The sequence below is a fragment of the Cetorhinus maximus genome, chromosome 13, assembly GCF_964194155.1.
Source record: "Cetorhinus maximus chromosome 13, sCetMax3.hap1.1, whole genome shotgun sequence".
Lineage (NCBI taxonomy): Eukaryota > Metazoa > Chordata > Chondrichthyes > Lamniformes > Cetorhinidae > Cetorhinus > Cetorhinus maximus.
Window position 1 is genome coordinate 83,089,111 of NC_135891.1, and position 576,716 is coordinate 83,665,826.

At 44.4% G+C, this 576,716-nt stretch overlaps 1 protein-coding gene and 1 pseudogene across 1 annotated transcript; one reads left to right on the forward strand and one right to left on the reverse strand.

The window, feature by feature from the left end:
• Positions 1 to 21,724: 21,724 nt before the first annotated feature.
• On the reverse strand, positions 21,725 to 476,909 carry LOC144688768 (receptor-type tyrosine-protein phosphatase delta-like). Its single transcript, XM_078555681.1, has 35 exons — positions 476,725 to 476,909; positions 343,272 to 343,441; positions 297,522 to 297,667; positions 296,047 to 296,188; positions 228,752 to 228,937; positions 220,702 to 220,719; positions 214,330 to 214,440; positions 188,090 to 188,362; positions 186,820 to 187,401; positions 183,174 to 183,307; positions 180,061 to 180,205; positions 171,072 to 171,377; positions 166,788 to 166,981; positions 161,419 to 161,536; positions 144,107 to 144,694; positions 143,258 to 143,358; positions 133,148 to 133,407; positions 131,531 to 131,621; positions 129,401 to 129,616; positions 127,269 to 127,429; positions 124,754 to 124,765; positions 121,992 to 122,104; positions 117,659 to 117,700; positions 108,462 to 108,559; positions 103,331 to 103,454; positions 81,841 to 82,016; positions 78,524 to 78,643; positions 66,651 to 66,805; positions 65,068 to 65,353; positions 56,403 to 56,581; positions 50,773 to 50,899; positions 45,236 to 45,361; positions 29,491 to 29,645; positions 29,101 to 29,236; positions 21,725 to 25,439 (listed from the first exon to the last, which is right to left on the reverse strand). Exons 2-35 carry the CDS (start codon positions 343,354 to 343,356, stop codon positions 25,371 to 25,373), a joined length of 5,775 nt encoding a protein of 1,924 aa, XP_078411807.1. The 5' UTR covers positions 343,357 to 343,441; positions 476,725 to 476,909; the 3' UTR covers positions 21,725 to 25,370.
• Positions 326,187 to 326,549, forward strand: LOC144689217 (ATP synthase F(0) complex subunit f, mitochondrial pseudogene; annotated as a pseudogene).
• Positions 476,910 to 576,716: the final 99,807 nt, after the last annotated feature.

The window sequence follows — 576,716 nt, forward strand, 5'->3', positions numbered from 1 at the left end:
AACTGGGCATTTGTGAGGCACTGTGGGCCATCAGGTGCAGCGGAATTGTACTCCACCACAATTTGTTATTAAGATCGCTGTAGGGACCAATAGCTTTCAAAAATTTTGACACAAACCATCATCAACTAGTTGGCCAATTCAGGGAAAATCACAGATGAGTGACTGTTCCCCACACAGTGTGGGTTTCTGACCCCCATTTGAACCTGATGATGTGGTTCTGAAGCCCACAGGGAAACCCTACCCAATACCCTTTCCAAATAATCTACTGGCAATAAACAAACAGTCTACCTATTTTCAGCAGGCCGGGAGGGTCTCTAATCCACCTGTGGAACTAGCTTCCCCAGTCTGCTTTCAGATACCTCCAGGGATCTGGGAAGCCGTCTGGAAAATTGCAGTTGACAAGGTCTTAATAGGCCGTTAACAAGGTCAACTGGCTACCCAGTGTTGGCAGGTGGGTAGATTTGCTGTATTTCCCCATTCCGCCTTCAGGCAAATACCCAGGGGAAAATCAAGCAGGGGAACTGGCCCACCCACCTGTCTCTGTGCCCACCCCATTGGGGCCTAAAGATTCTGGCAAATGTCTCACCCCACAGATCCTCCTTCACTTGTCCACTCCATGCTGTAGGCAGGCTCACACTGCTGCAGCTCGGTGACATTACTAAAGGAGTCTGTTTGCAAAGTGACTTCATAGATGATATGCAGCTCAAGTGTGCAACACTGAGAATCATAAAACTGCCTGCTGCGCTATGTCAGCTGGGTCATCCCATAATAATTAATGACCTACTACATGAGTGCTGATGCATTGCACCCGTGATTAAATGTAAAATATGAAATCGCAATAATTATATCAAAACTAGGATCAATGCCAAAATAACCATTCTATTACAAGTGTTAGAGGTCAACCCATTACCACAGGCAGAATTATTCCACCATTAATATTTCACTCTTGGGTTCTGTGTTTTTAAAATGCTCATGACATCTGCACTTACTGCACTCTTCTTGAGGGAATGCAATCATAATTATTACCATAATAATTAAATTTGATGCTTTGAATGTTTAGACTTAAAATGCTCTTATAAAACTGCTATTTTTCACTGTCAACTTAATGTTGCCATTCATTGGCATCCTAGCAGGACAGTATTCCCCAGCTTACATCCACAAATCGCCTGCATGAAATCATTCTCAAAGGAAATTATTGGAGAGTTGTGTAGCAATTACAATCATTCTTGCAGTTCAATAGGTAACAGACCACCAATTGTGCTCTTCATGTGGATAAAGACATCCAAGTATAAATTGCTATTTAGAAAGGCACCGATTAATCAAGGACAGTCAGCACGGATTTGTGAAGGGAAGGTCATGTCAGACTTCACTTGATTGAATTTTTTAAGGCAGTAATGAGGAAGGTCAATGAGGGTAGCACATTTGATGTGGTCTGCATGTATCTTAGCAAGGCTTTTGATAAGGTCCCGCACGACAGATGGGTCAGAAAAGTAGAGGCCCCTGGGATCCAAGGGCAAGTGGCAAGTTGGATCCAGAATTTGACTCAGCGGCAGGAAGCAAAGAGTAAAGGTTGACAGGTGTTTTTGAGACTGGAAAGGCTGTTTCCAGTGGGGTTCTGCAAGGCTTAATTAGCACCATGTCCCATGCTGTTTGCGGTCTAAATAATGGTTTAGATTTAAAAGCGGGAGATGGGGGTATGACTAAACAGTTTGCAGAAATTGTGGAAGGAGGCTCGAGAGGAGCATAAACAACAGCATGGACTGGTTGGGCCAACTGGCCTGTTTCTATGCCATATATCGTTTGTAGTGCTATGAAACAGAGGGACTTTGGAGTGCATGTCCACAGATCCTTGGAGGTAGTAGGACAGATAAATAGGATGGTTAAGAGGGCATATGTACTTTCCTTTATTTGCCAGGGAATGGAATATAAGGAGGCTGTGCTAGAACTGTATAAAACAACAGTTGGGACGTGGCTACAGTCCTGGTCATTGCATTGCAGGAAGGATGTGTTCACCCTAGGCAGAGTATCAATGAGATTTACAAGGACATTGCCAAGAATGGAGAATTTTAGCTATGAAGAAAGATTGAATAGGTTGAATTTGTTTTCTTCAGAACAGAGGAGCCTAAGAGAAGTTTTAATTGAGGTGTATAAAATTATGAGACACTTCGATAGAGTGAATAGGAAGGCCTATTTTCTTAGCAGAGAGATCAATAATCAGGTGCATAGATTTAAAGTAATTGGTAGAAGGATTAAGGGGGAGTTGAGGAGAAGCTTCATTCACCCAGAGGATGGTGGCGGACTGAGGGGTCTGGAACTCACTGTCTGAAACTGTTGTTTTACTCATATGGCTGGGGAAGCAATTATAGTTTGATGTTGAGGTTAACAATCCATTCAACGCCTTCAGTTGACGCCTTCAGTGTGAATGATTGTGATGCCACCAGGAATGGATCTCTCAGAGCAGAAGTTCGGTATATGGGCAATGGTCTGACTTGGATGACCACAGTCACAAATTGAGATGTTCACCATGTTTCACTTGTGGAACAAATGGTTGTATCTTCATGTCCTCAAGTGGTTCAGGGTTGTCCAGATTTTCCATGGGAAGTTGAAACCTGTAACTTCACCACTTGGGTCAGTTACCAGGTTGCGGTTAGTACTGTTTGCAGTCAACCAGGAGGTGTGCCATCGATAGGTGGAGCTATCATCAGTTTGTATGGTATGTGGCGTGTGTTCCATTTGGGAATACAGGATTTCAGATGGATGCGTGGCGTTCTTTTGAAGTCCCGTGTCAATGGGAGTGCTTCATTAGCTGTTAGCAGTGGTGTTCTTTGAAGAGGATGCTTTCCCTGCAGACATTAGGAGGTTCATTGTGGGCTAGCACAGGAAGCCACTTGGGTTGTGTTGGTCTCAACATCCCAGAACTAATCCTTGTGACTTCCCTGAGGTGGATATCTATCATGCCTGTGTTGTAATATGCCTTTAAAGGATAGCATCACTAGAAGGGAAATGTGTCATGTTCCACGTTTGATTTTGAGCAGAGCACATACACACAGCTCTGCTTCAAGCTTTCTACCTATGTATAAATGTTCCCATGTGCCTAGCCTAAATAAATGAACCCTGAACATGTTTACACAATCCCTTATTAGCGATTGGTGACTATCATTATAACAACACGACATGGTGTTCAGCGGTAGTCAAACAGCCTGGCAGCAAGATTAGAGTACAGGTACAACATGGTGAACAGCCTTAGATTGTGCTACGTTGAGTTTCTTTTTATTCATTTACATTCTTTTGTATTCATGTGGGCATCGCTGGCTAGGCCAGTACTTATTGCCCATCCCTAATTTTTTATTCGTTCCTGGTATGTGGGTGTCACTAGCTAGGCCAGCATTTATTGCCCTTGTTCAGAGGACATTTAAGAGTCAACAAAATTGCTGTGGGTCTGGAGTCACACGTAGGCCAGACCAGGTAACGATGGCAGATTTCCTTCCCTAAAGGGCATTCGTGAGCCAGATGGGTTTTTACAACAATCAACAATGGTTTCGTGGTCATCATCAGACTTTAAAGTCCTGATTTTTTTATTGAATTCAAATTTTACCATCTGCCATGTTGGAATTCAAACCCTGGTCCCCAGAATGTTACCCTGGGCTTCCAAAATACCAGTCCAGTGACAGTACCACTGTGCCACCACCTCACCTTGAGAAGGTGGTGGTGAGCTGCTTTCTTGAACTGCTGCAGTCCCTGTGGTGTAGGTATACCCACAGTGCTGTTAGGGAGGGAGTTCCAGGATTTTGATCCAGTGACAGTGAAGGAATTGGCTATATATTTCCAAGTCAGGATGGTGTGTGGCTTGGAGGGGAACTTCCAAGTGGTGGTGTTCCCATCTATCTGCTGCCCTTGTCCTTCTAGATGGTAGTGGTTGTGGGTTTGGAAGCTGCTGCCTAAGGAGCCTTGGTGAGTTTCTGCAGTGCATCTTGTAGATGGTACACACTGCTGCTATGATGCCTCAATGCTTTGGTCAGACATCAACAAAGTCTCAGTGGTGGAGAATGTTGAAATCAGAGTGTGGTGACGGCACAGAAAAGCTTTGAAGACACAGCGCCGGGACAGTGCTCAAATGGAGAGCTGATAAGCAGACGGATCCCTTGTGTAGAGATTACGGCATTTAGCCTGTCAATTCAGTGAGTGAAACAGCACATTACGAGGATCAGCACAAGGTTAGCTCAGTCAGGAAAGGCGAGTTATCAGGGTGTGAGCTGATTGGGAGTGAGCGAGGGAGAGCCAGACAAAAAAAAACTCATAAAACTCGGGCCAGAAAAGGTTGCAATTATTATGATTGGAGCTTTGGAAAGGTGTGTGAAAACAGCTCCAGCAACACTCATGCCAGGTAATATTGGAGAAGGAATGTCAAAGAGATATTGTCAAAATGTTCACAAAATTCTCCAGTTTCAATTGGGATGCAGGTGATCTACTATCTGAATTCAGAATGTTTAAACAGCATACAGAGCTATGGTTTCTTGATTCAGGTGAATCTGAACCAGACAAGCAAGCCATAAAAATTCGCCTAGCGATTGGAATGAAGGTCTACACAGGCGGAATACATCAGGATTAACAGCAGAAGAGCTAAAGGATCCCCAAAAGATATGGACTACATTGGAAAACTGGTTCAGAATCAGGTTAAATTTCCATATTCATTGACTAGAGCCCACGTCATTTTGACAAAAGCCTACAGAATACATAGACCATTTTGCCAGCAGATGCAAAGAAAAGTGTACATACTATGATTTTTCAGATGCAGAACTAGCACACAAAATTGTTGAGTAGATGTTCACACCCACTCGATTGGAAACATTCCAGAAAGATCTGCTAGGCAAACCCAAAATATAAAGCATTGGAGAGCTCCTCAAGGATGGATGTAAGTACCAAATAATCCTTGCAGGCCGATGAAGCTTACAGGTCCTAAGTACAACCCCAATTGTTGACACACTCACAGGAACACCCAAACCAAGCATATCATGTGGAAGGTGTGGCCTTTTGCATGCACTGAGGAAATGCCCAGCTTTCCAGCAATTCTGCAAGGTGTGTGACTGAAAGGGCCATTGGCAGTGGCCGTGCACTAGAGCAAAGACTGATGCAGCTACAAAGAGGCGTGCACTGATCCAAACATACCATGCCTTCAAACAATAAGAATGACCATTTGGTGTCCTGTCAGAAACATGTACATGAGGTGGTTGATGAACCAGAAAATGACGATGATGTCCTCGATAAGACAAAGAGACGTGAGCATGTTTCGCACTGTCAATCTTACGGAAAACATAGATGCTTGTCACACCGTCTGAAGTGTTTGCCAAGTTTCAACTATCTGCCCTAAGAAAGTTGGTAACTACTCGTTATTGGCCAAGATTGACACAGGAGCAAGTGCCGACATCCTACCTCTGTGGATTCAACTCCAGTTGACACACCTACTGGAGTTTTTTGAAGATGTAATTAGCAGAATAAGTAAGGGAGAACCAGTGGATGTGGTGTATTTGGATTTTCAGAAAGCTTTTGATAAAGTCCCACATAAGAGGTTAGTGTGCAAAACTAAAGCACATGGGATTGGGGGTAATGTATCGGTATGGACTGAGAATTGGCTAGCAGACAGGAAACAGAGAGTAGGAATAAATGTGTCTTTTTTGGAGTGGCAGGTGGTGACTAGTGGGGTACCGCAGGGATCAGTGCTTGGGCCCCAGCTATTCACAATATATATCAATGATTTGGATGAGGGAGCCAAATGTAACATTTCCAAATTTGCTGACAACACAAAACTTAGTGGAAATGTGAGCAGTGAAGGGGATGTAAGAGGCTTCAAGGCAATTTAGATAAGTTGAGTGAGTGGGCAAATACATGGCAGATGCAGTATAACGTGGATAAGTGTGACATCATCCACTTTGGTAGGAAAAACAGAATGGCAGAGTATTATTTAAATGGTGATAGATTGGGAAATGTTGATATACAAAGGGACCTGGGTGTCTTTGTACACCAATCACTGAAAGCAAGCATGCAGGTGAACAAGCAGTTAAGACGGCAAATGGTATGTTGGCCTTCGTTGCGAGAAGACTTGAGTACAGGAGAAAGGATGTCTTAGTGCAGCTGTACAGGGCCTTGGTGAGACCACACCTGGAGTATTGTGTGCAGCTTTAGTCTCCTTACCTAAGAAAGGATATATCTCTCATAGAGGGAGTACAGCGAAGGTGTACCAGACTGATTCCTGGGATGGCAGGATTGTTGTATGAGGAGAGATTGGGACGACTAGGCCTGTATTCACTGGAATTTAGAAGAATTAGAGGGGATATCATTGAAACATATAAAATTCTGACAGGGATGGACAGACTGGATGCAGGGATGATGTTTCCTCTGGTTGGGGGGTCTAGAACAAGGGGTCACAGTCTCAGGATATGGAGTAGGCCATTTAGGACTGAGATGAGGAGAAACTTCTTCACTCAGAGTGTGGTGAACCTGCAGAATTCTGTGCCATACAAGGCTATGGAGGCAAAGTCACTGAATATATTTAAGAAAGAAATAGATTGATTTCTGGACTCTAAAGGCGTCAAGGGGTATGGGGAGAGAGCGGGAGTATAGCGTTGAGATAGAGGATCAGCCATGATCATATTGAATGGCGGAGCAGGCTCAAAGGGCCAAATGGCCTACTCCACCTCCCATTTTCTATGTTTCTATGATTGTAAAAGTCATGTTTCCACAGACTTGGAAGACCATGGCAAAATCTACTACTGTGCAACTTTCAGCATACAATGGTTCACTAATTCCATGTGCAGGGTCAATAGCCTTGAATGTAAGTACAATTAATCTTCCTGGGTGTCACAGGTTTTCTACATCATGGACACTAAATACCCAGCGATTGCAGGTCTACAGGCATGCCGTTACCTCACATTAGTGACAATCCATGGAATCAGTCAGACATCACACGGCAGATCAACCTCTGAAGCTATTTCTATCGCCTCAGTTCATGACCTAACATGAAAAGATCCAAAAAGTTTTGACAAAATTGGCAGTTTTAAGGGAGCTGCAACACCACGCTTGTGGGAGAGTGCAAGTCCATCAACTGATCTGGTACATTTTGCACAAGCAAACGCCAGCAACATCAACAAGAAAGGATAAAAGATTTTACACTACAGAAACTGTGGAAAACCATCATTAAATGCTGGCCTGATTCAATTTTTTTATGTTCATGAACATGTGAGACCATTTTGGCCTTACCAGGATGAGCGAGGCATCTCCTGGGGAGTCACTTTTAAAGGCAGGCAGGTCATCATAGCAGAATCTTTGTGACCTGATATTCTTCCACAACTTTATTATTCACACATGGGCATAGATCAGATGAGAAGACTCACAAGAGAGAAAGTCTATTGGCCGAGTATGAACAATGCCATTGAAGTCCTCGTCAAGAAGTCTGAGGCATGTCAAGAGCATATGACAAGTCAGCACAAACCACCATTGATTCTGCATGAAGTTTCTCCCCATCCTTTGTCCAAAGTTGCATCCGACCTTTTTCATGTCCTTGGCATTGACTTCATTGTTCATCGTCAACTCCTTTACCAAGTACCCCATTGCACAATACGTCAAGCACAACTGTTGCGCACCCGCTAAGTGCTATTTTCAGTTTATTTGGTGTGCCTAGAGAGATCGTTATGGGTAACAGTCTGCAATTTATTGGTAAGCCATTTGAGGATATGTGTGAGAAATAGAATATTGATCACACTACTTCTTCTCCTCATTACCCTAAATCTAATGGCCTAGCTGAATGAATGATTTGCACGGTGAAATTTCTAATTCTCAAGTGTAGACCGACCCACATGCTGCAATGAGAGCAGCACCTTTAAGTGCAGGTATTCCATCACCGGCAGATCTCACGTTTGGCAGACCAGTGTGTACCAATTTACCTACTCTTAGCCATTCTACTCTCTCAGAAACTAGAGAGCAACTTTTAATATTGCAAGAGAAGATGACCAACATGCACAATAAAAATGCAGGTACAGAATTGCCAAGTTTACAGCTGGGACAACAAGTTCACATCCAGTATCCCACAGAAGGTACGTGACAACCAATCATGATATCAAGGATTTGTTCGGAACCAAGGTCCAAAGAAGTCATTACACACAAAAATGCAATGGTGAGGTGTACCCAAGGGCAAATCAGATCCATTCCAGCTCCTCAACCACCGTACAGTCCTATTGCATCTAGGACAAGATCCCTGATGCAAACAGGAACAACATCCAAGAATGACAATCCCACAGATCCCTGTGAGCAATTAAAGACACCTCCAGACAAGCCCTTAAAAGATCTGGGTATACAAGCAGATTACCTTTACATTTTAGAGACTCAGATTCAACAGTTCTATGCACTTATGTAATGGTAACTAAACATGAACATGTGTTGTAAATAGTTATACTTCTTTGGAAGGGGAAAAGCATCATTAAGAAGAAAGGGAGATTTTGTAATATGTCTTTAAGGGATAGCAGCATGACATCACTAGAAGGGAAGTGCATCATGCGATCCAGTATTAATTTCACTTTTGCTTCTGAGCAGAACACACACATAAAGCTCTGCTGCTGATGTCTACAAGCTTTCTACCTATGTCTAAATGTTCCTATGTCCTTAGTCTAAATAAATTAACCCACAACATGTTTATACAATCCCTTATGAATGATAGGTGATAATATCATCATAACAACACAACAGTTTGTGTGGCAGCTCCCAAGCCAAGTAAGCAGCAGTACTCTCCTGTTGGGTAGACCAGGGTCAGTGAGGCAGTGCGTAATATGTTCGCTCTGCTGTCCCAGGTGAATTCTGCCAGCTTCCGTGTGAGGTTCGCTCTCGGCTTAACTTTGACTCTGATGTTCTGGAAGGGTTGCCAGTAGGTCAATATACAGTCACGAGTGATGCCAAACTATTACGGCCATGGGTGAGTGGTCGGCCACAGAACTGAATATGAAATTCTTCCCTGGCCTTAGAGTTGTTCAGGTGGAAGTCTGAAACGACAGTCTCAGCAGTGTTCGGTCAAAGTCTCTATTTTATGAAGTAGGTTTCCAGAGAACGGCAATCTTCAGAGTGTTTTCTCAGTATTCTGAAATTCTTCAGCCTGGAAGGCCAGGGCCAAGTCATCAGCATATGCGATGAGTTGTGACTTTGTGGGAAAGGTATCACTGGTATATAAGGTTGAAGAGAGCTGGTGCGAGGACTGATCTCTGTGGGGGCCCATTGGTGGTCATGCATGGGCGGCTGATTTGACCTCCAAGTTGCACATAGAACTGTCACGGAGTTGATTAGTTGTAGGCTTGTAGTTGTATGATTTTGGAGAGTTTTAGCAGCATGCCTGTCTTCCACACTGTGTCATAGGCACAGGATAAGTCAACAAAGGCTGTTTTCAGGCCTTTCCAGAAAATAGCCTCAAAGACACTGGATGAGTCATCACCTCCAGTACAGTAGGAGAGAAAATTGGACAGGTGGGGTGAGGTGGAGAAAACAGCAAACCTGTAGAGATTGTTTTATGAATCCTCTTGGCTCTTGAGGTCAGTGTCAGGATCTGCTTGGAGTAGTTGCAGTCTGTGTGAAAACCTGCTTGTTGGGGTGGGGGTGGTGAGGGAGGTGTGCGGAAGGCATCACTGCTTCCAGGGGGCATTCCACGGCCTTATGTGTTATATGGCCTACTTCTGTTCCTAATTCATATATTTGTATGTATGTTTGCATGTTATTGAGAGCGGTATAGCTGTGTGGGTCATTAAAGGTTTTCCTGGCTTGGCAATGGCCTGTGTTTTGAATTGGAGCCAGGTGTTTGGAAAAGTACCTGTGCTGTGCGTGTTGGTAAATGGCTTTGCTAGCCACTTCCTTCCGATGTTCTGGAATTCTGGGTACATCCCATCAACTCCTGCTGCTTTGGCTGACTTGGTTGCCATCAAGATGCTGTCCACTTCCTCTTGTGTGTCAGAGTTTGAGAAGTCTGTCTGCCCTGTGGCAGACTTGACGTATCTCATCAGGGTACCTCATCAGAAGAAAACCAATTCAAAAAACACTTTTCATTTTCATTCAACTGTTTCATTAACCAGTTCTAAAAATATTGGAGATGGGAGGGGAAAGGTTGTTTGGCTGACAGTCAAGAATCATCCAATTGGCTAACGCAAGTTTGTTGGCTTTCCAGTTGGCTGAGGTTTGACATTTCAAGTGCCAATGGAGGTGGGGCATTAGGAGGTATGCAGTTCTGTGAAGAAACCTCCAGGGATACGTCCCACCAGATTTGATCCTCAATTGGTGTTGAATTTACTGCAATCAGGCAGTTCAGAAACCAGGGTGCTTCCCAGGCTAGGGAGGGCAAACATTGACTACAGTCGCTATGTTTTAATTACAATCTGCTGACCAGTGCTAGAGAGAGAGAGAGAGAGTGTGTGTGTGCGTGTGTGTGTGTGTGTTTGGACATCGGGTGAGGAACTGCTCAACTGTTGTTGTGCCCTTGTGGCTGAGCAGCCAACGTATACTCATCATCTAGATAGTCACCAGAAGTGTGACCACTTGGACAAGGCACTGGGTGAGTCATCGCTTCTAGTACAGGAGGAGAGAAAATTGGACGGGTGGGGAAAACAGTAAACCTGTAGAGATTGTTTTATAAATCCTTGTGGCTGTGAGGAGCAAGGTTCAGCATCATGGCATAAGTGAGATGTTGAACTGAGGCTCTGTCTGCCTGATGAAGCGAATGTAGATGATCCCATATGGGACTGTCTAAAGAAAGAGCTCTCCCAGGGTCTTGGCTGACATTCCCCAACAGCAGAACACAGCTAATCGTTCATCTCATTTGCTACTCACAGTGTCTTGCTGTATTCAAATTGGCCATGTCACTACCCTACAATAACAGCCATTACATTCCCAGAAAAAAAAATGGTCGGTCGTCAGGTGCCTTGGAGAGTTCTGAGGATGTTACAAATGATATATAAATGAAAGGATCATTAACCCAACCAACAGGACCACTCATGAGCAGAGCCTCCTTGTTCCCCAGTCTATCTGAATTTCATTGATCAAGACCAAACATATACTTGAAAAGGAAACATTTGCAGAGCTATGGGGATAGAGCAGGCAAATGCAACTAATTGGATAGCTTTCAAATGTCAGCATGGGCTCGATGGTCTGAATGGTCTCTTTCTGAGCTGTAAGATTCTGTAATTCTTTCCTACTACAGATGGTAATTTAGATGGCTATATTTTGGTTGATTACTTTAACAGACTTTTGGGTTCTGTGTACTAGCCTGATATTTTTACGATCTATGATTGAATCAGAGGCTGCTGTTAGTGAGAGGCTGATTTCTCCATTTGATTGTAATTGCATTTTCCATCTTGAGTGTAGTGTTATGTTGCAGTAAATGTGAAACATCTCCTGTCTCAATGAAAAGTCCAAACTGGACCAGTGAGGAGCACGATAATAATTCTGTTGTTGTGCAGCTACAAGGCTGCTGCATTATGGCACTTTTGACATAGTGTGAATACCTGCTTTATGTGCTAGGAGACGTGAGAATTGTAACACATTTTGCATTCTGTTTGGATTCCTATGTTCCCCTTTTGAGCCCAGTCATTTGGGGTTGTACAGTTGGTACAGTTGGCCTGACAATGTTGCTCTCAACGTCCTACATATATGCTGGGCTAAACCAAATTATAGGAGTGTAGTTCTGAGTGCCTGTTTTGCTGATCTCTGCGTGTACAGTCGTCTTTGCTTTTCTGTTGCTTAGCAGGTATCTCAAACTAATTGTAGATCTGTCACAGTTTTCAAAATTGACAAAGCAATCCACTTAAAGAAATTATGAACTTGCATTTGCGTATCATCTGCTGTGTCTTCAGGTATCCCAAAGTGCTGCGCAGCATATGGATCACCTTTGAAGTGTGGTCACTGCTATTTCATAGACAAAATAGGAAAATCAGTTTACAAGGTCCCACAAATAGCATCGAGTTGAGTTGACTTGTCATTGGTGATGTTCATTCAGGGAAGAATGTTGTTCCAAGACATAAGGAAGAATCTGGGCAGAGATGAGGGGGGAGAATTTGGACAGGAGATAATTGATGGGGAACAAAGAAAATACTGGTAACCCTTACGCTCAAAAATATTAAAAATAAAAAATAAACATCTAATTATGTAGTGCCTTTCACAGCTTCAGCAAGTCCCAAAGTGCTTCACAGCAAATTAGGGACTTTTGAACAATAGTCACTGCTGTTTTTTAAGTAAATTTGGATACAGCAAAATCCCACAAACAGAAATGCAATGAATGACTAAATAATCTGTTGTTGGTGGTGTTCTTGAGGGGTGAATGTTGGCCAGGTTTTTTATTTACCTGCTCTTATTTGAATAGTGCCTTTGACACTTTTACATCCACCTGAATAGGAAAGCTTGCCTCAGTCTAATGTCTTATCCAAAGGCCAGCGGGCATCGATTCCAACTCATGTGCAGGAGTACGGTTAAGTGAACCATTTGCCAGTTTGGGGGTGGTAGTGGGTGAGACTGGACATTCATAATGGCCTTGTTAACAAGTTGCCAGCTGACTCTCTGACAAAAAGAGCACAAAGTTGGCAGGAGGCAACAGCCAAGTTGTTACACGCGGTTGAGAGGAGGAGCATCAGGGACCTGCAAGGACGGACCTCAGGACAACTTATATGAATCCTGACCGGGGGAGGCCTAGGCAGAGGAGGACCATTCCTGTTGGGTCGCTTCTGTCCCTGACTCTTACTCCTGCAAGGTTTGGCCAGACAGAGATGCCAGCATTGCTCCTCTGCTCAGGCCTTGGGTTAAAATTGCATATTTAAAAAGAAATCTGATGCAATATGCCTTTAAGGGATAGGAACAGGCCATGACTAAAAGGGAGTGTGCCATGTAATCTGGCCTCAGTTTCACTTTGGCCTGCAATGTGAGCAGAACACAGAATGCACAGCTAGGCTGTTGATGTTGTCAAGCTTTCTATCCTTGTATTATGCTCTCATGTGTCTAGTTTAGCTAAGTGAGCCCAGAACGTGTTTGCACAATCCCTTATGAGTGATTGGTGCTTTTATATCATTATAAAATCACAACAAAACCCACCAGCATGAACAAGTGTCCTTGTCCCCTGCAATTTAAAATTGCAGTTATCCAGATAGGGGCAAGAAGATTGTGTAGCTACCCTCACTTCAACTTAACTACCCTCCACTGCAGGAGGTGGGGTTAAAGCAAGGAGAGTACAAATTGATCATAGTATCTCTGATAATCTCCCTGTCCTGCATGCAAATGCTACTGGTATTGTGTTCCGGAGTCCCAGTGTGGGCACAAGCCTACAGGTTTCTGACTCAAGAGTGCTCTATCTGAGCCAATCATCATTCTCCCCTATATACTGAGTATTCCCAGCATTTTCTGTTTTTATTTCAGATTTCTAGCATCTGCAGTAGTTTGCATTTTGTAGTTTGCTCTCTGAACTGACCTGCTGTTCCGCAAGCTTCACTACACCTGTACCCCGGTGAGAGTTTTACCACTCATATACATGCAACAGGGTGAAGTTCCATCATTTAACCACATTACACTCTATACATGCCAGAAAAAGTTATAGCTTATTCATTCAACTGTAAGTGAATGTTTAATAATGTGATAAGTATTAATTACTGCCAAAAAACTTCTCTGGCCTTGAAAATTTATTTGTAGTAGCATGGAGTCTCATTCCTTCAGATTTTAAGTATTGTTGGTTATTTCAAAAAAATAAAAAAGATTTTTTTAAAATTCTGTTTCTTTTATCTTGCTCGATATTTCATATTTTTTTGCTCTCTGTACATGATCTTACATTGAATTAAATGTATTAACTTGCATTTCCTCATTTGGACTGTGGGCAGAATTTTCAACATTGCCAGCTGAAATAGATAGAGACTTTTAGCAAGTCAGGACCCATTGACATCTCCAGCAGGCTTTTCAGAGGATCATTAACTGAACCAGGGCATTGCATTGTGCCTCCGATTCCCCAAACAAACAGAGAATGGGCGGGATGGCGTGCTGGACCTGTCAAAGGAAGGATTTCGAATTAAAGGGACCACAGCGTGGGTCAGAAAGGCGGACCTGGACATGGATTTCTGAGGCTGCAGAAACCACATGAATGGAGAGGAGACCTGGGAAGGCTGCCCTCCGGGTCACTCACTCTTGCCTACAGATCCTACTGTGGGATCTGAGGGACTGCAGTGAGGTGAGCTCTCCCAAGGTTGGAAGAAAGAGGACAACCTCTCCAACCAAACAGGTGTGGACGGAAGCGGCGAGGACATCAGCAGCAAAAATGTGGTCCTCCATCATGGAGACAATGCATGAAGAGGATCCAGGACCTCATGAGGGCATGACAAGTGAGTGGCAGAACACCTCCAAGAACCAAACCCTATACCCTGCCTTGCCCAGCATGCTCCTGCACAGCATTCCTTAGAGCAACACAGCTTGTGGCTCCACTCATCTCTCTCCAGGCACTTCAAATTCCCATCCGAACAACACTCGCACTCACCCTCAGCCTGCTGCCATCTTGCCTCCATACCTCACAGTCAACCTCCACAAATGTTGCCCTTCCCTCTTTTCCACACAAACCATTTCTAACACACATAACTCTCTTCTTTCTCTCCTCACAGGAGATGGGAGCTCACAGCTTTGGGGAAGGACCCAGGACCTAGGCGGCAGATGGGGGTGTGGGGGGCGGGTGGGTGGGGTGGGGTGAGGGCAGTTGTTTGTGTGGTGCCCCTCCTGTAACATCTTGACGGTCACTGCCAATGTGTGTCCACTTAGGCCACTGAGGAGTTTTCTGTGGAGTTTGCAGGTGTCAGCAGTAACCAGAACAAGAGCCTGGGCCTCCTGAGGCATTGGTGCTCAGACATGAGAGAGCTGATCCTCCACTTGTTGACCATGTGGGGGGGGTTTGAGCTTCCTTTCAGCTGGATCTCTGTGTTCAACCCCTCAATCTTGCAGAATAACGTACGGCTGAGGCTTGGGGCGGCTTTCGGTCCAGTTTTATTCCGGACAGTTTAGGTTTCAGCTGGCCTGGTATTGGATACCTTTATGTGTAATAATTTATTTTGAAACACCTCTAAGAACCACAATTGTTTACCTTCATTGGAGTGTGTGGCTTTGCCCCATAGCAGATGAGCTCAGTGTGTGAGATTCCCACCATGAACAATGAATCCCCAGCTGTACCTGTCTGCCCCCCAAGTCCCAGCCTCAGTCTTACCTGACAGCTGCACGAGGGTTCCCCACTTGCCTGCAAACCCCCAGTGGTAAAACATGGAAGTGGATAGGATGATGGCGGGACGGGCCCAAACCTGATTCCCCTTGCCTATGGAAATTCATCCCACCACCCATCGATCTGATTGGTTGACGAGACAGGCTTTTTGAGTCCTGTTCATATAGATCCCAAATCCCCTATTGTGGTAATCTGAGGTGCAGTACATCTTTAAGAGAATGTGAGCAGATTGATCATGTGACTGTATTACCTAATTGCTGTGTAGCACAGGCTACAATGTTAATCAGCAGTTTAGAATAGGGTCTGGTTGGAGAAGCACATGTGTTAGTGCTCTGTTATTTGCATTAATAAACAGCATGTGCTTCCTATTACATTGGTCTCTACGTCTACAGTATCTTGTTTACCAACTCACTCACTGGTAGATAGGCGTGCAACTGTGTTCGCTGAGCAAAACAACCCGACAGAAGGAACATAACAACTGGCGACGACGCAAAACACGACCAGTCAATGACACCAAAGAAAGCAGCAGAAATTAAACAGAAGTAAATTAGCCGTACCTTGCAGGCTGATTGTAAGTACAGCCTTCATCATAGTCGTCGAAGTTATCTCCCTCCAGTACGCCACAGTTTGGCCGTATCGAACTGTTTGATCAGACGAGTGATGACTGGTCACATTATATTGAACGCCTCATGTTCTTCTTTTTGACCAATGACATATTGGGGGAGGAGAAGAGGCGAACGGTCCTCTTATAAACATGTGGTAGTAAAGTATACGGCCTAATTCGTAGTCTAATGGCACCCAACACCCCAGATTCCAAGAGCTTGGATGAGTTGGTGAATCTTGTGAAAAGCCACTTTTAGCCAAAACCCTCGGTAACAACGCAGTATTTTAAATTTAATTTGAGGTGTCGCGCCCCTGGAGAGACAGTCGCTTGCTATGTAGCAGCCTTAAAACAACTGACAGAGCATTGAGAGTTTGAGACGTTGATTAACGACATGTTAAGAGACTGATTAGTATGTGGGATTAACGAAGACGCCATTCAAAAAAGGTTGTTGTCAGAAACTAATTTAGACTTCAGCAAGACACTGGAGTTGGCGCTCGCAATGGAGACGCAGTCAGGGGTTCAGAAGCAATCAAGGAAGCACAAAATGGTGCCGTCCTTCACGCCGGGAGGGAGGCACCGGTTGAAAATGGCACGGAAGCACAGGGCGAAAGCGCTGGGTTCCGCAGAAAGGCAGGAAACAGCCACCATTAACAAACCGGCAAAAAGCAATGGTTTAACAGAGAAAACCCACAATAATAACAGCAAATATGGAACCAGATAGCCTGCAAGCAAACGACAATTTAAAAGAATCGAGTGTTTCTACTGCCATCATAATGGGCACATTATGCGATATTGTAAAGACAGATTAAGACAAGACTTTAAACAAAAAGGTGGAAATCGTGAAATCCACATAATAAAGGAATCAGAAGAAACAGTCAGACATTTACTAACTACGCAACTTAAAAATGGGTGAAATGGAGCCAATCTACTTGACAGTGAAAGTCAACAGGAAACCCATCCAAATGGAGGTGGATACAGAGGCATCTAGGACAGTTATAAGGGAACACACGTTTAAGTGTGTCCTCTGAATGGAGGAGACCACTCATTAAATCTGGAAAATTCAGATGCTAAATTAAAGACATATGCTGGTGAAAACACACAAATAAGAGGTATATGCAAGGTTCCAGTACATTAGTGGTAACAGGGGAGGGTCCAAGTCTAACTATTATGGCCGTTTTCTCCAAGTCTACTTGGTCAGAACTGGCTTAAGGAAATAAAGCTGGAGTGGACCGAGATTTTTCAACTCAGAATAAAAGACCTGCAAGAATTATTACAGAAATACGCTTCCATTTTCAGGGAGGAGCTTGGGAAGATTCAGGGGCTGTAAGCTAAAATCCACGTGGATCCTGGGGCAACCCCCAGATTCTTGAAGGTGAGGCCAGTCCCCTATGCATAATGAGAAAAAGTCAATGTTGAATTGGACAGGCTGGAAAGGTTGGGAGTCTTACAATCTGCACAATTTTCTGAATGGGCAGTGCCCATATTTCCAGTACTAAAGCCTGACCAGAGTGTGTGAATATGCAGGGACTACAAGTTGACAGTTAACAAAGTGGCCAGACTTGATAGGCACCTTATACCGAAAATTGATGAATTGTACTCCAAGCTGGCAGGGGGATCCGCATATATGAAACTCGACATGAGCCACACTTACCAGCAAGTCGAGCTAGAAAAGGCCTCTCAGGATTTTGTGACTATCAACACACACAGGGGGTTATACCAGTATACCAGGTTACCCTTCGGAGTCTCATCAGCTCGTGCCTTTTTCCAACTGACTATGGAAAATTTATTCCAAGGTTTGCCCCATGTGGTTTATCTCAGTGTTGTCCTAGTAACAGGACTAACTGATGAAGAACACCTGGCTAACCTGGAAGAGGTGTTGAAGCGCTCCTCACAAGCCGGGGCACGTTTGAAAAGAGAAAAATGTATCTTCCAAGCAAAAGAAGTGGTTTACCTGGGTCATAGGGTCGACTTGCAGGGCCTTCAGCCAGTAGAAGATGAGAGCTATTCATGAGGTGCCACACCGTAAAACGCCTTGGGTCTCAAGTCTTTCTTGGGAATGATTAACTATTATGGCTATTTTCTCCCAAATTTCTCAACAGTACTGGCTCCATTATACAGTTTACTTATGAAAAACCAATGGTGGACTTGGCAAGCTCCACAACAACAGGCTTTTATGGTAGTAAAGCAGTCACTATGTTCATCGGCCCTGTTGGTACATTTCGAGCAAAGAAAGAATTAATTTTGACCTGCGATGCATCCCCTTACGGAGTGGGGGCAGCACTCTCACACCGAATGGTGGATGGCTCCGAGCGGCCCATTGGTTACGTCTGAAGAACACTCAGTGTTGCAGAACAAAGATACCCACAAATAGAGAAAGAAGGCTTACCCGTTGTATTTGGCATTAAGAAGTTCCACCACTACATCCGTGGTCGCCACTTCACCATCGTATCCAATCACAAGCTACTACTAGGCTTGTTCGGGTAAGATAAAGCAATACCCCCAATTGCCTCTGCACGCATCCAAAGGTGGGCACTGATTCTAGCTGATCACGAATATACTTTTATCCACCGGCCAGGAATCCAGATAGCAAATGCCGACGCACTGAGCCGGTAACCTCTAAAAGACAGCAATGTGAACGTCCCAATTCCCCAAGAACTTGTCTTGTTATTAAACTTTCTGGATTCATCACCAGTACATGCCAAACAAATAAGAGAGTGGACAGACTGCAATCCAGTTTTGTCTCATGTAAGGGAACAAGTCTTACAGGAATGGTCTAACGAGCCAAAGTCTGATGAATTCAAGCCCTATTTTAACAGGAGATATGAGCTCACCTGCCAGGATGGCATCGAACTGTGGGGAGCGAGAGTCATTGTGCCTTTAAGAGGAAGAAAGCCATTATTAACCGAATTACATAGTGCTCACCCCGGCATCTCTAGAATGAAAATGTTGATGCGCAGCTATTTATGGTGGTCAGGGATGGATACAGAAATCGAAAACTTAGTCAAGAGCTGCATACAGTGCCAACAGGTACAGAAATTTCCCCCTTCGGCTCTATTGCGTCCCTGGGAATGGCCAGGAAGGCCATGGGTCCACCTCCACGTTGACTACATGGGGCCTTTTTTGGGGACAATGATTATTGTGATCTCGATTACAGACACTCACTCAAAGTGGCTGGATGTTTATGAGGTGAGATCACCCACGTCTGCCGCCACCATAGACAGATTGCATCAGAGTTTTGTGATACACAGTTTACCAGAGATAATAGTGTCTGATAATGGAACAGCATTCACCAGCGGGGAATTCCAAAGATTTACAAGTCTCAATGGCATAACACATGTTAAGACCTCGCCATACCACCCTGTATCCAATGGGTTGACCGAGAGGGCAGTCCAGACCTTCAAGTCCGGAATGAAAAAAACTGAATGGAGACTCTATTGCAACTAGATTATCATGTTTCCTACTCAGCTATAAGACAATGCCACACATGACCACTGGTATTGCTCCCACAGAGTTATTGATGAAGAGATGTCTCAGGACATGTTTGAGTCTCATAAGGCTGAATTTAGGGGGGAGGGTAGAGAGGAGCCAGGAGGTCCAGAAAAATGGACACGATTACCACAGGCTTGAAAGAAACTTCACTGTTGGAGAGGCAGTTTTTGCAAAGAACTTTGGAGATGGACCCAAATGGCTATCAAGTGAAGTTAGTGCAGTGACAGGACCCTTTTCCTATAACATATTGGTCGAAGGTCGGATAATTAGGAGACGCGTAGATCACCTCAGGAAAAGGGAAACAGATCTACAAGAAAGGATGCACCAAGCATTCCCATTTGAGTCTACACCACATGTGGAAGGAACTTGCTTTGGTTTGGAATGATATCAATATTAAAGATGGCTAACTAGGAATGTCCCAGCTGGTATGGAACTCCAGTGTATGCACCCCACCTCCATCAGCCACAAATAGCCAGAAGGAAAATCCAGCCCCCACGGGTGTTTGAAATGGGAAGTGTTTCAATCCTCAGCATGAACATTTCCCTTGCCTCGAAGAGCACAATGTAATCTTAGAAAAACATTTTGGAATTTTATGAATGAGCGATGCTATGGGCAAAGTGACAATACAGTGAAGATCATGGGGAAACAGAAAGCTGTGAGATGCTTCCCTTCTGCTTAGCTGGTTTGTGATCATTTATACCTATTTGATCACTTATATTCAAATCCTGTTGCATACAGCTGTTGTCCTTCAAGGGCTCTGTTTGAACTATTACTGTTTCCACTAACAATTTCAACATCTACTCCAGTTTTGTGGATTCTGTAGTGGGGCTTATACTGGCTGAAACTGTATAGCCACTAGGCTTGAAAGGCACAGCGCAACTTCCACAGTAGACATAAAAGCACCTTATATATTGCCCAGATATTACCAGACCCGCCAATCCTTATTTTGTTTGCTTGTATAATGGATAACATTTCCATGAGCAGCTATATATTTAAAATGGGCTGGAGCAGAGGTGTCGTGCATGTCTTCCTTCTGATAGCAGCTCACTCTTCCCATTATGGGAGAATGTTATATGGTTGATGAGGGACTTGTATCAGACTTCCAGTACTACTACACCAGTGCTTGCCCCAGATGTATTGTGTGAACACTCTGAAAATGGTTTAAAAGTGAACTCAAATGTCAGTACTGGAAGAAAAAGATTTCAAAAAGTGCACATTACATGGCTCACAACTGGAAATAAGCAAACTGAGGCAGTTGTAAGGCCAAGCTCAAGGGATTGACATCTCAGAGTGCCAAGATTTACTGGCATTGGCCAGATCCGAACAGTGACCTTTTCCAGTGCTATATAGCCTATCTAATCCCCAAATGTCCATTAGGAGATTTTTATGATTTCATAAAGAAAACTACTAGATATGGAACCTCAGTTTCCAAATTTGTACCATGTTCCCTACGGACGGCTTGCATTATATTTATGTGTCCAACCCATTATGCTGGAGGCCAGCTTCAGATTTCAACGTGCACATGATGTGCCATCCCAATTTTCCTTGATATTGATTGACGTAAAAAACAATACATACAAAACAGAATCAAATGTCACCCAATCACACAGCTGAAAGTACAGGGGTACTGGTAAATTGGTTTAACATTTCTTTCAAGGATCACACCACACTAGTTGTTACTATGAAACAGCACTGACAAAGTAAATCTTGAGAGGCTTGAGCCAACATTTAATATTGCCCTCTATCAAGAAGAAATATATAAGAAACTGGTTGTAATGTGCTGTTCGTGCCTTCACCGCTCTCATTACAACTGAGCAATCGGAATTCTCAAAAGTGCGATCAATCTGACCGTCAAAAAGGTTCTTGCCCTTACCTGAGATAAACTGTGCATTGAAATTGTTTTCTTGTGCAATGGCATCGCCTTAAATAAAGAGGATATGGTATATTGCAACACTGGCAACACTTCAAAAATATTTAACTGTAAAGCACTTTGGGACATCCTGAGGTCATGAAATGTACAATACAAGCTCTCTTTTTCTATGGTAAGGCAAATCAAAATAGTGGTTCCTATTGAAGCTACTCTATTTTGTGATGTTCTCATCTGTTTTAAGGTACATTCTAGTAAAGAAAGTTAAAATGGTGGATCTTATTAGCAAAGCCCTTTTAATAAGAAGCTCAAGCAAGAAAGCCCACTATTTTCACTTGAGTTATCGCATGCTCCTAAATGTAAATTAAAATAATGTCTAATAGATTCAACACGCCACAGATCTTGGGAAGGAATAAATGGTATGAGCAGGTGTCATAACGTATTGGATCATTGATTGCTTTGTATGTATTTATACAGATATCAAGAGGACACCTTGAAGGAGTGACCCAGAGTATTTCTCCAGACAATCTTCCTTTAATACAAAGTCAACATATCTACATACACAGTGGTTTTTTTATAACCAATTATATTTTCAGTTATAAGTAACAGTTGTTCAAAAGCAATAATCACTTGGCCCTCAAACAAATGACAGTTCCTTTGTTTTTTCAACATCCCATTAATTTGGCTGTCATACAGGTTAAGTCTGGCAACTTTCCACGAGTTATTGAGTAAATTCATCACAGACGTTGACAAGGAACATGTCGGAATAAACCCAGGGTAGCAATCTGGAGCCCCAGGCTAATTTCTGTTTATCCCAACATATCAGAGTTCCATTTTGGGGCAAAATAAAGGAGGAAAGCAATCTTGATAAATGAAGCACATCCTTAAAATGGTACAAAGAAAGCTCTTTTAACATTCAGAATCCAATGATACATAGCCAGTCACAAACATTTCTACAGTGAAAAAATAGACCGTCTTTAAACATAATATGAACAAATAAATGTATTTTAAATGTTTTTTTGTTTCTTTTAATTTGACTGATAATTTTTTTGTTAAAAAAGGAACGAATACACAATTAAAAAAAAGATTATGTTTGTTGTATGTTACAAAACACAAAGGATTTTCACGAAAACCGCTCACAAATTCAACCTTTTCTGCTTTGCCTCAACGGTCTCCTCACCTGATCAAGTCATTAAGGTTTAGATTTTTTTTCTCTTGTGGATGTTGTTTATGTATTTCTTTGAAGCTGTTCCACTCTATAAATATGGGCTTCCTGCTTGCAGCCCCAAGGCCAAGTGGTGAAAAAGATCTTTTGCAATGCAATCCATTTTTAGACATTTTATAGTGGTGGGACTGTGGGGAGGGGTGTTGTGAAAGGGCCTTTTAGACTCTTCAGTTAAGGGCCTATTGGTGGCTATTTTGATGGACAGAACAATGGTCAGTGACATTACTGAAACTTCAAGGAGCTCTCCACTACAGGACAGATATATTAACTTTATAAAAAGATAATTAAAAAGCTTACCTTATAAAAAAGTAGGAATCATGGTGGAAACTGAACTACATCTGAGATTTGGACTCATTTCTGGTATTTATGCAAAGTGAGGTTTAAGAAAATAACACTCAAGATTAATCATTGTACCCTGAAAGAAACACCTAGACTGGCTGTCTATTGTAATGTTCCCTCACAAAGATAGAGATAAATGAAGCATGAGTTGCTGACTGCCAACTACCATTGACCTCTGCCAATCAGGAAGGTAGGAAGCTAGGGTTAAAGATCAAAGGTGGGAACTGTTTGGTAAGTCAGCAAACCACATGTCATAAGATGGATATCAAACCCAATGAAAAAATATTTTATAACTTTGGAGAATTGAAACTCTGATATGAGCTTTAAAGAGAATAAATTTGCAGTGCACTTTGCTTTTTGCTCAATGTGCCATTCATTACTGAACAGTTTGCAAACCACAAATTCCTGCTGATAGTGATTCTTTATATGAGGATATTGTTCCCTGAAAGTGGCCATTTGATACTGCTGTTTTAATGGGGGCTCATTTAATTTGGTTGCTTCCAGCGAATTAAAATCTTGCTATTTCAAAAACTTAAAATGTCTTTGCAGGATCAGTCACCCAAAATTGCCCTTTTTTTTTTGAAGAGGGGAAATAGTAAAACTCTATCCACTGAAGGATAAATACAACTGCACGTTTATAAAAAGGTCCTACTCTGTTTAATGTCATGGTCACAGAAAACCTGTCCTTTTGTTGGCTTTGATGTCACCAAAAACACCCAAAATTCCAACCACTGCCTCAGCATCATGAAGTGTGTATGTTGGATCACCTGGTTTGCTAAGCCACACACTCAAAACAACCCTTTGAAAGATACTGACGAAGCTGGGGTAACCAAATAAGTGATTATAATGCCAGCTATTTATGGAACTTGCGATGTCCAATAACTCATTATAGCAGTTAAGGATGTGAATTGTTGGTAGGGGTGCAGAGCATCACTAGGGACATTAATAAATGAGATGATCTTTTCAAAAGTGTCACAAAATAATTATATTTCTTTAAAATTTATATTATTCAGTAATTTAATTTCCTTCAGGCCAACAAGAAGGTGCCATTTCTTCTTCCCCACTTTTTTTTTCCAAATTAGTACAATTAACAGGGTTGATGCATTTTATGATTAGACAGGGAGATGAACAGATGACACCATTATCTGAGGGACTTTTCCACTTCACTGTTTGCTGGCAACATCCCTAGCAGAAGGAGGGCAAGCCATGAACTCCCAAAACCCGAATTTTTAACTGGAAGATCTGAATGAGAATAAATTGGTTGTCCCAAGGGCTTTGTGTCATTAAATCTCTTCAGCAGCCCTCGAAATTATACAAGCAATGTTCCGGAGAACATAGGGGGAGCATTATCATGTTTTGTCCAGCCAACACATTCGTCACTTTTTTGTTGTTATTATCTAAATATGGGTGCTTCCATGGATATAACTCATTCCCCCCTTCAGCTTGTTCATTTAGATGGATGCAAATTTATGGTTTGCATTTATGATCAAGAGATGCTTTGGTGCTTCAGGCTGGAATGCGTAAATGCGGCGTTTCTTTTTAATTTATTCTTTTCCTTCCTTGTGTAATATTTTAGACTATCTCCGTGCACGATCCCTTACTCAAAGAGCCAAGCAAGAGCCTTTTGCCACTCCCTCCCCTTTGATCAAACAGGAGGAGTTGTGTGGTTGCACTACTATTGACTTTCTCATGCTTCAGCTCCATTTCAGGTCATTGACCCAATTGAAACTGTCAGCTCATCATTTCGAGGATAAATATCCTCATGCCTCTTGCATGGCTTGCTATTACCACCAGCTGAGGCGATGTTTTTATACTGGTCTGAGGTTTTCAATGGAAAAGGTCAGTAATGTACCTACCCCCCTTAAAATGAGCCCATAACCATCCAACATTGACAGCCGCAATAGCTCACCTATGTGTAGTTCCTTCACAATTACAGCATTAAAATAATGGTAAAAACAGGAAACAATCATGGAGGGACCGAAAGTAGATTCACAATGGGATCTGGTGTAGGGGGAGAAGGCACAGATGCAGAACATGCATAGATGAAGCATGGCCCAGTGAGGACTGCCGAAGGGTAGAAAAAAACCCGCTACCTTTAATGACCACACAGTAGCCAAAACCAGTAGGAAAGGACACCTGCAGTAAATATGATTTTGTGAGCGATTCCCTTCAATGCTGTTCCATAGCTTTGATTAGTAAAAGGGATTTTAAGCAAGCAGAACTCTAATGGTGTAACCAAAGACAGGATCCCATCGTTTCATGTTTTCCCTTCATCCACTTTCTGAATGACTTTTTGCTTGTCTGTCCTTAATATTTCATCAGACAGTCCACACAGGAGGAAATCCAGATCCATTTCACCACAGTTGAACACTTGAGGTAAGTAGGACTTGTCTGATAATTAAAATGATACCCCCCCCCAACAGACCAGGGTCCTTCTTCTCTTCTGGGTTACAACATTGAGTTCCCTTAGGGTCCATCCGAAATGTCTTCCCCCTGGCGGTGGTTAGAATTAAAGTACTTTTCAAGCACGCTATATGGCTCAGAAGAGGTGCTCTGTGTCCATGTGGCCTGTTAGAGTTTGGTGATCAATGGCTTTTTACGTTGCATAATGATCAAAACTCCCAAGATACTCCAATGCCGCTTGATAGCAGAACTGATACTCATCCTGAAAACACAGAAACCGAAGTTTCATCAAATGAGAATAAAATTTTAAACTGAATCTGAAGACCAAAATACTCATTGGATATGCAGAAATAAGTTAAATTTATGTAACACTTTTCATATCCTCAAGATGTCCCAAAGTGCTTCAGAGCCAATTAATTAGTTTACTAAGTGAAACATAGGAGCCAATTTCCACACAGCAAGGTTCCACAAAACTAATGAAATGAGTGATTAGATAATCTGTTTTGGGGATGTTGGTTGATAAACACCAATGGTAGAACTTTCCCTCCATCGGTGGGGTTGTGTGGGGGTGGGCGTGGACCCGATTGGTGCCTCCGATTGTGTCCATGCCGCCATTTTGCCTGGGTGGGCCAATTAAGGCCCGCCCAATGTCTCGTGCACCCAGAAGTGCTGTGCGCTCCCTGATCAGGCAAGGGGGGGTGGTGGTGGGGGGTTCCCTGAGTCAGGAGTGCACAGAGGTTCCTCAGGGAGATTAGTTTTAAGTTTTACCAGTTCAATAAAGTGTTGAAAAAATTTTTATGACATGTGCCCTCATGTGAAACTGTCACATGAGCTGGGACAAGTGCATTAATTTCAATAAAAACTTTTGAGAAAATTTAAAATCATCCATGAAACCTCATCCCGCCCGTGGATGAGGTTTCATGATAAATGCAAAGGCTGCCTGGGCTCTTCGCCTGCCCACCAACCTTAAGGTTGGACGGGCAGCTCCATTAGTTATTTTAATTGTTAGTTAAATGGCCTTAATCGAAAATCTAAATGATGCACAGTGTGTCCCGACGTCACCCTGCCCCCGCTCGCTGAGCTTAAGATTCTCCTCCAAGAAAGCTTTCCTGCCAAAGGATCTTCTACATCCAGCTGAGAGGTCAGACTCTCTGAAAGGAAATACACACTAATTGGCTGCCATTTGCTTCCAAAATACTGGAAGAAACTCAACACAGAGCTGTAATTGGGAATGTATTCTTGTGTGTGTGAAACTGAACAAAATTTCTTTTACAAAACATTTGTTAATTCATAACATGGACAGTGCTTGAATTACTGTCCATAACAAGGGAAAAATATTGTCTATAGACAGGAACCTGGACACTCCCTCTACAGAGCCCCACAGCTCCCTGCACATTAGCAGCCGATTACTAATAATACAAACAGTGGAAAAGTAAGTTGCAAACTGCAGAATTGATCAGAGAGTCAAACAGGCTTGCGAGTGAGTCGGTAAGAATGCATTTACAGTACAAGTTTACCAGAAACCACTTTGCAATTATTACACTAAATTTGTATGGGACAAACCTAGAGTCACGGCCTGCCCTGACTCTAGATTGAAACTGCATTTACACTACAGCAAGCTACAGCCGCAACTTAAATACATTCCATTTGCTGATGACACAAAGATAGATAGAGGTTACAAAGGGGCGGATTGTTGCAGAGTTGGGACGACTCCAGAGCAATTTAAAAATGGAAGGCAAGAGCTGATTCCCAGATTCCCACTTCAATTTCTGGCGTTGGCAACTTTCATGGGTTGCGAGCCTGCAACCTGCACTCCAGACCTGACCAGCCCCATTGCGGGTGTAGGCATCTCCTTAGCTGCTGCAATTTCATGGAGTCAGGCCAGCTTCTCCATGACTCATGGTTCACAGCTCCTCGGTCATGGATTTGGGAACCTTCTGAAAAGTAATTTTGAAAGGTCTTACCCATGCCCCTCAGCCACTCCCCATGTCCCCTCATACCCTTCATGTTAACTAAATGTCATCTGAGTTTCCACCTATCCTCATGATTCATGCTTGGCTGAGAGCCCAGGCCCATAAAAGCATCAGCCCAGCAGGAATTCTGTTTTGACAAGTGGTGAACTGTTGACTTTGCTTGATTGACATCTTTTGGTAGTTATAATAAGTTGTTCTTTCCGTGATCTCTTTTGTCAATATCTCAATGGCCAGGATTTTACGGCCCCTCCCGCCTGGCCGGACATTATGCTCCCGCCGCACTGAATGGAGATTTAAATGGCTCACCTCATCCATCGGGGGAGAGATGCCGCTGCCGCGGGGTCGTAAAATCCTGGCCAATGTTTATTTGGACAAAAGTCAGAGGTGTAAAGTGTTTGAAGCCTCTATTATTGATACTTTAATGATCTAACTGCTTGACAATTTTATGGAGTTGTAGGAACAGAAGTTTTTATATCAAAGTACATTTCCAAATGGGTGTTTCTTTTCTCAGCAATTCCACATTTGCCATGCTTATTGTATGGCTCGTTGGTTATATACATAGTGCATACTGGGTGAATGGGCATGAAAGGGGTATGAGTTGGCATTGAGTGTATGAGAGGTCATGGGGAGGGGTGTTGACATGGAAAGTATGAAAGGACATGGGGAATTGGTTGGGGGCTGTGTGAGGCAAGGGCTGGAGGGCCTAACTGCTTTTATTACCACTGGGACGAAATCCTAGAGAACTGAGGCAGGCCTTTTAACCAGCCCGCCTTGGCCTGCCCCTGTGGCTGCCTAGGATCTGTTTTCAGGATCAACGTGCTAGACTCTATCTCCCAGCGCCGCCGAGGAGGTATTTCTTCTCTCAGAGGGTCATTAGTTTTGGGAAATCTCACAGACAGCGTTGGAGACATGGTCATTGAATATATTCAAGGCTGAATTCAACAGATTTTTGATCAACAAGGGAGTGAAGCATTCTAGGGGACAGGCAGGAAAGTGGAGTTAAAACCACAGTCAGATCAGGCCATGATCTTATTGAATGGCAGAGCAGGCTCGATGGACTGAATGGCCTACTCCTGCCCCTTTTATTTAATGATCTTAAGATATTCAATCCAGATGGCACAGCCTCTCCTTTCTAATCAGATCAAGATAGCCTGGGGGCAAAGGGCAGGCTGTTACTCACTCCCGCGTGGCACTGTTATCCATTTTAAGAGGCTTGCTTTATAGACCATCACTTTTACCCAGGCTACTTGATAGCCAGGAAGTCCAGCATGATGGTCCCTTCTCCAGTGGTCACCATGGGATAACGTATGGGCGATTGGAGACACATACCTGAAAGTCCATAGTGTAGCATTGCTATATAGCCCATTCATAATTAAAAGTGCACTATTTTGTAACACTGATTTTTACAATTCTTAGGATATGTCCACATAAATATTTTTTTTACATGAATAAACAGATCTTCCCGGAAGCCAATGGTGCCCATGAATCCCACACTTATTTGGGAAGAGCTTAGAAACCTCAACATCTTTACAATTGATTACAGTTTATGCCTCTTAATTCAATGTTGCTTAATTCAAGCTATCTGATAATCGATTTTTTTAAAGCAATTTCCACTTTGCTGCATTATTTATCTTGCGTAATACAAATTATTGGATAACTAATTATTTATTTCAACTGTTGAACTATCAGGCATAGATTTATCTAGTTTGCTCAGCCAGCTCATCAGATAGATAAACTGCCAGCCTAAAACTAGAGACTGACCATGAGGTGTGCATCAGAGCTGGGTGTTTAATTTTCAACAGACAGCCTAACTTTCATCTCCAGAGGAATACAATTGAAAAGCAGAGAAGTTAATTCAAACTTGTATAGGACCTTGCTTAGAACACATTTATTTCTGTGCACAATTCTGGTCTCCATGTTATAAAAAGGCTTTAGAGGCACGGTCCTTACCTCTGTCTGTACCATGGCTGGCCGCTGTGTCCGGAGCATCTTCACAGTCTGGAAGATGTCCACAACGCCTTCGTACCTCATTCTTTCCAAGACGATGCTGAGTGTAATGAAAACCCCAGTCCTCCCAACTCCAGCACTAATGAAATGAAGGAATTCACATTAGATTGTACAAATTGGAGACTAAACCACTTTTTTTTGATTATTATTTGCTCAATTATATACTTAATTCCTGGAATGAAGCATGAATCCAAAACCTTCTGATTCTGAGCGAGAATGTTACCAGCCAAAGTGATGGTTGATAGTATTCCAGTGACACCTCAAATTTCAAAAGCCTTTTTTTAGGCCAATTTAAAGGATATTGCTTCTCCAAATACGGCATCTATCACTTACCTGCAATGAACTGAGATGGGACCATCTTGGCCAAACTGTTCCTTGGTTTTATGCACTTGTCCTATAAAGTCAATGAAACCCTCTCCGGATTTTGGCACTCCTTGCTCTGGCCAGTCTGTAAACTGGAACTGCCGGACAGTCCGCGACTGCCCATCCTGTGGAGGAAAAAGAACTGCTTTAGGCACTGGATAGTGAGCATAACATCCCATTTCATAAAGTACCAGAATGAATAAAGTTAAGACTGAACAGGCTTCCTGACAATGGAACAGTTTATGAGTAGGCCAATTCTTTTAACCCTTTCCACCAAGCCCCAGTTTAGCTTTGAGCAAACAAAATTTCCAGGAGACATGATTCTACGATAAAGGCAAAATACTGCGGATGCTGAAAATCTGAAATAAAAGCAGAAAACGCTGGAAAGCTCAGCAGATTGGGGTGTATCTGTGGAGAGAGAAACAGAGAGTTAATGTTTTGAGTCCACCTGAAGAAGTCATACAGACTCAAAACATTGGGCAGGAACTTCCAGTCATTGAGCGGGGGCGGGGCCCACTCGCCGACATGTAAAATGACGCGGGATGAATTCCTCCCGACGTCACCCCGCATCATTTCCATTTTCAGGTCGGTGGGGGCGCAGCCGAGTCAGCTGTGTATCCGCCGACCTGTCAACGGCCCATTGAGGCCATTGAGAAACTAATTAAAATCATGAACAGACCTGCCTGTCCATCCTTAAGGTTGGCGGGCAGGCCGGGAGCCCTGGCGGGCTTCAGAAAAAGCATGAAACCTCATCCATGGGCGGGATGATGTTTCATGAGAGTATTTAAATTTTTAATAAAGGTTTCAGTTAAAGTTATGGACATGTCCCAACTCATGTGACAGTGTCACATGAGGGGACATGTCAGGGAAATTTTTCTATTATTTGTATTGCAAATTTTAATTTGGAGCCGATCTCCCTGAGGCAGCACTTAGCTTCAGGGAGATCCGTGCGCTCTTTATCGCGCATGCGCAAAAGGCTGAGGGCATCTCCCCCGCCTGCATAGGGAGCACATAGCGCTTCCTGGCGGTAGTCATGCTGGGCGGTCCTTAATTGGCCCACCCACGTAAAACGGTGGTGCCGATCGGAGGCGCCCGCGCCCGTTCCTGCACTCCCGCCCCCCCCCCCCCACCCATTGGTGGGGGGGAGGGAAATTTTTCCCATTAACTCTGTTTCTCTCTCCACAGATGCTGCCGGACCTGCTGAGTTTTCCAGAATTTTCTGTTTTTATTTTATATTATATGACATGACCCTACGTTTCTGCTGACATAGCTAAGTTTGGTCTTTTGTGTTGAGAGATGTACAGGGTTCAAATCGAGCCGATGTGATGAAAGTCTCCTCCATTTGTTAGAAGTAAGCATCCTCTGTACATTGAGTTTAGGCAGTCTCAACCAAGATCCCCATGGGCATGGACCCAGAGCAAAATTAGCCCCAATTGGACACTGATTTGGAAATAACGGAATATGTTATTGGATTAACATGTCACCCAAAAGATTACACAGCAAGCCCTCAGTACTGCTCTCAGGTGTCAGCCTGAATTACATGCCTGCAGTGAGGTTTGAAGCCACAGCCTTTTGACTTAGAGGCAGGGATGTTACTGCTGAACCAAGGCTGATACAATCTACTCAAATCTCATCATTCTGACCTTTCCCTGTACCTTTTAATACATTTCATCAAACGTTATGCAAATCCTTCTTAAATATCACGAGTGATTCAGCTTCATGAGCTACTCGTGGAAAAGTGTTCCGCGTTCTAATAAACCCTCTTGTGAAAAGTTCCTTCTAACCTCTGTCTGCACTTCCATGGTGTCCACAAATTTGGTCTGTCCTTTTTCCCTTCTCACTTGTGCAATTTGTGATGTCTCCCTTTAGCAAACGGAAAATTCAGCGTACCATTGGGCCAATCACAGCAGCAGTTGTGTCTATATTTCTTGCTGCTGGCTGTTCCTGTTTTAATTGTGTGGATCTGGAACTTTGGAAAGGGCTGTTCTTAGTGCAGTTGCCTCAAGTGGTGAATACACCCTGAGTTAGAACGCCAAGATCTGTTAATAGTAGCAACTCAGATGAATACTGTAAACTGATGAGAGAATTGATTCAGAATTTAATGTGACCCGCATGGTTCCATAGTAGGTACCTAAACAGCCCATGAGGCAGACAACCTGGGCCCACTGCATTTGGAACAGTGTGCAGCAATGCACGAGGTATTCATTCTCAGCCCTGGCTTTGAACCTGTCGGAAAACTTACATTTTGAAGAGAAGAAAGTTTTCAATCCTAGTCAAACTTTTGATGGGTTACTATTGTAATAGTTTTACATCTGGTATTTTTACATTTCTAAACAGCCAGCTTTCCTTGTGGCTCCTGGGGAAGGATAGAGAGAATAATTGAATCTGCCTGATGGAACTTTGCAGGATAGCTTGTGAAGTGTTGTCTCCCAATTCAACGTGCACATCGTGGAAACTAATCATTCCTGTGACACATTCCCTTTGACAACAACTGGGGTGGCCCTCAAGCAGTAAAAAAAAAAATCATGTGTTCTGGTTCATTGGTTTTTGATGGAGTAAAATCCTCCTGGAGAATTCCAATAATTTGGCAGTAATGTGGCTGGGAGTGAGCGGGCAGGAGAAATGCTACGGTCAATAATGAGTGTTCGGAGCAATTCAAAAATGTAAATTCTAACAAGTCCCCCTCTGGGAAATCTTCTGCAAAGCTATCAAAGATTTGACTAGGATTGAAAACTTTCTTCTCTTCAAAATGTAAGTTTCCCGACAGGTTTGGAGCCAGGGCTGAGAATGAATACCTCGTGCATTGCTGCACATTGCTCCAACTGCAGTGGGCCCAGGTTGTCTGCCTCATGGGCTGTTTAGGTACCTACCATGGAACCATGCGGGTCACATTAAATTCTGAATCAATTCTCTCATCAGTTTACAGAATGCATCTGAGTTGCTAATATTAACAGATCTTAGCGTTCTAACTCAGGGTGTATTCCCCACTGAGGCAACTGCACTAAGAACAGTCCTTTCCGAAGTTCCAGATCCACACAATTAAAACAGGAACAGTCAGCAACAAGAAACATAGCCACAACTGGAGCTGAGTCACTTACGCCTCACAGGATAGTCAAGGCTCTTGGGCCACATATAGCCCACTGAACTTTGACACCTTAGAGCTGCAGCTAATTCCAGATCATGAGGTATGGAAAAGTGGCCAGTACCCAACATTTAGCTTATAAAAACCTCAGCGAAAAAGCATGTGGCCAATTGCACTTTCTGATTAATTAGGAAATTTCACCAACAATCCCACCAGCAGAGCTATCACATTTGTTTGATAAATGTTGTGAAGGAAGTTATCTGTAAATTTACAGCAATTTAATGGGAGCTAACGCAGATTAGTTCCACCCTTTTGAATTCTATATAAAATAGGGATTGGAAAGGATTTGGTTAAGTGGATTTCTGGTGACTGGGAAGGGATCTTTAGTCCATTGGAATTCTATAAAATGGCAAGAAATGGGAAAGGTTTTGATTCTTTAAAATCTCAACTTTTCTTGGGTTTTCATCTGGATTAAATTGAGATTGCAATGATTTCAGTGACATAGCAGCCATGTCTCGGATGTAGCACTCTCACTTGAATCAGAAGATTGTGAGTTCAAGCCCTTTTCCAACAACTCCAGCACCTATCCAAGCTGACACTTCAGTGCAATACTGAGGGACTGCAGCACTGTTGGAGATGCTATCTTTTGAATAGTCTTGTGGTAGAGTGGGTGGCGTTTCCTGCCTCGGAGCCAGAAGCTCTGGGTTCGAGGCCCGCTCTGGGACTTGATGGCTACGGACGGTGCATTCAAAATGTGGCCAAATAGGTTGATGACCAACATGCAAATCCTTCCAATACGCCTATGACAAGTGGTAAGAATGAGGGAGTCTCCTGGTCAGTCAGAAATGTGTGGTAGCTGCAGTGCAACAGCCTCCTCACTCCACACGCAAGCTCCTGCCACGGGCTATACACCATGGTAAGCATTCTCCTCACTTCGAGGGACTGCTGATGATGATAATTTTTTTGAACGAGATGTTAAACCAAGGCCCTGCCTGACCTCACAGCATTAAAAATCTTATAACACTATTTGAAGAAGTGCTAGGGTGTTCTTCCCCGTGTCCTGACCAGTATTTATCCCTCAACCAACATTAACAAAACGTGTTATCTAACCATTGCTGTTTATTGGATTTTACTCTGCTCAGATTGTCTTACTGTGTTTCCTACATTTCATCAGTGATTACACCTCAATGCACTCCACTAGTTATAAAACATTTTGGAATATCCTGAGATCATGGAAGGTGCTCAATAAGTGCAGGTCCTTTCCTTTATTCCTCTTTCAGAATTAAGAAAAAATAAACTGACAGACAGATTTGGTGTACGATGAGTCCGTTGCGTCAGCCATGTTTTGCAGAACAGGTTACCATAACAAGATAGCCCTGGAACGCAATCTGCCTCTGCCAATCACATACTGTATTCCGCTCCTATGAAGTACAGTGCTGGTTCTTTTGATATTAGAAGTTGAAATGTGCAATGGAATTGAATCCAACTTGAAGGGACCGAGATGCAAAGCTCCAAGATTAATAATGCCAAGGCTAAGTTATAAAATCATTAAAAAATCCATGATTGTTCTCATACAATCTAGACCAGATTTTCATGTCTCTGTCCATTTTGGAACAGAAGCGGGAGGGTGGGGGAATGGGGGGTGTGGGTGGGACTTAAAAGTGGCGGTGGGACCCGATTCCAGGATGCAGGGAGCGAGCCCGCACTCAGCAATCCCGACCTTGCCTACTCAATTGCAGAAGTGGACATTTTAGACTCCCTGCTATTTTCAATGGAGTCAGGCCTGTTTTGTTAGATGTGATTCACGGGACCTCAGAGGATTCGTGAACCACAGGGGAACCCCAGAACCAAGTGGAGAACCAAAAAGAACCAGCTGCCTGCTCCTGGAAATTTTTCATTGATGGGGTTTGAAAGACAAAAAAAAAAGTTTCAATAGTTAGATGTGCTTTTACCAAAATGATTGATTATAGGGCTCAGTCCCACAAAGGTAAGTTGACCAATGCATTGATCAGCATTGTATAAGTGTTGAGATGCATTAGAGTACTTTTCCCAATGGAAAAAGAGCTTGAATACAGTCTAAACTGAAGAAAACATCACTTGCAATCTCTAGTGTAATAATCAAAGTGATTTAAGTGCCCAGTGTCTTTTTAAAGTAACAAAATAGCCTCCAGCAGCTTTTACTTAGAGAAAAAAAGGCCCAGCTTGCCCCTGGACTGCCTTGATTGACAGGATGTATAGTGTAGCTAAGGGAAAAAAAATCTGGTTTTTCAGTTTCAATACACTCCACTCCTCCCAGGTTTTGTTATTATAGCTGAGTCCATTATGAATGCTTGGCTGAGTTGTAAAAGCTCCAGATCTATTTATCTCAGACAGGGGGCTGTGTCCACATTTTGAGTTTTAAGAGGTTAATAAAGGATTAGCTGCTTTTGATGTGGTTAGTGAAATAGATGTTCGTTTTTGACTTTAGGGGATTTAAAATTTTTGAATGGGCTATATTTTTGAATGAAAGTTTTTTTTCCCACAGATGTGCAGTTGAGTGAGAGCTCCATTAGATTGTTAGAAGTTTAATTCAATTTTCTCTCCATTTCAAAGGCATCGTTCCTGAGATCAACCCATAGTGGATACTGGCTGACTGACTATGAAGGATACATGGGGGGTATGGGGTGTATGGTGGGAATGGAGGTGGCATAGGGAAATGAGGGGACATGATGGGGCAAAGATTTGAAGGACTGATATTCATCATTAAAACTGGGCCGATGTCCTAGTAAATGGAGGTTGCTGTTCTAGTCTGGCTATCCGCCCACCTCTGTTTCCACCTTGGGCCTGCATCCAGAGGTGGCGAACCTGACTCAATCCTGCCCCCACCTCCCTGACATGAAAATATGGTGGACAGGGGCCTTTTTAAAGAGGAGATGGGTCTGCCAGGTTGGGACGCATCCCAGCTCGACCTTCTCACTGCCTCCACGAAAATCCAGCCCACAGTCACTATACAATCCTTGTAACATGTGGTTAATTTTGCAAGTACTCTTTAGCCATCATAATGGAGTTAAACATTAATGTAGTGTCTTCAAAAATAACTCACAGACCAGTTTTCACTATGTCTCTGTTTTAGGGGCTGTTTTGTGTGATTTTGAAATGACCAAACATGGCCTTTATGAAATAAATTCTAAAGCCCTACTTGGCCTCCTTTTTCCTTTACTTTGGCTGTGCTTTGTTAATCAAGTGATTTCACGCAGGCAATGAGTTAGCTTCTCTTTATAGCTGCCTGGGGCAATTCGAAGTATGGATGGTCAATTCTGTTGAGCGCAGTATAATGTTTAATGTTCTCAACTGTAGTTAAGTGGCTAGTTAGTGCCTAATTTATATCATACCTCATTTCCCTCTCTCGCTGATGCGCTCACTCCTACTCCTCTGCTGACGTTGTGGACTTTAGCTAGATTCTGGCATCATAGGGAGCAGGCCATCTCCTGCTACCTGGCCTATGTGGTCAATCTGTATGTGTGTGCTGGAATATCCAACCATGGCAGGCTATCACAATGATGCCCAAGTCTATCCTCATCCTTCACAGCATGGATGATTGGATAATGATCAGGGGCCAAATGACCAATTTCTTTCTCCCTTGACTAGGAGTACTGGGTCCAAATATAATATTCCTACTGCTCAGCTTACTGACGTCAGCTAACCCAACAGAGGCCAGGAACAGAGCTTGGATCTTTCCTGGGCTGTTCTGTTCCACATGTGGCAGGGCACCTACCGATCAAGCCAACGTAGAGAATAAAATTCATGTTTCTAGCAGTGATTGCAGGTTTATTTTTCTTCCTATCACTAGTTCTTATATCTTTCCATAGGCATCCCCTCCCTTGCAATGTAACAGCCAGAGCTACGAACATCAGTGAGGCTTGTGAAAGAAAGATTCATTGGTGCAATATCACGTCTCTTTGAAATAACGCGGATTACTCTGAAATGCAGTGCCTCCTGCTTTGTAGTCGTTTAGCACACAGAAAGATCCCACAAACAAATGCAAGATGCATAACCAGTTCATCTGGTTTCTGTTGATGGTGGTTTGGAACATAGGACTTAGGAGGAGGCCATTCGGCCCTTCCAGCCTGCTCCGCCATTCAATAAGGTCATGGCTGATCTGGTAGTTGTCTCAACTGCACTTTCCTGCCTGGCCCAATAATCCTCGACTCCCCTTGTCTATCAAAAATCTGTCTAACTCAACCTTGAATAAATTCAATGATGCAGCCTCCACTGCTTTCCGGGGATGGGAATTCCACATACTAAAGGCACTCAGAGAAAAAAATTCTCCTCAACTCAGTCTTCGAGACCTCTTATTCTTAAACTGTGTCCCCTAGTTCTAGTCTCTCCCACAAGTGGAAACATCGTCCCAGTATCTATCCTATCAAGTCCCCTCAGGGTCTTTATGTTTCAATAAGATCACCTCTCATTCTTCTAAACTCCAATGGATATACGCCTAACCAATTCAACCTTTCTTCACAGGATAAGCCCTTCATCCCAGGGTTAAGTTGAGCGAACATTCTCTGTACTGCTTCAAACGCAATTGTGTCTCTCATCAAACAAGGAGACCAAAACTGCATGCAGTACTCTGGACGTGGTCTCGTCAATGCCCTCACAGTTGCGGTAAAACTTACCTACTTTCATATTTCATTCCCTTTGTAATAAAAGCCAATGTTCCATTTGGTTCAGGGAGGAATGCTCCCTGAGGCTCTACTTTTCTTCAAACTATGCCATGGGATCTTTCATATCCTAAATGTTGGCTTGTTATTGCCTCTCTGACAGTGCAACAGTTCCTCAGGACCAACTATGCTCTTTAATCCTGGGCTGGACCACAAACCCACAACCCTCTTAACTCTCCATGGCTGCCAACTTGAACCAAACTGACATGATCAAATAGAGTTGAGACTGCAAACTTAATTCCCCAGGTAAAGCTGTCCATATCTTCAAGGATTAAAAACAGCTGAATAAGGACAATTTTTAAACCAAGATGCTTACAAACTCCAGAAAAGTGAGGATTAAAACAAAAATTATTAAAACCCTAGATTTTCCGATCACAATTACTTTAATGCTGGTAGTAACCTGTTCATAATGAATGGGTCTCTACTGGTGGTAAAATAGCACTGAGTGGAAAATCCAGTCCCTTCTTGAACACCCCTGTAAAACCCCTTTAAATCCATATTCCTGGGTTAATACCTTGTAAAATCTCAGATAAATCCTGGCGCTTGGTAAACCCTCTGCAACACTTCATCTAAATCCAGGTGCTTGGGCTAAAACCCCTGTACAATTCCTCTTAATTCAAACCCTTGGACTAGTACCCTTGTAAAATCCCTTTTTTAAATTCATTCATGGGGTGTGGGCTTCGCTGGCTGGGCCAGCATTTATTGCCCATCTCTATTTGCCCTTGAGAAGGTGGTGGCGAGCTGCCTTCTTGAAATGCTGCAGCCCATGTGGTGTAGGTACACCCAAAGTGCTGTTAGGAAGGGAGTTCCAGGATTTTGACCCAGCGACGGTTATGGAATGGTGATATATTTCCAAGTCAGGATGGCGAGTGACTTGGAGGGGAACTTCTAGTTGGTGGTATTCCCATCTGTCCATTGCCCTTGTCCTTCTTGATGGTCATGGTCATGGGTTTGGAAGGTGCTGTTGAAGGAGTCTTGGTGAATTCCTGCAGTGCATCTTGTAGGTGGTACACAGTGTTGCTACTGTGTGTCGGTGGTGGAGGGAGTGAATGTTTGTGGATGTGGTGTCAATCAAGCGGGCTACTTTGTCCTGGATGGTGTCAAGTTTCTTGAGTGTTGTGGGAGCTGTGCTCATCCAGGCAAGTGGAGAGTATTCCATCACACTCCTGACTTGTGCTTTGTAGATGGTGGACAGGCTTTGGAGAGTCAGGAGGCGAGTTACTTGTCACAGGATTCCTAACCTTTGAACTGCTCTTGTAGTCACAGTATTTATATGGCTAGTCCAGTTCAGTTTCTAGTCAATGGTAACCCCCAGGATGTTGATAGTGGGAGATTCAGTGATGGTGATGCAATTGAACTTCAGGGGGCAATGACTAGGTTCTTGCTTGTTGGAGGTGATCATTGCCTGACACTTGTGTGGTGCAAATATTACTTGCCACTTGTCAGCCCAAGCCTGGATATTGTCCATGTGTTGCTACATTTGGACATGGACTGCTTCAGTATCTGAGGAGTTGCAAATGGTGCTGAACATTGTGCAATCATCAGCGAACATCCCCACTTCTGACTTTATGATGGAAGGAAGGCCATTGATGAAGCAGCTAAAGATGGTTGGGCCGAGGACACTACCCTGAGGAACTCCTGCAGTGGTGTCCTGGAGCTGAGATGACTGACCTCCAACAAACATAACCATCTTCCTTTGTGCTAGGTATGACTCCAACCATCGGAGAGTTTTCCCCCTGATTCCCATTGACTTCAGTTTTGCTAGGGCTCCTTGATGCCACACTCAGTCAAATGCGGCCTTGATGTCAAGGGCAGTCATTCTCACCTCGCCTCGGGAGTTCAGCTCTTTTGTCCATGTTTGAACCAAGGCTATAATGAGGTCAGGAGTTCAGTGACCCTGGCAGAACCCAAACTGGGTGTCAGTGAGCAGGTTATTGCTAAGCAAGTACCGCTTGATAGCACTGTTGATGACCCTTTCTGTTACTTTACTGATGATTGACAGTAAACTGATGGGGCGGTAATTGGCCGGGTTGGATTTGTCCTGCTTCTTTTTGTGTACCTGGGCAATTTTCTACATAGCTGGGTAGATGCCAGTGTTGTAGCAGTACTGGAACAGCTTGCCTGGGGACGCGGCAAGTTCTGGGGCACAAGTCTTCAGTACTATTGCCGGAATATTGTCAAGGCCCATAGCCTTTGCAGTATCCAGTGCCTTCAGCCGTTTCTTGATATCACCTGGAATGAATCGAATTGGCTGAAGACTGACATCTGTGATGCTGGGGACCTCTGGAAGAGGCAGAGATGCATCATCCACTTGGCACTTCTGGCTGAAGATTGGTGCAAATACTTCAGCCTTATCTTTTGCGCTGATGTGCTGGGCTCCTCTATCATTGAGGATGGGAATATTTGTGCAGCCTCCTCTTCCAGTGAGTTGTTTAATTATCCACCACCATTCACGAATGGATGTGGCGGACTGCAGAGCTTAGATCTGATTCATTGGTTGTGGGATTGCTTTGCTCTGCCTATCACTTGCTGCTTATGCTGTTTGGCATGCAAGTAGTCCTATGTTGCAGCTTCACCAGGTTGACACCTCATCTTTAGGTATGCCTGGTGCTGCTCCTGGCATGCCCTCCTGCATTCTTCATTGAACCAGGGTTGACCCCCCTGGCTTGATGGTAATGGTAGAGTGGGGGATATGCTGGGCTATGAGGTTACAGATTGTAACCTCGAGTACAACTCTGCTGCTGCTGAAGGCCCTCAGTGCCTCATGGATGCCCAGTCTTGAGTTGCTAGATCTGTTCAAAATCTATCCCATTTAGCACGGTGGTAGTGCCACACAACAAAACCCTTGGAAAGCCAGAGCTTTAAATATTAAGATGAACTTTTATTCATCATAGTGAATAATTAGATGATGGAATTGGTTTATAATTTTTGCTCACAATAACATCACTGAGCTAGGTCAAACAGGAGTCTTCCCCAGGTTCAACTTTAATTATTAAGTATTGGCAATGCTCTCAATTTTGTGAGCGATGTAGTGATGCTGCACTATTGTTTTAATGGAAGCCACTCACAGTGTTAGACAATGAAACACTTCTATTTAAGCAGTGCTTTGCCACGTTGAGGGTCTAAAGCTTGCATCGCACAATGTATTACTTTTGCAGCGCAGTGGTTTTGGTTTGTAGGCAATCGTGGTGACCATCTTGCAATAGCAATGACCTACAAGCAGCATGGAATTAACTCGGCTAAGTGGTACAAAAATCAATGAATTATTAATGAAAACGCAAGTGTTGGGACTGCTGATTTGCATTTGCTACTGCTTTACTTGAGAAGCCCAGTAATGGAAAGCATAATCTTCATCATGTCTGATGCTTGGATAATGACTAGCCTTTGAAGATCAACTTTGCCTGGTTTTACTATTTATTCCTGTTTTGTAAGATTTTATTTTGGATTTGACAGGCATGGTTGGGCTGACAGGTCTACCTGTTAAGGTCTGGGAATCATTGAGAAAATAGACCAGCTAGCACAGGGTAATAGTCATGACATACTGACATTATACACAAACATCTTTTTCTATGGGCTTATACAATTGATGTGAATGTCAACAGTGAAACTATGCCTTTCAAGAGATTGCTCTGATTATTTACTGGAGGGAGTGAGCAGAACAATGGAGCATCTGAAAAAAATACCTAGTACATTTAGAGTACAGTTCCCAGGAGGAGTTATATTCCATATAAAAGGCATGGTTACTTGAGGTTCTCCCACATCAGTAGAACTGAGTGAAGAGGTCAAGTCATAAAGTGATACTGTTGCGTGAAATGGGTCTAACTGACAGCACAATCTCTGCTATTCTTAGCAAGAACTGTCAAAATGTGGAACTCGTTTCCCCGCCTCAGAATACCTTTCCTCCTATAACCTACAGATATTTAAAATTCAAGCCCTGCACCACCTCATTACTATTTACCTAGTCTCCTCTCCTACTCTTCTCAAGCTTCTTAGGTCCTGTCCCACGACCTAGGGCAGAATTTTGCCCTTGGCGTGTGTGATCAGCAAGGGCGGTTGGGAAGCCAACTGCTGCTCACGATCGACAGTACTCTGTGATTTCACGCTGGCGAGCCAATTAAGGCCCACCCAGCATGATACGCGAGCGGCAGTGCTGAACGCTGCCTGTGGGGGGGTGGGGGGGAGAGGAGGGCGAGCAGACCTGTAACGATCTTCACGCACGCGTGCGAGAGAGCGCTGAATATTCTCCGGGGCACAGAACTGCCTCAGGGAGATGAAGAATATATGGAGATAACTATTAACCAACAGAAAAATTTAATAAAACATGTCCCCTCATGTGACTCTGTCACATAAGCAGGGACATGTTTTTACTTAAAAATTAAAGTTTTTATTTCATACGTATTTGCTTTTGGAAACCTCATCCTGCCCGTGGATGAAGTTTCCAAAAAAAAATGCAAAGGCTGCTTGGCCTTTTCGCCTGCCCAACAACCATTAGGTTGAACGGGCAGTGAAAAATTAACGACAAATGATAACTTAATGGCCTTAACAGGCCTTTTAATTGTCGGCGGGCACACTGCTGGCTCTGGCACATGCCTGCCGACCAAACATCACACGTCACCTCACGTTCAGTCGGGTTGGGCTAAAAATTCTGGCCCCAGTTTTTTTTTAGTTAAGATTGAGCTGGTGTATTGATGGGGAGTGCTTATGTTTCTTTTAGGTATCTCTTGTGTCTCCTGCTCCAGCTTAAAACCTATTGCTTCATCACTACAACTTTACTAAACTAGTTTTCTTACATTTTTTGATACAAGTCAAAGCTTCTTATCTGATAAGTAGTCCTTTGCTCACTTCCATGTCTCCACTGTAGTCTTTCTTCTCTTTATTTGACCAACATTACAGTTTATTTCTCTTATGAAAAATCACAATCAAATTACCTGACGATTAAAAATTTGTTTGCACTAATTTCCCTTTTTGCATTTTATATCATAGTATTTACAGCACAGAAACAGCCTAATTTCAGCCCAACAGGTCCGCGCTAATGTTTATGCTCCACATAAGTCTCCTCTCACCTAACTCTATCAGCGTATCCTTCTATTCCTTTCTCCCTCATCCACTTATCTAGCTTCCCCTTAAATGCATCTATGCTATTAACCTCAACCACTCCATATGGTAGCAAGTTCTGCATTCCATCCACTCTCTGAGCTTTGCTGAGTTATCTACATTACTCGATTCAAATCATTGGATAATTGAAAATTTTCTGTGCAAAGCGTGATGCCAAAGGTAGATGGCACTGTTATCAGTGTTCCCACTCTTTCTGCTCTTCTTCAGCCCTCTTTCTCCGAATCCTGTGCTGAATTCATCATTGTTGCATTATGACTTTAACTCATTCATTCCTAGAACCTCAGGAACTCGTTACTTAATCTACAGTCTCTCTTTCCTTCAATCTAAAGGCTTTTAAAACCCAAGCTTTGTCTCACTTAACCATGACTTCTCAACTAATATTGCCACCCACCTACCCCCAACTACTCTTTTTGATCTTGGTGGTGCCCTGCTCCATGGCACTTGATGCTTTCACATAGGTGGAGCAGCTGGCTGGCACTGTGTTGAATCAATTTTCTTTTAGCTCCAAGACCTGACTTTGAATCCAGCCCCAGAGTCACCAGTAGAAGGACTGAGTACTGTAATCAGGTGGGGTGCTGCCCTTTTACCTCTGGGAATAGGGGTGGGTCCAGATGTGCTGGGTCAGTGGAAGTGTCTTATTAGAGATGGACAGTACAGCAGATCAGAACTGGGGTCTGATAGCAGCCTACATTTAGATGATGGCATCTATTTTTAATGCAGATGACTGCTAAGGGTGCTTAATATGCAAACGAGATTCTCAAAGCACAGAAACTGTCATTTGCCAGGTGTGGTAAAGACAGATTTCTCCTCCACGGTATAGAGTAAATTGCCCTGTCATCTGAGAAAACTCTCAGATTAGATTAAATTCAAGCACACAGCAGTAAAACACCTGAGGCAAAAACTGAATGTAATCACCGTCAGACCTTGCTCTTGATTGTTATCTCTCAATGCTTATTTTTTAATGCAGCATATTATCTATAAATTGGTTATTAATACCTGCTATTTCCTTCAACAGTGTCTGCTGTAAATAGGCCAAAAGAAATAGCCACAATATCTGCATTTTCAAGCTGCAATATTTTCAATTAAATTGATGGGGTTTATAAGAGCGTCTGTATGTTTCAAAGATAAATGATTTGCTTTTACAGCATCTTTCACAACCTCAGGACACAACCAAAGCACTTTGCACCCAAGTAAAAAAGCAGATGCAGGAAACCTGAAATAAAAACAGAAAATGATGGAAAAACTCAGCGGACAGGATTTTCTCTTTGTCGGGCAGGCCTGGGAACGGCCACGAGATGGACCGCCGACCGCGATTTCACACTGGCTGGCTAATTAACGGCCAGCCAGCATGAAGCGTGCACTAAGAGCCTCAGCGCTGACGGGTGGGGGTGGGAGGAGCGTATGCGCTGAATTCTGCGGGTGCATGGGGGAGCGGGCACTGAAAGCTCCCTGAAGGCACAGAGCTGCCTCCGGGAGCAGAAGAATTTCAAAATAAAAAATAAACATTTTACAAATGATATAAACATGTCCCCAAGTGACTAAGTCACATGAAGAGGGACATGTTAAAAATGATGTCAAAATTTTTTTTTTCCGTAATCATTGGAAACCTCATCTCGTCTGTGGATAAACGGTTGAACGGGCAGTGAAAAATACAAATTAATTACTTGCTTAAAGGCCTTAATAGGCCTCTTAATTGTCGGCGGGCGTGTTGCCACCTCTCATGCGTGCCCGCCAACCATGAGATCGCGAGTACGCACGATGACGTCGGGACACTCACCCCACGTCATCGTGCACTATTTCACTCTCGTTCGGTTCGATGAAGAATTCTGCCCGGCAGGTCTGACAGCACCTGTGGAGAGAGAAAAACAGAGTTAACGTTTCGAGTCTGTATGACTCTTCATCAGAGCTCTGAAGAAGGGTCATACAGACTCGAAACGTTAACGCCGTTTTTCTCTCTCCACAGATGCTGTCAGACCTGCTGAGTTTCTCCAGCATTTTCTGTTTTCATTGCAACCAAGAAAGTAGTCCTGAAGTGGATTCACTGTAACATGAGAAATGTGGCAACCAATTTGCGCATACCAAGGTCCCCCAAACAACAATAAAAAAACATATCTGGTCATTTACTTTATGTTAGCTGAGGAATAAATGTTGTCCAAGGCATTGAGAGTACTCGCCTGCTCTTCTTTGAATAGCGCTGCCTACTTGGAAGGGCAGATGGAGACTCAGTTTTAATGCTTTTTCCTAAAGACAGCATTTCCAACAGTGCTGCACTTCCTCAGTACTGCACCAAGTGTTAAGGAGGGGCTTGAGAACACAACCTAATAACTGACAATTCTACCACTGAGCCAAGACTGACATGTCTAACCTTGGGCGACTCAGCAATTGTGCCATTTTGCTATGTGTTCGTGTGCATACAGGTGTGTGTGTGTGCATTAAACCAGGCCCCTCACTCCATCAAGTTCAGCAACTTTCCTAATGCAGTCATCAACATATACTGCTTAAACACAGAATAAATGACAGATGAAAATTGTTTTCAAAATGTGTAACTCTTACAGTAGTAATAATATTACATTTGTCAAGTCAGGTAGAGAGAGCTCTTTGCATAGCATCTGGCATGGAAGTGCTTAATCTGACACAGGTCAAAATGGGGCAAGTTCCCATTTCTTAGTGCAGTTGGTCATCCCTTACTTCATATGGTGTAAAGACATTTCAAAGCAAACTTGCTGCACATCTGCCCCAATCACACACATACAGTAACCAACCCTCTTTAGGCTTTCAACCTCTTACCCAGCTGTCAAAACATTAGGGTTTAAAGACTCACCCTCGCATCTGTGACCTTGAACTCGCGAAGGATGTACTGTGGCATATTGTACTCCGCCATTGGGTCCACGACAAAGTACTGATATCTGGCAGACCGCTCAGCCGGCCAGTACTGGTGACATTTCTCCTGTTAAACATACAACAGATCTGCATATCAGCGACAGTGTGTAAAGAAACATGGCACTTTCAGTTGCTTCTTAATTTTTTTACAAAGGCTTCTTTTATATTGTAAGCCATTGGTTCCTGATGGGCAGGTATCTGGCAGCTAGTGACATTAACAACATTTAAAAAAAAATTAATTCTTAGGATATGGGCGTCACTGGCAGGGATGTCAATTATTGTTTGATCCCTGGATGTCCTTGGGAAGATGGGTGTGAGCTGCCTTCTTGAACTGCTGCAATCCATATGGTGTAGGGGCTCCTGCAGGGCTGTTAGCTAGGGGGTTGCAAGATTTTGGCCCGGGGAAAACGAAGGAATGGCGATACATTTCCAAGTCAGGAAGGTGTACGTCTTGGAGGGGAACATGAAGGTGGTGGTGCTCTCATTCACTTGCTGCCCTTGTCCTTCTAGGTGGTAGAGGTCAACGGTTTGGAAGCATATTTTCCAGATTCATTCAGCACCCAGTTTAAGTCATCCTGCACGTCAGCCTTGGTTAACCTGGCCACGTTAGTTTGGTGTTGTCGCTGGCTGGCACTTAGCGCAATATAAAGAGCAGTACGGCTGAAAAGAGGTTTGCTCTTGGGGCCACTGTGACATCAAACAGAAAAGACTTCTTGAAAACCCCGACTGTAACAAACCACCTCCTGATGAAAAGTCAGCCCCATTGTTGTTGCTCAGATTGAAGTGTAATGGTAGACATGCTGAAATTGATCTTTCAAACTTGGGTTTTGTCTGGACAGTCCATATTATGCTATAGATAAAACCCTGGGTGAAATACTGGTGCTACTGACATGGTGGCAGATGGACAATTTCAGATGTTAAAATTCGAACTATTACATAGTTTCAACTGTAGTCTATGCTAAGTTGGATGATCTCAGCAAGGCTTAGTGCTACAAACAGCCTCACTGCCTTGGGTCTGACAGCATAAAATCAGATAAGGCTCCCGATCCAGCAACTCCTGTTGGAAGCATGTCAACATCATTTAGGAAAGGGATCAGGTTTGGTTGCGATGCACCCTATGGTTAAATTGCCTGTTGTCATTCATCGTCTGGGTTCATATATAAAGAATGGATTAGGCACTGGAGGTTACCAGCACCGTGAACAGCCAATGTCTAAGAGAGGGAAGAAATTGGATGTATTTTTTTGAAAGAAATAAGCAATCCAAATTGATTATGCCTGACATCAGAAAACAGCCCAAACATGATCATTTTTGTCATGTAATCACCCCTTTGCTTCCCTGTATCTGATTACCATTCCCCACACACATTTCCTCATAAATGCAGCTCTTGTTAAAGGTTTATTATCTCTGTAAGATTGAGTTTCTGGCTCAGGCTCCTCAACCTTTTGATGAAAGATCTAAAGCTGGTTGCCAAGCTGGTATGTAGATGGAAAAATAGATATAGGAGAATCTCGATATAGGTAAGTAGGTAGACAGGTAGATAGATATAGTTAGAAATAGACTGAGATATGTAGATAAGTTTAAATAGATAAATAAGACTGATGGAGATATATTAGGTAAATAGAGATAAATTGGATAAGTGGTTAGTTAAAGGCAAAGGAGAGCTAATGTCTAACAATGTAGGGACACATCATAGGTCAGTAACATAGGAGATTAACAACTCCTGGGAAAAGAATGAAAAGCGAGCACCATGGATTCTAATTATAAAGATCTCTCCTTGTTGTGACCCAGGCATTCTGGTGGAAGCTAACTATTTAAGAGTTCCTCCAGATAAAAAGTATGCAAAAATAAATTGGGAGGTCACCCAGTCCCATTTCCCAGTGAAATCCCATTAGGCACTGATATCCTTGAGACCAGAATCTTGTTTTTGGAGAGATACTGAATAAGTTGGTCAGTCAGCAGTCCCTAGTCATTCTATTTAAACAAACAAACGTTGGGTATCCTGTTAACATCCTTGAAATTTCTGAACAACTTAGTAAACATGTTCAAAACGTGTTGGCTTGTCAGTTGACATCTCTCAGGGCTGTCTGTACCACTCCAAGTCATCAATTGGTGATGTTTCTGGAAAGCAATTCATTTTTCCCTCAGGGTTAAGTACCTCACTCCAATTCCTGCTCTACCCCCAGCCATCTCAAACTTGGCATAATCATAGTTATTCCAAAAATTTGTGCTCTAAGAAAAGCTGTTCTTTTTGTGCTGACTGACCCAACTGACAAAACCAATCACAAAGACTGACAGCTTCTAGTGTGCGTGAGGAGGATTTAAACACAAACCTGAAAATACATGTGATGATATGGGTAGAGCCAGATTCAGGGGATGTGCCTGTGTGTGTAAATTCTTCACTGACAAAGCATCACTAGCAGCAGGTACAAACTGTGAGGAAACACTCACAAAGTCATCACAACTATCAAAAAGGGATGAAAATCCAATGTTTTAAACCTGCAGCTGATGCTTAGGGGAAGTCCCAGAGAGGAAAAAGCCCTGCCAAACAGTGGCCAATGTTTGACTGATGAATCTGATCAGATACCCATGACCAAATGTGACGAAAGTATAATAATTTTCATAATATTTTTCTGGTTTATTGTGAAGTAGGTTTATGGGGCTAAGTTTAAGTGGTTTTTTCTGTGTGATTTAATTACATTTGGAGTCAAGTAGACTGCAAGCTTGAAATCATCAAAAGAAGCTAGGTGGAAAAATGTGCTTGATGTGTCAATGAGTAAACATGGATGCTGGCTTAGCATGTAAAGTGTGAAGGAAATTTGCATTTTTTGATAAATTAAGGGATTGTTGGATTTCAAAGAGATTTTAGTCTGTTTACAACTAATCAGATAAGCAAGGTTAAGGAGTGTGCTTAATTTTCCCAAAGGTTACTGACAATATTGGCAACATGAAAGATTTAACATTATGATGAAGCTATAGTTTCAAAGGCAGATAGAGCAATAGAATTTACATATTAAAAAGGAGAACGAAAGGCTATGTGAAATAAGGCCATGTAAGATCTAACAGGAGTGTGTGAAACAGCCCTCGAGAAGCCTCCAGTCATTTGTGTGTAAATCTGCTATGTAAAATAACTGAAGGTGGGGAAGCCATTTGGAATTCCAGTGTCAAGTGGGTATTGTGTTAACTTGCTGGTTTCGTTTTAAATCTAAACACTATTTTGGAATGTTGCCTTAAAGGAAGTATGGAACTGGGAGTCAGGTTAAATCTTAGGATTTGTTACTGTAGTAAATAATTGTAGTCTTATGTATGTGCTTGAAGTCTTTTATTTTGTTAATAAATATTTTAATTTAATTTTTAAAAAATCTCTTAAGGTTTTGGTGAGCTCATTACTTCTGAATTCAGTACGCACATCTTCTCCTGATAAATACAAATTGCAAAACTGTTGTGCTAGCACGACCAAGTTTCTGTTGTGGATTTGGTCTGCCTGGCATACATCATCTGCCAAATATTGTCGTAACACCAAATCTTCAGAGGCTCACTACTGGAGTCAAAGATTCAAATCAGTAAAAGGGTTGGTGCATTAATTATGATTATGACATTGTAACCACAAAATACTCCAGTGGTAGATTGTGAAGTGGGCTGAGAAGAGGCACTAACAAGCCCCCTTCTCTGTACAGATTTCCATTTCATAATGATGAAAATTTAAACTGCTTCTCATCCCTCTCCCACAGTAGTACAGGCTATTCACCTTGATCATGTACTTGACATCCATATACAGACATTAAACTGGTTTTGCAAGGGGCACTAAGATCTATTGAAGGATCCCACTACCACTCTATCGAACGTGAAAACTAAGCAGAGATTATGCATCAAACCTACAGCCTCTGTGGTCTTTATGGTTTAGGACCATACCGAGCAGCCTCTTTATCTGGTGGTGTTGGCTGGGTGGGCGTAAGTTCATCACTGCAATTGTGGATGTGCTTCTTATAGCCTGATCCAGTTCCTTGGGCACCATGGGCAGAATTTTGCCATCGGCGAGCAGGGGACGAGGCCCGCTCGCCGATGCTCGCAAGCCTATTTGAATTTTTAGGAAGGCGGGGGCGCAGCAAAATCAGCTGCACCCCCGTCGACCTGTCAATGGCCAATTGAGGCCATTGACAGGATCAATTATACAATTAAAGGACCTGACCGTCCAACCTTAAGGTTGGGGGCAGGCCAGGAGGCCCGGCGGCAACTAGAGAAAACATGAAACCTCATCCACCGGCGGGATGAAGTTTCATGTAGGGTTTTAAAAAGTTTAATAAAGTTATTATGTAAATTATGAACATGTCCCATCTCATGTGACATTGTCACATGAAGGGGACATGTTAGGGAATTTTTTTTTTTCTATTTTTCATATTTTTTGAAGTGTGAGCGATCTCCCTGAGGCAGCACTTTGCCTCAGGGAGATGTGCGCTCTTTCGTGCGCATGCGTGAAAGAGTGCACACTTGCTTTTGGAGGATCCCCCACCCGCACAGGAAGCGCATAGCGCTTCCCGCCGGACGTCACCCTGGGTGGGCTTTAATTGGCCCGCCCATGTAAAATGGTGGCGGGGCCTGCTTCTCCGGCGGGGATTGGCTCCCCGCCCGCTGGAGATTGGGTCGGGCCCACCCGCCCGACAGGCAGAAAATTCTGCCCCACGTGTGACTGGAACAGCCTTAACATGGTCACCATCCCATCTCATTATAGAGCTACAGAAAGAACAAAGAATATACTTCTGCACCAACCTTTCAAGTTAATTTTAACAAAACAAGGTCAAATGGGCTAAAAGGCTGTTTTCACCCAAAATGTGAGCCTGTGGGGAAGAAACGTATGATTCTTTTAAAAAACAAATGGTTGCTTTTTCAGCTGGGGCTCTATCTTGTTAATTAAACCACCCCTGTGGGTCTTGATACAAACTAATATAAAGCAAATTCTGCGCTATTGTCAGAAAGTATTTCTTCACATGGGGGTCACTCCCAAGGCAGCTGGACGCTGTGTTGGGAAAATGGTAGGTTTTTAATGATACATTAAGCTCGCTGGGCTGAGTGATTTCTGCCCACCCAACCCCCACAATCTTTACCTTCCCCTCCATTATACTTGAGGCTCCTTGTGACAAACACTATGTCCAGCTGACATGACACCCAATTGTTCCCAGCCTTTGCCAATGTTGCTCATGTCAGCTTCTAGGAGGAAAGAAGGGGAGGCCTGCAATCTCTTTGTCCTGCTTCCTGTGGCACACACTTTGTGCGTACTTGGCCTGGTGCCTTTCCACTGTTGCAAGGCCGAGATTGAGAACCAAATGATTGCAGGATTGGAGCCTAATATACTGCGATGCTGTGGGCTGCAGCTCCATTGTCCTGCCTCTTAAATAAGTTTTATTGGTGAACAAATCAACCAACCAGCCACAGAATACCGGAAGAACTGTCAAAGTTAGAGCCACAGTTTCAGTGATACTTACACGTCCCATTTCTCTCAGTTTAGTGAGCATGACGACAATGGTGGAGTTATTCTCCCATAACATTCTCCAGAAGTCCTCTGTAGTCTCTGCTAAAGGACCTTGTGTAGCTATGTACGCTTTCTGTTGTCTGCAGGCAAAAGAAAAATTGATTAGTATACGATTGGAGGAGGTCTCTCAACAGTGGGCAGGGAGATCACTGTACAGGTAAGTGATGGTAAAAGGCAGGAGTGTGGTCTGCAGATGATGATTAAGTGCATGGGGTGGGGAAACACAGAGCTTCTGGAAGGAGGTCAAATGAGTGGGATAGAATCCACCATAAGGTAAAATACACATAGTTTGTGGAAGAAGATTAAATGGGTCAAGCAGAGTCCATGATAGAGAAGAATGCAGATGGTCTGTGGTTTTGATAAGAGATTAACCACTTGAGAAGGCTTCATGAATGGGAGTTATTTTCACTATCAAGTGTGTGAGTGAGACCTGTATTAGAATTTTTTTTTCATCTCCATATGGTTCCTGAGGTCTGTTCATGGGTGAGTGGCTAAGGAGGTGGCATGGGGTTATGAGAGACCATAGGGAGGTATGGGAGGCAATTGGTGGGTAGGGTGCATGAGTTACATTGGCATGAGTTACATTGACATGAGTTACATGGGGGGCATTAGGAGACATGGGGTGTGTTCAAAACATAAATTGGTATGGAGGATCCATGGGGGGTTGGTGAACACCAGAGGATCTAACAGCTTCTAAAACAACTGCACAAGGTCCCAGATAAGGAGGCGGACCTTCTAACTAGTTTGCCTTGGCACTCGCCTGCCCGTGGCCGACTACAATCTGCTTCCGGGGTTAGTGGGCCTGACTCTACCCCACAGTTACCTCCCCAGAGTGAAAATTGGGTCTAACAGGACCCTTTAAACAGAGGCAGGTCTGCTGAGTCAAGAAATTTCTCGTCTCGAGCTACCTGCCCCAGAAGCGTAAATCCGGCCCCAAGTATCAGATTGTCCAATGATACCTGTGCAGAGACAAGACAGGTAAATGTGTCATGTGTAACTCTCCTTTACAGCTGCTTTGTGTCTCTGCCAACTGCCTTCTGCTTTGTCTTAATGTTTCCAGAGATTGCAGGGTTTTTATTTTAATTTGTACTATGGCTATTTGGTGGCTAACTATGAAAAGATTACTCTTTCTATTCCAAGACTGTTCAGTGATTAACCACAAATTAGAATTTGGAAGGATCAAGTTATTTGGCAACACACAGGAAGCTCAAGGGTAGCTGGAGGATGCCAAGGTTATGTGGTCACGCAACAGCACTGCTCCGTACACTGTCAGGGGCACCGTGTGAGTGCCCATGAGCTGCCAACACAGAGAACACTTGTACTTGGTACGATGGTAATGTTTCTTCCACTGTTGATACTTAGCTTCCAATTTAAAGAACAGGTGGCTAGCTGCTGAACTGTGGGATAACTGCTAATTGGCTTGACCTGAAGATGGCTGCTTGTGTAATCATATTGATTTGTTTTGCTCTCTGTTCCCAACTCTACCACTGGCAGATAATGAAGCATTTCTATTGATAGATTAATTCCTTGTTTCCCCCTTCACAGTTCTTTTGTGAATCTGTTAATCCTGCTGCCCATGAGCTATTTGCTATCTACAGTTAGGGTAACCAATCCTTCTGGATTGTCCAGGAGTCTCCTGGAGTTGACAAATGACCTTGCAGACCTCCCAGGAGAAAGTATTTTGCCTGCTCATTTCAAGCCAGGACACCTCCTTAGCCCTGTACTCTCAGTTCCCGCCCTGCAGTGTCCTGCTTGCCCTGGATCCCTCGGCACACTTGTTGCTGCCATTTGTCCACATGGCTGCGACAATCGCGGTATACACGCTGCAGGATGCCTTCATACCTAGTGGCATCTGCAGGCCTTCCTCCAGTGCCAGCTACCTTGACCAGAAACCCCAAACAGCAGTCACCTCCACCCTAACTAGGACACAAGCCTGGCTGGTCCCTACTCCCAAACAAAGTGAAGCTGTGCCATGCTTCCTGGTGGATGGGTATGCTGCATCCATCACATGCTCGCTCAATCTCTTCAAATACACAGGTAACATTTAAGGTGGGTGACCCCCTAGTTTTGTACCAAGCTCGCGATCTCGTGCTTGGCTGATGTCTACAGGCAGAGACACTCCCATTTTGAAAAGTCAGGAGAACTCTTCAAGGACTTGATTCTGCCTCTGCCACTTATGAAAATGCTTTGGAAACTTCAGTAACTAAACCTCACTACCTCAGAAGTTAACACAAGTAATCGGGGCTCAGCTTTAGGGGAGATGGTGGCATAGTGACAGTGTCACTGGACTAATAACCCTGAGGCCCAGGCTAATGTTCTGGGGACACAGGTTCAAATCACATCATGTCAGTGGGTGGAATTTAAATTCAATTAATGAATCTGGAATTGAAAACTAGTCCCAGTAATGGTGACCATGAAACTATTATCATAAAAACCTATCTGGTTCACTGGTTCCTTTAGGGAAGGAAATCTGCTATCCTTACTGTCATGAAGCTATTAATGGATATGATTGGAAATTATTTTTCTTTTAAAATAGAGGTCTAGTCTATGGGTGTGTCTTAATTAGATTAAAGCCAGCTAGTCTGGGTGCTTTGATGTAAACTAGTTTTGAGATGTAAGAGAGGTAGAGTGCATTTGCATTTTGTTGAATAGAGCATTCCAGAAGGGGAGTGAAATCTGGCACCTAGCTAGCAGAGACCAGGCAATGTTTATATTACTAATAAAATTGGTATTGTGAAAGGGGTTTTATTGTTAGAAGAGGTGGAGTTCAAAGAAGCTGGTGATACAATGAGAATTTACATTCAATCAAATGTACTGGATATAACTGATAACAGTTTTGCGTGTGCAGGGCAGAGGCAATGTAAGATCAAAGCCTGTAAGCCTACCATTGTGCCTGCGAAGGAAGCAAAGTGAAAGGAACCTCATTTGAATTTGAAAGGTGAAAATGCTTTGCCTCGTGTCTGCTTAAAATCTATGGGTTGCTGTTGCCTTGGTGGAGATTAGTTTGGGAATTTGTTAAAAGTTATGGTGGTAGTAATTTGTAGCCATGTGTATACATTTAATTTCTGTAAAGTAATAAATGTCTCATGTAGTTTGATATAAAAGCTTCTTGAGAACTGGTGGTCTTATTCCTGAATTTAGAGTTGCATCTCAAACAGACCAGTTAAAAACATAGGGGCAGCATTTTCCCCTTGGTGAGCAGGGGCATCCCGAGGTCACCGTGCATCGTTCTGATTCTCAGTTCGGTGGGCGCGCAGCAGAGTTGGCTGCACACCCGCCTGTCAAAGGCCTATTTAAGGCCTGTTAAAAACTAATTAAAGTACTTAACCGAGCTGCCCATCCAACCTTGAGGTTGGCGGGCAGTCAAAGAGCCCAGGCGGCCTTCGTATTTTTCATGAAACCTCATCCACGGGCGGGATAAGGTTTCATGAATGATTTATTAATTAAATAAAAAAGTTTGAAAAAACTCATTGACCTGTCACATGAGGGGACTTGTTTTAAAAGTTTTTTTTTTCCTTTATTTAAATTTTAAAATCTTAAACTGATCTCCCTGAGACAGCTCCGTGCCTCAGGGAGATCTCTGCACTCTTTCTTGAAAGAGTGCAGGGAATCACTAAGGGAATCCCTCCCCCCCGCCCGCACAGGGAGCACTCAGCACTTCCGGTCTGCGTCACAATGGGCGGGCCTTAATTGGCCCATCCACGTAAAATGGTGGTGTGTCCCCGATCGGGGGCGCCAATCGGGTTCGCGCCCGCCCCCACACAACCCCCCTGACGGGGGGAAATTTCTGCATTAGGTTATGACAGTTGTTTAAAGTTTCCCTCTGAGATTTTTAAATAACTCAGCTTTACCAACTGCTGAGTCATAACATTGCCCAGTCTGGCCTACATGTGACTCCAGACCCACAGTCATGTGGCTGATTCACAACTGCCCTCTGCAATGACCTAGCAAACCACTCTGTTCAAGATAATTAAAGATGGGCAACAAATGCGACACCCACATCCCATGAAAGAATATAAAAAAAACTAAAATTCAGTATGACAGTCTCCCATTAATTTTCCCTCCGCACCTCCTCCTACAAATTAAACCCCACTCCTCACTGCCATGCCCATTCCCTGAGTAACACGAAATCTATTCCTCCAAAACAAATTTCCGATGGGCAAAGCCATTGAGCTTTTGTTTTCTACAGAATAATGGCAAGAAACTGGATTCTAAAAGAACAGGAAAAACCTTGGAATTTGGCTTACTCAGTTATCAATAAATCAATGGGTTTGCTGATTGGTTGAAGGAACTGGCAACAAAAAAGAAGTCCCTCCGCAGAGTTAACTTCAAGTGAATATTACAAAGCACTATCTACCTGGGCCAGATATAATCATAGCTTCAGATTAACTGTGAACTATTTTAATTGCAAATTAAAATTGCAAAATGTAAAATCGGAAAATAATACCCAGTCCTTCCTTGTACTACTTGCATACCTCAAATTTCTTTAATTTACCATCAGCTTCCTCTAAGAAATTGATTTTATTGACTGGATCTCTCTCTAATTAGAAGCTTGACTGAAAAGGCCAACTGCCCCATCATGCATTGTAACATATTAAAAAATGTCATTGTTGGCTGTGCTGTAACACTAAACATTGATGGGACTAAACCACTGGAGGGCTGCGAGTTGGACCCTCTCCCAACTCTGTCGACGTCCTGATTTGAGGGGTGGAGTCAGCGCACTTCCTTAAGAGGGAAGTGGAGAGTTGGGGATCGAGTCACAGCCCAGCCACTGTCATGCATCCTGGTAAAGGGTCGGGAAATTTCAGCAGCAAAAGACCTGGGAGCAAATGCCCCCACTCCCCGCTCGCCAGCACTTGATACGAGTCCTGTGAAAATGGACCGAGGGAAGGAAGAATATATGTTTTGAGAAATGGGTATAGTGGGCAAGGGCCAAGTCACTCACTGAGGAAATGCACCATGTAGCACTGGGCTTCGCAGACTAGGAAAACCCAGGTTCCAGCTGGGATACTACACTTGACTTTAGCATTCCTGGTTCAGGTAAGGGAATGAGAAAAAAAGGTCCTCTGCATCTGATCACTGCTTGAAGCACAGGTGAGCAGAGGGCAGCATGGGATGGTGATGCCCTTCATGACCAAATAGCTGCTTGGTGTCACAAGTACGAAATGAGTACACAGGCAAAGGTACCACAGTGCTGCGTGATATCACTATACAAGCCATTGATGGCACTAGTGAGAGGAGGAATGAAGGTTGCTTCAGCATTGGGTTAATTCAAAAAATGTATCTTTGCTCATCAGCTGTTGCAGCTTATAAAGTCTTAGGTTGACCACCTTTAGGCTCCATTAACTAAAATTTTATTTTGCCAGATAACAGTTTTCCCTGCTATGGAACATATTGGGCAACATGTCCTAACTATTAATAATTGTGTGAAATTGTTCAGAATTTAAGAACGCAATCTCCTGTTGCGACAACTGTGCATCGAACTGCACAGCAGATGGTTCCTAATATTGCTCTGTAAATTTACAGTGCTAATGCAGAATAATGGCAAGCAGTCAGCAATGGTGGTTTCCCCTGGGCACTTACCTGTAACCATCGATAAAGCTAGCGTTGATGTAATCAGAGCCCTCCACCCCACGGATTGGCTGTAGACACACTCTCGTTGTCTCATACGGCATGATGTTGACAAGGCGGTTCTTGAACTTATTACATGGAAGATTGGCACTTATGAATCTGGATGTGTGAGCTTTGGAATTGGCCAGGCGCTAAAAAGAAGAGCAGAAAGTGAATTAAGGCAATCAGAGGCACTGAGTGAAGTGCTCATCTGTGTCCAGGTCCATGTCAAAAGCTACCTCCTCCCCTTCCATCTTACCCTGCCAGTCAAGTCACCTACTCGCCAGTTTTGCTTACTGCCAGCCTGAATCCAGTTATCAGGGTGTGTAAGGTGACTCAGCAAAAGTTACTTCAGTTAAACTGGGCCATTAACAATGGTAAGGACTCACAATGACATTCTGAACTCCTCCCAGCTTTATCTGCTGAGTTTATTCATGGGTAGCTCTCAAACGTGCAGCTGTAATCACCTTGTTCCTCCTCCGAGATCCCTATCCCGGCCTCAGCTCCACAGGGCTGTCAAGGTTGGGAGGGTTTGTGACAACAAATCCATCTACCGCCATCTTGATGCTCCATCATCAGGTGCATTATTCTCCTGAAGGAGCTTATAGAGCTTGACCACTAATAGAGAAATCCTCATTGACCCAAAGATGCTCTGCTCAGTACTTTTTTAATCGTTCATTGAGAAAACTGCAACCCTGTCGAGCATTGCCACCACCATTTGTGGAGTATTGTGGTGGATGGAGCTAAATGTAAACTGGCTTCCTCAAAGGATAGTCTACTTATAATATCATGGTTGATCTCCGCTCTTGAATCTTTTGTTGAGCTCATGACATCAATTACAGAACAGTGTATTAGAAGGGAGGGGAAAGTTATATTTAGGATGCAGAAGCAGGTTTCTTTAAGGAAGCAGGTAGACACCAAAATTGAAAAACTTAGATGGCGTTTTGCACACATGGGCTTTCCCTCTTAAAGAAGACAGATGCTCCATTGCAAGGGTATTCAAACTGGTTTATAGGCTACGTGCGGTCCCTGAACCATATCATCCTTTGACATTTAAGCAATTCACTCCTATTCTGTGCTTTTTGCTCTTGTTCACTGATTTGTCCTGTTTGAATTTTGTAGGGCTTTGGAAAGGGTTGATGGAGAAACCCTAAATCCAAACACCAAGACCTGCTAGTACCGGTAACTTCTGATAGATGCAGCTTAATGTGAACATTGGGTTTAACCATTATATGTTGCCTCTCAGGCACCATGGGGTATACATGTGGTTAATGAAAATGAAAGGCTTGGACACCTCTGCTCCATTGCCTAAGGGACTGAGATTAAGCTAAGGCTCAACTGCAATCTTTCCTCTGGGAGTAAATCATGATTTCAGCTGTTAATGGCAAACAGGTTGATTTCAGCCTAGCTTTGGAAATCACGTGGGGCAGAGTTTTTAACTCGAAGTGCAGGCACGCGCCTGACCCGCTTGAACGTAAAATAGTGCGTGATGACATTGGGCGAGTGTCCTGACATCATGCCGTGCTTGCACGATATTACAGTCGGTGGGCGTGACAAAAGTCAGAAGTGTGTCCGCCGACAATTAAGAGGGCAGTTAAGCCCATTGAAATTCCAATTGCCACGATTTTTCGTGGTCCATCCAGCCTTACAGTTGGCGGACAGGCGAATCCGTCAGGCAGGCTTTGCATTTTTGATGAAACCTCATCCAAGGGTGAGACGAGGTTTCCGTTATGAAATTTAAAAAAAAATGTGTTGACAGAATTTTCATCGTGGGCAGGATTTTCGGGTCGTCAGGCGGGCCCGGGAATGGCCGGGAAATGGTCAGCCACTTGCGATCGGCCCCTGGCCGCGATTTCATGCTGGCTGGCCAGTTAACGGCCGGCCAGTGTGCAAGGCGCGCTGAGGAGCTCAGCGTTGCCGGGATGGGGGCGGGAGGAGTGCGAGCGCAAAAGTCTGTGCGTGCACGGGGGAGTGCGCACCGAAAGTAACCTGATGGCAGGGAGCGGCCTCAGGGAGCTGAAGAATATTAAAATCAACAATAAAGATTATGAAAATGCGCAAAACATGTCCCCACGTAGGACTCACTGACATGAACATAAAAGTTATAAAAATTATGTCTAAGATTTTAAAAATAATTAATGTTGGAAACCTCATCCTGTCCGTGGCTGAGGTTCCTGAAAAAAATCCAAAGGTCTCTTGGCCAGTTTGCCTGCCCGCCAACCATAAGGTTCGACAGGCCACGAAAAATAAGTTTAAATTAATTGATTAAGGGCCTTAATAGGCTTCTTAATTGTATGTGGGCTCATTGCCGACTCTCGCATGCGCCCGCTGACTGAAATATCACGCACTATTTTACACCTGATCGGGTCAGATGTGTGCCCGCATGCTCACGGGACCCATGTACATGTTCAGGTGGCTGATTCTGGTGCCTGAACATTCTTTTCCAGATTTTAAAATCTTTATTTATTGCTTTTAAATTCTCAGCTCTCTGAGGCAGCCCTCTGCGTTTGCATCAGGGCCCGCCCTCTCCCCGCCCCCACCCCGGCAGCACTGAGCATTTCAGCACACGCTTCACGCTGGCTGGTCGTCAATTGGCCAGCCAGCGTGAAATTGTGGTCGGGGGCCGATCGTGGGCAGTGGTCCGTTCCCTGGTCGCTCCCGGGCCCGCCGATCGCGCCCGCGCACCAACCTAAAAATCCTGCCCTTGGTTCACTGTCTGGCCCCCGTAGGACATCCATGCTGCAGTAATCAGCCACTTGGATCATTGCTGGTGACAAATAGCTGCAGCAATTGGAAATCAATAATATTGGTCTTATGTTGACTGTTTTGATTCCAGTTGACTAAACTGGTTAAATTGTTATTCCAGCTAGCTCACGTAGTTTTGTTACTACAGGCTTTCAGATGTTGAAGTAACCCCCCTGGCAGCACCCTTATCCCCATATTTTTCTCCCACTTCTCTTGAGGATACTTCTTACCCTAGAGGAAGGAGGGTGAAAACCTAAATCAGCTGATATTCCCCGCTCCCAACTGATATCCAAATTAGGGTCAAGTTCTTCTGTGATGCTGGCCTCTTGTGTATCTCTGGTCTTCATCATTCTACCATTGCCTCAGTTGCCTAGGTTTTAAGCACTGGGATTTCCTTCCTAAATCTTTATGCCTACCTTGCTCCGCCTTCAAGATGCTCCATAAAACTTGCCTCTTTGTCATTGGTCTTAATATCTTCTCATGTGGCTTGGTGTCAATTTTTATTTAAGAATGCTCAACTGAAGCACCTTGGGACATTTTACTACGTTAAAGGCATTATACGAAAGCAAGTTTTTGTAGTCGTTGGTGTGTCTTGGCTCACATGATGATGAAGATTGATCTCGTGGGAGGTACCAAAGGGCAGCTGCTAGAGGATTAAACTGAAATTACAACACCCAAGCTACTCTATCACAAACACTTTAAAACAGTTACTTTGTGTAAGCCAAACCCAATCTCAAAAAATGCTCCTAATAGTTAAAGTGAAGGTGAATTTAATCCAGCAGCACAAACATTACTAAAGCTGGTTCTGGGGCCTGTCCCGTGATCCCCCAAATGGACTCATTATTCTTTGCCAAGGTGGTCTGTGGTTGGTAAAGCCTGTGAACCATCAAGAGACAGTGGAGTAGTGGTAATGTCTCTAGACTAGTAATTCAGAGGCCCAGGTTAAAGCTCAGGGGACATTGGTTCAAACCCCACCATGGCATCTGGTGAAACTTCAATTCAATTAATAAATCTGGAATATGAAGTAATGATGGCTGTGAAACCATCATCCATTGTTGTAAATACCTATCTGGTTCACTATTACCCCTTTAGGGAAGGGAATCTGCCATCCTTACCCAGTCTGGCCTACACGTGACTCCATGTCCACAACAATGTGGTGGACTCTTAGCTGCCCTCTGAAATGGCTGGGCAAGTTACTCAGCTCAAGGGATGGGCAACAAATGTTGGTCTTGCCTGTGATGCCCACGTCTCATGAAAGATCAAAAAAAATTATCCACTTATGTTATGGTCTCAGGCAGGTCCTTGGAGAAAATCACAATGGCTTGAATATTACGTCTGTCGGGCGGGCCTGGAAATGGATATAAAATGCGCTTCTGCCCGCGATTGGCCCCCAAATGCAATTTCATGCACCGAGAAAGGCTCAGTGCTGCTGGAGGGGAGGGGGGAGGGCGCTGAGAGAAGGGAGGGTGTGGGCTCCCGCTCCCTGAAGGCTGATGGCTGCTGTGGAGCTGCCTCAGGGAGCTGCAGTAATTTATAAATGAAATGAGCTCAATAAACTGCTGCAAACCGTGACAATACTGTGAATGCAAACACCTAGCAGCAGGCTACATAGCAGACCATCCCTCAAACGTGTTCTTTTATTTTATTTAACCCTGGACATTTCATCCCGCCCGGGATGGAGTTTGTAGTGAAAACGTGACGGCGACCTGGCCATTTGGCCCGTCCGTCAACCGTAAAAGTGGACAGGCCGTGTAAAATCAGTGACAATTACCTCCTTAAGGGGCTTAATTGGCCACTTAATTGTCGGCGGGTGCGCTTCCGACTCACGTGAGCGCCTGCCGATCGTAATGTTGCTTGCCAGCGTGATGACCTCAGGGAGCATGCCCAACGTCATTTCACGCAATTCCGAGTTGGGCACGTGCCCACACGAACAGCAGGAGATTCTGGCCAATGAGTGACCGTTTCCCATGCAGTGCAGGCTTCTGACCTCCAGGTGAGCCTTATGGCAGGTTTCAGAAGCCTGTAGGGAAATTCTGCCTCATTTGTCCTGGTGTTTCCCTCTACTAACTAGCCTTTCACCTATTATATCCCTGCTGCCTAGGATTACCTTCCAAAATCATCTGGCTTAGCTAACTCTCACTGCCTTCAAAGTCATCAATAAATCTCCCTTCAACCATGTCACAACAAGCCCTCATTCCCAATTTTCCTTTACTTCCTGCTTGCTGTTTATCCCACTCCCTGCTAAAGTGCCGTGAGACCATCATTCGGTTATTTGCAGAATGTGTTAGAAGTTGTACCTTCCCATCTAAGCATCTCTCTTTGAAAGCATAGCGATGGGGTCATTTTAGATATTGCTCAGGACTTAACTGTGGCAATGTGTCCCTTTCTGAGTACAGCTCTTGTTAAATAAGTGCTAAAGGCAGCAAATTAATCATACTCTGACCAGACAACTGTGTCTCACATTAACTGTTCCACTATATGCACACGTATATTTCTTTCACTTTTGACATCCCACATCCCATATTTTTAAGTGAGGTGTGCAGATTTCTTATCTTCTGAACATGAGCCCAAAATTTTTTTCACTAAATGAAAATTAAATTTAAGGAAGGGTATTGTTGGGAATGTGGAGATAAGGAGAGTACCATGGATTGGAATACTGGCCTCTCAGGGCCATGCCCCAGACTGATGAGATGGAAGTATTTACAGTCTTCAAGGGTTCTACGTGAATTCAGCTTGATCTGCCTCAACTAAATTCCCAGTGATTTGTGGTTCCAAAAACACAAAATTCTCCAGAGCATGACAATAAATTGCTAATTTAATCTGTGGTGGCCACAGGACTGCTCTTCTGGCTCTTGGGTGATGTCACAAAACTAAAGCAGGAGGCTGAGGTACATATTGAGGCAGAATTGAGAGAGCTGTACTCGGGATCCAACTACATTCTATTTGATCTGGGAGTGCTTGATGGCGAAACTAGGGGCATAAGGATTCCATTGCACTTATAGCTTTCACCTTGATGAGTATGAAGAGAGGGCAATTTTTAAAAATCCTACAAAATCTCCTTTGAAAAATTCGAGTGCCAATGTTGTTTACCTTTATATGACCAATCTAATATAATACTGGTTAACTCATTGGCACTCACTCTTAACCAGTTGGTAGCACATGCCTAAACCAGTTGGGCGTGGGTTCAAATCCCTTTTCAACACCTGAGCCTATGATCTGAGCTAATATTTCAGTGCGGTGTTGAGGGAGTGCTGCATTGTTGGAGATGATTTATTTTGGAGAAGACATTAAACCGAGGCCATGTTAGCCTGTTCATAATAAATGTGGAACTGTGGAAATAAAAGAGCTCTTGGCATGCACAACGTTTTGGCCAATATTTCTCCCTCATCAACATCTATCATACGAACATACGAATTAGGAGGAGTCGCACCTGCTCTGCCATTCAATAAGATCAAGGCTGATCTGATTTTAACCTCACGTTCCGGCCTACCCCTGACAACCATTCATCCCCTTGCTTATCAAGAATCTATCTACCTCTATCTTAACGATATTCAAGGACTCTGCCTCAACCACCTCATGAGGAAGAGAATTCTAAAGACTCAAAGCCCTCTGAGAGAAAAATTTTTCCTCATCTAACTTGGCAACCCCTTATTTTGAAACAATAACCCCGAATTCTAAATTCTCCCACAAGAGGAAACATCATCTTCACATCTTCACATCCTCTTCACATCCACCCTCTCAAGTCCTTTCAGGATCTTATATGTTTCAATTATGTCACCTCCTAGTCTTCTGAAACTCCAGTGCAGTACTAAGGGACGGCAGAATTGTTGGAGGTGTCGTCTTTCAGACGAGAGGTTGAATCAAGGCTTCGTCTGACCTCTCAAGTGAATGTAAATGATCCCATGGCACTATTCATGGTGCAACAGGGGAGGTCTTCTGGTGTTCTGGCTAACATTTATCCCCAACTGACACATAAAACAGATGGGCCTGAATTTAGCGCCCGTCAGGTGTGTGCGATTGGCGGGCCCAGAAGCGGACATGGAATCTGTTCTTGGGAAAAAACGCGATTTTGTGCTGGCTGGCCAATGAACTGGCAGCCAGTGTGAAACACGCGCCGAGAGAGACTCATCACGGCCAGGTCGGTGGGTGAGGTGGGAGATGGCAGAAAGAGAGCAGGTGCGGGTATGGGCAGGCGGTTTGTATTGAGCTCTCTGAAGGCTGACAACTGCTCTGGAGCTGCCTCAGGGAGCTGAAATATTGTTCAAAAGATATTTGCACACAGGAAATGCCACAAACTATCTCTAACGCAACTACAAACAACTGACAGTAATGCTCCCAACTCCTCAACTTTCAAACGTCCTCTGGGCCATTTTATCCCACCTCGAATTGAGAATGAAGCAAAAACGTGAAGGCTGCTTGGCCAATTGGCCCACGTGCCAAGCGTAAAAGTGCACAGGCCACTAAAAATCCTGGTCGATTAGGGCTTTAATTGGAACGTTGATAGTCGGCAGGCATGCTTCTGACCCCTGTGTGTGCCTGCCAACTGTGATATGGCGCGATGTTGCTATGACATTGGGACACCCGCCCGATGTTTTCCCACGCCAGCTCGGGCTGGCCATGCATCCGATCACAGCACGTAAAATTCCAGTCATGATCTAGTTATTTAGGTTCTAGTGGAACCTTGCTGTGCACAAATTAACTGCTGTGTTCCCCACATTACAAGAGTGCTGCACTTGAAAAGCTCTTCATTGCTTCTGAAGTATTCCAAGACATGATAAAGAGCTATATAAATGCAAGCTCTTTCTTGTCTCTTCCTAATAGCACTGTTAGGTTAGTCAGCAAGGGCATATGTATATCTGATTTAGTCGTGACTCTCCATTTCAGTAGGGTTGCTACAGGCTTTTAAAAATCTATAACTGCATTCTATATTAAATAAACAATGTACTAAGTAGCAATAGCATCCTTGTGCCTTTAGATTTTGCTGAGCTGAGATCTCCTTTCCTAACAGCACCATAGGTGTACCGATACCACAAGGATGGCAGTGGTTCAAGAAGGCAGCTCACCAACACCTTCTCAAGGGGAATTAGGGATGGACAATAAATGCTGGCCTAGCCAGCGATGCCCACATCCTGTGAAAGAATAAGGCTAGGTGAGAAGTACAATCGTCAGGCTGTTCTGAGTTAGCTGAGCTTAGCCATGGTGCCACGAGGGACATAACAATTAGCCCTGGCATTCCTGTGCCAGGGAGCAGAAAACTCAGCCAGAATTCTCACTGCCAAGTGCTATCCAGTGACTTCAGAAGAAAGGGTATATGTGTGGCTGTCAGATGAAGATTGGATTGGGCTTGACTGTAATGACCTCACTATTGATCTCACTCTCTGGCCTCATGGATGAAGAATGGCCATTTTGTGCAGTACTGGAAGGCAATTAACAACCATCACTAGAATCTTAAACACAGAAGAGCCCAAGAGTGGAATTTAATGCTCTCCCCACCATGGTGAGCTTGGTGGTGGGGGTGGGCATTTAACTGGGCAGGAGGGTGGCGGGTGGTGACCCGGCTGGCTTCCTGTCTCTGCCCCGATTCAGTCAACAGCAGGAAGCTTCGTGGCTAGCCTTCTCAGTCTGCCACCAAATTGAGACCTTTCAAAAGATGATGCTGGGTTCTCACTGGTTCTCTAACCGAAGGGCCAAACCCCCATTGTCTACATTAAATACCGCCCTAATCTTAGGTAGTGAGAGTGGGTGGGGCATGGAATGGGTAGGATTGGAACTACGAATAACAATTAGAAAGGTTTTGTCCCCAAATCCTCCAGCTTATCTGCTATCAAGACAGTGAATGCTTGCATGCCACAGCCTCCAATATGTACCAGAATGATGTAGTTCATCTTCTTACCTTGAACTCTAGTTCCATTCCCGTGACATGCTCTCCTGTCTCAACCTGTGTGAGTTTCTGAATGTAAGAGAACAAGTTTCTGGCCATCACCTCTGTGGTCCCACAAGCCACTGCTTCCAGCAATGCATCATGGATAAAAATGTACTGATCCTCTGTCTGTACCATGTAGTTCCGTTGTGACCTCATCAGTGTCACATGGCCATAAATGTCAACTGTCTTCTCATGTTTTATTCTCTCAAGCATAGCATCAATGACGATGAAACAGCCAGTTCGACCAACTCCAGCACTGAAAGATTAATTGAAATGGTTCAGGTGGTGTTGCACGGTCTGTTCTCCATAGGATGGGATTAAGGAGCTTTTGGATTTCAGTGACCCTTTAATTGTTTTGCACTATTTACTCTTCTGGTGGCTTTATACCACAATTGGGTCTAGTGTTGTTGGTATAGTCTAATGAAAAATCAGTCAGATTCTTGCTGCTGAACGAGATCCAACACATTCATGAGGAAACAGTCTACTGACTGTCTAGATTCACACATGATAAATGGGCTTATGAGCAAGATACTGGACGATTAATAAGGAGGAAATGCCAGGTGGAAGAAGGATGATCAGGGCTTGCAAATAACTTTAAACAAATGGAGCCGTGCTTGTTTTTCAAATGGATATTTAATCCAAAATGAGAATTACTCCTAATAAATGAGAATTGACAAGTCTGTAACAGCGCTTGAATTCTCACCAGGTAACCACTGGGCAATGGGAAATGGAGAAAATCGATTTTGCCTTAAAAAAAAACTCTTGTTCTACACTCCGAGTGGTGCAGCAGTACAAGGTGGGATCTAGTGGTGTGCAGTTTGGGCTGGTTTCTGTGGTGATCAACATTAAAATATCCAGGCCAGTGCAGGGTTACTTGTACTGCCAAGAATGAAACACAAATATATACATGTATTTATTTAAATATAAAGGACTAAAGATTGGCATTCCCAGCCAGATTGGCCATAAAGATGCCTGATCTGGGAAGCAGGAAGGATATGTGGGTGGAGTAGGAGATGTTGGGAGTTTTATCTCCCTCTGGCCACTGAGCACCTTATGCTGACGATGCATGAGATCAAATGTTAAATTTTCCAACATATCTTTCATTTAAAAAACAATACAGATATATCTCGGAGCTGAGTGTCGTCAATATTCAATCAAAGGATGGCTATGGGGTTGTCTATGTCTAACCTCATTGGCCAGAGCCATCCATCATTAAGGGATAGCTATGAGGTTGTCTGTTTCTCTTTCAGCAGCCCATAACCAGGAATAGACATTTCTCACACAGGACTCACATTGACTTCCCAGCTACGCTGGTTCCCATTCAGTATAGCTCGAGCCCACTTCAAATTAGCCCTCCGGTCAGAGGGACTACTTGTACAAAGGGAGGTGAAAAGATTTGATACAGGAATAACTTTGGCTTAAAACCCCAACAATCAACCATTAGACCGAACCAGCAGCATTTTAAACAATGATTTAAGCATCATCAGTTCTGATGTGAAAGGGCTGGAGGCATAAAACGGAAAACGGTTTTCAATATAAGAGAACGATCCTACCTGCAGTGCACCACCACTGGTCCAGCATCGGGAGGGTTGCAGGTCTTTACTCTCCTTAGGAACGCTAAGAAGGGGGTCGGATACTCTGGGACTCCGTGATCAGGCCATGCTGTGAACTGAAACTGTCGAACCTCTCTCTTCTCACTGGAACCATTCTACTCAGAAAAGAAAGAGGTTTACCTGTAAAACTAGTTTCTGGGTATGTCATACACACAAGGCACTCGTGATCATATGTATTTTACAGACTTGTGAGAGTCCTGGTCTTTGTAGGGTTAGGCAGCAAATAGATGGGTTGTGCAACAAAACAACTAGATACATAAACAGTATTAATCTCAAGCATTTTAGGCAGTTAGGGAGTTATACTTTTTATGAAAGAGAGTGGAATTTCTCACACCTTTTTAATCAATTTTTCATTTTTCTTATATATACCAGTAAGTATTCCTCAGTATCAGGGATAATGGAAATCAGGGGGAAAACTCTGCTATTTGGGGTCATACAAAGGAAGGTGATTGTGTTTGTTGGAGGTCAATCATCTCAGTTCCAGGACATCACTGCAGGAGTTCCTAAGGGTGGTATCCTAGGCCCAACCATCTTCAGCTCCTACATCAATGATCTTCCTTCCATCATAAGGTCAGAAGTGGGGATGTTTGTTGATGATTGCACAATGTTCAGCACCATTCGCGACTCCTCAGCTACTGAAGCAGTCCATGTCCAAATGCAGCAAGACCTGGACAATATTCAGGCTTGGGCTGATAAATGGCAAGTAAGATTCATGCTACACAAGTGCCAGGCAATGACCATCTCGCATAAGAATCCAACCATCTTCCCATGAAATTCAAGGACATTACCATCGCTGAATTCCCTACTATTAACATTCTGGAGGTTACCATTAGCCAGAGACTGAACTGGGCTAGCCATATAAATACTGTCACTACAATAGCAGGTCAGAAAGTAGGAATCCTGTGGCGAGTAACTCACCTCCTGACTCGCCACAGCCTGTCCACCATTACAAGGCACACGTCAGGAGTGTGATGGAATACTCTCCACTTGCCTGGATGAGTGCAGCTTCAACAACACTCAAGAAGCTTGACACCATCCAGAACAATGTGGCCTGGTTGATTGGCACCCCATCCACAAACATTCACTCCCTCCATCACCGGTGCACAGTAGCAGCAGTGTGTACTATCTACAAGATGCACTGCAAGAACTCACCAAGGCTCCTTTGGCAGCACCTTCCAAACCCATGACCACTACCACCTAGAAGGACAAGGGCAGCAGACACATGGGAACACCATCACCTGGAAGTTCCCCTCCAAGTCACTCATCATCCTGACTTGGAAATATATCGCCATTCCTTCACTGTCATTGGGTCAAAATCCTGGAACTCTTTCCCTAACAGCACTGTGGGCGTACCTATACCACATGGACTGCAGTGGTTCAAGAAGGCAGCTTACCACTACTTTCTCAAGGGCAATTAGGGATGGGCAACAAATGCTGCCCTAGCCAATGATGCTCACATCCCCCAAAAAATTCCTCCGTACCGCTCATGGTTCATTTGGGACCTGGGCCACAGTTGTGATGTTTAGCTGCCTATCAGCTCAGAGCCCCCTACTTCAACACACCTTGAGGGAATCCAGCTAAGGATTAAAATTTAGTAAATTGGTTGTAAATGCTCATTCCTGTTAATCGTTGGTTTGTCTCTCTTTTTTGTGCAGAGACTGTTCTGCATCTATAATTAAGGATGAATAACAAGTGCTCAGCGCAGCCTGCATCATATGAAAGAATAAAAAATTAAAATATGGTATCCAGAGTTTAGGTGACATTTGTCGCAGGAATCCGATTTATGCACTAGCTGATCTACCCTCAACAACTCAGATGATACGAAGTTTTTAAGAACGGCAGTGTTATACCATATCATGCAGAATGCACTATTCTGCTAAGTGGGCCTGTGTAAATTCAAGGCCTCAAGCCTAAAGGTTTTTCACTAATCAGGCTGAGATTGGACAAAATGTAATTGTTTGGTCAAGAAACCTGGGTTTGATATGTGTGTGGGTGGGGGGGTGTGTGTGTGCGTGGAGGGCGGTGTGTGTGGGAGGGGGTGAACGCGTGGTGGGTATGTGTGCGTGGGAGGGTGTGTGAGCGTGGGAGGGTGTGCGTGCTTGGGAGGGTGTGCGTGCGTGGGAGGGTGTGTGAGCATGGGGAGTGTGCACGTGTGGTGGGGTGTGTGCGTGGTGGAGGGTGTGTGCGTGAGGGGGTGTGTGTATATGTGTGCTCATGGGGGTGTGTGTGTGCGTGCGCAGAGTATGTGCGCGAAATGATTTGGAAAATTATAACCAGGGATACACCTTGAGGGAAGGAAGGCTTCGAATTATCATACTGATGCATGCTGGGAGATTCTTCACCATATACACAATCTAAGGCATTCTGCGAATTACAGGTACAGTTGTTAACTCCCCCCAGGAAGAATTTCAGCTCAAGTCCCTGGTCTGTCAGAAGAGCTCAGCCTACACAGTAAAAATATTAATTACAGTCCTCAAAGGTGACAATTTTACACAAAGTTTAATCATGTTTCTTTGAACTATTTTAAGACCTTTATTACACTATGAAATGTCTTTTTTGACGTGTGGAATTCCTTGCTGGTTATAATTCTCAATAAGACAGATTTTGGAATATGACATCTGAGTCAATCAATTGCAAGAATTTGCATATATACATATACATGTGTGAGATATGAAGTGCAACACTGTGGCCTGACATAGAGGTCAAAACAAGAGATGTGCGCAGTCATACTGTTTTATATTACATGTTAAGTCATTTTATTTCTACTTTTGACACTGGTGTGCCAAACACTAAGCATTTTTTTAGATATACTAAGATTTTATATCATATAAGTACATATCATATATCTGTGTATATTATATATGTATTTTTCTTGCCCCCACCCCCATCCCCCCGCTACCCCCACCTCACCCCAATCAGTGTAATCTTCTCCAGCCCTACAACCCTTCCAGATATCTTGCTCCTCTAATTCCGGCCTCTTGAGCATTCCTGATTTTAAATTGCTCTCCCATTGGTGGTCCTGCCTTCAGCTGCCTGGGCCCTAAGTTCTGGATTTCCCTTCCGAAACCTCTCCGCCCCTCTACCTTACTTTCCTCCTTTAAGACACTCCTTAGAACCTACCACTTTAGCCAAGCTTTCGGCCACCTGCCCTAATATCTCCTACATGACTTGGTATCAAATTTTTGCTTTTTAACACTTATGTGAAGCACCTTGGGATGTTTTATGATGCTAAAAGTGTAATAAGCTGTTGTTGTGAAACATTTGTGCTGAGTGCATGTCTACCAACCCTGAGAGTGTCAAAATTATATATAAAAGAGAAAAAAGCTAGTCAGATCCTGCTGTTTTCTTTTTTGACCCTGGCAACCTGGGCTTTCCTCTAGAGCAGGATCTAGGGATTGTTAAGCAGCTACCAATTTATCAAACCTTTCCTTAACAATTAACCCATAAATCGATTTTAAGATGTGCTTATTTAGATTACTTTGCCCTTGGGGAAAATGAGGCAGTTGCTTCATATCTCCCCCTTCAGGGGAGGCCAGCTTAAACGCAGCACCATATTAGAAGCTAAACATCACAACTGTGTTCTGTAGTCCAAACTACCTGTGAGTAATGTATATTTGTACAGCCAACCTGTGAGGTTGCTCAGGGTGAATCAGGGAATAATCGCTACCACATGACGTCTGAAGGATAATGGCTAAAGTGTGACAGGACATCCGACAGGCAGTGCGCATGTCAAAATGTAAGGGTTTTTAACACAGGAAAAGATTAATTAGTTGACGATAGAAATTGATACTAAATTACCAATGCATAACCAACTTTCTGATAGGTATAGAGTTCTTGATTAAAAACTGTAAGGTTCTGGAAGATTAAAGTCTGGAATATAAGCTCAAAGTTTTATTTTCTAACACACAGATGTTCCTCTCCCTGTCCTTAACAGACTACTTCATTGATGTCATATATTGAATTACAACCATATCTTTTCTGCTCAGTCCATTACGTCACTGGGTAAAATGCCAATAAGACAGATGGAGCACATTTTGACAATAACATTTAAAGGGCAGTTTATACTGGATTTTGGGCCATGACACAATAAACCTGAACTCTCAAGGCTGGCAAGGAGGTGGGAGGAAATAAAATCATCCAGTCATAGCTTCACAATGCTCTCCAGTATTTAATGGAAAATGAGGATGTGAAGCCATCAGGCGAGGACAGAACTGGGTTCAGTTCTGATGGCATTTGAGTTCTGTTAGGTCACTTCACCAAAATGAAAAAGAAAAGTCGTTTTAGGAGAGATGCCAGAGGGTAGCCAGCAACGTGGTGCCTGACCCTGGGAAAAATCTGCATCTTGAGCAGAGGAGGGCCTTTGGAGAAAGGCTGAGGGGCAGGCTAGGAAAGAGGAAAAAGATACACTTTCGAGCAGCATCAAATGAAAGTCAAATCTTGCAGTGTACGTGGTGGGCCTACTTTGTATGCTTCACTCGTTACTAATAAAACAAGCATTCTCTTCCAAGGAGGTTTCAACTGTGAGGCCTTGAAACTCCACTCTGCAACTCTTGACCTGTTCAGGGTGGAAGGATGGATGTGCCAGTCTCTGTCAGACTGCAGCCTCCCTGCCGTAGATTGCTAGAATGATCGAAGTCCAGTATGGCCCATTAGGGCAGGCCGGAGAAAAATTCTCATCTCAGATCCCTGCCTATGTCTGGAGAACATTCACTTAATTTACCTTAGGAAGGACGGAAGACTCTCAGATCTGCTGATCACTAAAGGACACCTAATGTTCTTCCTTACTGTAGTGCAGTTGGGATTGCTTTAGTCCTAGAAGGATAAGGGCAGTAGATAGATGGGAACACCACCACCTAGAAACTTCCTTTCAAGTCACTCACCATCCTGACTTGGAAATATATCGCCATTCCTTCACTGTCACTGGATCAAAATCCTGGAACTCCCTTCCTAACAGCACTCTGAGTGTACCTACACCACATGGACTGCAGCGGTTCAAGAAGGCAGCTCACCACCACCTTCTCAAGGGCAACTAGGGATAGGCAATAAATACTGGCCCAGCCAGCGAAGCCCACATCCCATGAATTAATTTTAAAAAAGTTGCCCCAATAGGAAGCAAGAGACTTCTACCCTTAATCATTCTCATCATGAAAGTTCTAAAAATCCAACAGTTACATGAAGCTGTAATTAACATGAACCTACTTCTGGTTTGGTCTTGTCCAATTTCATCACTTTTTCCCCCAATAAAACTTTCTTGGCATCTCAAAGTACAAATTGTAAAAATGACTGAACAGGACACACAATGTTCCAGGACAAATTGTTCTCACTGTTATAAATATGCTTCAGCTGATTATTAAAATATTTTTGTTGAAGTAGAGTGTGCTAATGATATCACTGGAGGTTTTGTCTTGGCAGGGTATTGAAAACTGTGCTATCCTGAAGTTCAGGATTTGACCCTGTGAGTGATTATCGAGTTAGTGCCTGACACCCAGCCTCCCCGACCCCAAACCCCCAAAGTCAAGAATGTTCTATTCCAGAAAGCCAGTGATAGAACAGGATAGAACAGGAGCCAATCTTTCCACACTTTTATGTTTATTTACAGAGTTACATGCTAGCATACAACTCCTAACCCAATAACCACTGTTGCTGCCTGTGTTTATATATAAGGGCACAGGTGAATCCCCAGTTAAAGCTCACTACTTGCCTACAATTAATCAGAACATTCATAAAATTAAAAAAGAGCAATCACTGACCAAAAAAGTCCAACCACTAACTAAAATGGACAGATGTTCATCTCTTGAACTCAGCCCAAACTGATACTATGAAAGTCTACTTTGTTGGCTTATAAGGATGTTAAGTTTAGACAGTCTCATTCTAGCTCCTAACGGGCATGAGGTTATTGCATAAAACTGCCTGTGCTTCAACATTCATTCGGACTCACTTTGAATAGTAGGTTTGGGAAGTGGCAAGGAATGCCACATTGGTACAGTAGAAGGTGCTCTTCTGAGGTTGGTATGGAGGTACATTGTTGGGACAGAGTAGAGGGGACTTTACTCTGCATCTAACTGTGGCATGTCTGGTCAGGTTACGGTTGCTTGATACTGGCACTGGGGTGCCTTAATTGTTCCAGTTCAGAGCACTTCAAGTGCTCACCTTAAACCAGTATAAGATTCACCATATCAGATAAAATGAACAGATGCACATAGAGATCAATACTAACTTAAGTCTCGATAGTGAGAATCCTCTGAAATATCAATAACTATCAAAGTAAAACTTAGCAAGGTGAGATATTTAAAAATATATAATATATATGAAGAGACATTGGGGCAATTCCAGTGCCAGAATTTTACGCTGAATGAGGGAGCCCTATCCGAACATATGTGAAATTGCGTATAATGACGTCAGGCATGCGTCCTGCTGTTATCGTGCATGTGAGCAATATTGAGATTGGCAGGCGTGCGTGGGAGCCGGAACGGTGCTCACCAACAATAAAAGGGCCAATTAATTTAAAACCTTATTGTCCACAATTTTACGTTGCCCTTGTGATTTTGCGCTTGTCACACGGGCAAAGCGGGCAGCCCATTTTTAACAAAACCTCATCCAAGGGCGGGATGAAATGTCCAGGGTGAAATGTAATAAAAATTGATATCTGGGGACTGATGTTTTTTTGAGTTCTGCTGTCAGGTGCTCGAATGTGTTGCATATTTTCGTTTTGGACTGGGCAGCTTTTTATGCAGCTTGCTGCATTTTTTTTCTTGTCATTTAATCTGTCCAGGTCTGCAACTCCCTGAGGCAGCTCCGCAGCAGCTGTCTGCCTTCAGGGAGCTCGCTAGAAGCACCCACCCGCACCCTCACTTTTGTCGGTGCCCGTCCTCTTCCCGTCCCCCCTTCAGTGCGCGTTTCACGCTGGCTGGCTGTTAATTGACCTGCCAGCATGAAATTGTATTCGGGGGCTGATCGTGGGCAGAAGCGTATTTTGCGTCTGCTTCTGGGCACGCCGACTTGGCGCATACACCAAGCAAGAAATTCAAGGCCTGGATTTGGAGTGGGTGGAAGAAGAAAGAGGGGGCAGAAGAAGAAAGAGGGGGCATGATCCAGTTCCCAAAAATATGGGAGGGAGAAATGAGCCCCTTCAGCCAGTGGTTGCATTTATGTCTGTAAGTGTTGCAGACAGGCAGTAATGAGATAATAAAATATTGCTGTATGTTCTGCCATACCTTATCATTTCTTTTTAATAATGTAAACCTAAAAACGCAATTTCACATGGCTGCTGAAGTGTCCTAAGATTTGCTTGAAAAATATGAAAGTTCAAACCTGGGCAAGGGGCCAAGAAAATGAAGCTGGAGAGGATGGATCCTGACTGCAAGTTCAGATTTGGCTTTGTTGGAGATGGAAAGTTTAATACTTATCCCTGACACATTATAACGTGTGGAGAAAAATAGGTATGTGCTTTAAAAATTAGACCTTTAGTGTACAATTTACATAAGTATGAAAGACTCATGCAAAATAAAAGGCTGCCCAGTTGAAAACAAAAATATATGGTGTATTCAACCCTCCCTACATAGTTGTCTTCGACATCCTTGAAGTGAACCAGCCACAATAGGGGGCAAATGACACAAGGATTTTCAAATTCAATGGTAAACATGTTCCTTTTTTACTGCCTTGCACCAGGTGCAAGCCTGATTAAGATTTCAGGAGACCTGTCCCTTGCTCAGTCCTTCATAAGAGCAGTTACTGCTCCATTATCTATAGGTGATGTTCTTGTGCCTTTTCTGCACTCATGAACTTGGCACCAGACAAAGCTGATCACCTGATCGCCAATTCCCATCTAACTGCTAGGTGTCAACAACCTTATCTCAATCGCAATCTTTCTAGCCTTTTTCTATTTTATCAATATTTCTGTTGAAAAAGCTGCTCTAAATCATTCTCTTCGATTTCTCCAAATACATCATCCTAAACATTCTTCCACACTAATCCATCTGTGCATTTTTGAAATCAAGAGTTATCACAGTCACAGGCTCAATCTTTCTGACAGCCTCAAAAACGTAGAACATCATGCATTCCACAGCCTCTCCTTATTCCTAAGATCTACACAATAAAACTCAACTCTGGTGTCACCTAATATTTAGCACTTGATTTGTTTCATCTTCCCTACCTTAGTTGTGCCCTAAACTAAGGGCTCTTATCCCTAGATTTCATGATTGAACAAAACCAAGCTGGGCACGAATACAACTTACAGGCAACAGACTACATAAGGCGTACTCCACTATGTGGCTCCTCACACAGTGCTGCATCTAACACATCTGTCACTGCTCCAGTAATAGACTCAAGTGATGTTGCACGGCACATGAATAACCTGGTACAGTTAGAAGTGGTTTAAGTTCAGCACAAGTTGATGGGATGTATATCTGCTCCCTCTCACTGTTGCAAGGTCCCACAAGAAATGGCTAGTCTAGTGAATGAACGTCCAGTGGTCAGGGTCATTAGTAATCCTGAGACACAAAGTTAATTAGTAATCTTATGGTAAAGAATCTTCAAGGGAAGAGTGATCATAAAATGATAGCGAGTGATGTGGTTGGGTCCAAAGCTAGGGTGTTAAATTTAAATTTAAACAAAGCCAATTACTGAGGTCAGAGCAGCAAGTTGGCTGAGGTCATTGGGAAATTAGATTAAAAAATAGGATGGTAAATAAGCAATGGTAAACATATAAAGGTATAATTCATAATTCTCAATGATTTTACACTCCCTTGAGGAATACAAGCTCCATTCAAAAAGTGGTCCAACGATGGCTAAGTAGAGAAATTAAGGATAGAATAAAAATAAGTTTACAATGTTGTCAAAAGAGGTAAACCTGAGGATTGGGAAGGGTTTTAAAAATTACCAAAGGATGACCAAGAAATTGATAAAGAGGGAAAAAGTAGAATATAGCATAAACTAGCTAGAAAATTAATGGGACTAAGGGATTAAGGGACATTGGGGTTGAACAGGCAAGTGGAATAAAGTAGTTGAGTTTTGATCTTCTTGAATAGCGGAGCAGGTTCAAAGGGCTGTGAGGCCTATTCCTGCTTCTATTTGTAATGTTCCAATTCCAGAGTTATGGGACAGAAGTGAGTTTGCTCGGAGGGACTTTACCCTACATCCAATCTACAGCTACTTGATGCAGGCAAACAGTGGAAAGATATTCCTAGCAGCAACATCTTGATGAGCACGTAAGCAGGATAGAAGTGATGCGAAAGTGCTGCATTAGCAGGAGATAAAATTACTTAAGCAAAGGCCTACTTGAATGCCCTCCTGTGAACAACTCTTATTAATACATTATAAATGTGTGCTTGAACATGATATTTGAAACATTTTTGTCCTTAGCCTCCTAAAGCCTTCCTGAAATGATTCACATTCTCCATCTGTAGGTTGTTATGTGCCAGAATCCCCACAGTTGTAGGTAATTAAGTGGATCTCTGTGGTAACCAAATTGGAGATTAATGCTGTTTATCGGGTATGATTAAACTCTCTATAGCTCAGAGTGTGAAGTTTAGTTAGATGGAAGGACTTTCATGGTGTTCAGTATTCATCTTATTCTCAGATACCAGCTTCTCCATCACCCAAACACTCACTTCCACTCAGATACCAGCTCCTCCATCATCAATATAGGGCCTGTCCTATTCTCAGCTACCAACAACAACTTGTATTTATATAGTGCCTTTAATGTACTGAAACATCCCATGATGCTTCACAGGACCATTATAAGACAAGGTGTGACACCGAGCTACAACGGAGATATTGGGTCAGATGGCCAAAAGCTTGGTCAAAGAGGTTGGTTTTAAGAAATGTCTTAAAGGTGGAAAGCAAGTTGAGAGGTAGAGAGGTGTAGGGAGCGAATTCTAGAGCTTGGGACCCAGACAACTGAAGGCATGGCTACCAATTAGGTCAATTATAATTAGGAATTCCCAAGAAGCCAAAATTAACGGAGCGCAGATATCACATAAGGTTGCGGGGCTGGAGGAGGTTACAGAGAAAGCTGGGGGGGACCATGGAGGGATTTAAAACAAGGATGAAGATTTTAAAGCCAAGTCGCTGCTTGACCAGGAGACAATGTGGGTCAGTGAGCACAGTGATAGGGAATGGCAGGACTTAATACAAGTTAAGACATGGGCAACAGAGTTTTGGATGACCTCAAGTTTACGGAGGGTAGAATGTGGGAGACCAGCCAGGAGCATGTTGGAATAGTCGAGTCTAGAGCTAACAAAGTCATAGATGAGGGTTTCAGCAGCAGATGTGCTGAGACAGGGGCAAGGTACAGCCATGTTACAAAGATGGAAAAAGGCAGTCTTAGAGATGGCATGAATGCGAGGCTGATGGCTCATCTCAGGATCCAGTGTGACACCAAGATGCAAACAGACTGGCTTAATGTCAGATTGGTGTCAGGGAGGGGGACTGAGCCGGTAGTTAGGGAACGGAGTTTGGAGTGGGGATTGAAAACAATGGAGTGTTTTACTGTCTTTTAGATGAGGTCCTGTCTGCCCTCTCATGTGGCTGTAGAAGATCTCATGTCACCTATGTCCACTGTGCTGTGTATTCCTGTTGTCTCCAACCATAGCCTCTTAAGATTGTCAAACTCTTTAGCATCCTCAGCCTTTGCTTCCTTCAACCATCTACAGGCTTTCAATGCTCAAGCTCGTAAGTGAACCACTGTTTCATTTATCTTTCTCTCCTACTGTTTTCAACCTTGGTGATGTTCTTGCCTTGGCCTGTCATTTTCTCATTAAACAAAAGCTCACTGCTTACGGATGATCAATGGTTAAGCATGTGATGTTCTTAATTTGAGAACAGTCAGGAATTTCCTGGCTTGCAAACCAGAATTTCCTGTGTACAAAGAGTTAGATGGACCAATAATGGGGGGTGGGGGTGCTGTGGTCACACAGATTAATTTGTGCGATCAGCTTCCCCAAGTGGAACATGCAAAGAAAATCCACCTCTATGAAGAATGCAGTGCTGAAGGATTAAGAACCAAAGCAAATGTGATCTTTTCCATTTCAGTTATTGATCAACTATGCGCTGATTACTAATTCTGATGCGGTGTCACACCACAATCACACTCTTGGCTTATATCAAGTAAAAAAATGCAGCTTTTCTCACTAACCTAAAACTTTACAAGAACATAATAAAAAGTTACTGGTGGGAAGAATCCATTTGGTCATTGCAGATTGCCCCACTAGTATTCTAGTTCCCAAGGAATCCAGACTGAGATCCGTTCGCCCTGGAAAACGAACTCACAACGTCAAGACAAATCAGTTTGATTGTCTGTCATATTCCTTACTGGGTGTTGCCTCTGTTTCTGATTCCGTGGGCTAGGTGGTTTGGAAAAGGTTGTTCTTAGCAATGTTAACACATTGGTGGATAAATCCTAAATCTGAACACCAAGATCTTTTACTTCCAGCAATTTGAGATATTTCCAAAGTAACAGAGATATGGATTTAACTTGTTGCGCCTTCCATGCGGTTGTATTTTGAACTTCCCCCAGTCCATAGATCATTGAAAAGGTTCAACAAAATTTGAGCAAAAGGTATGTTTCCTAGTGCTTCTTCATCATTAACTTTTCACTAATTTAGACTTATCTCCTCTTGAGCTACAGACCTAAATAAGTTCATAGCAATATGCTAGACTTGTCTTATCTAACGATAGCATTTAATTATTTATATACCTCTCCCAACCTTTCACCTTCTCGTTTTCCTCACAGTCTTGTATTTTTTCTCATTCTCAGTTCACAGTCTCTCACTGCTGGTCTGGAATACGTGAAAGGAATTTGAGAAGTTAGTTACCTTGTGAAGGCAGAAATTTCGAACACAGAAGGTGGCCAACTCGATGGTGTCCAGCAGAGTCACCTGTATCATTCCGTAGGTCTCTGTTCCTCGGCCGGGCCAGTACTGGTCACATTTCACCTGCACATGGATACAGAACAAAAATAATTGGAGGACTTGCAGATGGCAGGTATAGATACCTGTACAGAGACACTGGCTACAGGCAGCAAGTAGAGGTACCTATAATGGAGAAACCATATACAGGCATTAGTTACAGGTACCTGTACGGAGGGGTACAAGCTGTATCTAGGTCCTGATACAGAGAATGTGTGAACACACAACACCAGAATGGAGGAATGCAGAATTCTGAGAGTCATAGTACTGGAGGAGGCTACAGAGGTAGGGAGGGTGATGCCTTGAAGGCATATTTGAACATGAGAATTTTAAATTTGAGGGCTTGGTGGGCCAAGAATAATGGAGGTCGGTGAGTACAGGTGCACTGTTTCAGTGGGATTTGGTGTGAGTAAGGACACAAGCAGCAGACTTTTGTATGATCTCAAGTTAGTGGAAAATGAAGGCCAGCCAGTCTGAGGCAATCCGTGTCCATATGCAGCAAGTCTTGGGCTGATAAGTGGCAAGTTACATTCATGCCAGTCAAGTATCAGGTAATGACCATCTTAAACATGAGAGAATCCAACCATCTCCCCTTGACATTCAATGGCATTACCATTACTGAATCCCCCACTATCAATATCCTGGGGGGGTCACCATTGACCAGAAACTGACTTGGGCCAGCCATATAAATACTGTGGCTATACAGCAGGTCAGAGGCTAGGAGCCTTGCAACAAGCAACTCACCTCCTGACTTCCCAAAGCCTGTCCATGATCTACAAGGTACAAGTCAGGAGTGTGATGGAGTACTTTCCACTTGCCTGGATAAGTGCAGCTCCAATAACACTCAAGAAGCTCAACACCATCCAGGACAAAGCAACCTGCTTGATTGGTACCCCATCCACCACCTTCAACTTCAGTCCCTCCACCACTGATGCATAGTGGCAGCAGTATGTACCATCTAAAAGATGCATTGCAATATCTCACCAAGACTCCTTCAAACAGCACCTTCTAAACCACAAACTCTGCCACCTAGAAGTGCAAGTACAGCTGAGGCATGGGAGAACCACCACCTGTAGGTTCCCCTCCAAGCCATACACCATCCTGACTTGGAAATATATCGCTGTTCCTTTACTGGGTCAAAATCCTGGAACTCCCTCCCTAACAGCACTATGGGTGTACCTACACCACATGGACTGCAGGGGTTGAAGAAGGCAGCTCACCACCACCTTCTCAAGGGCAATTAGGAATGGGCAATAAATGCTGGCCTAGCCAGCAACGCTCACATCCCATGAATGAATAAAAGGTGAGATAAGCCTGGCTGAGGGCTTCAGCAAAGAATGGCTGGGGTAAGGATGGAAACAGACAATGTTACAGTGGAACCAGTACAGATCTGTAGGTACAAAGAGTATGTTAATACCAGTACACTGAGAAATCTGCAGCAGTAAAACAGTAGCATAGTCAGTGATACAAAATTAAATTAGATAAGATAGTTTAACTTCACTTCTGCCTTGTGTTATATTGTGATAATAGAATAAAAATGTACAGGTTCAAACTACTGAAGGGCAAATTTAGGCAGGAAGAATTTTTTTCACTGTTAATGTAGGCCAGACTGATGGATAGAGTTGAAGAGGTGAAAACCTTTCAATATTTTCAGGATGGGCTTCTGGTCCTTTTTGAATGGTGAGCCACAAAATCATGGACTAGTCTTTCTCATCCATATCTAACTAATGATTGAATAAAAGTATTAAAAAAATCTCCCAAGTGCTGAAACTTGAAATTAAGACAGAACATGCCGGAAACAGACAGCAGGTGCATCAATATCCACGAAGAGAAAAGACAGATTAACCTTTCGAGTAGAGACCCTTGGTCTGATGTGAAATGTTGGCTGTTTTTCCTTCTTCAGGCAGACAGCTCTGCTGTCCACTTCCAGCATTCTGCTTTTATTTGTGACCTGAAACGGCTGTTTCAGGAGGACACAGGTAGCCACATCACATTGTGGGGTTGCTTCAGGAATAAATGGGGGTATTAAGCAACTTCTATCACTCTTATGCTGGACATGGTATCCCCACTGGGGGAACACTGGTCGGCTGCACTTTACACTTGGTAGAGCTGCTCACGGACCCTAGTAGGAAAGTGGTTGCATATGCAGCCATCAATGGGAAGAGGGCGCTATTGCTACAGGCTGGGGCTGTTGTAATGATGTACCAGCAGTCAGTCGATTGAAGCTTTATTTATGTCAAGACCAGGTGCTGTAATCCATAGTAATCAACCCGACACAGAGCAGATTGAGTGGTGTGGTTGCATTTACAGAGTATTTCAGAACTTGCAGTTATATAGAACTGGAGTGCATCGCTCCGAAACATCCCAAAGCAATCCGGCAGAACGAGTTGCTTTGCAGTACACTGCTGCTACTGGGTGATCATTCTGTGATGCATCACTGGGCCCTGACCAAAGTCACCGGTTTCTCTGTTTTTACTGATGTGGGTTGTGGAACAGGTGCTGGCCCAAAGCTCAGTATAGCATCTCATCTGAAAGTTGTGTGGGGACCTAAAGCACAGGGGCGCAGTCTCAGGATAAGGGGTCAGTCATTTAGGACGGAGATGAGGAGAAATTATTTCACTTAAAAGGTTGTGAATCTTTGCAATGCGGATGCATCGCTATTGAATATATTCAAGGCTGGGATAGACAGGTTTTTGATCTTTCTGAGAATCGAGGGATACGGAGAGTGGACAGGAAGGTGAATTTGAGGCAGACGATCAGTCATAATCATATTGAATGGCTCGAGGGGCTGAATAGTCTACTCCTGCTCCCGGGCGGAATTTTATGGTCCCGCCGAAGTCAATGGACTTTTGAATGGCTCGCTGCATTTTATGGCCCCGCCCCTGCTGCAACAGGGCCGTAAAATTCCACCCCATGTTTTTTATGTTCTTACGTCTTTTGAAAGTCCAGGTACACAACATCTACTACACTGGCTTCATCAATCATCTGTTTCTTCATCAAAGAACTTGATCGGGTCAGTCAGATAGGATTTGCCTTTTGCCTCGTTTGCTACATCACGACAGTGACAACGCTTTCAAAAAGTACTTCATTGGCTATAAAGCACTTTCTGATGTCCGGAGATCAAGAAAGGCGCTACAGAAATGCAAATCCTCCTTTAATTATTTCTAATGTTCCTTTCGCTCTCTTTAAAATTGTGCTAGGAGAATCAGGAAAATCCATCCTACCCGGGACTTTTCCTCTAATTTTGTCATCATGACGATGGTTGCGCTCCTCTGCTCCCAAACCATTCTCCAGAAGTCCCCGAAAGTCTCTGGGAGGGGTCCTTGTGTGGCGATGTATGCATTCTGCTTTCGGTAGCCGTCGATGTAGTTTGCATTAATGTAGTCACTGCCTGCGATACCTGTCAGCCAGCAGAGGGAAGGTGTTAAAAAGAATAATGGGTCACATGATGGCTGTGAAGCCTATATAACATTCAGCGGTTCTGCATATCCTCCTGCTCCATTGGTACCTGGGCTTCCATTTAGAGTTACCCCCATCCAGAGTTTGGGCCAGGCATCTGGAAATTTCTAAAAGTTATCAAACAAATGCTTAACAAACGTATTTTAATATTTCAATGGGGCAGATTTAATTTGTGTAAAGCTAATGTGGAACTCACAAGGCAAAGCTGAGGTGAATAGCATAGATGCATTTAGGTAAGTATATAAGGGAGAAAGCAATAGAAGGATATGCAGATAAGGTGAGATGAAGAGGGGGTGGGAACCTCAAGGTGAGATGAAGAAGTGGGGGTGGGGTGGGAACCTCCCCAGTGGAGCATAAACGCAGGGGCTGGCCAGTTGGCCCGAATGGCCTGTTTCGATGCTGTAAAATCTATGTAAGTCAACACTTCCACTAAAATGGCAGGGAGAGAAATTTCAAAAGGAGGACTTTGGTGAAGCTCCTGTATTGGTGTGGCCCACTCCCAACCTGAGCAAGTATCAGATAATTGAAGTTGTCGTGTAATTGCCCTTCCTCCTACACATACTGGCAGCTAGTGAGGCGCCGTGCTGGACCATAGCCTTGCAACGCTATCCCAATCAAGCACTCCTACACTGAGATCTCACGGCTCAGTTTCAGGGCCCAAATGTCTAATTTCCAATTATTTTCACCATTGGCAAATTAAAGAGTGAGAGAGCCTTGCCCATTGTAACCGCAATGGCCGTGTGTCACAATCTACTTGATTGTCATGGCCAGTGGGTAAGGGTCTCTCGTGACCGCGTTAGCCTCGAAAATTACTTCTTGAAACGAAGCTCAGGTTCTTCTCACACCCCCTCCTCAAGCTCTTCCTATGGCTTGGGTTTATCACAAGGTACAGGTTGCGATCAGCAGCTCCACGCTTATTTTCAGGTCTGAGGTATATGTACAGATTATTAACCACGATATTTTGTTATTGAGGGAATTCAGCAGGTGTAAGCAATGAAAGCAGCTATCCAGACTGATTGTGAGCCTCTCAGTGACTGTTTAAAATGCAGTACGAATAGCTGTCAGAATTTTCCGGGGACAAATCCTTGCATGAGACGCTGCCGCACTGCACAACTTCTTCTGTTATCTGTGCTTCAACTCCTACTCTTCATGAATAATAGTACACAACCTGTTACATATGTTGTCTCCTGTGCTGAGTGTGCCATACACCTGTGAGCCCAAAATCTGGGGACATCTTGCAAATTTCTCCCTCGTGAGGGAATCTAGAACCCGGTTTCAAAATTAGGGGTCTCCCATTTAAGATGAAGATGAGGAGAAATTTCTTCTCTCAGGGTGTCCGTTAGTGTTTCGAATTCTCTACCCCAGAGAGCAGTGGAGGCTGGGTCACTGAATATATTCAAGGCTGAGTGAGGCAGATTTTTGATCTGCAAGGGAGTCAATGATCTAGACGAAGGAACTGAGGGCATCCTGGCTAAGTTTGCAGATGATACAAAGATAGGTGGAGGGACAGGTAGTATTGAGGAGGTGGGGAGGCTGCAGAAGGATTTGGACAGGTTAGGAGAATGGGCAAAGAAGTGGCAGATGGAATACAACGTGGGGAAGTGTGAGGTCATGCACTTTGGTAGGAAGAATAGAGGCATAGACTATTTTCTAAATGGGGAGAGAATTCAGAAATCTGGAGTGCAAGGGGACTTGGGAGTCCTAGTCCAGGATTCTCTTAAGGTTAACTTGCAGGTTGAGTCGGAAGGCAAGTGCAATGTTGGCATTTATTTTGAGAGGACTAGAATATAAAAGCAGGGATGTGCTGCTGAGGCTTTATAAGGCTCTGGTCAGACCACATTTAGAATATTGTGAGCAATTTTGGGCCCCGTATCTCAGGAAGGATGTTCTGGCCCTGGAGAGGGTCCAGAGGAGGTTCACGAGAACGATCCCAGGAATGAAAGGCTTAACATATGAGGAATGTTTGAGGACTCTGGGTCTATACTCGATGGAGTTTAGAAGGATGAGGGGGGATCTGATTGAAACTTACAGAATACTGAAAGGTCTGGATAAAGTGGACGTGGGGAAGATGTTTCCATTAGTAGGAGAGACTAGGACCCGAGGGCACAGCCTCAGAGTAAAGGGAAGACCTTTTAGAACAGAGATGAGGAGAAACTTCTTTAGCCAGAGAGTGGTGAATCTATGGAATTCATTGCTACAGAAGGCTGTGGAGGCCAGGTCATTGAGTGTATTTAAGACCGAGATAGGTAGGTTCTTGATTGGTAAGGGGATCAAAGGTTACGGGGAGAAGGCGGGAGAATGGGGTTGAAAAACTTATCAGCCATGATTGAATGGCGGAGCAGACTCAATGGGCCAAATGGCCTAATTTCTGCTCCTATGTCTTATGGTCTTATGGGCAGGCAGGAAAGTGGAGTTAAGGCCACAGTCAAATCAGCTAGAATCTTACTGAATGGTGGAACAGCTTGAGAGGCCAAATGGTCTACTCCTGCTTCTATTTCTTATGATCTTATATCCAAGAGGTGTAGGGTGATGTGATTTAGAGGAAAGGTAGATTGTTCATTAATGTAAACAAGAGCACTGCGTATCACATCATCTACAGAGTCTTAATTTACTTCAGCTATTCCATGTTCTCAGCTAAAAACCTGTCACAGCCTCAGACACATTGGGTTAATTCTGCCTAAAGATTGCCGAACAATTTGTTTGATAGGTCAGCGCTGTCCAGGATTGGCGTAAGAGGTGCCAATGACTGAAATTATGTGCCAATCTTGAAAAGAATTACTAAATCTAATCACAGACTGCTGCTCCCTTCAGTTGTGTTTTTCTCTCAGCCTGTGGCACATACACCAAGCCCTGGCTTCAACCTGTTTTCTATGAGCTCTGTGGTGGTGCACCTCCCAGAATCAATAATGAAGTGCATTGATCATTAATCTTTTAGAAGTGTAGTGCAACAAAAAAAAAAATCTACCGCCAAGCTGGTTCCTTCAAGGATTACAGGAGAATCTTATTGTGCACTTTCTGCTTTCATTTGCACCCTCTTTTTTTTTTACTGCAGATCCAATTTTAACAGGGTTCCCAACCCTGGTTGCACTTGGCACTAAAGGTTTCATCCTGCCTCCAAAGCCCAGCATTACTCCCACCATAAGTCACTCAGCATGTTTATCCATCCATCCTCGCAATGCAGTACCTTCTCATTTTGAAGACAATTGGCTGACTGGATGATTCTTGAGTGTCAAACAAACAACCTTATTCCTATATCCAATATTTTTATAACTTGAGTATTGCTGAAAAAAAGAGACATTTCTAAGCTTTTTCTCTTGCACTCACAAAAATACCAATATAAGGGGAAGACAACAATTTATACTATATGTGAAGAGAGTGCTGATTGGTTGGCAAGTGGCGTTGCCATCGAGAATGCACCACTGATGGTGACTGACAGTTAACTGCCAAGCATTGTTTGAAATTTAAACCAGGCAGCCTGACCCTGATTGGTTAAGGCATTGCCCTGAGGAATTAGTCAGTGAATGGCTGTCAATTATTTTGTTTAGCAGAAACAGGCACAATGCATGTACATGTTCTTTCTGTCTGCAAAGAACAGTGCCCTGTGTATTAGTTCCAGTAGGCACAAATGCATCACACTGAGAGCCCGACTGACAATCTTAAATTGGTTGTCAGTGTAATTCTTAGCACATTGAGGATTATTCAGCAAATGTTGTACAATTGCGGAATCACATCTAATGTTGGCCACTGTATTTTGAGTTTTGCAAGCACTGGCTGGTTGGGTATAGGCTGTACCCTGCCTGTTGCGAACAATGGCTGGGACATGCTGTTTGATACAATCCACCAGTTTTTGGGACATTTGGCCTACATACCTAGCATCGCACTGGCACTGAAATTCATATGTCACATTACTCAATTGTGTGATAGGCAGAATGCCTTTTTGGTTTGATGGCAGCATCCTGTTAGTGGTGAATATCACTCTTTTTGCTATTGCATTATAGCAGCGTGAGACAGCTAGCTTCACCTGTTGCTCAAACTTTTGAGGTACCTTTGAGATGCCTCACATTCAGCAATGGGCACAGCCGTTTACACAGCACAATCACAACTCACATTTTCTTATAGTGAGGGAGTACTGAACTGTTGAACTCTTATGTCTTTCAAATGCGATATTAATCAAGGCTTACCTAAGGTGGACAATAAAGATCCCATGGCACTTTTCAAAGAAAAGGACTTCTCCCAGTGTCCTTGTCAACATCTCTCCCTCATAAAACCCCAGGCCTAGGAATCCCATCTCCTGACTTTCTCTCTCCCTCTCTGGTAGTCCCTCGAAGTGAGGAGGATGCTTGCCATTGAGTAAATCCCATGGCAGGAACCAGCCTGTGGAGTCTTTTAACACGGTGAGACTGTTGTGCTGCAGCTCCATCTCCTGACTATGCCCCTCAGAAATGGATGACCTCGTTTTGGGCTGATGGAGGCTAGGTTCCAACAAGGTCATCCCCCAGAAATTGGCAGAGAAAAGCGGGATACGGTTCACCATCAGCTGTCCCCCTCACTCTCAATTCTTCTACCATCCACTCCCACCTCTCTTAAAATGTAAATCCTAAATAAAATAATTTTAATATTTGCATTGAAAAAAAGCGAAACTCGTGCATTTATATAGCACCTTTCATGACCACCAGGCATTTCAAAGCACTTAAGGGCCAATGAAGTGCTTTTGAAGTGTAGTATCTGTTGTAATGTAGGGAATGTGGCAGCCAATTTGCACAGAGCAAATTGCCACTAATGGCAACATGACATATGACCAGATAACTTGTTTGTTTATTTTGTATTTTCACACACACATTTTTTCCCTTTGGGGAATGGTGTTGGAAAGATTAGCATTTTCAATATCAACCTGTTTGAACTATGTTCATGCATGTTCCTTCCATGGTCAGCAAGTTCTGGAGTGGGACTTGAACCCAGGGCTTCTGGATCAGTTGTAGGGGCACTACCTACCGAGCTGCAAGACTTCTCTCTTTTCGCCTGATATTTATTGAGGGATGAATATTGGCCAGGACACTAGGGATAACTTCCCTGCTCTTCTTTGAAATATCGCAATGGGATCTTTTACATCCAGCCGAGCAGGCTAATGGGGCCTCAGATTAACATCTCATCTGAAAGACAGCAGCTCCAACAGTGCGGTGCTCCCTCAGTACTGCACTTGGAGTATCAGTGCAGAGTTTTGTGTTCAAACCCACAAAAATGTGGGGCTTGAACCCAGGACCATGTGAACTCAGAGGCAAGAGTGCTACCAACCGTGCCATAACTGACACTTGTTGAGATGATACTAGGTTGCTCTGAAGTGCACAAGGTGATTGTAAAGAGGGAGGACTCACTTTCAGCTAGCGCATGTAACAAATGTTAACTTAACAAACCCCATCTGTGGATGCACACCTTAATATCAACAAATGTTAGGGCAGTCATAATACTTCTAAACGCAAAGGAGTAGGAAACAAACTTTCACATTGGGGCATAAACAATCGCGACCAAATTATCACGTGGATGGCTAGTTGCTTCTGCAAAAATTGGCTGCTGTGTTTTCCTACTGAGCAACAAGCAATTCATTGGCTGTGAATTCTTCTGGGCTTCCTGAGGACACGAAAGGCACCGTGTGAATGCAAGTTCCTTCAGCGAATCCTTTTTTCATTTGTGATTCACCTGACAGGATTGGGCTTAGCTGTGATGTTCCTCCCAGTCAAATAAACTAACAATGGTAAAAACAAAAAACTACTGCGGATGCTGGAAATTCAAAACAAAAACAGAATTACCTGGAAAAACTCAGCAGGTCTGGCAGCATCGGCGGAGAAGAAAAGAGTTGACGTTTCGAGTCCTCATGACCCTTCAGCAGAACTAACAATGGTAACTTTTTAGGCCCAGACGTGATTGAATGGCCACTTGAGTAAGGCACCAGAGAGAGGTTGCTGCCTGTAGGACAGTCCCTCAGGGTCTTTAGGACAGGACAAGAGAAAACTTAGGAGAGAAAGTGAAAAGTAGGGAAACTGAAAAGAAGAAAATAAAACAAAATCCACGTCTTTTTAACCGGGGGAGGGGAGAAAAAGGGAACATCAATTCATATTTGCTCACATATCTTCAGGCCACCCAAACTGCTCTGCATTCTAGATCAGAAAAAGGGCAGCAGTCCGCTGCAACGAGGATCTACAATTCTTCTCTGAAACAAATTTATGTCAAGCATGAATAATGGATAACACTAATGTCCTCAGGCTCGACAGTTTTCAAGGAGTTAATGGACAACCATCGAAGGTCATCCAAAGCCGATATTCGGCCTCCACACCGTAAACGAAAGCCAATTTTAGTCCATGTCATGGCTGAATTGATTGGGGCCTGGTACATTACTATATTGCCCCATAGCATGTTTTTTCACTGGCTGAGTGTTCCAATTTATCATCAGTATTATGATGCACAGCCTGATCCCTACAAGCTTCCTCTGTCATGGCTAAATAATTTCCAAGCTGGGCCCAGATTGGCCATTGGCTATAATTACTTGGGCCTCCAAGACAATCAATTTTGTGACTGACGAAAGGCCCCTCATTACATTTTGCCAGAAAGAAACAGCATAAATCACGGAAAAATTAGCTGTGCAATAGATCAGTGAAACTTTAAAAAGACACTCTCTGCTTTTCCGTGCTGTCAGCTTGCCCCTGGACTCTGTGGGAAACTCAGCATTGATTTGTGTTCTTTTCCCCCTCCATTGAATTATTTCTTTTTTTAAAAAAAGGTGACCATCATATTTCAGCAATGGCAAAGTAGATTAACAGGATACTGTTGATATTTTGTAGGATACAAGATGGGCATTGAGTTTGATGGAAAACCATGAAACTGCTAACGCAACTATATGCGCCCTCAGCCCACCCCCCCTTCAAACTCGTGCTGCGTTTGTGTGTGGAATGGGCTGGGGGCGGGGGGGATGTGTCGTGCCCAGGGCTCTTTCCATAGTGCCTCTATGTGAATGAACTGGTGTTGCTATGAGTGGGCAGCAAGGTCTACTATTTTGTGCACACATCCACAAGTTGGTATGCTGGAAGGCCTGAGCAGGGACAGACAGGCAAACCTGTTTTTACAGCAAGCTCATCAGAAAGCACAGTTACCAGCACCATTGTGGTGGAGGAACTTCTCCAATCAGCATCTGTAATGATGCTGTTCATCTGAACAGGTTCACTATGTTGCTGCAGAGTGACCTCAGCATTCCTCGCACCACCCCCCCCACCACCCCCCCACCACCCCCACCCTCCTTGGCAGTACAAATTTATAATTGTGCCACTACTAGTGTACATACAGTATAATCTAGCTTGCACCTTAGAAGGAACCCGTGCTCATTTAAACCCAATGGGTTTGAGCTTTTTGTTTAAATGTATTCTTTTGCAGAATATGGGCATCGCTGGGTGGGCCAGCATTTGTTGCTCATCCCAAATTGCTCGAGAAGTTGGTGTTGAGCCGTCTTCTTGATCCACTGTAGGTCCATAGCTTGCTGGAACAAAAATGGGTGTGTTCACAAAGCAGACTGTTACCAATGCACAATTCTGATGCACATTGATAATCAATGCACAACGCACCGCTCTGAAGAAGGGTCATACAAACTCAAAATGTTAACTCCGTTTCTCTCTCCGCAGATGCTGTCAGGCTTGCTGAGCTTTTCCAGCATTTTCTGTTTTTATTTCAGATTTCCAGCATCTGCAGTATGCTGCTTTTATGTTATCAATGCACAAATTGCTAATTCAGTTCAGGGGATTATGAGCTGGATTTTTAGTTATGAATCTTCAGAACTCAGTGAATAATTCATGCCGCTCCTTGGTCTGCCTCATACAAACGGCAGCTCAGCATCAGCCTCCCTATTAAATTCAAGAAGTTGTTGGGTTTTCACATTAAACTTGCCATGGAATGTTGAGCCGAGTGATTAAGAGCATAAGCCCCCTTTTAACAATGTCATAATTATTAACGCAATGCCAGTCAACCTCCCCTGCCCAGATGGGAACAATTTAAAGTGTTCAATTGCCTCCAGTGTGTAATCAACTGTTCTGCAGATCTTAAAAATTTTAATATTTTTTCTTACTTTTCTTTAATTTTTTCATCTCGTTCTTAATCCAAACTTTATTTCTCCTTCTGTACCTGATTTGACTCTAATTTACCCTATTTCTCAATCCTCCTTTGTTTCTTTCTCAAACTATAAATCTCATTAGTTAAGGAGACGTTCACCCGGCCCCAGATGCCTCAGTGCTCTCGCCGTCCAGTTATCAGCTCACGTTTCCGGCAAGTTACAGAGCAAAAATGTTTTTGAGCTGAAGGGTGCGGAGAAGAGTCTCATTAACCAGGCCCTTCACAAGGTGCTCCACTCCAGCAAAGTGCAGCCCTTTATTTCCATTCACTCCTAGGTGGCATGGGCCTACTTCTCAGGTGAATTGTCCTCCTTTCAGAACATTGGCTGCTCAGACCGTTCTTGTCTGGTCTGCCCTGGACTTTTCAGTATGTTGCCTTAGCATTTTGCTCAGTTCTGGTATCTCCATATTGACTGCCTGGTAATTGAACTCATTCTTTTGCAAGACTTGGAAACTGTGGAACTCACATTGCTCAGGTTTCCTTTCCTTCTACAGTCTACAAGTTTCTAAACTTGGTGCCAGTTAATCACTGCTTGTAACTTATTGCTGCTCCATTTTTTTGGATTTTGTACAGTGCATTGATGCATTCTTTCTCTCTAATGTGCTTTGGAGCTTCTTGTTTGTTTGACAATGTTATGGCTTGGCAGATTTCCTTTGGCCTACAGCACTAGTCTTGTGTCTTAACATTTCAGGATGTGGAAAATTAGGATAAATCGAGCTTGCACAGCTAGATAGGTTATGAATGAAATCGTAGGAACGGTAAATCTGCTGAGGGAGTGGCTAAAGAGTAAGGCGACCACGAATGGCCCCTGGGTTTTGAGTCAGCGGTGTAATGATGTATCAGTCAACATATGAGAATTCAGGGATATTCCTTCTCAACACATGTAAATGCTGTAATTAAGGAACCAGTTAGAATCACAACAGACAATTCAATCTGTAAATTCAATCTAGCAGAGAGCCGTGCATGCAAGCAACAATAATAAACCCAGTTGTTTTCAATTTATCAATTTAAATTAAATTGTTCGAAACCCCAACGATAAAACATTAGAATACACTAGTGCAATTGGTGGGTTATTCTTCTAGATTCTGAATACAGTGGCAGCTGTACCACTGTTTCATTAGAACTATTTTAATCAGTTTCTTTAACACTGATTTCAGTTTCAATTAAAATCATCAGAATATTTCCCTTTCTCTCTCTCATTCTGTATGCCACCTTGAATTTTCTCAAATGTGTGATCATTAAAATAGCTACCCAAAAATGCGCCTGATAAAATTAAACTCCAGCTGTAATGAGTCGCTTCTATTAATTCCCTGTGCCACCAAACATTCCAGCTCAACACTCAAAAAAGGCAGAGCCTCAGAGAGAATTCTTTAAAGACCTGACAATAAATTAAATTTACAAAAAATGCATCTACCACCTGGCCAACCTGGCAGTGTGACTCTCACATTTGAGAGCCAGATCTTCAATGGATGCTGGTAAGTGTTCCTGGTAAATGGAGTTGGCTGCTAATTTTTGAGTTGTAAAGAGGTAGTTATCATGTCACTTATTGTACTTCCTGTTGTGGTATTGTTTAAGGATATGAATATGTATCCGTACACATCACCAGAAGGGAAATGATGCAATGTATCATGTGATTCAGCCTTAGTCTCAGTCTATGTATGCAGTGAGCAAACGACAGCTCATACATGCTTCTAAGCACTGTGACAACGTAAGACTGCTATCATTTATCTGACCCTTAATAAATGAACCTATGAATAATGTATTAACCAATCCCTATGCGATGTTTATATTGCAAACAAGCTCAAGAACTTATTTTATAAGAACACAACATGGTGGCAGCGTTGGATTGTTTTTAAGGGCACCACATAGTAGCAGCGTTGATATTTTTTTAAAGAATATCCTTGACAGGGTACCCTTGACACTGATTTGCAACTCTTCTTTTTAGACTGCACAAAGTCGCAGCATTGAAGACTTCTTAAAGCGCAGCACGGCGAATGCAGTGACAAGCTTTGAAAACACAGCGACAACAAGCTGGTAAGGAGAGAGTGTTGGAGTTAGTACTAGTGCCTAGTCAATGCTGGATGTGTAATCTCTAGCGTGGGATTGCAGCGCACAGTCTGTCAGTTCCCCAAACGAGACAGCGCATTGAGAGGACCAGCACTGGGCCTTGCTCAGTCGGAAAGGCGAGTAGCCGGGGCACAGGCCGGACTGATCGCGGATAGGGGAGAGCTGAGTATCGTTGTGGAAATCAGGCCGGGTAAGGTTGTGATAACAGCAGGCTAAGTCGGGAGTTGCTGGATAAAAGAGCAACAACACTGTTTTGCTGAGCTTCGTGGTCTTTTCCTACCACAATTCATCTTTGTGGGCCGAGTTTCAGGAAAGCCCGCAAAAGCAGCTACAGCAACACTTATCCCACGTATTATGGCAGTAGTGGAGTGTACCATGGAGAGTAGAAGAACTAAAAGGAGTTGACAGGCAGCAACTTATTTAAAGCATTCACAGTCCTCAGTTTATCCAACTGCAACAGCAGCAACATTTATTGAATGGTACAGCAGAAGGAAGGCCCAGGGAATATTGCAAATCTGTCTACAACATTCCCAAGCTTAAACTGGAATGCAGCTGACCTACTATCGGAATTCAAAACGTCCAAAGCGCACAGAGCTATGGGGCGGCATTTTCCACTAATGAGACTAAGAGTGGTGGTGGGCAGTTTCCGCAGTGCCCACCCGCCTGGCTGGAATGGTGGGAACTCATGCCCAATTTCGAGCTTGGAGGGTCATTAATTATGCAAAGGTGCTTTTTGGTCTGAATCACCAGGAGTTGAATCGTCCGCCCGCTGTCAGCTGACGGGGTCGAAGGTCTGGGCGCCATATTTAAAGGCCAGTCCAACACACAATCTCACTCTCTCCAGCCCACCTGTCTTCAGGACACGTGCAGAGAGGTCTTGCAGTCACAAGGAGGCCTAGAGCCTGATGAAGAAGGCAGCGCCCCGCTTCACCCACTAGGCCCTCCAGGCCTTGATCAGAGGGATGCAGGCGCACAGGCAAGTGCTCTATCCCAGGGATGACTGCAGGAAGCACAGCAGCCTCACCTCTCCAGCCTTACAGGCCATCGTGGAGCAGGTCAGCGTGGCTGGTAACTGTGCTAGAAATGCCATCCAGTGCATGAAGAGGATGATTGATCTCATCCGCTCCACCATGGTAAGTCATCCTTCAACACCCCTCAATGTCAAACTCTCATCATGGTACCATGCACCCAGACGGCTACTCTCTTCAGGGATCTCACACAACCATTAGTGGGGGACACATATCAACACTCATTCTCTCACCGAGACTTTCACATCACCACCATCCCATCTATCATGTTGCTCACACTCCATCCTCTGGCCCTTCTGGGGAGGGCTCAACACACACAGGGGACATGCATCTCACCCAACCTCTGTTCCATCCCTTCTCATCACCTGCCTTTCTTCCTTCTTCATACAGCCCAAGTTGGCACACAACAGGCGCGAGAGATCACAGACTGGGGGAGGGCGGCTGACATCATCTCCCTCACTGAGGAGGCTGCAGCTGAGCTCACTGGGGAGGACAGGGATCGCTCCTGTGGGGGAGGGGAGATCGGCCTCTCCCACCAACCCAGTACGGATCACAGCTCCATCACTTCATCAAATCCTGACAGCCACAGTGAGTCACATGCAGTCTTATATAGCTCATGTTCATTAGCTGAAACTCTATTCTCTAGGCACCAGCAAATCAAGGCCCCCAAGCCAGAGGAGCACCAGTGTGAGCCCACAGACCATATCCGAAGAGGAAGCTCTGGAAGAACCATCATGGCGCTCCCACACACCCTCCACCAGTTCAGAGACACACACGTCGGTGGGGCACAGCTACAGATTAGGCTTGGGCTCACTTTCCGGGGAACACCTTACTGACACTTCCCCGCAGCAGCCGGAGGCAGGGACAGCCCAGGTCTGCGGCACTCAGAGGGCTGCTGGAGACCAGCCAACTGCTCTGTCCGAGTCAGATGATGAGCCTCTGGAAGTGGCGCCAACTCAATGCTGGAGATGCAACAACAGGCAGCAGAACATCAAGCAGGGATTCGATAGTCACTCAGCAGACTAGAGTGAATGATGGCGGAGTCCATTCGTGTTCTGTCTGATGTCGCGGTCCAGACATGCGAGCACCTCAGGGTCACCATGGGAAGGCTGGCGACCACCATGGAGACTTCGGTCCAGCAGGTCTTGCCGGATTTGCGCTTGGCCCTGCACTTCATGGCAACACACCATCAAGATGTAGGCGACATGGGGATGAGGCACCTTGAGCTCCCTTCTGGTGCACCATCTCCTACGGGAGTCACAGCGGGGCCCCTGGACACCCACAGGGAGGATGAGTGTCAGCCAGACACCCTGGGGGCCTCCTCTCAGGACACTCCAAGGTTTTGCAGCTGCTTACAGCACCCTCTGCCTGTGACCCCATCCACTCCAGCTTCTCAGGCCGCTGAGGGCTCTTCTGCCCCTGAGCAGGTGACCCTTATCAGGCTGGGGACCTCCAGGCCTTGGGCCACCAGAGGACATCCGCCAAGCTCATCGCAGATATCAGGATATAGCAGTCAGCAGGCTGCCTCCACCTCTGCTGTGGATATCAGGACTGCACCCAGGCGTAGCGGTAGAGTTTGGAAAGTATCATCAGCCAGCGTTTCAGTGGGTATCCCTTATCCCCAAGCAGCCATCCCTGCAGACGTAATGGTCCCTCAAAAATCTCAGGCACCTGGGAGTGACTCAGATGTAGGAATCATGGCAACTCCCAGGGTACCGTGCACAAATATGCAGTATGTGCTTCCAGTGATCACACACCAGTTGCACATCGATGATGATAGCCCTTGTGGTTTATAAGCATTAGGGCCTGCTGCCATGGAGCCTGTACAGTCATTTGGGTGCAGTCCAGAACAAACCTGACAATAATGAAGGGCCTCTTGTAAAGGGCCTCCTTTATGCAGCGATGTGTTGCGGACTGAGAGATACTGCACAGGTATCCATGGAAAGAATTAGGCCAAGAAATTGAGTGCTGCGGTCACCTTTAAAGTCACTGGCAGAGGATGCCCTCCAACCCAATGTGGCGTCAGGTATTCACGAAGAATGTGGCATATATGATGTACCAGAGCTCGGGACAAGCGCAGATCGGCACGGCATTAGCTCTCACTCATTTGTAAATAGGAGACTCTTCTACGATAAACCCTGGGTCTGGTGAGTCGGCTCTGTTGTCTGGGTCTCTCCTCCTGACCCTCCTGTTCAGGTTCTGGCTCCGCTTGACCATGTCCCCTCTGCTGGAGCTGCTTGTTGATCCATGGAAAGAACTAGGCCAAGAAATTGAGTGCTGCGGTCACCTTTAAAGTCACTGGCAGAGGATGCCCTCCAACCCAATGTGGCGTCAGGTCTTCACGAAGAATGTGGCATATGTGATGTACCAGAGCTCGGGACAAGCGCAGATCGGCACGGCATCAGCTCTCACTCATCTGTAAATAGCAGACTCTTCTACGATAAACCCTGGGTCTGGTGAGTCGGCTCTGTTGTCTGGGTCTCTCCTCCTGACCCTCCTGTTCAGGTTCTGGCTCCGCTTGACCATGTCCCCCCTGCTGGAGCTGCTTGTGGAGTCGCCTCTCCCTCCTTCGCATCCTCCTCCTCCTCTGCGTTAGGACCCTGACAAAGGCAGCATTGAGCCCTGGATCCATATCTGCTTTTGCTTTCTCCCTGAAAGGAAATATTGAAGACATTAATGATTCAAGGGGCAAGAAAGTGAAGAAGATGACATGTTTGGAAACTGTAAGTGTCCATTGCTTTTCCTGTCCTACTTGCATGGTGGCTGATGCTGCCTTGTCCCTGAGACACTAGCACACACTTCGAGGTGACCAAGATGGCATCTGTTATGTTCCAGCTGTCGGGTTGCTTTGCTCAGCGAACGTGGTTGCACGCTTATCTACTGGTGAATGAGTTAGTAAACAAGATACTGCGGACGCAGAGACCAATATAAGAAGAAGCACATGCTTTTTATTAACACTAGTAACAGAGCATTAACACATGTATGCTTCTCAAACCAGACCCTATTCTAAACGAAGAGTCATACAAAAACCCAAACAGATCGTAGACAGATGGTAGCTTGGAGCAACAACAATGAGCATAAGAAACACATACATAAGGTGGTTGCTGAACCAGACAACGACGATGATGTGCAAGACCATGCGAAACACCGCGAGTGTACATTTCATACCATCAATCTCAGAACACAGATGCCATCACACTGTCAGAAGTGTTTGCCAAGATTCAGATTATCTGTCCTCAGAAAGTTGGTAACTATTCACTCTTGGTAAAAATAGACACGGGGCAAGTGCCAACATACTATCTCTGAGAATTCTACAAGCCATGTACCCACAGAAGTGGAGGGCCATGGCAAAACCTACCACTGTGAAACTTCCGGCATACAACGGCTCAGTAATTCTATGTGCAGGATCCATTGTGCTCGAGTGCAAGTACAACCAATCATCCTAAGGGACACATATTCTACATTGTAGAAACCAAAGGCATGTCACAATCTCACATTGGTAACCCTCCATGGAATCAGCCAGATACCACAAGGCAAATCAACATCACAAGTTACGCTTATCACTTCAACTCATGATCTGATATCGCAACATCCAGATGTTTTGCCAGGATTGGCAGTTTTTGGGGACCTGCAACTCTACACTTGCTGGAGGATGCAATTCCATGAACTGACCCACCAGCAAGTGCAGCATCCACATACAAGCCAAGTTGAAGGTTGAACTGGACAAAATGGAAATGGATGGAATCATTAGAAAGGTACAAGAGCACTTGCATTGGTGCAGATAAATCATGTGTCATAAAGAAGGGTGGGTCACTGCGAGCTTGCCTTGATCCGAGACGTCTGAAGCGCTGCCTACACAAAATACCTACTTTGAAAGAGCTAAATCCAAAATTCACGGGGGCAAACTTCTTTTCAAAACTTGATTCCAAACATGGATATTGATCAGTGCATTAAGCAGAGAAGTCCCAGGAACTGACTACGTTTCGTACCTCATTCAGATGATATTGCTTCTAACGGTTTCCTCTTGGGCTATTAGCCAGGATCTCTTTCAAGCGTATATGGATCACATTACATGCACCGTACCAGGATGCACATGTATCACAGGTGATATATCCATCGTGGGGAGAACAAAGGAAGAACATGATAACTTACACCTACTGATACAAGTAGCATGTAGGGAAGGGCTGGTGTTCAACAATTTTCAATGTGACATCAACATGCAGCAAATCAATTTCTTTGCCTCTATTTATTCAAGTGCAGGTATATGTCCTAACCCAAGTAAACTAGAGGTTATTCATGCCATGCAAACACCCTAAGATAAGGAAGATCTTCAAAGATGCCTAGGTCTCTTAAATCTCTTGTCTCCTTAAACTTCAAATTTCGCACAAGTATCATCTTGAAAGGAATTGTTGAGAAAGGAGGTGCCTTTCCTTGGCATGAAGACCACCAGCATCTCTTCAAAGTACTGAAACAGTCTTTCTCAGAAATATTGGTATTACAATTTTACGATCCTAGGGGGATAACCACCTTATAAATACACACAAAAAGATTTAGGAGCATACACACTATAAAAAAGATAAGCCCATTGCATTTGGTTTGAAATTCCTATCCGTGGTGCAGTTAATTACTCTAACATCAAGTGGGAAACATCAGCCCTGGTGTTTGGAATTATACATTTCACACCTACTTACTCAGCGAGAGATTTGTGGTAGAAACTGATCAAGCCGCTGGAGACGATTTGGAGAAAACCACTGACCAGCACATTGCCGAGGTCACAATGTCTCTTGATAAAGATCCAAGGTTATGACTGCAAGATTAGGTACAAACCTGGTAACTTGATGGTCACATCAGATACCAAAAGCAGATTGCCTAAACCAGCAAAGACAGTAGATACATCTTTAGATCTATAAGTTGACTTGATCAAAATTAAACTTGAAGATATTCTACAAATTGACCTGATGCATTTTGAACACGCAAATTTCAGCAACTACAAGAGGAAACAGCAAAAGATTCTACACTACAGGAACTCTGGAAAGCAAAAGATTGTCTGCCTTCACTCAGCACGCTCACGAACACACAAGACCCTTTTGGCCTTATCGGGATGAGCTAGGCACCTCCTGGGGAGTCATTTTAAAGGTAGGCAGGAATCATACCTGAACCTTTGTGCCATGACATACTACAACAACTTCGTCACTCACACATGGGCATAGATCGGATGAAAAGACTTGCAAGAGAGACAGTTTATTGGCCGGTTGTGAACAATGAGATTGAAGTCATCGTTAAAACGTGCGAGGCATATCAAGAGAATATGCCAAGACAGCACAAGGGACCACTTCTATCACATGCAGTTCCCATTCATCCTTGGTCCAACCTTGCTCTCAACCTTTTTCATGTTAATGGCACTGATTTCTTAGTAGTCACTGACTACTTTTCGAAATACCCTATCATATGTCAATTGCATGATACATCAAGTGCAACTGTAGAACGCCTTTTAAGCGATATTTTCAGCTTATTTATTGCACCCAGAGAGATCATCTTGGATAAGGTCCTCAATTTATTGGTAAGTCATTCCAGGATGTGTGTGAGAAGCGGAATATTGATCACACTGCTTCTCCTCACTACCTAGATCTAACGGCCTGGCTGAAAGAATGATTTGTATGGTGAAATCCCTAATTCTCAAATTTGGACAGACCAAGCAAGATCTACATATTGCTCTGTTACACCTGAGAATGAGAACGATACTTCTAAGTGTAACCATTCTATCACTGGCAGAACTCTTGTTTCACAGACCAGTGCGAACTAATCTACTTCGGCTTACCCATTCTACTCCCTCAGGAGCTAGAGAGCAGCTTTTAAAAAAAACAGGTGAGGATGACTAATGTGTGCAACAGGAATGCAGGTGCAGTCTGGCCAAGCTTACAGATGAGACAACAAGTTTGAATCCAAGATCCCACAGAAGGTACATGGCAACCAACCAAAGCGATAAGGATCTGTTTGGAACCAAGGTCTTTTGAAATCGTCAGATACGGAGGTGAGGTGTAACCGAGGACAAATCAGAAATGTTCCAACTTCTCAACCACTATGCAATCCTATTGTAACCAGAACAAGGTCCTAAACACAAGCAGAAAGAACGTCCATGAATGACACTTCCACAGAGCACCATGAGAAGATAAAGAAACCTCCAGACAATGTTACAATCACTAAGTCAGGGTGTACAAGCAGACCACCTATATACTTAAGAGACTTACAGGTATATGAATTTTTCAGATCACAAATCTGTAATGTGTAAATAGGCACAAGCATGTATTGTAAATAGTTACAGTTATTTGGAAGGGGGAGGAGCTTTAAAAAACAAGGGGGCGGGGTGTCGTAGTATACCTTTAAGGATATGAATATGTATTTGTATACATCACTAGAAAGCAAACAATGCAATGTATCATGTGCCTCAGTCTTACTCTCAGTCTTTGCATGTAGTGAGCAGGCAATAAATCAGATGTGTTTCTAAGCTCTGTAAAAATGTAAGACTGCTATCATTTATCTGACCCTTAATAAATTGACCTGCAAATAATGTGTTAACCAATCCCTTATGCATGGTTGGTGCCTTGATGTTTATATAGCAAATAAGCTCAAAGGTTTATTTCATAAGAACACAACATCTCCCACTAAAATTCAGTTAGTACACTTATTGCTCGGAGTTCCCACCAATAGCTCAATGGGTAAAGGGCATTGACCAAAATGGAACTGAGCCACACACACATCCAGGTCTGTGCTGAGTTAGCTGATCTAACTCAGGTGGCAATCACAATACTACTGTTGGCATTGGTCTCAGAGTAGAAAAAGAATGATCCAGGATTCCCATTCCTGACAGTTATTCAGTGAGTCTTGTTGAACGTGAACATCAAGTGGGCACATCATGGAACTCAGCCGTGGGTAAACAGCCTGCTGACACTCCGAGTTCACAATTGAAGAATATCTACTCAGCTAAGTATCTAGTTGTTGCTAGCACTCCTGCTTCTGCGTCCCACTCCAGAAAAATCAAGTCTGGCATTCCAATATTAAGGAAGTGCCTTTTTTGGATGAGATGCTAAACAGAGGTCCTATCTGCTTTCTAAGATGGATGTAAAAGGTCCTATAGAGACTGCCCTTTTTTGACACTCATACTCTCAGGGCTCCCTTACATGAGCAGAACAGTTAAGAACAAGTGAAGACGGCACTCAACAGAATGGATATCTCAGCCACGCTATGTTAACTCAACATTATCATAATTACACAGCTCTTCCTTGAGGCTTTTTCTTGCCTGGGTGATGCTATTTAACTGCAAAGCTGAGAAAATAAATTATTTTATTAAGGGCTTTCATCTCACTGAGGAGGCTTCTGGCCAATCCCTATCCAACAACCTGCTCTGAAAATACTGCTCACATTCTGACAAATTCCAACACAGCAGCTGAGACAATCCACAACATTCTAAATCAAGCCACGCACAATATTCTAAAACTAAATCAATTCGTCCCATCTCTGAATGTTAGCGGATCCTTTAAAAAATTCCAGGATCCGGATCCGGATCCAGATCTGCAACTTTGCCAAAAACTAATCAGTTCGTTCTTGGGCCATACCCTCTCTGTGTACCAATTTTCACTGAAATCTATCCATTAGTTTTTGAGATATAGAGTTTACAGACTAACAAACAGGGGAGATAACATTACCTCTGCTCACGTTCAGTGGCAGAGGTAATGATGGCTAGAAGGAAACACATTGCGTATTGCGGAAAAAAAAAAGGCTTTTTTGTCAAAGCTTTGTGACAGTGTCCAACATTAGGTGTGGTTCTGCAATTGGACAACATTTGCTAAATAATCCTCAGTGTGCCAAGAGTTATGCTGACAACTAATTTAAGCTTGTTAGTCAGTTGCAGTGTGGTGCATTGCGTGCACAGCAAGTAATTAGGAAAGGTGAAAACAAAAGTAGGGAGGTTATGCTTTAGTTGGACAGGGCACTAGTGAGACCACATTTGGAGTACTGTGTACAGTATTGGTTACCTTATTTAAGGAAGGATGTAAATGCGTTGGAAGCAGTTCATAGAAGGTTTACCAGAATAATACCTGGAATGGGTGGGTTGTCTTACGAGAATAGGTTGGACAGACTAGGCTTGTATCTGCTCAAGTTTAGAAGAGTAAGAGGTGACTTGATTGAAACATATAAGATCCTGAGGGGTCTTGACAGGGTGGATTTGGAGAGGATATTTCCTCTTGTGGGAGAATTTAGAACTAGGGGTCACTGTTTAAAAATAAGCGGTCGCCCATTTAAAACAGAGATGAGGCGGAATTTTTTCACTCGGAGGGGCGTGAGTCTATGGAACTCTCTTCCTGAAAAGGTGGTGAAAGCCACGTCTTTGAATATTTTTAAGGCAGAGGTGGATAGATTCTTGGTAAGCAAGGATGTGATAGATTATGTGGTAGGTGGGATGCAGATATTGAGTTATTATCAGATCAGCCTTGATCTTATTAAATGGTGGAGCAGGCTTGAAGGGCTGAATAGCCTACTCCTGCTCCTTGTTCGTATGTAATTAAATTCTGCCCATCAGATGCACCACAAACTGGATTTTCTGGGCAACTCTACTCATGCACTTTTGAAACACCACAAATCCCCAATGTTACCCACGGCAACAGATCAAAGATTACAATCTGATTAACAATTCTAGCCCACCACAGCACTGCTTCTACCTCAAAGGATGAAGGAGGAAGGGAAAGAGAATAATATCACACAAACCATGCCAATTAAGAAAAGTGAAATTTCAAATATGATTGATTACTGGGGAAAACCTGGGCCTCAAGTCCCACGTGGATTTGCAAAGATCAATAGAAATAAATTCATGGTATGGGTTAAAGCTCCCTCCTTTTATTGAACCTTGGACTTTATCAAACTTGGATGGGAGTGAACCATTCAGTCTGTTCCCAAAAATTATGGGTTGGAGGAGAAGTTTGATTTGTGTGTTTTGGACCATGACTGAATCTTGCAATCCATACTCAATTGAACTCATGCTGGTCATGTTGTCAGTTAGGATTTGGCCTGAATTTCAATGGAAGTCCAACTCCAAGTCCTGGTTCCTGATCCTCAGTCCACCTGTTCTATGTAAAACCATAAAAATGACACTACATCAGACCCTTTGGCTCAGTGTGTGTATCAGTGTCAGTTCTTCAAGTGGGGTTCGTTATTCTAATCCTATTTCTCTGTCCTTTCTTCTTATTCTATACGATCACATTTGTTCCTTATTCATTCAGAAAAACTGAGACCTCATCCTGGGCCATGAAAGCTGTGTATTGCAGAGTGGTAGTAATCAGAACGCTGTGGAATCCCAGTTACACTTCCTTTAGTAAATACATCTTTTGCTCCAATAAAGTAACATTTTTGTTGTAACTGTATGCCAATTAGCATGATTTACAGTTATGAAGGTAATTGCAAATGACATAGGCCCTCATCCATTTCAAACATGACAGTGTAATGCTACTTATACACTATTTCCTCATGCATAGTAAAATCGGTTTAGGTTATGCACAATGAAATAAAATTATTAAAAATAATGGGACATTTTCTTCTACATTTTTGATTTGCGACATGTCAATCCCAGTCCAAGATAGCAGATCGAGCATCTGCTATTCTTGCTAGTAAAGAGATATGCTCACATTTCCATTTAACATCTTTCCCTGTAGGAAAATATTGAGCTTTAGTTTACTCATTCATTTCCCCAGTGCTCTAAGTGACATGGCTCAGGGAGGTGGTGTGGAGTTAGGGGGCGGCAGGTTATCGGGGGTAGGTGGAATGCAGATTTCAGGTTACTATCAGATCAGCCATGATCTTATTAAATGGTGGAGCAGGCTTGAAGGGATGAATGACCTACTCCTGCTCCTTGCTCGCATGTATGGTCTGAGCTGTCACCAACCTCAGAAACATCCCCATTGTGGAAAGCTGAATATATAACTCCATAGCAAGGGGGCACTGTAGTGTTTTAGAGGCTTACCCTCAATTGGTGCCAATATAACTCTGGAATGGTCATACGCAATCACGTTGGCATAGCGGTTTTTGGGTTTGTTCACCTCCATATTTGAGTGCTCCCATGTGAACTGCTGGCCAGGGTCGATTGACTAAAAGGATGAAGCAAAGCGGGAAAGGGGGAGGGTAAGAGAGAGAGAGAGATATTATTGTGGTCTCTTAAGTAAAAATACATTTTTTGTTCAAATTGCACTTCAACTCATTACTGATTCAAACATTCAAAATCATATTCTTCAATGCATCATTCAAATCCAGACAAGGACAATTTGTTAAAATTCTGTATTGCTTCACAGTTTGTTTTTGCTATCAGCCACCCATTTTACATCTCTCCCAATTTTTTATCTCCAGGCTCACTAAGCTCGATATCATCCATTTTGCACGATCATTAAAAGTCAAAGTCTACCCCACGACTTGAGCAGATCGAGAGCAGAAACAAAGAGCTGCTTTGTGGGGGCAGTGCTTCCATCACCATGCAGTGTCACTGATATGGACGTACTGCCATGGAACCACAATGCTTCATGAGGAAGCCCTTTAACTGCTGAGGTGAATCAGTCAATGTAACTGCGGGAAATGTCTGTGTTAAACATATACAGATATAAACAAAAACAGATTGTATCAGCTGGAGCCTGGTATCATATCAGACTAATGTGTAGGAAGTCACTGGCAAAGGGGAAACCTACCATAAAAATACTCAATGTAATGCTCCCAATCCTTCTTATTAAATTGGCTACAGGCATATGTTTGGACTATGATTGGGAATTACTTGGTTCTTCAAAGAGCAAGTTAAATAATTACAATCTGCTGCTAGATGCAGAAGAAGATAGTTACCTAATGTTAAATGTTTGGTACTATTAGTCTTTTGAAAGAGATTCATACCAACACAGAGTCATACAACATTACAGCACAGGAGAAGCTGTGCAGCCTTGGCTCCTGTGTCAGCTCTTTGAAAGAACTGTTTAGTTTATTTCTAGGCCCCAGCCTTATCTCATATATCTGAAAATTAGGTCTTTTCAAATAAGGGGGAGATGGTGGTGCAGTGGCAATATCACTGGACTAATAGCAATCCAGAGACCCAGGCTAATGCTCTGGGGACATGGCTGCAAATCCCACCTTAGCAGCTGGTGTAATTTGAATTCAGTTAATAAATCTGGAATGAAAGCTAGTCTCAGTAACAGTGGCTACCATTGACTGTTGTTAAAAACCTACCTGGTTCACTAATGTCCCTTTAGGGAAGGAAATCTTACCTAATTTGGCCTACATGTGACTCCGGACCCACAGCAATGTGGTTAACTCTTAACTGAAATGGTCTAGCAATCCACTCAGTTCAAGGGCAATTAGGGATGGGTAACAAATGCTGGCCTTGCCAGCATCACCCACATCCCATGAAAGAATAAATGAAAAAATACATGTCAAATTGCATTTTAAAAGTTCCTATGAAATCTTATTCGCCATTGTTTCAGGTAGTGCATTCAAGGTCATAACAACACTGAAGAAATTCCCCTCTAGTTCTTTTGCTGATTATTTTCTCTCTGCTTCCTCTATCAAAACCTCTCATGATGTATTATAAAGGGCAGCAATATTTTAACTGAATGATCGCAAACCCTGTTTTTCGACTTTCTATTCCTTAACTTTGTATTTATGAAAATGGAGGATGTTAGGACTGAAAAATGGAAGTGCTTACCAAATTTAATGCACTTTGAAGTAGAATATGAGGAGGTGCAGAATGAAATTCCCCTACTCTGCTCCAACAAATTATCTCAGCTCCAACTCTTGGAAGAATGCCCCTTTCCACACTGCTATGACATTTGGTCCACTCCCCAAGCCAGCCAGTTTGTGGCGTCTCCAAGTGAGATTGACAAATCATTGCCAAATTAGGCATAGTTTTCAGCTGCTGAATGAACTCCACTAAAAACTGACTTGAGATTGCTTAAACTCCTTACTCATACCTCAAGCCTTTAATGTCTCTAACAGCATTAATTAATTCAGTAAAATCAGGTGGTGTATTTGGTCAAATGTTAGGATGTGAGTTTATTTTTCCTTTCATGTACGTTTTAAAATGTAATTTTTTTGTTGCAAGCATAGCTTTGTGTTGGTCTGATTGGCACAACTTTAATGCTGTCAGCATTGCCGATTTTAATCACTTCACCACTGGCAGCCATGCCTACAGCTGTGTAGGCCCTAAGCTCTGGAACTCCCTCCCTAATACTCTCCACCCCTCCATCCTTCTTTAAGATGCTCCTCCTGACCTCTTTATTTGATCCAGCTCATGGCCATCTGTGCTAATATTGCCTTATGTGGTTCTGTGTCTACGTTAGATTTGTGACGCTCCTGTGAAAAACAACTTGGGAAATGTTATTATGTTAAAGGCATTACATAATTTAAGTTGTTATTGCTGTTAAGGGTTCCATGGCACATTCCCAGACACTAGCCAATGCTCTCACAGGGCAGACTAGTTGGCCCTCTGGCCTGACTCCCTGATTCTCCCCACCACCCTGTAGGAAGACACTGCAGCCCCCACTCCGTACAATACAGATCAAGAGCTCCAGGAAATGTCAAGCAAAGTAGAGTCAGGCCTCTGTGACACGGTGCATTAGGGTGTTAATGCTGAGCATCACCATGACAGTCCCTTCTCTCGAAGCAGATAGAAGCATATCTCTGTTGGACAAAAGTGAAGAGAGTCCATAGAAGATATTTTATCCTAATTCCCTCCCTCCTACATTTATAGAGCCTCAGGGAACAGAAATAAATCACTTGTTTCACTGTACCTGTGACAGCTCTCTGAAAGAAATATCTATTCACTTCTGTATTCTGTTCCCCCCTCTCCCTCATAATCTGTTAGCTAAATAATTACAATTTGCAACTAGATGTAGAAGAAGTTAATTACCTAATGTTAAATGCTTGGCAATATTAGCCTTTGAAAAGAGATTCATACAAACCTAGAAGCATAGAATCATACAATCTTACAGCACAGAAGGAGCCATGCAGCCTGTGGTGCATAGTTGTCAAATAACTATTTGTTTCCAATTCACTTTTAATCCTGTTTCTATCTGTGTTTGCAGTAGGGTATTCCATATCCTAAAACATACTCGTGCACCTTTCACCGTGGACCACAACACAGGTGTCAGAGGAGCAAACTTTTACCAAATGCTTCCCTAATATAACAGTTAACTAGGGATGGAAACTGGGGACTTTTGGTTTGTATGGCCCATCACCACATTATTACGAAGCCACTGGGAGTTCCCACAGTGACCAGTTATGGCCAAGTTACATCAAACTCAAGAGACTAAATGACAGTTCGTGTCCGAATTTTAGCCATGATTCTTAATGCTTAAGTAGTGCTTAATCTTTAATTTAATTTGGCAAAAGGGTAAATATAATTGTTAACGATAAACACTAAAGTGACTCTTAACAGAGGCACCAAATCCATTGATGTAAAAGAGGCCACCTTAGTTCATGGAATTGTTCAGTTCGAGAGATCAAAATGACAGCTCGCCCTGGCAATCACTCCAAACAGTTTAGGAAAATCAGGAAGGACTGTGGTTATCAATTATGGGGGTTTGTAAAGAGAAATCTGGGGCGGGATCTTTAGGTCAGCGAGCGGGGGGGGTGGGGATGCAGGGCCCTCTCGCTGATACGTCAAATGATGCGGGATGATGTCAGGCAGAACTCCCGACGTCACCCCACGCCATTTCAATTTCCAGGTCAGCGGGGGCGCAGCCGAATCAGCTGTGCACCCACCGACCCGTCAATGGCCTCAATTGAGGCCATTGACAAAGTGCTTAACAAAATTAATGGACCTGCCTGTCCAACTTTAAGGTTTCCGGGCAGGCCGGGAGCCCTGGCGGGCTTAAGAAAAATCATGAAACCTCATCCACGGGAGGGATGATGATTCATGAGGGTTTTTAAATTCTTAATAAAGGTTTCAGTGAAGGTGATGGACATGTCCCAACTCATGTGACAGTGTCACATGAAGGAACATGTCAGGGAAATTTTGCATTTGTCTCTAACATTTTTAAATTCGGAGCCGATCTCTCTGAGGCAGCACTTAGCCTCAGGGAGATCAGTGCGCTCTTTTGCGCGCATGCACGGAAGAGTGCACTTTCGGCTGAGGGAATCCCCCCCCTCCCCCCCCTCCCCCCCGTCCACACAGGGAGCGCATAGCACTTCCGGGCAGACGTCACGCTGGGCAGGCCTTAATTGGCCCGCCCATGTAAAATGGCGATGCGCCCTCGGTTGGGGGCGCCGATCGGAGGCACACCTGCCCACGCCCGTTCCTCCACATCCCCCCCGATGGGGGGGGGGGGGGTGAAATTCTTCCCCTGGACTTTCAAAGCTTTGTAGTAGCTCAAAACATCAGCACACTGTTATGAGACTGACCTGGTGTCTCCACTCCAAAATTGAATTTTAAAGAATGCAAATCTCTGCTGATTGCTTGAAGCCCCTGCCAAGGTCAAGATCTCTCAAGATAGAGAGTCATAGCCACAAACCTGAGCTGGCTAAACGTTGTAATGCTTGGCATATGAAACTACGAGTTGTTAATCTGCCTGAACAAGATTCAATAGAATTTATGTACTGAGATTCTATAAGATAGGAATGCAGATGGGGTTTGGTCCATTGGAATTCGATACAATGAGAGTGAATGGGAAGATGGTTGGTCCATTTGGATTCTGTTTTGAAAGTAAATCTTATAGTCGTTTGGTAGTGCAAAACTTGAGTATCGCTGAAAAAAGACATGTTGTCGAAGCTTTTTGACAGTCTTGGCTTGGCGACAGCCAATCCCTAGTTCATTCCCCAGGGCAATGCCTTGACCATTCACAGTCAACCTGCCTGGTTTGAATTTAAACAAAGCTTGGCAGTTAACTGTCAGCTATCAGTTAACTGGTGCACTCTTCATGGCAATGCCTCTACCAGTCAAGAGTCCACCGCCAGCCAATCAGCACTCTCTTCTCATGCAGTATAAATTGTTGTTCCCTTTACCATTTGGTATTCTTGTAAATTGTCCTGATAAGTGCAAGATGAAAAGCTTGGACAACAAATGTCTTTTTTCAGCAATACTCAAATAAATCTTACTTAATTTTTTAAGATAAATCATGCTTTACCTCATACTCCTGTGAAAACTTCAGATTGTCATTTGCTTTCAGATGCTCTGTATGTTCAGCCAGCTCTGCAATGGGGATTGGCGGGTGACTCATCATGCCTGCGAGAGGACAAAACAGTGATATCACTTTAAAAAAAACAAACAACAGCAAAACAGTTCACGTCAATTCAATCGGCAGTCCTGGATGGAAAGGCTGAAATGAGAGGAGTAGAGGAGGATCATGTGTGTTCAGAACATCACACCATCAGGGCTTGAAATTTATAACACAATAAATTGCAGTGAACCCATCTTTCATTATGGGAAACATGCTGAAAGCCACTTAGTCCAGCTTCCCAGGATGGTCTTCCATTTTTCTCCTCTCTATTTCCACTAAAGTGCTCGGACCTGCCTTCAGTCCTTCTTTCCTCATAGGCATATCGAAACACTCCCTCGACAGTCTCTATAACTATTGCCACATTCTTTCTTTCCCATTCCTCACCTCCAAGAAAAGCAAGAAGCTCCAACTTTTCTTTCTTTCGAGATATCAACTACTATCAAATGTATAGGAGTATAACTAACTGGTCTTCTAGCCAAGGTCATTATAATCAGAGTCAAAAGTGATTCTAGAAGGTTAGAACTTTTTTAAACAACCATTTTTGAATAAAGGGAGGGGGCCTGATCATGTCCTTTATTGAATTTATATCCACACTTAAGTTTACTTCTCAAATTCCTATCCAAAAATTTCTCCCCTCAGCAATACACAAGCTGAATGCAACATTAGTTGTGTTTAAGATACAATGTGAACAGATCCCGTTTGGGTGACTGACTCTAGTCAATGAGCTGTTCCCTGTATGACTTTCTTTAGTGTGGGGAGCTCAGGCTCCGATGATAGGTGTTAATGATGTACTACATCATCAAGTGAGGGAAGCAAAACTTATTTTAATGCCTGCAGCTCCCCACACAATGAAGTTAAGAGTGGAAGTAATGCTTTTTCATAGTTATTCTTGTGTTCTTGTTAAGAGATTTTTGATCAGCAAGGGAGTCAAGGGTTATGGGGCCAGACAGGAAAATGAAGTTGAGGCCACAATCAGATCAGCCATGATCTTATTGAATGGCGAAGCAGGCTTGAGGGGCTGAATGGCTTACTCCTGCTTCTAATTCTTGTGCTTAATTGGCCAGCAAGTCAACTCGGCCTCCTTTTCACCCACCAATATGATAGCACCAGCAATAGCAGAGCAGGGAAGCTGCCAACCCACTGGGGGAAGGAGGTGTGGGGATTCAATAAAAGAAGAAATATTTTAAACAAGTGGAGGCACTTGGCTGTAGAATATTGGGATGCAGTTTTGAATCTCATAGTCATGTATGTTCTCATTGTGCAGCCATGGGTAGTTTTCAAATTCAGAACAGGCCCACTGGAGAGAAGAAGGAATTCAGGGGGTTGTTACTGGGCTGCTGCTGTCATAGTCAGCCAAGGGTTCAACTTAGCAATGGCATCATTGATGACATGATAACAAGTTTGGCCTCACACAACTTGGGAGAGGTGGCAGGAAAAAAAGGGACCAACAATAATTAGAGAGGAAGACACCCTCAACAAAAAAACCATGGATGTGCATTGTGGACATGGGTGATTGCTATCTGTCAAATATCTCAATTTCCAGAGATATTTCGAAAACATGCATTTACTTTCAGCCCAGTACCTGCAGTACTGACACATACTTGAACAGCTTGTCAAATGTAGTGCTCCAGTTTGTTTATAGCTCTTCTTGGAGATTAAATGACTGGGGGGGTCTTTGTGTCTAACATGCTGTATAAGGCTCTGGCGGCCACTGAGCGTATTAGAGTGAGGTAGGCCCAAACTGAACTCCACGTATTTTAAAGTTATTTTCTCATCAGGCAATTCTGACTTGCAAGCCATAATTGATACCTACAAGCTACACAAAGCCAGGAGTGTCAAGACGATTGAGTTTCTATTTACTTTTTTATATTGTGTTGCTAAATTTGTCACACATTCATGTTGAATGCCATCACTGATGACATGAAATGGACAGTGTGCAGAAAAATCACAGGCACTGCACCCTATCGTTCCCCGGTGCTGACAGACTTGCTGTCCATTTTTTACTTCAAATTTGACGTGTTGGGATAGACAAGGCCTTTCACTTTGATATAAACTGGCAATACTGCATTGTTATTGTCACCTAACTTTGTTGTTGATGTTTTTGCTTCTCTGGATTCCTTCTTTCCCTTCCCCAATCTGATATCTGGCTTTCTGCAGAAGCAAGGGTTCCTAATGGAATTACAGGCCCACTTGTGGAGGCAGTGGGTAGTGTTTTTTTGGTTGCTATGGAGAATTTCAAGCCCTGTTACAGAATCAGCAGAGTTGGATCATTTGAAGCAGACAATATGGACATTAAAATCGAGGCAGCACAGAGATGAGAAGCAAGCATGAAATCATCATCAGTTTTTGTGGTGGGCCGTCATTACAGTTTGATACACTGCGAAGAGAAAAAGGGGAACATGTCACCAAACATGATCCTGTGTCATGGAAAACACCCAATACAGACATACTCCCTGGCAAAAGGGGAAGCACTGTATCTGTTTTCAGGTCTGCCACCCACTAATCTACACACACTGCCCCATTGTATGATGTACTCACAAAATTAAAGAAGCTGTCTCTGTTTTGCTCTCTCTCTCTCCTGGATTCCTTGTTGTCAATCATTGCCTGACAGGAAGTGGTGGGAGTGTGGGGGTGTGGTGGGTGATGGGTGGTAGTGGTGGGTGATGGGTGGTAGCAGCGTGTTCCTACAGGGTAGCTTTCCTTCCCTCGCCTCACAGCTCTTTGATGTTGAGCTCCCCATTCAAGACCCAACGAAACCTCAATGAAGTTTTAGTCAGTCTGGCTTGGATGCCAATGTGTCACTACTAAAGCTCCCAGGCTCTTAAAACGCTCATTGTTTTAATAATTTCTCCACTCCACCTTTTGGCCGAATATGTCTTCTCCCCATCAGCTTCTTGAAGGTTCTGAAGCTCTGAAGAAGAGTCACGCGGACTCGAAAAGTAAACTCTGTTTCTCTCTCCACAGGTGCTGCCAGACCTGCTGAGTTTTTGCAGCATTTTGTGTTTTCATTTCTTGAAGGTGCTGACTCATAGTTCTATTGATGACAACTGCCCCCTCGCCACTCCCTGCTACCTCAACGTGGCACTCTTCCTGTGTGAAACCTGACTGTGAGAGGCAACAGGCCATTCGATTAGGAAGTCATCAATATTCAGCCCCATCCTTTCCTTCTCTAATGCTCAAAGAGAATTCAATGTACAGTTATCAAATGGAGCTGATTTCTTTCCTCCCTGGCTCAGGGGCTGCTACGGTTTTTTGTAGCACACCAACCACTAGTTAATCAGCGCTCAAGCAGAGGGACCTCAGTAGCTCAGCTCTACAATGGGAAATATTTACAAACAACACAAAAGCTCCACAATTCATTATTTTCTGCAACATATCACGGTGTAAAACATGGTGCTAGACTCCATAAACACACCCTGATAGCTCAAAGAGATAAGAGGCCATGATATAAAAAATATTATTCCCATCAGGATAGGGATTAACAAAGCCATCCTCAGTTTGAGCTTTGCTATGTAGTGGATAGAATGAAATGTGAACCAAAGTGCTTATGGCACATTGCAATGATCTGTTACCATGTCCAACATGCTTCAGGTCATTGCAGTGACTTCTCCTGCAGATGTTTCTGGGTGGCACTGTGATGTCAGTGTTTGGGTAGAGGATGTGGGGGGGTGGGGGTCGCAGAAACCAGGAAACCATAACTGACACATAATATAATTCTACCACACATCTATATAGTGACACAACATTGGTGCTAGCACCATTGCTATCTCTGCCACAGACCTTGGCATAGGGTGGGTATGTGTGCTGGCAGATGCTTCAGTTCTCCTGGTTAAAGAGGGGAAAAACTGGCTACCATTCTTGCTAGAAGACAGAGTGCTTGTGTGTGTTTTATGTTGAGTGAGAATGAAACTCAGCAGTGACATCACCTTGCGGTTGAATACATGCTGCCTGTCAGGGCTCTACCATAAATTATGGTTACTGCAGTGAAGCAGAATGATGACCCAAAGGGTCAACAGCTTCACCAAAGGATAGTAGAAAACGTGAGGTATAGAACACATTACCCTGTTTACATTACTGTCAGTGTGATATATGCACAGGCTCAACCCTGGCTTTCCCCTACTGTCCCAGTATCTGCTGCATGTTTAAATAAGGGCAATAAATATTCACAAAGAAAAAGGGTTCAAATCCACACTGACGAACTAAAATGACTGGTGTGGGAAATGGAAATGTCAAGCTGGTGCAGCAACAGGTGTATTTCTGAGGCTTAGCTGAAGACTTACTGTGCATTTACCCTGTGCTATACCTGAGCTGGAAGTGCTTGATTGTTGCTGACAATGGATTAAAAAAAAGTGGTTACAAAAAAAAAAGGTACATTTCACCCCCTTAGCATGGGTATCCCTCAGTAGATGGGTGAGAATTCCCAAACAATCCACACAATGATGAGTTAATATATCTGTGATTTACAATAGCTCAGTGGCACTTAGGTGTACAGCTGAGTCCAATGCATCACTGAGGTGAATGGATATCGAAAGGTTGAATCTTGCAGGAGCCAGATTCATTTCCATTTATATTACATTCCACTTCATCCCACAAATGCTGCTAAAGTCCTGCAGTGCCGCTTACGCTAATTAATACCTAGCTACGGACTAACTTTTTTTTATTCATAATGTTTTGGATTTGTCTCTTGACACAACTGAAGGTCAGGAGCTGATCAATGCTGGGGATTGCTATAAAAGTGCCAAATTGTTCCAAAAAGATATTATCTGTCAAAAAGGAATGTCTGTGTGTCAATGTTTTAAGCAAACCAAATTCCGTCGCTTCCGAGGCCAGGATCCTTCTAAAGGGATGACAAAAAAGGGGAGCTCGGCTCTTTGCTCACAGGCAGAATGGATTCAGAAAAGGTGAGGCTGCCTTTTCCTGTGTAGCCTACCAGCATCTCCCGACCCAGTCTCACATCACCACCCACCAAGTCTCAAAATACTCAGGAGCTGCACTGATCACTGCCGTATTGAGTGGCACTCACTCGCCAGCCTTACACTTCCCCATTATGATGAAGAGCTGTGCGGCCAACTGTAACTGCACAGTGTCATTGTGCGGCGTTGAGAGATGTGATAAGGTGCTGGCAAACGCAAGTTCTATTTGGAATTGTGGAGCAAGACTGGAGTCAAAGAAAGATAAATTCTCCCCTCCTTTTGGTTACAGACTACCTGTCAATAGCAATGTGTAACTTAGCTCTTTCCATGCTTGCATCACCTTGTCTTCCAGCCAAAATTCAAATCTAATAGATTTAGGCCTATCTGGCTATCTGAATTTCATAGAATCGTTTGGCCTGTCGTACTTGTGCTGGCTCTTTGAAAGTGCAGTTGTGCTTATTCTCATATCCTTGCCTTTTGTCCGTAAGCCCCTTATCCTCAAGTAACTGTCTGACTTTCTTTCAAAATTATTTATGGAATCAGCTTACGTCACCTTTATGGATAGAGTATTTCAGATCCTGGCAACTCTCAATGAAAACAATTCACCTCATTTCCTCACTAGATCTTTTTCCAATGATTTAGAACTCATGACCTTTAGTTATTGATCCATTCACCTGAGGGAATCCTTTTCCCCTATATACTCTACATCAAACCTTTCATCAGCTAGAAAACCTTTATTAGGTCATCTTTTAACATTCACTATTCTAAAAAGAATAGTCTAAACCTTTACAACCTCACTTCATAACTGAAGTCCCTCATCCCTGGTAACCTCCTGGTAAAGCTCCTCTGTACACTTTCTGGGGCCTTTACACCTTTCCTGAAGTGAGGTACCTAGAATTGTCCACAATATTCCAGCTGAGGCCTAACCAGTGATTTATGAAGTTCTAGCATAATCTCTATTCTATTCCTCTATTTATAAACCCAAGTGACTCGTATGCCTATTCACCTTGCTCTGGCACCTTTAAGGATTGTGTATTTGCACACTAAGCTGTCTGAGGTCATCTACATTTTTCAAAATCAAGCCATTTATAATATACTGTCTTTCCATATTAGTTTCCTCAAAGTGCATCACCTGGCTTGGCATTGAAATCCATCTGCCAACTTTGTGCCCATTTAACATCCTTTCTATGCCATTCTAAAGCCTAGAGCTACCCTCATCACTATCTTCTACTTTGCTAAGTTTTGTGTCATCTGTAAACTTCATAATGCTGCTTCCTACTCTTGAGTAGGTCATTGACCTCTTGAGGTCATTTAAAAAAATTGTACAGTAATGGACCCAAAACTGTCCCTTAGCGAATGCCACTGCAAACCACAGTCTAAAAAATACCATTCCATCTTTGCTTCCTGTCACTGCACTAATATTGTGAACCACCCCGTTCCCTTTAATTCAATTTTCTTAATAAGCCTCCTGTGTGGAACTTAGTCGAATATATTCTGAAAGTCCATAAATACAATTTTTACTGCACTACCTTGATAAACCTTCGCTGTTACCTCATCAAAAAAATTCTCACAAGATAGTTGGACACGATTATCTTTAATAAATCCATGCTGGCACTCCTTGATTAGCCCATGCCTTTCCAATGAAAGCTTATTTTGCACCTCCCGATACTGATTTTCAATAACTTCCCCGCACCTGGTTTATCTCTTTCATCTGTCTTGAATAGAATTTAATCTGAAATGATATGTGTATATTTGCCAATTTATGTAAAATCGTGTTGCAATATTATTAAGCTGTATTATTACTTATTTCTTCATTATTTTTAAAGAACCTAATGTTAATGAGGGGGGAGGACAGGGGTGAAAAAAAATCCCTGTATGATTAGGTTGTTGACGGTAACTGAGTTATGTGTAGTCAATGGGTCTGAAAGGGGAAGTGAAAGAGAGAGGGAAAGAGAAAGGAAGGGTACTGGAGGTTTCACTTTGCATGTAATCAGTGAACCAGGCAGAAATTTCACTCAAATTTGTGCTAGTTTTGAGAAGTATTATTTTCCCCCTCAGGTTCCTGCTCACACTTCTTGTAGTGTCACGTAAGAAGGTAAGAAATAGGAGGAGTAGGCCATTCAGCCCTTCAAACCTGCTCCACCATTCAATAAGACCATGGCTGATCTGATTGTGGCCTCAATTCCATTTTCCTGCCTGTAGCCCTTAACCATTGATTCCTTTATAGATCAAAAATCTGTCTAACTCGGCCTTGAAAATATTTAATGACCTATCCTCCAATGCACTCTGTGGAAGAGAATTCCAAAGATTATTGACCCTTTGAGAGAAGAAATTTCTCATCTCCATCTTAAATGAGAGACCCCTTATTCTAAAACTGTACGCCCTAGTTCTAGATTCCTCCGCTCGGGGAAACACTCTCCCAGCATCTACCTGTCAAGCCCCCTCAGAATCTGAGATGTTTCAATAAAATCACATCTCATTCTCCTAGCCTCCAATATGCATCGGCCCAACCTGCTCAACCCAATCACTGCACACATGAACCAGCGGGCAACATTTAAGAACATAATTTTAAAATTGTTTAAAATATATTTCTTGATATACTTAAGAATGGCAACCTATCTTCAAAGTTGAGTTTGAAGATAGGTTTATCGCAAAAAGTAAGTTTATTGCAAAAATTAGGTTTTTTGATTAAAAATGCTTATTTTGTGCGGAGTGTCTAATCCACCACTGGTGAATGACTCGATTTTAAATACTGCAACTGAACATGACTTTAAAAACCTACACAGAACCATCACTAGTAACACCAGTTTCTTAATAAATTTTTAAAAATTCATAACCGTTTAAAACATGCATATTATTATTTTTGTACTGAAAAAGGATCAATTTTAAGAGCCTCCTCGAAAACTAGCAAACGGGTGCAATTAACAGAAACTCACAACAATTAATTTGATCTGGGGGAGTGGCTAGGTATGTGAGCAGGGCCTGCTTCTGGTGCAATGTTTTTTAAACTAGTGCAATGTTTTGCAAAAGAACGCAGATCGTCAATTTGTGCAGGACATAATTAGAACTTGAAATTCTGTAACTTTTTGCGCTAGTTTGGTTGATCCCAGATGAATCCCGGTAAACGAAAAATAGTGCAATCTTGCAGAACTACAAGCCAGGGTTCTGTGGTGAAGCAAAATTTTCTATGTCTGGAGAAAAAGAATCCTGTTTAACGTTGGCTGCTGGTGAAATCAGAGCCAGAATGGCTACATCAGCACTGAATAGACGATTACTTGGAAGGATGGGGAGAAAAGATGTTTTATTTAATAAAAGGAGTGGATTTAAGATAGATTTAAGCATGGTGGAAAACTGCAGTAATCCTTTTCCAGCATTGACTGCCCTTCGGAATCATTGAGAAAGCACCTCTGACAGGCTGTTTGTGATGATTTAGAACATGGCAGGCAGAATCTACTGCAGTGCTCCAGCAGGAGAGAGAATGGTGACATCTGGAGAAGAGATGTGGTATGGGTCAGAGGTGATATGTGTGGAAATTCTCTGACAGAGGTTATGTCACAGGTCAGGGGTCAGCTTGGTTTTCTGAATCCAAATCAATCTGAATTGGGGCAAAAATTGAACACCACCCTCCTTCCCAAAAAGTGAACGACTACTTGTGCGTTGATGTGTGAACATCCTTTGCCGTCACTGCTGTTGTGAGTTAATGGCAGAAACCACGCTATGGACAACAAATCCAAATCCATTCTCAGTGGCCCAAAGGCTGGCACCTGGAATCTTATCCTCCAGATGAGGAATACCTCCCTCTTGCCCTCCTTACCACCACGCCCCCACCCCCCACCTCAACCGCAAACATCCTAAAGGCCATATGACCACCAGATGAAACTGATGAAGCCACAGATCTGCAGACAACCCTGGGCTGGAAAGGGTTAACATTTCAAACAAACAGTCATGCAAAAGTGTGAGGAGCTAAAAGCTTAGCCAATGAGCAGCCAAGGAGCCTCAAGAGAGAAACACATTAAAAAATACACAAAGAAGTGGATAAGGAACATAGATTATACATGTGTGTATATATCTATATTATAAATAAATCTATATCTATATATATATACATACACACAATATATTAAAAACAAAACATAACAAAATTATATAAGTCAACAAAACGATAGACATAAAGTGCAAGTGGGAACTAACTTGCAAATTCGGGTTCACTGAGGGGGCTGCTGACAACAGATTCTGTGAAAAAGAAACATCAGCACGTGAACACACTTAAACCTACAGGTTGGCAGAATGCAACTCAAGGGGGAGATAACAGAAAATAAAACAGGAACTCAAACAAACAAACAAATGCATGAGTAAACAGTCGGACTCCAATCTGGCCCTCTGAAAACCATTTGTTAAGACTTTCTTACCTCTTGCTCTTTTCCTTCTCTTTCCAGTGGCTCGCTTTGTTTTAAACAAAACCGCTGTAACCATGTCCGAGGGGGACTGCCTGAAACGCCGGGAGCCCAAATTACGAGGGCTGGTACCCAGAATGACAATGAAGTCAGCTGATCCGGGGTGGAGTAGGGTTCTGGCAAGATATGGGGATCAAGAGTGGACAAATGGCAGGATGGAGTCCACAATCAGACTCTCAATATGTGCTCTCCTAGCCTGACCCCCATTCGGGGTTGCCAACTCAGGTTGGATGTAATTCTGGAGGTGTCATCACACACCCTCCCACCTCGCCCGCCCTAATCAGTTAAGAAGCCTTTTTTAAAAATCCTTAATCTAATGCTTTTATAATTAATTAAACTAAATGAAAATACACACAATTTTTGCCCATATGCAATTTTTCTTGGGTTGCTGGCAGCAGTGTTCTGGAGATTAATCTTTAACTCCCCCTGGAGTCTCCAACATAACCCTGGAGGGGGTGGCAATCCTTTCCTCACCCCATCCGTTTTCTCCCCTCCTTTCCTGAAGGCATTGGCTCTCCCTGGAGCACAATTCCACTGACATCAGAAGCCTTCTAGTACCTTGATGCATGAGCCTTAATTGAGTGTTAACGGGAAGCTGGCTGAGAGGGCATCATAATCCTGGCCTTATCAAATGGCCTTAACTACAAATTTCCCCATCAGGTCTCACAGTATACTGGTGAGGAGCAGGATCGCTGTTTGACTTCCCATTCTCTACCTGAGGGACAAAGGAGCCAATTGTAGCACTTTTGTGTAGCTGGTCTGAGAAGATTCAACTCAGCACAAAGCAGGGACTGAACCTGGGACTGGAACCTGGTATGTGCAGCATCCATGATCTAGTTCATTAACTCAGGAACAGGGATTAAAAACAGAGGGACTATGATCTCTGAGAACCAACCACCCTGAACTGCTGCACATTTAAACTAGATATACAGGCACTCAAGATACAGGTGAGACACAGCACCAGGCCGAATCACATCACCATACTCAGGTCACCCCCAAACCTACCTCACATTGATTGCACTCCCAGGTGGCCAGGGTGTGAGCCTAAATTGATTTCTCCCCTAAGTTGAATCTTTTGTAATGTGTTCCAGAAGAAACCATGTAATGTAGATGGGGGCACCGACTCAGCAGCCATGTTTACATGGTCAATATTGCCAATTCCGCTTTTGGCTGGCTTAGGTCTAATCACCAGAACTGGAGGAACTATTAATTACCCCAGTTAAATCCAGCTGACATTTTGTTGCGAGACCTGGAAACAGTGACCAATTACTGAATTCCTTGGCATTCAGTGTGCATGTGATGCCAGAAAAGCCATTGACTAATGTAGAACAATCAAAGCTTGTTGAGTATTTGGTTCCCTGTTACATCATTTACCCACCATGCATTACCACAAACAGATATCTGGTGTTGCCAAACCTGGATGATGAAACCGCCTTTTGAATTTATTGATAAATATCAAGAAACTCCTCAAACAGGCCAAATGATTGGTTCACTGGATTTCCCAAGATAATGGCATAGCCAATGATTTGTGAAAAATCAACTGTCCAATCACAAATGTGGACATCTGCAAGCAGTGTATTCTCCGATCCAACATAGTTACTTCTTTAAAAACACAGTATGTCTCAAAATGGACTTGCATGATAACTTTGTAATATGTAGTAAAATATTCTTCTTTGTGATGGGATCTTCCAAAACAGCAGCATCTTTTTTTGAACAATAAATCTTGTGTTATACCGTGCTTTTCTCCGTGGCTGCCTCAACCAGATGTGCTAGTAACCCATTCCTATTCTCCGGTTAGGCTGTTTTCTAGTTGACCAGTAAGGGGTGTGCAGGAATACGCCTGAATGCCTCCTGTTTTGTCTCTCTTTCCCTGTTTACTTCACGCCTCCATGGTTGGAATTGGTGCCTCAGCTCTGGGGAATTGTGAGTCCAAACCTTTGGGCCACTATTCCATGATGATGCTTTTGCAGCATCTTTGTAGTCTCCTGTACAATGGGACCCTATTAATGACACAACTGAGGTTGCCAAACGTTTCCCAAAAAGTAATCTCTGTTGAACAAACCATTAATTTCTGGGTGGTTGTTTCATTAATTATTTGGTGGAAGGTTTTTACTGACAAGTTAAGATTTGGTCATGAATCATGTTTCTCAGGCATCTGTGAGGACACCCCTGTCAATAATTTATCCTGAGGTGTCACATTAAAAATCCACATATTTCAATATTTGATAGATAAGATTTAAGAGAGTTCAGATTTGAAATTACTTCATCTCCTACAACATTCAACAGAGACCAACTATCCACTTTCCTTCACTCTGAATGAAGTCTCTGCTCTTCATTTTAAATGCTCCCACACCACACAGCATTCCATGATGGAGAGCTTAGGCATACATCAGGCTCCTGGTCCTTCACCACTCCAACTCTTGACAAATCTGCTAGTAGATGGTCAAAGATGCTGCAAGTTGGCTTTCCTCTGTCCATCGAAATGCCTTGCCAGGCTAACGGTGGGAAACTATAACCCTTGCAATGTCTTGCATCTTGGGCCTACCTTCAGCTGGCTATCCTCAAATACTCATTTTCCATACTGTAAACCCCTAACCAGGTTAGAAACACAGGAAGGTGGTAGCAATACTGTTTGCAGATCCTCACAGAGTCCAAGGGGGAAACACAAGCTTGAGACAGCCTATGGAAGGGGTCAGGGAAGTCCAGGGAACTAGGTATAATTAGTTCTGCCAATCCAACAGATACCACAATTTGAGCTCCATGATATTCTACCATTCAGGTTCTTTCTAGGGGCTAAACAGGGTTAGAGCTTGGCCAGCTCTTAGCAGATTGTTCAAAACATCTACTGTCCAAAATGTGTCAGACAACATGCATATTCTTGACAGGGTGGTCAATCTCTGTGTATATCAGGTCTGTACCAGTGCTGGTGGAAAGGGAATGGGGAATCTCTATTGCTTCATGATGATTGCTGTTTGTGTGTGTCTCTATGGCACAACACCCTAAATTATAACTCTGTATATGATCCACTGACCAGCATGGCAACCATGTCACTACAATAGTCCAGCCTTTGAACTTCAGAAACCGTGCATCTGCAACTGGGCTGACAAGTGCGCCTTTGAAAAGATCAAACGCTGATAAATAAGTCACCTTCAGGAAGCTAAGGTATCCTGGATATAGTCTGTTTGGTCTCTCCCATAATCACTGTTGAGTTCCAGCCCTCATATGCAGAGCTTAAAGACTGGGACCTATTATCACTCAGATTTGCTGAGTGCCCCAATCCTCATGATCCCATGAGCAACTTGGACTAAAGATTAACCTGTTCCATAAAGAATCCTATTTTTGACTGATTAGCCATGAGCTATTTGTATGCTGGGTTCCGACTACGGCCAAATAAAAAAAAAAGAACCATATTCTCATTCTGTGACATCAAACAATTTTGTCAAGGCCCAAATGAATACCCCACCTCCCAATTTAGCAGAATATATGGAGGAGCATAGGCAACACTAATTCGGAATCCAGGCTGGTAAAGCATTGTTAATGTGGTCTTCTATGGAGGGTAAGCTGGGTTAGGGGAAATGCAAGGGGAGAAGTGAAGTGGGGGGTTCAGAGGGCCAAAGGCAATTTTTGCAATTAAGACACATCAGCTTTAAACTTTTAGGGAATGAATTGTCCACTGTACGTACATTGTGCTGCTGCAAATTAATTTTCCCTCCTCAGTCCTTCCCTGAATTTAGGTTCACTGGCTCAAAAGTACACCAACATTACCCAATAACTACCTGCCAGCTGTCCAGGGCTGCAAAGCATTGCCCTGTGCTGCTGGAAAGAATACTCTTGCTCAGGCAACTCTGCCACCGACACCCAGAAAAGGGAACTTACACCAGCCCCTGGTTTTTGAGGCCTCCAGTGACCTTCCTTTATTCAGAGGCTCCCCAATAGTTCGAGGATAGGCGGGAGCCTGAGGAAACACTAAAACTGTGAACTTGGTGTTCACGAATAAAATAAAAGCACATTTTCAATTATTTCTGTTGCACCAACACACAGTGCAGCCAGTTAGAAGGCCTCATCTTTACCTGGCGTCTGGAAGTTGATGCGCCTCATTTCTACTGGGTCCGTGGGGTGATGGGATGGCATCTCTGCATTGTTGAGAAGGCACTTTGTTCTAGGATCACTTTCCTTACGTTTTCTATCATTGGTATCAAATAAAAAAAATTAGGTTGTAAATTTGCCAAGGGCACCGGTTACACATAAATCACTGCTGTCAGCCACTAAAAATGTAGATCAGTTTTGTGTGTGAATTTTGTACTTGATATGGGGAAGGACTTTAGTGCTTCAATAATGGATCATTTCCATTTCTGGCTCCCAGATTCAGCACCATGGCCTCCTTGAAAGATATAGCAACGCAGCTTCTAAGTAAAGCTCCCCTTTTTGTGCCTCATAATCTGGAGTTCAGTATTTTCCTGATTCCTAAATCAGGTTTTCCGGGCCTCTGACAGTAAAGTTAGAGGCAGTTTCATACTGTATTGGAGGTGGATTCAGATCGCCCAAGTTTATTTTACATGGATCAAAATGGCCATTGGACAGAGCAAAGACTTCCATCCTGAGCCAGAGATAAAGCACCCGTATCAACTCCACTACGCCATCCAGCCACCCTGTCAGGCAGATTGCCTGCAGCGCTTTGTTCCACACAATTTAGCACATCAGAGTAACTTAAAGCAAAGGATGAGATTTTGCAACTCAATTGTACCAAAAATGATTCTGTAATTAGGTTCTCAAATCAGCCCAGCAGGGCTGAGGGAGTGATGCAGTGATTACCCAGTGTGCTCAGTAACATACAGTGATGAACTTATAGCAGCTTTTAGCTAAAAGAAAACATTACCATTTTGTAACGATTAAAACTGATAGGATCAGTTAAAGCTAGTTATTACTAATTTCAATAATTCTGCAGATTGATAGAAAACACAAGAACACAAGAAACAGGAGGAGGAGTGGACCAAATGGCCCATTGAGCCTGCTCTGCCATTCACTATCATGGCTAATCTTGCATTTCAACTCCTCTTCCGTGTCTGGCTCCCTGAGAGACCGAAGATCTGTCTATCCCAGCCTTAAATGCACCCATAACCCCCTGGGATAGGGAATTCCAAAGATTCATATGAATCTTTAAATGAAGTAATTTCCCCCCCATTTCAGTCCTAAACAATTGGCTCCTTGACCTGAGAGTGTGCCCTTGTGTTTTAGACTCCCTGACCAGTGGAAACAATCTCTCAGTTTCTATCCTATTGATGTGATATTTTTCTTATGCTATCTTAAGCAACATAAGAGTCGAGGATGGGCCCGAAGTGGTAAAGATCTCATCGAAGGTTTATTGAACAAAGCTAACTATTGACAGTAATGTATACATCATGGGTACATGTAGTGTCTGGGCTACTAGTACTTGTTTAGTGTACAGACAGACTGGTTGCACATGCTAGACTGACGAACTGACCGACTTACACACTGACACTGACTAGCTGACACTGAATGTACAAGATGCTGCCCGAGGTTCTTATACAGTTACATCACATACTCTGATGTCGTGATGAAATAAACACCATGCATTCTTAAAGATACAGTGTCTGTCTGCTGTGCACATAAGCCATATCCTGTCAAGCTCCTTGATATGTTGTATGTTTCAATGAGATCGCCTCTCATTCTTCTAAACTCCAGAGAATATAAGTTCAATTTACTCAGCCTCTCATCATAGTACAACATCCTCATCCCAGGGACCAATTTAATGAAACTCTGCTGTAAGGTCTCCAATGCAAGTATATCCTTAACTGTGGAGGCCAAAACTGCACACAGTACTCCAGATGTGGACTCACCAAAACCCTGTACAATTGTAGCAGGACTTCTTTATTTCTGTACTCCAATCCTCTTGCAATAAAAGCCAATGTGCAATTTGCCTTCCTAGTTGGTGCTGTATTTGCATGCTAACTTTCTGTGTTCCTTGCACAAGCGCACCCAAGAGTCTTTGAACATCAACACTTACACGTTTCTCACCTTTTAAAAAAATTCTGCTTTTCTATTCTTACGACCAAGTGAATAACTTTATACTTCCCTATAATATACTCCATCTGCCAACTTGTTGCCCACTCACCTAACATATCGATATCTCTTTGCAGCCTTTTCATGTCCTCCCCACTGTTTACGAATCGACCTAGCTTTGTATCATCAGCAAACTTAGATACATTACTCTCCATCTAAGTCATTAATATAGGCTGGGATTTACTGGCTCTGGCACGGCAGGCATCGTCACCGGGAGGATGGGAAAGTTTGGAGAGCCGTTGACTTCTGATGGCTCTCCAAGTTTTCCCGCCCGGCCTGCAATGACACCTGCTGGTGTCGGGGCTGGAAAATCCGGTCAGTAGATTGTAAATAGCTGAGACCCCACTGATCCTTGCAGCACTCCACTTTCAACTGCCTGACAATTTGAAAATGCTCTGTTTATGCCCACTCTCTTGCTTTCTGTCTGTTAACCAATCCCCTATCCACGGTAATATATTACCCTCAACTCCATGGGCCCTCATATTACTTATTAACCTTTTTTACTGCACCTTATCGAATGCCTTTTGGAAATCCAGGTATACTACATCTATTGGCTTACCTTTATCTACCCTACTAGTTACATCCTCAAAAAACTCTAATAAATTTGTCAAACAGGATTTCACTTTAGTGGAACCATGCTGACTTGTTCTAATCATACAATGCTTTTCTAAGTGCATTGTTAAGACTTCCTTGTCTTAATTATCTTAATTGTTTTAATTGTCCAAGTTTTAGATTTAAAATGTTTGCTTACCTGTCAGGCTTGCTGTCCATGATGAGTGCATTAAGGGAAAGATAAGAACCATGTCAATGCTTCAATACAAACTGCAATAATACACATACACAATACAGCAGTCAGCAGCACACCTTCAATCATTAACCCAATTATCATGCAGCAGGGCTGGCAGGCTAAGCCTACTTGCTTGGATACTGTCAATGGGTCCACGGTAAAAACTAACAGTCAGCAACAAAAGGCACATTAGAAGGTCATGGCATCAAATGGGGCAGAGTGCTCAAGAGCAGCACAAGAGAATTAGCTTCTGCATATAGTAACTCCAAAAGCTGGAAAGGGCAAGTTAATATCAGATGGTCAATGCCTGTGGGTGGAGTTTCAATTGCCTGATATTTAAATTCTCCCTCATTCTGCCTAGAGATCTATGGATAACTTCTGGATTGTCCCACCCCACTGTCCCCCAACATAGTTCAAGAAACTGGCCCCTCACAAAAGCATTTTACTTCAAAGATGCAGTGTGGTCTTAGCTAACCAAAGCTGACTGGTTTAGGGAAGTCGCTTTTTTCCAAGTCCAGGCCAAAGTAGGAGGCCAGAGGTCACTGGGCTGCAGGAAGAACATCAGGAAACAAGAAGGATGCTGGGCTGAGAACAGGAAGGAGGGACAATAAAGGAAACAAAGAGGAGAGTCAGAAGTAGGTGGAGAGGGTGATAGGAACAGAAAGAAGGAATGAAATGGTTGGGGGAAACAGGAAGGGGGGGACAGAGGAATATGTTTTAAAAATATTATTCAGTTTACATTTTGAAAATTTTCACACAGCTTGCTCAAAAAATGGACTGTTCAGTCAAAATGAAATGTGTAGCATCCCAACGCTGAATTCATCAAGGGTGTGGACTAAAGTAACAGATTAACCTGTTTCAGGAGGTCATTTTAAGTATCTTTATTACTGATTGCAGGCCTGTCGAAAAACTATGCCCCATCAGCAATATTGCAGCATACTTCACATACAGAACTAGGTTTGGTGTTACATAACATAGGTTCATGACTGATAATCTGGTTTTCAGTTCCAGGTCATCATTACCCAAAAGACCTACAGCAATCAGTACTGCAGTCAATAAATCTGTTGCATAATTTTTAATTGTGCTCTGAAATTAAAATGAACCAAAAGCAGAACAAGACTCCCACACAGATTAAATTTAAGTATCAGAACCAATAACTGACTTAAACGCATTTCATTAAGATGTGATGAACTGTTCACAGGATCTAGTCATTCAGCCATGTCTAATTAACAAGCATCGTCCAAAGCTCTGCATTTCTTTTTCAATGCTTCCTGTTTCAGCAATGTTCTTAAAGTTTGCACAGCCACTGCTCTGGCCCTCTCACAGTGCAGTGAACACCCACATGATCTCAGTTCTATAAGCTCTCAGTTCTTTGTTTATACATAAATGGTTAAGATGGCAAGATATTTTGTTTAAGACATACCATAGTGCACCCCAAGTGAATAAAAAATAATTTATGGCAAACAGTGAATGTGGCAGGTTAACTATTAAGAAACCTGTATCATTATTGGTTGTTATAAAAATATTGTACCAACAGGGGGAGGACAAGGGGAAACAGGCAGAGTTCACTCTCCCAAATGATCATTATATGTGTGTGTGTGTGGGGTGTGTGTTTGTGATTGTGTGTGTGTGCGTGTGGCGGGGGTGTGGTGTGTGTATGTGTGGCGGGGGTGCGGCGTGTGTGTGTGGCGGGGGTACGGTGTGTGTGTGTGTGGCGGGGGTGCGGTGTGTGTGTGTGGCAGGGGTGCGGTGTGTGTGTGTGTGTGGTGGGGGTGCGGTGTGTGTGTGTGGCGGGGGTGCGGTGTGTGTGTGTGGCGGGGGTGCGGTGTGTGTGTGTGGGGCAGGGGTGCGGTGTGTGTGTGTGTGGCAGGGGTGCGGTGTGTGTGTGTGTGTGTGTGTGTGGCAGGGGTGCGGTGTGTGTGTGTGGCGGGTGTGTGGTGTGTGTGTGTGTGGCAGGGGTGTGGTGTGTGTGTGTGCAGGTTGGGTGAGGATCAGGCTGGGCTGTGGTTTGCTCACTGCACACCCCGCAGATAGCTTGCTGCCACTCTATTTCGAGGTTCATGCATGCGGGAATGTTGGGTATGGTATTGGAAGGCTGCCATTCACCTAGAAAACTGGACCCAACAGAGAATCAGTGCCTTCAGGAGAGGAGGGGAGGAGAGACAAAGAAACACAATTCAGCACCTCACCAAACTGGGCATGGCTGAGTGTGAAACTAGACTTTGACTGTCAGAAAGCTGTTTGATGATCAGGGCATCACGGCCGGACTTGTTTTCATTCAGCTTCCGCAAACACGGGCACGCACTCACACCATCTTACCCCTCTTCCCCAGAAGGATTAATATGTAGCAATAATGAACATGAACTATGGCCGATTCCCCACTACCCCAGTTGCCTGTATCATACCAAATGCAGTTCTTGCTAACCAATGCACCAACCTACCTAACCCACCCTAATCCCATTCATAGAGCTTTGCTTACTTTTTGTATAGTAGGATGGCAATTACAATGCAAATGATGAAGACCACTGCCAGCACTGGGCCCACAACCCAGATCAGACCCTCTTCTCCATCGATAATGGGCTGCGGGTCAGGGTCTGCTGAAAGGATGGGGTCGGAGTACGGACTCGCAGCAAACATTTTCTGTAATTACAATGATAGAGCATGACAGTCAGACAGTTCATGCACATACTCCCTCGTTGAATAATATTGCTTCAGAAAGCAGTCAAAGATTTTCAAAGAAGTCAAAATAAATCAAAGCAGTGAGAAATAGAACAGGATACCCAAATATTGAAAGCAGCTGCAATTTTAAAATATTCAGTCATGGCAACAGGAGAACATAAATGACGTGAGGCATTACAGTCCGTGATGTTCCTGCATGATTGTTTGACATACTCAAAGCAAATTCCTCTGCTACTGTAACAGTACCATTGACACTTTTAAAATACAATAGCAGAGAGGGAGATTTAACATAAGTGCATTAAGCTATCGTATGATAACAGCAGTTTCTACCTTATGGAACCTAATAAATGGGACAGGTAGGGATAAACCTCTTTGCTTCTCCACAGCAATCCAGTACAAAGAATATACTTTTATAATTCAATATAAGCCGCTTAAAAGTGAATCCTAGAAAAGCTAATTTGCACCAGAGGGTTGAGAGCATGTTAAGCATACTGTTCTAGAAGGGCAAAGATGCACAGTGAATATTTAACTGGGAAGCAAGCAAATTAAGGGATATGGAAAAAAAGCAAGGAATTTGGATTACAAAGATGAAGAGTTACCAAAAAAGGCAGTGAGGGCCTGCTTCTATAATAAAAAAACCCAAAATAATTCATGGACTGCTCGGTACCTAAGGCATAGGGATCCAATTGAGCTGAGTGTGGCCAAAATATATGGGGCTGCTCCTTAGATTAGACCAAAGCTAGAGGCCATGAATATCTGATAATCACTAGTAAATCCAATGGGGAGTTCAGGAGAAATATCTTCACCCAGAGAGTGATGAGAATGTGGAACTCACTACCACAAGGGGTAGTTGAGACAAAAGGCATTTAAGGGGAAGCTGGCTAAACACATGAAGGATAATGCAATCGAAGGTTCTGCTGATAGGGTTAGATGAGGAAAGGTGAAAAACGGACCAGTTGGGAAAAATGCTCCTTTTCTGTGCTGTACAGTCTACACAACAGGGAATCTTCAAGGTCAGACCAGGACCTGCCCTCAAGTGTCATTACTAAGTTATCAGGTATCAGCATAGATTGTATTCTATCTGAAACGTTAGGGCTGGAATCTGTATAACAATCTGTCCCTTGACAATCCGTCAAAAAGTCTGTATCCTATGCTCTTTTAAGGACAAGTTTCTCTAACACAGTAACTCTTGGCCATTTAAATATGGACAAGAGACACATCTTTCCTTGTTGAATGCTATCCAGTTAACTGGAGCAGCTTAACTGCCTGCTAGGATGGTGGTGGATGACACCGGCCAGCCAGAGGGAGGTTGGAGGAAGATCATACTTTTTAACTATTTATGATGTTGAACAGTATGTTTTATTCACTTTGGGCACTGAGTGTTGCAGGCAATGACTTCAAGGTCTGGAGTTCATTGCTCCACCATTGGCTGCTGCATCTTCAGTTGCCTGGGCTCAAAGCTCTGGAATTATCTCCCTAAATCTCTCTACCTCCCTCTTCTCTCCTCTTTAAGATGCTCTTTAAAGCCCACCTATTTGACCAAACATTTGGTCACCTGTCCTAATATCTCTTTATATGGTTCAGTGCCATGTTCTGTGAGATGCCTTGAGATGTTTCACTATGTTAAAGATTCTTTATAGATGTATAGCACATCCAGTGGCAGAGCAAAGTTCCTTCGACTCTTCTCCAACAAGGTACCCTACCTCCAGTCAAGTGCCCAATACAGACCCCTGGTATTTCTGTTACTCACACCCGGGGAGAGAATTGGAGAAAAGGAACAGAAGCTGAGGAGGATGTAGTGGGAAGGTTGTAGGAATGGGGTTGTGGGGATATGGGGATGATTTTGGGGTCACATGAGATGGATGACACCGCTGAAAGCAGGAGAGGAGGTGAGATGTTTGCTATAAGTTTTATCAAAAGACATTCACTCACCGCTTCTGGGATGTCCAGGACACCCAGGACGAAGAATACATATTTGTTACCCTGCTCCAGTGGCTTGTTTTCGAACCCACCATAAAACCGCTGGTCACCGAGAATGAACTCTCGTGGGAGAACATCAAAGCGGGCTGCTACATAGGGCTTGGAGTGGCCTAGTTGCCGCCGTGGCCGGAGGCTTCTGCGCCGGCGCAGGGTGAGGTCCTGAAGGAGCTGGAATCAAAAAGAAATTACATATTTGGGTAAGCAGAAAGGGATCTTGTGAATGGCATAAAAACCAAAAGAATGGAACAAAGCATAATAGGTGCCCCATCTGAAAATTATTAACCTGACTACGTGATAGGTCACCTAGATGCAACTCAATGCTGCGCAAGGTTCCCTCAGTCTCATTTCAGCAATGTGCATTCAGCTCTCTTACCAAATAGGGCCAGAAGATGGTGGAAGGGGGGAAGATTATGGGCGAGAGGGAGAGTGCAGTGGTGGGGACGACATACAAACAGCAGCCAGTGTAATATGCATGGGTGGACCACAACGGACTGTGAATTACAGGACAGTGAATGGCAAAGGGACAGACCAGACTGAGCAGTCAGGGAGAAAGGGACAGACCAGACTCGGGGCAGGGGCAGTAGGTAACAGTGGGTTGAGGCAGAGAGACTTGAATAGGTTGAGAACAGCAGCTGAAGACTGGATACAGAGATTGAGGAGAAGGCAACCAATGTTTTATGCATGAGAATTTGATTATTTTTCTTTTTCAGATAGTAAATACATCACCCAGTGTGGTACTAAGTCTATTACTGTTTTTTCGTTTTCAGATGGTACGCCAATCCCCATTTGAGTAGAAGAGGTTTTGGTTTCTTTTGGTTTCTTTGCCATTCACACAATTGTATATTTTTCTCTTTGAGTAAACTAAGGGACAACATATTTATTGCCACACTCAAGTCCTGTGACCTTTGGGAATATTTTGTTTAAATATTTGAGTCACATGGTAAATGTGGAACACAGGGCTCACACAAAGCAAAATCACCGGCTGTCTGAAACGGGTCTGGGCCCTCTGCTCCTAAAGGTTAAGATTCCCTATTATAGGGCCAGGTTTACATGAGTAGCTTACTACAGATCAGGTGAGTTCCAGGATAGCAGCATTGAGCAGCAGGATGCATAGAAGCACCTTTCAACTGTTACGCAGCCTCTCACACACCAATTATATGTTGGAACAAACAAAGAAATCCATTCGACTCAGACAGCTAAACATATCCTCACATTGATGAAACTCTTCATTTGTTTCTGGCTCTCCCGTCTTACTCCTCATGGCTCATTGGGTAAATGCATCACCCCATCGTGATATTAAATTATACAGACCAGAAGAGACTAAGATGGCATCTGCGGCTTGTACTGAGTTAGCTCAGGTTGCAGTGCTACAATTGGCTTCAAATCTACTTAGTCTGGGAGGAGAAAATCAGCCAGGGTTCAGGCTACTCAGCAATGTGCTACAAAGAGTGAGAAAGAGAGAGAGAGAGAGAGAGTGCGAGTGTGTGTGTGTGGGTAACAGAGAGAGAGAGAGTGAGTGTGTGTGTGTGGGGTGGGTAAGAGAGAGAAAGTGAGTGTGTGTGTGAGTAACAAGAGAGAGAGAGAGAGTGTGAGTGTGTGTGTGTGGGGCGGGTAAGAGAGAGAGAGAGTGAGTGTGTGCGTGGGTAACAGAGAGAGAGAGTGAGTGTGTGTGTGTGGGGGGGGTAAGAGAGAGAGTGAGTGTGTGTGTGGGTAACAAGAGAGAGACAGAGAGAGTGTGAGTGTGTGTGTGTGGGAGGGGGTAAGAGAGAGAGAGAGAGTGAGTGTGTGTGGGTAAGAGAGAGAGAGAGTGAGTGTGTGTGTGCACGTGAACGAGCACGCATGTGGTGAGAGGACCACACTGAATCAGCTGTGATGATCTCCATGGGTGTTGATGGGCTCACACACATGGAATACCCACTTTGATAATGGCACGTTATCATAGGAATCTTCTGGATATAAGGGCGGGGTGGAGAAAACTGCTGGGGAGCAGAATGAAGGCTCAGAACACATGCTGCCTGGCTTCAGGACCATTTGCTACACTAAAAACAAGGGGGACAAGGAAGGAAACATTTGCCTACGCACCTCTTCCAGATCCATTTCGTCAGGACTGTGCCAGGTGTTGACAAACTTGCCATGAGATTTTTTCAGTGGGACCACGATGATGTAATAGGCTCTGAAACACAAGGTGAAAACATGCACCTCACAACTTGAAAAAACCAAGATGACACAGGAAGGCAGCTGGCAATCAGGTTTATTCCATTGCAAAAGACATTGAAACACTACATGATGGATTAATGTATGTGCGCCTTGAGAATGTGAGAACCTCACCCTCCCCATGCATTATGTACGGAAGGCCAGCTGTCTGTACAGACGGCCCTGGGGAAAGAGAGGCTTCAGGGTTTCGTCAGGATATCAGAAATAGGTAATGTAGCAAAGATGGGACTGCTCAACGGCCTAATAATAACTGAAACATTAACACTGTTTCACCCCACAGATGCTGCAGGACCTGCTGAGTATTTCCAGCACTTTCTGTTTTTATTCCAGGGGCAGAATTCTCCGGTTGGCGAGCGGGGGTGGTGCCCGCTTGCCAACGCGTAAAATGACGCATGGTGACGTTGGGCAGGCGTCCTGACGTCATTTAGATTTTTAGTTCGGCGGGCGCCCAGCTGACTTGGCTGCGCGCCCGCCAAACTGTCAAAGGCCTATTAAGGCCATTTAAATAGGAATTAATTCAATTAGCTGAGCTGCCTGTCCAGCCTTAAGGTTGGCAGGCAGGTGAAGAGCCCAGGCGATCTTTGCATTTTTCATGGAACCTCATCCATGGGCGGGATGAGGTTTCATACAGTGTTTTATAAGCCAATAAAGATTTTTAAAATAATTCTTTCACATGTCCCAGCTCATGTGACAGTGTCACATAAGGGGACAGGTTTTAAAAGTTTTTATTTCCCTTCATTTAAACTTACACATGTCAAACCAATCTCCCTGAGACACTTCCGTGCCTTAGAGAGATCTCTGCATGTGCGTGAAAGAGCACAGGGAACGACTCAGGGAATTCTCCCCCCCTACCCCGCCGCACACACAGGGAGCACTCAGCACTTCCAGGCGAGCGTCACACTGGTTGGGCCTTAATTGGCCTGCCCACGTAAAATGGCGGCGTGTCCCCGATCGGGGGTGGTGATCGGGTTTGTGCCCGCCCCCACCCCCGCCCGCCCCCACACAACACAACCCCCCGCCCCCCCCGACAGGGGGAAAATTCAGCCCCAGGTTTCCAGCATTCACAGTAGTCTGCTTTTGTACCAATGATTAAAGTACTGCAGTACCTGGCATTGAAGACCAGGAAGGTCTAGGTTTGAACCTGAGGCTGTGTTCAGATAGTTGATCTTAATTGGGATAGTAATTGGATCACTTCCCCTGGCCTCAGTTCCCCTGTATGAGGTGGTACTCGGGGGTGGGGGCAGGAACCAGCAAACTCCTAATTGTTATCCAGTGGCTTTTACTGCTGCAGAGTGCACTTGTATGGTTGAATGAGGACAGGGTTCGAATGGATGTGATGTGCCCAAGCAGAGACAAAGAGAGGGAGAGCAATTAAAAATACATATACAAATTAAAACCACTTAGTTAAGCGCTGCTATCCCATCCCTCTGACAAAACAGATGACTGTGACTCAGTTTGAATATTTTCTGTTAGGCAGTTTCTTACATGACTGGGGTCACCGTCTCCACCTCGGGCATCCGGACCATCAGAGTCCCATCGGGTTCCACCTTCTTGATGAGATAAGGTTTGCTGCCCAGGATGGCAGGGGCTGTGCGAGCCGACACCGTTTGCTGCAGGCCACCCACTGTGTTGCCGCGGTTTGTCAGCACGAAGGAGTACTCCTTGTCCGGTTCCAGGTTGGTGATCAGCTTCTTGGTGGCTCGCCCATCGACCTCGACAACGGACTGGCCATTTTTATACTGGATCTAGAGACAAACGGAGATGGAAACAAGGAGCAAAAACAAGGGCTGAGTAGGGAGTGCTTTTAAACTGAAAATATTGAACAGGGAGTGCGGTATTAAATTGGACCCACACTAGGGCTTTAGAAAAGGAGTCAGATTACGAGAAGTAATCAATCAAGAGAAAATGCTGTAAGTCTTCGGCCAGGATCTTACGGCCTTGTCATAGCGGGTATGGGGCCATTATATCCGGCGAGCCATTTTAAACTCCATTCACTTCGGTGGGAATGTAAAATCCCACTGCCGTAAAACTCTACCTTTTAAATTCACCCCAAACATCTGATTTTACATATTTTTCACAGATTGATTACAATATTAAAAACGTGTGTTTGCACAGGTGACAGATGCCACTTTTGGAAGTATGTTACAGGCAACAGCGCTCTCACTGAATCAAAAGGTTGTGGGTTCAAGCCCCACTTCAAGGCCATGAGTACGTGAGCATAACTTTACGGTCCTCTGCTGCTGGATTTGCAGTTCCGGTGGCTCATAAAATTCCCTGGCAGACTTCCCGCCACCCTCCCGACCATCTCCGACCCGTTCCCAATCTCACGTGGGTTGGCCAAGGCCCCAATTGAGGACTTTAAGTGGCTTCCTGCCCAGCCTCAATTTTGAGGCTGGTGGGAGGAGTTCAGGGCTAGGGGGGCAGGTAAAGCCTGGCAGGTCACCCTGCTTAGACGGGAAGGCAGTGGGGGGGGTGGGCGCACCTTCCACAAGGGCCCTCTTTCCACATCAGAAACCTCCCCCCACGGTCTGCCCCCAATGGGTGCTCACTACCTCCCAGCATCTCCATCAAGACCCCCCACACCCCCTCTGACCTCATCTCCCATCCACGCCGTAAGACCACCCCCTGCACCCCTGCACTTACCTGGTTCTGGACTATGGGGACTGCATGTAGTCCCAGTCCTGGCCACTGTTGTCACTGGGACTCCGGAGCTGCGGCCAATCTGATTGGCCGACAGCTCTCTCAGGCGGGTCTTCCTCCTGAGTGAGGGGTGGAAGTCCAGTCTCCAACCGATTAACACTCCCTGGAGCGTTAAATGGCTTTGGGGCTTCTGAAAGTCTGAAAATTCCCACCCCATAATCCAGGTTGACACGTCATTGCAGTACTGAGGAATGCTGCCTTGTCAGATATGCTGGATTTTGATATGAGATGCTGAAAGTCCTGTGCTTTGGTCAGACACTAACAAGATAATGTCCTGATTTGGAGCTCTGCACAGGGAACCCCACCCACGGAGCAGAGCTTCAGATGTATGCTGTCTATGATTTAGTATTTAAACGCTCAGGAAATGGGAGGCACTTCCTGCCTGAATTTTGAAAGCGTGCTCCTACTGGGTGAGGCTCCACAGCTCGAATGTAAAGTTGAAAAGTCACTCCTAATAGATCACGTGGCACTAAGGAAGAGCATTGAGCTTCTCTAGTGTAAGTTAGCTGACACTCCTCCCACCAAAAACAAAATCAACTGGTCATTCAACTCATTATGAAGGAAAATGGTCTGTTCGCTTTAATTGGAAGGGGGTTGGATTAGAAGGGTAAGGAAGTGTTGCTGCAATTGTACAGGGCTTTGGTGAGACCCCACCTGGAGTACTGCATACAGTTAACACCATCAACTTCCTAAATGCTTGCTCTACTTGAATGTTAACATTATGTGAGTCATGGACAAAGATACCCAAATCCTCCGAATACCAATCTTTACTGTTCTCTAACTTTTCAAAAAAACATATTCTGCTTTCCTATTCTTACTAATGGAAGGATGTACCTGTCTTACAGGGATGCAGCAAATGTTCACTAGATTGATTCCTGGGAGGGCTGTTCAACAAACAGATTGAGCAGAATGGGCCTATATTCTCTGGAGTTTAGAAAAATGAGAGGTGATCTCGTTGAAATCTATAAAACAATTTTAAAGGACTTGACAATGCAGATTCTGAAAGGCCCTTTCCCCAGGCTGAAAGATCTAGAACCAGGGTTCATAATCTCAGGATAGGGGGTTGGTTATTTAGGGGAATCTCTTTTTACTCAGAGTGGTTGCGAACCTTTGGAATTCTCTATCCCAGAGAGTTACAGATGATCAGTCAGTATTCTGCTTTTTAATTGTGAGTCAGTTTATTCAAGGCTGAGATCGATAAGAGTTTTTGGACACTAAGGGAGCCAGGGATAGGGCAGGCTACGGGAGTTGAACTCGAAGACTGCCATGATCTCATTGAATGGCTATGAAGGCTTGAGGGACTAAATGGCCTACTCCTGCTCCTATTTCTTATGTTCAACATCACATGACTGACAGAAGGACGTTACAAGGTTGCATTTGAAAGCAGATGACAGTAATTCATTGGACATTATGTACCAGGGTTCCATTCAGTCAGATAAAGATGCAGACAGATGGATTCTCTTCATGAAGCTGTGAATGTTTCTCCTCTGATTGTGAGTTCTTACAACTGTAAGGAGATCGAATTAAGATATACAGGTCCTAGCAGTCAACTTCATACATTTTAGACCTACTTTCTGCAGTAAAATATGCCAGAGGGGTGTGTGCTCTGGCTGTCCTTTTTAACTTTAACTTTTGCTCAGTTTTCCTACCATGCTCCCAGCTCATCCACTTCCATAAATAGTCGCTCGGTAGTAGAGGACTTGAATATTTGCTGATAGAAGAGACGTATTGCCAAAGCTTTTTGTGTTGTGCTCATCAGGGCAAATACAAATGCCAAATTTCAAATAATCACAGCAATTTATACTACCAGAGAAAAAGGTGCTGATTGGTTGGCAAGTCAACTCTAATTGGCCAAGGAGTTGTCATGGAAAAAGCAGCAGGGAACTATGGACTCCCCAAGCTCCCAGGTAATTCAAAAAAGGCGCAAGGCTTGAACGTATTTCTTTTGCTTGCCGAGAACCCTGTTGCTTTTTCCATGGCAATGCTCTGGCCAATCAAGAGTCGACTTGCCAACCAATCAGCACTACTTTTCTCTGGTAGTATCAATCATGTGAGCATTCAAAATTTGGCATTCTTGTGTTTGTCCTGACGAGAGCAAGGCGAAAAGCTTCGGCAACATATCTCTCTTTTCAGCAATACATCCATAAGCAGCAACATCCCTATAAAACATCACTAAACGGTCCATTCCCACAGGCAGTGTGTGACAATGGCATCACCATCACTACCCTGCCTACTGTCCATGCATGTGCATGTTCCAGCAGAGGTGCCATTGCCATCTGGAATAGGAGCCACAATCAGTATTAGTGACTCTTGATTTTAGCTTTCTACACTCGGTGGCATTGAGGATAGATGCATCTGTTGTCCTGGCTGAAACAAGCTAACTCAGAACAGTCAAAGAATTGAAAGTGAGAATTGAAAAGAATTGAAATTAGAATGGAATCTGGAACCAGTTGGGTCTGAAGTAAAGGTCTGCTGGCAGTGAACCTTAGAACCTGCTGGAACTGACCTTCGATCCAGCTGTTTAATTCTTTAACTCATCATTTCTGACATAAATCAAGCAGGCTTGAGCTATAAAAAAAATTTGCATTTATATAGTGCTGTTCATGACTATTGGATGTCTCAAAGCACTTTATAGCTGGTGAAGTACTTTTTGAAGTGTATTTACTGTTGTAAGTTAGGAACTGCCACAGTTCATTTGTGCTCAGAGACTCCCACAGACAGCAATGTTATAATGACCAGATAATATGTTTTTTGTGATGTTGATTGGGGGATAAATATTGGCCAGGAGAAATGGGATAAATTCCTTTATCTTTTTAAAAATATGGGATCTTTTTGCCCACCTGAAAGATGGCACCTCTGACAATGCAGTGCTCCCTCAGCTGTGTCAGCTTTCATCTCTGTGCTCATGCCCTGGAGTGGGACTTGAACCTAGAACCTTGTGATTCAGAGGTGGGTGTGCTACCAGTTGAGCCACAGTTGACACAGCTAACCTCCAAAATGCCCCACCCTCATGAGAAAGCTGTGAAATTGATTCATATAGCATGCAAATTATTATAAGGAAATAGAATGATTGGGCTGCACAGCAATTTTGGCTCGATTTAAGAAGCAGATACTTGGTCAAGTTTCAGCTCACTGCTGAGTCAGAAGGTTGTGGGTTCAAGCCCCTCTCCAGGACTTGAGCACATAATTTAAGCTGGCATTTTAGTGTAACACTGAGGGAGTGCTGCAACGTCAGAAATGCTGCTCTCAGTTGAAATGTTAAGCAGACTCATTTGCCTGTTGCAGTGAACAGTGAGTCCCCTTGCTGTCCTCGCCAATAATCCAGCCTCAACCAACACCACCAAAATCAGAATAACTGGTTATCCATCTTGCTGTTGTTTGTGGGATCTTACTGGTGGAGAATGGCTACTGTGGAAAATAGGAATAGGATGAAGCCATTTAGCCCTTCAAGTCTCTTCCGCCATCTAATTAGCTCATGGCTGATCTGTACCTCAACACCATATACTTGCCATTGATCCACTTACCAAACAAAAATCTATCGATCTCAGCCATGAAAATTTTAATTGACTCAGCATCCATGGTCATACTAAAAACAGTCGGAACTTGAAAATGATTCATTGTGTGCAAATTGATGTTTCTGCGAGATGTGATACAGTAGAAACGCAAGTCTTTTTCAACTTTAAGACAATTCTTCACAATTTTGTGTTACTTTATCTGGGAAAGCAAATTGTCATTTTGGTGCTCTGTTCTTTACAGGAACTGACAAAATGCTCACTGGCCAATTGATAAATTCATTGTGTAGCTAAGCCACACAGGCCAGCACTGGACCAGCCACATATATATTCTAGCTACAAGAGCTGGTCAGAGGCTGGGGATTCTGCAGCTGGCAACTCACCCCCAGACTCTCCAAAACCTGCCCACCATCTGCAAGGCACAAGTCAGGAGTGTGATGGAATACTCTTCACTTGCCTCGATGAGTGCGGCTCCTACAACACACAAGGAGCTTGATGCCATCCAGGACAAAACAGTCCGCTTGATCTGCACCTAATCCACCACATTAAACATTCATCGCTCCCCACCGCTGGCTCGCAGTGGCAGCTGTGTGTGTACCATCTACAAGTTGCACTGCTGTGACTCGCCAAGGCTCCTTCCACAGCACCTTCCAAATTCATGACCTCTACCACTTAGAAAGGCAAGGGCAGCAGATAGATGAGAACATCACCATCTGCACATTCCCCTCCAAGTCACACATCACCCTGATTGGGAAATATATCGCCGTTCCTTCACTGTCACTGGGTCAAAACCCTGGAACTCCCTCCCTAACAGCACTGTGGGTGTACCTACACCACTGCAGCAGTTCAAGAAGGCAGCTCACCACTACCTTCTCAAGAATAATTAGGGATGGGCAATAAATGCTGGCCCAGCCAGCGATGCCCACATCCCATGAAAGAATTTAAAAAAAAAATAGCCCTGAGTTCAATCTGTCCTGTGCTGAATTAGGTAGTCCCAGCCAAGATGGAAATTTGGATGCTACATTGACTTTGTTGATGTTTGAACATAGACTGATGGGGTGTTGATTGGCTGGATTGGATTTGTCCTGCTTTTTGCGGACAGGGCACTCCTGGGCAATTTTCCATATTGTCGACTAGATACCCGTGTGACGAACATACAAATTAGGAGCAGAAGTAAGTCATTCGGCCCCTGGAGCCTGCACCGCCATTCACTAAGGTCATGGCTGATCTGATTGTGGCTTCAACTCCATTTTCTGGCCTACCCCCAAAACCCTTTGACTCCCTTGTTAGTCAAGAATCCATCTACCTCAGCCTTAAAAATATTTAATGACCCTGTCTCCACTACTCTCTGGGGAAGAGAGTTCCACAGACATATGACCCTCAGAGAAACAATTTCACCTCATCTCTGTCTTAAATGGGAGACCCCTTATTTTTAAACTGTGTCCCTAGTTTTAGTCTCTCATAAGGGAAACATCCCTTCAGCATCTGCCCTGTCAAGTCCCTCAGAATCTTATGTTTCAATAAGATCACCTCTCATTCTTCTAAACTCCAATGGACACAGGCCTATCTATCCAACTTTTCCTCATAAGATAACCCCCTCTCCGAATTGCTTCTAATGCAATTATGTCCTTTCTTAAATAAGGGGACCAAAACATGACACAGTACTTCAGATGTGGTGTCACCAACTGTGCAAATGTAGCAAAACATCCCTTGTTTTGTATTCCATTCCTCTTGCAATAAACAGCAATGTTCCATTTGTCTTCCTAATCACTTGCTGTATCTGAAATCTGAAAACTAACTTTTTGTGATTCATGTACCTGTACACCCAAGACCCTCTGTACTACAGAGTTCTGCTATCTCTCTCCATTTAAATAGTACTCTTCCTGCCAAAGTGGGCAAGTTCACATTTTCCCACATTATACTCCATCTGCCAAATTTTTGCCCACTCACTTAGCCTATCTATATCCCTTTGCAGACTCCTTATCTCCTCGTCACAACTTCCTTTCCTACCTATCTTTGCGTCAGCAGCAAATTTAACAACCATACATTTGGTCCCTTCATCTAAGTCATTGATATAAATTGTAACTAGTTGAGGCCCCAGCACTGATCCCTGTGGCACTCTACTTGTTACATCTTGCCAACCCGAACAAAACCCATTCATGCCTACTCTCTGCTTCCTGTTAGCTAATCAATCCTCTATCCATGTTAATATGTTATCCCCTACACCATGAGCTCTTATTTTGTGTAGTACCCTTTTATGTGGCACCTTGTCAAATGCATTTTGGACTTCAGTGGGCACAATCTATAGAGGAAAAAAATAATCAGCCACAGTTCCTAATCCAGAGCAGTAATCAGCAATCCCAGCTGAAAAGTAGAACATGGTACATGCATAAGGGCAGGTTTGGGCGTGGCGGCAATGTCCCTGTGGTTGAATAACTTGCTGATCCCCAATTTCAAGTGTCACACGTGAAGAATGGAAATGGGATAGATCTTGGAGGATACGAGTGCTCTCAGAGTTAGTCAGTGTGAGTCAGAGCCTTCAGTGAGGTAGGTGTCATGGTCAAATTTTTGAAATGCTTTGCTGTCATTTTTATTTGACATGATTTGACAGCACTGCTTTCCCCAAGCTTGCAGATGATAATAACTGTTTGGAAACAGGCTGCTCAAAGCTTGGGGAGTGGATCCCCAGGCATAGTACAATTTTCAAATATGTTTGTGTTATCGCGAATCAGGACAAAATAAGCGCTGATTTTACGAGTGTCCCTAAAGCAGACGGCAACTTCACAGGTTTATAATAATCCCAGCTGTGATGTTTCTCATCTGCAGTGTTAATGGAATATTACTTACATTGCCCTTGATGTTTGACCGAGTCTGCTGATATCCCTCCTACTGTCTCGACAGACTGTCGTCTATCAGGACATCTATTTTCTGACATCCATAGTCACTTTCTATTGCTTTCTGGTGGTTATCTTATTTCATAGATAATTACTCAAACTAAATTGGTGTCATTCATTCTTTGCTCTTCTCTCAAGTCAGTTGGCTCTGTACTGGGACATTTCACATATCCTGACTTTTCTCTCCTCTCCTGAGGGTTCAAACTCCCTACTGGGAGTTCCAGGTACAGTCATCAGTGACCCCCTGCCAGCTCACCTGTGTAACTGTTGCTTATGTGTGAGACTTTACAATGAGATGTGGCAGCTATTTAACCGTGGGGCATAGCTGACACCAATCCCTTGACATTATACAGGGCTGAGATCAAGAACTCATTAGTTGAAGAACCATGGATATGCACTGTGCACATCACACATTGCTACCCACTTCCCATACCCATAAAATGCCAGCACTGATAACTGCACCCCTCAATTCGGGCTGGATTTTCATCCTCCGGGTGCGTCGCGGGTACAGGAAAATTCCCGGCTCGGCCCGCTTGCCTTGGAAGGAAGTGTCAGGAAAGACAGGATTTTCATTCTGGAGGGGCGGCTGCAGGCTTCAGTTGGGCCACCTGACCCAGAAAATGTTTAGAGGCCGTCACAAGAGCTGCCGGGTGCCGAGGCGGGCTGTTTAAAAGGCCTACCTCGGTGCTGTAGAACTTCGTCCCAGTTAAAATGAAGAAGACCCTCTAGCCCTCATCCCTTACACTCTACACAATCCCCATGCTCCATCCATCCCACGGCCCTTCATGCCCCCATGCCAAGCTACTTCCATGCCCATTCACCCTCTATACATATAGTGACAATAGGATGTATTAAAAAACTTTTTAAAAACATTATTCATTGATAACTTTCCACTTTCCTTTTTCTACTACACACAATAAAAGTGTCAATCATCCAGATCCTTTAAAAATTAATAGCAGAAACTGCAAGCAGTTGAAACCTTTTCATCTTGCGTAAATAAACATTGTGCAATTGACAGAAGAGGTCAGGGAGCCTGAGCTGTCAATCAATCGCTGTTTTCCCTAGGGGTCAGCTGCCTCAACACTCTAATGGACTTCTGGGCTCTCAGCCAAGCCTCATTATGCATTCTTGGCTGAGCCCAGAAATCCATTAGAGTAACCACTTTAATGCTCTGGGGATATGGGTTCAAATCCCACAGCGGCGGCTGATAGAATTTAAATTCAATTAACTAAATCTGGAATTGAAAGCTAGTCTCAGTAATGGAGGCCATGAAAATATCATCAATTGTTGTAAAAACCCATCTGTTCACTAATGGCCTTTAGGGAAGGAAATCTTCCATCCTTACCTGGTCTGATTTACATGTGGCTCCAGACCCATAACAGTGTGGTTGACTCTTAACGGCCCTCTGAAATGACCTAGCAAGCCACTCAGTTCAAGGGTAATTAGGGATGGGCAACAAATACTGGCCTAGCCAGCGAGGCCCACATCCCATCAAAGAATTTTAAAAATTGTAAATTGCTTTAAAATTATTACTGAATCTTGAAATTTCAATCAGTCCCCTAGTTTATCCAAGCATAGCTGCTGAAAGTATTCACATTAAAATTAAATATATAGTTCAAAAGAGGTTCAGTGAAAATTTTACTAATTAAATTAGGGACTGTAAGAGTTAGGGCCTATTCAACTATTAACCAACAATATTGACAGTGAGTGGAACCATATCCATTAAGAAGCAGGGTCAATGGAACTGTACCCATTAAGAATCAGGATTAATGGAACCGTACCCATTAAGAGTCAGTGCCAATAGAGTCATACCCATTAAGAGTCAGGATCAATTGAACCATACCCATTAAGAATCTGGGCCTATGGAACAGTACCCATTAAGAGTTAGGGCCAATGGAACCTTACTAAGGGTCAAGGTAGGGCTTATACAACCATACTTCAGTGAGATTCTGCTTCTACCACGGTTTTTGGTAGCACAATTTGGTCGTCCTAATAACCTTTTATATGAAGAAATCGCTCTTAACCTCCCCCTTCATTCTTCTGATGAAAAGTTAGGTGTGTCACTCAGTGTTACTGAACATAGCTTAGACGCCACCTTCACATCACTTTCTGTCTACCTGTCACTGTCGAAAGATTTTTTTACTCTATTTATCTCTACCTTGCTGTGGAATAGTAATTAGGATGGGATGGGTTTTGTTCCATCTTCTTTTCTTGTTCTATAGCAAAACAACAGAGTGTCATTAGGGGACAGAGTCACCCCAGCTTCTACTGAGCAAGTGAAAAGGCCTCAGTGAAACAGAGCTATTGGTCTGGCATACTCTTCCTTTGGGAAAGCATGTGGAAGCTCCCCAAAGAAGCATTGAGGCACAGGCCCACCTCCTATCACTCCACAGGGCAGTGTGCCTGGGAATGATCCTTCATGGCGATTGTGTTGAAGGAAAAGTTGTTGTCAACAGAATACAGATAATTTGCTACAAATACAGACTTACCTTATACGGTATTGGAGAGTTGTAATGTTCCGGAATCTCCCAACTAAGCAGCACTGAGGTTTTCATTACAAGCTTTACTCGGAAATTTTTAGGGAAAACTGCTGAAAAAGAAGGCAAATTAAAAGAAAAAGATCCTATGACAATGTAAACAGACACCGCCTTTCTGTATGGGTGCCTCTAAACATGGCAGACTGTGAACACATCAGTACTGAAATACGGCACTTTAAGGATTTTCTCCATCTCTCAGGAAGTTGTTTTTTTTACACATATTCAATTTAATATTCCATTTGTTTTGTTGTACCTCATTTCATGATGCCTTAACTTGGACTACAGAAGTACCACCATATACCCACCAATAGATTGCAATCTTGTGATCACCAATATTTTGCTGCCCCAACCAACACTGCACTACTAGTCTGTTGGATCTGCTCAGCTGGTCAATGCTTCATCTGGTAAACTGGGCATAGAAGCAACATCAGATGTCCACATGACCACCAGGCCTCCTTGGCCAGTGGCCTATCTGTCTTCTAGAATATTTGGACTAACTGCTTCTTGCTACAAGTCAGAAGTACATAACAGCAGTCATTCCTACCTGTGTGCTTGTGTTTGTAGCATGGAGCGTAGAGCCCACTGAGGACCACCTCTACTGTGTATGACCTGGTGTCCCCAAACGATGACCTTACCTGCATGAGCAATGAAGCATTCTGAAGCTACCAATAGCTTGCTCTCAGCAGACCTGACATATTTTACCTTGGGATCTGACGCAGTTGACTGCAAGTAGAAGAGAGTGTACCAAGCCCAAAACTGCCCCACTGCCACCCGGATGACAAGGCAATAGATAACCCCTACCTTGATCCAATGGAATGGTCCGATATTGAACAGCGGGACTGTAAGGACCAGGGCCTTTACTGGTTTGTGCCCTGATTTTAATGTCATATCTGGTGTCCGGTTTAAGGTTGTTCAATGTGAGGCTAGTCTGGGAGGATCTGGTGGACACTTCAATGGGGTTGCTCTGAGCACCTGCCTGTCTACACGACACAGTGTACGTTGTGATGACGCCATTCCTTTCTGCCAAGGCAGGGGGCAGCCAGCCAAACTGAACAGATGAGGTGGTGATATTCGCCAAGTCAAGGATTTGCGGGTAGCCTCTGGGCACATCTTCAGGTAGAGTCAGCTGTGTGACAGCTTCTTCCCCGAGGCCAGCACTGTTTCGGGCTGCCAGCCTAAACACATATGTGGCACCTTTGTGCATGCTGTGGGCCACATACTGATATTCGTGGTCAGAGAATTCCAGCGTTGACAGGGGCTGGACATCTGTACGCCCAAACTGAAGCTGATACCCCAGGAGTTGACCAAATGTTGCAGAGGGAGGCTGCCATTGTATCACGGCCGTGTTCTCCTGAGTCAGACGGGCCGACAGAGTGGGTCTGTCAGGAACTGAAATACAAAACACATGTAGTGTCTATGAGTAATTTATCCAAGTGCCATTAGATTAATAAAGCAATTAACCCTTAATTTAAATCAAATGAGAATGGAAATTCTGCACAAACGTTATATCCTTTTTGAATGCTATTTTATTGTCCTGACAACAGTGTCTCAGATTGGGGTTCCAGCTGAGATGGAAACTACTACCACATCTGCAAAGTGATGTGCAGTAGCAAAATACGATCAAGGCTACTGAGCACATGAAAGCTCCATGGACTTGAGGCTCATCCCTTCGTCAAAAGGCCTCTTCTATATCAGTTTACCCTCATAAAAAAAGTGTGTTATTACCGTCTACAAAGCTTCCCTGATGAGGTCAAGCATTCTCGTCTACTCATGGGAGTCCCTGGCTTGTGACCAACCAAAATGGAGGTAATTTATTCAGGAAGGCACCAAACACTTCAAGAGACTTTGTTGGGAACATGCAGGGGCGAAATCAAGGTTTCAGAGAGAGTGCATAAACTTCCAAACTCCTCAACTACCTGACCCTTCAAGAGCCACCTGCACTGAGTGCGGCAGAGTCTGCAGATTGCACGTTTGACTTATCGGCCATCTCAGAACCCATCAAACTGGAGTGCAAGCAACTCATCCTCGATCCCGAGGGACTGTCTAAGAAGAAGGTTAGCGCAACTCAAGGAGAAAAGAGTAACAAAGCAAATTGGAATAACATTGGCAAATTCCACAGTCACATGATGAGGTAGCAGGGAGGGAGAGAGAAAGAACTAAGGGATTGGGAAAGTGACAGACAGACATCTACATAAAAAGAAAGGCTGTAAAAGGGAGACTGGGGAGGGATAGAGGGAGACACACAACAGGATGTGGGGAAGATAAACACATACAAAGAGGAATGAGTACATGAATGCCAAAGCTATACTGTTCTAAGGGGTGCAATTTTGCCTTTATATTCACAACACTGCAAGTAGAAGTCATGCTTGCCCACATCTTGTGCAGTTGAACTGTATGGATGTAGTCAACCAAACCCATGCAGTGATAGTCATCAGACCCACCATTTTAAATTTTAATGATTGAGAGCAGAGGAGATGGTCAACTTTTCCCCAGAAATTAAACACTAAGTTTCATGTTCTGGGATGTATGAGCTGAATAGGTTATGGAAGCCGATTTACTAACTTTCAAAATGGAATCAGATATACTGAATATGGAAAAGGAAAAGCTCCCAGGGCTACAGGAAAAGAGCTGGGAAGCAGATAGCTCATTCAAACAGTAGGCAGAGATGTGATGGCCTGAATGATATCTTTCTGAGCAGTATGATTTGGTGCATGTTCTAAGCGGGGTTTAATGCTATTTTTGTACTGTAATTAGCTCCATTTTTACTGAGGTGCAAGATCACCCTTTTCAGGTGGCTTCCCACTGATGTAGGCTCGCAAATTCCAAAGCTGCAAAATTCAGATCGCTTGCAAATACTAAAGGTTTAGAAAGTGAGTTGCCTTGTTCCACAGATGGCTCAGTTAAAGGGTTTCAGGTGGTGTAGGCAGTATTAATTTTGGTCCATTTCCCTCAAACCTTTGTGAACGTGCTCCTGATAGCTTGAGGTATAACCAGTACTCTCTGCCAGGGCTTAGAAATAAAATTAGACACAGCCTTAATTATTTAATTGCTAAATACAGAGCGGGTGTCAACCAGGTCATATGGACCAGGAAGGTCCAGGATTAATCCCTGGTTTGTGCTGGGTTAACAGATCTCAATGAAGACGCTGAAAAGAGTCAATTGGCTCTGGTGCCGTGGAGCGTGGGGAGTAGGCAACAAAATCACTCAAGGTTTCTTCTTTTTATAATCAAGGTCTTTTCTTTAATGGGATATGGCCATTGCCTATCTCTAATTTCCCTTGATCCCTCATTTCAGAGGACAGTTATGAGTCAACCACATTGCTGTGGGTCTGGAAGAACATATAGAGGCTGCCCTGTCACATGGCAGATTTCCTTCTCTAAAGTATGTTGGTGAACCAGATGGGTTTTTACAACAATCGATGATAGCTTCATGGCCACCATCACTGGTGATTAGTTTGCAATCCCAGATTTATTTTAAATGTATTAATTGAATTTAAATTCCACCAGCTGCCATGGTGGGATCTGAATCCGTGTCCCCAGGGCATTAGCGTGGGCCTCTGGATTACAGGTCCAGTGACACTTACCACTACACCACTGCCTCCCCTGCACTGGGAAGCATGTGTTGGGTTAAGATAGTTTTGGGTTGATGCTGATGGACATCACTATCAAATAGCCTGCCAACCCTCATCAGCAAAACTCAGGCTTGAAGAATAGCCACTTGAATGAAGCTATTCATGGCTGCCACCAGTATCAACCCCACCCCATCCTCAGGAGAGATGAGGAAAGAACATTTTCTTATAAGGAAAGCTTCTACCTCTGACCAGTGGTGGAAAATGGGCGGCTGTAGACTGGTTGACCAATCTACACCCTGATCATTTTCTTATCCAATCTTCAATGGGCTGTCATTCTGCTACCACCAGTTTTTCACTTCTGCAGAAAGTTAACATCTACTGCAGTAAGTCAGTAATGGGTGGAGGAGGTCTGTCACTGAGATCTCACAGGTTTCTTTGTAATAGCATTTTTCCAGTTATGCAAATTGAGTTCTGAGGTAATGACAGTTGCCAGCAGACTGCTGCCCTGATTAACGGTGCAGTTCTGTATGTAAATGAACAGCAAGGGTTTTTCACTCAATTTAATGCAGCACTAGGCACAATTTGCCTGCCATAGTTCTCACAGCTCCCTGCGCATCGCTTCCCTTAATCACAATGGACTGGCCAAACAGAGATTTATCAAAATGGCAAAAGCAAAATTAAGTTGCCAGTGGGTGAGAGTCATTAGACTGAGAAGTGAGTGGCTTTCTCCAGTTTTGTAATTTAAAATCCTTCCCAATCAATTTAACCCATAGGAGGCAGTGAGACTTCACGTAGCTTCAGTCTGCCATTCCATTGCTATGGCAACCCAAAATGGCATGTACTTGGATCAGCAGTACGTGCTGCTGAAAGGTCCACCAGAAACTCTTTGACAACGCTATGTTTTTTTCCCCCAAATCAAAGCATATCTCCGTGAATGGCCAAGGCTCATAATTAAGAACACTGCCAAGGTTGGAAAGAACAAGTGTGAAGATGAGATAAAGCATAAAGGAGGGGAGGAAGAGCAATAGGGGATTCTATATTCAGGGGAACAGATAGGTGCTACTGTGGCCATCAATGTGACTCCAGGATGGTATGTTGCCTCCCTGGTGCCAGGGTCCGAGATGTCACTGAACGGCTGCAGGGCATCCTGAAGGGGGAGGGTGATAAGGCAGAGGTCATAGTACATGTTGGTATCAATGACATAGGTAGAAAGAGGGATGAGGTCTTGCATCAAGAATTCAGGGAGTTAGGCAGTAGACTAAAAAGCAAAACTTCTCGGGTTGTAATCTCTGGATTACTCCCAGTGCCACGTGCTAGCGAGCTCAGAAATAGGAGAATAGCGTAGATGAATATGTGGCTTAAGAGTTGGTGCAGGAGGGAGGGTTTTAGATTCCTGGATCACTGGGACCGTTTCTGGGGAAGGTGGGACCAGTACAAGTGGGACGGTATACATCTGAACCAGAACGGGACTAACATCCTTGCGGGCGGGTTTGCTAGTGCTGTTGGGAGGAGTTTAAACTAATTCGGCAGGGGGAGGGGACACAGAATGCTAGCAGAATAGGGACACATCATAATACAGTAAAACAATCGAGTCAGAAGGAGTGCAGCTGCAATAAGCTTCAAGGGAGTACTGCAAGGCTGGATGGCCTCTACTTTAATACCAGGAGTATTACAGGTAAAACAGATGAGTTAAGGGTGAGGATTGACACGTGGAATTGTGATATAGTAACCATCACTGAGATGTGGTTGAGGGAAGGGCAAGATTGGCAGCTTAACATTCCGGGATATAGAATCTTCAGGCGAGACAGGGGAGGGGGCAAAAGAGGGGGAGGCATTGCATTATTAATTAAGGAGTCAGTTACTGCAGTAAGGAGAGATGATATCTTGGAGGGGGCATCGAATGAGGCTTTGTGGGTAGAGCTTAGGAATAAAAAAGGGGCAACCACATTATTAGGTGTTTATTATAGACCCAGATAGTCAGCGGGAAATTGAGGAGCAAATATGTGCACAATTTGCAGAGGTGTGTAAAAACAATAATAGGGTAATTATATTAAGGTGATTTCAACTTTCCCAACATTAATTGGGATAGACATAGTGTTAAGGGCTTGGATGGAGTGAATTTCTTGAAATATGTACAGGAGAACTTTTTAGGTCAATATATAGAGGTTCCAACAAGGAATGGTGCATTGCTGGACCTAATTCTGGGGAATGAAGCCGGACAGGTGGCTGAGGTGGTGTTGGGCGAGCATTTTAGCGATAGCGACCACAACATGGTACAGTTTAAGTTTGTTATGGACAAAGAAATCGACAAATTGCAAAAAAATGTTTTGGAATGGGGGAGAGTGGATTTTAGTAAAATAAGGCAGGATCTGGCCAAGGTAGACTGGGAACAGTTACTTGTGGGGAAGTCTACAGAGGAGCAGTGGGGGGCGTTCAAAAAGTAAATGGGGAGGGTAAGGGCTCAACATGTTCCCTCTAGGGTGATAGGAAGGAATAACAAGCTCAGAGAACCATGGATGATCAGAGATATTCAGGTTACGATGAGAAGGAAAAGAGAGGTTTTTAGCAGGTACAAGGGAAGCAATTCAGCGGAGGCATTAGTGGAGTACAGAAAGTGCAGGGTGGAGCTTAAGAAAGCAATTAGGAGATCAAAGAGGGGATATGAGAAAGCTCTGGCTGGTAAAAGTAGGGAAAATCCCAAAGTATTCTATAAGTATATCAATGGGAAGAGGATAACCAGGGAACCAGGGCCCATAAGGGGCCAAGGGGGCAATCTATGGGTGGAGCCAGAGGACATCGCTAGAGTGTTGAATGAATAATTCGCGTCCGTCTTCACCCAAGAGAATGAGGTTGAAGATATCGAACTCAGGGAGAGAGACTGCGAGGTTCTTAAGCAAATTGATATAGGGAGTGACAAGATATTGGAGGTGTTGGCAGGCTTAAAAGTGGATAAATCTCCAGGTCTAGAAGATTTGTGTCCCAGACTGCTGAGGGAGGCAAGGGAGGAGATCGCAGGGGCTCTGACCCAAATTTCTAATTCCTCTCTGGCCATGGGGCAGGTGCCAGAGGACTGGAGAACAGCTAATGTGGTTCTGCTATTTAAGAAGGGTTGTAGAGATAAGCCAGGGAACTACAGGCCAGTGAGTCCCACGTCAGTGGTAGGGAAACTATTGGAGAAAGTTCTGAAGAAGAGAATCTATCTCCACTTGGAGAGGCAAGGTTTGATCAGGGATAGTCAGCATGGCTTTGTCAGAGGGAGGTCATGCCTAACAAGTTTGATTGAAGTTTTTGAGGAGGTGACCAGGTGTGTAGATGAGGGTAGTGCAGTTGATGTAATTTATATGGATTTCAGCAAAGCCTTTGACAAGGTCCCACATAGGAGACTTATAAAGAAGGCAAATGCACATGGGATACATGGTAATTTGATAAGGTGGATTCAAAATTGGCTTAGTTGTCGGAGACAGAGGGTGATGACAGCAGGATGCTTTAGTGACTGGAAGCCAGTGCCCAGTGGCGTACCACAGGGATCTGTGCTGGGTCCCCTATTATTTATAGATGACTATGTGGGGGGTAGGATTAGTAAGTGTACGGACTACACAAAGATTGGCCGGGCGGTTAACAGTGAGGTTGAGTGTCTTGGGCTACAGGAAGATAAAGACAGGATGATCAAATGGGCAGATAAGTGGCAGATGGAATTTAACCCTGAAAAGTGTGAGGTGATACACTTTGGAAGGAGTAATTTGACAAGGAAGTATTCAATGAACAGCATGGCACTAGGAAGTTCTGAGGAACAAAGGGACCTTGGCATGTGTGTCCATAGATCTCTGAAGGCAGAGGGGCACGTTATTTAGGTGGTGAAAAAGCCATATGGGACACTTGTCTTTATCAATTGAGGCATAGATTACAAAAGTAGGGAGGTCATGTTGGAGTTGTATAGAACCTTGGTGAGGCCACAGCTGGAGTATTGTGTGCAGTTCTGGTCGCCACATTATAGGAAGAATGTGATTGCACTGGAGGGGTGCAGAGGAGATTCACCAGGATGTTGCCTGGGATGAAACATTTAAGATATGAAGAGAGGTTGGATAGACTTGGGTTGTTTTCGTTGGAGCAGAGAAGACTGAGGGGCGACCTGATCGAGGTGTACAAGATTTTGAGGGGCATGGACAGGGTGGATAGGGAGCAGCTGTTCCCCTTAGTTGAAGGGTCAGTCACAAGGGGGCATAAGTTCAAGATGAGGGGCAGGAGGTTTAGGGGGGATGTGAGGAAAAACTTTTTACCCAGAGGGTGGTGACGGTCTGGAATGTGCTGCCTGGGAGGGTGGTGGAGGCGGGTTGCCTCACATCCTTTAAAAAGTACCTGGATGAGCACTTGGCAGGTCATAACATTCAAGGCTATGGGCCAGGTGCTGGGAAATGGGATTAGGTAGGTAGGTCAGGTGTTCCTCACGTGTCGGTGCAGACTCGATGGGCCGAAGGGCCTCTTCTGCACTGTGATCCTGTGATGTCATCAGGTGACTCCAAGATTGGGCTTTAAGAGCCTGAACATTGAAGGGCAAAGGAGAGACTGAGGAAGGCAAGACAGTTTTCTGGCTCTGAGAAGAATGAATTAAAGAACGTCCTCTAAATGCCTGTCCTGGCAGATCTGTCACCCAGGAGATCCCTTGAACTGTACGTTGTATCATACACAATCTGCGTGATTTAGTCCTTTGGGAATCTACACTTAGATAAGTTGAGTGTTGCTCAGCTGGTCTCTTAAATGACAGAAATGTGTGAAGTGAAGGAAAAACTTAAAAAAGAGAGTTTCACGTGAAAACATAGCAAATATTCCTGAGCCGGTCTTGTGAAGTGTAAAATTTTCCATTGCTAAAGTTACTGCAAGTGTTATTGAGATTTACCACCTTGTAGTGTCATGCAACAAGCAACTGGAAGCTCCAAAATAGATGTCATCCCGTAACTCACTCACAGGTACCATTATTCTACATATAAACCAGCTAAACCCCTAAATAAGATTCATGTCTGCATATAATCTACTCTCATGTATTCATTTTTCTATATTTGAACCATCTGAGTCCCTCATTTGGATCCTAGCCCACAGCTACCTCCGGAAATCATCAATCAGAACCCCTCAGATAGATTACAGTCTGCCACTTGGCCCCAATATCCATTGTGCTATATATAAATCAGCAAATTCCTCAAAGGAATTGCAACTTGTAATTTGTCCTGGGTTTTCCATTCTTTAAAGGAGCCATTTGAACCCCTAGATTAGATCCCAGCTCCAGGGTATTCATTACTCTCTGTACAAAACATCCAATCCCTACAATTTAGATTCTAGCCTGTAATGCCTTCCAGATATCCATAATTCCAAATTTATTTCATCCCTCATGAAAAATATGTTAAGCAAAATAAAATATTAGATTCTGTGCAAAACAAGAAGTGCTGGCTTTGGGCATCTTTGCAACGTATCTCTGCTTCAGCTTGTCCACAGCATTCAAAGAAGGTTCATCAAGTACGTTGGTTGTTTATTTTCCTGAAGCCTATACACGGGCATCATCCAGAACAATGCAGAACATGTCTTAATAAAGCAGGATGGCACTGCGTGAGTTGAATGGTGCCAGGATCAATCAGTCGTTAGGACTGGATCCAGCAGCACTGTCTTGGTGTAAGCGTGGTGTCTGTCAGCTACCTCCCTTTGTCTTTGTCATAGAATTTCCACTTCTATCTGAAATCAATTAACTGCTCCAAGGAACATAGTTACAGTTGTCATTTTATTTAAACACACAGAAAAGCCAGCTTAAATCAACATTGATCTCTCAAGATACTGCTGCATCCAGAGCTGGTCTCATATCACAAATGCTGCAGTGTCTAGAACGCCAGTTCTCCTCTGACTGATGTGCTTCCCTTTCCCCTGGTAATTATTATGGTTCTGGTCTTTGTTTGTTGCTGACCTGGAGGTTCCTTCCCATCTCTTGGCTCCGAGGTTCCTTGAAGACTTTACCACTTGCTGGCTCCATGAGTTAAGTCAGACTGCTGGTGCTGAATTAGCTTTGACCCTCTTTGTTGGGCTAATTATTGAATTATGGTCTCTAAATGTTGCTGGTCCATCCTTCTACCCGAAGTCAAAATGGCCTTAGCTTCCTGACTTTATTTCTTTGTTGCTCCTCCCACTCCACACACCCTACTAACTCAGGGGGCTGAGACCTGATGCAGTCTTCCTCTCGCAACCCTAGCCGAGATTAGCTTTTGAATTGGCTGCCATACTTAAAAACTTTTCTACTCTGCACGGCTTGTTTCTGTACTTAACACTGAATCTGTCAACAGAATTTTTGTATCATTCTTCAACTTGCGAACTGCTGAAGCCCGTTGCACCGGAGGACATTTAACTGCAGAGTGAAGTCAGGCTGTGACATTAAGGGAGTGTGCAGTAAACGACCACAAGAGCTGGGTTACATTAAGATCCTTGGTTTAACTGCTGCTCCAATCTGTTCCTGTCACAACCATTTGTTGGCAAAGCACCAACAAGCCAACTGCCAGCCAGCGTCTGACTGCAGTCGTTGCCTGGGTGTGTTTACCATTTCCCAACCATGATGTGTGAGTCCGCAACAAACTCACCAGAGCACAACCCAGGAGGCAGATCTAAATCAACACTTTCCAGATGCGATGTGGGTTACAGCCCCAGGCAGACAATATGCCGGCAAGATATTAAGGCTGGCCAATTCCAATCTCGCTACAGTGAACAAATCTATGACAAGGCCAATGACTTGTGTGCAAGGTAGATCATTTATCCGGATATTTTATTGAGATGGAGGAGAAAGAAAGGGTAATAGGTTAGAAAGTGATAAAGAAAATGGCTATTTACGTCGTTTATTTTCTTCCTTTTATTTTTGTCACTTAATGCTCTCTCCACTTCTTCTGAATCTACTGACAGGAGGGGTGTAGGTGCCCCACTGACCATGGGCCAAAGATGTCCCTATTGTGTGGGCCTGAACAATGAATGTAATGTCACCAGGAAGTTGAGAGCAGTACAGTTCTTGTGTCCTGGCCATAATAAGTGCGATTAACAGCAAGGTGGGGGGCTGGGGGTTGGGCGGTGGGAGCGTGGGTCACTGGATGCCAATCAGGAGAAGGAAAATAAAAATCAGCTCCAGTTTCAGTCCCAATTCATTTTAAGCGACTCCTGCTGGAGAGTTTGCTGTGCCAGGCCAACTGCGAGTCATGCAATTCCTACCAGCACTCACAAGGAGAATGAAATAAAATTGGGTGAGATTCCGGAGGGCACCTCACATTCCTGGTTCATCTACAAGAGGCAGCAGCAGCTTCAGGGAAGGACGGGAGTAAAAGGAAAGTGTGGGGGTGAATAGATGGCCTTCAGATCACAATGACTGTTATCCCTCACCACATGAAGTGTGAAAAAGTGAAAGCGCAGAAGATTATGCTTAGTAAAGAGAAATATATTCCTCAGTACAGATTAAGAGTTACAACTAAGTTCAAATGTTTTACTGGAGGAGTGAGCAAAGTGACAGCACCTGCTGTGCAAACTAACACTGCGGTGATTGGGATTAAATAATTGTTACAGAATAGCAAATTACTAGAGATTAATGGGGACCTGGGATCTCTGTATGGCTTAGTTTAAACCATACTGGTTTGCTAAAAAAAGCAAGGATTTTTATTAATATTGTATATATATAATGTTTTATATATATATAAATATGCATAAGCCATATATATAGATATACACACGCACTAGTTGATGTCCCACAAAGTCGTACATGGGGAGTCAAGACCAAATTATTAATCTTCTGGTAAAACAGGGTTAAAGAGTGGGGGGTATCTGCGCGAGAATTTAATTGGTCCCCAATTGAAAGTCATACCTGCTGTCCTTATTTTTTATCTTTCCGTTATAAATTCCTCTCAGTATTAATAATTGAAACTGTTGAAGCAAGCCTGTCATGCTGTAATTACACACTCCTGCCAGTTGCGGCATGCACTATCACCGCGGCGAATGGGTCGAGGGTATAATTACAGCACGACAAGTTAAACATCGACAGTTTCCATTATACATGCTGTCACAGAAATTTATAATGGAAAATGTTGACAGGAAGCGCACACAGATGCAAGAATATGTATTATATTTGAATTAGGCTTTTTATTGACAGTCAACTACCTGCATTGTAACTACACAGCATTTAATGTCACAAATTGCCTTCTACCTTCAGTTTCCACATGCTACTATATTTCCTCACACTGCACTGCCTGTATCTTGCTCAAAGAACGGTATGATCACCCAGTTACACTGTAGAACCACTAGCAGTAGGCAGCGATCAGAATCTATCCTGTTTTCAATGTGGAGCAGCTGACGAGACTTGCTGCAACACAGGAACTACTGCTACAAGTTGCTTTAAATTCCTATCTGTGACTTTACCTGTGCCTCCTTATATTGTGGCTAGTGTTGGGGCAGGTTCCAGAGGGTTTGTCTCTGTAGATGAAAATTACTGTTGGTAATGTTATCCTAAGAATGCTTTGTGAGTGCATAACAATTCCTCTCTCTGCCATTTTAACTGTGGTGTGGAAACCTATTTAAAATAAACAGGGGTACACCTCCATAGAAATGACAGTTTGACAAGAGATGTTCATACAATAACATTGCAGACTCATTTTTACTCATGTTCCTTTCCTGCTCTGAGGTTTGGGGGTCAGTTCCTGCATGGCTGGATGTTCTATACCCTTATGTTCCATCTGCTCATTTCCACTACATCCAGTCAGCATCTGCATTTTCCTTCTCCCTGACCTATTCTTCCAGGCAGAAGCAACTCCCACAGAGCATTCCACGTGACTCCTGAATAAGTAACCTAGGGTTCTTCCTCACTCATCTCAGTCTCATCGTTTCTCTCGCTTTTCTTGAGGACTAGCTGCAGTAGGGTGAGGGGGGGTAGGCTTATGTGCAGCATAATCACTGGCAGAGAGCAGCTGGGCCAAATGGCCTGCTTCTGTGCTCGAAATTCTATGTAATTTGATGCTGGCAACACTGTGGCAGCGGAGAAAAGGAACAATCTCATTAGCGCCACACAATGGCCCCTCTAGTTGTTGAACCACAATACAAATGGTGTCAAGAGATTAAAAGCCCACCTTTAAAACAGGCTGAACGCTGTAAATAACAACAGGTGCCCTGCCAATATTTGTATGGCAGGTTGCCAAGCTTTGTTCTGATAGCTTGTTATTGGACCTGCTCAATCTCACCTGCTGCCTCGTGCTTCACTGAGAATTATTTAGAGACACTTTCACACGTGTGAAATCTACACGTTCGTATTTGCCTAATGCTGCAGAAAATGTGTTTTTTTTATTAAATCAGCCTGCAGCATACAGAAATAGTGACAATTTCACACAGTTAACCCATCTCCCCACCTGGGATCTCACCTAACACATTATAGGCTGCACACATCCTGAGGTGGTGGGGTGGGGGTGCGGGGGAAGGTGGTTATGGATGATAACATGAGCAAATTGCGAGGAAAGGTATTTCTGCTACTTGCAGGTAGGATGATTGTTTGAAGTGATCTAGTTATTTGGCTCCATGCCCGTTAATAGCCAACACAGTTTTCATAGCAGGTGAGATAAGGTTCATCAGCAAGAAATTTCTGTTGACAGTGCTAACTGATGACTGCTTAACATATTGGTGTGACATTCTTCTGGCTGCTATTTTAATGCAGGCATTTAACTGTCTTTTTAACTGCGAGAGCACCTCCATTAAAATAACTGCTAGATGAACGTCATATGACTGCAGTCATATCACTGATGGCAATTTCTAGTGTTCCTTTAATTAACACCTAACAAAGATCTCCAAAGGATCAAGTCCGCACACTGTGCCTGCTCTCCTGGAAATGGGACAGATGGTCTCCATGGAATATTCACAGGCTGTGAAGCAGAGTCCCTCTTTTATAGCTCTATAAAACATGAGGACTCATTGCTCGCTTGCTTCCTGCACATGTGCAACAGCTGCCCAGCTGTCAGACCTGGGGTACTGCTGACTCCACTAGCAGCAAGCTACACATTCACCAATACATACGTGCACACACAATGAGCGGAATTTAATGCTCTCCTCCTTGGCAAGTTTAGAGGCAGGGGAGCATTTAATTGGGTGGGAAAGTGGCGGGTGGGGACCCAGGCACCTTCACCTTGCCCTGATCAAGTCCGGGGTGGGATGGCTTGTGGGTAGCCTTTGTGCCCTACCACCGACTGGGGCCATTAAGTGGACAATTAATGCCTATTTAAGTGCCTCATCCCACCATCGCTGGTATTCATCCAGCAATGGGCAGGGAACTTGCTGTACAGGAAGCCCAAAAAAGCAAACCCTATCAGGGTTGCTTGTGGGCTCCCAAGAGGGGTCCCTTGTTCAAAGACACTCAGTGCTTGATTGAGGGACTCAGCATCAAGAAGGGCTGGTGACAGCCACCACCCTTGCCCTTGCCAATGATCCCACTCCCCCACAACCCACCTCTGGCTGTGCCTGTGTCAATCGGTGATCCTGGGCTCAGGGTGGGTACAGTACCAGCTGCTGCCACCCACCTCCCCCAGTGGCAATGCTGAGCAACGAAGAGCTGCTGGCCTCTGATTGGCCGGCAGCTCTTGGAAGGGTGGGATTTCAATCCCCAGGATCCTTGGTCCTGGGCAAGACTCACCACTGCTCAGAGTGCCTGATTGGCACTTGACATAGGGGGCCTTCTCAAAATGAGGTGATGTGGGGCAGTCGCGGCTTCCCAGCCAGCGGGTAACACCTCCATTGCAAACATTTAGGTTCCGCCCGCGCACGCATGCACGCACGTGCACACACACACGCCCCACTGCTCCAAACAACTTCACAGTTTAACCACTGTGGATCAATCCCTAATTACCTCCCTCAACATTAATGATAAGGCAATAGCCCTCTATCCAGAAACAGAAACATGGCAATAATTCCCCATCCAAATTCAGAAACAGAGCAATAGCATCCCATCTCCTCACAAAGCAAGGCATTCCCTCAAACTAGAATGTACTCCTGTTCTAAAAACAGTCACAAGGCAATTGTCCCCCACATGAGAATCAGTAAGAAGGAAATAGCTGCTTGCCATGAAACTATAATGAGGCACTGTCTTCATAGCAACAATCGTGGAAACAAATACAAGAATCAATTCAAAGTATTGTGAAGTTCAGTGATATTCACCCATCTATCTTTTGGACTCAAGAGCTCTGTGATATCCCTCCTTCCCTCCCCTGAATCAAAGCCTCAGTGATATCTGTCCATCTTTCCCTGGAATTAAAGCCTCAATGATATCCATCTCTCCCTTGAAAAAACTCAGCAGGTCTGGCAGCATCTGTGGAGAGGGACACAGTTAACGTTTCGAGTCCGAATGACCCTTCAACAGAACTAAGTAAAAATAGAAGAGAGGTGAAATATAAGCTGGTTTAAGGGGAGGGTGGGACAAGTAGAGCTGGATAGAGGGCCAGTGATAGGTGGAGATAACCAAAAGATGTCACAGACAAAAGGACAAAGAGGTGTTGAAGGTGGTGATATTATCTAAGGAATGTGCTAATTAAGGGAAGAAAGCAGGACAAGCAAGGTACAGATAGCCCTAGTGGGGGTGGGGTGGGGTGAAGGAATCAAAAAAGGCTAAAAGGTAGAGATAAAACAATGGATGGAAATACATTTAAAAATAATGGAAATAGGTGGGAAAAGAAAAATCTATATAAATTATTGGGAAAAAAGTGGGGGGAATCGGAAAGGGGGTGGGGATGGAGGAGAGAGTTCATGATCTAAAATTGTTGAACTCAATATTCAGTGCGGAAGGCTGTAAAGTGCCTAGTCGGAGGATGAGGTGCTGTTCCTCCAGTTTGCGTTGAGCTTCACTGGAACAATGCAGCAGGCCAAGGACGGACATGTGGGCATGAGAGCAGGGTGGAGTGTTGAAATGGCCAGTGACAGGGAGATCTGGGTAATGCTTGCGGACAGACCGAAGGTGTTCTGCAAAGCGGTCACCCAGTCTGCGTTTGGTCTCTCCAATGTAGAGGAAACCGCATTGGGAGCAACGAATGCAGTAGACTAAATTGAGGGAAATGCAAGTGAAATGCTGCTTCACTTGAAAGGGGTGTTTGGGCCCTTGGACGGTGAGGAGAGGGGAAGTAAAGGGGCAGGTGTTGCACCTTCTGCGGTTGCATGGGAAGGTGCCGTGGGAGGGGGATGTGTAGGGGGTGATAGAGGAGTGGACCAGGGTGTCCCGGAGGGAACGATCCCTGCGGAATGCTGCCAGGGGGGGTGAAGGGAAGATGTGTTTGGTGGTGGCATCATGCTGGAGTTGGCGGAAATGGCGGAGGATGATCCTTTGAATGCGGAGGCTGGTGGGGTGATAAGTGAGGACAAGGGGGACCCTATCATGTTTCTGGGAGGGAGAGGAAGGTGTGAGGGTGGACGCGCAGGAGATGGGACGGACACGGTTGAGGGCCCTGTCAACCACCGTGGGTGGAAAACCTCGGTTAAGGAAGAAGGAAGACATGTCAGAGGAACTGTTTTTGAAAGTGGCATCATCAGAACAGATGCGACGGAGGCGAAGGAACTGAGAGAATGGGATGGAGTCCTTACAGGAAGCAGGGTGTGAGGAGCTGTAGTCGAGGTAGCTGTGGGAGTCTCAATTTCTGGTGATAGACTGTCCACCAATATCCATTACAAGCCTACCGACTCCCGCAGCTACCTCGACTACAGCTCCTCACACCCACAGTGGTTGACAGGGCCCTCAACCGCGTCCGGCCCATCTCCCGCGCATCCGCCCTCACACCTTCCTCTCATCCCAGAAGCATGATAGGGTCCCCCTTGTCCTCACTTATCACCCCACCAGCCTCCGCATTCAAAGGATCATCCTCCGCCATTTCCGCCAACTCCAGCATGATGCCACCACCAAACACATCTTCCCTTCACCCCCCCTGGCGGCATTCCGCAGGGATCGTTCCCTCCGGGACATCCTGGACCACTCCTCCATCACCCCCTACACCTCAACCCCCTCCCACGGCACCTTCCCATGCAACCGCAGAAGGTGCAACACCTGCCCCTTTACTTCCCCTCTCCTCACCGTCCAAGGGCCCAAACACTCCTTTCAAGTGAAGCAGCATTTCACTTGCACTTCCCTCAATTTAGTTTACTGCATTCGTTGCTCTCAATGCGGTTTCCTCTACATTGGAGAGACCAAACGCAGACTGGGTGACCGCTTTGCAGAATACCTTCGGTCTGTCCGCAAGCATTACCCAGATCTCCCTGTCGCTGGCCATTTCAACACTCCACCCTGCTCTCATGCCCACATGTCCGTCCTTGGCCTGCTGCAATGTTCCAGTGAAGCTCAACGCAAACTGGAGGAACAGCACCTCATCCTCCGACTAGGCACTTTACAGCCTTTCAGACTGAATATTGAGTTCAACAATTTTAGGTCATGAACTCTTTCCTCCATCCCCACCCCCTTTCCGATTTACCCCCCCACTTTTTTTCCCAATAATTTATATAGATTTTTCTTTTCCCACCTACTTCCATTATTTTTAAATGTATTTCCATCCATTGTTTTATCTCTACCTTTTAGCCTTTTTCGATTCGTTCACCCCACCCCACCCCCACTAGGGCTATCTGTACCTTGCTCATCCTGCTTTCTACCCTTAATTAGCACATTCTTTAGATAATATCACCACCTTCAACACCTCTTTGTCCTTTTGTCTGTGACATATTTTGGTTATCTGGCCATCTATCTAGCTCTACTTGTCCCACCCTCTCCGTAAACCAGCTTATATTTCACCTCTCTTCTATTTTTACTTAGTTCTATTGAAGGGTCATTCGGACTCGGAACGTTAACTGTGTCCCTCTCCACAGATGCTGCCAGATCTGCTGAGTTTTTCCAGGTATTTTTGTTTTTGTTTTGGATTTCTAGCATCCGCAGTTTTTGCTTTTATCCATCTCTCCCTTCTCTAACTTGAAGCCCCAGTGATTTTCATCCATCCATCTTCTCTTGGACTCAACGTCTTGACTTCAATTTGCCTTTTAATAATCCTGCTTAACAACAACTGTTGAGACAGTTGCAGAAATGTCTGTTTACTGTAAATATTTACAATGTAAGTTAGTGAATATGATACATTCACTGGTTAAGGCACTGAATGGTTGAACCAAACCCAGGTTCAAATGCAGAGAGTGTTGAGTTAGCTGCTGTCACCTAGGATGACATTAGGAGCACTACAAAGGACCTCAAAGCCTCGGGGATAGGGAGGGTAAAATCAGTTTCTGCTCCTGAATCCTGTCTAGTGACCCGTCCCAGAAGAGCGCATCTATGGAGATCTGACGAGGCAAAATTTCCCTTGGTAGGAGAAGAGAATAACCTGCCGGCACTCGGAGATGAGGCTCATAGGTCGTTTGCTTGAGCAAGAAATGCAGAAGAAAGGAAAATGGCTGGAAAAGAAGACAATAAATGAAAGCGGATGAAGCTGCACTACCCTTTACTACCTTCAACTGCAGAGGATCAAAGAGGCAATAACACTGGCAGGTGACTGACCTGAACCTTTGGTGACCACGAGCTTCGACTTGCTGCGTACCCCATCACCCTTTGTTGTGTAGGCTGCCACAGTGATGGAATACATTGTTTCTGGCTGCAGTCCAGAGATGATCATCTCCTGCCATTGGAAACACATATTTGTTTGATTTTTAGGGAACTAAATTGGTGAAAGTCAAAGAATTTAAGCAGTTGCATATACAAAACAAACACTTTCAAACTAAGAGCCATAAAACATGCAAAAAAATACTCATTTTGCACAGACTCCACCCCAGAAATCATGGCAAGGCTCATCCTATTATTGATTCTCAGGTTCCGCTGAAATGACTCGACATTTCAGGTGATGGCTTTGGCTGGCATTCAGAGTTCAACTCCTTTCCCCTGATCTTGGCAGGTCACCGGGCACAATGCCAGTTGGACACACAGTACCCCGGCCTGCATGGTTACTAGAGGTTCCACCTTAAGAGCCACAATGACATATGGATTACAGAGTGACACTGGTGGGAGGGAATTTCTTGACCAGAGATTTTAAAAGTTGAAAATATCGCCATTAAACGCCAGCAACAAAAAGCAAAGCAAAAACAAAACATGGCAATCGGGATATCATGCTATGTAAATTCAGAAAATCAATATTTGTAGCATTTCTGAACATCAAGAGATGGCATTCTGCAGGAACAGAAGAGTACAGAGAATCATGCACTTTACTCACATATTCTGCAGTGTCGTCAGTCTCCCACTGAGCAACAGGAGGAAGGCAAGAGAAAGAGAGACAAAAATAAACAAAAAGAATCGAAGATGAAGGAAGAGTTTCATGGTGGCTTTGCTTGGATCAGGTTCAAAGGACTCAGAACCTCTCAAGATCCACAACATAGACGAGGCCCCATGATGGGGAAGTTGCTCCTGTGTTCATTATCTAAAGGTGGAGCAGTGAGACAGTGAGAGGAATGTTTACTTCTCTGGCCCACAGGGATGAGGTTGGTCAGAAAGTTACGGAGAACCTGCAATTCTTTTAAGATCGGAGAGGTGAATAGGAGTGGGGTGTTGATCAAATGGGCTGCTGATCCTCAGGGACGGGTGGAGGTTTGCTTCTGGTGTGTAGGTGGTGTTCAGAAAACTGCAGGGGGGGATCTGAGATGGATGGGGAGGGGAGGGGGTGGGTTGTTTGGGATGCCTTAGGTGGTGGAAATCGGATTTCAAAGGACAGGGGAATAAATTGCAGGCTGTGGGGAGGGGGTTAATGGTTATTGGAACTTGGAGATCGGGGGATAGATAGGGAGTGGGAAATCGAGGTCCCGGGGTGGGGCGGGGGTGGTCGGTCTCATGCTGACCAGTGGCCTCATTGGCAGGATCACAACCTCGTTATCATATTTAAAGTTCCAATCCGCCTTCTTGGAGCAGGTTGACAAGCCACCTACCTTCAAGCATCAATTAAAACCAGAAATGGCTTGGAGGCAGGTGTGGATTGGGGATCAAATCTTTCTGAGTTTAACTCCTGGCCTGACCCAAACCCACCCATTTTCTCAGCCTAGTGCGTCAGAGCAGTGTCGGGTCCTGTCTGGGGCTCAGGCTGGAATTCAGCAGAGACAGGCAATGTTAAGGTCTTCCTTCTCCAATGCCTTTGGGGGTGGTCTTCACCAACAGCATAAATTGGGCAACAGACAATCATCGGCCGGTTTCGCACCTCGCCAAATCACCCTTTTTCAAGAGAAAATCGGGAGGGGAGTAAAACAGACAGCCAATTTTCATTCACGCATTTCGTGTTGTGGCCAAGACCAATTTCACCTCCTATGTCCAAAAATTCCCCCTTGTGTGCCAGGAACTTGCTGGCAAATTTGGCTGGTGAGGTCTGCAGGCCCCCTGGACTTCCGTCCACTATTTTTAATGGCTGGAAAATCACCAAGAAACTGCTTAGCTCACTGCCCAAACGAACTGGCCCACAAGATCCTGGGCCGAAAATGTGAACTCTTAAAAGGTTACTTACATCAGCACTGCAGCAGACTCCATTTACAAGGATGTTAGCAAGGGTTGAGAGAATGGTGAGCATGATTGAACAGGCTGAGTTCTCTTTTCTCCAGAAATGAGAAGAGTAAGACAGTGGTCTTTAATATTGTGAAGGGGTTTGAAAGAACGAGGCAGCATAAATATAAGTTAGTCACTAACAGGTCAAACAAAGGATTTAGGAGCAACCTCCTTGCACAGAGAGTGATAGGAGCGTGGAACTTTCCACAATGCCTCATGGAGTGGCTGAAGCAGATAGCATTAACACATTTAATAGGAGGCTTGATGCATATGTGAAGCAGAAGGTAATAGAGGGATAGGGAGGTTGCTGGATAAAAAGAGATAATTAACATGGGAGGAGGCTCTTGTGGAACACAGGTACCAGCATAGACCAGTCAGGCCCAATGACCTGTTTCTGTGCTGTAGATCTATGTCATTCTTTGTAATTCAATGGGCAGGTCTGACAGAGGTTGAATGAAATGAACTGTGTTTCATAGTAGGTGCTTATCTAACAAATGTAGATCTAGGTGCTAAAAGGCCTTATCCCCTACATTGGGACTTTGAAAAAGCCAGGATAGGAATAAGCAATTTGCAAGTGTTGCAGCACAGTCCATTTAATCATTCATTTAGTGATTAAATCTAACCCAAACAAACAAAGACACTGCACACAAACAGCATTACACACAAGTGATTAGATTGTGTCTGTAGTTGGGAGTTTTAGTCAATTGATTGGAAGTTAACATGCTGACCATTTAACAGTGTGCACAGAGTAAAATTCTGTACCAAAGTGTTGCCTTCAAATCAAAAATTTTACATCACAGGGTGACTGGAAAGGGGTTAATTTCACTGCAATTCTGTATGAATGGAGCGAAAGGGGTTCAGAACATGAAATTCCATACAATGGAAGTAACGGGATAAAGGTTTGGTCCACTTGAATTCTACATGATAGGAATGAACGAGAAGTGGGTTAGTTCATTGAAATTCTATACAACGGAAGTAAATAGGAAGGCATTTGGCCCATTGGAATATTTTACAATAGGAGCGAATTGGAAGGATTTTGGCCCGTTTGAGTTTTAAGTTAAATCAGGTAGTTGTTTATCAGGAATTGACTACACTGCTAAGTTAAGCAATATATGATGCTTGAAGAAAGAGAGTGCTAACTACGATAGCAAAAAACTTAAAATTTACATAAATCCTTCAATGCCAAAAAATATAGCGTGGGTCTGATTTCAGATAGTCGCATAGAATGGTCACAACACAGGATGCCGCCATTTGGCCTACTGTGGCTGTGCCTGAACTCTCCCTGAGCAATTTAGCTCCCTACCCTATCCCGATAGCCCTGTAAATTTTTCTCTTCAGGTGTTTATCCAATTTCACTTTGAAAGCACTGATTGAATCTGCCTTCATCAGGCAGTGGATTCTAGATCCTAACCACTCACTGCATAAAAATGTTTTTCCTCATGTCACTGTTTGTTGTTTCGCCAATCACCTTAAATTGGTATTCTCTGGTTCTCGACCCTTCTGCCAATGGAAACCGTTTCTCCCGACCTATTCTGTCCAGACCCCTCATGATTTTGAGCACATCAAATCCCCTCTCAACCGTCTCTTCTCTAAGGAGCACAATCCCAGCTTCTCCAATCTATCCACTTAACTTCCTCATCCCTGGAACCATGATAACAAATCTTTTCTGCACCCTCTCTAAAGCCTTCACATCCTTCTTGAAGTGTGGTGCCCAGAATTGGACATAATATTCTAGGTGAGGCCAAACCAGTGTTTTAAAAAGGTTCAACACAACTTCCCTGCTTTTGTGCTCTTATTTATGTGTTTATAAAGCCCAGGGTCCAACATGCCTTTTAAGTCACTTTCTCAACCTGCCCTGCCATATTTAATGATTTGTACTGATATAGCCCATCATCCACAGCCCCCCAACTCCTGGTGAGTCTGTTCTGATTTATTTAAAGAAAGACAAAACATCCATGTGCATCTTCTGGGGGAAGGTATCATCTATTTTACATGCTTTGACATTAGAATATGCACTGGAATCATACAGCTTTACTGGAGTTTGCACATTGCCACTGGCTTATTAGGATAAGATTGTGTGAGTTTGTGTGTCATGTAACACTACCTGCTGGGTTCAGAGCAATGTCCTGTCAGAGGTCAGCATGACTAGTATTGGAGAAAGACAGACTTAGATTTATAAAGCATCCAGTAACATCTCTCAGTAACATCTCAAAGCATTTCATGTACAATCAATTACTTTGGCCGACAGTGACTATTGTTTTGTAGTGCAATACACCAGCCATCTTGTGCATAGGATGATCCATCAAGCAGCAATGAAATAAGTGACAAGTTAATCTAATTTTACTGGTGTTGGTTGAGAAGGGTTGACTAGGATAGCTGGAGAACTCCCTGTTCTCCAAATAATACCATGGGATCTTTTACATCCATTTAAATAGGCGAGCAGGGTCGGGGTTGAATGTCTCATCTGAAGGACAGCAGCCCTGGCCATGTAGTCATGGATTACAGGCTCAAGTTCTTGTACAACATTTTGATTCAGACACCACTGAGGTTATAATCACTGAAGTCGATAAAAGCACAAGGAAGGAAAGAGGGATGCCCTTATCTTCATATGGCCAGAATGCACTGGATCATTGGGTCTGGGTTGGGTGGTCAGGGGATGGGGTGGTAGTGGTTCTAACACATGTTCTCTATTAACTAGATGCTAACTGGGATTAACTATTTCCTATTATCCAATCTGATAACTAATGTGTTGCTGGACCTTTACTTTAGGATTTTAGTATGGACGGACCATCTATTCTGGCTAGTGGTGTATTCTGTCCCATTGATGCTTGTAGATGGCACTGGCCTTTTCCTGATCCCACCAATCACCTCACCACTAGAAGCACAAAATCCACCCCAACAAAAGCATACAGCACAGAAGGAGCCCATTTGTCCCATCGTGCCCCCTCTCTGAAAGAGTTACCCAGTTTGTCTCACAGCCTCTGTTCTTTCCCCAGAACCCTGCAATTTTTCCTTTTTAAGTATATATTCAATTTCCTATTCAAAGTTATTGAAACCGCTTCCATCAGTTTCCAGGCTGTACATTCATGATCATAACAACTCGTTCAGTAAACAAATTTCTCCTCATCTCACTTCTGGTTTATTGTGAATTAGTTTTAGGTAATATATCAGGCAACATCGAAATGAAGAGCTTTTACAAACGCAGTGGATTATTTCCCTTGTTCTTTCTGTATTATATACGTGGTCAATGTTTCAGTCCCCCTGTGACTCATTAGCATTCGGAATCATCAGCCTACAATTGTTACTGGGATGGCTGTACCAACCACCATCCTGTTTTAGTTTTGCTTCCTAACCTGTGCATCGGCCAGCATGACGTCCTTTATCAGTGGCTGTCCCCTGGCCTCTCCATCCACCACTTCGACGTAGTGCACCTGATAGCCTCGAATCTGGCCATGTTGCTTGTTCGGGACAGGAGAGCGCCAAATTACCTTCAGAGCAGTGGAGTTTAATGCTGCAACCTCCACTTTACGAGGCGGAGCACTGGGCACTGCAAGAATAATGTGTAAGGCATCAGAAAGGAAAAAATGCTGTCTCAGTTTAGATAAAATGACTGTAGAGAATTTTGGAGTCAGTTGCCACCTTATCAATAGGTCAAAGGGTCTTTCAGACTCCAAAATAAATCAGGAATAATAGACAGCTCCTGAGAAAGGCCCTTGTGAATTTGTTCCTTACATGTCTTCCTCTGTCACACAATAATACAATGCTCCAGTTCCCAATCAAGTACCAGATTTATTAAGGGAGAAGCATCAGAGCCAGCAGAACTAAATCTGATTATGGAAGGCAACCACATCTAGCCTCAACAGATAAACTTTTACAGTTGATCTGCAAATGGGACAGAACCACATTCAACCTGCAGATTTTGTCAGTTGAATACAGAACAGTAATTCACTCTTGGCTGGAGAGGGAGGCACAGCACCAAGAAGTGGAAATAATTGGAATAAAGATGCACAGCTTTCTAACAAATACTAAGTATGTATCATAATTTTCTATATGGCCTTGATCCCTAAGTAAATAAATATATGGAATTCAGTTGGAGATAATCAGATTACTTTTAGCAAGCAGTTTTGACTGAGCCACAACAGGTACCAGAGGGTCTTTAATAACTGGGTATAATTACTTCTTTATCTGCTTTTATTTTTTATCAGATATTCTTTAATTTTTCTTCTCCAATTTTCCAATAGTGAAGAGGGCAACTGGAGTTGGGTGTCATGGTTATCAGCCACTCTCTGACACTTGCTCCAATTGACTATTTTATTTATTCTTTCATGGGATGTAGGCGTCGCTGGCAAAGCCAGCATTTATTAATTATTGGGGGAAGGCGGTAGCATAGCGGTATTGTCATTGGACTGGTATTCCAGAGACCCAGGGTAATGCTCTAGGGGCTCGGATTCAAATCGCACCACGGCAGATGGTGAAATTTGAATTCAATGAAAATCTGGAATTAAAAGCCTGATGATGAACATGAAACCGTTGTTGAAAATCCCATCTGGTTCATTAATGCCCTTTAGGGAAGGAAATCTGCCATCCTTACCTGGTCTGGCCTACATGTGATTCTAGGCCCACAGCAATGTGGTTGACTCTTAAAATGCCCTCTGAACAAGGGCAACTAGGGATGGGCAATAAATGCTGGCCTAGCCAGTGAAACCCACATCCCATGAACAAATTTTTAAAAAATTGTTGCCCATCCCTAATGAGTTGCCCAGTTAAGAGGCAACCAGATTGCTGTAAGTCTGGAGTCACGTGTAAGCCAGACCAGGTAAGGATGGCAGGTTTCCTTCCCTAAAGGACATTAGTGAACCAGATGGGTTTTTACGACAATCGATGATAGTTTCAAGGTCACCATTACTGAGACTAGCTTTCAATTCCAGATTTGATTAACGGAATTTAAATTCCACCAGCTGCCATTGTGAAATTTGATACCATGTCTCCAGAGCATTAGCCTGGGCCTCTGGATTACTAGTCCAGTGACATTACCACTAGGCCACCATCTCCCCGTACTTGTTGCATATGAACTGTAAGTACTGGCAGGCTGTTTGAATGCTCAAGGACCAAAAAAGCCAAACCTGACTCTCCTGCCAGACATTCAGGCAAGCAGGATGAAGACTTTTACTGATCTTTCCCCTTCCCAATCCAATGCCAACTGAGAACAGCTAAGTGAGTCCAGACAGGAATCAAACCTAGGACCTTTCTGGCCCACATGAACTCATTCCATCCCTGGATCTCAGTTTCCTTCTGGTAATGAGAGCCTGTGTGATCAGCTGAACACTGAAAAGCAATGACAGAATACTGGGATGCTGGAACCCAGGTAGCACTTCCCTCCTTGGGAGGAGAAAGTACAGCAGCATGGAGTGGAAATGTGAAAAAAAGGAATAAAAACAAGATTAGAATTCTGGGCCTCTGGAGGAGCCATCCATTTATTCCAACTATGTTTTATTTTGATCTATATAACTAATAGTGAAATGCTGGCAAAATCTATCTTTGTCGTTGTTGCGATTGAACCTTAATGGGATGTAACTTACAACATGCCCTGGAAATCTGTAAATCTCAGTAACTGCATATGTCAGGTGAGTCACTTTCAAGTCAAAACTTTAATGACACTGGGTAAGACTTATAGAAATGTGACTTTCACACAGATCTTGTTGGCAATGCATCCACCATATATAATGGAGCCTTTATTAATACCATCTCCGTCATGAGGCACTGAGTAATGTCTTTTGATGACCGAAGAGCAGAGAGAGACCTTTAGTTGTGCCTTCATAAGGTGAAGATTTCCCTGTTACTTGCAGCACTCTTTGGGCTTACAAAGTGCAGCAGCAAATCAGCAAATTCGAGATGGGTTCTTTGAAAAGAAGCCAGTTCCAGAAAAAATGAAAAGTTTCTGTAGCTATTACAAGACGACGTGATATTGCCTACTTTCTTTCTCATGTATTTTAAGTGGAAACTCAACAGGCAACATTTAAACTGGTGGACGAGTTTTGTCAGAGGGAGACACAAACTGAGGTTTGTGTTTGTTTAAATGGAACATAATCATTCAATAGCAGTGTTCTAAATGTCAACGAGTCTCTTGCTATTACTCTGGTTTATAATTTCCCCCTCAAGTTTTTATTTCAATCTGTTCTCTGATTATTCTCTCTTTGTAATTATATACTGTGATAATTGAGCTGGCATTATCCCAAAATGGCTTTTGTTAAGTTTACTGCTACCTGTTGGGCTAAACCACAGTTTCACTTTTGTCTGGTTAAGCACAGCATTGCAAGTTGTACAATGGTTCATTTCCAATTTCTTTTGTTGCTGCAAATACATGGTTTGGCAACAGCTAAACAATTTCAGTTTACCTTATTTTCACTCCTATTCTTTAAGGTTCCAAAGTCCAGAGGGAGAAGTGGCCATCAGAGCACTCCATCAGAACCATAACAATTACAAACAGAAGGCGGCACTTCTGCTGAGCCTGTCAGCACCAGCTCTCTAATAGAATAATCCAAAACTAATTCCACTGACTCACACTCCCCCATAATCCTGTATCTTTCTCCAATGGTTTCTACCTCCACTATGACAGAACTTTCTGCATAGAATTCTCCTAACTTCTTTCCACACTATCCTGGTGAGTACATGTTTGATTATTCTATCGTTGGTCCCATTCCATCCCATCCTACTTTACTGAATCCTTACTTCAATGGACATCACTTTCCCTGCCTCCCCAGGAAACAATTCTACAAACAGAACCCATTAGAGGGGGGAATACCACATGTTTCAGATGTGACATGGACAAAGAAGACATTCTGAAGCATTGTAATGTGATAGCTTCAATTACAACAAGTTGTGTTATACAAAGCTGTTATCATTGTAAAACATCCCAAGGTGTTTCACAAAATTTGACACTTAGCACAGGAACTCCCTTCCTAACAGCACTGTGGGTGTACCTACACCACATGGACTGCAGTGGTTCAAGAAGACAGCTCACCACCACCTTCTCAAAGGCAATTAGGGATGGGCCATAAATGCTGGTCTAGCCAGCAACACCCACATCCCTTGAATGAATAAAAAAAGGTGATACAAAGCCAGGTGACAAAAAGAAAACGTGGTCAAAAGGTAATTTTAAGGAGCAATAACTCCCTGGAGCTGTCCTACTCCTCTGGGTAGATGCCCCAAATGATCAGCCCTTTTAGGCCCTTTCCTCCTGCTATAAACGATGAGGAATGCATATAAATAAAAGGCCACAAATGGAAAATACACTTTCTGGGGCAGTTTCATTATGTAATTTAAAATATTCTCACCAGGAAAAGGAAACTAAATGACGAAGTGAACAGAGAGTCCTCTGATCAGAGAGGCTATCGAGAATCATTCACAGGAATTAGAGGGAAAGATAAATGAGCAACAAGATTGATTTGCTCTAACGTGTAACCTCAGTAGAAATGACTCCTTTAAAAGTCCGTGCGTTGCCATTTCTATTAATGTTACCGGCACTTTGCTGGATTTGAATAGTAAGCCCAAGCAAGATATGTCTTTGAAGGCTGATTGACCACTAGGTCTTAATATCAAACAATTGAAATGTAGACAGAATGGTTGCCTGAACTTACCATCTTCATCTGTGCGAATGAATATGGGTGCGCTCTCCGGGCCTGGTCCAACCATCGTGTGCGCGACTACCGTCACCCGGTACTCCGTCCATTTCGCCAAGCTCTCCAGTCGCATCTGGGTGGTCGTTGGTGGAATGTCGTTCACCTCATGGAGCTGCTTGTCCTCTCCCTGCACCGTTTGGTACCTGATACTGTACTTTGCCAGGTCGCCATTTTGACTCTCTGGTGGCGGTGGCCACCAACTTACCAGAATGCTGGTGGAACTGGGGCTGGTGCACTTTACGTTTTGAGGAGGGGATGATGGTTCTATTGCAGGGAGGTGTGGTAGAGGAAGGAATTAAAAACAATGGGAGGGAAGAGGGTGAAAAACAATAAAACAAAAAGAAAAATGATAAAAACGAAAGGAAAAAGGTCCCCAAAAAACTGAGACGAAACAGAAAAAACAACAGAAGACTGTAAAGTAATAAAAAACCTGGTATGAAGTTTAAACAAAAGCAATCCTGCCTTAAGGAGGATTCAGGTCTTTTGAATGATCAAAACAAATGTAAAATAATCTTATTTGGGTAAGGAATTGAAGTAGAAGTGCTATTGGATTGATTTCAGATTCTGTTTTTTTACCAATAAAGATTTAATGTAATTTAAACCCTCCCCCAAACACAGTCGCTTCTACACAGCCTCACTGCACCAGGAGAACAGGACAGTCTGACCGTTTGGCCTCTCTGCAGAGCTAGCTCTACTCCATTTGATCTTTGGCCAACTGGAGGCAAGAAACTGGTTTATTTCCCTCTCTTCTCTTCCAGTCACCCAGCTCTCTCCCTGAAACACTTGGCTGCTATGAGGCACTCCCACTAGTAGTACAGCAGAGAACAAACAGTGGGGTTGGTGGGGGACTGACTGATTGGACTGACAGGCAGCTCTGAGGCGAACTGTTGACCTTTAGTATTAGGAAGGAGCTATTTTTATCTCCAAGTCATTGAATTGCTGGACTCATTTACTGATAAAAGCAGAAATAGGACTAGTACTGCATGGCTGATATACAATTGCTGTACCTTCAAAGATGATGTAAATGTTTAATTTTAAACTCAGAGATTGAGATTTGAAAACTGGGCAGGCTTTGTTAACATTGGAGGATCCAACAGGGGAGATTTTCCTGGGTCTGCACACAGGTGCCTTGGGTGCTTTGACCGCAGTGACTATTGGAAGACAGAGTAGGCATGAGCACACGCCTGGCAAGGAGTTTGTCTGATTATCCTCCATCTAAATTAATAATGGAAAAGTGATTGGATTATTTTTAACAAGTATGCGCTTCAACACATCTGATCCTTTCATACTTGTTCCGTCTACTCTACACCATTCAATGCACCTGGGTGCTGACACAAAATAGCACTCCCCATTCTGCTATTTCAACAAAGGCACATGATTCACTGTAATGGTGTAAGTTGCTGTCACTTGCTAGCTTTTGTCCCAGGGCCCATAGAGGGCAGGTACTGGGCAGATGTTGAGCAACAGAATGGAGGAAGAGAGACCCAGTGGCAATTCTATTAAGACTGAAGTCTCTTCACAGGTCCCTTTCATTTGTTTGAAGTGTGCCAGGATAGTCCCTGCCTGTCAATTAGATTCCTTTCGCAGGAAGCAGGAGGATCCTAATGCTGTCAATGAACTATAGCCAGGCAAGTCATGAGCAGAGGCCTGGAGACACAAGCTGGTCAGGGGGCATTGTGAAAGTAATTGGGACACAAGTCACTCCTGACTATGCAATGATTGCAGGACTGCCTGAGTAACCAACATATCGAGCTCTGATTCAGTAATTTAATTGTTGCCAGTTTTTGAATGGCATACACCATGGTGGTACACCAGGGATTCACTGAAAAATAATTCAGAGTAATACATGGACACAGAACTGAAATATAGAGTTAAGGAGTTTGCTTCATGAAGTTGAGCAGGTCTGGCAAAAATAATTTAGAATTTTGAGTTTCTATTCTCAGAAATATTTAAGCACAAGGTAGTTGTAATAGTAAAGGCCTTAGACAAGGTAATAAAATAAAACAGAACTTTAAAGGGCCATTTGTCTATGAATGATTTTCTTTCTTATAGCCCCAAGGGACGACAACGCTTCAATCTAGACCAGCCTCCACTGTGGTGCAATCCACTAGTTTTCGATGAGGTTGATCAGACTAACCGTGAAAGAAACATTGCACATTTTCCCTGAGGAAATTGAACCAATTAACCTCTCCCTCCGCTGCAATTTCATCTTTCTATTGTCCGATGGCACCACTGCCACCTTTCACAGGCACTGCTCTGTCCCACAGTGACGTTTCTGCCTCCTCATAAGCTTGCCAGGCTCTAATTTACTTGCTGTCTTTCCTCTTATTTACACCTTCTGTCTCAATCATTTCTCCTATTCCATCTACGGGGTTTAACAGCCAAACTATTACTGGTTAATTCATTTTATTCTCACCATCTAATGCTTTTTAACCTTGACAATGTCTGAGCTTAGACCCTTCACCTAAGGAAACAAAAATCAAAATGAGCAGCGGTCTTTAGCTCTCTCCGTCCCTGGGAACTCTGCCATGTATCTATGTTGATTACCAAATCCTGACAGTCCTTGGTAGGATTTTAATACAGCGTTGTTATCTTGCTGACCTCTGCCTGAAATTAAAAACTGCCAACTCAGGATAACATGTGAAACCAGCTGAATGTCAGGAGAGGAGCCTAAGATGGGTTATGATGTAAATGTTCCAATGTGAACATACTGTTCATTGATGCAATAACAATAGGTCCACTGGGTAATTTAATACCACTTGCTGCACAGAAGTTGGAAGCCAGCAGCAAGTATTCAGTTGGGCCGAGCTGGGTCAAATATTATAAGAGGTCAACTAGAAAGCTTGCTGGCAGTGCAGTGATACAGCAGCCCACAGTCAGACATGCCTTGTCTTATCCTTGAGGTTGTGGAGAGAAGAGACCAAATGCATTGAAAACCAAATTAATTCTAGAACAATCCAGGAATATCTCGCTATCAGCCTAGCAATCACAGTTTTCATACGCTGAACCCCAGTGCAAAGGTGTCTTGAAATATAATTCTTCGTGGTGAATGTTTGGATTGAGAATGAGTCTGAGACATTTTATGAAGAGGATATATAAAGTGGGCAGAGCTGGGTGATGTACTCACTCCCAGGCCAAAAAAAAACAAAACAAAACAAAACAAGAGAAATAAACTCCACAAAGTACTCCAGGACCTCCTGGATCCATGCATAGGAAAAAAAAATAACTTAATACATAGAGAAATTAAGGCCCAATTCAAATTAAAGTATTTTTCATGGTACGTACCTGACATTCCTTCAAGCTCTTACACTAAAGACTTTCTTTGCATGCTCTGATTGCCTTTTCAACCTACCCTTTCTCTCCCAGCATATAACTGGCCAAAGATCAGTAAGCAGACCAAGACTTCTAGATCTCAGGGATCAGCAGCTTCTGCTAAACCCACATGGAATATTCCAGAATCTGTTCCTTTTGGATGGGACAGGCAAAGTGCACCATCTTTGAGTTTTCAAAATGTAATTGGGTTGGTTTTGAGCAGTTAAGATCCTCTGAAACTTAAATTTGCTTTGTTGAAAATGACGGATTTTGAAATTTTGCCCAGTGGGTGTGGAGGCATTTTCTCATTCGCTCCAGGCCACTTTGCAAATATCTGATGGAAAGCTGAAGAACAGCATTGGCTAACGTCTTGGAGCTGCCAATAACAGCCTACCCTGTAAGTGACTTAAGAAAGCTTTAAGTGAATAATAATTAGAATAAATAATTACAAATTATAGACATGGATTTATACAATTTACAACAACCAATATGGAGAAGGGGCAATTACAATGAATATAATTCATTAAATGACATTGGCTTAATACCTCAAGGTGAGTACCAAGTCGGACGTGATTTTCAATCATATCAATGGGTATCTCAACATTTTACAGCTCAGCCAAAATTTCTAAATATGTGAGAAATGTGTTGTGTTCTGATGATGTGACACTCTTATTACTGAGTGTTGAAAATTATTGCAATATATTATGATCAGAAAAAGAAGACAAGGAAATTGTGGATTTTCACCACTGCAATCGGAGAGTATCAACATATTGGATCTGATGGATGTATTGTGGCATCACTAGTTAGACAATGCAAGGAGTACCTGATGGTATTGAATTCATCAATATTAGACACTTGACAAGTGCAGCAGTTTAGACAGGATTTTCACTTTGCTGCCGTGGAGCAGGCCATGTGGGAGCAGAATGCCAACCCCTGTGATTTACTCATTCATCCATCAGCGTCAGGAGGAACTCAACAGGGCCTGGTGAAGCTCTTACTGATTTTAACCATCTCTGAATGAGGAAATAGCCTGAACATACAGACTAGCCCACAGTAGAGGATGCCTGCCTTCAGTAGTCCTCCAATTGTATTCCAGCTTATTGAGTAATGTAGCTTATTTGGAGCAACTCCACTTTATTTTGCATAGATGAAGCTCGTTCTGCATCATTTACTTATTGGCATGACATTTTGATCATTGATATCCAATTATTTAACCTCTTGAAACAGATCTACAGGTGACAATCAGGTTGGAAACTCAGCCACATAGACAATTTTCATTCATTTGAAGGGGCTAACAATGGAGAATAGGAAATTTAGTTGGCTGGAGAAGAAAACCTTGGTCATCTGGACAATGTAAATCTTAAATTATTTCAAATACACTGTCTACATTCTTGGAGCAAGCAACAAACTTAATTTTGGAGTGGGGAAAGAGGAGGTCTACACGGGATGAAGAGCAGGAGTGGTGCTCGGCATGGAGAACTCTACCACCACATTTCTCCTTCTTTTTGCTTAAGGAAGGGAAATATGGAGGAAAACTGGTAGCTGATTGGAAAATACAAATATGTGTAGACCTTTTACATTTGGAAAATGTCCCTCTTCATTAAGTGCCTCGAGGTAACCTTAGAGAAAGGTGAGTATTTGGTTAGGAACTGGCTACAGGCAGCCTGCAATATAGGATGTCACCTGTAAATCTGCTTCAAACAGGATGGTTATCAGAGGATGATTTTGACAGGCATCCACCACCTTTTGGCTGGCCTGCCTCAGTCTGCACTCACCTGGTACTACTGATTAAGGGTGTGAAAGTCCAAAACCTTCCTGTGACCTCTGGTGAAACTAGCTAAACCTTTTCCCAGATCAAAATGGCAGTGTCCTTTCAGTACGCAGACTTCCACTTGCTTCTCAAAGTCCAATTTCCAATTTCTATACAATTGGTCAAGGACAGGGTGGTCTCCTGACTGCATTTTTAAATTTCAGTACTGAAAGGGTTACAGTTAGAAATATTCTGTTCAGTTTAATGGATTCCTTACACTTGTTCAATGTTTCACAAAGGCCCTTGAGTGCATCAATTCTTCTTTCAAATTGTCTATTCTCGTTGAATGTGATCATGTATAAATATATTCTGTACTGGTCAGTATATGCATGTGTACTAGTGTGTGCTTAGAGTTTTAAATATCCAACCAATTTGTGCCATATCGCAGCGGGGTGGGTACATGTAGCTTAATCAGATTGAGGCCAGATTCTGAATGTCTGGAAAAACAAAGTATCCACTCTTTCCCTTTGCCAAAATATAAATTCCCCTTAAGAGGGTTTCATTCTAGCAGACTCCTAAACTGATAAGTCTTATAATAAAAAAGCTAGTATCCTCTGCATACCAAACTATTGTTTCCCAGTTCTTGATAGGACACATGGCAACACAATCAGATTTACTTTAATGTTAAAAAAAAATCTGTTTTTTCAAAAAAGAATCAAAAAAATTGGCAATGGTCACCAGGAGTTCTTGGACAGTGATGAGGAGCCAAAGAATTTCTCCTCTTTCTGGCCCTAGAGAATTGAAGTGCCCCTATCACACTAAACCCAATGCAAAAAAAAAAATCACTAAACTTAGGTCTGCCACAGTCTGAACAGTTCAATTCATACCATTGAGTAAAATACATCATGTTAGGTTAGCATGAAACTTCTGAGCTTGCACAATGAGAACATTTTACATAGAGTACCATCAGGTAATGTCTCAAGGAGACAGGAAATTTTGGGGCAGTGCGTGAATGTTTTGAACCAGCCCTCAATTACGTTTCCAAGAAAAATATTATTCAAACAACGAAACTAAGGCGCTGGAATCAATTTGAAAATGACAGGGCTGGGGTGGCAGTACTTAGGTTCAATACTCAGCTCTTGAGCCAATGTACTTCTGCTGCAATATGATGCATTTGGTAAAAATGAAGTGTGAGCTTGAATGTGTGTCGATGCCTATAAACAGCCTGCAGTTGGATATGAAAGGCTTACAGAAATATGAAAAACAGACTGCAGAATTAAGCCCTGTGCTTTTTAAAAATTTCCTCAGTTTACTTAAGAGGGAAGAGTTGAGAAGAGAAAAGTTAGGTACATGGATTGAACCTGTTTGTAACAGGAAACATACTTTCTCCCTGTGGCTGGGATTCTTGGAGTTGAGTGCAGTCACATGAAAACAACAATCTGGATCATCATTTAATCAAACGATCCAATTTGAAATTCTGAAATGGTCCAAATGATTTTTGGTCAGTTGAGATCACCCCTGATTGCTCCTGTTGGTGCACTTACCTGGCTTGGTAAAAGCTAGCATCTGAATTCCAAGTTAATCTGCACCAGTAGGATTGTGGAAAATTTATGGAAAGCTTAAATGTTAAATGATGACTTTTGTCCTTGAACTAGCCAAGGGTTTGTAATGGATGAATTGATTGGGAGGATGGGGTAAAGGGGGATGGAGGATACTATATGAACTAGAAGATGAGATGTAGAAGCAGAATGTGTAAATTAGCCGAGTTTAGTAGACTTTGTGATCAATTTATCACAGAAAATATCTCACTTACATTGGAATCCATTAAACTAAAAATGAATATTGGTTAAATCTCCATTAATTGTGTTTTTCTACTTTTGTCCAGTCCAGTCCAGTCCATTACAAAGCACATATTGGTGATCCACCAACTAGCAGATGCCAGCCAATTAAGAATCCTACCACAAAACAGTTAGTGACATAATGTAAGCCACACTGTTAATATAGGTCAACTGTCGGTGCCTCACACATCTCACTCACTGTAATAGAAATCCAACCAGACATACCAATCGCTGCTCCCTCCCTCTCGCCCCCAGCCAAAGGTTCATCTCATATCTCACTCACTCCAACATAACCTAACCCTACTTAACTGGGGCACCTGTCACATCTGCCTCCTGAATCCAAACAGGGAATCCTCCTGGCTCAACCCAGCCTTGTGTTTCTCTTATATCTCCCGATCTCCAACAAATAGAGGTGCTTGTTTCTTCCCCCAGAACCCAATAACAAGTTTCATTCACTTCCCTCCCTACCATAACTAACCTTTCACATCTTCCTTTCCTCCCAACCAAGGAGTCCCTTCACATTTCCCTAACCCAACCGAGCCACCTCTCATATTTTGATCTTCCCAGCCCAACTCTGAGCTGCCCTTGTACCTTCCTCCCACAAACCCAATCTTAAACTGTCTGTTTCTGACTCATTCCTACCCCCATCCATTGAAGGGCCATTTCTGCAACTCTCTTCAACCCAACTAAAGACAACCACAGCCTAAAACACCCCACACCCAACAACCCGACTGAAACTAATGTATTCTCCTTCACCAGTTAGAATCAGATCCCATTCAAATCCCATCCCCTTGCACTACATAAATTCAACTTCAATGTCTTACGTAATGTGTAGTCAAGTCCCCTAAGAAACCCGTAAGAAGATACGGCCCCTAACTGATGTTCTTAATAAACGATCATTTTGCTTAACCCAGAACCCAGTATGTGTTGTAAGCTGCTCAGCTACTAACACTGACCAACACATACCAAAAATGGGTTTCCATAAACTGACACAGAGCAGAGGCTGCTGGGACTGCACACCCTAGAAAATGAGAACAATCTTTCAGGGGGTGTTTTCAGAAATCAAATTTACTCTTAAAATGTAATTTGAATTTTCTGCCATAGAAATATGAATGGGTTAAACGGAGATGCAGCTAAAAGAAAGGGGTGTGGCACTGTTGACTACATGAAGTATTAAGAATGCAACAGTATTTATTTCACCATTCATTGCCAGAGCAATCTGAATGGCACACAGTGCATTGCAATAAAGGGTGTTCAGGAAAACACACAGAGTTACCTTGTTCAAGTCACTGGCCATAGCCACCTTGTTTACACAGCCAACACGTCTGTGTCTTCGGTGGGTCAACACTGCTCAGAAATATACAAGATAAACAACTGGAAGCTGCAGTTCATGGCCATTACTGACAATGGAAGATAGAATGGGACTCCAGAGGTGACGTATCCAGGTTCTGCAGGTCATACAATTTCCAGAAACCACCAGGTTTCCCCACCCTAGGTTTCCATTTTGCCTCAAATGATTAAATTATATTCAGAAAAAAAAATGGCTGGAATAAAGTAAAAGGCGGGGTTGGGGGACAAGAGGTTTTTCTACCTATGAGGTTAGGGGATGTCAGTTGGCAACATTCAACTTTGATTGAATTCAGAGTAAAGATTCCCCCGCACCATGCTAACAGATCGACAATAACACTCCAGTTCCAAATCCTGCAGGCTATTTGGGTGAAATTATCAGAACAGTGCCATGGTATGGGCAGTTGTGCTATATGGACCAGCTCCTACTGTGAATCGGTTTGAGTGTCTAAACCCATTTTGCTGAAGTATTCTCAATTTTAAGCCATCAGGATGGGGAGACATTGAATCTAACCCAGACAGATGGGACCAAAGACAATGGTTCACCCAGATTTTCTTAGTTTGTATGGGGGATGGACATTTTAAATTGCCATGTGAGTAAGTCAATTTTTCAAAGGGCTGTTTGGTTTGTAGTTGAGACAGAATCCCAACATCCTTTACTCTGATAGTATTTGAAAGATGAACGTGGAATGAAACCTACTGGCCTGAAGGGTCCGTGCAGAGATCTGGGAGGTGAAGACGCCAAGGCCATGCTCGGAGCGTGCGGCCAATCGGAAATAGTACAGAGTGTTCGGACGTAGCCCGGTCACACTGTATGACATGCTAGGCTGAAAGGTTATCACTTCCTGTGGAAAAAACATCCATATGCACTTGATGTTATATTGAGACCAGTTTACACAACATCTCATATCCAGATATTGGCGGATATCCTGTGGTATTGTTCACAGTAGCATTATACTAAGTGACATACAATGTATTATTTGGCTGCTAAAGTGTAGCTGTATATCCCTTTAAGGCTGGGTCAAAAGCACATCAAATTGGCTTTCTAAAGTTTGATTGTACAGATCAATTACCGGTCACAGACATTCTCAGTCTTGTGTCAGCAAGATATTCTTTGTTGATATAGAAGGTTTTCTGTAGTTTCTCTGTACACTACAAATAAGTGGTTTTCACTCTGTTTTCAAGTAAAAAAAACTCCTGTAATGGACAAAATGCATGTTGGCATAACATTATTAGCAGATTTCCTGTGGAAATGCTTATGATAAATCAGAAATTTTGTAAGGACAAAAATATTCTATGGTTAAAGTCTGCTGCTAAAGTGGAACTGAGTTCTTTTGAGACTCTTAAGTGAGCACAAGAGACATGTCAACAGAGTTCAACTCTGTGAGTGAAGTTTACAGATTTGAAAGCAGTTGCAAATTTCAGGTTCCAACTCAGAATGCAGGATGAAATGCCTGTCCTTTTTTGACCATCACAGTCAGATGTCAGGACAAGCACAGGACACGGACATTTTGAATCTTGTGCCAATTAGGTGTTTCCTGTTGCTGGGGAGTTTTTCAGCACGTTGCAAATGATTTGCAAGATAGAAGTCTTTAACATTACCAAGTGGTTTGGTGGAGGCGACGTAGAGAAGATGTTTCCACTTATGTGAAGGCCACAACTAGGGGCCATAATTACAATGATCCAAAAATAACAAAGAATAGGAGACCATATGGCCCCTTGGGCCTGCTCCACCATTTAATAAGATCATTGCTGACGTTTGACCTTAGCTTTACTTTCCTGTATGATCCTTGTATTCCTTGATTCCCTTGGGGTCCAGAAGTCTAACAACTGCAGTCTTGAATATACTCAATGACTGAGCATCTCTGGGGTAGAGAATTCCAAAGATTCAAAACTCTCCAAGTGAAGAAATTTCTCCTCATTTCAACCCAAAATGGCTGACATCTTGAGACTGTGACTCCTAGTTCTCGGCTCTCCGGCCAGGGGAAACATCAACTCATCATCTACCTTGTCAAGCCGTCTGGTGGTTTTCAGTAAAACCACCTCCCATTCTGCTAAACTCCCAAAAGAATAGGCCCATTCTACTCAATTTCTCCTTATAGGACAACCTCCTCATCCCAGGAATCAATCTAGTGAAGCTTTGTTGCACCCCCCTTGAAGACAAGTATATCCTTCCTTAGGTACAAAGATCAAAGCTGCACTCAGTACTTCAGGTACGGTCTTACCAAAGCTCTGTACAATTGTAGCAAGACTTCCTTACTCGTGTACTTCACCTCCTTGCATCATTTCCTAATTGCTTGTTGCAGCTGCATGTTAATTTACTGTGTATCGTGGAGGACACCCAAATCTCTATGAATACCAACATTTAATAATCTCTCACCATTGAAAAGATATTCTGCTGTTCTATTCTTCCTACCAAAGTGAATAGTCTCATGTTTCCCCACATTATCCTCCATGTGCTACCTTCTTGCCCAATCACTTAACCTATCGACACCTCTTTGCAGACCTTTGGGCTGAATTTTCAATGAGAAGCAGGGATGGGACCCGAGGTGGGCGAGCTTGTACTTTCCCACTACCGGTTGGCATGTGGGTCTGCTGCCATGGCCCCACCAACTGGCAACTTTTATTGAGGCTCAGGCTGGATCAGGGTTGGGGGGGAGCGGGGTGGGGGAGGGGGGGGGGGGGGGGGTGGCGGGGGGGAGGCGGAGGGCAGTCACAGCTATCTGCCTGCCACCAGCAGGAAGCCAATTAAATTGTCCACTGAGGGCACTTGACACATGCCATCTGGAATTTTGCAGATGGCAAGTGGGCCCCCTGCTGATGCCGAAGCCTGGTTGATGAATTGCGGTGACTTCCTGGTCAAGCGGCCCAAGAGGGCCATCGATGCCTCAATGAATTTAAGCCCCCCTCCCCCACCTGCAATTGCTAGAGGGTCACAGTTGCAGCCACAGATCTTCCTGTGGCATGTTTCAACCTCCAAGATGAAGGTCTGGCAGCTGCGGCCACTTCTTATTTTTAGTCTTTGAAAATTTCTTCAGAGGCCACCTCTATCTTCATTCCCCGACCTGCATTGGCAGCTCCAACCTCTGACAATGAGGCTGCCTATATTTCAGTGCTGGAGAGCCACCTATTGGCCCGCTTAATTGGCTGCCTCCTTGAAAATTGTCCCCTGGGTCTCGAGCCGACATTTCTAGGTTCCCAACCAAAATTCCTTCTCAAAGGCGCGATTGGGACCTGGGAACAAAAATTCAGCCCTTTATATCCTCCTCTCAGCTTACTTTCCCACCTAGCTTTGTATCATTTATCAAACTTCACAGCATCACAATATCTTTGCAGTGCAGAAGGTCGTCATTTGTTCCAGGCTCCAACCATCCTCTGGGTGAAAATATTTTTCCTTGCATCACATTTACTCCTTTTGCCAATTATTTTGAATCTGTACCCTCTAGTTCTTAATATTCTCTTGAGTGGGAGCAGGTTCTCACCACTTACCCTGTCCATACCCCTCAAATCATTTACATTACACTCAGTACCTTCATAAGTCATTAACATTTCTTGTAGATAGCTGAGGCCCCATCACTGAGGTTTGTGGCACCCTAGTAGTAACAGCTTTCCAACCTGAAAATGACCCATTTATTCCTACTCTGTTTTCAGTCCTTTAACCAACCCATAATAACATATTAGCCCCGACCTCATCTTGTGCAACAACCTGTCATGTGACACCTTATTGAATGCAATCTAACTACAGATGGCTGAAAGCATGTATTAGACCAAATGAATGTTTCATCCTGCCACTGAATTGGATAATTCTCTCACCTCTTTTCCCAGCTCTTCATCACGATAGTACAGCTCATAGCTGATGACCTTGTCCTCCCTGGGTGCAGTCCACAACAACTCAATACTAGTCTCAGATTTAGGGGTGGCTTTGAAGTTAAGTGGTTGTCCAGGAACTGAAAGAAGAGACCAAAATATTGAATTCAACCAACAAGAGGGAGGCTATTCTATACCTTCTGGCTCTATGTCAGTTGCATACAAGCAACATATTTACTTTGGTATTTGATCATGGGCTTTCATTTGCAAACCATAAAATCCCAATAAAGTCCCCACTTCACAGGCATCCTCTTGAAGCTTGAAAGAGAAATTGATTCATCTGGACTGTCAGAAGAATGTTAGAAAGCAGTATTTATATACTGGCGCTTGTCTCTGATCTTTTGTTTATAAGGGTTGGTCAGACACTGCCTAGAAGCAGACATTTTATAGAGAAAATACTCACCATGAATGAGACCTGTGGGTACAATAGGCATCAACTGATACATCCAATTTTTAAAGAGAAAGTTATAAAAATGCAATGCTATCCTCATGGAATGCATTGGTGTAGGAATTAATGGAATGATTCGATGTTCTGGGCTTCCAGGTCACCTTTTTATATACAGATATTAAACATTAAATCATGTGCAACCAAACTAATGAGATGAAATGGACAGCAATTCAGTTTGATAATGGACGCTGAGATGCATGCATATTGAGGTGATTAAATTGCTTCTGTGATTGTCTCAGTCTTTCATTTCACCTCATACCACATTGATCACTGATTCAATCCCAGATTTAAACACACCTTCCTATTCCTTAACTTGCTCTCCTGAAGGTAGTGAGTCATGGTAGCAGCTCTCCAGCCCTCACCATGCAAGAGAACCTGCAGCCTATTTTATCCAGGGTGATTATGTGTCCTGTATTTTAAGGAATTGTCCCTTATTTTGACTGTTTTGTGCTACATCCCTTAGGAATGGCTTTTGTCCTCTGTTTTTAGGATAGCCTGTGGGAGACTGAGCCTGGGAGTCTCAGTTGAGTGATGTGCGCAGGGCTTCACGTCTGTGAGTCGGCCAGCAGAGAGATGATAATGTTGCGACTCAAGACAAATTGCAACTTTTGTTTGTCTTAAAGCCACCCACTGCAACCCCCTGCTCATCAGCAAACCCCCTGCTCACATCATGGATGGTATCACAGTGTCCTGTCTCAGCCGAAGAGCATACTTTCCAGTGGAAGTCAATGATAGCAATTAGGAGAGGGAACAATTGCTGATTTCTCTCCTTCTCCAGCCCTGGATTTTTAGGTCAACTCTTGCATACCCTACCATTTTCAAACCTCTAATCATCTACTTCCTTCCTGGTTTGAAGGTTCTGATTGCCATTGTGAGTACTGCATTTTCCCACAGATCCACCAACATGGAGGTCCAACTGCCAATCTGAAATACCGCCATCCACATTAGCAGCAATCAACAAAACTTACTCTCCAGAAAAAGCCTTCTTTTTAAAATATTGTAGATGAAATTTTCAACAATCTTTCTTTTTCTCTCTCTAATACAAGGCACTTCTATTATTCCTGCCATTGCTGCATTTGTGATGAGGCAGTGATTTGTAACAGCAGTTTGTTGCTGTATTGATTGCTTCTCATGAAATGGCAGTCAGATAACAGGCAGCATCCTAAGCTGACTAGCAGACTTAATGCACCACAGCGCAGGTCAGATCCAGTTGACATGACATGCCACACCGGACATAGTAGTCCAAATCTAATCTAATGTTAAATAGTTCAAGGGGAAAGGGCATATATCAAGATACCACCATGCATGCAATGTAATAAAGTCAAATTCTACAGTCACCACCCTAAATTGTATTTTTTTTTAACATTGACAACATGCCTTGGGTATTACACGAAAGGTCAGACAGGGCCATTAAGATGATCTCATTGCTATATCTGATGAAGATAAAGTATCTCCACAGACACTCTCCTGTTGGTCACCATGAAGGCAATAGCATTTATTGATCCAAGGTCTTTCTAGAGCTCACAAACTTTACTGTGTTTGGTTTCTTATGAAGCATCTTTCCTTTACTCTGCTTTACTCTAAGATTTTGAAGTAACATGGAGCCAGGAGTCAGCCACCTGTATCTGACATGGGAGAAACTGGTCTCTCCAAAACGGCACTGCTTATAGCCCCAGATACACTGGAGCTAGACTGCAACTCTTCAAATTCCTGCTGCAATTTTACATCCCAAGGAATTTACATCTGAATATATTTTAATAAATTAACGTATTTGTTTCGATAGTTTTCCTCCCTGCCCTCCTGAAGGCATTAAATCTTGGCTGTAGTTGCTGACTAATTTTAAACTTCCTAACCCAGCGCTGTTGTACATTCCCAGTAAGTGCTTCAGCTGAGGCCAATTAACACAGTACAGACCAGGGGTGGAATCTTCTTGATCTATATTGTGCAGCTTCTGACTAGATAAACTTAAGGAGCCATTGGGTGAGCTCTGCATAACCTAAAGCTTGTTTCTGAAGTGACAAGCCTGTTGAAAAAAATCCCACAAGTACTCTAGGGAAATCACAGCTGAGATAACATTCCAACCTCCTGGTTAAAGCTTGCCATTGGGTGCTTTCCATGCCTTTCAGCTCTGGGTATCTCAACTAGGAACTTGAAGGAATGACCAATGGTTCTGAGTAGCATCTCCTCCAGTGTTGAGGCATAATGAGATCATCAATGAGCTGGGTCAGAAAACAATCAACTCAAAAAACAAGAGACACTGACCCACGCTGGGCTATATGTGACTTCAGCCCCACACCAATGTGATCAATTCCTGACTGCCCTCTGATGTAGTCTAGCAAGACATTTTCTTTTCGAAGGAGCACCAGCACTTTCTCAAGGTGGCTAAGGATGGGCAAATAATGCCGGTATTGCCAGCAACACAAATATCCCAAGATTGAATTAAAAGAAGCAGATTTTGTTCTCACTTGATTTGGACAAGTGTGACTTCAGACTCTGCAGAGGGAATCTGCAATGAGGTCTTCCAGGGATGTAATGGGTCAGTTGGTGTTGTTGACATGGAAGCCACCCTACTGTGCAAGATTGCTTCTCATTTTTGGGGTAGGGAGAAGAAACAAGTAGGAGCGATAAACAAATGGCTTTGTGAACTATTTCCGTTAGAAACCACACAGTAACATTAGTAAAGAATGTGTTGACATATTCATTAATAGAATTGTGTTTATACGGGGCAAGGGAGATAGACTGTTCTGTGACCAAGGTTTTCTTCCTTAAAGAATCATCATTGCACGATGCTAATTTCCAGACTGACCCAATCAATATTCACTCTGTAGCTCCATGTATCTGCTAACTCCTTTCCAAACCCCTATCTTTGCCACTTGGGCCCCAATCTCATGAAAATCTATGAATCTTCCCTGTTCAGTTATCAGATGGTGAAGAAAGCCAATGACAGGTAACAGGAAGCAGAAAACATTCACTTTGAATTTGGTGTCAATTTGAGAATTATATAAATTGTGCTGGGAACTAGATACTTTCTTCAAGCGATATCTCAGACCTAGAGTTTTCTCTTCCATGAGCCATCAGTCTTACAGTGAAAGATGCCAAAACAACATCAGGGATATTGTGCAACTAATCACCAAATACACTCACCTCCCTGCTGGGTTTTGACCTGAATTTCAGATGACAGTGGCCCATCTCCAACAGAAGTGAAAGCCAAAACCTTGACACTGTATGTTGTCTGTGGTATCAAGTTGGCAACAGTTGTTAAGAGGCTGTCATCCAGATTGTGCTTCTGCCAGTTGCTCACAGGCTGCTGTGGCTCCATTGTATAGTAGACCCGGTAACCACGGATTTGGCCATTTGGCTCTTCAGGCTCCTCCCATTGAATCAGCATGGTGGTTGCACTCAACATCCGTGCCTGGACGTTCCTTGGAGAACTCGAGGGCACTTGCTCACCAGTCCTTGTCTCCACTGTCTCACTGGGCGGACCCTGACCAATGGAGTTGACAGCAGAAATTCTGAACTCATAATCAGAGTAGGGGCTCAACCCGCCAATACTATAACGTAGGGTTTGGATGCCGTCTATGGTCTGGTAGAGAACGTCTGTGTTCTTGGGCCTGTACTCAATGATGTAGTAGTTGATGTGATCAGGATTGCCGGAATCCCATGTTAAAGTCACACTGGTGGCAGTTGTCTCCACAACTATCGGAGTCCCGGGGGGCTTTGGGAGTGCTGAAAATATCAACAGTTAGATATGGATGGTTAAAACATGCATTAAAAAGGGTTTCAAACAAAGATGTTCTGACCCTTATTTGTACATAATATAAAACTTATATCATCTACATGACCTTTGAATCCAGGAGCTTAACAAAGGTTTTTTTGCAGGTTACCAGGATACCAGGCTATGGCTCAGTTGGTGGTGCTCCCAATTCTGAGTCAGAGGATGTGGGTTCAAGTCCCCAACCAGAGAGCCAAGCACAATCTAAACTGACACTCTGATGCAGTAGAGCACTGCATAGTTGGAGGTGCTGTCTTTCAGATAAGACATTAAACCGAGGCCCGGTCTGCCCTCTCTGCTGGATGGAAAAGATCCCACAGTGCTATTTCAAAGAGATGGGGAGTTATCCCAATCAATATTTATCCCTCAACCAACATCACTAAAAGAGATTATCAGATTACTTTTTTATGACAACCTGCTGCACACAAATCGGCTGCTGTGCTTCCGACATGGACGGCGTCACCACCACCTTCTTAAGGGCAACTAGGGATGGGCAATAAATGCTGGCCTAGCCAGAGACACCCACATCCCATAAATGAATGAAAAGAATTACAACAACTATATATAAAAAGTATTTAAATGGTCGTGAAGTGTTTTGGCATGTCCTGAGGTTGTGAAAAGTTTTATATTTATTTTCATTACCTTTAACAATAATCTGCGACACTGTTTCGATCACCCCAAGGCTGGACATCGCCATGCATGTGTAATTAGCCGACTCCCGGACACTGTTAAGCTCCAGAACATTCCGGCCTACAGGCATGTCATCTTCTGGCGTCAAATCTTCAGTTCCCAGCATCCATTTCACGTAGGGCATGGGGGAGCCCACGGCAACGCAGGTAATGTTCACACTCCCGCCGGGCACAATCTCTTGGCTGAGTGGAGGGCTGATGGAGAACCTAGGTGGAACGCGCCGAACTGAGGGCAGGACACAGAAAGGTAACAACAAGCAAGAAAATAAGAGTTGGCAGCATTTGAAAGATCCAGCACAGTAACAAAATGAGTCCACAGAAAGCACATTCGTAGCACAAGTGTTCAGTGACCAGTCTGAGACCCATCACAGCACATTGAGAGGCACAAAAATTTATTAGTTAGTTTCTCATCTTAAATGTGTGTTGGTTCAGGGGTAAGATCGTGAATTCCAGAAATACAGGCACATGCTGAGCTCCCAGTCATGTGACATCACCAGCCATTTTGTTTATGTGGGGCCATACTGATTTGTGCCCCATGACAGCATTCTACAACAGGAGAGATATAGGAGGAGTAATCTAATCTAGATTCCTCAACCTTCAGATCATTTGCTCAGGAAATTCTCCACAATAACGAAAAGGATTGGTCATGCAGATTTTGCAATGAGTTCGTGCCTTCATTTTTTACCACGTATATCCACAAAGGAAGACATCGTCTTAATTGCAAAAAAAACCAGCAATGTTAAAAAAAATTCCGCTTACGTTTTTTCACATAAGAGCACTGGGGGAAGAGCAGCCCTATTCTTTTTGTCGTCATACATCGCTGCTTCTCATAGCAACCATCCTTCAAGGGTATGTAATCTAGCCTTTTCACTAAGTTAACGATGCATAAATTTGGTCCAATTTTGATGGTCTTTCCTTCATGTAATAGTCTCGTTTCAGCTCCAAATACAACTGCCTCCTCCTGTCGGGCAGTCTTGGATGACAGCCAGGCGAACAAGACTGGAGTGCTATTCCAGTATAACATCTTTTTGCACCGCTGATTTTTAAAATAATTATTCTGGGGATCTACCCATAACAGTCATGCTCTATCCTCCTAACTGAGAACTAATTAAATAGGAAAGCTCAACTTCCAGGGATAACACAGTTGCTCCAATAATCTGTCAATGTGGAACCAGCGCCTTCCTGCTCAAAATGATGTCATCAAAAATGGACTGGTTCGTTGGCATCACCATTGACAACTGAGCAGGTAATTGGAAGAGTGCAATTTCTCTGTGGTGGTTCAACTTACACAGGAGATAGGAGATTTCCTTTTGTCTCAGAGGGATAGACTGGCCAGTACAGATATATGGTATCCATGTTCCAGTTATTTGCTACATCTCTGCTGAATGGAATCGTCCTTAAACACCCTTAAAGGGTTTTCATCCAATCTGGTAGCAAGCCCTTGTGAAAAAAAATCTTGCTGAACATGTTTCATTTATTGATCAAATACCATTTCGTGACAATAAAGATTTTTTTTAAACGTGTGTGCCTGCCAAGAGTGAATGGCAGGTTTGGGGAGAATTAAGTCAATGGTTTTGGCCGCCGGATTTCATTTCATCTCAACTCACCAAAAGGGGATACACACAGTTCCAATTTGTAAAAAAAGCTCTTTGCTAATATTGTCAATAGAACTTTCTTTCCCTTTTCCCTTTGATGAAAAGCTGATCCATTGCATTATCTCCCACCATCCTCCCCGCCCATAAAAAGTTCAGTTGCCCGTTGACCGCTTGATTTTAATAACAAAGCGACAAGCAGCCGTGACCCAGATGGTGGCCTTATCCAACCCAGTTCGGTGTAACTGTTGATGAAAAATGAAAATATTGGCCGCCAAATCCATTGAATGGGCGTAGCTGGCTGGCCAGCCATGGGAAAAGACTGCAACTGAAATGCGTCCATTGACTGTCATCTGTGATGTATTGGAGGTGGCCAGAACAATAAAGATGAGAAACACTAATGAAATTTTTGTGGTGCAGGTATATCAACTGTACGAAGCCTTTTCAAGATATTACAAGGATCCATCAAATAGATGCATCTATCAGTTCACAGACACCATGCAGAAGGTAGAGAGATATATAAATATATATATGCACATAGGAATATATAACTGGAGGATCGCTAGCATGCCCAGACGGATTGGGGAGGGACCCACTTCAATGCTGCGTTACTTCCAGCCGATGTGACAGAATGTGGTGGCTCACATTGTCACATCGCAGCAGTCCTGGCAGAAAAAGGAAAAAAAAACAAATAAAAATAATAATAAAATAAAAAATAAAAAATATAAAAGAAATGTTGACTACACCAACAGGTAGTGCATCTCCTTTGCTTGGAAGTGGATGCAGCCTCAAGACCTTACACAGTCGAACATGGATGCACATGGGACGAGACAGAGTTGCGGCATGGACAACATATGGGGGAGGGAAGGGCGGGAGGAAAAGGGACACTGGGGATTCGCATGCAGACACAGGCAAGGGAGAGGTACAAAGGGACTTGCTAGTAGTGACAGCCAGAGAGAGACAGAAAGAGAGAAGGAAGGGGAAGAGAGGGGCAGGGGCGAACCGTTCAGGCACAGGTACTGCACGCACCAATATTAGGCCTGTGCCACACTCACATCCCCGATCCACAAGTACAGGCCCACTTTAAGAAACGCACAGACTCATAAACCTGGAGAGGTCTCACGCTTTCACGTAAATTGCTCTCAGGTTTTTCTTTTTTGCACACTTAAATCATAATGGCATGCCACTTATCACCAGTTCCTAAATATTCACCCATAAAGTGCCACTAATGTGGCATATTTTGGTTGTCCATGTTCCATCTACAACAGTCTCCAAAATTCTGTCAATTTTTTTCCCTCTCATCTCCCTGTGCTAACTCCAAGCACAACAATGATCTGTGGAATGCTAAGGTTGATAAAGGGGCCCATTTCAGTCTTCAAAGTCAGACTTATAGTTTAGCAGCGATAATAGTCTTCTATATAAGATGGCTGCCCAGAATCCCAGGTGAAAGGGGCTTAGGGTTATTGGAAAAGCATTAGGCAGCAGCCTGGCCTGCCAAGGCGCTATTATTTTTCTAAAAACCCTCACCCTTCAGTAATAAACCAGTCCACATTTGCTTCCATAGATGAATGACCATTTGACTTGTATGCCCTTCATGCAACTGTTAATTATGGCTACAAGTCCCCGGTTACATGACTTGAAAATTATTAACAAATCATTGTAACTGGGCAAACTATCACCCCTAGCAATACAGTACTGGACTCAATGGGGCTGAATTTTGACTGCTGTCCAAAGTCAATGCACTTTAGGAGAAGACATTTACCACCCCGGTCCAGTTATTATTGTACACTTTAGTACAACTGAACGATTAATATGTTCGGGGGAGGGAGGAAACAAGCTGGGTAACTCTTACCCATTAAAAAAAAACATTCTTTTGTCTTCATTTGTTGGCCAACTTGATCAAGATCCCATAATCAGTCAGGTCACGAACACAGTCCAGGTTACCAACATCCAGAGGTGAAGGGGAAACAAGTCACAAGTGGCTTTGGGGCATGTCATAGGTAACATTTCTGCAAGGAAAGCCACTTCCAAATGATTTGCAGGAACAGATATTGGGCTGTCACCTCTAGGGCCATGGGAAATGGACCCGCTCTCTCAACCATGAATGTATATGGTGCAGGACGGACCAAATGGGAAGATAAAGAAAAAAATAACTTTAAGTAAAGGAGGATTTCTCACAACGAACAGAAAACAATGTTCCAGTAATCTAACTTTTAACACCTTTTCTTTGTATTTCATAATGAGAAGTCAAAGCAAAATACCAAGATATAAGAAACTTTGGCATCCAGCTGGAAACAAACTGCAGATCTCTGAATCTGAATTTTGGATTCATGTTCCCCCAATACCCCAGTCACTGGACTATACTGGAATAGGCAGAGTTGGTGCCCAAGCCCTCAACTGTTCAAAGATGTCAAATTCAGATTCTCCCAAACTATCTTGCTCCTTGTTCCTACCATGGCTCCCTCATTAAGGGCAGTGTCAACCTCATTTCTCTGAATATGGCTTGTACAGTGCCACATAACTAAAATAAAGACTAGGTTCTTGTGACTCACCCAGGCTCATGCTTGCTCACGAATTATAAGGTAGCACTGAGTAGGACAAGATTTCTGCATGCCCCCCACATCCCTCCCCCAAAACCTCTGCCCCAATCATCCTCTTGCAGATACAACATGGACGTCAGAAAGTGGTTGGCTTATCAGCGGTGGACAGTGTGGTAAGTGGACGGTCTTACAGTGAACGCACCACAGCAAAGCCACATGGTCCTCACATCCTTCATATTGGACTATTACCACCAGCAAGCACCGGATGGGAGAGGCTCCAGGAACTTACACGTACAAGATACAGTTTGCAAAGAGACGCAGAGGTCGAATGTGAAATGCATACATCGAGTTACCATGGTGATTGAGGTGGGGAAGAGAGGGTATTGAACTGGCAGTAAATTAAAGAGAAGCACCATCAATCGGTTTGTGATTGAGACTACAGGGACATGTGGATCAAGGCTTGAGGGAAACAACTAACGAGCCCGAAGATTGAAAATAGCATCAAGAATGGCAGTAAGGGAAGAAAGGAAGGGAGGATCTGAAAGAGAAACACTTGCAAAACATAATAGAAACTCAACTACCTTAAAAAGGAACACTTCTGTAGAGGGTGATAAAGGGGAAATAGAAGTAGTGTATTTGTAGAACATAAACCAGCCAAACATGGGCAATTTAAAAACAAATTTCTCCAAATGAGTAGTGCATTTTAATGAGGCAATGGCAGTACCAGAGAATATTTGAAATCAGTTTCCTTTTCCCCAGCCTGGTCTAACAGGAAATAAAAAGCATGAAATATCTGGAACCAGTTTTGATGTTTAACTGTTTTAATATTTGTTCAAATTTTAATGCAAGTATTTTAGTTTAGTTAATTTTGTGCCTCTGTGCATTTGTATGGGTGTGTGTTTGTGGACTTGTGTATCCATGTCACTGTGTGCGCTTGTGTATACACCTATGCTTATAGGTGCGTGTGTTTGAAAGATGTGTTTGTCCATGTTGAGATGTGTCTGCGTGCAGGAGTGGACCTGTTTAGTTTTCAGTAAGTGCATGTGAAGGTCTGCATATGTTTGTCGGTGTGTCTGTGTACATGTGTGTGTGCAGGTCAGTGGCTCTACATGTACTTATTTACGTGTGCATGTGCTTGAGTGTGTAGATTCCTGTCTTTGTGCCTGTGCAGGCGTGTGCAGAGAAAATCCTGTTCCATTCATTCACGTTCTTTGTATGATCTGAAGTTGAAGGATTATTCATGTTAGAGGAGAGGATAGAGCCAGGGTGAGATTATCCCACAAAGGATCAGTTATGATACAAACAAGGGATACATGGATACTAAGGCCGCTGAAACAGCCCAAGGAAGGAATGCTTTTTTTGGTCAGATTTTTAACAAATAGTTTTGTTCAATGCCTTTAAGCAAATGTGTTAAATCCTGAAGGCAAAGAGGTTCTTCCTCTAATCAACATCTAAATTCACAACATATTGCTCAGGCCTGTTGGTAACAGACTGTCTCAGGTTCTTGAAAGGCAATATCGATGAGATGCTGCCTATGAACCTTATTCAATGGGGAATTAACATTTGACTCCCCTGACACACAGGCCACAGATCGTCACATACATCCTTGTGTTCATCATGGAGACAACAGGAGTCATTCTATCTTTGGCTGAACTGTCATATCCTGAAGAACTAAGGACAAAGTAATAGTTGCAAATCATGGCTCTGTCCCTAGAGATGCTAATCTCAATGGCAGCAGGAACTGAGAGTAGAAGTCATGGTGTTCAAGCTGCAATTGGACAGACACCCCAAGATGTGGTAGACATCACACAGAAAGCAAGCAAGCATAGGATCAGAGTAATGAGTTTATTCTTCAAAATAAATGAGGCACATCAAAAATAATTGCTTTATGGCCTCTTTTTCCATTTTACCAAATTTCTCCCCATCAATCCTCTGGGCACTGACCCATTTATCATGGCACATGGAGAATGGCGTGTAGATGAAGTAAACGTTTTCAATTGTTGATGGCATCATACCAACTTCCTCCTTGCCACAGCCAACATCCATACAAGCGTACTGTTGTGCAGAGCCTCAAGAGCTTTTCTGTGCTGAACTTTTCCCATCTTTAACCTTGGGCCACCAAGGCCAATTGTAGCATTCCTACTGCTGGCACACCTTAATCGGCTCACTCAGCCCAGAACGTAGGCTTTCCTGGCCTGTATGGATCACTACAAAACTGAGTGGTAGTCTGAACTGCCAGGACAACTGCTTCGAAGGCTACCTCTTGTTTGTCCTTAGTCCTGCACCCGATAGGTTGATGGATGTACTTCTTGCTATGGGCAACTGAGTGATGGACACACCCACTGCAACATGTTGGCATACAAGCAAGTCAAATTTGGATACAATACAGTTGGTCCCTTTATCCAAGTCATTAGTTTTGATCTTAGATAGTTGAGGCCTCATGATCCTTGAGGCACTTTACTAGTTACAGTTTGCCATCCTGAAAATGACCCATTTATCCCAACTCTCTGTTTCCTGTTAGTTAGCCAATCTTCTATCCATGCCAATATATTACCACCAGGAGCTCTTATCTTGTTCAGTGACCTTTTACATGGCCTTTTGGAAATCTAAATACACTACACTTTCTGGTTCCCCTTTATCCACCCTTCTTGTTACATCCTCCAATAACTCTAATAAATTTGTTCAATACAATTTCCCTTTTACAAAACTATGTTGACTTTGCCTGATTGTACAGGCCGAGTATTCTTTATCTGTAAATTTGAAAACCGAACACACCCATAAACTGCACTTTTTTTGAACCTCATCAACTTTTAGCATGGAAAGTCTCTGACCCGAGCCACCATGAACCCCGCTAACTGCGCCCAACCATTACCATGAGAAGTCTAGTTGTGTGTCTGCACTGTTTACCTTGCGAACGCTCTCCTAAAAGCAGAATCGCAGATGGTGTCATGGGTGTGAACTTATTTCAGGTACCTTGTATTTATTACTCAGTGGTACATCTTACTTTTCTACCCACTTTATTTACTTTAGACTATAGCTACCCTCGGTTTCGGCCATTGAAATGTAAGTAGGCCTAGGCCTACATGTGGTACCCGAAAATCAAAATGATCTGAAATCTGAAATGCAATCAGTCCCAAGGGTTTCGGATAACAGATACTGGACCTGTATTATGATTTTCTAAATGTTCTGTTACTGTCCTCCTTAATTATATGTATGTTTCTTTTGAGTTGGATGATCAGCCATGATCATAATGAATGGCGGAGCAGGCTTAAAGGGCTGAATGGCCTACTCCTGCTCCTGTTTTCTAAATGGATTCTAGCATTTTCCCAATGATAAATGTTTGACTAACTGGCTGATAGTTTCTCGCTTTCTGTCTCCCTCCTTTCTTGAACAGTCATGTTACATTTGCAGTTTCCCAATCGGCTGAGACCTTTCCAGAATCTCGGAAATTTTGGTAGATTATAACCAATGCATCCACTACAGTATCTCTGTAGCCATTTCTTGGTCCAGGGGATTTGTCAGCCTTTAGTCCAATTGGTTTTCCTAGTACTTTTTCTCTAGTGATCGCGATTGTTTTAAGTTCCTCCCTCCCTTTTGACCCCTGCTTTTCCACTGGGATGCTTTCTGTGTCTTCTACTGTGAAGGCAGATACAAAATACTTGTTCAAAGTCTCTGCCATTTCCTTGTTTCTTATTATTAATTCCCCAGTCTCAACTTCTAAGGGACCAACGCTTACTTCAGATTTTTATATACTCCTTTTGTATATACTTGCAGAAGCATTTACTGTCTGTTTTTATATACCTTGCTAGTTTTCTCTCGTACTCCATTTCTCTGCCTCTTTATTAATTTTTTTTAGTCACCCTTTGTCAATCCTCCTGGCCCACAAGCACTGCTATAAAGGTACTTATCTTCTCCCGGAAACTATCCTCACCTCCCTTGAGCTGCTAGGTTTCTCTAGGCGTGGGAAATGTGATCAGCCAGGATTAAACTTGCAAAGTAGATAAAATCTGAAGCTGGCAGGCTCATTCAAATACCTAAGTGGCCAACCCAGCTCCTGGGAGTCAGTTGGCTGCCCACCATCCCCATCCAGCTTCTGTTTAACTTGGGAGTGGGAGGGTTGGAGGTCTATTGGGATTGTGAGATGTTGAAAATTCATCATCTCAGCTGGTCCCACGTCAGTCACTTTTGGGCTTAAAATTCAGCCTATATACCTCGACACCCGCCTAGAGTTACTCTACAACAACTAGCAGCACTCCTTTATTTTGCTTCTCAATGACCCAATTTCGGGCAAATCTGGGATCTTATTTCCTTCATTCATGAGATGTGGATGTCTCTTGCAGAGCTAGCATTCATTGCCGATTGCTAATTATTCCAAGGAGGTAGTGAAACAACCTCAGCCTCACTTAAGCGTACAGGATATAGATCATATATCCTGAGCTGAGTACAATGACAGATGCTCAAGGATCCCTAAATCAGATCAAAGTAAGTAAGGGGGAGGGGAGAAAAGAGTCGGAGAAAATAGGCTTTTGTCTTGGTTTGGTCAGGCATTTCAGGGCTTATTTCCAGCCAGACATGACAAGCAGTCTAGCCACACGTGCCACATGAGCTCACCACAGCACTCCAACTCTTCCAGGGTTCATCCTATGCCTCAATCTGCAGAGTAATGTTCCACAGAAATCCATTTGTAATCTGGCTCCACTTCAGGTACTGGCTGAGATAATGTAAAATAAATGATTCCTAAGGAGCGAGGAGAAAGGTTTCTTTCCTATTTTGCATGGCAACAACGTTTCATTGATTAGGGAGCGCAAGGCCCGCACGGAACATCAGATCAATGAAGGTTTGATTATTTCAGTGTGTACCTACCCTATAACCTTCAACCCTGTTTCCTTTCAGATACTTCTGATCACATAATTAAAGGCCACCCATTATAGTGACGCCTCTCCCACCTTTGCAGCTTCAAGCAGCACTTGAGTAAATAATCTAGGCTCACACTTCAATGCAGGAGTGAGGAAGTGCTGCATGTTTGGAGTTCCTGTCTTTCAGTGGATGGATGTTAAAAGATCCCATTACACTACTTTGAAGGAGGGAGGGAGTGCTCCCCATATCCACTTCAATCTTCCTCCCTCAACCTACACTTGAAAATTTAGAGCCATCCAATGGCTGCTCCTGGGATCTTACTATGTAAAAAAAATGGCTGCCACATTCACCTGTATAACAATCACTGCACATTAGAGTAAGTTGTCGTACGTGAAGTGCTTTATGATGTTTTTGAGATGTGACAAGGTACTCCATGAGTATAAGTAATTTTCCCTGTCCAGGAGACAGGCTACATTATCGAGACATGCAAAGTCCATTCTCACTGTAAACAGCATTATGGTCATAGTGTGATCAGTCAGCACTTATTATCATTGTAACATCATATGTGATGATGCGTTGTTTTTCCTGAGACTTGCTGTTTTGACTTTTACATCCAGTCCCTTTTAAAACAAAGTTACAGAAACAATTATGACAAGGCTCAAGGGGAGGGTTTCATCATTGGTTCAGAACCTCGGAGAACTTAAGACACTGAAAAAAAGAAGCTGACTTCAGTTTCAGTTGTGTTTTGCAAGTGTTCATCTTTCAAAAGAATAAAATGTAATTCATTTTGCTTTAAATTGGGAGGGGAAGGGAATAAAGTGTTCTAGGCTATTTCTTTGAAAGTGTGGCAACACTGTTTGGATAAATCCGAGCCCTGATTCACAGAAGAATGTGACAGTGAGTACATTCAGGGAGGGGTGGGTGGTGGCGGGGGAGGGGAGAAGAGAAGGGAGAACTTCATCACCAAATAACCTCCACAAGGCAAGCTACACTGCATCAGACACCAAAGCACCAATGAGCAAGAAGGCACAGATTATCTGCCATTTTGGCAAGAGCCATAATCTGTGCCAAAATGTTGAAAAGCCACAATAATTTGCATCTTCCAGTTCATTACTACAATTAGATTACACCAACCCACTGAGAAGGGGAACTCTCTTTTAAATATACATATAAAACTCTACTGGGCTGGTTAACAGGTACTAAAAGGGAGAATGCAAATTTGAAATATGTACCAACATTTCAGGCACTTAAAGAAAGCTCCTTTAAGATGGGATAACCTCCTAACCATTCAAAGTGGCCTCAAATGCAGTATCTGTCATAATGCTGAACCACACAGTACAGGGAGACTAGAGCTGCTCTAAATAGAACTGCAGATATACATTGAATCCTAACTTAGATTGACGTGGTTGGTAATTTCCAAATGGCACTGGATTATTATGCTGAATTGGAAGCCCATACCATCAGCTGGAGGATAGATGCGGACGATGTTGGACAAGGCTAGCCTCTAAGTTTGCTCGGAAACCCTCATTATTACAGGTTAATTAGCACAAAGTTGGCTGGCCACCGTATCCCTTCTAGTGCGACAACTAATTGGTTTGAAATGGGCCATGGATTTTAGAAGGTGTAATCTAATCAATTGGAAGACAGAGAAAAGCAGTGCAGGATCGCAAGAGCAAAGACAGGCAAACATAGGAAGAGTTCAACATACCAGACAGTTCAGTGTTTCCACTGCACAAAGTGTGTTCTAATGCATGATGATAACCACCTGATAGAGTCCTTTGGCGTTGATTTTCTAACATCAGAACTCTTGCTAACTCTAAAGTATAACTTTCACACACGCTTAACACCGGAGTTGTAAACAGTAACCCCATTGATCCCATCAGCCCAGCACTTGACTCCAATTCCAATCATATCTCATCATCACAAAATTCCTCCCTGATGCTCTAGCAGTCATGTGACATCATAAGGGACATTAAATTATTCAAAAATGAGTATGGAGATACACATTTGTCTCTGAATACAACAAATTTAAGGTGATCACCTTCAAAACTCACTCCTGAAACTATCACTGGTAGATTGCAGGTTGGACTTTTTGCACATGGACTCAAACTCTTGAGTTTTACTGCTCTTTGGCCACATACTCTCCATGCAACAAAGGTGAATCATCTATTTAATACAGGTCAAATGGACAGTGCCAAGTAAGCTTTGGCTCTAATTTTGCCTTAGGGGAGTTTGGTCATCTAAGCTAGAAAGGAACAGGGTTGTGCTAAAGCACCATAATGTGCCTGGTGCCAGTGGGAGTCCATGTTTGCCAGGTGATGGCTATTGGATTTTCTCATTCCTCCTGCCTCCAATTCTGCACAGGCATGTGTGTTGATTCCAGACTCCTTCAAAGTTTAAGGCGGCTCCAAATTGTGGTGGATTCGATTGTAAATACATGACCAACTGTTGTCCAGGCAACAGGCTTATTGCAGGCCTGCTCTTTAGAGCCACAATATGTGGCCTCAAATCAGTCTTCTTCATCCATGACAGACTGCCACCAGTCAATCAGATCAAACAGCTAGTGCCATTTTTTCAAACAAATACATCTAATTAATGCACTAAAGAGCCATCTGTGTATTTTCCTGCCAAATTAAGAATATGCAGGAAAACTATAGGATGCAGCCAAGGTCAATTCTCCGGCCTGTCCTCAATTTGGCAAGACCATTAATTCATTTTTGCATATAGCATTTTAATCTTGGAATCTAATTTTGTATTACTTGATGGTGTTTTTAATGATGCAGGTTATTGTCCCTCCTATGAGCCATGGCTGAATTTAATATGACACCATTAAATCATCATCAAGGCCTGCCCAATCAAGCTGAACTAATCATAATCAGATGCAAGAAACATCTCTGAGCTCTCAGTATAGAGGTGGAAGATGGCAATGGAGGTGTGTGATTGTGGGGGTGGAGGACAGTTCAGCTATTTCTGAACCTAACTGGGTGGTAGGTGAAAAGGTTATAATAGGCAACAGTGAGATAAAAAATAATGCACAGACCCATACCTTTCAAACTAATTAAATTCTCCCCATCCTTGAGTCCAGGAACTTATTGTGGGCTGTGTGGGCTGGTGGGCTAGGTGCTTCCTCACAGGGAAAGGCGATCAAATTCAATGGAAAAGCACATACTGAGCCACTTCCACATGCCTGGGAGCAGGCCTGTTCACCACCAGCTCAGTCATGCGCTGTGCATAACCTGAGGTGAGAGGGAAAGAGAAGAGTGTGTACCCTCCCAAACATAAAGATGGCTTTCTCTTTCTCCAAGCTAAGCTTGCTATTAGTGCATTCATTCAGCTGATCCAAAACTGCCATTACAATTAACTGCAATGAGATATTACATTTCAGCTTCTGTCTTCACCCCAAACTTTCAGCACATTCTGTCACGTTGGGAACTTGGCTGACTCAAGGATCATCCCACTGCTGACTCAAGAAGTAATACTGATCTGGGAAGGTTGACTATAAAGAGGACTTGGGACCAGAGCTGCAAAACTGAACTTGAAAACCATTACCAGTCCATGTAGTATCAGCAGTTTGTTGTCATTGAGGCTTGTCTTCACGAACCAAAGAAATTGGACTGTGTGGATTTACTCCAGTTTGATCCATCTTATGCTCAAGGTACAATATCAACACAATGGCAACATTGGTGCAGAGAGTATTGTAGCATTAGTTCAGTTATTGACAGAAATAAGCAGAAGCCATAGCTGTAAGTGAATTATTTCAAGTTTCCTGGGTCCAACACACAAGGCTTTCACAAGACCCAGATGCCGTGTGCAGTTGATTAGAGATAGTGACAGGGCATGTATCTGTCTGCACAGCTTTCTCACCTTCCCGAGACACTAATTGTTTCTGGGGTGCAGATCTTTGGGTGCATGCCTCTTTCTACCCCACTCCAAGAGTCCATTTTACATATGTGCTCCTAACTACATGACACAGGTAGCCAAAGCTTGCTCCTGCCCTTATCTGACAACCACACACACTCTCCATCCAGGATTAACAAATGGCTGTCATGAGTGAGAATCCATCGATGCATTATAGTCCACGTTAAATCTATTCAATTCTGTTGTCTGCTTTGTTTGAGAGTCCAACCAATGACTCAGATAAAATGGGATGGTTGATAAACTGGGAATATTGGCAGATTATAGAGGTGTCATATCCTCCTTTCTTCCATAGCTGAATGGTCTGTAGTAAACTGTATACAGAATACAGGCTACAGCCAACATGTTGGTTTAATATTTAAGATGGATATCAAGACTATGGAGGAAACACACAGTAGATAGCAGGAATGATGTGCTTTAGTTATGAAAGACTAGAGAAACTGGGGTACCTTTCATTAGATCAGAGAAGGTTAATGGGAGATTTGATCGGGGTGTTCTGAATTATGAGGGATTTTGATAAGATAAATAGTGAAAACCTTTTTCCACTAGTTGGTGAGCCAGTAACTAGGGGGTAATGAAGATTACCAATAAGAGGCTAATTTTTTTTAAATACTGAAGGTTATTAACATGTGGTATGTTCTTACAGCAGCAGAATCCATAACAGCTTTCAAAAGGAAAGTAGATAAGTATCTGAAAAATATTGTGTGAGTGAGGAAGGAACAAGAGGAAAGCATTACTGTAACTTTAAAAGCATTACTGGACAGTTCTTCCAGAGGGCTGCCATAGGTGCAATGGGCGTAAAGTATCCACTTCTGTGCTGTAATACTCCGAGGTAGATATTTAACTTGCTGCCCAGGTATTAAACTGGCCTTGTGGATCAGTTACTTGTTGAAGAAGCTACCTGATTCTCATTTACAATGATTTCGATGAAAATCGGGCAGACCCCATAATTGGCAGTTGATCCGCGACGCCAGTTTTATGCTCAAGGGTGAAGTTAAACGTCTACCCCATGACTCCGTTTTGATTAATTCAAAAACAGCATGTAGGGCACAATGAACTGCATGGCAGTCTTAAAAGGCCACTTTGTCAAAACGCACCATAAGTTGAAAGCTGCTGATTCAGAATACTGCTCTGTTCATTCTATACCAGTGTTCTGTCAGGGTGCTTAGTGCACCGTGACTTACATTAGACTGTGCAAGCACTAAAGTGGTGTCTGACATACCAATTGGACAGCCTGTCAATATAATAATAAAGGTTGGTGCAGCGTTGATATACTGTCACTGTATGTCACTTGGAGAAGTAGTAAATAAGATCGGATATTCTTGCTTTTCTCCCCCTCTCTTCTTCACTAGGCTCTGCTACAACTCATGCTGAGATAATGGTTCCACTGGTAATGGAGGCCTTCTGGTAATTTATCCAATTGGCCTTTCTTTACACATGAGCCTCCACAGTGAATATCAGTAATATAATGGCAGCCTACACAGCAAAGCCTGATGATCTCGGGATTTACGTGCTCTTGGGATGGTGACCAGGAGTAGAAACTAGAAAACATTTCTTTCTGCTGTTACCACAGCTTGAACAGCCCAGGGACTGAGTCTGAGCCTAACTGGTTTGTAGTACCGAGAGGTCCTGGATATCATAGTTGGAACCTGTGATGACAACCCTCATCAGAACATCCCGACTGCAATAAGAAGTTTTTAAGCCGACTAATACACTGTAGGGGAAAATTGGATTTGGAAGTCTGAACGGTTCTCAAATATCAGGACTGTTCAAAAGTAAGATGGTATTCCACAACACCATTTATTATTGGGACACCACTGCCTGAATTTCTAATTGGCTCCAAAGGCAGGACCAGAGGTGGGTGGGCAGACATAGAATTACATGCCATGAGCTGCAAGTGATGAATAGCCACTTGAGCCAATTAAGGCCCCTCTTTTGTGCTGACTGGCATTTTCCAGTCAGCAGGTGGGGTCCCTAAAACGGCCAAAACATAAAAGCAGGAGGCCATTCAGCCCATCGAGCCTGCTCCACCATTCAATACAATCATGACTGATCATCCACTTCAATGCCTTTTCCCCACTCTATCCCCATATGCCTTTATGTCATTGGTATTTAGAAAGCTGTCAATCTCTACTTTAAATATACTAAATGACGGAGCTTCCACAGCCCTTGGCGGGTAGAGAATTCCAAAGATTCACAACGCTGCGAGTGAAAACATTTCTCCACATCTCCGTCCCAAGTGGCTTCCCCCTTATTTTGAAATTGTGTCCCCTGGTTCTAGACTCCCCAAACAGGGGAAACATCTTGATAAAAGCAAAATACTGCGGATGTTGGAAATCTGAAACAAAAACAAAAATTGCTGGAAAAACTCAGCAGGTCTGACAGGGGAATCATCTTACTTGTATCTATCCTGTCTTTCCTTTAAGTATTTTGTTAGACAGCAAACCACTGAAATATGTAATTTGTTAATCAGTTGACTTCCCCTTTAAGAGATATGGGCTGTACTTTATGTAGCAAATGATTTTCTTTCATCCTTGTACCTACAGGGCTGGAATTTTTTTCCTCTTAATGACTTTCAAATTTCTTCAAATAGAGGGTCTGAGACGAAAGGATCAATGAACATGAAGACCTGGAGTCAGTAAATCCTCATTAAATTAAGAAAAAAAGGCCAAATTCAAACCTTTTGCCTATTTCCAGTCTTAATTACTGTCTAAATACAGCATAAAGGCAGCTGAGCCATGCTTTATTGAGCAAACTGTTGTCAGAAACCATCAGGGAGCTCTTTCTTTCTCTATCTTTTCTCCTTCTGTGTGATGAATTATGGGACTGAGCAGGAACTACGCCAAGAGCAGTAATAACAGCGCAGAATATTTCAAATGACTGGCAGGTTTCTTTTTTTCTTCTCAGTGCTTCTGTTTTCTCTCTTTCAGCTTGAAACTATTTAATTCTTTCGGATGCATCCCTGCTGAGATTTTAGTCCCAAATCCTGCTTCACTTTACATTTGATATTCAATCTAAATGTCACTATCATAACCCACGGCCGCTGCCCGCACACACACACACACACACACAGAGCGTCTGGTTATCTGTTTGTGTTCATGGTAGGGTGGGGGGAGGGGAGATGAGGTGAAGTTGATTATGGAACAGATTGTTCATTTTTTTCCCTAGGATGTCACTTTGCCCCAGTGTGCACTGGTGTGCCAATGCGCACTGGTGTGCAAGTGTGCAGTTTTGTGCCAATGTGCACTGGAGTGAAAGTGTGCACTGGTGTGCCAGTGTGCACCGGTGTGCCAGTGTGCACCGGTGTGCCAGTGGTGTGCACTGGTTTCCTAATATGCTGCCCCGCTGAGTGGAAGGGCAATCACCTCTGTATATGTTCACACATCTTCAAGGGGTTTGGCTCTAAACAGCAATTGCTGGAACTCTAAGAGCAGGCAGGTTGCCCTCTTTTACCCTGGGAATAGAAGACAGGAAATCTAAACAGATGAATTGAAATTCCATTGACTCAACTGGTTAGCTTCAATCGCTGTCCTGTGCTCATCTACCTCAGCTGGGCAGCATGGAAGTTGGTCTAATTGATGTATGTGCCCTGGATTAGGGAGGGGGAAAAAAATAAGCCCATTTCCTACTGCTGATAGATATCTAATGACCTCTTTAGGAATGTTTGTGGACCTTAGGTGAAGACAGAGTTAAGCTTGGCACGTGTTGTTCTCCATTCCTGCATAGGGTTTACATATGAAAATCAAACACTTCCGAGAGACCACCAGTCAATTTGCTGCCATTGATTTTTTTCTGCGTTCCCCCCCCACCCCCCCCTCCCCAGTTGGGAGAGTGGCAAAGATTTCTCCGTAACCATCTCTTTTTTGCTGGTTTGACATTTCCTCAAAGGCCCCTTTTAAATCCTTCCTGTCCTTTGCTTCTCTTTCTCTCCTAGAAATGGGATAATTCAGTTCCGCTTAGGACACCAGCCGATGCCCCAAGCTCAGGACGATCTTAAAAAAAAATCAGAAAGACAAGCAGGCACTCTACTCTGTGATCTCGGAGGCCCATTCTTTTACTGGGTCAAGGACTCCTTGTGCTGGGGAATCATTTTGTAGCTTAACTCAATCAGTTTTTTGCATGATGAGGGGTGAGACGTCGGAGACCATGGCAAAGATGCATTTTTCTTACTCCCCCTCCCTTATGCCACACAATATTCCCCAATGGAGATAACAAGTACACCTGCCAATGATGCTATCGAGTTCACCGCCCCCCTGACGGGCAATGTTGTTGTGGGGATGTCACACTATTTACTTTCCATGATTAGGAATGCATCGCATAGGGAAAGTCAACTTCTGAAACTGAGCTCCCATCACTAACATCTACAGGGGGATTTTGGGGTGAGGGTGGGGATTCCATGGGCTGGGCTAATGTTCAAAATATGGCACACAAGGAGTGATAATTTACAGTCGACACTCCACATCAACTAAACTAGAAGTTTATGAACTTGTCTATGCTATTCAGCACGTTGTAAAAATGCATGAAAAACTGAAGCATCAATTTTCTATCCTGCCTTACAGTTGGCCCCTTTTAGGGACAGTCTCTCACACACACACACACACACACACACACACAAACACACATGCACACAAACACACATGCACACACATACCCAGACGCACGCACACACACACATACCCAGGCACACACTAATTTGGATTCCTGGTACCCTCCCGGTGAGTCATTTAAGGAAAAGAGGCTGGAAAAATGAGTGAAGGTGGCGAGGGGTGCACTAGCTTAAAGGGTGAAGAATCCATAAATTCTCTGTCTACCTAGGAATTAAATAAAAGTCATCGAAAGAAGCTGGGCGATGTGGTTGGACTAGATTGCTGAAACTATCATTGCAGTGTACAGCAGCAAAAGGGATTTAAAAACAAAATTCTTTCATGGAATGCAGCCAGCATTTATTGCCCATCCCTAATTGCCCTTGAGAAGGTGGTGGTGATCTGCCTTCTTGAACCACTCCAGTCCATTGTGCCTGTATAGCAAGAGAAAACGCATAAATCTCAAGAGTACTCCTGAGTTTGTATGGAGCTCTGGTCCAGACCTGCCTGGAGTACTGTGTACAATTCTGCTCACCACATTGTGAGAAAGACATCCAGGAACTGAAGCAGGTACAGCAAAGTGCTACAAATCTGATAGCTCAATTAAGGCATCTGAGATGTGTGGAAAATTCTGCAAAAGCTAGGAATGCTGACACTGGAGAAGAGAATGCTCACAGGTAATCTTAATGAAGTAATCAAATCCTCAAAAGATATAGACACAATAAAGATCAACATGTTTAATACAGATTCTGCTCGAGAACACAGCCTCAAACTTGGAAGAGAGAGAATGAAGAGACAGTTAATGTTAACTACTTGACACAGAAATGGTGAATGGATGGAATGATGGTCTGCTAAAGAAGGCAGTGGGAGATGATTAATTTGATGATGCAAGAGCATAGAGGGGTATGAGAGATAATACAATGGGACTTCTCGGATGGATTGTAGTGGTGTTTCTCGGCCCTGCCCTCTCCTATGTATCTATAGGTCACATCCTGAAGTCAACATTCTGTGCTGAGCCTCAACATTGTTCAATTTCCACCCCTTCCCCCACAAGAACACAATCAATTTTTTTGAAAATTAGGAAGAATTCTAAAATGATCTCAATGCGTGTCAGATGCAATATAATAACTTTATTGTTGCCATCTCGGGGAAACCTTGGAAGACAGTACAGCACCTTTTAAAGGCTGCCATTTTGCAACCTTACCTTCCATTTTACCTTCTGACATTGTGTTCACTTCGATCCCACAATGTATGTCACAAAATGTACCCATAAAATACCTTCATATTGCAAAATCTACCTTCGCCTCCCTGCCCTCCCCCACACACAAAGTTGTCTTATCAGGTAGTTATTATTCAGTGTAGTCCAAGTGTAAATAGTATAAATAGGTGCCTGGCAGGCTCCAAGCCCATCTTTAAACCTTGAAACCTCATTGAAATGCAGCAGGAACACTGTCTTGTCATAGCATGTTTTAGCGTGACATAGCAGCATGCAGCATGTTATTACATTCTCCCATCATGCACCAGGCAACAGTGTACAAGCGCCAAGGTATCATCACCACAAGGCACAACACATTACCAAGACAAGTGGGGGAAAACTTTTGGGATGCAAAAACGGGGACCCACAGACTAGTGCAAATTATCTGAACTGTGCTGTGGGGTTTAGTTTTTTTAATAAAAAGATTATTCATATGTAATGTGGGTTAAAAAAAGTAAAAAAGAAAAACACACCAACCTTCTCGTAGCTCTGAGGGATGTAGGGGGTTTGATGCGGAACACAATGACATGGGGAGAAGAGAAATAGGGGAAACACAGAGAGAGTAAAAAGGCCTCTTCAAGGCTTTTAGCTGCAACATCTACTCTCACAAACGACCTTTGACCTTTTCGCCTAAATCTTCAAGAATCATTTTTTTTTGTGTGTCTCCTCAATAATTAGTCCTTCTGAGGGAATTGATTTTTAACTCAAACAATTCCATTGAGAAATCAAATTAAAAAATAAATAAAAACTAATGCAAGGCTGTTGTATTATCTTAAAACACATAAGTTAAACATTTCCTTTATTCCCTTTCATCTCTTTCACTTCTTTCAGTCGGCTTCTGATTTTTGACAGCAAGTTCTTCAGAAATAAAATTGCCATTTCATCGTTCTTCCTGAAGTCTTGGAAATTAGGCCCCAACTCTCCCCACCACAGCGGCCTTCTTAAGGAGTGAAAGAGATGCAGCTGTATTGCTCCCATCGCTGAGCAGGAACAACCGACTCAAGCTCTCAGCCTCTGTGCTGAGCGCACGTCAGCCTGCAGCTCTATGGACAAGGCCTTGTCCTACAAATTGACTGCGCGCTCGTTGCTCGTGAGAGGAGTCCGCTGTTCCCACATTGCGGCCACAAGTCCTTTTTAAACACAGTCAAACCTTGTATGTCGCAGGCTAGGCAGGAAAGCTCGGAGAGGGATCAAATATCCATCCCTCTGACATTTTTATAATCAAAATTAAAATTACAGGAAAAAATCATTTGCGTTATCGTCAATACATCACCAATGACCTTTCACCTTCTCATCCAATTGGTATTTATATCTTTCCTAATATCATTACTTGTCTAATGGCACTAGTTCAAAGTAGAATTTTTCAATTGACATATACTTTTCCTTTTAGTAAACTTCATCCATGACCTTTAAATCCCCAGAGGTCAAATCTTCAGGAGGATGAAGCGACCATCAAGCAACTGTCCCCAACACAGGAGTCAAATCGTTGCCTTAGTAACCACTTTATCCTTTGAAGAGGGAGCTCAGGGGCATTGATAGTTTACAGGCACCAGGAAAGAACACAATTTTAACAAAACAAATTACTTTCTTATGCTGTGAGTGGTACTTTACATAGAAGGCATGCAAGGAAGACAATATTTTTTAACAATTTGTATTCTGGTAAATTGACTGTCTGTATAGTGAATTCATAACTCTCAGCTGGGAATGCTGATCTACTTACAGTGTAGCCATTATGTTAATATACTGCATTAATATTTCCCCTTTGTGTTGTCATTTCATCATTTTCAAATTATTAGTTGTTACAGCACAAGGAGAGGATGGCCTCAAGCAGCTTTGTACTGTTTGAACAAGAGGAATAGAGAATACATTAGAAATATATGCCCATGAAGAAAAAAACCTCAGTGGCCACGTACTTAGGAGGCAGGGCTAGAGCAAAAATGATCCCTTTATGGCCAACAGATTTTTCTGACTTCTAGGGCTCATTGAGGGTTTTGCTGGGGTGGGGTGGGGAGGGTGGAAGGGGGTGGTGGGGTTTAGTAATGAGTTTCCACTCCCAGTGTGAAGGCTTCCCCTTCTGGGAGCACAAATCAGTAATGCGGGGTAGGCAAGGCAGAAAATCTTGCATCCAGTGGTCAAACGTGCACTGTAAAATTCAATGATGCTATCACACATTTTTCTCCCCCTGCCATTGGACATTAAGACACAGATTTACTAAGTAGTGTCTAACGCATTTGTGTGTATGCCCTATACAAGATTTCTAATAATACATAGGTGGATTAGTGCTCAGAAAACCTTGGCTCTGTGGTATTAAATCAGTTTGATAGACTAGCTCCCCTGAAGCAAGATTAAGAGCATTCTCACTTTCAAAATACTCGCTTCTGTTTTATTGATATGGATCTCTGCCAGTTTCATGCAATCTGGAACTTAAAGTTGGCAGAATGAACTACAATGTAGATTGGAAAAAAGTCACAAATGGTGGAGAGTGACCAGGCCACATTTCAGGCGAAGCTGTGCACAGCAACATGGCAACATAGTCTAAACAAATGCAGCTACCACCTATGGCCTGCTTTATTGCATAGAATTGGTCTTTTGGTACACCTTAAACACCAGAAATCTTGAAGTAGCTTTTTTATTTTGCAGCCAAACATTTGGCTCCAATGTACACTGAGATATTGGAGAATATCATATTTTTATAAAAAGAGGGCCAATTGCCATCCTTTCATCTCGTGGGCTGTAGCTGGAGTTGTGCCCAGATGGATGGGATGAAAGTCTTCTTTCTGTCAGCTGTTAAAGAATCCAAAATTTAATGAGTGAATCCTCCAGCTCAGCTCTCAACGGACTTGAATTCACAGCACAGAACTGCTCATAATTCAGTATCAATTCACTCTGATTGGGAAATTTTATTCAGCGAGGTTACGAAGAATGCAAGGCTTTAATTGAAATGATTCAGTGCTCCACTCAGGAGTACTCTCGAGTAGAGGTTGAAGGCATGGGTTGTCTGCTTTGAGGTGTTGATAGGATTATGCGTGGAGCGACAAAATACATGACAGGCAAAAACCTAGCATCAACATTTCTGGGCGGGGCAGTAACAGAGTTCCTCAGTGGTGTCATTGTGGAGAGTTACCAAGGGGAGGCAAGGCATTTCTCCATAATAAGCAAGAGAGTCAAAGGAAGAGGCACTTTCAATCATTCTGGAGTCCTTGTAGACTTTCCCGCACGAGCAGAGATATCCTGCACAATAACATCATTTTCATCATGGTCGTAGCTTTGGTTTTGAGATCTGCACACCAGTTTCTTCCAATCTGAGGCTTTGATCTTGCAGTTTAAGGTATTGACAATGCATTCCTTCACGATCATTTTTGTGTATTCATTATTCTAGAACTGAACCCGTCAAATAATCTACCACCTGGTCTCTGTCATCTGTTCCTAGACTAAGATATTTTTGGATGTCTCATCTGTTTTAGTTATTAGAGTATAAGCCTCCTGAGGCTGCAAAGAAGTCAAGAGGATGCATTCATTTCACCTAGATTCGTCTCCCATCAGGGACTGATAAGCCACATGCAGGTTCTTTAGAGGGTTCCCTGTCGTGGTTAAGCCCATCTGATACCAACTACAGAAATCACTAATGGGTCTCAATTCCTTCCTGTTGCCCCTGGAGATGCTTATGATTTGAGTCACACAATGCAATGCTGCTGCTTGCCAACCTCTCTATTAATATATCCTTCTCCGGCTATCAGAAAACACTGAATAAATACTTGGCACTTAGTCTCGTTTAAAATGACAACACAAGTTAGGGAGAAATACTATACATGTCCAGGCAGCGTGCTTTACTTAACAATCTCTTGAAAATCCCTTAAAGCAGTTGCGATGGGTTGGTTACAACACATATTCCAGTTAGGATGACCAGGAAAGCTTTGGAAATGGTTCAGAAAAAGTTCATTTTTGTAGCAACTTTATAACAGTCTCATTTGGGATCAGCTGAACTGGATCAAGATAAACCTCAGGTCATGGTCTCTCTGCACTACATTGAACATTGTCTGATTTTTAGGAGTCAAGAGATTTCTCTAAACTGCACACTGTTTTAGTATGCATGAGAAAAATACCAGATTTTGCCATCAGCCCTTTTCAGGATCTTGGCCTAACTGTTGGCTTTGATAGTAGATTCAACAATTCCCAGTTGATAGTTATGCTGTCATTTCTGGAAGGATCTGGGCAGACAATTGATAGTTTAGAGTCTGACAGTATTTGAGATTTACACAAATTTGTGAAAAATTACTCAGGGCACAATATTTAATCCTTTTCCATTCCTCTGCAATCGGTAATCACTGGGTCAAAGTCCAAATGATATAAAATAATTTTAAATAGTTGAGAACCAACAATATTTTTAGATCGTTTGGAAAATCCACTGGCCTTTTCTTCCATTCCAGCATTTGAGGCAAGAGTTTGCCAGCCATTTTGTGTTCTTACACATTGCCCCATAATATGTTTTTCTGGAACATTACTTGAGAATTTTTTTGAATATAAATTTCCTTGAAAATATAATACAACACTAAATATTTAAATAGCTGTTAAATTTGAAGTTACAACATTCTGTACACTCAAGAAAAATGAATGGATGACCTTAACTATTAATGGCCTTCAGTGAGAGGAGTCATTATTCCATGGGCTAGATTTCAGATATGATGGGATCAGGCTAAGGTTATTACAGACACGGGTAAAATAAATGGGAATTAGTTATTCCAAATTAATGCACACTTTATACATTGGAATTCCCTCTTTGAACAGATGTGACCTAGGCTGGAATGGATAGAGATCCAGTGAGATTTGGGACCTTTTAATTCCTGTCCTTATACATCAACTCTCTTAAATTGAGCTCAAACACATTCTGCTATGACAAGTTACATGAAAAGCTGAATTAGCTCCTTCCCTCACTGCCTACAGTTTATAACCTATCTTCAGGTAGAACAGGGGCGTATATCACATGATTTGAATGGGTTTGAAAAATCTTGGCCAACAGACTGAGTTACCAGCAGGTACTCCTACTATAACGGATGGTCCAATGTTGCAATTGGTTTAGATGTAACAGTGTACTCCCATGATGCCAGTTGGCCCTTCTGTTAGGTGCATCAAGTGGGTCCCAACACACTTGTTGCTAAATTGGACACTGTCATGATGAAAGAATACTTTTTAACGTCCCTTCCTGCCTTTATATCTCACAATCTAGTAGCTACTTGATTCCGGCCAAAATAAACAATAACACCTGGGTTTGTTTATTGAGGGCTTTGCACACATCCTATGAAAATCCATTGTTGACTGCAGATAAAAAGGGAATGTCACATGACCATTTCTGTCCAATTTCATGTATTAGCTCAATTTTTCAATCAAATAGAACTAGCATCGTGACATCGCATGGCTCACCCAAGTGAGTTTTAACTGTGCTGTGTAACTTGGGTGACTGAAAATGACCAATGAGATCAGCTATTCTGCTAAGTTATCAAATAGCTCATCCTTTTGACTCCCTCGATTTTCGAATTCCCCTTTGAGTTTTTGGGTGATTTTTGTTTGAAATAACTCTTGCGGTCAGGGTGGATTGCATCATGGTGCTTGGAGCGACTAACTACAGAATCCTTCAGATCTTCTAAAATGGGAGGCTGTCATTGTTCTGCCATATTGAAGTAGGTTGCCAGCTGTGATTAAATGTATTCTGCTGCTCTTGCCCTTTTAGGTATTAGTGGTCACGGGTTTGGAAGGTGCTATTGAAGAAGGTTTGGAAGTTTCATCACATGACTTGCCTCCCAAGCTCTTTTCATTAATCGGCTGACACACCCATCCATGTGACTTACTGTCTTCCTACGCCAATCAGAAAGCAAACAGACTCATTATCCAATTGGATGATGCTTGACTGTCAGCCAAACAGTCTTTTCTTTCCCCATTTTCAATATTTTTATGCCTGGTAAAGAGAAATGTTCAAAGAAAATGGCCAAAAAAGACCAATCTTTCTTAATGTCCCAATGATTTTTCTCCAGGGTTGCAAGCAACAGCGTCTTGGAGATTGACCTTCAACTCCTGGAGACTTCAGGCTAATCCTGGAGGGTTGGCAACCCTATATTGGAGTATGCAAAATGAAGGTGCCATCTTGCCTGGTTCATTTTGCTCTTCTCCCTTCCTAAGGAGTGTACCTCTAATTAAAAGAGCTCATTTTCCAATCTTTAATATTTATTTTGAGCTATTTCTCTCACATATACGAATTTTAGGAAAAAGTACTGAGGGCTGAAGGACTTCAAATGATTTATTTTTGTGAAAGGCTGTTTCCATCTCCAGTCTGCTCAGTAAATTGATCACAGTCAACTGTGCAACTGACTTCAATGTACCTGAGTCAGGGAGAGAGTTCAAAGTTCGTATTCCTGATCATTATCCAGCATCTCCTGCTGGGAGAATATATGTTTATTATAATTCATTTGTTGGAAGAGATTCAGGATTTTAACTAATTGGGCATGTCCTTGCTGGCCTGACTGAGCCTCACCCTGCAATCCTCATCCTGCCACTTCAAATAAAGTGTTTGGAATAAGCAGGAGATGTGGTTTCAGCGAAGCCCTTTTCAGGAAGACAGTGGGGCCAAATGTCAGACACAAACTGGTCAAAAAAAAAGTCTTACTTAGGGTGGGGCCTTTTCTGAATTGTTTGTTTCGATGTGGGTATACAGGCTCCAAATTCTGGAGGCCCACATGAACTCAGTCAGCATACAAATGAGAAAAGACAGGTTAATGTTATGGGTGTGATCCCTCGGTCAGAGTCTAGTTGGGCCTCTGACGAAGGCGATTGACCTGGGAATGAGAATACAGGTGATTTTGGCAAATGCTTGGTGACCTAGAATTCCAGAAATTCTAGTTGCTCCTTGTGTGTTGCAACTTGTTCTTAGTCTTCAACTGGCCAGTTTCTATGGGTACATTTTGCCAGGATGCTCTCCTGTTGTGGAGTTCAGCTGAACTTGTGATATCTTCCAGTGATTAAGATCAGGGGTGGGGTGGGGGCCTCTGGGGTTGGTGTCTGACTCTCAGAGCAACACCATTCAGGCATGCTGATACCTGCACTTGATTCACCAACCTTATTGAACATGGTTCTGTGTCAGGAGAGCAACATTGAAAAACAAACGGTGGTACATTGAGCTGCTTGTTTTTTTTTAATTATTGAAGAAGAAAGTCAAAAATAGAAAATGAATTCTTCTGGGACAAGTATAACTTGCCATTAAGGCTGGGAAAATTCCTTCCAGGAAATCTGATGGATTTTCCCAAGAGTTTCAATATAAGAATCCAACTTAACAGGAATATACGCCCCTGTGCTGAACTGCTTTAATGGAAAACAAACACTCAGGAACTAGAAGATCATAGAAGTCATGATAGAGGCCCAGCACCCTTTAGTGAGAGGGTGTTGAGTAATCAGCCGCTCCCTACCTCTCACGTAAAGATTAGCAGGAGGAGAATACCGCACCCCGGCGTTGTTCGATGCCACGCACTCGTATTTCCCCTGGTCGGTTTCTTCGCTGTTCTCAATCTGCAGAGCACCTGTCAGGAGACAAACGGCAGCGGGGGGAATTAAAATCCTGGGAATTCTCACTTACTGCATGCAGAAATGGCTGTATTTCCCCATTGACCTTCCCTCAATCCCCTGTTCGGATTGCCAATCCTGATCTGTCACAAGCCATGAGACCTGCTCACCCAAGTGCAGGGTGCTGCTCACTAGATAAACAGCTGATCAAGCGGCAAACTTGGCACAAGGTATCTACTTGCATGAGAACAGGTGAGTTTCTTAATCCGGGATCTCTTCAGAAATGCCATGGGACCTCTTTTCAGCTGTGATTTTTCACAGGAGCTTCCTCCTTCCCCAACCTAGGACACTCTGAAGAGTGTGCCTACCTGTCTGAGACAGTAAATGCCAATCGCCAATGCTGCAAAACTCAATGGTGCCCACACACACAGATCAAATGTTCCAAAATGTGTGCGTCCTAGTCAGCTCTAGTGCTGCAGAGAAAAGGGTGGGAAATGATTCTGCTTAAAATTAATGCATTTTAACCTTGCTCTGACTCCCAACGCCATGCCAACAGTTAGCAATTACTGACAATTTGTGAAAGAAGATGTAGATTTAGGTTCTTATAGTGTGGAGAGATCAGCAACTGGCCCCTGAACCATCTGCCATGGCATAATCAACAGGGCACAGGTTGTTATGAATACAGTGCATGCCTGCTAAAGGAGGCCAGTCCATTTATCAGGGACCAGCTAAGGTTATAATCCACAGATTTGCTTGGTGCTCCAGAATGGAACAGAAAACATCCTGTGACCGCACTTGCATTAAGAGACATCAAGATGGATAACTAGTGTGGGCATCTTATAGGGTACCCAGCTCAAACCTTGGAGGGCAGGAGCCAGAGGTTTGCTCTCAAAGCAGGCTCTGACGCTAGCTATGTTGGCCCTCGCTTCTTACTCAGTGGTAAAGGACAAGCCTTTAACAAGAAGCATTGTGTACTAACCCAGCTTGGCATATTCTAAGCCCTATTTTCAACTTTTCTGTAACCCCACTTTAACGATTGCTGCAAATTCTGCCAATCACACTGCCACAATCTCTTGGCAGTAATTAAATCCTGAGGGAGGTGGAGGGTGAAGGGAATATAATACCGATCACTGAAAAAGGAATACGGCTACTGAATGCGGTTTAGATTGAAGACTGTTTAAATTTTTATTATCATACTCCAATTAGATGAAAAATTTGTCTGGGATCTGCATTTAACATAAATCGCCATACGCAGGAGGAGACAGAAATGGGTAAAAAAAACTTCAACATTTACAAAGCTAACCAAATATAATTTTCCACAATCTGGATGAGGTATTAGTTCTCTGTTCTCGGTCCTATTGTTTCTGATTGAATGTTCAGTCCTTCACGTTGTCACCCCCTGATGCATGCAGCTCACTGTAACCTTGGCACCAGCAGCTTCGAACCCTGGCCCATGCACTCAGGCATATTTCAAGTCAAGCTGGTTTATTGCCTTGGGCTACTCTCATATGATTTCTTTATACAAGTGAAACCGTAAAGGGCACCTTACAGCTGGGTAAAACACATCTGAGGTCGTAGGGTTCTTTCTTTAAAGAGAGACTGGGCCTTGAGGCTATTGATTTTCTAGATTCCAGTTCTGAAACAGTGGCCTTTATTATTCAGATTATGGGCAGGATCTTCCCCCGCCCCATACAGGGGGCGTGGGGGGTTGTGCGGGAGCGGGCGGGTTCCCGATCGGCACCCCCGGTCGGGGACACACCATTTTACGCGGGCGGGCCAATTAAGGCCCGCCCAGCGCGACGTCCGCCAGGAAGTGCTATGCGCTCCCTTGACGGGCGGGGAGGGATTCCCTGAGCCGGGAGTGGGCTCTTTTGCACATGCGCATGAAAGAGTGCACAGATCTCCCTGAGACAAAGTGCTGCCTCAGGGAGATCGGCTCAGGTTTGAAAGTTTCAATAAAGAAAGGGGAAAAAAATTACTGACGTGTCCACTCATGTGCCACTGTCACATGAGCTGGGTCATGTCAATTTCTTTTATTTAAACATTTTATAAAAATTTTAATACCCTCATGAACCCTCATCCCGCCCGTGAATGAGGTTTCAATGTTTTGTCAGAAGCCCGCCAGGGCTCCCGGCCTGCCCGCCGACCTTAAGGTTGAACGGGCAGGTCTATTAATCATGTTAATTACTTTTTTAATGCCTTAATAGGCCTTTGACCGTTCGGTGGGCGCGCAGATCTAAATGACTCGGGGAGACATCGGGACGCACGCCCGATGTCACCCCGCGTCATTTTATGCATCGGCGAGCGGGCCTCACAACCGCACCCCCTGCTCGCCGAACAGAAGATTCTGCCCTATGTCCCTAAAATGAAAAATAGTAGACAAAATATTTTTAAAGCTTCTTTATGAGGAACTTCCAGGACTTTCCCTCCAATTTTCATCCATTCTCTTCCCAATGCTGGTTGCTGGATTACAACTTGTCAGGTCTCATCATCTATTCAAATGGCCATCCTTCATGACTGAGGCCACATGTCCAAACCATTCAATCACGCAGGGGCTTCACAGTCGAGCCCAACCTGTCCTTGCCTGGTGCCCATCTATGCACAGCTTTCTGGAGTTGAATCCAAGTTGACTTTTCCCTTTCTTCTTTTTTCCTCCAGGGATGTTGTCATTAGCAGTATTGTCCCAGCCTGTCAACTGGCAGAAGCCAGGGCTCAACCCCAGCCTAGACCTTGGCTGGTCTCTGCTGATCAGCAACACTCGGTCCGAAGCTTCAGGGTGATCACTTTGCTAATGGGCTGGGCACTCAATCCTGGGTCTCAACATAGTGTCCAATTGCGGGGATGGTGGCCAATATGTACACAGGGCATATTAGCGGAACTCAACCACACAAAGGCCTGGAAATTTGGGATTGATGTAATGTCATTATGAGGCAGCACAAGGTGCCAGGGGAAAGCCTTGCCAAACAATTGCTTATTCCTTCCTGCATTTTGGGGTTTTTCAATAGCTTGCTCTGACAGAGGCTATCAGGGGATAGAATTGATTCATGATATCACATGAGCATCTGCACAAAATGTCTGCATCCAGCCTGCCTCCTACTAGTGCACTGGAAACTTAAAACACTGCGTGATGAAGGGACACTGTTATCAGCATTAACCCTTTACACACACAGAACCTGTGAATGAAGGAAGGAACTACTCACAGGATGCAACTACACTGTAACTGTTCACCAAGAAAATGCAAAGAAACCAACAAAAGACCACCTGGAACAAGAGACAAGATTTTTCAGGTGGCGGAGTTTCCCATCCCAGCACCTGAAGAGTCAACAGGGAACTCAACCCTGCCAATCACAGCAGGCCTGCAGCCTTTTAACAAACGCTCCAAGGAGTGTTAATTGGCTGAAGGCGGGACTTCTGCCCCTTACTTGGGCAGAACTCTGATCTGATTGGCCAGCAGCTCTGTAGTCCCAGCAGCAGTGGTGGTAGCCATGGCCAGCACTGGGACCACAAGTAGTCCATAGATTCTAAATCCCAGAGTCCGGGACCAGGTAAGTGTAGAATGGGGTCTCACGGCAGGGAAGAGGTGGGAAGAGGGAGGTGAGGGTCTTGATGGAGAGGCTGGGGGGGTGGTGGGGGGAGGAGGGAGCACCCATAGACCTTGTGGAGGGAAGTGGGGATGCCCAATGTGGAAAGGGAGGGAGGCAACACTGCCTCCACACCCACCCTTCCTGCTTGAGGCCTGGCCGGACATCTCCACATCCCTGAACTCCTCCCACCAGCCTCAAATTGAGACAGGGAGGGAAGCGGCCCTTAAGTGGCCAATAGTTGGCTCTCTCCGCCTGCAAACCCACCAGTGGGGAATAGTAAAATTCTGCCCAAGGAAACAATCACCTTTGTGGGAAAAGAAATCACCCAACAAAGATAGGAGAAAGAGAAAGAGCTAAGAATGGGGAATCAAATCGCGGTGGAGGATAGTGAGAGCCCACCTGATTGGTGACAAGATGAACCATAACAATCATTTTCTCTTAATTTGTCACTTAATAGAATTGAAGTATTAATTGAAAGGGTTCAAAATCCTCTTAAAATACCTGTAAAATACCTATCTAAACTATCTAACGCCCTCAAGTACATCCATTTGATGTTCCTTGCTTCACTCTCTCAGTGAACAGTCACTAGAATCCATTGTGAAATTGGCAATACCCTATTGGGAGGAGAAAATGACCAAGTGCTTTAGTCTGCATCCAAAATCCCCCTTACCTCCCCAAATATCCCTTCTTCCTTCATTCCTCCAACTTTCTTTCCTTTGTTCCTTTTCTTAGTGATTTGGGTGAGATGAATGCATGGTAAACCTTGGGTGCAAACCCCAGTTCCAGCACAATGAGGCTCAACGTTGGGGCAGTGTCAGTAAGGTTGCAGCAGCAGCCATGCCAAAGGCTTATGACCCTCTCCTTCATGAGTCCCAGGGGCCTGGCAGGGAACAACTCATAGCATCTGCACAACATGCAGGCATGAGAAATTTATAATAGTCAATGGCTTGATAAAGAAGAAGCTTAAGAAATTGGCACCAAGCACATTTCAATCAGCTTCTGATGGTGCAGCGAATCAGAGAACAGCCCAGTGTTATCCACACTGGAAAGGTATTGAGAACAGCATAAAAGTATTACGCTGACTCTCAAGAATTATGTGGAATTCTGAACAGCAACATGGAGGATCCTGCTAAGTTGCTCCACACAGGAAGGAGTTTACGATCTCGTCAAACAGAGCCAGTATGCAATCTCGAGTTCCAGCTCTAGGTGATTCACTTAGGCTGGAGGTTGATATGTCTCTGCTATAATGGTGGCAGAGGTTATGAATGAAGGCAGCAGGGGACAGCAAGAAATAGAATCTCCAGACCAGCCAGATTTCAGTGAATTTCATTAATCTTAGGAAATGCAACAAGTTCAGTCTCATCTCTGATACGCTTACTCACTCTTTCTCCTTGGCTCCCTTACCTCTCCACCCCAACGATGCGGACTTGTACTGGACTTGGACTTGTGCTGGGGTACCGTTCCTGAGATGTCGGTTACTCTCCACTGCCTTGTCATGTGTGAGCTTTTTGATCATGGGGAACATTATTGCTGAGCCTGATCCTGTCTTTGGCCCACTTTCACAAACCCATCTCACCTTCCAGCAGTGTCATTGACTAGCAAACCAGGGATAGAATGCCAGGCAGAAGGACAGAAGCTAATTGTGGCATCTCACTTGTCGCTGCCCTGGCTGAATTGGAGCCTAGCCTGTGCAACTGATGTATGGGGGAGTGAGCTGGAGCCTCCAAATACCCACTTACAATGGACACGTTTGAAGATTAGGCAGTGAAGGAGCTGGATAGACAGGGGTGATTTCTATAGTCAGTTTTCTTTTGAGTAATACAACAGTGAAATTAGAACACAAGGCTGGATATGCAGACCTTAAAAACATAGTACCATACATATCTAACATCGGAATAATCTACAGTATGTGAGTTATTGACATTATAAATAAAGATAGATTCTGCCACCTTGTTAACATACAAAGCAAAGACCTTCGCATCACTGGATTTAATAAAAATCATTTAAAGAACACACCAAAAACATAATTTCTTTTTTTTTTTGATCAACAAGGTTGCTGGTTACACAAAACATTTCGGCAACGGCACTCTCAAGTTATCAGGTTTGAGTGCCCTGTCTTGATGCGAAGCCACACAGAGCTGTGAAGCATTTCCCTTGGAGCACAGGCCATCTTGTCTTCCGCGAGGGGCTGTCTACAATTTTAAACATTAAAACTGCTGCCAAAAATGTTCCTTGAGCTGGTTCTGCGGAGGCCAAGGCCACCTTGGTAGAGAGCCCTAAATGTAATTGCAATTACACAGCAAGGTCCTCCAAAAATAAATAAATTAGTTAATTAAATAAATGACACGGCTTAAAAAATTAAAAGGAGAGAGAAGCTTTCTGGGGGGTGGGGTGGGCAGACACTGAGAGACAAATATGGAGCTGTGACTGACTTTATGACACACAAAGCTATGATATGCTTTCAGTTAAAGCATATCGAATAGAGAGAAATCTTGCTCAATTTAATATAAGTTTCAAAAAAAAACACAAAGGACGAACTGCGACAAAATACCAGACATAAATTAAAAAAAAACTTTTTTCTTTTGTTTAAACAGAAAATGAAACGATCGGAAAGAAAATGAAAAGGGTAAGTAACCAAAACGAAAAGAAAATCAAAAGAAAAGGTGAAAGCTCACCGACTTCCATCATTCTTACCTCGTATTGGAGTACCACCTGCGAGGATAATATGAATGCAAATAAGATTAAAAAGAAGAGCCGTTAGTTGAAGAAGACAGGCCGCGGGCTTTTGCAGCAGAAGCAGATTTTAGAAGATAAGATTTCAGACGTATAAACACTTCACTCTTTTTAAACTGCTGGTGGACCTCCAGTTAAAGGAAGACTGCCCTATCAGGGCAGGTGCCACACCTGAGGGGAATGCAGAGCTTCCCGTTTCCATAGCAACGCGGCCCCCAAAGCTTGGTCCGCAGTCAGATGGTTGCCCACGAGATGTTCATGGCAAGGTAACTGTCGCCTGGGTGATTCATTTAAGTGGGCAGGGGTGTAGGGTGCGACACTGCTGGCCGGTGTGAGACACTTCACCTGGTTTGTGCCAGAGGGAACACACAGCAATTCAAGGGTTTGGGATCAGACTAAACACTGAAAATACTGAATTTCTCCCTTTCTATTTATTGAAACATTTTTCCCCATCTCTTCAAAAAGCTTACTCGTTCTGGCATTTGGACTGTGCACCAATTACTGGTAATTGTCTAAACGAGCAAACTTTGCTTTGTGTGAAGTGGGGTCGGGGGGGCATTGGGGGTGGGGTGGGTGCTGGTTGGTCAATGCAGCTGAGCCTGTTTGGACCCATTGAAGAATGGGACATAATTACCAGGAGGCACAAAAGATGGAGGGTTTGATTGGCGATCGATGTGCTTCTGGTCTGAGTGACACCAGTGTTACTCAGGAACTAGCCACTAGAGGGCAGATGGGGGAAACCCAGGGCAAATTTACCCAATGGGCATGAGAGGGAAGTGTGAAGCCTTTACTCCAGATGTGGGAGGAATAAGGGCGGGTCTGTTTCTTTCTGCTATTCAGCTGACTATTTTGGTTAAATGGCATAATTTGACATGAGCTTCCAATTTAAACACAGGCCTGATCTTTTTGAATTCTTTTGGTTGAATGTCAGCACATTTCCAACACAAGTTACACAGTTACTTAAACTGTAGCTTAACCTGGTGGAAGTAGGGATACCTATCTTCCAGGATTAGTCTGGACTTTCCAGGAATTGAAGGCTAATCCCAGGACATTCTTGCGAGCAACCCTGGAGAAAAATCATGGAAGTATATACATTAAAAAATGTGATTATTAGTTCCAAAAATATTGGAGATGGAAAAAAAAAAGCTGCTTGATTCACAATCATCCGATTGGGTAAGAACTTTTTTTGGTTTGAATTGGCATGGGAAAGCCGAGAGATTGGTCGACCTGGGTAACCAATGGTGATAGTGTGGGGGCGGGGGACTTGGAGGGAGGAGCTCATGTGCTAAAAGCTCCAGGAACACATTCCAATCAGTGTCAGCAAACCTAAGCTCAAGTCAAAGTTTTATAGGACTCGGATCCCCCTCCCCGTTTTTGGGAGGTCTTCCGATTCCCACACACTTTCGCTCTTGCGCTGGGAGCTTACGCTCCAGGGGCAGTTGAACTGTCAACCAGCAAGACATTGGCTTTGCAATCCCAATTCTGGCATCTGTGACTGACAGTGTAAGCGTTTCGCTTGTAAAGTCTCCAAAAATAGTCCATTGTATTTTCAGCTGTACACGTAACAAAAAGCACCATGAGCCTAGAGATTCACTCTAGCGTGAATCTGGGTCAGGTGTGCGCCCCTAGGCTCAGATCCCTCCTGAGGCAGTGTCCCACACATGCATTTCATGTCTCACTGACAGAATGCTCCAGCTCTAACTGCAACACTCCTCACCCAAATATACCTCAGAATGTGCAAAAAGGTCAGGGGTTGAAAAGCATGCGAGTTAATTTCCAGGAGTAGTGAGGTTATAGGAAAAGAGCAGGGAAGCAGGACTAATTGGACAGCTATTGTTAAAGAGCTGGCATAGGCATGATGGGCTGAATAGCTTTCTGTGCTGTAAATGTCTATGATTAAGATTCAGCCAATGTGGGCACTTGCACCCACATTAACCCCAGAAGTTCAGGTCCCATGGATCAGTTTGATCTATATTCAAATAATGTAAGCTGGGACCAGCACCAGCCCTCCTCATCACCACTCAATCGGTCATGATCAGATACCATGCAAAAACTATCCGATTAGGCAAATCCGAATTTGCTCCGGTTGGATATTTAAAACATTTTTCAGAAGTCACGTTTTATTTGACTCCTCTTTAAGAGTGTGGCACAATCTTCCTTTAAAAGGTGGCAGGTCCTCTGGCTACCAGCAAAGTGGCACAATTTCAGGCAACATTTTACCACATTCCTAAAATCCGGCACATCCAAACGCTTGGAGTCTTGGATACTAAGTTCCAATGGGTCACGGAATTTGATTGTTCGGCAGCCATTTTGGAAGGTGGATGGATCTCTGCCTACACACCAGGGGTACCTCCCAACAGCCCCCCTTCTATCCATGCCACTGCTCACCAGTTTCCCTTTCCTCCTCAGTTTGGTTGGCAGGACTCTGCATCTCTGAAGACCAAGATTACCAATGATCTCTGGTGACCTGACAGATGATAGCAGGGAAGGGGTGGTTCACAACAACCTTTCCTGAAAATGAGTACCCTGGGTGCCCCAAAGCAGAGTTTTCCTGCAGTGGATTTATAGGCTTCCCCTGCACCCACCCCAATATGGGTTTTTCAACCACAGGGCTATATCTCTCACCGAAACATTATGACACAAAATTCTAATCTGAGTTAAAGGATGTTTAAGGCCTCATTTCCAAGCACAACATATTCTCTCTTCACAAGGACAGCCCCTACCAAATTTCTCGGTTCAAAGGGCAGCCAAAATAAATATTTATGGTATTTTTTGAAAAAAAATATAACTTTTGTGCTCAGCATGGTGTGGAGGTGTCAGCATTGGGATAAAGAATACGTTCCTTTTTCAGGCACCTCGGTACCAGCACCAATCCAATGGCAGGTGCTGCACAGTCAGGTTCAGAGTGAAGCTCCCTCTCCTCTGCCTCCGCATTGTGTCTCAGCCCCAATCTCAACATGAACGCACCCCCCAGTGTACCAACGTAATGTGTTCCTTTCAGTCTCTGGGTAATTTTCCCTTTTTTTGAAGGGTGCGGGGTATGGCGATTGTGGTTCCAGTAGTTTACCTTAAATAACCATTATTGGTGAGTGAATCTAGATGGCGATGGCTAACAGGTCATTTGACTGCAAAAGGCATCACTGCAGATCCCATCCTTGCCAAACATCCACACATAACATCCAATTCTAAAACTACCCATGTTATTACTCCGAGCAAGATTGGCAACTTAGTCCTCAAGCAGGGGCACTTCTGTGAGCTCACCAAGGCATTTGGGTCTATTTTAAGTTCACAAAAAAAAATCTCATAAGCAATGCGCCATGTTACCACCAGTAGATTAGCCCAAGGGGATACCAACTGGATAACAGTCAAATACAGGATGTTATATTCTACACTAACATCACTTCCTACCAGTTTAAGAAAGGAAACACAGCAACACCCAACTTCAACATCAAAGTAAAATAAAGTAAAATAAAATATATAGATAAAGGGGAAACCATCCCTTTCCAAAAGTGTCGGATTTAAAGTTGCAACTAATTTCAGAATGTGCCAAACTGCCGCCTGAAACTGTGTTGAGCTTCTAAAGGGAGTGGGGGTGTTAATCCGTGAGGGTTATTAGGGAACAGTTACGGTTAATAAAGCAGGTTGTTAGGTATTAGGAGAGCACCTATATGTGATGGTGTGGGCACTGGGAGCTATGATTAATTAAAGGGGAGGGAGGGGGTGAGGAGGAAAGGACAGTCAGAATATACCTTTAAGAGTGTTCCACGGTTTATGATCTAACAGGAGCTTTGCAAACCGGAAGGAGTTTCACATCCAATACAAGAAGTAGATCCTGAATGGAAATAACTGGCTGCCGTGCCTCTGACTCCAGGATCAACCAGTCCTACATGTTTCTTTGTGAAGGGCTGCTGAACATTCCCATCCCTCTCAGTTCTGACCGTTTCCACAGAACCCTCCTGCCTTTTCCCACGTTAAACGGTCTCCTAAATGGGTACAGGGTATCCCATGGTGAGTGAAAGGAAGGGTGAGGAGTGGGTCCAGGGCAATAGGAAGGAGGACAATGAGCAAGGAGTTGTGTGATAGGAAGGAGAGCTGCGGGGGAGGAGTGGGCATTCAGAGTGGTGGGAGAGAGATTAAAAGATGAGCGGTTAACGCCCACGGCAGTAGGAGGGAGAAGGAAAGGGTGAAGGGCAGGAAGTGAAGAGAGGGACAGGTTAAATTCCTCTCCTGGCTACAGATTTGAGGAATACCCTGTATTATTTAAACATTTATAGTTCAAACAGGGGCTTCCTCAGTGGGCGATCCCAAAAAGGGAATTTTTCAGGTCATTAGCTGGAGACCTGTATTAAAAATAGCCAGGATCCCTGCTGGTGAATACAGCCCTTGTGTGCTTCAATCGTCAGTTCCTGGCCTTCACAGGTAAGCGGCTTTTGATTCAAGAGTGGGTGGAATTTCTTAAAGAGTTTCCTTTCCTCACGATATTGGGGAAGGCCCTGTTATTTAAAACTCCAAAAATATTAAAGTAATGTAGAACCACACTCTCTCTCAATGGTGAAGGCCCAAAACAGGCTTCTCAGGTTAGGGTGACCATATGTCCCCATTTCCTAAGGGCAGTCCTCGGGTGCAGCACTCTGTCCCTGGGCAAGCAATGTCCCCAGGAGATTTCCTGGTTCACACAACTCATCCTCAAATGAACATCTCTAACAACCACATGGCTTTAAAACAGGCTCCCAAGCTGCCCTGCGGCCGGCCAATAGAGTGAATGGGGCTGAGCGGCAGGTTCTGATTGGTGGGAAGGATGTCAATCTCCTGTTTTCAACCAGTAGAAGGTGTGGACTCGCCCAAGAGACTTTAATTTATGCAGAAATCACACTTGATGCCCGAAGTACGCATGCACCACACCAAATCCCTTCTAGTCCCCGGGTGGCGTGCAGTTTTCCTGTGAAATTCCGCGGAAGAGAAAATGGCTGCTGGCAGCCTCTAGGAACTGGGCTAATGAGCAACGGCTGGAGTTGGGCCTTGTGGAATGTTCCAGGAACCGGATCATAGCACGTCCCGTGGCCTCAGGTGGCGTGGGTGAGTGTCGGCTTGCGTCCTCCCCCACCTCCACACACACACCCCACCCCCCCCACCTCTTGAGTTCAGTTTAGAAAATATGGTCAACCCTGGTTAACGCGCAGCCTGGGCAGTGGGTGAGGCCAGGGGAGGACTCACAGGCAGCAGAGCGGAGCAGGCCAAGTAAGAATGGTGCAGGCCCTCAGAACGTTTTGTTTTAGAGAAGAGGATACATACCTAAAATTAAATCTAAGAATAGATTAAATGAAAAATAAAACTTACCTGCTTGAAAGCATAAAATGAAAATGGCGGGTGAGGAGGGTGGAGCTGGGTGACTTGTGCAACACCGCCACCAGTGATAGGAGGGCCGCAACTGTGTGCTGGACACTCAAAGCATTTCCAGTCATTCGTAACAGAGCGCGTCACAGCTCAGTGATCAGATTAACATTGGAAATCCTATTAGTACATCTCCTACTGGCATTACAGGGAACATCACCACTACTGTGGACATGTGAACTCAATAATCCCCTTAGGAGGAATACTGACATAGAATTTTTCATTGGAACGCCATGACCCATACACTAATTTTAATATATTATAGTTATTAAAAATATTGATGGATAGATTTCACTTAATATAAATGCTTATCCCACTGGCTGATCAGTGATTAATGAGAGCTATAAAGTGTGGAGTTCTTACTGATGAATACACTTGGTATAATCTCTTGACTTGCTGTATTACAATATATTATAACAGTGACTACACTTCAAAAGTACTTCATTGGCTGTAAAGTATATATAAGTAACTGATCGAAATATCAAGAAGCAGCTTGTAAGTCTTGGGCAGTGCAGCCTCAAGGAGTTCACAAGAATCAGTCAGTTAATGTCTTGATCGCAACTGATGAGCATATCATAGGGAAGGCACATCTCCAAGTTTAGGACCCTTTCATTCAACTCTACTCACAGTTCCATCCCCATCTCTTCAATTTAGACCCCTCCTCTACTGAAGGTTAAGCTTGATTACATCGGCTCAGGCCTCTTTCTAATACCCAGGGGGCCATTCATTATATCTGACCCTTGACACTGGGGCTGGATCTCTGTGATCAACATCATTTAACACTGGTGGTAACCAGTTTAAAATAATGGCCATTGCAAAGCCCAAGCTTGGATTTCATTAGGTTGCCCTGTCATGTGGGGAACCAGAGCTAAGCCTGATCACATGATGAACAGATAGGAAAGGAGGAGAGAACATTGTTCAATCATCTGATTGAATTTGCCCTGGAGCCTGGCTGCCCAGTGTTCTACTTTCCAATGAGAGTCACTGGGTAACCGTCAAGAGTGGGGGAATAGCTGCTTCTCATCCAGAGTGCTAAGGCCAACTATACCACCACAACTCTAGGACCCCCAACTGCATCACCCCAACTATAGCAACATTAACTGTAGTACCCTAACTTCACCATCCCAATGGTAGGATCCCAACTGAAGTTATCTCATTTATCAGGCTGGATCAAACTTGAGAGCATCCAGCTCTGTGTTAACTTCATGTGCATTGCGGATGTTCACTTACTGTTTTAATGGCAACTTAAATAACCAAAATGGTGCCAGAGCAGGTATGGCAGTCTATAAAAGTTGTTACAGTCGAGCATGGTTGATCCTAAGCCAAGACATGACCACATTAAGGAGAGGTATCTGTATGGGTTAGATGTGGAACTCCGGAAGACTAGAATGGATGCAGAAAATTGGTATAGTTCAAAAGGGTGGAGCATGAAGATTTCTGAAGGGATCTTGGGTAAAATCTGTTGCTAGGTTATGGGCAGGATTGTCTGATGGGGTTTAAAGCAACAACAGTCTTGTGTAGGTCAGTTGGGTAGGACCAGCGGGTTTTTTATTAATAGTTAGTAAAATGCAAGCATGCATTTTAAGCTTGTTGTGACATTAGTCTGGAGAGGGTTTTGTGAATTAGGCTTCGAAGCCAAATACTTACCAAAGGATTCTTTAAGATTAAGAAACAGAAAGAAAGAAAACATTATAGAAGACATTATTCAGCTACATAGTCATTGTTATGTAACATTAAAAAGCTTTAGACTTAAATGTTTTACTATTAGGTTCAAACACATTAGAAAAACGAGGTTAATTCAAATCACTGTTATCTTATTTAAATGATAGTTAGTATTTATTTATTAATATAAAGAGCAACATACATTCACAAAATAGCAAGGATAGAGTGGTTGCTAAAGTCAAGTTTCAAAACCATGGCAATAGAGGTCCTTGAACCATTTAGGGAGGTCGATCATGTGATAGATTACTGGTAAATGCAGCTCACTGCAGGAAGCGAGGTTTAGATTAACATTTTTACGTTAGCTCCGTTTTAAAATATGTTTTATTTTAAACTTAGTATACAAGTTAAAGAATTCGACCGCTCAAGTTTTTTTTTGTACCATGTTCACTGAAGTTCTTGTTACAACTTGTTCACTTTGCCAATGGTTCCACTGGGTTAAAATGGCTGCCGCCTCCTCACCTACACATACCACAACCAGCAAGGACAGCAAAAAAAGCTTCATAAGAGTTTCCCAATCCCAAAGATTACTTTCAATTTGACACATTGGTCACAGAATGGAATCCCAAATGGAAAAAAAAATGAGAGAGAGAAAAGAAAAACAAGAAGAAAAAATAAACAAAAGTAAAATAAATGGAGGTTAGATTAGGCTCAGGGAAGAAGAGCCACTTCAAAGAATATAATGAAAGGAACTGGAGATACAGTCACAGCAGTGCAGTGTGAATCAAAGAAAGCTCTATGCACAGGACAGACAGACAAAATGACAAGCTATGAGGACGTCACAAACAACAACAGCAGTAACAGCTACACAAAGGTCTTTTGGTTCCACGTTTTCTTTTAAAGAAGCAGAATAATCATTCTCGCATCTGTTGGTAATATTTTGTTCTTTTCCGGCCCCTACCTGACCGCAACTGTTTGATGCGTGTACTGGAGCTTGGGTCAACAGGCAGGAAGTCTTTGAACCAGGTGATTTCCGGGTCTGGGTTTCCACTGGCTGCGCACAGCATGGTGGCCGTGCGGGTGCGCTCCACCACTTTCAGCTGGGGGCCCATGTCAATGTTGGGAAAGCCAGAAGGCAGCTGGTCCTCTGTAAGCAGGAAACGAAGAAGGAAGACCAATTAGAAAAAACTCACGTTAGGCCTGAGAAGTAAAACCCAAAATCGCCCACACATTTTACCTCAATTGCATCGAGACCAGATAGACAGAACTAATGGAGGCATTGTCCCTGGTCTGTAACTTGGGGTTTTATCTGCACCACACCAATAGACGATACTCGGCAGCACCTCACAGTACAGTAGCAGCAGGGGGAATCAGCAGAGTGCAAAATCCAGTAAAATTGGCCAACTTGCCAGAAAACCGTACTTGCATTCTAAGAGCTAATGTAAAATTCCACCCGCTTCATATACAATGGGCGGAAAGGGACTTTATAGTGATCTTCTGTGTTCATTTTAGACATTCTATGATGGACAAGAGAAGCAGGAAACAGCATAATGGTCACATTTTGTGAAGAATTGGTTTTTTATGCTGTAGAATTCTGTACAGATCCGCTACACTTGGTTAGAATTGTGCAGAATCCAGTGGTAAGCACAGAGATGGAAAAAGGTGGTGTTTTTGAGGGAGAGTTTTCTTTCTGTCCCTCGTATATTTTAGGTATTCCCCCCCCCCCTCAACCGCCTCTGCCCATTCTTTTCCTATTTAGCTCCACTGGTGTTGTTTAACCTTTCATACCTCCTCTAAGTAGCCATTATTCACAGCTGACCCTAGTCAGAATGCGTCGGGAGGGCATTCAACTGTGGGGCCAGCGTGTCTAAGCCTGATTCTGTCTTTGTGTGACATCCACGTAGTCATATTTTCCAGAAGGACATTGCTTGGCATGAATCAGCAGTAGTCATTCTCCTTACTAAGGTCAATTATAGTGTTCCTTGAGGGATGGAAAAGACAGCATTTTTGAGAGAAAGTTAATTTTTATTCACTCATGAGATATGGGTACTATTGATAGGCCAGCATTTATTGCCCATCCCTAATTGCCCTTGAGAAGATGGTGATGAGCCACTTTCTTGAACCGCTGAAGTCCCTGTGGTGGAGGTACACCCACAGTGCTGTTAAGAAGGGAGTTCCAGGATTTTGACCCAGCGACAGTGAAGGAACGGCGATAAAAGCAAAGAACTGCGGATGCTGGAAATCCAAAACAAAAACAAAAACAAAAACAGAAATACCTGGAAAAACTCAGCAGGTCTGGCGGCATCGGTGGAGAAGAGCACAGTTGACATCAACTGTGCTCTTCTCCACCGATGCTGCCAGACCTGCTGAGTTTTTCCAAGGAACGGCGATATATTTGCAAGTCAGGATGGTGAGTGGCTTGGAGGGGAACTTCCAGGTGGTGGTGCTGGATAAATCCAGAGACAGAATCCCAAGTATCAGCAACTTGTGATTTATGCGAATTAATGGAAAGGTGGGTTTAATGTATGCAAGTTAAAATATACAAGTACAAGAGTGGCTCATGAGGTCCCCCAGAGGCCAAAAAGACAAAATGCTAGGATATTCGGCCTGTTTCCAGGAATCGGGATAAAATTCAACAATCCGCTGTTTAAATTCTGAGCCCAAATGACATCCTTCCCTTCCTTCCTGCCACATCTTAAAATAGCTGCTCTTGTTCTCCTTCCCAGTCACAATGCAGCATTCCACAATGTGCAAAGCCGTGAGCTATCCTGAGGTACAGGAGTTACCTGATACATGGTTACTTCTGTACTAGTTTTACTCTTTCACACTCAGCCTGTGCCAAAGAGAAGTGGGCAGTTTCTGCTTGGTCACCCATCTCCATGGGGCAAGCTGAATAATTATGCCACTTCTTACTGGGAGCTAGCTCATGTTCTGGATTCATTTAATGTCCATTTAAGGTGGTTTCAATTGCACATATGAAAAACATCTTGAATAAAGCTCATCCCAAAGATGCTGGTAAATCTTTCAAAGAGATGCCTGACATGCCATCAATTAGAGCAGATCGTAGCAGCACATATTCCTCTCTGCAGAACCTACTTAACTTCATAATCCTCTCCTCTGTCACATCGCTGAAATTAGTGCCTGCATGAGAATATGCAAAAACTGATTTGAAATCATTTCAGGATAGAAGTAGGACTGATTCACCGACCTGACTGTTCCCAAAAGCAGCTTCTAACCCACATATTTAATTAATGGCCAGTTCCCAGAGTGAAAAATCTACATGAAAATAAGATTACCATTTTTCTGTTTAATTAGAAAAGAACTAAGAAGGTGGGAATAGTGGAGAGAAAGCTGTAGAGGCAGAGGGAGATAAAAATAAATAGAGAGAGTGAGAGAGAATGAGAGGGTGGGGGGGAGAAAGAGAGAGAAATAAATAAAGAGAAATAAACAGAGACAGCAGGTAAGGAAATATAGGGAAAGAAATAGGAAGAACAATAAATAGAACAAAATGATAGATCGGGAAAGAAATAGATACTGAAGAGGGCAAGCAAGAATATGAAAGAAATAGGCACAGCCACATGCAGACAGATGGAGAGAAAACATAAAGCCAGGCGAAGAGAAGAGAAAGAGAGACATGGAAACAGGCAGAGAAAATACAGATGGAGCCAAGCAGAGAGAGTGTGAGAGAGACACAGACGGACACGCACAGACGGATTGGGGAGAAGTGGGGAAGATAGATACAGAAAACAGGCGAAGAGGAAAAGTAAGTGAGCAAATGAAGGAGAAAGGCTCAAAATTTCTATCAGTGATATCAGCAAATACTGCTCAGTATTTTAGTGAGGGACTAAATGTGGACACATTAATGGTAAATATTAATATACTGAATGTCAGCAATAATTTCTAAGCATGAAGAAAGGACAGAAAGGACATAGGGCGGAATTTTCCAAGCCTGCTGGCGGTGGGTGTGAAAGGTGGTGCACGCGGAAAACAATGCTGCCCTGGCACTGCTTCCCACACCACAGGCAATTGAGGTGGAAGCAAGGGAAATGGCCACGCATTAGGGACACCTGTATAAACTGACCGTGCCTCTGCAACTAAGACGGATCAGATGCAGCCACAGGGATATGATTAGGGTTGGGCTCCTAGCCTGCCCGCCCATGCAAGCATCGCGGAGGTACCAAAGGGCCACCAAGCGCTCCATACACCTTATCCCACCTCCACCCCCGCCTCTCCCGCCCCCACCACCCTCGGCACAGACTTCGAGTCCACCATCACTTTATTGGACCGCGGAGCAGTTGGACTGCACACGTTGTACAATCTCCTCGCCAACGCTGGCCATGTAGCAGTCACTGCTGGAAGCGCTCACAGCCCCTTGCAATCTCAACATCCTGGTTTGAAACAGGGTCCCCCATGTCGCAGGTTGACAGGGCAGCCATGCAATGCACTCATCTCTGGCCATCCGAGGGGTGACCAGCGCTCTCCGGGAAGCATTAAGGGGCAGACACATAGGGCCAGGAAAGGTGCTAAGTACAACAATGATAACCACGTCTCTTTCTCTTTCATGCTGTAGGAGGACCACGTCAGGATTATGGATCCTGGTGACCTAGCTGTATGCCTGATGGCCTATAGAGACTGTAGAAGACTGAAGAGAGAGCAACTGACGCTCCTGGCTGCAGTAACCAGGCAGGAGTAGAAACCTCATGAAGAAGGGGCAGCAGGTGCTCCCACACACGCTGCCCAGGAGCGACAGCGAGCTGTGGCTGGTTGGCGCCTAGCGACACCCAGGGTCTATAGACACCACCTGCCATTCCTACAAATGACTGAGAACCAGTGTTGCCAACAACTGCACATGTCTAGGGACCTGGTAGTTCACGTCTTCCACTTGCTGCAGGACTTGGCGCCAAGAGGACATGAAGGGCATCCGCTGCCAGTGGCTGTGAAAGTGACCATGGTGCTCAATTTCTATGCCAGTGGCTCCTGTCAGGGCTCCACAGGTGACCTCTGTGGGATTTCACAATCCACCACCCACAAATGTATCCATGAGGTCATGAATGCCATCTTCTCCATGGCACACAACTTTGTGTATTTCGCCCGGGACCGGGTCAGCCAGGGTGCAAGGGCCATTGGATTCGCCCTGATCTCGGGATTCCCACAGATGCAGGGTGCGATTGACTGCACTCATGTGGCGCACAGGTCTCCATTGCTACACTCAGTGAACTTCATCAACCGCAAGGGCTTCCACTCACTGAAAGTGCAGCTGGTATGCGACCATCAGAAATGCATCCTGCAGGTGTGCGCACGGTTTCCAGGGAGTGTGCACGATGCCTACATCCTCAGTTGCTCGCAGATCCCTGCAGTCTTCCAGGGTCCACAGAGGCTGCAGGGATGGCTCCTTGGGGACAAGAGCTACCCGCAGAGGCCGTGGCTGATGACACCCGTGCGGTGGCCTCCGACTGCAGCAAAACAACGTTATAATGAGGCTCATGCAGCAGTTCACAACTTGGTGGAGCAGACCATCGGGATGCTGAAGATGCAGTTCCAGTGCATGGATCAGTCTGGTGGAGCCCGTCAATACAGTCCGCTGAGGGTGTCACGTATCCTCGTCGTCTGCTGCACCCTTTACAACCTGATGCTGCAACGGGGAGAGGAGCTGGCTGAGGAGGAGATAGAGGAGCTGCATGTCACCTCCGATGAGGAGGACGCCGACGGGGATGAGGGTGAGAGAGTCCTCAGTGGTGACAACGATGGGGATGAGGCTCTTGCATTGGCTAGACGAGGCAGGCGCACTCGGGAGGCCCTCATAGCTGCCAGATTTGTGGAGGATGATGATGACATGCAGTGAGGTGTCCCCATAGATCCTCACATCGCAGTTGTGAACGTTTGACTCCAGTCTGGCTTATCTTAGCGCCAATACCCTCTGAGAGAATGCTCCTGTCATGGAGATGCAGTGGAGGCCCTAAAGGTCACTCGATTGCAGGAGGATGATGACAACATGCAGTGAGGACACTCCATAGATCTTCACATAGCCCTTGAGAATGTCTGACTCCTGTCTGGCCAAGGGTAGCTCACTTGCACTCCAGGATCAGGGCCATCTCAAAGATGCAGCCATGAAACTTTAGACGCATCTGATGCTGTGTCCGCCTTCAGCACCTGAACCCTTCAGGAGCTGGTGCACAGCATCACTGGTCACAGGTGCTGGTGTGATGGGGGCCAGCCCCACCTTAAAGGTGCTGAGAGCACACAGAGAGTATGAGAGAGCTCTGTGGCGCCTGCCCACTACATTCTGGCAGCAATGACCAGCACCACCAAGGTGCAGGCATCAGTAATGTTTCCAGGGAGTGTGAGACTGGACCATCATTGTGTCTGAAGGCTGCACAGAGCACAGGGAAGAGGCCCTGGACTGAGACACCTGCCTTTTATCTTGTCACTTAGATGTGAAACCTTTCTGTACAAGAACACTGCTCATCAGAACAAGGAGCCACAGGCAGGGTGACATTTTTAGGAGTTTATGGACAATAGTGAACAGTATGTACAAGTGATCAACACCCATGGCCAGGCTGTGCAATTACTTTTACTTAACTTTTCTAACCCTGCCACTACGTCTTGGTGCTCCCCAGACATCCACAGCGGAGGTGGATGCAGCCTGCTGACTGTGTCACCCTGTCTGTGATGACTTTGGTGGGCGTCATCTGGAGGGCCGAGACTTGGAGGGCCCCGGCCTGCTTTCGGGGTCCTGCTGTGTGGCAGTGGTACCCTCCTCGGCCTGTGAAGCTGGAGCTGCTGAGGTCACAGGAAGAGAGGATTCGGATGGGCCGGTCACTCCCAGAGTCACCTGAGTGGATGGCCATGGAGTGTGCACCTGCTGATCCCCCTCCCTATGGGTGCCCGAGGGCCCCTGGCTGACTCCATTAGCGGAAGGGGTAGCTGGAGTGAGATCGAGCTGCCCAGCACCCCTATCGTGTACACACTGTTGGAGACCAACTATGACATCAGCGATGGAGTTGAGCCCACGCAGCAATGCTGGAGTGACGTCCTGGACCAAGGTCTCCATGGCGGCCGCCATCCAGCCAGTGTTGACCTTGGTGCTTTGCAATGCCGGTGCTATCACCTCAGCCTGAAGGTGGATGGACTCTTCCATCGTGCCTTGAAATCTGAGGAGTGCAGTGGACATCCCTTCCTGATGTTCCCGAGCTTGCCTTTGCAGCTCCAGCAACTGTGACATGACTGAGTCTAGAGGCTCATCATCTGACTCAGACCCAGCAATGTTCTGGCCTCCAGCAGTCCTCAGGCTGGGGACCTGGGAAGTCCCTGCCTCCGCCTGCTGTGGATCAGAAAGTGTGATGTGCTCACCAGATTGTGATCCCGAGGCTACTCTAAAGTTAGGTCCCACTAAGGTGTGTGTCTTTGCACTGGTGGAGGGTGTGGGTGAGTACTGTGATGGGACTTCAGGGAGGGTGCCTTCAGCTTCCTCTTCAGAGGATTGTTTGGAGCTTGATTGGAGGACCTGGGTCATGGACTCTGTTGGCTGTTTGGCAGATGTGCCTGTGAAAGCAAAGGGAGCTAATTAGTGCATGTGAATGGCCTATGAAAGAGGACACATCACTCACAGCATGGTTATCTGATGGATGTTGCACTGCTGGATCCTCACTTGGTAGAGCAGCGCCGACCTCACTGTCAGCAAAAGACCGGTCCCGGTCATCGCCGGCCAGCTGGATGGCTCTGTTTTTGAACTCTGTCAGAACTTTGATTTCTGGCATCCCTCCACCTGTCTGTGACCTTTCCCTCCTGTTGTGAGCCAGTTTGTCCTGCATGGATAGAGATGGGGAGAGTGTATCAGGACTCCTGCTGGGCCTGGCCTGAGTGGGTGGTGAGTGGTCTCATGGACGGGATGAGGACAATGACGGTGTGTGAGATTGTTCCTTTGAACAATCTTCTGGGGCAGGCAAAAATATCCTGGGATTAATTCAAGGCAATGTAAGGAATTGCCTATCCAAGATCCTAAGGATATCAAGCAAAGCTCTGGGAATCCATATCCAGCTAGTATTTTGCAACCTAGTGATTTACGAATCATAAAAGGAAATGTCCTCTGGAACCAGGAAGCTCCCACGTTCTCTTTTAAAAGAGAACGGCGGTCGCTATACATACCAGCACAAGTTCCTGCATTTAGTAACAGGGGTAGGTGATGACCTGTGAAAATAAATATTTTCTGGAATCTGGTCTCACTCTTTGCCTTGGGATTTTCCATCATGCCTCCCTGTTCTACCATCTTTATCCAACTCAAACAACCTGTCCAACTGGTTTGAACCAGTAACCTGCAGAAGTTGCAGCATCTAAATCATCTTTCTCCATGCCATTGCTTTTTTAAATAGCCCCCATGCATCAAAACTATCCTTATAACTAAGAAATGAAAACAGTAAACGCTGGAAATACTCAGCAGGCCAGGCAGCATCTGTGGAGCGAAACAAAGTTAATGTTTCAGGTCAACGTCCTTCATCAGACTGAGGAAAGATGGAAATATAATAGGGTTGTGAGTGAAAGGGTTGGGCGGGTTGGGGGCAGAGAGGACAGGAAGAACAAAAGGGAGGGTCTGTGATATGGTGAAGGGCAGGAGAGATTAAAATGGCAAAAGATTTAATGGTACAAAAGCCAAAGGGAGTGGTAATGGATAAAGGAAAAGATGTGTTTGGATGAGGTGTGAATGGCTGGATGGCAGCCATCTGAAATCAAAAAGGGATTAGGAAAGGTGCAAATCACAGAATGGTTACAGCTTTCTGGTCTGTCATTTCTGTATTGGCTCTCTGAAGGAGCAAATCACTTAGTGCAATTCCCTTGCCTTCTCCCCGTAGTCCTCCACATTTTACTTTTCAAATAATAATCCAATTTCCTCATGTAGGCCATGATTGAATCTGCCTCTACTACACAGCGCATTCCAGATCCTAACCACTCGCTGCATGAAAAACTTTCTTGAGTATTGCTTGAAAAAGAGACATGCTGTTGAAACTTTTCATTTTGCACTCATCAGGACAAATATGCAAGAATAACAATTGTAAAAGGAACAACAATTTATACTGCATGAGAAGAGAGTGCTGATTGGTTGGCAAGTGGACTCTGATTGGTAGAGGCATTGCCAAGGAACAGCTAACTGCCAAGCTTTTGTTTAAATTCAAACCAGGCAGGTCAACTCTGATTGGCCTAGGCATTGCCATGGGGAATGAACAAAGGCTGCCCTCCAATCTTTTGTTTAGTTGAAAAAGGTACAATGCACGGACATGCTCCTTTTGTCTGTAAAGGACAGGGCCTGGGCTTGCAGTGTGGCTCACTTACACCTGCTAGAAGCTACATATATTCACACACATGGCCCTGCTCATGTACCTGCTGCTTGACCTTCGAGATGGTAGAGGTCATGGGTTTTGATGGTGCTGTCGACGGAGCCTTGATGAGTTGCTGCAGCGCATCGTGTAGATAGAACACACTGCAGCCACTGTGCACCAGTGGTAGAGGGAGTGAATGTTTAACATGATGATAGGTTGCTGATCAAGCAGGCTGCTTTGTCTTGGATGGTATCAAGCTTTTTGAGTGTTGTTGGAGCTGCACTCATTCAGAAAAGAGAGTATTCCATCATACTTTTGATTGTGCCTTGTAGTATAGCAATAAACATTCTGTTCCAGTAATATGGACTTGTGTAAAATTCAGATTATTATTCAAAGGACAATCAGGGGCCACACTTGATATAAATCTCTGTCATGGTGGCCTCCATTCCTACACAGGTTCTAAATGCAACAACCGAGTTAGAGTTATAAGGAGAGCTTGCAGAAGCTGGGTTTGTACACATTGGGAAGAGAAGGCTTGTGATCTTATTTAAAAATTCAGGCTCCGAAAGGCAAGATAAATAATTAATTTAAAATAGTCACAATTTATACAAGAGGGCATGGCCTCAACCTGCTCCACTCAGAACTCGATCACAGCCAGGAGACTCCCAGGAGGACAGCGGAAACACTTTAGGGATGTCCTCAAAGCATCCCTGACGAGGGCAAACACCCCCATCAACTCATGGGAGCCCCTGGCTTGTGACCGACCAAAATGGAGGAGGATCATTGAGACACTTCGTCAGGAACGTGTAGTGGCAAAGTCGAGGTGTTGAGCGGAGTACACAAATCTCCCAACAGCCCATCTATCCAACCCTTCCAGCACCACCTGCTCCACACGTGGCAGAGTCTGCATACACGCACTGGACTAATCAGGCAACTCAGAATGCATCGAACCAGAGTGGAAGCAAGTCATCCTTGATTCAGAAGGACTGCCTCATACAGTTTAGACTTAACTGCTTTACATAGAAGATGATGTATGTTTGCAGTGACCTGCCAAGAGAACAAATTCAAGAGAGATAAAAACAGAAATGCTGGAAATACTCAGCAGGTCAGGCAGCATCTGTGGAGAGAGGAAGAGAGTTAACGTTTCAGGTCGATGACCTTTCATCGGAACTGGGAAAAGTTAGAGATGCAATAGGCTTTAAGCAGGTGAAAGGGGAAGAGAGATGGGGGAAACAAGAGCAAAAGGGAAAGTTGTGATAGTGTGGAAGATAGGAGGGGTTAAATGACAAAAGAGCTCATGGTGCAAGGTCAAAGGACATGGTAATGGAACAAGTAAAGAAATAAAAGATGTGTCTAGAGGAAGTATGAATGGCAGCAAAACCAAGAGAAAATGAGACTAAACCTGAAATCTGCAAAGGAAAAGGAAACAAAATGGAGGCAGAGGTTGCTGTCTAAATTGCTGAACTCAATGTCGACTCCGGAAGGATGTAAAGTGACTCCACAGATGCTGCCTAACTTGGTGAGTGTAATGATTAATAGAATAGTTATGGCAATGAGTGATGTAGACCATGATGTAACAGTGGCACTAGCAGTCATGTGCTAGACTCTCAGGGGAGAGGATGGAACAGTCTGTATTTAGGAGAAACATACCTGCTCTGTAACCTATCATATATATAGTGTGATTAAACCAGTTTGAAGTAACTACCAGTGTAAGATTGCAGTCTCTCTATGTAAGATAGGCCTTGCAACCAGCAGCTGCGCCACCAGTATATGAAACACTGAGCGTTTCCAGCATTTTCTGTTTTTATTTCAGATTTCCAGCGTCAGCAGTACTTTGTTTCTAAATTCAAGAGACAGTTGGATAAATAACTGAGAAAAATTTCAGATCAGTGTATGAGGGGTCTGCTGAGATATTGGCCCAGATCTTCCGGTCTCTGGAATATCGGAGACCAGACGTATGAACCAAGATGTGCGTTGGGATCCCACGGAAGTCCCAACACGCTGACCTCCATGGGAATTGCATCGGAAGTTTGAACCTCTGATGGGCAATTTCCCTGCTCCCGGGGACCTGCTGCAAAAGCCTTCAACTCTGAGTTAGAGCCGGAGGCTTTGGACAGTTCAGTGGGACTTCCCTGAATAGTTACCCAGGAAATGTTAGACAGAAAAATCCTAGCCTAGCTCCGGGTAACTACAGAACTGATGCCCTCTGACTCCCCAACTGACTTCCCCCCTCCCCCGACCCCCGACTACCCCACCAACCCCTCCCACCTGACTACCCCTCCTGAACATGCTAACCCCTGACCACCTAAATAGGCCCCTGACCAGACCTGACTGCCCCCACCAACCGACTACCCTCTGAACCAACTACCCACTCACCCACTCTCCACCCCACCCCCCACCCACCTAGCAACCCACCCACCCACCTGCCACCCTACCCATTGACCTCATCCACCCTACCCACTTACCTTACTCACTTACCCACGCTAGCACCCACCCACCCATTCATTCATTCATCCACCCACCCATTCACACTGGGCATTTACACTTACCATTTGGCAGCTTGTGCCGCAAAAAGGAGGCATTTCCTGTCTTCCCCACAACACTAAACCGCTGTGGTGGAGCTCTTTGATGGACATTGCGCTCCTCATTTCTGGAGAAGCTGGACTCAGAAGGCCCGGCAAGAAATGCGAAGCAGTGTTGGGGAGGGCAAAATTTCGATCGGAGTGGCAATCCGACGATGATTGCTGGTCTGAAGAAAGGGGCTGTTATACTTTCTAGACAATTGGTCCAATCAGATGGACCATAATGGGCTTTCCCAATCCTGTACATTCTCAAAGCCCTGCTGCACTTGGCTAGCAACTAGCTGGCAACCTTGATGGATGTCCACCTTTTACAATGAAGTATCACCGCATTCAACCTATCTACTAGCAGGCCAGCTCTCTGTTTCCAGCCAGCTTTCTCCTGGGGTATTACCCCTGAAAGGAACACTTGATTGTTGCCTGTGCTTTAATTAGTTTGTTGGCCCCAGTACCAACACAGGGCCTGTTGGTGACAGTACTGTATCCACAGAACAGAGTTCACAGCACACAAAAAACACACCTAATTTATCTCTTTCAGAGAAGGGGAGCAGAAGCTGAAGGCATGATGGATGAAAGTTGTACAGCCCGTGAAAACAGTACTGTCAAAGGAACAGAATAAATGGTCTTTGGCATGGACGGTCTTAAAATAGAAATCGGTATTAATGTCTCAAAGAGAAGCAGGTAGAGTTTACACATTCTCATTCATTCATGGGTTTGTGTTTTGATCATTCAGGTCTGTCTTGTAAGGACATAATCCTCTGCCCCTAAGACTTGCAAATTGCAGTCCCTCTCTCCCACATTGGCATGATGATCCCATCTCCCAGGCTGGCAGTGCTGTCTACAATACGTATCCATCTGCATTTCTAGATCCATAGATTCCCAGCAGGTCCAGATTAATGCACTGTCTAAACTCAGGCCATCACTGGGAGCTCAAGGCCTTGCGATGGCTGATGGTGTTGCCTGTCTCACACACAATGTGAAGTTCTGGTTCCTGTTGGAAAAACACCCAATCTAAGGTTTGTGTATGTGTGCAGGGAATATTGCTGCTGCCCCCTCCCCCCACACCCTTTTGCTTAATCACACGTTGCTTATGACAGACCACAGATGCAGGTGTACCTGGAACAGCTCTGCCTCCAAGATTTCCTGATCACTATCCGGTGAGCCTTGCTGGAAAGTGTGGGTTGTGGGAGGGTGAAGACAGGAGCAGGCTCAAGTGAGATGCCCCTTGTTATTTAGCAGCTCGCCAACAGTCACTGAGCGCTAATGTGATGAATGGACAATTACAGCAAAGTGCTAGAGAGTGCCTGGTGTTTGTGGAATGTATCCCTACACTACTACTTTCCTTCTTTCTAGACTGTGCCAGTTCCAAGACTTCTACTTCCTTGTTTTATAGATGTTAAATAGTTTTCGTTCTTTTATTTTGCTGGGAGTTGCTCTCACTCTCCTGCACAGTGACAGCCCTCGGGGCCATCAGTGATCACTCTTCTAATACACTCCATTGAACTCAATCCGCTGTTACATTACTCATTACAATCATGTTAATGAATCTGAGCTCACTAAATCTCCAGAACTTTCAGTAGTAACTACTGGTTCCTGTTGATCTGATATTTCAAGAAAACTCACAGGGCTGCATCTTCCGGTCGGCGAGCGGGGGAGGTAGGGCCCGTTCGCCAGCATGTAAATCGACGCGGGGTCACGTCGGGCATGCGTCTCGATGTCACCCCACGTCATTTAGATTTTCAGTTTGGCGGGCATGGCCGCCGAACTGTCAACGGCCACTTAAGCCCTTTAAAAAAGTAATTAAGCCAATTAATGGACCTGTCCTTCCAACCTTAAGTGGGCAGGCGAGGAGGCTAGGCAGCCTTTAGAAAAAATATGAAACCTCATCCACGGGCTGGATGAGGCTTCATGAGGGATTAAAATGTGTATAAAATGTTTAAATATAAGAAATTGACATGTCTCAGCTCATGTGACAGTGTCACATGAGGGGACATGTCAGGAATATTTTTTCTACCCTTCCAAGAATTTTTAAAACTTCCAGCGATCACCCTGAGGCAGCACTTTGCCTCAGGGAGATCTGTGCGCTCTTTCCCGCGCATGCGCGAAAGAGTGCACTCCCGGCTCAGGGAATCCCCCCCACCCACCCACCCCCCCCAGGGAGCGCACAGCGCTTCTGAGCAGACGTCACGCTGGGCGGGCCTTAATTGGCCTGTCCATGTAAACTGGCGGCGCAGCCCCAACTGGGGGCGCCAATCAGGAACCCACCCGCCCACGGCCGCTCCCCCAATGGGGGGGACAACGCTGTCAACAGTTTTATCTCTGAGCGTTTGCTCTGTCTGCATATATCTGTCCAGAACCAAATTTCATTTTCTTTTATTCACAAGCGATGCACGCTTCTGCATGTTATAGTTCAAAACAAGTGAAGTTGCTCTCACAATCAGAAAGGTTGACTTGACTGTACTGCCCCCAGCCCTCTACAAGAGGTTGACTGGTAAATGGTTCGGAAAAACACCATGGAGCCCCGGACCGGGAGGGAAAATGAAGAAAGATGACCGAAAACTTGGCCAATAAGATGGGGTTTGAGAAGGTTTTAATGGTGGGGAGGGAGGTAGGGGCAGGAGGGGTTTCGGGTAGAGTTTCAGACAGTAGGGTGTCATTAAAGGTGTGAGGAAGTCAGAGTTAAAGAACACTAAGGTTTGTGGGAGGGCCCAAAGCTGGAGAAGGTTGCAAGAATAAAAGTTGACCATCTTTTGTAGAAAAGGATGAGGATTTTAAATTTGATCTGATGGAGCTATTGTAGATCAGTACAGAACAGGAAGATCACAGGTTCCATCCTGCTCTGTACTGAGTTAACTAATCTCAATTGGCCCCAACCCCCATATCAAGCAGCTACAATATGTTGGTGTTATTGGATCAAGACGTAAATTTGGAAGGTAAGGTACATGCTCCTGATCATTACCCAGTGGCTCCTCTTGGAAGTGGATGAATGTAAATATCAGGGTAGCATGATTAGCTCAATGCATTGCCCATACTTTGAATCATGTCTGGGCTCACAGGGAAAAAAATATAACAGAATATACCCAGTGCTAATGTCACTGTATAATAACATGGATCACTGCCAGTGCCACTGCAACCTAGCAGGGGCCAATGCCTGTGACAGTGTACCTACCTCTGCAAGGATTAATCTTCCTGCCACCCTTATGTGGAGCCATGCATTACTGTATTCTCATATGGATAAATGCCCTGATCATACCTGAGCTTGTGCCAATACCTGTATCAACCTACCCTAGCAAGGGTATCTTGAGGGGATGACAGAAGCCAATTGTACAAAAAACGTTTATGTTAATATTTATTATATAGCTCTAAATGACATATGACCGCGGCTGCTGACTTGTGCTGCACAGGTAGCAGTGCACAGTGGTACACCACAGATTTATGCCCAGATTTACTACATGGTCAATTTCTAATGACATAGACATAGAACATACAGCACAGAAATGGGCCATTCAGCCCAATTAGTCTACACCAGCATTTATACTCCATTTGAGACCCCTCCTGTCATCCCTCTCCAATTCTACTGACATCTTATGATGTCAAAAAGTACTTTATAATCAACAAATCACGTCCGAAGTACAGTGAGGTCCAAAAAAACAAAAAAAAAGAATAACAAGATAATTTCTATTGGTTAAGGGAGGAATTTTGGATGGGAGAGACACCCTGTTCCTCCACCTCATTTCAATATCCCAGCCGACAATGCAGCCTGCACTCAGTAATGCGCTGAAATGTTCATTTAGGCTGTGTGATCAAGTCAGGCAATCATAGGTGTTCCATTGCAGGCCAGCCAACAAGCAAAAGCCAAGCATTTCAGGGAGGGAGGGAGGGAGGGAGAAGAAAATTAGAAGGAAGGTTGTTTGGTAGAGACCTAGGAGGGATCCAACTTGTCAATCTAGCCAAGGTAATACAAGAGCAGAGGGCACCACAGCAGAGGAAACCAGCAAACCAAGTGCTGTCTTAAATTCTACACCTTCTGTGTCCAATTTGTGCTCCATGCATGATATAAACTTTATCCGTATAACACGGAAGTCAGAAAAACAAGCAGCAGAGAGCTGGCATTATTAGTTATTGTCCATCCTGTTTAAATATTATGGGCAGGCAGAATGTTTGGGTGCAATTTACGATGTACCTTTGCAACCAGATGAGTGAGAGGCAAGTTGGCCAATCTATCATGACTTCTCTGCCCAATAGATATTGTTATCCAAATGCAATTTGTTCATTTGCCTCTCTGATATTTTGAGCAGACAATTTTCCCTTCCTACTAATCTATCCAATTACTGGGCTTCCATTGCAAAAATTACATTTTTATTTAATGCCAGAAATTGAGGAATTGCTCTTCTTATTCTATAACTCTGAGACACAACCTGTAAACGTTAGCTCTATGGCGTCGATAATTGGCTAGCTAAACTATGCCTGCGTGGCAATGAGCAGATGGGCAATGAAGGCCAGTGATGTGTGATAGCACATGGTGATGTCACTGAGCTAGTAATCCAGACAAATGATCTGGAGACACAAGTTCAAGTCCTAGCAATTCAAATGCAACAAAATTTATTCTTACGTACCTCCTACAACATAGTAAAACAATCCAAGGTGCTTCACAGGGGCATTATAAAACAATATATGACAGAGCCACATAAGGAGATATTAGGTCAGATGGCCAAAAGCTAAGGTTTTAAGGGGCATCTTAAAGGAGGAAAGCCAAGTAGAGAGACAGAGAGGTGTAGCGAGGGAATTCCAGAGTTTAGGTCCTAGACAACTGCAGGCGAGACCAATGATGATAGGGCAATTAAAATTGTGGATGCTCAAGTGGCCAGATATAGAGAAGTGTACTTATCTCAAAGGGTTATGGGGTGATAGTAGGAGGAGATTACAGAGATAGGGAGGGGTGAGGCCATGGGGAGAATTGAAAACAAGAATGAGAATTAAATTCAATTCATTCAAAAAAACCTGAATTAAAAAGTTAGTATCAGTAATGGTGGCCATGAAACTACCAGATTATCATAAAAACTCATCTGGTTCGCTAATGTCCTTTAGGGAAGGGGACCTTACCCTGGTCAGGCTGCAGAGCCACAGGAATGTGGCTGATTCTGAAATGGCCCAGCAAACCACTCAAGAAGGCTGCTCACAACCACCTTCCCAAGGGGAAGTTATGGATGGGCAATAAATGTTTGCCCTGACAGCAGCATCTACATCTCGAGAATGAATTAAATTCAACTGCGTTTGCCCAGGGACAGAGTCTGAAGTTGCCAGCCTGGCTGATGGGAGAATGCCAGGTCGTCCTCTGGTAGCCAGTTGTGAAAAACATCAACTCTCGTCTCGCAACTCCTCTACGTGTCAGTACTATCAACTGTGCCAGAGCAATGAGCTGTGCAACTTCAAAGAGATGAACTGCCTCTTAGCAGAGAGCTTTACCCTGAAATCTGCCAGGCTTTGTTTGTACTACTCAAACCCTTCCCCTTGGGACTGCGAACAGGCTCGAGTTCATTTAACACAGATCGCTGCACCTCTGATTATTTTTTTAAACAGTATCTACATACTGCACCAGACATACACTGCTTATTAGCTCAATCCTACCTGACACAGAATAAAATGTACACACTCCATTCTGTGCAGTTACTGGGTTTATTTGGTGTAGTGGGACTAGTACAGTATATAAGTTGTCAAGTCAATGCTTAATAAAATTACTCTTGTCAGTCGGCAGCATTTATGCTGGAGGCAGAAGGCTCAAGCCTCATTCAAGGACTTGAGCATATAATTTGGGCTGATCATTCAGATGTCCTTCGGATGAGACATTTGAGCCCACCTGCCCATGCTGGTGGATGGTTAAAAATTCCACAGCCCTATCTGCAACGCCACCCAATACACGAACATCGCCTCCTTGTTTGCTCTATGCAAAATACCTGCCCAATTAAGCATTTGCCCTCATAACAAGAGACGCTGAGGATGGAACCTTCTCCACTTTTAAAACAAATTTCAGGGGAAAGATTTTCCCCCCGGTAAGGGTGGGGGGGGGATGTGCGGGAGTGGCCGCGCCTCCGATCATCATTTTAAGTGAGTGGGCCAATTAAGGCCCGCCCAGTGTGACGTCCGCTCGGAAGCGCTGTGCGCTCCCTGTGCGGGCTGGGGGGGGGGGGGATTCCCTCAGCTGGGAGTGCGCTCTTTCGCGCATGTGCGCTAAAAATCATACAGATCTCTCTGAGGCAAAGTGCTGCCTCAGGGAGATCGGCTCAAAACTGAAATTTTTAATACAATTGATAAAAAAATTTCCCTGATATGTGCCCTCATGTGACACTGTCACATGAGTTGGGACATGTCCATTACTTTTACTGAAAGATTGGATAAAAATTTAAATACTCTCATGAAACCTCATCCCGCCCATGGATGCTTTTTCTGAAGCCTGCCAGGGCTCCTGGCCTGCCCGCCAACCTTAAGGTTGGACAGGCAGGTCCATTGACTAGTCTAATTACTTTTCAAATGGCCTCAATTGGCCGTTGACAGGTCGGCGGGTGTACAACTGACTCGGCTGCACCCCCGCCAACCTGAAAATGGAAATGACGCGGGGTGACGTCGGGAGTTCCACCTGACGTCATCCCGCATCATTTTACGTGTCGGCGAGTGGGCCCCACCCCCGCATGCCGACCGGAGGATCCTGCCCTAGGTGTGAGGGCCGTTTGCGGGTCCCAACTCTACTTTGTGTTTGAAGTTCACCCTGTGGCGTGATCTTGTTTTATTAATTAACAGGGTGCCTCTGCGTTCGCTATCCAATGGGAGGTCCTACAGGAGCAACTGGCTAGTTGCTCCATTGGGAGAGGTGGGCGATGCTGAGGCAGATGGAAGGTGTGAGGGGGCCTCAGAATAAAGGTTGAAAGGCTTCTGAGGGATTAGTAAAAATAAAGATCCCGAGTTGTCAGGGCCATCAGTGAGAAGGAGGAGCCCATCGACAAGAATGCTTTTGGCTGTGGCTCTGCCAGTCTCGGCCTTGCAGTTTAGGATTGCCAACTGTGATTAAATGTTTTCCTCGAGGTTTCATCAAATGACTTGCCCCCATTAGTCAGCCAACACATCCAAAGTTCTGACGTACTGTCTTCCTATGCCAATTGGAAAGCAACAAAACTCATTACCCAATTGGATGATGCTTGACAGTCAGCCAAACAGTCTTTTTATCCCCATTTTGAATACTTTTATATTTGGTAAAGAGAAATGCTCAAAGGAAATTTAAAAAAAACTATCTTTTTAAATGTTGCGATGATTTTTCTCCAGGATTGCACACAGCAATATCTTGGAGATTGATCTTCAACTCCAGGAGAATTCAGGCCAGTTCTGAAGGGTTGGCAAACCTATTGCAGCTCTGTGTCAACAGAATGGACAGCAGCCTCCGCTGTCCCTCTGATCTCCCACCAAGAGGTTGCCTCTGATGTTCCTGACACAGCTTGGGGGCCTGCGCACCTTCCATAAGATTGCATTACTCAATTAAGGGTTAAGGTCCTTTTAAATACCTTTATTCACTATCCACTAAGGCAGGGAGGCCAGCAGCTGCCATGGGGAGTCCACCTCTGGGAAAATCGCCTGGAGGCAAGAAAACATCTGAGAGCAGTCCAGATGATTCTCAGTTCAATTTCCTTGCCCCCACCCCCCTCCAGCTGTTGCCACACCACCACCTCCGCACCCCCCCCCCACCCCACCCAGCCTCCAAAACTGCCTCTACACAACCGGAAAGATTCAGGCCTGAGTTTCAAAGTAATTTACTCTGTGCAGGTTTTTTGGACTTTTCTGGAAGAGCAGCAGTAAGGTGAAAATCTTTTTTCTATTTTTGTCATGTCAATTTGCTTCTTATTGGATAATTCAGCACTGCTCCCAAAACTCATTCATTCCCCATGTACTATGGAGCTCTTCATCAACCTCAATCTAATGGAGGAGCCAATAAACACCCCTCAGTTTCCTGGCTCTTCTTCCAAGGCAAATTCTCTCCTGCTCATGGAGCACACTTGCCTCCTGTTTTGACCTTTAATACACATCCTGTATTTGTCCACATCAAACACTAATTGCCACTGATCAGCCCAGGTGCACTTCTGTCTATCGTGTCCTCCAGTTTGGTGTCACCAGTAGACTGAACACCTTTGTGCTGGCACTTGAAATTCAGATCATTTATGGATATCAGGCACCTCATTCAACACCTCCACATTTCAACCTAACTCCCCTTAAAGCTACCCTCTACTTCCTTCCCTTTACCTGGTTACTAATCCACTCCCATAGTTTCTGAAATCCTGAAGATATAAACAATATCTTCAAGTGAAAATCTCACACACACCCAGCCTTACACTTCTCTGAAATCCCAGCATAATTTGTGTATACTTTGCCATTTCATACCTTTCATAAGTTTCAAGTCTTGAAATTGAAATAATTCTTTTTTAAATCCTGGAGTGGATGTGTGGAGCATTAGGTCTCTGGCACAAAATCAAACGTGTTGCAGGGGAATACAGTCTCTTTCTGTGCCCCCCTCTTCATTATGTACTGCTGACATATCATCAGCAAACACTACCTCAGCCTTGGTGCAATGCACCCACAGGGTTGAATGTCTCTAAGGCCCAACTCACTCAAGGTCAATAAGGAGGGTTTGTTGACTGATTAAACCTGAGTAATGAAGTGCAACAGTGAATCAGACATGTAGATGCTTCATTACATTTATATGGGTCTGTTGACTAGTTTGCGTCATTAAAAAATCTGGCGTTCTCACTCTCTTTTGCTGTTCCTTCCTCCATTCAATCTCCTGAGTCTTTCTCTCTCGCTCCTCCTTTCTTTGTTAAACTAGGTAAGCCCACCATATCACACCGCAAGGCAGTTTTCATATTACTTGATGCCCTCTGTTAATACTGCTGCCTTCCCAATGATAAACCATCCTGGGGTGCAGCACCGTTGGAAATTGAGCAAGAGTAAGGATGGAGAATACAGGAACATCAGACTTAGGAGCAGAAGTAGGCTATTTGGCACTTCAAGCCTGCTCCGCAAATAGATGACATCATGGCCAATCTGATTGTGGACTCAACTCCACTTTCCTGTCTGTACCCCATAACTTTTGACTCCCTTTTCTTTCAAAAATCTATCTAACTCAGCCTTGAATAAGTTCAACGATCCAGCCTCCATTGCTTTCCGCGGAAAAGAATTCCACAGACCAATGATTCTCTGAGAAAAAAATTGTCCCCTCATCTCGTCTTAAAAGGGAGACCTTTTATTTTTAAACTGTATCCCCCACAAGAGGCGATATTATCCCAGTGTCCACCCTGTCAAGTCCCCTCAGGACCTCATATGTTTCAATCAGTTCACCTCTCATTCTTTTAAAATCAAATGATCATAGGCCCAACCTGTTAAACCTTTCTTCATAAGATAAACCCTTCATCCCAGGAATGAGTCAAGTGAACCTTCTCTGAATTGTTTCTAATGCATTTGTATCCTTTTACAAATAAAGAGACCAGAACTGTACACAGCATGACAGATGTGGTCTCACCAATGCCCTGTAAACCTGCAGTAAAATTTCCCTACTTTTATATTCCATTTCCCTTGCATAAGCACCAACATTCCGTTTGCCTTCCTAGTCACTTGCTGTACCCGTATACGAACCTTTTCTGATTCATGTATCAGAACACCCAGATGCCTCTGCACCACCAAGTTCTGCAATCTCTCCTCATTTAAATCGGAGACTGCTTTTCTATTCTTCCCGCAAAAGTAGACAAGTTCATCAGCCAATTTTTTGTCCACTCGCTTAACCTATCTAGGTCCCTTTGTAGACTCTTTACTTCATCTTAACAACTTGCTTTTGTATCTGTCTTAGTATCATTGGCAAATTTAGCTACCATACATTCGTCCCTTCATCCAAGTCATTGATATAGATTGTAAATAGTTCAGGCCCCAGCACTGACCCATGTCACACTTCAATAGTTACAACTGGCCAATCTGAAAATGACCCATTTATCCCTACTCTCCGCTTCCTGTTAGCTAACCAATCCTTTATCCATGCTAATATGTTACCCCCTACATTATGAGTTCCTATTTTGTGTAGTAACCTTTGATGTGGACCTTTAACAAACACATTTTGGAAATCCAAGGACACCACGTCTGCAGGTTCCCCTTTATCTACCTTGCTTGTTACTTATCAAGGAACTTTAATAAATTAGTTAAGCACAATTTTCCTTTCACAAAACCATGTTGACTCCGCCTGATCCCATTGTGAATTTTCTAAGTATCCTGCTATAACCCGCTTAATAATGGATTCTTGCAATTTCCCTATGACAAATGTTAGACCAACTGGTCTGCAGTTTCCTGCTTTTAGTCTTTCTCCTTTCTTGAGTAAAGGTGTTACATTTGATATTTTCCAGTCCGCCGAATGCATAATTAATGCGGTGGGCTTGGGATGATACGACATGAAAAGCCACCATTGTAGCTAGCAGGTAAAACGTCGTTTTACCCGCCCGCTACTGCACTTAGTGCGAATCTGGGACAATTCTACCCATAGATCCCAATGCACAATCCTTGAGAGCCTAGCCTCAACCTACAGAGAAATATGGGAATTGTTAGGGCCTGCCACCAAGAAGGCCTGGTGGGAAGAAAATCTAAGGAATTTTGGAAGATTATTACCAATTATTATAACCACTGTACTATCTCTGCAGCCACTTCTTTTAAGACCCTAGGGGGCAGAATGGATGAGAAGCTCTTTTCTTCCCAACAGGCCTTCTTGGTGGCAGGCCCTAACAAATCCCAAATTTCTCTGTAGGTTGAGGCTAGGCTCTCAAGGATTGTGCATTGGGAGCTATGGGTAGGATTTCCACAAATTTGTACTAAGTATGATAGCGGGCGGGTGAAACGATGTTTTACCTGCCGGCCGCAATGGTGGCTTTTCATGCCGTATCATCCCAAACACACCGCATTAATTATGCATTCCCAGGAAACATGCAGTTTCCATGGCGGGCGGGCTCTCAGTTGCCCGCCACGCCATCACCTCGCTTCAGCATGTCGGGCGCCATATTTAAAGTGCAGCCGCGCACACGCCTCTCAGTGCTTCCAGCCCACGACTGCTGCAAAGAAGACATGGCCCTGAAGGGCAAAAAGACTCCAGTCCCCAGGTTCAATGACACGTCCTTTGAGCACCTTTTGGAAGCAGTGGAGGCTTATCGTGATGTTCTCTACCCTCGCTCTGGCCGCAGGATGGGCAGCAACCTCATTGATTCAGCTTGGGAGGCAGTGGCAGTGGTGGTCAGCGCCAATGCCCTGCAAAAGAGGAGAGGCACCCAGTGCCACTACAGAATGAATGGTCTCATCCGTTCCGCCAGGGTAATTCACTCTTCACTTCACTCTCAACTCAACACTCACAAACCCATTGCACATCCACAGGGATCTCACACCTCAAGGGACAACACCATTAACTGTCACACACACCCTCACATCTCCATCAGGCTCATATCCTCTCGAACTCGTGCCCTCATCCTGTCCATGGCTCCACTCACCAAACAAACATTCTACCCAGCGCCATGTGTCCTGGTCACACTCTCTCCATCTGTTTTCATGCAGGAGAAGCCTGCTCACACCAGCAGGGAGAGGTCCCAGACTGGGGGTGGAGTGGCCCACATTAGGCCCCTCACTCACTTGAGTGTGCCATCGTGCTGACTGGTGAGGACATGGACTGTGCCTGCGGTGGCGGTGAGGTCAGCGGCGAACATGCCCGTGAGGATCCTGCACCACATCATTCCCCTCTCAATGCAAATGTGGGTGCTCTCTCCTGCTTTTAACTGTGCTGCCATGCACTACTTATCTCTACTTTGGTTCACAAGGAGCTCTGCTAAGCGACCGACACTCTCAGCCAGACATTCCCTCAGCTCCATCCACGTTCTCACCTCCAGCCAAAGAGGCAACTCCTCCATTCAAGACCTTGAAATAAGCAGCCTGGCAGACCCGTCACAGGACTTACCCACACCCTGCACCACCGCGGAGACACACACCTCAGTGGAGCTCAGACCTAGATCAGGCTCGGATTCACAATCTGGTGGTCACCGCACGGACACGTGTCTGCAGCAGGAGGAGGCAGGTTTGGCTGAGCTCCCCGGCGCTTGGAGGACTGCTGGGGATCAGGCATCTGTGAGGGCCGAGTCAGATGACAAGCCTCTGGGTTTGGCCTTCCAACTCATCCTGGAGAGTCAGCAGAAGGTGCGGGAACATCACGCAGAGCTGTTAGAAGCCCTCAGCAGAGTGGCTCGCGGGTCAGGGGAGTGCGTCTGCCTGCTCTGTGATGAAGTGGTGCCCACATGTGCGCGCATTGAGGTCTCCATGGGGAGATGGCGAACGCCATGGAGACCCTGGTCCAGCAGAAAGCGGAGATGTGTGCAGACCTGCACTCCATCGCGGTAACTATGGGGTGGTTCTTGCAGTGGCAACACGAGGGGGAAACAGGGCACCTCGATGTCCCTCCAGGTGCTCCTTCCCCTCAAGGAGTTAGGCTGGGGCCCCCGAAGGGAGGAGGAGTGGCAGCTGGACACCCCTGGGTCATCCATCCAGGAATCTCAGAGGCTGTCTGCTCCCTCCGAGTCCCCTTTGCCTGTGGCCTCCTCAACCTCACCCTTTGTCACCGCAGAGGGAGCAGCCAGTAGTGATTCTGGAGGGAGAAATATGTGTGTGGCAGGGCCACTCGGAGCCTTGTGCAAGCGCTCTCCCATGCAGCCAGATCCTTCACTTTTCACAATCAGCTCAACGTCCTGAGCATTTTGAAAGGTGCCTGCTGGGATTTGCTTTCAGTTGTCCATCTGAGCTGACCTGTATCTCTGTCCAGCCACTGATCACACTCACGTGCAGCGCCTGATCTCACCCACCACCACTCTCGTTTCACCTGCGATTTGGGCAGCTTGGTCTGGATTCGGTTTTTCGTGCGCTCCCCCAACATTTCCCCTCCCCCAGTCACCCATTTCCTTTCTCCCATCACAGTTGGTCCCCTGGCATTACCTTCCACCTCCCCTCCGTGACCTACCAGCCACAACGCTTTTCCTTCAGGGATGTCCAGGTGAATGTACACATTCCCTTCCTTCCCGAAAATCCCACCCCCCTCTGCATTCGCCTTCCTGACCTCCTCCTTCCCACTCCCTGGGTCTGTGTCAGCCTCCGAGACCCCACCAATCACTCTTGCCATCCCTTCTACTGCTACTATTGAACCCTCACCCACCGTCCCCCCCAACCTTTCCACCTCACTCTGTCCTTGATCATTCTCAACATTCCTTCATACCATGCCCACCCTCAGTTCACTCCCCAGCAGGCAGTCATGGACCCATAAGAACCCTCCTTTGCACATTCACCACGACATGCCCCCCCACCCCCCTCTACCGCCTTAGTCATCCCATCCCCTCGGACTTGCCCCCCACTTAGTCCCTCCCTCTTCCTGACTCCCTCAGACACCCTTACTTCTTCCGGCACCCTTTATCCTTCTGCCCTCTCGACTCCTTCATCCAACCTTATCTCTTCCGCCAGCCTTACTCCTTCCCCCTTCCTGACTCCCTCAGACATCCTCACTCCTTCCTCCAGCTTTACTCCTTCCTGCCCCTCTCTGTACCCCTTCTTCCCTCCTGGACTCCCTCCCGTCTCTGCACTCTTTCCTCCCCCTGGACTCCCTCCCCTCTCTGCACTCTTTCCTCCCCGATACTCCCTCCCCTCTCTGCACTCCTTCCTCCCCCTGGACTCCTTCCCCTCTCCGAACTCCTTCCCTTACATCTTCCACCTACCTCCCCAGTTGCCATCTTCTCCCCAGTTACCCCCTCCTCCGCGTACTCCCTCCCCAACAACCTTACCCCCTAACACCTTCATTCCCCCCCTACACCTTCATTCCTCCCCCAACACCACCCCCTCAACATCTCTTCCTCTCCCAGTCAATCCTAAACCTTCCTCTCCCACCCCCTCGACCATCATCCATTGTGAGCGTCAACGGTGACTTTTCAACTTCCGCGAGCTGCTTTGCAGCAGAGCCACGTTCATGAGAATCCACCCAGCATGCCGTGGGCGTTCCTCCAGGGTCTCATTGTTGTCAGGCTCCAGCATCTTCTGCTCCTCAGATGTCCGCATGTGAGCAAAGCCCTGGCGATAAGTCCTGGCTTCTGCACGTCACAGTTGTCAAGACTGTAATTTCCAGCCGGTGTTGGTGGACGATCAGGCCTTTGGGGAGGGGGAGGGGGAGTCCGGTGGGCTGGCCTTATAATGATATGCTCATATATTACAATGAGGTTCCCGACGTCCGATGGAGGGGAACATGGCCCACCATCGACAGGCTGAGTGGAGAACTGCAAACTGGTCTCACCACGTCGTGAAACAGATTTTTGGTCTTCCTGCCACATTGTCCACTCGCGCTACTAATCATGCCCGATGCCAGTGTGCGCAGGAAATCCCGGCATACGAAGCAATTGAGAATTTACCTGTTAACTCATCGATAATTTGCCTATCATCACCTCAAGCAGTAAGCTACATACGATACACATACAACTGGTTTCCAGAATGCTGGCGTGTCACTGAAGTTCTTTACACATTTCTCCCTAGATTTAGAAATATAGAGAAATATGCTACTCAGGCCCTCAAATTCGTTCAATGAGATCGTGGCTGAATCTTAACTCCATTCATCTGCCTCTACTCTGTCTCCTTTAATGCCCTTGTCTAGCAAACATTTATCAATTTCAGATCTAAGATTATTAACTGAGCTGGCATCTAGCATTTGTGGGAGAGTGTTCCACACTTCTACCAGAAAGCCCTGACTCCCATTCAGGTAATGATCCAATTCCCGCTTAAATGCCTCAATTATGGAATCACAGAATGGAAACAGCTTTTCGACTCAGAGGGTGCTACGAAACTTAGGCACAGTTGACACAATGTAGAGGATTAAAGGGTGTTTTTGTGCTGGTGGGGCATTCAGGTCAAGGGGCCCCTTGTCCTCGATGCCCCACCAGCAAAAATAGTTTCTCTCTATCTGTCCTATGAATGCTTATCAAATCCCTGTAACTGAATTGAAACACCCTTTAATCATAACATTGTGTCAGCTGTGCCTCAGTTTTGTAGCACCCTCTGAGGCAAAAAGCTGTTTTCATTCTGTGATTCCATAATTGAGGCATTTAAGAGGGATTTGGATCATTACCTGAAAAGGAAGAATGTGCAAGGCTTGAGGGAGAAGGAGGGGAGCAACACCAGGTAAACTGCTCCTCTGGAGAGCCAGCACAGACACAATGGGCTGAACGGCCTCCTGCTGTGCTGTAACCATTCTGTGATTCTGATTCTGTGATATTCCTGTAAAACAAGCCTAGCGCGGTCCCGCCCCATAATCTAACCCTTGGAGCCCTGGCAATATTATAGTGAATCTGCTGCATTCCTTCAAAGTTCTGTATATCCTTTCCAATAAACTTTTGGATATTCCCTGTTTCGTGAAGGTTGAACAAGTATTTTGCAGTCTTGCATTGCAAAATTAAGATATAGATAAAGGGGAGGAATGACATTGGGTACATCCTACATAGCTAAAACTGCACTCAGTAATCCAAAATATGAGATTCTTGTGTTGTGATCAATGCTATATAAATATAAATCTTTTTTTGTTTGTTTGGCATTCATCCCAAACCTAGTTTATTAATCTAAAATACCCTGCAGTTCTCCCCTTCACACTGACCAACACTTCCAGTAATTCCAGGGTTTTTACTTCCTCGAACCTATCCAGAAGTCCTTTCTTTGTGTCGATTGCCCTTCGTGTGAAGAACTGCCAGTCACCAGCCCTGAATATACCTTTGGAGCCTATGGCTCCTTGTCCCACTGGTATGTTTCAATTTGAATTAATGCTCTTGATTTACCTTTTTATGCAGTTCACTGCATCATACAATGCATAGAGGTCCTAGGCCATTAGACGTAGGAGCAGAAGTAGGCCATTTGGCCCATCGAGTCTGCTCCGCCATTCAATGAGATCACGGCTGATCTGATAATCCTCAATTCCACTTTCCTGCCTTTTCCCCATAACCCTTGATTCCCTTACTGATTAAAAATCTGTCTATCTCAGCCTTGAATATACTTAATGACCCAGCCTCTACAGCCCTCTGCGGTAATGAATTCCACAGATTCACTGCCCTCTGAGAGAATAAATTCCTCCTCATCTCTGTCTTGAATGGGCACCCGCTTACTCTGAGATTATGCCCTCTGGTCCTAGACTCTCCCACAAGGGGAAACAGCCTCTCAGCATCTACTCTGTCAAGCCCCCTAAGAATCTTATATGTTTCAATAAGGTTGCCTCTCATTCTTCTAAACTCCAAGGAGTACAGGCCCAACCTATTCAACCTCACCTCATTAGAAATCTAAATATTTTACATCTATTGGTTCCCCTTTATCTATCCTGCTTGTTACTTCCTAAACTGGACTAAACTGTGTTGAACATTTGCCTGGATGATACAGAGTGGACTGTAGATAGTCTGTGGAGAACGGACTTTGATGCAACAGCTAAAGGCCATTGAGGTCTTGTTTTCTCTCAATTTAGATAATTCTGATTGAAACAACCAACAACAGTAATTTAATTTTCAAACTAGTAGAATTACTTATCCTGCAATTTACAGGCCGTGGAAAGCCTATCTTGGCATTGAAGTACTAACATTTTGTTTACCTCCAATTTTCCTCAAACAGGGTGCCCTGCACAACGTAGGTTTCTGAATAAAAAATATCACTGCATAACAACAGTTTAAATTCAAAAGAAACTATAGCAGTTTCACCAATGAGGAAACATATCCTTTTCACTATGAACAAACGTTTTTCCATTCTTGGTACAGTATTGTGCTGTCTCAATCCACAATGCAGATTGGACTGGTCCTGTGGAGGATACTTCTGCATGCTATTGTCACATTATGAAGCTCCTAAGAGGGTTTTTTATGAAACTTCAATAACATATTATTCATCATTCGTTGGGGTGCTCTTTTGTAAGTGAAATGTGTTTTTGTCAAGTCCTGGAAGGGACGTGAAGGCTGATTATTTTCATCTTAAATAATCAATGCAAATGACTTCTATGAAATATGTCTCCCTGACTTTGTGGAGTGTCGGGGACAGTTCAGTAGGGTACAGAGCCCTAGTCTATTTAAGGATAAGATAGCAAAGGCATGATTATACATAAAAATTCATTAGAAGAGGGAATAGTGCCAGAGAGCTGACAGATAGCTAATTTGATTCCTCTATGTAAAAAGGAAGATAGAACAAGTCTAGGGAACTATAGACCAATTAACGTAATGCCAGTGGTAGGAAAGATAACTGAAAGATGTAAGAAAAACATCTAGAAACTGAAAATATAATTAAGAGTAGTTAGTAAGCATTCTAAAAGGGAAGGTCATGCTTGACCAATCTTGTTGAATTCTGTGAAGAGCCAACAGAAAGTACAGATAAGGGAAATGCAGTATACATTTAACACTTGGACTTCCAAGATGCCTTTTATAAGGTACCACACAGTAGATTCATGACTAAGCTGAGAACATGTGAGAGTCAAGAGACCATAGTAGAATAGATAGCAAGCTGGCTATAAAACACAAAACAGAGAGTGGGGGTTAAAAATAGTGACTCAGATTGGCAAATGGTAGGGAGGTAGTGTTCCATAAGGATCGATGCTGGGAACACTATTGTTCACCATTTACATTAACAATTTGGACTTGGGAATAGACACTACAATTTCAAAATTTGCTGATTACGCCAAATTGGGTGGTGTAGTTAATAAAGAGGAGGACTGCGACGGAATACAGGTAAACATTACTATACTTTTATAACTATGTATGCATAATTAACACATTAACTTCAATATAGATAAGTGCAAGACAGTACAATTTGGCAGGAAGTATAAGCAGGCCATATATATCTTGAAAAATAAATGTCTAAGTGGGGTAGATGATGAGAGGGGTCTGGGGGTACAATACATATATCACTAAAAACAACAATACGGGTTAATAAGGCCATAAAAAAAACAAAGAAAAAACTGGGGTTAATTTCTAGAGAAATAGAACTGAAAAGTGGAAGAGTTATGTCAAACTTGTATAGAACCTTGGCTAGACCACACTTGGAGAACTGTGAACAGTTCTAGTTTCCATAATACAAAAAGGATATAGAGGTACAGGAGGATGAGCAAAAAAAGATTTGCTAGAACAATACCAGAATTGAGAGGTTATTCCTATTGATCTAGAAAAGAGAAGACTGTGACATGACCTGGTAGAGATCTTTAAAATTAGGAAACAGTTTGATAGAGGAGGCCTGTTGAACTGAATGGCCTGTTTCTGTGTTAAAAGTGCTTTGCAACTGTTTCTGTGTTAAAAGTGCTTTGCAACTGTAGAGAGCTTCTGCTTATTCAACAGACTGAGGACTACTTGCTGTGCAACTGTACAGGACTCCTGTCAATTCAGCAGAGTGCAAGTGATTAACTGCAGTGAAGCGTGCTTTTTTTCTATATACCCTGGGCAGGCTGCAGAATTGTTACCAACACCCTATCATTTAACGCACATCACAGAAAAACTTGAGATCATCGTAAAACTTAAGCAATTTGGCTCGAAGTTGTTTTTCAGCAACCCTCTGTACCCAAGTGCCGCAGTACACTTTGTAGATACATCTGGTTAGATTCACACCAAACACGCTGAATACGTGCTGGCTGAGGTGTTGCTCAGATCTCACAGCATGTCTCTTAATAAAAAAAAAGCACTGGCTACATGATGGGACAATAAACACTCAGTGCAGGCAATTTTTCCTCTAAGTGTCAAGGATGCAGTCCCTGACCCATGAGCCACCCTCTGGTAAGAACGGTTGCTTCATAAATGGATGTTTCTTCATTTTGCAAGCAGTAACTCTCTCCCATTTAATTAAATGGACAGGCAGACTGGCAGAGCACAGAGGATTGATGTCAGCTAGGGTCCTCCCTCGCAACCCATGCACTCACTTCAATTATTAAGAAGCTGTCACATCTTGCTGTGCTGCTTCTTGCCAGTTAACTATTTCCACCACAGGGACTGCTTTACCTGCTTCAGGTATCAGCTGAGGTCAGGCTTGATAGCCATGAGAAATCGTGCGCTTTCCATCCCACCCCACCCCACCCATCCCGCCCCATGTTCACCCGCTCCTCTAACCCCGAAGATGCTACCAATTCCCAAAGTGCGTGTCTACAAATACCTTACCCAAGAGCCCATTGTTTAGGCCTGTGTGTTATATCCAAGTTCAGCTGGTAGTTCCTTCCCCTTTGAGTTCGGATCCCATTGGTGACTTGAAAACCAAGTCCAGGCTGACACCTCAGTGCCATATTGAAAAAGTGCTGCATTGTCAAAGGTGCCAATTTTTGGTTGAGATGTTATACCAAGGTCTCACCTACCCTGTCTTCAGTGAATGTAAATGATTGCATGGTATTTTTCAAAGAACAGCTGTGGGGTTCTCCCCAGTGTCCGGGCCAGCAGTTAACACTCAAAAAGCTAAAAATAAAACAGATTATCCATCCATTGCTATTTGTGGGGCCTCGATGTGTGCAAATTAGTTGCATTATCAATCCTACACTTCAAATGTTTTTCATTGGTTGGAAAGTACTTTGGGACATCCTAAGTTTGAGAGAATTGCTATAGAAATGCAAGCCTTTCTTTCTTTTAATCAGCCATGGTGGACATTGTGGTTAGCTGAATTACGACAGTTAACTTAGCACACACCAGGGATCGAACCGAGAACCTTTCTGGTCCATGAAACCAAGCTCCAGTTAAGGTTGGGATCCATTGGGAGAACTAGCAATTGTGCTTTGATTCATAATTGATTAAATATCAAGCCCAGATCAATTCCTGCACCATGACTACGGAAAATTACTATGATTTCAAAATGCCCATGGAAAGGCTTGAAAACTCCTTGTACGCTCATTGGGTATATAGCCATAGGGCAGAAACTTCTGGTTGGTGTGCAGGGGCGGGCCCCGCACACTGACACATAAAATGATGCGTGGTGACATCGGGCGTGCGTCCCGACATCACTGTGCGTCATCCTGATCTTCGGTTTGGCAGGCACACACTGGAGTGGGCTGCGTGCCCGCCGAATGGTCAAACGCCTATTAAGGCCATTTATCACCTCATTAAAGTCATTGTCAGGGCTGCCCATCCAACCTTAAGGTTGGCGGGCAGGCGATGAATCCAGGCGGCCTTCACATTTTTCATGGAACCTCATCCGCGGGCGGGATGAGGTTTCGTGAAGGGTCTACAAGTTTAATAAAAATTTTTGTTAAAATTCATTGACATGTCCCAGCTCATGTGACATTGTCACATGAGGGGACATGTCTGAATAATTTTTTTTTCAACTTTTCATAATCATAGTAATCTCCCTGAGGCACAGAGCTGCCTCAGGGAGATTTCTGCGCTCTTTCACACGCATGCAGGGAAGAGCGCAGACTCCGACTCTCCCTCCTCCCTCCCGCCCGCACAGGTAGCGCTGAGTGCTACCGGCTGCGCATCACGCTGGGCGGCCTTAATTGGCCTGCCCGCGGCGGGCAGCTGATTGGCTCCGCGCCCGCCCCCGCCCGTTCCCACCCAGCCTGCCCGCCATAGGAAAAATTCTCCCCAGTGTGTTGAAGAATATGCTGCAATCTAACTATGCTGCACTGCTGTTCTGCCACTTCGCACACAACATATTTCCACAGCCAACGATTTTTCAACCTATTTCATTGCTTTCGATTCACACATTCTCTAACGCTTCATTTCTGGTTTGCCCCTGTTTTAAATGAACTATGTTACTTCTATGAATGGTTCAAAGTGTGGTCAGAAGTAAATGTGACACTTACAGGCAACTATTTAAATAATGATTCTGAAGGGATGATTCTGAAGGGATGAAACAGTCAATTGCCAATGGATAATTTAATACTAACTGCGGCTCAGTTTAGGAGCAGATAGGATCAGTGAGCAGGTTGGGTGGGTGGGGGAGGGGGGACTGCGTTATTTGGTTGCCTTGATAGAAATGGCCAATGTCCAAGTGACAATTTTGCCCTTCAGTCTAACCGCTGGTCATGTGTTTTAACCTATTAACATATATCTTGGGGGGATGGGACACGTAGCAGAGAGATTTTGAAAAGTGTTATTTCAGCTCTGGGACCTAGGTTTGGAAATGTAACAAGGCAACTACCTTCCTGCAGTGGTTGCATTAAGGGTCTTTGGTTAAATTAATCTCAATCTGATTTTTTAAAAATTCATTCATGGAATGTGGGTGTCACTGGCTAGGCCAGCATTTTGCTCATCCCTAATTGCCCTTGAAGGTGGTTATGAGCTGCCTTCTTGAGCCGCTGCAGTCCATGTGGTGTAGGTACACCCACAGTGCTGTTAGGGAGGGAGTTCCATGATTTTGAGCCAGCGACAGTGAAGGAACGGCGATATATTTCCAAGTCAGGATGGTGAGTGGCTTGGAGGGGATGGCCTCGTAATTCTAGACATGGATTCTCTAATTCCAACGGGATTGAATGGGGAAATTTAAAATGACACTGATGGCCTTTCATGAAAAAATAAATCAGCACTTTGGTAAGAGTAGAGCAGGGGCATTTGTTAAGGTGCAGCTCTCAACAAGATGAGCTGGCCTCCATTTACTCACTACCACTCCTTTCCTTGTGCCAGGACAGTTTTCCAAGGGCCTGACACAATAGAAACCAACTGGTGATTTTTATAACCTACTCGATCCTCCCATTCACTCAGGCGCCCTGCCCATCTTATCCTTCAACAGTCTCACTGGGTGAATATCTAAATCCCCACAATGTCACCCTGAGGATCTCAGCCAAATCTACCAATCAGTGATGCTCCTTAATTGGCACACTTGGTTGTAGCTACAATTGTTATAATTCAGTCAAGAAAGACATGTACACCTAATTTCTAAAAAGCTTTAAAATTTTCAGAGTAGTAGAGTGAACTGTACTATCAGGTCACCCTTTTAAATTTGGACAGATTAAGCACCGGACAATCGGGGCCTCATTGGCTACTCAAGATGGCTCCCACTCCAGGTGATCTGCAAGTGTTTTGGATACATTGCAGAAACTGAAGCACTTACTTTAAAAGAAACAAAATACATTATAAACCGAAAGGATTAGATGAATAATAGGATGGGAAGAGGCTTGTGTGAAGCACAAATGGAGGCACAGAATGGCTTGTTTCCATGCTGTAAATGTTGTATCATTCTTTGTAAAATAATTTCTCTCTTTCTGAAATTCTCTTTGGAGGGATAAGGTATAAAACATTGTCTATTCAAAAGTTTATAATGAGAAGCTCCGCTAATAGTTCAGTCAATAAGTGTACTTTCTAAACAGAGCCAAACTACATAATTCAGGAGAGTCCAAGGCTCCATGCCCAGGCTTTTCTCAACTAGTTGGCCTCATCTGGGTATTGGTAGTGCCCTGGCTACTGGCCCCTGCTGAGTAGTCAGTTATCATCATTGCTGAACTCCTTTAGAGTGAAAAGTGACTCAGTTCACCCCCAGGAGTTTCCAATGCATTGTACTAGTCTTGGTGGTACTTATGGATGTTGTTCATTAGATGAAATAGGTTCAAGGGAAAAAACCCAAAATGGATATCATGGGGCTTTGTAGTAAAGGTCAATCAGGGATCTGTGTAAAAATGCACTTTCATCAGTGTTTCTAATAGATATCTTTGAATTTCACTGATCTATAATAGCATTTTTGTTTGGAAATATCCAACAATGGTGGTAAATGTGCATATCTCAGCCTATTATGAAGAAATGATACAGTTTGTGACTAAACAGTTCATATCATTACCGGGCTTCAGTCTGCGTATATTAGCCAATTCCTTACATTGTTTGGCTCAGATGAACATCCCATCCCTTCTGGTAGTAAAAGTCAACTTCCAGCTTATCATTCTCTTGTACAATCTCACTGCTGAATATGATGAGCCCTAAAGCACATTGATTTGTAAGTGCTTTGCCATTTGTAGGCTCAAACACACACTTACGTAGGTGGCAGATGAAGTTCAATGCAGAGAAGTGTGAGGTGATACACTTTTGTACAAAGAACATGGAGAGACAGTATAAAATAAAGGATACTATTCTAAAGGGTGCAGGAGCAGAGAGACCTGGGTGTATATGTACATAAGTCATTAAAGGGGGCAGGACAGTTAGAGAGAGCTGTTTCTAAAGCATACATCATTACTAGGGGCATAGAGTACAAGAGCAGGGAGGTTATATAAGACACTGGTTAGACCTCAGCTGAGTATTGTGTACAGTTCTGGGCGCAACGTTATAGGAAGGATGTGAACGCATTGGAGAGAGTGCAGAACAGGTTTACGAGAATGGTTCCAGGGATGAGACACTTCAGTTATGAGGAAAGATTGGAGAAGTTGAGGCTGTTTTCCTTGAGGGGCCTGGACAGAGTAGATAGAGAGAAACTGTTCCCGCTCGTAAATGGATTGAGAACCAGAGGGCACAGTTTTAAGAAGTGTTTTGCAAAAGGAGCAAATGCAAGTTGAGAAAAAACTTTTTCACACAGCGAGTAGTCGGGGTTTGGAGTGCACTGCCTGGAAGTGTGGTGGAGGCAGGTTCAGTTGAGGTATTCAAGAGGAATTAGATGATTATCTAAATAGAAACAATATGCTGGGTTACAGGGAAAAGGTAGGAGATTGGCACTAAATTAAAATGCTCAGAGAGCTGGTACAGACACAATGGGCTGAATGGCCTCCATCTACACCGTAACAACTCTGTGATTCTGTGGTGAAGAACAGATCAGGAGAACAGGAGCAGGCTTCTCTTTGCTGTCTGCCAAGGCCGGATGCCTTCCCACACTCAAATCAAGATTTCTTGATTGGCGTTAAGATGAAAGCAAAATACTGCAGGTGCTGGAAATCTGAAACAAAAACAAAAAATGCTGGAAAAACTCCACAGGTCTGACAGCATCTGGTGTTTGACAGACGCTGCCAGACCTGCAGAGTTTTTCCAGCATTTTTGTTTTTATTTCGATTTCCAGCATCCGCAGCATTTTGCTTTCGTCTTAGTGTTTAATCCACTGCCACTTCTCTTCCAGGAATGCTTAGTACTGCTTTTCTCTCCAACAGGATTTACATTTGTCACTTTCACCCTGTTCACCTTCATTGCTTTCCATTTCCTTCCTGGTGTTTGACCAGATGCTGACAGGCCTGCTGAGTTTCCCCAGCACTTTTTGTTTTTATTTCTTGATTGGCATTGTTTTACCCTAGGTCTTCACCTTCTTGACTGTATGAGCAGAGGGACCCCTTGGGTGAGGTACCAGAGAGCTGTGGGCAAGCACATAGCTTTCAGAGTGAAGAAAGCTTCAAAGGGTAGAGCGGGGAATTTTTTTGAAACTTGTTAAGGATGTGGCTTCTTTGAAAAGTTGTTTTCTGTGATGAGGCCGTCTTCAGGCTACAGGCCAGGCGGTGAAAAATAACGCTGGCATTTCCCACCAATTCTCCAATTCAATGCCGAATGTACACCTTCTTCCTCCAAGAGCTCAGGGTTAATAAGGAATCATTGTTCTCTTCAGGTCTTGGGTGTTCCCCTTCATTGTTAATTTCCAAGTATCAATTCCCTTTGTAGATTTCTTTGAGGACTTTGATCCAACCATTCAGACATTTTTTTAATAACGTGAATCACCAGCCTGCCAACAAGTTGGCCAAGGCCACTGGCATTTCATGGCTGCTTGCCATGCCCAGATAATCAGTTTCTCAAATTAAAATGCCCAACGCCTGGCACACTGCAAACGGACTGGTTTTATTGTTTTGCTCATTAATGGTGCAGTGTGTTTAAGGTAAGCTCCCTGGAGACTTGAATACGACAATCAGCCACAGGTAAAAACAAACAGAAAACCCTCCTGGTGGCACCATCTAGAAATAGACCATGTGGGTGTGTGAGTCACACTGAACAAGAGATCCTAATTCAATTCCTGGTTTGTGCTGAATTAGGTGGTATTAGCAGTAATTAACCATTTGGAGCTCCAGCTCTTGATTTCTAACCACTGACCTGAAGAGAAATATAAAAGGGAGTGGTGATCACCATACCCTTTTATGTTCCTCTTAGGGAAGCCAATAAAATGGGATTAGATAACTCCACTTGAAGAGATGGCACTGGCAAAGACACAACAGGCCAGACGATCTCTGTCTGTGCTGCAATTGCTATGTGTGTGGATGTTGGACACGGCCATTCATTCTTCATTCACAAATCTAATGGTGGAGGGTGTGGGATACAATATAAGACAAGGTAAGCCCCTGGATCAATTCAATCTACTCATGCAGCAATATGTTCTTACGTGCTGACCTTCTACATCTCAGCCAGATGTTTAGGAGTGAGAAGAGAGGGTAGGTTCAGAGTTGCAGTTCAGTCGTGATGGTAGCAACACCAACAGAATGGGAAGCATAGGGAGGAATTGTTGTGGTTTCTGGCACATCTTGTGGTTCTAGATTAGAGTTAGGGTTAGGGAATACGTGAAGAGGATAAGACTGGGCAAAGGCTAGCCACCCTTGTATGTTTTGAGATAAAGGAAGAGGCTCAATTAAGACAACAAAGCCTAATAGATTCAGCTGCAGTCAGCCATTGTACCTTGAAGCCACTGTGCAATAATGGAGCTTTTCTGAATCATCATTAGTTTAGTCTGCTACTAATCTTATTAAAGGAGAAGTTGTCCAAACTTACCTTTAATGTTAATTCAATTTGAACAAGGAACAAGAAATTGTTTCTGAAAATAAATAGCCACTTAACTAGACTTTAGATGAGATGACTTAATTGGGAGTCTGGATCAATTCGATTCAGCCCATTATATCAAGAGGTCTAATGCACAGCAGTAGACTTGAGACCCTTCAATGAATTGCTGAATTATTGGAAAGTTTGGATGCTGTGCTTATATCACAGCCCTGCCACTAGATGCATATCTTTATCCAGTGCAAAGATAGCCACTGGAGGCAAAGGCCACAACTGTAATGTTTCACTAATCTATGCTCATCCTTTCTTAAACATATTCTGTATTCACAGCCTCCGTACCCCTAGCGATACCATGGCTGAAACTTTTGTTATTCCCTGTGCCCTTCAGTGGGTCAATGAAATCTAGTGTCTTTCAGCTGCAAGCAACTCGCCTCCACTTGTGACAATTCTAATGATATTGATACTCTTTTTACTTGTAAGCTTCAGGCTTTCAAAGCTCCAGATAAAAACAAAATACTGCATGAGCTGGCAATCTGAATTAAAAACAGAAAGTGGTGCAAAACTTAACAGGTCTGGCAGCATCTGTGGAGAGAGAAACAGAGTTAACGTTTCAGGTCCAAAATGATTTCTTCGGACATGGAATGTTAACTCTGTTTCTCTCTCCACAGATACGGCCAAACTGCTGAGCTTTTCCAGCTCTTTCTGATTTTATTTTAACACCTGAGTTTGGTGTCACCAATTGATTGTTTCCCAATTTATCCCAGCTTGTCCCAGAGGTTCCTCAACCTTGCTGTTGCCCTGCACTATGGACCTCAGCATTTCACTTTGGTTTCTCAATGTAACAGAGAAGAGCAGGCAGAGCAGCCTGGTTTGCCTGCATATAGGTCAGCATTTCAGTGTGTCACCTATTCACAGTCATCAGTCATTGGAGAAGACATTGGGGAAAGAAATTTGACTTGGCTGAAAGCGCACGATGGGCAATATCGTACCTGCTGCCTGTTACATGTCATACATGATATTTAGTTGTATTGACTTGCATAGAACTGAAAATCCAGCATGGCATAAAATGGAACTCGATGGGATACTGCCCAAGGCAAATTTCTACAAAGGTGCAAATCATTACTTTGAAACATGGGGTAGGCCATTTAGAACTGAGATGAGGAGGAACTTCTTCACTCAAATCATGGTGAATCTTTGGAATTCTCTGCTCCGAAGGGTTGTGGAGACTCATCTGTTGAGTATGTTCAAGATTGAGTTGAATAGATTTCTACATATTAAAAACATCAAGGGATACGGGGAGATTGCAGGAAAACAACATTGAAGTAGAAGATCGGCCATGATCTCATTGAATGGTGCAGTGGGCTTAAAGGGCTTAAAGGCCTACTTCTGCTCCTACTTCTTATGTTCTTAACTGCGCGTGCTTGTGATGTTCAGGAATCCTCTTCATTTATCTACCAAAGGAAATATTGCAGAGCCAATACTCTAAGCATAGTGGCCACAACATCATAGCACATAAGGAAAGTATGGAAACCCACCAGAGCTGAGACCACATTTAGAGGCTTTGCTGCACTGACAGTGGGACAATGGGCGGCAATTTTTATTAATCTCCCTCACTCTTGACTTTCACTCGAACTGGAAATAGCATTTTTCTTGGAAGATTTCTCACATGCTCAACTCATTTGCACCCCAGTTTTGTGAGATTTAGCTCTAATTGCCTCCAAGGTTGAGGGTTATATACAGTACTTTCAAATACAAGTGATTGTGTAAAAACTTGGCTGAGAAGTGTGTGGCGCCTACAGCACAGCAACTGTAGCAACACAAAAGCAATAAGCTATTACTCTAACATCGCATTAGTCTCACCACAAGTCTGCCCATGGATCTCTCATGAAATCATATGAAATAGGAACAGGAGTAGGCCATTCAGCCCATTCAGCACTTGCTTCAAAGTAGTGATTTGCACCTTTGTACCTTGTAGAAATTTGTCTTGGGGAGTATCCCATCGATTCCCATTATATGCTACACCATTCAATAAGATCAAAGCTGATCTGACTGTGGCCTTAACTCCACTTTCCTGTCTGCCACTCAAACTGTACCCCCCGCCCCATAACCCTCAACCCACTTGTAGATCAAAAATCTGTCTAACTCAGCCTTGAATGTATTCAATGATCCAGCCTTCACTGCTCTCTGTGGAAGAGAATTCCAAACACTAATGACCCTCTGGAAGAAATTCGTCCTCATCTCCATCTTAAACGGGAGGCCTCTTATTTTTAAATCGTGTCCCCTAGTTCTAGATTCCCACACGAGGGGAAATATCCTCTCAGCTTTTACCCTTTCAAGCTCCTTAAAATTTATTTGTTTCAATAAGATCACCTCTCATTCTTATAAACTCCAATAGGTCCAACCTCCTCAACCTTTCCTCATAAAACAACCCTTTCATCCCAGGAATCAGCCCAGTGAACCTTCTCTGAACTGCTTCCCATTGTCCTGTGGCAATACCTCCCTACTTTTATACTCCAACCCCTAGCAATTAAGGCAAACATTCCATCTGCCTTCCCAATTACTTGCTCTGTCTGCATTCTAACTTTTTGTGATTGATGTACAAGGGCATCCCGATTCCTCTGTATTGCAGCATTCTGCAGCCTCTCTCCATTTAAATAATATTCTGTTTTTCTAGTCTTCCTGACAACCTCGCATTTTCCCACATTATATTCCATCTGCCAAATTTTTGCCCACTCACTTAACCTATCAATATCCCTTTGCAAACTCTTTGTATCCTCCTCACAATGTGCTTTTCTACCTTTGTATCATCAGAAAATTTGGCTATAATACAGTCAGTCCCTTCATCCAATTCCTCAATATAGATTGTAAATAGTTGAGGCCCAACAATGATCCCTGTGGCACTCCATTAGTTAGTTTGTCAACCTGAAAATGACCCATTTACCCAAGCTCTCTGTTTCCTGTTCATTAGCCAAACCTCTATCAATGCTAATATATCACCTCCAAGGATATGAGCTCTTATCTTCTGCAGTGATCTTTTATGTGACACTTTATCAAAATGCTTTTGAAAATCCAAATGCACTACATCTATTGGTATCCCTTTATCCAGACCTCTAGTTACATCCTCAAAGAATCCTAATAAATTTATCAAACATGATTTCCCTTTCAAAAAACCATGTTGGATCTGCATGATTATGTTATGATTTTCTAAATGTCCTGCTACTACCTCCTTAATAATTGATTCTAGCATTTTTCCAATGACTGATGTTAGATTACCTGGCCTATAGTTTCCAGCTTTCTGTCTCCCTCTTATCTTGAAAGTGTATTATATTTGCAGCTTTCCAATTAGGACCTTTCCAGAATCTGGGGAATTTTGGAAGGTTACAATCAATGCATCCATTGTCTCTGCAGCCATTTCTTTTAGGACCCTAGGATGTCGGCCATGAGATCCAGACCATCAGGTCCAGCCTTTTGTCCCATTAGTCTTCCTAGCACGTTTTCTGTAGTGATTGTGATTGTTTTAACTTCCTCCTTCCCTTTTGCCCCCTGCTTTTCTAATATTCTTAGGATGCTTTTTGTGTCTTCTGCTGTAAGATAGATACAAAATTCTTGTTCCAAGTCTATGCCGTTTCCTTGTTTCCCATTATTGATTACATGGCCTCACCTTCTAAGGGACCAAAGCTCACTTGAGCTACTCTTATTCTTTTTATGTATTAGTAGAAGCATTTACTGCCTAGTTTTATTATTCTTGCTAGTTTTCTCTCTTACTCCATTTTCTCCACCTTTACTATTTTTTTAGTCATCCTTTGCTGGTTTCTAATATTTTCCCAAATGTTTGGTCAACCACTAGTCTTTGCAGCATTGTACCTCTTTTCTTGTAATTTTATACCACTCTTAACTTCCTTAGTTAGCCACGGATGGTGGATCCTTCTTTCTCAATGGAATACATCTGTATTGAGAATTATGAAATATCTCCTTATGTGTCTCACTGCTTCTCCACCACCCTACCTTTTAGCCTATTTTCCTATTTAACTTTAGCCAACTCTATCTCCATACCTGTGTAATTACCTTTATTTAAGGCACTAGTTTCAGACCCACATTTCTCACCCTCAATTGAATGTGATATTCTATAATGTTATGATCACTCTTACCTAGGGGCTCCTTTGCTATAGCATCAATGTGTACAGTCCACTGATATGAAAATGGTACAGGCCAGTACAGGCTGACACAGAATTAGCTGAGAATGACCACTCCTGGGTTCAAAGTCAATAGTTACTATTTCTGTTTTCTGTTGACATTGATCTCAAGATGGCATTTCCACCCATTTGAAGCACCTTGTTGTCATTTGAAGCTGCCCAGAAGTTGTTTTCCCTTGTCCTTTAGTAAGCCCACACTGAAAGAAGGAAGATTTGTATTTGTATAGTACCCCATCAGGTCTGTTCAAAAACATCTCCAATTAACTCACAAAGAGCAGTGATTATTGCTATAGAGGCAAATATCACAGCTATCTTGCACAGCAAGATACAACAAAAAGAAATTAGTAGTATCTGTTCTTGCTGATTGTTGGTTAAGACATGGATTTTAGTCAGGACACCATGAGACAGCCCTACTCTTTAAATAGTACCATGGGACCTTTCTATAGCACTGTCAGTGATGCACTCCATTGAACTACACCAGAGTGTTAGTCTAGATGATATGCTTCAGCCTTTGCATGGCCTTGAAGCTGCAATTTGTTGATCCATTATTGAGTTAGAGTGAGCTTTAATCTGCTTTTGAGATGCCTGTTTGAGGGAGTGGAGGCCTTGGGGTTGGGAAGAGGCCTGGAAGGTGGGAGGAGGCCTGGGGGATGTGGGATCAGAGGCCTGGGATAGTGGGGGGAGCCATACAGTAGGGCTAAGCCATTTGACCTGGAAGGTTTCAGGTTCAATCCTAGCTTTGTGTTGAGTTAAACGATCGCCGCTGAGGGAGAGGAGAGGCATACCGGCCTCAGGTAATGTTAAGCAGATTCTAAAAAGAATAAGCTCTAATTTCTAACCATCAAGTTGAGTTTTATTCTAAGTTTGCACATTTTTCTTCCTACCTCTTTCCCCTTACCTCATCTGAAGTGGTACTGTTTGCAGCAGTCAAGATTCAGGCATGGGCATTCGTCTTGTACCTCATGCTGCCCAGTAGACCATTCTGAATACGCTGGCCTAGACAGGAAGGCCTAGCTTTGTGAATCAGCTTTATTTTAATTCCAATTGTGTAATTCAATTGCCACTAGATTTTAATTATCGCCGATCACAAAATCTAAGCTCAATTGTTGGGTGGGCAAGTGTAAACTAAGACTGATCCTATCCTCCTCCAAAGTCTTCTCCCTGGCCCTGTACACATTGAAACATGCAAGAGGTCCCTGACTAGTGACCAGTAATGCGAGCCACAACTTATTTTTTCCCCACTCTCAACTCAGGTACTGATGCCAGCTGTAACTTCCCTGTATCACCCTGGCACAAGTCAGCAAACTCAGCACAGGCCAGTTCCACGTGGCTTAGCATTGCATCCAACATTTGGCAGAGCAAAGAGTTAACTGCGGAGAGTTCATTCAGTGCCAGCTGCAGCCAAGCCTCTCCAGTGAAGCTTCACTGAAGCGAAGAGTTCTCGATAAATCCACACCAAATTAATCTGAATCAAATTCACATTTGCATGTCATTCGGGGGACGTGCAGTTCAGCCAGAGTTATGTTAAGCTGAGAGCTCATTTAGCAGCGAATTAGCCAGCCTCTAAAACATTATTTCAAATTGTTAATGGGCTAAATGCTTAACTGCAGTCGAGCTGCCATGGAATTCATCCACTATTCCTCTCATTTTCTGTTGGTAGCAGTACAAGCGGAGGGAAAGAAAATACACTTTGCTCTTGATCATGATCTAAAGGTCCCTACAGGCATGTAGTGGGCATGAGACAAGGATTGGATCGGGTTTTGTTGTGACATCCTCAAAGCCAAATATCTGAGTGAAGATTTGGAAAAGTAATGTGGACCCCAGGAAACGTTAATCTACAATGCCTTTAGGTGCAACAGTTGGGGGAATGACGCGTCTTCTGCAGCGTTGCATCAAACACTTTAAGCACAGTTTGACGGAAGAGAACAATTTCTACAATGCTGAATCAGGCATCCTTATGGCCTGGGATGGATGCAGCATGAACTTCCCTCTACAGTGCCATTAATAGTGATCTTGTCCACATATTTGTGTGAACCTTGTTGTTGAGTAAACTGAATATTTCAGTGATTGGTTTGCTTGCCCATATGGTGCAGTAGGCGTTTGCGTTGTCAGGTTTGAGCAGTTTATTGAACTATTGACAGCAAAGTTGGATGATGAGTTGGTTAGATTTGATAAATGAGAAGCATCTGCTTCTGTGTTTCGGTTGCAGTGTTGACAAACCCTGGAAGCCTGTCCTTGAGCCAATCAATAGGCCTTGATTGTGACAGGTTTAGTCATTAGGTTTTCCGGCCTTGTTTAAATAGCAGATGTTGTAAAATTCCAAATCTGGTCAACATTCCAAGAATGGTTGACAGGATTGGGTTGGATCAACAGATTTTTCCATTTTAGTCAACATCTTAACACTTGCACGTTGTTTATTCACAAAAAAGACAGGAAGCCAACATGATGGGAGGAATTTTAACCCCAAAAATGGGTGGACTCGAGCCAGGTGGAAGGTTCAAACGTTAAAAATCTGAATCCTGATCTCCACCCGCCGCTAACCCGCCCACAGACAGAGGCAGCCATGCTCTGTGTGGCTCAGTGACCAGTGTCTGCAGTAAATTAGCTGAGCTCCACGGTGGGGCTTGTCAGTGGAGGTGCTGGTCTCAGCACAACATCTTGCTGAATGAACTCTGCCAGTGGAGAAGATGCACTTAACGTGAGACAAGGTGGCACAGCTGTACCCCCATGTTCCTTTAATCATCTCTCTGATCTCAGTTCTTACATGTTACTTTCCCTCATTGTAACCAGAACATCCATTAGCAGCACAGAGCAAGCAACAAGGCTCCACAGCCTGATCCCAGCCTTGTTGTAACTGTCCAACTAAAATAGTAATGATTGATATTTTGATATCCACTGATTTACTGTCAAGATGGAAATACACCATCATCAATGGCTTAGTGGTAATGTCACTGGACTAGTAATCCGGTGCTCGGGGGACTGGGTTCGAATCCCATCATGGGTGGAATATAAATTTAATTAATTAATAAATCTGAAATCAGAAGCTAGTTTCAGTAATGGTGGCCGTGAAACTATCAGATTTTCATAAAAACCCACCTGGTTCACCAATGCCCTTTAGGGAAGGCAGTCTGCTGTCCTTACATGGTCTGGCCTTAATATGACTCCAGTCCTACAAAAACTTGGCTGACACTTAAATGCCCTCTGAAATGGCCAAGCAAGTCATTCAGTTGTACCAAACCGAAACAGAAAAGTAAAAAAGGAATAAAACAGAACGGGCCACCGGGCATCCACATGGACACTGGAAAAACAACAGAATAACATGCACACTCCACCCTGCAAAGTCCTCCTTACTAACATCAGAGGGCTTGAGCCAGAATTGGGAGAGCTGTCCCATAGGGTAGTCAAGCAACAGCTTGACATAGTCATACTCACGGGGTTCTACCTTACAGCCAATGTCCCAGACTCCTCCATCACCATCCGTGGGTATGCCCTGTCCCACCAGCAGGACAGATTCACCAGAGGTGATGGCACAGTGGTATACAGTCAGGAGGCTGTTGCCTTGGCAGTCCTCAATATTGACTCCTTAACCCAGGGGGGTCTTATGGCATCAGGCCAATCGTGGGCAAGGAAATCTCCTACTGATTACCACCTACTGCTGTTGACTCAGTCCTCCTCCATGTTGAACACCACTTGGAGAAAGCAATGAGGGTGGCAAGGGCACAGAATGTGCTCTGGGCGGGGGACTTCAATGCTCATTGCCAACAGCGGCTCAGTAACACCACTACTGACTGAGCTGGCCGAGCCCTGAAGGACATAGCTGCTAGACTGGGCCTGTGGCAGGTGGTGAGGAAACAAGAGGGATAAACCTTCTAGACCTTGTCCTCACCAATCTACTAGTCACAGATACATCCGTCCATGAAACTATTGTTCAGAGTGGACCATCACACAATCTTTGTGGAGATGAAGTCCCATATGCACCCTGAGGATATCCTCCATCGTATTGTGTGGCATGACCACTATGCTAAATGGAATAGATTCAGAACACATCTAGCAGCTCAAAATTGGGCATGCATGAGATACTATGGGCCATCATCAGCAGCAGAATTATATACAACCACAATCTGTAACCCCCATGGTCTGGCCTATTCCTCACTCTACCATTATTCTGGCTGAATGACGAGTGCAGCAGCAGTAGCAGACATCCTAAAAATGAGGTGCCAACCTTGTGAAGCTACAACGCAGGGTTAGATGCATGCCAACCTGCAAAAACAGCATGTAATAGACAGATCCAACAATCAATGGATCAGATCAAAGTTCTTGTAGTCCTGCCACATCCAATCGTGAATGGTGGTAGACAATTAAACAATTAACCGGAGGAGCAGTCTCCACAAATATCCCCATCCTCAATGACGGGGAAGCCCAGCAGATCAATGCAAAAGAGAAAGCTGAAATATTTGCAACCATCTTCAGTCAGAAGTGCCAAGTGGATGATCCATCTCCTTCTGAGGTCCCCAATGTCACAGATGCCTTCAGTCAATTTGATTCACTCCATGTGATATTAAGAAGCTGAAGGCACTGGATGCTGCAAAGGCTATGAGCCCTGACAACATCTTGGCATTAGTACTGAAGACTTGTGCGCCAGAACTAACTACACCCCTAGCCAAGCTGCTCCAGTGCAGCTACAGCACTAGCATCTACTCAACAATGTGGAAAATTGCCCAGGTATATTATGTCCACAAAAATCAGGACAAATCTGATCTAGCCAATTATTGTCTCATCAGTCTACTCTTGATCATCGGAAAAGTGATGGTAGGTGTTGTCGACAGTGCTATCAAGTGGCACTTACACAGCAATAACCTGCTCATTGATGCTCAATTTGGGTTACACAAGGATCACTCAGCTCCTGACCTCATTACAGCCTTGGTCCAAACATGGACAAAAGAGCTAAGCTCAAGAGATGATGTCAGAGTGACTGCTCTTGACATCAAGGCAGTATTTGACTGGGTGTGGGATCAAGGAGCCCTAACAAAACTGAAGTCAGGGGGAAAACTCCCCACTTGCTGGAGTCATAAAAGGAAGTTGGTTGTGGTTGTTGGAGACCAATCATCTCAGCCCCAAGGACATCGCTGCCTGAGGGTAGTGTCCGAGGCTCAAACATCTTCAGCTGTTTCATCAATGACCTTCTTTCCATCATAAGGTCAGAAGTGGGGATTTTCACTGCTGATTGCATAATGTTCAGCACCATTCACGACTCCTTAGATACTGAAACAGTCCGTGTCCATATGCGGCAAGACCTGCATAACATTAAGGGTTGGGCTGATGAGGACAAGTAACATTGGCATCAAACAAATGCCAGGCAATGACCATCTCCAACAAGGGAGGATCTAACCATCATCCCTTGACATTCAACAACATTACCGTCACTGAATCCCCCACCACCCACCATCAGCATCCTGGAGGTTACCACTCACCAGGTACGTAATAGGACCAGCCATGTAAATACTGTGGCTACAAGAACTGTTCAGAGGCTGGTAATTCTGCAGCGAGCAACTCAGCCCCTAATTCCCCTTAGCCTGTCCACATCTACAATGCCCAAGTCAGGAGTGTGATGGAATATTCTCCACTTGCCTGGATGAGTGTGGCTCCAACAACACCTAAGAAGCTCGATCCAATCCAGGACAAAGTAGCCCCGCTTGATTGGCACCCCATCCATCACCTTAAACATTCACTTCCTCTACCACCGGCACACCATGGCAGCAGTGTGTACCATCTACAAGATGCACTGTAGCAACTCACCAACGCTCCCTTGACACCACCTTCCAAACCTGTGACCTCTACCACCTAGGAGGACAAGGACAGCAGATGCATGAGAACATCACCACCTGCAAGCTCCCCTCCAAGACGCACACCATCCTGATTTTGAATTATATCGCCGTTCCTTCACTGTCGCTGGATCCAAATCCTGGAACTCCCTCCCTAACAATACTGTGGGTGTACCTACACCACATGGACCGCAGCAGTTCAAGAAGGCAGCTCACCACTACCTTCTCAAGGGCAATTAGGGATGAGCAACAAATGCTGGCATAGCCAGTGACATATTATATATATATAATAACCAAATGTTGCTCTTTTATTCCCAATTCAATAAGGATGTGGATTAGGGTATGTCTGCTCATGCTGTCATCAAATTAGAGGAAAAGAAAAACTAAGGGCTTTTTTATGATAAATAATTAATAAAAAAAACCTCTAAGTGAACCTACTGTGATGCTAGGACAAGGAGGTGAGAATCTGGGAGGCAACTTCACTGGAAGCAGCAAGGCTTTCCCTTCCATATCCAGGAGGTGCCTCCAGAATTGAGGAACTCTAGATGGGCTCTCAGGCTTACCTCAGCTGACCTTGCTATCAATGGAACTACTCCATTGTGTAGGGAGGCCGGAGGGAAGGGTGCCCCTCGCCCACTGGTGACATCAGGATGCAGTCGACGAGGAGAGCAAGCCTGTTGGTTCTCCCTTGGAGAGAGAAAACCAATATATTTTTGAAAATGCCAGCAAATCTTTTTGGAACTGAGGATTTTTCTATGTAAAATAGGGCAATGGTTTGAACAAGCCTCATCCATGACTTTCTCTCCCCTTTAAAGAATACAGCAGGGCAGTTTGCCTGGAAGGAAAGGCAAACTTTTTTTTTACATTCAGTAAGAAATACAGGGGTGGCTGGTCAGCTCACACAGAATCACAGTGCAGAAGAGGCCCTTCGGCCCATCGAGTCTGCACCGACATGTGAGAAACACCTGACCTACCTACCTAATCCCATTTACCAGCACTTGGCCCATCGCCTTGAATGTTATGATGTGCCAAGTTCTCATCCAGGTACTTTTTAAAGGATGTGAGGCAACCCACCTCCACCACCCTCCCAGGCAGCGCATTCCAGACCGTCACCACCCTCTGGGTAAAAAAGTTTTTCCTCACATCCCCCCTAAACCTCCTGCCCCTCACCTTGAACTTATGCCCCCTTGTAACTGACCCTTCAACTAAGGGGAACAGTTGCTCCCTATCCACCCTGTCCATGCCCCTCAGTCTTCTCTGATCCAACGAAAACAACCCAAGTCTATCCAACTCAGTTGGTTAGAGCATGTGCTTAATAACGCCAATGGTGTGGGTTCAATCTCCATATTGGCTGAGGTAGTTCTCAGGGCCTGCCTCTTCGACCTTGCCTCAGTGTGATATCATGGTATAATGGCCACGAATAGCAGCCATTGGACAACTGAGGATACTACATATAGAGAGAGAAAAGAAACACAAATGGACGGCAGGTAGTGTGTAAGTGTGTGAAAAATCAAGGGTGCATCTAGGACATGTGACTGTGTGGAGATCACACATACCTCTTGAAGGTTGTCCTTTCAAGAAAAGGATTCAAATTAATGAAAAGCAGATTAAGGACTGATTACTGGAAGTTCGTTGGAAAACAAAACACAGTGATCCTTACCTGGAATTAACTTTTGAATAAGGTAACAGAGGCAAAATTCTTAGGAATTATTGAACAGACTGATGGTATTTGATGGAGGCTGTAGGCTGTTTTTTTGTTTAGATGGATGAATTATGAGATCTGTTGCTGTAAAGAGAGTGACTAACTTGTGAGGGAAAGCATTCCTTCAAAGAGACAAACTCACCACTTGGCTCCTATCTGAATGTGCAACCAAAGTAGTTGTTGATTTTAAAAAAAATTTCTTGGGGTGTGGGCATTGCTGGCAAGGCTGCCATTTTATTGCCCATCACTAGTTGCCGTGTGGAAGTAGCACTGGGCCTTCTGCTTGAGCAGCTGCAGACCGTGCTCCTACAATTCTTTGATCTGATTCGCTATAACTGACTGGCTCGCAAGGATGCTTCAGGTTCAACCGCCATGGTCACTTTTACTGAAAGCAGCTTTTCATTTCTAGCCTTTTTATCATTTTTCAAAACTGAATTCAAATTCTCAAACTGCAGTGTTGGGATTTAAACTTCCCTTCACCGGACTATTAGTCCAGGCCTTTGGCTTACTAGCCCAGTAACATAACCATCACAATACCATACATATTCTTCTTTTTGCCTGCTTAGGGTGTTGATTTAAAAGAAACTAATTTTCTTGTTTAAGGAGAGAAAGCTGTTGGCAGCATTGATGGGGCTGTCAGATGGAGTTACTGAGTCAGACAGCTGAAAGGAGCTGAATTAACAAGCATACTTGAAAAGGCACAGATAACTAAAGCTCACCTAGCTAATGACTGTATCTCCATGGCTGATAAATCACACTGTTAACCTGTAGAGACAGATGTGTTTGGCAAAGACAATGATGTAATTCTCCCAAGCAGCTCCATTGCTAGCCCTCGTATTCTGTGTCAACAGCCCCAATCGGCACATGGTCCCTTAAAAAAAATGATATAAATGTGCAGTTTCCATCAAGATGTTTCAGTCATGGCAAAGAATGATGGATAGCTGAGGCACCTAATTAAGACATGTGTGCTTGCGAGACTGCCTGGGGACACTGACACTAATTCACATCCTTCTACAAGCTCCAGAACAAGAGACCCCAGTGAAGCTTAGCAATTCATCCCTCAACCAGAAAATGTATTTTCGTTCCAATTTATCCAGCACATTCGCTTCTCCAAGTGAGAAATAATGATTAGGACACAAACTAAGGGATTTCTTAATCACATGTATAGATTGAGTGGAAGGGTTTGATGGACTTCAGTGCCAATAAGCTCAGTGCAAAGGACCCCAGAGGAGCCTTGGATAAGGATTTTCGTAAATTTATGAGTTTGAGAGAGTGACAAAGGTCGTGCAACCTTGTGCACTTCTTCACAAAAAGGATAGAGGAGATCTAGAACTCTCTCTCCCAAAGAGTTGTTGCGGAAGGAAGTCAATTTAGAATTTCAAAATTGAAACTGTTAACTTTTTGTTAGCCAGGGTATGGTAGGCTTATGGAACCAAGGAGGCTAGATGGAGTTAATCAGATGGAGTGTGATCGAATTGAATAGCAGAACAGACTGAAGGCGCTGAACGGCCTACTCCTGTTCCTAAGTTCCTAACCGGTCGCAAAGGTGTGAGGCTTGCCAATGTAACAGCAGCCTCGTATATAATGGAAAATGAGATTCCTCTTCTGTTTAAGAATGTAGTTGAAGATTATTGGCTATCATATCAAGATAGGTCATACTCCACCCAACATCCATACAAGTTCCCCTGGACAAGATAATTTTGATCCCAGTAATAAAGTCAATGACATGTTCCCACCATCAGCAGTCTCCATAAACATAAATGACCCAGGCTACTTTCAGGAGGCAATGGAACCCCATCATTAGATTTTGTCAGCTCCCACTGGCTCTGATTTTGGCCCACTAAATGCATGAAGATAGCTTTAGCATGTCTAGACACTCTGGTGCCAGTAGTGTTAAAGCTGCCAAATGAAAGTTCTCCAACTGAAATGAAATCCCATAATCATCTTATTATGATGCGTCCATGTGCAAATACATCGCGTTTCTGTGATCTCATCAATATTTTTCAGGCACAGAGAGATGTGTTGGGTGAGATAGAATAAACAAGATAAAAAGGGACAGGATTGGTACCAAAGCATGACAGCAAGATAAAAAGCATCTTTCAGTGTCCACACTCACCCTATCACCAAAGGCTCTGAAATAATGGCTAAAAACTATTTCACAAGCCAGTTATAACTTGAAGTCTGACTTAAAAGCAGAAAAATGGACTACTCGGCCCATCTGGTTCAGTGCTGGTCAATAGGAATTAGCCACAAGTGTAGCTATGGTGACACTATTTTAGCCACTCACACTAACTTTAGTAGAAAATGTCTTGATGCAACATATAGTTTCAGTAAATGTGCATTGCACGTCTCTTTACTTAACATACACCATCATTCAGTAACAAAGGAAGTAAAGCACTTACATGATTAAAAAACATTTTCACACTCTGCTATTGGACTTATTACTTTACCAACAAATGGACAAAGAGGTTATAATTCACAGGCATACACCATGTGAATGGGATTATCATGATCATACACCCAACGACATTCATTTACTATTCAGACATTCAGTTCGTCATGCCTGGAATCACAATTATCCACATGTGACTGTTGGCTAATCTACTCAACAACAGTGAACATCAACCTTCCCTCAGTGGTAGCACTCTTGTTTCTGTCAGAAGTTTGTGGGTTTAAGTCCCACTTGTGAGACTTGAGCATCTAATCTAGGCTGCCACTTCAGTGTTGCTTTGAGGGAGTGCTGCACTGTTAGAGATGCTGCCTTCGGATGAGATGTTAAACTAAGGCCCTGACTTCTCTCGTAAAATAACTCAGGTTACTATTCGAATAAGATCAGGGGAGTTCTCCTTGGTATTCTAGCCAAAATTTACCCTCGATCAACATCACCATAAAAGAGTGTCTGACCATTTATGTCATTTCTCTCTGTGAGATCTTGCTATGCATAATTGGCTTCCCAGTTTCCTACATTACAACAGTGGCTACATTTCAAAAGTATTTCATTGCCTGTAAAGGGCTTCGAGACGTCCTGAGGCTGTGAAAGGCTCCACATAAATGCAATTCTTTCTTCCTTTCACTGCTCTCGTGCCATAACTCTCTCATCAAACCTCGGTCCTCGAACTGTCTCATTACAGTAAATAGCTACAATCTGAACATCTCTCTGACTGACTTCACTTCTCCATCAAGCAGGTTAAACATTCATCTCTGAGTGATATCTGTTTTAATGTTCATTCTCTGGCCCTACTTTTCAGGCTTAATTTGAAGTGATATTCTGTAAGTAATTTCTGCATAGAAGGCGACCATTCTGTCCAGACTGAAGGTATACACTCCACAAGGTTTCCTGTAATATCTTTCCTCGTAAACAGTTTATCTAATTCCGTCTCAAAACTGCGATCAAATCAGTCCCATTAGCTGCTTGTGGTCACACATTGCATATCCCAATAATGCCTTGTGGTAAAATGTGTTCTCATCTCTCCCTTACTTTTCATTACTAATACTCAATTTATGCCCCCCTTGTTACCAATTCACCAATCAGGGGGATAATTCATTATTTATTTATTTCACCACTTAATATAATTCTGTGAGGCTCTCCTCTCCAGGCGACAATTTGAGTCTTCTCCACTCAGAGCTTACAAGCTTTAATTCTTTTGGTTTTGTAAGCTGTTCAGCTCCAATGCAACATCACTTGAAAAGCCTACAGGCCACATGACCAGGAAGTGGTTTCACATCCTTATGCTTCACACCTGCTACAGTATAACTGAAAACTGTCAGCTATAGTCTAACTGCAGGGTCAGGATTTTCAATGCTGGGTCAGGAACACATCAGCAGCCCCATTACTGCAGCTGTGTGAGAGGGAGAGAGAGAGAGAGAGAGACACACACACACACACACACACACACACACACACAGAGGGAGAGAGAGAGAGATAGACCAGTTTTTTTTCATTTAAAATGTTGAGCTGCCTAGCCATGATTGTAGAGGGGTAATCTCTTCAGGGGTTAGCCAGCGGCCACGGCTGTGGCCCAACAGCCATTAAGAGCTGAGGGGACCCTTGCATGAACCATCACTGGCCCCCCTCTCACTCACTTCCAGTTTTGGGCACACCACATTGGCCTGGACATGGTCTAGGTCAACATGGGCTGCCTACATTGCCAACGGAAAATCTCAGTATGTGCATCCACATTAATTTCCCTGAAAGCAGTGGGCAGCTGATCCAACCCTGAACTGCCCTCGTTGAAAAGGGCTCGGGGCCGGGATGGTAACGAGGAATCCCAACATGGAGGCTGGTGGCACAAAATGATGCATCTGCCAGCCTCCGATCTCAGCCCCAAATTATCTGAAAATCCTGCCCCACCCACTCATGTGTCTGCATCAGGAAGTTGTGGGATCAAGTCCCATTTCAGGAACTCAAGCAATAAAACAAAAGCAAAATATGGAGGATGCTGTAACTCCGAAACAGAAGCAGAAGAGATCAATGACATTTGTCTCTGTTTTTCTCTCAGTGTGTGCTGTCTGGCCTACTGAATATTTCTGGCATTTACCATTTTTGTTTCATACTTAAGCACAAAATCTAGACGGGCCACCAATGCAGTGCTGAAGAAGTGCTTCATTGTCGGAGGTGCCATCTTTTGGATGAGCTGCTAAACTGAGACCCCTTGTCATGAAGCTATTAATGTATATAATATTATTGGAAAATATTTTTCTTTTAAAAGAGAGGTTTAGTCTGTCAGTGTGTCTTAATTGGATTAAAGACAGCTAGTCTGGGTGCTTTTATCTGTACTAGTTTTGAGATGTAAACAGAGAGGTAGGGTGCATTTGCATTTTTTTGAATAGAGCATTCAAGAAGGCGAGTGAACTCTGGCACCTAGCTAGCAGAGACCAAGCAATATGTTTATATTACTAATAAAATTGGTGCAATGAAAGGGGTTTTATTGCTGGAAGAGGCTGGTGATACAATGAGAATTTACATTCAATGAGCTGTGCTAGGTATAACTTCAACAGTTTTCATGGGTGTAGAGCAGAGGCAATGTAAGATCAAAGTAGCTGTAAGCCTACAACTGCCTCCACAGGAACCAAAGTGAAAGGAACCTCATTTTGAATTCGTAAGGTGAAAATGCTTTGCCTGGCGTCTGGTAAAATCTATGGGTTGCTCTTGCCTTAATGGAGATTAGTTTGGGAATTTGTTAAAAGTTATGATAGTAGTAATTTGTAGCTATGTGTATATATTTAACCTGTGTAAATTAATAAAATGTTTCATTTAGTTTAATCTAAAACCTCTCAAGAACTGGCGATCTGATTCCTGAATTCTGAGTTGCAACTCAAACGTACTACTTAAAAATATAGGTTATGACAGTTGTTTAAAGTTTCTCTCTGGGATTTTTAAATAACTCCGCTTTACCAAAAGACTGTCTCATAACGCCCTCTCGGAAGGATGTGGAAGACTCCAAGATACTTTTTAAAAATGGGCAAGACAGTTCTTTCTGGTAACCTGGCTAATATTTATCATTCAATGAACATCACTGAAACAAATTATCTGGTCATTATCCCTCTGTTGTTGTGACCTTGCTGTGCACAAAAGTGGCTGCCAGATTTCGCATATTACAACAGTGCTGACACTTCATTGGTTGTAAAGCACATTGGGATATCGTTGAGGTTGTGAAAGTTGCTTTATGAATGCAAAAGTGAAGCTAACTTTTAGTTAGAAGTAAGAAGCTTCTCCATTTGGTTTTATTATAAACATCCTTGCAGCAGTTAGCAGTGTGGGCTGCTGCAGGGATCATAAATCCTCACAGGCTTAGGCGGGCTGTCAGTGGATACACGCTGTGAGTGGCTCCTCAGTTTGTTAGATCATGCATTTAAGAAACATCACACATGTACAGAGGCCACACTGAGAGAAAAAGCAGCAGGCAAGATACTGGAGAAGCTGTGGGAAGATCGGGGCAGGCGGACGCCAGGGGTCAGGCTGCCTAGTTACCCTCTCAGTTAGAGAATGATTTACACAGGAAGTATTTCAAAAAAAAAGTCTAAGCATCAAAACAAGTTTGACAAAATAACAGAGGGTGCCCGACACTGAGGTGGCTGATGTTGTACTGGGTTATCACCACCACGCAACTCCTCCACTGTTGCTAAATTATCAAACTGCTTATTGACATCCAGCACTGGATGAGCAGAAACTTCCTCCAATTAAATATTGGGTAGACTGAAGTCATCGTTTTCAGCCCCCGCTCCAAACATTGTTCCCTAGCTACCAACTCCATTCCTCTCTGCAGTAATAGTCTAAGATTAATCCAGTCCGTTTGCAGCCTTGGTGTTATATTTGACCTGAAGATGACCACATAGGGCAGGATTTTTACGTCATTGGACAGGCGGGCGCGAGAGCAGTTGCGAGACTGGCTGCCGACCGCAATCGGGCCCCGCCATCGATTTCATGCTGACTGGCCAATTAACGGCCAGCCAGCATCAATCACGCACTGCAGCGCTAAGCGCTGGGCACTGCCTGGGTTGGGGTGAGTGTGGAAGTTTGCGCGCACTAAAAGGTTCCTGAAGGCACAGGGCTGCTTCAGGGAGCTGAAGGTTTTTACAAACACAAATAAAAATTTTTAAAATGTTAAAAGCATACCCCGTCATGCCCTCATGTGGCTCTGTCACATGGGCAGGGACATGTTATAAATGAGATCCGAACATTTTACTGCATTTTTAATTCCTGTTGGAAACCCCATCCCACCCGTGGATGAGGTTTCTTAAAAAATCCAAAGGCCACCAACCATAAGGACGAAAATTTCCATTTAATTATTAATTTAATGGCCTTAATAGGCCTGTTAATTGTCAGTGGGCGCGCTGCCAACTCCCACGTGCACCCGCCGACTGAAATATCACGCGAGTGCGCGATGACATTGGGGACGTTCGCCTGACATCATCGCGCATCATTTTACACTCAAGAAGGTCGGGTATGTGCCCGCTCGCTCAGCTAAAAATTCTGGCCCTAGTCACGGCATGACTAAGAGCACCTATTTCCACCCTTGTAACGTCACCCCATGTCGCTCTTGTCTAAGCTCATCTGCTGCTGAAACCCCATCCATGCCTTTGTTATCTCTGGACTCAACTATTCCAGGGAAATCCTGGCTAGTCTCCCCAACTCTACCCTGCATAAACTGGAGGTCATCCAAAACTCTGCTGCTCATGTCTTAATTAGCACCAAGTTCTGTTCCCCTGTCACCTCTGTGCTCGCTGACCTACATTGGCTCCTGGTCAAGAAACACCTTGATTTTAAAATTCTCATCCTTGTTTCAAACCCCTCCATGGCCTTGCCCCTCCCTATCTTGGTAATCTCCTCCAGCCCCACAATGCTCTGAGATATCTGCCCTCCTCCAATTCTGGCCTCTTCAGCATCCCCGATTTTAATTTCTCCCTTACTGGCGGCCGTGCCTACAATTGCCTAGGGCCTAAGCTCTGGAATTTCCTCCCTACCTCACTTTTCCCTTTCAAAACATACCCCAAACCTACCTCTTTGACTAAACTTTTGGTCATCTGACTTAATATCTCCTTATGTGGCTCCGTGTCATATTTTGATTTGTAACGCTCCAGTGAAGCACCTTAGCACATATATAAATAGAAATCATTGCGGTTGTATTTATTTGAATGACGGTGAGCTTTGAGCTTGGTCAGATTATCAGGACCGGCAGTAAACTAGAGTCAGGTCCTGTATTCCGACATCATGAGTGACAGCAAAATGAAGGGTCACCTCAGTCCACTCCTGGAGGCCTAATGGCGCTGATGACCAGGCTGCCACCTCATCCAGTGAATCGTGGAGCTGGGGAAAATGTGGCACAATGGGTTCACCTTTAGGATATGTGTCTGAATCCAGCTTTGAATGATGAGGTGAGCTGAAAGGGTCTTTGATGAATTTCCTTGGGCCGGGATTGCAATTCTAGGGTAAAGAGGATGGGAAATCTGGCAGGTTTATGGCCTAAAGACCAGCACATGGTAATTCCTGCTGGAGGATAGGAGTTCTGACTGCCTGTAAATTGCCTGACGCAAAGAGGCATAGCTGGTAAGGTAATGCGACCCATCAGATTATCTGTGCCTCCTGAGCACCCAGATTAAATGGAAAGGCACAGGTGGGGCCCCACAGGAACCCTTCGTCACAGCCTCGGAGACCATGGCTACAGGTAAGCACAATGAAATCAGTCCTCTCATGGATGTGTTGGTGTCTTATTCAACTGGCCATGTTGGCTTGTCTACAGGGAAGCTTGACAATGTCACACTAACTCCTCCCTCCATCTCCCCACCAAAGCAGGCATCCAGGATTTTCCCACAGCACCGTGGGTACGAGCTGTAATTATTCAGTGAGATAACTCTGCCGTGACCCAGAAAAGTCTGGTGAGGTTGGCAGCAGAGGTCAGCTGTACACTGGGATTCCGACCATGCCGCACTTCGGTGACAGTGCTGAATTTGTGAACTTTGCCCCTCAGGCCTGAGGCGTTAAACTACTCTGGTCACTAGCACTTCTAAATATAACAAAATGAACTATGTAAAACTAAATTTGCTTCCAAAGAACATATTGTGCCATTTCACATAAAAGTTTATTGAGTACCAATGTGTCTGGATGTTCCTCAATGATTTGTCAAGCTCCTGTCAGCTTCTTGACCCTCTCCAGATGGTCTGGGAATGAAAGTCAACTTGCTTCTCATGCAACAACTAGCTGATCTGGCAGCAGCACTGTGAGGTCAGCCAATGCTCACTAGATATTGCTTCTCTGCTCCCTGGGAATCGTCCAATTCGGCAGTCATGGTTCAGAGGGTAACCGCACTTGCCGAGGTGGAACCGAGCCTTTTGGACCCAGGGGATCCATGGTGCATTGGCTAATTGAAGCTGGGGCTCAGCCTGGGCTTGGTTGCAGCACCCTCTCCCTAGTCAGAAAGGGCATCAGAGTCAAGCCAGCTTTGTCAGGATCAGGAGCATTTCCTAAAGCTTCCCTGAATGAGACTAGCTAAATCAGGAGGGCTTAGGAATTGAAGCTGGGGACAACCCAAGATAAGGGAAAACCTTATTAATCATCTGGGGAAGTTTGTGATGGATTTATATGAAAGGAGTGCCACTTCTTGGCAGATATCCCTGACATTAACGGAGCTCACAAATACAAAGCTGATACCTTTCAGGAGAGTAACGACATTGAAAGCTTACATCATTATAAGCCCCATATGGTGCTTTTGATATCCACTTATCCATTACCATCAACTACAATTGGGGAAGCCTATGAATAGAGGTTGAGGGTCCCTGCTTCCAGGCTTCTCTCCTGAGATGACCTAGATACAAGAGTTAACTCAACAATCCTATATACCAAGCAGGGAAGTTGCACACAAAGGGAGGCTGGGTCAGAACAGGATTATAACATTGCAGTCCTGATTCTCTGATAAAGGTTCCTGCGTTCACTGGGAACCTGTGATCACAAAATTAACCCTTTAGTTTATGAAGCCGGATCAACTAAGAGCTGGGAGTGGGGACGCCTGTTGGCTCTTTTGCCTGCAGTCACACCATGCAAAGCTGGTGATTCTGACTGGAAACTGAGATCCTAAGAATGAGACTCTTTGCAGCTTTGCTGTTCTTCAAAATGGTAGCATTGTAATGATTAGCTTCAATCTGGATATTCTCCAGAGCAGACTTTGTGCCTGAGTGGCAGCAAATAGTTCCATTCTAGTCAAGAGAAAGAGCTTAAATCCGAATGAGTGTTTGATAATAAAGCCACGCTCTCAGTCCCCACAAGGTTTGGCTGTGTAAATACTGCAAGCTTCAAATGAGCTGGAATGTAAAACTTATTTTCCCCAGGCAGGTATTTGAATATATATTTCTCAGGTACCTGCACAGTATCCCAAAATGCACTTGGTTCCTTTGACTCCTTCAATTTATCAAGCAACTTTTTTGTTTCATCTGCAGGGAGCTCAGCTTCTTATCGTTTCTTTCCGTGCCTTATTTTATCCCCCACTTCCATCCTTTGCTTTGGCAATGTACCCTGGGATCAATTGTGGCAACCAACTTCTGATCAGCTACCTCAGCAGACTGGGGAGCTGGTGCCTTATTGGTCTGTTTGACTTCGGTACTCACTGCCTAAATCTGTGGAGCACTGCTTGAATACGTAAACTGCATCTATATCTGTTGAATCAGAAACAGGACATTGGATAATTGGATTGAGCAGTTCATGAGACCCAAGTCTCTCAGCCAAAGTCGAGTGTTTATAACTGTTGTTTGAACTCAGGGATTGAATTACAGCCTTGAACTCAGTCCCTAGTAACAGGCCTCATTTAGAAAACTTACTGTTTCCGCATCTGTGCTACTTTCAATTGATTTTTTAGAAGGTTTGGGGCCATCAGTGAGCTCCTGAAAATAAGAAGCCAGGGATTGATGTCTACAGCACCAATCCTGCAGGCTTACCATCACTGAACTATTTGTGCTTGAAAACAGGGGTATTGAATGTCTAATAAATGTAATCACATCACAATATCCTGGAGACTGGGGTCAATATGACCAAAACAAAAAATTTTAATGGTACAAATTTGCCAACAGTGGAATAAAAACTCCTAAATAAAATGGCATCTGTAATGACATAAGATCAAGCAACAGGGCAGGGTTGCCAACTGTGATTAAGTGTATTTCCGGAGGTTTCATCACATGACTTGCCTCTGCGTTCCAGCCATTAGTTTAACTGGAAAGCAAGAAGTTTCATTACCCAATTGTATGATGCTTGACTGTCAGCCAAACAGCATTTTTTTCTCCCATTATCAATACTTTTATATCTGGTAAAGAGAAATGGTCAAAGAAAATGACAAAAAAAAAATCTTTTTTTAATGTCCTGATGATTTTTCTCGAGGTCTGCACACAGCAGTGTCCTAGAGATTGATCTTGAATTCCTGGAGACTCCAGGCCAATTCTGGAGGGTTAGCAACATCAACAACAGGAGACGTCATATTCCGAGTTATCCAAGAACTAGTAATTGATGAACCACAGCACTGACACTGAAATACAGCTCTCAGGGCCTTTCAGGAACATGCCATAACCAAAGCACATGTCTGATATAAAGTTACTAAGGGCTTTGTTACTGGTGCAACACAGCAACAAATATGGCTGATTTAGGGTCATTATGAATTAGTGCATACTGCTCAAGAACAGCAGGTTCTGATTTAAATAACAAGGGCTTGGTTATGCATCATTGCAACAATAGATGTCTGACTTAGAGGTACGCAAGATCAAGTGACACATAGCCTCGATCATTTGGAGTGGAACTCACTGGTTTTGGTTTATATTTCACTTTGAAATTTAAATGCATTTCCAATCTATCTTGTTCTTTTTGGTCATAAGTCTCACTGCTGACATTTTCTTGAGGTAGACAAGTTTGCTAATTCACCATAGCGACAGCACTTGGGATACCCAAGTCCTAGTGATATACCATAATGAAACTTCACACCTAACTTAAGCTTACTCAGGCACTATAGTATCATGTATCTGACCAATTACTAAGCATCATCCAATTCTGCTCAAGAAATACCAATAGAAAATAATGAAATTTTAAGGCAAAGAACAAAAAGAACATGAAAGGTAGGAGATCATGAAAATATTCCAGCACAACCTGAAGATACCAACAATAGCTTACATTTATATAGGGCCTTTGAAGTAGTAAAACATTCCAAGGTGACTCACAGGAGTGGAATTAGACAAAAATGACACCAAGCCAAAGAATGAGGCACGAGGCCAGCTGACCAACAGCTTCGTCCAAGAGGTAGGTTTTAAGGAGCATTTAGAATGAAGAAAGAGAGGTAGAGGTGAAAAGTTTAAGGAGGGAGTTCCAGAACTTACAGCTCAGACAACTGAAGGCACGATCGCCAATAGTGGAGTGAGGTAAGTCTGGGGTGCTCAAGAAGCCAGGGCTGGAGGGGCACAGAGCTCTTGGGGGCTGTAGGGCTGGGGAGGCTATAGAGGATTGAGACTGTAGAGAGATTTGAACACAAGGATGGGAATGTTAAATCTCAGCCATTAGTGGACAGGAAATGAATGTAGGACTGTGAGCACAGGGGTGATGGGCAAATGGGACTTGGTGCATTGACATACAGGCAACAGGATTTTTGGATGATCTCAAGTTTATGGCGGGTAAGATGATGCGTGGCCAGGTCAGCAATGGAATAATTGGTAATAGTTAGCAATAAGAGCATGGAAGAGGGTTTCAGCAGATGGAGGTGGGTTCAGATGGGGCGGAGACGGGTGATGTCGTGGAAGACATCACTATTGATGATTCACGATTGTGATTCACTATTAATTCTACTGAAAGAAGTAAAAAAAGAGGAAAAAAAACAGACACTGAAAAGCACAGAGGGCAGGGTTTTCGGTCGGTTCTCAGTGCTGCTGGGGCGGGGGTGGGAGGAGTGCGAGCGCAAAAGTCTGCTCTTGCACGCAGGGGGGAGCGCGCATTGAAAACTCCCTGAAGGCGGGCAGCTACCTCAGGGAGCTGAACAATTTTAAAATCAACAATAAAGATTTTCAAAATCTAAAAAAGAAATGTCCCAACATGGAACTCACTCACAATAACATCAGCAGAATAAGAATTCTGCCCAAAAATTCTTATTTATTTTTTTAGTTAATTGTGGTAATCTCATCCCAACCGTGGATGAGGTTTGCTGAAAAATCAAAAGGCCGCCTGGTCGATTTGCCAGCCAACCAACTGTAAGATTGGACGGGCAGCGAGAAATAGGTTTCAATTAATTGATTAAGGACCTTAATAGGCCTCTTAATTGTTGGCTGGTTCGCTGCCAACTCTTGCACACGCCCACCGACCGAAATATCGCGCGTGAGAGGACGCTTGCCTGACATCATCGCACACTATTTTACGCCCGGTCATGTCAGGGCGTGCGTCCGCCCACGGGATGTAAAATCCTGCCCAGAAGAAAGAAGGTCAGAGCAAAGAGGTGAGAATATATTAATGTCACTTGGCTATTCTTTGTGCCTTGTGATGGACACAGCCTGGTGTTTCCTCATGAGGAGGCAGTTCAAGAAGATGGTTCATGCTCCCAGCAGGATTTGTCCAGAGTTGACAGCTCTGCTAACAGATTTAAGAGACCTTTTCTGTGCCCCAGGGGTCACCGATATTTGGCTGTCATTGAATTTCTCAAGGCAGTGGAATTATTTAAAATTCCTATAATCCAACTTCAAGCACAGGAAGTCCTTTTGGAAGTGTAATGTGGAGAAGAACTGCTGTGGTATCCATGTGCAATGCTGTTAGCGATATATTGACAAGGGGCATATTTATGTTGCTGCTACACATTGGGACACCAGCAATTATTCCTCAGTATCTGGCTGTACCTGGTACAGAAAAGCAGAAAATTTCATCGCCACCAGCCACAATTCACAAACCATTGAACAATATCAAGATAAGCTAATTTTAATTCCAGTCAATACTGCTCATTCAGTGTTAGCAGCAACGCTATGTCAGTTTGCCTCAGCTTATAGAGCTCTCGCCCTGAGTCAGATGAATATGAGTTCAAGTTCAAATCCTAAGAATTGAGCACTTAATTTAACACTGACATATGGGTGCGAGCACTGAGGGTGCGCTGCCTTGCAGGAGATGCTGGCCAAGAGTTTCTGCTTCGGGTCCAATCGACAATCTGGGTAGAAACTGAGCTAGTTAAAGAAGTTCTTTTGCTCAGGTTTCTGCTCAAACACATTTGCATATCTCCGAAAGTAATATCTGCCAGGAAGCTTAGCACTTGACAGCATTTTAGAACATAATTTTTAAAAATTACAGCATTAACAAATATTTCTTGATATATTTAAGGACAATAACTTGATGCAGTTTTATTAATGCAGGTGAAAATGGGTTTATCACAAAAATTACGCATTGTTAATTAGTGTCTGGTCCACCACCTGTGAGCAATCGGATTATAAATAACTAAAAATGACTTTGAAAAGCTATGCAGAACCATTTGCTAATTATATTGGTGTATAGCAGTCAGTTTCTTAGTAAATTAAAATGATATATTTAAAACCTTTTAAAACTTGCTAATTAGTGCCCTTTCAGCCATTAAAAAGCTTAATTTTAAGAGCCTCTGAAGGCGTGCAAATGGACACAATCAGTAGGAGGTTGCCATGGTGATTAATTCAATCTGTGACTAGTTTTGTAGGCGTGGCAGCCTTCTACTGCAATGGTTTTTAAACTAGCGCTAAAGGTTGTGGAAACCCAATTTGTGCTGGACATAATTTGCCCTGGAAATTCCTTGATCTCTTGCGCTGATGCGGTTGATTTCAGATGAATTGCACTGAAAAAAAAAATTTTCAACTCTGTCTGCTGTCTTTTGATGGGGTGTCAATCGGAGCACTGACTGCTCCAGAGGTGGCTGTAAGTAAGCTCGGATTTCCAACGCTAACTGGGTGTATCCTGAGGGTTTCATCACAAGATCTCCTGCCTCAAACCTCTCTGTCCCCACACTCCTGCTATTGGCCCATCCTCATAAGATCATAAGGAGTAGGAGTAGAAGTAGGCCATTTGGCCCACTGAACATCTGGGCATGTTGCCTTCCCATGGCCAACTAGAAAGGGAACAAAATCTTTAATTAGGGCAAATCTTTAATTCAAGCAAAACCCATTCACTTAAAGTTAAAATTGGGCCTAGTACTTTGTTACCCAGTTGGTTTAATCTTGACTGTTCATGAAACAGCTGTTCTCCCACCTCCAAGATTTTAATAACCTGCAAATGGAAGGGTTCAGAGAAAATGAAAGAACACAATGCTGTTTAATGCCTCTAAGATTTTCCCCTGGCTCGCTTACAGCTGTGTCCTGGTGATTAACCATCTATTCCTAGACACCCCAGGGCAATCCAGGAGGGTTGGCAACCCACTCACAGTACAATCTGAATGAGAGCAGGGAGTTTGCCTTGTGTCCTGAGGTCAACATTCCTTTCTCAACCAACACTACCCAAAATAGATAACTGGTCATTCATGTTCAATGCCATTTTCACCTACAAAACAACACTAACTGTACTTTTAAAGTAATTTGTTGGTTGTGAGATACTTTGGGATGTCCTGAGGATGTGACAACGTGGCGGATAAGTGTTCTTTCTAACTAGAGCCACTAATGCGAGATGGATTGGAATGGGCCCACAGTGCTGACAAAGATGCAAAGAAACACCTGAATATTGCGATCTCCCGGGCTGCTGATGCCACAAACTCCCAGGCAACATCCAAACCGTTTCCTGCCACAAAAAGAGGTATTGTTCTTCCTCCAAGTCAACCGCAGATAGTTTTAGGGGAGAAAGGCCTTTACAAATGACGCACACTCGACAGCTAAGCTCACTCGCAGTCCCAGGACACTTCCAGATTTGAAGCCCAGCCTGTGCTGAGTTAGCTGGTGCCAGGCAAGGCGCTGGTTAAGGTGCTACATTTAGCATTTGTGTCTCTAGGTTTGAAGGGGAAAGATCAGCCAAGAACCCGCTTCTCCTGGAAGTGCAGATGTGTAGAAAATCATTGTGATGCTCTCCATGGAAAAACAGTCTGCCAACACTCACTGCCCAGGCTTACACAAAACGAACAGCCAATTTGAGCAAGGTACCAGGTGTTGACCAGAGGCTGTAAACCTGCATCCCAGCAGCAATCAGCATCTTCACAAGAGGAGGAAGGGGTGAGGAAACAGTTTTGACTTAATAGCGCAGGGAGCGAGAGAGAGAGAGAGACAGTGAGAGAATGATTAATAGCTGCAATTCCCTGCACACCTGCTCTCAGGGAGGTTGCCTGCCCCAGGGGGTGGTGGGACCCTGAGACAAAGGAAGTGTGAGGAGGCAGACCAGCACTCCACATCGCTGTGTCCCTGTCTCACTTTGAATGTCATGAAAGGGGTTTATCGGACTATGGGTAAACTGTGTAGTGAATAACCTTGGAACTAGCTGCAAAACACAACCTTGAAAACGTCCTTGTGTGAATCACTGGGCGCTGTCATCAACCAAACAGCATCACACAGGGTCATAACACCATCCACAGACCAGACAAGCCCAGAATATAGCTCAATGTGCCATTAGGAAGCTGAGAGTTTGCATAGAGAAACACATTTTTAATTAATGCTTTATTTAAAAAAGACATTAAAGCCACTATATCTTCCGTAAAACACAAAATGTACTTCCAAAAGGAAAGACAACTGGATAAATCACAATCTGCACATATCAATTTGTCTGTCAGGGGGAGGTGTTACAATATGTGGGATTGAGTGGATTGGCCAGGCTGTAATCCAATCCATGTGCACACAGGAGATTTATTAGCCGCTTCAGTTATTTTCACAGTAGCGGATTATGTGCAACTGGCTAGCATCAAAAATAGTGGCTGCTGTGCTAAATCATTTAGTCTTCCTTGCCAGTTTTCCTTCTTTGGATTGTGGAAGCCATGAATCCTTGCAGGCAGATGGTTCTATGACATGGCTTTGTCCTCCCGCACCTCAATCAGGTTAGTCAGCCCAGGCAGCAATAGTCTGCAGGCTGTTCAGCTGTGGGAGGTGTCCCTGAGAGGGATCCTTGGCCAACATTTTTCTCTCCCTAAATCAGGATGCTGAGGCCTGTTTTAGTAGCTCTACCACCAACTCAGCTTTTTCCTTTCAGAAATTAACTTGAAGGCTCCTGAAGCATGAGACCAGTGTGTTTTTTTTAAAGGCATACATTTGTAGGGAGAGAAATAGCTGGGGGAAGATAAGGGGCTTCAGGTTTCAAAGTCCTGGGAGAGCGGAGGTCAGAGAAGGAGACTGTAGAAAGAGGCTTCATTTTGAAAAAAACGATCATCACGTTTTTCTCTCCGTCCTATCTTCCTACCCATCCTTCCCATGTGAACTATTGTCTAGGACAGTACCAGCTTCCATTCGCAGTCTCTACTTAGGCAGCCAGTTCCAGCTGGACAGTGGGAGCTGGTTGCCTCTGTCCCCTTCCTCCCCTACTTACCTAGACCTGAACCAGAGATGAATACATTGATGAACACATTGAATGTTGCCTCAAACACTTCACTCATTGTCATATTATACCACACCAGGTTAGGGCAACAGATTCCTCTCCCTTAAGGGCAAAACCAGATGGATTTCTAATGACAATTTCATGGTCACCACATTATGATACTAGCTTTTTGTTCCAAATTTATTTAATTAACTGAATGTAAATTCCTCAGCTGTCATGGTGGGATTTGAATTCATGTCTCAGGACCAGTCCTCTGAACTACTCATCCAGTAATATAACCACTATGCTATCATATCCTTGTTGTGTTTATGTTTGATAACATAGACGCAGTCATTCAATATCCACGAGACACATTTTTCATATGCATACATACAAAAAAACCTCTTTAGTCAGAGTCAGGCAATGTTCAACAGAAACAAAATCCTCCAGGCTGTGTGAGGCCTGTTCCACTAAACAAAGCAGCAGCACATCGATTAAATCAGATGCTCACTGACCCCTATCTGTTGGTGTCAGGATACAAGTGCAGATTATTGACGGCCGTGAGCTTGGCCACTATTCTCAGTGCACAGGAATCATGGCCAGTCAAAGAGCAGATCTGTCAAACAATCGGGATATTTCGGGCCTTTCAGTTGGTATCTGAGTGTACCCTGTAGTATTTCATTGAGTTGGGTTTGGAAGATTATCTCAAGGTGCCACCAGGTGAAAAGTACTTTAGGTGCCACAGTGGGTCAAATATTGTACTTATAAAGTGAAGCTGGTGTGTCACATGATAATAAAGATCTGTATGCTTCTATTCACATTAGCAAAATGTGAACTATCAAATTGCATCAAACCCTTATTAAAAAGTGCAATGCAAGTTTTTATAATAAGTTTCCCAATCTCCCTCCAAATACATATTAAGTTCCTCCTTCTTGACTGTACTGTAACATGGGATGTAAAACTTGGAACATCTATGAGGGATAGGGGTGTGGATAAATTACCAAAGTCAACTCACATTTAATACCAGCTTTGATTTTGCAATGTGTTTGCAGTTTAGCAAAAGGCTGACGCCATGTAGGTACTATTGCTATGGGTAATAATTCAAACTATTATCATAATCAATTGAAATTTGCAAGACTGGGATCAAAGAAACACTCTGTTAGGTCCGGGTGGTAAGGGATTTGAAACAAAAGAGGGTAAATGGAGTTGAGGTACAGCTCAGTTAATTGAGGGGCTGAATGGTCCACTCCTGTTTCTGCTGCACCACTTGCTGTTGATCAGCTGCTCGCTGACATGCGATTGCTAACCTGCTCTCAAATCGTCAGGCAGCTGTTGCCAATTTCGAGCTGTCTAATAGCTGCTCCCCCCCACCGCCCCCAAACTCCCATGCACTTCATTCGTCACAGTGGCAATGAGATACTCTGTGCACGGGTAGGACATTATTAACAACGTGTCAACCACAGACATCCTCATATTCAACTCACTGCTTCGAGTGAAGGGAAGGAGGTCCCCGCTGTGGTGTCCAACTGTTTGCCTGACCCCATTTTACATGGCTTTATGTCTCAGTTAATGACTCCTGTCTCTGCTCAATCTGGTGCTGACTTTGAAATGCGTCAAGGATGGGAATGGACAGGTTAGCGCATCAAATCAGGGTCAACCTAAACATCCCCAGTGCTTTGAATTTCTGCGACCATAGCAATCTGACCTTGAAATTATCATTTTTTTTCCAATTCCTGAAACTATGACTCTTTTAATTGGTGTAACCAACTTATTTTATGAATGTTACAAATGCAATAAAAATAATACAATAACTACTTACTACATGAGCTGTAAATTAACATTTTTTAAAACGTGGTGATTTAAGTGCATTTTTCACAGATTTAAATTCATGTGTTGTAGTTCTATAACATTTTGAGTTTACCTCAGTTGTCAATTATTTAATATTTTACAGTCAGCTGATGGTGCTCACATTAATTAACTGGTGTGAGAAGGAGAAACAAGCTTTACCTCTTAGTACGGTGAGCTTAGCCGTCGCAGTTACATCATCAAGTGTATTGGTTGCTTGGCACTCATAAATCGCCTCATCCCGGGGTGTCCGCAAGGGCTGTATCCTTAAGACTGCTCCAGCACCATCGTCAAACTCAATCACCTAAAAGAGTTAAAGAGGTCGAAGGAATTACAGAACAGAAAGAGGCCAATAACCCATCACTCCCTTCTCACCAGCCTACACTGGTTCCCTGTGAGCTTTCTCCCTTATTACAAATCATCTCTTCCACCAAGTGGGAATGACCCTGGGATGGCTTTTATGTTAAGGGTGGCTACCTGAATGCAATTTTGTTCCAGGCTAAATTTAGGACTAAACTTATGCCTCAGGAAGAGAAAGACTAAACGTTGAGCCCAAGGCCAAACTAAAACCAAAATTAACATTATTCTCAAATTAAAGTACTGAGGTTCACCAACACCTCAGTGAAATAGGGCAACAAAACCAGTAAGACTCTGGATTCCTTCACTCTCAAACTACATTTTGATGCTTTTCTTTCCGCAAATATGAAATTTTTCACCTCGGTGGACACTAGCTATTTCAAATCCCCTCCTCACTGCCTGATAATAAGGCCCTGAAGAGGCTCCTGCAATAGCAAGTCAGCCCCATGACAATAGACAGTTGCCATAGAAGCCATCTCAGAACCTCACGACCAGGGAAGGACTCAGTGCCGGCTTCCAGCCAGTCCAAAGTTGATTTTTGTTGAGACATGCTGGGACACCTCCCAACTGGTGGCGCCACGGAATGATCTAGCAGTGAGGAGACCTGGCGGGATAGGTAGGTGGTGAGAAAAATCAAGACTTTTCAAAGAGACAGCGAATATTTTTTGATCTATTTTTGTGGGTTTGGAGACAAAATGGTGAAAGATTTTGAAAATGAGCTCCCTCAAATCTTCTTCTTTGTTAAAGCATTATAGGTGAATCCATGCCTGAATGTTCTGCTGTAGGATGACCTGAGTTCACTGATAGCAACAACACCATTGGTGACCGTGTCTTGAGCTCTGGAATTCCCTCCCTACACCTATGTCTCTCTACCTTGCTTTCCTCCTTTGAGACACTCCTTACCTCTTTGACCAAGGCTTTGGTCACTTGCGCTAATATCTCCTTTTGTGATTCGGTGTCATATTTTGTTTTGTAATGCTCCTGTGAAGCACCTTGGGACCTCTCATTACATTAAAGGCACTATATAAATATAAGTGTTTTTTTCCTCTGTTGGGATTCTACCCTGGTTTTCACAAGTTGATCTCTAGGGCTCAGGCTAGTAATCTTTGCCACATAAACTACAAGGGAAAGCAGTCTGATTGGGTGGATTTGAACTCCAGTATTTGAGCTGAAGAAATGTAGTCTTAGCTGACTGCATGTATTACATACTGGGATCATTACTGACTGCTTCATACCCATATGTGCCAGAAATCAGCCACTAACCAGACCACATAACGTACCTCAAAACGCTGGGAGCTCACTCGCTTTCCTTTTTTGTTCCATGTAACTCGAGGTTTGGGGGATCCTGTAGCCTGACAGACAAATGATGCCACTCCTCCTGAAACACCAATCTGGTCACTGGGAACTTTCATGAACCTTGGAGGAGCTGCAGGAAAAGAAAAGGGAAAAGTATCAGTAACTGGAAGGATGGATTCATTCAAAGGGATCAGTCCAAATCACTAATGATCTTAGACCCACATCTCTCATATTTCCTTTCGGCACAACCAATCTTGACAGCCCAACAAAACAACACAGGAAGATAAAAAGAGGCTAGACACTCTAGCCACTTTTGTTGCTACCTTCAGAGGTATTTTTTCCTGATCATTAATGGCCCAGGTTAGGCAAATCATATGGATCTTCTCCAGGTAGAAAAGATGCACCAGCTGGAAATTCAGGTTACAATTTTTACATCTTTGCACAGGTGCTGGTGCCGAAGGATTTACCCAGCAAAATAAATGGAAGGGACTCCGAGCAAAATAGAGAAGGGACTCCCAGAACATTACATGAGGGAGCCCCAGCACACTACACAGGAGACTCCCAATACACTACTCAGGCTTTCCAAAGGACATTTGTGAAGCAGCTGGGGTTTACAACAGCTTGCTAGTGTCATATATTAGCTTTTCATTCCAGATTTATTACAAAAGAATTTTTTTTATTATTCATTTTTATGGGATATGGGTATCACTGGCTAGGCCAGCATTCATTGCCCATCCCTAATTGTCCTTGAGAAGGTGGTGGTGAGCTGCCTTCTTGAACCACTGCAATCCACGTGGTGTAGGTGCACCCACAGTGCGGATATAGGGCGAGTTCGAGGATTTTGTCCCAGTTAAGGTGAAGAAACGGTGATATATTTCCAACTCAGGTTGGTGAGTGCTTTGGGGAGTGAAATTTCAGATGCTGGTGTTCCCATCTATCTGCTGCCCTTGTCCTTCTAGATGGTAGTTGTCGTGGGTTTGGAAGGTGCTGCCTAATGAGTCTTGGTGTGTTTCTGCAGTGCATCTTGTAGATGATACACACTACTGCTACTGTGTGTTGGTGGTGGAGGGAGTGAATGTTTGTGGATGCGGTGCCTATCAAGCGGTCTGCTTTGTCCTAATGGTGTTGAGCTTCTTGAGTGTTGTAGGAGCTGCACTCATCCAGGAAAACGGAGAGTATTCCATCATACTCCTGACTTGTGCCTTGTAGATGGTGAACAGGCTTTGGGGAGTTAGAAGGTGAGTTACTTGCCGCAGGTTCCTAGCCTCTAACCTGCACTTGTAGCCACAGTATTTATATGACTAGTCCAGTTCAGTTTCCGGTCAATGGTAACCTCCAGGATATTGATAGTGGGGGATTCAGCGATGGCAATGCCATTGAATGTCAAGGGGTGATGGTTAGATTCTCTCTTGCTGGAGATGGTCATTGCCTGGTACTTGTGTGGTGCAAGCGTTACTTGCCACCTGTCAGCCCAAGCCTGGATATTGCCCAGGTCTTGCTGCATTTGGACATGGATTGCTTCAGTATCTGAGGAGTCACGAATGGTGCTGAACATTGTGCAATCATCAGCGAACAGCCCATTTCTGACCTTATGATGGAAGGAAGGTCATTGATGAAGCAGCTGAAGATGGTTGGGCCTAGGACACTACCCTAAGGAACTCCTGGAATTATGTCCTGGAACTGAGATGATTGACCTCCAACAACCATAACCATCTTCCTTTATGCTAGGTATGACTCCAACCAGTGGAGAGTTTCCCTTCGATTCCCATTGATTCCAGTTTTGTTAGGGCTCCTTATTGCCACATTTGGTCAAATACAACCTTGATGTTGAGGGCAGTCACTCTCACCTCACCTCTTGAGTTCAGGTCTTTTGTCCATGTTTGAACCAAGGCTGTAATGAGGTCAGGAGCTGAGTGACCCTGGCGGAACCTAAACCGAAAGTCAGTGAGCAGGTTATTGCTAAGCAAGTGCCACTTGATTGCACTGTTGTTGACACCTTCTATCACGTTGCCGACAATAGAGAGTAGACTGATGGGGTTTTAATTGGCTGGGTTGGATTTATCCTGCTTTTTGTGTACAGGACATACCTGGGCAACTTTCCACATAGCCGGATAGATGCCAGTGTGGTAACTGGAACAGCTTTGCTTGGGGCACGGCAAGTTCTGGAGCACAAGTCTTCAGTTCTATTTGCCATATATAATCATGTAGAAGTCAATTTCATGTAAAAATTGACCCAAAGATCTTTCAAAGATGAAAACCCAAAATTTATGAAGCAAAGTGTAATCCTGGAGATGCTAATGATTCAATTTCATTGTTAATGTATGTAGTTCATACTGTTATAAAATAAATAAATGTTCGGTAACATTTTGATAATTCGATAATTCAGAACATTTGGATAATATAGGCATTTAGATAACATTTATGTCTCTCCTCTGATCCATTAAAACACTTGCATCAGTATTAAATGGTTAATAAACTGTAAACTTTGCCACACTCCCTTCTGGCAGTAAAGCTGAAATATTTTAGTTCAGCAGCTGTACATAGGTTTTCTGCATTATGGTGACTTTTACCAGTGGCCCTGGCCATGGGTCCAATATGCCCATGTGTTAATCCATCCCTGCTGTTGAGACTCTCTTCTTGTCAGGTTTTCAACCCTCCAATATTGTCCTGGAGTCTCCAAAAATTAAAGATTAATCTCCAGGACGCTGTGCTGAGCCACCTTATAGGGCATGAAAAAATGTTTTATTTTCCATTTTCTTTGAATGATTTAATTTACTAGTTAATAAAATTTCAGAACTGGGAAAGAAGTCTGTTTGAGTGACAGTCAAGGATCATCATCCAACAAAGAGTCTGTTGTCTTTTCAAATTGGTGTGGGAGGGGTTGGTGGGGCAGGAGGGAATAAATGTCGGGCAGAAGAGTGGAAGGCTGAAAGTCATGTGATAAAACATCCAGGGATAGGCTCATCCAGAGTTGGCAACCCTACTCACAAATGGGGCTTTTTAAAAAATTTGTTCATGGGATGTCCTTGAGAAGATGGTGATGCGTTGCCTTCTTGAACTGCTGCAGTCTATGTGGTGTAGATACACCCACAGTGCTATCAGAGAGAGTGTTCCACGACTTTGATCCAGTGACAGTGAAGGAACGGCGATATGGTTCCATGTCAGGACGGTGAATGGCTTGGAGGGGAGCTTCCAGGTGGTGGTGTTCCCATGTACCTGCTGCCCTTGTTCTTCTAGATGGTAGTGGTCATGGGTTTGGAAGGTGCAGTCTAAGGAGGCTTGGTGAGTTCCTGCAGTGCATCTTGTAGATGGTACACACTGCTGCTACTGTGCGTCGATGGTGGAGGGAGGGAACGTTTGTGGATGGGGTGCCGATCAAGCGGGCTGCTTTGTCCTGGATGGTGTCAAGTTTTTTGAGTGTAGCTGGGGATTCAGCGATGATAATGCCATTGAAAGCCAAGGGCTGATGGTTAGATTCTCTCTTGTTGGAGATGGTCATTGCCTGACACTTATATGGCGCGAATGTTACTTGCCACTTGTCTGTCCAAGCCTGGATATTGACCAGGTCTTGCTGCATTTGGACATGGACTGCTTCAGTGTCTGAGGAGTCACAAATGGTGCTGAACATTATGCAATCATCAGTGAACATCCCCACTTCTGACCTTATGATGGAAGAGGGGTCATTAATGAAGCAGCTGAAGATGGTTGGGCCTAGGACACTACCCTGAGGTATGCCTGCAGTGATGCCCTGGATGAAGGCAAGGGAGGGGGTCCATCTGCCACCTGGAGAGCCGGCATGAGCCCCAATTTGCCTCCTTTGGCGGAGTAAGTAACAACCAGGCACTTAACTGGGCAGTGGCAGGCCTGCACCAGGATCAAGGACCCCAAAGGCAGAAATCTCACCTCCCAAAAGCTGCCGGCCCTGTGCATTGCTTGGCAGCACCTCTGGGGAGTGGTGGCAGCTACTAGCAATGCGCCTACCCGACATCCAGGGTCGCTGAGGGTCCTCTGCCATAGTTGAGTGATGGCGAGATGGGGGCAGGGAAGTGGGTCTCAGAGGCCCCACCTTTCCCATTTCCAAATCCCTTGGTCAAGGCACTGAGTGCCTTTGAACAAGAAATGACCCCGTGGACGCCTGCAAGCAAACCCCTTCACAGTTTTATGGGCTTCCCACATGGCGAGTCCCCACCTGCTGGGTGAATACCAGTGGTGGCAGGATGAGGCCCTTAACTGGGTAGTAATTGCCTATAGAAGGGCCTTAATTGGCAGAGGTGGGAAGGTGGAAAGCTGGCGGTGTCCCCACCCACCGCCCTTCCACCTGATTTAATGCTCCCCCACCACCAAACATGTCTTAGGAGAGGGTATTACATCCCACCCCATGAAGTAAGACCATTGAGTTAACACACGACCATTTTACAAGCATCAAGTTGGAGGAGGACAGTGGCAGAATGTTGAACTTTAATGTTGGGAGTATCAAACGCTTTCAGGTTATCGTTAATTCTGTTGCCCCCTCCACAGATGTTGCCTGACCGCTGAATATTTGCAGCTTTTTCCGTTTTTATTCCAGGTTAAGGCTCAGCACAAGTCAGACGTCAGGCCCGATTACAACCTTACCCCTCCCCCATCACCAGTACTTATTACCTGCGCTGTCATAAGGCATCTTATGAGATTTATTCAGCTTTTTGGCAGAGTTTGTTGAACATTGGAAATTTTAGCAATTTAAACAACAAGTATTCAAGAGAAATCAATGGGACCTGAAGAGTTATTGGGAGCCTCAGGCTACCTCTTCTGAAATAAAAGCCAGCAGAGCTGACGTACCGAACCATACCATGCTCATAAGTTTACCTCGTTTGACACAACTCTGAAGGAGTCTCGGAACACTAACAGTACTTTAGGTAGGCCAAGGAATACAGCAGGAGGTGTGCCTTATTGACCAGAAACGGCTCCGACTTTATATTTATGATAATTGTTACAGCATAGCCTTTGCTTTTTCAAGGGATCCAGCAAACCCAGAAGATTCGGAGTCTCCATGAAATCAGGATCACCCCAGCCATACCTTACTTATGAGTGGGAATCCATCACTCCACTTTGCCCAGTTTTTGTCACTTCACCCACCTCAGCCCACTTGCAGCTTAGAACCATGTGTTCCTGATGGGTACATGTACTTCTGTGCATTATCGAAACATGGAGACTAGAAGGTCCCAAGTTCATGGTCTGTGGCGAGTTATCCGATTGCCGAAATGTTGGTGGGGTGTGTGACTGGTATTCACAGCAGTCGGTGTTCCTGCTCATGACTGCTGCCCGGTGGCCTCTGCTAGGAAACTCTCATGTGGCTGCCAGGTGACCACAGGGTTGGGCACAGCTGGTTGTGATGGTGACACTCACTATCTACGTTCTCGTGGAAAGAGTTGTCACAAAGAAAGACTTGCATTTATATAATGCCTTTCGCAACTCAAGTTGCCCTAAAGTACTTTACTCTCAATTAAATCCTTTTGGGGTCAAGTCACAGTTGTAATGTAGAAAATACGACAGCCAAACTGCACAAAGCTAGAACCCACAAACAGCAAGGTGGTAATGAACAGATAATCTATTTTAGTGATGGATTTAGTTTGTGGGGTAACTCAGGGGAGAATGCCCCTGCTCTTCCTTAAAATAGTGTCATGGGATTTTTTAAATCAATTTGAGAGCTAGAGTTTCATCATCCACTTTTTTATTGTTTACAGGGAGACAGTGAACAGCCTGCCCCCCCAAAAGAGCTTCTTTGCTGATAGATATTGAACAGCCAATTCTCAGCAAAGCCTTTTAAGCTTCCCTTCCCAAGTACAGCTGCCAATCTATTTCCAGCAATAATTGGCAAAGACTTGGCTCTGAATAACAGCTAGCAGATGCACGCCTCCATTAAATGCTGGTCCAGTCAACAAGCCGGCCAGCCATCTTGGATGGACTGTAATCCAAGAGTTTATTGACTCCACATGTTGGTAACAGGCCCTGGTTTCCCTGATGAGCCAGGTAGAACGACGAATGTGATTGGTTTATCGCCTCAGACAGGCAAAATGATGAATAAATGCCTCAGTCGTCAATCAGGCAGAAGGATGATTGTGATTGGGCTTCATTGCGTCAAGTCATTGTGAGCATGTGAGGCGCATCATGGGACACAGCAACAGCATGCTGTCCTCACTAAAAGCAGCTTTATTAAACTTCAAATAGGGTAAACTGTAAGCTTTGAAAACATTGGAATAACAAAGTGTGTCTTGATGACAGGATGTATTTTTGAGCTCACTATTCACACCAGCCAAAGCGGGGTTAATTTCCTCTAATAGCTCTTTGGTTCATTAGATATTATAAAGCCTCTTTGCTATTTTAATGCATGTGGCAAGAAACCATTAAAATAAATAGGATAACCATGTGAAAAACTCGCAAAAATGAAACTTTATGGATATACTTTATGCATTGACTATTGTGCTACTGTAGGAAGTTTAACCGTGTGCTGTAACCCTAATCTTGGTTTAAGAATTTCAGAAAATCCAGTGAGGAAGGGCCATTCTGCCCACCAATCCAATTCTAGCAAGGCCGGCTTTGTGATAGCTCTGTTGTGGATTACCCTCCTGCTCCTCCTGAAGTTTAGGGAGCATCAGTTTCTTATCCTGAAAAAGGGGGGCAGCAGGAGAAGCATTCAGCAAAGTATCACATATCACCGTCACAGGTAGAAAGATTGCGGGATCTTTCCCTTATCTGCATCCTTGTGGCTGGTTAAGCATAGGACCAGGAGTAGGGCCTTCAAGCCTGTTCCATCATTCAATTAAATGGTGTACTCCATTTACCCGCTTTGGTTCCATAACCCTTAATCAATCTCCATTTTGAGATTTTTCATTGATTGAGCCTCAACAGCCTTTTGGAGAAAGAGTGTTCCAGATTTCTACCAGCCCTTCGTGTGAAGAAGTGCTTCTTGACATAACCCACCTTGATGGTCCAGCTATAATAAGCAGGCGGAGGTGCTAACATTTAAATGGAACCTGGAGATTCCATATTGTCCCAAACTTTCCCCAAGGTTTGCAATCTGAAATCCTGAACATGCGGCAGACCGAAACAAACCTGGTCAGTAATGTTCAGAGGTCCTAGCTGCACCAGAGGTGAAATGATGTGATTTTCAGGAGTTTAATCTATCACTGTGGAGAAAACAGCTGCCACCAGATGTCTTTAACGCACTTTGTGGCATTGCTCATGAGGTCGTCTGGGGTCTGTAGCATAGCTGTGATATTTAGTTGCTAAGTTGGCCTGTCCCTTTAATGCCATTGCTCACTCACTCACTCTCTGGGGAAGTGGTCTCATTTGGCAAACCCAGGTCACTTTGTCTAAAATCCTGAGATAAATTTCTGACTCCTGATCAGCAGAACCTAACATAAAATGATTGATCCTCTCTTTTGCTTTTAAGATTGCTTCACAATTGTAATAAAGTGTGCAGGTATTCACTGGACACACATGCTTTACCAATTACTATCCCTCTGTCATAAGGTAAGCAGTGGGACTGTTCACTGATAATATTACAACATGCAGCTCCATTCACAGTTCCTCTGATAATGAAGTAGCTCATGCCAGTTTTTAGCAGGAGCTGAATACTGCATCACAGTAGTTCCAGGTAATGTCCATTGGGCCAGTAATATCTCCCTAATGTTGAACATTACTACTATTGCTCACTTTCCCACCATTAGTGTCTTTGTGGAGGGCGGGGGTGTGCGGGAGGCTGGGTACTCTACAGCAAGTGACTCAAATCCTCATCTCTTACAGCTTATCATCTACAAGGTTCAAGTGATGCTCACTCTGATGTGTACAACAACAGCACTCAAGAGCTCTACACCACCTTGGACAAAGCAAATCATATTGTAAGATTCCACCCCTGAGAGCATGTGTATGTTGGTTGTGACTGGCTAAGGAAAGATTGCAGAGACATAAGTATGTCTGAACAATAACTGGTTGATTGGATGAACATAACTATATACAGATATACAAGAGTATAAGTGTTACTCAATGTAAGCCATGTGGCCTTCCCCTTCTTGACTCTTGGGCCAGGGTTTTACAGCCCCCACCACGGTGTGTCCCCCCCCAGAAGATGCGGCGAGCCATTAAATCTCCATTCAGTTTGGTGGGACTGTAATATCCCGCCGGGCGAGAGGGACTGTAAAATCCTGGCTTTGGTCATGTGCCTCTTACATCATCATGTGGGGGGTACTGTTTCTCCAGTCCCACACATTGAACACCCTAATACTACAGATCACTTGATCAGCACCCCTGCTACTTGACTCGACATGCACCCACTCATCATTGATGTATTGTGGTTACAGTATGTAAATTGAAAGGGTGTTTGATAGCATTTCAGCAAAACTACTTCAACAGCACCTCTCTCCTGTGTGAGCTCTACCATCAAGAGAGCAGCACTGGAGCACCCTCATCTCAAAATTCTGGTCCGAATCACAAAACCTTTTGACCTGGACACACATGTTTAAAGCAGAGATTAACAGGTTTTTAAATACCAATGACATAAAGGCATATGGGGATAGTGTGGGAAAAAGGCATTGAAATGGATGATCAGTCATGATCGTATTGAATGGTGGAGCAGGCTCGATGGGCTGAATGGCCTACTCCAGGTCCTAGGTTCCCATGTTCCTATATTCACTGTTCCTTTATCGTCAAGTGAATTAACATGCTGGAATTCGCAACCTAAAACCATTGTGAGATCATCAGCTTAAGATTTGCAGCAGTTCAAAGAGAAGGTGCACCACCATCTTCTCAGGGGAATTAGGGAGAGGCAATAAATGCAGGCTTGTCAGCGTTGCCCACACCGCATGAAGAAATGGAAATTAACAGAGTGTTGATTCTCACGCTAAGTCAGAAAATGTACTGTTTTATAGGGCAGAATCTTGTGCGTGCCCAACACACTCGAGCGTAAAATAGCGCGCGATGATGTCAGGTGAGCGTCCCGACGTCATATCGCACATGTGTGATATTTCGGTTGGCGCGCGTGCGCGAGAGTTGGAAGCGTGCTCGCCAACAATTAAGAGGCCTGTTAAGGCCATTAAAGAAGTAATTAACTGAGATTTTTTGCTGCCCGTCCAACGTTACAGTTGGCAGGTGAGCGAATCGGCCAGGCGGCCTTTGCACTTTTCAGGAAACCTCATCCACAGGCAGGATGAGGTTTCCGTTATTAAATTTTAAAAAATAAAAATGCATGGACAGAATTTTCATCAGGTATATGTTCCGGTGTCTGATTCTGATATGCGGGCATTATTTCTCGGTTTTTAAAAAGTTTATTTTTGGCATTTAAATCCTTCAGCTCCCTGAGGCAGCTCTCTGCTTTCAGGGAGATTTCATTCCGCGCTCCCCCTCCTCTTGCCCCCACCCCAGCAGTGCTGAGCTTTTCACGCTGGCTGGCTGTTAGTTGGCCAGCCAGCATGAAATCGTGGCCGGGGGCTGATCACGGTCGGGGGTCCGACCACTCCCGTGACCCTGATTGCAGGCGTCCACCGAACTGAAAATCCTGCCCATAAGGTCAGAGTCGTTATACCATGTAAAACATAATGTGTTAGTCTCATGGTACAGGTGTATGTTCCATTAGTGCTACAAAGTCTATTAGATGTTATGTAAATTCATTCCCAAGTCAATCATGTAGCTACAATTATTCCGGCTCTGGTATATTCTGACTGGAGAGTTTGTATGTACAATATATATATTCGCATTGGATACTTTTGTTTCTTTATGCCTTTTTCCATGAAATGTGAAACAAAAACGTTTAAGTATGAAGGAAGTGTATGAATAGTATAGCTTTTATTATACATTCATTCTTGGGATGAGGGCATCACTGGCAAGGCCAGCAATTATTGCCCATTCCTAATTGCCCTTGAACCGAGTGTTTTGCTGGGCTATTTCAGAGGGCAGTTAAGAGTCAACCTTTGGACGTCTCGAATCACATGTAGGCCAGACTGGGTGAGGACAGCAGATTTCCTCCCCTGGAGGTTAGTGAACCAGATGGGTTTTTACAACAAACTGATAGTTTCATGATTATTATTAATGAGACGAGCATTTTATTCCAGATTTATTAATTACCTTAGTTTAAATTATCCGCCCCCTCCACCGGTATCCATGGTGGGATTTTAACTCATTTCTCTGGACATTAGTCCAGGCCTCTGCATTACTAATCTAATAATGTGTTACCGGTCCACTCATTCCCTATGTCATTCATGATGGGTTAAAGAGTCCGAGTCGGATGTTTAAAACAAATGTTTGTGGAGATGATGTAACATATTCAGGAAGCGCACAGTATATGCATGAACATTAATAAATTATAAATAGAAAGAAAATAATATATGATGTAATGTTTACTAAATGACATTTAGAGACAGGTTATGAATATTTCATTGACCTTTACTTTGATGATGTCAATAGACTTTCTATTTATCCCTTCAGTGGCCTCAATAAACTGCAGTATGCATTGTCTTCTGCAAGCTTGGAGACATGTCCAGATCTAACACTGGGGCAACAGAGAAGTGTAAATCCTAAAGCTGGCCAAGCTGCATCCTTTCTAAAGGAAGATTGACTAGGGCTATATTTAGAAATTATATGTAATATTTATGAAATCTAGACTTACACTCTAGTGCAATACTGAGGGAGTGCTGCACTGTTGGAGGCGCTGTCTTTCAGACAAGACATTAAACCAAGGTCCTGTCTGCCCTTTCAGTTGGACATAAAAGATGACATGGCACTATTTCAAAGAAGCACAGTAGAGCTATCCCCATTGTGGCTGGTTCGTATATACCCCTCAAGCAATATCACGAAAAAATTCACTATCTGGTCAGAAATTGGCCACAGTGTTTCCTTCATCACAATAGTAACTTAATTTCAGAAGTACTTCATTGGCTGGAAAGCTTTTCAAGATGTCCTGGGGTCATGAAAGGCGCTTTATATACGCAAGTACCTTCTTATTTTCTTTTTAATTAAGAAAATGGTGTGAAAGCCCAGCAGCAGTACTTATGGGATCCCACAAAATCCTTTGTTTTAGCCGAAGCTTGTTTGTACTGTGGAGCGCAGCCAACAGAGGTTGAATGGGACTGAGTCAGCGACACTTAATAGTCTGCAAATGTTGCTAGGACCTACCAGAAGAAACTCTCGGAACCAAATGGGCAGATTAAGAAGAAATCAATAAGAAATATGCATATAAGAATCTACACAATGCCAACCCACCAGCGATCAGTGAAACAACTGCAAACAAGCCTACAAAAGATAATTTAATAAAGAGCAAATCCTGCTGAGTAAATCTTACTTACATTTTTATTACTTCCTTTCCACTTACAACAAAATGTTAGGATTGCGAGCGAGTTTAAAGTACTTCCCCTGATGACAGGTTTCTTATGTCCTGTCGTTCTCATATGTAAACATTGCAGGGTTCGTGATGCCATGTGCAGACAAGGCAGGTATTTGGCATTATTACCTGCCTTCCTGACTGGTTACAACTGTTCTGGAACCACTATGGGCGTGTTTATGAAGAGGAAATTTAAGTTAACATTTTGGGTGTAGACACTCTGACAGAACCCTTTATTGCGAGGGGAAGATGAAATGAGAGATCTTTGGTCAAATGCCCAACCAGGTTCTTTGAAAAGCTGCAACGAAGTTGAAAGCTGTTGAAGATCACCTCATTGAAGTAAGGGATGTTAAAAGAATAAAAATCAATAAATAGTGCTGGGGTCAGGAAACCCAGACAGAAAATTCTGGAAACACACATCCTGTGTCTGGAAAAAGAAAGTCAGAAAACAGCTGGGTGCAGACCATCCTAACCCTACAGGAAGTGTATTAGAATGAGGTACACACCTACAGTGCCCATCCTACCACCTGCCCTCATCAGATGCTGAGATTCCTTCCATGCATGCCTAGCCTCTGAGTAAGTGGAAGCCATACAAAAGGTCTTATTACCAGCATTTATTGCCCATCCCTAATTGCCCTTGAGTAGGTGGTGGTTGCATGTGGGTGCAGAGGGTGGAAAGTCACTTGATGAATCTGGAATCCAGAGAGATGGAACTTGACAAGAATGGCTCCATCATTGTTGATGGGAAGGAGAGCTGAAGCATGGGAAATTGGGTCCGCTTCTCCCATTTTCTTCCGTTCCACTATTGGGACGATTCCTCTCTCAGTTTCCATTGCTGATAAACGCTCTGCACATAAATCCTTTGCCTGTTTTCACTCTTCAGTCACTAACAGGCACAAACGGCTTTAGACTCAATTCCATTTTTATTTCACATCTGCAGTTGCTGAGGGCAGAATTTTACAACCCCAATTTTATGGCCCCATCGCTGTGGGGGCAGGGCCAGAAAATGCAGCGAGATATTCAAAACTTCATTGACATTGGCAGGATCAAAAGATCCTACCGGCAGGAGGGGCGTAATATTCTGCCCTATGTATTTTGAAGTTGCTCCCTTTTTGTTCTGTATGACAATTGATGGCATCACAGCAGGGGAAATATAGACTGCCAGAGGAATTATGCAGTGCCTCAACCAACTGAAGGGCAGATTCATATTTCAGGAAACTCTTGCTTTTGTCTTTGTCAATATGGCTTTGGTCAAATATCTCCTGAACTTTCTCTTTTGTTCTTCAGCAGCTACAGTCCTGTGTTCTCCTCCTGTCAGGCTGCACCTTCCCTATTGAAATCCAGATCCCTCACACCATCTCTAAGCCTAACTAACTCTCATTCTTTCCTAGAATACTGAATTCATATAATAATACAGCATAGGAGGAGGCCATTTGGTCCATCATGTCCGTGCTGGCTCTTTGAAAGAGCTATCCAATTAGTCTCACTCTGCAGCACTCTCCACATAGCCTTGAATATACTTGATGAGGAGAATAATCATCAATCAATCATTCAATCTTTTTTGTTGCTCCAATCCCCAGTTCATTTGGCTCCACCTCTTTTGAGTTATTGCATCTTTTCTTAAGCTTGGTGTTGCCCAGGACTAAAGGTCAAGCTAATACCTGCAAAACACTTTGTCTGGTCCCCAGCGTTTCCAAAACACACTTTCTACAGCAGAATTGTCCACAGTGGGACAAACAAAATTTCAGTGAATTCCAATTTCTGATGTGGCACTCTCATCACAGATGGGGCAGATAGGGTTATAGGAAGAGGAATAAGAGGCTTGTGTGGAGTGTAAACACCGGTACAGACCAGTTAGGCTGAATGGCCTGTTTCTGTGCTTCTTCTGTGCATGAATTAACGGCTGAATTTGCCTTCGCAACAGCAGTGACCACACGTGTAATTGAATGGCTGCGAAACACTTTGGGCCATCCTTTGCCTGTGAAAAGTGCTTTATCTGGGCAATTTCTTTCCTCTAAGCCACTTTCCTAGGTTTCCCTACATGATAGGCTCCCTAAATCTCATTTAATTTCACTGTTTCTAAGGTTAACTCATTCCATAAAGTTCCTTTTGTGCTGAGATCTGGCAGATTGATCCGTTCAGTAGGTTGATGTACACAGAAAAACAGAGAATTGTGGGTTCACATCATCTCTCCAAGATGTAAACTGGTGTGAAGCCGATTATTAAATCAATTCAGAGAGAAGACCCCGCAATCGATGTTTGTATTGGGGTGAAGGTCAGAGAGCAGAGGGGGAGGACAGACAAAGAGGGGATAGAGGGTGGAGTGAGCAAAAAAGAACTACTTCATTTATATAGCACCTTTCATGACCACTGGATTTCCCCAAAGTACTTTACAGGCAATGAAGCACTTCTGAACATTACAACAGTGAGCACACTTCGGAAGTGCTTCATTGCCTGTAAAGTACTTTGAGGAAATCCAGTGGTCATGAAAGGTGCTATATAAATGAAGTAGTTCTTCTTTGCTCACTCCACCCTCTATCCCCTCTTTGTCTGCCCTACCCCTCTGCTCTCCGACCTTCTCTCCCCCACTACAACCATCGGATTGCCGGGTCCTCTCTCGGAACTGATTTAATAATTGGCTTCACACCAGTCAGGAAAAGGTTTCAGCCATTTTCACATCAGATACTTAAACGTATTTGATTTGCTTATTTGGGAAATATTTCAACTTGCTCTTGGCTGGAATAATGTCTGGATGTTAAATAAAATAGGAAAATGACTGGAATCCCAGCTGGGTACAGTGAGTGAATCATCTTCAAAGCCCATCAATTTTTCATTCATTTTTATCAATTGCCCTGTTTGCAGGCCTTTGTATTTGATCAGGAGAGAATTTCTCTTCACTGTTTGATGGTGATGGACATTCCAGGGGAATGGGCTGGGGAGTGCAAGGTTTTACTAGCATTTCAAAAGCAGCTTAATAGTATGCGACTTGTGAATGTTGTGGGTTCAAGTCCCACTCCAGAATTAGAGCAAAACAAAAATTTACACCGATACCCCAGTACAGCACTGAGGGAGTGCTGCACTGTTGGAGGTGCTGTCTTTTGGATGATAGGTTAATTCGAGGCCCCGCAGGCCACTTCAGGTGGACATAAAAGATCCCACTGCACTATTTTGAAGGAGGGCAGGGGAGTCATCCCCAATGGCCTGGCCAAGATTTATCCCTTGATCAACATCACAAAAACATATTATCTGGTCATTATGACATTGGTGTTTGTGGGAGCTTGCTGTACACAAATTGACTGCTGATTTTCCTACATTACAACAGTGACCACACATCAGAAGTGCTTCATTGCCTGTAAAGTGCTTTAGGGACATTCAGTGGTCATGAAAGGTGCTATATAAATGAAGTAGTTCTTCTTTGCTCACTCCACCCTCTATCTCCTCTTTGTCTGTCCTCCCCCTCTGCTCTCCGACCTTCTCTCCCTCACCTCAGGCCTCCCTCCCCTCCCAATCCTCACCATCCACCCACCTGACACCATTCCAAATGCTCCCCTTATTTTAATTCCTGTTCTCTGCCGATTTACATTGGGAGGCTTAAATTTGGAGCAAAATTAGGTGACCGGTTTTAAAAGAATTAAATAAAATACAAAAATTACAGCACTAAATTTGGCACAAACATTATGACGATTAATGAAACCAAGGATCCTGAACATGAGTGGCAATTTCTGCCTCCAGATAAAAGGATCAGAAGCTCAGGGATTCACCTTTAAATCTTCCAGTATAAAGTGAGACACAGCTCCGAGGCTGTGAAAACATTAGTATTTTAGATACATTAAGTACCAGTATATAATACAGAATCTAATTTTTCAAAATCCTGTTGAAACCAAAACAAAAGCCCTATGAATGATTTTGCCTTGGGAATTTTCTGAAAGAAAATTAAAATGACCACTTCTGATGCACACATTTACACCTGTGTCTTGGGTTATCCCAAGCTGATATTGTTGCCATGGCAACAGCTTAGATTGCTCTGCGGGGTTGTCACAATTAGTCTTTCTCTAAATCCTCACTGTAGGGTACCACATTGCCTTTTTAATTGAAAGGGCTGCTTACCTTCCCCGAGTCTTCCCAAACCTGCTTCTCACTCCCACAGCCTGGCAAGTTGATAATTTCTCCTCAAACTTGGAATTTGGACACTGAAGGTCAGCTCTGAGAAACCTACAGCTGCCTCAAATCCAATGGGATTTTTTTTTAAACATAAAATGTCAGCAGAGCTTTGTTTGAAGCAAGTGGTTTTCCCTCATGAAGAAAACCAAACAACAATAGGTTAAAGAGCTTTGGAACCCGGTTGAAATTCTACAATAACGATGGCGGATCTTCTCTGCTTTCAGGTGATAATTCACTGTTCCATCCTTACAGAAGGCTTGCCAGGAAAAGGCCAGAGCAATTACCACTCTCATCAGGCCTTTTACCATGTTTTCAGCTCCATGCAACTGGTCATCCCCCATTCACTTTCCACAATCTTCTCCCCTGCTTCACTATGGGGAGCACCAGCCACCTTTCAGCACCATCCTAAGTCATCATTCTGCACCTATGAGCTTAATCATTGAGTTTTAGCTGGCTATTTGAACATAAGAGGTATTGCAACCAAGCTTGAAGCTGTTCTCACTCTTTTCCCAAGACAATGAGCTGCCAGGGCAGGGTTTCTGCTACTGGTCACTGAGTTGTGGACCGAGTAGAAAGTGCAGGGCATTTGGGGTAGGACAGGATTGGGGCCAATCTTCATGGTCAAATAGCCTGTGAACACCGACTGTCTAGGGGATGTACGTATAAAACAGTCAATTGGGCGAAGTATTGGAGAGCTGCAGGAGATTATGGAATGTTTCCCAAACAATTACCAGCAGGGGTCGCTGGTTAGCTGGCTAATGGAATTTCTGTTGCCTCCTTCTCTGGCTCAGGGGCAGAGGGGCCAATTATGGGGTCTTGACAGTGATCAGCATATCAACAATTCAGGACCTTCTGAGACACAGTGGTTCAGTGTTACACTGGGCATGCACCAACTGCACCACCCAAATGCAGTGAGCAGGGGTAGCGACTCCACAAGAGGAGGGGAACTATATTTGATACCTGGGCCTGGACTCCAAGGCTTCCATTAACTGGTTCTAAGCTGGGTTTAATCATCTGCCAGCACACACTGTCCCCTGGGTGTTGCACACCACCAGGAATTTCAGCATGCGTTTGTCAGATTCACCGTAGCTGGTGGTTGGGGATCCAGCATGCTTGACACTATGGCCGGGATTTTCCGGAGCGCCATGGCAGGATCTGCCGCGGTGGATCCATTGACATCCGGCAGGACTGGAAGATCCTGGTGACAGGTGGGGCCAGAATATCCTGGCCTGTGTTGCCACCGGCTGGGTGAAGGGCGTGGCATAGGCCTCCTGTGATATAAGGTATCATACAGCTGCAGCATGGAGGAGTCCAGGGAGTCATGCCCAGGGTCAAATGCCCTAATCTTCCCCCACCCCCATTCAAATTTGTTTGAGTGACACTCTGTTGTTAAATATGTTACCGCAGGAAATACACACGGTGATATATTACAGCATGCATCACCCCGCAGAAAGTAACAGAGACTGAAATTTGTTTTCCCATTTAATGAACCAGTCAAGAAATAAAATATTCCAAGGCGGCAGATCATGAAATCACCAAAAGCATCTTTTGTAATAGCTCAATAGTCAGGTTAATTTTCAGCAAGAACAAACCCAGCTATAATCTCCAGGCAACAAGATCTGATAAAGAATTTCCATTTTACCCTCAAACTTGTTAATTTTCTGTCTGATGCCGCCCGCTCCCCCGCCAAGTTTCCATCAACCACCCCCAAACAAACGGTCTCTCACACAGAGACTATATCTCTGCAGTAAGGACCTGCTTGCAGTGTGCATCTCTCTAGTTTCATTCAATCTGCGTTTGTACCCTTCTCTTTTGCTCTCTGTCTCAACCAGAGTTCTTCTGCGAAACTGTGTGCACCTCGATCTCCAGCTCTCGCTGCACTTGCATCAGGAATGAAAGAATTAGAGAAAGGCACAGGGCCTCAATCTCAAACACATTGGGGCTAAATTTGACACCCTCTGAAAACAGGCATGGGGTCACAACGTGGAATTGGCACTCATAACGGCAACTTTGTGCTGCCCACCAACGATTGCAGCATGAAGCCAGCGTTGACCGTTGCTGTTGAGAGGCTGCACGTTGCAGCAGGAGCCCCCGATTTGAGAAGCCAGCACCAGTTAAAGCTAGGATACGCTATTTAAAGCTCGCCTGCACTTCTTAAAGCGGCGGAGCAACATGACTGAAGCAGACGCTGGAAGTAATTCTGACCTGGGAAAGGCAGAAGAATGGCACAACATGAGAGCAGAGACAGCAGGCGCCAAGATAGTCTGACTCTGCGCTGGAAGTCAGGAAGTTGATGAGGAGGAGGGGTGTGCTCTACCCACAGGGGGACAGGAGATCCTCTAGACAAACTCTCTGATGGCATTGGTGCAGAGAGTTGTGCAGGTTAATGGCAGGAGTCAAACCCCAAGGACCTGGATAAAGTACCACAAAAAGTTCAATAACCTCACGTGAGTAGTCAAAGTCATCGAATGCAAATTCAAATGCCACATCCCGCCAACTGCACCACGAGCCTCAGACACTACTCAATGCACTACATCTCATCATTCACCTACCAACAATCTCTATCAATCAAGACTCATACCTTACATTCGGAGCTTCAGCTCCCCCTCACACTCTGCAACCCTCACACCCGCACTGCTAGCTATTCTACAATGGTGGCCACAAGATCCAAACCGATTAAACCACAATCACTGACACCCCTTTCTCTTGCATGACAAGGTGGCATACAACTAGAGGCAGCAGGGGCTAACTGTGGGTGAAGGCAGGAGGGGCTTGGTGACAAACATGGCAGCATGTCCTTACCTCTACAGAGGGAACAGTGACTGCTATCACTGGGGCAGGGGGAATTGCTGAGGCCATGGTCAGCGATGGAGCTGAACCAAAAGGTTCATATCTTCATACCTAATCCTCATTCTCACAACCCACTTACCCCTCATTCCACAATCTCATTGGATATTCAAGCTACGGATGGTGTAAACATCTGACTTTCCACCTTCACCTCCCCACAGCTTTACCCTTGTGCCTTTCTCCATTCAGATCCTCAAGAACTGCAGCCTGCAGAGGCAGTATTGGAAGAGAAAGAGGCGGAAAACCATTTAAATAATAATCATGAAGAAACACCATCATTCGCTCTTATATTCGCAACCACTAGCTCAGAAATTGACACTGCACATAATTTACAGGGTATCTTAGAGGTGGGATTGGCACATGCTGAAACGCCCAGCAGGAGTGGCCTGAAACCAGAGGAGGGCCAACAGCAGCATAGGTGCCAACTCCCTGAAGGGCGAGGTCACACACGAGTACTGCTACAAAAGACTCAGGTGAGAACATCTATGGAGCAGGCTACACGCTGATGGGTTTTCACCATGAAATGATTGGTGAATTGATCAGCCAGGCAGAAAGCCTGTGGGCAATGCCAAGGAGCATGGCAACAAGCTCAGCACCAAACTTTGTACAGGGCTTTGCGTGCAGCTTGGAGCCCATCCTCTCCAGGAACTCCATTCGCACACTTGTGGATGCAATCACGACGCTGCATTTGATGTCCAATGTCTCTGCTTCTATTGTGGCCCAAGGAACAGCCATCCAGTTTCTAAGTGTCGCAATGCAATTGCTCCCTGCAGAATTGCTCCCTGGACACCCTGGGTGGATGGCCTCCCGATGACAGCCCTTTGTCCCTCCTCCCTTTTCTAGCAACTTCCAGCCTGCCCCTGCTTGTTCTCCCAGCCATGCTGAATTCCAAAGGGAAGCCCATTACTGGCCCCATGACAGGGGGCAACTGATTTGTGCAGGAACCTTCCTTTAGCATCTTGCGGATGACTCCCTGTAGACTTCAGCAACTAGGAAGAATTCTAGGAAGCACCAAGTCAAATACTTGGATAATCCTTGCAACAGACAGTACAAATCAAAAACTAGTAACCTGTAAGTTGTTGCTGATGCCTTTAAATAGCGCCAGTGGGAGTGCAGGGTTGGAGCCCTTCATGCTACTGAAAGCATGTCCAGCTTTGTGTGATTAAGAGATGGTGTTAGCTGGAGAATTGAGCTACAAATTGGCAATGCTGGCATCGAATCAGCATTGTAGACTGAATTATGTCATGATCTGTTCCCTCTGCATATTTGTGCTGAACAGTCACTGCGTACGCCCTCATTAATATGGTATCCAGGGCAACTTGCACCAGAAGTGGGTGCACGACCTACGGATGCCATTTTGGGCCTCCAAGGCCACTCATCACACCCAAAAAAAAACAGGCATTACACAAACAAATTTTGCATCAACTCGCTGGGCATTTGTGTCTGTGGGCAGAATTCTCCCCTCGGCGAGCGGGGGCGGGGCCCGCTCGCCGATGCGTAAAATGACGCGCAGTGATGTCAGGCAGGCGTCCCGATGTCACCCCACGTCATTTAGATCTTCAGTTCAGTGGGCGTATAGCTGATTTGGCTGCGTGCCCGCCGAACTGTCAAAGGCCTATTAAGGCCAGTTAACGAGCAATTAAAACAATCAACTGAGCTGCCCGTCCAACCTTAAGGTTGGTGGGCAGGCGAAGAGCCCAGGCGGCCCTCAGAAAAAACATGAAACCTCATCCACGGGCGGGATGAAGTTTCATGAGGGTTTTAAAATTTGTATAAAATGTTAAAATAAAAGAAATTGGCATGTCCCAGCTCATGTGACAGTGACACATGAGGGGACGTGTCAGGAGTATTTTTTTCTGCCTTTGATGAACTTTTGAATCTTGAGCCGATCTCCCTGAGGCAGCACTTTGTCTCAGGGAGATCTATGCGCTCTTTCACGCCCATGCGCAAAAGAGCCCACTCCTGGCTCAGGGAATCCCTCCCCGCCCGCACTGGGAGCGTATAGCGCTTCCTGGAGGACGTCACGCTGGGTCGGCCTTAATTGGCCCGCCCACGTAAAATGGCGGAGCGCCCTCAACCGGGGACGCCGATTGGGAACCCGCCGGCTTGGGCCCACTCCCGCACATCCTCCCCCCGATGGGGGGAAAATGCTGCCCTTTGTCTCTTGAGTATTAAACCTGCATTCGCTGTCAATGTTGCTGTATGAGTTTCTCTCTCATTTCAGACTCTGTCCTCATGATTCTTTCTTTGAATGTGTGTGTGTGTGTGTGTGTGTGTGCGCATGCACGTGTGCGTGTGCGCGCCTTTCTGAATCTCAATCAGTTGCTTGGCCCCCTCTTTTCTACATCTATATGCATCTCCAACAGTCTCCCAGTCTCCCTCCATTTCATCTTCACTTTTTTTCTCCGAAACTGTGCACATCTCTTTCTAATGGTGTGTGACTGCCTCCAGCTTCTCTTTGTGCATTTCAGTGTGTGCCTGTGTCTCACTCATCCTCTGTCTCTTGCTTTTGCTGCATGTCTACGATTCTCCGACTGCAGTCTGTGATTCTGCTGTTGCAGTAAGGGAACCAGGTTTAGCAGTGTGGACACCAAGGACTGGTTTGCAGAAGCTGGTCTCCTGGAACCCGAGTCAAAACAAGGACACATTCAAACACCAGCTTTTGTTTCAGTCTTTGAGGCTTTCTTTTCTCTGTATTCCCAACCATTTTGGTGGCTTCTTGTCTACTTCTCCTCCCCCCTCATTCCCTCTCTCTTGCATTTTTTGTGACTTTCGATGTGTTTATCGCTTTGCCTCTCAGCCTCTCGTTGCTTGTCTCTCTTTATGTTTCCTGGGCGTGAGGGAAGTCCTATGTACCATGACAGACAAAACACTTTCCCATCTATCTCATATTTTTCCATATTGTGGAAAAGAATCTTTCAGTACCGCAGCCCCCTCCGCCCTTTAAAAAGAAACCAGTAGTCTCAATTGTTCATTTCTGCTGATTTATATTGTGCAACATCTTCGTTGATGATGAGATCACCGTATGGCTGGCTCGGAGGAGCGAAGGAGCTTAATTAACATGCACAGCTCAGATAACACGATTGCTGAAGCACCCTGGGTTAATGAGTACCTCGACAGATGTTAATTCTGCTCCCTCGCAATGACAACCCCTCTGAGACAGGCAGTTAGTCTGATGAGGTCATTGCCACTTACTGTTAATCAAAAAATATTTCAAGAAGCAAAAATAAACAGAAAGCATCTTCAAGTTACTGTCAGCTCTCTGTCACTCCTACTGTGTAAAGTCAATTAATACCCGATGGGTGAGAGGAGGAGAGGCAGACAGAGAGAAAATGGGAAGCAAAAGTAATGAGGAGCCAACAACAAAGCTGACAGCAGTGCGGGTTGAGAGCGGGCAAGTGAGAGGCCATAAGCTCCACTAACTTGGACAAATTGAAAGCTGATAGGAGCAGAGCTGAGAGCGTTCAGACGGCCCGTGCACTGCCCAGTTTGATACTAAATGGTACCCAAGAAGTTCCCAGTTTCGATTCCCCACCGTGTGCTGAGTTGACTGGTCCTGGGTTAAGGTGCTTCAACCAGCTGTGAAGCTCCAGTGCCAGCGAGACCAGGGTTCCTGCCCCTGATCACCTACCTAATGATCGTTACTATAATGTACATGCATGTTGGTGGGACGGAGCTTTGATGTTCACACTGTTGAACATCAACTTAATGAATTTAGGCACAAAGCAACACTTCTGCTCGGCAGCTAAAAATTTCACACCACGACAGAGGTTATGAAGAGAAACATCAACAGCTAGGGATTTGTTGTCTGGGGTCAGGACCCTGACATTGGGCGCATTTCCGGGTCTCCACCCCATATTGCATCGGCACCTGAGGCCTGACATAATTTTTGACCAGTTAGTCAATTAGTGGCTCGAGAGCATGCTCGCTGTCCAAGTAAGGGCAGCAGGCAGACTCCCAAAGCTGGGGGTCAATAGGAGGCTGTCCATCCCCGACGTGTTTGACGGCCAAACTGTCAGGGTGGGAGCTGCCTATGTAGATGGGGGGTGGGAAGGGGGGTCAGGGGGCACCTCCAGATGGAGGCACCCTCTGAACCGCTCTTAACAAAGGTGGAATTTGTACTGGCCACAGCTGTAAGGCCGCTACTGTGGGAGGCGGACTGCCTCCGTTGGACTTGCTGCTGGCATCCATTCATCAGTTGCGATTAGGCCTTAGCAGGAAGGCCTGAGTGATGACTGGAAAATTCCCATCAGCATCTGCATGAGCTCTTAATAGGTCCTTTAATTGCCTATCTGCTTTCACCCCATCCAACCACTTCTAAAATAACACTGAGGTGAGAACATGCAGCAAACTGGCCGGTGTCAGGAAATCGCAGGCCTGTTCTGTTTCTGGTCTCACTGCCATAGCCATTTGAAAGTTTAGCCCTTGGTCTGGTCTGCTTCAGCGTTACTCAAGTAGCGGTTTCAGAAGGAAAAAAGCATCTAGCAAAAGAAACGACTTGCACTTATACCGTGTCTATGATGCAAAATGTCTCATTCAGGAAAAAATAATCAAATGGCAATGAGAGGATTGGGAGTTGGTGACTGAAGGCAAGAAAAGAAAAAAGAAGCACATTTACATCGCGCTTTTCATGACCACCAGATGTCTCAAAGCTTTACAGCCAATGAAATACTCCTGAAGCGAAGTCACTGTTGTCATGCAAGAAACACAGCAGCCAATTTGTACACAGCAAACTCCCGCAAACAGCGATGTGGTAATGATCTGATAATCAGTCTTTTGTGATATCAATTGAGTGATAAATATTGGCCAGGACACCAAGGATAACTCCCTTGCTCTTCTTTGTGCCTTGGGATCCTTTACATTCTTCTGATGCAGGCAGATGGGGCCTTGGTTTAATGTTGCATCTGAAAGATGGCACCTCAGAGTGTAGTGCTCCCTCAGTACTGCACTGGAGTGGCCGCATTGATTTGTGTGCTCAGGCCCTGAACTGGGACTTGAACCTAGAAACTTGTGACTCAGAGGGGAGTGTGCTACCAAATGAGCCACAGCTGAGGTGCAGCAACATGGAAGGGTTTAGGGAATGTGTTTGAGAGGCACAATGACTGAAGGCTAGGCTAAAAAATTGTCAGAGAGCGGAGTGGTGCAGGAAGTGAAAGAGTGGATGGAGGGTCCTTGAACTTAAGGTGCTGGAGATGGCGGAGTTGGGGAGGGATTTACAGGTGAGGAGCAGGACTTTGAGGACAGTGGGAGTAGGAAGTGAGTTAAGAATGGTGAGGACAGGAGCGATAGGGGAGCACGACTTAGTCCTACAAAGGGTTCTACTCCTGCATGCTCTAGAGTTCTGAATAGGGGTCATTACTTAAAATGTTAACCTCTTTGCGTTCCCTTCACACATTTGCTGTGTATTTCTGCTTATTTAATAAAACTGACATGATTGTGGAACCACTGGGTTCCTGCCATGAATTTTATTTTGTTGTGATACAGCTGCAAGTGGACAGGTATTTTGAACGTACAGAGGATACACTATTCAGTCAAGAAACAGACTCAGCATCATGTAGAGCAAGTGTTCACTTTGCTGGAATCTGCTTCGCCAGATAAACTGCTAACATCTAATACCTTGTTTAATGAATGTTAAATACCCAGTACTTGAAGGTAATAAGGTGAGCAGGTGCTGGTGTTAATTTTTTAATGATACTCAATTGCATATCAGGAAGAGTCAGCCAGCACTAGCTGTCTACCTCCTCGTGAACCTGCTCCTGGGCCTGGCCAGGTTGGCCATCAACAGGTCCAGGCAGCGGGTGACCGAGGAGGTCATCCAGCTCAACTCTGTGCCCCTCTTCCGCTGCTACGTTCGCAGCTGGGTGTCCCTGGAGAGGGAGCACATGGTGTCTGCTATAGAGGCCTTCAATGCTCAGTAGGCACATTTTAGGTTGATGTTTTTAAGTTTCCTTTAACATTTGACTTTTTGTTCGCAGTGTCCCTTTAAGGGGCTGCATCTTGTTTTTTCCCCTCGTTTTTCTTAATTTAGTTTAATTGGTTTTATCAAAAGAAAAGCACTGGTTGTCTAGTGCGTTAGAGGGGAGAAGTCAGCTCCGTAGTGGGCAATAAACAGTCTCTACCAAAACATCCTAGTCTCTGTGTATCCTTCACATCCAGGCTTGGGAGTTAGCCAACATTGGTAGCAGAGGATGGTTGGCCAAAAGAAGATTGGAAGCTGAGATTTACTTCCAGACAGAAGGTTTGAATTGCAGTTCTTTTTTGGGAAGAAGGTTGTAATTGGAGACTCTTTGAAGAAAGATGACCGAAACCAGGTGTGAGATGGCAAGACATGATTTTCCACTGCTGTTTTGTAAAACAGAACAGTAAAATCAATGGAAAAATGAGGTTGAGGCATGGACATGGGTTATGTCTCTGCCGAAAAGAAAGCAAGGGGAAGCTCCGGCTCTCTCACTTCCTGCCAGGAGCAAGATCTGACCCAAAGTGTTCTCGTAACTTGACACTCAGGACCTGATAATGAAGAGGATTTGGACAACCTCTTAAAATTCATGGATAAAGTTTATATGAAAGATGACTTATTGAATGCCTATGAGGCTTAGTCGGACCTTGACAAATTTAGGAAAATGGATGATTCATCCATAGAAGAATACATCATGGAGTTTAACCGGCTTCCTGCAAGATTGCAGTGATTTCACGTGGAAATTCCTAAATCAGTACTTGTCTTTAAATTATTGGACTGTGCTAGGATATCAAACATGGATAGGCTCTTGGTTTTAACCAGAGTTAGGTTTAAAAAGAGAGGAACGCTTATGGATCAAATGTTTGAAGTCTTAAAAAAAAATTTTGGGAAGGCCTTCATTTCCGGCCACTTTTATGGTGCAAATGGGCTCTTTGGCAGTGACAGCAAAGATGGAGGATACAACGTTAGCAACATTTTGAGACCATTCGAATGGAGGGCCCAATGTCTGTACGACAGAAGAATTACAAACAATGGGTACGAGGACAGAGACCCTTTTGGGAGCTTTAACAGGTGGCAAAAATTGGGCAATAATGGGAGGAGAATGAACCCCAGAAATAACCAAGGGATAGTCAACAAGTGCTTCAGATGTGGATCTAAGTATTATTATGTGTTTTGAGACGACACATGACATCAAAGGTATGGAAGGCAAGGAGGACTATACTGACCAATCAGAAGAAACCGTATTAGTTACCAAAAGCTTCAGTCTGGTAATGAGTATTCTAGTTGCAGATTCATTCAATTGCGCAATTCTAGATAGAGGGTGTACGTCCACGGTATGTGGAGTGGACTGGCTAAACTGTTACATGGATTCTTTAAGTAAGGAAGACCAGAGTAAAGTCAAAGGATACGACAGTTCCACTTGTTTCAGATCTGGCGATGGTAACACATTGAAATCACTGAAAAGAATAGTAATTCCGTTTAAAATAGCCGGGGTAAATCATCTTTGTCAGTACTGATGTTGTACTGAGTGAGATACCTTCACTGTTAGGTAAGCCTTCAAAGAATGAGAAAGGCGCAAATGAAATTAGACATGGGGCATGATAAAGCCATTGTCTATGGAAAATCTGTAGATTTGCAATTCACGCAGTCGGGACATTATTGTATTCCTTTAAGGTCTATCATATCTAGACAGAATGTTAAAGAGGTATTCATGGCAGCTGGGAATAAAGATTTAAGGGAGAAGATGAAAATTGTTACTAAACTACATTGATTATTTGCACCTCTCTCTGTCCATAGGTTGAAGATTCTGGTAAAGGATGCAGGGGTGCTGGATGAGGAACACACGAGACTTGTCGAGGATATTAGTGAAAAACGTGATATTTATAAGAAGTAGAGGAGAACGCCATCACGACCAGTAGTAAGTCTTCCATTGGCGAGAGACTTTGATGAAACCATAGTCGTGGACCAAGTATGTGATAAAGAAAGACATTTTTTTTTCTCCATTTTGTAGAAGTAGCAATCATATTTAGTTTGTCAATGGTAATTTATAGCAAAGACAAAAAAGTAATTATTGATTACATCATGGAAAGATAGATAGGAATGGGGATGGGAGGACCAACTAAATTTTTAATGGACAATGGAGGGGAATTTGTCAATAAGGAATTCAGGAGTATGTGTGAAAACCTGAACATTGTAACAATGCATATAGCAGCAGAAAGCCTGTTTAGTAATGGGTTATGCGAGAGAAATTACACTGTGACTAACAAAATGCTCTGAAAAATTGTGGCAGCCCAACCAAATTGTAAAATGTCAACTGCTTTAGTGTGGGCAGTTCATGCAAAAAATACGCTTCAGATGGTTGGGGGCTACTGCCCTTATCAATTAGTTTACGGCAGGAAACCGAAGATACCTTCAATAATGTGGGACCATTCTCCACCTTTGGAGGGGACAACCATTGGCTCCATTTTTGCAGAACATTTGAATGCTATGCAAACAGGGAGGAAAGCATTTATTAAGGTGGAAGCTTCAGAACAAATCAGGAGAATCTGGCATTTTTGGTCTGGGGATAAATAATAAAAGAGAAGGACAGAAAGAATGGAGAGGCCCAGGAAAAGTTATAGGCACTGACGGCAAAATGATAATCTTTCAACATGGTAACCAAACTGTTAGAGTACATTCCACGCGGCTTACTGGTACTGATTACACATTGACAGAACCCGAACAAATGATGGAAACGGAAGATGCACCATGCACCTCACACACATACATATCAGACCTGTACAAACAACAGATTGTGGCAGATAATATGCTGACTGAGAGTAGAGCATGTGATAGTGAAGATCAGGATAGGGCCATTTATCACAAAGATCAACTACCAAATGTTGGAACTAGGGTGGCATATATGCCAGAAGGGGCTAGTGAGTGGAGAGAAGCCACCATAGTAGGAAGGGCAGGAAAGGCCACAGGGAAATACAAAACTGGCTGAACGTACAAGACAAGGGGCAGAATATCAGACCTATGGATTGGCAGAAGGAAGTGAAAATGTGGAAAGCCAACAAACATAGTGTAAGTTCAGACAGTGGACCTAATGGTGATCACAGCCCAAGGAAAACGCCAAGAACTTGTGAAAGGAAGTCTAGTCGCAGGAGTGTCAGGTGGAGCAGTAGCAGCATAGAAAGGGGCAGGAGATCGAGTAGGGAACATAGTTTAACTAGAACAAGGGTCACAGTACAAGTGAGGAATGACACATGAAGTAGGAGCCCCTGCAATAGAGAAGCTCTAGTGGCTACTAACAAGTTAGATGGTAAATTAGTAAAGGAAGCAAAGCAAAAAGAACTTGACAACTGGAGAGAGTTTGACGTTTACACATAGGTGCCAGACAAAGGACAACCAGCTCTGTCCCATGGATGGATAAGTACAGAGAAAGTACTTCCTGATGGGACATAAGGCTAGACTGGTGACTCGGTGATTCGAGGCACAGCTGGGCAACTAGGAAGTTAGAGCAGACTCCCCAACAGCAGGAAAAGTAAGTTTGCGAGTTTTCCTTTCACTTCTAGCGACATACTCATGGGAAAGTAAATCCATTGACATCAAAGCAGCGTTTTTGCAAGGGAAGTATTCTTAAAGCTTCCAAAAGAAGCTGGAGATACGGAGGGAAAATTATGGAGGTTGAATAAGTGTGTTTATGGGCTAAACGATGCATCCAGGGTTTGGTATTTTTCAGTTGGGTCTGTCCTATTAAAAACTGGTTGTGTTCAGCTAAAGGTAGATCCAGCAATGTTTTATGAGTGTTATGAAGGAAAACTAGCTGGCATTTTCTTATTGCAAATAGATGATTTCCTGTGTGGAGGATCTGCGACATTTGAGAAATTTGTAATAGATAAAATTATAAAGGAATTCAAGATTGGAAGTCAGGCTTCTGGAGCTTTTAAGCACATGGGGATGGATATTAGGCAGACTAATTTAGGAATAACCTTGACTCAACAGTCTTACCTCGAGAATGTTAATAGGATCCCAATAAATCGGACTAGGTCCTCACAAAGGAAGACTCTACAACTAAGGAAGAAGCAGGTCAGTTAAGAAGCTTAATTGGGCAATTAAACTGGTTATGCATGTAAACTAGACCGGATGTGTGCTACAATGTATGAGAATTGAGCATCATGCTGAAATATGCTACTTTTGGGAATGTGCTAAAAGCAAATAAGACATTGAGGAAATTAAGGCCAGTATTTATTGTCCATCCCTAAGTAAGAGAAAGTGGTAGTGGGCTGCCTTCTTGAACCGTGGCAGTCCATCTGGTGAAGGTCAGTCAGATGATGCAGGGTGTGGTTGAAGATGGCAGACAGGCCGGTTCCAGTTACGGAGAAGTGTTTGATGGATGTGGAGATGGGGGAGCGTTCCGAAGGATCACTGCGTGAGATTTCACTCCCAACGGCTTTCTAGGGGCTTTGCATCAAGGCCATAACCGGTATTACACCAAGTACATTAACGTAAAGCGAGGTGGGATCACTGGCTGCTTACGTTCTCATCAGTTACATCTGGGAGTATGATCACCTAAAGCATGAGCGTTGGAGAAAGTATCACTGAACTGCTGCTGAATTCTAGATCATTCCGCTCGCTATATTTATGGAATTTTAAAGAAACAAGTGTTTGAGTTAGAATCATGGAAAGTAAAATTAGGACCAGTGTCAAAAAAAAGCACTGTTAGGGAGGGTGTTCCAGGATTTTAACCCATCCACAGTGAAGGAATGGTGATATAGTTCCAAGTCAGGGTGGTGTATGGCTTGGAGGAACTTGCAGGTGATGGTGCTCCCATGCATCTGCTGTCCTCATCTTTCTAGGTGGTAGAGAGTGTGGGTCTGGAAGATGCTATCCAAGGAGCCTTGGTGAATTGCTGCAGTACATCTTGTGCATTTCTTACAACAGTGACTATAACTGTAAATTACTTTGCGACGTTGTAAGGTTGGATATGCAGCTATATAAAATGCAAGCCTTTCTTTTTTTCCATCTATCTGCTCTCTATTTCTGGTGCACTGTTCTTTACAGTCATAAAATCTTAATCTAACTCAGTAACAGGGGCAGTCTGTCAGAATATCAAAGACTTGCTCCTTCCAACCACATCGGCCCTGGATAACAGCTCCCAGGCTGAGGGGTGAATTCTGTTAAAAGATCATAAAGCCAAGCAGAATCTTGACAATAAGAATAACGCAGTGCTCATTTCCTAAAGGGCATATGGGCAGATCAAGTACTGGAGATATCAAGTGATGGAAAGGTGGGGGCTGGGAAGCGGGGGTGGAGAGGAGGTTGGCCTGGCAGGCTATCTTTATCCGATCCTGAAGTGTTATCAGGACAGACGGTTCACCCCAGGTTCCTGCAGCCCTGGTTCTGTGCTCCACCTCAACACCTCGCTCACACTTTCAGATTGAATTAATTGGAACTCATTTTCAGAGGCCTCCATCTGTGCAGCAGAATGCCCTCTGGACAAGAACACACTGGATTGCATGATGAAGACAAAGAGCAGTGCCATGCCTACAGTTCCCCATTACCCAGGCAGATTCTTAAGGATATTTTCTTTCTCTCTCATGCTCACTGTATCCTTTGCAACATTCCAGTGCTCCTATTCCCAGATTTGGGTTGGCAGGGGTGGGGTGGGGGGTTGAGGGGGGCGAGTTCTTCTAAAGCCTCTGCCCTGTTCCTAGACAGGGTGCAAGCAAAGGCTCATCATCTGATGAGCAATCCCTCTGATTCGCAGCCTCCGAACTCTTCCTTGAACACAATCTCTTTTGTATTTCTCCAATATAGCCATTGCTCTTATTAACTTTTCTCTCCCACTCCTTCTGAGCTCCAAACACACAAACCCAGGTACTCCTCCTGCAACCTCAATGTGTTAGGATCAAAATTTACTGCATCCCATATCACTGATTTACCTTATTCAGTCTATTAACTGTGATGTTCCTAAACAATTTTCAGTAAGGCATACGAATGAAAATGCCAATTAATTGGACACTTTTCCAGTACCAATTCATATTTTTCGCTCCAGTAGGAACTTCACCTGTGCAGCAGACCATGAACCTTATGGACAACAAATTTTCAGGAAGAGCTGATTCATTTTGAGGGGGCACCATCACAGCATTGGTGCTTACCATGTTGGCAGCTTAGATACTTGCACTTTGGGGGATCCACTTTGTAGGGTTTTCGCCTGGTGACTCACACTTCACAATTGAGCTTCACATAGTAGTGACTGGGGCAGCGGTGGAAAATCTGCTTCGGAGGGTGTAGGGCCTTCAAAGCTCTGCTTAGCTGAACACAGATGCAGCATTCGGGGGGCCATCAATAGAGAGGATAATCATTGTGGAGCAGCAGTGAATGTGTGGTGTACTGGCTGGCAATGTTCCCTTTAAAACCTTATTGCTCTGTAAGGCCAGTATTTTTTTAATGCACGGTACCTTTAAAATTTTTACACCCAGTATTTAACACGGAACGAGCCCTGTGTGGTACTTTCCGGGTTGCTGCACACGCACGCTGATTTGCTGAGAGGCCTTCCAAGTACACAAAGCATGAATGTGGAGAGAATGGAGGAGTATGTCTCAAACATGCAAGGCTTGATGTCACAGGGCATTGCAATGATGACTTCTTCCTTAAATAGACTGGTCAACTGCATGAAACATCAAACATGACAATCAAATGCATCCAAGCACACCTTGACCACGGCCTTAAGTATGATGACAGACCTTGGCCTTGGCTTTTCAACGCCCACTGGCCTGCACCCCAGGACTCTGCTTGGCTTGTTCCATCCACAATTGGTGGTTCTGCCCAATTTACTATAATGCTGTTGGGCTTCATTGGTCAGATTTCTGACGCGTCATCAGCCCAGTTTGGAGTGGATGTTCCTTATCTCCCAGCAGCCACCCCATAAGTTTGCTTCCAGGTCCAAAGACATCAGTGAACCTGGATAGCCACAGGACCAAGGCATCACAGAAGCCCCCAGGATTCTAGTACACACATGCAGAAATATCTTTCTTTGGTTGTACACCGGCTGCACACTGACGGAAAGGAAGCCCTTGTGGTTCATGTATTCTCCAGCTACCTGGGGATGTACGGATTGGCAGGTGGGTGTAGTCAGTGACTTTCTGCAGGAAGCCAGCAGAGTCAGAAATCCAAGTGTTGGCTCATGCTGTTTGGTGTCATCATGCACATTATTGCTGGCCCTGGTAAATCGATTGCCTGCCTGATGCATTTGTAGGTCACCAACTGGGAAACCTTGGACGTATCTCTGGCAGAGCCCTGGCAATGGGTGAACACTAGGTCCAGTAGGGAGCAGGCCTTATCCTAGCCCCAAGACACTGTTGTTCCGACATATCAAGGAAACTCGAGCTTTCCCCTACAGACCCAATGTTGTCAGTGGAGCCTCTAGTGAGCTGCTCCCTGCTTCCTGAGCAGCATGCTGTTGATACTGATCAACCACTGGTCATATTTCTCCTTGTCCAAGGTCCAATCTAAGATAGTCAAGGCACCATCAACCTGATGTGATTCAGAAAACCTCCAAAGTGTAGAAAGTAAACAAAAGTATTGTGAACCAACATTGTCCCATGCACAGACAAGAAGGCAGTCATGAGTACTAAATTGTGGTTTTCCAGGAGTTTTAATTAGGTCTGCTCTCGACTTGGTGTCACTGGCAAGTTTCAAAAAATCAGGAAAGCCGTGGATGTGGCATTAAACCTAAAACTGTGTTACAATATCACTCCAACTGAGTCAAAGCAGATGTTAATAGGCAACCTCCCCCGTTTCATAAAAAATATAAAATATAAAAATATAAAATATAAAAGCAGGGATGTGCTGCTGAGGCTTAATAAGGCTCTGGTCAGACCACATTTAGAATATTGTGAGCAATTTTGGGCCCCGTATCTCAGGAAGGATGTTCTGGCCCTGGAGAGGGTCCAGAGGAGGTTCACGAGAACGATCCCAGGAATGAAAGGCTTAACATATGAAGAACGTTTGAGGACTCTGGGTCTATACTCGATGGAGTTTAGAAGGATGAGGGGGGATCTGATTGAAACTTACAGAATACTGAAAGGCCTGGATAGAGTGGACGTGGGGAAGATGTTTCCATTAGTAGGAGAGACTAGGACCCGAGGGCACAGCCTCAGAATAAAGGGAAGACCTTTTAGAACAGAGATGAGGAGAAACTTCTTTAGCCAGAGAGTGGTGAATCTATGGAATTCATTGCCACAGAAGGCTGTGGAGGCCAGGTCATTGAGTGTATTTAAGACCGAGATAGATAGGTTCTTGATTGGTAAGGGGGTCAAAGGTTACGGGGAGAAGGTGGGAGAATGGGGTTGAGAAACTTATCAGCCATGATTGAATGGTGGAGCAGGCTCGATGGGCCGAAGGGCCTAATTTCTGCTCATATGTCTTATGGTCTTCTGGTTTCAGTTAAACCTAGAAGCCCTGACCCCCGCACGCAAACTCTCACACTCCTCCAGGTAAAAATTCCCCCTCTCCATCCAGGGCGCTCATACTGTACAACATTTCCACATAGGCCATTTTAAAAAGAGTATTGGCTCATTTATTTTCATGATGTTCACACCATGATTATCACCAACACGATGACTCCCAGTCTCGTGCTCCCGAAGCAGAAAGGTGAATTTCAGGTGAACACTGTTCATATACTAATGTTCCACAGCGATGGTTCAGGGCCATTGCCTTCTCAGTCATTTGTCAGAGGTCACCTTGCTGCAACTTCCACCTAATTTCAATAATTCCACAAACCTGGAAAGACAGGAGTGTGGAAATATCCAAACATTCATCCCCTGTCCCTCATTTCAATCCTGACTATAAAATGCTCGCTGTGAGGACTGAGGCACACCAGCAGTAGGCTAGTGCATCAACTTTAGCAGCATTAATTAGCCCTGAAATGACCTGACTGAACCAAATCCTTCGGCAATGCCTGGAGAAATCATTTGGCAACAAGCAAAATCTCTTTAGCTAACACAGGTGGGTTATTGGACTCCAAGGATTGCCTTAAGACTTCAAAGTATTTGCTCTCTCTGTTATTCCGATAGCGGATTTCCCATTTGGTTGTTGTGGCAATGGGAGCTATTCCCTGTCAATGCTGAACTTAGCAGGGATTGGATGAGTGGGCATCTGGGATCTACTGCCTCATTCGTCAGAGATTTAGGCAGCATTTGAAATCTGAACCCTTTCTCTGGGTCTGCTCCAATAGTCATTCTAACAGCTTAAATCAAACCCTCAATGCCAAGGAGTGTTCAGAGCTTAATCTTCTCTCACTCCCAACAAACCCCCACCACTTCCTGATAACCCCAACACAAACTGCTATCCAACCACAGGAACACTGAGTCCCATTCCTCTGTGTGGTCAAGACTGCAACACCCTGCCACCTTGTCTGAGTGTAAATATCCATTGTTTTGACCACAGAAGGCATCGCAGCCAAGCCCAGATCAACCCTCACTGGCCCTCTCTACCCCAGGGAGTGCTGAATTCAACTGCTTCCCCCACAACTGAGATCAGCCAATGGGTGGGATTGTCTGGCCCCGCCCGCCACCAGGATTGTCTAGTCCCGCGGAAACTCAATGGGATTTTGGCCAGGCCACTGAATCTCCCGCGGCAGCTCCCGCCACCAAGGGGCTGGAAAATCCGGGCCAATATCTTTAACACGTTAAGTTTGAATTCCTCATCTTTGACTGTGTCTTTAAACCACTCCATGGTCTTGCCCAACCTAACAGCCACTCTTCCCCCTGTTCTTCAAGTTCTTTGAGTCAGGATTTTTGAAATCCTTCACCGACCCTGAGACTGCCTTATCTTCACTGTGGCAGAGTGTTCAGTCACCTGAGCCCTACTCTCTGGATAATTTTCCCTGAAGTAATTAGCATCTCTACCTCTTGCTCCTCATTTAGAATTCTTCTCAAGTCAGTTTCTGACTGCGACTTTCAATCTCCCTCCTAACATCTCCCACCATGGTATAGTAACCATTTCCTTGATTTCTGTGAAATATATAGGAACTTATCAAATTTTAAAGATTCTATATGAATGTGAGCTGTTTTTATTGTAACTAACCAGCCTATGCTTTTGCATTCATATACTCCTGTCAATCTCTAGCTCACTGACGGTTTCTCATAAATCCAACACGAAACAGGCAGTTATACTGAGACTATATACTATAACACAAAGCGTGGGCTGTGAGGAATGATGGATGAGGAATCTTACATTAAATTTATGCCAAAAAGGTTTGCTTCAGCTAAATTTAGTGTATTTGTTCATGGACAGAGATGATTCCCGAGGGTATAAGAAAGCTTTGTCTCAAAGTTTCAGAATAATCTAAATAACTCAGTCATAAAGTGTCAAACACAGATCAGCATCAAAATCCATCTTGTTCCACAGCCTCTCCAGCCTTTGAACAGCCAAACGTGACTTCTTGGGCAAGGAGATCATCTGTTTGCACATTCTAACCCTTTCATCCCTCCATGAGGGGATTGAGTGTCATGTATTCAAGTTCATTGATGGTACAAAGTTAGGAGAGACAAAAAGGCTGAAAGTGATAGGTTGTCAATCCAACCGAAATGGCCAGGGGACTACCGGATTCGCCATCGGTCTCCCAGCTGCTATTAAAAGCAACTTGGGAGATTTTAAAACAATAATTCTATGATTCCGTTTTGTAAGTTGTTGTCCCTGGCCGCAATCTATTCCTGAATGGTGATGACTGCATTCTCAGCAGCCGCGCAGGTGCAGTGTGATGCAAAAGAATGTAACTGACATGACCACGCACACATACTGCCCCTGTTTTTTGACCACCGGCACTGTCTGAGCCTCGAGTCAACCTCGAGAGAGACCAAGAGGGCTAATAACGAGCTGGGAGGTAAAGGAGCGAGGGATTGAATGAAGGGCAACTGTCTGAACTTTCAACTGCCGCTGCCTGGAAAATCCATACCACCAGTAACCAGCCTAGGAAGGTTTACATGCAGCTGAAAGAAAGACCCGAGTCCCGAGGTAAGAGGGAGTGCTGCTGCTGGGCTAGAAAATTTGCATCGATTAAAAAGGCCTAAAAGAGTCACATGTCTTAAGATTGTAATTGGCGAAGCTGCTGATTTAGCAACTTTTTGTTTGTGAAGTCACATTCATTTTGTTGAAAAAATGTTCAACTTGCTGGGCGCTAGGGCCACGGTGAAATGGCAGCGACAAAGTGTGAAATGATGACTAGGCCCTGCTCAAACCCTGGGCCTTTCTTCTGCCTGTAGCAGTCATTAAGGTTCGAGCGCGTGACTTTAGCCCCAAAGAGACAGTGGACAGGAGTGTCTCCGTTTTTTAATGCTGAGTGGTTTATTTGTTTTCTTGTAATCTTGGGATGCCGAACACAACTGGTGTTAAATGCCAGAATTAAACATTTAAAAGACCCTGAGATGGTTGTTGAAGGGAGAGAAAAGAGAAACCAAAAAAAGAGAAATAAATGTCAAAAAACACTGAATCTGGAAGAGTGGCCAAGGGAAGTAAGCTGGGGGGGGTGGGTGAGAAATTGGCCCCGTGAAGGAATTCACCTGCTCACTTCCACCGATGCCTCCCGGAATAGCTTCAGCCAGAGTTGGCAACCCTACAGAGTGAGGAAGAACATGACAGATGGGATAAAATGTGGAGAAGTGTGAAGTTATCTACTTTGGTAGGAAAAACAGAAAAGCAGAATATTTTGTAAATGACGTCAGGAAGTGTTTGTATTCTGAGGGAGCTTGGTATCCTTGTACATGAATCACAGAAAGTTAATATGTAAGTGAGCAAGCAATCAGGAAAGCAAATGATATGTTGGCCTTTATAGCAAAAGGATTGGAATGTACGAATAAAGAAGTCTTAATGCAATAATATCTGGCCTTAGTGAGGCCACATCTAGAGTAGAGTTTTGGTCTCCTTACCTAAAGGAGGATATACTTGCCCTGGAGGGCATGCCACAAAGGTTCACTAAAAAGACCCTGGAATAAGGGACTGTCCCATGAGGATAGATTGGGTAGATTAAGTTTATATTCCCTAGAGTTTAGAAGAATGAGAGGTGATCATATAGAAACATAAATTTCTTGAGAGGCGTGATGTGATAGATGCTGGGGGGATATTTTCCCAGGCTGGGGAGTCTAGGGCTTGGGGTCACATTCTCAGAGTATGAGGTCAGCCATTTAGGGCTGAGATGAGGAGCAATTTTCTCACTTAAAGGGTTGTGAATCTTTGGAATTCTACCTAGATAGCTGTGCATACTCAGTTGCTGAGCATATTCAAGACAGAGATAAATAGGTTTTTGGATACTAATGGAATCAAAGGGAAAGTGGAATCAGATAGAAGATCAGCCAGCATCGTAGTGAATGGTGGAGCAGGCTCGAAGGACTGAATGGCTTACTACTGCTCCTATTTCTTATGTTTTGCTCCAAGTCACATGCCATCCTGACTTGGAAATATATCACTGGTCCTTCATTGTGGTTGGGTCAAAATTCTAGAACCTTCTACCTGACAGATCTGTGGGAGTACATACACCACATGAACTATCTGCCTGCTTGGGTAGATGGAAATATCCCATGGCACTATTTTGAAGAACAGCAGGGAAGTTCTCCCTGATGTCCTGGCCACAATTTATCCCTCAATCAACATCACAGAAGCAGATTATCTGGTCATCATTACATTAATGTTTGTGGGAGTTTAAAGCGTGCGTATAGGCTGCTGCTTTTCCTACATTACAACAGTGACCACACTTCAAAAAAGTACGTAACTGACTCTAAAGCACTTTGATTAATTCAGTGGCCAAGAAAAGCGCTATATAAATGCAAATCTTTTTTTCTTTTGCAGTGGTTCAAGAAGTGACTCACTACCACCGTCTCATGGGTAATTAGGGAAGGGCAATAAATGTTGGCCTTGCCAGAGATGCTCACATTTTGTTAATGAATAGAGGGTAGTTTGTGAGATGCTTGTGTTGCAAAGCTCCATGCGGTTGAAGTGTGCCACCATCACAACTGAGTAGCCACCCTCTCAACCTCATTTTCACTTCCTTCACCATCTATATCCTTATTGGATACCTCCTTACAGGACACATTATTTCTAGCTGAGCTACAGACTCCCTCCCAAACCTTCCCTAACGGCTTCTACAGACAATTAACTGTTTTTCTTCAAGGGGGAAGCAGAAGAGGCAGATAGATGGAGTCGGGTTCAGTCTAACTTGCTAGGCATAAAAATGGCCTTTTCCTTTTCTCAAAATATCCTACATCCAAATTGTTAATACGGCATCTCTAAAAAAAAAAAGCCTCACATATTTTCTCTTCCCCTCAACCCTTCCTTCTTGCCAACATTGGTTTCTTGCTGGATTGCAATCCCATGGTGCTCTGGGTACTTGTTCAATGGGCTGTTATTCATGTGTCAACTTGGACACTAAGAGGTGTGTGGGGGTAGGGGACAGCAAGGCCAGAACCTTCTCACTCAAGGACCACGCACCCCTCGCAAGAGATGCCAAACTGCAAGCACCCTGACAGCTCTGTCTGTCTCTTCCCCAAATTAGCTGGTTTCAAGCAGTGGTGCACCGTTGAGGCCCAGTTGTCACCAAGGGTCAGATTAGGTAACATCACAGACTGGAGAGAAACCTGCACCCTTCCTGCTTCAGAGATTTCACTACTATACCACCGAGAAGCTACTTGCAGTTTTAATTCATTCCATAACACAGGGGAAGTGAATCTGCCCATTCGGTTTTGATCAGTTGATGCTTCAATGATTCCTGCATCCTCTTTGAGAAACTTGTGGAATTACTCAAGATTGACTTCTCCGTTCTTTATCCTGGTTTAATTTACTTAATTAGAAGTTGTAAGAGGTGACACAAGTTAGGCCTCACACTTTTGCAAAGATGACTGATGATCCCACCAGGGCTGGTTTAACGGTGCTTGCATTTCAGAGGTTTATCTACTCCAGCTTTCAGAGAATTACAAATGTGTCAAAAGACTTGAACCCACACCATCTGACTTAAGAGAGTGCTACCCCTGAACTAGTGCTGACACTATAGATATCGGGTGAAGGAGGGTGCAGAGCTAAGGCGGGGCAAAATCAGGAGGATCTAGAAATACACAATTCAGTACAGACCCTGCTGTACTGAATTAATCAGTACAGGAGATTAAACATCAATGGAATAAGCCCCCTGAGACTCTTAGTATGTTTCCACTCCACAGAAATATTCAGTAAAATGACTTGCCAGGTTAGTGTTATTATCTCTGTACAAGCATCACCTCGTGGTGCATGTTTTCAGTCAGGCTACAAGAATTCCCTGCAGAGCTCTCCATCTTAACCTTGCTGCAATGGCATGGGAGGGCCTTTCGAGGTGTCTACCTTCAGTTGAGGCAGTGAACAGAGGTCCTATTCAGGCGGTTGGTAAAAATAATTTATGGCATGCCACTCAAAGAAGGGAGCAAGTGTTCTGACCAACAACCCCCCCAACTACTTTCTCTCCCCCCCTATGTGGGATCTCACTGTGCACAAACAATGGCTGCTGCATACACCTGAATAGCACTTCAGGTAATTTACTGGGTAAAGGGGCTTTGAAATGTTTGAGATGCAATAGAATGCTGGATAAAAAGCCTGGGTAGCGCTATTAGCCCTAACTCTCCTGCTAAGGGAAGATCAGCCAGGGTTCCCACTCTTACGGTTACTCAGCTGTGCTGATGTATCGAGTGTGGAGCTGATTATCCTGTTGGGAGCTACCATCAAAGCCTGCACGTGGATGAGGCACTGACAGCATTCATCACCCATAGAGCTGCAGTGGAGAAAATCAACATCTTCAGGAATAGAAGTAAAAGAAGAATACCAGGTTGGGGTGAGGGGAGCGAGGAAGAATTGGATTGATTTTTTTTATATCTAGAAAGGAACAGCATGAAGAGTTATCAGTCACATTTGGCGCAGTCCCCGTCAATAACTAAAACAAACTTAGCAGCTGTCAGGAAGGGGATGTGCTCTGGAGCGTTTTGAAAGCAATTTAAGAAGCTGAAAAGGAAGGATGGAATCCCTGAGCTCCCTCATCAATACAAAAGAAACCCTATCTCCTGTGGCTAGCCGCGAGGTCACGGAAGAAAAAGTACAGTATGTTCTGACCACAATTACGCTTGACAGGTACTGTGGACAAGACCGCGTTGGAAACGGGATACTCCATACGTGCCAGTTTCCACATTCTTCATTCTTGTAATTTGATGCAAGAGGCCCCTCTTTGTTAGTCAGCAAATTTGCAACAGGTGTCAATTTTATCAATCCCACCCTCCCACGGGAAGCCATAAGAGATGCAAACAGGTCAGAGAATCAGCATTACTGTGTTATAGGCCGGTTTCCAACCCCGGTCCCTTTCCTGCCAGGAATCGGTGCATTTTTCCTACAATCTCACTCAGCTCTGCTCATCCATCAAACCGCCTCTCCCCCCCAGCCTTCCTCTCTTTCATCCTGTCAAATTCCGAACCATTGTTCTCCCCTTCAGATCCTGATATTGATGCCAAACTAGCGACAAACTTTAGGCAGCTTTGTGTCACGGAATGTCAGCTGCTAAGAACTGGGTGAAGTCCGCTCAAAGCGATTTTAATTTGGACCTTTTGTGGTAGCTGAGGAAAGAGACTTCCATTCCAGTATTCAGGGTTGGACTATAGCCCAGCATTTGGTCAGCATACTGGCCCATTGTGCCTGGCAGGCAAAAAAAAAAGCCAGTACTGCAGAATAAAGAACGTTATAACATAGGTGTGTTTAAAAATTGTTTATCAGAATGGTTCCAAGGATGAGAAACTTCAGTTACGTGGATAGAATGGGGAAGCTGGGGTTCTTTTCTTTGGAGAGAGGAAGCCCGAGAGGAGATTTGATGGAGGCGTTCAAAATCACGAGGGGCTTGGACAGAGTAAACTGTTCCCACTGGTGGAAGGATCGAGAACGAGAGAGCACAGATTTAAAATAATTGGCAAAAGAAGCAAAAGCGATATGAGAAAAAACTTTTTCACACAGTGAGTGGTTTGGGTCTGGAATGAACTGCCTGAGAGTGGAGTGGTGGAAGCAGGTGCAATTGAGGCATTCAAAAGGGGATTAGCTGATTATTTAAAAGGAAAAGCATCTGTAGAGTTACAGGGAGAAGGCAGGAGAATAGCACTGGGTGAGATGTTTATTCGGAGGGTCGGTGCAAACATGATGGGCTGAATGGCCTCCTTATGCACTGTAACAATTCTGTGATTTGGTGAAAAAGGCTGACGGTCTTCATGTCAGACGACTGTATGTCAAATGCAGATCAAGGTGTATATACTTTTACATACAAACACACAATCACGAATGTGAGAACGTTACCCTCATCCAGTGTGGCACCCTGGACATCCACACCCACCGTTTACCCATCCCTGAGCCATACAGTGTCCTGGGAAAATCAAGGCAAACTCAACGCAGGAATAAAATCTGCAGCTAATTCAGAGTACTGGGAAATGTCTCTCTAAATACCAAAAGCAATCAGGCAAAGCTCATGGGCATGGTTAATAAATCAATATTGCCGGAACCTCATTCCATGGTATGCTTCATTCACTGAACCAGAAATGCAGGATACTGAACCGGTCATAAATCCTACGACACATGCATCAAATACCATGGATTCTGGGATGCTGGGAGTCCACTGGGGTGTTTCACACTCATGAAATCCATCAAAATGTCACTTGTCATGCAACACCTTCAGCACCATCCTTACATTTTTCTGTCCACAGCACCAAGAATAAATTGGTGTAAAAGTGCGGCGGCCAGGTGAATGGCACCTGTGCCATTGGAAACATGGCGGGTGGGATCTTGTGGAAGTGAAGGGGATCTCAGCTGCCAGCTGGACAGTCAGTGAGAACCACGCCTTGCCTCGCTTCGAGACGTCCGCTGCATCTTCTTCCACTCAGGCACTTAACAGGCCAGTGGCAGGCTTTCCCCAGGGATGGAATTCTCACCTGCTGAGAACTGCCAGCCAATCAGAAGCCAGAAGCTCTATTGAACAGTAGCATCGCCAGATAGGCTGCAGCTGCTGCAGGTATGACGCCCACCCAAGGCCTAGGATCGTCTCAGGCCAAAGGTGAATGATGGTGAGAGGGGGATTGCAAGGTGGAGGTCACAGGGGAAGGAGGGGTGGGGGAGGGGGTTCTGCAGTTAGGGTAGGGAAGTGGTTCTCAGTGGGTCCCCCTTTCCCAATACCAGGTCCCTCGATCAGACAGAGTGCCTTAGAATGAGGGCCCCTTCCTGGAGTCAGCAAGCACCCACGCAAGGGTTTGCTTGTCATGCTTCTCGCATGGCAAGCCCCCACCCACCACTGGGATAATATCAGGGGCAGTGGGATGAGTCCCTTAAGAGGGTATTAATTGTCCACTTAAAAGCTTCAACTGGCAGTGATGCGGGAAGGCATCCACAGGCCTTCCTACCACAAAGCTAATTGGGTGAAGGAGGGAAGGTGGCAGGGTCCCCACCCACCTACTCCTCTCCACCACCAAACTCACCATGGGAGAAAGGCACAAGATTCCACCCAGTATTTCACCACCAGCCCCCTCACCAACCCCCTCACATTTTGGAAAGTCCCAGATTCAAGCACTGGCAGATGCTCAGTTGTTCAATTGTATCTGGAGCAGAAGAACGGGGGCTACAAGTGACTTGAATCAGCACACGAAGTCTCTACGGACCTTTAAAAATGGTAAGTGGGACTCAGATGTGGAAATGGGCATCCCATTCCCAACCAATTTTTTCTGGCAGGGGAAGGGGTGGGGCATGATTCACACAGAAGGGAAACCCAAACTCAGCAAACCCTTTGAACTTAGTGCTAACTTCAAATTGACCCCATTTTGACTGTGGCAAGGGCCTTGATCCACAGTCATGGATTGATGTAGTCGACCTAAATGCTCTTAAAGGCAGGATAAGGTCTGTATAATGACATGATCTGAAGTTTTTTAAATGCCCCACTCTTCAAACTTTAAAAAAAAACAGGCCCAGGCTGTCAAGAGTTAAAAAAAACCCTGTTAGACCACTTTGATTGACAGACATAGGTTAAAAAACAAGATAGCACATGGTTGTGCAGTTTCAGCCATAACCCCAGGAGCTAACATTATTTCATTGAGTGTTTGGCTGAGTTTCAAAAGCTACTATTATCTCACCTCAGTTCACGGTTTGGTTGACAACTTAAAGAGGCTGTTAAAGGATTAGCTGTCTTTGATGTAGGGTCTGAATAGATGTTTCCTCATTTTTATAAGAAATTAACTACTTGAGGAGATTTAAAAGCTTTGAATGGGTTTTATAACTGGGAGCTTTTTCACTATCGAGTGTTTTTTTTATTCATTCACGGGATGTGGGCATCACTGGCTGGGCCAGCTTTATTGCCCATCCTTAATTACACTTGAGAAAAAGTGATGATGAGCAGCCTTCTTGAACCGCTGAAGTCCATGTGGTGTAGGTACACCCATAGCGCTGTTAGGGAGGGAGTTCCAGGATTTTGACCCAGCGACAGTGAAGGAATGGTGATATATTTCCAAGTCAGGATGGTGAGTGGCTTGGAGGGGAACTTCAAGGTGGTGGTGTTCCCATGTATCTGCTGCTCTTTCCTTCTAGATGGTAGTTCATCGTGGGTTTGGAAGGTGCTGTCTAAGGAGGCTTGGTGAGTTCCTGCAGTGCATCTTGTAGATGATACACACTGCTGCCACTGTTCATTGGTGGTGGAGAGAGTGAATGTTTGTGGATGAGGTGCCAATCAAGCAGGCTGCTTTGTCCTGGATGGTGTCAAGCTTCTTGAATGTTGTTGGAGCAGCACTCATCCAGGCAAGTGGAGAGTATTCCATTACAGTCCTGACTTGTGCCTTGTAGATGTCGGACAGGGTTTGGGGAGGCAGGAGATTGTTGTCGGCTTCCTAGTCTCTGACCTGCTCTTGTAGCCATAGTATTTATATGGCTAGTCCAGTTCAGTTTCTAGTCAATGGTAACCCCCAGGATCTTGATAGTGGGGGGATTCAGCGATTGTAATGCCATTGAATGCCATGGGGCGATTATTAGATTTTCTCTTGTTAGAGATATTCATTGCCTGACACTTGTGTGGCATGAATGTTAATTGCCACTTGTCAGCCCAAGCCTGGATATTGTCCAGGTCTTGCTGCATTTGGACATGGGCTGCTTCAGTATATGTGGAGTCCCTAGTGGTGCTGAACATTGTGCAATCATCAGCGAACATCCCCATTTCTGACTTTGTGAGGGAAGGAAGGTCCTTGATGAAGCAGCTGAAGATGATTGGGCCGAGGACACTACTCTGAGGAACTCCTATAATGATGTCCTGGAATTGAGATGATTAACCTCCAACAACCACAACCATCTTCCTTTGTGCTTGATTTGACTCCAACCAGCGGAGAGTTTTTCCCCAATTCCCATTCACTCCAGATTTGCTAGGGCATCTTGATGCCGCACTCGGTCAACTGATGACTTTATGTCAAGGACAGTCACTCTCACCTCACCTCTGGAGTTCTGCTCTTTTGTCCATGTTTGAACCAAGGTTGTAACGAGGTCAGGAGCTGAGTGGCCCTGGTGGAACCCAAACTGTGTAGGAGTGAGAGCTGTACTAGATTGTTAGAAGTTTATTTGCTTTTCACCTCCACATGGCCTATAAGGTCTGCCCATGGTGAATACTGGGTGAGTGCCTATGGAAGTGGCATGGAGAGTATGAGGGGTCATGGTGGGGTGGTGGGGTCATGAGCTGCAATGAGTTGGCATGGAGGGTATGAATGGCTTGGAAAGGGGATGTGTGTGCGGAGGTGAGAGGGTGTGAGGGTTGAGGGCTAACAACTTCGAAAACAGCCTCAGCACTCACCCAACCCCATGGCCACCTACGATATGCTTCTGGGGCACAACTCTACCTCGCACCTACCCACAGCGCACGCCCCCCCACCCCCCCCAATCTCCCAAGCTAAAATTGCGCATATCAGGGTATGGGGTGGGTTCAGCGAGACGGGAAATTTTCTAATTCGAGCTACCCATCTTTGTTGCCAAAATCTGGCCCCTGGAGATGAATCTTGAATCACGGTAGAGTCCAAGGCAATCTGGCAAGGTTGGCAAACTTACTCCTGGGAGTTGGGGTGGTGGGGGGAAGAGGAGGGATTTTAAAACCATCAGGCCATCTGCAAGCAAACTATGCACCCAGATGTAGAGCTCCCAAGCCAAGCAAACAAAGATAAAAGAACAGCAAAATGATGGGAAAAAAGTGAGAAATTTATCTAACTTAGCTATTGCTGGAAAGAAAAAGCTTTTTTGTCGAAGCTTTTCATCTTGCACTCATCAGGCCAATTTGCAAGAAAATATCATTCACAAGAAAACACCAATGACAGGGGAAACAGCATGTTTATACTCTATGAGAAGCTACTGGAAGCTACATATATTAATAGACATGGCCCTGTTCTTTGCAGACAGAAAGAACATGGACACACATTGTGCCTGTTTCATCTAAACAAAATAATTGACAGCCATTCACTGGTACATTCCCCAGGGCAATGTCTTGACCAGAGTCAAGCTGCCTAGTTCAAATATCAAATAATGTTTGGCAGTTAACTATTAGTCACCATCCACTGGTGTATTATCCATGGCAAAGCCTCTATCAAGGTCCACTTGCCAACCAATCAGCACTCTCTTCTCATACAGTATAAATATGCCGTTTTCCCTGACATTGGTATTTTCTTGCAAATTGTCCTGATGAGTGCAATATGAAAAGTTTCAACAAAAAAAGTCTCTTTTTCAGCAATACTCAAGTTCTGTATTACCAAATAACTATAAGTTAGCTAAGTTAACTTGAGGGAAACTTTGAGAGTTTCAGTCATAGCAAGGAGGATCCAGTCACTGGATCCCAGTCTGAGCAAGTAGGGCTATGTCTCCATTTCTTCAAGGCAGTGTGTTGTTTTGACACCAAGTTAGGGCGTCATTTTTCGGCTTTGAGCAAAGGTTAAAGGCAAGTCGCCTTGCTCCGCAATTGGCAAATCCCGCAAAAATGTGTTTGATGAGCTAGTAGGTGAAGATAGTGCCCAGTGTAGGATTACGCCACACAGACCAGAAGTCACTGGCTTTGATTCTCAGTTGAGCTGTCGGCTGATCTCGCCAGGGTGAGAGCCAGGATGGCAGATAGCACCCATGGATCCTTACGTCAACAAGAATCAGAACCCTCAAAGGAAGAAAGCAGGGAACACAGGAACAGGAGGAGTAGGCCATTCAGTTCCTTGAGCCAGTTTCACCATTCAATTAGAATTGGAATAAATAGATATGAGACACGCTTATCACGCTTTGAAAAGACAAGATGATAATTGATTGTGATGGTGATATTCAGCCACGTCTTTTTTCTTTCTACATCGCCCTGTTGATCGCTTGGAGTGGTATCACCACAAGTTTCAACAAATAGGAAAAGCTTACCTTGAATAGTGGAGTCAGCCAGCACCAAGGACAAGGCCATTGCAAAGACAACCGGAGGCATCATCAAGTAACTTGGTAACAGCATCCTTGGCAATGACCTTTAACACTGGCCTGGAAGCCGAGGCCTGTACCAGCGTAACAGTCGTCTTCAGTTAGGATTCACTTCAAGTCTGGAAAGAGAGAACAGAAGGAAAAAAAAAAAATTAAGATTTAAATTGTGCACGTTTTAGGCCAAAGTGCCCATTAAAAGTCTTGATTTTATCCAATGGGATATTGTTTTTCAATTTAAACTGATTGGGGCCAAGTGGCACTGTACTCCAGGTGTTGGCCTTTCAATTCAGGGAGCTGGGACCAAATCTAGTCCTTGCTAATGGCCCCTTACTCTCCCAGCTGTAAGAGTCCTAAGTGAAAGGAATTTTGACAGAGTCCACCCACTTTCTAGTGGACAAGGGCCTACAGAACAAAAGTCTCAATAATGTGACATTAAATTGCCATCATCCCTCACACAAGTCTTGGGTATAACATGCATGTACAACATTGGCACAGTAAGGGCTATTATTCTGAGCAAGATGTTTAGAGACACATGACTGGTGCAGGGTTAAGGGAGTTCAGCGCTTTTCCAGAATACAAAAAAATTTTATTTGCTCAGATTGCTATACTCTGTGCCTGGGCAATCGGTAGGGGTTTGGAGTCCAGCAGAGAACTGACCATTCCTTCCCCAAGAAAAGTCACATTTTCCTTTGAAATAAAACACTTCTACATTGGGGCATTGAGCCAAATAAAAAAAGGCCTCAGGTTTGATACTCGGTGCATAACGAATGTCAATAGGGCTCATGCTCCCTATCCAGTAATTTCCGATGGAAAAAGCACGTGTGCAGATGGTTCCTGATGAAGGATTAGGGCTCAACTGTGACACCCCCTATTCCCATCACTCACTGGGTATGAACATGAAGATTGGGCACTTGGAAGGGTGGAAAGGGGGAAAGCACCATTTTTGGACCTGTGACATAACATGAGTCTGCACCTTCTGATGGGTGAGGGGGAAAGAATATGCAAAGCTGTGGCATCCTTCCTGAAAACAACTATATTCACATCTGGTAAGCAACTGCCTGAGACAGGATCAATAGAAATCGCATAGTAAGGTTAATACTGCAGCTGATATGAGAAGGAGCCTGTTCTATAAAAACTTCGGGTTCTATAAATCCTTTCCTCTAATTCAATTGTGAGATATAATTTCTAATATTTTTCCATTACAGCTTGTAAGAGAGACAGTTGGCTTCTGTGTAGAACACACCAGTCACATTGAATAAAAGCCAACAAAGAATAATGGCCGATTGAATGGTTTAACCATAACTACATGAATAAAAAACGCTAAACACAGGTTGCCAGCTCTCTCCTTTGACCATCTTTGCGGTTACTCATGAGGTCAAAATGAAGAATCGTATCCATTCAGTGAATGGATAGATAAATAATCTGGCTGATTCAGCACAGTTTCAGATTCAGGTCCAGAATCTTTCATTGTCATCTATCCTCCCATCACAATAATGACTAAAATCTAATAATAACAACCTTCCCAAGTAGAAGTCTGGACAGACTCCTGTGGTCACACGCTTATCAATATTTGGTGCAACTGCCAAACGTGGGTAAATGAGGCAATGGAATATTCAGCCACAAGAACCTGCTCCATCATTCATTTACATCATGGCTGATCTGCACCTCAACTCCATTTACCTACTTCGGCTCCACATCTCTTTTGGGGCAGAGAATTCCAGATTTCCACTAAACTGCTTCCCAATTTCCAGCTAAATAGCTACTTTAAGAATATATCTCCATAGTCTTGATTCCCCCATGTGAGGAAATAGTTTCTAAGTAATGAATTGTGAGGAGAGTTTTACAGAGAATTATACAGAATAGACAGTACAGAATCACTGTTTGGCCCAACCAGTCCATGTCGGTGTTTATGCTCCAATTGAGTCTCTCCTCGTCTTCCTGGGATGGTGAGATTGTCTTATGAGAAGGGATTGAGGAAACTGAGCCTGTATTCTCTAGAGTTTCAAAGAATGCAAGGTGATCTCATTGAAACTTACAAAATTCTTACAGGGCGTGACAGGGTAGATGTGGATAGGATTTTCCCCTGGCTGGTGAGTCTAGAACCAGAGGACACAGCCTCAGAGTAAGGGCAGGCCATTTAAGACTGAGATGAGGAGGAATTTCTTCACTCAGAGGGTGGTGAATCTTTGGAATTCTCTATCGCAGAGGGCTGTGGAAGCTCAATCATTGAGCATGTTCAAGACAGAAATTGATAGATTTCTGGATACTAATGACATCCAGGGATATGGGGATAGTGGGGAAAACTGGTGTAGAGGTAGATGATCAACCATGATCTGTTTGAATGGCAGAGCAGGCTCGATGGACCAAATAGCCTACACTGCTCCTATGTCCTATGTTCCTACATTCCTCATCTAACTCTAACAGCACAACTCTCTATTCCTTTCTCTCTCACATGCTTATCTAGCTTCCCATTAAATGCGTCTATGCTATTTGCCTCAGCTTCTCTCGATGGTAGTGAGTTCCACATTACCACCACTTTGGGTAAAGAAGCTTCTTCAGGATTCTCTATTTGATATCTTGGTGACTCTCTTGTATTGGGGGAGGTGGGGTGGGTGGAGAGGTGCAGATATCTCAGTTGGCTAGATAGCTAGCGTGTGGTTCAGAATAACACCAGTGCAGGTTCAATTCCTGTTTGGACCTGCCCCTCACCCTTCCCTGAGAGTGGGAAGCAATAACAAACCACCACTGACAAGAACTGCCTGGTAAACAGCTTAGGATCAAGCATCAGCACGCAATGAGCCAAGGACCTGCCTGCAGATGAATAAATGAATCTTACATTTATGGTCTCTAGTTTTGCTCTTCCTTACAAATGGAAATGCACTCTAAGTCTACTATTATCAAAACATTTCACAATATTAAAGACCTCTATTTGGTCACCTTTCAACTTGCTTTTTTCAAGAAAGAGAGACCCATCTTGCTCATTCTTTCCTGAGAGCTATAACCTTGTAGTTATTTCTTTGCACTCTTTCCAGTGCCTCTATATCCTTTTTATAATACGGTGACCGCAATTGTACACAATATTCTAAATGTGATCAAATCAACTTTTGATACAAGTTTAGAATAACTTCTCTACTTTTCAATTCTATCCCTCTAGAAATAAATACTTAGTGCTCAATTTGTTTTTGTTATTGCCTTATTGAGCTGCGTCACAACTTGAAGTGATTTGTGCATATGTATTCCCAGATTCATTTTCTCCTTTACTCCATTTAAATGCTTATTTAAGTGATCTCTTAACAAAAATGTAATATTTCACACTTGTCCATACTGATTTTTTTGGCCAGTTATATGCCTACTCAGCAAGTTTATCAATGTCTTCTTGTAATTTGTTGTTGACCTCTGTATACCCTACCCCACCCTCCCACCAATTTGGTACCATCTGTAAATTTAGAAATGGTGCTTTTGACTCCTAAGTTTAAATTGTTAATCGAGCACTGGCCCTTCTGGGACTCCAGTTCTAACTCTCTGCCACTCTGATTCCTCTACCCTTATTCTTTACTTTCTGTCTTGAAGCCAGCTAGCTATCTATTCTGCTACTTGTCCCCTGACTCCACATGCTTTAATCTTATTCATCAACAAAGGCCTTTTGGAAATTGAGATATATTACCCTTACCCTTGACTACCTTACTGTTGTGTACGCTCTCAGTTATCTCTTAAAAGAATTCAACGAGGTCAGTCAAGCAAGGCTCTCCCACCTTTGAAATCCAATCTGACATTACATTTCTGATTTCTAGGTTTGTTTAAAAATTCTCCTTTAGTAGGGATTCCATTATCTTCCACCAACGTGAAGCTGAGTGGTCTATAGTTTCTGGGCATGTTCTGTCTCCCTTCTTAAAAACAGGTATAACATCAGCAGTTCTCTGACACAAATTTTTCTAACAAATTATGAAATGTGTCTCTGCTATCTCTTCAGATTCTTAAAAAAGTCGCAGATTTGCAATCCATCCAGACCAGGGGTTTCAATCCTCTATGAGTTAGATACATGTATTAAATATCATTCCTCCCTACATTTTAAATGTGGACATATCCTTTTTAAACTTATTTTATGATGTCACATCCTCCTGATCTGTCTCCCTGAAAAATAATGAAGCAAAATAATTACTTATTTTTTCTGTCATTTCATTATCGCTGCTAGAGGTTTTATTCTGACTGTCGCTTGGTGGCCATATTCCGACAGGAATGGTTTCGTAGCATTCTTACCTCTGAGTCAGAAGATTGTGGCTAAAGCCTCAATCCAAGACCTAAGCCTCAAACCACGACCTACTCTGACAATCCCGGGCAGTACTGAGGGAGTGCTCAGAGGTGCCATACTTTGGATGTGGTTAAACTGACTGCACCTGTGACTCAGGCAGATGTTAAAGGTACAGTTGCAGAGTTTGCAAAAGAGCAGGAATTTCTTCCAGTGTCCTAGCCAAACCTCCTGCCTCTTTAACCACGCCACCAACAAAAACATCTCAACTTTCATCCTACGGCTGCTTGCTGTGTGCAAAATGACTGCTTTGTTTTACTGTCAGTGCACTTCAAAGTAATTGATTATATATGAGGCACTTTGTCATTTTCTGAGAGATGTGATAAGATGCAATATAAATGCAATCACCCTTTCAATGGCATGAGGCTGCCAGCCCATCCAGGGAATTTTTCTGCTGAGATTCTCCAACAGCTATAAATATAGCTATCTTAAAGAAGGGAAATTTAAAAGGCGATAGATTCCAGTATTCCAAAAGATAAATGTGACCCTCGCCTCTCCTCCATCCTCTCATGTACTATGTATTCATTGAGTCCCTCTTTCTCTAAACTGACTTGAAATTGGAGCTAAGCTACATATCAAAAATTGAGTCAACAAAACTTTAACATGCTTTAAGGTGTCAGCCATGGCTAGGTTGGGAGCACTCTTGTCTCAAGAGTCAGAAGATTCAAGTTCCACTTGATCCAAAAATCTAGGCTGATGTTCCAGTGCAGTACTGAGGGAGTGCTGCACTGTTGGGGTGCTGTCATTCTGACGTGGCATTAAACCAAGGTAAGTGTTTTCCCTCTCAGGAGTGTTAATGTTGAAACTGTGCTGCAATAGAGTACAAGCTTTAAGGTGGTAATTAAGAGCAGCTGCCCCCATATGGGAAAGGATAAGGGAATCATTGCAAGAGTATAAAAACCAGTTCACACTGGGTGCTCAGGGGAACTAAAGGAATATGTGTCTACTCCACAGGTGGGGAAAATTTTTCTTATCACAGGCCATTCAAGCACAGACAAAATCAGTTGCGGGCCATACACACACACATAAAAATCAACTTCATTTAGCTATTTTTTAAGACAGAATACAGAAACGTTCAACTCACCCGCTGTATTAATGCGATGGCTGAATTTGAATATTATCTTGTTAAATATTATTATGGTAATTTAGCTGACGCTTTTATCCAAAGCAAATTTGCAACGATGATGATAAATGCTATTTTGAAGGCGCTACTGTCATCAGTCTATATTTTTAGAAATCTTGTTGCAGGCAGCCTGAAATTGAGCAATGGGCCGGACCTGACCCACGGCCAGTAGGTTCCCCACCCCTTCTTTACTCTGTGATCTTAGAAATAAACCTGTCTTAAGGAAAAGACTGGCTTCAGGTTCATCCGTCCCTCAATATATGATTCATGGACTTAACAAGGTGGGCATAAAAGATCCCAAGGCACTAACCTAAGGAGCGAAGGGGTGTTCCCCTGGTGTCTTGGTTAATAGTTAACCCTTACAATGACTGCCGCATTTCCTACACTACAACAGTGACTTCAAAAGTATTTCATTGGCAGTAATCGCCTTGGGATGTGCTGAGATCTTGAAAGATGTTGTATAAATACAAGTGATGTCTTTTCGACACAAGGCCACAATGCCTCACGGATTAATGAATCATGTTTTGAGGACGCTCGGAAGAAAAATTGCCCAAAATCAGAAACAATTACAGAATGTAATCATTGTGTTCGGCTTGCTGCATTCACAGCATTACTGGTCACATACTATAAAAACTGAAGCACAAACAAACCAGACTGCATAGTCCAAGGTTAAAGCCTGTTAAATGTGCACTGTGAGAAAACATGGGAATTTACAACCTTCTGGAATGTCTGACTTCCATTTCAAACTGTGTTGTGCCCTAAAATGAAAGAAAATTAAGGTTGAATGTATTTCAACTGGATAATGAGTCTGCTTCGCTCTCTGCCTTCATTTATCACTGCCTGACTGTCATGCCCCCTGTGCCACAGTGCCTCCCTGGAAATTATCCCTTGCACACAGCAGAGGGATGTTAGTGCTAAGGAACAGAATTCTTCCCAACGCCAAGACACTCCCAGGTCAGGTATAGCAGATGCCAAGTAAAGATCCTTATACTCTGTTGTATGTGCCTTTAAGCAATAGCAGCAAGCCATTGGAGTATAAAGGTGTTCGGCAGAGAAAGGGTTAATGCGGGACTGGAGGACAGTACTGCCCACAGTATGATGTAGAGAATCACATGACAGTAGACTATGGAGTAGAGTCTAGAAGGAGCCAGCACCCATGCATGGCAGTGCCTGGCTATGTACATGGTTATGGGTTAACAGTAAAAGGCTTATGTTTAAACATACAAGTCTCAAGACCTCTTAGTGAGAGACCAAACAGATCCTTACAACATACTCTGTTACAAAAACTTGACTGATACCCAACCTCAGAACAATACCTTTTTACTGGGCCAGGATGCCATTTTTATCCAGCTTCCACCACCATCCCCCACCCCAGCTTCATCTACCCATCATACGGCAGCTCTGAATGAGATTGCTAAACAGTCTTGAAATGAAATTTAGCTTTGTGTTGTAGACCTCTGCCTAACAGGAATTGGATCAAGAGTCAGACTGCCAAAACTCATGCCACATCGCCAGCCCACAGACTTCATGAACCCAGGCTGGATTTGTGCTCAACTATGTATCACTCAGTTCTCTCACACAAAGTATCTTCTCAGAATAAAATTGGCCTCATGGTCAACACTATTTTTTATTCTAGTGTCATGGCTGCCACCAAGTTATTCAGCCTTGAAATTTAAAAAAAATCAAAAGTGCTTTCCTTACATCTTTCTATAATATGGGGAGTGATATGTATTTATTGGGTAGAATTTAATGCTCTCCCCCATGGCGGATTTGGTGGCAGGGGGGCATTTAATCATGCAGAGAGTGGTCCCACTACTGCCCCTATTAAGTCAGGGCAGGAAGGCTCATGGACAGCCTTCCAACCCTGCCACCAATTGAGGCTCTTAAGTGGACAATTAATGTTTAAGGGCTTCATCCCACTGCCATTGCTATTTACCCAATGGTGGGCGGGCGACAGCCTGTGGGTAGCCCATAGGGAGAGGGGATCCCTAGTTCAAATTGGGGGACCTGGCATCGGTAAGGGAGTGGGGGGGGATGCTCCTGCTGCTGACCCTCTGCCTCTGTCCCCCGCGACACCCCCACCATCACTCACCTGTGGCCTAGGTCCAGCGACAATCTTGGGACAAAGGTGGGTGCATTACCAGCTGCAGCCACTGTTTCCTTGGTGGCAATGCTGAGCAATGCATAACTGCCAGCCTCTGATTGGCCGGTAGTTCTGGGACGCAGGCGGTGGGCGGGGGGGAGGTGGTTGGGAATTCCTTCCCCCGGGGGTCCTTGATCCTAGGGAAGGCCTGCCGCTATTCAGTTAAGTTCTCAAAAAGTAGGTGACACAGGGCTCTCACCAGCTTTCCAGCCAGTGGGCAAGGCCCCCTTGTCTACAGTAAATACAGCCTCACAAATACCACCAATTTTAACTAGGACATTCCTTCAATGTAAGCAGTGGAATAGTAATCCAAGATTAAAATCCCAATAGATCAAATCCTTTCCCATTCACTCCTCCTGGATATAATTCCAACAGATCAACATCTCTCCATTCATAGCCATTGAACAGAGTTCCAAAAAAATCCTTTATCATTTATTTTTGTTCATTGTCACCAAACAGAATCCTGATTGGGACACACACAGTCCTTTCCAATCTTCCCACTGCATTGAATTGCAACAGAACAAATTGCTTCCATTTCACTCCTATCATAGAGAATTCCCTTCCCGCTCACTCCCATCGTATTGAATTCCAAAAACAAAAATCCCTATCACAAACAAAACCCTTCCCTAATCACTCCTATCATGTATAATTCCATTGGGGCCAATCTCTGCCAATGTGATCCAATCAAACAGAACTCCAAAGGATCAGACCATTCTCACTGTATGGAGCACAGTTACTCGAACTACTTAAGTTCGATCACCAATGTACCAGCCCAGGCTGGAGAAGGATTGCCTGGGCAGGGGAAAGATCAAACAGGCCATGAATGGTTCTCCTAAAGCTATCACTCAGTGCAAGGAAGGTCTGCCTCTGAGAGACTTTAGCATACTTCTTTCTCTCTCAGTCACGGGTAGCCTCAAGGGCTTCAAACTCAAATGATGGGGTTTATGTATAATTTTAAAATATTTTTATTCCAGCAGTGTTGTTTTTCTTTTTAAACAAATCACCATCTCTGGATTGCACTCTTGAGCCATGCAGCATTTCCCAAGAGGTCAGGCAGGCAACCTTGCTCCTAGGCCTCAGTCAATGTTGACTCAATTAAAATTTTAATAGGAAGCATTATAAAAAGGATATTACTTTCTAATGAGTCTTAGATCCTTTGGCATTGACATCAATAACTTTCCCAAAGATATGTAACCATTAGGATTCATAAACCCGAGGTAGTGTGTTCAGTCAGCACTTTCCAAGCAACACAGGTTACTGTAATCACAGTGATGTTATTACAATGGCCAAACACAGTGGAATAAAGGGTTTGAGATTTGAATGAAAGTAGGGCAGCTTAAAATCAGCTGGAGGGCTCTTAAAGTATCCAAACAGATCTGAAGAGTAATTATCATAATGGTCCATTTAAGAATGCAGACACATAACTGTATTAACACCAGCCACCTCAGCCAATCAGACCATGCCTTTCAATTTTTTAAACACTTCCTCACATTCACTGGCTGTGCTGCTACTCTGCAAATTTCCCACAAAGTGTTCAGTGCCTCAATCTTAACTGCACTTTCCCAGTGTAACTAAACAAAGCAAGATTTTTTTTACTGAAACTCTCCCTGATAGTCTAGTTGGATAAAAGCACAAAATCCACAGACTGATAGGTCTCAACTTCAATCCCCACCCAGTCTGTGCTCAATCCCAATGGGAGTGGGGTTGAACTACGACTGAGCTCCCTGTCACTCACAGGCTAAGAAGGCAAAGTGGAGGAAAGGAGTACTAGGGCGGGAAGAGAGACAGAGGAGAGGTCAGTCAGGATTCTGGTGTCTGATGACTATCCAGATTTATGTTTATCTATGATGCCCTCCCACCGCCCCCCAACCCCAACCCCAACCCCATACAGTAGAATTACGGTTGCCAACTATGGTTGGACACATTCCTGGAGGCATTGTGACATGACCCTCCACCCTCTGACCTACTTGATGCTACATCACCATCTTACACCAACTGGGTAGTGAATCAGTTCTCCGTTCCCTGATTAGATGTTCTTGACTATCAGTCAAAACAGCCTTTCTTCCATTTCTAATATTTTTATAACCATTAAACGAAAGTGGTCAAAGAGAAATGAAAAGTAAAACATTTTTTTAATGCCTCTAATGATTTTTCTCTAGAGTTGCTGGAAGTCTTTAATTCCTGGTGACTCCAGGACAATCACGGAGATTTGGCAATCCTGAATATCTAAGTGTCATTAACTTGGTCCACATACAGGGACACGCCCAGGGTGCTGTGGGATCAGTAGAAATTTACCTAGCATGAATCAGCATCTTCCACAGAGGAGTGGAGAAAGTTGAAGGCAACAAAATGAACAATACTTAAAACTCTGGCACAGAATTTGTGTAAAGCTCCACTCCGAAGCACGCAACAAAATTCTCAATAACTCCTAGCTCTTACACTTTACCCTCTCTTTAACCGTTAAGCCTGTATCCATGGTAGCATAGACCAGCTGTACTGCAAGTCGCCCTCTGGTGCTCTCAGCTGACTCTCTGCTAAGCATCATTCTCTTTATTGTCATATTCCCAGAGCAGGATTTTCAGGCCTTGCCAAGCCTGGGAATGGAGAAGGACAGGGCCTCTGATGACCCTCCAGCTTCAAATGTCTGCCCGCCACCCTTAACTGGACAGGAAACCTGTCTTCATGTCGATTAAGAGGGTGACTCCATGGAATTCCCAGTCAGTGACTGTTCCATCAATGCCACCCCCCGCCCCCCGCCACCGCCCACCCCCCCACCACCGCCCATCCCCCCCGCCCGGGGACTGGTTCAGGAACAGTCTCACCTCCCGTTTCCCCTCCTCAAAGCAAAAACTCAGCCCCAGCATCTAATCTCTTTCTCTCTCACTGACACTTAGGGTTAACAAAGAGTCATGATCTCTCCCTTCCATCCTGCCCCTTTCCCGCAATACACACACAGTCCAGCTCTGCTGAAAAATGGAATCACTACACATTCAATTTTGTTTGTATCTTTCTTTACATTGTTCAACATAATCTAAGAAGCAAGAGCAGTAGGCCATTCAACCCCTCAAAGCTCTGCTATTCAATAAGATAATGACTGACCCTCTGCCTCAACTCTTCTTTCCCACCTTATCCCTATAACCTTTGACTCCCTTAGTGTCTAAAAATTTATTCATTTCCACCTTGAAAGCACCTAACGACTGAGCAAGCATAGCCCTCCCGGGTAGAGAATTTCAAAGCTTCAAAACCCTCTGACTGAAGTAATTTTTTCTCATCTCAGTCCTAAGTGGCCAACCCCTTATTCTGTCCTGCCAGCATTGCCTAGGTGGTATTCTTTAAGTGTTCTCTTCACCCCCTCCTCCCTCCATTCACGCCCGCTGACACTGCTGGAGTATAACAAGCATAACGGTAGCTGAACAGGTAATTGAGAGGGACTAGGCTAGACTCACCCAGGCAGAGTGAAGAAAAACTGGCTCCATCTATAAAGCTCGCCACACGTCTGGCACAACAGGAACTGGCAAAGATGATTAACAATTACTTTCTGAAACACCAGCCTCAATCTTCAAACACATTTCTCATGTGCCGTATTTGAGATGGAATGTTTCTGGACATATCTTGGCAGGGTTTCAGGCCTCTGACTCTCCCCTTCCCTTTGCAAGATGCATCTTATAGCCGTGGAGCGAGGAGGCGGCTCCATGCTTCCTGAAGCATTCCGACCCCTCGACATCCTTTATATTGGAGGGGGAGGGAAAAATAAGCTGAGCACTTTCAGCCTATCAGCCAGACGAGCAGAGCTCTATTAAGCGATGGATCTGATTTCAGCTCCCCATATTCATCAGACTAATGCTGCTTCCAAACTAGTTGAAAGCATTAGCAGCCGCAGCAGTCAGTATTAATTTCCAGGACTATCTGCATTAGAGAGAAGATTCTTCATTGCGCTAAATTCTCTATTTCCCTTAATAAAATTGGGTTGCTGGAAGGCGACGGGCTCTTTCGGGAATTTACTCACAGTAGGGCAGCTCACCTTTTTAAATAATTCATTTCAGCTGATCTGACCAGGGACACTGCAGCCCTTCACAGCCAGTCACCATGAGACCAGCCCTCTACCCATACTTGTCTGTTGGTAGCACTCTCACCTTTTGAATTGGAAGGCCTTGGGCTCCTGTCTCATAACAGACACGTGATTAAGGCCGACACTTCGGTACTGAGGGAGTGCTGCACTGTTGTGAGGTGCTGTTTCTTGGGATTATCTTGAAGCTAAGGCTACCCATCAACCTTTAATCCCACGGTTCAAGCGGTTGTTAAAGATCCTATAGCGCCGAATCAAAGCAGAGCCAGAAAATCTCCCACAGTCCTGGCCAACATTCCTCCCCCAACCAACGTACCAAAATAAAACTGAGGCCGCACTAACAATCCCATGTTTAAAGACTTTCACTTCATACTGCCTTTCAGGACCTCAGGATGTCCTGAAGCACTTTACAGCCAATTACATTATTTTGAAATGTAATCACTGTTATAATGTAGGGAATATGGCAACCAATTTGTGGACAGCAAGCTCCCACAGACAGCAATGTGATAAATGACTAGATCATCTGTTTTAGAGATGCTGGGTGAGGGATAAATATTGGTCAGCATTGGAACAAAGTGGTTTTGCCTTCAGGCCAACAATAAAAATGACTGTGGAGCATGAATCAGGAGCTAAGGGCTGAACTAACTCTGGGCAAAACGCAGGGATTCTCGCTCTTCCAAGAGTCTCACTGCACTGTCAGGTGGGGCCCTGGTTGGGATTTAGGCTGCGGTGCAGATGCGACATATTGAAGCTGTCAATGTGAATGGGCCTCATCTCAACAGTTTACGGAATGTTGTACTTTCCTAAAAAGAGCAGTCATAGCACTTCAAAGGGATAATTCATTGTACTTGGAGCACTCTGGGAAGGTTGAGAAATATACTAAGTTATTATATAAATGCTTATTCATTTCTCAATTTCAATGAAAGGACAGTGTTCCTTTGTTGCAGTGAACTTGGCTTATATTGCCTTAGTGTAGAAAATTAAAGGGTGAAAGATCGAGAGGTTTAAAAAGTCCAAGAGGATGGATACAGAAAAACGATTTCATCGGGTGGGGGAATCAAGAACACTGGCATAATCTTAGAAAGAGAACTAAGTAATTCTAGGGTGGCAGGGGGGGGGGGGGGGGTGTCTTGTGGCGCAGTGCGTAACGTCCCCACCTCTGAGTCAGAAGCTCTGGGTTCGAGTCCCACCCCAGTTTTGATGCCCACAAAAGGTGCGTTTGTAACATGGCCAAGCAGGTTGATTATCAACCTGTAAATCCTTGCTTTATGCCTATGACAGGCAGTAAAAGCAGGAGAGTCTCCTGGTCAGCCATGCTTAATGTGGAGTTGTGCCCCACAGGCTATAGCCACTGGCGACAGGCTAATTCCAGGAAAAACTAGCTATGGAAACAGATGCAGCATGGGCTTTGTCTGCCTCATGTGAGGCACAGGAAGAGAAAGAAGGATTCATAAGGAAAATCAGGAAGCACTTTTCTCATACAAAGGATAGCAGAAATCTGCAATCCTTGTTACCAAAAGGCTGTGGATGCGGAGATAATTACAGCTTTTATGATGGAGATTGATTTGTTAGGTGAGGGCATCGAGGGATATGGAGCTAAGGTGGGTAAATGGATTTGAGCTACAGATCAGCCATGATCTAACTGAATGAATAGAGGAGGATGAATGGCTTTTTCATGTTCCTAATGATGCTATTGCTCCACGCAGACACCTCATTTGCTCAGAGTAAAAGCATTGTGTCGTGTGGTACTGAACTATGCCACCTAGCAAAGGCTGGTTAGGATGGCCCAGCAAGTAATTCAGTTCAAGGGCAATTAGGGATGGGCATCAAATGCTGGCCTTGCCAGTGACGCCCACACCCTGAAAGAATAAAGGAGAAAAAAAGGAAGGAAATGTCTCCATGTGCTTCACATGTTAGGACCAGGCAAGAGGGCTATGAGAATTGACCTGGTGGAAACATATTAAAATGACGGCATTTCCTCAATTGGGAGCTTGTGGATCGGCTCAGGTCCCGAGATGAGGCTGAGAATTCCTGCAGCAATATCCTGGTGCTGGCCTGGCATGTGGCATCACATCAGGCCCTATGAACATGCCAGTCCAGAGACGATAGCTGTGGTTCAGCACTATTGAGGCAATCTCACCTCTGGGGACACTGAGAGCCTGCTGCTTGTCTTTGAATCCCACCGTGGAACCTTTAACTTGGGTCTAAACAGGCAGACAGGGATCTGTGGGGTTAACATTGCATCCAAAGTGTTACTCTGACAGTGCAGCTGTCCCTCAAAGCCAGTCGCGATTACGTGCTCAAGTGCCTGGGGCGTCTGATCTTACTGAAATCAGAGGCGGGTGTTACTAAATGAGCTAAACTACAGCTGACAGTCTTTAGTTCGCACTTTGGTACATTTCCATGGACAAGATAGCACTCGGGTACATCACAAAAGTGCCCATTCTTCTTGTTGAAGCTGAGACAGTAAGTGTCAATGGGCAATTTGACCATGGAGGGCATCACAATCAAATTCTATCATTTGCCCCATGATGTCCACACACATTCCAAGAGATATCACTCCACATGGATGCTCCTCCCACCTTCTTTCTTCCTAGGTTAGGTATACAAATGTCCATTGCGAATCGATGTACAAGAGCATCTTGTCTTGAGATTAGCCAAAACACCATCAAGGTCAAAGCTGGAATCTTTCGGGGTCTATCCTACACAAGGTGCAGTCCTACACAAGTACAGCATTTACCTACTTATTTGGCAGTACAGCTGGCACAGCACTATATTTAAAACTAAATAATTCATCCAAAAGAGTGGACAGAGTCAGGGGATAAAGACCCAAACATACAACCTGCCACTTTAAAGCTTCTTTCTCCCTCCGAGACCTCTCACTCCTATTGTCTCTATGACATAAAATAGGTCAGGAGAGACAAAGGAGAGAAAAAAGTTGCTGACAGGCATGTAACAGTCCACTGCACTAGTGCTGACTCAGACTTTCAGACAAAGGCAGCTCTGCTCACTGCAGTTTTACAGTTATTCTCAATGGTTTTTACAGCAAAGCTTTTTAATCATTTTCGTGCCACCAATGTAAAAATGACCGCTTACTATAGAAAATGCAGAAGACAGCAATTTCTCTGAATAGCTGGGCAAGAGTTCCAGGCCAGCTCTCTGGAGGGGGGTGGGGAGGAAGGACGGGGCAGGTGAGGTGCGAGGGAAACTGTGCACCTGAAATAGAGGTCACATCTCTGTATAAAAGGTGGCCGCCACCAGAAAGGAATTTGTACACAAATTCATCACTTGTGCATTCGACTGGGTTTCCCTGACACTGAGGAACGGGGAGAGGAAATACAGGGCTGGTTTAGAAGTCATGTCCAAGAGGCCACTCATCTGCCAAAGAAGGCCGGGGTCACATCCAATGATGGCAAAGCCTTGAGAATCATTGAACAATTCATGATTGTTTTCGATGCTTGACATGATCCACATGGGAAATTTAAAACCTAGCTTTGCACGTTCAGTGAATTGCAAAAAAATCACACAATTCTACCATTTATTGAAACAGATTGATCCAGTGGGTCCTGACTATAAAGAAAGAAAGACTTGCATTTATATAGCTTCTTTCACAACCTCAAGACTTCCCAAAGTGCTTTCAGCCAATTAAGAATTTTTAAATTGTAGTCACTGTGGTAATGGATGCAATCAGAGCAGAAAAGTTGTGAATTCTATGTATCTAGGCAGATAAGGGTAGTACCAATGGTAATGCCCCAGGAACACGCTGATTGCCTCATAGCCCCACCTTTTAGACCAGAAATGGCGGGCATTGCCCGGACCTAGGAAGAAAATGATGAGTTTCCCTTTCCCTCATGACTTGCTAGATAACTGCAACACCCAGGATAGCACTGACCCATGCAGATCAAAATGTCCCATTTTGATTGTGCTGCATGCGCTCAGTTAGCTGAACTCAGCTGGGTTACAGTTGGAGAACCAGAATTGGGTCAAAACACCGGCAAGCAGAAGGTAGGATGGGGAATTGAAGCTCAATTTAGCCTTCTGCCCATTACCCAGTCACCACCTGCACGAAAGCATCAGTCTCAGCTGTGATGCCCTTGGATTGCCAGTCCAGACTCTCAGTCTGGGTGCACGCATGAGGAGTGAACACTTGAGTGAGGTAACAAGGGGGCAGCTTCTGCCCATGGAATGGTACCTTGGCAGCAGAGAGTGCCTTCAGGCAATGAGGGCAGTCAACCAGAGTAACAAACGGAAAGAATTATCTTTGTTACAAACTTATATATCTCAAATAATTTCAGACACAATGAATCACAATGAAATGCACTATTGTTACATACACAAATGCAGCAGCCATTTTGCACACAGCAAGATCCCACAAACAGAAACATGAGGGAAGGCCAACTGATCTGTTTTTGACAGTATTGCATGAGGAAAAAATGCTGACCAGGAAATAAAAAGAACTCCCTGATCTTCAAATAGTTCCACGAGACTCTTTCCGTCCAACTGAGGAAGCAGACGCAAGCTCAGTTCAGATCTCATCCAAAATACAGTACCTCCAACAATGCAGAGTTCCTGCGGCCCTGCACTGAACTGTCAGTCCAGGTTATCACCAGATCACAAGATATTTATAGATGATGGGGACACTGAACAAAGTCTCTACAGGTCTCCCCATTGCAGCATCTAATTGTTTTTTTTAAAAATGATCCTTTTGTTTTATCTTAAAGTCATGAGTTGGCCTCCCTTTCTATGAAGAAGAATTTCCTATTAGTTCTAAATTTCTCTCTTTTACTGATTTGAACCTGTGCATCCTTGCACTATTCTTACAATTTGAAGTAGTATTCCAATTTGCTTTGACTATTTCCTTAACTGCTTTATATCCCTCAGTTAGATCACTTTGCAGGTATCCGTCCCAAGCTGAAAAATATAAGTTTTCCCAGGCTTCATACGATTTCAGATCTCTGTATCAGTCTCACGGCTCTTCACCACATCTGAACATCTCCGTAGCTTCTTGGTGGCCAGAACTGGATATTTTGTGGCCTGACCAGAACTGTTTGATCACTGCTTGTAGTCCACTGCATTTCAATGTTTTAATTGGCTTTGTTGATTGCTAATCTGCTGTGGCTCAGTTCATAGCACCCTCGCCTTTGAATCAGAGGGTTGTGGGTTCATGTCCCACTCCTGGAAACCAAGAACTGTGATTGTACTCGAAAAGAGTTGCAATCTGTGACTGTTGATAACTTGAAAGAGTATCAAGTCTAATAAGACTCCTTGGTCTCCTTCAACTTTATCCATCTCTACCTCAGCAGGGTAGGGTCACCAACTCCAGCTGGACGTAGTTCTCGAGGTTTATCACATGATCTCCTCCCGCCAATGAACCCACCCAGTCAAAAAATATTTTCTTCCCATCTCCAATGCTTTACTAAATGAAGTGTTCAACAAATATTGGAAAATTACACCATTTTTTAAACAAATCTTCCTTTAATTTTTCTCCCAGGTTGTTTGCAGCTCGGGACATTAACCTTTAAATCCTGAAGATTCCAGGGCAATCCTGGAGGGTTGGCAACTCCAAGTACCATTCATGCAGTAAGTGGGTCACCTGTTTGTATTTCCTACTGTGCCTTGCACTTGTCTGCATTAAGTTTAAACTGCCACTGCTCTCCACATAATTTGTTTAACGTATCCAGTCACTTCTGAGCTACCACTTCTAATTCTGCTGCCCTTCCTAATTTGGTATTGGCCAATTTGTACTTAATTTCTGGATGGGTGTAATTATGAGCGCAAAGCCCTAGTGTGGGGCTTGAACTTGCAAAGCCTTCTCGATGCAGGAGTTACTACCAACTGAGCCAAGCTGTCACTCAAATGATGGGGTCAAAATGGAGGTGTGGCCGGGGTGCGGGGTGCGGTGGTGGGGGTGCAGGGGGAACCCAATCTCTCAGATCCCAATCATGGATAATTACTTGGCACAGAAAGGCTTTGACAGAAATTCCAGGTGTTTTACATCTTAAAAATAAAAGTGACCACAGTCCTGGTGTGCCCTACCACACACAAATTGTCACAATAGCTACCTCAGGCGTTTCTTTATCTTGCGATGTGCATCGTTAACAATACCACCATTTATGGAAAACAAAAAAAAAAGGACAGATGAAGAAAACCCCACACAGACAACTTATTCCTTTTAAGCACATCAACACTATGCAATTTAGTGATTACCACAAACAGGTAGAATGGCTACAGGACTGATGATGCGTGGGAGTTTCTGAAGAAAAACAGCAACTAAGTAGGAACACAGCAGGCAATTTAGCACATCACAGATAATGCCGGTTAGTCATTCAGAGTTACGGTGAGTCTGACAGAACAATGGGGTAGAATTTATTGTGGTTGGAAGACAGGTCTTGTCAGAGACATGCTTGGGAGGCCAGACAGCTGCACTGGCAGAGAGAATTCCACTGCCTTGCAGGTTATTTTACTCAACTGGCAGTTTATCAACTTGGCAGAGCCTGGACAGAAGCTTAAGTAACCACCTTCTCTTACTTTTTTTTAATTCCAAGTGCCCTCTGAGCGCACCAGTAATTTTCCACTGGAATATTTAGATCTTGATTTCAGAACAGCAAAACAGGGATGCTGAGGGAGACGAGGTGAAGAGCTCTGCCACCTTTGCGACGAGATTGAACCAGGGCCATGCTGTACGTTAACCCATCTCATGGGGACAAAGGAGGGGGGAGGGCAAGTAGGAGAAAGAGTTGGAGAGAAAAGGTTTGAACCCATGAAAAGCAAAATGAGCTCTGGTGTCATCAGGTTCTTCACATCAAGAGTGATTAACATGTGGAATGGACTTACGGGTAGGGTGATGGGAGAAACATTTTAGTCACTTAAAAAGCAACTGACTGTGGGTTGGTCCAGTGAGATTGGAGGAGCCAAATGGTCTTCCTCATCTGGACCCATCTTTTCTGATGGGACAACTGTCTCTTCACACCACTGGCTGTTAAGGGTCTGCATGAACAACAGCAAACTGCACTTATATCCAGTAGTGCCTTTAATGTCATATAAATGTCCAAAGATGCTTTACGGGAGTGTTGTAGAACAATAATGTACACCACATAAGGAGATATTAGGACAGGTAGCCAAAAGTTGATCAAAGTGGTAGGCTTCAAGAGAGAGGCTTATAGGAGGAGAGGGCGGTGGAGAACTTAGAGCCTAGGCAGCTGCCAGTGACGACCATCAATGGTGGACTGAAGAAAATCAGGGAGTCCAGAATCGAAGGCAAGTGAATTAGTGCAATCCTAGTCTAGATTCTGGGATCCACAGTGAAAAGAAAAAAATCATCCAGAGACTGAAAACATGATCTGTGTAGAAAGTGAAAACAAAAAGCACCCTGATGCAGAGTGGGGTGGGTTTGTGGGCTCAGGGGGTGGGGTTGCGTGCGAAATAAATGATACAGTGTAGAGCACTCAGAATCTGACTGAATCATATAATTGTGTAGTGCAGCACTAGTATATTCTGGTCCATCATGTTTTGTTGGCTCTCTCTCAAAGCGTTCTCCATTCAGGCCTATTTAGCCAAGGTCTTGCTGCAGATTACTAACAAGTGACTATTTCAAAGGGACGAAAGAGGGACACAGAAAGAGAGAAAGAAAAGAGACTGACTTGTGATAATGCAGGGAGATGTGGCAGCCAGTTTGCATGCTGCAAGGTTCCACAAAGAGAAATGGCATTGAATACCAGATAATCCGTTTTAGGTGCTGGCCGAGGAATAAATATTGGCTAGGACACTGGGAGAACTCCCTTGCTCTTCTCAAAATATTGCCATGGGAACTTTTACATCAACCTGAGAGGGCAGATGGGGCCTTGGTTTAACGCTCATCTAAAAGACAGCACCTTAGACAGAGATGGCACCTCCTCAGCGCTGCAATGGAGTATTAGCCTGAATGTTGTGCTACAGGCCTCTGGAGTGGAATTTGAACCCTTAACCTTCCGACTGAGATTAAAGTGTTACCAACTAAGACATGGCCAACAAGGAGAGATAAGTAGGGTGGGGTGGGGTGGGATGGGGTGGGGGGGCCGCGTGTGGAATGCAGTTGGGAAAGTAAATCTGATGTAGATACATTTTAAAAACAATTATTAGGAAAAGAAGCATTTGCACAAATAATCAGTTGCAGTATTGCAGCATATAACCCAAGCCTAACAAACACTCCCTTTAACTCTAATTGGGAAGGCCCATGTTCACAAAGATCTATTTGTTTTTCTAATGTTCTGATTGGTTATTTTGCCAATTTTAATCCTTTTTGTTAAGCGTGGATAAAAATTCCTAGTGGATTGCATCACGGGACTGCACAGGCGGAATGTGGTTTTGTTCTCCCCTCTGTCTCGTGCTCCACTTGCTCATCATTCCAAATTAACAAGTCATTAGTTATTGCCTCAAGGCATGTCCTATGACTCCAAGACAGTTCTTTTTGCCAGCGGCCTTGAGAACGTGACAACAGACAACAAAGAAAGCAGCCTCATTGCACAAAACTTTCACTATTGCGGGAGAGACTGAAGAAAGTCACTCCAGTCAAATTGCTTAGCCTGATGGAGTCTCCGAGTCCTGGGAGAGATCACTTTAATGTTCAGAACACAAAAAAATAAGGCAGTGTGTCACCCAAAGAACTGCAAAGCTGCCAAGAAAACAAACATTGAAGTGTGCAGTGTAAATGAATTCTAGAGGGAATTAGATGCTGTTCTAGAAAGAGGGGAGATTCAGGGATTTGGTGAAAAAGTAAGAGATTGTTAAAAGGAGGGAACCTTTCCACACGTCTTTGTCACTTCCATACTCGGCTACTCCACTGCGGTGCTTGCTGATTTCCCACTCTCCACAAACTCCAACTTACTCACATGAGGGGCAGGCTTACTGACTCTGAAACTATGCCATGGAATTCCATTGGGTGAACGTTTAACCTGCCCATCTGAAATTTCCCTCTCCGCTATTTGGTAGAAGCTTTGACTCAATTATTTTCAACAGCTTAAAGGCTACAATAACAGAAGAAGAAATATCAGACTTGCAAATTAAACATTAGTCCCACTAGAATCCTACAGAGTAGATTCATTCCCCTCGTGTTTTAAAACGCATGATGATTCCTGAACTCAACTGCACTCTCAGGTGGAAGGCAGGCATGTCACCCAGTTGAAGAGTAAGGCTTGCCTGAGAATCTAGTGGCCTAGTTTTGGCGATTAATGTAGGAAAATTAGGCTAAGAATAAAGGAAATACAGAATGACTTTGAGCCCGATAACTTGTAACAATTTTGGGGGACTGGGAAGAAGGGGTGTGGAATTGTTACTCCTAATTCTGAGGACGGAAAGAGACCAGTATGGGTGTATAAAGGGAAGACCTGTGGCTAGAAGAAGGGGGAGAGGAGAAAGGCTGTAGTGTTCTAGCCTAGATGACAGATACTGTTTATCATTAAACAAGCTGTGTCAGTTAAATCAGTGTCTTCAGTTGGAGATGCTGCCATCTATAGCCATACCTGGGTCTTCATACACTATAAGGAGGGAGAAAGCAGATCATTAACTCTCCCCACAAGGGAACTCTGTCTCCTGGCTGCACCTGCCACTTGGTTAATGAGATTTTGTACTCTAGTGCATATTTGGATTCCTGATAATGGGCATGGCTGATCACGACGATTTGTGAGCTAGCAGAAGTGTTCAGAGTGAGCCCTTGGGCATAAGCTAGATACCAAGAGTTGTTTGAAAGGAAGCAGTACGCACGCAAGGCATGATCTCATGGAAAGGCAGAAAGAATTGAAGTAAACAAACCGCAAGCAAACCATTACAATTCTTAGATTTTGTTTGGTGTGTTTGTACTAGGCAAATGCTCAAAAAATGTCACATTGGCTCGACAATGGATAGACACTGCCAAGAGCTAAAGATTTTATTCCAGTCATTAAGAATAGAGATTCCAAGAATTTCTATTGGGGGCTGGGGCTAGGGGAGGAATTCAGAGGGTCGCTGAACTAGTTGCAATTGTGTGTGATCAAGGATTGTCAGAGACCCTCTGCCATCCCTTGGTCTCTGCGCAAGCCCATTCTCTCCAAAAGTAAATTCACACTAAACCTGAAAGCCCATCAAATCTTCCCACACATGGCAGGAGACTCGCACACAAAATCACAACATCTTATCAGAGGACTGCTATCTCAGGCATGTTTGCATTGTGCCAATAAATACCAGCAATGCTCCCCATCACTGCACGGCGTGAGAAAGCAAGGGAACTCTATGGAATTTGGACTATTCCAGCATTCATAAAGTGCTCTATTAAATCCATAGGGGATAGTCTGCCTGTATAACAGTCTTTGGCATTCCTACACTCTCCAACTAGAGAAAGCAACAAGAAATACTTGCCAAACCCACAACCTGACAGGTTGTAAACAGAGGGGGAAAAGGTGTGAGAAAAGATGAGACAGAGTAGAGATTACATCAATGCTATTTCTATGCAGCCCACATGAGAGAGGGCAGCTTGGCATTTTTAATCATAATGTTTGTGGAGCGAGCTGGCACCTCCACATCATAACTGAAAATTTCCCACCTAGCTAGGAATGGCCCAATGCCAACAGCTCTGCCAACCTCTACCATGCTACTCCTCAGCTATGCCCCATTTAGTGTGGGATTAGATGGCTCACATTTTGCAACCAGTAACTCAATAAATATTATGGGTAAAACAAACTCCCTTTCTCACTAGCCGTCACCTTTGCTCAATATCCTCACCTTTGATCTCCCAAATTTGAAACACGGCTGAGTCATTACTACCCCTGATCCAAATAGTGACAACTTTGCAACCATGTTACACCTCACTCCCCTCAATCAGCCCCACTCTCTCACACATATACAAGGATAATGTCCAACTTTACCACTAACAAGGGAACATAGCACAAAATTCCTCTGGGGGCTCCATTAGTAAAGTACTCTTCTTATAGAGAAGCTAAGGCAAGGTGATCCTCAGGTGTAGCTAAAATGGATATTGAAGACTATTTCATTCCCAGCTGGGTTATTGACTAATATGGGAGAAGAGCAGGAGAGGAAGGGCACATTGGAATCTTGCTAAGAAAAAAAATAACGTAACATCTTGCCTGATAGTTGGACTATTCTAAGTTATTCCAGTTGCCATGAGCCATGATAAGATATTATCACCACCATCTTCTCAAGGGCAATTAGGAAAAATTAAAAATGCTGGCCTAGCCAACGATGTCCACATCCCACGAGAGATTAAAAAATAAGATCTCCGCATGTTTGGGGGTGTTAACAATTTATGCCTCATTCCCTCTCTTCGCCTTATGTGCTTCAGTCCTTAATAGGGTATGGACAATGGCAGCTCTATGATACCCTGTCCAAGCAGGAAGCTGGTCTAATGTTTGCCTCGCTTATTGGCTCAGGGGCAAGAAGCCCAACACTAACATCCCAATGACCATTCCAACTGAGATTAGTTAAATTGACACAGACAGGGGATTTCACCTAGGTGGGCGTCCTTGCATGTATTGTCAGTACAATGTTTACCTAAATTTGTCATGAAGGAAGCACAGGAATGACTTCTATTCTCCCCTCTCTATACTCCCCATTTAAAAACCTCTTTGCCTTCTACATCTCACCTCCTACCCTTTCTATGCAGGATGTATCAATGTTGCTTGTGGTAAAACTGCAACAAGATGTGCAGATGGGGCTCTGGGGTGATTCTTTTTGATGTCTCCTTCTTTGAGAGGGAGCAGTGACAAGTCTCCAGGGGGTAATTTCTATTCCTCTCCCAGCATCTATCCACAAGGGCTGAATTCACAAATTGGAAAGGGACCCACCTCAACCCGTCCCACCCCAGTCAACTCTCTCTGTACAACTTGAAGACTTTCAATTAAACAAAGGCGTCAGAAACATAGAAAATAGGAACAGGAGCAGGTCATTTGGCCCTTCAAGCCAGCTCTGCCATTCAATATGACTGTGGCTGATCCTCTATCTCAATGCCATACTTCCGCTCTCTCCCCATACCCCTTGACACCTTTAGAGTCCAGGAATCTATTTCCTTCTTAAATATATTCAGTGTCTTGGCCTCCACAGTTCTCCATGGTAGAGGATTTCACAGGATCACCACTCCCTGAGTGAAGAAGTTTCTCCTCATCTCAGTCCTAAATAGCCTACCCCGTATCCTGAGACTGTGACCCCTCATTCTAGACCCCCCAACCAGAGGAAACATCACCAATGCATCCAGTCTGTCCAGCCCTGTCAAAATTTTATACATTTTAATGAGATTCCCTTTCATTCTTCTAAACTCCAGTGAATACAGGCCTAGTCAGCCCAATCTCTCCTTATATGACAATCCTGCCATCCCAAGAATCAGTCTGGTGAATCTTCACTGCAATCCCTCATGGCAAGTATATCCTTTCTTAGGTAAGGAGACCAAAACTGCACACAATACTCCAGGTGTGGTCTCACCAAGGCCCTGTACAGCTGCAGTAAGACATCCTGGCTCCTGTACTCAAGTCCTCTTGCAATGAAGGCCAACATACCATTTGCCTTTTTAAATGCTTGTGGCACCTCCATGCACAGGCTTGAAAGCTCAAGTAGGCCAGGCCAAGCCATGGAGTCATTAGGATGGGAACACGGCAATTCCGAAATCATGTCACTAGGACACAGCAAGAGAAGGGAGCTCCGAGAGGATGGGAATGCAGGATTCTGTGTGGGTGTGGACTTAGGCGATGAGCGAGTTTCAGTTTGTTGAAACAGGGAAGCTAGCTCTGCGAGATCGTTAGTGAAATCAAGTCTTGAGGTGGCATAATCATATGAAGGATGGGATGGGTGAGGAGATAAGAGGTAGACAACATTGAAAGGTACTTTAGGACTTGGCAGCTGAAGCTCAGCTGGAGATGCAGACCTACATGCCGCCTTTCAGTACCTCACTCACATGGACAATGTGAACCAATGAACTCTGTTGTACAGGAACAAGGTGACGAGGCCTTGTGCGGTGCATTTCCCTGACAACACAACTCCACCTGCTTCTCAAACTACAACTGATGTAAAGCCATTTCCAAAAATCATATTTCCTATACAAATTCAAACTGCCCAAGGAATTAAAATCATGAAGGTAGGCACCTTCAAAATGTCTAAGACCAATTTATACATTTTATCCGAAAATGAGCAGTCAACATCAATTCTCATTATGTTTTACAGTGTTCGCAATCTAATACTTCTGGTGAAATGCGACTGGGAGCTAATAGCTTTCTCAACCTTTTCTTAAAAAAAAGTGAGAGCAATTTGCAAGCGTGACAGTGTGATACTTGAAGCGTGATGATCAGAGACAGGTTACATTTCCTAGATACACTAACTGAGCTCCCATGGCATTGCTGAAAGGTGTGATATTTAGTTCCTAACATGGCCTGTCCCTTTAACGCTACACCTTACATCCTCCCTGTGGCAAAGAAGTGTAAATGGGTTCTGCGGTCGGGGTTCTGTTTAATTCAGAGCAGGGGATTTGCAGGGTTGTTGGAGTTTTCTGACTCCAGTATATAAAATCAGCATGGCTTTCTTTTGCATTTAATACTTCTGGGCTCTCTGTTGTACAACGAATGTTCTCCAAGCTTTCCTATAAAAATAGATAGAAAGACAGACGGATGGACAAAAATGACAGACAGACAGACAAAGCTAGTCATCGACAGACCAGGAAATTGATAGATATGGAGATAGAGATAGACAGGTAAAGAGCTAGATAGGTACACAGATAGACAGATAAATAAATAGATAGTTACAACTAATACACAGAAGATTGCTGAATAGACAGATAAATTAGATAGATATACAAAACCAAAGAGGGAGGGATAGACAGATGGATGGATTAAATAGATATAGATAGACAGAAATGCTGAGGGAGAGATAGACAGGTGGATGGATTAAATAGATATAGATAGACAGACACGTTGAGGGAGAGATAGACAGATGGCTAGATTAAATAGAAAATCATTCGCTTTCACTGATTGCGTTTGACCTTATCTCAGGATGTGGTGGAGGCTCTCTCCATAGTTACCCAAACCCAACTGCAATTCACCATATGGATCCTTTTCTATGCTATAAAAGTAGGTACAAAGTACATTGCTCATTCCGTTTTGTTTTCTTTATGCCCCCGCTCCCAATCTAAGTCATTGTGGAGAGAGGGATGGGGGGGAGAGAGAGAGAGGGAAGGAGAAAGGGAAAGAGGGAGAGAGAGAGAGAAAGAGATAGAGTTCAATAGGGCATCAATGTTTAGGTTCAACTGGGGGCCTGATACTAGCTCATGAGGGCCATGGAAATGTGGGTCCCCAATGAAGTAGATCTCCAGACATTCTATGGTCGTCCATATTGTTAAGCTGTCTTTGGATGGGGAATTGCACAGAACGGAGCTGTGCCAGGTTACAGCTGAACTTCAGCCAAGAGGAAAATCCTCAAGCTGGACTCAGTTGCCACTTTATTAGTTTTGTCTTTGCAGCCAGCTTTCATTATATCTGTGGCTAAACTAATACATTTAATGGCCCCAGAGGGGGCTGATGATTCAGCGATACTATCTGGCTCGTTTTACTCTTCTTCAACTCCTAAATTCAGATCAGTGTCCCATCTGCAACACCTTGCAGGATCTCAAAACTGCTGCCCCTTCTGGTGACCTTCTAGAGTCTATTGGGACATGATGATCCCTAAAAGAGAAACCATCCCCTTTCAGCCAATCTAGTCAATGCCTCATGTGTTTTCTCTCTCTTCACTTGAGAAGATAATGTGATCTCTCTCACTCACTATCGCCCCCTCTTTTCTGGAGTAGTAGGCCAAGCTGGAAGTAATAAAACACAAGCTGTTTCCAAGCCCTGACCGAAATCTGCTCCAAGTATTTTGTGCCTTAATCCCAATCAGGAAATGCCAGTGAGAGCTTCCTGTACATCACCTTAAACCCAATCTCTCCCAGGAGCAGCTGGCTTTGCTCATGACCTCAGGATGTGGCTGTTTGGAGGATACAGACACAAGGGAATTTCGAAACATGAATATGTCACTGGTCAACAATGAAGAAACTCTAGATTTCTAATTGCGAATATTTAAGAGGTCATTTGGACCATGATCTTCTCAAGTGTGCAAAAAGTAGGTTGCGTGTGACGAGGAAGAGAGGTAGATGGTGAATAATTCTCCAGGCTCATTTTATCCCTTCTCCATTTTCACTATTTTGGTAACTGCAGCTTTTCTGATATATGTTGCAATGGGACATGGTTTAACCCCTCTCACCCGAACAATCCCATTCAGTTTCTTCATGATAATTCAGTAACTAAAAAACGTGACGAATCCAGGGAGTGAGAATTCAGCGGGTATAATTTGTTCATGTAGCATTGCTTGCCCAGGGGCAGAAGGTGCCACAGGCTGCTACCTAGCATTCTGCAATGATACAATCGAGGAACCTCACACATGCCAAACAGACAATGGTCCACAGCACTGTCTATCCCCTGGGGAACCAACACAAATCTATATAGTGCCGCGTGAGCAGTGCTGTACAAACAAATGATACCCCCCAGTGTTCAAGAAAGATCATTAGAACTTGCATTCATATTATACCTTTCACAACCTCAGGACATCGCAAAGCACTTCACTTTTGAAGTATGGTCCCTCTTGTAATGTAGGAAATGCAGCAGCCATTTGTGCACAGCAAGATCCCACAAACAGCAATGAGGTAATAATAAGATAACCATTTTTTCAATTATGTTAGCTGGGGATACATATTGACCTTGAACTCCCCTGGCTCTTCCAAAGAATAGTCTTGTGAGCTGTTACGTCCACCTGAGAGGGCAGATAGGGTATCGGTTTAACATCTCATCCAAAACACAGCACCTCCCACAGTACAGCACTCCCTAGGTACTGCATTGGAACATCCCTGAAGTGAGATTTGAACCCAAAAACCTGCTGACTCAGAGGTGCAAGTGCTACCCGATGAGCCACACTGACTGAAGAGCAGTAGACTCTATTCCATGGTATATGAATCACACTCTCCTGTCGCAGTAGCTGGGTGCAATGGACCCCACTCCATTTCCCCCTCTAAGTGTGTCGCCCAGATGATACAACACGCCCAGGTACAGCAAGAGGAGAGTCTGCCTAACAATGTTTAGTGTTTCCTCCTCTTCCATCCACTCCCCGCAACTGCCTATCCTTTCGTGAAGCCTAATGATCAATGCCAAGACAATGGAGGCCCAAATGGACTATTGATGTTACAGTACTGCATCCTAACCCATAGCGTAAGAAATGGGTAGGCGGGGGTAGGTTGTTTAACACGTGTTTAAGGCACACGTTTACGTTGTTCTCAATATTGCTCGGGAAGCCTGAGTTAATGCCTTTTAGCTAGTGCAGGCGGCAGGTTTTCTCAGCATGGTTTATCACTGCTGGAGCTTCTGGGGTGCCTGAAGGTTGAGTTGGCCAAACCCCAGCCAATTGGAACTACTTTTATTCTGCTGCTGGCTTAGATCGAATTTTGTTCTAAAATAGAATCATATAAATAATGCAACACGGAGACGGGTGGTCAACCCAACAGTGCAAGTTATTGTTTACCCTTCCACATGAACAATAGCCTTAAACCCAATTGCCATATCACTCATCACCCATCTAATCTAATCCTAAATGTTGACATGGTCTCTGATTCAATCTCTAACTCTGGTAGTGCAATCCAGAGCCTCACAACCCACTGTGTAAAATATGTCTCCTTCTCTCTGGCTTAAATCTCCTATACTTAATTTTATACTTAATCTTCCACAAAACAGTAGTTGATGTTGGCTCTATTGTTAATTCTAAATCTGAGACTGATAAGATTTTTGTTAATTAGGAGTATTAAGGGATATGGGGTAAAGTTGGGTATATTATCGATCAATCACAATTTTACTGATTGGTGGAACTGGCTCAAGGGATCAATGGCCTATTCCTGTTCCTATGTCATATCTATTTCATAAAAGCAAAATTCTGTGGATGCTGGAAATCTGAAACAAAAACAAAAACAAAAATAGCTGGAAAAACTCAGCAGGACTGACAGCATCTGCAGAGAGGAATAGAGTTAACATTTTGAGTCCACATGACTCTTCATCAGAACTAAGGAAAAATAAAAATAAGGTGAAATATAAGCTGGTTGAGGGGGGTGGGACAGGTAGAGCTGGATAGAGGGACAGTGATAGGTGGAGGCAAAGAACATATTGTCATAGACAAAAGGTCAAAGAGGTGTTGACGGTGGTGATATTAGCTAAGGAATGTGCTAATGGTGACATTAAGGGTAGAAAGCAGGACGAGCAAATAACTAAAACAAAAATAAAAATACCTGGAAAAACTCAGCAGGTCTGGCAGCATCTGTGGAGAGGAACACAGTTAACGTTTTGAGTCAGTATGACTCTTTAGCAGAACTAAGCAAAGATAGAAAAGAGGTGAAATAAAAGGTGGTTTGGGGGGGTGGTGGGGGGTGGGTAGAGCTGGATAGAGGGTCAGTGATAGGTGGAGATAACCAAAAGATATCAGACAAAAGGACAAAGAGGTGTTGAAGGTGGTGATATTATCTAAAGGAATGTGCTAATTAAGGGTAGAAAGCAGGACAAGCAAGGTAGAGATAGCTCTAGTGGGGGTGGGGTGAAAGGAAGGGATCGAAATAGGCTAAAAGGTAGAGATAAAACAATGGATGGAAATACATTTAAAAATAATAGAAATAGGTAGGAAAAGAAAAATCTATTTAAATTATTGGAAAAAAAAGGGGGGGGATCGGAAAGGGTGTGGGGATGGAGGAGAGAGTTCATGATCTAAAATTGTTGAACTCAATATTCAGCCTGGAAGGCTGTAAAGTGCCTAGTCGGAAGATGAGGTGCTGTTCCTCCAGTTTGCGTTGAGCTTCACTGGAACATTGCAGCAGGCCAAGGACGGACATGTGGGCATGAAAGCAGGGTGGAGTGTTAAAATGGCAAGCGACAGGGAGGTCTGGATCATGCTTGCGGACAGACCGAAGGTGTTCTGCAAAGCGGTCACCCAGTCTGCGTTTGGTCTCTCCAATGTAGAAGAAACTGCATTGGGAGCAACGAATGCAGTAAACTAAATTGAGGGAAATGCAAGTGAAATGCTGCTTCACTTGAAAGGAGTGTTTGGGCCCTTGGACGGTGAGGAAAGGGGAAGTAAAGGGGCAGGTGTTGCACCTTCTGCGGTTGCATGGGAAGGTGCCATGGGAGGGGGTTGAGGTGTAGGGGGTGATGGAGGAGTGGACCAGGGTGTCCCAGAGGGAACGATCCCTGCGGAATGCCACAGGGGGGGGTGAAGGGAAGATGTGTTTGGTGGTGGCATCATGCTGGAGTTGGTGGAAATGGCAGAGGATGATCCTTTGAATGTGGGGGCTGGTGGGGTGATAAGTGAGGACAAGGGGGACCCTGTCATGGTTCTGGGAGGGAGAGGAAGGTGTGAGGGCGGATGCGCGAGAGATGGGCCGGACACGGTTGAGGGCCCTGTCAACCACCGTGGGTGGAAAACCTCAGTTAAGGAAGAAGGAAGACATGTCAGAGGAACTGTTTTTGAAAGTGGCATCATCAGAACAGATGCGACGGAGGTGAAGGAACTGAGAGAATGAGATGGAGTCCTTACAGGAAGCAGGGTGTGAGGAGCTGTAGTCGAGGTAGCTGTGGGAGTCGGTAGGCTTGTAATGAATATTGGTGGACAGTCTATCACCAGAAATTGAGACAGAGAGATCAAGGACGGGAAGGAAAGTGTCAGAGATGGACCATGTGAAAACGATGGAGGGGTGGAAATTGGAAGCAAAATTAATAAATTTTTCCAGGTCCAGGCGAGAGCATGAAGTAGCACCGAAGCGATCATCGATGTACCGGAGAAAGAGTTGTGGGAGGGGACCCGAGTAGGACTGGAAGAAGGAATGATCCACATACCCCATAAAGAGACAGGCATAACTGGGGCCCATGCGGGTACCCATACCTTTTATTTGGAGGAAGTGAGAGGAGTTTAAGGAGAAATTGTTCAGTGTGAGGACAAGTTCAGCCAGACGGAGGAGAGTAGTGGTGGATGGGGATTGTTCGGGCCTCTGTTCGAGGAAGAAGCAGAGAGCCATCAGACCATCCCAGTGGGGGATGGAGGTGTAGAGGGATTGGACGTCCATGGTGAAGAGGAGGCGGTTGGGGCCAGGGAACTGGAAATTGTTGATATGATGTAGGGTGTCAGGGGAATCACGGATGTAGGTGGGAAGGGACTGGACAAGGGGAGAGAGTATATCACCTCAATTGAGACCCCCTCAGCCACTAGAAAGTCGTCTTCTATATAATCTGCCCCATTTATTCATAATTTTAATACCGTCTATCAAATTTCCTCTTATTTGCGAGGTAGGAGTCCATAACTTTCCTCTGCAGGGAAACCATAAATGCACAAAGAGACTGGCTCTACAATTCCGCTGTTAAACTGGGAGATGAATTATAGCACAGGCCAGGCAGTGAACTGCTAGTCTGGGTGGCTCAGTACCAAACTGGGCAGCGTTCCCACCAATAATGCCGCTTTGGGAGCCTCTAATATCTCCCAGTTTTACAGAGCAGGAGACGGAAAGTACATTCACCGATGGAAGACCTAAAGACAAGTGTGGAAAAGCTAGATCGGAGTGGGAGGAACCTCCACAACACTGAAGAGATTGTGCGGTGCCTTCCATAACCAGCGTCTCTCTTGCAATGACTGAATACCATAGCTCAAGGCTATGGTGATTAATCAGTGCAGAAATCGTTCATTTCCTTGTACGTTGGTGACAAATATACATTGCACTGCTTCAGTTTCCTCACACATATCCCCCTTTTGCCTTATAAATTGGATCCCAGGAGAGTGATGCTAGATTGAACTTCATGCACCAGCTCCTGAGCTTATATTTTCATCTGGCACCTCGTGATTGTTTGGCAGCCGGTCTGGATAATGAAGCCATGCCCGGAGTGGGGACGAGATCTAGGAACACCCATGTAACGCGATTGCGCCGAGCAACTGAGTTAGTCAGACAACAAAACTCACGACGCCATGTAAATCTCAGGGGTTTGTTCTTCAGAGGTTGGATTGGTTATGTTCAGAGAACCATTGATGGGATAGGAACCATGTGTCAGCAGATGAAGGAGCTCCATCATTGCCTTTAATTGTATATGGTCGATGGTATCCCCACTTTCCAATTCTCTCTGATATCCTCACTGCATTCCTTTGTATACCATCCATTTTGTTAATTTTCTTATTGTATTACTGCTAGTTTTGCAGAATTTAGAACCACAAAACCATCATTTGACAGCACAGGAGGCCACTCAACCCATTGCTCTGGCGCTAGCTTGCTTGAAAGAGTTATCTACCTAGTTCCTCTACCCACATTTAAAAAATTTTGTTTCAAAACGTGTGTGTGCCAGTTGGTATTAACACCACAGGCCGTTCTTTGTCATAAACCCATGAGTGGCACAGCTGGCATACAATTATTCTGCATCGGGGCTTTGGGTTTCAATCTCACCCAGACCAATGAAGGGTAGTCACTTCTCGGGCAGCTCGAAAGGCTCCAAATGTCTGCTTCGTTCAGTAGATAGTTTGCCCTTCTCCAAGTCAGAAGATTATGAGTTCAAGTTGACCCTCCAGTGGACTACTGAGGGAGTGCTGCATTGTATGAGGTCATAGCTTTGAGATGAGATTTTAAACTATGGACCCTGTTAAGGTGAATGGAAAAGACCCAAAACACAAATCAGAGTTCACATTCATCACCCAAACACCAACACCAAAATAGATCGACTGGTCAGTTCACCTCATCATCTGTTTATGGGACCTTGCTGTGCACTAATTGGTTGCCATGCTCATCTACAAATTAATAGTTCTACACTTCAGAAGCAACTCATCAGCTGTGAAGCATTTTGGGATTAGCTAAGGATGTGAAAAGATGTGATTTAAATGCATGTTCATTCTAAGTAACAGCAACTAGGAGTAGGCCTCAGCTCAGGTCTGAAAATAGTCTCATCATTTCATCAATAACGCTGTGCATCTCAACTTGGCCGTCTCATTCAGAGGGGTCTTAAGAATGTGGAAATAACATATTTTAGTCACATTGTTGAATGTAGAGGGAGGAACCCTGTTTAGACATGGAAGCCCTAATATAGGAGTGTTTGATGATGCCATCATGGTGCAAAGTTTAGAAAAATACTTTGTTTCCTCATATCAATAGATGGCAGTTTGGTGGTGAGAATCCTGGGCCACTGGTTTCCAATTAGCACATCCAGGTGGCATACAGCTCTGAGTTGCACAGTCAGGGCTGAATCACAAAACATACCTGGCCATGATTCACCCTTCTGTGCACACAAGGTCCATCAGTAAGGAAGTCAATGAACAATTATCAGAGTGGGGAATCAACTGATTCGTTCCTTCTCCCAGACCCCCACTGTCCTCCCCCTCCTCCCCCAACGCTGGGGGCTCCACTCTCCTCAGCCCAAGGCCAATCATTACAACCAACTCTGCACTGGCTGGAGATCGAACCTGGGACAGTCTGGTATCTATGATTTATATATATTGCAGTAAGTGAATCTTGTCTATTCCACTTCCCCACTTATCAATTATGTTACTGGGAACATTTTCAGGACATTTGATGCAAAACTGCTTCCTGGTTTTTCATTTGGTTTGTGATTAATGGATTGCATTTAGCTTCCACTCACCAGCCAAGAGGCTCTTGTACCTCCCCATTCATCAATTTATCATTAACACGTCAATAAACTCTTCCAGCTGACAAGCCCATTTAAAGGAGAATTGTTGCTAACTTGCCCCTCTTGTCCAAAAGGAGTCAACTTCTTCCCAATTCAACAGTTGCCCTCCACTACCTCACCCAGGTGGTCATTGTCTGTGCGAGAGCCTCGATAGAATCTGCCAGTAGGTTATTCAACATAGGAAGCATCACAGCTGTCCAACCTTACTCTCACCCAGTGCTCACTCACTATTCTCAACACAGCTAGTGCAATGCAGAGAAAGGCATAAACTAACCTGCACAAACATCTCTGGGTTCACAAAGAGGTCACTTGCATTACTTGAAGCACCAGATAACAATATGTGCAGTCTTTGAGGTCACAAGCACATCCAACCCCACCTCCCCCAGCATCCCCCGCCAGTCTCAAAATCCAAGTCCTGAAATGAGATAAGGACTTTTGAGGGTAACGCATCATTTACATGTCTGACTGGGCCTAGTTTGGGGCAGGAGTCCACCATAATGATCTAGCTAGGACTGTACCTTTAAGAGGAGAGAGCCTATCCTTAAAGAGACAGGCCAGAAGCCACAGCAAAATTTGCTCATTCAGTGGGGTCGGACTCCTTGGCAATTTTTCCCTCTTTAACCCAGGGGTGTTGACAGATGGTGTGACTGCACAGCTAAGCGCAGACTTGGAAATGAAAAAGGAAAGACTTACAAATTATATCACACCTTTCACAGCCTCAGAGCCTCCCAAAGTGCTTTATAGCCAAGAAAGTACTTTTTTGAAGCGTAGTCACAGTCTTAATGTAGGAAACGTAGCTGCCAATTTTTGTGCACAGCAAGACCTCACATTTAGCAATGTGATAATGACCCAATAGTCTGATTTTATGATGTTGGTTGAAGGATAAATATTGTCCAGGACACCAAATGAAACTGCCCTGTTCTCTGAAATAGTGTGATGGGAACTTTTTATGTCCTACTGAGAGCAGAATATGGGCCTTGGTTTAACATTTTATGCAAAAAGATGGCACCTCCGACAGTGCAGCACTCCTTCAGTACTGCATTACAGCGCCAGCCTCCATTTTGTACTCAAGTCTCTGGAATGGACTGGAACCCACAGTCTTCACAGTTAAAAGCAAGAATGCTACCAGCTGAGCCCCAATTAATACTTTGAACATCCCCATAAACATGGTTTAATCAAATTGTGGTGGCCTTAAAATGTAACATAAATTCAAAGTCAGGCAATAAAATGTTTAGCCCCAGAAACCTTGAAGCAGCTTCACAACCTGAGTATCTGGGAATGTAGATTCACAATCGAGTGTTTTCAACAGAAAGTGTTACAGGGTCTCATTCAGAGTTCTGTTAAACGGCTTATTGAAGAACCACAAACACATGTTAAGAAAGTCTACCAGAGATGAAGAACTACTCTCAACATAGCTAGTGCATAGAGAAAGGCATAATCTAAACCCTGGTTCCCCTACCATTGCACAAACATCTCCGGGTTCACAAAGCGGTCACTTATATTTCTTTAAGCACCAGATAACAATAACTGCGGTCCTTTGGGACGTAAGCATTTTCACCCCTCCCCTTCAATCTCAAAATCCAAATCCTGAAATGAGATATGGACTTTTGAGAGTAACACATCATTTACATGTCTGACTGGGCCTAGTTTAGGGCAGGAGTCCACCACATTGATCTAGCTAGGACTGTACCTTTAAGAGGAGAGACAAGCCAGATACCACGGTTTGTTTGCTTGCCTCTTGAACTCACATCAGAATGTTCGCACTCAGTGTGTGATCAAGGTTAAGGGCCAAGACCCAAACGCAGCACAGGAAGGGTGACAAAATGAAGCGGTCAGGAAACAGTAGAAGCAACTGACAGCAGGACAAGGCAAGATAGATACAAACTGTTAAATGGTAAGAATTGATAGAGTGATTGATACCTGTAATCTCGTCTCCAGATGGTGGAGACAAAAACTCTGGAATTGTGGAATGGATGTAATGCTATAGGTTCAATAAAAGGGTGAGCTGGATGGGCTGTCAGCCATGGCTCACTTAGCAGCACTGTTGCCTCTGAAACACAAGGTTCCAGGTTTAAACCCCACTCCAGACCCCAAGGCCAAGGCTGACACTCCAATGCAGTACTGAGGGAATACTGCACTGTTGGAGGTGAAGTCTTTTGGATGAGACTTCAGATCAAGGCCCCATCTGCCTGGCATGTCCGACAACTTGATGTGATGCGTCTAGTGTGTGGGTAAAGAGAGTTAGCATAGTTTCCATTTTCCTGTGCTAGAATTAGGGTTGCCAACCCTCCAGGATTGGCCTGGAGTTTCCAGAAATTGAAAGGTCAATCTCCAGGACACTGCCATGTGCAACCTTGGAGAAAAATTATCGGGACATTAAAAAGGGTGGCCTTTTTGCTATTTTTTGAGCATTCTCTTTACCGGATATAAAAATATTGAAAATGGGGAAAACAAGGCTGTTTGGCCGACAGTCAAGCATCATCCAATTGGGTAATGTGTCTTTTTGCTTCACAATTGGTGTAGGAAGGCAGATACATCACAAGCATGGATGCGTTGGCCAACTAATGGCAGGAGTGTGGGGCAAGTCATGTGATGAAACCTCCAGGAATACATTTAAGCACAGCTGGCAACCCTAGTGCTACTTTCACTTCTCTTTTCCAGACTACACCAGCTGCAGTGCAAAAGAGACAGCCAAATGTGGATGTCTCTCCCTCTCCATGGGCAAGTCTTCAGTTCTGCCTCTTCGTGGAACGCATGGAAACTGGGTGCCTTGTGGTCCCATGCTAAAAAGCTTCAGAGGAACTTGGAGGAGTTTTGGCCCCCAGACATGCAGTGTGCAGGCCCACTGACATGTGGACACACCCTGGCATTCATGAACCAAACTCCCAGCTATGGGTTAACAATAACTGCGGTCCTTTAGGACACCAGCATTTTCACCTCTCCCCTCCAATCTCAAAATCCAAGTCCTGAAATGAGATATAGACTTTTGAGAGTAACACATCATTTACATGCTTGACTGGGCCTAGTTTAAGGCATTGATCTAGCTAGGACTTTATCTTTAAGAGGAGAGAAAGGCCTGAAGCCACAGACTGTTTGCTTGCCTTGGGAGAGTTGAAGGCTAAGGGAGTAAATCTGGAGTGGAGCCCAAAGTGTGGCTGATGTCTAAATATGTCACCTTTCTAACATCTTCTACAACCAAGCCGGTGCTAAATGTAATGCTTTGCATTCCTTTAGACTCAACCAAGGAGAGCGAGGTGAGGGGAGCCTGATGATTGGGCAGGCCAAGGTGTCTAAGTTTTGCCCAGGTTTGCGCGCTGGTGAAGACACTCCAGTTTTGTTGAAGAGCATCAACACCATTGGGACAGAGCAGTTACGAGTGATAAGCCCAACTTGACTGGTGTCGAGAACGGGTGCTATAGGCTGTCTCTGATGGTGGGAGGGGCCATAATGTCCCACTGGTCAGCCACCACCTATCTCAAGTTGGGCAACCCCTGACTAGTAAGATGCCAACCCGCCACAGTCATCTTCTTCAATGGATGCTTGGAGCTTAGTCTGTGCTCACCAAATGGAGGGAATCCATCGCAACAGGAAAACAAACAAAACAAATGAAAAGGAAGAAGATGACAACTCTTCGATTGGTAAGCTGGAACATCAGGACCATGTATACAGGATTGACAGACATCATGCCATTGGTTGATAACACACAAAGTGGTGATCGACGTGACACTCGGTGGGCTGAACATTGGCATAGCTTCCCTACGAGAGACCAGGCTCGCCAAGAGCAAATCACTAAAAGAGAAACATTACACCTTCATCTGGCCGGGGAAAAGTTAAGAGGAAATGCACAAGCAAGGTGTAGGCTTCGCTGTATGGAACTTGCTACTCTCAGTGAGAGAACCCCCACACAATGATTCAAAAGTTGTCCTCTCCATCGGCCTCTCAACTCAAACAGGGCCAGTTAACCTCATGACTATCTATGCTCTGACACTGTGCTCCACTACAGATCACTCCCTGCTGTGCACTAGGGTTAAAATGCAACCCTCTGAAGTTTTTTCATTCAAAGCAGAAATGCTGTCCTCGTGTCAATGTCAGCCATACAACGTCAGCCAGATAAAAACCACAGTTCCTCGACTCGATTGAACAGACACTATCCAGCATTGCCACACAGAGTGGAGAAGCAAAACGGAATATACTTCGAGACACCATCTACGATACCACACTCTCAACATATGGGAAGCAATAGCAGAAAAATGCTGACTGATTCAAGGGTAGTGTCACAGTGATGGAGCCTGTCATTGAAGCCAAGCAGTCTGCTCTCATTAATTACAAGAGAGATCTGACAAAGAAGACTTTGAATGCACTCAGAGCCACTGGAAGTAAAGGCTATGCTCCAATGACTACTGGTTATAACTTTGCCAGAATATCCAGATGTCCTTCGACACAGGAAATACTAGGAACGTGTATGAAGGGTTCAAAATGACAACAGGTCGATCAGCAAAGAAAACGGCTCCATTGAAAACAAAGACGGGAAAGGTCATCACTGACTGCAATAAATAGTTGGAGAGATGGGTGGAACACTATGAGTTGTACTGGAGAGAGGACAGTGTTACTGATGAAGCATTAGACACCATAGAAAGCCTGTCTGTTATGGCAGAGCTGGATATCAAACCCACAGCGGAGGAGCTTAGCAAAGTTATTGACTCGCTAGCCATGGCTGATGCTATACCACCTAAACTCATCAAGCACGGGAAAACAGCATTCCTACAGCATCTACACAAACCTCTGCCTTTACTGGAGGGAAGGGGCAGTATCCAAGGATTTACGTGATACAAAGATAGTGACCCTGTACAAGAACAAGGGCGACCACAGTGATTGTAACAACTATCAAGGCATCGCCTTGCTGAGCAATTTGGGAAAAGCATTTGTCTGTGCTGCCCTTGTCAGACTGAAGATCCTGGCTGAACACATCTACCCCAAATCCCAGTGTGGTTTCAGAATTAGAAAATCTACAATTGACATGGTCTCCTCTGTCCGACAGCTGCAAGAGAAATGCAGTGAACAAAGGAGACCACTATATAGCCTCTTCATCGATCGCACCAAGGCATTCGACCAGGTGATCAGAGTTGATCATTTTATGCTGCTGGAGAAAGCTGGCTGCCTGCCGAAGCTACTCAATGTGATCTCCTCTTTCCATGGCAGCATGGTGGGTAAGGTCAGCTATGATGGGGCAACATCGGAACCCTTTGAGATCTGCAGTGGGGTCAAACAGGGCTGTGATCTGGCACCGACACTTTCTGGCATATGCTTCTCTTTTGCTGCTTTCATATGCCTTCAGGTCATCTACAGAGGGTGTCTACTTACATACCAGATCTGACAGAAAGCTACTCAGCCCTGCTCGCCTGAGAGCCAAGGTAAAGGTGCACCATGTCCTCAGCAGAGATTCTACACTGACAATGCCTCACTAACATTCCACACTGGGAACACCTTCAGTGACTAATGGACAGGCTCTCGCACAACTGTAAAGAGTTTGGTTTGACCATCAGCATCAGGAAGACAAATGTCATGGTCCAGGATATTGCCGTACCACCATCTATCAGCATTGACAATGTGACGCTAGAGACTGTTGATAGCTTCACAATCAACAGCAATCTGTCACTTGATGCTGAAACAAACACACACATTGCAAAAGCTGCAGCTGTTATGTTGAAGCTGAGTGAGAGTGTGTGGAACATCAACAGCCTGACTGAGAACATCAAACTGTGACTCTCCCAAGCCTACATCCTCAGCGCACTGCTCTGCAGTAGTGAGCCCTGGACAGCATATGCTAGGCCGGAGAAAAGGCTGAACAGTTTCCCCCTTTGCTGTCTCAGACGTATCCTTGACATCTCTTGGCAGGACAAAATCACCAACTCAGAGGTCCTGAATCATGCTCACTCCATCAGCGTACACTCGTTGCTAAGCCAACAATGCCTGCGCTGGGTCAGCCATGTTCATCAGGTGGTTGATGGTCGTATACCCAAAGATCTTCTGTGCAGTGAAGTGGTCACTGGGTCACGACCTCTTGGGCATCCATTCCTCCACATAAAGCCGCCTGCAAGCTATGTGAAGATGGTGGACATTGATGCTGACAAGTGGGAGACAATCGCTGGTGGCTGTGACCTCTGGAGGCTGACTTTTTGGAAGAGCCTTGGAAGAAGCAAGCAGAAATGAAAATCTCAGCTGGTCGAGAAGAGGGCCCAGAGAAAACAGAGGCCAGTGAATCCTGCACCTTCTCAACCCACTGTCTTCCTCTGCAGCAAATGTAGCAGAGACTGCTATGCCAGAGTGAGGGTCCTGAATCACACCAGGTGATGCTTATCACAGAGTTGACCACCATGGTGTAAACCATCATCTTTTGGAGGTGGAAGGATGCCATTGTAACACTGTGGATGGACTGAATTACCTTCCTTGTCTGTACTTGCCTTTGTGGTCTTTGTTTGGCGACAGCAAGTTCCACACAGTTAAGGTTCTTGAATGTTTTAGAGCAAGGGAATGAGTGGAGACTCTGGGTTGCAGCACAGCATGCAAGAAGAGCCATGTTGGATGGGTGTACTTGGAAGAAGGTGTAGCAAGCAAGGCAGGTTCAATGGGAGAATCAACCAAATAATGACATACAAGAAAGCCCGAAATATAGGCAGAGTTTAGAGGCGAGGGGTGACAGATATTTCCATTCCGATGACAAGAATTTTCTCACATCCTGTGTGGGAAAGTTGACACTCTGGAAGGCCGAGTTCAACCAAACTTCATCTGAATTTGTCTCATGTGAAGACAACAGCAACATTAAAATGCTGGACTGACCTGATGCAGTGTTTCAACAGGAGTACAATGGAGGTCTTGTCAACTGCGCAGTTGAGCTGACCTCACCACTGGGTATTCCCTTTGGAATCATATGTTGAACTGGATCTTGGCTTGACACCTTCAGCCCTCAGCCCGGCAATGATAAATCTCTCCTTATCATCACAGATTCCTTTCTCCCTTGGTTTTTGACCAGTTGTTTCAAATGGAAAAAGTAAAACGACCCCTCAAGGATTGATTTGAAAACAATGACGAGAATTTTGATTGAGACACACAGGACGTGGGTAGTCACTGAGGCTTAGGTAGGTCAATGGGAATGTGGGATCAAGTCCCGATGAGGGCTCTTGCTCCCTCCAAAAGCTGCTACCTCAGGAAAAATCTGTGCACTCCACTCCTTTCATTCACTTCAGTCAGATTCACGCTGTGAGCATGAAGTGACAGGAGTGGCTTGAAGCTAGCACACTCTCTCTTCCAGTACAATAAGGCAGAGATGCAGATCCCATGATGTTTAAGGTAAACTGACAGGAGCAGTGTCGCCAATGATAGATCTCAGATTGTCCCCCATCCTCCACCCCACCGTATGACCCCTTAGGAAGGGTCTTCAGTCCTGATGAGGCCACATGGGAGGAAATGTCTTCCATAAGGTGGTGGAGGCAGAGATGTTAAAGCGGAGAATTCACCCAGTCTGAAAGCAAGTCTGACGTGCACAGAAAGAGGGAGTGGAATGGACTCAATTATATCAGGAGAAGGTTGTATTTCTCAATAAATCAGGTGGTTTCTCCTAAGTTCAACACATTCGTTCACGGAGTAGCCAACTACTGACAAGTAAAGTCCCAAGTTTGATCAGATTGTCAACAGTCAGAGAATTCACTTTGACTATCTAAACATCACCAAGAGTGCAAGGAAATAAAGAAAGTGGGAGAAGACTAGATTCTCTCAGTATAATAGAGATAATGTGCTCCACTAGAAAATGAATGGGGTTCCAGCAAACATTTAACCTTAACCAATAACAACAAAAATCAGATTGGTAATTTATCTGTTTGTGGGAGCTTGAGGTAGACAAATGGGTTCCTGTGTTTCCTACATTAAAAGTGACTGCAGTTCAAAAAAAAAGTAGTTTATTGGCTGTAAAATACTTTGGGACATCCTGAGATTGTGAAAGGCTATACATAAATGCAAGTCTTTTTTTAAATGCATGTATGGAACAAACTGGCCTTGATACCCTGGTTCTAGTACACACTGGAGCTCCATATCCAGTTATATCCCAGACACTGAAGGATTCACTAACCCCTGGAATTGACCGATATTAGATTAGATGTATTAGTTGGCAATATCCAACTAAAGACAGAACCAGGGCCCAAGATAGTCCCACTGCTCATAACAAGCACTTTCAACATTGAGTATTTTCATGAGGAACCTTGCTAACCCGATCCCTCTTTAAAAATCAGCTGCAAAATATTAACTTCTCCAGTTGAATTTTTGGCTAAACAGTTATGAGTGCGCTCAAATAGAAAATATATTCTCTTATGTATTGCAGTTACTGAACGTGTCCCCTGGATGGCAGACACTCAGTTTCAGACCATTTCCAGTTTTCCTATCTATAGTTCTGGCAGTCATTTTAACCAGGCAGCAATTGGCATAATTCAGTGGGCTTCCCAATCCCATAATTCAGTGGGTTTCCCAATCCCAAAATTCAGTGGGCTTCCCATTCCATGTTCTGATTCTTACACATGCTTCCTACATGTCCCAAATTACAAGATAGGAAGTCGCCATTAGGCTCATTACGCCTGCTCTGCTGATAGGCCTTTAACGGAGCTCTCAACTCCAATCCCAGTGCACGGCCCTTTCCCAAGTCCTTTTATATTCTTCCTTTTCAAACGCTTATCCAAATTCCTTTAAAATGATTTTAAAATCTCTGCCTCAAAAACAGTTGTGGTAAAGCACTCTTTGTTCCTGTAACCATTTCTCCTGTCTTATACTTTTGGTCATTCAGTGATTATCCCAAGTTGATGGCTCCTCTTTTTACTCACTCTTTCACGAATTACCATCTCAAACCCTATCATTTTGAAAATCTCTTAGATTCTCCCTTTAATCTTTTCTATTGCAAGGAATTGTTACTTCATAACTACAACCTCTCATTTCTGAATCGTCATTTTGCTCTTTCCATAGCCTGTGATGGGATGCTCTGATCTAGATGCAAGATTCCAAACATATCCTATCTTTACAGTTTCAATTTTTTATACTTGGATGTTTGGGTCTCAATGCTAATCCAGTAAACGCTTTGACACCATGTTGAACTGTCGCCATACATTTCATTCACTGAATTACTTTGGGGCACAGTCCCTGTTATGTAGGCAAACGTGGCAGCTATTCTGTGCTATCAATGCCCATGAATACTGGTGAGATGAATGGATGATAATTGGACAGGACCTGATGAAAATTCCTTTTTATTATTCTTTCATGGGATATGGGCATCATTGGCAAGGCCAGCATTTGTTGCTCATCCTTAATTGCCCTCAAATTAGGCCATTTCAGAGGGTGGTTAATGGCCAACACATTGTTGTGGGTCTGAAGTCACATGTGAGGACAGCACATTTCCTTTCCAAAAGGGCACCAGATGGACAATTGATAACTGTTTCATGGTCACTATTACTGAGACTAACTTTTAATTCCAGATTTTAAGTGAATTTAAATTCTGCTATGGTGCATCGGGGGTGGACGTGATGTTCCAGGTATGAAAATCCAATTGCTCACCTCTGGGCCTCGCACAGCCTACTCCAACTCTTCAGAGAACCCTTGGCCGGCAGAATAAGACCCACCCAACAGTGCCACAGGTGCTAGTCTTGAAGGGGACAAAAGCAGCTAAAGATCCCATAAAAGGCCTGTGCTCTCACCAACATGGCTAGCTGCGAGAATTGTTATGCATCTGTCTGTACTCAGTGTGGGTCAATGCATCTTGAGTATGATGACATGTATTGAGAGGCCTGCTGTAGAATTGCAAGTTCATGCGGTGCAAACCTTCCAATTTCTATAGTGCAGCTCAGTCTGATGTAAGACTGATTCCTGACAGCAGGTAGGAGTAGATCAAGGTGAATAATGACTACTGGGTTTACCTCCTGATGCAGGGTTTCCTAATTCTATACTGGGATCTGTTCCAGGCCTTAAAAGATCCCAAGGCACCATTTGAAAAAGGAGGAGATGGTGACGTAGTGGTAACGTCACTGGAATTGTAATACAGAAGCCGAGGCTAATGCTCTAAATTCACTTAAATTCTGGAATTAAAAGTTAGTCTTAGTAATAGTAACCATGAAATTGTTGTCAATTGTCCTAAAAACTATCTGTAGAGATAGGATAGGTTTGGAGTCTTGCATCTAGATCAGGACATCCTACCACAGGCTGGACTGGACTGGACTGGACTGGACTGGACTGGACAACCTTGGCTTTGGTCTTCAAGTCTTGGACTGGGGCTCAAATTGGAACCTTTCTGACTTAGAGATGAATGTGCCAAGAACAGAGTCGAGTAAATACCAGGCAGGTGCACATTGATTCACAATGCACTCAGACTCTGCAATTTAACGTAGGTAAGGAGGGGTGAGACTGCTTTGAAATGGCATTGAACCTGAGGCATTAAATCGGATACAAAGGACTGAGCTGACACTAGAGTGAGTGTTCCCTTCCTGCAGCAGTCTCACTCAGCTTCAATCCAATGACAGGCTGGATACTGACCTCAGATTTAGGCTGCATTTACACGATACATTTCCCTCATCCATGTGAATGGGAACATTACTGTATCAATGTCACAACCACAGTAAAAAGGCAGCCTTACACTAATCAGTATTACTAGAAAGCCAGACATGCATTTATATATCACCTTGTTTGACCTCAGGACATCCCAAAGTGCTTTACTTCCAATGATGTTCATTTGAAATGTGGTTGCTGTTGTAAATGTCGGAACATGGGTGCAACTTTGGCACAGCAGGCTCCCACCAAAGCAATATGGTAATGACCAGATGATCTGATTTTTGTGATGTTGATTGGGAGATATATATTGGCCAGGTTACCAGAAATAACCCCTGTACGCTTCTTCAAAATAGTGTCATGGGATCTTTTACTTCCACCTGAGGAGGCAGATGGGGCCTCAGTTCAATGTCTCATCTGAAAGACAGCACCTTTGATAGCACAACAATAGAGTGTCAGCTTTGATGTTGATGCTCAAGTCCTGGAGGGGGTCTTGAACCTTGCAATGCAGAGTTGAGAGAGCTAACAACCGAGCCACAACTGGCACATCGGCGATATTTGGGGTGGGAGACACATGAAAGGCCAGTCAGAGGGTCAGAAAGTTTCCAGGAGGACATGTGGGGAGTTATTCCACAGAAGGAAGTTAGAGATAGCAAGTCATTAACCCAATGTTGTTTCAGCATTAACTATGTACAGTAATCCAACGTTATCATCAAAGTACAGCACACTCAGAGTCCTGCTAGGACAAAACCTACCAGAAAAGATCACTACAGCAACCAGGAGGATCTATTTTTCAAACACATCTAATTGTTCTGCCAGCAGATAATTCGCTTAACAAGACATCAGCGAATTAACTGGGAGTACTCGTTATCTCTGGCAAAGGGAGCAGAGTTACTTGGTGTGTCGCTGGGAAGTCGGTGATCATTGATTAGCCCCAGCCACCTGAAAAACCCTCACATTCAGCATCCAGCCCTGTCAGAGCCAGAAAGAGACAGCAAGACCCGGATCCTACCTTCCAGCACAAACTCCTTTCATTCTGGCATCCAAGTATCAACAGAGCCGCCCGTTCCCCTTCACTCCCTCACGGATTCCAGCTGTGAGATTGGTTCAGTATAACACAGAAGCTGCTCAAAGTGCTGCATCCTCTCCTTTCCATTGAAGGAATCCTCACAGCAACAAATCTGGACCATACAGAACTGTTGTTTCTATTTGTGCAGGGGTTGGTGGAAGGTGCGTTGTGGGGAGGGAGTTTGGGGGAGGGGGTAGGGGTGGAGGGAAGAGACTGTGGGTTGTGCCCCTCCCCTTCTCTCTCTCAGTCTTTCAAATGCTAACACAGGCTGCCTTGATCACATGGGCCTGCTCTGAATGACAATGTCGAGTGGAAACAGATGGGGTTTTATACACAGCTGATACTTGATCCTCCAGCTTCAAGGCTGCCCACTGGGCTCAGTCCCGTGCCAATTCCTATGAGACAGGGCTGGCTGGAGGGGGAGGGTACTGTGTTTTTCACTTGGCAGAACACTTGAGGAACATTCTCTTAACTGTCATTTTGTGACAGGAAGAGAAAGATTTTAGAATATATTTATGGGGCCGGGATGAGTTGGCTTCTGAACAGTTCGGTGAGTATTACCTGTGTCAGTGGAAGAGATGAGGGAGTGTGTGCATTGAACAGAATGACCGGAAGTTTCTCTTGAATAAACAGAATTACCAAGGGGAAAAAAATATTTTCTTACCCCGCACCCTCTCCCCCACAAAAAAGCTTGCCGGGAGGGAGTTTCTGTCAAAGCCGAGTTTGCCTGACAGTACATCACACTATGCTACCAACTTCTGGTCTTAACCACATCTCAACAGAAACTTATATTTATACAGCACCACTAATGTAATGAACCTTCCCAAGGCATTTCACAGAAGTATTATAAAGCAAAGTATATCATTAAGTCAAAGAGATATTAGATCAGATGACCAAAAACTTGGTCAAAGAGGTAAGTTTTAAGGACTCTTAAAGGAGGAATGCAAGGTAGAAAGGAGGAGAGGGATAAGGAGGGAATTCCAGAACTTGGGACCAAGGCAACTGAGGGCACAGCCACTCCAATGGTGGAGCAATTAGAATTGGGGATGCACAAGAGGCCAGAATTAGAGAGCAGAGATCTCAGAGGATTGTGGGGCTGGGGAAGCGTTAGAGATGGGGAGGGATAAAGACGTGGAAAGATTCAAAAACGAGGATGAGAATTTTTAAAGCAAGCCGTTACATGGCCAGAAGCCAATGTAGGTCAGCGAGCACAGAGGTAGTAGTGAAATTGGACTTACTGTGAGGTAAGACACAAGCTGCAGAGTTTTGGATGACCTTATGTTTGCGGAGAGTAGAATGTGGGAGATAGCCAGGAGACACCAAAGATGCTCAGGCAGCATCAGGAGTCTCCCAGTCACTGCCCAGAGAAATACGGACAAATGGTGTCCGGGGAAGCCAATGTATGGGACATGGGACAAATTGGAAAGTTACAGGATGATCCATAAAATAAGTGACAGGTGATCATCCTGACCACAGGCTGTTAGGGCCATCAGTGTGGATAGGGCCATCAGTGTGGATAGGGCCATCAGTGTGGATAGGGCCACAGGACTGATTGTGGCTACAGCTTAAACCTTTACATCTGTGCAGCTCCGTGATTGAAGATTGAGAGATGGCTCTAAAGGCCCCCTGGCTTACCCCCAGGAAGCATGCTGCCTCCAAGTACCTATTGGGCTCCGAACTCAGTGGAGGATCCATCTGACGCTGGGAAAATGCCAGCGTCTTCTAAAAATTGCCCCTAAGGGCAGCCCCAGTTTGCCTCATTGGCTGGCTGACTCTGTAGAGTGGGTTTCCAATTCCCATAGCAGCCCACCCCTGGGAAACTCACCTAATGTTGGGACAGCATCAGAGCGCCAACCCGATTCACAACTTTCTGAATTTCCCCAACCCCCACCTCTGAAACCACTTCCACGGGACTGGTAAAGATTCTGCCCAGAGAGTGTGTGGGAGTCAGAGACAGAGAAAAAAAGAGGCAGAGAGAAAGATAGAAAAACAGACACAGAGAGGGAAAGAGAAAGAGAGAGGTAGAGGGAGGGGCAGAGAGAAAGAGACAAAAAGAGGCAGAGAGAGAAAAAGAGGCAGAGAAAGTGGCAGAGAGAGAGAAAGAAAGAAAAGAGGTAGAAAGAGAGAGAGAGAGAGAGAGAGAGAAAGAGGCAGAGAGAAAGAGGCAGAGAGTGAACGATACAGAGAGAGAGTGAACGGGGCAGAGAGAGACTAAACGAGGCAGAGAGAGAGAACGAGGCAGAGAGAGAGAGAATGAGGCAGAGAGAGAGACAGACAGAGAGAAAATGAGACAGATAGAGAGAGAGAACGAGGCAGAGAGAGAGAGAAAAAATGAGGCAGAGAGAGAGAACGAGGCAGAGAGAGAGAGAACAAGGCAGAGAGAGAGAGAACAGGGCAGAGAGAGAGAACAAGGCAGAGAGAGAGAGAGCAAGGCAGAGAGAGAGAGCAAGGCAGAGAGAGAGAGAGAAAGCGAGGCAGGGAGGGAGAGAGAAAGTGCGAGGCAGGGAGAGAGAGAGAGAGAAAGCGCGAGGCAGGGAGAGAGAGAGCGCGAGAGCGAGGCAGGGGGAGAGAGAGAGAGAGAGAGAGCGAGAGCGAGGCAGGGAGAGAGAGAGAGCGAGAGCGAGGCAGGGAGAGAGAGAGAGCGAGAGCCGCAGGGAGAGAAAGAGCGAGAGCGAGGCAGGGAGAGAGAGAGAGAGAGAGAGAGCGAGGCAGGGAGAGAGAGAGAGCAAGGCAGGGAGAGAGATAGAGAGAGAGCGGGGCAGGGAGAGAGAGAGAGCGAGCAAGGCCGGGAGAGAGAGATAGAGAGAGAGCGAGGCAGGGAGAGAGAACGGGGTAGAGAAAGAGAAGAGCAGAAAGAGAGGGGAGCAGATAGAGAGGCAGGGACAGAGATGCCCTGTTCTTCGTTTTAAAGTTGACTGCGGAGTTGATTCTGGTCCAACCATAAAGAAGCGGCTTTAAGAGAATCCTGGCAGGAGCCAAGCTCATTCTGCTGAAACTCACTGTGTTTGAACTGGGGAATAGAGGTCAAGATGTTTTGAGCTCAGCGTGAATGCATCAATGTACTGAACCTCCCCCATGGCCATATGTGGGGGAAGGGAACAGTGGTGGAGGAGGAGGCAGCAGGGTGGGGGAGGGTAATTCAGCTTCCAAAAGTCAGGCAGCTCAGTCCATTTACACACTGGCTCTAGATTGAAACGTCTGCTGACAGTTGCTATCTCAGCTCACGGGTGAAGACTGGGGTTTGATGTATGAAAAGAAGGGCCATGTGATCCTCAATGCCCATTGGACCAGACATCAGCAAAAGTTACCATCTTTGAAAAAGAGCAATGTCATTTTCCCCAGTCTTCTGACCAGTATTTATCCCTCAAACATCAGCAAAACTGTTCACCTTCTCATTACCAACACTGCGGTTTGTGGGTGCAAAGCGACTGCTGCGTTTCCTACATTACAACAGTGACTTCAAAAATATTTAGTTGGCTGTAAGGCACTTTCAGATTTGCTGAGCTTGCGTTAGGTGCTCCAGAAAATGCAAATCTTTCTTTCCCTGTGTAGTGCTTCCTTCATTCAAGTTTGCAACCAGTGCTATTCTCACCTGATATAAAAACAGAACGTGATGGAAAAACTCAGCGGGGTCTGACAGCATCTGTGGAGAGAGAAACAGAGTAAATCTTTCCAGTCCAATATGACTCTTCTTCAGAGCTGAAGAGAGGTAGGAATGTGATGGGTTTTATGCTGTTGAAAAAGGGGGAAGGGGCAGGTGGTACAAGAGGTCAGGGACAGGTTAGAAGGCAGGGGAGATTAAATAACAAAGGTGTCATGATATCATCCCTGACCTTCCCTTTTGCTCCACCTTACCCTTCCCCCTTTTAAAACCTATCAAATTTCTACCTCTCTTCAGCCCTGAAGAAATCATACGGACTCGAAACATTAATTCTGTTTCTCTTTCCACAGATACTGTCAGACCTGCTGAGTTTTATCCAGCATTTTCTGTTTTTATTTCAGACCTTCAGTATCCCCAGTATTTTACTTTTATTTTTGCCATTCTCATCTGTCAAGCTCTACTGTGCACTAGTTAAAGCCTGTTTTTCCATGGCTGCAGGCGTTGTCGGACTGGCTCCCATGGTTTAGATTCTGAAACAGACAACTCTGTGGTGTGTGTCTCCTACAGGACAGGTCAGTTATATGGAACAGGGCAGGTCCATGCTGTAAAACCACTTTAACATCATCCTGGTTCTCTCTTGGATCTGTCCTGACTTAGCTAACCTGAACCAATGCAAGGGATAAGGTAAAATTGGTCTCAGCAATCCAGTGTTTGAGTGGAGGTGGGAGGGGAGAGAAGAGAAATATAACAGCCAGCGCCCCTGCTCTTGGTTGCTATCCAGCTATTTCAGCCAAAAAGTGGTCAGGTGTCAAGTCAAAACTGGATTGGGCTCAGCTGATACCTTCTGAGGTAGAATAACCAATGGCACTATCATCTGAATGAGTGTCAGCTTTGGATATTTCTCACCTCTGAGTCAGAAGGTTGTGGGCTTAAGTCCCACTCCAGAGCCTCAAGCACATAATTCAGGCTGACTCTCCAAGCGCAGTTTTGAGTGAGTGCTACACTGTCAGAGGAGCTGTCTTTCACAAAATGTTAAATCAAGGTCCCAGCCATGTTTTGTGCTAGGCGCTAAAGATCCCACGGCACTATTTTGAAGCAGCGGAGTTCTCCTCAGTGTCCCGGCCAATATTTATCCTGTACTAAGTACAGATCATAACTGATCCATTATCTTATTGATGTTTCTGGTTCGACTGACTGCTTGATATCCTGTATTACATTGCAACAGTGACCACACTACTGATGTCATGAGGTTTTGAAAGGCACTAAGTCAATGCAACATCTTTCCTTCATTCTTAAGCAGGACACAGGCGAGTGACTGGTGAGGTCTTAAAGATAACTGGTGTTTGCTGAGCTGAGGGAAGAGTCAGTGGCTTACTAAGGGTTGGGGAATGTGGGGAAGTTTCACGTTTTTTGAGGGGGTGGGAAGGGGAGGAATAGGGTGAAATTGTTAGGAGTGCATGAAGGTTAAAGAAATAGAAAGCACAATGGAAACCTCCACGTCAATCTGGAACAAAATGTGGCCAATCTACACAGCCGAGTTTTAGATTTCAGCCACATTATTGTGGAGATTCAGCAAAGGTGGGGAAATTTGAGTTGGACAGAAGCAAAAAAAACTCAAGTAAGGAGTACATACGGGAATGGTCCGAACAAGTTGTTAAATGATGCTTCGCTGGGGGAAAAAAAGGATCCAATGGTTTAATGAGGTCAGCTATCAGGAGAGAAAGACTTTTCCATTGGTCGCCTCCTGGGCTATAAACTGTACTTACCAATAGCAATCACTACAGTGGAACTGAGACACACAAGTGTATCCAGGTACCTTGACAGAGTGAAATGGAAAAAGACTCCTGTCTACAGTCCTCAGCAACTGGCAATCAGTGCGGCTCATGACAGAGACTCCAGTCTCTGGGTGTGCAATCCTACACCTACACTAGATGATCAAACTCAACTCTGATTAAAGTAATCCAGGAAGCCTGAGATCCAATCTTTGTGCTTAGCCTTGTTGAGCAAAGTGCACGTGCCAGACATGGTTAACTCCCAACTTCATACACCTGTATAAAGAAGTCTGATTCTAGGCGAATACAAATCTCTATTTCACAATTTTTCAGATTTAGGGACACTGCATTCCTTCCAATTTTGACCTTTTTTTGCAACCCTGATTTCCTTCACCCCATCACTGGCAGCTGTGCCCTCAGCTGCCAGGGCCTTAAGCTCTGTTATTACCTCAATAAACCTCTCTGCCTCTCTCTCCTCCTTTAAGCCACACCTTAAAATCCAGCTCTTTGTCCAAGATACCTGACCTATTTATGTGCCTTGGTGTCAAATTGTGTCTGATAAGCTCCTGTGAAGTAGCGTTGGGTGTTTTACTACATTACAGGCACTATATATGAATGAGAGTTGTTTTTGGGAGCATATACTTCATGTGAATAACTCTGTCCCATGGCGGGTTGTCAAGCCTGCAGGAATTAAAGATTAATCTGTACACTGCTGCAAACAAGCCAGGAGAAAAATCACAGTCTTTGAAAACTGCATGTTTTTATCATTTTCATTGAGCACTTTCATTCATTAATTATAAAACTATTGGAGAGGAGGAGAAAAGGCTATTTGATTGGGGTAAAGGATTGATTGGAGGCGAGAGATCATGTGATAAATTCGCCAGGAATACGTCCAACCCGAGTTGGCAACAAATGCCAGCATCTCAACACTCAAACTCAGGTAAAACCCCAAGATCCTTCTCACTCCCAACCCTACTAAAATATTACCTTGGTCTCTTAATGAGTTTTGCCTTATGTTTGTGCAACTGTACTGGTATTTTCAATGTGAGACAACATTGTACAATGAATTCAAATAGAAAGTAATGAATTTTGTGTCTCTGGAGGCATTAGTTACCAAAGAAAAAGATACTACACGACGTGCCTCATGGTGATCTCAAAGCACTTCGTATACAATTGAAGAACTGCAATTACTGTTGTTACCTGGAAACATGCAGCAGCTATTTTATGCACACCTCAGCAATGGGAAAAATGTGGTGTTGGTTAAGGAAGGAATGCTGGATAGGGAACCTCTTCTGAATACTGCCATCGGAACAGGATAAAAAAGAAATGAAAGACTTGCATTTAACAAGCCGGAATCTTCTGTTCTGAAGTCTGAGGACGTAATTTTCTGGCCCCACCCGCCACTGGGATTGTCCGGTCCCGCCAAAAGTCAATGGACTTTTGTCTGGGCTGCTGAATCTGCAGCGGTGGATTCCGGCATGAAGGGGCCGGAAAATCCCGGCCAAAGTTCGGTGGGAGTGATTTCTGCTGGGGCAGCGGGATGGCTGACTACTCATGACCTTGCGCTGGACAGCTCATTATGTATGCATCTGCGAGAATCTCGCAGATTCTCATGACAGGGACGGGGAAGGAAGGAAGTTGCCATCCCCCGCCGTTACCTCATGGGGTCAAAAGTCCAGGCGCCATATTTAAAGGGCACTCAGACAGCCTGCGCTATTCCTTCCACCTTTGCCCGGCCACTGCTCAAACCTCCCCCGCTACCACTCCCTGCCTTCCTTGGTCATCCTCGATGCAACTTGCACTGCAACCACCTGGTCTCAAGCATAGGCTGGCAATTACAGACACTCCCCAAAGAGGGCATTGCATCGGGAACTCACCATTAATCATGGAAGAAGTCTACCTCACCAGGTGCACGCCACTTACATACAGTCATAAAAGTGAACTTTCTAATTTCTCGATGGTGGGGAATTTAATTTGCTGGGGGAACTTAATTCATAAGACCATAAGATGTAGGAGCAGAGGTAGGCCATTCAGCCCATCAAGTCTGCTCTGACTTTCACTGAGGTCATGGCTGATCTGTTAATCCTCAACTCCACTTTCCTGCCTAATCCCCATAACCCTCGATTCCCTTACTGATTAAAAATCTGGTTATCTCAACCTTGAATACACTTAACGACCCAGCTTCTGCAGTTCTCTGCAGTAAAGAATTCCACAGATTAACTACTCTCTGAAAGAAGACATTTTTCCTCATCTCTGTTTTAAATGGGCAACCCCTTACTCTGAGATTATGCCCTCTGGTCCTAGACTCTCCCACAAGAGGAAACACCTCTCAGCATTTACCCTGTCAAGCCCCCTAAGAATCTTATATGTTTCAATAAGGTCACCTCTCATTCTTCTAAACTCAAATGAGTACAGCCCTAACCTACTCAACCTCTCCTCACAAGAAAATCCCTCCATACCGGGGATCAACCTAGTGAACCTTCTCTGGATTGCCTGCAATGCCAGTATATCTTTCCTTAGATAAGGGGACCAAAACTGTTAACAGTATTCTAGGTATGATCCAACTAGTGTCTTGTAGAGTTTTAGCAAGACTTCCCTCTTTTTATACTCCATTCCCTTTGAAATAAAGGCCAACATTCCATTTGCCTTGCCTATTACCTGTTGAACTTGTATGTTAGCTTTTTGGGATTCATGCACTAGGACCCCCAAATCGCTCTGTGCTGCAGCTTTCTGCAGTCTTTCTCCATTTAAATAATATTCAGCTCCTCTATTCTCCCTGCCAAAGTGCCTAAACTCACATTTTTCCATATTATATTCCATCTGCCACTTTTTTGCCCATTCATTTAACCTGTCTATATCCCTCTGTAGACTCCTTGTGTCATCCTCACCACTTGCCTTCCCACCTATTTTTGTATCATCCACAAATTTGGCGATAGTACATCCCTCATCTAAGTCATTAATATATATTGTAAATAACTGAGGCCCCAGCACCTATCGCTGTGGCACTCCACTAATTACAGGTTGCCATCCTGAAAATGCCCCCCTTATCCCAACTCTCTATCTTCTATTAGTAAGCCAATCTTCTATCCATGCTAATATACTACCCCAACACCTTGGGCTCTTATCTTATTAAGTAGCCTTACTTAAGTACCTTATTGAACACCTTTTGAAAATCCAAATATATTACATTTACTGGTTCCCCTTTACCTATCCTGCTTGTTACCTCCTCAAAGAATTCTAATAAATTTGTCAGGCATGATTTCCTTTTCATGAAGCCATGCTGACTCTGCGTGATAAGATTATGTAATTCTAAATGCTCTGCTATTACATCCTTTACAATAGACTCCAACATTTTCCCAATGACCGATGTTAAGCTAACTGACCTATAGTTACCTGTTTTTTGTCTCCCTCCCTTTTTGAATAAGGATGTTACATTGGCCATTTCCCAATCCTCTGAGACTTTTCCAGAATATAAGGATTCTTGGAAGATTACTACCAGTGCATCCACTATCTGTGTAGCTACTTCCTTTAATATCCTAGGGTGCAACCCATCAGGTCCAGGGGACGTATCGACCTTTAGCCCCATTAGTTTCCCTAGTGCTTTTTCCCTAGTGATAGTTATTGTATTTATTTCCTCCCCTCTTTTGCCCCTTGATTATTTAGTATTGGAATGCTATTAGTGTCTTTTCAGCAAGATGGCCTTTTAATGAGCATACATGACATGCTAACGCATGCAAAAGAGCTTCCTGACATTGTTCACCGGGAATCCCAACCCACCTTTGACCCCCCGAGAACAGAATTACTAAAGTTCATCCCAACGTCAGGAAACTGATTCTTGGTCTCGCACCAAATTAGGTTCCCCCGCCCGCCTGCTGGCGGGACCGGAAGATTCGGCCCACAGTGTTTTTCATGATCATTGGACATCTCAAAGCATTTTACAAGTAATGAAGTACTTTTTGAAGTATAGGCACTGTTATAATGCAGGAAATGCAGCAGCCAATTTGCAAGCTCCCCCACACAACAATATGACAATCAGCAGATACTCAGGTTTTTCTTGCGATGTTAATAGTCAAATATCTCACCTGGGTGATGATGCCTAGATACAAACATATGAGACTTAGGCCAGAGCAAGAAAAACCCAATGGGATATCAGAGTTAGTGATTTAAGCAGAAATCATATGTTAATCTTTAAGAATAAGTTAGATAAGTGGCTAAAGGATAAGGGTAGAAAGGTTATATGGGAATAAGGTAGGTACTTGGGGCTATTTATTTGCAGGATTAAATCCAACACAAATTGCTTGAGCAGAATGATTGTTTCAGTGGAATTTTGCACAACTACGCTGGAGTTTGCTCAGCTTCTGCAGCCGGCTTCGAACCTACAGCTTTCAGACTTGGAGGAGAGGGTGAGCCAAGCTGAACGTCCAAGAACATTTTCAGCAAAAGGTGAATTTGAGCAGTGAAGTGCACAGGCCTTTTGGGAGATTGGACGCACAAGTTAAGAGTAAGCGAGTAGTCACTCAACCTAGACAGGCAGCTGAAAGGTTCCGGCCTCCAGACACGTCTCAGTGCCACATGTCAATAATTCTTAGCAAAAGCAGTTTGGATAATTTCAATTCTGTCCCCAATGAGCATCCCACAGGCCATAAGTTCAAAATACACTATTTAAGCAGCATCTTACCCGTAAGCACAGAAGGCCGAGGAAATGAGCGGGTGTAGCAGATAAAGATTGAGACAGGCTGTCTGGGTGGAGATACATATATGTATTAAGTGTCAGCCATGGATCGCTTGAGTCTCAAGTTTGAACAAATCATCTAGACTGATATTCCACTGCGGCACTGGAGGTGCTATGTTGCCAGAGGTGCCTTCTTTCAGGTGAGATGTTAAACCAAGGCCCCATCTGCCCTCTCAATTGGATCATAGAATCAGAGAAAGTTTACAGCACAGAAAGAAGCCACTTGACCCATCGTGTCTGCGCCAGTCGAAAAATGAGCCGCCCAGCCTAATCCCACTTTCCAGCATTTGGTCCGTAGCCCTGCAGGTTACAGCACTTGAGGTGCATATCCAGACACCTCTTAAATGAGTTGAGGGTTTCTGCCTCTGCTACCCTTTCAGGCAATGAGTTCCAGCCTCCCACAAGCCTCTGGGTGTGAGAAAACATTTTTCCTCATCTCCCCTCTAATTTTTCTACCAATCACTTTAAATCTATGCCCCCTAGTCACTGACCTCTCTGCTAAAGTAAATAGGCCCCTCCCATCCACTCTATCCAGGTCCCTCACAATTTTGTACATCTCAATCAAATCTCCCCTCAGCCTCTTCTGTTCCAAGGAGAACAACCCCAGACTATCCAATCTTTCCTCATAGCTGCAGTTTATCAGTCCTGGCAACATCCTCGTAAATCTCCTTCTACCCTCTCTAATGCAATTACATCCTTTCTGAAATACGGTGACCAGAACTGCACACAGTACTCAAGTTGTGGCCTAACTAATGTTTTATGTAGTTCCAGCATAACCTCTCCGTTCTTATATTCTATGCCTCAGCTAATAAATGAAATAATTCCATATGCCTTTTTAACCACCTTATCAACCAGTCCTGCTACCTTCAGGGATCTGTGGACATTCACTCCAAGGTCTCTCACTTCTCTACACCTCTCAGTATCCTCCCATTTATTGTGGCATCCTTTGCCCTGTTTAACCTCCCCAAATGTATCACCTCACACTTCTCTGGGTTGAATTCCATTTCTGCCCACCTGACCAGATCTGAAAAGATCTCATGGCATTATTTTGAAGAAGAGCAAGGGAGCTCTGCCTGATCTCCTGGTCAATATTTATCCCTCAAACATCATTAAAAGCGGATCATCTGGTCATTCCCAGAAGGCAAAAAACAGTTCGGACCAGTATCCTTATTTCCCAGTTTTTACTGTTTTTTTCCTTCTGGGTTCTCATTTGCTGTTTATGAGAGCTGCATGCAAATTGGCTGCTGCATTTCCTGTATTATAATAGTGGTTACATTTCAATTAGGACCTCATTGGCTGTAAATAGTTTTAAGAGCTTTTGAGGTCACAAAAGGTGCATTAGAAGTACAAGTCTATATATATCTACATAGCTACACAGAGCATAAGGGGGTTGAATTTTTTTTGTGTACACTAAAGGCAGAATCTCGCTTGGGCCTCTTTTCTTAGATAAGCAATTTGAGTGTCAAATTGACAGAACACTCCGGTGGCTCGGTCCATAACTGGTCTGACCACTGTGGAACTGAGCCATTTATACTAGCACGTTCCCAACTCCAATTACTGACCTTAAGTCAAAATGTTCTTGGCTGTCCATCTAGTCCTGCTAAAATATGTACATCAGTAGACATTAGCTGAAGGCAAGATTGGACTAAACCTTGATTCACCCCACGCTTGTATAGCCAGTAAACTCTCACGGTGCAGGCCAACAGGTGAAGAATGATGAGGTTTCAGAGTGCATTGTAGCATGACTCAGCATCTTCATACTTAATCAATGAAGATTAGCTTTGCAGAAGACAGATGGTGATAATGCAGATTTCACTGTAGTCATTGACAGATATGTAGAACTGTTAAAGAGATTCATCGCACTGTAGAAGGAGAGGCAAAATGAATTAAAAGTGCCTGGAGAATCAGGATACTTTATGGACGTCATGAAGCTCTGGACCAGCACCCTGAATGATATTAGGAGCTTTAAGAATGATATATTTGCTCATTCCCACTCTCTGAGTCAGGAGTTCGCGGGTTCACACCTTACTCCAGGACTTGAGTTCTTAGTCTAGACTGACAGTTCAGTGCAGTGGTGAAGGAGTGCTGCACAGTCGGAGGAGTCATCTTTCATAAGTGATGCAATGCCAAAACCCTGGCTGCTATTCAGCTGGACACAAATTATTCCATCAATGAGAAAAGAGCAGGAAATTCTTTTGGAATTCCAGCCGACATTTGACAGGAGATGGAGCTGGGGTTTAAAATCTCATATGAAGGACAATACAAAACAATACAGTAATTCCATTAAGTTCAGCATTTGTAGCCCCTAACTCACCACCAATATCACAGCAAGTTGTTCAATGTTGCAGCCATCAGTTTTTGGCTGCTCTCATATTTCCTTCAGCCAGATTACAAGAAAACAAGATATTTGAGGTGGCTCATTTCACAGGTCTCTGACATTGTTATCATGATAACAGAGCCATAAACAACATGCATTTATATAGCACCTTTAACAAAGTAAAATGTCACAAGGCACTTTGCAGGAACACAATAAGACAAAAATTGACAGCGAGGCGAAGAAGAAGCCATTTGGACAGGTGACCAAATGCTTGGCCAAAGAGATAGGTTTTAAAGAGTGTCTTAAATGATCAGGGAGAGATGTAGAGTTTTAGGGAGGGTGTTCCATAGCTAAGAGCACAGACAAATGAATCTATGGTGATGGTGAAGCAAAGGGAATGAGGGATGGACAAAAGGTCAGAGATAGAGAAATACAGGATCTTGGAGGGCTATAGGAGGTTACATAGATAGGGAAGGGCGAGCTGGTTTTAGAATATAACTGTAGGGGTTCTGGCCCTTCACGAGCTTGGCTCAGCTCACAGTACCATGCCTCTGGTTTATAAGGAAGAAGGCACAATTTTAAGTGCTTAGGCTTGTGATCTAGGCTGACACTCAGGTGTAATACTGAAGGTGTGCTGCGCTGTTGAGATGTCCAATCTTTCAGATGAGGCATGAAACTGGGACCCTCCCCGTTCAGGTGAATGGAAATATCATCCACGACAACACAAAGAGCAGGCAGTGTTCCCAGTGCTCTGGCCAACATTACTTACCCAAACGATCATTCATTCCCAATGCTGCTTGTGGTACTTTGCTGTGTGCAGATTGGTTTAGTCAAGTATTCTGGACTGTTACTGATCGGAGTAAGTAGCTATATAAACAAAAGCCCTGTTTAGTGGAAAAGATGTAAAAATGCTTTTAGGGTTAAAAAAGAAAGCAGCAGATAGGAATATTAATACAGTACTGTATTCTTTCCCTTTGTGGAACACTAAGCACAGTTTCACTTATTTTCTGTGCTGAGTTGATAGGAGAACAATGGTAGCCTGTTGCTAACTGTCATCTTTCAGGTCAAGGTCTTGAGAAATATTGTCTTGGACAAAACAGCTTGGCCTGATGCGAATGAAAAATCCCTGCAAAGTTTCCCTGCTTCATCTCAAGAATAAATTTAATTTAGACAAGGCTACCAGTAGGTGGCACTTCCTGTCACTGGAAGTTGGCATGTTATTGGCACCATGTGTATCCATGCCTTTAGGATGGCACAGGGGTGGTCATGAATGACATTAGGTCCCCACAGTTAGAAAATTGACTACCCACAGAAAGGTTTCGCATTGCGTGTTGCGCAGCTGATCTCTGTGGGGTATTGCTGTTGGCCTCAGGGTGATGGGTGAAAAAGTAGCCAGGGTCCGCATCTCTAAAGCCCAGGTGGAGACAGGATGGGGTTTAGCTGCAAGGCCTCTTGACACTTGAATACCCTGCTGACATTCCCTGTCCGGACAACCTAGGATCTATAGCACCTGAGGAAAACGGGGAAATTGGTGGTAAAATAAAACTTTATAAATCAGTGTTTCAATCACATTTCCACAGATGGTCGATAAGTACCTCTACAGGTCTTTGTGCTTAGCGATGATTAACAAGAGCCATTTAACACACCTACCCCAACCCAAACTCTTCTAAAATTAAGCCCTTTCTACCTTTGTGCAAGTGAAATGAAGGTCAATTGTGCATGAAACCAATCAGCCCCAAAGTTGAACAGCATCAAGGCATCACTGTCGTCATGGGGAATGTGCCGCAACTGACCTATCATGCAATTAACAATGCGAAGGTCTCTCAACTAAACAAGCTATGCATGTCACCTTGCCAACGGTGGAGCCATTAGTCAAAAAGAGGATGAGGTGATAAAAGCAACCTTTCTGTGGAGGCTAAATATGGTCAAGTATCTTAAAATTGAGTGCTTTCTCTTCCTATCCAATTTTTCCTCTCTTCCCCCTTCAGTCTCTCTGCCTAACCCCCAAGACAGTTCACAGCAGAGGCAAATCATCCTAAACAAGGTGCAATCAAACATCAGGTGAGGATTGCATTTGACAGTCGATTGTGTGTGAATCTCTTCAAATACCAATGAAGATGTGATGTGTGTTGAGCGGGCATTTATGCCTGTACAAACTTTAGCCAACTTCGCGTAGGCAATGCTCAATCTATACCTCTCTCCCACTTTCACTTCAAGGGGGAGCCTTACAGAGAGCAAATGCACTGGGCCAACTCCTTAATTAAAGAAAAAAGAAAGATTTGCATTTTATTCAGCACCTTGCACGATCTCAAGACATTCCAAAGTGTTTTGTAGCCAATTAAGTACTTTGTGAAGTTTACTCACTGTTTATAACATAGGGAATGTGGCAGCTAATTTGTGCATAGCAAGTTCCACAAATAACAACGTGAAAATGGTCAGATAATCGGCATCAGTAATGTTGGCAGAGAGGTAGTTATTGTGCAGGGCTCCACTCTTCTTCAAAAGAGTGGCTTATGACTGCTACATCTGCATAGCGAGATAGGGCTTTGTTTTAATGTCTCAACGGAAAGATGGCATCTCTGACAGTGCAGCACCCAAGTGTTGGCCCAGATTATGTGCTTCAATTTCTGTAGTGAAACTTGAACCCAAAACCTCAGAGGTGAAGGTGTTACCCACTGAGGCACAGTTGGCAGATTTCTGCACCACTTCCTTACTAAGCCTAACCAGCTGTAGCCTCCATAAAATCTACCTGGTCTAGAACTCTGCTGTTCACTAACAGTAAGTCACCCTCACCAATCAACCCTGTCTTGCTGCCTTCCACTGATCTCAAAATCCTCATATTTTTCCATTGCCTCAGTCCACCAACATCATCTTGCATTTATATAGCACCTTTAACATAGAACAACATCCCAAAGCACTTTGTGGGAATGTCATCATACAAAAACCGACGCCAAAGCAAAGAATGAGATATGATGAGCAGTGACCAGAAGTTTGGGCAAAATGGTGGCTTTTAAAGAGGTTTTTAGTGAAGGAGAGCATCTCACCTCAAATTCTTCTCTCTTCTAATTCAGGTTTACTCCACTTTCTTTTGCTCTTCCATTTTTTGGAAGACTTTTTAGCCATCTCAACGCCACACTCTGAAACTCTCCTGCCTTGCCACATCTCTTTCCATTTTGAAAAGCCTCCTTAAAGCAACCTCTGATTACATCATTAGTCACCTCCCAACTCTCCTTCTTCATAGAAATTACACGTGAATATAGACTTTTGGGCTCAACCAGTCCTTGTTGGTGTTCATCATTTACATAAGCAGTTCTCCTAATCTTTACTCCTGTTTGGGTCCAATTTATAAAAAGCATCCAAGTCTCTCTCTTCTCAGGCCTAACCTCAGAAAATCAGCTCTAGCTCCATCAATGTTGCATTTCTTTTTCCATTTCCCATACTTGTCATCCCTGTGGCACTGTCATGTTGCCAATTAGTGCCGAATTGGAGACAATTCTTGTATTATAGCCCAAGTCCACTAGAACTAGATTAAAACTACCCAATTTTTTTTCTTTATTCTTACATGGGATGTGGTCATTGCCTATCCCTAACTGCCTTTGAACTGAGTGGCTTGCTGGGTCATTTCAGAGAGCAGTTAAGAGCCAACCACACTATTATGGGTCTGGAGTCATATGTAGGTCAGACCAGGCAAGGATGGCAGATTTCCTTCCCTAAAGGGCATTAGTAAACCAGATGGGTTTTTACAACAATCAATGATAGTTTAGTGGTCACCATTATGGAGACTAGTTTTCAATTCCAGATTTATTAATTGAATTCAAATCCTGGTGGCCATGGTGGAATTTGAACCCATGTCCCAAAAGCACTAACCAGGGCCTTTCGGACTACCAGTCTAATGACATTACCACTATGCCACAATCTCCCCTACCAAGCCCTAAAGCCAGCAGAGGACTTTCAGCCCATCAGTAAGAGCTGGATTTGAACCCAGCTCCCAGAGGTAAAAGGTCAAAGTCGCTAGGCAACCCAATTTCCAGGTCCTTTTTGATAGTGAGAGCATAAGAATGAGTTCACCTTTCCATTAGATACATTTCCTGCAAAAACACCTTTAGACTGCAGAATTAAATAGACGAGACTCCCTGACTGCTGTTCCAGAGGCAGTGCTATTAATTGGCATCGCTTCAACTGCTGGGGCTATTTAGATACTGTTCTTGCACCATTTGGAGGCTGGTAGTTCAAGGGTCATGCAGCTGAGCGTCATGTAAAAATGTCACCTGTCACCTCCATCTTCAATATACAATCATTTCCTTGGGAGTTGGGGTGGGGGTAGTGGGGTGGAGAGGAGGGATTAGGGCTGCATTCTGTAGTCCTTGCAGGCCATATAGCTCTTGCTCGAAAAGCTTCCCATCAGCGGTGGAAGGGTGAGAATTCCAGCAGCCGTACTCTCTATTAATAGTTGCAGACAGTGATTTTTCACATGTTAAAATGTTATTTCAGCAGTTATTTATAGGGCTGTGCACCATCTTTGGTGCTATGACCTCAGGTGATGCAGGCGAACTTCCTAAGTAATCTTGTGCAGAAAAGCAATAGAGTGGGGCGATCGATAGAGACATCAGCAATCTGAGGGCCTGCAGTGACAGGGGCAGCTCATGTTCCTCTCCAATAAAATCAGGAGACGTGCAAGATGTGGTTTATAATCTTTGGAACTTGAAATGCCTTTGAAGTGGAGTTAACTGGGTGGCACTGTGGGCAAGAAACTTGTCTTTCCAGTTTTAGCGCCATCCCAATTCAGAGGGTAAATGCTGGTTCTAAGGGCCTGATGCGAGTTGGGTTTGGGCTATGTTGGCCCAGTTTCTAGTGGGCATGGCCCATAGCATCAAACGGTCCTTAATCCAGCACTTAATTGGCTATCCCACTCAAAGAGGCCACAGGATGGCTGAGTTGGGAAATGGGAAAGGTATCACAATCATGTAACAATGGAGGTTCTTCTAAGGTTAAAGTTGCTTCCCTACTTATAGTCTATGAGCTTGTCGAAACTTTGTGTTAAGTTTGCACATGAGCAATGGCCTCTTGACCCAAGTGTCCCTGCAGAAACCATTGTTAATTGTATATTAACTGTGTTTAATTGTATGCAGATGGTGGGCATTACCCAGTCTGGCCTATATGTGACTTCAGACCTGCAGACAATGAAACAGCGCAACAAGCCACTGGGTTGTATTCAAGAAGAGGGATCACCGTCACCTTCTCAAAGGCAATTAGTTATGGGCAATAAATGCTGGCCTTGCCAGTGATGCCCACATGCCATGAATGCATAAAGTAATAAAAATATACCTCAGGTCAGCATTCCCATTCCTGTTAGCTATCCAATCATCTCTTCTGAGCAACTTAGAGGTGTGGGCATTGAGTGATGCCCAGAATCAGAGTCAGCTGTTATGCCAGCTACAATTGAACAGTCTATCTAGATATATACGAGGAATGGTCACCTGTGTAAAATACCAAATGACCACCAAAGCCTTGCGTAAGCACAGTCATTAAGTCATCATCATCATCATCATGAGAAATGGAATAAACTAAAGATTCAAAAAAAAGGTAAAATGTCTAACTTTGCAAAGAAGAACTGATGCGAGAAAGAATGATGTTCAGACAAATGAGACAACCCATAAAGAGATGTATTTGACTGAAAGGGTTGATAGTGTAGAACTTGATTATTTAGATAATCTGTGGTGGATGGGAACCCAGAGGGTAGGTGACAACATATTATCTTATTGCAACATCCATTCCCATACATTGCTTTCGAAAGTAAAGGATTTTATAGTCAACTGCTTCCCACAAGCTAAGCATCCCTTTACAGTGCCAAAGACCTGATCTTGGAATATAGCAGTCACACCCTCTCCTCCATATCAGCACAGGCCATTGACAAAACCTGAAATGGTGACGAAAAAGTACAGATGGGCAACCAAGTTTTTCCAAGCTTCAAGCTGCTTGTATGACATTTTCTGTTCATTGCCGATCAATCCTCCAGTGTACCTAGCTCAGGGGGCTTCCTCCAGGCTGACAGGCATCCATGGTGACACCTGTGACTCTCTTGTAATCCTCCTCAGAGCTCTGCGTTGGAAATGGCTGCTTCAGCCAACCAAGAGACAGGGCAGTGACCCCTCCACCAATGGACACTGAGAGCAACTAGGACAGCTGGGAGGAAAAGTCTGAGATGATAATTGAGCCAACTCAATAATAGAAGGAGCATCATGAAGAGCAGAGAACGTCAAACAGTCTCAGTCACAGAATCCAGGAGTAGAGGCTTGGCAGAAAGAGCCACTTCTGGTTAGCTGTGGGATTGATTCCTTAAGAAAGGAGAAAATTCCAAAGGCTACAAGAAGTATCCAGCATGGAATCCAGCTCCTGGGACACCACATCACCGCCAATCCCCCAACACTACCCCCTCCCACCACCTCCCCTAATGAGCAGAAGCTGCAGCTCTTTGAATTAATGTACTAAGTCTTCCAGACCATTTTTTTTTTTGGCTGTTTCTGGAGAAGATCAGCTCACCCAGGAGCCATACAGGTAAGGAGTCTCTAGAGATGCTGGAGGGCTGGTACCTGCTGACAAGTACTTCATGGAGAATCCCTGGGAGATGAAGCCAGCCAGAAAGAAGTACCCTTTTCATTGGTGATGCTATTTGCCACCGAGAAACAGAAATCTCCTGTGGCGTTCCCCGATGACAATAAAATGATGTTGAAAATAAGAGTCAATGATGCCCAGCCAGACTCACAGTCAAACAACTGAGGCATTTTTCTGTTGTGGGCTTCATGATTTGGGTACAATAAAATGTGGACTTTCCTAATTTTGAGGCACAGCTGCATGTAACAGCAGCAAGATAGACCACCCAGCTCTCCTTGGGGCAGTGGGAGGGTGGGTGGGTTGGTGGGTGGAGGAGTTCCCTACAGACTTATTTTCATGTTACTTTCTGGGATTGCCACAGGAGGTTTCTTAGTTTCCAGGTGGCAAGCATCTGTCACCTTCTTTCTGGCTGGCTTCCATCTCCCAGGAGTCCTTAAGTGCCTGTCAGCACCACTGCATCTCCAGAGACTCCAGGTCAGGATGGCTGTTTGGTGAGGAGATCGTCTCCAGAAGGCATAACAACCAACTTTTGGAACTCCTATAGTAAATTCTACTTGAACAAAAGAAGCACAGCATAAAATGGCAACTAATACTGCAAAGTCATAATGATCTAGGAAACTGGGTGTGACTAAACTCATAGGATTGGCCAGGAGAAGTTCTGACAGAAGAGAATCCAGCATATTGTTGGAGGATCAGGTGCACAAAGCAAGAGCTATCACTGTGGGATTTACCACCGACAGGGAATACCCAGTCTAGTAAAGGGAAGCAAATGAAGATGGATGAGAGATTGTGAGATATTTTATTCTGTAAGCCCAGATGAGACAGCCTTTTAAATTACGGACTCTTAGACTTTCCCTACGGCACAATAGTCAAAAGGAACACTGCTCCATTGGACTGAGACCTGTAAATTGGACAGAGTTGGCTGTGACAGGTTTGTTGAAGCAGTGAATCCATTCCACAGTCCGTGTATTTCACTGATCTGCAACACTATATCACAGACAGGACACCTCTTAAAACAGCTCATCCTCTCTCAGCACATCTAGTATTTGTCTGTGAATGTGTTGTTACATTATGTTTCTTCTCTCGCTTCCCTTCCAGCCTGCACACAGTTTCACAATAAGGTGATAAATACCAGCAATGGCCTTTGGGGAAGGTGAGCAGAGGCAAAAAATGGACTAATTCAAGATGCAGCTGGATGCTGTGATGGGGGATTTTACAGAGGGGCAATGTAGATGGGTCAAAGAAGCTGCTTCATCTGCACCTAGCTTTGTTGGCTCTTCCACACCTCATTCAAAAGTCTTCATACGTAAGGCATGCTAGTGAGTGGCAGCTATTTGACTGGTTCACAGGCTCTCTTTCTGCTGCAACATCTCTTGTTTTTCTCTCTTTATTGGATAACAAAAGATTCCATGCCACTATTTGAAAGAAGTGCAGAGGAGGTTCCCTCCAGTGCACTGGCCCTTATTTATCCCTCAATCAACATCACCAAAAAAAGGTGATCTGGTCATTATCACACTTCTGTTTCGAAGAGCTTCCTGCGCGCAAACTGATGATGCAGTTCCTACATTTCAGCAGTAATGACACTTCAAAAATTGTTTAATTGGCTGTAAAGCACTTTCTGATGTCCTGAGGATGTGAAAGGTGCTATACAAATGAACGTCTCCTTTGCTGAATGTTTTCCATGTGTTGAAATTAAGAGTCTTCATTTCTTCTCCTACTCGAAACTGTGGAACTCCACACCTCCCACAGTCTTCTTTTTCTTCTCCTGAAATCTACAGGTTTTTAAAACCCAAACTTGGCATCATTATTTCATGTTTAACCTCATAGAATATCCAGACACCTTTTAAATGAGTTGAGGGTTTCATCATTTCCCCTCTAATCTTTCTACCAATCACTTTAAATCTATGCCCTCTAACACTGGCCTCTCTGCTAAAATAAATAGGCCCTTCCCGTTCACTCAATCCAGGCCCCTCACAATTTTGTACGTCTCAATCAAATCTCCCTTCAGCCTCCTCAGTTCTAAGGAGAACAACTCCAGCCTATCCAATCTTTCCTCATAGCTGCAATTTTCCAGTCCTGGAAAATTCCTCGTAAATCTCCTCTGTACCCTCCCTAATGCATCATCTTCTACCCTACTCTGTTGACCTTGTTGGTGTCCTGCACTGTGGGCCTGAGGCCTTAGCCTGGGCATCTCAATTTAAAACAATCCACAAGATCTCAGCTTGATTATCCAGTAATTGCAGAATGGTATTTATTTTATTACAGTGTAAGTACCACAATCTGCTCAGTGAGACTCTGAAATCCATCAGGGAAAGCTGATTGGACACTGAGGTAATGAGTTGGGATTAGAATGGATGATCCTGGCTTTCTGACACAGGGTCAGAGGCTAAAGAACTTTACATTATCACTAGGAAGGGAGCATATTAGGTCAGCATTGGACACTGAAAAATTGTTTTTTCTGCTTAAAGGATTTAGGAAAAATAAATCACCGTCAGTTTATCAAATGTAGCACAAACTACACAAATATGTAATCCTAGTGAGTGTGGGATAATTAAAAAAATTAAATTAAGGATTTATGACTGAAGTGCTCTCATATTTCCTGGAAAATCAAGTTTCACTCACAAGAACCTTCAGGGTGGGTGGAGAGATGAGCACCTCATCTTACCCACAGGTTTCCAGGGAATGGGCTAAAGGAAAGGGAACTGGGATGAGGGTAGGACAATATCGCTCTTTGTCCATCCTATCATCGAGCCACGACTGTCACCTAATCTGATTAGACTAGATGGCTCACACAGAGGAAGACACCAGCACAGTAATAATGGGCCGAATGGCTTGTTTCTGTCCTGTAACATTAGACATTTGGGAAGAAGTAACTAAGTGACGCCAAACATGAGATTTGGTGCACGAGTGGCTATCTAACGGGTTATTGTCTGGTGAATATTCATCTCTCAAGGATGGAAGTACAACATCTGCGCAATGGATGAAGTTTAAAAATGTCCTTCTTGTAACCTACTTCTTTGACCAAGCTTTTGGTCACTTGTGCTGATGTCTCTTTATGTGGCTTGGTGTCAATTTTTTGCCTGATAACGCTCCTGTAAAGTGTCTTCAGGGTATTTATACCACATTAAAGGCAGCATAAAAATGTAAGCCATTAGTACATGTTTGGGGATCCTTTGGGGAGAGTAAATATTTTTGTATTGAATAGTGAATAAAAAACTTCTGCCTAAAGAACAAAAAGAGGTGCCTGCGCATTGAGGATTGATCCGACATTTCAGGAAAGTCAGCATGGAGTACGTGCCTTAATCTTTCAATTTAAAAACAGACCATGAACAGACTGGAAGGAAGATCATTAGTGAAAAATCTCTGAACTGATTACTTTAAAAGGTACATCCATGCTTGTTACCCGCTGCGCACAGAAAATCACATCCATTGTTTGTGGGAGGGGAGGATGTAATAATTAAACCTGTTTTCAGATGTTAATAGAATGGGAATAGGCCATCTGTATCATGGGAAGAGTATCATGGAGCAAAGGCAAGTAAATGGAGTTGTGTTGCAGGTTATCAATGACTTAACTGAATACAGTAAAGTCCTGCCATTCGCAACCTCCTCTTTTGGGAGTTTGCTTATCCGCGCAAAAGTTTTTGTACACCAGATCGCCCATAAGGGCCCAAATGTTCGCTTATCCGCAGTTTTAAGAATAAAACATAGAAGTCAGCTTTAGAAAATGCCGAAGAAAAGAAAAACGCCTGAAGGAAATTTTTAAAATAGGAAGGTGTCCATGATATATTTCTTGCAGTAGAAAGTGCGCACTATGTGCACGTCCTCTGCCGTTGTTTGCATGCGGGTGTTCCTTATTACTGTAATTTAATTCCTGATCACAGTCCATCTCCACTCTTAAGTAAAGCACTGTATGTGAGAGAAATTTTACATTGTTCTTGTCTTTTTAAACAATTTCTCCAGTAAATTTCTCTTCAAATTTATTAAGAACATAATTTTTATTGTCTTTGATCATTTATACAAGTCAAATTTTAGGATGACTGGAACTAATCTAATTGAGTCCCATTGTAAAGTATGTTTGTTGTTCATGATTTTGCCGTTTGCGAGGTTTTGTAGGAACGTAACCCTGGTGAATGGTGGGACTTTACTATACTGGAGCAGGCACAAAGGGCTGAATGACCTACTCCTGCTGCTAATGTGCCAATATCTAGATGACCCCAAGTGGTGTAGTTGGACACTGGGCAGCCAGGAATATCATGGAAAAATGGCCTTATTCCTATAGATTGCCTTTGAAATACCAGGCAGAAGAATGTCCCGTCAAATAATCACCAACTGATGGCACTTTCTAGGGAGCTTTGTACATCAATTATTCTGGGAGTGATGGCACTCGACCTACTTATTGCCAAAACTTCAAAACCTTTCTCTGAGTGATGGAACAGTTGAATTCTACCCTCCATCCCCACCACCCACCCACTACACACTTGTGAATGGAACTCTTCAAGCCAGGTTTGATTTTCCTGTCCTTATTGAGTGAGTTAGCTGGGGCAGGAGTTGGGACTCTACAGTTGGTCACAGAGTTGCTGGGTTAGGGAGGATTGGGCAAATCATACATAATGATTCCTGCTGAGTGTGCATAAATAGTGAGCGAAGATAGGACCTGGGCTAGGCTGCGATGGACCCCTCTCTGCTCCAGGACTGATGGGTGCAGTTTGGGCTCACGTATGACCAATGCTCACTTGGGCAAAGTCTTCCAAAAAGAAACCCTGCTTTCAGGAGAGGGGAGGATTGGGTAGAAGATAGAAACGTTGCAATGGGGATTGGAGAGGGAGGGAGGGGAAAGAGTAGAGCAGCACTCTGTCCAGCCCGCCTCTCACTACACACTAAAAACCAGTCTGAAAGCGGGGCTGAGCAAACTGGCACCGTGTTGATGCTTAGTTTCCTAGACCATATCTGGCACCATCATACAATAACCTCATCATTATGTCTTAACTAAACAGGGGAGGGAGAGTGAGAGAGAGAGGGAGAAAGAGAGAGAGGGAGAGAGAGAGGAAGAGGGAGAGAGGGAGAGGGAGAAAGGGAGAGGGAGAAAGGGAGAGGGAGAAAAGCAAGAGCGGGGAGAGACAGAGAGAGAGAGAGAAGCAAGAGGGATAGAAAGAAAAGCATGTTCCAACAACCATAACATTTACTTCTGTACTTTTCAATGTAAAATGTCTTTCAAAATTTAATATTAAATTTTGCATTTCAAAAAGGTCACATTCTGAATGTTAGAAAGCAGATTCCAAACTGGAATACTGATAGGGCCCATAAAAGGCTTCCCAATAAATCTTCAGCTGGGATCAGAGATTTTAGATGGTTCAGATTAAAAATAACCAATTTGCAAACCTTTGTGCTGCAACCTATTTAATCATTCATCCAGCAACTCAAATCGAAAGCTGGGCTTCTCCTGGAAGTGATTAGACTTCTAATGTGAGCTGCTGCTCCAGCTGGCACCTGGCAGCTGCCACGAGATACGTTTAACGTGCTGTCCATTTGGCTTATTCTTAAAAAAGAAACGGGAAGTTGTAATGACTGAGGTAACTTTTTAAAAAAATGTTTATTGAAGTGCTGGTCTTCCGTGTAAGTGCGGCGATCTGAACATATAGAACACATCAAAATATTACTCTGGTTCAAAACGTATTGTTCATTAAGACCACAAAGTCTGATTGGTGTAAACCCAGAGTTAATTGCTGGTGAGCAGAACTGTGGATTGGCAAATACTTGTAAATGTCTGATTATCCTTCACTTTTGAAAAACTTCTGACATGTTAAGGTGCGATGTCTGAAGTATGATGAACATGAGATGGAAAGATCAATAGACAGCAGAATAGGTTGGGTCCATTGGAATTCAACATACAGGGAGTGTTTAGTCTAAGAAAATCGCAGGGAAAAGGAACCATCAGGAAATGCCATAGAAATATCGATTCCCATCATTCAATTTTCTTCCATCCTCTCTGGAAGATGCTATTCTTTTTAGGTATTTTCTTGTGGCTCCCTGCAATCATGTTTAAGCAACCATTTTGTGCACACAAGCCTGAACTGAGAGCACTGGTTATTTACTTGGTTGTGGAGGCACTTTTCCCCCCAGTTATCACTTAACATGAATGAGAAATAAGGGGGGGAGTGGATTTTTCCTTCTTAACTATTCCAGGCAATTATAGCCCTCTGATCACTGCCTGCTCCAACACAGATCAAGAGGGAAACCTTTATGACCTGCAACTCAGTGAGGGTATTTGGCGCAGAACCAAGAGAACAGTCCACTGGGATTCTACAGTAGGAGTGAATCTTGAGCAGCGGTTCCACTGAAACTCTTATCCCTTATGATTGGAATAGATTTTTTGTTCCTATATCCATTAATCAACATCACCAGAACAGATAATCTGATCATTTATCATATTGCTCTTTATGGGAGCTTGCTGTGCCCAAATTGGCTGCCAGATTTCCTACATCACAACAATGACTACACTTTGGAAACACTTCCCTGAGTTATAAAGCACTTTCAGCTGTCCTGAGGTCATTAAAGGCATGACATAAAGGCATTTTCTTTCTGTTACCCTTTCATTTCTTCCTTTTATCATTTTACTCATTTTGGTCAACGTGTGTGTCCCATCACTCTCTTTATCCCTCTAAGGTTCTTTCCATCTCTTCCCGAAAATACATTTTTAAACACAATATTTTCAAAATCCGAATTCTGGAATAATAATTGAAAAAGCCCTTCATGCTTTATTGAAAAGTACTTCATGTTCTTTCATCAGTAACCTTGCCTAGAAAAACAGAAAAAGAAATTTAATACTGAATTTCCTCTCAAGATCTGTGTGGGTGGGAGCTGGAAATAAGATGCAGAAAGATTCCTAGTGGCTGATCATGGCCTACATTTTGTTCCTCTCTCTCTGCTCTCCCCCGCCCACTCCAACCCACCACTCCTCCCCCAACTGCAACACACCCCCTGAAGGCTCTGAATCATGTTGAGGGCCATCTGGGCTAGGATAATGCTCCATTACCTAACCCAACAGGCCATTCTATGGGAATTATGTGAGTCAGAGAGCAGGAAATATAACTGTAAGATCATGGAATCTTACAGCACAAAAAGAGGCTGTTCATCCCATCATGTCCGTGCTGGCCTGTTGTAAGACTGATCAACTGAACCCTACCTTAATGTCCACATATTGTCATCCAGAAATAATGAAGAAACAATCATCGACCAGGGACAGGAAACAAGGTTGATTCTCCCTCCCCCACCACCAACACCATCATATCAGCAGAGAGCAACTGTGTTTTCCCTAATGCCACCCAAGCAGTGATCAGCACAGAACAAGGATGAAATCTGGGCCTTCCATATTCTTTAGGGCTTAGTAACAGACTATGGTCATTGTGTAACACTGTGTTCACTAACAAAATTCCATGGCACTATTCAAAAGGCTCATCTAGTCACTTGGCTAGCATCCAGCCTTCAATCAACACCAGGAGAACAGAATAAGCACTTTGTTTGTGGGATCTTGCTATGCACAAGGTGGCTGCCATATTTACCTAAAGGAAGGGTAACTCCACAAGAGTTATTAGTTGACTGCAAGGAATGTAAGGCATTGGGAGCATGTGAAACCAAGTTTTTCCACTTTCAGTCTCTCCTTTCTCCTATGATTTCACAACCTTTTCAAACTCGAGCTTGCTGTCCCATTACTATTATTCTAGCTGCATTACCTTCTCTCATGATTCTTTCCATCTGTGGTGATGCTCCCAAGTCAGCCTTGGGCTTCAATAAAGGCAGAAGTGGCACTGGGCTAGTGATTGACCAAGTCACTAGACTCTTCTGCTTCTCCAGCATTCAAGGATCTCTGCTAAGAGGCAACAGACACACCCCTTGATTATAAAGGATGCCTTTAAGTAATTGGCTGGTTCATAAAAACACAGTAGAATTACAGGATTACTCAAAAAAACAAGCCAGAGGCAAATTATCGTTGGTGCTTCGATGAGTTTCTGCTGCATTTCCAGAGACGGAAATAAAACTGATACTCAAAACATCTCAAAATCGAGTAAGAGGTGTGCAATCACGGGATTTTACTCATTATGTATTTGCAACTTACAATTTTATTTAAATGTTTTGGCACTTGTCAGTGCTGTAAGAACATGGTGTTTTTCCATCTTCTTCAATTTCCAGATGAGGTTTGATAGGACAGGTTAGAAGCAGCTTCAACAATAGAACGAAGCCACCATTCTCACAAGAGCGCTCCCTACTGGACGCGGGTAATCCACACCCATGTGGGCTGGTCTCATGGGAGTGCAGGGGCAGAATATGCAGACTTACGGGCATGTTTGTACAATCATGGCAACTGGAGCCGCTGTAAAGTAAGGCTGCCCAAATTTGAGAGAAAGAGCGAGAGTGAGGGGGAAGGCGAGAGTGAGGGCAAGAAGGAACAGACTGAGGAGAGAAACAGTGGGAAAATGTGAGATGATGGAAACAAATGAGAGAGAGAGAGAGTGAGAGAGAGACAGAGACAGAGACAGAGAGAAAGAAAAAGTGAGAGAGAGACAAACACATACACACAAAAAAAGACAGAGACTGTACCCATCAGCTTAGCTGGATTTAAGCCCAGCTCTCAAGGCTGAAAGTAAAGTGAACTAACCGATTACTCAATGCATACCTTCCCATTTTCATTTAAAATTTAATTATAATCTTCTCCGTCTGTTTAGGCCCTCCCCAGCCCCCTCACTGTAGTATGCCAGAGACCACATGCAAAGGTACAGATCCCAGGCGCCAAGTAAGCAGTGCCAGAAGGTGCACAAGAGGAGCCGGCTTTATCTTCTAATGCTTTCCCTCCCCCGTAGTGAAGCAGCCAGCTTCTCATCATCATCTGACAGCAGGCGTAAAGCCATGACCTACAGGTCCACAGTGCAAGGTACCGGACAGACTCTACCTGCTACACTGCCAACTCTCTCAAATGGAGGATTTAACACCAACCTGCAAATGTTTCCACTTTGAGGGGAGACCAAAACTTGGGCCATACAAAAAAAATAGTCACCCATATATCCAATGGGGAGTTCAGAAAAAAAATTCTTTACCTAAAGAACAGTAAGAATGTGGATCTCCTGATTGTAGTAAGTTGAGGCGACTGACGTACCTAAGGGGAAGCTAGTATAAGCCCATGAGGGAGAAAGTAATGTAAGGACACGCTCAATGAGGTGAGATGAAATAGAGTGGGAGCAGGCTCATGTGCAGCATAGACAAGTTGGGCTGAATGGCCTGTTTCTGTGCTGTATACTCTTGGAGGTTTGTTTCTTTTCTCCCTCTTGGTCTTTGATCAGCACTTTAGTTTGTGCTCCTGTGGAACTGAAGATTAATGGAGTCTGGGATAATGAGTATCTGGAGTCTTGGTGCTCTTGCATTCTGCAAATATTGCTGAGCCGATGCCATCGGGTTGCCTGTACCGCTGGGTTTGTTACTGTTCGTGTGACAGAGTGACAGACGGTGACATGATAGCAGCACAGAGGATGTTCCAAAGGGTATTTGATCCTTATTAAGCTGATTAATGAGGTTTATTCTTCAAATGTCAGCAGCTGAATGTTTGGAAATAAATGATATTTATCTTAATAAAAGCATAAAGCAACAGGAGCTTGTGCACAATACAGAACAGTGTCAGGATCAGCTCTAATGGGGATCTGATGAGGTCTGTACTTGCAGTCAATGAGGAGCATCAGCAGGAGTGGAGAGGCTGCTGCGTGCACACCAGGTTAGGAAGCAGCCCATTAACTATTGAGGCTAAGTTGTGCAGACTTTAATCATGGCTGGTATCAACAACAGCCTCTTAAATTGTTAGAAGCACCAACTTCTCATTTCACACCAGCAAGGGAAAAGAAAAGGCTTGAATTTATATAGCGCTTTACACAAACACCAGACGTCTCAAAGCAATTTACAGCCAATGAAGTGCTTTTGAAGTGTAGTCACTGTTGTAATGTTGGAAACGCAGCAGCTAATTTACACACAGCAAACTCCCACAAACAGCAATGTGATAACGACCAGATAATCTTTCTTCATGATGTTGATTGAGGGATAAATATTGGCCAGGACACCAGGGATAACTCTCCTTCGTTGAAATAGTGCCATGGGATCTTTCACATCCACCTGAGCAGGCAGACAAGGCTTCCAGTTTAACACTTCATCTGAAAGATGGCACCTCCAACAGTGCAGCATTCCCTCAGTACTGCATTGGAGTGCCAGCCTTGATTTCTGTGCTGTGAACCAAGGTTTGAACTCTAAACCTTATGACTCAGGAGGTGAGAGTGCCACCAACTGGACCAACGCGGACACTAGTATGACAGCAAAGATATAAAACAAGGATGCAACAAGTACACAATGGCACCTCTGACCCTCCATTTCCAGTTAAGAAAAGAATAGGTCAAGTGTTTCAACACAAATTTTTCAGTGAAAGCTGAATGAGGAGGAACAGAGGAGGCCCAGCTCCAGACTGGTCTAGTTAATGTCATGGTGCAAAGTTACAACAGACTGTTCGGGTATCCAAACCTATCTTTATAAAGAAAAATTTACAAAACATCAGCTACTTAACTTTGAGAGTACCTCCAATCTTCTTGATAGAAACATGGAAATACTGGTAGAACATGCAGCCCCTGGAGCTTGTTCTGTTGTGTTGAGAAATGTTTCCTGATTTCACACCAAAATGGCCTAGCTCCAATCCATCACCCCTGTCCTCCCTGATCTACTCTGGCTCCCAGTCAAACAATGTCTTGATTTTAAAATTCTCATCCTTGTTTTCAAATCCCTCCCTGGCCTTGTCCCTCCTTATCTCTCTAATCTCTCCTAGCTTCATGACCCTCCAAGATATCTGTTCTTATCTCATCCTGGTCTCTTGAGTATCCGCAATTTTAATCACTACCATAGGCAGCCGCGCATTCAGTTGCCTGGGCTATGAGCTCTAGAGATCCCCAGAATCACAGATGCCAGTCTTCAGCTAATTCGATTCCAGTTCAGTTTTTGGTCAATGGTAACTCCAAGGAGTTTGATAGTGGGGGATTCAGCAATGGTAATGCCATTGAATGCCATGGGGCGATGGTTAGATTCTCTCTTGTTGGAGATGGTCATTGCCTGGCACTTGCGTGACATGAATGTTACTTGCCACTTGTCAGCGCAAATCTGGATATTGTCCAGGCCTTGCTGCATTTGGATGTGGGCTGCTTCAGTATCTGAGGGGTCGCGAATGGTGAACATTGTGAAATCATCAGCGAACTTCCCTACTTCTGACCTTATGATGGAAGGAAGGTCATTGATGAAGCAGCTGAAGATGGTTGGGCCTAGGACACTACCCTGAGGAACTCCTGCAGTGATGTCCTGGAACTGAGATGATTGACCTCCAACACCCACAACCATCTTCCTAGACATGACTCCAACCAGCGGAGAGTTTTCCCCCTGATTCCCATTGACTGCAGTTTTGATAGGGCTCCTTGATGCCACACTCAGTCAAACGCAGCCTTGACGTCAAGGGCAGTCACTCTCACCTCATCTTGGGAGTTCAGTTCTTCTGTCCATGTTTGAACCAAGGCTGTAATGAGGTCAGGAGCTGAATGACCCTGCTGGAACCCAAGCTGAGCATCAGTGAGCAGGCTATTGCTAAGCAAGTGCCACTTGATAGCACTGTTGATGACCCCTTCCATCACTTTTCTGATGGGTCAGTAATTGGCTGGGTTGGATTTGTCCTGCTTTTTGTGTAAAGGGCATATCTGGGCAATTTTCCACATAGCCGAGTAGATGCCAGTGTTGCAGCTGTACTGGAACAGATTGGCTAGGGATGCGGCAAGTTCTGGAACACAAGCTTTCAGTACTATTGCCGGGATATTGTCAGGGCCCTTGGCCTTTGCAGTATCCAGTGCCAAAAGCCGTTTCCTAATATCTCCACCAGGTTGACACCTCATTTTTAGGTATGCATGGTGCTGCTCCTGGTATGCCCTCATGCACACCTTTCAGAGATGTGGTTATGTTTCTCATGTACAACAGTGTAAGGGATGTGATATAACACACCATGTGACATCTGCATGTTAACAATCTGAAGAAGGTGCCTGGACAGTGAAGATCTGTGTATACATGCAGAATCATCCTTGAATCCACATTATTGTGTTGCTGATCCTGTCTAGACTGGTCAGTGCCTTGTGTATAGTAGTAGCTGTCACAGAGTTTAATAAAACAAAACATATACAACCAGTGGTCATAATTTAACCCTGTGAGCCTGGATATCATTGCGCTGTCAATCTGTGCTGTGTATCCTCCCAGGCCAATATATTTTTCCTGAGCTTCTGGGCGCAAACTGAACACAGTGCTCCAGGTGGTGTCTGATCAAAGTTCTTTAAAATTGAAGCATCACTTCCTCAATTTTGAATTCCCAATCCCATTTGAGGTTGAGATTGAGGTCAAGGTCAACATTCGATTAGCCATTTTGATTTACTTTTGTATCTATCTCTAGCTTTTCAGTGTATACAGTCTGTGAATGCTCCAATTGAAGAAGCATTTATTATAGAGGTACACAATTACAAAGGTTTACCATGTGATCGCCATATCCGTGTTAGCTTTTTGCTCCAATATTGCAGAATCAACCAGACTGCTCTGAATATGGAGAGAGCATTAAATACACCTTTTCTATTATACAACTGTGTTAATATTGCAGTCTGTACAAGGGACTCAAATTGACCCTTGTACTGTGCAGTTAGTCTTTCTTATGCAGGGGCACTTAACTCTGAGCACTCACAGACCAACAGCAACACTTTGGCCAATGTAGCGATGCCATGATGTAGCAGCATAGTGAAATGAGTGAGACACAGACAGAGAGGGAGAAAGAGGAGGAAAAAGAAAGAGAGAGAAAGAAAAAGAAAGAGAGAGAAAGAAAAAGAGAGAAAGAAAAGAAAAGGAGAGAAAGAAAAGAAAAGGAGAGAAAGAAAAGAAAAAGGAGAGAAAAGAAAAAGAGAGGAAAGAAAAGAGAGAGAGAAAAAAAGAGTGAGAAAGAAAGAGAGAGAGAGAAAACTTCAGCATGCTTGGCACCATAGTAGCAAGTGCCCCAATATCAACAAAAGCAGAGTGCAGGGGCTGCTCTTTTCCAGCTCCACAAGAGCCAGGGCCAGTCGCGAAACCCAGCTTCCTGGGTGACAGCCGCGTCCACCAGCTGCATAAGGAGGTGGGGTGGCCACAAATCGACGTAACAACAGTTTAAGATGGTGACCCTGGCCATCCTGGCGACCATCCCTGAAGGAGGCCTGTGTCCTTGCTGTCCACCCTCAAGGCTGCTTAGATTTATATACACTGCAGATCCACTGGAAACAAGTTCCAACTGCTGCGCGGGCTCTTAAGGGAATTATCTGACTTTGCCAAGAGCTAATTTAAACAAAGGTCCCTGCAGTGAGGTACAATTTAATCTAAAATTTACAAAAACCAACCATGCCTTTGTCACAATGTTAATTACTGTACTGTGTGACTGCCTTTAAAAAAATGCCAATTCTCCAGCAGGCTCAAATCTATAGGGCGTACGACAGCATTTCTTGAGTGAGCGGCGAGATTCAAGTAATCTTTTCCCCTTCCTTTCATTGACACACATTTCTACTGACACCAATGTCTTCAAGCACCTTACAAACAGACTGACAGACTATTCAACCTTGAAGGCTATCACCAGACTATTGGCTAGACATGTGGGCTCTTTGCAGCAACAGTCATTGGATAAAATTCAGGATCAGGAGCCCTGGGAGCTTCATCACTCCTCAGCACCGAGACCAATTCTAACAGGCCTATTGTGATCAGCTTATTTAGCATCAAATGAATAAATACACTAGGGGCGGAATCATCCCAGATTTGTACTAAGTGCGGTTGCAGGCACAAAAAAAAAGTCCTTCTACCAACCGTCCGCAAAGGCAGGTTTTTGTTCCATATTGTCCCATTCCCGGCCTGTCCTGCCTCATTAGTAATGCATTCACAGGAAACACTCCGGATCGCTGGCGGGCGGGCTCGGATTTATCCACTGCGCTGTGACCTCAGTGCTTCCTTGCCCCGGGAAGTGCACCAAAGCGCAGCCTACTTCAAGTCTATAGACCAAGACATCTCCAGGAGACAGACGGCCCTGAAAGCAAAGAAGACGGCAATCCCAAATTTAGTGATGCCTCTCTGGGGCACCTGACATCTCTCTGGGGCACCTGCTGGATGCAGTGGAAGACCCCCGCAATGTCCTCTATCCCGCACTGGCCGCAGGAGGTCCACCAGAGTCACCAATCTGGCCTGGGAGGCAGTGGCAGCGACGGTCAATACCACCAGAGCCCAGAGGATGTCAGCCAGTTCAGGAAGAGGATGAATGCTCACATTCGTTCAGCCAGTGTAAGCCAACCACCTCATCACTCTGAACTCACACTTTCACAAACCCATCACACATCCACAGGGACCTCACACTCATGGGACAACACCACTAACTCTCACACGCATCCCATCTCCATCAGGCTATTACCCTCTGGAGCCCATGTCCTCATCCCATCCATGGCTCCACTCACCACAGAAACATGATCTGAGCAAGGCCCCAAAGGTGAGTCCTGACTTCTGCACGTCTCGCTTGTCCAGATGTGTCCAGGACCAATGTGTCTTCCTGCTGGTGTAACGGTAAATCGGCCATGGGAGGACAATTCCAGTCGGGCCTTACATTGTATCCTGTTACCGGGATGCAAATCGGGTTCACACCGGCCTCCAGCAGGATTGATGCTCTGCCATGGCGGACACTATTGGACGATCCCACTCTGATTTCACACCGGCGTGAAACCGATTTCTGCTCCCCGCATCAAAATGTCACCTCTCCACCCCCCCACCACCCACCATGAGTCCGGCTGTCAAGGGGACTGGATGATTCCGCCCTTGGTGTGGGACGCTGCTTTCCAAAATAGAAATTCACTTCCATTGATTATTTGATTTCCTTCCCCAAAATTTATTCCTAGGATACACTTGACTGTGATAAACCCTCAATGCTGGACTCTCAAATTGGCTCATCTTCTAAACATGGTTCTGACAGGTGTCAGTACCTCTTTGACTCTTCCCTTTCCTAACTCCCACAATCTACAGGCTTTTCAAAGGCTCATCCAGCTAATACTTTATCTTCTTTCCATTTTCATTCCTTCAGCTCAGCTTTCTAATTGAAAAGATTGACTCATAAGCCACAAGTTCTTCGGTGAAGATGAGGTTAACTATGGAGGAGGAGAAGAGATTGCGTAGGTTAGAATCCAGCAAGTTTGTGTCCAGAGAATATATCCAGTCCATCAGTGAGCCATACAGACCAGGAAACTCTTTTGAGTTATCAACAGTCACAGATTGCAACTCTTTCGAGTACAATCACAGTTCTTGGTTTCCGGGAGTGGGACGTGAACCCACCACCCTCTGATTCAAAGGCGAGGGTGCTATGAACTGACGGTTTAATCCTCAGTCTGTGCTAATTAGCTGATTCAATATCCTGATGACATTCAATGTCAAGGTTCACATGTGAAGGTGATTGCTCAAGCAAGAAGCCAAAGGGCAATGAGTGAGTAGGAAGGAACTCCAATATTAGAGGGATCCCAATTTCACTCCCTGTCTGAACCAAGTTAGATGATCCGAGCCAGGATCACAGGGGAGCTGCTTCCAATACCAATAGAGCTCCTGGTCCTGGTTATTATGAAATCATTACAATGACATTGATGGGGTGTCAGGTGAGGAACAGTTCAGCTGCAACATCCCTCACAGCGAACGTAGCCCGTCCACGCTCACAGTTTAGTTTCAACCATAAGAAATGGCAGGTTGCATAACCCGCGCCGGGGGACGGCCCCTCACCGCGACCCGGGCTGGAACGTGCCCCTCGCCGCGACCCGTGCTGGGGGACGGCCCCTCGCCGCGACCTGGGCTGGGGGACGGCCCCTCGCCGCGACCCGGGCTGGGGGACGGCCCCTCGCCCCGACCCACGCCAGAATGTGCCCCTCACCGCGACTCGCGCTGGGGGATGGCCCCTCACTGTGACCCGCGCTGGAACGTGTCCCTCACCGTGACCCCTGCTGGAATGTGTCCCTCACCGCGACCCGGGCTGGGGGACGGCCCCTCACCGTGATCCGCGCCAGAATGTGTCCCTCACCGTGACCCGCACTGGAACGTGTCCCTCACTGGAACCCATATCGGAGGATGGCCCTTGCGGTGACACAATACTGCTCGTTTTCAAATCTTTCCATGGCCTCATCCCTCCTTATAGCCTCTATGTAACCTCCTTCAGCCCTACAACCCACGAGATATCTGCATTCCTCCAATTCTGGACTTTTAAGTATCCCTGATGGCCATGACTTCAGCTGCTAAGACTCTAGGCTCTGGAATTCCCTTCCTAAATCACTCCACATCTTCCCATTCCTATAAGATGCTCCTTAAAACCTACCAATTTGACCAAACTGCCCTAATATCCTCTCATGTGGTTTGGTTTCAAATTCTGTTTGAGAATGCTCCTGTGAAACACCTGTGCACATTTTACTACATTACAGGTATACATAAATGCAATTTGTTGATCAGTTTGTTATAATCATAGAGGCTGATAACTTTTAAAAAGATATCTGAATTTGCAGTGACTGACTGGAAAGGTCAGGTGACAAGATTTCAAGTTTTAACACTTTTACTACAATGGAAAAATGAAAAGCAGCATTGTCTAAATGCTACTCAGTAGGGAATTTATACAGCTATGCCTGTCTCTTTATGGGGTATGTGGAACATTCCTTGTTCCAGTCCTACTCCGGCCCCCTCCCACAACTCTTTCTCCGGTACATCGATGATTACTTCGGTGCTGCTTCATGCTCTCGTCGGGACCTGGAAAAATTTATTAATTTTGCTTCCAATCTCCACCCCTCCATCATCTTCACATGGTCCATCTCTGACACTTCTCTTCCCTTCCTTGACCTCTCTGTCTCAATTTCTGATGATAGACTGTCCACCAATATCCATTACAAGCCTACCGACTCCCACAGCTACCTCGACTACAGCTCCTCACACCCCGCTTCCTGTAAAGACTCCATCCCATTCTCTCAGTTCCTTCGCCTCCGTCGCATCTGTTCTGATGACGCTACCTTCAAAAACAGCTCCTCTGACATGTCCTCCTTCTTCCTTAACCGAGGTTTTCCATCCACGGTCGTTGACAGGGCCCTCAACCGTGTCCGGCCCATATCCCGCGCATCCTCCCTCACGCCTTCTCCTCCTTCCCAGAAACATGATAGGGTCCCCCTTGTCCTCACTTATCACCCCACCAGCCTCCGCATTCAAAGGATCATCCTCCGCCATTTCCGCCAACTCCAGCATGATGCCACCACCAAACACATCTTCCCTTCACCCCCCTTGACGGCATTCCGTAGGGATCGTTCCCTCCGGGACACTCTGGTCCACTCCTCCATCACCCCCTACTCCTCAACCCCCACTTATGGCACCTCCCCATGCCCACGCAGAAGATGCAACACCTGCCCCTTCACTTCCTCTCTCCTCACTGTCCAAGGACCCAAACACTCCTTTCAAGTGAAGCAGCATTTCACTTGCATTTCCCCTAACTTAGTCTACTGCATTCGTTGCTCCCAATGCGGTCTCCTCTACATTGGAGAGACCAAACGCAAACTGGGCGACCGTTTTGCGGAACACCTGCGGTCTGTCCGCAAGAAAGACCCAAACCTCCCTGTCGCTTGCCATTTTAACACTCCACCCTGTTCTCTTGCCCACATGTCTGTCCTTGGCTTGCTGCATTGTTCCAGTGAAGCCCAACGCAAACTGGAGGAACAGCACCTCATCTTCCGACTAGGCACTTTACAGCTTCCGGGCTGAATATTGAATTCAACAACTTTAGATCTTAAACTCCCCCTCCCCCCATCCCCACCCCGTTTCTTTTCCCCCCCCCACCCGCCTTTTTTTTCAATAATTTATATAGATTCTTCTTTCCCCACCTATTTCCATTATTTTTAAATCTAAAACTAAAACCTTTAGTCTTTCCACCCCACCCCCACTAGAGCTGTACTTTGAATATCCTGTCTTCCATTCTTAATTAGCACTTTTCTCAGACAAAGACCACCACCTTCAACACCTCTTTGACCCTTTTGTCTCTGACATCTTTTGATTATCTGCTCACACCACACCCTCAATGTGTCTCTTCCCCCCCACCCACCTTAAACCAATTTATATTTCTCCCTTGTTGAAACTATGCTTCAGTTCTGCCGAAGGGCCATGAGGGCTCGAAACGTTGACTGATTTCTTCTCCGCCGATGCTGCCAGACTTGCTGAGTTTTTCCAGGTAATTCTGTTTTTATTTTGTTTTGGATTTCCAGCATCCGCAGTAGCTTTTAGCTTTTTGTTTTTACAGAAAAATCCACCGTTTAACTATTCACATGTCTGAAAACCCTGTGTTGCGGTTATACTTCACACTGTCTTTTAAGTGGACACTTTATCCTCCAGGACTGGTCCAAAGTGATTCTTCACCCCTGAGTGCTTGCTTCCTTTTCCCTTTTCTAGCCAGGTAACTTTTAATCCCTGAACTGAATTTCACGGTGTGTGACCCTGGAGATTTCTCCCTCTAACCAAAGCTAGGCGAATCTTCCAGCCTTGTTTAAATCCTTACAAACTTGATCTCTTCAATCCAAATGCAAACTCCCACCTGTATTCTCTGCAGCGAACCACTGACAGTGTCTGCCTCTCTCTCTCTCTCTCTCTCTCTCAGATTCTTGCAGACTGAAGTCCAATAATTCCTTAAGAAAACCTGCAACTCGATCCTACAATGGCTTTCTCTGGACTTCTCCCTTCCCAAAGTCCATCTCCATGGCAACATGAACAAGCATGGGCCTTGTATCCAGGTAGCGATGCTAATTGGCTATCCTCTAGACCCCCAACTCACTTCTAGTTTGGAATTAAGTAGACAGTTTAAAGTATAATCATTTATAAAATTGACATTCCTAACACCTCCCTGTGAGACTTGGAGACTAATCATCTAACCCTAACCAGCACAGATGCTCTTACCATTGTCTGCAGGTGTGAATATCTTGCACCTTCTTCCCAGTAAAACAATCTGCCCCCTCCCCTTTAACCTTTAACAAACAAGCCAACCAAGCCTGTTGTCAAGCAGAATTTAAAGAGATGGTCTCAAAACATAACAATCATATAAACTTCGTATTTGTAAGAAGTCAATGTCTTTGGGAGAAGAGCGTGGAACAAATGAAGAAAATAAAATTATGGTGGGGAATGGAGAGAATGTCAATGGAAGTGGTACAGTTTGGTCAGCAAAGAAAGTGCCATCATGTAAAATGGTTTGCGCGTTGCCATTTTAGATCTTGGGAATCCAAGGTGACCATTTCAGGAATTGCACAGAAAACAGAAGCAGACAGCTGATAGTGTTAGTTTTTAAATTGTTTGTTGTCTCATGCCTGTGACAGACTTCATCATAGAGAGGGAGAGAGCGGGAGAGAAAGAAGGAGAGGGAGATAGAGAAGGAGAGCAAGAGAGAGCGCGAGAGAGAGAGAGAGAGAAAGCTAATCCTGGGTCTCAACTTTTAACGGAATTCTGGCACACTCGATATGCTCCTTTTAATAATCATTCGCGAACACCAAAACCAAGACTGCTCAGGAGCCCAGTCACTAACATCAGGAACACAACTGGCACCAACAGAATCCATCACATTGAAGGATGGGCTTTAAACTTGGTGTTTAATCAGCCAATGAGATGGGGACTATGTGGGGGGATGGGGGGTGCAGTTTGGGGGCAGTGGAGAGGAAAGAGAATGGGGGATATAAACATTGCAGTAGTGAAAACAAGGAATAGATCTCAGAGCAACAGTAAGAAGCACTCAGACTCTTAATTTAATTTTTATGACAGAAATCATTTCAGCCAATGAAATCCATTTTTAATCTTGTAACTTTAATATTCCTGATGCATTCCCAGTGCTTATAATTTATAGTAATAAACTCAATTTTCATAAAACATTGTATAAATATTTTATCACAATCTGCTGCAGTTATTGTGGCTCTCAGGAATCGAATATTAAACAGACTCGAGCTGACTCTATGAAGCAGATGTCAGGCACGGATGTACCTAGTGCTCCACTGGCAAACACCCTATAGAGTCAACCTGAAGTTAAGCCTCTTTGTTTTAGAGCTTGGAAGCTGGATGATGAGACATAGCAGCCAAGGTGAAACCTACTCCCCTGCAATGCCAGGAATTAGTAGATAACAGGCAGGGTCACTACACCCTGCATCTTCTTTTTATATCTACTCACTTAGGCAGCTTTAGCTGGTTTAGAGCCCAACCGTTTGCCAATACCAACTCGCAGCATGCGAGTGCACCTCTGTGCAGCCTATTTAACTGTGGGAAGCATCACATTCAGACCCAATTCTGCATCCTTGTGCCAACATCCACTTTTATGGGAACAGCTTGTTTCTGGGGTATGGGTTCAAAGGTACTGTCTGTCCCTGGGGTTGCAGGGACCATGGGCTCTGGGGTGTGGGTTCCTGGGGCACTGCAGGTTCTGGGGGTGGGGTATGAGCACAGGAGCAGCAGCCTCGATTGAATTTTCTCCTTTCTAGGCCAGGTACACCAATGCATCCAGGCTGCATTCCAGGAAGAACCCAGGGACCTTCCAGGTCTACAGGCTTGGTAACACAAGTGAACAGAACTAACAATGAAAGATGTGACTGCTTTAATTCCTTTTTAAAATGGAGATGTAATGAACACATAGTGATACTGAGCCATACCTGGAGATCCCAGGTGGCCACAGAACAATTACATTTGTCCGCAGTGCAGAGTGAGTTCCTGAGCAAAACCAACGAAGGAGCATCCTGTGTTCCAGCTTCCGATTACTAACTTGATGGTGTGCACAGCATCATCAAGGGCAGATGGGATTGGACTTGATTCTGATGCACGACACGGTTAAATAGCTCCGTGACAGTCAATGCCTAAGCATCTTTCTAAGGGAAGGCCACTTGATCGAGGTACCAGAAGGAAAGTGGCATATATTAAACTGTACCCCAGAAACTGGCAGTGCCCCAGGAATCCATACCCCAGGAACAGGTTGTGACTTTAGGGGAAGTAAGCTGGGGTGGGTGGGGAAGAACGCTGAAATCAGAGAGCTTCTAGTCGCTTGTTGGGAGTGACTATAAACAATTGAAGTGATGGGGCACTCTACAAATCACGGCCGTTCGTTTAAAATTAAGAATACATGCCAGCCAAGAGCGAGGACGTTAAATAAATTAGATCACATGTGTACTGTGTGTAGGACGAGGGCAGACAACCTCCCTGTTAACCACTGGAGTTTTTCATCTCATGAAAACATTGCAATCTGATCCTGGCTGCTGAAACTCCCCATTCGAAAGCCTCTCCGCGTGCCAGCCACTGCAGTTCAATTGTAGCTGTCAGGATGAATAATGTCTGCCTGCCTGCTGCAGAGTGATGTTTTATTAAAGTCATTCGCTGAGCACTGGGCTTGAACTGAGAGATTATCGGGAGCCGTGGCGCTGGGGTTGGGAGAAGCACCTCCCTTCTCCACCGCAAGGCATCACGAATTGCCGAGGAGGTAATGTCACTCAAGGTGCTGGTGACCACCATAGTGACCCCTTCAAAAAGATACTTAATTTACAGTATCAGCTATGGGACAGGCACAAAAACTGGACTCTGTTTTTAGGGTCCCTGATAGGCAGTGCTAGGATGGTGTCTCACGTTTTTGGTTGACATGGCAACTTAGATATTCAGCAGTTAGAGCAGTCTTGTAGGTTATTGCAGCAGCAGCAGATAACTCAACAAAAACAACAACCTGCATTTATCTAGCACCTCTTAATGTAGAGACATGGTACAAACTTGCACGAAGCTGGAGAATGGCTGTTGGCTTTTTTTCTCCAACCAATTTCGGGCCCTCCTCTCCTGAAAGTGCTGATATTTATGGACAACGTACCACAGGCATTAATCTGCACTGCTCTGCCCTTTTAAAGTTTAAGGGAAAGTTGAGGCAAAATGTTGACATTGTGCAGACAGATCATAAACCCTGCATCAAACCCAGGTGAAACCAAAGAGAGTAGATATAAGGCAAGGAGGGCAATGGAGAAAGTAGAAAGAAAAGAGAGCATGAGAGGTGGATATGGGAGATAGGAAGAATGCTGGGCAAGAGAGAAATGGCATAAGCATGCGGTGGACACAGAGAGAGAAAAATCAAACAATGGCAGGGAGGAAAAATTTCAGTGGAGAGGAAGAGGTGAGGAGAGTATAAAATAGAGGAAACAGAGAGATCGAGGGAGGAACTGAGGCAGAAGAGAGAGGGAAAAGGTAAAAGAGGAAGAGGAAGAGGAGAAGAGAGAGAGAGAGAGAGATAGAGAAGTAAAAGAGACATTTTTAATTGAAATCTCTCAACTCAATGAACATAAATCTCACCACAATTAACAAGCGTTGGATTCCATCGTGTCTGAGCTGTGGTTACCTCTCTCCTTTTCATGCAGGATTGCAACACTAAATTATAACCACTAATTTAGCTTCCATGAATAGCAGACTAATTATAAAGTTATCAATGTATAATTACATAGTTAAATATTACTGGGATCAGGCAGACAAAGTACTGCTGCAAACCACCAGTCAGAAGGCTCACTTTGAACCAAGCTGGCAACTTCTGCCCCAACATCTTTCCTCCCTCCCCATCTTTCCCTGTTCATGCCGGCCTTATGCAGGCTGTCCACCTGGTGCCTCATTCAGCTGACCCTTCAACCTGTGTACAAGCAGATACAGTGAATGGGGGTCGACAATTCCACCTTGGCATTGGCTGCAGGGCTTTGACAGGCTATAAGGAGGAAAATATTTGTCTTGTTTGATGGAAGGGTAATTGAGTTGATTTTGAATATCCCCTCTGTGCCTGCCTCTTTTAATTACTTTATTTCACTGACCCACTTGATTTAAGAGCATAATTACAGACTGGAAAGGCTGCGTGTCCCAATGGGGCCAGATTGAGAAAGGTTTCTATCCTGGGAGCTGGGAGGTTGGAAAGTGCTCCTGTTTTATCAAAGGGCAGTCAATCCTGCATGGCATTAGGGAAATTCTATATCTTTGGCCATCTGTGTCATTTCCAGTGGAAAAGAGACACTGGCTTCTCTTTTTTCCAATTTAACGACTGGCTATTAACACATTTGGAGCTCTTTGTTATACAACTCGGGGCCGTTAATGGCTGATTAATGGGGTAGGCAACAGCACAAAAGGGTACAAGGTCACCCAAGGCTACCAGGGGCACGGTGCAGATGTGCAGTTGGGAGGGCAAAAAGACAATTTATAAATGAAGAAGCTGCCTCTTATGGAGATTTATTACTGTACAGGACGTTGCCGATTATCAACCTCCAACTGAGTGGCTGGCCCTCGCCTTCATTTCCCTGGTGTCTGTCAACCTCGCTCATTGGAGCCAGGGCACAGTCACTCGAGGTCGACAATCTTCCTCACACCAGTGGCTGTGGGTGGGAGGGTTGCCAACTGTGATTAAATGCATTCCTGGAGGTAACATCACATGACGGGCCCCCCTACACTCCAGCCATTCGTCAGCCAACACATCCATCCTTGTGATGCACTGCATTCCTAGGCCAATTAGAAAGCAAAAAGACTCATTACCCAATTGGATGATACTTGACTGTCAGTCAAACAGCCTTTTATTTCCCCCCATTTGCAATATTTTTAAATCTGGTAAGGAGAAATGTTCAAAGAAAATTATCTTTTTTTTAATGTCCCCATGGTATTTCTCCAGGATTGCAGACAGCAGTGTCCTGGAGATTGATCTTCAATTCCTGGAGACTCCAGGCCAATCCTGGAGGGTTGGCAACCCTAGTGGGTGAGAGGAAAGAAGGGATAATATCCACATACCCTCCTCATCTGGACCCAGTGCTTCCTGCTGGGAAGTATATCCGGTGCTGTTACTGAGAGATAACCGGAGCAATTTCACTCGGTTTTGTTTCATAAATAAAAACAGAAAGTGCTGGAAATGCTTAGCAGGTCTGGCAGCATCCGTGGAGAGAGAAACAGAGTTATCGTTTTGAGTCCGATAGGACTCCTTTTTAGAACTCTTGTTTTGGCCTGGTTTCCTAGTCAGGTGGTTTACTGATACTTACCATCATGCCCCATTTCATTTCTGCTCTCTAGATGGAGGGCACTGAGGTGAATTGTGACACCTCCCACTGCTGAAGTCAGCCAATTTAGCCTAGACCCAGGAATCAAGCCTGGCACCTAGCTGGAGTCAGTTTTGGCTCAGTTGGTAGCACTCAACTCAGACTCAGCGGTGCATGGGTTAAAGTTCCATTCCTGAGGCTTGAGCACTAAGTTCTAGGCTGACACTCCAGTGCAATACTGAGGGAGTGCTGCACTGTCAGAGGTGCTGTGTTTCGGATGAGATGTTAAACTGAAGCCCCAGCTGCACACTTAGGTGGAGATCGCAGAGCACTATTTTGAAGAAGTGCAGTGCAGGGGAGCTCTCCCTGGTATCCCAGCCAATATTTATCCCTTAACCAACATCACTAAAATAGATTTTTAAAAATTCATTCACGGGATGTGGGCTTCGCTGGCTGGGCCAGCATTTATTGCCCATCCCTAGTTGCCCTTGAGAAGATGGCGGCGAGTTGCCTTCTTGAACTGCTGCAGTCCATGTGGTTCAGCTACATCCACAGTGCTGTTAGGGAGGGAGTTCCAGGATTTTGACCCAGCAACAGTGCGGAACAGTGATATAATTCCAAGTCAGGATGGTGAGTGACTTCGAGGGGATCTTCGAGGTAGTGGTGTTCCCATCTATCTGCTGCGCTTGTGCTTCTAGATGGTAGTGGTCATGGGTTTGGAAAGCACTGTCTAAGGAGCCTTGGTGAATTTCTGCAGTGCATCTTGTAGATGGTACACACTGCTGCTACTGTGCGTCGGTGCTGGAGGGAGTGAATGTTTGTGGATGTGATGCCAGTTAACATTGATGAAGCAGCTGAAGATGGTTGGGCCTAGGACACTACCCTGAGAAACTCTTGCAGTGATGTCCTGGAGCTGAGATGACTGACCTCCAACAACCACAACCATCTTCCTTTCTGCTAGATATGACTCCAACCAGTGGAGAGTTTTTCCCCAATTCCCATTGACTCCAGTTTTGCTAGGGCTCCTTGATGCCACACATGGTCAAATGCGGCCTTGATGTCAAAGGCAGTCACTCTCACCTCACCTTGGGAGTTTAGCTCTTTTGTCCATGTTTGAACCAAGGCTGTAATGAGCTGGGTGGCCATGGCCGAACCCAAACTGGGTGTCAGTGAGTAGGTTTTGTTGAGCAAGTGTCACTTGGTGGCACTATTGATGACCCCTTCCATTATTTTACTGACGATCGAGGGTAGACTGATGGGGCGGTAATTGGCTGGGTTGGATTTGTCCTGCTTTTTGTGTACAGGGCATACCTGGGCAATTTTCCACATAGCTGGGTAGATGCCAGCATCGTAGCTGTACTGGAACAGCTTGGCTAGGGGCGTGGCAAGTTCTGGAGCACAAGTCTTCAGTACTATTGCCAGAATATTGTCAGGCGCCATAGCCTTTGCAGTATCTAGTGCCTTCACCCGTTTCTTGATATCACATGGAGTGAATCAAATTGGCTGAAGACTGGCATCTGTGATGCTGGGAACCTCCGGAGGAGGCTGAGATGGATCATCCACTCATCTGGTCATTTATTTCATTGTTGTTTTGTTGGAGCTTACTTTGTGCAAATTGGCTGTCGTGATTCCTAAGAGTAGCTACAGTTCAGAAGTACTTAATTGGCTGTAAAGTGTTGTGGAATGTTTTATATTCCTAAAAGGAGAAGCCAAGTGCAGCTCTGTAATTGGACTGTGCGTCTTAAATGAATGGAAGAAAAAAGTATCGTGAAATGACATCATAGGACAAGGAGTCACGTGGGGCGAGTATACTGGTAAGCTTTAAATTCAAATTAATCAACTATAAAGCTAGACTAGGTCAATTAATTAGTATAAAAGTAAAGCCAATTTGATCATTTATCATATTGTAATCAGTGTTCAACAAATTAATCAGATCTAAGTTAAAGCTAAGTAAAGAGGGATAGTAGCAGTAAAGGGTTCTGAAGTTTTCAGTAAATTAGAATCTAAGGTACATAGATAATAAAAGTAAAACATTTAACTCCCTGCAAAATAAGGTGATGTCAGCACAAGGGGAGCAGCTGATTGATGAGTATCAAGCGAGTCTCTTATTTAAGTCTCAAGATTATTTCTGTTAAGTCAGTTAATAGCCTAATAAATAGAGACATGACAGGGCATCTCAGTCCCATAGAGCCCACATTCTCATGTCCTGGATAACCGCATATGCAGGAAGTGCGGTCAGCTGGGCAGCTCAGTCTCTGGGTTTCGGAGCTTGAGCGATAGTTGGCATTGCTGTGGGGCATGACGAGACTGAGAGTTCTGTGCACAGCATGTTCCTGGATGTTGTAACCAGGCAGTTTAAGGATGTGCAGGCAGAGAGGTAATGGATAACCACCAGAGAATCAAGGAATACCAGACAAGTGATGTAGGTGTCCCGAGAGTCCATCTCACTCTGGTGAGAGTGATGGTTCCACTGGGCAGTGCAACCAGAGCAAGTCCACATCATCATGGCTGGCTCAGCTGTTCAGGAAGAAAATTGTAAAAGCAATTTTAATAGCTGATTTAACAGTTAGGAGAGCAGACAGGTGTTTCTGCGCCAGCAGACTTGACTCCAGGATGATATATTGCCTCCCTGGTGCAGGGGAAAGGATGTCACGGGGTGGCCACAGGTTACGGGGAGAAGGCGGGAGAATGGGGTTGAGAAACTTATCAGCCATGATTGAATGGCGGAGCAGACCCGATGGGCCGAATGGCCTAATTTCTGCTCCTATGTCTTATGGTCACTGAGCGGCTGCGGAGCACTCAAAGGGGATGAGTAGTCGTGGTCCATACCAGCATCAATGACTGAGGTAGCAAGAGGGACACTATAGCTTCCACCTGCACATATAGAATAACCTCTGTGTCGAAATGTACACATATTGGAATAACGCGTGAAATGGAAAATCTTAAACTTGTAATCTTCATATAACTGGTATAACTGAACTGAAAACGCTGATTATATTTCAGTCTATAACTCCCTCACAGGCTTTTGTTATTCTGCCTATAAATTACCCAAATACCCCAACTAGAATCCAGATGGAAATTCTCTCCAGGTTATCTGTTATTCCATTTAAAAGCGTTACCAAGTCACAGTCCATTTGACAACAAAAGCTCGGTCATACGATCTCATTCCTGCTGTGCAGATTCCGCCTTGTTTATACAATAGAGCTGGATTTGGCGACTGCTAATAATTGCCAATGCACCTCCTCACACATGAGCAGCTACTACACAATCACACCTCGATTTACCATTCTGTGTCAGATCTGGGTCAGTGGGTAGTCATTTTGAGACAGAAGATAGCGGTTTCAAGTCCCACTCCAGATACTTGAGCACAAAGTCTAGGCTGATGCTCTAGTGCAGCACTGAGGGAGCGCTGCACTGTCAGAGGCACAATTTCTCTGAAGAAACATTAAGCCGAAGCCCTATCCAGCCTCTTAGATGGATGTAAAAGCTTCCACTGTTCTACTTTGAAGAAGAGCAGGGGAGTTATTCCCTGGTGTCCAGACCAAATCTTATCCTTCAACCTACGCTTAAAATTAGGATTTAAATCATTATTATATTGCTATTGTGGGACCTTGCAGTAATTAGTTGCTGTGCTTCCTGCATTACAGCAGTGACTATGCTTCAAAAGTACTTAATCGGTTGTAGAGTGCTTTGGGGCGTCCTGAGGTTGTGAAAGGTGCTGTATAAATACAAGTCTTTCTTATTTCTAAATCTTTCCATGTGTTGAAATTAAGAGTCTTCATTTCTTCTCCTACTCGAAACTGCGGAACTCCTCACCTCCCACAGTCTTCTTTTTCTTCTCCTGAAATCTACAGATTTTTAAAACCCAAACTTGGCATCATTGTTTCATGTTTAACCTCATAGAATCATAGAAAGTTTACAGCACAGAAAGAGGTCACTTGACCCATCGTGTCTGATCCGGCTGAAAAATGAGCCGCCCAGACTAAACCCACTTTCCAGCATTTGGTCTGTCCTGCAGGTTCCGGCACTTGAGCTGCATATCCAGACACCTCTTAAATGAGTTGAGGGTTTCTGCCTCTGCTACCCTTTTAGGCAGTGAGTTCCAGACCCTCACAACCCTCTGGGTGAAAAAATCTTTGATCATTTCCCCTCTAATCTTTCTACCAATCACTTTAAATCTATGCCCCCTAGTTCACTGACCTCTGTGCTAAAATAAATAGGCCCTTCCTGTTCACTCAATCCAGGCCCCTCACAATTTTGTACGTCTCAATCAAATCTCCCTTCAGCCTCCTCAGTTCTAAGGAGAACAACCCCAGCCTATCCAATCTTTCCTCATAGCTACAGTTTTCCAGTCCTGGCAACATCCTCGTAAATCTCCTCTGTACCCTCCCTAATGCATCATCTTCTACCCTACTCTGTTGACCTTGTTGGTGTCCTGCACTGTGGGCCTGAGGCCTTAGCCTGGGCATCTCAATTTAAAACAATCACAAGATCTCAGCTTGATTATCCAGTAATTGCAGAATGGTATTTATTTTATTACAGTGTAAGTACCACAATCTGCTCAGTGAGACTCTGAAATCCATCAGGGAAAGCTGATTGGACACTGAGGTAATGAGTTGGGATTAGAATGGATGATCCTGGCTTTCTGACACAGGGTCAGAGGCTAAAGAACTTTACATTATCACTAGGCAGGGAGTATATTACATCTTTCTTTCTTTGCCACTCAGTTACTGTGGGATCATTGCAGGTTCCTTCCAGATGGATGTGCTAGGATGGGCAGGGCTCACCTCCTCCTCTGCCTCGCATGTGCAACAAAGGAAAAAGCTCACATATCCAGCCTCATTTATACAGCAGGGTAGCTAAGCAGCAGAATAATGTACAAGTGGATGTAAATATCCAGCTTTAGAGGTCTGAAAGACCCTAGCTGCAGTGACCGAAGAGAACATGGCATTAAACCAGTCTTCCGTTTTTCTACTCATCTTTCTCCTTCAAACCCAAGGGACTGAAAACAGCTGTTACTGTCCACTGGAGCCAATTATAGGCTTGTGATCCCCTCATTCATTTACTGTGAGGCGACTCCCAGTGTTTGAACAGTTAAATTCTAGTTTCACAGACCGATGGCAGACATGCACTGGGACATGGATCTAATGGTATAACCATATATAGAGGCCACACAGGCTCCTCTCCTGGAATTTAGATTACAAGCATAATAATGTGAAATAGCAGCTTAAAATCCCTGGAGAAAGGGGGCAAAAGGGGAAAGAGAAAAATTGATGAATATCTGTTTCAACCCAGAAGAATAGCAAAGCAGGCAGTTTCTTGGCTCTTCTCCCTAGATGAGGCCTAAAGGTGGGCCGACATTTACATTGAGTTTCCATTAGTGTGGAGGCTCAAACTGAGCGACCTTTAGCAGCAGATAGTACTGAGGATGTTATTTTCTCACTTTGCAGAAGAGTTATGGATTTTGGTGTATCACTGCGCCATAATGTTCCTTATTTTTTTTTAATTCATTCATGGGATGTGGGCATTGCTGGCTAGGCCAGTATGTATTGCCCATCCCTAATTGTTCTTGTCCAGAAGGCATTTCAGAGTCAACCACATTGCTGTGGGTCTGGAGTCACATGTAGGCCAAACCAGGTAAGGATGGCAGTTTTCCTTCCCTAAAGGGCATTAGTGAACCAGATGGGTTTTTACAACAATTGACAATGGTTTGTTTTAATTCTAATTCCAGATTTAAAAAAAAAATTGAATTCAAATTCCACCATCTGATTCAAACCTGGGCCCCCAGAGTATTCCCCTGGGTCTCTCGATTACTAGTCCAGCGGCAATGCCATCGCCCCCCCCCTATGCCAAAGCCCTGAGTTGCCAAATAGTGATCCCATAACTAAAAAATGGGACAGTATTTTGCTATCGGACAAGTAATTTAGTTACCATCTCTTCAGTGAACATGACGATCATGGGCAAAAACTTTACCTGAAACACAGAAATGAAATGTCACTGTCCTTTGGATACAGTGTGCATACGATTTCTGTCCCATGTTATATTTTAATAAATTCCTAATGTTCAGTTTTCTTTTAACCAGCATTTCCTTCTCCTTGAACCTTGAGTTTTCAGGAGCAGGCAGCTTGGACAAGCTTTAGTAGAACTCTCCCTCCTCTCTTCTTCTTCTTAGGCAGCCCCTCGGGACTGAGGATGAATTTCTTCCACTCTGGGGTTGTGGGACCTGAGGTGACTAAAGAGTCCAATGCTGGATCCGCACACCATGCCACAGGTGGGACAGGTAGTGTTCAATGAGGTGGGTGGGCGGGATGCTCAGATTTTGGTTGGCTCCTTCCGCTGTTTGCACTTGGCCTCCCACCTGGGCCTGTTGGAGACGTTTGAAATGGTTGGCACCTTTGTGGATGCAGCTTCTCCAGTTTGGGCAGTCTATAGGAAGAGATTCCCACACATCGGTGGGGACATCGGTTGCATTTTTTCAGGGAGGCTTTGAGGACATCCCTGAAATGTTTCCTCCATCCTCCTGGTAACCTCTTGCCTGATGAAGCTCGAAGTAGAGAGCTTGTCTTGGGAGTCTTGTGTCAGGCATGTAGATGATGTGGCCTGCCCAACATAGCTGATTAACCATAACCAGTGCCTTGATACTGGGGATGTTAGCCTGAGAGAGGACACTGATATTGAATTTGCAGGATTTTGCGGAGGCATCACTGTGATATTTCTCCAGGAATTTAAGGTGTGTGCTCTGCGTTGTCCATGTCTCTGATTCATACAGGAGGGCAGGTAGCACTGCAGCCCTGTAGACCATCAGCTTGGTGCCGGGTTTGAAGTCATTGCCATCAAACACTCTCTATCTCTATCTCTCTCTCCCCCCATGACTTCCGAAACATACCAATTTCTACCAATATCGCTGGATCCTTCCATTGTCTCCACACAATCTACATAACCATAGGCTCTATCAATCCATTTAATCTTCCCCAGGGAAGATAAAGTACTCACTGATTCCAAAGGGTGAGCAAAATGGTCAGGAAATTAATCCTCCTCACACTTCTGCTATTCAACCATGGTCTGTTGTCCCACATGGTCAAGATTCCCTTTGAACCCGTGCAACAACTTTTGGTTCTTGTGGAATACTTGATCCCCTCTGTCTGCACCTGTCCTTCCAAACCACCAGTCCTGTTCCCAACCAAACATATTCTGGAACAAGTTGACCTCAAACCTCTTCTGCTGGGAGGCTGCCCACTATGCTGGCCGGTGAGCACAGGACCGGCATGGCTGTGAAGGAGGATAGGCAGGTAATTGCTTGGCGAGGTATTACAGGATCAATAAGTACCAGTGGAACTGTACATCAGCAAGACTCAATGGCAGGAGAGGAGAGAAAACGGAAGTGTCGGGGAGATGAACATCTGAACTATTAACCAGATGTGGGTGGGGAGTGGGGGCAGAGTAGCAACAGGGTAGTGGGGAGGAGATGGTGTAGTGGTATTGTCGCTGGACTAGTAATCCAGAGACCCAGAGTAATGCTCTGGGAACCCAGGTTTGAATCCCGCCATGGCAGATGGTGGAATTTGAATTCAATAAAAATCTGGAATTAAAATTCTAATGATGACCATGAAACCATTGTCGAATGTTGTAAAAACCCATCTGGTTCAGTAATGTCCTTTCGGAAAGGAAATCTGACGTCCTTACCTGGCCTGGCCTACATGTGACTTCAGACCCACAGCAATGTGTTTGACTCCTAAGTGCCCCCTGAAATGACCTAGCAAGCTATTCAGTTGTATCAAACCACTACAAAGTCTCAAAAAAGGAATGAAACCAGACGGACCAACCGGCATCAACCTAGGCACTGAAAACAACAACGGCAATCTCAGCCCTGTCGACCCTGCAAAGTCCTCCTTACCAATATCTGGGGGCTACTGCCAAAATTGGGAGAGCTGTCTCACAGACTAGGATGGAACAGCTGATATAGTCATCCTCACAGAATTATACCTTAGAGATAATGTCCCAGACACCACCATCACCATCTCTGGGTATGTCCTGTCCCACTGGCAGTATTCATATGGCTAGTCCACTTCAGTTTCTGGTCAATGGCAAATATAAGTACTGTAGTTACAAGAGCAGGTCAGAGGCTAGGAATCCTACGACGAGAAATTCACCTGCTGAATCCTCAAAGCCTTTCCACTATCTACAAGGCACAAGTCAGGAGTGTAATGGAATACTCCCCACTTGGCTGGATGAGTGCAGCTCCCACAACACCCAAGAAGCTTGACATCATCCAGGACAAAGCAGCCCACTTGATTGGCACCACATCCACAAACATTCACTCCCTCCACCACTGACACTCAGTAGCAGCAGTGTGTACCATCTACAAGATGCACTGCAGGGATTCACCAACGATCCTTAGACAAACCCACAACTACTACCATCTAGAAGGACAAGGGCAGTAGATAGATGGGAACACCACCACCTGGAAGTTCCCCTCCAAGTCACGCACCATCCTGACTTGGAAATATACTGCCGTTCCTTCACTGTCGCTGAGTCAAAATCCTGGAACTCCCTTCCTCACAGCACTGTGGGTGTACTTACATAACATGGACAGCAGCGGTTCAAGAAGGCAGCTCACTGCCACTTTCTCAAGGGCAACTAGGGATGGGCAATAAATTCTGACCCAGCCAGCAAAGCCCACATCCCGTGAATGAATAAAAAAAAAACACTCCTGATTTATTCCTGCTTTGAAGGAATTGGTCTTCACGGGAACATAACACATGTCAACACTTTGCCAGGAGACCTTGAGCACTTATTGCAGGCCTCCCGAAGCTCTCCAGCAGTACAAGACCACCGCTGTATGAGCAGAAAGTTCAATCAAACTTCAAGCCAATCAAGGAAATTGTTTCCATAAATCCAATTTACTTTGCCCAACCAGAAGGACTTTGACTCTTGTAGCTGCTCATAAATTGTATAAGGTTTTCTCTGTGCCATATGGAAAGCAGGCTGATTAAATTTAAACCCTGTAATCTGAGGAATCACTGCATAAAGTTTCACAAGATTATGTTCAACAACCAATAAACCTAAAGTCGCCCAGCTCTCCTCATAACTTGGGTTTGCTGCAGTGTCCGTGCGGTACTGAGACGCATTGACCAAAAGGCGAAGGAATTTAATCCCTGGCTTGTACTGCATTAGTTGGTTCCAAGCAGGGCAGTAGATACTGAATGCAGGGAGGGAGAAAAGGCCGGATGGCAGATCAATTGGCTTCTGCCAAGAGGTTGCTATTCCTGGTGATCCTGTACTTTTAAGACACACCAAGTCCCATCACCTAACTCCCTTACAAAAGTCAGGCAGAGGTATCAATAACCCTCCAACCCTTTCTTCCCCTCCTCAGCATGCATTGATTGAGATTCCTTTTAAAGGCACCAAATGACTCTGAATTAACTCAATTCTCTGGGCCTCCATTCCATAGTTGAAGCAGAGGATGGTACAGGGGCTATGAGGAGAGAGCGGGGTAGTGGGGATAGATTTAGGATTGCTTTAGCAAAAGCTGGCATAGACACGATGGAGTGAATCTGATGGTTCTATTTTTGGTCCTGGTGCTCCTGGATTAGCATAAAGGGCGAAGGTAGCCAGGGGTCCTATCCAGTCATTCTAAGGAAAACAGTCCAGGATGGTTGAACGAGCCCATAAGTGATCAGTAGGGTGGGCTTCATTCGGATTCTTCTTTTCATTAAACATGGGCACTGACTGTCCAGATCAGCGGTTTGCCAAATTGTGGGTCCTGACCCTAATTGGGGTCACAAAAACAGCGAATGAAGTAGTCAGCTCCCCTGTCCTCCATGATCGCACCCCACACAAGCACCAAGTCCCATGTGGCATCCCTAGCCCTGTTCATTTCTTACTCTCTCAGGGCCATGAGCTCTTGCCTGTGATCACTTCACTGAGTTTTCTGTCACTGGAGGATATGGAGAGCTTGGCTGAAACCTCAGTAGCCTGTAACTGTTGTGTATTATGTTCTGTGGCTGTTCAGAAGCACTCCACTTTCCTCACAAAGCCTGCCTCTAACCATACACCCAACAGTGATGCCTCTGCTGCTGAGCTATGGCCTGACTGAGCCCAACTCCATCACCCGAGTGCTGCGGAACAACCTGGACTTCAGCATCAACCACTTCAAGACCCTCAGTCTGCACTTCTGCTGCTTCCTGGCCAAGGTCCATGAGCTGGAAAGGTTCAGATAAAGTAATGGACTGTTGAGTACATAAAATAATAACACTTTTTACAAAGTAGGAACATAGCAGGAGTAGGCCATTCAGCCCCTCGAGCCTGCTCCATCATTTAACTAGATCATGGCTGATTATCTCCCTCAATGCCATTTCCCCGTGCTATCACCATGTTCCTTGATGTCATTATTATCTAGAAATCTATCGATCTCTGCCTTGAGCATAGTCAATGACTGAGCTTTCACAGCTCTCTGAGGGTAGAGAATTCCAAAGATTCACTACCCTCTGAGTGAAGAAGTTCCTCCACGTCTCAGTCCTAAATGATTTGCCTCTTATTCTGTGACAGTATCCCCTGGTTCTAGACCCTGCCCCCCAGTCAGTGGAAACATCCTTTCTGCATCTACCCAGTCTAGCCCTTTAAGAATTTTGTAAGTTTCAATGAGATCGCCTCTCATTCTTCGAAACTCTAGAGAATACAGGGCCAGTCTCCTCAATCTCTCCTCATAGGACATTCCACCATCCCAGCAATCAGTCTGGTGAACCTTTGTTGCACTCCCTCTATGGCAAGTATACCCTTCCTCATGTAAGGGGACCAAAACTGTACGCAATACTCCAGGTGTGGTATCACTTAGGTTCTATACAATTGCAACTTTACTCCTGTACTGAAATCCTCTTTAGTACTCTCAAGTACTTTAATAACACATTTTAATTTTATATGATGTATTATATGTTGACCTAACATTCACAAACATATGCTGAATGTTACTTTTTTTATTTATTCATTCATGGGATGTGGGCTTCGCTGGCTGGGCCAGCATTTATTGCCCATCCCCAATTGCCCTGAAGAAGCTGGTGGTGAGCTGCCTTCTTGAACCGCTGCAGTCCATGTGGTGTAGGTACACCCACAGTGCTGTTAGAGAGGGAGCTCCAGGATTTTGACCTGTATTCTGCTGCTTTATTGTTGTGTTTGATGGTGTCTGCAGTCAATGTTAAAACAGGGTTGTATTGGCAAGCACTAGTCTAGATTACATGTAAAGAATGGCCTCGTGCTGGAAGACTGTCATGCTCTGTGGAAATAATAGCCCATTAGGTCTTTGTATCAAGAGGGAAAAATATTGGAAGAATTCCCTTGGGATACAGGACATCCTGTGGAAAAGTGAAGCAGGAATATGTAAAGAAATAAAAATGTCAAAATTGAAATCTTTGGAATTAAGTAAAGCATCCTTCACTGCTGAGCTAATAGAAAACACACAAAATGGTTCATTTGACAAATGAGCTCTAACACCACACTCGAGAATTATTGCATAAAGAACATTCCAACTTCAGTGCTGGCACCCGACAGAGAAATCAGGTTAATCAGACCCCTGGAATATTGGAAATTTACTATAGAGTTGTTTGATAGGTGGCAAACCCAAACCTGATAAAAAGTTACAATTGAGTCTGGGCTTCCCAGAGGGATAGTTAATTCCAGGGGCCACTTTGCATTCCTTCATTCCAACAGGTAGAGAACATGACTGATGAAACTCTAGCCAGTTTCCATGGCCTCAGTGAAGGTGTGGCAGAGGGAGACTTCAGGGCACACAAAGCTTCAAAATGAAACAACCCGTAGAGACCAAGTACCTCACACTAATTCCTGGTCCATGAAAACTAATTTCAGATAAGATAGTAAGAGAAAGAGAGATTAAAGGCTCAGAATCCTCAGTTTGGACGAGGTTTGGGGAGGGCGAGGTTTGCAGAGGGTAGAAGTGACAATAAAACAGCCAGGGTTCCTGCTCCTGGCTGATGAACAGAGTCTACGTGCTAGATTTTACAGGCAGGTGGACATGTAAAATGGGTGCTGTACCATCAAATGCGTACCTGCTGCCTGTCCGCCCGCATCCACCCTGTCGCGATTTTACAAGGTGGGGGGGTGGCATTGGGTGTGCCACCCACCCATGGCCCAATTGAGTACTTTAAGTGGGCAATTGATGTCCACTTAATAGCCACATCCCACCATCATTCAGATTTAACAAGCAGCGGGAGAGAACAGTTAGAGATGTTGTCTATGTTTTTGCAGGGACTCTTAAATCAGAACACATATCATAGAATATAAGTGAACATGAGACATTGCATCAGAACAGTGTCACCTTCAACAGCATTTCTGAAACACTAAATTGAAAAGAAGCAAAAGAGGACTCCAGGCTGCTGAAGGCACCAACGAGCAGCTCGGTAAGTGTGACCTTGCAGGCTTGTGGTTAGTGACAGGGTCGGTGGGGGGAAGAGGTACTTCCTCTGGCCCCCAAGGCACCCCAACAATTTTTCCTCCCCATATTCACCCTCCCCCACTGTCCTATCCAACATGCCCCACCCTCACTCCCCTCAGTGGGGCCTGCCAACCCGGCCCCAGCAACAACTTGGACTTACCTGGGTTCTGAGGCGTTCATGGTTGCTCTTCCACCCCAGCCTTCTGCAGTACCAGCAGTGGCCATTGCTCCTGGTGGCGCTGCCAGTACTGCAGAGCTGCCGGCCTCCCATTGGCCAGCAGGTCTATGAGGCAGGTCTTCCTCTTGGAGAGAGGTGGAAGTCTTGCTTCATAATAATTAAAAATTAAAATGGGGCAAGCTGGCCAACCAGAGGCGGGCTTGCCCCCAACATTTACGTTGAGCTGTAGGAGGCCCACCCTCAGCATATAATCCAGCTCCACATGTGGACTTCAGACAGGCACTTTGACGAAGTACCTGCACAATTCTGTCCAAATTGAGGACAGGAGAAAACTGGAGGGCTCATAAAACAAAAAATAAAAAGCACACAATTATCCAAAACCTTTTCTTGGATGAGCTCCTTGCTTCCGCCAGCACCCAAAGCAGAGTTCAGTAGCAGGAAGGTTTTTTTATTTATTCTTTCACAGGATGTGGGCATCGCTGGCTAGGCCCGCATTTATTGCCCATCCTTAATTGCCCTCGAGAAGGTGGCGGTGAGCCTCTTTCTTGAACCGCTGCAGTTCACATGGTGTTGGCGCACCCACATTGCTATTAGGAAGGGAAAGGCTCTGTAGAGAGAGACAAGCTGCGAGCTGTAAAGCAGTCTGAGAGTGGAATGGTTTAAACATTCTCAGGTCAGCCATTCAACGTTTCATGTGAAGGAAGATGCTAATTGCTCCTCCTCCTCTTTGCTGTTAGACAGCTCTCACATCAGAAGCTGACAGTTAAAGCCCCATTCACATCCCCAAATGTATCCCAGCACCTACCTTTTGTTGAAGGACAAAGGCCTTTTCAAACAGGCTTGGCCACCAGGGCCCAGATTTTCCTGGATTTAGGCCCAGCCGAGAGGCCTTTAAAAATGGCAGGCTGGACCCAATTCCAAGATTCCTGACACCTTCCCGTTTGCAGAATTTTGCTGGCATGAGATAAGGGAGCAGGTAGCCAGCCTGCACACAGCACTCCCACCTTTGCCAGCTCCATTGCAGGGGCGGCCTTTTCAAATCTCCACCCCCCCTCTACAATTTTGATGGAGACAAGCCTGTTTTTTTAGGAGACATGGTTCACAGCACCTCAGAGATGTCAGGAATCACGGGAGAAACCCCATTCCCGAGTTGAGAACCAAAAAAAAAACAGCTTTTGAAATATGCTCCCCCTTTACTTTCCCAGAAAGCTGTCAATCAATCACACCCATTCATAATATCAATGACAAAAGCGTTAATCCACTTCACACTGATTAATCTTGTGTAAATAAACACACAGGCATTGAAAAAAGCTCTTACAAGGTATTTATTACAAGGTAATACAGGCGTCAAACAAAACTAGCAGCAGATCTGACTCTGCTGCTTAGTGAGGTTACCCAGTCAAACCACGTGGAGCAAAACTCGATGATAGGCCTGTGCCAAATTGGCTGCTCTCGGCATGTTAGGTGGCGGGAAGACAGAATGCGCTCTATTGGGAATTGGAAAAAGAGGGGAGAGAAAGAAAGAAAGAGACCCAGAGTTATCACCCGTGATAAGTCACCCTGGCAGAAAGTGCGCCAGTTGAAGCAAGAACTGGGCTGAGCTGATGCCTCCCACAGTCCAATAGCCTAGAGCATTCAACCTTCAGGGTTCAGACACTAATAGTTGCCACTTGGTGATCGATTGGTGGTGCCGAGGAGCTGTGGAACTGAGAGGTGATCTTATTGACACTGATAAGATTCTGAGGAGGCTTGACAGGGTAGATGCTGAGAGGATCTTTTCCCTCATTAGAGAATCTAGACCAAGGAGCACAGTGTGAAAATAAGGGGTCTCCCAGTTAAATGGAGGAGGAGGAGAAATTTCTTCTCTCAGAGGGTTGTTAATGTTGAGAATTCTCTTTCACACACAGAGCAGTGGAGCTCGTTATTGAATATATTCAAGGCTGAATTAGATAAATTTTTGATCGACAAGGGAATCGAGAGTTATGGGGGGCAGGCAGGAAGGTGGAGTTAAGGCCACAATCAGATCAGCCATGATCTTATTGAATGGTAGAGCAAGCTCAAGAGGCTGACTGGCCTCCTCCTGCTCCTATTTCTTACGATCATATGGAGGAGTGGAAAATAAATTTGGAAAAATATTGGCACCACAATATAAAATCTGGTTACTAGAGGCTGTACTCAATATTTCATGATGCAGATGGAGGTTCAGTAGTTCAGATGTGCTGTACTTCATTTGTTTTTTTTTTCGCAAAAGGAGAAAAACTCTTCAATAAAACTGTTCCTTTTCGAGAGACCAGCAAAAGCCTTAATTAATCCCCAAAGCTTTAGTAACATATGGATTCTAAATATAACTGGAAATGGAGGCATTTTACAGTCCTAAATGTTCTCTTCTTTGACGAGTTAAGCCCAGTAATTAAGGCTGAACCCAACCAGCTCTAACCAGCCCATTATCGAGCGAGTGAATCTTGGCCTCTGATTGCTGTCAGCTGGGCCTTCGAGGTAGGCCCCACAACAATTAGAGAAGTGTGGGCTCAGCAAAATTAGACACCTGTAATTACATATTAAAATCTCACAGGAAGCCAAAAAAGTGTACATTCGACCATCTGCTGACGGCTCCTTTATGAGTAGGAAGATTCCAAGATCAATGGCTGATGTTGCCGAGGCAACCAAATCCTGCGGGATCAAAAAAAAAATCAACTAGTTCCAAACCAGCAGGAACTGTGCGTAGCAAGGTGTCAGGCAGGACTGAGTAGCAGCATGCTATGTCATAAGGTTGTAGGGTCAAGTCTCACGCCAGAGACATGAGTACATAATCTAGCTTTACCCTCCACTGAGGGAGTGCTGCACTGTCAAAAGAGCCACCTTTCAAGCGAGATGTTAAAGTGAGGCCCTCTCTCTCCTCTCAAGTAGATGTAAAAGATCCTATGGCACTATTTCAAAGAATAGCAAGTTCTTCCTGCTGTCTGGACAACATTTATCCCTTAATTATGCTGACAACGAATTTAAGATTGTCAGTTGGGCTCACAGCATGGTGCATTTGCATGTATTGAAAGCTACATATATTAATATATAGACAGAAAGAACAAATGTACACATTGCACCTATTTCAGCTAAACAAAATAAGCCAGCCTGCACACAGTGACAGACATTCACTGGTTCATTCCTCAGGGCAATGGCTTGACCAAAGTCAAGCTACCTGGTTTAAATTTCAAACAATGCTGGGCAGTTAACTGCCAGTCACCATCAACTGGTGCATTCCCCATGGCAATGCCTCTACCAATCAGCACTCTCTTTTCATACAGCATAAATTGCTGTTCGCTTTATATTTGGCATTCTTGCCAAACTCCTGATGAGTGCAAGACGAAAAGCTTTGACAAAACTGTCTCTTTTTTCAGTAATACTCAAGCTCTGTACCACCAAATAACTATTTATCCTTCAGCCAACTTCATTACAACATATGACTTGGTCACTTATTTAATTCCTGTTTGTGAGACCTTGCTGTGTGCAAACTGACTTCCATATTTCCTACATTACAAGAGTAACTACACTTCAAAAGTACTTTACTGACTGTAAAGCGCTTTGGGAAGTCCTGAGGTCACTATATAAATGCAAGTATCCCTTTCAGTGTTTGCTGTATTTTGTCAGAAGGATGACCTTTAGATACTCCAGACTGTCACAAATAGGAACAGTGATAAGCAGTGCATCAAACTACTCTTGGGTGGCAATGAAGCATGTGGCCTTTTCTCTTTCGTGTTTGCATTTTTAAAAAAAATTCTCTTTCTGGTCAATAAACAACTTCGGACCATGAAAGACTAGTCATCATTCAGCTCAACCTGTTCAGTGTCATTTTTAGCTCCTAGGTGAGATGTTAAAGCTGATGGTTCAGGTGTTCCCTATGCCACTATTCAAACAGCAGAGAGTTCTGGTGTCCTGGCCAACATTCCTCCCTCAATCAAAAGCATGAAAGACAGATAAACTGGCCGTTCATCTCATCTGGTGTTTGTGAAATCAGGCTGTGTGCACTTCAGAAGACATTCATTAAATGTAAAAGAGGTTCGCATGAGGGATGTGATAAGATGTTTTATATATGCACATTTTTCTTTTCCTCTTCCCTTGTGTCAGCCCCATCTCATTCTATTTTCCATTCAATCTTAAAATTCTTTAGTGCTTTTTGACGCTGGTCCATGGATGGCACAGAGACTACGCACAGGCTCAAGAGCAAGTCAGCTGATCCTGTCAGGCAGATCAGGCGGCTGTCCTGAACAGGAAATGGTCTTACTACCCCCTAAATTAAGGAGCAGAACACTGTATCAAGAGGTGGTTGTTACTCAAATCCCTCCATGGCCTCATTCCTTCACATCTCTGTAACCCCCTCCAGCCCTACAACCCTCCAACAACTCTGTATTCCTCCAATTCTGGCATCCTCGATTTCCTCTGGCCCCACTGGCCTAGGCCTGAAACTCGGCAATGAGTTCAGGCCTCTGGGTTCCTAGTCCAGTGACATACCCACTGTGCTATTGTACCCCTTACCTTTAAGGCAGTCCTTAAAAATTTGAACAAAATTTTAGCCTGTGGCTCAATATCAAATACTGTCTGTTAACATTCCTGTGAAGCACCTTGGGACGTTTCACTACATTAAGGCGGCTATATAAATGCAAGTCTTTATTGTTTTGCCAGGCTCCTCCAGAGCAAATTAAAAAACTAAACCACCACCACCTTTATGTACTTATGCATTTATATAGTGCCTATAATGTAATAAAATGTCCCAAGATGCTTCAAAGGAACATTATCAAACAAAATTTGACACTAAACCACAGAAGGAGATATTAGGTTTTAAGGAGCGCCTCAAAGGATGAGAGTGAGATAGAGAGGTATAGGCAGTGAATTCCAGACCTTCAGGGCCGAGGCAGCTGAAGGCACGGCCGCCAATGGTCCACTGATAAAAAACTGGAGGTTCCAGCATTGGAGCAGCACAGAGATCGTGAAGGGGGGAGGTGTAAGGTGGGAGGAGATTCCAGAGATAGGGATAGGCGTGGCCATGGAGGGATTTCTAAACAAGGAGGAGAGTTTTAATGCAATGTAAGTTCCACTCAGTAACAAGTCCAATTTAAAATGATTCTGCAGTATAACAGGGGAATGTACTAAAAATCCTCAGCTGTAAAGGAAACAGTAACTCCCCCAATCCCTTTCATCCTGTTGTGTGAGAATACAACCTCAGCAGGTTCCAAATGTCCCATTAAATGGAGGAAGGGTTGATTGATGAGCTAACCTCTGCCCTACCCAAGTGACCCTTCAACAGGGGACATTCAGTGATGTCAAGCTTCCAGCTACCTAGCTCTTGTCAAAACCCACTGAGGTAATGAGACTGGAGGCCAGGCTGCTCCATCCTTTGTTAGGCTGTAATAATTGATCCTTGGAATATAGCACCTGGCTACTTGGGAAGCTGCCAGAAGCAGAGCCATTCTAGACTTAAACACGCAACTGTGTTTTTAAACCCAGTCCCAAGGACTCTTCAAATTTTTACACAATAGTTTTACCGGCCTCCTGCATCACAGTTAGAGAACAGATTAATCGCTCTTCCTTTCTACTTCAGCAAGATCCAATCTCTTGATTGTTCATCTAAATCGGTCAGTACAACAGCTCATTACTCAATATGTTCCAGTATCCTGGCCTTGCAGGTATTAAAGTCGCATTAGAGATTCCAACTCTGCTATTCCCCACAAATTACTCCAGTCTCTATGGCTGGCTATTTAATTTAAATTCAGAGCGTGGACAGTGGCCTGGACTACCAGCCTTCAGAGTTGGCCTAGAGACCCCAGGAATTGAATATCGATTTCCTGGACACTGCTGCGAGTAATCCGGGGAAAAAAATCTTCGGGGCTAGTGCCACTGGCTGAATGACCAAGGCACATACTGGGTGTAATCTCCCATCTCCTCATGACAGGGAGTCACGACACCAGAACCTTTTCAGATGACCCTTTCAGTATCAAAGTAAAAGTGGTAATATAAGTGCTCCCAATGGCACACGTGTGGCATCCTAACTGGCCTGAGACTGCAGCGTTTCTCCCTGCTGGCATCGTATCTTCATCCATTTTAAAACTAGGCCAAAGCTTCCGTTGCAGGCAGGTGGGGGCCTAATTTAGATTTAAAATTCATGGCCTGATTAGCTTCTGGATTCGGGAAGCCTACACAACAGCCAATCCCCGACAATCAAACCACAGCAAGGGAGGTGCAGGCTTTCAAGAGAGGGTGAGGTAACTAAGTACACAGAACATTGGAACATGGGACTTAGGAGCAGGAGTAGGCCATTCAGCCCTTCGAGCCTGCACTGCCATTCAATAAAATTATGGCTGATCTGGTTGTGGTCTCAACTCCATTTTTCCATCTATCTCTATAACCCTCGACTCCCCTTGTCCAGCAAAAATCTATCTAGCTCAGCCTTGAATACGTTCAATAGCCCAGCCTCCACTACTCTCTGGGGAAAAGAATTCCACAGACTAACAATCCTTTGAGAGAAAAAAATTCTCATCCCCATCTTAAAAGGGAGGCCTCTTATTCTTAAACTGTGTCCCCTGGTTCTTGTCTCTCCCACAAGTGGAAACAACCTCCCAGTATCCACCCTATCAAATCCCTTCAGGATCTTATATATTTCAATACGATCACCTCTCATTCTTCTCAACTCCAATGGGTATAGGCCCAATCTGTTCAACCTTTATTCATAAGATAAGCCACTCATCCCAGGAATGAGTCAAGTGAACACTCTCTGAAGTGCTTCTAATGCAACAAAAACTCCAATGGGTACATTTCAAAAAAAGAAGTTGGTTGTGAAATCCTTGTGGGTCAGGAGGAGCAAAAAGGGCCCAACATGGCCCAGGCCCATCCAGGAGTACTTGGGCCTCTCCCCCTGGGCACTGGCGTCAGTGTTGACTTGGTACTCAATTTCCCACTTCCACCCTGATGTTGCACTTGCAGGGTTGGAGATGCATTATTTAATCGAGGCCCAGAACAAAGCAAAAGTCAAATCACAATGAAAGCTGCAGAAGCTTGGCACAATCTGTGGAGTGACAGGGCTGTGCCATGCTGACTGAACCTGAGCTGATAGCAGCAGTGATTTTTATTCATTAAATATGTTAATTGGAGAGAGTTAATGAAGACTTAAAGGAAACCGGCTGCACTGGTGCAGGTTTTATTTCATTGAAGTCAGAAGTCCACTATAGCAGAGAATAGAAACCAGCAGCAGTCCGAGCATGGGGCACTGGAGCGTGTAGTCACCAGCTGCCTCGGAGACAGAGTGATTAATTGATTGTTTCTTCTGGCGTCAGGTTAACAGGAATCTGCGGGTGACTTTCAGTCCCTTTCTCCCTCAATTGCTGTGCTCAGTTTTTGTGCTTATCAAGGTGAGGAATGGCAGAGTCAAAAGGAAAGATGAAAATATGCATTGATAAACTTTAATGAGATAGCTATCAAATTAAGGCAGACTTGCATTTACTGTATATAGCATTTTTCAGGATGTCCCAAAGCGCTTTAAAACCAGTTATGTGCTTTTTAAAGTCTAGTCATTATTGTAATGTAGGAAATGCAGCATCCAATTGCACACAGCAAGCTCCCAAAAACAGCTAGGAGATGATGACCAGACCATCTGCTTTTAATGCTGTTGGAAGAGGGATAAAAATTGGCCAGGACATTGGGGAGAAATTTCCTGCTCTCCAAATTGTGTATGATTATCTCCCGAAAGGATGGCTGGAGATTCACTTTCAAGCCTCTTCGGAAAGATTGCATCTCCGACAGTGTGGCAACTCCAGTATTGTACTGAAGTTATGTGCTCTGGCTCCTGGATTGGGACTTAAACCCACAAACTACTGACATCGAGGTGGAAGAGCTGTCAACTGAGCCATGGCTGACATTGTAATTCTGTACACTTAGGGGGAAGCTGGGCTGAAGGGAGTGCGGGTGGCAAATATGGCGATGACATTCCTAATTCTCCAAGCGGTCCTCTCATAGGCCGGCCAGTGACTATTCCCTGAGAGAGTCTGGACACTGTGTGCACTGGCCAATTGATTGGGAAGGGCATCATGCTGAGCATGGTAATGTTTCTACCCCAGCTGTGCCCCTCAAAGTTGACAAATGCAAACTTTCCAGGAGAGACTGGGCAGCCCTCAGAAGCAGAGCAACTCAGCACATGTAGGCTGACCCTACATGTGGCATCCTGGCTCCAAGCAGCCAGTCCAGCACAGACTGGAATCACAGCTTGGCAATTTGCTGCTGGGGTCTGATTTACCCACTAGACATCAAGATAAATCAGATACATCGTGAGACTCAGCTAAAGTTAAATGCGGGGGATAGGGGAAAGGAGGAGACACGTTTCAGCATTAGTTTCATCACCAGATTCTGAGGAGGGAAGTGCAAACCTTAGGCTGCCCTGCGAAATCGGCTGTGGCACCTCCACCACTGAATGATGCCTGTGGAAGGAAACCAACGGCTGCTGTTCTACATGTGTGTTGGCACTGGAGATTTAGCAACAGGGCACTTTGCATCAATACTGTCTATATGTGTTCATTATGGCTCTGAGAGAGTGTGGTGGAGGTGGGGGTGAACGAGAGGGGTAGGCAGGCACACACAAGCGAAAGACATTAAGAAACAGTGTAAGAGCACCACTGTGCGCAAGAGGAAACGAGACAAAGTATGAAGGGGAAGAGAGGGAGAGCAGGCAAACAGAAGTGGGCGTGTCTTGGGAAGTGGTGAAAGTGAGAGCGAGAGAGAGCACACAAGAGAGTGAGACAGGATGAGACAGATTATTAGACGTGTGCCAGCACAGTTCAGTTGTTACAATCAGGGTGAGAGCGTGGCCCAAGCAGGTCTCAGTGCAAACACACTGTATCAGCTTTATACAGAATGAGCTGGGTAAATGCCAATCCATACCTACCCCATCTCTAGTGGTTCTGTTCATCCTCACCTTACATAATGACTGCTGGCGACATTTGCCTAGCTTTGGGTAATGAGGGAGTAATCGAGGCGCAGACGGGCACCGATCCAGCACACCTCATACAAACAACTTTCCTGGTTTTATATTCTTTGCCATACGCCCACACAAAATAAGTAATTCTAGCTACATTGAGATTTCTCAACTAACGTTGAGTGAGCAATGCCTCAATCTGACATAACGAAATGGGCTTCCATCATACTCATCACTATCGGCGGCAAATCAAAATAAAATTACTCAGAGGTACTAATTGAGCTGAAGTAATTTTTTTCAGTGCTTTTTTAAGTATTACCAAGCCTTGCTATGATTGAGTACCAGAGCTACCCTGCAACTCATGGGGTAGTGGAGGATGGAGTGCACTCAGCATACACACCAGCCCTCCATTTGTGAAAGCACTCACTGGAAGTTGGAGGATATACGCCAAGAGGTCCCACCTGACAATATTATTCCAAAAAAAATGAAGTTAATCCTTCTGTTGCTATGAACATAAAACGATTAATGTCCGAAGAGAGCTTCAAGAGAGGCTTAGATGCTGTTTTCTCTGTTATTCTTTCATGGGATGTGAGCATCAGAGCATTTATTGCCCATCCCTAATAGATCTTGGTGGTAGTGAGCTGCCGTCTTGAACCACTGCAGTAAATCTGGAGCAGGTACACACACCAACAGTGCTGTTAGGGAGGGAGTTTCAGGATTTTGACCCAGCGACAGTGAAGGAACGGCAAATGATCAACTCAGGATGGTGTGTGGCTTGGAGGTGGTGATGTTGCCATGCGTCTGCTGCCCTTGTCCTTCTAGTTGGTCGAGGTCACAGGTTTGGAAGGTGTAGTCTAAAGGGTCTTGGTGAGCTGCTGCAGTGCATCTTGTACATGGAACACACTGCTGCCACTGTGCGTTGATGGCAGAGGGAGTGAATATTTAAAATGGTGGATGAGGTGCCAATCAAGTGAGTTGTTGTTTCACTCTGAGTGCAGCAGCCTAGACATATGGGTCAAGAGGCTCTGCTTTCTGTTAGATTTATGAAAGAAGTTCTGTTTGAGTGTGGGATCACAACATAAAAATGTTACTGCAATCCTGCTCACAGCAGCCGTAATCCTGCTTGAAATGGTGTGGAAGAGAGTCATGGTGGCCTTTATGGCGTTTGGCCCAAGGCACTTGCTGTAATCATGTATACCTGACCTAGGAGTGCTGGGGAAGTTATTCATTTCTCAGGTATGGGCATTGTTGGCAAAGTAGCAACTATTGCCCATCCCTAATTGCCCTCAGGGGGATGGTGATGAAGTTTCTTGAGACACTGCAGCCCATGTGATGAAGGTACTCCCATAATGTTTTTAGGTTGGGTATCCCAGAACGCATTCTCAGGCAAAATGTTCAAGTCAAGAGATAGTGGTAATGTCACTGGACTAGTAATCCAGAGGTCCAGACTAATGCTCTGGGAACACCAGTTCAAATCCTACCATGGCAGCTGAGGGAATTTAAATTCAAAATTAATAAAATCTGGAACATAAAGTTACTCCAGTAATGGTGGCTATGAAACTGTCCCTCTGAAATGGCCTAGCAAGCCACTCAGCTCAAGGGCATTTAGGGATGGGCAACAAATGTTGGTCTTGCCAGTGACACCCACAATCTGAAAAATAGATTTTAAAGGTGACAGTGCACGACCTGGAGGTGCTGGTGTTCCCATACATCTGCTGGCCTTGTCCTTCTCGGTGTGATGGCTCTCTTTATCCCCTATCCTCCTACAAACTATGCCAACACATTTGACTCTTCTGTAGTTCATGCTGTAACTAAAGCTATGTGACTTTTCAGGCCACAATGGGTATTCAGCGAGAGAATAGAGGGGAAACAGAGATGACGAAAATGTTGCATGTTCAAGGTCATAAGGTTGCACAGTGGTGGGGCTCATTAGCAAAATGTGGGGAGGTGCTCGGGGCTCAAAATGCTGTCACAGCAGCAGAGTTGGATAGGGATATGATGGCAATGGGGGAAGTTCAGAATTTTATCTGATTTATACAGGACACTGATACTGGGTGTCAGGTGGAAAAATTGTTCCATTTTGCAGTATTTTCACCTCTCACCTGACTACGCAGACCAAAAGGGAAATTAAAAACACACAACAAAGAAAATATCGCAGCGGGTGTGTGAAGCTTGAAACTTGAGGTTCTGTTTAGCAGCTGCGATGGCTTCTGCAGTCAACTAGTCGGTGTTTGCCTTTTTTTTCCCAAGTGGACTCAGCAGGTCAAGAAGGTTTTGGGAGAGAGAGAAGGCTTCTTGTTCCTCACTAGTTCTGTGGTTATGATACTTGAAGATTGCCTAGACTATTCTCAGCAGAACAGCTGACTTCTGGATAACCTTCCTCTTTGGCTACCTCCTCATTAACTGGTGGCAGAGAGAAAAAAACCCTCTGATGGTGTCTCTTGGAGTTCTTCTTGGTGGTTCTCCACACATGGCTTTTGGACAACCATGCTTTTATCAAAACCAAGAACAAAATGGCTGCTACATTAATTTTGATGAAGAATTGTTCCACATGGCAAAGAAGTTAATTATGTTGAGGTTCTTTGAAGTCTCTTCCTATCTCCTATTCTCTGAGAAGCCAAAGGGTTTTCACGCATTTTATAGGATACAATGGACATCCCTGGAGGAGTCCTTTGCATTTTAATAACTCATGGAGGCCAGCTCTAGAGATAAGAGTCTGACAGGGTTTGAACTAACACAGAAAGGTGCCATGTTGTCTGACCCGACTTCCAGTTTGAAAAAAGGCTTTTAAACTCAATGTAAAGATTTGAAGACAGAAATGTACCTTTAAAACAGTTGTCCTGAAAATCTGTAATATCATAATTACACGTTCGTGGTAACTGGTTAAGATCAGCTAACTCAGAATTGACCAGCAATTGAACATCAGAACACTTCTGGCTCTACACCAACTGGGCCAATGATGCCCAAATCTTTGTCTTTGTGGACCACACGTTATGCTCAAACCCATGTTCCTACAATAGAGTCATAGGGCAAGGGTTGGCGACCTGGCATTGGGGTCAAATGTGGGTCCTCACCCCTCACTACAGCAGGAATAGCAAATGGGCATCAATATTACCTAGAATGACCCATTAGTGACCAGATGGCACACTTGCCATCCAATTAGGTCCCACTTGAGGCCTGATCTAAAATCTAGTCTGACCCTCCAGTACAGTACTGAGGCATTGATTCGAGTATTGGGGGTGCAGATTCTGATTTGATGTAAATGATTTCGGAGCACTATTTCAAGGAACACCAGTTCCCTGGTGTCAATATGTATCTTTTCACCAACATCACTAAAAAACTAAATGACTGCTGTGCTAATAAGACACGCCTGTTAGAGGGTCTGAATTTAGCACACAATTTTGGTCTTAATTGCTCATTCCAATAATTTGCACATGTCAGGAGATGTTAAACAGACACCTGCAGGTTTAGCACACAAGTGTTGATTTGTAATTTTTTTTGAGAGCAATAATGATGAACACTTCACACTCACCAAAAGTATGCAGTGCTCTATCTGGCCTACCACAGCACGTTGCAGGATGCCTCAGGGTCAGGGGAAGAGGCATTCATGTTCTTGAATGTGGCACTTGAGGTCCAGAAGATGAGGGATATCCCATACCGGGGAGGGCAGAGTCGCGAGGGGGGGGTGGGAAAATGAGAGGATACCTCCAGCAGCTGCTGCTGCTCTGCCTGGCTTCAAACGTCTCTCCCACTCCACCTCCAGACCAAGGGGGCGCCCTAGCAAGATGCCAATGACCAAGCACTCCCCTTCTCCTGGAGACTCCTGTCTGGTGTCCAATAAGGTGGAGCAGCACAGTAGTCACTCATTTTAGGTGAAGTCCTCAGAGAATTTCCAGAATAAATATTGCTCGAGTCACAGTGAAGTCTTGACAAAGAAAGTCTAGTGGTGTGTTTTGCAGGGGCTGTGTGTTTCACAGCTCTGGCAGCAATGATAATGAAGTGGCGAGGACCCCTTTAAGCAGCAGCTGAAATCAATATCAATGCCATACTTACTTCCAAACAGCTGGTCCATGTTGGAAGAGGGCATTTGTTGAGGTGCTAGCCACCAAAATGCTGTGTAGCCTCTTTAATGAGCATTAGCAGGGGTGTAGTGGCAATCAACTATTTAATAAGGAAAGGTTGAGCAGGTTGGGCCTATACTCCCTGGAGTTCAGAAGAATGAGGTTTGACCTTATTGAAGCATAGAAGATTCTGAGGGAGCTTCTAGGGTCGATGCTAAGAGGATGTTTTCTCTTGTGGGGGAATCTAGAACGAGGGGACACAGTTTAGAAATAAGGGGTCTCCCATTAAAGCTGGAGATGAGGAAGAATTTTTTTTTTTCAGTGGGTCATTAATCTTTGGAATTCTCTACCCAAGACAGCAGTGGAGGCTGGAGTATATTCAAGTCCGAGTTAGAGATATTTTTGATTGACAAGGGATTCAAAGGTTATGACGGGGTGGGGAGGTGCAGGCAGGAAAGTGGAGTTAAGGCCACAATGAGATCAACCACGATCTTGTTGAATGTCGGAGCAGGCTCGAAGGGCCAAAGAGCCTACTCCTGCTCCCATTTCTTGTGATCTAATCATCTTATTAACAAGCCTCCAGGTGGCTGGTGGTTTCAACCCCTTAACCAAGATGGTGTTTTGCGCTAAGCACAGGCTAAACCAGCATTTCAGCTCAAGACCTCACCCTGGTCAGTTTGGAGGCATTTAAGGTGCCTAAAATATTTATTGAAAATTGCTCGTATTTATCTGGTTATTATTACATTACTGCTTGTGGGACACTGATGTGGTGCAAACTGGCTGCCATGTTCCCAGATTACAACTTCAAAAGAGAATTGCATTTGGTTGTAAAGTGCTTTGGGACATCCTCAACTTATAACAGGCGTTACAGCAATGCAAGTCTTTAGTCCACAAAATTCATAAAGGCCAAACCAGTAAGAAATATAAACGCAAACAGGACTAAGTTGCCTGAGCTTATAGGGCCACATTGCCAGTGACCTTAGAGCCAAAGACCGGACACTCGCTGCACTCCATCAGGTTGGTTACTGGGCCAAGATCTCTTCACATAATATTTGACCAGCACAGGAATATTATAGATTCCGGAGCTTTCAAGACAAAGAAACCCCTGGATTCAGCAGATGGGAAAACAATGAGGTTGGTCAATGATAGATCCGTCTATAGTTTTAGCTCTATCCTATTCATACCTCCTGCATACTGCGATGCTGGGAATGGTCTTGTGCTCCTGTGTGACTGTACGCTAGGCTGCTGAGAGTTCAGGGGTCACTAATCAACACAGCTTTTCCGATTTTAATTGGTATCTAAGGATTAGAGGGACTGGGAAAAACTGGCCGTTTCTACAAAGCAATCTCATAAAGTGAAAAACCTGTACTTGTGTGTGTGAGACAGAAAGGGAGAGAGAGAGAGAGAGGCAAACAGACAGCGAGGGAGAGAGGAAGAGAGAAACAAAAGTGAGAGAATGTGTTGGAAAGGAGCAAGAAAGAGAAAGTGAGAGAAATAGAGAAAAGTGAGAGACACAAAAAGATGGATACAAAGAGAAAGAAAGATAGACAGCTAAGAGAAGGTGACGGACAAAAAGATAAACAGCACTGGAGATAATGCCACATGGCGCGAGAAAGCAAGAGTCGGATAGACTGACGGATGCCACATCTACATGCACAACAAAATCACAAACAGTAGCAGGGAGATGTACTTCTAGTGCAGTTAAATGGTGAGGGCCTGCACAGTTGAAATAATTTCCCTTCATAAAACTTTGGAAAGGCCCCATCCTCTTTTCTCAGCCTAGCAAAATATGATAAAACTAACTGTGGTACTGACAGAGGCCCACAGTAAGCCACTGTGCAATTGGATGCTTGCACATTCAGATTTGTTTCTGCATGGAGTTTGAGAAGTACAGAAAAAAAACCAGAGCACTGGATAATTTTCCTTGAAATGATTTGTCCCAGAACGCTTTAAGAAAATTTTGCTGGGCTATGGGGAGAAGCTGGGCGAGTAGGATTAGCTGAATTGTTCTTGACACAGACACCACAGGCTGAATAGCCACCTCCTGTGTTGTGACCTATGAGGTGGGATGTTTTCCCACCTTGGCCATCATGCCCTGACTAAAAACAAAAAAACATGCCTAACGTTTTGTTCCTTATGGCTACAGGATACTTTCAAAAATAAAAAAAAACCTCCAGAAAAGGTGGGATTTGAGACATCAGTGGCCTCATTGAGCTCATTCCTTCTATAGACCAACCGCTTGATCAAACAAGCAATGGTAAGAAGCATAAAAGAGGAAACGAGTTAAATTAAAGAATTAAAAGGAAAGTTAGTCAAAGTTTCTTCACCCAAGGCCTAGAATGCAGAACTGTTTGCTGCAACCTCATTACATGAAGTCTTAAAGTTAGTTTGTAAATGAGGAATTTTAAAGGAATTTGGGGAGGAAGCAAGAAAGGTCCACAATGGAGAAAAAACAGTAGTGCAGATTTGATGGGCCAAACAGATAGTTCCTGTGTTGGAACAATTGGTGATTTTGTAGCTTTGCTTGACACCAAGTCACGCAACACGGTGCCTGTAAATACACACAGGCACTGCTACCTGAAGGAGCAATCCTCCAAAGACAGCCAAGGACTTGCATCTTTTTCCTCAGTTTTGTTTCTGAGGGAGAGAGACTCCAGTCATTTTAGCATTTCTGTTGTGCTTTCTTTCCTCTGTGCTGATCCCCAGGTGATCAAGAGGACCCTGGGGTGACCGAGATGCACGCACGCTAACTTTGACAATGGAAAGATTCTCCACTCACCAGGGAAATGAAAGCAATGCCAGTGAAGTCATTTTGTGCAAGGAATGACTCACTCCAGTCCATTTAATTACTGTGAGTGTTTCTCTCGTGCCTTTTGGCTGGAACACCTTGTGCTTGTTTATTTAAACTACCTACGTCATTGTGGCATCTCACTGACCGCCCGCCCCCTCCCCCAACCCCCCAGCCCACCCCCCCCCATTTAAAATGACGGGTTAAAATATAAACTGCACAATGCAGTGTGGTGCAGGACCACCCCATTGGCAGAAAAGAACTGACATTGCATTTGGAGAGGGGAGAAGCTGTGTCCTTTAATACATCATTCCCTTCAATGTCACGACAACCAGGGTGGGCTAACTGACTCAAACCTTAGATTATACAAAAGCACATCAGACTGTAAATTCTTTGGTTCTGTTGGCAGGTAAATATACTCGACCCCACCTCCATTCTTCCCCATGCAAGTGTAAACCCATTTTGATCGGTCACTGGGCCTCTTTGGCATTGCAAAATGCACTGAGACTATGCCTCCCTGGGAATTGCTGCTCCCTGACATCCAATGGCAGCTGCTCCAGGTAAAATAAATGGTGCCCAGTGCAGTGCATGGAGGGCTGAATACCACTCTCCCATCACCCCTAAATATAAACCGCTCTTCAAATGTGTAGAATGAAATATGCAGGCTTGCATTTATCGATCATATTTCCCAACCTATGCAATTAAGCACTTTTGAAGTGCAGTCACTGTTGTCATATAGGAAACACAACACAAATTTATGCACAGCAAGCTCCCACAAACAGCAATTTGATAAAGGGGTTTAAAATCATGAAGGGTTTAGATAGAGTAAATAAGGGCAGACACAAGGTCCTGCGGCGCAGTGACAATGTACATCTACCTCTGGGTTCAAGTCCCACTTCTGGGCTTGATGGCTATGGAAGGCGAGTTCATAATGTGATCAAGCAAGTTGATTATCTGCCTGTAAATCCTTCCAATGTGCCTGATGGCAGGTGGTAAGAGTGGGAGGGTTTCCTGGTCAGTCATACTGCAGAAGGCAATGGCAAACCACTGCAGTGCTTTGCCAAGCATAATCATGGACCAATCCAATTGAAGTCCATGGTTGCCAATGCCCTCTTAGGGGATAGTACCTGGAGGAGGAAATAAGGAGAAACCGTTCCCAGTGGCTGAAAGGTCAATACCAGAGGGCACAGGTTTAAAGTGATTGGCAAAAGAACCAGAGGTAACATGGGGAAAATCTTTTTTCACACGAGTGATTAGAATTTGGAATGCACTTCCTGATAGGATGGTGAATACAGATTCAATAGCACTCTTCAAAAGAGGAACTGGATAAAAACTTGAAGGAAAAAAAAAATCATAGGGATCTGGAGAAACGGGAGGAGGGGAGTGGGGGTTAGTGGGACGAACTGCATTGACCTTTGAAAGAGCTGGTTTAGACCTAATGGGCCTCCTTCTGTGATAACTGATCTGCATTTATATGTGATAATGACCAGACAATGGTTGGTTAAGGAGTAAATATTGGCCGGAACATCAGCGAGAAATCTCCTGCTCTTCAAAATATTGCCTTGGGACCTTTTATATCCACCTGAGAGGGGTTTAACATCTCCCCTGAAAGTCAGCACCTCCAATGGCGCAGCATGAGTGGGTCAGCCCGGATTACATATGCGCAACCTGTAAATTGTCAGAAGAATGAACCCATAACCTTCTGACTCAGAAACAAGAGTGCTACCAACTGACACATTTGCAGAATGGCTTGGCAAGGGCAGTAAGTAGCAACTCTGTATTGATGCTGCATGTAAAAACACATTTACTTAGACCGAGGCAATGATGTAGAGAATATAAAAGCAAAATACTGTGGATGCTGAAAATCTGAAACAAAAACAGGAAATGCTGGAAAAACTCAGCAGGTCTAACAGCATCTGTGGAGAGAAAGACAGAGTTAACGTTTCGAGTCCACATGACTCTTCCTCAGAGCTAAAGAGAGCTCGCTTTAGCTCTGAAGAGTCATACAGACTCGAAACGTTAACTTTGTCTTTCTCTCCACAGATGCTGTTAGACCTGCTGAGTTTTTCCAGCATTTTCTGTTTTTGATGTAGAGAATATAGCCTGGCTGTGACAATGGGGAAGCATTCAAAACATAATCCCCAGCAACCAATACTCACACTAAATGGTTGCTGAACCGAATGTAGCTCCCATCATCTTTATTGCTTCTTTAGCAGCAGAGAGCAGAGGTCGAGTAAGCCCTGAAGGAGGTCCCAGTCTGACCTTTCTAATACAGCAATGCCCCAATCAATGATGCAAGTTGGAGCCAACTCAACTCAGTGGTTTATCCAACCCTGGTGCCAGCATGGCATAACCTCCCTCCTCCCTCAGTTATCCCTTCCTCAGACAACCTTCAGACTTTTCAAGTTCCTGCTCGCTGCCTGCCAACTCCTCAGTTACCCCAGTAATTCTCAGTGACAAATTATTCAGGGACGGTGAGGTGTTTTTTGTTTAAATTGGAGGTCGAAGCAGCACGCCCGAGCGCTCAAGAATGGAAGGAAAGTTGTGTGTTGAACTGCCCTACTGAAACTCAGTGCAGCAGGGGCAGCTCCTGACATCCTAGCACTGCTACTCACTGGGGGCTTAAGAAATGCGGACCCCTCTGCCGCCCAACCTGAGATCCACGCAGAGGGTTAAAGCCACTAGCGTGCCAGGGGCTGAAACTATCTTGACTATTTCCATTGCACCACCCATGCTCCAGTTGGTTGCATCCTCACCTCCTGAGTCATGGGTTCAAGCCCCACTCCAGGGACTTGAGCACAGAACGTAGCTTGTCATTCCCAACGCAGAACTGAGGGACGGCTGCACGGTTGGAGGTGCTGTCTTTCAGATGAGACTTTAAACTGAGGTCCTGTCTGCTTTCTGAGATGGATGTAAATGATCCCATCAGACTATTTGAAGAAGAGCAGGGGATTTATTCGCAGTGTTTTTGCCAATATTTATCCCTCCATTAATAGCATTAAAAACAGATTATCTGGTCATTAACACATTGCTGTTTGCGGGATCTAGCTGTGTACAGATTGCCTGCCACCTTTCCTACATTACAAATGACTACAATTCAACAGTACCTCATTGGTTACAAAATGCCTATGGTTATCCTGGAGTACCCGACAGAATCAAAATAAATTCATCAACAATGGAAAATTAACTGAGGATAAACTAACTCCCTGATTTACAATGATCAGGACTATTCCGTAGTTCCCCAAGTAGAGAAGATTTCCTTTTAAATACACAACACCCACTTCAGCTGTTCAACTTTAATGGTATACATAGGTTAAAAGCTTTGTTAGAGAAAAAAATGTACTACAATGTACTGTAATGGCCACAATATTATACGTCACCATAAATCACTAGACTAAAATTAACCTCAAATGGCTCTCGACAGCTTCAGTCATTTCATATGTTAATAGTGTTCTATTGTGATATCTGTAATGCACACTCAGTTACAGGGTCACCTTGCTTCACCTCTTCCTAGTTGTGCTCTTCACTGCAAACTCTTCCAGTTGATGACGGCACCTCTTAAAAGCACACAAGAGAAATGAAAACACGGATGGGATTTTAAGTCATAATGAAATGCAGTAGGTCTCAGTCATGCTACATAGCATGCTCACCTCAGAGTCAGAGGGCATTAGCTCAAGTCCCACTCTAGAGAGTTGGGCACATAGTCTAGGCTGGCACTCCAGTGCGGTATGGAGGGAGTTTTGGAGGTGACATCTTTCAAACGAGACGGTAAATTGAGATCCTGGCTGCCCTGTAAGTTGACTGTAAAATATTCCATGGAAGAATAGGGAATTTCTCTCAATTGTCTTGGCCAATATTTATCCCTCAACCAATACCTAATGACAGATGGTCTGGTCGTTACCATGTTTCCGGTTTTTTTTTGGGATCTTGTTGTGCATAACTTGACTGTCACGATTCCTACATTACAATAGCGGGTTCACCTCAAAAGTATATCATTGGCTCAATGCACTTTGGGATGTCCTTAAAGGTGCTACATACATGCAAGTCTTTCTATTTGTTCCATCTATAATTTCTTCCAATGTTGAAAAGGGATCCACACGTGAAATGAGAACTGCTCTCTTTTCCCTACTGATGCTGCCTGATTTGTGGAGTGTTTCCAGCACTTTGCCCTTTTCATTCCAGCAATGGTTACTGAGAAGCAACTTTCTCATCCTTAATCCAGAGCACAGGAGTCAATGTGGACTACCTCCACACTGACTGAGCTCAGCTAATGCAACAAGGGCCCGACATCCACCCTAGGACCTTCCCTACCTCTACAGCCCAGCAGTAACCTCAAGGTGGGAGATTAATCCATTGTTAAAATTACACAGAAATCATTAAAGGGGGTGCTGTTCCCTGACTACTAAAAATATCTAGAAAGCTGCAATGATAGGCTCTGCCCTTAACTATCCTGCTGGCTCAGTGGGTAAATACACCCCTTTTCTCAGTGTCTAGAGTCTTAAAAGTGGTTGCAGAGACAGGAAATGCACTGGTTGTAAAAGCCCAAATGTAACAGCACTATTCAAGAAAGGAGAGATATACAAAGCAGGACACTATAGGCCAGTTAGTCTAACATCTGTCATTGGCAACATGCTAGAATCCATTATTAAGGAGGTAGCAGCAGGATATTTCTTCTTCTTCAATTCTCTGCCTGAAGGCAGGTCCAGCCCACAGTGCCAAGATCTCCATCACAGGTAGGACAAGGAGGCAGATACCCAAACCGGAACAGGGATCGAAACCCATGCTGTTAGCATCAATCTGATCCACACTAGCTGTCCAGCCAACAAAGCCAACTGGCCTCCCAAGACATCAGAGTTGCTGCGGCAACATACACCTTTACATGAATGTTGTAGCCTGGACCTATGAATAATGATGGTAAAGGCTCCACTTTCTTTCCATCACATGGCTCTCCTCCCTTTTCCTCTGCCATTGACATACGTTGGAAGGATTTACAAGATGATAATCAACTTGTTTGTCTGCGTCATGAATGCACCTTTCTCGGCCAAGAAGCCCTGGAATGGCACTTGAACCTGAGCTTCTGGCTCAGAGGCAGGGACACTACCCACTGCACCACAAAAATCCCGAGCAGGACATTTATGAAATCGTCATACAATCAGGCAGAGTCAATGTGGTTTAGTGAAAGGGAAATCATTGCTGACAAATTTATTAGAGTTCAAATTTATTAAGCTTCCCTACACAGAAGGGCTATAATATAGAGAAGTGTGGAGTTATTCACTTTGGTCGAAAGAATGGAAAATCTGAATATTTTTTAAAAGGTGAGAAACTTGTAAGTGTTGATGTTCGAAAAGACTTCGGTGTGCTCATACAAGACATGCAAAAAGTTAACACAGGTACAGCAAGCAATTAGGAAGGCATATGGCATGTTGGCCTTTATTGCAAGGGGATTGGAGTACAAGAATAAAGAAGTCTTGCTACAGTTGTACAAGGTTTTGGTGTGACCACATCTGGAGTACTACGTGCAGTTTTGGTCTGCACAGATGCCAGTCTTCAGTCAATTTGATTCACTCCATGTGATGTCAAGAAACAGCTGAAGGCACTGGATAATACAAAGGCTATGAGCTCTGACAATATTCCAGCAATAGTACTGAAGACTTGTGCTCCAGAACTTGGGCACCCCTCACCAAGCTGTTCCAGTACAGCTGTGACACTGGTATCAACCCAACAATGTGGAAATTTCCCAGATATGTCCTGTACACAAAAAGCAGGACAAATCCAACCAAGCCAATTACCGCCCCATCAGTTTACTCTCCATCATCATTAAAGTGATGGAAGGAGCCATCAACAGTGCTATCAAGTGGCACTTGCTTAGCAACAACCTGCTCACTGACGCTCAGTTTGGGTTCCGCCAGGGCCACTCAGCTTCTGCCCTTAATACAACCTTGGTTCTAACATGGATAAAAGAGCTGAACTCCAGAGGTGAGGTGAGAGTGACTGCCCTTGACATCAAGGCCACATTTCACCGAGTGTGGCATCAAGGCACCCTAGCAAAACTGGAGTCAATGGGAATCAGGGGGGAAACTCTCCGCTGGTTCGAGTCATACCTAGCACAAAGGAAGATGGTTGTGTTTGTTGGAAGTCAATCATCTCTATTCCAGGACATCACTTCAGGAGTTCCTCAAGGTAGTGTCCTCGGCCCAACTATCTTCAGCTGCTTCATCAATGACCTTCCTTCCAGCCTAAGGTCAGAAATGGGGATATTCACTGATGATTGCACAATGGTCAGCACCATTTGCAACTCCTCAGATACTAAAACAGTCCATGTCCAAATGCAGCAAGACCTGGGCAATGTCCAGGCTTGGGCTGACAAGGGGCAAGTAACATTCAAAGGTTGTGAATCTTTGGAATTCTCTACCCCAGAGGGTTGTGGTTGTGTCATTGAATACATTTAAGGCTGGGATAGACAGATTTTGTGTCTCTCAGGGAATCAAGAGATATGGGGAATGGAGAAGAAAGTGGAGTTGAAGCTTAGGATCAGCCATATTCGTACTGAATGGTGGAGCAGGCTCGAAGGGCTATGTGGTCCACCCCTGCTCCGATTTATTGTGTTCTTTGAAGATGTAACAAACAGGATGGATAAAGGGGAACCAGGAGATGTAGCATATTTGGATTTCCAATAGGCATTTGATAAGGTGCCATAGAAAAGGTTACTGCACAAGATAAGAGCTCATGGCGTTGGGGGTGGTATATTAGCATGGAGCGATGAATGGCTAACGATCAAGAAACAGAGAGTCGGGATAAGTGGGTCATTTTCAGCTTGGCAAACTAACAAGTGGAGCGCCTCAGGGATCAGCACTGGGGCCTCAACTATTTATGAATTATATTAATGATTTGGATGAAGGGACTGACTGTACTGTAGTCAAATTGGCTGATGACACAAAGATAGGTAGGAAAGTAGGTTGTGAGGATGATACAAAGAGTGTGCAAAGGATAAGTGAGTGTGCAAAAAATTGGCAAATTGATTATAATGTGAGGTTGTCCACTTTGACAGGAAGACTAGAAAAGTTGAATATTATTTAAATGGAGTCTGCAGAATACTGTAATACAGAGGGATCTGCATGTCCTAGTACATGAACCACAAGAAGCTAGAATGCAGGTACAGCAAGTAATTAGGAGGGCAAGTGGAATGTTGACCTTTATTACAAGAGGGGTGGAGTATAAAAATAGGGAAGTCTTGCTACAGTTGTACTGGGCGTTGGTGAGACCGCACCTGCAGTACTCTGTACAGTTTTGCTCTCCTTACTTAAGGAGGGATATACTTGCATTGGAACTAGCTCAGAGAAAGTTCACTAGGCTGATTCCTGCGATAAAGGGATGGTCTAATGAGGAACGTTTGAGCAGGTTAGGCCTATACTCATGAATGAGAGGTAATCTTACTGAAAACATATAAAATTCTGAGAGGGTTGACAAGGTGGGTGCTGGGAGGATGTTTCCTCTCGTGAAGGAATCTAAAACCAAAGGCCAGAGTTTAAAAATGAGGGGTCTCCCATTTAAGATAGGGTTGCGGAAGAATTTCTTCTTTTTGGGTCGTGAGTCTTTCGAATTCTCTTCCCCGGACAGCAGCGGTGGCTAGGTCATTGAATACATTCACGACTGAGTTAGACAGATTTCTGATCAACAAGGGAGTCAAGGGTAATGGGTGTCAGGCAGTAAAGTGGAGTTGAGGCCACAATCAGACCAGCCACGATCTTATCAACTGGCGGAGCAAGCTTGATGGGCCGAATGGCTGACTCCTGCTCCTATTTCTTATGAGCTTATGAAGTTCAATTATTTGCAGACACTGAAAAAGCTGGGGCTGTTCTCTTCCAAACAGAGAGAGTTAAGAGGAGATTTGAGGGAGGTATTCAAAATCATGAACAGTTTTGATAGAGTAAAATGAGGATAAACTATTTCCAACCAGTGAAGGGTTGGTAACCAGAATACTCAGATTTAAGGGTGCTTGACAATAGAGCCAGAGGCAACATGAGGAAATAGTTTTAAAACAAGTTGTTAAGATGAAAGCAAAATACTGCGGTTGCTGGAAATCTGAAACAAAAACAAAAATTGCAGGAAAAACTCAGCAGGTCTGACAGCATCTGTGGAGAGGAAGACAGAGTTAATGTTTCAAGTCCGTACGACTCTTCATCAGAACTAAAGGGAAATAGAAATGTGGTGAAATATGAGCTGTTAGAGGGGGGTGGGACAGGTGGAGCTAGATAGAGGGCCAGTGATAGGTGGAGGTAAAAAAGAGATTGCCAAAGAAGTCATAAACAAAAGGTCAAAGGGGTGTTGACAGTGGTGATATTAGCTAGAGGATGTGCTAATTGTGACAGTAAGGGTAGAAAGTAGGATGAGCAAGTGACAGATAGCCCTAGTGGGGGTAGGGTGGGGGGAAGGGATCGAAATAGGCTAAAAGGTGGAGATAAAATAATGGATGGAAATAAATTTTTAAAATAATAATAGAAATAGGTGGAAAAAGAAAAATATATATATATAAAAAAAAATTATTATTAGAACAAAGGGGATCAAAACAGGGGTGAGGATGGAGGAGAGAGTTCATATCTGAAGTTGTTGGAACTCAATATTAAGTCCGGAAGGCTGTAAAGTGCCTAGTCGGAAGATGAGGTGCTGTTCCTTCAGTTTGCGTTGAGCTTCACTGGAACATTGCAGCAGGCCAAGGACAGGCATGTGGGCATGAGAGCAGGGTGGTGTGCTGAAATGGCAAACGGCAGGAAGGTCTGGGTCATGCTTGCGAACAGACCGAAGGTGTTCCACAAAGTGGTCACCCAGTCTGCGTTGGGTCTCTCCAATGTAGAGGAGACCACACTGGAAGCAGCGAATGTAGTAGACTAAATTGAGGGAAGTGCAAGTGAAGTGCTGCTTCACTTGAAAGGAGTGTTTGGGCCCTTGGTCGGTGAGGAGCGGAGTGGGGCGCGGGGGGGGTTGAGAGTAAAGGGACAGGTGTTGCACCTTCTGCAGTTGCATGAGAAGGTGCCATGGGAGGGGGTTGAGGTGTAGGGGGTGATGGAGGGGTGGACCAGGGTGTCCCGGAGGGAATGGTCTCTACTGAATGCCAACGGGGGAGGGGTGAAGGGAAGATGTGTTTGGTGGTGGCATCATGCTGGAGTTGGTGGAAATGGTGGAGGATGATCCTTTGAATGTGGTGGCTGGTGGGGTGATAAGTGAGGACAAGGGGGACCCTATCATGGTTCTGGGAGGGAGAGGAAGATGTGAGGGCGGATGCGCAGGAGATGGGCCGGACACGGTTGAGGACCCTGTCAACCACCGTGGGTGGAAAACCTCGGTTAAGGAAGAAGGAAGACATGTCAGAGGAACTGTTTTGGAAAGTGGCATCATTGGAACAGATGCGACAGATGCGGAAAAGATCTTTCACTGCCTGAAAGGATGGTGGAAGCAGATTCAATTGTAACATTCAAAAGTGAATTTGATAAACATTTGAAGGGGAAAAATTTGAGGGGATATAGGTCATGAGTGGGACTAATTGGCTAACTGTACCAAGCCAGCACAGGGGTGATAGGCCAATTGGCTTCCTTCTGTGATGTATTGTTCAACGGCTCTAACAGTCACTAGGGGAGTATGAAGAAAGGTTGTTGAATTAGCTGATATTAGGCCAAGTAGCTGTAGGGGTGCCACAACCAGCTTGATTTGGGTCAGAAGTGGGATGCAAAGAGGGAGGAACACTAAATAGACTTTCTACTCATGGTCTTTTGGTAAAGTTGACCCACCTCTAAACATTGAATGAAAACAGGCTTGGGCTCAGCTGCAAAGGATCGCTGCTGTGGAATAGCTGCCAACAATGCATCCGGGCTCAATCATTAACAGAGGGGCCCCTCAGGTGAGATACCAAAGGTTAACTGGCACCTTGGAACTGTCAGACAACTGAAACTAATTTTAATTTGTTTTACTCCCATGGAATTCCATAACAGGGTAGGGGTGGAGTAAAAGGCATATTATGTTACTTGAATTCAAAAGGCCTTCATCAACCCCTTCCACATTTGAAGGGTTAAATTAGAGGCTGGGAATTGAGAAGCTGATCACTCTGTTGGAGACCTGGGGAGGGTATGAATGAAGGAAGCAGAGGGCTCTTTCTTTCAGTGACTGGCCTTGTGCTGCCTCCCTTAAAACTGAATGGATCACCCACCCAGTTAATGAGCATTGCCATACAGCATTCTCTGCGTATCGCTAAGTCAGTTCAATGCCCTGTTCAGTAGCCATAGAGCAGCCAATGGGCCAAACACCCTGCACTCCCACCACCACAGACACCACTGTAATGTTATTGAAAGATTCAAAATCATAGGATTACAAAAAATAGCTTTTCAATCAGAGGAAAAGATGCGCACCTTCTTAAAGGTACAGAGCCACATCACAATTCCACAGCGAAATAGTCAAGAAAACCCTATCTTCAATCCATCACCACCTGAAGGTGCTAACTAATGTCAGGGTACAACTTTTTTTTCTTTTTTTCATTCATTCATGGGCTTCGCTAATCCTTCGCTAATGGGCTTTGTCCATCCCTAATTGCCCTTGAAAAGGTGGTGGTGAGCTGCCTTCTTGAACCGTTGCAGTCTATGTGGTGTAGGTACACCCACAGTGCTGTTAGGAAGGGAGTTCCAGGATTTTGACCCAGCGACAGTGAAGGAACGACGATATATTTCCAGGTCAGGATGGTGAATGGCTTGGAGGGGAACTTACAGGTGGTGGTGTTCCCATCTATCTCTGCCCTTGTCCTTCTAGATGGTATTGGTCGTGGGTTTGGAAGGTGCTGTCGAAGGAGCCTTGGTGAATTGCATGGGCACTAGCCACCCCCCCCCCCCAACCCACAAATTTACTGGCCCAAATGGCCATTTTTTTTCAGTTGTGAGCTTACACACTGAATGTCAATTGTCTACTCAACCATGCAGGGCATCACTCTAATTCTGCTTGTCTTGACAACAACCCATATGCATTTCCCAGCTGGGGCTAGTCGATTGTGATCAGGAGTGAGCGAGAACACTGCCTGATTTCCCCTAACACCCGTCCCCACCCTCACCATCCCTCCCATGTTAACCCAGGAGTTCTGATCCCAACTATAACCCCCACTTTACCTACTTAGGCTGAGGGTTCGGCTGATTCAACACAAAGAGGTGTGCTGCATGTAATCAAGCCCTGCGGGTCACATAATATTAACTAGCTGTGTGACTGGGTCTGTCAGAAATAAACAATTAAAATCTTTTGAAAGGACACTGCAAAGACACCTTTCAATTTCGCTGTAAAATCAGCACTAGACAATAAACAGCGCGTAGCAGCAATAACATCCCTTCACTTTTTCTAAGCGTCCCTAATCTAGGGGATATGGTTCATGAGTCAGTGTCCTCAGGAGATGGGGGAATGTTGGAAGAATGGGGGAAACAGAAATGTCACAATGAAGTGGGCAGTTGCACCAAAGATTTCACACTCCACTTCTGCTAGGAGGAATAAACGCTAACAGGCCACCCTTAGGGTTGCACTAAAGCACTTCTGTGTTCTCAGGATCCCTCAGAAGACCGCAAAGCTCATGAGTTATTTTTAAAACGTACTCACAGTTGCGCTCAACAGGCCTTCATCAACCCCCTCCGCCTTTAAAGGGTTAAATGAGAGGCTGGGAATTGAGAAGCCGATCACTGTGCTGGAGACCTGTCAATTCTGCAGAGTGAGAGCCCGTGAACAGCAATTGGCTAATTACTTGCTTTATGGTGGTGTTGTGGGAAAAAATGCTGGCGAAGACGCTGGAAGAACTCCCTGATCCTCTTCAAATAATGCCCATGATTAATATAACATCCATCTCAACAAGAACACAGGGTCTTGGATGAATGTCCTCATTTCCTCACCACTGCACTGAAAAATCAGGCTAGAAGTGGGGATTGAACCTGCAACTCTTTGCCTCAGGCGCAGAAAGCTCTGCGACAGAGCCACAAGGACACACGCGAGCAAAGAAGCAAAGAAATAAGTTCCCAACCTCTTTGCCACTAGGTGACACTAAATGCAATTTCCCATCTCACACTTATACAGAGTGCTAAAGACACCCGGTGGCAGTCAATGAAACTGCACCCTGTAAAGAAAAACACTCAACATGCTGAAATTGCCATTTATGATCGGGAAAATCCAATATTTACTCAACAAGTTATTGCTGTAAGGGGCAGTGAGGGAACCTTCATCTCAGCCTGATGCTTTCAGGCTTCCAATTCTAGCCTCCCATGTGTAATATTCCCGGCCCCTCGCTCACTCTGGCACTCCCCCGATTGAAGTTCTCCGCCTTCATACATCGCTCTCTGGCTTTCAGAGACCCTCCAACTCTCCTCATACCATCCAGTGTTAGCCTGGCCTCTTCCAAGCGGGATGTAATATCAGGTTAAAGGCACTGGGTCGGACACAATTGTTGAAAGCCAATGTGTATTAAAAGGAAAAAGGCTACATAGGAACAGTGAAAGGATAATACTGAGCAGTCATACAGCTCTGGGATCCCGTTCTCCCAAAGCCTGTATTATGTGTGACAACAGATGTTGGAACCCTGCACTGAAAAACGCAAGAATTCCAGGTCAGTTAGCCGGTGAGACAGCAGTATGAGCGCAGCATTGAAGTAGATGCCATTTGTGCTTTAGCTAATTGGTAGCAACGTGCGAATTAAATAAACCTGGTGACAACGTAGTTTATTTTAAAGGCTTAATTCCGTTCCCGACAGTGACTTACTACTGCCCGCTGCTTCTCAATTCGACCAGCGCGACCAAAACCAAAGCCAATAGGCTGCTCCGCAGAATCACCAGCGGGTGTCCCGAAGCTATCTGGACATTAAAGCCGAGAGTCACACTTCGCCAAGGGTCCACAAGGTGCTAGTGTGCTGGGAGCCTACAGCACAAACCCCGTTCCCTGTGGCTGCTGGTGAATCAGTCCCAGCTCTTGGTATCCTGCCTTTCACTTCAGGCGACAAGTCTTTCCCATGAATGATGGGTGTCCCCTCGCCCTCACCTCTCCTTCCCCAGAGATTTACATATACACTACAGTGTGATTCTGCCAAACATTAGTTACTCCCCGAGAGAAAGCAGCAGGATGTGAACATAACCCTCTCTCCCCCACCCCCTACACCCCCCCAATACAAGTTCTTTCTCTCCAGTTTTCTCTCTTGCTATCTTCTCTTCCAGAGATACTGATTCCTTGCTGGGTTGTGATACCATGAGTCACAGGCAGCGGGCACCCTCTGGTACCATTGGGCACCGTGAAGCTGTTTTTATACCAACTCAGCTGGCACTACTGGCTCTTGGTGCATGTGCCCAAACACAGCCCACAGCACCCACCCTGTCATCACCCATCTCCGACCCCCACCCCTCCCAGGACAAACACGCCAGATCTGAAAATCCAGTTTAAAAAGAGTCTTCTCAGCATCAGGAGGTAGGCTTAATAAATCAGTCAGGTGAGACCCATAGAGCGTGGGCGAGGAACTCTTTTCTTCCCCTAAGCATAGACAGGGGGCAGAAATCAGCCCTCAGGTTTCCCAGTAAGCAGAAGAGTTTCTGCTAGGTGCACAGGCGTCAATTTATTTGTGGTAGACTTATAAAACAGTGCTAGGCTTTGTAAAAAAAAGACTTGCACTTTTATAGCACCTTTCATATCCTCAGAATGCCCCACAGCCAATGAAGTATTTTATCAACTGCAGCCACCCCTGTAATGTAGGAAAAGCAGCAGCCAATTTGCACACAGCAAACTCTCACCAACAGCAAAGTGATAATGACCAGATGATCTGTTTTTGTGTTGCTGGTTGAGGGATACGTATTGGTCAAAATACTGGGGAAGGCTGCCCTGTTCATCTTCAGATAGTGCAGGGAGATCTTTCACATTCATCCGAGAAGACAGACAGCACCTTGATTTAATATATCACTCGAAAGAGAGACTGATAAAACAGGACTGGGCTTCATAGTCAATTGACAATAGTGCCAGATCCTTTTGCCCATTTCTATGGCATTCCCCGTCTTATCTAACACGATTTACAATAAGTGTGGTTTCGACTTTGGATGACAATACCAATTTTCAGGATGCAGTACACAGCCATCAACTGGTACCCTCTTTAAACGGGCACCGCCATCAGGCGTAGCACCCTGCTGGACACCTCGCCAGGCCTGGAACCAAAGACAGTGGCACGCAACGATGCAAGAATGGTGGTTTGACTGAAAGCTGAAATGAAGTCTTTCTAAAATTGGGTTAGTGCCATTCCAATCTGAAATGGGCTTAATGCCTGGCGCAGGGCGACTCCTTGCTACTGACGGTGACGTCAATCGAACTGACCTGACGAGCTCTTCTTAACGGAGGAAGATTCAACCTTTCCAAGATCCTATCAGCACCCCTTCTGAAATAAAACATCCACTCAGCCACAGAGGGGCACTACATCTGCCCAACACAGACACCTGGATAAAGAGCAACTATTCGCCTGGCATTGACCAGTCAGAAGATTTCACTTTCTAACCCTCACAGCGCTCTTTGCTCCTGCTAGAGTGAACGGCAATGACATACAGACAAAAAAAACAGGACAGTAATGAAAAATCTACTTCACTAACAATCAATTAAAATAATTAGTAACTTCATCCCCTAGGAAAAACACCCAGACACACCATCAGATCAATTGCTGTTATCAGAAATTACTGCTTACCAAAAAGCTAGTGACTGTCACTAATACAACAGAACATTGTTCACTCCCCACACAGCACAAGTCAATGTTAAATCTCCAGGAATAGCCATTGACAAGCTCCTTGCACCAAAACATTTTTTTTGGCTGGGAAAGTCCATACATGAATTCCCTTGTGGTTGCCTGTGTGAAGTCGGGGGGTTGGGAGGGGGAGGAGTGTTCCCTGAGGTCTCTGAATTTCTCAGACAATACTTGTCTTTCTTGAACACTGTTTATGAAGGTTAAGCAGAAGTTGCGAGGAAACTGTCAGAACATCAAGGGTTAATCATTGTCTGTTTAAACTGATTAGTCTCACCCAGACCAGGGGAGGAGGAAAGAGAGGAGAGAGGGAGGAAAAATGAGAACATTGAAGTCTCGAGAATCACAATTACAATAATGAATGCTAAACCTTTGCTCATTTTCATAGCTCTACAATTTGAGGGAGAGAGAAAATCAATATTAATCAAATTCCTCCAATAATTTGCAGACAGATTTTAACATTAAATCATCGTTCAGAGGAAGAGACTTTAATCTTTATTTTTTTGAAATAATGGAGAGTTACTATTGATAAACCTTTGCTATGGCACAATAATACTGGCATACCCTATGAAAACAAACACATCTATTTAAGTGATGTTTATTCTTTTACATATCTTTCCTCAATGAAGGCAAGCCAAGACATTGATCTCCCATATAAAGAGGTCAATGAAGGCGATTTTTCAAGTCTATTTTTGCTCCGACACTAACTAAATACAATAAAAGACAAGGGAAGGCTCAGTTGCAACAGAACGGATCCAATAACACCCCATCTCCTCTCTCTAAGACAATTCCCCTGTAGCCAAAAGTAAAAGGAAGCGATCACTTGCAATGTATACTGAGCCAGCAATCCCTGTGTATATCTGATCTGTATCAATCCCTTCCTTAAATATAAAGCTTGGTGGAGTTGCAGGCAATCTGGTTAATACATCAGCTGTCACGTCCAGCACAAGGCAATTCTTACCGAGCAAATGTTTTAACAGGAAGGGGTACACATTATTTCCACTGAGTTTGGCTTGCTCTTAAAAAAAAATGCCAGTCTTAGACCTGTCCCTCTCCCAGGGAAGAATTACCACGCTCCATTCACATCTCATTTCCTGCCCTTACATCCCCACTATGTGTTTAAAAAAAAACTCCATCCATTTGCAACATGCATCCTGCAGAATCCATCAATAGGTAATGTGGGACCATAAAGACAACTTGCAGACTGAAGGCTCCCTGTCCATCCCAATATCTAAAATATTTACGCGTCATTGAGGAAGCAATGGAGCATTGCAAAGTAAACGTTAACAAACAGATCAATAGTTTCCAAATATTTAATCAAAATCAACCCAGCATAGAACATGCAAACATTTTATTAATGTTGAGTCCCTGAACGATCCGGTTATAAGAAACAAGCCTTTGATTCTCTGTACAAAATCTTTAAGGGCTAGATTTGGAAAGACTATTCTGACCACCAATAACATCTTTCTTCTTCCCTCAAACAGTATCGTTCTTACCCCCCCTTCCACAACCTCCCAGTCCCTCTGTGAAGTGTCCTGTCCTATCCACAGTTCTGAGCTCACCTTCTAAACCCAACAGGCGATTCCTTTCATGCTTTCCAGACTCCTACCCAGTCAGATGCACTGCGTCCATGCCCATTTAAACCCCTCACTCACACCCTGCCTGGCTGCTGCTCCTTTCTTTCCTCATCTCTACACACACACGGAATTTCTACATCTGCCTGGTGTATCACCTCTGGAGTGCTGTAGGACAAATCTATACCCACACGTCCTATTCACTCTGTGCAAGAATTGTTTTCCCTTCAAAAAGGCAAAAGTAAGCCAGCAAAAGCTCCTTTGCTTCAGTACAAATTCAAAGTGGAGCATTTCCAGAGCAGGGCATTGCAGTCTCCTCTCCCACTCGCTGCAATACACAAAAACCCTTGCAAGAAATCAAGTGCAAAAACCCATCACAGCAGGAATACAAAGGAATTTAAATGCCCTCCCTCACACAACTCCCCCCACACACAATCAAAGCATTGAAATGGGAGAAAAAGAGAGAATAAAGCATTTACCTGGTGAAATGTTGCTGCTTTTCCTTTACATTTTCCTGGTGAATAATCCCTTTTTGCAGAGTAGTGTAATTCCAGTGTGATTGTGTGTGTTGCTGTTGCTGCTGCTGCTTGCAGACTCTCCCTGCTCTCAGCCTCTCTCCACTCTCAGCTGGAGCAGGCACCAAGGGGGTGATGTCATTCAGAACTCCGGCGTCCTGACGTCACGCGAGCCGCGTCCACTAACGTCAACGCGCTATTATGGCGTGAAATGGGCGCGAGAGGAAAGCGGGCATCGCGACACGTGACGAAGGCTCACGTCCCTCTTAAAGTGGCAGTCCTCTCTCTTAAAGGAACCTTCTTTAGGGAATTGACTAAGATTGAAATCGGCAGATATCCCTGCAGAATTCTTCACAACACCATTCAACTACTTTGGATGCTGTTTTGTTCTTTATGGAAGTCAAATAAATTACCACAAATAAAAGTTAGGCAACTTTGCAGTTCAGCCTACACCCTATATGAAATTGTATATAGGGTTGCCAACTATGATTAAATGGATTCCTGGAGGTTCCATCACATAACTTGCCCCCCATGGTCCATCCATTAGCCAGCCAACAGATCCATTGTGGCGCACTGCCTTCCTAGTCCAACTGGAAACAAAAAGACTCATTATCCAATTGAATTTTGCTCGACTGTCAGCCAAACAGACATTTCCCTCTCCCCCCTCCCCCCCGCCCCGCATTTTCAATATTTCCATCCAATAATTAGAAATGTTCAAAGAAAATGACAAAAAAAAAACGATGTTTTGATTTTTCTCCAGGGTTATGCACATCGTTGTCCTGCAGATTGATCTTGAATTCCTGGAGACTCAGGCCAATTCTGGACTCCCTAATTATATACCAACTCTAATTTGTATAATGTATAGTTTTCTGGTATATTAAGTATAAATGTATCTTTATATAAACTTAAATTAGAAAGTTTGAGTGCTGAAGGGAAATTCCTTCCTAAAATTACTTTCTAGGAATTCTGAAAATTCTCCTCATATCAATAACTTTTACTTGTATAGCGCCTTTCTATAACAAAACTTTTCAAGATGCTTGGAGTATGGTGGACAACAGGCAGAACGAGGGGAGAAGCCAGGCAAAATGCTAAAGGCACAGTTGAAAAGATACCCACCAGCTTTGACTCAGTGGAAAATACCCTCACCTCCAAGTTACAAAGTTATAGGTTTAAGCCACAGTCCAGAAACAGTTTCTTGAGCACATCATTCAATTTTTTTTGGTTCATTCATGGAATGCCAGTGTGGCTGGCTGGACCAGTATTTACTGCCCATCCCTAATTGCCTTTGAGAAGGTGGTGCTGAGCTGCCTTCTTGAACCGCTGCAGTCCATGTGGCGTAGGTGCCCACGGTGCTGTTAGGAAGGGAGTTCCAGGATTTTGACCTAGCGACAGTGAAGGAACGGCGATACATTTCCAAGTCAGGATGGTGAGTGGCTTAGAGGGGAACTTCTAGGTGGTGGTGTTCTCAAGGGTCTGCTGTCTGTGTCCTTCTAGATGTTAGTGGTCGTGGATTTGGGAGGTGCTGTCTAAGGAGGTTTGGTGAGTTGCTGCAGTGTATCTTGTGTGTCAGTGGTGGAGGGAGTGAATGTTTGTGGATGTGGTGCCAATCAAGCGGGCTGCTTTATTTTGGATGGTGTCGAGCTTCTTGAGTGTTGTTGCAGCTGCACTCATCCAGGCAAGTGAGGAGTATTCCATTACACTCTGGACTTGTGCCTTGTAGATGGTGGACAGGCTTTGGGAAGTCAGGAGGTGAGTTACTCATCACAGGATTCCTAACCTCTGACCTGCTCTTGTAGCCACAGTTTTTATATGGTGAGTCCAGTTCAGTTTCTGGTTAATGGTAACCCCCTGAGTGTTGACAGTGGGGAATTCAGTGATTGAAATGTTATTGAAAGTCAAGGGGAAATGGTTAAATTCTCTCTTGGTTAGAGTTCGGCATTGCCTGGCACTTGTGTGGTGCGAATGTTACTTGTCAGCCCAAGCCTGGATATTGTCGAGGAGTGCTGCATTTGGACATGGACTGCTTCAGTATCTGAGGAGTCGCGAATGGTGCTGAACATTGTGTAATCATCAACAAACATCCCCACTTCTGACCATATGATGAAAGGAAGGTCATTGATGAAGCAGCTGAAAATGTTCGGCTGAGGACACTACCCTGAGGAACTCCTGCAGTGATGTCCTGGAACTGAGATGATTGACCTCCAGCAACCACAACAATCTTTCCTTGTGCCAGGTATGACTCCAATCAACCGAGAGATTCTCCCCCTGATTCCCATTGACTCCAGTTTTGCTTGGGCTCCTTGATACCACACTCAGTCAAATGCTGCCTTGTCAAGGAGTGACTCTCACCTCACCTCTGGAGTTCAGCTCTTTTGACCATGCTTGAACCAAGGTTGTAATGAGGTCAGGAGCTGAGCGGCCTTGGCGGAACCCAAACTGGGTGTCAGTGAGCAGGTTATTGCTAAGCAAGTTCTGCTTGATAACACTTGATGTTCCCTTCAATTACTTTACTGATGATCAAGAGTACTGATGTGGCAGTAATTGGCTGGGTTGGATTCGTTCTGCTCTTTGTGTACAGGACGTACCTGGGCAATTTTCCATATTGCCAGTGTTGTTGCTGTACTGGAACAGCTTGGCTAGGGGTGTGGAAAGTACCAGGACACAAGTCTTCAGTACTTTGTGCTGGAATATTGTCAGGGCCCATATCCTTTGCTGTACCATTGTCTTCAGCCATTTCTTGATATCATGTGGAGTGAATCAAATTGGCTGAAGACTGGCATCTGTGATGCTGGAGCCATCCACTCGGCACTTCTGCCTGAAAACTGTTGCAAATGCTTCAACACATTATTTTGCACTGATGTGCTAGGCTTTCCCATCATTGAGAATGGGGATATTTGTGGAGCCTCCTCCTCCAGTGAGTTGTTTAATTGTCCACCACCATTCACAACTGGATGTAACAGGACTGCAGAGCTTAGATCTGATCCATTGGCTGTGGGACCGCTCAGCTCTGTCTATCACTTGCTGCTTATGCTGTTTGACATGCAAGTAGTCCTGAGCTGTAATTTCACCAGGTTGACACCTCATTTTTCGATATGTCTGGGGCATGCCCTTCTGCTCATTGAGCCTGGGTTGATCCCCTGGTTTGGTGGTAATGGTAGAGTGGGGAATATGCTGGCCCATGAGGTTACAGATTGTAGTTGAGTATAATTCTGCTGCTGCTGATGACCCACAGCGCCTCATGGTTGCTCAGTCTTGATTTGCTATATCTGTTCGAAATCTATCCCACTTAGCACGGTGGTAGTGCCACACAACACGTTGAAGGGTGCCAATCTCCCTGCCGCAGATGCATCTGTCCATGACAGTATTTGAAGACGGGACTTTGTTTCCACTGCGGTGGTCACTTCTACCAGTTCTGTCATGGACAGATGCACCTGCAGCAAGCAGATTGGCAAGGTTGAGATCAAGTATATTTTTCCCTCTTGTTGGTTCCCTCACCACCTGTTGCAGGCCCAGTCTAGTAACTATGCCCTTTAGGATTCAGCCAGCTTGGTCTGCAGTGGTGCTACTGAGTCACTCTTGGTGATGGACATTGAAGTCTCCCACCCAGAGTACATTCTGTGCTCTTGCCACTCTCAATGCTTCCACCAAGTGGTGTTCAACATTCATATGAACATACGAATTAGGAGCAGGAGTAAGCCACTTGGCCCCTTGAACCTGCTCCACCATTAAATATGATCTATCTCCACTTGGAGAGGCAAGGTTTGATCAGGGATAGTCAGCATGGCTTTGTCAGAGGGAGGTCATGCCTAACAAATTTGAATTTTGAGGAGGTGACCAGTTGTGTAGATGAGGGTAGTGCAGTTTATATGGATTTCAGCAAAGCCTTTGACAAGGTCCCACATGGGAGACTTATAAAGAAGGCAAATGCACACGCGATACAGGGTAATTTGATAAGGTGGATACAAAATTGGCTTAGTTGTAGGAGACAGAGGGTGATGACAGAAGGATGCTTTAGTGACTGGAAGCTAGTGTCCAGTGGCGTACCACAGGGATCTGTGCTGGATCCCCTATTATTTGTCAATTATATAAACGACATGTGGGGGCTAGGATTAGTAAGTTTGCAGATGGCACAAAGATTGGCCGGGTGGTTAAAAGTGAGGTTGAGTGTCTTGGGCTACAGGAAGATATAGACGGGATGGTCAAATGGGCAGATAAGTGGCAGATGGAATTTAACCCTGAAAAGTGAGAGGTGATATACTTTGGAAGGAATAATTTGACAAGGAAGTATTCAATGAATGGCATGACACTAGGAAGTTCTGAGGAACAAAGGGACCTTGGCGTGTGTGTCCATAGATCTCTGAAGGCAGAGGGGCATGTTAGTGGGGTGGTGAAAAAAGCATATGGGACACTTGCCTTTATCAATCGAGGCATAGATTACAAAAGTAGGGAGGTCATGTTGGAGTTGTATAGAATCTTGGTGAGGCCACAGCTGGAGTACTGTGTGCAGTCTGGTCACCACATTATAGGAAGGATGTGATTGCACTGGAGGTGGTGCAGAGGAGATTCACCAGGATGTTGCCTGGGATGAAACACTTAAGTTATGAAGAGAGGTTGGATAGACTTGGGTTGTTTTCGTTGGAGCAGAGAAGACTGAGGGGCGACCTGATCGAGGTGTACAAGATTATGAGGGGCATGGACAGGGTGAATAGGGAGCAGCTGTTCCCCATAGTTGAAGGGTCAGTCACAAGGGGACATAAGTTCAAGGTAAGAGGCAGGAGGTTTCGGGGGATGTGAGGAAAAACTTTACCCAGAGGGTGGTGACAGTCTGGAATGCACTGCCTGGGAGGGTGGTGAGGGGGGTTGCCTCACATCCTTTTAAAAAGTACCTGGATGAGCACTTGGCACGTCATAACATTCAAGGCTATGGGCCAAGTGCTGGTAAATGGGTTTAGGTAGGTAAGTCAGGTGTTTCTCACGTGTCGGTGCAGACTCGATGGACCGAAGGGCCTCTTCTGCACTGTGATTCTCTGATAAACATGACTGATCTGAATGTAACCTTACCCCACATTCCTGCCTACCCCTGATAAGCTTTCACATCCTTGTTAATCAAGAATCATCAGCTGAGGGGCAGTTGTGGCACATGGTAATCAGCAGGAGGTTTCCTTGCCCATGTCTGACCTGATGCCATGAGCCTTCATGGGGTCGGGAGTCCATGTTGAGGACTCCCAGGGCAACTCCTTCCCGACTGTATACCACTGTGCTGCCACCTGCAGGGGTGGTGATGATGGTGTAAGGGACATTGTCTCTAAGGTATGATTCTGTGAATATGACTATGTCAGGCTGTTGCTTAACAGTTCTTCCAATTTTGGCACTATCCCTCAGATGTTAGTAAGGAGGACTTTGCAGGGTCAACTTTGCAGCTGGGTTTGCTGTTGTCGTTTCCAGTGTCTACGTCAATGCCAGGTGGTCCGTCCGGTTTCATTCCATCTTGACTCTCTCACGGTTTGATATAACTGAGCTAACTGAGGCCATTTCAGAGTCAACCACATTGCTGTGGTTGTGGAGTCACCAGACCAGATAAGAATGGCAGATTTCCTTCCCTAAAGGGCATTAGAAAACCAGATGGGTTTTTACACCAATTGACAATGGTTTCACGGTCATCATTAGACTTTCAATTCCAGATTTATTAACTGAACTGAAATTCCCACTCTATCCTATCTGCCGTGGTGAGATTCAAACCAGGTCCACAGAGCATTACCCTGGGCCTCTGGATTACTAGTCCAGTGACAATACCACTATGCCACCGTTTCCCCCCATGACCTCTCAGGCAGACTTAAGAGATCCCACTATGCTATTTTCTCATCTAACACTAGATGGCATGGACACAATGGGCCGAATGGCCTCCTTCTGCGCAGTAACCATTCAATAATTTCTATGATTAAAAACAAATTATCTGATTACTGTTTTGGGACCTTGGTGTGCACAAATTGGCTTGTTGTGTTTCTTGCATAACAACAGTGACTAATACACTGCAATAAAGTACTTCATTAGCTTCAAGTTGCTCTGTGAGATGCAATGGATGTGAATTACGCTATATGGATTGAAAAGAATTTTACAACAAAGAAATTTATTTTTCTCTTTCTTTCTCTGAATGAGGGAGCAAAGTGGGGTGGGAAGAGTTGAGGCTCCAGGGTGCAATGCCGTTGTAGAGATCATCACAAAGTTAAGTAGAGCAAAAGTGAGTAAGGTATTGAGAATGGATAGGAAATTGTCTGAAGGATCAGGAAGAAGCAGACCATACTAAGCAAAGAGCTGCAAATTAATCAACTCCAAAACATGTTTGACAAAATATTATAGTAGGCAGAAAACTGGCAAGTGAAATTTGATTAAGGCAAATGTAAAGTACTGCACACGGGGAGAATAAAGTGGGTGATGTACATAATCCATGAGTGATACTAAAGTAACTAAATATGAACTTGAAACAACTTGAGTTGTGTTCGTGGCCTAATTCTCGAAATGTCCAATCACTGTTGGGTAGCAATTGATGGAGCAAATAAGATATTGAACTATATAAAGATGAACAGCAGAGGAAGTCACGTTCAAACCCAACAATATTCCAGTTGGAGCACGCTTACACTGTACAATGTTCTGACCATTCCATGCTTTCAATAGTGTTCTGGTTGTCGGAAACAAAGCAGATATTCAAAGACAGTGGGAGAAGCTCCAGGACTGACCTGAGTGTTAGAGGATGGAATTACTTTGAAGAGCTGGAGAAACTTGGGCTTTTTCAACAGTGGCAGCCATTGAGAACTCAGAGGTGAACTTCTAGGAGTGTGTAAAATACTCAGAGTGGGAAAGATAAAGCTGGAAAATTACATCAGATAAACTATTGGAATAGGACAAGGAGAAAGGACCCAAAATAGTAAAAGTCAAATTTAGGATTGGAGTGAAAAAATATTTCTTCATACAAAGACATGGAACACATACTCAAAGCAGTGGAGGTAAAATCCATGGAATCAATTAGATATCATGATGGTGGTGGGGAAGGGGAAGCAATGATTTTCTGAATGCACAATTGTCCTCACTTACTGTAAAATATCTTGCGACGTCAAGATTGAAGACTTAAAAGCCGATCTGCTGGCAAAGAGCTAGCAAAGACTTTGATAAGGGGAGTGATGATTGGTACGTTGAACATCTTACAGGATAGGTTGTAGGGCTCAGGGTTCTGTAAGAGTTAGAATGTGTGTTGTGTGGAGCTGGAAAAGCCAATAAGAACTTTGGAGAAGGGATGGTAAGGATGAACTGGGACAAACGTAGAAAATGTGAAGCTGTACAAAAATCTGTTCACAAGGTTAGATCTTCAGATCCAACTGCCATTTAAGGCAGGGCTTTATTTGCTTTAATCGGGCTGTTTGTGAACTGCTTTGTGACAAGGTCAAGGTCTGCCTCGTAAAGAAGGGAAAATTGAACGTCTCCAATCTCACACGAAACATATGTTCAGTCACAAACAATCAGTTGTTGGCAGATTGGAGAATGGGAGCTGTTGGGAATTGCTGGCTGTGTGGAGGAAAGTAATGTGAACCAATTAAAGCGACAATATCTTTATTCAAAGGTTCTTGGCAAACACTCAAAACGATGGTGTGGCTTCCATGGAAACTTGTTGTTGCATCACAAAAATGTGTTACTAGCACAAAACATTTAACCCCTGTCTCTTCATCATAACAAAGACAGTGTCCCTTTAAGGGATTCAAAAACACACGCGCACACAAGTCAATATTATAAGCTAAAATTGCACTGTGGGTCAAAGTTTTATTGGTGGTATGATGGGATAGCAGGCAGCTGTAGCACGTGCCTGAACAAAAGCGGACGAACTTCCCCTTTACCTCCGCACCCCCGCCACGCCTCCCCATCCCAATCACATGGCAATGCATGCCATTTGGGGACTTATCACACCGATACAGAATACAATCAGACACTAAGGCCTGGATTTTTGTCATGACGCAGAGCCCCTCCATCATAGTGAAAATGATGGATGAACTCAGAGATGGGAAGTCCTGTCTCTGAACATGGCACTTCCTGTTTTTGCGGGGACGGGACTGGAGTTGGGCTGGGGTTTGCACATGCACAGTTTACAGAGGCAGCTGGCCATGTAAATCATCAGCTGCCTTCACCGAAGTGGAATTTTGGTAGACCGGGAGTGTGAATCCTGGAGTGTGCAGATTAGACCAGGTAAGAGCTAGTCAGAACTTGGTGGATTCATTTGCATAACCCTTTGGAGAGGTAATGTACCCCTTTAGTTATGGTCCTGGGGTACCTTTGGTGGAGGTCAGGTGCTTTTAGGGGTAGGTCATGTACCCTTTGGAATTGTTAAAGGTAGGCATAAGTGTATGTAAAAAGTGCAAAAATTCATTACTGTCTAGCTCATTGGAACTGTCAACTGTCAAAATCAACTGTCAAAACTGTCAGAAGCACCTGTCAAAGGAACTTGTCAAAGAGACTTGTCAGAACTGTCAAGAGGAACTGTCAAAAGCAACTGTTAAAGGGAGCTGTCAAGCTGTCAAGACATTTAAAAGACCTGCCCTTTAAATTTTTTTGGAAAAAATGTCTGGAGTGTTAAAAAAATTGCTTGCAATGGATACAGGGACATAGGTTGGCATTGAGGGTATAGGGTGGGTACAGAGGCATAGGTTATATGGGTAATGGGGAGTGGGTACAGGAGCATGAAGCGGCATGGATGGGGCATGGGGAATGTGTGGGAGGGTGGGGGGGATTGAGGGCTGATGGGATGTTTTTAGTTTTGCTTTTTTTCAATCTTTCACACAGTGCCAGAGCACAGAGGCAGGCCTTCCGGCCAGCCCAACTCCACACCCGGCAGCCTCCACACTCATTCCAGGTGTGGTGGTCCTGACTTCTAATCCAGTCCACCACCCCCCTCTTACCCGGAATGAAAATTCCAACTTCTGGGCCTTTTGCCTTTTTCCCTGCGTTGGGTTTGTGCGGCCGGGAAATGTCCTAACCCTGGCACTTCGGACCCAGGGGCGAAAATCCATGCTGGTTTCAAAGAGGCAGCAAAGTTGTGCTCTTTTTAAAATAAACAACTTTTAACAAATAGGGAATAGGATAAAATATGGACTAGCAAACTGCCTCTTTGCAACTGGAATTTGGGTTTGAATCTAGCCCAGCGTGATGGATGAACATCTTCTCTCTGCCAACTATGAGAGTCTGATGTTAAATGAGTCAACTATTGCCCATCAGTCCGCAGCTCAAAGTCATCAATAATTTGGCAATCACACTCAGAGAAACTGTGTAAATGGCTGGTGTGGCTTTCAGCTGATGAATCTGTCCTCCTCCTTGTTAACATCACTTGGAAGAAGCACTCAGGGTAGCAAGGGCACAGAATGTACTCTGGGTGGGCGACTTCAATATCCATCACCAGGAGTGGCTCAGTAGCACCACTGCTGACTAAGCTGGCTGAGTCCTGAAGGACAGCTGCCAGATTGGTCCTGTGGCTGGTAGTGAAAGAACCAATACGAGGGGAAAAATGTACTTGACCTTGTCTTCAAAATACTGGTTGCAGATGTATTTTTCCATGACAGTATTGATAGGAGTGATCACCACACACTGCTTGTGGAGACAAAGTGAAGACTCACATTGAGGACTCCCTCCATCATGTTATGTGGCATTTCCACCGTGCTAGATGGGATAGATTCAGAACAGACCTAGCAGCTCAAACTGGACATGAATGAGACACTGTGGGTCATAAGCAGCAGTGGAGTGGTATTCAACCACAATCTGTAACCTCATGACTAGGCATATCCCACAGCCTGCCATTAACGTTAAACCAACAGGTCAACCCTGGTTCAATGAAGAGTGCAGAAGGGCATGCCAGGAGCAGCACCAAGTATACCTAAAAATGTGGTATCAAACTGGTGTAGCTACAACACAAGTCTACATGCATGCCAAACAGCAGAAGCAGCATGCGATAGACTGACAAAAGCAATGGATCAGTTAAAAACTCAGCTGTCCTGCCACATCCAGCTGCGAGTGGTGGTGAGGCTCCACAAATATCCCCAACTCAATGATAGTGGAGCCCAGCATGTCAGTGCAAAACACAAGGCTGAAGCATTTACAACCATCTTTAACCAGAAGTGCCGAGTGGATGATTGATCTTGGCCTCCTCCTTAGATACCCATCATTACAGGTGCCAGTCTTCAGCCAATTCAATTCACTCCACATGATAAAAGGAAACAGTTGAGCACACTGGATACAGCAAAGGCCCTGACAACATCCTGGCTGTGGTACTGAGGGTTGGTGCTCCAGAACTAGCTGCCACTTTAGCTGAGTGCAGCATCAGTAAACCCTACCAAAATTGATGCCAATGGGAATTAGAGGAAAACTCTCAACTAGTTGGAGTCATATCTCTCGCAACAGAAAATGATTGTGGTTGTTGGAGGCTAATCATCTCAGCCCCTAGACATCACTGCAGGAGTTCCTTAGACCAGACCAGTCATATAAATACTTTAACAACAAGAGCAGGTAAGAGGCTGGAATTCTGCAGTGACTAACCCATCTCCTGGTTCCTCAAAGCCTGTCCACCATCTACAAGGCATAAGTCAGGAGTGTGATGGAATACTCTCCACTTGCCTGGATGAGTGCAGCTCCAACAACACCCAAGAAGCTCAACACCATCCAGGACAAAGTAGCCCGCTTGATCTGCACACTATCCATCATGTTTAAAATTTAGTCCCTCCACCACTGATGCACAGTGGCTGCAGTGTGTACTATCTCTGAGATGCACTGCAGCAACTCACTGAGGCTCCTCTGAGAGCACCTTTCAAATTTATGACCACTACCACCTAGAAGGACAAGGGCAGCAGGTGCATGGGAACACAACCTCCAAGTCACACGTTGCACACTATATCAATTTGGAAATATTGCTATTCATTCACTGTAGCTGGGTCAAAATTCTGAAACACCCTCCCTAACGGATCTGTGGATTACCTATACCACATATATGCTGCAGCTGTTAAAGAAGGTGGTTCACAACCACCTTCTCAAAGGCAATTAGGGATGGGCAATAAATGCTGGCCTAGCCAGCAATGCCCACATCCCATGCAGAACAAAAAAAAAAACCTGCTAGTTATTCCCCTACACCTTTCCCTGATACGCTGGTTGTAGCAAACATCCTTTCTGTTTATCAGGCTTTGATCAATTGTAATTCCTTATGCTTTAACTGAAATTCCCAGCAATCCCTGGTCAGTGCTGTGTTTACTGATCCCAAGCAAACAGCAGTACAAGGGCCAAAAAATTTGGCTTCAGGGCACCTTGCTTCAGATGGGAACACTGGGCAGGCGAAGATCAGATCAAACCCGCCTTTAAAGCCCTTCAAGTTCAAACAGGCTACTTATATTCCAATGTATAGGCTATCAACGTCCACAACCAAACACACTCTTGCCATAAAGCAGTGATCCTAATAATACACTCAGTGTTACACAGTATAACTCCCCCTACTACTGTAAAGCAATAGCTTTGATAATACAGAGGTGTTACATGGTAAACTTCCCTATTAATGTAAAACAGCATATTCTCTGACTCACCACAAGAAATGCCAGAAAATATCACTAATAAAGTCAAAAATGACATTGGCCTTAAAGGGGCACAGATCCATCTTAGTGAAATAATAGATTGTGAATTGTGTAATGTAACCATCATTATAAAACAGAGTATTATTGACATGCTGTGAGCATTGACAGGGGTGATCTACATTGGTACATAAATAAAAGTCTTTCATTCAGTATTTGTTACACTCCACATCCTATACTTTGTTACAGATACAAATCAATCTCTAAAAAGAATTCTTCATCTAGGCCAACACAGGCACAAGGGGCCTGATTTTCATGGAGTTGGGAAGACTCTGTGGAGGTGTGAAAATGGCAATTGGGGACCAATTTCAGGTTTCCCAGGGTTTCCCATTTTCATTAGAGCCTTTTAGAGGTGAGTGCACCCTGCACTCCCAAACCGGCCGGTAAAGCATGTCCTCGTCTGTCACAATTTTCATGGAGTCATCCAGCTTTTCAAAGAGTCATAGTTCACAGCACTTCAGAGGCATTGTAAACCATAGTCTGCATGCGAGAACCTTTTGAAAGGTAAGTTCAAAAGATCCTCCTCATGCCCCTCATGCCAAGGCAAGCCACTTACTTAAAAAAACTCCAATAAATGGATTTCTGGGCTCCCAGCCAAGCCTCATTATGTATTCTTGCCTGAGAGCCCAGAAACTCATTAGAGCACTGAAACCCCTGAGCCCCAGGGGCAGCATTGTTTGATTGAAAGCCCTAGCTCTTTGATCTCTTCTGTTAGTTGTACAATCTTTATTTAGAGGTTTCAAGTGCTTTTAGTTTCTGCCATTGATGCTTTAAAGGGTCTGGATGATTGACATGTTTATTAGGAGTGTGTGGGCAGGCCTAACTTGGCTTGGGAGCATGAAGGGCTATGGTGGGGATGGGTGGGGGACATGAGGTGTCATGGATGGGGCATGGGGAGTGTGTGGGAGGTTGAAGTGGTGTGAGGGGTGAGGGCTAGAGGGCCTTACTTTTTTCATTATAACTGGGATGAAGTCCCACAGCACCGAGGCGGGCCTTTTAAACAGCCCACCTCGGCACCCGGAAGCCCATGTGGCTGCCTCCAAACTTTATCCTGTGTTGCCTGACCCGACTCCAGCCCACATCCACTCCCCCGGAATGGAAAGCCTGTCTTTCCTGGTACTTTCTCCCGAGGCAGCCTGGCCGATCCGGGAATTTTCCTGACTCCCACTACCTGCCTCGAGGATGGATATCCAGCCCAATGGGCTGAAAGGTCTCTTGCATTGATGTATACTTCTATGGTTCTAGGGTCAGAGTTACAAAACCAGATGTCAGAAATATATTCAAAAAAGAAAGGAGAAAGAGTTATTGTGCTGTTTTCTGAATGAGCTGGTGCTGGGAATTTACTAATATCTGCCAATCTCCAAACTATTATCACTGATAGCAACTAATGTCTAATTGAGCACAAGGTGGAACAATTTACATCAAATAAACTTTGTGGCCTTAACGTGACAGATCTGGTTAAAGCTTGAATCATCTTGGCTGCAGAATGATATGACGTGTAGTTCATGGCATAATCTGTCCTTATAAAACATTGAATCATCCAATTTACCATAAGCAGCACCACAGGAGCTCAACTAGTATAAATATAAAAATCTTGTGTTTAGCTCATCCATCACATCTCTAAGTGTCTCACTAGAAATAATTCCACTTGAAAATGTTATGCATGCAAAGTGTCACACTTATACCAGATTGGCTCAAGTATTGCATCCATAAAACAGCAACAAGTCATAACTGAGCAATCTACCTGGCAATGTGGAAAATTGCCCTATACACGAAAACAGGATGTATCCAACCAGGCCAACATTCACCCCATCAGTCTACTCTTGATCATCAGTAAAGTGATGGAAGGGGCACTTGCTTAGCAATAACCTGCTCACTGATGCTCCACTTTGGGTTCCGCCAGGGCCACTCAGCTCCTGACCTCATTACAGCTTAGGTTCAAACATGGACTAAAGAACGGAATTCCAGAGGTGAGGTGAGAGTCACTGCCCTTGACATCAAGGCAGCATTTGACCGAGTGTGGCATCAAGGAGTCTTAGCAAAACTGGAGTTAATGGGGATCAGGAGAACTCTCTGCTGGTTGGAGTCATACCTAGCACAAAGGAAGATGTTTGTGGTTGTTGAAGGTTAATCACCTCAGTTCTAGGACATCACTGCAGGAGTTCCTTGGGGTAGTGCCCTCGGCCCGACCATCTTCAGCTGCTTCATCAATGACCTTCCTTCTACTATAAGGTCAGAAATGGGGATATTCGCTGATGATTGCACAATGTTCAGCACCATTCGTGACTCCTCAGATACTGAAGCAGTCCATGTCCAAATGCAGCAAGAGCTGGGCAGTATCTAGGCTTCAGCTGACAAGGGGCAAGTAACATTTGCACCATACAAGTGCCAGGCAATAACCATCTCCAACAAGCGAGAATCTAACCATCGCCCGTTGGCATTCAATGGCATTACCATTGCTGAATCCCCCAATATCAACATCCTCGGGGTTACCATTGCCCAGAAACCGAACTGGACTAGCCATATAAATACTGTGGCTACAAGAGCAGGTCAGAAGCAAGGAATTCTGCAGTGAGTAACTTGCCTCCTGACTCCCCAAAGCCTGTCCACCATCTACAAGGCACAAATCAGGAGTGTGATGGAATACTCTCCACTTGCCTGGATGAGTGCAGCTCCAACAACACTCAAGAAGTTTGACACCATCCAGAATGAAGCAGCCCATTTGATTGGCACCCCATCCACAAACATTCACTCCCTCCACCACCAACACACAGTAGCAGCAGTGTGTACCATCTACAAGATGCACTGCACCTTGCAAATCCACGGCTACTACTATCTAGAAAGACAAGGGCAGCAGACACATGGGAACACCACCACCTGGATGTTCCCCTCCAAGCCACTCACTGTCCTGACTTGGAACTACATCAACGTTCCTTCACTGTCGCTGGGTCAAAATCCTGGAACTCCCTCCCTAACAGAGCTGTGGGTGTACCTGCACCAAATGGAATGTAGCAGTTCAAGAAGGCAGCTCACCACCACCTTCTCAAGGGCAATTAGGGATGGACAATAAATGCTGGCCTAGCCAGCGATGCCCACATCTCATAAACAAATAAAACACAAATCTTAGAAAAGTGTTAGGAAATAGAGATAGTTTAGGTAAGTTATATTTGTATTTTTGAGTGTTAGGAATGGGTTTTAGCTTTAAAGTTTAAGTTTGATTTGTATTTCTATATGTGTGTGTTAAACAGGTCAAATTGAGATTCAGTTTCACTTTAAAAAGATGCCAGCATTTCTAATAAGCATTTTATGATGTAAGCTAAGTGAAGCAAATAAGAGTAGATAAAAAGTACTGTTGCCTAGCAACAGGGGTCCAGAGAAGCAGGTCCCTCCCACAGACACGCACAGAAAAAAAGCAATTTTAAGTTCAGTTTGAAGCCAGGACCCCAGAGAGACTGAACACTGGGGGAGGGAGCTGCAGGTTTCCCAAAACAACAAAAAGGTCCCAAGGCCAAAGGAGTGAGACAGAAACAGAGGAAAGTCCCAAGCAGACCTTCTAGTCAATGGAAGGACAGGAACCTGGAAAAGGTCCTTTTAATTAAGTTAAAAGTAAGGGGCAGAGAGAAAGGCTCCAAGCTTCATTCTTAAAGAGACAAAAGCAGATTTAAAGCGAGAACAGTTTACAAGAGGCCAGAAGGTCCAAAGAGACAACTGAAGGTCTGTAACTCTTTGTGATGGGCATGTGAAGCAATGGTACTGTTGATGGCTGAGACAGTGAGAGAGAGAGTGTGTGGAAGACAGCTTGAATGCATGTGGTGACCCAGGGAAGAGGAAGCTCAGAAGGAGAGTTCGAAACCCTGGAGGTGAACCCTTACGGAAGACATCTGAGAGAAAGCGTCAGTTTGGGAGAAGATTCCAAGATGAGTTCTTGGAAAGTGGAGTTTAGAAAACCCTCATGTGAAAGACAGAATGCAGTGAGGCCGGTTGGCTCACGGTGTGACAAACGTCGGGGGGGAGTTGAGGAGAGATCCATAGCATCTGGTTGAAGTGGCATCTGCCACTTGGTTTCAGAGTATGGTGTGGTTGACCACAGGGTGCCTATTGGTACATGGACTGTGTACTTACTGTGGACATTAGAGTATAAGATAACTTTACTGTAACTTGTGTTATCCTTACAAATATGCATATATCTGTAAAGGTATAGTTGTGGGTGAAGGGGTATTGTAACATAATTCATCTTCTCTTGCTTAATACATGTTTTATTCTTTTGTTAAAAGTTCATTAGCTGACTCCAGTGACTCTGTTCAGTAGCCTCTCTCCACGTATCTAAATAAACAAATTAAAGTTAGGACCTATCAAGTTGGGTTCCACTCTGGGATCAGGCTTGTCCAGGGGTAACCTCAGCTGGGATCACAACAAAAATATAAAGGAAAAGAAGGAAAAGCAGTTATTTCCTGCTGGTTTCTTCTCACTTTGCAGACCTTCCCCCACTTAAGTGAAGGAATCAGGGATTGATGATCCATTATCAATCGAAAGACCAACATCTCTCAACAACCATTATTATCTCTCACTAACCTCAGGAAGTGACTATTTCAAAGCATTGTGTACACACTATTGTTCCATTCCAGAAAGCCAGTTAGTAAAGGATGATACTGGAGCCAAACTCTACTCAGGCTTACTGGGTCAAAATCCTGGAACTCTCTTCCTGCCAGCACTGTGGGTGTACCTACACATATGGACTGCAGCGGTTCAAGAAAGCAGGTCACCATCTTCTCAAGGGCAACTAGGAATGAGCAATAAATGCTTGCCAAGCCAACGAAGCCCACATCCCGTGAATGAATAAATTTTTAAAAATTATTTACAGAGTGAAACATTACAAGCATATACCTCCCAACTCTACCACACCACAGGTTCAGTAACTGTTTCTTTATACTTCTTTTGAAGAGCTCACAAACAATTAAGTGCCCTTTTGAAAGGGGCATGACTGACACACTGTATCAAAAAACTTAATAGCTCAAATTAAGATAGCATTCTCACGTTCATAATGCCCTCCGTCACCCCATGGTGACAGAAGGAAATGTCTCTTTATATCTGCTCAGGTGAAACCCCAAGTCAAACACTCCATCTGCATATAATTAAACACAATTGATGTACAATTGATATCTAGGGACTTAAAGGGACTTAATAGTTTAAATATAAATCCGTCTTAGCAGCAACCCTGTTTTCTCATAGCAGAACCTGGACCAGTTTTGGAAACTAAGGGAGTCAAGGGATATTGGGATAAAACAGCAAACTAAGGTTAAGGTTGAAGATCTTATTGAGTGGCAGTGCAGATTTGAGGGGCATATGGCTGACTCATGCCTCTATTTCTTATGTTCTTATGAACCTTATTAAGAAAGGACTAGGAAGGTATCAACATTTTTCTTGCTCTTGTAAACCGTTATGTGTTACATGATATAACGTGATAAAAATCCCATCCAGTGATACTTCAAATGAATATGTTATGGTACACAGTGTCCAAATAACTCCTGAGCCCATGATGATCCCTGTTTTTCCCTGTCCCTGACAAACACAGGGTATTATGATTGAGAGATGTTGCTTGCTCAGTTCTTGTCAGTTGTACATCAGCCAATGCAACAACATGGGAAGCAACACTGCCTCAGAACTGTTCCCAAAATGATAGATCTTGGGATTATAGGAGTGAAAATCTAATTACAGATTGATAACACTCTGCTACAAAACAGCAGATCACAGTGAATCAGAGGGTAACACACATCTATAATGGTTAGAGCACCCTGTGCAGTTTTGGGTCCCCAGTTACAGAAGGAACATTTAGGACCATTGAGAGTGTACAACATAGATTCACCATGGTGATGCCAAGGATGGGAAGCTATCATTATATGGAGGTACTTAAGATACTGAGACTATTTTGATGAGAATAGTGAAGGCCAAAAGGAGATTTAATAGAGGCTTTAAAATTATGAAGAGCTCTTGTTTGGGGAGTCAATGGCAAGGGGTTATTGATTTAAAACTGTCACTAAGAGGGTGAACAGAGCGGTTAAGAGTTGAATTTTACGTAGAGGGTTGCTGGAATGTAGAATATTTTGCCACAGGGAGTTATTGAGACAGAGACTTTTGTAACCTCCATGCAAAAACCGGATATCTATTGGAAGGAGAGGAAGGGTTAAGAGAAGAAAACAGGGGAGTTGGATTAGTTTAGAATGGCTTGAGCAAGGAGCCAGCACAGAGATGATTGTCTAGATGCCTTTCTTCTGTGCTGTAAGTTATAGTTCTAACATTTGGAGTGCTTGTAAGAGAGTTTGATGGGGAATGCAGTACAGCAAGTAAATACCACACTTACTGGAAGTGCAACCTATGTACAAGACTTCTAATATTTTATAGCCGGCCTTCTCCGCAGTGTACCCTAAATGATAACACCATCTTTTAATTAATCAAAGCAGGGGGGAAGTATGAATGGGAATGAAAATATTTGGTTGCCCCCATCAATTGGAAACCAAGGCATAACCTCACAAAGCCTAAGCTCAGGTCCTAACCTGACCGTGCTTAATTAAATTAGTAGTATTTGCGCCCTGCAGCAGATGCAGGAACATACATCCAGCATGAGCAGAAATCCAGATTCAAAAAGTTAAATATGAATTTAACCACAAATGATCAATGTAGTTTTTACACTGCTCCAGGCGTAGGGATGCCCAAGGGTTATCCTACATCACCTGGAATGCTTCTAGTTTGCTGAACACATGTGCCTTCTCTGTGATACCCTGTTTCCATTAGTTATGCACGATATTCTGAAGTGGAATGAAACTGATGTTAGGGCCAAGAAATTTTTAACTTTCAATGAGGTTCTGAGAAAACTAAATGCTGTAAAATGTTATATACTTGGAAAAGAAATATTTGCAGGGCTATTGGGCAAGAGTAGCAGAGTGGGACTACTTTCTTTTTTTATTCTTTCATGGGATGTGAAAATCACTGGCAAGACCACCATTTGCCGCCTGTTATGGACAAGTTTCCAGATGAGTTTTGCATTAAACATTGAACTTTACCTACATGTTGCAGCAGCTGTTACATGCTTCCACCAAGCTCCACAACTAGAAGAAGAACTCCCACTTTAAGCTTAGAGCTGATTCATTCACACTGTCACCTGATGCTATATAACATAATACGTCTTAAAGCTACAGTCACTACATTCCTTAAAGCTACAATTACTACATCCCTCCCCCTTTAACTTTTTTTGTACAGTTTTTATTTACAAGAATATCTACCTTCATGACACTACAAATATATACACGGGTCATGGAGTTATAAGTTCAGTCTCTCAGCTGGTTTCCTGATATGGGTGGAACGTCATAACTCCAATGACCTTCGAATCTCTTACAGGGTCCATGTTATCGGGAACCACAGCAACGCCAGGTACCTCTTTAGGCACAGGCATTTCTGCATTATCTACTCCGACAGAGATCTCTGGTATGTCGATCCTTGGTTGAACAATTTCAACAGGGACCATGGTTCTACACTGGTTGCAGGCGGAACATCATTTTGTTGGGGTATCTCCTTCTTCTCAAACGATCCACGTGTTTGCTGGTGATCCGGCCCTTTACTTCCAAATGGTACAGCAAGGGTCCGGTCACAGAAACTATTACACCAGGTAACCAACTCAACCCACCACTGAAGTTTCGTACATATACTGCTTCACCAACAGTAAATTCTCACTCACAACTATGCAAATTATGAGTCGCTTTTTGATTCCCTTGACTTTTCTCCACCGTTCCCTCCAAATTGTGAAATACCTGGTTTAATCTCGTTGCTTCATAAGTAACTCTGAAGATGTTGAACCTGTAGTAGTGTTGGGGGTTATTCTATAGTGAAACAGGAATTGTGAGAGTATAGTCCCCAATGGTCCTCCTGATATATTTTTCATCCCAGTTTTATAAGTCTGTACTGCTCTCTCAGCTAACCAGTTAGACAACGAATAATATGGTGCTGTCTTTACGTGTTTGATACCACTTAGGCTCACAAATCTTTGAAATTCAGTGCTAGTAAATGCAGTACCATTGTCTAAAATGATGACTTCTGGCAATCCATGTATAGAAAAGCTTTGGTGTAACTTTTCTATAGTCACACCTGACGTTGGCGACCTAGCCTCGTACATGTCTAGCCATTTGGAATGTGCTTCAATTATTAGTCGGAACAAGGTGCCTAGAAAAGGACCGATGTAGTATATATGCAGTCTTACCCAGGGCCTACCAGGCCATTCCCATGGGTGTAGTGGGGCCGCAACAGGTAACTTCTGTATAGTTGTTGGCATTGTATACAGTGTTTAACCACCTTCTCGATATCACCGTCCATGCCTGGCCGCCAAATGTCACTTCGTGCGATCATTTGATTCTTGAGATTCCCGGATGTGCACTGTGCAACTCTGCTAAGAGCTGTTCCCTTCCTTGAGAAGGAGCAACTACTCGTGCACCCCACAACAGGATACTATCCTGACTGCTCAATTCATTCCTTCAAGTGAAGAATGGCTTCAATTCGTCAGGGACCATCTTTTCAACACTTGGTTTCTCACTATAGACAGGACTGGATCACGATTCATCCAGTTTCTTATCTGCCTTGTGCAGTGTGGTGAGGAATCCAGGAAATTTATCGCTAATATGATCTCTTGGGGAATTGGGACATGTCCATTACTCTCCTGCAAAAGAAGGCGATTTAAGGCATCAGCTGTATGAATCCCTGGTCTGTGCACAGAAGCGTATTCCTATGTGGATAAAATTAGAACCTGTCTTTGAGGGATAGCTTTTCCTTCACTGAACAGACCCAAGAACTGTTTGTGGTCAGACACGATCGGAAAGTGTTGGCCATGTACATATTGATAGAATTTTTAACCCTAAAAATAATGGATAATCCTTCTTTCTCAATTTGTGAATACCCTTTCTCGGCCATGGAAAGGGTCCTGGACACTTGGCTTATCAGCCTTTCTGAACCATCATCCATCTTGTGCGATAGTACCACTTCCATGCCATAGGGGAACACGTCACAGGTCAGGTTCAGTTCCTATGTCGTGCCATAGTTTACTAACGAGTTTGAAGAGTGCAAGAGTTGTTTAACTTTTGTAAAGTCTTCTTCTTGGGGTGACTTCCAAACCCAAAATGCTGGTTTTTCTTTAGGAGTGAGTATCGAGGGGCTAGGACCATTGATAAGTTGGATAGGAATTGACTATAATAATTAACCATACCTAAGGATGACTTGAGTTCAGAGACATTTTTAGGTGAAGGTGCCTCCTTAACAGCTGTAACTTTTCCTTCTACCCGGTGGCCCAAATAAACGACTTCGCTTGCCTGAAAGGTACACTTTTCCCTTTTTAAGCACACCCCTGCTTCCAAAAATCATTTCAAGACTTCCTCCAAATTAGCCAAGTGTTCAGCTTCCATGAACCCCATTATTAGGATGTCGCCCAGGTAGCCCACGACTTGAGGTAGTCCTTGTAGCAATCTCTCCATTTTCCTCTGGAAAATTGCACAGGTCGAAGAAACATTGAAGGGCAGATGCGTGCATTGATATAACCCTTTGTGGGCATTTATGGTCATAAACTCTCTGGAGCTATTATCCAGTTCCAGCTGGTGATACACATGACTCATATCTAGTTTAGTATAAGTTGTTCCTCCTGCTAATTTAGCATAGAGATCCTCAATCTTGGGGATAGGGTACTTGTCCAACTTGGAAGCTTTGTTTACTGTTAGCTTATAGTCCTCACAGATTCAAACGTTCTGATCCAGTTTTAAGACAGGGACTATAGGTGCTGCCCATTCTGAGAATTGAACCGGCTGTATGACCCCAGCCTCTCTAAATGGTTCAATTTGGTGTCAACCTTCTCCCTGTGCCTAAAGAGCTGCCTGGTGTTGCTGCGGTTCCAGATAATGTGGACCCTGTAAGAGATTCGAAAGTCATGGAGCTACGATGTCCCACCCGGATTAGGAAACCACCTGAGAGACTGAATTTATAATTCCATGACCCGTGTATACATTTGTAATGTCATGAAGGTGGATGTTCTTGTAAATACAAACTGTACAAAAAATTTAAAGGGGGAGGAATGTAGTAATTGTAGCTTTAAGGAATGTAGTGACTGTAGCTTTAAGACTTATTGTATTGTATAGTATCACGTGACAGTGTGAATGAATCAGCTCTAAGCTTAAAGTGAGAGTCCTTCTTCTAGTTGTGGAGCTTGATGGAAGCATGTAACAGCTGCTGCAGCCTGTAAATAAAATGCTGATATGACACCAGCCTTGTTTTAAAGAAATGAGGAGTTGCTTCCGAGTCAATGTAGATCTTAGCCTATAGGCCTTTGATTCTCCCTAGTTCATCTCGAAAAACCTTGTCATATTTCTTTAGCAGCTTTGGTAGTCCCTCTACTCATAGCTGGAAAATTTCAGAGCAATTTAGTTTCATTTCTTTCAACGAATCATGACCTAGAAGGCTTGGTCCTTTGCCTTCTACTACCAATACTGGGAGCTGTGCTGTTTGGTGCTTATAATAAACAAGTACAGTGATAATACTCTTCACTTGGATAGCTTTGCCAGTATAAGTTTTCAATTTGGCTGAAGTCTGCTCCAAATTCAATTGTTGAGTACCCTTGTTTAAATATTTGAAGATGTGCTCTCCCACTGCAGTGGTTGAAGCACCAGTGTCCACTTTCATCATTAAAGGTTTTCCATTTACCTGCAGAGTAACAGTGATTGGCTCTGTCTTCCCTACTTTTACATTAAATCGGGAGTAAATATCAGAATTGGTGGTTTCTGGTTCCTCCACATTATGTACTTCAATTAACCTAGTTTGTTGCTTGGGGGTGTCTCAATCTTGCTTTACAATGCTTCTGTATGTGCCCACTTTTATGGCAAAAATAACACTACACCTCTTTAAAATGGCAAGTTTCAGGAGTACAATTGCCTCCATATAGGTTACAATTTATTTTCAGATTTGCTGCTGAGCTGTTTCCTATATTTGTTTTAAATTTTCAGGTAACGGGGACTGTCTCTTGCTTCACGGCGGAGTCCCGGCTTTTTGAACACCTGGCTGTCTGTTCCCACACCAACTGGAAAACAGCCAACATTTTGTGCACTTTGTATAGCCTACGCACCTCGTTCGACACTTTCCAATAGTGAGCGCTATTTCCAATGCTTTTTTTAAAATCGAGGTTTACTTCAGCTAATAATCGTCATTGAATAGCCTCATCGTGCACACTGCAGACCAAACAATCCCTGAGCATATCACTTAGCATATCTCCCTGAAATCACAGTGTTCAGTCAATCATTTCAATTTCACCACATATGTAGCAATGGTCTCCCCTGGGGCTCTAACCCTCGAATTAAACCTGAACTTCTGCATGGCAACCGAGGGTTTGGGTTGAAAATGTCCCTTAACAAGGTCTACCAATTCACTGAAGGTCTTTGAATTGGAGGCGTTCAGGCCATCAAACTTTGGAATAAATTATAGGTTTTACTCACCCAAACACTTAGGAGAATTGCTCTCCTTCCCTGTTATTTAGTTTGCCTGGAAATAGAACTTGATGCATTCTACATATTGACACCAATCCTCTGCGGCTGGTACAAAGAGGTCAATCCTGCCAAAATGTGGCATATCTGGTGAGTATATCTTCCTTTTCTTCTGTTTAAACAAGATACTCACAGTCATGGGTGAGGGACAACGCCAAACCCGATTTATCCTCGTTGCCAGTTTGTTATGGACTTGATTTTCCAGAGAGGTTTCTCATTAGAAGCAGTGAATTTTATTTACAGGCTGCAGCAGCAGTTACATGCTTCCATCAAGCTCCACAGCTAGAAGAAGAACTCCCACTCTAATGTTCCCTGCGCTTAGAGCTGATTCTTTCACGCTGCCACATGACGCTATACAACACAATAAGTCTTAAAGCTACAGTCACTACATTCCTTAAAGCTACAATTACTACACTGCCCGTGAATGAATAAAAAAAAGAATAAAAGCTAGCAGTTCACAATTCTTTCTTTAGACACTAGTTAAAGGCAATTTGTTCAATAAACAGTTATTTACTTATTAGGTTTACAAACCTGGTGCTCGTATTCTGTTAAACAGTTAGGTAGAATTAGGGCAATATGGTGGTTTGGTCAAACTTTCCACATTTGTCATGGCTCAGGGAACACAGCAGGGCTTGATATTATAGTGTACTATCCCCATTGAGTTGTGATATTCCCTAAAAGGCATTAGTGGGCCAGATGAGTTTTTACAACAGTTGATGATAGTTGTTAAGGTCATCATTACTGAGATTAGCTTTATATTCTAGATTTATTAATTGAATTTGAAATCCATCATTTGCTATGGTGGGACTTGAACCTTTGCCCCCAAAGCATTAGGCTGAGCCTCTTGATTACTAGCCCAACAACATTACCACAAAACTACCAACACCCCCTGCTCAGTTAGAGCATTTGCAACTTTATTTTCCTGTTCATTACTGAGCTGAGCTATTTTCAAGAGCCAGCATAGGCACAATGCACTGAATTGTCTCCTTCTTTGCTGTCTGATTATGATATACACACTCCTGTGAAACTTCAGTCCTTTAAGAGCCCAGCATTACATCCCTTGTTCCTGATGATTCACAGTAGTTAGTGATAATGACAGTCCATGTGGCTGAGGGAGGAATGTTGCCCCACGAGCCTGGGAGAATATGGTTCTCTGAGATCTTCAATGACCACTTATAGCGTTAGAGCAGGCAGGCAGGTTTAAAATATCCCCCGGCAAACCCAAACGAAAACCTTCCCACGGAGAGTTGGAATATTGAAACCATGTTGTGAAACAGTGAGATTCTGGTGACAATAATATAACTAGAGGCCTTAAGGAAAAAAAATCCTAGATAGAAAGGTCAAAGACACCACATCAAAGGGTTTGCACTAATTGTCACAATTTCACTTCAGTGCAGCTGATTCCTGCAGTTTTGGTCTGGAAATATGAGCCTCTCCGGTTTCTGAGAACAAACCAGACCCCTCCCCCTTCCGTCATTATCCCTTCAGTACAAGACTATTGATCTTCAAGACTTGGAAAGCAACCAGAACACGCTAGCCCACAAATTACATGATTAAAACAGAACTAAAAATGACAGATCACCTGCACAATGGGTGGGGGAGTGGGAATTTGGGATGGGGCTCAGGCATGCCAGAGTTCTGCTGCATTTTGTATTGTACAGCTAGTTCCAGCAGAGGCAGTGGTAAGTGTAAGAAGCCCTGCCCCAGACAGGTGAAGGGAAAGATAATGACAGGAAAATGTCAACTGGCAGAAATCTTATCATTTCCATGAGTTCTGAATCTGACTTAAATTTACATATGTATAAAGTAGTGTGAGGGCCAAGATCATTGGATCTAGGAGGAAGTTATTGTTTAACATAAGAGCTAAAGTAGGATAATCAGCCACTTGTGCCTCATCCACTATTCAGTTAGATCATGGTTGACCTGTAGCTCCATTTTACCTGTCTTAGCTCCAGGGGGTACCTCCATGTGTCCTATGATTTTGTGCATATTTCTGCAGTTAAGTTCCATCTTTTGGATTCTTCTTTTGCGCTCTGTAGCACAAGAGAGCTTCCATGAGCTGCCATTGATGCAGATGTTCCTGCTGCTGTCACTTGATTGTTGCATTGTGTTGAAGCCTTCTTGAATATTGGTGCTAAGAATGGCATTGGTTTCTGCTGCGACCCCTGCCATTTGCCTCAGGTCCTATGTGGTCCTGTGTGATGCTCATTGAGCACACTTTTAGAGCGGGATCTGGGAGAGCTGAGTCTGCGTGCCACAGAACCAGACTCCATGTTCACTTTTGACTCTTCCAGTATCCTTGTGTATCACTCAAACAAATCCTCATGGGAACAATCTACTCCCTTCCCAATGTATTTTATGGGACTGCTGAATAAGAAAGAGAGGATGACTCTGCTACCCATCACACCCTCATCAAAGCCATCAGAGATACAAGGCCCTCATCCACTTTCTTCCATTTCCTCCTCCTCAGAGGCATCCTACTATTTTTCAGGGAGAGGACATTTTGCTTTTATCGAGATGTTAGAGGCTGATGGCTACACCCTACCTTAGTTGGATTTGAAGGAGACCTATCAGGTTTCTAGATTTCCAAACCATGAGTTAGATAAGCTGACGTTGGTCCTGACAAACCTGAACCTGCCACTGACCCTCTAACTGCTCCATATCCATTGGACTGTCTACCTCCTCAGAATAGCTGGTGTTTCTTATTCAACGTGGCTTTAAATTTTGATGTCAGAACTTCCACTACTTGTAGTCAGCTTTCCCCGTGATCAAGAACCAAGGAGAATAGGACTTGAATGTAGCAGTGAAAGCTAGTTTGGGTCCATGTAATTGTTAAAGTTGTTAGAATTACTTGGCTTCAAAGCTGTTAGGCTTTGTGGTAGCCCTTTCACCTCTAACTTACAAGGGTGTGATTTCAAGATGCGCTCCAGAGGCTTGAACACAAAATCTAGGCTGACATTCCGGTGCAGTACTGAGGGAGTGCTGCACTGTCAGAGGTTCTGTCCTTTGGATGAAGCGTTAAATCGAGGTTGCATCTGCCCTCTGATTTGAATCTAAAAATTTGTGGCAATCATTCGAAGAAGAGCTGGGGAGTTCTCCTCAATTTCCTGACCAATGTTAATCCCTGAATTATCATCATTAAAACAGATTATTTTACCATTATCACAATGCTATTCACAGGGCCTTGATGTGCACAAATTTGCTGCCACATTTCCTACATTGCAACAGTTCAAAAGTATTTAATTGACTATAAAGCACATTGGGACTTCATGAGGACATGAAGCTTTTCTTTCTTTAATTGTTGAAACGTGCAATCTTGTTCTGAGCTACCACCAGGTTCTGAGATTGGATCCTTCTACCTTGGACTCTAGGTGTGGGACTTGGTTCTTAGGCAGACAGTAGACATACTCTGGTATCTGCTTAACACTTGTATATTAGTACTACTTCTAAACAGATTACAGAGTAGGCATGTAGCTCTTGGACATGATTCCAACCTTTCTCTTGAGAATCTGACTAGTGTCAGTAGTACATCATCATCTACGTCATATATTAGCATACCACATCGGTTAACCCTTTATACTACAATTTCTATCTCTTACCCATTCAGTTTTCTGCTCTTCCTTTCTGCAGATGTTGACTCGTGCAGGAGTGCAGTTTGTGGCGTTAACAGCCACCAGGTACCTAGCTCAAGTGGCCTTTCTGTGTGCATGACCTAGACAGTGAGCCAATTGACCATGTTCTGGATTGGAGAGGGATTAATTAATACAGTCCTGATTTCTCCTCTCACTATCCATCGGTAAACAGAAGGGCTTTTTTGATTTCTGATTTCCCCCTTTATAAATGGTGGTATATTTTCCTCAATCCTTCAGTTTTGAAGTGATTCATTCCTTTGTTAATAAACTCACAGCAAACTCAAGATAAGGTAAAATAAGAGGCTTGGTTTATTTGAAACACACACAAAACATGGGAAAGGGGTTTTGCAATGTCCGTCCCTTTTTGCAATCATACGATAAAGGAGGGATAAGGGGAAAAAAAGGGGTGAAGGGCAAGACCACAATAAAAATAAGAGTTATGGTTTCACATGAGTCCAGAGTTTAGAATCAAAAGTCCAGTGGTGTATTCCTTCAGAGGTTAGCAGGTTGAAACTGTTGCAGGGTGATCTAACTGTCAAGGAGCGAGGACTTCCCCGATGGGAGAAGGCATTTAGAGATTAACGTGTCTTGAAGGCATAAATTCAAATGTTCTAAGGTTCGAGTAGTTCACAGTGTAGATGAGGGCCAGGCCATTGACCTTGGACAGGGCTCTTTCTGTTGGATGGTAAAATGGTAGATAGAGGCAGGCTGCTTGCCTGGAGTCTTGTTTCTCTTCTGAGATCAAACATGGAATGAAGATAAAATTCAAGAGCTATATAATTAAAGGAATTCAAACAGCTCAAGTCTCGGTCATGTGAGAGGGTTGTTTTAGGTCGAGCTATTCAGCTAACGAGGTGCCTGGTTGAAACCCATTGTGTTTTGGACCAGGTAACGGTGGGGCCATTAGGATAATATTGGTGATTAGGAATCACAAATAGCTCCACCTTTGTCCATAGCTGGCTGGCACAGACTTATCATCCACGAATCCTTTGTGTTGGCTTGGCTGGAAAGTTTATACAATACAAGTCACATTCCAGAATGATGAGGTAGCCTTTGTCCATTGGAACAGCTTAGAATCTTCCAGAAACCAGCATGTGATCAGCTGCAGCCATTTTTATCAGCCCAGCAATTGTCCATTTTAAAAAAAGTAATAAGTTTATAATGCAGCCGGGGTGATATAGATATATATATATAATATATATATATACTTTCTTTCCTGGCTTCTGGCTGGGACATCATGGAAAGCATCACAGCCATGAATCAAAACAGAAATACCTGGAAAAACTCAGCAGATCTGGCAGCATCGGCGGAGAAGAACAAAGTTGACGTTTCGAGTCCTCATGACCCTTCAACAGAACTAAGTAGAAATAGGAAAGGGGTGAAATATAAGCTGGTTTACAGGGGGGGGGGGTGGTGGTTGTTGGGACAAGCAAGCAATGATAGGAGCAGATAACCAAAAGATGTTACAGACAAAAGTTCAAAGAGGTGTTGAAGGTGGTGATATTATCTAAAAGAATGTGCTAATTAAGATTGGAGAGCAGGACGAGCAAGGTAGCTCTAGTGGGGGTGGGGTGAAATAAACCATGGGTGGAATACATTTAAAAATAATGGAAATAGGTGGGAAAAGAAAAATCTATGTAAATTATTGGAAAAAACAAAAGGGAGGGGGAAGAAACGGAAAGGGGGTGGGGATGGAAGAGAGAGTTCAAGATCTAAAGTTGTTGAACCCAATATTCAGTCCGGAAGGCTGTAAAGTGCCTAGTCGGAAGATGAGGTGCTGTTCCTCCAGTTTGCGTTGAGCTTCACTGGAACAATGCAGCAGGCCAAGGACAGACATGTGGGCAAGAAAGCAGGGTGGGGTGTTAAAACGGCAAGCGACAGGGAGGTCTGGTTCATCCTTGCGGACAGACCGAAGGTGTTCTGCAAAGCAGTCGCCCAGTCTGCGTTTGGTCTCTTCAATGTAGAGGAAACTGCATTGGGATCAACGAATGCAGTAGACTAAGTTGGGGGAAATGCAAGTGAAATGCTGCTTCACTTGAAAGGAGTGTTTGGGCCCTTGGACGGTGAGGAGAGAGGAAGTGAAGGGGCATGTGTTGCATATTTTGCATTTGCATGGGGAGGTGCTGTAGGTGGGAGTAGGGGGTGAGGGAAGAGTGGACCAGGGTGTCACGGAGGGAACGATCCCTACGGAATGCTGCCAGGGGTGGTGAAAGGAAGATCTGTTTGGTGGTGGCATCATGCTGGAGTTGGCGGAAATGGCGGAGGATGATCGTTTGAATGCGGAGGCTGGTGGGGTGATAAGTGAGGACAAGGGGGACCCTATCATGTTTCTGGGAGGGAGGAGAAGGCGTGAGGGCGGATGTGCGGGAGATGGGCCGGACACGGTTGAGGGCCCTGTCAACTACCGTGGATGGAAAACCTCGGTTAAGGAAGAAGGAGGACATGTCAGAGGAACTGTTTTTGAAGGTAGCATCATCAGAACAGATGCGATGGAGGCGAAGGAGCTTAGAGAATGGGATGGAGTCCTTACAGGAAGTGGGGTGTGAGGAGCTGTAGTCGAAGTAGCTGTAGGAGTCAGTAGGCTTGTAATGGATATTGGTGGACTGTCTATCACCAGAAATTGAGACAGAGAGGTCAAGGAAGGGAAGGGAAGTGTCAGAGATGGACCATGTGAAAATGATGGAGGGGTGGAGATTGGAAGCAAAGTTAATAAATTTTTCCAGGTCCCAACGAGAGCATGAAGCAGCACTGAAGTAATCATCGATGTACCGGAGAAAGAGTTGTGGGAGGGGGCCGGAGTAGGACTGGAACAAGGAATGTTCCACATACCCCATAAAGAGACAGGCATAGCTGGGGCCCACGCGGGTACCCATAGCCACACCTTTTATTTGGAGGAAGTGAGAGGAGTTAAAGGAGAAATTGTTCAGTGTGAGAACAAGTTCAGCCAGATGGAGGAGAGTAGTGATGGATGGAGATTGTTTGGGCCTCTGGTCGAGGAAGTAGCTAAGGGCCCTCAGACCATCCTGGTGGGGGATGGAGGTGTAGAGGGATTGGACGTCCATGGTGAAGAGGAGGCGGTTGGGGCCAGGGAACTGGAAGTTGTTGAAGTGACGTAAGGTGTCAGAGGAATCACGGATGTAAGTGGGAAGGGACTGGACAAGGGGAGAGAGAAGGGAGTCAAGATAGCGAGAAATGAGTTCCGTGGGGCAGGAACAGGCTGACACGATCGGTCTGCCGGGACAGACCTGTTTGTGGATTTTGGGTAGGAGGTAGAACTAGGCCATCCGAGGTTGGGCGACTATCAGGTTGGAAGCTGTGGGAGGAAGATCTCCAGAGGAGATGAGGTCAGTGACAATCCTGGAAACAATGGCTTGATGTTCAATGGTGGGGTCATGGTCCAGGGAGAGGTAGGAAGAAGTGTCTGCGAGTTGACGCTCAGCCTCCGCGAGGTAGAGGTCAGTGCGCCAGACAAGGGCTCTGAGGGTTCTCAGCTTCTTCCCCGAACAGAGGCCCGAAAAATCCCCATCCACCACTGCTCTCCTCCGTCTGGCTGAACTTGTTCTCACACTGAACAATTTCTCCTTTAACTTCTCTCACTTCCTCCAAATAAAAGGTGTGGCTATGGGTACCCGCGTGGGCCCCAGCTGTGCCTGTCTCCTTATGGGGTATGTGGAACATTCCTTGTTCCAGTCCTACTCCGGCCCCCTCCCACAACTCTTTCTCCGGTACATCGATGATTACTTCGGTGCTGCTTCATGCTCTCGTTGGGACCTGGAAAAATTTATTAATTTTGCTTCCAATCTCCACCCCTCCATCATTTTCACATGGTCCATCTCTAACAATTCCCTTCCCTTCCTTGACCTCTCTGTGTCAATTTCTGGTGATAGACTGTCCACCAATATCCATTACAAGCCTACCGACTCCCACAGCTACCTTGACTACAGCTCCTCACACCCCGCTTCCTGTAAGGATTCCATCCCATTCTCTCAGTTCCTTCGCCTCCGTCGCATCTGTTCTGATGATGCTACCTTCAAAAACAGTTCCTCTGACATGTCCTCCTTCTTCCTTAACCGAGGTTTTCCACCCACGGTAGTTGACAGGGCCCTCAACCGTGTCCGGCCCATCTCCCACACATCCGCCCTCATGCCTTCTCCTCCCTCCCAGAAACTTGATAGGGTCCCCCTTGTCCTCACTTATCACCCCACCAGCCTCTGCATTCAAAGGATCATCCCCGCCATTTCTGCCAACTCCAGCATGATGCCACCACTAAACACATCTTCCTTTCACCCCCCGGCGGCATTCCATAGGGATCGTTCCCTCCGTGACACCCTGGTCCACTCCTCCATCACCCCCTACTCTTCAATCCCTACCTACGGCACCTCCCCATGCAAACGCAAAATATGCAACACCTGCTCCTTCACTTCCTCTCTCCTCACCGTCCAAGGGCCAAACACTCCTTTCAAGTGAAGCAGCATTTCACTTGCATTTCCCCCAACTTAGTCTACTGCATTCGTTGATCCCAATGCAGTTTCCTCCACATTGGAGAGACCAAACGCAAACTGGGCGACCGCTTTGCAGAACACCTTCGGTTTGTCCGCAAGGATGAACCAGACCTCCCTGTCGCTTGCCATTTTAACACCCCACCCTGCTCTCTTGCCCACATGTCTGTCCTTGGCTTGCTGCATTGTTCCAGTGAAGCTCAACGCAAACTGGAGGAACAGCACCTCATCTTCCGACTAGGCACTTTACAGCCTTCCGGACTGAATATTGAGTTCAACAACTTTAGATCTTGAACTCTCTCCTCCATCCCCACCCCCTTTCCGTTTCTTCCCCCTCCCTTTTGTTTTTTCCAATAATTTATATAGATTTTTCTTTTCCCACCTATTTCCATTATTTTTTAAATGTATTCCACCCATGGTTTATTTCACTCCAACTCCCACTAGAGCTACCTTGCTCGTCCTGCTCTCCAATCTTAATTAGCACATTCTTTTAGATAATATCACCACCTTCAACACCTCTTTGAACTTTTGTCTGTGACATCTTTTGGTTATCTGCTCCTATGACTGCTTGCTTGTCCCAACAACCCCCCACCCCCCTTCTTCCCCCCCACCCACCCTCCCCCGTAAACCAGCTTATATTTCACCCCTTTCCTATTTCTACTTAGTTCTGTTGAAGGGTCATGAGGACTCGAAACATCAACTTTGTTCTTCTCCGCCGATGCTGCCAGACCTGCTGAGTTTTTCCAGGTATTTCTGTTTTTGTTTTGGATTTCCAGCATCCACAGTTTTTTGTTTTTATTACAGCCATGAATGATCCTGCCCTTATCCAACACGCAAATGATTTTCAACAGGCATCAGTGAGTAGTGTCAAGATGTGGGAAACCGTCACTTCCTGAGACTATACTCCTGAACTGGTCAACTGCTTCTTCAGCAGAAATCACCTTATTCAGCTCAGCAAATGAAACACAGCAACATATTTACCAACTGAGCAAAATGGGGCTATTAGAAAGTGACAGAATGATGATAAAGACACCATGACACTTGTTTAAAGATGAACTATTTTTGGATAAATTATACCTAAATGAAGTAAAATGTTGAAAACCTGGAGGGTTTGAATGTTGCCTTGGGATCTTTAACCCTGAAGCACTGAAATGGACAGATCGGGCTTGGGTTAAATCTCTCTACCGCAATGCCACTAAAAGGAGGAACATAAGATTTCTGCTATGATTCCCAAATCAGTGTTCCTGGTTTATTTGGATTGACCAGGGTGCAACTTATGGGAAAACTGCAACATCCGTTTTCGTTCAATCAAACGTCAAACCTTCCAACTCAGTGAGATACTGTTCCTTTGACATTTGTTGGCCAAATGTGTACTCAGATTACAGCAAAACAAATGTGGGTGGTAGCTTGATTCAGTTGATAATAATTCTATCTCAGAAGAAGGCTCTGAGTTCAAGTCCTCCCCCAGACTTTAGGGTAGGCTGACTCTCTGGAACAGTAGTGAAGGAGTGTTGCATTACCAGAGGGCTTGATCTTTAGGTAATATGCTAATTGGCTGTTCTGATGGCTTAGATGAATGTATTAGAAGAAGATAGATGTCTTAGCCAACATTTTGCTCCAGCAACACCCACCAATAGCAGATTAACTGGCCATGCATCTCATTGCTGTGGCAAATTGCATTTGCCTGCATGACAATAGTCATTGCACTTTAAAAGAATTTACTGCTAACATGGAGTTCTTTGAAATGTTTCTAAGAGGTATAATATAAATGCAAATACGTATTACTTCCTTATTTACTGTGTTTGGTTCTATTCTACATTGGTCTCCAAGGCCTCTTCTGTTAGCATTGGCCGCCCCTCACCAGGCGTACAAGTACACAGATCCCTGAAGGCAGCACTTCAAGTAGACAAGGTTGTAAAGAAGGCATATGGAATGCTCTGCTTCACTGGCAGTGGTATAGAATATAAAAGTAAGGATATAATGTTGGAACTGTATAAAACACTGGTGAGGCCACAACTGGAGTATTGTGTGTAGTTCTGGTCACCACATTACTGGAAGGACGTAATAGCTCTGGAGAGAGTGCAGAGGGGGTTTACAAGAATGTTGCCAGGGTTAGAAAAGTGTAGCTACGAGGAGAGATTGGATAGGTTGGGGTTATTTTCCTCAGAACAAAGAAGGCTGAGAGGTGACTTGATTGAGATGTACAAAATTATGAGGGGAATAGATAGAGTGGACAGGATAAAATTGTTTCCCTTGGTGGAGAATTCTAGAACCAGGAGACATAGATTCAAGATAAGTGGCAGAAGGTGTAGGGGGGTCATGAGGAAGAACTTTTTTACGCAGAGGGTAGTGGGTGTCTGGAATTCGCTGCCCAAGTTGGTGGTAGAGGCAGAAACTCTAAACACTTTTAAAAAGTACCTGGATCTGCACCTTAAGTGCTGTAAGCTGCAGGGCTATGGGCCGGGTGCAGGAAGGTGGGATTAGAAAGGGCACCTGGGTGTCCTCGGGCTGGCATGGACAAGATAGGCCGAATGGCCTCCTTCTGTGCTGTAACTTTTCTATGGTTCTATGGTTCTGTGATATGTGTGTGAATTGCTTGGCGGATTCTTCTTTCACTTTCCCCCTCGCTATCCTTGGGGAAGCACATCCCAATTCTTCTCTACCTTTTTTCAAGACTGGAAACTCATTGTTTGTCGATCTGGTGGGTGGCTGAAACAAACTTGACAACCTGTCAAGCAATACCTAGAGAATTTTCTTCTGGAAATAGAGACTTAAATTGATACCACATTCCTCAGAACATTTCAAAACAGTCACAAATAATTTGTCACCAGCTCCATCTTCCACTCTGGGTTGTGATCAGTCTTAAAGCAGCTTTGTAAAGGCATGGCATTGTTAAAGCACTCAGTAGAATGATGGGTCTGACTCAGGCTGGCTGTCACTGGGATAGGAAAGGATCAGCATTCTTTGTCCTTCTGGATGCCAGTGTGAGCCTGTCAGTTATTTGAAACCTAATATTACACAGCTGGAGAATGTTTCTTTTCTTCTCTATTCTTTCATGGGATGTGGGCATCACTAGCAAGGTCAGCATTTGTTGCCTATCCCCAAAGGCCCTTGGCTTCCTAGGCCATTTCAGGGGGCAGCTAAGAGTCAACCACATTGGTGTGGGTCTGGAGTCACATGTAGGTCAGATCAGGTAAGATTGGCAGATTTCCTTTCATAAAAGGCATTAGTGAATGAGATGGGTTTTGACAACAATCATTGATAGTTTCACGGTCACAATAACTGAGACTTGCTTTCAATTCCAGAGTTATTAACTGAATTTGAATTCCACCAGTTGCTATGGTAGGATTTGAACCAACATCCACAGAGCAATAGTGTGAACCTGTGGATCACTGGTATAGTGACATTGCCAGCACACCACCATCTCTCCCTTCTCTGCTAGCCTATCCAAGGAGCTGTGATAAAGAATTCTCTTAAATGTTTACAAAACCTGTTTTGGTAATTCCTGCTAACTCTCTCTGGGACACAGTTCCAAAACTCCTTCAATACTTCATCCAAGTAATCATTCTTCAAGTGTCAATCTAGATAGTGAGTGTCAAAAATCGGTTGTTGGCTGAAATAGCATTTTTGAAGTGTTAACATAAGTCAACTGACAGACAGTGGAAAAGATGGTCCTAATCATGCTTGCTGAGTTGTTAAGGGAAACATAAAGAAGAAGAAACAGCGATCCAAATAGAAGGTGAAGTCTGTTAAACTTTTCAATCATGAAAGGTACTGAAGCAGATCCTCACTCAATCTCCATGCATTCCAGAAAAGGGTCACGAGATGACACCATCAGGAATGCTACTGAATGAGGCAGCTTAGAATTGGCTCGGAGTGACTTGTTCTCTTAATTATCTCTTTCATTGTTGTGAAATGTTTATCAATTCACTTGAGGCCTCTTTACTTATGGCTGAAGTTTGTGGAGCTGTGCATATGAATTTCTCCTTGTAACTTATCAGTCCCTGTACTCCTAATGATCGTACAATATTAAGCACCATTAATGACTCCTCAGATACTGAAGCAGTCCATGCCCATATGCAGCAAGACCTGGACAACATTCAGGCTTGGGCTGATAAATGGCAAGTAACATTCACGCCACACAAGTGCCAGGCAATGACCACCTCAAAAAAGAGAGAATCCAATCATTTCCCTTTCACATTCAATGGCATTACCATCGCTGAATCCCCCACTCTCAGCATTGACTAGAAACTGAACGGGATTAGCCATATAAATACTGTGGCAACAAGGGCAGGTCAGAGGCTAGGAATCCTGCAGCGTGTAACTCACTTCCTGACTCCCCAAAGCCTGCCCACCATCTACAAAGTACAAGTCAGGCGTGTGATGGAATATTCTCCACTAGGCATCTGCATCAACACTCAGCAAGCACAACATCATACAGGACAAAGCAGCCCGCTTGGTTGGCACCCCATTCACCACTTCCAACATCCATTCCCTCCACTACCAAAGCATAGTGGCAGCAGTGTGTACCATCTACAGGATGCATTGCAGCAACTCACCAAGGCTCCTTCTACAGCACCTTCCAAACCCACGACCTCTACCACCTTGAAGGACAGGGACAGCAGGCTCTTGGGAACACCATCACCTGCAAGTACCCCTCCAAGCCACAGGCCATCCTGACTTGGAAATATATCACCGTTCCCTTACTGTCGCTGGGTCCCTCCCAACAGCACTATGGGTGTACCTACACCACATGGACGGCAGTGGTTCAAGAAGGTGGTTCACCACCACCATTAGGGAAGGGCAATGAAAATGCTGGCCTACAGCAGAGATGCCCACGCCTGTGAAAGAATAATAAAAAAAACTGACTGACCTGCTGTAGCTGCTCATTGAATCATCAAACACTATTACACTGAAACAATCCATTGGTCTGGTATTCTCTTCATCTGAGCTACATAGTCTAATCCCACTGTCTTGCTTGCTAGATTCCCATAGCCTTTGATATTCCATTTCACAAAGCAACTATTGAATTCCTTTGACAAAGCAATTGTATGTCTCAAATTGTTTGTAGGGAAGGTTCTACTTGACAGCTGTCCCGAACTTTTCTTCCACTTATTTTAATCTACGCCTCCTCATGTCTGTATCCTGGAATACCTTAAAGTAGTACTTTAATATTCTGTAAAGTCCAGTCGGGTTCTTTGTACATGTATTTGGGCTTTTATTTTAGATATTATAATATTAGATATTATTTCTTCATGCTCATAACTTTTAAGCAGTATCCAGTATCCAGGTAATAGTAGTGAGCCCTGTGATGGGACAGCTTTGTAGCTAATTTAGTGCAAAGTAGTCACATTTATAAATAAAACCAAGTAATAAGTGGAGTCTTTCTTTTTTTTTAGGTGTTTGCCCTGATATCCTGGCACTCTCAACCAATACAATCAAAAACAGGTTAATTGGTCTCTTCTCTGCACTGCCTCCAGTACCTATATTTCTCTGTGACCAGGACTGGACACTGTCCTCAATTAATTGGAGCTAGGTGTAATTTGAGCACTCTTCCCTCTGACTTATATTCTTTTTTTTGTTTCATTTTTTAATGATGCACACAGGCTGTCGACATTGTAGCTGAGCTAACTTTATTGATAACACATTTTCCTAACATGAACATGTATCTATAGTGCCTGAACTCTATCAAGACAGGCTCCAACATGTGCTATCTGACCTTCAACCCCCAGGTCAGGTGACCCCATTTATGGTACAGAGTACCGTATTGTATCTAATACTGGGTTCCACAACCACAATCAGCTATTATCACGACAAGTGGCAGTGAAATTCAAGCAGGTAGCTCAGAAATTATTGAGTGACTTGGACAAAATATGTATGTAGGCAAAACAATAGCAGATGAAATTTTATGTAAACAAGTGAAAAGTGTTGCACTTTGGGAGGAAAAAATGTAAACTGCATGAGCGGTGTTGAAACAATTAAGAACGAAAATAACAGATACCTGTTGCAGACTCAGCATTTCCAACCAATTCAGAACAGCAATCATCAAAACCAAGAGAATGTTGAACCACAAAACTAAATCAGTAGAATATAAGTCAGAGGGAAGAGTGCTCAAATTACACCTTGCTCCAATTAATTGAGGACAGTGTCCAGTCCTGGTCACAGAGAAATATAGGTACTGGAGGCAGTGCAGAAAAGAGACCAATTAACCTGTTTTTGATTGTTTTGGTTGAGAGTGCCAGGATATCAGGGCAAACACCTAAAGGTACATTGTGTTAAAATATGAGGTAAAGGGGATATCTATGCATTTGGAGCCTGAGTTTTTTATTGCTCTCTTTTCAAATGGTGGTTAGCATTGGTTTTGGGAGGAGAATTTAGAAGTGCATATATTGAACATAAGAACTTTGGCCTGAAAAGTCCCAGGTTCAGAGAAATAAATAGGCAGATCAACAATCTGTGATGGCTGACACCTTTCCCAGCCCAATGATCAGTACTCATGCTGCCCCTTGAACTTTGACACTTTGCATCTTGGCCTGATGAGTTCCTGAGGCCATTGTGAGACGTTCTCTGTCAGGAAGCTAAAAGGAGCACAAGAGCAACATGACGTTCCCTTCATCAGCCTTTGCTTAATGTCCTTCCTGTAACCCCTCTGCCAGCATGGACAAGGTAGGGGGAATCTCTGGATGGGCAGTTCCAGTTGCCAACCCATGACCTAGAAGTTTGTGGCACAATATTTTAGAGCTCTAAATTGCCTTCATGCCACCCACTGCACCCAGTATTAAGCAGGCAATGATCAAATTTTCTCATTCTGTTCACCATTTCTTTCCCCATTTCTGCTGCATGCTCTAACTTTTTCTGCAATACTGTGCAATCCATGCCTAATGCCCTCTGGTACCTGGTCTAAATGGCAGTAGCCAGTAGATAGGGATCAGGAGTAGGACTCTGGTTAGTTGTCCCCTCTCCCCACCTAGACGCACTGAGACTAATTGTGCTGTGGTGCCACTCAGGACTATCATTGTGCAAGGTGTTAAGACTTTGTGGAGAGTTTGTATTGGCAGCAGTTCGATCTGCACTGTACAGAGCAATAAAATTACTTTCCTGGTACATCTTTGAGTGCTGTCATGTATTTTAAATTATTTTATGTACTGTAAACCAAACCAAACAGCTCAAAGCTGAAGATGACATAAATTGATGGCTTTGACAGGCCAAAGAAAACATAAATAAACTATTTAATGTAAAATAAAGAGCATTTTCTAGATGATAACACATTAAAGCGAAAGTCTCACTTTGAATAGCATGTTCAAAATTAACATAGCTAGTGAGAATTCTGGTTTACTTTAAGGATCTTCTTCCTTTTTTTCAACAAAATGTTCTTTCCAGCTTCTGAAGCTGCTGACTCATGCTGGGGCACAATTCCACATGGACTAGCTGAAAATCTTCACAAAAAAATTCCATCCTTTATGCACAAACTGAGATTGAGTGATTGCCAACCCAACAGTTCCTTTATGTAGAGGCATGGGAGGTAAGCCAGGCCTAGCCTCCACTGACTTGCACTGACTTGGACCTGCAGCAAAATCAGCAAGGCTTATAGGTAAGCTCTTTCAACTCAGAGGGTGGAATTGTCCCAGAATTGCACTAAGTGCAGTGGCAGGCAGGAAAAACAACATTTTACCCGCCGGCCGCAATGGCAGGTTTTCGCGCTGTATTGTCCCTTTCCCGCCTCATGAATTATGCAGTCAAAGGAAACACGCTGTCTCTCTGGTGGGTGGCCTCCGATTTGCTTGCCACTCCATTACCTCATTGCTTCCTCACTCTGGGAGCTCTATTTAAACTGCAGCCGTACACACAGTTCTCAATGCTTGCAGCCCAGGACTGCTCCAGTGAGGAAATGACCCCAAAAGCCAAGAAGAGTTCAGTCCCCCAATTTAGCGACGTATCCCTGGGACGCATTTTGGATGCTGTGGAGGCATCCTCCACCACTGTTCTGGCTGCAGGAATCCTGCTAGCAGTGGTGGTCAGTGCCAATGCTGCAGACAAGAAGTCAGCCATCCAGTGCAGAAAAAGGATAAATGATCTCATTTGTGCCATCAGGATAATTCAATTGCCTCATCACTCTCAACTAACCCACTCACAAGCCCATCACACATTCACTGGCATCTCACTCACTGCCAGTTCAAGGAACATCAACACTCACTCTCTCACACACACCCTCACATCTCCATCTGGCTTCATCTCCTCTGGAGATCGCCTCCTCATCCTGTCCATGGCTCCACTCAGCACACATGCACGCCTGGCATCCTTCTCATTTGGCCTGGCATGTGCCTTTCTCACACTCTCTGCACTGTCTTTATGCAGGACAAGATCACGCACAATCAACCAGAGAGGTCCCAGACCGGGGGTGGAGTGCTGGACATCAATGTCCTCACTGCGTTCGAGAGTCGTGCATTGGAGCTGGCCCGAGAGAACGTGGACCATTCCTGTGGCGACAGTGAGGTCAGCAATTCTATGTGTAATGCGGCTGCCAAGCACTAATTTTCTCTCTGAGGCACATCTGCCACATTGCCCTTTGGTAACCTTGAGCTCAACTCCAGCGCCAAGAGCACCTCAGATGAGAACCCTGAGGGCAGCACTGTTGAAGACCATCATGGCGCTTACCCAATACCCTCCAACACCACATCGACACACACCTCGGTGGGACCTAGATTTAGAACGGCCTTGGGACCACAATCTGGGGAGCACAGCACACAATCTGTTCCACAGCAAGCAGAGGCAGAGATATCCAAGGTCACCGGCACTCGGAGGATTGCTGGAGGCAAGGAATCTGCTGAGTCCGAATCAGATGAAAAGTTGCTGGATTCGGTCCTCAATCAATTGTTGGATCTGCAAAGACAATCATGGAAACATGTGTTTCTCACATGTCGGTGCCGAAGGGCCTCTTCAGCACTGTGATTCTGTGTGATTCTGTGTGATTCTGTGAACATCAGGAAGGGATGTCTGGTGCACTCCTCAGGTTGGAAAGGCTGATGCAGGAGTCCGTCCCCCTTCAGTCAGAGGTGTTCGCACTGTCATACCATCGCACCAAGGCCAGCACTGGCAAGATGGCAGCCACCATGGAGACCTTGGTCCAGGACATTGGTCCTGCACTGCTGCATGGGCTGAATTCCATCGCTGATGCCATAGTTGGCTTCCAACAGTGTCAACACGAGAGGTGTTCGGGGCAGCTCTTATTCCAGCTTCTCCTCCTCCTCCAGGTGTCAGCCAGGGGCTGTTGGGCACCCATAGGGAGGAGGACCAGCTGCTCGGCACCCCAGGGCCATCCACCCAGATGACCCCGGGAATGTCCGGCCAATCCAAATCTCCTTTTCCTGTGCACCCATCATCTCCAGCTCCAGATGCTGAGGAGGGTGCACACGGCCCACAGCAGGATACCGAAAGCAGGCCGGGGCCCTCCAGGTCTCGGCCCTCCAGAAGACGCTCCCAAGATCATCGCAGACAGGGCGTAGCAGTCAGCAGACTGCCTCCACCTCCATTGTGGATGTTGGGGGAGCACCAGCATGTAGTGGCAGGGTTAGGAAAGTGAAGATGTACTTGCATCATGTGGGCACTGGTGCTAATCACTTGTACATAATGTTCACTATTGTAAATAAACTCCCAAGAATTTCTACTTGTCTATGGGTCTTTGTTCTGATGAGCAATGTTCATGTCATTCAGATGTGAAACCTTGGTTCCTGAACAAGATAAAGGCAGGTGTATCAGTCCCGGGCCTGTTCCCTGGTCAGTGTATAACCTTCAGATCAAAGTATTGGTCTGGCTTCACACTCACTGGACACATTGCTGATGCCTGCACCTCGATGGTGCTTGTCATTGTTGCCAGAATGTCGTGGGCAGGCGTCACAGAGTTCCATCATTCTCTCTGTGTGCTCTCAGCACCTTTGAGGTGGGTCTGGCCTCCCATCTTTTAAGCATCTGTGCCCACTGACAGTGTGGTCCTAAGGGGTACAGGTGATGAAGGCTGACAAAGGATCAGGTTTCACAGTTGACCCTGTTCACAGAGAGCAAATGAGCTGCCACCTGTCATACAGCAATCAGACATTCACAGAGGCAATGTGAAGATCTATGCAGTGTCCTCACTGCATGCCGCCATCATTCTTCTACAATCATGCGACTACTGGGGCCTCTGCCATGTCTCCATGACATGAGCCTGAGCACTGAGGGTATGTGTGCTGCCATCAGCCACACAGGAGTCAAACATTCACAGACGCAAGGTGAGGATGTCAGGACTGTCCTCACTGCATCTCGTCATCATCCTTTCAGATATTAGGGCCACACAGCCGCCTGCCTCGCCTGGTCAGTGCGATGGCCTCATTGGCGGCATCCTCACCTTTGAGGGCCTCACCGCCCTCATCTCCTTAGATGTTCTCCTCATCGGAGGGGATGTGCAGTTCTTCCATGTCCTCCTCAGGCAGGTCCTTCCCCTGCTGCAGCACCAGGTTGTGTGCACTCACCTCCGAGTTCCCCTTAAAGTTCAACTTGACAGAATACTGAAAGGCCTGGATAGAGTGGACATGGGGAAGATGTTTCCATTAGTAGGAGAGACTAGGACCCGAGGGCACAGCCTCAGAGTAAAGGGAAGACCTTTTAGAACAGAGATGAGGAGAAACTTCTTTAGCCAGAGAGTGGTGAATCTATGGAATTCATTGCCACAGAAGGCTGTGGAGGCCAGGTCATTGAGTGTATTTAAGACCGAGATAGATAGGTTCTTGATTGGTAAGGGGATCAAAGGTTACGGGGAGAAAGCGGGAGAATGGGGTTGAGAAACTTATCAGCCATGATTGAATGGCGGAGCAGACTCGATGGGCAGAACGGCCTAATTTCTGCTCCTATGTCTTATGGTCTTACGGACAGGTGCACGCTTTTTAAAGGCAGTCGTAAATCACGCCGTCCTGAAGAAACAGGGGAGGTAAATTTGCCTTGGGGGGATGATTTTGGCATGCGGGCAGAATAATGAGATACAAATGCATTAAAATTAAGTTCCTGACATTGGATGGTGTTGGATGCAATCATCCACTCCGCCATTAACGGGCAGAGCGGACGAATGCAAACTGATTTCACGATGGCGTAAAATCGATTTTTGGCCTTCTCGCCATATTGTCCACTCATGTCGCCAAACACGCTCGCCACCAATGGGAGCGGAAAATTCCGGCCTAAGGGTGAATCCAGCGCTCTCAGCAGAGCACCAACTCCCTGACCATGGTGCCTTTCAGCATGTTTCTCGTTGGGAACATGAGGATGGTCAATACACCCATCAGTGTCCACCCTCTCTCTTTCTCCATCATGACTTTTCTTGTCTTGTCTGCTTTATTAATACAAGTATGGTGCTTTGCCCTCCCTCCTATTCCTTCTAAACACCGCCTTGGGTTCTCCAGCTCCTCCCTGGACCCTCATCATGTTGAAATCAAGATTTGTCACATGCTCCTTAAGTTATCTCATTCCAGCACCTCGAAACTGTGGAACACCTGGCTTCCCTCAGCTTGACCTTCCATCTGCAATCTCCAGACTTATAAAACCCAACCTTTGCCTCACTCAGTCATTGCTTTTTATTCTAGCCCATCTTCTCTCCTGTAATTTCTGGCAACCTTGATGATTCCCTGCACTTTAGCCTCACCTAGGCTGTTCACCTGGGAGCAATCTTACCATTAATCCATGGTATTTTAGTGATTTGTGCATTTAACTCGTCTCCCTCAGGTTCTAATGCAGTTACACTCTGTTGATGACTTGTAGAATGAGCAAAAATAATTGCCAAATGATAGCAGTAATAGGCAGATATAAAGGATAGCTAATGGTAAGTTTGCTGCTTTATTTCTGACAGGATTACTGATGCTAAGGCACTGTCTTTAAGGATTATAATGAGCCCGTTTTAATGTTTACACATTGTAATAGCTCATATTACAGATCAGCCGCTTCAAGTACAGTTTCCTCCCTGTGCTGCTGTATTGAAGCACACACTGAAGACTTTTAAAATATTTTTCACAGGCAGTTTATTTTTTGCTGACATGCTAGTACTCAGGACCTCTCCAAACAGCAGGCTGTGTGGCTGGTCTCTAGGCTCCCCATGCACACTATAGAATCATTCAATCAATAGGGGAGATGAGAGACTTGTCCAACTCTGTGCGCTGGGCAGTCTGTGCATTCCTCCCCCTTCTAGTCTACACCCCTAGCCTCCCTTCTATCATCAGAGCCAGAACCTTCATCTCCTTGGCTGAACTCCTTTATTTTGCTGCTTCTCTCCTCCATTTTAGATCTTTTAGGCCACAATGTCCTACAGCCACCTTTTTGTCCATTTCACCACTGTCAGGTATCTATGTCAAAGGCGCAAATATACATGCCAGTGATTGTATGCAGCAACTCTCTTAGTGAACACCACAACTTTTTAAAGTAAATAACTGCTTAAATAAACCTTGTGACACCGCTTTCTCAAGCCACTTGATTCAAACATTTGAAAATTATGATGGGATTCTCTCCCTCATAGCCCTGTTCATAAGTGCCCACTGTAGTACTGAGTCATAGAGAGTCAGAATATCCTAGGCTCTGTTACTCAGCAGTCCTGAGGTTATTGGCTGCAGTTAGATGGGTAGGAGGGGGAGGGGACTGGAGGGATGGGAAAAAAATCTCCAAGAACAATATAACGGAGTTTCAGTCAAAACCTGACTTTAAGATGTAGCTTGAATGCTCCCTCAGGGAAACAAAAGAAACCACGAGTGACAAAGTGATTGAACTTGGAATCTGCTGAAATTGATGGCAAAGGCCTACCTCACTTGCTGTCCAACACCCTGTTGGGAGTTCATGTCGAGATTGTGATAGGATAAAGTGCAGCACATTGCCTTTCTCCAGGAACATAAGTGAGTTAGCAGCCACACTTTTCACACAGGGGATCTAGGCTATCACCATTTTGTGCTGGACTCCAAGAGAAATAGTTGCCTGCTGTGCTATTGATTCATGTGGAATGGTTGAGGCTAATAGCCTAGATATCTTTAAGGGGAAACTAGAATACATGAGGAAGAAAGGAATAGAAGATCATGATGATAGGGTTAGAGGAAGCAGGATGAAACAAGGCTCAAGTGGAGACACCAGCACAGATCACTTGTGCCGAATGGCATGCTTGTCATGCTGTATATTCTATATAATTCCATGTAAGGGATATAGGTTTGTAGCCAGATGTAGTAAATTAGCTAGCCCCAGATAAGTGAACAGTGGGAGTACTAAAATTGTTCTCTGTAATCATGGCTAGGGAGAGAAAAATAAACAACTGCAGATCATTTATTCATTCAAAACCTTAGTGCCATATTTGACCACAAGATGAGCTTCCAACCATATATTCACACCTTTACTAAGATGTGTAACATCGCCTGACTTTGCCCCTGCCTCAGTTCATCTGCAGCTGAAACTTTCACCCATTCCTTCGTTACCTCTAGACTTGACTATTTTAATGCCCTCCTGCTTGGCCTCCCACATTCTACCCTCCGTAAACTTGAAATCATCCAAAACTCTGCTGACCGTGTCCTTGCACCAAGTCTCATTCACTCATCACCCTTGTGCTTGCTATTCTACATTGGCTTCCACTTAAGCAACATCTCGATTTTAAAATTCTCACCCTTGTTTCTTAATCCTCCCATGGCCTCACCCCTCCTATTTTGAATTTCCTCCCGCCTCCAAAATCATCCGAGATGGAAAAGAAGGCAGGGGAGTGGCACGAGGTGAGTTGCTCCTTCAGAGGGGCCAACGCAGACACAATGGCCTGAATTTTTCAGTCGGTGTGCGGGGATAGGCAGAACACGCCGACGTGTAAAATGACGCGCGATGACATTGGGCGTGCGTCCCAGTGTCATCGTGCTGTCTCATGATGTTTCGTTTGGCAGGCACGCAGTCGACTCTGGCCATTAAAGCCATTAAAGAAGTCATTAATGTAATTGTTAACACTGCCCATCCAACCGTAAGGTTGGCGGGCAGGCGAAAAGGCCAAGTGGACTTCACGTTTTTTAGGAAACCACATCCACGAGCGGGATGAGGTTTCCAAAAGCTTTTATTAATTAATGTAAAAAATTTTCCGAAATATAAAAACACGTCTCATCTCATGTGGCACAGTCACATGAGGGGACATGTTTAAATACATTTTTAATCCATTTATTTAATAATTTCAACAGTGATTCAATCTCCCTGAGGCAGCTTCGTGCCTTAGGGAGATTGAAGTGCTCTTTCACGCGCGAAAGAGCGCTGGCCCTGACTCTCTCACCTCCCCCCACCTGCACAGGTAGTGCTGAGCACTACAGCTCGCATCTTATGCTGGGCGGGCCCTAATTTACCCGCCTGTGTAAAATGACCACGTGGAGCTGATCGTGGTGGCGACCGCCCCCGCCCACTCCCGCCGAGCCCGCCCGCTGACTGAAAAACTCAGGCCAATGGGTCAGGTGGCCTCCTTCAGTGCTGTCACTACCCCATGATTCTATGATATCTACACTCAACTAATTTTGGCCTCTCGAATTATCCCCAATTTTATTTGCTCCACCATTGATGGTCGTGCCTTCAGCTGCCTAGGCCCCAAGATCTGGAATTCCCTTCCCAAACCTCTCTGCTTCTCTACTTCTCTTTCCTCCTTTTCTAAGATAATTTTTAAAACCCACTTCTTTAACCAGGATTTTGGCCATCTGCCCTAATATCGCTTTATGTCGCTTGGTGTCAGACGTTGCTTATGAAGCGTTTCATTGTGTTAAAGCGCTATATAAATACAAGTTTTTGTTGTAGTTATTGTTGCAAAAAAACTGCCATCTAAATATCCCATTGTGGTTTGTGAAGAGATTTATTACCTTGGGATTATTTACAAATTGTTAAAAAATATTTCTGACATCCACACCTATCTTGCTTATAAGCCTCTGTTGAAGATGCTCATGAAGACAAGGAAGACGTTGTGTGTATGTATGTGCGTGTGTGTGTATTTGTATACTGCCCTCTCACTCAACACCCAATCTAATCCATGCAGAAAAGCAGGAGGGCCTTCTCTATCTCTTTCATGGGGACTGGGCAGAATGCCACAGCAAGTTAGCACACAGTCCTCTCACCTGAACTGAAACCAGGCAGAAAGGAATGAGGAATGCAAGATAGGGGTACTGCGTGACAGAAAATACTTGGTGGGGGTGGAAGCGGTGAGGGGGGGGGGGGGTGGTTGCTGGGGCAAGATTTCTTATGTTTGTCATAAATACAAGTATAGAGAACGTGTTTACAGAGTCACGAAAGTGTCACCCATGCCTCAGTTAGTAACACTCTCACCACTGAATCACAACGTTATGCGTTAAATCCCAGAGGCTTGAATGCAAAATCTGGGTTAATACTTCAGTGCCAAACTGAAGGAGTGGTAGAGGTGCCATCTTTTGTGTGAAATGTTAAACTGAGTCCCCGTCTTGCTTCCCAGGTGGGTGTAAATGATCCCAAGGCACTACTTGAAGAAGAGTTGAGAGATCCCCCCAGCGTCCTGGACAATATTTATGCCTTAAACAACATCACTAAAGATCACAGTGAAGTCCCGCCATTCGCAATTTCCCATTTCACCAATTCGCCAATTAAAAATTTATAAACGTTGCTATTTTCCTATCTTACACCAATGACCTTACTTCAATAGGACTTATCATTGTAAAGTACTTTGGACGTCCTGAGTTCGTGAAAGGTGCTATGTGAATGCAAGTCTTTGCTGTTGCAAGCAAGGCAAGTCTTCCCCTCATTATCTCATTTCCTGTTCCTTGGAAAATATTTTTGGTGCACCTTGATTTGACATTGCTTTTATACACTGCCTTTCAGACCTCCAGGCTAAGTTTGAATCTGGAGTTGCCATTTTTTGCCAACTGTAATACTGAATGGCAGCAAGATAGGGGCAAGGTGGAGAAAGTGGCTGTGATCCTAGTTTGACTTGCAGCTGATGAAAATGCAGATCAGTCCATCTACAGCGAGGAACAGAAAACTGCGGCTTGGAAAATGAGCCATTCTGGTTCCATTGAGATGTTTTGTGTTAAGGATTAGGCTATTCTGTCCATAACCCGACAGGTGGCAACTCTGCTTGAATCTAATTGCCATCGGTTGAACATGTGCATCCCTGACTCTCATGCATCTGCTGGATGCCCCCTCACTAGATCTCCTGTTTGGCTGCCCTCCCCCATCGCAAATCTCTGTGCAAAGAGGCTACCCCTGTCAACATTCAGCACCTTGTGTAACTGAACTCAGTCAGACCTTCACTGTATGAAGCTGAAAACACTGTGTAATGGAATCTGTAATGTGCCACAACACAAGGAAATGGGAAAACCATTTTCAAATAATAAAATTCATCTTGCATTGAAGGAATGAAATTTCTCTCGCGCTAACATCTGTTTTAGATCTTAAAAATGCCCTACAGCTCTGTTTGGGGTACGTTTAGCTGTTGCCGTACAATTGGTGAATTTGTCATGGAGCTCAACGCACTTTTATAAACTTAGAAATTGTTATTGTTCTTGGATTTATAAAAGCTGATGACATGTGGCCTGTGAGCTAAGTGCACCCGAAGGAGAAAAAGCCCAAAGGGCTTCACCACAGGGAAGAACTTGACGTTTGAGATAACCCCTGTTTACCCATCGGCCTGTGAATGATTTGTGACTTGGGATGGAGATAAAAATAAGAACAGAAGTTTCTGAAAAGCGGAGCTAAAAACTATTGCAACTCCTTCAGCTGCACAGTGAAAGAGACCAATAAGGCCTTTTCTGACAGGAAGGCCCTTTTGCAATTTTGTCTCAGTGAGATAATTTAAACTCCTTCAGAATGACACACAGATGCCTTTGTGCCATCCCTGACTATTTTCCACCTCACTAATTTAGTTAAACTGCACATAATTTCTACTTATAGCCTTATCTAGTGAGCCATCTCCGACTATCCATTTTCTTTGCTTCAGTTATCGTTAAAGAAAATGTCTTTCCCCTGAAGGGCCTTGACATCCACATTACCATGGCAATGAGATAGGGAGGCCAAATAATAACTAATAAACAGAACCACATTGCTAAATTAATAAAGATAATGAGTTAGAGCTCAAGGGTGAGTGGTCACCCACGCTGTAATCATAAAAAAAGCATCATAAGATGCAGATCGATAGCATGAAAAGGGCATTGTGGACTGCACTGAGAAAAACATGATGGCTCACACCTCAAGTTGAGCTTAGGTGAAGTCAGAACTTGCATTTATATGGTGCCTTTCACGTCCTCAGGACCCACAAAAAGCTTAGAAGTGAATGGCTGTTGTTATGTAAGCAAAGGAGCATTCACTTTATGCACAGCAGTATCTCAGATACAGAAAATGAGGTAAGTGAAGGGATAACTTGTTTTCTTTTGGGGGGGTAATGAGGGAAGAACAATTAGCACAACACTAGGTCAGCTCCTTGATTTTCCTTGCATAAGCTATCACCAGACAGGTAGGATCTCAGTGTAACATTTGATCATAAAGACGGTGGAATTTACATTGTAGCACTTCTATACTGCAGTGAAGCATCAGTCTAAACTAAGAGCTCAAGTCCTTAAGTGAGGCTTTATTTCACAACCTGCTGACACAGAAGCAAGATGGCTAGCAGCTGACTAAGATGTACATTTAGAGAGCAAGTTGAGGTCAGGTTGGTCTTTAAAGGAAAGGAGAGAATCCCAGAAGCTTGATAGTTCTCAATCAGGGAATGGTGCATCGTTCAGGGAGACTGAGGAGCAAGGATGTGGTAAAGTGAGGTACCCTATTCCTTTAAGAGAATGCAAGTGTACTCATCATGTGACAGCACTGACGAATTACTGTACAGCTCGGGCAACTGGGCACTGTAAGTCTAGTTCTGGAGGTTTCTGAGTGAGCATGTATGATCTGGTGCTCTGCCCTATGTCTCAATAAACCATCGCTGTTTATTCTTACATCAGTCTCTCCTGGTTATTGATTGCAAGCAGCAATTGTTGAGAACACAGGAAGGCGTGTAGTTAGAGTTCGGTTGGCCAACAAACTCATTTAGCCAAGACATAAAAAAGGAATACAATAAAGTTAGCCTATTGGAAGTGGAACAAGTAGGTTGGATATGCCAACAACTGTGTTGGATTGATCTCTGATATTCCATCAAATTTTCCTGATGATGTTAACTCCTTGCTTGGGTCTAGCTAGCAGTTGAGCTAGTATCTGACCCAATTGGTCTTTCTTCACGTGCGGGACTCGACAGTGATTGTCGAAACGCTGTCCAACTTTGCAGGACGTAAGAGCTGAACAAGACCCTCTCCTTGCCCAGAATCTATGTAGATCATTATCTGTTGCTCCTTTGACTCTGACCTTCTGGGCATTCCATCCCCAATTTGTGCCACTGCTTTGGCCTTATCTCTGAAACGACCTCTGGAAATGTCGCTATCTTTCTCTACCTTCTCAAAGTCTGTCTCTTTGTCCAAGCTATTGTGGATCCCCTCTGATTTTTTCCCCTTCTTGACTTGTCACAATGGGCAGAATTTGCCAGCTGATGTGTGGGTGGCGGAGCCCGCACAGTCAGCGCTTAAAATGTCGCGCGCTGATGTCGCGTGAGCGTGCCAACGTCAGCACGCGGCATCGTGATGTTGCGGCCGGTGGGCGTGCTCAGCAGTGGGGCGTTCGCTTGCCATTAATTGAAGGGTTCGTTAAGGCCCTTAACTTGGCAAATGTCCAGGATTTTGAGAGGCCCGTGCGAACTTTGGGTCGGCACACAGGCCCAACGGGCAGGCGGGTAGGAGATTTTTTAATAAAACCCATGCAATGTTGGGATATGTGGACTCAGAGGGGTTGTTTGTGTTTTACACAAAGTTTTAATTGCTGAAAGTGTTTTAAAGTTGCCTGTGTGATTGTTAGTAGTTCTCATTGATTTCCAAGAGCTTCTTGTGTATTTTGAAACCAGTCTGCAGACAGTAATCTTTCTCGGGCCTGCAGCTTTCCGGAGGCCTCCATTTAGCCTGGGGGTATGGGTTCTGACCTCTCCACTGGAGGCAGCTCCCCTGAGGAGGAAGGGAGGGATAGAATAAGGAGGAGGCCAGGACTGGACAATCAGCCTCCACGGGAGCCACCTTTGGGAGGCCAGGCGCAGGCACAAGGGATGTAGAGCCAAGAGGTTGTCCAAGGTGCAAGGGGCCGCAGAAGAGGCCACTATCCTGCTGCCAGGGTTTACAGGCAGCGAAGCAGCTACCTCAATATGACAGGTACAGTGCTGAAGGAGGCTCTGTCTCTCAAGGGAGACAGTCAACTATATCTGCCAGATGATTGGCCCTGAGATATCTCCTAACTGTGTGGGTGGACACCCCATGCCAGCGGCTCTGAAGCTCACAGTTGCCCTCCACTTCTATGCCTTTGGCTCCTTCCAGGGCTCGGTGGGTGATCTTTGAGGTGTCTCCCAATCAGCTGTCCACACTTGTGTCAAGCAGGTTACAGACGCTCTGTTCAGATGGGTATTGACATTCATCCACTTCCGCTGGGAGCAGGCAAGTCAGACACAGCGAGCCAGAGGCTTTGCGGCCATTGCTGGCTTCCCCCGTGTCCAGGGTGCAATAGACTGTGCACATGTGGCCATCAAGACGCCAGCAGGTGAGCCCGGTGCCTTCATCAACAGGAAGGGCTTCCACTCCATGATCGTGCAGATAGTCAGTGATCACAGGATGCAGATTTTACAAGTTTGTGCAAGGTACCCAGGCAGCTCCCACGACGCCTACATCCTCAGACACTCCCAGGTGCCGGGGCTCTTCAGTGCTCCGGCTCGGCTGGATGGTTGGCTGCTGGGTGACAAGGTCTATGCCCTGCGAAGGTGGCTCATGACGCCACTACGCCGTCCAAGAACAGAAGCTGAGCAGCGGTACAATAGGAGCCAGGGCACCACAAAGGGCTATGGTGGAGAGAGCCATTGGACTTCTCAAGATGCGCTTCCGTTGCCTGGACCGCTCAGGTGGCACACTCCAGAACCCCCCAGATCGTGTCTCTCTGATAGTGGTAGTCTGCTGCGCTCTGCACAATCTTGCGCTGGAAAGGGGGGATGCAGTTGATGATGAAGACCTTGACGCACTGGATGAGGCTGCACATGATGAATCCAGCAGTGGCTCAGAGGATGAGGAAGCACAGGGCGATGATGAGGGGCACAACGATGACCCGCATTTACACCAAGGAGGCAGGGACACCCGGGACAATTTAATCCAACGAACCTTCAGCTAGCTCCAAACACATGGATCAGCAGGAACAGCATTGCCTGGAACGTGGCACTTAGGTGCCACATCTTCCACCTGATCAGCTGCAAATAAGGGCTTAGTACAGAAACATCAATGTCCACTCAAACACTCATGATAAATATGTGAAAAAGAAAAATGCAGCACAAACAAAAGACCCTCAGCCATGGTTACAAAGGTGGACTTTATTTTGTCCAAAAGAAAAGCACACACCACTTGTTTACGATCACAAAAATATGGATCCCTATTCTAAGGCCAACACAAAATCACCAGTGACATACCCGTGGAGTGCCCAAGGTGCCTTATGCTTACGTTTGCAGGTGCTATGTCTAGGTGCTGCCCCATTGCTCGGAGTGGCTTGTGAGACAGCCTGCTGACTCTGCTGTCCTATTGGCCTCGATGACCTTGGTGGGTGTCCTCTGGCCCGTGGAGCCTGTGATGGCCCCGCCTGGTAGGGAGTGGTCAGTTCCAGAACTGGCACCTCCCCAGTTGTCGCAGCCTCAACGGAAGAAACGTTGACTGGCAGAGGGGCGGAGGAGCTGCTGCCCTCATCCGGAGCGCCCTGAGAGGAGCTCACAGCGATGACAGACAGCTGCTGTGCCGACGTGAGGTCCCTTTCGACCTCCCTGCTCACCGCAGATGGATGGGCACCGAGTGCCGACAATTGGTGTTCACAACATCTCCCACATTGTGAATGACCACCTGTGGCCAGTACCCCTGTGAGGGCTTGCAGGTCAGAACGTATCCCAATCATGAAATATTCCATTCGATTGAAGCCCATCTCTATGAGGGTCGCCAACCTTTCATTGGCGGAAGCCTGAAGCTCTGCCCTGAGGGCCCAACCTTCAAGTGCACTCTGCCTGGACTCCTCCATCGCAGAGAGCAACTGAAGCATTCCCTCATGCAACCCTGCCAGATGCAAACGCATTTCCTGCCGCCTGTCCTGCAGCTGCTGCAATGAGGATGACTCCAGAGGCACATCATCAGTGCCAGACTCAGCAAGTGCCTCGTCCCCTGCAGCCCTCTGGCTGCTGGAGCCATCGGCACTCTCTGCCCCTACCATCTCCTCCAGCGATCGTGATGTGCCCTCTCCACAGTGACCTGGGATACTAGCCGATGGTAAGGTCCCCATCGAGGTGTGTGCGTCTGCGCTGGTGCCTGGCTGGCTGAAATGATGTGCTGCAAGTTGCACTTGTTGGCCCTCAGGTGTGGAGTGGGGGCCGCGGGGTCGAGGTGCGGGTCGCTCTGGTGGTGATGCTGAAATTAACAACAAGAACAGCGCATCAGTTAGTGTACATTCAGTTCAACCTTTCATCCCTTTCCCCCGCAGCCTCATAAGTCGCTCACCCTTCAAGACCCTAAGGAGAAGAACATTGGTGATGTGGAAAAGAGTCAAGACAAGCCCCAACCATGCAGATAGGCTGGTCAGATGGCCTCAGGAATGTCACATGGCATGTTATGTACCATAGGAGTGGGGAGAGTGCAGAAGTACCTGACCTGGATGCATTGTGACCTGGATAGTTGCGGGGCTGAGGAAACATTGCAAACAGTAGCGACATTTGCCGTCGATCACAGGAGATTGAGAGGTCACATTATTGGCCTTCATTCCGTTAGGAGGGGCATAGACCGGGTGGGCAGAAGGCAACATTTCCCCTTGGCGCAGGGATAAGTAACGTGGTGGCATTCATCTAAGATGAGTGCCATGAGGTTCACAGCTGAGGTGCTGAGGACCTTTTGGACAAAGTAATGTGGGGTTCACTGGCTGAAAGGGTGCTGGAGGTCCCAAACCCCCCGAAAATGGAATAAGTCTTTGGCTGTGCAGCAGCAATCCAATGGCATGTTAGACCATGGCGATAGTGGTCACAAATGGGATAAGGTGACTTTGGAAGGTGGCGGAGACGCGATTCCTCAAGGGGACGAGGGTACCTTCTGTATGACCCACACGTCAGAATGTCTCAGTCAGTGAATGAGCAGTGTTGCAGCATCAACAATTGCAGCAGCCATCAGTGGTTTGGATGGTGTGCAGATAGAGTGGATGGGACTGTGGACCTCAAATACCTGCCCGCCGGACCCCAGCCTCATCGCCCCCGGCTGCCCTGGCCTCCTGACTGCTGCCCAGCTCCATGGCCTGCTCTTCAAAAGGCGCGGAGGAGGGTGCGCCCACCTCCAGTCCTCTGGTGCCCCCGGGCATTGTGGTGACTTTTTGCCTGCAAAACAGAGAAGAGGATTTATTCGGGCTGATCACTCGTGTAGTCTGCACGTGCACGCCGCACCCCAAATACAGTGGCCCATCTGAGGCCTCCAGCGGCTCCTGTCCACACTACTGGTGATCAGTCCCCAGAAGATAGTACGGCTGCTTCCAACCCCCTCCCCCAACGGCCACCTTGGACACATTCGGTGTCCATCACTTTGAATAGCACACAGCTCTTAGCGCCCATGGCAAGGAGGTGTAATTAGGTGCAGCGCCGATGCCAGCAGATGGCACTTTCCCAAAACACCTTGAGGCACCCCTTACAGCATCTCATTGCCATCAATACGACATGTGTTGGAGTTCTGAGTATGTGTCTAGCGGCCTCACCTGCAGGTTGCCCCCAGATTACTCAAATGCCACAAAGACCAACATATGTTGTCGGGAGAACCCTTCTTCTCCTCAACCACTAAGGCTGGTGTAAGCATGGCTGGTACCCATTTGCCCACCCTGCGTGTGACAGATGCCCTATGCAGTAACGACAGCAAGACATGTGGGGAGGGCTCAAAGGCTAAGGCTGCCTTCTGGGTCAAATGGCCAAGACAGACATGGTACTCGCCCTTCCAGAGCGCAGCAAATCATTGAATCGTTTCCTGCACTGTGTGCCAGTGCGCCGCACATCATCATGGGCACTTACAGCATCACCCACCTCCTCCCACACCTGGCTGGTGACATGGGGGACCCTCCTCCTCCCATCCTCCGGATACAGAAGATGCCCACCTCTTGCAGGAGGACGGCAAGGCATGCATCGGAAAATCGGGGGGCACACTGGCCTCTCCTGCAGCCTGCCCCCCTCCTCCTGCTCATGCTCATGCTCATGCTAATGATGCTCTCCACTCGCACCTCCCTCCCTCTCTCCACGAGTGACCATGATGCACTGCCTCAAGCAGGCTGCCTGGCCACTCTTTAAACAGGCTGCCAGCTCCCCATTGGAACCGGCAGTCTGAGGCTGCCCGGCCCTGCAACTATTTTCCCGTTCTCCACGGGAGTCGCTAACCCGCTGGGTGGGCCTTAATTGGCCCGCCCGTGGAAAATGGCGACGTGGCCCGTTTCTCCAGCGGCAATCGGCCGCCCGCCCACCGCTAAGTCGGTTGGGCCCGACCGACAAATGGAAAATTCTGGCCAATGTTTGTGAAGCAGGCTTGGTTGTTCCTTTACAGTAAAGTCCTTGTGACTTAAAATTGTAGTTGATACCCACATGTGCATAATTTCCAATGGGTGAACGGACAGATTGCTGTCAAGGCACATTTTTCTTGCAGCATCTAAAGGTGGTGAAACTCCAGCCCACTCTCTCGGTCCTCCTACAGATTTTTGAAGCCAAGCTCAATATCACAAAATCATTACTTGATGTTCCTTGTCTTCTCTCACATCTTTTCAAATTTTGTGGTGTCCCATGCTATTGGCCTTGGCTTCTACTCTACCTCGCTCAATTCAAAAGCAAGTTTATATTCCAGCTTCCAAAGGAGAAAGGACAGTGCAAAGGACACAATTTATTTGTTCCTTTTTTACTGCCTGTGATCAATATGTTTGTATGTGAGAAGTGTGTATTTTCTTACCCTCAGAGTAATTGTTCCAATTAAATAAGTCCGGCAACAGACTTTTGGTGAGTTTTAAAATAAAGCAGGTTATTTATTATCACACACTTGCCCTGAATGTTTAAAACATGACGTGTCACTCACTTGACTCACACACCCTATCACACACACAAGGATTGGATACAGATGAAGGTAAAACAATACAACTACAACCACACAAAATACGAACATACGAAATGGGGGAGGCAATGGCGGAGTGGTATTGTCACTGGGCTAGTAATCCAGAGACCCAGGGTAATGCCCTGGGGACCCGGGTCCCGCCATGGCAGGTGGTGGAATTTGAATTCAACAAAAATCAGGAATTAAAAGTCTAATGATGACCATGAAACCATTGTCGATTGTTGTAAAAACCCATCTGGTTCACTAATGTCCTTTAGAGAAGGAAACCTGCCATCCTTGCCTGGCCTGGCCTCCACGTGACTCCAGACTCACAGCAATGTGGTTGACCCTTAAATGCAAGGGCAATTCGGGATGGGCAATAAATGCTGGCCTAGCCAGTGACACCCATGAATGAATATAAAAACAAGTAGGCTATTTGGCCCCTCAGGCCTACTTTGCCATTCAATAAGATTGTGGCTGACCTGTGTGTGTTTCGAGTTCTATATTCCCATCTAACCCTGATAACCTTTGATTCCCTTGCCTAACAAGATTCTATCTACCTCTGCCTTAAAAATATTCAGTGACCCTCCCTTCCACTACTTTCTGAGGCAGAGAGTTCCAAAGTCGCACAAACCCCTGAGAGAAATGAATTCTCTTCATCTCTGTCCTATAAGGGCGACGTCTAATTTTAAAACAGTGCCCCCTAGTTCTGGACTCACCCACAAGAGGAAACATCCTTTCGGCGTCCACCTTGTCAAGACCATTCAGGATCTTATATACTTCAATCAAGTTACCCGTCATTCTTCTAAACTCCGGTGGAACAAGCCCAGCCTGTCTAACCTATCCACATCAGATACAGTTACAATGTATAATTGTCTCAGTTTCTTTTGTGGCTGGCCAGTAGTTTGTTAGATGAGTTGATGCCTTAGTTGAAGTGAAGGTCTTGCAAAGCAGAGGATTATCAGGAAGCTGTGAGGTTTCTTACAGCTGAATTTCCAGGAGGTTGGTTCTCAGGTGAACTCCAAGTTGAGGGGGCTCCTTCTCCCACTTTCAAGGTAGTTCTGTTTATTACCTTGTCTGCTTGGTTGACTTGCAGCGATTTCAATGGCTTTCTGATGGAACTCTTTGGCTGTCTCATCCTGTGATTTGTACAAGTTGAAAGGCATCAACTGAGCATCCACAGCTCTCTGGGAAAGAGAGAGTTCAAAAGATTTGCAACCCCTGAGATAAGAAATTCCTCCACATCTCGGACCTAATGGCCAGTATCTTATCCTGTGTCAATAACTCCTAGTTTTAGACTCTCCACCAAGAGGAATTAGACTCTCAGCATTTATCTTGTCAAACTCTTTTAAGAGATGTATATGTTTCAATAAGATCACCTCTCATTCTTCTAAACTCCAGAGAATATAGTCTCATTGTACTCACCCTCTGCTTATTGGACTTCCTCTCTCAGCCCAGGAATCAATCTATTGAACCTTTGTTGCTAACCTAAGACAAGTATATCCTTCCGTACTTAATTGTCAACCTCCTGCTCTCCATACTCAAAGGGTGCTGAGCCCAATGGTAGTGACCCATTGCTATCCCAGCTGAGATTCGCTACCCTTACTTACAGTTTGTACTCTCCTATTCCTCACTCAGATGGTTGGATTGTACATTTGTACTTACATTGTGTGCAGTGATAACAATGATGTAGCAATCCATTCAGAAGAACTAGGTTAATGAGCATTTGGCATCAATTTTGTAGCGGACTCCCTTAAGCTACTGAACAAATTCAGCTGTCTTTGGTTGATTGGCATATTTTTGGAAAATGAGAGAAATTGAATGATTAATTTTACTCCCTGGGTATTTGCTTGTACAGAAATATTTCAGACATACCAATGTGCTAAAATATTTGACATCTAAATCATTTCTTGGGCCTCCCAACCGCGGATGTCAGAAAACAGCAGATTAGTTGAGTCTACACTGGGGATGAGAGATAGAAAAGAATGGACAGTTTCACCTGACCTCTCAGCCACCATAATTTAGTCAGCAGAGAAGGGAAGCTAAAGCTTCCATTGTAGGCTGGTAGCTAAACAATCATAGTCTGGAGCGGCAACATCTTCTACCTCATGCATGGTGCTTTCGCCTTTTGTAGCGTTAAGGAATGGACGCTCTTATTTATATATTTATAAGCTATTCCATAAGATGATGAGGTTCAAAGCCATTTATTGACTTTCAAAGTAAATAGGTATACAGTGATAACATTATTATCAATAATCAATTCTTCCATCATAATGTCAGAAATGAGGATGTTCACTGATGATTACTCAGTCTTTAATTCCATTTGCAACCTGTCAGATACTGAAGCAGTCCATACTGCCTGCAGAAAGACCTGGACAGTATCCAGGCTTGGGCTGATAAGTGACAAGTAACATTTGCACCACACAAGTGCCAGGCAATGACCATCTCCAACAAGAGAAAATCTAACCATTGCCCCTTGACATTAAACAGCATTACCATCGCTGACCCCTCCACTATGAACATCCTGGGGAGGTTACCATTGAACTGAACTGGACCAGCCACATAAATGCTCGGACTATAATAGCAGGTCATTGGTTGGGAATTCTGCACTGAGTATCTCAAGCGCTGACTCCCCAAAGGCAGTCGATCATCCACAAGGCACAAGTCAGGAGTGTGATGGAATACTCTCTACTTGCCTGGATGAGTGCAGCTTCAAACATTTCAAGAATATCAACACCATCCAGGATGAAGCATCTGACTTGACTGGCACCCCAGCCACCACCTTAAACATTCACTCCCTTCACCACTGATGCACAGTAGCAGCACACTGCTACCATCTACAAGATGCACTGCAGAAACTCACCAAGGCTTCTTTGACAGCACCTTCCAAACACGCAACCTCTACCACCTAGAAGAGCAAGGGCAGCAGATGCTGGGGACCCCACAACTTCCAGTTCCCCTCCAAGTCACATGCCATCCTGACTTGGAACAATATCACCGTTCCTTTACTGTTGCTGGGTCAAAATCCTGGGAACTCCCTCCTTAACAGCACTGTGGGTGTACCTACACCACATGAACTGCAGCGGTTCAAGAAGGCAGCTCACCACCACCTTCTCAAGGGCAGTTAGGAATGGGCAATAAGTGCTGGCCTAGCTAGCGACGCCCACATCCCGTGAAAGAATAAAACAGAAATTACACATATACTTGAGACACTTATAATACGACAAATAAACAGAGAATTCACCAACTCACAGGGTTTGAGCTCAGAGGGGATTTTGAATTTTGAATTATTGACTCTAACATCCTTTTTTCATATCTTTCACTTTGGCTATGTGAGAATAAACATGTTTCAAGGTATTCTCTTGTCTAATTAGCTGAAGTTTAGTTTGAATATGAATAGCTTCCCAAGACTTCACCTTGGCTGAACTGTCAATCATGTCATTCAACTGGAGACATTTACAGGGATCCAAGACTGTCCTATAGGGGAGTTATCAGATGTGTCCTTGGAGGAGTTAATCCGGAGGACAGCTGCTAGGACAAAGAAAGTTTGAAGCTGAATGCTTATCAGCTGAAGTTTCTGGCCATGAAATTAGACAGCAAATGGGAGCAGGGAGTGCAATACTGGATTACCCCATCCTCATTGCTTCTGATGCAGTCTACATTCAAACTACATGCTGTCTGTGAATTTAAGTGATTGTGGCATGCAGCCAACACATAAGCACACTGCTGAGTGGCTGCATACCTGAACAGGGGGCACAAAACTGTGAGAGGCTAGCACAAGTTATAACTAGCACTAGTTTCAGCTAGCCTGCACCTTTTAAAGGGGCAGTGCAGAGTGGCTGGTGCTGGAAGTCGTTCTAAAACTGATCTTGACCTGGGGAAGGCAAAAGAAAGGCACAACATGGCAGAGTGTGGGCTCCAAAAATTTCCAACGCTGTACTGGAGGCCTTGGTGCAGGAAATGCATGCATGGCCAGGTATTCAACTGTGACACACGCATCATCCAAACACTTTGCACTACACTCACTAACACACTTCCCTTTCTCTTTCAGGCCAAGGTGGTCCATTACCCAGAACCCTACCTAACCAGCAGGGAACAGCAGCTGCAGGCCTTAACTCCAAAGGAGGACGCTTGTCACCATCACTGGGGGGGAGCCATGAATGGGGCTGTGGGTGGCAGCAGAGCTGAGATTTTCCGGTCCTATCCTGATACCTGATCCTTCTCCTCACATTCCACTCCCTGCTCATTGCACACTCTCAAACTGTAGCACGTGTAAACTTGCCCCTCTTGCTTTCCATCCTCCCCTCACTGCAACCCTACCCTCTACCCAAGAACTGCCTCATGGGCATTGAGTGGTGGTAGTGGAGGCAATGATGAAGAAACACCAGGCTGGATTTTACGCGGGTGGGGGTCTGGGCATATAAAATCCAGCCTTCCTGCAACCTATCCACTCACCCCCGACCTGTCTGAAATTTTAAGGGGGTGCAGCAGAGACATCAGGTGGCCCGCCCATCCTTGGGCCTATTGAGGCCCTTGAGTGGCCAATTAATGGCCACTTGAAGCCCCCCTGACTTTTCTGCCAGGGGCCGGGGGCCACAGAACCCTGAAATCCAAGCCCACCATTATTCGTTCTCATACTTGCAGTCACTAGCTCAGGTACTGACACCGTGGGCAGAATATTGAGCTCGGCGGGCAGACGGGCGCCCGGCCCTTCCGAGCGTAAAATGACGTGCGATGACATCGGGCGAGCGTCCTGACATCATCGCATAGTCGCGCGATATTTCGTTCGTCGGGCGCGCAGCTTGACTCCGGCGCACACCCTGCGACAATTAAAAGGCCTATTAAGGCCATTACAAAGGTAATTAATTTCAAATTTATGCTGCCTGTCCAACCTCTCGGTTAGTGGGCAGGTGAAAACGCCATGCGGCCTTTACACTTTTTAGGAAACCTCATCCATGGGCGGAATGAGGTTTTCTAACGCAAATAAAGTTAAAATAAAAATTTCACACTTGAATTAAAAACATGTCCCTGCTCATGTGACAGAGTCACATGAGGGGGCATGTTTTATGATGTTTTTATTTTTCTCGTTAAGTTTTTTCAAAGAGCACTTCATCTCCCTGAGGCAGCTCCGTGCCTGAGGGAGATGGAAGCGCTCCTTTGCGCACATGCGTGAAGCTTGCGCTAGGCCTACTCACCCTCCTCCCCCCACCCACACAGGTAGCGCTGAGTGCTGCCGCTCGTGTTCCACACTGGGCGGGCCTTAATTGGCCCACCCGTGTAAAATCGCTGGCCGCCCCCGCTGAGCAAAACACCAAGGACAAAATCCAGCCCTTTGTGTGTACTTTAGAGAATACATTAAAGATAGGACCTGCACTTGGTGAGATACTGGGCATAAATGGCCTGCTGACTTGGGAGGAGACAAGGGAAGCACAGGTATCAGCTCACCAGAGGGCACGGTCACACATGAGTCCTATAATCTTCACAAAACCATGTGCTCAGCCCACCAGCTTCTCTGTGGCAAGAGAATGAAATTCATCTCTCATGGAACCTAGAGCCTCAACGACCTCAAAGAGTGGATGGCAAACTGGGAGATGTTGCAAATACCATCTGTTCCAACATGGAAGGAACCAGACACATTAAAGCTCATGGTCACCTTCCCAGCCACTAGAAATGCTATCCTTGGCATGTTCTGAAGCTGCAGTTGTGCAGCAAATGTCAGGTTTCAATTTTTAAAATTTACTCTTTCATGGGATGTGGGCATCACTGGCAAGGCCAGCAGTTGTTGCCCATCCTTAATTGCCCTTGCACTGAGTGGTTTGCTAGGCCATTTCAGAGGGCAGTTAAGAGTCAACCACATTGCTGTGGATCTGAAGTCACATGTAGGCCAGACTGGGTAAGTGCAGTAATTATGGTTTTATTTAGTGTATAATGTACATTTAAGAATAATACCTGTTAGGCAAGATCATATGACCTGTAGTGACCAATAGGAGGGTAGCCTGGGCTACCTCAGCAGTCAGTGTAGAGTTAGAGTTGGAGTTGAAAGCACACGTATAGTTGCTGCTGAGTACATGGCAAATAAACGTAAAGTTTCCACCCAAGAAGTGTCTGCAGATCAACACTATCATTGATAGTATAACTTGGCTACCCTACAACAAACTGGTAATGAGGATAAAACAGGATAGAAACATAGAAACAAAGAAACTAGGAGCAGGAGTAGGCCATTCGGCCCTTCGAGCCTGCTCCACGATTCATTATGATCATGGCTGATCATCCAACTCAATAGCCTGCTCCCGCTTTCTCTCCATATCCTTTGATCCCTTTTGCCCCAAGAGATATATCTAACTCCTTCTTGAAAACATACAATGTTTTGGCCTCAACTACTTTCTGTGGTAACGAATTCCACAGGCTCACCACTCTCTGAGTGAAGAAATTTCTCCTGATCTCAGTCCTAAATGGTCTACCCCGTATCCTCAGACTGTGGGTTGAACAGAAGAAATCAAGCCATAAAGAAATCAGCACTGTACCTCTCCCAGTGATTGTAAGTAGCAAGCTCTGTTAAAATTGAAGAAGTTATCCTCTCTCAAAATGCAACAATTTGGGAAAATTGATCTTTTTGAACCAGCCACAGACAATTGGTCTCAATACATAGAATACCTCAAGTTCTTTTTTCTAGTGAATGAGATTACGGGGAAAGAGAAGTGGCGAGTGATCCTCTTGAGTACTTGTGGCAGCAAAACCTAAATCTGATTTGAAGTTTGACAGCATCCAGTGCCCCAGGTTTGAAAAATTTCGATGAACTGGTGGAGCTTGTGAAGGGTCATTTCCGACACAAGCTGTCAGTCACGATGCAGAGGTTCAGATTTAGTTCATGAAATAGGCCTCGGGTGAGACAATTGCACACTATGTGGCAAATTTGAAGCAGCTAACAGAACACTGTGAGTTTGGTACGACTCTGAACGACACGTTCAGAGATCATTTAGTGTGTGGTGTGAAAGAGGACACTATTCAGAAAAGATTATTGCTGAAGTGAATCTAGGTTTCAAGAAGGCACTAGAGATAGCACTGGCCATGGAAAGCGCAGTAAGATTTTCAAAAGCAATACAGGGAGCACAAAATGGCGCCGCCCTCCACATTGAGTGGGAAACCTCAGCCAAAAGTGGCGCGATAAAGTCAGACTCTGCTGAGAAGCAGGAAACAGTTCGCTGAAGAATAAAAAAAATAACTTAGCAGTGACATTGAAGAATAATTTTAATAGAGGTGGAAACAAGCAGACTTTTAGCGATTGGCAGTTCAAAAAAATCGAATGCTACTATTGTCACGGAAATGGACATATGATGAGGCAATGCAAGGAAAGATTCAAGCCAGCTTGTAAACAAAAGAAGAAACCCAATGAAATCTACAATGTAGAAGAGGAGAAACAACAAGTTCAGACAGTTATTCATTGTTTAATCTGCAAGTTGGAAAGACAGAACCAATATTTGTCACAGTGAAAGTAAATCGCAAACCTGTTAGAATGGAGGTGGACATGGGAGCTTCCACTACAGTAATTGGGGAACATTCCTTCAGACACTTGAATAATGGTGAACAATTAAGTTTAGAAGAAACAGCTGCCAAGCTAAAAACATATACGGGTGAAGACAATCAAGTAAAAGGCGTAAGCAGAGTAACTGTCCATTATGGAAGCCAATTGGCAAAGTTACCCTTGATGGTGGTAGCAGGTGAACGGCCAAACCTCCTGGGGTGAAATTGGTTATAGGAGATTAAACTAAAATGGCCTGAAATCTTCCAGTTGAGAGCAAGTGGGCGACCAGAGCTCCTTAGAAAGTACATTCCCATCTTCAAGGACAATCTGGGGAAAATCCAGGGCCCGCAGGCCAAGATTCATGTGGATCTGGAAGCTTCATGAAGGTGAGACCGATGCCATATGCTCTGCGAGAAAAAATTGACATTGAACTGAACAGACTAGAGAAACTGGGCATTATGCAACTTGTTCAGTTCTCAGAATAGGCAGCACCCATAGTCCCCGTCTGTTGGATCCTGTGGATCTTTGTCGTACACTTGTTCTAAGTGGTGGCTGAGTTGGTACTATTGATAGAGTTGATCAGCAGACACTTCTTAGGTGGAAAACATTAAGTTTATTTACAAAGGTACTCACCAGCAAAGACATGTGTGCTTTCACTTCAAACCCTAACTCTACACTACTAACTTCTAACTACAGAGGTAGTCCGTGCTACTCTCCTATTGGTTACTAATGATCATGTGATCTTCCTTAATAGCATTCTTCTTAAACGTATATTACACATTAGATAAAACTATAATTATCACACCCCTCCCCCTTTACTCGGAAATACATTTTATATTTACAAGCACAATTTTCTCAAGATAGCAAAATATTTACATTGGTAAGTAATTTACAAATTAAGCCTTTCTGGGGGTTTCTTTATACGTGTAGAGCATCTCAGCTCTATGACTTCAGATGCTTTGTCAGGAACCTCCTTTACCGGAGTTGCCTGAACACCAGGTGCTTTGGTGGGCACCTGCAGTTCTGTATCCTCAACTCTTGCAGGAGCATCAGACACCTCAGACACACCAGACATGTCTGAACTGGGTTGGGTTCTCCCAACAGGAAACATTGACCCGATCGTGAACACTGGTAGAATCCTTTCTTGGTGATTTGTTTCTCTCTTCCTTAGATGATCCACATGTCTCCATATGACTTGGCCTTCCACCTCCACATAGTAAGATAGAGGTTCACCCGTTAACCACTTTGGCCCTTCTCCAATGTTCTTCACGTATACCGTCTCTCCCACGGTAAATTTCCTCTTGCAACTATGCCAGTTGTGTCTAGTTTTCTGACTTCCCTGACTTTTTTCCACCTTCCTCTCTAAATTTGGCATCATTAAGCTCAATCTTGTCCTGAGACAGCGTTTCATCAATAACTGCGCAGGTGTGACACCTGTTGTTGTGTGAGGGATAGTCCTATAATGGAAAAGAAAGCATGTTAGCTTGGTTCTTAAGGAATCTCCAGTTAACTTTTTCATGCCTACCTTGAGTGTTTGAACCACCCTTCGGCCAGTCTATTTGAGGAAGGGTGGTACAGTGACGTTTTTACATGAGTGATACCATTGAAGCTGATAAACCGCTGAAACTCAGCACTCGTAAATGCCATGCAGTTGTCAGAAATGACTACTTCTGGTCTGTTAATGGCAAAACTTTGAATTAGCTTCTCAATTGTAGCAGAAGACGTTGGTGACTTCACCTCATATATGTCCATCCATTTTGAGTGGGCACCAGCAATGAGCAGAAACATTGTTCCCATGAAAAGTCTCACATAGTCAATGTGTAACCTCACCCATGGACTTCCTGGCCACTCCCAAAGGTGTAGCGGAGCTGTCTATGGCACCTTTTGCAGTTGCTGACATTGCACACAATTCTTCACGAAACTCTCTATTTTGCCATCCATCCCTGGCCACCATAGATAGCTGTGTGTTGTCTTCATTAAGGGAAATTCCTGGATGGGCACTATGTAGTTCGATTAAAAGTGGGTCTCTTCCCTTTGGAGGAACTATCACTCATGATCCCCACAATAAGATGCCATCCTTGCTGGCTATTTCATGTCTCCTGTTGAAGTATGGTTTTATTTCGTCAGATACGGGCTCTTGTGACCAACCACGTAGCACCTGTTCTTGTACCTGAGATAGGACTGGGACCTAACTTGTTCAGTCTCTGGTCTGTCGAGCACAGACCGGGGAGGAATCTAAGAAATTTAACAGTAAGATAAGTTCATATGGAACTGGGACGTGTTCATCATTTTCTTGTAAAGGCAAATGACTAAGTATGTTGGCGTTTGCGATTTGTTTTCCAGGCCTATGTACGAAAGCATACTCGTATGCTGCTAGAATTAAAGCTTTATTTGTGTTTCTGTGTCTTCTTTCTACGTACCTTCTTCTTTCTAGTGCTGACTTTAATCTTGGAATTGTTTTCAACTTCAATATTGGCCAGACTACTCTCAGATACAAGCTCAACTTGAGTGAGCTTAGTGGTTGGGTCTCCCAAAATTTCATCATCTTTCTGCTTCTTAGAAAATTCTGCAACTTTTGCTTCCAAAGCCTCCCTGGCTTCATTTAGCTGATTCTTCAGCTCTTCCATCTCTTTTTTGTATCTGTTTGCTGCCTCCTGGAAAATTGAACATTGTTGTGTCTTTTCTGGCAACTCATTCTTCAGTTTATTCAGAGAAGTGCTGAACTCTTTCTGTTTCTCTTTGTACTTTTCCAGAGGTACAAAATCTGACCTGAGGAAATCTTGTAGTGTGTGAAGGTCTTTCAGCAAGTTTTATTTTTCCCTTCGAAGGTTGCTCACCTCGTCTCGAACTCTGTCATCAAGCATGGTCTTTTCGAGTTCCTTTTGCTGTTCTACCATGGTTTGGCTAAAGACAGCCGGCATTTCTTCAGGTTGCTGAGTCGTTACACACTCCTTTCCCAAAACAGAAATGCTTCCAGCTTCCTTTTGGAATCTCAGGTGTCCACTCAAGGCTGATTTTCCTTAGCCAATTCCGCCCTAGGAGGCTTGGTCCTCTGCCTCTCAATACCAACACCGGTAGCTTTACCAATTAGCTTCCATAATGGACAGCTACTCCACTTATGCCTTTTACTTGAATGTCTTCACCCGTGTATGATTTTAGTTTGGCAGAAGTTTCTTCTAAATTTAATAGATGTTCACCATTATTCAGATATCTGAAGATATGTTACCCAATTACTGTAGTGGAAGCTCCGGTGTCCACTTCCATTCTAACAGGTCTGCCATTTACTTTCACTGTGACAAATATTGGTTCTGTGTTTCCAATCTTCAAATTGAACAACGAATAAATATCTGAATTTGTTGTTTCAGGCCCTTCTACATTGTAGATCTCACTGGTTTTTTTCTTGCCATTGATCAGAGGCTAAATGGAATTTCCAGATCCTTTACTGATTCACGGGATGTGGGCCTCGCATGCAAGGTATCATCCCTATTTGCCCTTGAACTGAGTGGTGTTTTGGGCCATTTCACAGGACAATCAACCACATTCCTGTGGATCTGGACTCATGTGTAGGCCAAACTAGGTAAGGATTTCAGATTTCCTTCCCTAAAGGGCATTCGTGAACCAGTTGGGTTTTTATCACAGTCGATGATAGTGACATTACCACTATGTCACTGTCTCTCCCTGCAGGCTGCCTTTGCCGACAGGAGCATGGCAGCTGCTGGAGTTGATGTCCTGGCGGCTTCGAGATGGAGGTGCCATCTCTCTCCCTTACTTGCAATGGCAGGCTGCAGCTCCATGTTGGAGGGCCTCCTATTGGTCTGCCAGCCTCGAGAGCCTGTCCGCCACCCTAAGTTGGACAGTGAGCATGCCTTCTGGCCACTAATTAGCCAATTCAAGCAAAATTGATGTCTGGTGACTGTACCCGACACAGAGGCTGAAATCCCGATTTGACTTGGATGATAGGATCCTGACCGTAAAACCCAAAATCCTGCCGTTCACTCTGGGTCGGAAGGATGTAGATTCATAGATCCACTCCGGAGGCTTGATCACAAAATCTAAACAGATACTCCAATGCAGAGCTGAGGGCATGCCGCACTGTCAGAAGTGCTGTCCTTTGGACGAGATGTTACATCGGGGCCCTGTCTTCTCCCTTAAGTGGATGTAAAAGACCCCATGACATTATTCGAAGAAAAGCATTGGAGTTCTCCTTTGTGCCTTGGCCAATTTCTAATCCGTCAACCAACGCCATTAAAACAAACTATCTGGTTATCCTTACTGTTGTTTGTGGGAAGTTGCTGTGCATAGACTCGCTACATACCTTCCTAGATTACAGCAGTAATTAAACAACAAAAGTACTTCATTGGTTGTAAACAACTTTAGGATGTCCTGTGATTGTGAAGGGTGCTATATAAATTCAACTTCTTACTTTTTTCCTCATTTCAGAGTGAATTGGCATCAACTTGTCATCTTTAGAACCATGCTTTTCTGTAAACTTTCTATCAGTTGAAAGGTGAAACCTTTTCCCGTCAGTGCAAAATATGGTCTAATGGAAAATGATTCAGGCTGGGAATGGTCTGTTTCCCAAATACCTTCAAGCCTGTAGGGAAAATGGCAAAGGCAAGCCCAAAGCTCCAGTAAGGTCATTTAAATATTTACACAAGACTATGAAAACATTCAACAGTTGCTGTGGGGGAGTTGACACTCGGTTCGATATGTGCCTTTAAGAACGTGTCGATGATGCCTTAGATCTTGGCCTGCAGCCTTTCATATCTGAAAAGGGAATTATTTTTTAGATGAGAAGAAAGCAAGAATAACAAACTTTACGCAAAATCAATAAGAAAACTTTTAACAGTGTCGTAACAGTTTCAATTTGGGTTATTCTTTCCTTTAATGCCGCCTCATCGCTTTTTTCCCCTCCTCCATTGACCTTTACTCAATTTTTGCAAGATCATGCGATACAGGGAAGAGAGGCCTTTGAGCCCCTAGCTCTTCAACCCATTCCCCCCCCACCCCACCCCCTCAACCCCCTACAATCACAGCATCCCACTGTTTCTTAAATGATTCTAGGACACCTCCAATGCCCTAACATTCCATGTGTTGCGTACCCAAGTGTGAAGAATAATTCCCTGACATTGGTCCTAAATTTACCTGCATTGCTTTGGCCAACTATCTTGCTTTAACTCGACCAGGCACCAGTCCTGGGATCTTCCTGTCCTAAATGAGTCCTCAGTGCCACACTCATCATTGTGATTTACCAAATAAGATAGCAGGGGAGTATTTTCCAACATTATTACAACAGTGAGAGACACATTGATTTGGAGAAAAAGCAACAGCAACTTATATTTATATAGCACCTTTAATATAATGAAACATCCCAAGGTGCTTCACTGGAGCATTATAAAACAAAATATGACACTGAGCCACATAAGGAGACGTTAGTTCAGATGACTTGGTCAAAGAGGCAGTTTGCAAGAAATGTCTTAAAGGAGGAAAATGAGGAAGAGAGGAGAAGAGATATTGGCCAGGATTTTCTCCTCGCCGATTTGGGGGCGGAGCCTGCTCGCCGAGGGGAAAATGACGCGGGATGACGTCAGGAGGAATTCCCAATGTCATCCTGGGCCATTTAAATTTTTAGAAGGCGGGTGGACAGCGAAATCAGCTGTCTGCCCGCCGACCTGTCAATGGTCAATTGAGGCCACTGACAGGCTAGTTAAGATAATTAAATACCTGCCCATCCAACCTTAAGGCTGGCGGGCAGGCCAGGAGCCCCAGCGGGCTCCAGATTATTCATGAATCTTCATCCACTGGCAGGATGAAGTTTCATATCCGTTTTTTAAAAATGTAATAAATTTTAAGTGTTATTATTAACATGTCCCATCTTGTGTGACATTGTCACATGAGGGGAACATGTTAATAATTTTAATATTTTTCGATTTTTAGACTTTACTTACCTGTCACTAATCTCCCTGAGACAGGACTTTGCCTCAGGGAGCAGTGCACTCTTTACCGCGCATGTGCATGCGCGAAAGAGTGCACTTTGACAGTTGGGGATTCCCTCCCGCCCCCCACCCCCCACCCTCCCCCCCCGGAACAGGAAGCACATAGCATAGCGCTTCCTGTTGGGCAGGCCTTAATTGGCCCGCCCACTCAAAATGGCGGGGGACCCCGTTTCGGTGGCGGGGGTCGGCTGTCCGCCTGCCGCCGAGCCAGTGGGGCCCGCACGCCATCCGAGGGCAAAATTCTGCCCTTTGGGAGGGAATTCCAGAGCTTAGGGCCCAGGCAACTGAAAGTGTGGCCACCAATGGTGGAGCAATTTATAATTGGGTGCAGCATTTTATGACCCCATCGTGGTGGGGGCTGTGCTGGGGCCATAAAAAGTAGCGAGCCATTCCAATGTCCATTGACTTTGGCCGGACTGTAAAATCCCACTGGCATAAAATTCTGCCCTGAGAATGCACAAGAGGCATAAAATTCTGCCCTGAGAATGCACAACAGGGGAAGAAGTTGATTGGTGAGTAACTGGTAAGTTATTCTACTTATTCTAATTGTAATCAATAGTTTTTAAAGTTATGGTACGGCAAGGCAGCTTGGCCCAGTGGAATGTACATCTTGTGGTATGTGGGAAGTCATGGGTGCAACTTGGGTCCTAGATGAACACATCTGCAGGAAGTGTCACCAGCTGTAGAAGCTTCAGCTCCGGGTTTCGAAACTTGAACAGTGGCTGGAGTTAGTGTGGTGTATCTGCGAGGCTGAGAACTATGTGGATAGCACGTTTAGGGAAGTGGTCACAGTGCAGGTTAGGAGCGTTCAGGCACAGAGGGAATTGGTGGCTGCTGGGCAGTCTATGACAACCAGGCAGGTGCTGCAGGAGTCCCCTAAACCTATCTTGCTTGCTAATCGGTTTTCCATTTTGGCTACTGGTGATGGTTTCTCAGGGGAGTGCAGCCAGAGCCAAGTACATGATGCCATGGATGGCTCAGCTGCACAGGAGCGGAGGAAGAAGAGTGGAACAGCCATAGTGATAGGGGATTCGATAGTCAGGGGATCAAACAGATGTTTCTGCGGCTGTAAACGTAACTCCAGCATTGTGCGTTGTCTCTCTGGTGCCAGGGTCAAGGATGTCATGGGGCGGCTGCAGGATATCCTTTTGGGGGAGGATGAACAACCAGAGGCTGTGGTCCACATTGGTACCAGCGACATAGGTAGGAAGAGGGATGATGTCCTGAAAGCAGATTTTAGGGAGTTAGGAAGGAAATTAAAAAAGCAGGACCTCAAGAACAGTAATCTCAGGATTACTCCCAGTGCCATGAGCTAGTAAGTGTAGGAATAGGAGGCTTGAAAGATTAAATACGTAGCCAGAGAATTGGTGTAGGAGGGAGGGCATCAGATTTCTGGCGCATTGAGACTGGTTCTGAGGCAGGTGGGACCTGTACAAGGTGGACAGGCTGCATCTTAACAGAACCAGGACTAATATCCTTGCAGGGAGATTTGCTAGTGCTGTTGGGGAGGGTTTAAACTAGCTTGACAGGGGGATGGGAACCTGTGGGCTAACTCAATTAGAAGGAATTAAAGCTGGTAACAGGAAGTAGAAAAGTAGCAAGTGAAATTAGAAGGCAGGCGAAACAAAGGTGAGCATCAACTAAGCTTGGTATGTGGAATAATGTGGAGTAAGGGAGAGGAATCTTTTTGGTTCATGAAAATGACCGAGTTGACATGAGGCACATGCAAAGAATCGTAAGTGCAAACAATGGCACCCTGTACCATCTAAACCCTTGGGCTCTCTCCTTCTGCTTCTCTCTGGCAAGGGGAAATGAAATGAAGCTGTCTTTGTACAGAAAGCCTCCCCTATGCAGTAATGCACTGCAAGATGCAAAATGCTGCTTATATCTCTAGCAGCAGCCTAGCAAGAGTCAGACATATAGGGCATAATTTTACATCCTGCAGGCGGGCACATGCCCAACCCAATCAAGCGTGAAATCGCGTGGCAAGACGTCGGGTGAGCGTCCTGATGTCATCGTGCACTCGCGCGATACTTCGCTCGCTGCGCACGCACAAGAGTCGGAAGCAAGCCCGCAATTAAGAGGGCAATTAAGCCCATTAATGGGGCAATTGTCTCCAATTTTTCGTTGCCCATCCAACATTACAGTTGGCAGACGGGCGAATCGGCCAGGCGGCCTTTGCATTTTTCATTAAACCTCATCCAAAAGCGGGATGAAATTTTCTTGATGAAATAAGATAAAAATAAATACCTGTGGACAGCATTTTTATCAGTTATATTTTCTAGTGATTGATTATGATGCATGGACACTTTTTTGAGCTTTTTAAACCTTTATTTGAGCTTTTTCAGGTCTCCAGCTCCCTGAGGCAGCTGTCTTGCCTTGAGGGAGCTCTCTCGCAGTGCTCACCTGCACCTGTGGAAAGGTCATTGCCCGCCCTCCTCCCGCCCCTACTCAATTATGGCCGATCAGCATGAAATCGCAGTGGGGGGCCCATTTCCTGATCGCTCCTGGGCCCGCCGATCGGCCGCGCCCACCAAAGGTAAAGTTCATGCCATAAAAGTTAAAAAGCATGGCCACCTTGATAGCCAGAGACATTATTCTCTTTACCCTGCTTTTAGGTTGCAGTTGCACCAATTGGCAGATTTCAGTCACAACCTCTTCTGTGAAGCAAAGACATCTCATGTATTGAAGGCAACTACCCACTAAAGACCCTGGACAGATATGGCCTCCAGCTGAGTGTCCTGCTGCTTCTCCTCCCTCTTCTGGAAATTTGTTCTGCGCTGTGTGTCTTCTCTCATTCTCCCAGTCACGCTCAATTTACAGAGCAAACCTAAACAAGCCACCCATGTTTGGGTGCAGCTTCCTTTTGCGTGAGCTTTTAAACGAATAGAAATCTATCTCAACACCAGGCAGACTATTCAACTGTAGACTATTCAACTTTTAGCCAAGCATAGATAAGTTCCAACAACAAGTACAAGGGCACCAGCTGCCAGAAGAAATAATCCAGCAATTAACCTGCAAGTCTTTAAGTGGCGTTGGTCCTCCATTTTGTTTAATGTATCTTCAGTTGTTTGAGTTTAAGGTAGGGTGTAAGCTAGAGCATGGAGTATGAGGCTCTGGTGTCAGATCAACATTGTATACTGATTGACCTTATCATCTGCCTGTTCTGCATGTTGCCGGTGGGCAGCACACACGCAAACCCTTTTACAAAGATGGTGCCCTACACACTTCTGTTGGTGGTGTCCACACACATCTTGAAACCCATTTTCGTTATTAGGAGGGCACGAGACACTTAAAAGCAGGCACTCCAGAGACCAATTTTCCCTCCACTCTGTACCACAGAAGGGAGCCTATGATCCCTCTGACTTGTACTGAGGCTGTGGTTGCCAACACTCCAGGATTGTCCTGGCGTCTCCAAGAATTAAACATTCATCTATGAGACAATGCTGCGAGCATTGCACGAGAAAAATTGGAGGAGCGTTAAAAACGTTTTGTGTATTTTTTCATTTTCATTCTCTTTGAAAGCTTTAGGTTTAGATATTAGATTATTGGAGTTGGGGATAAAAAGGGTATTTGACTGGATAGGGTGGTTAGAGGTGGAAAGTCATGTGATGAAACCTCCAGGAATAGGTCCAGCCAGAGTGGCAAGCCTAGGTTGAATGAAGCCTATGTAATGTGACTAATTGATCCTGATTGACAGCACAGAGTGATTTAGCATTTCCTGTTCAAATTTTACATAGAATTTACAGCACAGAAACAGGTCATTCAGCCCAACTGGCTGACCTCCTTCCACCTCTCATCTAACCTTATCTACATATTCTTCTATTCCATTCTCCCTCATGTATACCTAGCTTCTCCTTAAAGGCATCTATGCTATCCCATGACTACACCGTGTGGTTGTAAGTTCCACATTATAACCACTCTGGGTAAAGGAGTTTCTCCTGAATTCTTTACTGGGTTCATTAGTGACTACCTCATATTTAAGGCCCCTAGTTTTGGAATTCCCCAAAAGTTGGAATTTTAACCTAAAAAATGGTGGGCATTTAAGGCCTTAAAAATCAGATTCTTGACCCAAACCCCCTCCCAACCTGTCCACTTCCAGCTGTGTGTGGGCAGCCAATGTGATCCAAGGAGGCGGGTTATTGGGTCCTTAAATATGATCATGAGAGGTGAATAACCTCATTGTTATTCAGGTTTTCAACTTCAACTGAAGTTGGCTGGGTTTCCTGAGCAGGGAACACACTAGTTACATCCAGGCGTGGGCTTAGTGGATCCAGGAAATGAGTTATTTTACATCGCCTGTCTGGATTCAACATGCCTGCCTGAGTAAGCCCCACAGTCAGAAAATACACTGCCTCTGACCTTTCCTAGAGGGCCTCTGATTCCACCTCTCCACAAAGGCCTCTAATTCTCGACCCCTATCCCCAGCCCATGACCTCCCACCCAGGCCTCTGATTCTTAACATCCCCTTGGACGACCCACCGACTCAAGGCCTCCAATCTCTCCCCCATCTGAGTTCCTGGGATCAAACCTTTTCACTGTTTAAAGGCCTCTATTAGGTAAAATTTTAATGCCTTTCACTTATTGGCATCTAGGAACTCTGCCAGTGTTATGACTGCAGCCGATGTGATTCACTGAGAAAGCCAAATCCCAGAGGGAAATGTGTCTTACTGATCATAACTTGTATTTTTTTGAAAATGAGGGGCAAACTACCAATCCCAGTAACACTTTTAGGATTTTAAAATTAAATGGTTTATTAACAAGAAAAAAATCTTAAACACACAAGATTAAAATTATACAGTTAAAACAGTCTTACAAAACATTCCTTAAAAAAAAACACTTGGTCAGAACACGCAAGTAAACCTCTTGGCCACAGCTCCTTTACAGATTTTTAACCATAAACATCCAGTAATATTATCCAGGGCAAAAACTGCTGCTACTATAGTAAAGTATACCACGCGCCATCTCACGCTCTTCTACTCTGCTGTGGAAATCCGAAGGGAGTTCAGAATCAGACTGCATCCTGGAAACAAAGATTTCTCTGGCTTGAAACTGGGTGGCTGCTTCAAATTCACAACTTTTCTCGGCACGGAGCTGGTCTCAGGACATCTCCCCCACACAGCCAACACATCTCAACTAAACATCTCCCTTAAATTTCCTTTTTTCCCCCTTTCATCCTAAACTCCATTGTCCTAGGTATCTCTTTGAACTCAACTTTTCCAAAATATAAAAATCTTTCATGCCTTCCTATAGCCTCCACATTCGGGTCAAATAAAATTTAATAACCTTCCCATGTTTACCCATGAAACATTTGTAAGTTATAAAAGTCCTTTAAACTCCCTTTGAAATTTAGCAACTGAAAAGCCAAGTCTTTACCTATCACCCAATCCAAATTTAAAAAACCCAATTTATTTACTTATAATTCCAGCTTCACCATGGCCTCTCATTACAAATGCATGCATCTAACAACTTTATCTTTCATCTCTCAGTTCCAACAGACAGACTGTCTTTCCTAACCTTCCACCAGTTTAATTACCCATGGACACACACAGCAAACACACCCACAACACACACACACACACACACACAGCTTTCTTTACAGAGTACCACCATATTCCCAAAAATATTAAAAAAGATAATATCCATCTTCACAGTCAGTGTCCTTTGGGTGAGAGGAAACACCATGCTGGTTGTTATAAAAGGACCTGAAGATACGTCACCAAACAGGATGTCTGACAGGTCCTTGTTTCAGGAGAGCAAGCCACAGGGCTTTGACTTCCCTGCCTCCGAGCTGTGATTATGTGGGAGCAATTCTCCCACTCACAATGATTCAAACCAACCAGATGGGGGTGTCCCAATAGCAACAACAGACAGAACTGTTACCTCAGTTTCACATTTATTTTCTAATTTTTAGAAATAATTACATGGGAGTTTCACATTTGCATAATTGCCAAAGCTCAGTTTAGTGGCTGGTTATTAAAATGAGCCTGTCGGGGATTTTTTCTTTCACACAGCTTTGACAGTGATGTAGAACCTCACTGAATTTGCTGAGTGCTGGGGCAACCAGACAGTCCCCTTGGAGAACTTACTGTGTGGGAGAGAGTTCATCTGTTCCAATTGCCACTGTTTACTCGAAATTAAATTAGTAATGAAGAATTCCGAAGCTCTAGGCTTGAAGCGTGAACATATATTATAGCCACTAGGAAAAAACATTTCAAAACACATAATTAATAATTATTAATAAATATTAAAACATTTAATTAATGGAGAGATTGCTAGGGCTTTTGAATAGGATTTTGCATGTTTTCAGTCACAACCTTGTCCTTGAATACACCCCATATATTCCCTCCTTAAAGTCATTGGCAAGACCACTTGGTTCCTGGTTTTCACAGAATGAAGGGATCGTGAGCAGTTCCCTCTCTTCAGCAGAATGAAGGGTTTAAAAAATGGGAATTTGGTGAGAGTGGAAATTAGGTACAGAGGAGGAAGGAGGTGATAAGTAATTTAAACGAAAGGGAACAGTAAATGAGTAAATATATAAATAAACAATCAGTAATTATCATATCACAGAACAGTTACAGCACAAAAGGTGGTCATTCAGCTCCTTATATCTCTCTGCAAGAGTAGCTCTGCTAGTTCCAATGCCCCAACCTTTCCCTGTAACCCAGCATTGTTTTTTTCTCTTCAGGTGCTTATCCAATTCCCTACCTAAAGGCACAATTGAAACAGCCTCCAACACACACTTAAGGCGGAATTGCACGAAGTGCGATAACGGGTTGGAAAAAGGACGTGATACTTGCCGGCTGCAATGGCGACTTTTCACGCCGTATGGTCAGAATCCCACCTCATTAATTATGCATTCCCGGAAACATGCCATTTCGATGGCGGGTAAGCTCTTTCCTCCGCCACGCAGTCACCTCGCTGCTTCCCCACGCCGGGTGCCATATTTAAAGTGCAGCCGTGTGCACACCTCCCAGTGCTTCCAGTCCAGGACTGCTGCACAGAAGACATGGGCCTGAAAGCCAAGAAGACTGCAGCTCCCCAATTTAGTGACCCGTCCCTCCACCACCTTTTGGAGGCCATGGAGACCCGCCATGATGCCCTCTACCCTCACTCTGGCCGCAGGAGGGGCAGCAAAATCACCAATCTGGCTTGGGAAGTGGTGGCAGTGGTGGTCAGCGCCAATGCCCTGCAAAAGAGGACAGCTACCCAGTGCCAAAAGAGGATGAATGATCTCCTCCGTTCCGCCAGGGTAAGTCACTCTTCTCATCACTCTCAACTCACACACTCACAAACTCATCACACATCCACAGGGACCTCACTCACTGCCAGTTCAAGGGACATCACCATTCACTCTTTCACACATACCTTCATCGTCCTCATCCCATCCATGCACCACACACCACCCATACATGCTAGGCATACTTATCATCTGGTCTGGCAGGCATCCTGCTTACACTCTCTATCTGCATTCATGCAGGACAATCTGGCACACAACAAGAGGGAGAGGTCGCAGTCTGGTGGAGGAATGCCTGACATCAAGGTTCGAATAGACTTTGAAAATAGAGTCAGCTAGCTGGCCGATGATGACCTGGACCATTCCTGCACTGACGGTGAGGTTGGCACTGCTCTACCAAGTGAGGATCCAGCAGTGCAACATCCATCAGGCAACCATGCTGTGAGTGATATGTCCTGTTTCACAGGCCACTGCCATGCACTAATTATCTCCTTGCTTTTCACAGGCACATCTGGGAAATGGCCAAGGGAGTCCATGACCCAAGTCCTTGACTCAAGCCCCGGAGAGGACTCTGTTGAAACCCTAATTGAAGCCCCATCACAGCGCTCACCCACACCCTCCACCAGAGCAGAGACACACAACTCGGTGGGACCTAGCTCTAGAGTAGCTTCAGGGTCACAATCTGGTGAGCTCATCACACTGTCTGGTTCACAGCAGGTGGTGGCAGGGACTTCCCAGGTTTCTGGCACTTGGAGGACTGCTGGAGGCCAGAAATCTGTTGAGTCTGAGTCAGATTATGAACCTCTGAACTTGGCCATATCTCAGTTCCTGGAGCTGCAAAGGCAAGCTTGGGAACATCATGTCTGCTGCACTCCTCAGATTGCAAGGCACGATAGAGGATCCCATCTGCCTTCAGTCTGAGGAGATAGCGCTGGCATGCCAATGCACTGAGGTCAACACTGGTAGGATGGAGGCCGCCATGGAGACCTTGGTCCAGGACATTGGTCCTGCACAGCTGTGCGGGCTGAACTCCATCACTGACGCCATAGTTGGCCTCCAACAGTGTGAACACGAGAGGGGTGCAAGGCAGGTCGATCTCACTCCAGCTTCTCCATCTCTTCAAGGAGTCATCCAGAGGCCCTCGGGCACCCATAGGGAGGAGGATCAGCAGGTGCACACCCCAGAGCCATCCACCCAGATGACTCCGGGAGTATCTGGCCCATCCGAATCTTCCTTTGACCCCAGCAGCTCCAGCTCCACAGGCCAAGGAGGGTGCCACTGCCACATAGCAGGAACTCAAAAGCAAGCTGGAGGAGGCCTGCCAAGGTCATCACCGACAGGGTGTAGAAGTCAGCCGGCTTCTCTACCTCTGCTGTGGATGTCCGGGGAGCAGCAAGATGTAGCAGCAGGGTTAGGAAGGTTAAGAAGATGTAGTTGCACAGCCTGTGGGCATGGGTGTTAATCACTTGTACATAACGTTAACTATTGTAAATAAACTCCCAAGGAAGTCTCCTTTTCTATGGCTCCTTGATCTGATGAGCAGTGTTTGTGTCTCTCAGATGTGAAAGCTTGGTTCCTGCACAAGATAAAGGCAGGTGTCTCAGTCCAGGGCCTCTCCCCTGTGTAGTCCATAACCTTCAGACCAAAGTGATGGTTCGGTTTCACGCTCACTGGATATATTACTGATGCCTGCACCTTGACGGTGCTGGTCATTGCTGCCAGAATGTCGTGAGCAGGCATCACAGAGTTCCATCATTCTCTCTGTGTGCTCTCAGCACCTTTGAGATGGGTCTGGCCTTAATCTCTTCAGCATCTGTGACCAGTGACGCTGTGTTCCTGAAGGGCTCAGGCGTTGAAGGCTGACAAAGGGTCAGGTGGTTCTAAAGTTTCACGGCTACGTCTCCATGATATGACCCTGATTGCCGAGTGCAAGCAAGCTGCCCTCAACCAGACAGGAGTCAGACATTCACAGAAGCAATGTGAAGATCTATGGAGTGTCCTCACTGCATGTTGTCATCATCTCCCTGGAATTGAGCTGATATGAGGGACTCCACTGTGTCTCCATGACAGGAGCCTTATCACAGAGGGTATGTGTGCTGCCCTTAGCCAGATTGAAGTCAAGCGTTCATAGATGCGCTGTGAGGATATATGGTGTATCATCACTGCATGTCATCATCATCCCCCACAAATCTAGCAGCTATGAGGGCCTCCCAAGCATGCTGCCTTGTCTGACCAGTGCGACGGTCTCATTGCCATCATCATTACCTTCGAGGACCTCCTCACCACCATCCCCATCACTGTCCTCCTCATCCACAGAGACGTTCAGCTCCTCCATCTCCACCTCAGTCAGCTCCTCTCCCTGTTACAGTGCCAGGTTGTAATGGATTTAGCAGACGACGATGATGCGTGACACCCTCTGTGGACTATATTGCAGGGCTCCACCAGACCGGTCCAGGCACCGGAACCTCATTTTCAAAATCCTGATGGTTTGCTCCACCAAGGTGCAAGTTCCAGCCTCGTTGTACCTTCTCTCTGCTGCAGTCTGAGGCCACGTCCTCTGCGGATAGCCCTTGTCCCTGATGAGCCATCCCTGCAGCTTCTGTGGACCCTGGGAGATGTCAGGGATCTGAGGCCTGCTAAGGATGTAGGAGTCGTGGAGACTCCCTGGGAACCGTGTGCAAAGCTGTAGGATGCGTTTGTGATGGTTGCACACCAGCTGAACATTCAGCGTGTGGAAGCCCTTGCGGTTGACATAGTTGCCATGGAGATCTGATCGTTGGTGAGTGCAGTCGATGGCACCCTGCACCTGTGGGAAACCTGGGATCTGGGAAAATCCTGGTGCTTTTACCTCCTGGAATTCCTGGTCCCGGGTGAAATGCACAAAACTGTGTGTCTTCACGAAGCTGCCATCTGTGACCACCTGAATGCATTTGTGGGCGGAGGCTTGCGATATCCTACAGAGGTCACCCGTGGAGCCCTGAAAGGAGCCAGTGGAGTAAACATTTAGAGCCACGGTCACTTTCATGGCCACTGGCAGTGAATGCCCTCCATGTAGCTGGCAGGTGTGACTGACCAATTCCCTGGGCATGCGCAGTCTTTGGTGAGGCTGGTTCTCGGTCATCTGCAGGAATGAAAGACGGGGTGCTATAGACCCTGGGTCTAGCTAGGCACCAACCAGCGATGCCTCACTTTGGCTCTTCAGCAGTGTGTGCGGGAGCCCCAGCCGCCCCTTCTGCCTGAGGATGCTGCTCCTCTCTCTGCACGGCCAGGCTCCTCCATTGCTGTCTTTTTCAACCCTGCTCTCTGTAAGTCATAAGGCACACAACTTGGTCATCAGGCTCTATGCTCCTGATGTACTCCTCCTGAAGAATGGAAGAAAGAGAGAGATGCATGGGTTAGCATGGGTGTACTAAGAATCTCTCTTGGTTAAGTCTGAAGGCCCCTTAACTCATCCCAGAGAGTACTGGCCATCACTTGGATAGCCAGAGTTCAGTGCACTGCATGGCTGCCTGAGTCCCACTCAACTCCGCCCCACTTCACCTGACCGATTGGCAGCAGCTTTGCCCATTGGACTGCATGTTGTGCTCTCAGCTCAGGCACAGGCATTCTCCTAACCCACACTGCAAGGCTGCACTGTTAGCTTGAACCATGGGGGAGACTGGTCCAAACCGGGATGCTGACGTTGCAAGGGGCTGTGAGCACCTCCGCCAGTGACTGCTCCATGGCCAGCTTTAGCAAGGAGATTGTACAACGTGCCCGGTCATCCAACTGTTCTGCGGTCCACTAAAACGCCCATTAGCTTGCAGCCTGTGCCCAAGGGGTGAAAATCTCTGAAGCATTTGGTGGCACTTTCGGGCCTCTTCATTGTTTGAGTGGGCAGATAACCTAGAGGCCCAACTCCAAGCATGTCAATGTGGCTGCGCCTGAACTGTCTCAGCTGCGGAGGAACGGTCACTTTATATAAAGTTTCCTTAATTCGTGGCCGCTTCCCTCCCCAGTTTCCCCCTAGCATGTGCTCGTGCACTACCATCAACTGGAATGCAGCCCTTGCCACCACCCCCCCCACCCCACCACCAACTCACCTCAACTGCAAGGCTTGCCACCCCCGACAACTCGCCTCAACTGCAGTGCAGCCCTTGCCCCGGCGCCGCACTGTCAGCCAGCCGGGAAAACGCGATTTGCCTTGGCCCTCACCTGAATACGCAGTGCCTCAACCTTGAAGTCCAACAGATGACCTTCGCGAGTGCTGTGCCATATTACTGTGCACTTACCTCCGAGTTCCCCTCAAAGTGCAGCTCGCCAAGTGCACGCCTTATAAATGCAGTTGTGAAACACGTCAGTATACAATCGAGCCAATGTGCTCGGATGATCCAGCATGGGGGGATAATTCCGGTGAGCTGTGCTTATAATAATAATGCAGATATATTGCAATGAAGTTCCCGATGTCCGGTGGTGGGAAACGCGGCCTGCCATTAACAGGTGGAGCAGATGATTGCGAATGTGTTTCACAATGGCGTGAAACCCATTTTTGGCTTTCTCGCCATATTGTCTGCTCAAGCCCACCAAGACGCCTGCCACCAATGGGAATGGATGATTCTGCCCTTACTCACTGAATTCCAGATGCCAACTGCTCGCTATATGAGGAAGCTTTTCCTCATATCACTGTTGCTTCTTCTACCATTCACCAAAAAGCTATGTTCTCTGGTTCTTGACCCTTCTGCCAAAAGATACAGATTCTTCCTATCTAACCTACCTCAACACCTCATGATTTTGATCACCTCTATCAAATCTCCTCTCAACTTGCTCTTCTCTAAGGAGAATAACCCCAGCTTCTCCAATATATCCTCGTAACTGAAGTCCGTCAATTCAAGTAAATTTTTTCTGCACCCTCTCTAAAGCCTTCACATCTTTCCTAAAGTATGGTGCCCAGAATTGGACACGACATGCCATTTGAGGTTGAGTCAACATTTTATAAATGTTCATCATATCTTCCTTACTTTTGTGCTCTATGCCCTGATTTATAAAGCCAAGGATTCCATTTGGCTTTTTAACTACCTTCTCAATCTTCCCTGCCACAATCAGCGATTTATGCACATATATCCTCTCTGAATGTTCTATGTTCAGCCTGATTCACATTTGCATGATCAAGCTGATATCTGTCATGTGCCTCCTTTTTCTGTTTCATCCTTTTCTCTACCCCATTCAGCAGCATTCAGAGAGCTCTGGTGTTTGTCCTTTCTTTTTCTCTGGTGTGAATGCACCTCGGCTATTCCTGAACCATTTTCTTTTAAAGACAGCCCATTGTTCCATTACAGATTTTCCTGCCAACCTTCCATTCCAGTTTACATGGAACCCATCCGTTCTCATCCCTTTGAAATTGGTTGTCCTTCAAGTAAGTATTTTCACCCTGGATTGCTCATTGTCTTTTTCTATAAACAACCAAAACATTACACTATGATCACTGTTCCCTAAATGTCAACTGACACTTGATCCACTCGACCCATCTCATTCCCTAGAACTAGATCCAGCAATGCATCCTTCTTCATTGGGTCAGAAACATGGTAATCAATAAAATTCTCCTGAACACGCTTCAGAAATTCTTCCCCATCCCTGTACTTTAGAGTTTTACCATCCCAGCATATATTCAGATAATTAACATTTCCCATTATCGCTACTTTACAGTTTTTTACTTCTCTGTAATTCCCTTGCAAATTTGCTCCTCAATGTCATTTACACTAAATTTATTACCTATAGAATACATTCTGTAGCGTAATGGCACCTTGAATGTTTCTTTTCTAACCAAATAGATTCTGTCTGTATCATCCTCTCTCTCCGGCACTGTAATATTCTCCCTAATGAATATTGCCACACCTCCTTTCTTTCCTTCCTTAAGTTTCCAAACACCTTGTATCCAGGAAGATTTAATGGTCCGTCCTGCTCTTTTTTGAACCAGGTCTCCATAATCACCGAGGCATCATATTCCCAGGTGGCTCTCTATGTCTGCAGCTTACCAAACTTATCTCCCATGCTTTGTGTTTCTACATATGTGCACAGTAAACTTAATTTAGACCATATAACCTCTCACTCTGACCCCATCTAATACCTTACTATTTCTTACACTAGCACTATCTGTCTCTCCTAATGCTTTGTGCACTTTGTTTCTCCTTTCTACTTCTACACTTTGGTGCTTATCCCCCTGCCAACTTCACTTAAACCCTCTAGCACCAGCAAATTGCCCCATGAGCACATTGGTCCCAGTATAACTTAGGCACAACCCATCTGGCCTGTACAGGTCCCACTGCCCCCAAAACTGATCCCAATGTTCCATGAATCTAAAGTCCTCCCTCCTGCACCATCCCTTCAGCCACACATTCATCTGCTCTATCCTCCTATTTCCATACTCGCTAGCGGGTGTGGCTAGGAATAATTCAGAGATCATTACCTTTGAGGTCCTGCTTGCTATTTTCTTCTCTAGCTCCCTAAAATACACCTTCAGGACCTCACCCCATTCCTACCTATATTGTTGCTAGTGGAACATGAAATTTCGCTGTCCACCCTCCCCCCTCAGAACAGTCTGGAGCCACTCAGTGGCAATTTTGATACTGGAAACACAAAGGCAACAACACACATGTGGCAACATGTCTGTCACCGCAGAAGCACCTCTCTGTCTGTTCCCCGTAGAATTCACTATCACTACTGCTTTCCTAATCTTCTTCCTTCCCCCCCTGTACAGCTGAGCCACCCACGTGGGCATGGCTCTGGCTCTACTACCCCGAGGAACCATCACTATCACTATTATTCAGAACTCAGAGGGAGTTGCATTGCCGAGCGGACTGCTGCTCAAGTTCCTAAACTCAGAGCTTGAGTTCCTCTGGCTGATGACGCTTCCTGTACGTATAGTTGTCCTGGACACAAGATGTGGCTTGGGATTCTCACATGGAGCAGGATAGGCTTTCTGCAGGACTGAAGTGCCCAGCCATGTCACTATTTATTACAGTAAGTAAACTTTAACAAAAATAAACTGAAGACTTATTGAAGAGTAATAGAAAAAAAATCAATAGCTACTCGCCAATCGGCACCTTCTTTTGTGCTGACATTACTTTTAGTTATTTTGCCTCAATCCCTGGTGCTTGCACTCCCTCTGCTTGGCTGCTGTGCCCTGAACTCCTTCAGATCTGTGCCCCATAGATCTAAACTCTTCGATCTTGTTAACGACAGAAAGAAGTTGCCTTGCTGTTTAATCACCCAATTTACTCACCCTCAGAGCTCCACTTGCGTACTCACTGCGACGTCAATGTTGACATCAATCCTTCAGAATTCTGAGAATCCCCTGGTGTTTGTGTTAGACAGATCCTCCCTCTGACTGAAGATTCTCCCTCACTGCCATTCCTTTTTTAAATTAACTGGGCTCCACTCTCGGTGCTACTTAATTAGATTAGATACAAGGATAAAATTGAAATGAACTATTTTGGAGGATACCAATATTAAAAAGATCAGAATTGCATTAAATAAAAATCTGGTACATATAAATAATAAAAAGGAGTAAGTGAATACCAAATTAAAATACATGTAAAACATAAGGGGCATGTATATATATATATATTTTTTAAAAATTCATTCATGGTATGTGGGCTTCGCTGACTGGGCCAGCATTTATTGCCCATCCCCAGTTGTCTTTGAGAAGGTGTAGAGATATATAGTTATATACATATATGTCAGCTGAGATCCATTGCATACAATTCCTCTGTCATATGGGAACTCCAGGATGCTTCATGTGTGCAGGAAGTGCCTCCAGTTGCTCAAACTCAAGCTTAGGTTTTGGTTGCTGGGCAGACGGGAGGCTAAGAATTTCCTTGAGTGCACGTTTCCAGGTGTGGTCACCCTGCAGCCACACAGCAGTCAGGAAGATAGTAGATGGGTGGCCATTTGAGGGTTTAGAAAGACAGGCATTGTGGGAATCCTCCAGGTGTATGGAGCTCTCAAATCAGTTTTCAGCTCTGAAGACCAGTGATGACTCCTTGGGGAGAGTGCAGTCTAGAGCATTTGAAGTTCTTGGGAAGAAACAATAAGATTCAACAAGGAGCAGGACTGTTGCATGTGCTGTTAAAACATGGATTCCTTTCATTCCTTCTAGACTCCCTCTGCTGGTATATGTGTATGGTAGCCTTAAGTAGACAAAATACGCAATGCAATTTTCAATTAACTATAGAGCACATCCAAAGCACCATGGGGCAAATGACTGCACAGGAAGCACAATGTAGAAATACAGTTGTCATAGGGGATTTGATTATCAGGCTGATAGACAGGCATTTCTGCAATTGCCAACAAGAGTCTTGAGGTGGAAGTCCAAAAATATTACAGACCATTACTTTTTTTGTGGATATTCACTAATTTTCCTTTATTCATTTTGTTATTTCCTGTTAAAAGTCTAGCCTTCTATTGTGTTTCAGTGAATGGCAAAATAGTGCGTAGCACGATTCTGCACAAATCAGAATGGGAAATCCACCAGTGCCACATACTTGATCAAAGATTCGAATGGGAATCACTACAGTAAAGGAGGGAGAAAAGTAGGCTGACCATGTTCTATAAAATATAGAATGGACTGGTAGGAGTTGACAGAAACAAATATCTGGTGCCCTCCGGCGATGACAAAGCATGAGGTAGCCATCCACACAACTATAAAGACCATTTGTTTCCAAAACAGTGCATCAACAATCTTTCTTCCCAAGGATAATCCCACAATGGAACAAACTGCTAAAGGAAACAGTCACAGCCCATCACTGGAAATCCTCAAGGCCCAAGTTTAGGATACATGCATTTTAAAGTTTTCATTATCAGGACTACCACCTCAGTAGCTCATGTTTGGTATAGCTAGCGCTAACCATATAAATGTTGGTGGATGACGGATATTAGTCTGTGATGCCGATACAACTAAAGCAGATGCAGAAGCACACATCCAAAATTGCTGCGAATTCTGTCAGAGGCCAAGGCTCCCTACTGGCAGTGCCGACTGACCCCTTCCTTCAGGGAATATTGGAGACATATCTTGAGTTTTTTGGATGATTGTTGTTGAAAGTCAGCTTCAATCAGTGTGATCCTGAGCATTATACATCAGTTAGGTCTCAGTTTGATATCTGGTCTCTTAGAGTTTCTTTCTAATTCATTCTTGGAATGTGGGTGTCGTTAGTAAGACCAGCATTTATTGGCTACTTTATTCTTACACACAGATCACCATTGAAGCTGACATATGAAGTCTGGCTATTTTCCCATGAAGTTGTACCCTAGAATAAGGGACAGGTGCAGGGAGCACCTCTGTTGGATAACAGCTCTTGAAGGGGCATCACAAGCTGACCTTCCTGTCAAAAATCAGAGGATTCCGCGGTTTGACAGATAACAGTGACAAATCCATGTTGTAGGGTGGCCGAGTTGTGCTATTAATGTTAGAGTTGATCTGCAGACACTTCTTGGGTGGAAGCATTAAGTTTATTCACAATATACTTAGCAGCAACAACACGTGTGCTTTCAACTCCAACTCTATCTTTACACTGACTCCTGAGGGAGCCCGCGTTACTCTCCTATTGGTTACTATAAATCATGTGATCTTCCTTAACCAGTATTATTCTTAAAGGTACACTGCACACCAAATAAAACCATAATTACCACATTCCTCTCCCCTTAACTTGGCTATACATATTATATTTACAAGTACACATTTTTCAGGACAACATAACATTTGCACTGGGTAAGGAATTTACAAGTTCAGTCTTTCAGGTGGTTTCCTGGTACATGTGGAATGTCGCAGCTCCACAACTTCAGATTCTTTGTCAGGAACCTCCTTTTCCGGAGTTGCCTGAACATTGGGAGCTTCGGTGGGCACTTGCAGTTCTGTATCCTCAACTCTTAGAGGGGAACATCAGACATATCAGTCCTGGGTTGAGTATTCTCAACAGGGAACGCAAACTGGGTCATGATCACTGGTGGAACCATATCTTGATGATTTAAATGAGCCACATGCCATGTGGTAAGATAGAGGTCCAGTCATCGCACTTATTTCACTCGGTAACCATTTTGGTCCTTCCCTGAAATTTTTCAAGTATACAGACGCTCCCACAGTAAATTTTCTCCTGCGACTATGCCACTAATGTCTAGTTTTCTGGCTTCCCCAACTCCTTTCCACCTTACCCATTAAATTTGGCATTATTAAGCTCAATCTCGTCCTGAGACAGCGTTTCAGCTATAACTCCGCAAGTGTGACACCTGTTGTTGTGGGAGGGGTGGTCCTGAAATGAAGAGAAAGAGTGCTAGCTTGGTTGCCAAGGAATCACCAGTTAGCTTTTTCATGCTTGCCTTGAACGTCTGAACCGCCCTTTCAGCCAGTCCATTTGAGCAAGGGTGGTACGGTGCAGTTTTCACGAGTGATACCGTTGAAGCTGATAACCCGTTGAAACTCAGCACTCGTAAATGCCGTGCCGTTATCAGAAACAACTACTTCTGGTAGTCCGTAAATGGAAAAACTCTGATGTAGTTTCTCAATTGTAGCAGCTGACGTTGGTGATTTCACCTCATATACGTCCAATCACTTTGAATGGGCATCAACAATGAGCAGAAACATTGTTTCCAGGAAAGGTCCAACGTAGTCAATGTGTAACTGCAGCCATAGTCATCCTGGCCACTCCCAAGCGTGTAGCGGAGCTGTCGATGGCAACTTTTGCAGTTGCTGACATTGCGCACAGTGCCTTACTAAACTCTCTAATTCGCCATCCATTCCTGGCCACCATAGAGAGTTGCATGCTATGGTCTTCATTCAGGAAATTCCTGGATGGGCAATTAAAAGTGGTTCCCTTCCCTTTGGAGGAACTATCACTTATGCTCCCCACAATAAGATGCCATCCTGGCTGGCTATTTCATGTTTTCTGTTGAAGTAGTTTCATTTTATCAGATATGGGCTCCTGTGACCAACCATGTGGCATTTGTTCTCGCGCTTGAGATAGGACAGGGTCCCGACTTGTCCAGTCTCTGATCTGTCAAGCACATACTGGTGAGGAATCTAAGAAATTTAACAGTAAAACAAGTTCCTGTGGAACTGGGACGTGCTCATCATTTTCTTGTAAAGGCAAACGACTAAGGGCATCGGTGTTTGCGATTTGATTGCCATGCCTATGTACTAAAGTGTGTTTGTATGCTGCCAGGTTTAAGACCCTATTAGTATTTCTGTATCTTCTTTCCATGTGCCTCTTCTTTCTAGCGCAGACTTTAACCTCGGCCTTCTTTTTGACTTCGCTGTTGGCCAGACTTCTCTCAGACACAAGCTCAGCTTGTCTGAGCTCAGTGGCTGAGTCTCCCAAAATTTCATTATCTGTCTGCTTCTTGGGAAATTCTGCAACTTTTGTTTCCAAAGCCTTTTAAGCTCCATTTAGATGATTCTTCAGCTCTTCTGCCTTTTTTTGTATTTATTTGCTGCCTCCTGGAAAATTGAACATTGATGTGCCTTCTCTGCCAACTAATTCTTCAATTTGTTCAGAGAGGTGCTAAATACTTTCTGTTTCTCTTTATACTTTTCCAGAGGTACAAACTTTGACCTGAGGGAATCTTGTAGTGTGTGAGGGTCTTTCAACAGGTTTTCTTTTTCCCTGTGAAGGTTGCTCACCTCGTCTCGAACACTGTCATCAAGCAGGGTCTCATTGAGTTCCTTCTCTGTTCTTCCAGGTTTTGGCTTAAGACAGCCTGCATTGCTTCAGGTTGTTGAGTCCTTACACACTCCTTTTTCACACAGGAACGTTTCCTGCTTCCTTTTGGAATCTCAGTAGCCAATCAAGGTTGATTTCCCTTAGCCAATTTCGCCCTAGAAGGCTTAGTCCTTTGCCTCGCAATACCAACACTGGAAGCTTTGTCAATTTGCTTCCATAATGGACAGTTAATCTGCTTATGCCTTTTACTTGAATGTCTTCACCCGTATATGTTTTTAGCTTGGCAGCTGTTTCTTATAAACTTAATTGATGTTCACCATTATTCAAATATCTGAAGTTATGTTCCCCAAGCCCTGTAGTGGAAGCTCCCATGTCCACTTCCATTCTAACAGGTTTGCCATTTACTTTCGCTGTGACAGAACCAATTGGTTCTGTCTTTCCAACTTTCAGATTAAACAACGAGTAACTGTCTGAATTTGTTGTTTCAGGCTCTTCAACATTGTAGGTTTCATTGGGCTTCTTCTTTTGTTTACAAGCCTGCTTGAATCTTTCTTTGCATTGCCATATGTCCATTTCTATGACAATAGTAGCATTCGATTTTTTTAAACTGCCAATCACTAAAAGACTGATTGTTTCCGCCTCTGTTAAAATTATTCTTCGATGTCACTGCTAAGTTATTTTTCTTTATCCTTTGGCTAACTGTTTCCTGCTTCTCAGCAGAGTCTCGCTTTATCGCGCCTCTTTCGGCTGAGGTTTCCCGCCCGATGTGGAGGACGGCGCCATTTTGCGCTCCCTGTATGGCTTTTGAATCTCTCACTGTGCTTTCCATGGCCAGCACTATCTCTAGCGCCTTCTAGAAATCCAGAGCCACTTCGGACAATAATCTTTTCTGAATAGTGTCCTCTTTCACACCGCACACAAAGTGATCTCTGAGCATGTCGTTCAGAGTCGTACCAAACTCACAGTGTTCTGTTAGTTGCTTCAAATTTGCTACGTAGCATGCAATTGTCTCACCTGAGACTCTGTTTCACGAATTTAACCTGAACCTCTGCATCGTGACTGAGGGCTTTGGTTGAAAGTGACCCTTCATGAGGTCCACCAATTCATCGAAATTCTTCAAATCTGGGGCACTGGGTGCCGTCAAACTTCAAATCAGGCTGTAGGTTTTGCTCCCACAGGTACTCAAGATGATTGCTCACCTCTTCTCTTCCCCCGTAACCTCATTTTTACATTGAAAAAAGAACGTGAGGTGTTCTATGTATTGAGATCAATCGTCTGTGGCAGGTTCAAAAGGATCAATTCTCCCAAATTGTGGAACTTTGAGAGGGGATAACTTCTTCAATTCTAATAGAGCCTTCTACTTACAATCACCTAGCAAGGTGCAGTGCCGATTTCTTTCTAGCTCGATTTCTTCTTTCAATCCTGTTTTATCCTCATGGCTAGTTTGTTGTATGGTGGCTGAGTTGTGCTATTAATGAAAGAGTTGATCTGCAGACACTTCTTGGGCAGAAACATTAAGTTTATTTGCATATACTCAGCAGCAACTACACACGTGCTTTCAACTCCAACTCTATCTCTGCACTGACTCTGAGGTAGCCCAAGCTACTCTCCAATTGGTTACTACAGGTCATATGATCTTCATTAACAAGTGTTAATCTTAAAGGTGCACTGCACACCAAATAAAACCATAATTACCACATTCCAATATAGAAGAAGACTTATTCTCTTCTTGAGGCAACACCCTGTGAGTGAACCATGTGACAGAGCTGCTCCAATATTGTGCTTGCAGGTTATCCCAGGTCACCAAGCGTTGTCCTCATTCCCTGCTCTATCATGCTTTGTAATGGTGATAGGAGCAGACAGTGATGGACAGGTCCTTATGGATTAATTAAAACATTAGAAGAGTTTTCTCGCACGGCCAGAATTCCCTTGTGTATAAAGCACATAAAGAAACAGATGCTTCCACTGCTATTTCTTCCCTTTGTGACTTGAAGATACTGATTCACTCTGGCATATGGTTCCATAGAAGCTGATAGCCCTCCAGCTGGCCTTGCAGATGTGTGAGGAACAAGGCATGTCAAAACATCATTTGATTGTGGAGGGCAACACAACTAAGCCCAACCCTTCCCTTACCTGTGAGGATTATTTTTTTTTTGATCGATATTTCCAGCAAAATTATAAACACGTTTGAAAGGAATGAGTTTACAATTTCACAAGGATTCAAACCAGAATCAGTTTTATGGATTTTTTCTAAGTTGTTGGGCAGCTTATATTAATTTACTGGAGTTCGCATGTTTGCAATCTGCTGTAGCTCATGTATTGCATATAGCAACCTGTACCATCGCTTCCTTTGTCAGCATCCAGCTAATAATAAGGCGTCATCTGACAAGAGCTGCATCTTCTTCGGCTATGTTGGACTCTCAGAGGTTGGTTGGCTCTTTCTCCTCCATTCTCTCCTCATTAGGCACACTTTAGTGATAGAAATAGCCGTGAGGCCAACAGCACTCATCAGTTTTCATGTGGAAATTGGACAGCAACTTCCAGCAATCGCACACATGCAGGGAATCACAGAAATCGGGGTGTTTCTGTATGAGATGCCCTGCTCTCCCAGGAGCTGTGTGATGATTATATCTCGCTGGGAGACTTGCTAGTCAAATATATTGAATTGTGTGAAGCTCCTGTAACTTACCTGATAGGTACAAGCTAAGCTCTCTCGTAAAAGTTAGGCCTTGTCCATATTATTCTGAGCATCCTTTTAACAGTATGATAAGTTTTAATGGGCCAAATGAGTTCTGGCACTGAAAATTAACTTTTACAATTATGGGCTCTCATTACTTCAGATTTTAATCATTGTTGGAGATTTAAAATGGTAGGAAACATTAAATAAAATACAAATTTTGACTTTTTATTTTTGTCTCTTTTATCTCCCTTGATTCACTCATTATTTCCCTCTCCTTATTTGGCTTCCAGTACTGATTGGCCAACAGTGACACTCCCTGGTTCAGACTTGGTGCTGTTCATTACTGATTCCTCAATCTGATTGGTTAAGGAGACACAGTTGTTTGCTCGGTTCACACAGGTGGCTTGGAGAGGGTGCTGTGCTTTTTGGATGATTGGATGACAGGAATTTCCAGTGCAAATGCCCATAAAAAGTCTATGAAGGAGTACAAATGAGATGAATAGCCGATGCCATTTGTTTGCTGCGAACTACAAAAACCAGCCCTTTGGTAATGGTTTATCTGCTGTCTTCTAAGTGCTTTCGGATGTGGATGATTCATCTGTAGGGCTATAAAACATAGGATTACGTGAAAATGACTTTCAGTTGTGTGCGCCATTTGCAGAGATTGATATGTATATGCAGACGCATTAAATTACTTAACAATATTCTGCAAGATTAGTCATTACTGGACAATGATTTATTGACAATGCAGTTGATAAGAAAAAATTGAAGAATATACATGTGCCGTTCCATAATCCAACATGAAGTACTTCATTCCAGAATTCTTATCAATTTTTCAGTGCACTTTTCACAATATGTATTTATAACACTAATTTAGTTACCAGGGTTACGGAACTGACCATATATGTAATGCTTTTCTACCACCATCTCTTTGAGCACATATTCAAGACTCATGCTTTGCTGCAGCACTGTGGGGGTGCTGGAACTGGATGGTGAAGGCATGAGGGAAGTCTGCGATTGGGAGTGATGGGGTTGTGGGGATTGTCGTGGAAGCTGGAGGTTGGGGGGTGGAGGAGGAAGCCAAAAGCTTCCTTGTGGGGTCTGGAGGGGGCACTCCTGCTCCTCTTGGCCCACAAGGAATGTGGAAAGAGCAGCTTACCTAGAGGAAGCTGGAAGCTCCCGCCTCTCTTTCACTGCCGAGTTTCCCAGAATCTGCGAACCCTGTGCAGCATCACTGAATTTCTAATCAGGCTGATAGGTATCCCCCTTATTAAAATGGTGGTGGGCAAGTGTGGGGCAGGTTGGGGTTGCATTCCACCTTTTTTAATGCCGTACCTCTCGCACCTATCATGGTGAGGAATATTATCAAGGCCATACATGCAGTGGGTCAATGTTGAGTCCATACATGCAGCCCCTGTGTAGTATCTCTCCTTGATATGGCGCATTTCAGACTTTAAAATAGGAATTGATTGGATTTTGTTTATGAATGGATTGATCAATCATGTCCATCTTGATTGAATAAAAGGAGCTAATTTTAAAAACTAAGATGCTGGGGTAGATCTTACGAATTCCATTAATTTTTGTCCCCTGGGGCTCACTGATATTTATGCCTGAATTCCTCATATTTGCTCATGGCTCTGTGTCAGAGCACATATTTGTAAAATTTACGCTAATAGCTCCCTTTTAAACAGAAGGAAACTTGAGTGGGAGTGTTTTATCATAGAGTCTTCCAGCTCAGAAGTAGGCCATTCAGCCTGTTGTGTCTATGCTGGCTCTTTGACAGAGCTATCCAATTAGTCTCACTCACTTGTTCTTCCCCTGTAGCACTCACTTTCACAGTCACATTTCCAACTGTATCTGACTGCAACTTATTCCACAAGGATTCCATCCTTTATGGGCAGGGTTTTTAGGATGATGGGGTTTGCCTGCCCGCCATCTGAGGAGTCGACGGAGAACACACCTCCGCCGATACTGCCTGTCCCGCAGCCACTTAACGCTGCAACAAACATTAATTGGCTGGAGGCTGAGTTTCTGCCTCTCACTCGGAAGTAAGTCCCGCTTCACAGAGTTTCTGGCCAATCTGATTGGCTGGCAATTCTCTAGTGCCCAGAGTCTAAGCCCTGAGAGTCCAGGAAGGTTTTGGGGGTGTCAGGGCAAGGTTAAGAGGTGAGGCCTGGGGGTGGGGGAGGGGGGTAGGGGTGGGCAGAAGGGGCTGGGGTGTTGGTAGAGAGGTCATGAGGGGATGGAAGACCTGCAGGGGCCAATCCTTTTTATGGGGTGCCCAATGTTAAAAGGAGGCTGCTGTTGGAGGCACCCATCTCTCCCATCCGAGGCCTGAACATGGTCACTTTTCGGGCTTCCCCCCTGCCCCTGAACTCCTTCCACCAGCCTGAAAATTGAGGCTGGGCAGGAAACTGCCCTTACGTGGCTGATGGTTGGCCACTTAAGAGCTTCAATTGGGACAAGGGTCGTTGGGCTGGCCTGGGCCTCGCCTGTCCCAATATAAAAGAGTGGAGAGGTCGGGGAGGGCAGGAACCAGATGGGAGGGCCATCCGAGAAACTTTCCGACTAACACCCGCCTACAGATCTGCAGGCGGAGGAACGTAAAATTCCACCTGATATTTCTGATCCACCCATCATTACAGATCTGCCTAGACATTCAACGTCCTTCGAACTGCTGTTCTCGCCGCAACCCGAGATCCACACTTAGTGCCATGGAGCTCCACATGGACACTCTGGACCTCTCTCTTCAGCAGAATTGACTAATCCTATCTCAAAGCTGTCCTGCTCCTCAGTTTCATTTCATCCTTCACCTCATCCTGCATTTTAACAAAAAACATTTTCTTCCTTTCAGCTGTGAGGAACACAAACCCCAACAACTCATGGTTACCAACGCCCTCCAGATCTTTCTTTCCCTTCACTTCCCTCTGACCCCATCCCTTCGTATACCTCTTGCCTTGTGTTCACAACACTCCCTGATCATCCTCTCTCTGATGCTGAATGATCGGTACTTAGCAAAGCACTCAGCTTTATCGTGTTACGCTCACACCTTAATGGATTTTGAGTTTGCTACGACGTTGAGCTGTTCTTCCATTGCCTTTGCCTCTGTGACCACTTCTTGGTCAGGACTACTCAACGGACCCCCTCACTCACCTTGAGCATTCTCCCTCCTCCTGGAACCCTCTTGTGGAAAAATTTGCTCACCATTTTGGAAAACTCTTTTCTTGGTGCAAGAAAGAGCATGGGGTTTTGGGGTTGGGGGGGCAGTGGAGTGGTCCAGGCCAGTTGCCCTTATCCCCACTGATAGAGTCAATGTCTGCCCTTGTGGAGGTGCTTCTGTGCTGTAATTATTCTATGATTCTATGCTTGACCCCAATGTGCCAGTTTTCATTGATAAGCTGGGCCTGGTCCAGCCTACAGAGCGGGGAATCCTGGCATGGGAAATTCCTGTTCCACCCCCTTGATGTCATTTTAAAATTGCTATAAGGAATGGAGAAAGTTTCTACCACTTATAAGACAACCAGGAAATGAAAAGATGAAGACCTGTCACGACTGAATTAAAGCTTTAGGGTTTAAATTAGTCACTTGGTCATACACAACTTGAGTATTTATGAAAAAAGAGACATGCTCTTGAAGCTTATCATCTTGCATTCATCAGGACAGCTCACAAGGTAAAACTCACAGTAAAGGGAACAGCAATTTCTACTGCATGAGAAGAGAGTGCTGACTGGCTGGCAAGTGGACTCTTGGTAGACGCATTACCATGGAGAATGCAGCAGAGAGCTGTTAACTGTTTTTTGTTGAAATTCAAACCAGGCAGGTCAACTCTGACTGGTCAAGGCATTGCCATGGGGAATGAACCAGGGAATGGCTGTCCCCGAAGCTTTTGTTTAGTTAGAAAAGGTGCAATGTGTGGACATGCTCTTCTGCCTGCAAAGGACAGGGCCCTGTGAGTGAATATATGTGAAATGTGGCATGCGTACGTGAGCCACATTGTGAGTCTGACTGATAATCTTAAATTAAAGTTTAAATAGAAGTGGCTGAACTAAACCACAAGGGATGAGTTGAGACATTTTGTTTTTATTCATTCACGGGATGTGGGCTTCGCCGTCTGGGCCAGCATTTATTGCCCATCCCTAGTTGCCCTTGAGATGGTGGTGGTGAGCTGCCTTCTTGAACCGCTGCAGTCCATGTGGTGTAGGTACACCCACAGTGCTGTTAGGAAGGGAGTTCCAGGATTTTGACCCAGCGACAGTGAAGGAACGGCGATATATTTCCAAGTCAGGATGGTGAGTGACTTGGAGGGGAATTAGCAGGTGGTGGTGTTCCCATCTATCTGCTGCCCTTGTCCTTTTAGGTGGTAGTGGTCATGGGTTTGGAAGGTGCTGCCTAAGGAGCCTTGGTGAATTCCTGCAGTGCATCTTGTAGATGGTACACACTGCTGCTACTGTGTGTCGGTGGCAGAAGGAGGGAATGTTTGTGGATGTGTTGCCAATCAAGCAGGCTGTTTTGTTTTGGATGGTGTCAAGCTTCTTGAGTGTTGTGGAAGCTGCACGCATCTAGGCAAGTGGGGAGTATTCCATCACACTCCTGACTTGTCTTGTAGATAGTGGACAGGCTTTGGGGAGTCAGGAGGTGAGTTACTCATCACACAATTCCTAGCCTCTGATCTACTCTTGTAGCCACAGTATTTATATGGCTAGACCAGTTCAGTTTCTGGTCAATGTTAAGCCCCAGGATGTTGATAGTGGGGGATTCAGTGATGGTAATGTCATTGAACGTCAAGGGGTGATGGTTAGATTCTCTCTTGTTAGAGATGGTCATTGCCTGACACTTGTCTGTTGCGAATGTTACTTGCCACTTGTCAGCCCAAGCCTGGATATTGTCCAGGTCTTGCTGCATTTGGACATGGACTGCTTCAGTATCTGAGGAGTTATGAATGGTGCTGAACATTGTGCAGTCATCAGTGAACATCCCCACTTCTGACCTTATGATGGAAGGAAGATCCTTGATGAAACAGCTGAAGATGGTTGGGCCGAGGACACTACCCTGAGGAACTCCTGCAATGGTGTCCTGGAGCTGAGATGACTGACCTCCAACAACTTCAACCATCTTCCTTTGTGCTAGGTATCACTCCAACCAGCGGAGAGTTGTCCCCCAATTCTCATTGATCCCAGTTTTGCTAGGGCTCCTTGATGCCACACTCGGTCAAACGCAGCCTTGATGTCAAGGGCAGTCACTCTCGCCTCACCTCTATAGTTCAGCTCTTTAGTCCATGGCTGAATCAAGGCTGTAATGAGGTCAGGAGCTGAGTGGCCTTGGCAGAACCCAAACTGTGTGTCAGTGAGCAGGCTATTGCTAAGCCAGTGCTGCTTGATAGCACTGTTGCTGACCCCTTCTATTACTTTACTGATGATCGAGAGTAGACTGATGGGGCAGTAATTAGCTGGGTTGGATTTGTCCTGCTTTTTGTGGGCAGTATACCTGGACAATTTTCCACATTGCTGGGTAGGTGCCAGTGTTTTAGCTGTACTGGAACAGCTTGGCTAGGGGTGTGGCAAGTTCTGGAGCACAAGTCTTCAGTACTATTGCCGGAATATTGTCAAGCCCCATAGCTTCTGCTGTATCCAGTGCTTTCAGTCGTTTCTTGATATCACGTGGAGTGAATCGGTTTGGCTGAAGACCGGCATCTGTGATGCTGGGGACCTCTGGAGGAGGCTGAGATGGATCATCCATTCGGCAATTCAGGCTGAAGATTATAGCAAATGCTTCAGCCTTATCTTTTGCACTGATGTGCTGGGCTCCTCCATCATTGAGGATGAGGATATTTGCAGAGCCTTCTCCTCCAGTGAGTTGTTTAATTGTCCACCACCATTCACAACTGGATGTGGCAGGACTGCAGAGCTTAGATCTGATCTGTTGGTTGTGGGATCACTTAGCTCTGTCTATCACTTGCTGCTTATGCTGTTTGACACGCAAGTAGTCCTGTGTTATAGCTTCACCAGGTTGACACCTCATTTTTAGGTATGCATGGTGCTGCTCCTGGCATGCCCTCCCGCACTCTTCATTGAACCAGGGTTGATCCCCTTTCTTGATGGTAATGGTACAGTGGGGAATATGCCAGGCCATGAGGTTACAGATTGTGTTCGAGTACAATTCTGCTGCTGCTGATGGCCCACAGTGCCTCATGGATGCCCAATCTTGAGTTGCTAGATCTGTTTGAAATCTATCCCATTTAGCACAGTGGTAGTGCCACACGACACAATGGAGGGTATCCTCAATGTGAAGGCAGGATTTTGTCTCCACTGTGCGATGGTCACTCCTACCGATACTGTCATGGACAGATGCATCTGCGGCAGGCAAGTTGGTGAGGATGAGGTCCAGTATGTTTTTCCCTCTTGTTAGTTCCTTCACCACCTGCTGCAGACCCATTTTAGCAGCCATGTCATTTAGGACTCAGCCAGCTCGGCCAGTGGTTGTGCTGCCAAGCCACTCTTGGTGATGGACGCTGAAGTCCCTCGCCTAGAGTACATTCTGCGCCCTTCCACCCTGAGTGCTTCCTCCAAGTGGTGTTCAACATGGAGGAGTACTGATTCATCAGCTGAGGGAGGGCGGTTGGTGGTAATCAGCAGGAGGTTTCCTTGCCCATGCTTGACCTGATCCCACGAAGTCTCATGGGGTCTGGAGCCGATGTCGAGGACTCCCAGGGCAACTCCCTCCTGACTATATACTACTGTGCCACCACCTCTGCTTGGGCCTGTCCTGACAGAGGGACAGGACATAACCAGGGATGGTGATGGCGATGGTAGTTTCTGGGACATTATCTGTAAGGTATGATTCTGTGAGGTTGACTTTGTCAGGCTGTTGCTTGACTAGTCTGTGGGACAGCTCTCCCAATTTTGGGACTAGCCCCAAGATGTTAGCAAGGAGGACTTTGCAGGGTCGACAGGGCTGAGATTGCCGTTGTCATTTCCGGTACCTAGTTCGATGCCAGGAATTTCAAGAGATCAGCCATAATGGTAGACTATATTATAGGCTATCAGAAATAGAAATTGAGAATAAAATTTGTGAAAGTGCACATTAACCAGAGCTTGATAATTGTAGGGGATTTTCATTTTCTAAAAATAGATTGGGCTAGGGAAACACAGTGAGAAAGGAGGGTTGACACGATTGCTAAACTTTCTTGTTGAAGGTGAAATCCCACCTCCGGGGCCAAAATGTGGGTGCTGACTGGCTTCAGAAGACAACAGTGTCAATGACAACGAATTGAAATGCCCCTGCTGGGGCCACCGCCCACTCAGAGAGCTGGCAGCCCGTCAGTGCCACTGGCTAGTGGTGGCCATTGCTGAGGCTGCAGCTTCAGGGAGAGGGCACATCAATGGTAGGGTGCCCTTGAACACAGTTGTGTTAGGTTGGGGGGTGCCTCGGGTCATGGTGTACTGCCAATTCTGTTGTCGCATGGATCAGGAATACCCATAAAGGAGGGACCCCCTCCCCCGACAAAACCTCTGGGAGGCTGCCAGAGTTAAAGGACATGGAGCACAGGCAGGAAAGCGGAGTTAAAGCCACAATCAGATCAACAGTGATCTTATCGAGTGGCGGAGCAGGCTTGATGGGATGAATGGTCTATTCCTGCTACTATTTCTTATGGTCCTATGATCTCTTAAGGCCTACATTTTTCAATCTTACCTTTTCTGGAAATGTTGAGTTCAATATTGTGACAATTGTTTCCTTTCAGGAGTGCATTATCTGAAGGAGTACACTTGGAATAAAAATATAAATTGTGTGGGTGAGGCAGCTTTAAAGCTGCCACTGCTGAACTCCTCTCCCAATAACTGGAAGGCAAACATTTGATGGTTTGTTATTTAATCCCTGCGATTGTACTATCCAACCACAAGATCAAAAATGCTATGTTAAGACAAATAGGTTGAAGAACATCACTTAGAAGTCAGACTGCAGCAAATAATGATCATTATTAACATAGAGAATAATGATTTATAACCAGAATAGATCTGAGGTATTTGACAGTGTCGTTTCTGGTCATTGGTAAGATAAATGACAGAACCATATAAAAATATTTAACTGCAAAAAGATGGTGTCTAGAGGTCCATGATTCCTTGTGATGTTTGCTGCACAAACTTTGTCACAAGCCTCTTGTGAAGTTATTGTAGTTTACTTTCAGTCAGAATTGTGACAGCCTGGAGGTCTTGGGCAGAGATTTATCATGGAGCGGCTGGGGGATTATTGTTCGTGAAGCCAGAATATAACATGCTGACTTCTGGTCTAAACTTGGGCATGTTTGGACATGCGTGTGTAACCCCTCAGGAGAGGTGGGTTAATGAGTTGAATACTGCATGTTAACCATGAATTAGAGTAATATTTTAATTGGCATTAAATAAATGACGCCCGCACAGGTTTCCTGGACCACCTGAACCTCCCCATTGAGGTTTCCTGGACCACCTGAACCTCCCCATTGAAACCACAATGAAAAGGAACAGCAATTCTTGCGGCTCATTATTCTTCAAGAATGTACAATATGAAATAATGTTCACAGCCGCTTTCTTACATCCCACGAGCAAAGGGTTTCCTGAGAGTACTTAATCTGAGCAGCTGTGTTGTGCAAGTTAGAGGTATTGAGACTCAAAATCAGAATGGGTGGTGCTGTGGCTGCCTTAGCAGAGAGGGAACTGCAGAGAGAGGAGCAGCACAAAAGGGAGCATCAGAGAGGGGACCAGCAGAGAGGGGAGTATCAGAGAGGGGAGCATCAGAGAGGGGACTAGCAGAGAGGGGAGCATCAGAGAGGGGACCAGCAGAGAGGGGACCAGCAGAGAGGGGAGTATCAGAGAGGGGAGCAGCAGAGAGGGGGAGCAGCAGAGAGGGGTGCAGCAGAGAGGGGAGCAGCAGAGATGGGAGTATCAGAGAGGGGAGTATCAGAGAGGGGAGTATCAGAGAGGGGAGCAGCAGAGAGGGGAGTATCAGAGAGGGGAGCAGCAGAGAGGGGAGCAGCAGAGAGGGGAGTATCAGAGAGGGGAGTATCAGAGAGGGGAGTATCAGAGAGGGGAGCAGCAGAGAGGGGAGCAGCAGAGAGGGGACCAGCAGAGAGGGGACCAGCAGTGAGGGGACCAGCAGGGAGGGGACCAGCAGGGAGGGGAGTATCAGAGAGGGGAGTATCAAAGAGGAGTATCAGAGAGGGGAGTATCAGAGAGGGGAACATCAGAGAGGGGAACATCAGAGAGGGGAGCATCAGAGAGGGGAGCAGCAGAGAGGGGAGCAGCAGAGAGTGGAGCAGCAGAGAGGGGAGTATCAGAG

Excerpts from the sequence above, each read along its gene's own strand:
- LOC144688768 (XM_078555681.1), bottom strand. The coding sequence starts at position 343,356 with ATGCTGTTACCAAGTTACTTGATGATGCCTCCGGTTGTCTTTGCAATG. Across the intron at positions 50,900-56,402 it reads AGCTTTATCGATGGTTACAG|ACAACAGAAAGCGTACATAG; the intron begins GTAAGTGCCCAG and ends TTTTGCCTGCAG. Across the intron at positions 45,362-50,772 it reads AACTGAGAGAAATGGGACGT|GAGAAATGTCACCAGTACTG; the intron begins GTAAGTATCACT and ends TATGTTTAACAG.